At 32.2% G+C, this 576,716-nt stretch overlaps 6 protein-coding genes and 4 long non-coding RNA genes across 18 annotated transcripts in view; 4 read left to right on the top strand and 6 right to left on the bottom strand.

Moving 5' to 3' along the window:
- The window catches only part of LOC145328824 (protein amalgam-like), a 46,195-nt gene extending 23,916 nt beyond the window's left edge, over positions 1-22,279 (bottom strand). Inside the window, exons 1-5 of the mRNA XM_080172728.1 lie at positions 22,182-22,279; positions 18,513-18,574; positions 12,089-12,158; positions 7,281-7,356; positions 3,417-3,478 (exon numbers count right to left, since the gene is read on the bottom strand). Coding sequence (XP_080028854.1) covers positions 3,417-3,478; positions 7,281-7,356; positions 12,089-12,158; positions 18,513-18,564 — 260 coding nt within the window. The 5' untranslated portion in view covers positions 18,565-18,574; positions 22,182-22,279. The remainder of the gene's footprint in view (positions 1-3,416; positions 3,479-7,280; positions 7,357-12,088; positions 12,159-18,512; positions 18,575-22,181) is intronic.
- Positions 22,280-84,666: 62,387 nt separating this feature from the next.
- Positions 84,667-86,455, bottom strand: LOC145328810 (uncharacterized). The gene is made up of 3 exons (XR_013882650.1): positions 86,325-86,455; positions 85,299-85,381; positions 84,667-84,806 (listed from the first exon to the last, which is right to left on the bottom strand). It is a non-coding gene; the product is annotated as an uncharacterized LOC145328810 (long non-coding RNA).
- A 30,997-nt stretch (positions 86,456-117,452) lies between these two features.
- On the bottom strand, positions 117,453-121,188 carry LOC145327837 (uncharacterized). The gene is made up of 3 exons (XR_013882256.1): positions 121,112-121,188; positions 117,993-118,083; positions 117,453-117,564 (listed from the first exon to the last, which is right to left on the bottom strand). It is a non-coding gene; the product is annotated as an uncharacterized LOC145327837 (long non-coding RNA).
- Positions 121,189-134,224: 13,036 nt separating this feature from the next.
- Positions 134,225-157,763, bottom strand: LOC145328809 (uncharacterized). 2 transcript variants are annotated; one of them, XM_080172684.1, is made up of 35 exons: positions 157,671-157,763; positions 157,208-157,260; positions 155,466-155,509; positions 155,104-155,190; positions 154,222-154,280; positions 153,538-153,613; positions 152,801-152,863; positions 151,765-151,797; positions 151,526-151,636; positions 150,746-150,822; positions 150,013-150,106; positions 149,605-149,664; positions 148,850-148,899; positions 147,901-147,984; positions 146,849-146,887; positions 145,771-145,870; positions 144,625-144,651; positions 144,357-144,398; positions 143,627-143,650; positions 143,388-143,451; positions 143,084-143,147; positions 142,756-142,839; positions 142,104-142,156; positions 141,447-141,546; positions 140,722-140,804; positions 140,255-140,356; positions 139,782-139,892; positions 139,471-139,508; positions 138,925-139,050; positions 138,273-138,331; positions 137,105-137,643; positions 136,383-136,457; positions 135,776-135,920; positions 135,123-135,222; positions 134,225-134,396 (listed from the first exon to the last, which is right to left on the bottom strand). In XM_080172684.1, the coding sequence occupies exons 1-34, from the start codon at positions 157,760-157,762 to the stop codon at positions 135,162-135,164; spliced, it is 2,919 nt and encodes a 972-aa protein (XP_080028810.1). In that variant the 5' UTR covers position 157,763; the 3' UTR covers positions 134,225-134,396; positions 135,123-135,161. The 2 variants fall into 2 exon arrangements, with proteins under 2 accessions (XP_080028810.1, XP_080028811.1); XM_080172685.1 differs by having other exon boundaries at positions 134,225-134,391.
- A 5,174-nt stretch (positions 157,764-162,937) lies between these two features.
- Positions 162,938-406,330, top strand: LOC145328805 (uncharacterized). 5 transcript variants are annotated; one of them, XR_013882645.1, is made up of 26 exons: positions 162,938-163,175; positions 183,870-183,977; positions 287,872-287,967; positions 298,446-298,742; positions 299,646-299,690; positions 300,248-300,304; positions 300,669-300,725; positions 301,691-302,050; positions 320,698-320,916; positions 339,675-339,783; positions 341,050-341,217; positions 356,711-356,746; positions 359,847-359,927; positions 360,435-360,575; positions 378,467-378,533; positions 378,919-379,009; positions 379,355-379,414; positions 389,247-389,275; positions 393,640-393,708; positions 394,967-395,060; positions 395,547-395,595; positions 396,548-396,665; positions 396,899-397,506; positions 399,907-401,791; positions 402,574-402,624; positions 405,296-406,330. XR_013882645.1 is itself a non-coding variant. In XM_080172678.1 (26 exons), the coding sequence occupies exons 2-26, from the start codon at positions 183,948-183,950 to the stop codon at positions 405,436-405,438; spliced, it is 3,852 nt and encodes a 1,283-aa protein (XP_080028804.1). In that variant the 5' UTR covers positions 162,938-163,175; positions 183,870-183,947; the 3' UTR covers positions 405,439-406,330. The 5 variants fall into 5 exon arrangements, 2 of the variants coding, with proteins under 2 accessions (XP_080028804.1, XP_080028805.1); XM_080172678.1 differs by having other exon boundaries at positions 399,907-400,683; XR_013882646.1 differs by lacking the exon at positions 356,711-356,746.
- Positions 184,299-268,321, bottom strand: LOC145328807 (neuronal calcium sensor 2-like). Of its 3 annotated transcripts, none has more exons than XM_080172683.1 (10): positions 268,161-268,321; positions 211,813-211,926; positions 209,689-209,763; positions 196,383-196,451; positions 193,988-194,076; positions 191,325-191,412; positions 189,429-189,468; positions 188,445-188,503; positions 187,134-187,219; positions 184,299-186,611 (listed from the first exon to the last, which is right to left on the bottom strand). In XM_080172683.1, exons 2-9 carry the CDS (start codon positions 211,900-211,902, stop codon positions 187,148-187,150), a joined length of 582 nt encoding a protein of 193 aa, XP_080028809.1. In that variant the 5' UTR covers positions 211,903-211,926; positions 268,161-268,321; the 3' UTR covers positions 184,299-186,611; positions 187,134-187,147. The 3 variants fall into 3 exon arrangements, with proteins under 3 accessions (XP_080028809.1, XP_080028807.1, XP_080028808.1); XM_080172681.1 differs by lacking the exon at positions 268,161-268,321 and adding an exon at positions 240,338-240,809; XM_080172682.1 differs by lacking the exon at positions 268,161-268,321 and adding an exon at positions 216,177-216,336.
- Positions 360,582-363,263, top strand: LOC145328806 (uncharacterized). The gene is made up of 3 exons (XM_080172680.1): positions 360,582-362,446; positions 362,530-362,605; positions 362,889-363,263. The coding sequence occupies exons 1-3, from the start codon at positions 361,505-361,507 to the stop codon at positions 363,185-363,187; spliced, it is 1,317 nt and encodes a 438-aa protein (XP_080028806.1). The 5' UTR covers positions 360,582-361,504; the 3' UTR covers positions 363,188-363,263.
- Positions 406,331-453,497: 47,167 nt separating the features above from the next.
- On the top strand, positions 453,498-456,694 carry LOC145327498 (uncharacterized). The gene is made up of 3 exons (XR_013882180.1): positions 453,498-453,633; positions 455,757-455,830; positions 456,531-456,694. It is a non-coding gene; the product is annotated as an uncharacterized LOC145327498 (long non-coding RNA).
- Positions 456,695-457,176: 482 nt separating this feature from the next.
- LOC145328804 (glutamate-gated chloride channel-like) lies at positions 457,177-575,847 on the top strand. 2 transcript variants are annotated; one of them, XM_080172676.1, is made up of 16 exons: positions 457,177-457,313; positions 462,021-462,088; positions 483,802-483,870; positions 484,077-484,151; positions 486,853-486,932; positions 503,433-503,515; positions 506,895-506,935; positions 516,124-516,220; positions 516,851-516,940; positions 528,638-528,739; positions 542,416-542,447; positions 545,934-546,016; positions 556,944-557,031; positions 563,796-563,868; positions 574,108-574,196; positions 574,933-575,847. In XM_080172676.1, exons 2-16 carry the CDS (start codon positions 462,062-462,064, stop codon positions 574,987-574,989), a joined length of 1,086 nt encoding a protein of 361 aa, XP_080028802.1. In that variant the 5' UTR covers positions 457,177-457,313; positions 462,021-462,061; the 3' UTR covers positions 574,990-575,847. The 2 variants fall into 2 exon arrangements, with proteins under 2 accessions (XP_080028802.1, XP_080028803.1); XM_080172677.1 differs by lacking the exons at positions 457,177-457,313; positions 462,021-462,088 and adding an exon at positions 462,232-462,256.
- On the bottom strand, positions 533,640-535,646 carry LOC145327836 (uncharacterized). The gene is made up of 2 exons (XR_013882255.1): positions 535,545-535,646; positions 533,640-534,929 (listed from the first exon to the last, which is right to left on the bottom strand). It is a non-coding gene; the product is annotated as an uncharacterized LOC145327836 (long non-coding RNA).
- Positions 575,848-576,716: the final 869 nt, after the last annotated feature.

Raw genomic sequence — 576,716 nt, 5'->3', positions numbered from 1 at the left:
AACTCTGAAACGGTAGGAACGCCAGGCTACAATTGAATCAAGACAAAAGTAAGTGCCGAGCTTTGGAAACTATTTAAGGTGAAATTAGACATAAAACTATGATGACTCCAGGTAAAACCAAAATATTTCAGCGGGATCTTTTTGAGAAAATTAGATTTAAAAATTTCAAGTTCAATTTTTACCCACTAAGAGTTGCCGCATAATCATGACAAGAAAAGCAAAGATTATTTATTCAAAATTTTGAACAACTTTGCTTTTATGAAGTCTTTCATAAAACCTCTCTATATATGATTTACTTAAGGCTAAATTTCCGTGACCTTAGCAAAGCAACTGATAAAAATGGCCATTAATTAACTTCCTTCAGGAGTGGTTTTATGAAGAACTTTATAAAAGCAAAGGTGTTCAAAATTTTAAATAAATAATCTTTGCTTTTCTTGTCATGATTATGCGGCAACTCCTAGGGGGTGAAAATTGAACTTGAAATTTTTAAATCTAATTTTCTCAAAAAGATCCCGTTGAAATATTTTGGTTTTACCTGGAATCATCATGGTTTTATGTCTAATTTCACCATACATTTTCACCCAAAACCCCGTTTTTATATAATTTGTCTATGTTGTGTTCAAATCTTTACGAAAAAAGCAAGAATATTAAAACCATTCTGTGATTTCTCTTAGGAGGGTGTTGGTACCCTCCCCCAAATCAATAGTTATAAACCATTCCGGGACCTATGAGAAGCTTCCCTGTTAAGGAGAACCCGATCGGTTCAATGGTTAGCGAGATCCTTCGGTACAGACAAACAGCCAAACAAAGAGACTCCCTGTTACTTTATTAAAAAGGATATGTCTAAACTAAATTGTAAATGTATAAATTTGTTGATAAACTGCTAAAGTACAGGCTACTATTTAAGTACATACTTATATTTTTAGGACTTGATTATAGAGATGCTATACCCAATTCACTAGGCCATGAAAGTAAAGTTTGCTATAAGAAACCCAAACTAAAAACCTATACTTGAGATAAAACAGAGCAGAAAAAGATATTTGTATTGAAATCAGAGAGAAGCAAGGATGACAACATCATAAGTAGCTAAGTACAAAAGAATTGATAAATGAAAAAAGTTAATGAAATGGAATATATTTTTTTTCATTTCATTTGTATAATGAGTGAGCTGTTAATAGTCGCATTTCCTAAGATAAAGCTTTTTCTGGGTAAACTATATCGTGTACAAACCTATTTCTAAGTAAACTAAGTAAGATAAACACTAGATGCACCAAAAAAAATAAGTCACATATCTCAAATAGGAGCTTAGAAAGTTACGCCCTACAAAATACTTTTCAGTGAGACAGAGAAGAAAAAGAAAATACAAAAATGCATTTACTTATCGATTCAGTGGTTTATATGTTCATAATGAACAATGATTCACCCTCAAGGACAAACAATCATCCAGCTACTTTGGTATATAGGATGCCATCCTATTTTATCAATGGTACAAATAAAATTGTCCATTTTAAATTTATTGTTTAAAAGCTCTAGTGTAGATATGAAAGAAAGGTGTTTGATCACTTTCACATATTTTCAAGGCTTCTAAAGGGATAAGACAATTGCCGATAAATTGATGTACATTTCTAAACAAAATTACCCCTTCTGTAAATCAAAAATAGTGGTTGAAACGTATGAGTACTTAACTTGATGTATCAGTCAATCAAAATTTACTGAAGTCCCCAAAGTTTTAAACTCTTATTATAAATATATTGCAATTTGTATGTATCAATATTCATATAGAAAATGTACGGTTCTAGCGTTGAAAAGAGACTATCCACAAAAAAAAACAAAAAAACAGCTCAAATGTAGGAATATATTTCAATCAGTTACATCTAATCCTTTTTAACTTTCTTTTGTCCTCTAAATACAAAAGTTTGTTTTATATATTTATAGATATGTGTTTTGAAGCATTACTACTGATAGACAGACAGACACCTTCACTCACAAAATCTAAAATAGCAACTAAGAAATTCGCATTACCAATAATTGCGGTTCTAATAATTTGATAATAGTCACATGTGAGGAAGTCATAACACACCAAGAAAGGACTTGTCAATACAGGCAGGAATCTAAAGGGATAAGACAATAGCTGATAAATTAATGTACATCCAAAATGATGATACATAAAATTATGCCTCCTGTAGATTACAATTAGTGGTTGAAACGTTTGGACACTCAACTTAAGTGACCAACCAATCACAATTCGACAAAGTTCGAACACAGTAATAGTGTCTGACTGATTATGACGTAACAAAAAAAATTAGCCAATGAGAGGCCACTATAAATTTTACCATTGGTCAATAACGGCCTCTCATTGGATAATTTTTTTTTGTTACGTCATAATCAGTCAGACACTATTACTGTGTTCACAAAGTTCCCAAAGTTGTTATGCTCAAAAAATACTAATATAAAACTTTCGGGACTAGAGTAATAAACAGTCCAATATCCCCTCCCTCCTAAATATATGAATAAAAAGGATTAAGAAACTAAGAAAAAAAAAAATTTCCACTAACTTTCCACTTGATCATGATTAAATCAAAATATATTTTTTTGGTATCAAAGCTAATGTAATTATACAAGAATTCTTATGTTCATAAGCAGCGCAGCTACATCAATACATTTTACGACAGTAGAACATTAAATTTTAAAAAATCACTATATTGGAAATTTTTTTTGATTTTAATATAATTATAAATGTTATGTTTAAAGTCAAACGATAGGATTTCTAGTTTTTCTTCATATACAAAATTTCTAACTTTTTCTTATTCGTTGGCCTGATTTAGAGACTTAAATTATAATTTGTTGATTCATAAGGTTGAGTGTCCAAACGCTTCAACCACTAATTGTATCTACAGTAGGGTAGTTTAGTGTATCAACATTTAGGATGTACATAAATTTATCGGCCATTGTTTTATCCTTTATATCCCTGGTACAGTAATAGTATTGTAAGTATAATTTTAAGATAAAGGCCAAATATTTAGTATTATATAACTTTTTAGGGGAAATGATTTTGATACTAAAGGATTTTATAGTCGTGAAGAACGTATAGCCCTTTTCAGGTACGTAATAAATGTATGCACCAAATTAGATTAATAATTGTTTTATATGTCATAGGTTAACTTATCTTATATCACTTACCAAACATTCAGGATATGGGCCAAGTCATTCCCCCACCTCTTATGTTGTGTACCTGTTCAGCAGCAGTTTTTGACATTTTTAACGTCTCTGGTATGACGAAACGTGGTCCAGATTTCGACTTCGATACTTTCAAAAATACAGATAAATAGATTTATGAATATACCATGAAGGGTTTGATTTTAAAAATGATATTTTTAGAAGCGTTGCTACTATATAAGTTACATTTGATTATTTGCCTGTCAGTATGTACAGCTATCCGTGGATCTGGTGACAATACTATACTCTCTGTAGCCAGCACCTAGATAGATAGATAGATAGATAGATAGATAGATAGATAGATAGATAGATAGATAGATAGATAGATAGATAGATAGATAGATAGATTGATAGATAGATAGATTGATAGATAGATAGATAGATAGATAGGTAGATAGATAGATAGATAGATAGATAGATAGATAGATAGATAGATAGATAGATAGATAGATAGATAAATAGATAGATAGATAGATAGATAGATAGATAGATAGATAGATAGATAGATAGATAGATAGATAGATAGATAGATAGATAGATAGATAGATATAAAGATAGATAGATAGATAGATAGATATATAGATAAATAGATAGACACACCAATGTGTATATAAGCATCGAATCTAGAAATTAAATTGATTTAACATTTGAAATTATTGTATCAACTGATTAATTATTTAGCTTCAAAAGAATTTCAAACATACCTAATTGGGTAAAATTAAATCATTTTAATTACTGCCATTTATCAAATAAAATACTTCACAAATACGAAGCTGTTCTAAACAACGGTAGCTGTGCAACACCTGCCAAATATTTAGCCACTCTGTATAAACCCCAACTAAAGTTCTTATTTTTTCTAAAATGTTTAAACTAGATTATTATACGGGTTTGATATATGCCAAATATTTAGCCACTCTGTATAAACCCTCAGAGAGAGAGAGAGAGGGGGGGGGGACAATGAGCTGTTTATTACACTAGTCCCCAAAGTATATAATACCGTTTTCTTATTCGTAGAACTTTGGGGAAATTAGTTAATTTTGTTTGGTTTGTTCATTAAGTTTAGTGCTCAAACGTTACAACCACTAATTTAAATCTACAGAAGGGGTAATTTTTTGTATCATCATTAGGGATGTACATCAATTAATCGGCCATTGTCTTATCCCTATAGTTTCCAGATAAACTCCCCACTCAAGTTCTTATTTTTTTTGTAAACTGAGTAAACTAGGATTACGATGCAAACTGAATGCAATCAACAGAAACAATACAAATATCGAAAGGGGGTGAAAATTATGTCGACTTTTAAACATAAGAAAGTGTTGTGTTTGCTTATATTTAGTTTTCATTTGAATTTTGGTATAAATTAACCATGACTCTTTAAAGTTAAACTTGTTTTACGTTTTAGTTATTTTATTATCTGATTTTATATTGTAAGACGAATTTTAAATTTATTCAACGTTTCGATTTTATATTTTACTTATTTGAATATATTCCTCAGCTTTAGTTTATAAGTTGCTACGGAATTACAGGGATAGGTAAAAGTAAGATAAACCAACCCTAACCCTGCTACTATGTTAATTCTTTATATAGTTGTATTTAATGTTTTCTTTTTAACAAAAATCTTCCAAAGAGGTGAAAAGTCTAACAAATATAAATTGAATAATCATCTTATTATATAACTTATTAATTTTTTTTATGTATGTAGTTTAAGATTTCGATAACTAATGAACCAATTAAGTTCTCTATTATAGGAAAGCTTTGCATATGTCCAGTGATGTTTTTATGATTTAAGTCCTAAGAAATTTTTGGCCTTCCTTCTGCAATGTTCTTTAACCCTACATAGCTCCTAGATACTAGGGGTGCATCCGCTAGTATATTCCCATGCCATTACCACATCCCCGTAACTCTGAGAATTTGCTACAGTTGCATCCAGGTCAATGTTGAACTAGATGCTCAAGCAAAACTACTAACTGATAGAATCCTCCAATTGATTTAAAGCTTTGTATGTAAATCAAAATACTTGTTCTATTATATTCTTTCCTTAGCATCTATATTTATTGACTTTGTATTCGAAGAGGAAGGGAGGCGGTAAAAAATAACCAAAGGCATTCAAAGGCCTTTAGTAAAAATAATGTGTTCTAGAACTATTCTTAGGCTTCACTAAAGTAAAGAACTCAGTCGGTTTGTTTGTTAAGATATTAACCCCAAAACAAGTTTTCCATTATAGATTCTTGAATTGTTTAAGTCTATCAACTTTTTATATATAAGTCTTAGGGTGGTTTCAGGCTATTTTACTGCAATTACCTCCATAGATTATAAAGGGAATAGTCGGTTAATATCAATTTCACACTAAATTGTTTCTGTAGTATATATCCCTAGCTTATTTTTGCCACTTATTCCTAATCCCTCATTATTTTTTTTCTTTCTTTGGCTATTTTGGATGACGTATATTTCAGCGGGAATGCGAGCACACCATGTTGAAGTAGAGAAACTAAATTGGCAATAATTGAAAAAATCCTAACCTTTAAATTGCACTTACAAAATCTAGAGAAACAGAAAGAAAAAAAGGAAGAGAGAGAGAGAGACAGAGAGAGGCAGAGAGAGAGAGTGAGAGGCAGAGAGATAGAGACAGAGACAGAGACAGAGAGAGAGAGAGAGAGAGAGAGAGAGAGGGGTGGTTACAAGAATGAAAATATGCATAAAAGGCACAATAATAATAAATAATACATTATAGATAACAGAAAGAGTAATGGAAAGGGAGATAGGGAGATATAAAGAAGGATAGATAGATAAAGAGTAACAAGAATAGAGACCTGCGCAGCAAGTAACGCAGCAACAAAAATGTTAGATACTAAAAAGAAAAAAGAAATCCTTATACTAAAGTAACTAGATGTTTATCTGTTTGTCTGTGTGTCTGAACCTAAGGATCTCGCTAACCGCTGAACCGATCGGGTTCTTCTTAACAGGGTATATTTTCATAGGTCCAGGGAAGTTTTTTTTTAACTATTTAGGGGGAGGGCACCACCACCCTCCCAAGATAAATCACAAAAAATCGAAATTTTGTTTACGTTTCTTGATTTTAGAAAGAGAGTTCAACGTAAACATAAACGTCAAACGCAACATAGACATATTTTAAATATAAAAAAAAAACATTTAAAGTGCCACTGGCCTCTAGGGGCGTAGCCGCTAGTACAGAAATAAAGTAATATTACATCATAAGAGCGAATTACCAATCTTCAGTTAAAAAGTTCAATATAAAATGTTTGTCTGATTCAAAAAGTCTCAAGGAAATGTGTGTTTAAACATTAAGTTCGTTCTTACAGATTACAATAACTTATTATAAATACTTTCAGACAATCTACTCTTTGATTGCTTGATCCTTTCCTGGAAGTCATAAATGTCCTGTTATTTTTAAATGTTAGAAGTAAAATAAGCTATTAAATTCTAGAGCAGCTTTAAAATAGTTTCACTGAAGGTAAACGATTGTAAAATAAATGAAGAAAAAAATTATTTTTTACACCTCGTAAATTTGCGCCCCATTGCACATTTTAATCTTTTTGTTCACAGTTTTGTTGAGTAAATTTTTTGTTTTAAAGTTTGTTAAATTAAAGTAGAACAATCCGAGGTCAATTATGCAGTTTAGATTACAATAAACTTCTAAATTTTAAGGTTATTAGTTGCTTTTTTAAGAAAAAATTGGATGTGCTGTTTTTTACGAACTCCCTATTATATAAAGTAGTAAGGTTTTTTGTCTGTAGCTTAATATTTTGATAACTACTGAACAGATTGTGTTCTCCATTTTTTGAAAGCTTTTTACAGATCCTTGGATGTTTTAAGGCCATTTAGTTCTTATATAAAGGTTTGGTTTTAGGCTCCTTCGAATACATAGCTCCTAAATGCTAGAAGCGCATCCGCTAGTATTTTGAAAGTAACATTAAAATACACCTTAAATAGAAAATTTTTATGCGAAATAATCACAAGTTTCTACATTTATTACACCTATTCCATATATACTAATAATTTTATACAAAGCAAACTATAGAGTAGCTTCGCTGAAAGATACTTACGTCATAACCACGCCTCCAAACGATATGTCTGTCCCCGAGATTTTCAACTGCACACTCAAACACTGCTTTCTTTCCCCTGAAAAATAAGGATGACGACATTAATAAAAGCGAAGCTCAACAAATCAAACATAATACATTAGCCCCCTTTCCGCACCTTAACTGGTCGACGGGGGGTGAGTCAAAGTCGTATTCCGCTTCCTTCACCCAATTATTTACAATTTTTTGTTTCAAGGTCCTTTTTTTTAGTTAAAACATTTTATCGGTTATATGTAATTTTCTTATTTTGAAATTAGAAGAACTTTTCAGAAAATATTTATCTTTATTCAAATTTTATATTATAAATCTAAATTAATTAATTAAAACATAAATTTCGATAGCGGCAGCTGTACTTGGCCTATACCCCCCACGACCATTAATGGTTAATTAACAAATAAGAAGGTGCCAGCATAATTTACGTATTCACTAAAAACAGAACTGAAGGCTACAGACGCAGTAATTAAAACAGTCTTTAAACGGTTTAATAATCCAAATATATGAGGATTCAAATTTTGTTATCCAATGCAATATTGATTTGAAAAAAAGTATGTTATAAAATTTTTAAAAAATCATTGACAAACCAAATGAAACTTTTGGAAATAAGATTTTAAATGAATCACGGAAATTTTCATCTTTTTATATATGACTCATTAAAATTTGATTTGCTGAAAGGTGAAGTTTTTTTACATTCAAAGTCGATCAGTCCATTCTTACCAGATTATCATTCTATATGTTATATTTGTGTATGTGTGTGTGTTTTTTTTGTATTTATGATTTATATTATCCTATTATATAAAGTTGTAAGCGTTTTTTTGGCTGTCCCGAAGGATCTTGCTAATCGCTGAACTGATATTGTTTTCCTTTACACTGAAGCTTCTTATAGGTCCTGTGAAGGTTTTAAACTATTTTTGAGGAGTGTGTCTTCACCCCCTACTCCCAAAAAAATATTTTTCTACTCCTTTGAAACTCAAATTTAAAATAGGATGAGGTTGACTTTCCCCGCTCCTACCTTAAGTGTCCCTAGAGGCTTCTAGGGGGCGTAACCGCTTGTGATTTATATAAAGTACAATAGTTTAAAGGATTAGAGAGGAAGGTTGTAAATTAAATTAGTACCCAAAGTTTTTAACCAACCTTATATTTAGGTACTTTTATACAGTATGACCCTCGAAAAAGTATTTTTTAGCATCTACAGCCCTTATTTCTCAATGAATTATTAAAAAATGTATATGTCCTTGTTCTCTATAGATTTCCACATAAGTAGATATAAAAATTTTAATTTTACCTCCATTAACTCCGGAGATTTTTAGAGCTATAGTTTTGAAAAAGTGACTGAGAAAAAGAATTTTTTTTGTTTCTCATAATTTTTGGATAGTTATATTATGTTTTTCTGGCAACTGAATAATAATACACAAAGAAAAACAAGTTAACTAATTATTTCTTTTTTATTCCATCAAAAAATATTAATTTTATATGGCAAAAAATACTACTGAATGAATTAATTATTTGCAAATTTTAGGTTATTTATTTACCCTTATTTATGAAAAGGATTAATTATGACAGTTGCTCCGCCCCCTTTTCTGACATCTCAATCATTTAATAGGGGGTTAATTAAGTTTTTTAGACTAAAAAATCATTATGTTCTAATTTTATTTTCTTTATAACTTTTTTGTTATTAAAGTTAGGTTTATGACACAAAAACAATTTTCCTGCTATATTCATAAAGATTTATTTAATTTTTTAATCTAAAACAAATTTGCCTAATAAGTAAGTTTTTCAAAATATCATTAAACTAAAAAGACTAAAAAAATATGTGTAAAAAAATGCTTTTTACTCAAAGCCTAAATTTTTTATTTCATTTTTGTATAAAGTTTCTGCTAGTAACAAAAATAAAAGGACTTCTACCATAATTTTGCTAAAAAAGTCGTTTCATGTTAAAAGTTACTTTTTCCTCAGTCCCTTTTTCAAAACTTTAGCTCTAAAAATCTCAGGTGTTAATGGAGGTAAAAAAAATATTTTTATATCTAATTATGTGGAAATCTATAGAGAACAAGGACATATACATTTTTTAATAATTCATTGAGAAATAAGGGCTGCAGATGCTAAAAAATACTTTTTCGAGGGTCATACTGTATAATCTTAATTTGTTGGTTCCAAACAATTTATATGATAAACATGGGTAATTTTGTTTAATAGCACTAGTATGCATATTAATTTATCGTCCATTGTCTTATCCCTTAAGATCCATAATAAGGACAAAGCTACACTCTAATAATAAAAAAGAGAATTATAGACAAACAGACCGATAATCAAAAGTCAAAGGGAAGCTTCGCTTCCAATAAAAAATCTAATTTTACATGAAAGGGCTGAACACAAACAAGGATGAAATCATACATTAACAGCGAAGCTATCAAAATAAAAAAAACAGCTGGACGGACAAAGATATGGTGTTATTGGTCATTGGATTTTTCACAAAAATTTTCAAATAAAAATTTATATACAGACAATGTTAGTTATAGAGTAAATTTGAATAAAAGTTTGACATATACCAGAATACTAAATTTTATATCATTTAAGTGACGAACGAACAGACAAGGTGAGTTAAAAAGTAGCTTTGCTATTTGAAAAAAAATATGTGATGAAATCTAAAGAAAAGTTTTATTTTGAATTATTGAGTTTCTATTGAATTCAATTCATTAGAAATATTTTTTTCTTTCAAAAAGAAGAAAATAAAGTAAATTAGGTTATGTAACTGGAGTTAGTTCTTGAAACAGAGTTAAGTGCCGCCAAAAAAATGACGTCATACAATACAAGTGACCAATGAGAGGCCAGTATAAATTTTACCATTGGTCAATTACAATTTATACTGGCCTATCATTGGTACTTTGTATTGTATGACGTCATTTTTTTGGAGGCACTTTTAGAAATAGAAAAAAACAAGGATGACAACATCGATCAAAGCGAAGCTCTGTAGCGATAAGACAAACGAACATTAACACGTGTTAAGTGTCAGAACTCAATAAGGGAAATTACTATAAATATAACGAAACAAAATGTGCGTTAATTTGCGGTAAAACTGGTCAAATACAGGATAATGTTTTAGAACATACTTACAATTTAGGACTTTAACATAGAGAAACTTCGAATAAAACATTGTACTTTGTTGACCTAGGAATCATTATTTATATTTATATCGTATTTGTAAATTTAGGTTTACAAGTTTCTGGCAATAATGTCTTTACTGTTACCCGAATCATTTTGCCAAGTTTGAAATCAATAGGTTAATTCTTACATGCATAAATCAACGATAATAGCTATTCGTTACGCACGTACTTTTACTACCGATCATGTGGACAATATTTATAAAGTTGATCTTTTTTGTACTTTGATAGAAATTTTTCGTATTCGAAAATATTTAATTGCATAATTTATGTAACCTTGACTTTAAAATAATATTTAATGATCTATTTAATAAAAAAATATTCATAAAATCTCAATAAAATAAAAAGCAATTCTGTTATTCTTCTTAATATTAGGTAAGATTTTTAAAGTATAGCTACGATACTCGTATAAATACACGTTTTAAATCCTTTAAAAACCTATATAAATATCTAGTTAAGGAACTTTAAATCATCCAATTTCTTTAATGCAGATTTCTTCAATTTAGGTTTTTATACAGTATGGTTAATATTACAAATTAGCAAATTTCAAGTTTTTAATTAGTTTCTGATTGTCTGATAGCTAGGAATCTAAAGGGATAAGAAAATTAAAGTGCAACCCCAATCATGATACACAAAATTTCCCCTTCTGTAGAATAATATTAGTGGTTGGAACGGTCAGACACTCAACTAAATAAACATACAAATCAAAATTCAATAAAATTCCCTAAGATTGTTAAGACAACGAAAAAGGAAAACATTACTATAAACTTTAGGGTCTATTGTAATAAACAACCCAATGTCCACTCACTCGGTCATTACCTTTTTTGAGAAAGTAAGACTTACATGTATACTTTATTTTGTTCTTTCTGTATATGCAGTTAGTTACTTTGTCACTAATGGATGTTATCCTTTTTTATTTCACATAATTTATAAGAAATCTATTGAGCTAAAAACTTATGCAATATTTTGACTACATCGTGCAAACACAAATTTGGTTCAAGTTTAAAATTGATGAATGTAAAAAGGCGTCCAGAAATCTGTAGATAAAAAGTTCGCCAAAAATGTTGCTGCTCTAGCCAAGTTACTCATTTTTGCAACTAGCTGTAGAGCCAGGGATATAGGGATGGTTTAATGCAAGATTAATCGACCTTATTCCATTATTTTGTGTATAAAATATACCTATTTTACTTCGAGGAACTTTATCGTTCAAATTTTTGTATGGTTCCCTTGTTTGATAAAATTTTTTGACTATTTTGAAGTCGAAATTAAACTTTGCTCTCTACTGGGATAATGATTTTTGGTATATTTATTCCTGGGACAACAAAGTATAATGTTATAAGCGAAGCAACTCTATAATCAAGTCCTAAAATGTAAGTATATCCATAAACATTATCCTGTATCAAGCAGTTTTTCAACAATTTTTAAAAAAAAATTTGCTTCGACTCTTATACATAAATTTTCTGATTTTCTGTTCTAACACTATACAAGTGTTAATGTCCGTTTCTCCTACCGTTTCAGAGCTTCGCTTTTATGGATGTTGTCATCCTTGTTTTGATGAAAATTTCTTTACATCGCTGGCACCCCATATTGTTTTATTTAATAATTTTTACTTACTTTTGTAACTGTAAAGTTGTTGGAGTTGATATAATTTCTGGCTCTTTAGGTTTTCTTCCGATTGATATATCTAAAAATAAACCATTATAAATAAATATGTCAACGTCAAATGTCAAATAATATCTATAATGAGTCAAATAATACAAATTATCACAATATCAAAAACGACCAACGTAAGTACTAGTAATAGTTAGTTTTCGCTGAGTATTACACTTTTCCGCGATTTTAATTGTACTATTATGAAATTAAAACCAGTTTATTTATCTTCGAGATGCCGATTTTTATATTCGTAGAAAACTGGATATAATACGATACCATACATGACTTTTCAGTATAGCTAAGAACCGGTTCTAATCCAGCAGATATTAATCGGTTTTGAAGCCATATTAAAAAAATACATTTATAAATATAAAAAAATATAAAAATAAGTCTTTAAATCAAATATTATCCGTCTATCGTTAATAGCAGCTATTTTCATTTCATCTTTTATAGAGGAACCCAAAATTGAAAGACCAGCAGCTAAAGTAAATTGTAAATTGGAAACGCATAGCGCTACGAACTGATCAAATGGACAGTCAGACAAATTATATTCAGAATATAATGGCTTTCATATAAAAAAGTATAAACCTTTCCATAAATAACGCTACAGCTCAGGACAATAAAAAAATGACGTCACACAATACAAATGACAAATGATAGGACAGTTTACATTTTAAAATTAGTCATTAGTCAATTAGAATGTATACTGGCCTATCATTAATCATTTGTATTGTATGGCGTCATTTTTCATATTCACTATAAGCTGCTTCATACATAACAAAGCAGATTAACAACAGAAAACAATTTGTAAAATAATATGAAAAGTCTGACGGATAGAGTTAACTATACTGTGAGTGCTTTGCAGATTTTAAAAGTAACTGGAGAAAGTGTCTCAAAAAATCAGCCATGTGACGTCATGAAAATAAGGGATTATGCATATCTTTTTTAGAAATTTTCTTTTCCACTTCTCCTCTCATCTACCTCTTTTTTATGACGTCACATGGCTGATTTTTGAGACACTTTGTCTAGTTACACTTAAAAAGCTTCACACAAAAATGAGCTATTTTGATAATTTTTTAAGTATGAATTTGCTGTATTGACAGAATAGCCCCATTTATGTAAAACACAGAGATTATCCCCCTAGAGTATTTCAAACATTTTAAATTCAAATTCATATTTTGACAGATTTTCATTTTATTAAAAGTGAATGTTTTCTATAATTAGAGTCGGTCCGTCTGTCCCTCTACAAATTCTAGCTTTATGCATATGTGAATTGTCCTGCCGATTTCAAACTTAGCATGATAATTCCTATAACAGTTCAGACACTCTACAAGAGTTATTGTTCGTTTGTTCATCCTTTTGATTGTAGAGTTCCGACGATTGGATGTTGTCATCCTTTTTTTTTAAATAATACCTAAATGTATTATTGAAATTATAAGGTAAAATATTTAGAATAATCCGATCAATCAGAAACTTTTATCTATTGTATTTAAAGAAGTATGATTATGTTAAACAGTTTGGACCAACAAGTATAAATGTAAAAAATGATGATAATAAAAGAAGGCTTTAATCCAAAAAAAGAAAAAAACAAATACTACAGCCTTAAAAACAGTATTCAAATTTTAACTTTAAACAATGAAAATGTATATAAAATCTGTGACAGATTTTTACGTGGAAAGGGAATCATACTATGAAAAATAAATTTCTAAAATTATGTTTCATGAAAAAATATTACTATACTTTCGTCTTTAAATTGTAAACTGAACGGAACGCCAAAAAAGTTTAAAAACCAAGAAACTAAAAAATTTAAAAATAAAGGTAAAAGTACTTGGTTAACCATTTTGAAGATAAATCAATGTTGTAATTGAAATGCTAGTTTGCTTATAACTTTTCTACCATTAAAAAATGTTGTTTTTTTTATATAAGATATGTTTTACTATTTACATTGAAAAACGGTTAAAGCATGATTTAAAATCATAGGGGAGGAGAGGGGGGGTGCAGTAAAATACTTTAATCTAAAAATAAATAGCTTAAAACAATCACAAGACAAAAATTTTTCCCCTAAAGTTTTCAATATAAATGTCTATGACACGCTGTATTTTAAACTGGTGCCGATATTAATAATTCATTGTCCACCATTTTACATCTTTTATTATCCACCAGGATGGAAGGGATTGTACAATGGCGGATAAATTAACAACCCCCAAATTTTAAAAAAGTTAAACTTTAAGTTTAAAATATCAAAATTAGATGATTAGCGAAGTCTTCAAGCCATATTAAACAACGAATATTTGGTAATATTTAAATGACATGGTGCTATTTATAATGCATATAAAAAAGGGGATAAATAGAAAAACTTTTAGCCGAAGTATCCCGAATGACTTCATATTAAGAAATTCGGGATATGACGTCATATTAGAATAGTTCATTATTCTAATATTATGTCGTTCGGGATACTTAAGTCAACTTTTTTTTAATTTATCCCCTTTTTACTGGCACTGTTAAGAGCTTTAATCAGATCATTTATGGTTGTTATATTTCTAAATGTTTAGACAACAAAGAATTAAATCAAATGCAATGGTTTTCGATATGTAATTTTCTCTCATGTCATCAGTTCTGACGACAAAGTAATGAATGAAAGCTGCCATGACTGACTACTTTATGGTATGTTAGATTCGGGAGAAGATTAATTTATCTGTCATTGTCCTTCCCCTCCTCCCTGACAATCTACACACTACTTTTATATGTCTCTGTACATCATTTACACGAGGTGTCCAAAAAATAATGAAATGAACTATAGGGTACTAGTGGCTTTATCTTAGTCTTAGCGGTATATGCTTATCTCTAGCAAGATCTTACGAGACAAACGGACAGACTACAGAGGACTACATAAGGTTTTAAAAACTGTAAAAAATTATAACGAAAGAGAAAAAAACATTTAATTATACTAGTTTAATAAACACTTTTTTTCAAAAATACTTAAAGATTGATTGATTAACTAACAATTTTCAAATATTTCCATTAACAATTTTACTCTTTAGAATAGGGTTTTTTTTTGTTTTTCATCTATGGGTAAATAAATTTATCGGTTATCATCTTAACCTTCAAGATGCCTGTAAATATAGCTGTTATATAATCATCAGAAGGCCAGTGATATGAAATAGCAATTATGGGACTTTTTGATCTGGAATAAAAAAAATTCTTGCTTTTTTGTCCACCCTTAACATGCGAGTGTAGACATTTAAATATTTTAGAAAAGTCATGTTTCAAGTAAAACATGAAACTTGACAAATTTTAATGCTACAGATTTATTTTAAATTGAAATTATGTCTTTCTAAAGGTTAAGAAGTAATGAGAGATACGACAATTGCAGATATATATTTTACTATACATTAGTTCGAAATTTTGCCTTTAATACCATGAAAAATTAATAGAAAAGTAATTATTTGTCCATTTTTATTTATTTTTGTAATTTAAGTTTGATTACTTTTAACTAAGAAAAATATTTGAATTAAACTGAAAATCTAAATAAAACATTAATTGCCAAATCTTATTTTAACCTAGGACGTCCAAGCTTTTTAAGAAGGTGGGGGGGGGGGGGGGGGGGGTAGATAATTGTTGTTTTAAATTATTTCTAATAAGTTAAAACCTTAAAAAAAATGGTTTTCCATTTTTAACTTATTGGAAATTGAATCTCAGAAAGTATATTGATAAATTTCCTAAAAAAGTGAATTGGACCACAATGACAATAAAATTTACTTTCCATTTGTACAAATACACTGTATTACGTACTTATACTCGATCTAAAGGGATAACACAATGGCCGACAAAATAATGTATATCCCCAATGATGATTTACAAAACTACCCCTTTCATAGATTAAACTCAACTTAATGAACCAACCAATCAAAAGTCCAACAGTTGTTAAGATAACAAAAAAGGAAACGATATTATAAAAAAATTGGAGACTAGTGTAATAAACAGCCCAATGTTCCGTCCCTCTCTGCGAACTTACACACACTAGTTATACTTATGAGAATGACAAAGTAAGTTTTAGAGCAGTTATTAACCCTTACAGATCGGGTGGTGGTGGGGGGGGGGGGTTCTCCAAGATCCACCCCCCTCTAGTTTTTTCAATCTCATTTTTTTTGTAGGTAAGATGGAGAGCTGTAACTTTATGACTTTTTAGTTTAGTAATTATACGTCGGCAAGAGTTGATTTTATTAGGATATCTGGTCTGTGTCGGTCGTGGTTTGTGTATAAGGTAGAAAGTATAAGACTGTTTAACCGCTCCCTGACCGACTTTATGACCGATTTTTGTCCGGCTTTTACTACAGACATATATCTTAAATATCTTATTACAGCTAGAGACCTATATCTTTTTTTGGTAAATCCTTGAGCAATAATAAACAGATAAAAATATTAATTTGCGCCGCCTACCGCCGTTTTTCCGCCGTAACCGCCGAAAATGGCGGTTTCTGATATTTGCCGTTTTTCGGGGATGATCAGAAAAGAAATTTTTTTGTTATGAAAAATAAAAGTTCGTCCTAAAATTTGGTCATCCTAGCTGCAAAATTGGCCGCTCTACAGCTGTTTTAAAATTTAGTTGCTGGCCGCTAAAAAGCGGCTAAGGAGCGGTCTGACCGCTATGACTAGAAAAAGTATTTTTCTCTAAAAATACACATAAACCACCAGAAAAAAATTTTACGATTTTATCTGTACCAGGAGATAGAGGGGGGGGCACCAAGAGCCCCCCCCCCCCCCCCCCCCCCCGATCTAATAAGGTAGGAATTGGGGCCCGATCTGTAAGGGTTAAGTAGTTTTAAACAGAAAGAAGATAAAAAAGAGAGGTGGCAAATAAATGTAGGGGGACAAAGTGACTCAAAAATCAGCCATGTGACGTCATAAAAATGAGGGAGATGAGAAGATAAGTGGGAAAGAAAATCCCTTCAAAGAGATGAATAAAACATAATTTTATGACGTCACATGGCTGATTTTGAGTCACTTTGTCCCTCTACAAATAAATGGAAAAAAATGATATAATAATTTAAATGCTTTTGTAACATGACCAACAGACTAACGGACTTAATTAGTAGTATATTACATGAAGAAACTTCACCGAAAAAAAAAACTCAGCAGTCTATCTTAAAAAGGAGCTGAGAATATCACAAAAACGTTTTAGATGATAGACAGACGAACATTTGAAATCATATAGTAGCTTGCTACTCTATAAATACTGAATTATAAAAGGGGGTTGGGGGTCAATATAAATAAAAAAGGATTCTACCCAAGAAATGTTTTAAGTAAAAGGAGAGAGTTTAAAATGCATATTGGAAAAACACATATGTGTTCCTTTAGAGAATACATCAAGGATGCTTAAACACAAAGAAGCAAAATTGAAAATTTTATTCTATTTTAAAAATAACAATGACTTTAATGTGCAGCAATAACAGCTATCTCGTATTGTAATTACGTATAATAAGTAAAGCGAATATTTATATATAAAAAATATTTAAAAACATTATCGATCTGTAAAACATTTAAAATACAAAAAATGTTACATTTTTTTCTCATTATAACAAAACAAAAAAGAATCAACTGTAATCCAATTTATTTATGTTTAAACGGCGGAAAATAACAAAAATGAAAACAAATATGATAAAAAGTGATAGTTTGGTGTAAAAATCTCTAGTTTTTTCTCAAATAAAAAAACAAAATGAAATTGAATCATTTACGAAGAACTGAAAGAGAATTGGAAAAAAATAAGCAATTGCAAACAATCAGTAGTTGAGGAATGAAAATCCTTATGATTTCATTTTCTTTTAATTTTAAGTAACATATCTGTTTGCTCATTTTCTTAAGACCATTAATACATGAAATAATAAGTATCAAACGCTTTGTTGAATTCAAACTGTATGTAATTATCGTTAGATGTCAACAAGAACAATTTAAATTAAGTCTTAGAGAAGCGAAGTAGAAACAAACCAACATAATTTTTAAAAAGTTATTTTATATACGCCCATCTAGGCTTCTAGGAGCAGTTGAATTGGGGGGAGGGGGAAAACCTACCCCATCTTTAATTTCAAAGAGATAAATTTAAAAAGGGGGATGGGTGAAGGTGGTATTCCTCCTAAAACCTTTCCGAGTAATCTGAGATGCAATATAGAAAAGGAGAACCATATCGGCTCAGTGGTTAGCGAGATTCTTCGTTACAAACAGACAGAAAGACACACACACAGACACATATCATGCTACTTTTATATAATGACTAACCATTTCACAAGTAGATTGTTATGTTAACAAAAAAATGTCTTAGGACACCTCAAGATGTCCAACTAAGAGCCATTTTAGAGATATTTATGTACAACTGAATGCAAAAACTAACCTGGAATCGATAGCAAGAAGCAAATGGTAAAAAGAGGTAGATTTGGTCCCATTTTTGAACACCTAAAAATATCAAATATATTTATAGATAGGATTAGATAAATCATTATTATATATATGAACAGCGACGACGCCCCTAGATGCCCTTACGGGCACTAAAGGAGAGGGGAATTGAATTCGGTAGCCAAATTTTTTTCATTTAAATTTTTAAAAAGAGTAAAATTTTTGATTCAAGTTTTAAAAATTTAATATTTTTTTTTTTTGGGGGGGGGAGGGGCTAATTTTTCTAGGGGTGATTTCTTTCGGGAGAGTACCACGAAAATAGTTATAAACTTTCCCAGGACCAATAAGGAGCTATCCTGTAAAGGAGAATCATATCAGCAGTTAGCGAGATCCTTCGGTACAAACTGACAGTAGACATCCTGTTACTTTATATAAGACACACAAACATCCTGACTATTGTAAATACGATTGATTAGTAGAATTTGAATATTGTGTTTTAAACATTAAAAAATAATAATCAGAAAATTTTTAAAGAAATGTAAAAGCTAATTAACATATTTTATTAAACTTTTAACATCGTTAACGAGCTCGTTTCCTTTTCTTCCTATAGAAAATTTAACAGAGTGGAAGGGAGGGTTCTAGCAAATATAGCGTAATCATCAGTCCCCAATGTTTTGTAATAACGTTTTCTTATTTGTTGGCTTATCAACTTTGGTGACTTTTACTGATTTTTGAATGTTTGGTTGGTTAAGTTGAGTGTTCATACGTTTATACCACTAATTTTAATCGACAGAAGGGGTAATTTAGTGTGTCATTACTGGAGATGTACATCAATTTATCGGTCATTGTCTTATCCCTTTAGATCTCTATGAGGAACACTTTGAAAGCAACAGAGAAAACTAAAAACTAAAATAAAAATGTTAGATAGATGTACTAAAAAGACTAATTAATATAAAATAAAATCATTTTTATTCTTTGATCTACAAAACTCTAATGTTATTTTAGGTTAGGTAAATGTTAATGAGTGCCCCGCAGGGTTAGAAAATTGGCCCCGCAATGAAAAAGCTACTATGAAAATAAGACAAAGTCCGCTATTTCGTTTTCTTTCCATGATCTTAGAATCTGAAGCATTCTGCGTCTCCTTAATACCTTGATTACGAGTTCTTTATCATAAACTCCCCTCTCTTTATTAAAATCTCTGGGGGTCTATTGAATTTGAAAACAAAGATATCTTTTCACAAGTTCACTCTTAATTATCTTCTCACTATCTCTCTATCTCACTATCTCACTATCTATCTATCTATCTATCTATCTATCTATCTATCTATCTATCTATCTATCTATCTATCTATCTATTTACCTATCTATCTATCTATCTATCTATCTATCTATCTATCTATCTATCTATCTATCTATCTATCTATCTATCTATCTATCTATCTATCTATCTATCTATCTATCTATATATCTATCTATCTATCTATCTATCTATCTATCTATCTATCTATCTATCTATCTATCTATCTATCTATCTATCTATCTATCTATCTATCTATCTATCTATCTATCTATCTATCTATCTATCTATCTATCTATCTATCTATCTATCTATCTATCTATCTATCTATCTATCTATCTATCTATCTATCTAGCTATCTAGCTATCAACTTTCTAACCAACTTTTTATCTTTCTATCTTCATGAGGGTTAAGGACAATCATGCAGCTTCTGTATTATTTTGGTCTTTAAGTACGTCACTTTCAGCAGTCTCCCTCAAAGTATCTAGTCAATCACAGAACGTCAAACATTTTGAAATAATATGAGAAATGGGAATACGTTTTTACGTGTGTTAGTATTTTAACTTAGTTAGGTTAGGTTATATTTAGGGAAACCCCTTAGGGTAAGGGTTAATGAACTACCGGTCCCACAAGAAAATATCGAAACATCTTATATTAATTTATTTTAAAAATAATTGGGTTGGGGGGGGGGGGGACTGTGCTGGCACTTTGATTGAAAGCACCTTTTCACCAGGAAAACCTTCCAAATAAAATGTTTTTTTTTTATATTCTATATTATTTTTTTAGCTTCCTTTTATAAATTGCTAAGCTTCTTATGACTACATTGCCTTTGAATGCTTAACTACTTATGGTTTATATCGACTAACAAATATAACAAGTCTTAACTAACGTATTATTGATAGGCTAATATAAACAGCTATATCTAACTTGAAACGCTTTTGTAAATATAACCTAATGACTACAGTCGTATATTTGATAGATTAACATTAATAATCAACAGATCATCCTATCTTCCTATCATTCTATTTATCAAACTCCTTGGTGCTTTCCCCCAAAAACCATCCTTCCTTATTTTAAAATTTGTCAAAACAACCTATTCTTTATTCCTTACCCCTGCGGAGCTACCCTGTGTTCTGTACCTAACCTAGTGTAAAACACTAATGAGATTTTTTTATAAGATTATTTTATTAATCATTTAGAGGGGGATTTTTCAGAACGCCAGGATTTTTGAGAGAAACTGCCAACTATTGAATATTAAACTCTTCTCCCAAACTCGAGTTAATTAGGATAGGAAAAATTCTAAAAGATTTCTCTCTCTCAAGTATATATATCCTTCAAAATCATATTTTCTACCTTTTAAATTTGACCCATTTTTAAAAGCAAACATTTTCTAGACTTGGATTAGTTCCATAAATACGTCCATCCGTAGCGTACACCGTGCGGATGTCAACAATTTATAAAGCTTACCAAAACCATTATTGCTAGAAAGTCAACTTTATATATGATTGCTGGGAAGATTATCCAAAAAGCTTTGAGCGAAGCTTCTCTATATTACTGAATGAATATAAAGATGATAATCAGGGTTTTCCAAATAAAGAGGATGGGAAGTTGAAAGAATTGTTAGGATAAGTTTGAACTCGTTTCAAAACTTTCTTTTCTCTTTGCCATGATGATTAAGCTTAATCTCAATGATCTGTGTTTCGGAGGCTGCCATTGTTACAACCAGCATAAGTGCAAATGTATGTTTTTATGTCAAAATGTATGAACATCTCATAAAACTACGGTTATAATATTTGTAGTATCTGTCACAAATACATATATTGTTTTCCAATAGTAAAAGCAGTAAATAGTACCTAATAAAAAATGACGTAAAACAATTGACCAATGGACCAATGGTAAAATGTCTACTTGCTTATCATTAGTCATTTGTATTGTATAACGTTATTTTTTTTATAGGCACTATAGCTACTTCTCTAATTTGTTATTGTAAGAATGTACCCAGGCGAGTCTAAATTTCTATCATGCCAATAATCTATGTATGTATCTACATAACCAAATTTTGATTAAAATTTTCTTAATACCCAATTAATGCCACACTTCTGTTTGGTTCTAAATTCATTCCTAATATTAGCAGACAACCAAATCGTTAGATTTAAAAAAAAATTTTACAAAAGTCTTATTCAATGAATTTAAAAAGTGTGTGATGGCATTGGCAGTGGAAATTTTATATTTGATAATTAAACAGCTGACTCTTTTACCATCAAGAAAGGATCTTTATTTTGCTGCTTGTTGTTTACGCTAATATCGATTACTGAAAATCACTCTATTGTTAAATAAGCATAATTATATTTTTTAAATGAATCTAATTACCTGTTATATAACTTTATTTCTGTTTATTTCATGCTGTTTTGACTTTTCATCATTAAACATCTTTTTAATAGTAACATAATTTCTGAAACTTTATTTCTTGTTTGTTAGTTAAATCTGTCTTAGGGACAGAATAATAGTTGATGATAAAATTTTTCCCAATTATTATTTATGTAGTTATGCTTTTAACAGATGCTGAATATTAGATGCAGAATAATTGGTAGGTCATTAGATCTATAGTTTAGATGTATATACAGACAGCTACCTCCCTTCCTTTTTGAATGACCTCTTTCGTCTGCTTCTAAATTATTTTCGGCTACTTGACTGTGTTCATATAAGCGACACCATTGGTTGATTTTCAATGACCCAACAGTAGGGTTGCACAAGGTGGTTGCGATGGGGAGGTTCCTTCTATTGTTTTACTCTAATGGTAGGTCAATTCAATTGAATTCTCCCACTTAATTATTGAAGGTGAAGATAATAAAGTAATTTTGTCCTTTAAAATCTGCATATTATAAGTTTTCCATTATGAAGAACCTTATAGGGCTGAGGATGGTTTAAACTTTTATACTGTTACGTCTATTAAATTCTTGGGATGGGTTTAGGCCATATTACTGCTCCTCCATTCCATTTTCAATTTACAGCGTCTAGATAAAGAAAAGACAAAAAGTTGGAAGCCAATTAAACCTAGAAATAATGTTTTTTCATTCTTCATTGGTTTTAATTTGTTTAGAATTTGTTTGTTAATCTTTAACGGTAGCCGAGAAAACCAAAGCTGTGCTGTACGGATGGACAGACAATATGAGATAAAGAGTATCTAGAGCTCGCACTTACAAAGAATTTGTTAATAAAAATTTTCAATAACTTTAATGAATAGCTGATTATTCAAAAATTCCAATTGTGAGATATTTGCTAAAAAGATTTTAAATTAGAAAATAACTTTAGTTATTAATTTCAAATTTCTATAGATTCATTATTGTCAATATAATAAAAAGAGATTTAAATAGATTTTTTAGGCAGAATTTTGATAAATTAAAAATTCATTAATTTTTTAATAATAAAATATTATAAAAGTGTTTTCTCTCCGAATGAAAAAGCATAAAAGAAATATAAATATAACAATAAAATTTAATTAAAATTTTCTAAAATTAACGGGGATGGTGGGGACATCGGACATCAAATTATACTGTTTCCAAAAAACAGCGTCTTATACGTTGGCGAAGACGAAGAAAGTTTCTCAATGACGTCATGACGTGGAGAGAGGAGGAGTGGGAAAGAAAACCCCTAAAAATAAATGGATAATCCTTCGTTTTTATGACGTAACAGGGTGATTTTTTTAGGGATTTTCTTCGTCTTCTACGTTGGCTTAACACCTTGGTTTATTTTATCTTTATTGGTTGGCTAAAACTAGCTGCAAGTTTTCAACCTATAATTTTTTACTAGTGAAAAAGGTAATTTGGCCAAGGGCCAGGTCTAAAAAATGGTATTGTTTACCTTAATACTCGTGGAAAATTGTCTGTAATACGATATATAATTTTCAGTCTTGCTTAAAACTGGTTCTAATCTAGTGGATATTAATTGTTTACGAAGCCATACAGTAATATATGCACCGTTCTTTTCAAGGATAAAAAAACAATTTCAGGGAACAATGAAAAGATGTAATTGTAGAGTATCTGCGCTGTCAAAAAAAACAATTTTATTATTTCTATATTTAGTTGATTTCTGATTGATTAATAAACACTAAAAAGTGACACAGACAACCAAAAGAAAAATAAATAATAAGAAATTACAATATCAAAACAAAATAAGAAATAGATAATAAATATTTAGACAATTAGGTTCTTTAGTAGCGCTGCAATAACAAGAGCAAATAAAACCCAGTAAAGTCAGCAAAGGCTATACTTAAATAAACGACTATCTAAATAAAAAAAGTAAATTGGCAGAGATCTAAAGGTATAGAACAATTGCCGATAAATTGATGTACATATCCAATGATACTACAAAAAATTACCCCTTCTGTAGAGTGAAATTATTAAACACTTAACTTCAAACAACCAATCAAAATACACTAAGGTCCCCAAAGTTGTTAAGCCAACGAATAAGAAAACTTTATAACAAAACTTTGGAGAATAAACAACTTATTGTCCACTCTCTCTAGTAAAATGGTATTTTTTGGATAAGTAAATTTTTTTTAGTATTGGTAGTAATTTTCAGGAAAGATTCGTTTTGGCCCTCTAACTTGCTTAAGAACCTTTTGATACATTTCTTATGAAAAAAAATTAAAGGTAAAGAATAATCCTTCATATTAATACTTTTCACTTTGAGTAATATTTTCTTGTTATGCGTAACATGATCTTTCTACCTTTTCATAGTTTTGGACAAAACCATGTGTCCGACGTTACTAAAGAATTTTTATCTCTCCTACTTTCTTGCTCTCTTTCTCTCTCTCTCTATCTATCTATCTTGTTCTTTCCCTATCTTTCTTGTTCTCTGACAAAACCATTCTTTCTCTCTGTCTCTCTCTCTTTCTCTCTCTCGTCCATCTTATTTGTTTTCTTACTCTTTATCTCAACTTGTCCTATCTCTCTCTCTCCCTCTCTCTCTCTCTCTCTCTCTCTCTCTCTCTCTCTCTCTCTCTCTCTCTCTCTCTCTCTATTTCTTTCTATTTTTCTCTGTCTTTCTCTGGAGAATGTCAATTTACTATTGTAAGATATCCCTTTAGTTTACCAACGTTGTACCATTTAAAACAGCTGAAAAGAATATTTAGCTGTGAAACAAGTATTTTAATTCCCTGCAGTAAAACTATGATATGCATGTCAATCCCTATACTAAAGTAACAGGATGTCTGTGTGTTTGTGTGTCTGTACCGCAGGATCTCGCTAACCGCTGAACCGATCGGGTTCTCCTTAACAAGGTAGCTTCTCGTAGGTCCCGGGAAGGTTTATAACTATTTTTTGGGGGGTGGGACACCCCCAAAACCCCCAAAAAAGAAATGGGTTATTAAATTCGACTCTCTCCTCCTCAAGTGCCCCTAGAGGCCTCTAGGGGGCGTAGCCGCTAGTAAGTAATACAGGAATATTTTTTAAACCTATTTCTTAACCAAATTTTTAAAAAAACTACCTATTGAGATATATACCTTTTTGGACTATACTAACCCTTACTTAACCCAAACTATGCATCAAAAATTAGTTTTTTTGTAAAAAAAAGTTCGTTTGTGGTTAAAATGTAAAATTTAAAAAAAACGTTGAAATAATTCTACTATATAGTTTGTATATCAATTTGTGCTTTAAAATTTATAAATATTTTACGTTTAAACTCTGGTAAAATTTGCTGTTTTAGAAAAATATAAACACCCCTTCTAAATTCTTCCATAAGGGACTTTTAACATAACGAGGAGAGAGAGAGAGAGAGAGAGAGAAGGGAAAAGAAAGAGAGAAACGGATAGATTGACGGAGGCATGAACGGGAAATTATCGGAGATTCGTAGATTTTCTAACGGGAAGATAATCTTCAAACTACGGAAAGATTTGTTAGGAATAAACTCGTAGATTTCTTTTTCACATTGGTTTTTAATTTGTTCTTACTATGTAACTTTTAAAAGCGAAGCTTTTCTATAATTAGGGTCGGTCCGTCGGTCCGTCCGTCACAGATAGCTTTTTTCGTTAATTTAGACATGTTATAATTGTCCTATCTATTTCAAATTTTGCATGGTGATTCCTTTAGTAGTTAGGTACGATTTAGAAAGCGTAGCAACTCTATAATCATTACCAAAATGTCCGTACGTCCATTTCAAACATGTTGATTTTTTTACTTTTTTAAATAGCTTTTTTCGTTAATTTAGGCATGTTATAATTGTCCTATCGATTTCAAATTTTGCATGGTGATTCCTGTAATAGTTAGGTACGATTTAGAAAGCGTAGCAACTCTATAACCATGACCAGAATGTTCGTACGTCCATCTTAAACATGTTGATTTTTTTACATTTTTAACAACAAATTTGTATGTGACCTAATTATCCGATTGGTCTGATTTTTGGTATACTGATTCCTGGGACATTAAAGTACAAGATTAAAAGCGAAGCAACTCTATAATCAAGTCCTAAAAATGTATGTCCATAATCATTATCCTGTATCAAGCAGTTTTCTACAAATTTACTTACAATTTTGCTTTGACTCTTATATATTCGCATTCTGATTATTCAGTTCTGACATCATATAAGTGTTAATGTCCGTTTGTCCTACCGTTTCAAAGCTTCGCTTTTATGGATGTTGTCATCCTTGTTTAAAAATCAAAGATTTTCTGCATTAAATGTTCTTCCGTCGTGACGTATAGCTCTCATCATTAATAGAGACATGTTAAAAGTGTTCTATTGATTATGATTTCTGTAATAGTTAGGTATGTGTTTCTTTACATATACATGAGAACAAATTGTTCAATGTTCACATTTTCTATTAAATTTGCGGGTATAGTCCCTTTCGTGGCAACTCACCTTAAGGGGCGATTCTTCGTATTTTTAACAGTGGCTTTTCTCCTATTTCTAGCCCCTGCGGGGGGCTCTAACCCTGCGGGGCCAATTGCCTAACCCTGTGGGGGTCAATCACATAACCTAACCTAAAATAACTTCTAAAAAGCCATTTTAAAAATACGACGAATCGCCCCTTAAGGTGCGTTGCCACGAAAGGAACTGTTCCCAATTTATCCTATTTTAAGCTTTTTGTTCTAGAAAAAAACGCACTTAACGCTGAACTAATATGTTTTTTTTTACAGTGAAGCTTCTTAAGGGTCCAGAGAAGGTTTTTAACTATATTTGGTAAGGGTATCTACACCCTCCCAAAAATCCACTTTGTTTTACTTTTTCTTTTTAAAACTTTAAATAAAAATGGGTGGTTTTAGGCTATTTCTGTGATCTCAAACGTCCCCCCCCCCTTGAAGCTAGAGGCAAAACCGCTTGTATGGACAATAAAGTATGTGGCAAAAAGGTTTGTAAATCTATATTGAAATCTTTACTATTACACTACTCACTACCAATATATATTTTCAGTGTTTATAAAAAATAACACGGATTATAACAATCCATAAGTAGCAAAATTATAAAGTTTTAGAAATGTCACAAAATAGGAAGAATCTCCACAACTGTACCTTAAATAGCAGCTGAGAAAGCTCCCATGCTTTATATTGTATAGAATAAAAGCACATTGGTCAGGGGAATCTGATTAATATATATGGAAAAATAACTTTTAAAATATTGCCAAAAGCCAAAAATTTACACGTTTTAAATCCGCTTAAAAAATCAGACATCCTACAAAAAAAAGTGGCTTTCAAAGATAAACAAAACATTATGATTGCGCATTTTTGGTTAGTTCTAAAGTCTTTTTTTCACTGCAGCATAACATCAAATGAAATAGACATTTTTACTGTATAAATGAAATAAAATTTTATAAAAACCCTGCCTTTACTTTGCAGATAGGTCAATAAACTTTTAATTAATGGTAGTTCAATCATCATGAATTTAAATCTCTGACACTATGAATCTTTTTTAAAATTATAAAATATGTATCTTTATGTGCAGGGATCTAAAGGGATAAGACAATGGCCGATACATTAACACAAAATTATCCTATCATTGGTTAAAATTAGTGGTTGAAACATTTGGACACTAAACCTAAAGAACCAACCAATCAAAATTCAATTAAAGTCCCCATAGTTGTTCCTTTTAAGGGATCACATAATGGACTATTATTTAAAATGTACGTTGCTATGAGTGCTCTAACGAGGTCTATTCTAAATTAAATATTGAATATCCTATGAAATTATATAAATTAGTAAGCTCTTTTCGTCTGTAGCGAAGGATCTCGCTAACCGCTGAACCGATATAGTTTTACAGTGAAGCTTCTTATAGGCCATAAGAGGGTTTTAGGCTATTTTATTTTAAAGATAAGTCTGGGTTTAGTTCTGGGCTATTTTTCTCCCCTTCCCTATCCCTTCGAATATATATAGCCCCTAAAGGCTAGGGGCGCAGCCGCTAGCCTGTATTAAAATATGTACTTTCGATAGGTCTCGAACTTTATTGCTTTCAATAATGTTTTCTTATTGTCATTGTTTAAATCACTGAGCATTAGTTTTCAACCAAAATTGTAGGGTTTATAATGAGATAAGTGAGCAATTGTGTATAATAGAATTATCTTATTCTCTTGATTTTTGTAATATAGATAGCTAGCACAAATATGCAAAAAGTTGTTCTTGTTTAAAAGTGGAATATTAAAAAAATGTATAAATAGCATTATGAGCAATACTTAAAATTCTACCCTTGGGTTTGATAGCCAGAAGTGCATGGATAGATAAATATGTATTTTTAAATAAAGTTAATGATTATATTTTTAGTAGTGAGGCTACTCTATCGTTCGAAATGCCCGTCTGTATGCATATCTGAAACATTTTAACATGCAAAGTTAATTTTCTCGGTTCTTACTCCGCTGGTCGTTGGGCTATACTACTAAAGACGGGTAAAGTCCCTTTTGTGGCAACGCACCTTAAGGGGCGATTATCACAGTAGTTTTTCTCCTATTTCTAGCCCCTGCGGGGGGCTCTAACCCTGCGGGGCCAATTGCCTAACCCTGTGGTGCAAACATCTAACCTAATATAACCTAACATAACCTAAAATAACCTATAAAAGAACATTTTAAAAATAAGACGAATCGCCTCTTAAGGGGCGTTGACACGAAAGGGACTATTCCTCAAAAGACAAATATTTTGTAGTTGTTTTCTTCCTCTTTTTCTTGCCAATCTGCTCTATAACTTTATTTGTCCGTTTGTCAATTCTTAATAATTATGTTGAGCTTCGCTTGTTATGAAAGCTGTCAACGTTGTTTTCGGACGATTTATTATAGTCACAAGATTAGTAAACTTCTAAAATTTAAAAGTAATTTTGCACTTTAAAATTGGGGAAATACAAATTAATCTTTCAAAGACCTATCCATGAAACCCTGTTAACCAGAATAATCAGAGAGGGAGGGGAACATTGTTCTGTTTATTACACTAGTCCCCAAAGTTTTATAAAGTTTTTTTCTTTGGCTTGACTTTTGGGGACCTTTTGAATATCTTTGATTGTTTGGTGCATTAGTTAAGTGTCAAAACGTTTTAACCACTAATTGTAATCTACAGAAGGGGTACATATATTATCATGTGGGGTGTACAATAATTTATCCATCTTTGTCTTATCCCTGTAGATCCTTGGGAATAATACATTTATCAGTATTGATAGATGTAAAATTGGCCAAAGGGTATTTGGATTGAAGGCTGGAATTCTCCCCAGGATTTTAATCCCTTATCATTTTAAAAAAACAAGAACATGCCCTTCCAAAACAATACCAATACCAAGATAAAATGACTTTTTTCTAATATAATCAAATACATTTTTACTGTATTTGGATGGATTTAGGCTAATTTTCTATCATTCCGTAATATTATTGATTTAGTTAGGTCTCATTTAGGTTCCAGGGTGATTTCGGCGCAGTAATTCTTAGAAAAAAAACTTATGGGAGCTTCTATATTTTAATTAAAAACAGGCCGATAAAATAGACGGACGGACAAGCAAAATGAATTAAAGAGTAGTTTTTACACTAAAAAATGAGAGAGATAATAAATCTTTATTTTCAATAGGAACTAAAAAGATATAAAGACTGAAAATCAATAATCTCGCACGCAGTTAGAATTCACATTAACTTAATAGGATATCTATCTATCTATCTATCATATATCTATCTATCTATCTATATTGTCATTCTTGTTTTTCAATTTTTTTTAGCAATATCAACTGTGTAAATGTGAATTTATTTGTTTAATAAATACTCTCATAAATAAGTATTCGTATGTTTGTTTATGTAAATTAATGCATAAATCTTATTAATTGCAACAATATCTTGAATATTATTATATATCAACAAGTGCAAATATGTACATAAGTAGCGCAGTAATTATGATTGATAACTATAGTTTTGTTGTTGCAGACGTATCAGATGCACTTTTTAGTAGCAAAGCTACTTTATAATTTACTTTGTCCGTCAGTCTATCATTAAGTCCGTAACGCTATGTTGAAAATGCTAAATTTCCGGTTGCTTTTGAAGATAAACAATTGCAATTTTCAGTGAAGATTCCTATGAAAAACAACATCCTATTACTTTTGATATATATAAGGAGATATCATTATGTTGTTAATTTGTCAGTCGTGAAACCTTTTCTTAAAGATGTATAAAGTCGATCTAAACTATTTATACTAAATCCTGTATTTTTTCCTAAAACAGAAAAAATATGTTTATATTATCAATATCGATGTAGAATAAAAGTTTGAAAGTAAATAATCGAATCATAGACCTACATAGTTTTATACTTGAGTAGATAATTATTCTAAAAAAAACAAGAATGAGCTAAGTTCTAAGCTCAGAAGATAGGTCAAACGAACAGTAATACTTGTAGGGTGTCAGAAATTAAACATTAATTTTAATAATTAAAAGGCACATTTAAGATCAGTTTTAAAAAATACCAGTGATTTAAGATAATTTCAAGTTTTGCTTTGGTGTATTATTCTTAAAATTGCTTGTTTCAGTCTTTTACATATATTATAGGATAGATTTAGTTTGATAGTTTCAGCATTTATAAGCATTGAAAGGGACAGACATATTGGTTTTTATAAACAAGAATGACTGCGTCCTTTGCACCTACGTTCTTGTTATTGAATTGAAGCTTAATAATAACTAAAAACTGTTCTGGGACCCAAAAGCTAGAAAGAGAACTAAATCGGTTCAATGGTTAGGGAGATATGTACGAACCAACAAAAAATTTAGAATTTAGGTTAGGTGAATAAACAGGGATACGGGATAGGAAACGTAGGAAAATAATATTTCAAGCCTAGGCCTAAAAAAACAGTTTCGGGATGGCGCAGTAGTTCGTTATAAACAATAATGAAATAGCTGTGTGTGTGTGTGTGTGTGTGTGTGTAGATAAAGTATACAATAAAATTCAGGTAGCTAGTCTATATATTAATGGCTTTTGTTAAAATCTCGATATGATGTTTTTTTGTCTCTTACATTTTTATTAAAGAGTAAAAATTTTATTTATAAATATTATTTTATCATTTCTTATTAAAATTCGAAATAAATAAATAAATTTAGTACAATAAGTAAATAAGTACTTGGGTAACCTTCTATCAATAACATTAGTTATTTCATTTAATTCCGTATAAAGTTTTGAAATTTAAAATACAACATTTCATTTATAAACTACCAAATAAATAAATTCATAGCAACCTAATTTTCAAAAATAATCACTCTATTTTTGTTTTGTTTTTTTATATATGGCATTTTTTAATGTAAACTCTGGGCAGATTTGATATTTAAGTTGAAGTGATCAAACACCTTTTCTTATCAATTCCTATTTTTATTAAGAAGCAGACAAGATAAACTTTTTTCATTGCCGCGTTTTATTATATTCTCATCCGCCAATTGGTGATTGGTTGATACAAAACAGGCCGATTCTTATTGGTTTAGAGCGATAGCTACTTGGGAGCGTCCGCCAGTTTGTACAAAAATAAACATTTGATTTGATTAAAATTGCTGATAAATTAACCCTATCTATGTTTAAAGTTATGTCCTTGGACGTTTCCTTTTTTAACTAACGGACAATGAACTAGCAAATCTACTCTACTCTAGGCGATTCTTAGGAATCGGGTTTTTTTTATTATTGAATTAAACGTTACATAAAGCTAAGTGTACGTTTAATTATTCATTTTTCACATGAAGATGTAAAAGTTAATAAATTACAGCATGTTTAAGGACAAACATACATTTTAGGACTTGATGATAGAGATGCTTCACTTGCAACTTTTGTTTAACATCCAATCAACTAAACTACAAGACTGAAGAGGGTGTAATGTCCACAGAAATATATTTCAATAAATAACTAAGAAGTATCAAAGACTTTTTCACTCAGTGAATTTATCATGTCAAAAAATCAATATTCCAAAATCAAGAGAAAAAGAATAATCACATCTAAAAAGCCAAAAAAAACATTATGTTTAAACAGATAATTCTTATTGAATTACTAAACTTTATAAATTGAAGTAACTGCTATATAAGTTTGAAAACTATAAGACATTTCTAGTGAGTTCAAATAGGCATCAGAGCTATATACGGATGGACTAACGAACAAACCTAAAATCTAGGAATAGTGTGATTTGGTCTAATGTTAAAGGAATTATGGTTATAAATAATGTTATTCTGTCTAATGTGACCAGAGGTATCGATTCGCATAAAGTTAGTTAAAAGTTTTTTATTTGAATCTGATTGGACTGGTTTATTCTGCATTACAACAAAAATAATTTTACATACTTTAGCAAGTTTTGATTATTAAGAATATCTAGGCTGTTATTAGTGATAGATGTATCAAATTTTAATAAAGTTAGTGCAACCAGGTTAAGATAGCCCGCGTAAATCTTGAAGCTGTTTTGGTACCTTTAAAATGACTTTAAACTGGCTTACAATTGGTCAATTGAAATGTGTATTAGCCTTTCATTGGTTATTTGTATTATGTGACATATTTTTTTATAGGTATTAAAACACTGGTTAAGAATGTAAAAAAGTTTTCTCCAATTATTAATCACAAAAATTACAAATAAATTTTGCTTCATCAAATAAACTTTTATAACTTAGAAACAAAACTTTTTTTTTGAGATCAAGTTCCTTTTAATGTTCCATGATTTATGATTATACTAGAAATTTGAAACAATTAACAAATTGACAAGGAAAATAATATTACAAGTAGCAAGACACTGGATTTTCATAAATAATTAAAGTAGCAGAACACCCAAACAGATCAGGGATCTAAGTGGATGAGACAATAGCCGATAAATTATACATCCCCAATGATGACAAACAAAATTAAATTTCTGCAGACTAAAATGAAATGTTTGAACACTCAACTTAATTAACTAACCCATCAAAATTCACTAAAGATCTCAAAGTTGTTAAGCCAACGAATAAGAAAACGTTATTATAAAACTTTAGTATAATAAGCAGCTCATTGTCCCCTCTATCTCTGCAAACAGATGGACCTAGAACAAGTACTTATTCTTGATGGAAATGATTAGAATTAATATCAGACGCCTATCTCATATAGCAGCCGAGAAAAAATATCTTAAATTGGCAAAGAAATCGCAACGCATTATGGACAGACGGAAAGATGTACTGTTAAACTTACATTTGTGGTTATAGAGTAACTCAACTCCCCAATAAAACGCAAACTTATAAAAGCGTTTTACGTCATATTGGTCTACCATTGGTAATTTAAAATGTATACTGGCCTGTATTATCTAGTCTATTGATAGGCCTATCATCATGACATCATTTTTTATAGGCAATTTAAAGAGCTTCAAACTTTTTTAACCTACTATAGAAACTAGAGAGGATTATATTATTTTTTTCCCAAACTAAATATGTCTTCACAAAACGAATAAGATCCAAAGTTTTTCTTTCCCACTCCTGTCTTTTCTTTTTATGGGAAATATAGATTTTTAGACGCATAAAAGATTACAACTTTTTAATGTTTTATTATTGACAGATATAGACAAGTATTTAGAAAAAAATTAGAAACTTTTAAATATCTGTTTGTCTGTTCTAGGTCCGTTGGCCTTTTGAGTTAGAGATATTTAGATATTTGTTTAGGTGGGCACCGTAGCTCTGTGGTATCAAGAAAAGAAAATAATCATTTATAAAAGGATATAACTTTTTTCTTATAAAAATTAAGCAATAAAATCATAAAAGAAAATGGGAGCTATTTTCGTATAGCTTTAAAACATTTTGACTTTTGATTAATTGATTTTAGTATTGGAGCATAAAATTAGATATATAAAAAACAATAATATAAAAAATAAATAACATGATAACCACAGCTTAGACAATGAATAACCATAACTGCAGTCAGACGAAAATTACAAAATATAATTATTATGATGTATTTGTTTTCATCGCATCGTATTATAGGCAGCTTTCCATGGATAGTAAAATGAACAATGATAAGGTTAATTCCTTGCCCGAGGGAACAAGATAATTGGTATTGAATTTTATGATTTTTATTAGTAGCGAAGTTTTTGGCTCAAGTTCAAGACAGACGACTTAAATTTTCAAGGAATTAATAAGTTTCATTAAGATTCGTAGATTACTTTGGGTGCTAGATCGATTCCTAGTTTTTTTAAGTTTTCCAATTCAAGAACTATAACTGAAATAAATTCAGGGATTAAATAAGTTCACATTTTAACTATACCCACAAAGTTTCATTAAGATTGGCTTTTTCGTTAAGATGTTAGATCGATTCCTAGATTTTCACATTATAAATTAAAAGGTTTCGTGATTTATTTTAGTTAAATATTTTTATAACTCTGCTCAGTAGTTCGTTTTTTTCCGGATGTCTTTCTAACATTTTCTATTTTATTATTCGTAAAAGAAAACTGTATTTGAATTTTTTTCTGGGAGCAATTTCGTTTTGTAGGGTTTAAGTTACCCCCCAAATTATTATCAACATTCCATGGACCTTTTTGTACTAAGCTTTAATGTTAAGGAGAACCAAATCGGTTCAATAGTATGTGAGATTAAAAAAACCTTACTACTTTATTTAAAAGGATAGGAAGAAACTTTAACCAGATAATAAGAAAAGGAAATAAGATGATATAGGGAATTATAATGCTAATGGTCCACTTTTCTCTTAATATGTGCTAACACGAGATATTTATTACAACAAGAGGTAAGGTTCATTAGGTGCTGAACTAAAACATTCTTAGTGCACTAACAAAAATCCTAGGCAAAATTAACAAGATGTATCACTCTGTTTGATGTTAGTTATGAAAAGAAAATTGAGGCAATTTTACTTCAGAGGGTAGTGGTACCCTAAAGCAAAATATGTATAAACCTTCCCAGTTCCTATGAGAAGCTACACTATAAATGAGAACCATATTGGTTAAGCTGTTAGCGAGATACTTCGATACGGACATACAGGTTTACGCGATAGAGATCCTGTTAATTTATTACGAGGATAGTTATAAACTAGAAAAATAAGAAAAATATACATTAATGAAAAAATTTTAAAGGAAAAAAATATCTCTATAATTACTGATAAATCCAGCTTGTTGAATAATGATTATCTTAACACGATAATTTCGGCAGGTCACTTATTACAAGATAAAAATGGTCTCTGTTTGGGGGAATCTTAATTTTCATCACTGATTCCAAGCAGGGAATTTAAGGGATAAGATAATGGACGATAAATTGGTGTTCATCCTCAATAAAGAAAAATAATTATACCTTCTGTGGACTATTGGTTTAACAATTTTGAACCAACCAATCAAAATTTAAAAGCATCCACAATTTTTAAGCTAACAAATATGATGGCTTGGATATAAAATTTTGGATACAGGTATAATTTACAGTCCAATGCCACCTCCCTCCCTGGATTCAAATATATTTGTTGCATTCATTATGTTTCTTAATGTTGGGAAACTACTGTTTTAAGAAGTTACACATTCAGAAAAAGGCAGAATATGTACAGATCATTGTAATGGCAGATTTGAAAATTTAAAGGAAAAATTATAAATACTATAAAATTTTAGCAATGATGAAAACTATTTAAAACAGTAAACAAAAAAGTTTCTAAGATTATTCTAGTGTAGTAACGTATTGAATTATATAGAATTATATAAAGCGTAGCTGCTTTACTAAAAAAAAATGAAGATATTTAAATTTTTTCTTTTTTTGTGCTAATTTTCTCATAAAGCTTCCCTATAAAAAGAATTTGATCGATCCAGTTCAATTTGAGATCTTTAATAACAAAAAATACATTTAAGGATAATAAATATCTAATAATACTTTTTCTTGTAGTAAAGATTAATTTCTCTATTAACCTATATTAACTGTACTTAATATTATTACTATATTATAACAACATTACTTAGTTAATCCTTTTGTATATCAAAGATAAATGATCAATTAATGTTCTAGACAAAATATAAAAGTAACTGTAGATTGAAACGCACATTTTTTTTACTAATTTTTCATGAAGTGCAATTTTCTTACAAAGGGGGAGGTAGATTGTGATAAAATTCCGTAAATTTTAGAGTTCTACTCCTATTTTAAAGTCTTAAAACTCACACTTTTTCGGAATTTTAGCACAACCTACCTCCCTCTTAATAGATTATCAGTGGGTGTTGGGTTGTAGTCAAATGCTCTTATTAAGTCAAAGTGTGCTTAATTATAACCAAAATTATTTATAAGAAATTCTCCTTAATTAGTCAAAATTGCAGTTTGACTTAATAAGAGCATTTGACTACAACCCAACACCCAACCTAACAGAATTACTCAAAGAAACACCTTTGTATTTGAATTTTAATCTCTTAAGTAGACTGAGGGTTAAGTAAAGAAATTTTTACCACTGGCAGTGTGTTTACAAGCTAAATATAAAAGTAGTAATTATTATCAAGTTTTGAAATCCTATTCCGGGGGTTGAGGACGTTACCCCTGAAGCTTTTCCTCCTGCTTTTAATTGTGTGAAATTACATTTACAAAAGTTTCTGACTTTTCAAATGTCACAAATATGACTGCTTCCAAACTTTTAACACATTAATTTTAATCCATAATAGGGGTGATTTTGTTTATCAAATTATCCTATCCTCTAAGTTTGTTACTTTACTTAGCTAAAAATAAATAAATATATAAATCCTCGTAATAGTTATTAGATAGCTTACCTGTCAAGTTTAATAATTTTTGTAGTCCTTTGAGTATGTTTTAGACATAAATAATGTAGGAGTAAAATAGAATTCGAAAATATGTATTTCTTTCTTTATTGGCTTATAATTTCTTAATAAATACCACAATTTGTCATTCAAAATAATGAAAAGAAGTTTTTTTTAGAGGTTTATGTTATACCTATTCTATTCTATTCATTGGAAACATTGAGAAGTTTTTTTTTCCTATGCTGTAACCCTGTTACTCTACCTATATATGATTGATTATCATAGTTTAGTGAGATGGTAGTATCTTATTATCGGTAGATTATTATAATGTATTGTGCTCAGTCTCAACAATATTTACACCTAAACACCCCAGGGATCTAAAGGGATAAGACAATTGCCGATAATTTCAGTTATATTATAAAACAAAATTACCCTTTCTGAAGAGTTCAATTTGTAGTTAAAATGTTTAGACACTCAACTAACTTAAATAATCATTTCAAATTTATTAAAAGTCACTAAACTTGTTAAGCCATCGAATAAGAAATTATATTTCAAATATTGGGGACTATTGTTATAAACAGTCCAATGTCCCCTCCCTACCTGCACCCACACCCAAACACTCCCTCAAATTACTTCAACATATAGCTTGAGATGTTTCTATAAAACGGACAAACAAACATTCTTATAAAATAGAGTGATATTAAAGGAAAAAGATAATTGTTTTAATTTATTTTTAAAATTATATGTAAATTGTCGCAAAATGTCACATACACATTCTAAATAATACCTAACCGTTTGAGGAATCATCACATCAAGTCTGAATTCAATATGACAATTCTATCATTCCTAAATTAACTATCAGAAGTTAACTAAATCTTATTCTTTACCTAAATTGCTTTAATTGGAAAAAAATTATGTAAAATACTTACAGTCCCTCCTTACTTAAATATAAATTTTGAACTCGGGCTAAATAAAACTTAATTACAACCCCACAAAAATTAATAATCTTGGACGTCCTTGCTTACACATGCCATACTTTTAGAATTATATTGGCACATCCCTCTGAAAATCTAAATAGATAATAGAAGGTGATATAGAACAATGCTTAGGCGATATCCGCTTTTCTTACCTCACACCACTTTTTTGGGGGCAAAATAGGCTTGTGCAAATGAAGATCAATGTAAAAATACAAAAGCAGGACTTCACATATTATTTATTGTGGCCTTAAACGTAAGTTATGCTGATAACCAAATATTTATACACACGTTCTTTCAATTGTTGGTATAAAATTTGACTTTCTTTAAATCCAAACTTGTCCGCCAATAATATTAATGTATAGAAGTGTATTTTTTTACCATTAACAAATGATGAATTAACAACACCTATCGTCAATAAACCATTTCATTGCAAGTCCTTTATTTTTGTTTCATCTTTGTTAATTTCTTTTAATTTTTAGACATATTTCTTTAATTTAGTTGTTCTTTTTTAAAATTCATTTTAAATTTCATTTGGCTTTTTTCCCCATATCCTAAAGTTTGCACCATAAAGCTACGCTACTATTTATCATAATCGTCCTCGTTTTCACAGAAAATGAAATGATTTTTGTGTTAAGCCTAGCCAACCCTTTGTTTCATCCATCTAAAGACTGATAATAGATTATGAGTAAGGGTAAATTCATATTCTATCTATCCATCTATCTGTCTATATATCCATCTATCTAAAGACTGATAATAGATTATGAGTAAGGGTAAATAGGTTAACACAAAAAATATAAACAATTTATATTCTACCTATCTATCCATCTGATCTGTCTGTCTATCTATGTATCTATCTAAAGACTGATAATAGATTATGAGTTAGCGTAAACAGGTTAACACAAAAATATAAATAATTTGTATTCCATCTATCCATCTGTCTGTCTGTCTGTTGTCTTTCTATCAATCTGTATGGTTATCTCTCTGTCTGTATATCTATCCATCTGTCTGTATATTTTTCCATCTGTCTGTCTATCTATCCATCTAAAGACTGATAATAGATTATGAGTTATGGTAAACAGGTTAACACAAAAATATAAACAATTAGTATTATATCTATCTATCCATCTGATCTGTCTGTCTATCTTACCATCTGTCTGTCTATCTATCTATCTAACAGTCTATTTATCCATCTATATAAAGTCTTGATAGTAGATTATGATTTAGGGTAAACAAAAAAGGTTTTCACAAAAATATAAACTATTTTTATGTTTCTATCAATATAACTTTATAATATATGTAAGATGAGTAAGGGTTTAAATTGTTATCAATCTATCCATTTAAAAAGTCTTGATTATTATTTAAAGGGGCTGCTATTCAGCCAATTAATTCCATTTGAAATGGCCGAAAATTAAATATTTTGTTGGAGTAAAGTTGGAGTAAACTTGTTTTTGGTGTAACTGAAAGGAAAGTGGGTAAGAAGGGGTAGAAAGAAGGTAGAGGGGTTGAAAGGAAATTTTTACTTAGAATTGTTTGTCAGAATCACATTCCCTTTTCCCTGATTATTTAGAAAAGCCGAAAGATTTATTATTTCATCTGTTTATCTGCACATATTTATATTTCTAACTATGCAAAGACTTGATAAAAACAGGCATACTAAAACACATCCTCTATAAAATCTGTAAAAGGGGTAATGCTCATGTTGTACGATATTGCATTGAGGTGCGTGCACAATACAGGATTGGATATAGGGGTGGAGGGTGCTCCTAATTTTAAAAAAAATATTAATTGAGAATGGGCATAATATATTTTAAGTGTACATATGTAAAAAGTTATTTAGGTGCGTTGAAGGAAAAAAGTGGTGATTAGGGTTGGCACCCACTTACTCCACTCTCTAGTACGCCATTGGTTGCACTAGTGGTCAAGATGACAAGAGCATGTTCTTTTCTTTTGATTATTTATCATAAACTCTCTGCAGATAAACTTTAATATATCTACAGGGTGATTCTAATGCTCATTTGTGCAGAATGTAATTCTACATATAACATTTCTTTACTTTCAACTTAAAGGTTTATGTAGGTTTAATTTAAGTATAAAGTATGACTTTGGTTGGTAAGATATTCTTTCTTTAACACTGAGAGGTATAAAACAGCACAAGAACCATACAAAGCTTCCATGAAAAGGAGAACTTAATTCGTAAAATGATTAGCGAGATCTTTAAGCATAAACAACCATATCTTGCCTATTTCATTTGGCATTTGAAAGATTTCTCATTGATGTCACAATTAAACCTTTACCCTGTTTTGTTACACTTTCAACTGAACAACAGTATCAAAAGCTTTCACTAAGTCGAAAATACATTTTATGAGCATGTTGTAGAAATACTGTAGCAGTATAACCATTTACTTTGCAGTCATAAGAAACTTGAAATGAAAAGAAGTAACAGAAAACATTAAGATTTGGGTATGGAATGTATAGCAACTTTAAAAGGTTTTACATGTTTACTGTTTTACTTAGATATTGAACTTTATAATGATGCTTTTATTAACAAGACCGTAAACAGTCGTAGATGCACAGATGTACACGTATTCACAGTAATTTATGATTTAGTAAAAATAAAATAAATTACCATATACGTTAACTTTATTAATTTTAGAGTAAAAGGGACTAAATGAAATGTACTTATCATTAAAAAATATGTTACATTTTTTAACTTGTTATATGAATAAATCCTTAATAGAAAATAAATCATATTAAGAATATGGTTAAACTATCTAGTGAATCTCTACTTTGTTTGCAGAAGTTTGCAGATTTAGTGTTTAGTTTATTCTATGGTCTGTTGCAAATATATTTGCATCATTGCAAAAATGTACAACCAGCTCCACGTATAGTGAAGCGCACATTGGTATTCAAGGCTTTGCTTTAAAGCAGTCATTATGTAGTTATCATGTATTAAACATCATGCAATAAGTTAAGAAAATAAAGGTATAATATTGAGTTATCTTTTGTATATAGTAAAATGTATTTTGTTATTTTGGTTATACAAAGTGTTTAAGAGAACAAAAATGTTACAATGGAGGCACTAAGAGAACAACGACAGGGTATTGTATTTTTTAATTAAATATATTTTGCTTTAACATCTATTTAAAGGTGGGGTATTCCACTAGCGTCATTTATAATTATTCAAGTTGGGATTTTCACTAGCGTCGTTTATACATATTTATACAGATTTGTATACAAATAGTATAATAAATACACTCATATCGAATAATTAACATATTTATGTGTATATAATTATATTTTAATTACTTTTACTAATAAGGTTGGTTACCTCTTTCTTAGGTACTCAAATATTATAAAAGTAATCAGGTTAGAAAGCTTTAATAACATTACTTTTGAAATTTTAAGTGAGTTCTTTCTACACTCACTTAAAATTTGTCAAGGTCAATAGTATTCTAAATTTATTTGAAATTTTGTTTTTGATAGGGGGAGGTACCCTATATATCTATAAAATAAGCGTCCAATAAATTATACAGCGTAGTTATCAATTATTTTATCATTAACCTATATTTCTTATAATTACATTTGAAACCTTAAGTGAGTTCTTTCTACACTCACTTAAAGTTTGTCAAGGTATCTAAATTAAAGATACATAGTATCATACAATAAACTTAAGAAGGTAGCATTGAAGTAATTACATTGGAGGTTTTTAACGAAGCTCTTACTATGCTCGTTAAAGGTTGTCAAAGTAATCAAATTAAGGTATACAGTTTTAATGCTAATTGAAGGTTGGACAAAAACTAAATTTAAAATATACAGTATTTGTAATTTCTTTTACGTTTTTTGTCAAAGCTGTAGAAAAGATTAAATTAAAGTATAAAAATTTATCGTATCTAACTTTATCAAATCTATAATTATAAGTTTGTGTTGGTTAAATATTATTCTCATTAAAGGTTGAAATAGTGAATAAATTTAAGGTTAAAAACTTTATACCTAATATCTATAAATCTTGGTGTCCAAAATAATTGGTATTGGTAACTAAACAATCAATAAGCTTTTTAACAGTAATAAATCTTTTCATAAACAAATATGTCTCAATCAGACAACGTTCAAACTTTTTATAATTACTTTTGAAATTTTTGACGAAGCTTTTAATACGCTCCTTGAAAGTTAACAAAGTAATTAAATTGGTGTATCTAAATTTATTGCGCTAAGTTAATTAGAATAAAATATTATTTCATATTTCATATTAAAAATTGTGTTTATCTACATAAAATATGTCCAAGTCTGATGATGAGACGTCTATTGGAATGCCTCGTTTATTTAACCATACATGGGGGCGTTTTACTAACCAAAAACGTTATAAGGGTCAAAATCAACAAAATTCGTATTCTTATAGTAATAATCAACAGATAACAACTTTGCAACAAAACATGGCCAAAATGTATACAAAGATGCAAACTATGCAAAGGACACTACATAATCTAAGTGTTCAAGGTTCAGATACACAAAGTCTTAGGGCACCAGGTCCTAGCGCACAAAACTTTTTAAATTCTAAAAACGATGGAAATTATAGGTTTATGTCAAATGATGTTCAGATTAATACTAGAGGGATGTCTAGGATTCATCAAACAGAATATGTCAATAAAAATGATTCAGATTGTTTTTTAGAAAAAGTCAAAACATCCGAAATATACAAATGAAAACAACTAAATCATGTCAGAGTAACAAATCTGATGTTTTAAAGATTGTAAATAATAAAACCCAAAACATTTATGTAAGAAAACCAAACATTTTAGATTGTAAAAATTGCGTTTTTTCCCGTGTTTCAAAAAGTGTTAATAAACCACAAAGTACTTATGTAAGTAGTCATAACATTATGGATTTCACAGAAAGCAAAATTACTTCTGACAATAAGTCTATTGGTGACAATTACATATCAAGTAATATTTCATGTCCTCCCATTCTTTCTAATAATGATAATATAAGTCAGCGTAATAAGGTCAATCAGATACAAAGTAATTTTGTAAGTATGCAAACTCCCATTCCTTCTAATAATGAGAATATAAATAATCATAATAAGGTTAATCAGATACAAAGTAATTTTGTAAGTATGCAAACTCCCATTCTTTCTAATAATGAGAATATAAATAATCATAATAAGGTTAATCATATACAAAGTAATTTTGTAAGTATGCAAACTCCCATTCCTTCTAATAATGAGAATATAAATAATCATAATAAGGTTAATCAGGTGCAAAATAATTTTGTAAGTATGCAAACTCCCATTCCTTCTAATATCGTTGAAATACTAAAATTAGATACAAGACTATCTCTTTTAGTTTTAAATGTTAAATATTTAGTACAGTTTTTTTCACCCTTGCTGCTCAAAACACTAATGCTCGTATATTTTATAAACTATAATCCTAAATTACATCTCTGTGTCCTTGGTTTACTTGTTTATTTACTTTGTGTTAATATACTAGTAAAAAGATTACACCCTAAAAGATTAAAATACTTAATAGCAAACAAATGTAAAAAGTCTTATCTCGGTAAGCCATTCAAATCATCAAAGGTTAAATTTAAATTTTCTAACATAGGTAGATTTTACAAAAATCTGAAATGTAAAGTCCTGTTAAGCACATTGATTAGATATGAGTGGATTATTTGTAAAAACATATTATCAATTGCTTATTAGCTTATCTATTACCTAACTATAGTTTAAAGGGAACAAATACACTAGAAATCGTATAAATATTACCAAGTATCCATTATAATGTTAAATTGGCAAGAACTACAAAAAAAGCCATATAAAACTACAGCTCTCTATTAAAGATAACTCTATTTTTGTGTTTAATTTTCATTGTTGTTGTTGTAACTCAGATCAAGGCCCGCACTGGCGGGCTGTCAAGGCTGAGTAGGTTGAAAACACACCCAGATATAGCCAGGCTAACAACCAACCAAGCCTAAAAAACAAACTTGCAAATTGCCTTCTGCCTTTTAAATCCAATGCGCGACTATCTGCCATACAAAACATAAAAAAATTGTGTATTGAATGTTAGGATATCTAATCTAATTTGATTACAGTTTTAATTCAAAACCTGCTTAGTAATTCAAAGAAATTCAAAATTAATATAATTATGAAGTAAATTTTAGAGTAACATTTAAAATATTAACTTTAATCTTTTCTAATAATTCTGTTTGCAAAATAAAAACACTTTTTCCTACCAGACACATTAATTTTGAAGGTACGCCTGCATGACAAACTTGCGATATTGAAAAGAGAGCATTTAAAATTGCAAAACTTTTATATAGCTTAAACTTATCTAGTAAATTTTATGTAACATAACTAAGGATTACTAATATCATAAGATATCTTCTGTTTGCATATTGATATTTTATTGATATATACTTTTTACTTTTTACTTTTGTTAAAATATATATATTTAATCTTTTAGTAATTAAGTAGTTATCACTATTACCACAAGTTATACTTTAGTTGTTCTTTGCTTAAATGCTTAAACATCTATACTTAACAAGTTTTGCACTCGGCGCGGACACAGTCATTGCCCTATAGCAACCTTTCAATTCCGCAAAATTAGAAAAGATAAGAAAATTTCACATAAATTAGATTACAGGCATATTTGCATATAAACATGTACACATATGAACATTTTATTATAGAGTATATAAACAACTAGTTATAGAGTATAACTTAAATGCTATCATTATTATCGCCATAAAAAATATGGTCATCATAATCATATGAATTTTGTTAAATTGCTAATATTCAACTACTGAAGCTAAGCAGAATTGATTGTGCATCCTACCATAACAGAGAAGATTATTAGTCATAAAGTACAATGCAAATTTATAAACTTCAACAAAAAGCCAGAAGTTATGATAAGTTATTCTTATTTAAAAAGTTTAAAACTATAAATAAAAAGAAAGACAAAAAAAATTAGGTGTTTAAAAGAAAACAAACAAAAAGCTACCTTAGTCTATTGCTTTAAAAAACACACGAAATATGCCCTTAGTACAGGTATACAAGTGTACATATATTTTTCACAGGCGGGCGTATCCCTTAGTCCCGGACTTCTTAGTATAAAAAAAAAAGAAGAAAAACGGCCGTCACTTATTAGTTAAAGTCAAAAAAGTGTGAAAATATATTTAAAATGGATATTTGTAATAATCGTTTCACTTTTTAAAATTAAAATAACTTACTGTAATACAAGCCAAAGTTAAAAGTTAACTTGAAAATAGTTGTAATCCAAAACATAATAGAGATAACATTGGTAGAGCTACTAAATATACAAACATCCCAATAATAAATGTCTCCGTTCATTCTAACTGTAGAGGTATTAGTTTAAAAAGGTTATCAATGCCGTGTAAACATAAAGAAACCTTTTTTTCTCTCAGACAATAAAGTTACTAGTTGTATTAGTAACTTCTTAAATAAATCACCTATTATTTCTGACAATAGCGTCTAGTGTACCTGTTAAAAACCGTTTATTCACAATGATTCTGATAGATAAGAGATTAAATTTTATAATGTTCAGAAAAGTATGGATGATCAATCTAATGCTAAGTCCTCTATCATTTCTATAAGTAGCATATTACAAAGATAATTTCATACCATACGTAATAAATGTAACATTTTTAGCGTAATAACTTCTAATTTCTGTTTCCTATTTACGCTAATAAAGATAATTTCTATTTCATATTTAGTATACACAAATACCACACAGCATGATAATCAACCAACCATACAGAAATATTATCAATATCAAAATTTGTTTTTATATTAAAACATAACAAACTAATTGGTTTCGAAATATTATTAAAGGATCTTTTATTCTAATATCAATTAGTTTAATTGGTTTCTGTATTCAAAATATTATTAATGGATATATAATCTTAAAACAAAACAAATAAACTGGCTTCAAAATGTAATTGATTGTAATTCCAAATGGTTTTTAAAGTTTCTAATTATTAAAATAGTTTTAAAATTTGTCTTTTTATCTTTCTAATTCCAAGATTAAAATAGATTCAAAGGTTGATCAAGTTTTTACAATAAGTTTACAAACAGCAACCCGCGCATTTATTCTTTTCAAGATTTCCCAAATTTTACATAAAATAGCACCTTTACGCACAATAACGACCTTTTTTAAAATAAAAGTATAAATGAAAATGCATATTAATGTATATTAATAATATTTTTAAACTAAGAAGTCCAAAAAATGCAAAATTTTAGCCCCCTTATTTTCCGTTTTTTTTATGTATGCACTATGCTAAATAGACCGCCCGAAAATCAAGGTTCACAAAAAGTTAATTGTTTTATTTCTATTTCACAACAAATTCGACACCTGAATAAACTTTAAATATAAAGAGCTATTTTTCTAGCAAAATTATGTAAATAATGAAATGATATGCCATCTTTCTAGACATAAGGTCAATGTAAAAGTTTAATTGTATAGTATAAACTTGCTAACATTCTATCAAGCGTTTAAATAAACCTTGTTTTTGCATCATTTAAAGATTGCCGTCTATTTAGAATTTAAAAAGGTTACCATTCTCAATTATAGCTTATGTTGAAGGTATAAAGTAGTATGCTATTTTTTGTACTCTACATGAGCAAATATCTTAAACTATCTTTACTCATGTGTAGCGCATTCCTTCTACATTAAAAGGTTTTTTCTAACAGAGCACATTTTAATCAATAACGTAGCTGCGCTACCTTTTTTAGTCTTCAAAGAAAGATATATTAAACCAAATTATAGGGTAATTCTTCTCCTGTAATAGAAGGTTACAACATAATAATAAAAAAAGTAAAGTTTTTTTACTCCTTTAGCACAACATATTATAGTCATAGAATAGCTACGCTAATATAAAATAGGTTTTATATCTGCAAATTATGTGGTTACATATATCCAACCATCTTGGAATCTAATGTTAATTTTTTTATTCAAATCTCCTTAAAACAGTGTTTTAATTACTAATCTACTTAAAAACCGATACCATATTGAAGCTTTCAAGTTTTTATGTTTTTTAATTATCAATCTAAATTACTAAACCAACAAAAATATCTTATTGTTTTTTTTGAGTATGGGTTCAAATATGTTTTATCTTTCTTGCAGATATTTGGTAATATTTGCTAATTTCCTTGCTTATTATATTATACTAGCGGCTGCGCCCCTAGCATCTAGTGGTTTCTGTCTTCAAATGGATAAGGGAGTGTCAGAAAAATAGCCTAAAACCATCCCAAGTCTGAAATCTAAGAATAAAATAGCCTAAAACCATCCCGGGTTCTATAAGAAGATTCCATATAAAGGAGGATCTTATTGGTTCAGTGGTTAGAGAGATACTTCGCTACAGACAAAAAAAGCTTTCTACTTTATATAATAGGATTATAAAACAATGGTGATTGCGCCTCTAGCATGTACACAAAACCAAAGGTTGTGCTGATTTTCTTGCCCTTTTGCGGGGGAAGATTTCTCCAGTATAATATAAAGGTCCATAAAAACCATATTTGTACTCAATTTTATCATACTTAATTAAGGTTCACTTCACCCTATTTACGAGGTATAAAGTAATTGCCTTTTTGAGGAGGGGGAGAAATTTCTCCACATCAATTAGTGTATCAATAATCAAAAATAGTGTATCTTTTAATGCAAATAATCGAAATTATATTTGAAGTACGAGGTTTCGTGATTATAACATACATATCTATACATATTAACTCAAATATATTGTATAGGTTTCTTATAGTATACCATTATTGATCATTTTGTTTAATAGCTAACATAATAATGGTCAAAGTATTACTTACAGGATCAACACAACACAAGTCATTAGTTCTGTGTAACTTTGCTTTTGAAATCTATTCTAACAATACTTTCCGAAAATAACACTGAACATTTTAAATAATGTACAACTATATATATTTCCTTATGTATAACAATCATTATGTGAATTAATGTAAACTACGACACACTGATGTTCTATTTTAATGGAAGGATATTAAAAGGTTCGATTCCCTTACTGTTGAACCAAACAAACGTTTGTAAGTATATTACATTATTGTTCTCTTTCATAGAACAATGATAGTATATGATTATATAGTAATGGTATAGCTTCCTTACTGTAGGCTAAACTAAATAATTGTTGTTCTCTTTCATAGAACAATGATAGTATATGATAATATAGTAAAGGTATAGCCTTCTTACTATAGGCTAATCTAAGTTATTGTAAAAGGTTTAGCTTACCTACTGTTAGGCTAAACTAAAAATTAATGTATAATACATTGTTGTTCTCTTTCATAGAACAATGATAGTATATGATAATATAGTAAAGGTATAGCCTTCTTACTATAGGCTAATCTAAGTTATTGTAAAAGGTTTAGCTTACCTACTGTTAGGCTAAACTAAAAATTAATGTATAATACATTGTTGTTCTCTTTCATAGAACAATGATAGTATATGATAATATAGTAAAGGTATAGCCTTCTTACTATAGGCTAATCTAAGTTATTGTAAAAGGTTTAGCTTACCTACTGTTAGGCTAAACTAAAAATTAATGTATAATACATTGTTGTTCTCTTTCATAGAACAATGATAGTATATGATAATATAGTAAAGGTATAGCTTTCTTACTATAGACTAATCTAAGTTATTGTTGTTCTTATTCAAAGATAGAACGATAATGATATAGTAAAAGGTTTAGCTTACCTACTGTTAGGCTAAACTAAAAAATTAATGTATAATACATTATTGTTCTCTTTCATAGAACAATGATAGTATATGATTTTATAGTAATGGTATAGCTTTCTTACTGTAGGCTAAACTAAATAATTGTTGTTCTCTTTCATAGAACGATGATAGTATATGATAATATAATAAAAGTATAGCCTTCTTACTATAGGCTAATCTAAGTTATTGTAAAAGGTTTAGCTTACCTACTGTTAGGCTAAACTAAAAATTAATGTATAATACATTGTTGTTCTCTTTCATAGAACAATGATAGTATATGATAATATAGTAAAGGTATAGCTTTCTTACTATAGGCTAATCAAAGTTATTGTTGTTCTCATTCAAAGGACAATAATGATAGTTTAACATTGTACACTAGGTATAGCTTTCTTACTATAGGCTAGCTTAAATTATTGTTGTTCTCATTCAAAGGACAATAATGATAGTTTAACATTGTACAGGTATAGCCTTTTTACTATAGGCAAACCTAAAAATATATAGTTCTCTTTCATAGAACGATGATAGTATATGATAATATAGTAAAGGTATAGCTTTCTTACTATAGGCTAATCTAAGTTATCGTTGTTCTTATTCAAAATAGAACGATAATGATATAGTAAAAGGTTTAGCTTACCTACTGTTAGGCTAAACTAAAAATTAATGTATAATACATTGTTGTTCTCTTTCATGGAACAAAGATAGTATATGATTATATATTAATGGTATAGCTTCCTTACTGTAGGCTAACATAAATAATTGTTGTTCTCTTTCATAGAACGACGATAGTATATGATATTATAGTAAAGGTATAGCTTTCTTACTATAGGCTAATCTAAGTTATTGTTGTTCTCATTCAAAGGACAATAATGATAGTTTAACATTGTACACTAAGTATAGCTTTCTTACTATAGGCTAGCTTAAATTACTGTTGTTCTCATTCAAAGGACAATAATGATAGTTTAACATTGTACAGGTATAGCTTTCTTACTATAGGCTAACCTAAAAATATATAGTTCTCACCTTATTTGATATTTTTGTATGTAACTAATTTTCAATTAACAACAGTTTTTCAAAATCATTTTTCTTCCACTTTTTACTAGTAATTAGCAAAAGTATATTTTATTTTGTCTTCATTTTTAACAAGCCCTGTAAAATTTATGAATTGTTTTTATAAAGGCAAATTTAATTGTTTCTATAAAATTTACTTTGATTATATGTAAATTCTCATCAATTGATTAATTACTTGTAATTTAAAACATTTCTACTTATGTAATTTTAAATAATATTAATTGTAAATGTTAAATTTATTTTTTATGATGATTTATTGTTTGATATTAAAATGTGATTGTAAAAATAACATCTTATGCATAAACTACTTTTATAAAGATATTTTTCAGTATCCTTACACCTGACGAACTGCGGAACAATTGAAGCTAATCCAGCAGTTGAAAAAAAACATCCTCCTTATCCGAAATACAACATCATAGTAATCGCAGTATTACTCATCAAATAACATATTTATGTTCTAATATCTAAATTATTATTAATATGTTAAAAGCGATCCCTTGATTACCTAATCATCCCTGGAGGGGGTAGTATGTTGCAAATATATTTGCATCATTGCAAAAATGTACAACCAGCTCCACGTATAGTGAAGCGCACATTGGTATTCAAGGCTTTGCTTTAAAGCAGTCATTATGTAGTTATCATGTATTAAACATCATGCAATAAGTTAAGAAAATAAAGGTATAATATTGAGTTATCTTTTGTATATAGTAAAATGTATTTTGTTATTTTGGTTATACAAAGTGTTTAAGAGAACAAAAATGTTACAGGTCATATCTGCTTGGGGAGGTGTATCTCAAAAATAGCTGCTTATATTTGGTGTTCAGTTCATTCTATTGTCATATTTTCTTGTCTTTATCACAAAAAAAGCTGCCCAAATTTAGTGATTAGATTTAGTGTTCAGTTTATATTTTGGTAATATTTGCTTATTTAAAAAAAAGCTGTTCACTATTCATAATATTCGATGATTTATTTACTTTGGGCGGTTTTAAAGTATGTTGTCAATGCCTAATGTGCCATATTTGAGTATATCCCTTAGAGGCATCTAATCTGTATTGTTGCTTTATGTTCCAGAGGGGCCTTGCTTTCTTTCTTTCATATCAACATTTATCATTTTTCAAAATATCAGCACAGCTCAAAGCCTTAGGCCGTTTTAGAAACTCATTCAAACACACACACACACAAACAATGATGATATCCATAAAAGCGAAGCCTAGACACTACAGGAAAACAACCACATTTCTTTGACTTCCAAATAGTAATAAAATGGTTACATTCTTACCTATAACCAGTTAAACTAAACAAGTTATTCATAAATTTTTTTGTAAAGTTCGTTCTCTGGTAACTTGTAAATAGTTGCCCTAATAATGGATACAGTTCTTCAATCAAGAATATTGTCTTGTCTCTATATCCCTGGTAATTTGTAAATAGTTGACATAATAATGGATACAATTCTTCAATCAAGAATATTGTCTTGTCCCTATATCCCTGGTAACTTGTAAATAGTTGACATAATAATGGATACAGTTCTTCAATCAAGAATATTGTCCTGTCCCTATATCCCTGGTAACTTGTAAATAGTTGACATAATAATGGATACAGTTCTTCAATCAAGAATATTGTCCTGTTCCTATATCCCTGGTAACTTGTAAATAGTTGACATAATAATGGATAAAGTTATTCAATCAAGAATATTGTCTTGTCCCTATATCTCTGGTAACTTGTAAATAGTTGCCCTAATAATGGATACAGTTCTTCAATCAAGACTATTGCCCTGTCTCTATATCTCTGGTAACTTGTAAATAGTTGTCCTAATAATGGATACAGTTCTTCAATCAAGACTATTGTCCTGTCCCTATATCCCTGGTAACTTGTAAATAGTTGCCCTAATAATGGATAAAGTTCTTCAATCAAGAATATTGTCCTGTTCCTATACCCCTGGTAACTTGTAAATATTGGACATAATAATGGATACAATTCTTCATTCAAGATTATTGTCTTGTCCCTATATCCCTGGTAACTTGTAAATAGTTGACATAATAATGGATAAAGTTATTTAATCAAGATTATTGTCCTGTCCCTATATCCCTGGTAACTTGTAAATAGTTGACCTAATAATGGATACAATTCTTCATTCAAGAATATTGTCCTGTCCCTATATTCATGGTAACTTGTAAATTGTTGACCTAATAATGGATACAATTCTTCATTCAAGAATATTGTCCTGTCCCTATATTCATGGTAACTTGTAAATAGTTGAATTAATAATGGATACAGTTATTCAATCAAGAATATTGTCCTGTCCCTATATCCCTGGTAACTTGTAAATAGTTGACCTAATAATGGATAAAGTTATTCAATCAAGACAAACTAATAAACCAAGGTTAATCAAACTTAACAATCATTTTTCACAGCAATTCCTCTATTCATTACCGTTAGTATGTCCGTCAATTCTATATCAATCTTTTTTTGTGTATTTTATTCAGATTGTTCTTAGAAAAAGGAGAGGATTTACTGAAATTAGTCCCTACTAGAGGCCAATGCCGCACCCATAAATATTATTGGTTCTAAGTAAAAGACCTCGGAAATGCCAGGTAAGACTAATATAAAACTTGCAATGTTTTTAGACTATATTCTCACTCAATGACAAAGCCCATGGAATTTCTTTTGTACATGTAGTTATTATTATTATTATCCTAATATGACTTCTCATTCGTGCAATTTGTCATACTTGTTTAACAGTTAGTAAATACTAGAATATTTATTTATCGCTTGGTATTATAAACAGCTTTCAGCGGATATAAAAATGAACAATTATAGGATCAAAATCAGTTTTGTTAGCCCCGAGATTCCAAATGCACGGGCTAACAAAACTGGTTTTAACATTATGATTGTACATTTTTTCTATTCGTAGAAAACTGGTTAAAATACGATACGATACATGATTTTGAAGTTTGGCTGATAACCGGTTCTAATCCACCGGATATTAATCGGTTTCGAAGCTATACTGGAAATGATATTAATTGAAAGTAATAATGACTTCATTATGATTATTGAAAGTCATTACATGGTAGCAAAAAAAGTTTACTTTTGGTTGCAGATTAAACTCCATTACCTATATCCCAACATAACACCCCAGAATAGCCTAAAACCTGCTACTGTAATACAATATTTACACTAGCGGATACGCCCCTAGAGGCCACTGGGGACTCGTAAAATGTTTTTTTTCTATCTTTGTTTAGATCAGCTGTTTACCAAAAAAATGGCTTTAGGCCGCTAGATGGGGTTGGTTATATTTTTTATTGCTATTTATCTTGGGAGGTTGGTGGTACCCTTCCCCAAAATAGCTAGAAACCTCCTGGACCTATGAAAAGCTACACTGTACAGAACAACCATATCAGTTCAGCGGTTAGTGAGATCCTTTGGTACTATCAAACAAATGCACAGACATCCTCTTACTTTATCATAAGGATATGTGTAAATCAGACAAAAAAAGTATGCAGAAAAAAACAAATATAATTATATCTAAAGCCGTTTCCTCTTATATAATAGTATTGTATTTTGCTTTATATTCATTAAGGAAAAAGAAAAAAAGACTCCATAGATTATTTAAGATGAAAAAAAGGTAGTCAATTGTTGATAAAAAAAATTAGTTTTTGCCGAAAGCCTTGATTACATTTAATAAATGTAAGCGACGACAAAAATTTTAGCTTTCAGCTTTCATAAGTAGACGTATGAGTGTAGTTTATTTTGACTTTCTAGTGGCTGCGGCTTAGCTTTAAATGATTTAGTATATCAAAAAGAAAAGGATTATAAGATTATAGTCTTTTTAGATTAAATTTAAATCAAAAATACATAGAACAGAGGAAACGCAATGCTTTAAATATAAAAATATTGCAAATATTTATCATATTATATGTTCAAAATCATTTTAGTCTTTCATTGGCTGTAATTATTAGTCTACAAAGTTCTATGAAGTAAACAAATAAATATAACACTTTTACTTAATGAAGTAGATCCTTAGTCTTACTGTTTCAACAATTTCCCAATCACTTGCATCAACTCGTCGAATAGAACTCTTTTTGGTAAAGTCACCTGTCTGTCTGTCCGTCGTTTTGTCCGTCCGTAACGCTATGGAATTTGCTACGCTGTTATTTAAAATAGACAGCTATTTCTCTGTGTTTGATTTAAACAATTAGCATCTATAGAAAATTTTACTTTTTATTTTTATAAGCAATAAGCTTATTATCTTTAATTTACTAAATTGCAATGTTTTTTAATAAAAGAGGAGGGTAAAATTTTATTTCCTTGGACGTTGTTTAGCTTTTTGACCTGAGAGAAAAGTAATGAACCAACACCGATTAACCACCGAGTCATAGATAGATAGATAAACAAACAATATAAAAATATGGATAGAAATGTACAAGAAAGCATAAAAAAACAGAGGAATAATGTATCCTTTTTCAAAATAGAAAGAAGCAACTAATAAAAAATATAAGATAATAATATTTAATTTAAACACATTAATTTTTTCTTGTTGTATAATTTAAGTCAACAGAACCTTCACAAAAAAAAATCTTAAACGCCTGCCAAGCAAATCCTATGAAAAATCAGATAAATGAAAACAAAAAGCCTAAAGAAAGTAGACTAATTAACTAATAAAATTAGAGATAGATGAAATTTAGAAAGATAAATAAAAAATTTGCATGGTCAAACATCAAAATATTCCTTTCAGTTAACATATTAAAATAACAGATTATAAATTGCAGAGTTTTACATAAAGCATTGATAATAGATAATTCACTTAAGAATATGTTGATAAATGCAGAATCTAACGCAAACACAAAATTGCAAGATAATATCAGTTGGTCAAAAATATTTAATAGTAACCTTATGAACACGCGGTGATAGATGGATATATGGACTAAAATAAAGAGAGATTAACCCCTACTGTGTTCTAGATCAAGCTTCGCTCTAGGAATTATTTTCATTTACACAAAAAGAAAAAAGATTTGGTCTACAGGACTTTTATAATATACAATAATATAAAGGAACAAGGAAGAATATGTCCGTACATACATATATTATGATATTAATATGCTTATTATGTAAGCAATAAATGAAAATATGCTAATATATAATGAAATTGATACTTTTACTCAACACACATTTTTACCCGCAAAACTCCCTCGATTTTTTTTATATTTGAAAGAAGAAAAAAACCTTTTACCTTCTGAAGGGGCGCTAACTAAGTGAGGAACTTTGTCATAATATTTCCAAACCCAATAAACATCAAAATATGAATGTTTTGCGTTTTTGGTTAGGTTATACAATATGAGGAAAACTGTCAAGAAGATTTATATTTTTTATGTATTTTCATATACGATTTAGTTAAAGAGTAGTTGCGCTAAACATTACAAATATAAATAGTGACTTATTCACTGTTATACATAAATATAAGTAAAGAAGCTGTTTTCTATATAATGATATATAAAATAAGGATTATTACATCCATAAGTAGCGCTGCAATTGCAATACAAAAGACTAAAAAAATCAGGTTTATTTCTAGTTATCTATAATACAAAGTAGCTGTCCTATGTCTGTCCTATGTCCGTCTGCCTGTCTGTCCGTCTGTCTGTCTGTCTGTCTGTCTGTCTGTCTGTCTGTCTGTCTGTCTGTCTGTCTGTCTGTTTGTCTGTCTGTCTGTCTGTCTGTCTGTCTGTCTGTCTGTCCGTCTGTCTGTCTGTCTGTCCGTATAAAGCTTAAGATCTCAGTAACTGCTGAATCGATTTGGCTCAACTCTTCAGGAAATTGACATTGCCTGTTAGTATGTCACTAACTCTACAAACGAATTTTTATTGGGGGAATTTATATTTTCAGGCTTTTAAAAAGACAAAAATCTAAATTTTTTTAACACAAATCATCTTCTATGTAACCTTATTAATATTCTCTTAAAGTCTGTGCTCTGCTTATTTTGGATGTTACATTTCTTGATATTCTTATTCATTACTAAGTACAAATATTATTCTTTTTAGTCTAGCCAAAAAAAAATAAACTTAGACTAAAAGTTACATTTTTTAGTGTAGTTTCTCTATTTCTAAATCTTATCAGTAACCTATTTTCCAGTATGGCTTAGAAACTGAATTATATTTACTGGATAAAAACTGGATCTGAGCCATACTAAAAAAATCATGTATAATAGACAATTTTCTACGAATAACAATATAAAATCAATACCAATCAATACCAATCTAGTTGGCCCTTGATTTATCTTATATTTTTTTTCATTTTACTATTCACGGAAAGCTGTCTATGATACGATGCGATAATTAACTATTATTTTCAGAGTTTAAACACCGTACAAAAATTTTGAAAAATAATTCAAATCCAACAATCTAGAAATAAAAATTACCGGATATTTTGCGTCGCTATTTTGGTCTTGATTATCTTTGTATAAAATTATAAAACTTTTTTTCTCGTATTCATTCGAAACCGATTAATATCAGGTGGATTAGAACCGGTTCTCATCCATGCAAAGAAATTATGTCTAGCAAGCATCGTATCAAATCCAGTTTTCTACGAATATAAAAATGTACAATGCTAAGATTAAAAACAGTTTTTTAGCCAGTGCCTTTGGAATCTCAGGAAAAAAAGAATTGGTTTAAATTTTATAATTGTACATTTCATTTCCGCGGAAAGCTGTTTATAATACATTGAGAGAAAAAACTATTAAATCATCCGAATTTAAAAATCTGGAAATGGAAATTTCCTGAATAAATTCTTGTGTCGCTATTATGGACTTGATTATCCTTGTAAAAATGTATAAAAAGCTTCTGGGTCATGTAAAGGAAACGAAGTTGCGGGTTTCGTCGAATTCACAGTAATTTTAGTTAGGTTAGGTTAGGTGATTGCCCCGCAGAATTAGAGCCCCCCGCAGGGGCTAGAAATAGGAAAAAAATATATTGTGAAAATATGACGAAACCCAAACTTTTATTATTTTTTATAATTCAAAAGATATTTTTTTATCTTAAAAAGGTTGTTTTGTATAATATTTTTATAATTCCAAATATATTTTTTTATCTTAAAAGGGTTGTTTTGTATAATATTTTTATAATTCCAAATATATTTTTTTATCTTAAAAGGGTTGTTTTGTATAATATTTTTTTTATAATTCCAAATATATTTTTTTATCTTAAAAAGGTTGTTTTGTATAATATTTTTTATAATTCCAAATATATTTTTTTTTCTTAAGAAGGTTGTTTTGTATAATATTTTTATAATTCCAAATATATTTTTTTATCTTAAAAAGGTTATTTTGTATAATATTTTTATAATTCCAAATATATCTTTTTATCTTAAAAAGGTTGTTTTGTATAATATTTTTTATAATTCCAAATATATTTTTTTTTATCTTAAAAAGGTTTTTTTGTATAATATTTTTTATAATTCCAAATATATTTTTTTTTATCTTAAAAAGGTTTTTTTGTATAATATTTTTTATAATTCCAAATATATTTTTTTATCTTAAAAAGGTTGTTTTGTATAATATTTGTCATAAATAACTCTTACCATCTGTTGTTATGTTGTTAGCTATTTTCTCTTAAACTTTATTTATGTATGCTAGGGTTGTCAACATTATTAAAGACAAGAAAATCCTTATTAAAAAGCGACAGGTTCTCTGTCTGCTTGTAATGAAGGATCTCGCTAACCGCTGAACTAATAGGGTTCTTCTTTTTAAAGTAGCTTCTCATAGGTCCTGAGAATGTTATAACTATTTGGGGGAAGTGTACAATCACCATACCAAGAGAAATAACTCCTAGAAAAAAATTACCCACCCCCCCCCCCACCGCCCCCAAAAAAACTAAAATTGAAAATTGTAGTAAATGAATTATTATAGTACATTTTTGTTTATTTTGCTTGAGAAAATTTGAGGATAGATACAAATTGAGAAATGAAAACAATATAAATCATGAGAGCTAGCATACATGAAAATAAAAGATTTCGGGATAATTAAGAATGCTAATATATTTTTATAAGGGATGGAAGGGACATTGGAAAGTATATCACACTGATAACCAAAGTTTAAAAGGCAAGTTATGTTATTGGTTGGCTTAAAAACTTGGCAGTATCTAAATTTTTTAACCAATAATTTTAGGCTACAGGTGGGGTAATTTTGTATATCATCATTGAATATGTATATCTATGCATCGTTCATTGTCTTATCCCTAAAGATCCCCGATATTCATAGATTAAATTTTATTTTATAATTAACGTCAGGTTGACTATGTAATGGCATTTAACACAACATGTACAAATGACATCTAAATTGACTCTCGAAGAGTTAGTAAACTTGAATCTAAAATAGCATGCTGTTATAATAGCAAATAAAAACAACTGTTTCTTTATTTGTGGTTGGTTAAAATATCAAAAATAGAAGCAAAACAAATAAGAAAAGCAAATGAACATTGACATTTATAAAGTATCATCACCTTCAATTCTTTAGAAGTAAAGAATCCGTATGTATACATTCCAAAAGTATGCGAACATAGTTACATTTTAAATTGATTACAGAAAGTTTGAAATCTTTAGTACAGTTCTATTACTAATCAAATCATATTACTAATCAAAACTCTCCTGTAAGGACCTATACATGGATTGGCCTTGAACCTAGTAATAGTGTCTAACTTTTTATCTTTGTGACGTAACAAAAATCGAAGGATGAGAGGGGAGGTGGGAAAGGAAACCCCTAGAAAAAGAGATGGATTTTTGTTACGCCACGAAGATAAAAAGTTTGAAACTATTACTGTATCATAGATGAAGAAAAAGTTTTTTTTATACATATAAATGAAACAGTTTTCGTTCTAACCCATGGAATATTTACTGTTATAGTGTCGTAAAACTCATTGGATCATGAAAATTGATATTTTTCTCTCCGAGGAGAAAAAGTTGACATTGCCCCGCTTTGCACGAAATTAAGTTTTATTGGAATGTTTACGACAACAGATTATATAATATATTGAAAATATAGTTCTCATAAACATAGACACAGACCTTTATTCTATAAAGTAAAGAATATATCATGGTTTTACAGCCGCACGTCAACCGCCTGTACGCCCCAGAGAAATCAACCTTTACAGAACCCCTTTATAAAGCCTATAAAAAGGGGGGAAATTTGAAAACTTTAGGCCAAAATATTCCTTCACCATTACAAATTTACATAACAGCTAAAGTCTAAACCTGAGCCAATCATAGCAATCTCACTTTTCAAAACGGGGTTAAATTTGAGTCTTCGTCGCGCGGATGTCGAGCCCTGGAATATTTACATACAATGAAACGTTCATTATCATTAACCCTAAAAGATCCGACCCTCAGCCTCGTATTGGGGGGTTTGGGCAAAAAAAGCCCTTTTCTCTCGACTCCTATTGTAGCTAGAGGTCTAAAATCTAAGACACTTTAATAAGCAACCCATGTTCTTAGGTTTTTTATTTCACTTAAAAACTAAATGTATATTATTTAAACTTGACTAAAAAAGCACATTTATAGATTGTCATATCGTTTTCAAATTTTTAACTTTTACATTTGTTAAGGAAGCTTATTCTGAAACACTGAAAGAAAAGTTCCCATTGATTAATTTTTAGCAATCTGCTTGATTTCAAGCAATTTATAACTTAATTCAGCAATTTTTTTTCGCCATTTAAACTAATTTCATTTCACGAATTTTGCTTGTAAAATAGTTATAATAGAATTTGGTCTTTTATGAGATTAGACTTCCTTGGAAGTACAAAACATCACTTATATAACTTGAACATCATAAGATTTATACTAGCAAGGGTGACAATGAGCCAAAGAAAAGTCAGTCTATTGTATCATTAAAGAAATCCGATTTCAAGAAACATAAAATTAATCAACAGCTAAAACAAAATTAAAATTTTGCAAAGGTACTTGATGTATGTCTGTCCGTCCGTCTGAAGCTTAAGATTTTGGTAATCTTTGCACCGATTGGATTCTACAAATACGAAGAAAGTCCCCCAATGACGTCATAAAAATGAGGGATGAGTAGGGGAGGAATGGGAAAGAAAACGATAATCTCTCGTTTTTATCACGTAACATGCTGATTTTTTGAAGGACTCTCTTTGTCTTTGGATTCTACTCTTAAGGAAATATATTTACTGGTCTTAAGGCTGTTTTAAGTAATTTTCTTGTGGGATAGAAAACCCCCAACCCCCCAAAAACAAAAAAATCCTCCCCAATTTTTTTAGGTACCTAAATTTTTATTTCAGTTAACTCTTGGGGCGAAACCGTTATCCTAATATAAAAGTATTAAGTTTATTTTTGTCTGAAGCTTAGGATCTCAATAACTACAGAACCGATGGAGTTCTATATTTCAGGTCAACTTAATATAGGTCTTTTATGGTTTTAGTGTATTTTATTTTTCGATTTAAGTTTTTGTATGGTTTTAATTAAGCTATTGTCTAGCCTCTCTTTGTCCCTGTTAATACAGAGCCTCTAGATGCTATGGGTGCGGCTGCAAGTATAGTATAAAATATCTAGTAATCATTATGTTTAAATTGACTGTATAGACTTCCTGCCAATAGGTTTAGTATTTATTCTGCATGATTGTCATCATTTTTCTTATTGGTTTCACAAGATTCATTTAAAAATCTACGTATTAACTAACCCCTCCCCCCCCAAGTGATGAAGACCCTTTTCGTATGCTAGCAAATTCTGCTTTCTGTTATCTTGTGGAGATTCGGCTGTGTCTATATTTTAAACGCTAATAAACATATCAACTTGTTATGTCTAAGTTTACGGATTGAGCGGATAAACGGACTAAAACTGTAGAAAAGCTTTGTTTTTATAAAGTTTTAAGGAAATTGGGTAATTCTATACTAAAACCCACCATGAATAGAAAGTAATGACTGTTTTATTCTCTCATGACACTAATTCAGTGTCTACATCTGCTACAAACTTTTCCAATTCTTGTTTCTTAAACTTTCAGGAGTTCAAAACCTCAAAATTAGACTAAGCAGGCAAATATACATAGATCAGAAATTTAATAGTTATTTACTGTTACAACTAAATCAAATTACTATTCTTTATGATACATAAATAAACGTTTTTATTTGCTTATACCGCATCTTTTATATTTACACAACAAAATGCTTATTAATTATTTATTATGAAGTAAAATAATAATTATAAGTATTTGCTTTTGAAGCCAGTAAAAGTGTTTTGTAAATTATCTTACCAAGAAACATGAAAGTACAAAAACAACCAGAAGTAACCATCCGTTAACTTCATTCTTGCAAGCCTGACGTCCTTCGAGTCCATAGGTTTCCTAAAAAATTAACTATTAAAAACTTTTTCATAACAAGTTGTATATTGGATATAAAAATCTCTTGCAAGTCCATCGAGTCCATAAGTTTCCTAAAAAATTAACTATTAAAAACTTTTTCACAACAAGTTATATATTGGATATAAAAATCCCTAAAAATATTCTTATTTTTCAGGATCGACCATCCTCTATAAAACATCTCAGATTGTACCTAATATTGAAGAATTATATAAGGTAAAACTCACCTTGAATCCCAATAAAGCATTGAAGACCGCTTGTCTAGTATCCGAGGTCAGATTCATCTTGTTGTACTTGATCTCATCACCGGTTTCTTTTTCCCTTAAAAAATACGTAAATTTATAATATGTATCTAAAAAATATATCTATATAAATACAGATGTAAATATATATATTACATAACCAATCTGCATTAAGATATATTATTTTATTTTCTTATGTCTGCACAATACACAGATATGGAATAAATATTTCAGAAAGTATTTGTCTACACATTACCATAACGATCGATATGGTCTTATATTTGTAAACAATTTGTAACGGTTTTTAGTTGGGTTTCGTGAATATCGGAAAATTCAAATCTCAAAAGTGGTCAATGTTTTTACAATACTCACACAAACAATACAGTGTGCGCTCATAAAATACTATCTTCCTGATTTTTCAAGTAAATAGCGTTTTTACGCTTAAAAACATACCAAAAAATCGCGAAAAAGTAATAGAAATTGCACATTAATGTACATAAATAATATTTTTGAAATAAAAACCCCAAAAAGTTCCAACCCTTTAGGTATAAAATTACCGGTTTTTCGAGTGCGCACTACGTTTATTGGAGCGCCAAATATCAAGGTACATTATGAAATACAACAACCCCTTTTCGAGACGCAAAATATACATACATATATACATACATATATATAATATACACATGTATTATATATACATGTATATACACATAATATACACATGTATATAAATATTAGACATATTTCATTTCAATTACATAAAAGTAAACGTAATTTTTAAATTCATTTCAAAGATCAAATGAGTAGTGGAGTTAAGTTTCCCTGTTCCTATCTTCTTTAATGGTCTTGATTTTCTTTTTTAAAAAATGGCTTAAAGATACCAGATAAGATTTTATAATAAGATCTTGCTTTTCAAGTTTCTAGTTTTAAATTATTTTTGTCCAAGACAACCTTTGACGACGAAAATTTTAGACAAAGCCTGCATGATTAATATCTACAAACCTTGCCCTTTCTCGAGGTTTTTACCTAGACATTGCCTGGTTTCTGTTAAACCATCTCACTCTGGGGGGTGATTCTACTCAAACATTTATCAGCGCCATATTATTACATTTTTTACAAATGTGTTTGCTCAAATTATAAAGTTATAGGGTTAATGTCCCTAAGTTATACAAGAAGGAGTGCAATGTATACACCAGCTAATACACAAGAACCAGTGTTTATATCTCCTTAAGTCAATCCTAATCAGGAATAAAATATTAAAGCTGGTATTTATTGACATGTCCCTAAACTAAGCATTTTATAATTCACTCTTTATAAACCTGCGTCCCTAAATTAAGCATTTTATAATTAACTCTTTATAAAATCGCGTAAAATGTATCAGCCGTTAATTTAGTCTTTAATTGGCTAATAATCAGTATGTAAATCAATCAATAATCCCTTCTTTATTCGATTGAATAATTATTATAAAAAGATAATTCAAACTTTATCTAGTTGTTGTAAAACATGTCAGCCGTTAATTCATTCTTTAATTGGCTAATAGAATCGAAAAGTAAATCAATCAATAATCCCTTCTTTATTCGATTGAAGAAATTATTATAAACCACTCTTTATAATTAAATACTTGTTCGAATCAATATAATAACCAAGTTGTCATACTTTATTTGGTTATAATATAAAGAAAATCAACAAAACAAAAAAAACAATAATTATGATATTCAATTCTTATTATAATTATAATCAACAATTCGTATATACTATAATTTTGGCGACATTCATTTATCTTTGTTCTTAATTTTTTATTGTGTTACATAGTACTGCAAAAATAATAAATTTTCTTTAACAATTCAAACATTTTCGCCAGTAATTATGATACAAAATTAATATAATTCACTGATAATTGTAATACAAAATTTATGTAATTTAAAACATTTGTTAATATGTGATCTATGTATTTTAATATGTTAAATATAAATGAAAACTCAAAATGAAAAATTGAATCAACTTTTTGCAATAAAATTAAAGTTACAAAATCATTTACTTTTGATATTTTTTATGCTTAGTGACAATTACCAATTAAATACAAATAGTAAATATTTCCCTTTGATTAAGAAAATGATATTGATTAACATTTTTTAATATTTTGTAATATATATTATTGCTTACTATGTAATGAACCAATCATAATGATACGAAGCAGCGCCACTTCTTCACAATTGTTCGTTGTAGTTCTCCTTCAAATTATTCATATTTTCCGCGAGCTTCTACCTTGCAATTTTGGTTGAATCATCATATTGTCATCGAAACCTGAAAACAAAAACATTTACTATGTTGAAGACGACTTTTGAAAATAACTTCTAAATCTACAAAAGATAATCCAGGTTACTGAATGATTGTAAGTTCCTGCCTCGTTGGCCTCATAAAGAGGGGGGAGCATGTTACAACTTTTGTAACACCTCCGAAAAATATAAACCACAACCATGCATACTGCGCGTGCGGACAACCAGACAAGAAGGAAGCACAAACTACCTGTAGAAGAAGCCAGTCTTTTTTATACATTGAAACCTAAACCATATATTTGATTAAAATGTACTGAATAGTGAAAATACATATATTGTTGATAAATAATATATCTTTTTTAATTAAAGCGTAAAATATACAATATTACTAAGTATATTTGCGATTACTTTTATTTAACAGATTTTTCTAATTTTTAACATTTACAAAAGGGCCTGCTTTATTGCTTCAAGATCCATGTCAGATCTATATAGGAAATAAATGTCTATAAACGAGCTCAAGTTTTCCAAGGAATAAATGTTTAAAACTCATAGTGCTCCAATAATCCATAATAAACTCTCATTGCCCAGAACAATAAAACCCAATATTTTACTTTATTAAGAATAAATTAATTTTTTTTATTTCATGTTGCTATTTACATAATATTGAAGTATTTTATTACTATTCTTAAAAAAAAAATTTAAATTCATAATATAGTAAATTTAAGAAAACTTAGTTTTAAAATGAGTTGATTCTAGCGCCCCTCCCTAATGTGTCCAAATTTTGAAACAAAAATTAAAAACATTTTAACCCTTTCCTGACGGTTATAAAAAAATATATATTGGAAAATAAATTCCGTAAGGACCTAGGAAATCTTCTACAAATCCCTTATCCCTTATCCCTGCTTGTATGTTTGTACAATAAAGTTGAGAAATTTTTTATGTAGATTTCTAAAATGAGGTTGAATTTTTAAAATTTTGCTTTTTTGTATGTTTTTTTTAAACAAAAAATTTAATCGACACATTTAGACAATTTTCCGCCATCTGAAAAAAGCTTTAGATATTTTTTGATCTATACCACCTTAGAAGAGTTTTTTAATTTTGAAGATCAAAATTTTCAATATAATTTTAAAAACATTTAAAACTTTAATCTTCTATTATTTCTTTTACTGCGATTAAGTTTTCAACTAAACAAATCCAAGGCTTAAACAATAATAACCCATATTCTTAACTTGAAAATTTTGCAGCAGTTAACAATAATTATTTGACATCAACATCACCCTTTAAATATTTCCCATGTGTTATTTTGTAATTTAAGGCTTAAGTATTTTAAAACCCTTTTAAAGAGTATTCCTTTATTATTCTTGACTTCTATTGTATGCAGACACTTGTAGTATGGGCTTACAAACGTTTTTGTATAGGTGCTTTAGAGGAAAATATTGCAAATACTCAATTTTATTGTTTTTAGATCTAAAATACCCTAAATAGCATCAAAAACTAATAAAATTTTACTTAAGTTTTCCCCAAACGCTTTTATGAAAAAGTGTAGTAAGCATTAATCAATACAATCAAAAGAATCATTTTATTGGGTCAATGTTGCCAAAATTCTAATACTATTATGGCCACAAATCAAACAAAAACCAATCACAAACATAAAACATTCTTTTAACGCACGGTCAAAATAAAATTTAACCATTTTTTCCTATAATAAGAATATAGAAATATTTATATAAAAAAGAATGGTGACACTTATTTTACATCTTAAGGCGGATTTTTCCTAAATTAACCGATTAAATTTTTTTTTATAAAAAACTATAAAAATAACTTATTTTTCAAAAAAATAATTTAATTTATTAAATCTTTAAATAAAATTTCACAAGATTGTTGTAACACTTCTTTCATATAATTGATTCTAGGAGGATTTGCGGAAGATTTCCTAGGTCCTTTAAATTGCATTTTTGAAAAAATGAAAATGGCTTTATTATAAATATGTATTTGAAGATTAAATTAAGAAATCAAAAGAAAATGGAAGAAAAAGCAAGTTAGAGAGAGGTTTTTTTAAAGTAAAGCTAATAAATATGGAAATCTTTACAATAGAATTTATATGATATCTTTGATAGTAAATGCATATCAAAGCATTCCAACAGACGGACGGACAAATTAAGTTCATTAGTATGGGGATGTTTTTAATCCAGCCATTGATCTTTTATAACTGAAGAGAAATTCACGTTTACTTCTTTACGGTTTCTTTCAGACAGACAGACATTTCAATTAGAGTACCAAGAAACATATGATAACATCCATACACTTTGTGAAGTTTATAAAAATCTAATAAAATAGACGGACAATATGGTTAAAACATTAGATGTCAATAGAAATATATACAGTAAACTTAAAACATAAAAAACCATAAAATCTAATTACTAAAACTTTAGCATAATGGACGGACTGACTGACAAAGTTAATTAAATATATATGATGCTTTTTAGTCAGCGAAATCCTCACAGACAAATTTGCTTTTCATTTTTAATTTTAAGTAAATCATAATTCTGATTTTGTACCAGACAGAAATACAAAGTTCAAGTAAGATTTTCTGCTAAAATATTTTTTAGTAGAGAAGCTACTCTATAATTTATAATATAATAATTTTTCCTAATAACTCGGACCCTAAGGCGGCCTGAGGCCGCTTCGTCATATCTTAATAATTGCATTAGCCTTCTACCTTTCCAGTACGGATATTTAATATTCCCAAGAGCATTACAGACCAGCGAACAACGTGAGCTGTAGGCTAGTATTTCTATGTAGGCACTGCTTTTGCCTCATATTAATTATGTGAAAGATAATGTTACACAATTTCTAACTTTTGACACAAATATGTATCTTTTCCTGAGAAAAAAATTATGATGCATTAATTACAGCGGTCACAGGAGCTATCCAAAATATTGGTAAATCCAGGAACATTTTACAAAATGGCTTTAAAAATTACTAATAATCCGCGCCTTATTTGAATTTACCTCATGGAATATAGTGTAACAATCAATATAAAAACTGTTATGGATTTAAATCTTTGCCGATCTAATTCTTCATACTTTGTCTCTGCTCCTCAACTGGTCTAATCTTACACACGTCTTATTTGAATGTACCCCTTGGGAGACCAAATAAAGAGAACAATCAAATTCTAGGAATATTTTTGTAAATTTAATTTAATTTCAAATATTGTTGGAAGGCAATTTATTGGTCATAAATATATACACTTATCTTTAATAAAATTTAAATGTATTAAGATTAAATTTAGACACATAAAACGTCATATTAAAGACTTTAAGATAATCAAGATACTGAAAAGAGCATAAAAATGATTGGTAATTTTAAAGTTAAGCAAGTAGTCTAAAAAATTCATTATAACATTAAGTCAAAAAAAGCTCTTCGTGAAAAAATATATTTTACTTGTTTATTTAATCTTTTTTATTGGCATACCCTTGTTATCCCTGTTAAAAAATAAATAAAAATAGAGAATAGTTATTTATCGCATCGTATTATAGACAGCTTTCCGCGGAAATTAATAAGAAAAATTATAAGATTAAAACCATTTTTGTTAGCCCTGAGAGGCCGAATGCCCGTACTAACGAAGCTCGTATGAATGTTACAATTCTTATATTAATATTCGTGGAAAATTGTCTGCAATACGATGCTATAGATGATTGTTTAGTATGGTTGAGAACCGGTTCTAATCCAGCAGTTATTAATCGGTTTCGAAGCCATACCGGAAAGAACATGAAGAGAGACAAGCGTTACCCCGAAGGCATTCTCTGGTAGGAAAATAAATTACCTGGCCGCTGCTTGCACAGAATCCTATAGAGAGAGTGAAGGGAACAATGGACTGTTATTACACTAGTCCCCAAACTTTTATAATAACGTTTTCTTATTTGTTGACTCAACAACTTTGGGGACTTTGAATTTTTATTGGTTGCTTCATTAAGTTGTGTGTTAAAACTTTCAATTACAAATTTCAATCTACAGAAGGAGTATTTTATTTATCTTTATTGGGGATAAACATAAATTCATTGGCCATTGTTCTATACCTTTAGATCTCTGACAAAACTACTTGACCAATCAGGACATTTGAAACCACTATAAAATGCTTAGGTAATGACCTTTTTTCCCATACAAATCTTTGGACGATGGAGGACATGTACTCCGAGCTGGCCGCGCATATGTTCAATAAGGCAAATTCGAATTGCGCCCGTACTATACCCTCGATTCTCGACTATGGCCTAACAAATCTGACCTCAGTCCATCTGTAGATAAGATAGACTTATAAAACTTGCTAACATTACTGTTAGATACATAAGTAAGACACTAGAAAAGATTAGAGCTCTCTATCCCAGCTGGCTTGTCTGTAGTACTCCGGCAAAGTAAAACGTAATAAATTTTGAGATGTCAAAAACGTCTAAAATCTTGAATATTCTTCGGTTCTGGACTTCAGGAGCCCATATGGAACTCTGAAACTTGTTTAAGACTATGGGTTGCGCTGATAACCCTAGATAATCTAATAGTCTTATACCCAATATGCTTCCCAGTTTTTAATATTTAATAAAAGAGGAATGAGAAACTGTCCCAATTTTGTATAACTTTAGCGGAACAAGTTCCAAATACGTCATATTTTTCTTTCCCGAAAAAGGGAGGGGGGGAAGAAAATCTCTTCAAAAGAGATGGGGAAAACCCCCTTTTCTCCCATCTCTTTTTTCTTTCCCCCTTCTCTTTTTCGGGAAAGAAAAATATGACGTAATTGGAACTTGTTCCGCTAAAGTTATACAAAATTGGAACAGTTTCTCATTCCTCGTTCATTAATAAAGTGAAACCCACAGCGGGCTAAAATTATGATTCCCCCTTCTACCTAATTTACCACTCCAGTCATACTGGATGAACGAACTGGCCAATAATGAGTTTCATGTTAGCAAGCTAAATTAGAAGCAAATTTTCCCTTGTCATAATACTCACACATATTCAGCTGATATTTTTGGCAACTAGGTCTTGGCCATTTGGGAGTTGAGGGGTAAATATTTTCCAGAAAAGAGTATCCTTTCTCCATATAATATAGACTGAAACCATGTTATGACGAATGGGATATTTTTTCAGAAGAAAAAAAAATAAAGGCATCGATTGTATCTTTTGTATATACATAAATGAACTACAAGTAGAAGAAAAGCTATGAATAGTTATTTATCGCATTATAAACAGCTTTCAGCGGATGATGAAACTTATCTATTATACGATGCAATACAAGATTTTTCAGTATGGCTGAAAACCAATCCTAATCCAGCAGATATTAATCGGTTACAAAGCCATACTGGAAAATAGGTTATGAAAATGAAAATATTCTAAATATGCCTTGTCCATGGTTAAATAGTACGTATAATTGGTAGAAAGGAAACAGAGAATTAAAGAAAGTAAAATAGTAAAGTTTGCAGTAGAGGCTAGATACAATAAGGTTACAATAAGTGGCGTGGAACACAGTAATAGTGTCTGACTGATTATGACGTAGCAAAAAAAATAGCCAATGAAAGGCCATTATTGACCAATGGTAAAATTTATAGTGGCCTCTCATTGGCTAATTTTTTTTGTTACGTCATAATCAGTCAGACACTATCACTGTGTTCAGTGGGGGGAGGGGGTTAAACCCCTAGGTAGATATCCCCATAAATAATCAACATACTTAAAACAAGCCTCCTTTGATCAGTAATTTAAAAACTCAATTAACGTTAGGATTGTGAAAAATTTAAAAGTTTACAGTTTAAAAATGTATGTCTGATATCTTTTTATTGGTCAAATAGATGTTCTTGTCCATTTTAGAGAATATATTTGAGTTGGTTTTAGGCTATTTTTAAGACATAATTCTAAGAATTTGTAAAGATATTTTTATACTACCTTTCTCCCCCTTTTAATACTTTAATACACAGCCAATTGTGGAAATTTAAACCACTAAACCGGGATTGTCATTCATGAAATCAGCAGATTTTGTGTAAAATCTCCTTGGGAATGATTCTCTAAATCTCTGACCGCAATCTCATTATACTAAATTCAGACAATTACACGCTTATAAAAACTTGGACAACATCCATTTTCAGAAGGGGTGGAACAACGACACCCTCACCCACCTTCACTTTATATGGACCCTGTGCCGACATTCAATTTGGTCTTTAAATATCAGCCAAAAGTGTCGTAAATATTTGAACAGCCAAGTTGATAAAAAAGAGAAGAAAGCAATGTGATAGCAGACAAAAAAGGTCCCCAAGACCGGACCAGGTATTTGTTCGGGTTATACAGTTGAATACAATCTGAAAACTTTTCAAAAGGTTTCTATTAAAATTGTTAAAATCCAAAAGATACTAATATTTTCTCTGTGCACTTTTTTCCCGTGAAAGAAAATGTTCCTTGAATCTTGGCAATAAAGATAATCCATGTATTGACAGTTATTATTAACTGTGTTTTTATGGAATATGTATGACATGTACATTTTATTTGGCCTATTTTAAGTTTAATATTGCACTTTTTAGTGTTTTAAAATTATATTCTTAGTCAATGAATGGTAGAAATTAAAAGGATTTGTATCCAAATGGGGGAAAGTTTAACCCCTAAACTTTCTGTTTTATACATAATCTTCTTAGAGATCCACTTTCATTTAAGATTTTAAAAGAAAAATATTTTTTTTATTCTTAAACCTTTTCTTGACTTATAACAAGTTTCATTGTAAAGAGATTCAGTTGTTAACGAGATCTTAAGAAAGAAAATCAAATGTACATCCTGTTACTTTGACAAAATGATAAAGGTTAGATCAATAATATTTATTTATTACAGCTTGGTATAGACATCTTTCCGCGGATATTACAAAAAAAATATAAGATAAAAACCGAGGGGTATTAATAATTTGATTTTCATTTAAATTAGCCATATAAAATTGTTTGTAATACGATGTTATACATATTTTTCAGTTTTGCTGAGAGCCTAATCCAGCGGATATTAATCGGAGCCATACTGAAAGTATATATAATTGTATGAAAGTTTCTTTATTTATTTAGTTTAAAAGTGGCTAGCCAATACAATATTGTAATTACAAACTAAATATATATTGAAGGTATAAATAAAACAAAGTTAGATACACTTGATACACAGCTAATTCATCAACAAATGTTAATATAAATTAGATAATTAGAGATCTAAAGGGATAAGACAATGGCATATAAATATATGTACATCAACAATGATATACAATATTATCCCCTCTGTAGACTACAAGTTGATAGTTGATACGTTTGGACATTCAATATAATAAACCAACCAATCGAAATTTTTTTAAAGTCTCCACATTGTTAGGTCAATGTATATCTTAAAACATTGGTGACTAGTGTAATAAACAGCCTAATGTCCTCTCGTTCCCTGTTGGAGGCAATAATTTTTTCTTCAGATAATATATCTATGTCTTGGAGTATATAAGTATAGTTCATTAATGAAGCAATTCTAATTCAACCCCCGTTTTAAAATATTTGTGGTCCCAAGGGCAAGGTCCTCTCCTCCCTTCCCAAACCAACCCTCCACGCTCAACCAGCCCTAATTACAAATAAAACAGGGAAACATATTATAAAAACAAATCCCATGTTAAAACCTGAACCTATTATAACGCTATTCTAATGATGTCATTCAAAAGTTAAGTCAATTAATATTTTTTATATCGATTATACGTGGATATATTGAAAGGGAAAAAAATTGTTGTCTATTTAGGTTGCTAAAATGGACCTCATTTAATTTTAAACCAGTAAGAAGGGAGGGGATGGGGGTAATTGGTGTCGAAAGGAATAACTTACAAGTTGTAATATATCGATTCAAAAAAATGGATTATTCACAATAGAAACACGGGAAGCTTCCGTGAAAAGTAATAATAAAACAACATAAACACCCTCTGTTACTTTAATATAAATGAAAAAATAATATGTATCTCTTGGATTTAAACTAAAATACGACATCAAAGTGCGAGTCGTATTTAAGTTTATTTTCTTTACTTTTCCTGAAATTGTATTCCCGTCCCAAAATTTGGCTAAACGTAAAGATTTTCCAGTTATTTGTAATTAGAATTGCCACGAGGGATATAAATTAAGCGAAATTTGGTTCTAAATGGCGAAGCTACTCTATTCATGTAATTTCAACTTTTAATTATAAAATAATTTTCATCTTTATAAGTACGGTTCTAAACCGTTCTTATGTTTTATTCTAATGTTTTATACAAAATTGTCCAAAAAACGTATTTTGATGTATGCATGTTAATTGGATTTTTTTGTTTGATATCTCATCTAGATAACAATATCCATATGCAGCACAGCCTAATGGAAAGAATATTGTATTTAATCAAACCGAGAAACTATAATAATACATTGTTACACAACAAGAATGACAATATTCATAAAAGCGAAGCTCTGAAATGCAAGGACAAACCAACATTAATACCTGTAGCGTGTCAGAACTGAATGAGCAGAATATTATAATGCATATGTCTGGACAAAATTGTAAGTAAATTTGTTGTAAACTACTTAAATACATGATACTGTTTAAGGACATATTTACATTTTTAGAACTGGATTATAAAGATGCTTCGTTAAAAACTTTGTACTTTGATGTAATAGGAAACAGTATACCAAAAATCAAACGAATCGGATAATTTTAAAAAACTTGTTGTCAAAAAAGTAAAAAATCAGCATGTTTTAAATGGACGTACGGACTTTCTGGTAATGATTATACAGTTGCTGCGCTTTCTAAGTTTGTACCTAACTATTATAGAAATCACCAAGGAAAGTTTGAAATTTATAGGACAATTCTAACCTGTTTAAATAAACGAAAAGAGCTATCTGTAACGGATAGACGGACCAACCCAAATTATAGAAAAGTTTCGCTTTTAAAATATATAGTTAAAAATAAAATTGATTTTGCTTCAATATTAATTTGGTTGTATGAATATACAAGATACAAAGTATTTTCATATAGAGGACCACCGAAAAAAAAAGCAGAGCATAGATTCTTTACCCAAGTGAGAGAGAGGACAATGGACTATAAATCATACTGGTAACTATAAATTTTATATCTTTTTTTACTCGTTGGTTTAAAACTTTGGATACTATGTAATATAGTTAATCAATATCCAAATTTTCCATCAATAACATCTATCTACTGAAGGGTTTATTTTGTTTATCATCATTGGCAGAGTACTTAACTTCATTAAATTACATTGTTTTATCCCTTGTGGCCCCTGTTTTTACCCCCTTTAACTAGTGTTGGACAAAACATATTGTTAAACTTTTAACAAGGTTCAATTTTCATTCAAAGTTTGTGAATTTGTCCAGTTAAATTGATAGAGGTGTGTGGGGGAAACGAGATATATACGCAGGGATCTAAAGGGATAAGATAATGACCGATAAATTGATGTCAATCCCCAATGATGAAACTAAAATTTTTTGGTTGGAACATTTAAACACTCTACTTTATGAGCCTACCAATCAAAATTCGTTATTAAAAATTTTTGGGACTAGTGTATTAAACAAACAGTTTTTATTCCTTTCTACATAATTGAAGATAATTATTTTATCTTATCTTATCTAACATGAAAAAATATAAAATACAATAAATGAAAATTTTATTTGCTGTCTTATTACCTAATTCTATGCGATTTAAAGTTATACATTTGGATATTTATTTGAATATTGCTGTATAATATTCAAGTTCTAAATGATAACTTTTTAAAAGATAGAGATTATTATATAGTTATAAACATAGATTTTCTCTAGTCAAAGTCATTGATTTTTGTAAGCACAATTTATCACTGATTTTAATACTTAACTTTTTGTAATCATTTTTTCAAGTCTCTACAAAAAAATATTTTTTTTAAAAATTATATTTTTATTTTCATTTAAAGGTCCTTTTAAATGTTTGATTCCTCTTTATTTCCCTCCTGAAATTATGAAATTTATGGGTCAATATGTTGGCCTTAATATCGTAAATTGTGATGTTTATATCTACACACTCCAAACAGATTGTCATCCTACAATATTCGCCAGCTACCGTGAGATTGATGTAAGTTGTAATCTAGAATACAAAGAAGAACGATATCTGTCTTTAAAAAAATTACCCCCCAAACATTTTTAAAAATTTTTATTTTAAATCTAAAATACATAAAAATTAGTTTGATCAAACCTCTTGGGGGAAAGCCCCCAGAGGCTAGGGGCGAAGCCGCTAGTCATTATAATAAAGTAACAGGATATTTGTCTGTTTGTAAGGATAACCATTGAATCAATATGGTTCTCCATTACAATGTAGCTGCTCATAGTTCCTGGGAAGGTTGATAACTATTTCAGGGAAGGGTACCACCACCCTCCAAAGATAAATCGCAAAAAAAAGATAACCCTATCTAGAGGCAAAAAATATTTGTTTTAAAAAAGTTTAAAATCGGTAGGACAATTCTAACCTGTATAAATTAACAAAAACAGCTAACCGTTATAGACAGACGGATTGACCCAAAATATAGAAAAGCTTTGTCGTTGAATATGCAAGAGATTCTAATAAGTAAAAACTGAAAGCACCGATACCTTGGTGAATAGGTGTTAAATGGTTAAATATAAAACAAGAATGACAACATCCATAAAAGTGAAGTAGGACTAACGAACATTAACACTTGTAGAGTGTCAGAACTGAAAAATCAGAATTTAAGTAAACAAAAGTAAAAACAAAATTGTTAGTAAATTTGGTCAAAAACTGCTTAAATACAGGATAATTTTTGAGGACTTAATTATAGTGATGCTTTGCCTATTACATTGTACTTTGTTGTTCCAAAAATAAAAAAAATCTGATGATTTAATCATATAAAAATTTATTGTTCAAAAGCTAAAATTAACATGTTTAAAATGGATGTACTGATATTCTGGTATCGATTATAGACTTAGCACTTTCTAAATCGTACCTAACTACTACAGGGATAATCATGCAAAGTTTGAAATCGACAATTCTATGATGCCTAAATTAACGAAAAAAGCTATCCATCACGGACGTGATGGGACCGACCCTAATTATAGAAAAGCTTTGCTTTTAAAAATGAAAAGACTAACGGATTATGGCTAACACAGCACATTTAAGAGATAGGGAGAGAATATGAATTGTGAGAAAATTGCTGATGATAGCAATTTATATAACAATATTAATAATAATAATAATACAAAATAAAAAGATAAAAATTGTAAAAAAAAACGTTTTGTTAGAGAAAATTTTCTATATAATTATGATTCCTGTAATAGTTAGGTAAGATTTTGATTTTATATTCCCAAACAGCGTCCTACAGTTTTGCACAAGTTTAGACTTTTTATTAATATTCTGTATATAGGATAAGTTTTGACATGTTTTTGTTTGTTTGCTTTTGCGTTAAATTTCAGAGCTTTACTTTTATGGATGTTATCATACTTGTTAGAAATGTAGCCATTTAAAATGCGGTGTTTGGAAATTCCACCTCCTTGTTTATTGACGACTTATAAATATTTATAAGTTTAAAAATATATTTAGGCAGAATACATCAATTAAACTAATTTGATATGTTTTTATTTTGTATGTAAATTTTGTTATTTTATTTTTGTTGTTATTTTTTTATTAAATCTTTTGCTGATATTTTAAAAATTGCAAGGGAAAGGCCAAACAAGTACCAAAAATGGTAAAAAATGTGAAATTTCTGTAAATTCTCTCAAGTAGACAAATGAAGAAAATTAAAATGATATGTCTGATTTGTTCAAATTTTTAAATTTAATATTTGGGACATTGGTTGTGTTAGATAAATTGCAGGGCAGGTTGTCCACAAATTTTAGTGCTCTTGGTGCTACTACGTCCCTATTGTAGTTTTAAAAAGAATAAGTAAAAAATATTTTTTTGGGGGGGTTAATCTATTTCTAGGAGCGATTTCTCTTGAGAGGGTGGTGGTACTGTCCCCCAAAAATAGTTATAAACTTTTCCAGGACCTATGAGAAGCTACCCTGTAAAGGAGAACCATATCGTTTCAGCGGTAAACGAGATCCTTTGGTACAGAAAACAGACAGACATCATGTTACTTTACTATAAGTATACCGTCTTTCCAGGATTCATCAAAGGATCTTTTTATTGAACTTTTTGCCCTTTTTTAGCATTAGTTTTATCATTAATTAAAAGGTTCATTACCCTAGATTATCAAACAAGTACTGAAGTCCGTTTAATTTGAAAAAATATTTCAAGCAAAACAATATTTTTTTGTGTATTCATCGTTTAATCTAAGCTGACACAATTTTTGGACTTCACTATCAAATTTTTGTACACCCTATATTTGAACAATAACTGTTAGAGTATCATTGTAGCTGGGTAAAATATAAAGGATGTTTTACTCTGATTTTTGAAACGAACAGGTTTATTGAAAACTCACAAAGAAAGAAAAAATAACTTAACCCTTAACGGTCGGGGGGGGGGGGGGGGGGGCGGGGCGTTGAACGCCCCCCCATCCGGTTTTTTCTATCTCATTTTCTGTGTGTGAAAGATAAGAGCCCAAACTGCTTGACTTTTTAAGTGTGGGTATGAGACATAACAGAGAGTTGAAATTTTTTTAATATCTCCATCCTGGCGGGCACAGGATGCCAGCAAACCTGGCAGGGTCATCCAGGTAAAGAGCAAAAATATTTTTTTTGACTTAAACAAAGCATTTTATCTTACCAAAATACTAAAATATCCTCTAGTAGTACATCCTCATATTAAATACAGGTGTTCAAGTCAATTTTAGGTTCCAGGTATGATCCTGCAGGTCCTGATCCTCCAGGTCTCCAGAAATCTTAAAAGGCTTCTGTGGCCGCAATTTTTGACTTAGAGACTTCAAATTTTAAACTTAAGCTTATCTTACATGTCTACATAATGTATTAAAATTGCATAAAGATCCGCCGCCGTATTCCCGACGACCGCCGACTGCGGCGGCTGGCAGCTGCCAAGTACAGCTGCGGCCGCTGAAATTATTGTTTGACATTTCAAATATAAAATTTAAATAAAGATAAACATTTTCTGCAAAAAAAATTTTATTCTACCTTCAAAAATAAAAAATTACAGCCGTTTGAAATTTATAAGTAAAAAAGGACCTAAAAACAAAGGTTGTTAAATAAAAGGATGAAGGAAGCGAAAATGGACCTTGACTTACTTTAGGTCGGAAATTCATCATAACACAGAGGACTTGCACAAAATTTTTTAGCCCTCTAGCTCTGACACCATGGAAACTGTCCCGAATTTGTATAACTTTTGCGGAACATGTTCCAGTTACGTCATATTTTTCATTCCCGAAAAAGGGAAGGGGGAAAGAAAAAAAAGGGAAGGGGGAAGAAAAAAGAGATGGGAGAAAAGGGGGTTTTCCTCATCTCTTTTGAAGAGATTTTCTTCCCCATCAAAACACTTCTTGAGATGAGAGATTGACATTGCTTTGAAAAAGCAATACAGTTGTCGGGAATATATACCCCCCCTCCACAAAAAAATTGTTCTTATCAGAAGCTTTTTATTTTCTAAACTTTTTAGTGTACTACCGTTTTGGAGGAGACTATATTCATTAATTTGAACCAAAATTAGTCCAATAAAATGTAGTACAATTGCCACAAATCAGGATGGAATATTCTAAAGAAAAATATGGCGTTATCCTCTTAGAAATTTTTTTTTTCAATTTTTTTCAATTTTGTACAATCCCACCCCCCCCCCCCCCCCCACCCCACGACTACCGACAAACAAGTATTTTAGGTTAGGTTAGGTTTTAGGCTAGGGAGCCGAGCGCTGCGGCTAGGCAGGCAAGGGGGCCGAGCGCTGCGGCTAGGCAGACAAGGGGGCCGAGCGCTGCGCCCAGAGTTCATAGTTCGCTGCCGGGGGGGGGGGGGGGGAGTTACTCAAATTTTCATTATTGAAAAAAAAATTCTAAGAGGATAATACGAAAAATATATATGATATTATTTTTTAGAACACAGTAAAAGTGTCTGACTGATTATGACGTAACAAAAAAATTAGCCAATGAGAGGCCACTATAAATTTTACTATTGGTCAATAATGGCCTCTCATTGGCTATTTTTTTGTTACGTCATAATCAGTCAGACATTTTTACTGTGTTCTATTTTTTATTTCCCTTATTTTAGTATCAAATCCATTCTTTAATTCATTTTGTCTTTCTGTCCGTCCGACCGTCAAAAGTCCATCCGTAACGCTATTGGGGAATTGTGTTTTTATCAGCTGCTATTAAAGATATCTGTACAGCTTATTTTTAGTGAAGATTCCTTTTACCAATGAGTTTAAAGTTTGCTTGATCCGTCGGTCTGTCGGTTGAGCTAAAAAATACCATAGCATATTTTATTTAAGATTTTTATCAAGTTTCTAGAAATAAAACACTTATTCTTGAAGTCACTGATAACCGGCTCAATTATCGCCTAATGTCACTTAAATCTACTTATAATCTTTGTTTTAGGATCAATAAATATAAATGTCTCTATCCCGGTTCCTTAGTACAATATCAGGTGAGCCTTCTCTACCGTAATAGTTATTTCTCGCATCGTATTATAAACGGCTTTCCGCGGATATAGAATGTACAATTATAAGATTAAAACCAGTTTTTTAGCCTCTAGGTGCCGTAGGCACGGGCTAAAAAAACTGGTTTTAATCTTATGATTGTACATTTTTATATACGTAGAAAGCTGGATATAATACGATGCTAGACATAGTTTTTTCGTATGGATGAGAACCGGTTCCTATATACCGGATTCGAATGAATACGAGAAAATGTATTACATGTATTATTACTGTACCTTAAATTGTCTTCCTTTGATTCACATAATTTTTTTACACTCCTTGTATTGTATACGCGGATACGCTCCTAGAGGCCTCTTGGAGCTCTTGATGCGTGAAAGGACATTGGAGTCAATCTCCGCTCATTTTTAGTTTTCGGTGCAGCATTCAGCGAGATCATACGAAACAGACAGACACAGGTCATGTTACTTTTATAAAATGATTGTGTATATTTGCATATATGAAACACTTTATAAGAAACTGAATGGATATGATAGGGTAATAATAGCCTAAAACCATACAAAGATTTCTAAAATAAAAATAGCCTAAAACCATCTCATGACCTATAATAAGCTTCACTGTAAAGGAGAACCACGTCGATTTAGCGGTTAGGGAGATTCTTCGCTAAAGACATAAAAAAGCTTGCCACTTTATAGTATATATTATAGGATATGCGGACTTAATTGTACACTAGAATTTTAGTCTGATTAGAATGTTTCCCGTGGGACGGGTTAGCCTCAGTTAAGATTCTCAAGTAGATTTTCTCCATACAAAATGGCGAACATTTAAACAATCTACCTACAATAAAATCGACTTTTGTTTTTGTATTGGGGTTTCATAACAAAAATACCCTTTTGTAAATTAAATTATTGGTGTAAAATGTATGACACTAAAGCCACTAAGTATTTATTCCAACTAATGAGAAAACTACTTTATTTTTCTATATTCCTAACTATTTTTAGCTATATTTCAGTAACACCTCTCTAGATATACTTGCCCTCTTTACAATCCACATAGGGGCAACAAGGGGCAACAATTCACCACCCCCAAATCAAGTTTTAAACATTCTATGAGTATTATCATACCCAATGCATGTACATCAGATTTCAAAGGAATCGTAAAAATACGCTTTTTAAGTAAGCATTCTAATGCATGAAAGTCAAGAAATGCAAAAATTTTCTTACAGAAAAGGGCATACTTTTTGTGTTTCACCAACAATTTTAAAAGTATTATAAAATCTCGTAGAATTAACGTAATTAGACAAAATAACTTCTGAAGAGTCATGCATTACATATATTTTGACAGTATAAAAGAAAAAAACACAAATTGAAGAAATTAGTCCTAAATAATTATAGTTGAGGTCAAAATTTTAGTTTTTTTTTGTTTGTTTTTTAATCAACATCTTAGAAGACAGTAAGAGGAAACATGTTTTCGCCGGGTGTCGCCGGCTAAAAAAACAATATTTGATTACCCAAAGACATATTTTAATCGCCAGTACTGGTTTCATTTACCCCCCCGCGCCCCTGTAGGGGTTTTTAGCGCGTTTTCTGAGGCTGGGTGCACGAAAACTTTGTTAGGAAAATCTTTTAAATGCGCTTTTAAAGTCAAAATGAAAGATGTAATACATATAGATAAAAGACGCAAAAACATAGTTATAAGAAATATTTATTTGATTAGACTTTGAATTAAAGTTGATAATGAATATTTTAAGTTCTAATGCACTAAATGATGGAGACGGGAGGAAGGGGGGGGGGGGCTAAACCTAAATCTAAACCTTTTTATGTTTGATGTTTTAATGTAACTGAATAATCGTTTCTATAGATTATTACAAATATCAGGGATCTAAAGGGATAAGACAAATGTCAATAAATTGTTGTACATCCCCTATGATAATACACAAAATTACCCCTTGTGTAGATTAAAGTTAGTAGTTAAAACGTTTGAACACACAACTGTAAAACTTTGGGGACTAGTGTTATAAACAGCCCAATGTCCCCTACCTCACTGCGGAAAGGTAAAATTAATATGCAAATAACGTTAGGTTCTTATAATCATTCTAAATTGGAATTAGCAAGTAGTCTATCTGTCTGTCTATTGGTAATGCTTTGATTTTAAATTATGTAGTTACATGGTATTCATGTTTAACATCAGCAGTTTTATTTAGAAAGGGAGGGGACTGTTAATTACACTAGTCCCCAAACTTCAAAGTTTTATAATAACGTTTTTATATTTGTTAGCATAAGAACTTCAGGAAATTTAATTGATTTTTTATTGGTTGGTTCATTAAGATGAGTGTCAAAACTTTTCAACCACTAATTGTCATCTACAGACAAATAATTTTGCAATATAATTAATTAAATATGTATTTATTAAATATGTATCAATATTGGGGATGTACATATTAATCGGTTATTGTTTTGTTCCTTAGATCCTTAGGTGTTAATATATAATACAAAGTAGCTTGATGTCTGTTTGTCTGTCCGCCCATCCCTTATGATCTCGCTAACCACTAAATCAATTGAATTCTACTCTTCAGGGAATATATCTACTGGTCCTGTGGTTGTTTAAAGCTCTTTTTCAAAAATAAACACCCCCAAAAAAATTTTTATAGTTCTATAATTAGGGTCGGTCCGTCCGTACGTCTGGTACAGTTAGCTCTTTTACTTAACTTAAACAGGCTAGAATTGTCTTATCGATCTCAAACTTTTCATGCTGATTTCTACAATAGTTAGGTACGACTTAGAAAGCACAGCAACTCTATAATCGTTACCAGAAAGTCCGTACATCCATTTATAACAAGCTGATTTTTACTTTTTTGACAACAAATAATGGTTTTGAATGTTAAAAATATCCTATTCATCTGATTTTTTGAATACTGATTCCTATTTCAATAAGGTGTAATGTTATAAGCGAAGCATCTCTATAATCAAGTACTAAAAACATCAGTATGTCCTCAAACAGTAACATGTATTTAATCAGTTTTAATTACAATTTTGTATAGACATGCATTAATATTCAGTTATGACACTTCACAAGTGTTAATGTTCGTTTGTCCTTCCATTTCAGAGTTTCGCTTCTTTCATGGATGTTGTCATCCTTGTTTAATTACCTCTTGGGGCAAATCCCCTAGAGGCTAGGGGCGAAGCCGCTAGTATACATATAAACAGTAAACAAGAATCATAATATCATTATAAATATAGATATTAGTTAATAAAAATTTATGTTAATCATGCCCACATTTATAATGGATTTAATACACATAAAAATAAAGTGAAACTTGTAGCTTGCTAAAATAAGGATCCCCATCCACCCCCATTTACACCATCCCCTCCCCTCCTACTGAAATGAATTCCATGACCCAAATTTGACACTTTGAACACTAAAATCGGACTACAATTGACATAGTTACACTTTAAAGGGCCCAAAAAGCTAGTGATAGGGTAGCTGCGCTACTAAAAAATTCTCATATTGCTGTGATAACCAAAACCTCTAATTAGACATTTTAAACACGAAATTCAAGATAGTTGATGGATAGATAGATGGATAGATAGATGAATAGATAGATGAATAGATATATGGATAGATAGATGGATAAGTAAATGGATAATCAGATGGATATATAGATGGATAGACAGATGGATAGATAGATGGATAGATAGATGGATAGATAGATGGATAGATAGATGGATAAATAGATGGATTGATAGATGGATAGATAGATGGATAGATAAATGGATAGATAGATAGTATAAAATGAAATTTTTGTGAGATGAATTTTAAGGGTACTAAATAATTAAATCCCCTTTTTGGTTGATTTGCCCCAATGTGCAATCTAATAAACTCAGATTTATTTTAATTTTATAATTGGCTTCAGAAATCTTTCTTTAGATTTGATAGAGCCAATACAATTTTATATAAATCTAGTGCTTGGCAAGAACGACTTCGGCAGCTAATATTTGGCGCCTGAATCCTTCTCACATTAGCACCGGCATTGAGCAGCTGTTGTTGATTTGCTGATGTCAAAGAGTTGCTGTGGACAAAATACAATACTACAAAATTGGCTAGCTGATGACAATTAATTTTCTTTATACAGGATATGTACAATTACATTAACACTTTGTAAAAGTTAAATAAGTACGCTTTTAACATAAAAATTAAAATAATGTAATATCAAGAGAACAAAGAAATTGGATCTTGTCCAACTATAATAAGACTTTATTTGCAATTTAATGTTATCCTCAATGGAAGAAACTTAATATGTGTCTGTTTGAGTGTTTGTACCGAAGAATCTCTCTAGACCGCTAGACCGATATGATTCTCCTTTACAGTGATACTTCTCAGATAGCCAGAGAAAGTTTCTAACGATATTGTGGGTTGGTGCTTTCACCCTCCCAAAAGAAATCACCTCCGTTTGTTTTACTTTTAAAAAATTGAAAAGAAAAGGGATGACTATCTTCCCTACGTCCGGCCTCAAGTGCCACTTAAGGCCTCTAGGGACGTATTATTAGCAATTTTGGAATTAGGAATTACAAGTATATTCTTAATTCTTAAAAGGGAGGACATAATTTTATGTTGTATTCTTATACATTTCTATTCGAATTTTAAAGTAGCTGCACTTCTTGTAAAAAAAATATCATTGACAAAAAATGATTTCTTTTATAGTTAATTTTATTGCTTTCTATCATGCAAAATAATTCATAATAAAAAGTAAGAGTGATAAAATCATTAGAGTTACAAAACTTTATTAATGTATTTTTATATACAAGGGGCGATTACATCCAATAATGCTGACAAATGTTTTAATAATAAGGTACAAAGGGGTGCGGGGGGGGGGGAGTGTATTTAATCGAAGGCACCCCTATATGTTTAATCCCAAGTTGGGGAGGTATTACTTAATCCCTAAACCTTGGAATTTTCTCTGACAAAAAATTTCGACGCTTTGCTTCAATATGGGTGGGGGTTATGAGATTGGACGTACTTGTATATTCTAGCCATTTTGATAATTTTTCAGTTGGTTCAGGGGCCACTAATTATCAAAGATCTCTGTAAAAGTTTAACGATATCTTGAATAAAAACAGTGATATATTTTAAGAAGGGCTTGTCAGCCGCGGCTAGGCCACAAATTTGATCGATTTGGAGGTTTATTATTTTGTTGAAAAGAGTGATTGCCGTATTTAGGTCTGATTTTGACTTAAAATTGTAAAAGGTTGATTTTCCTTTTACAAACTTAAATGAATTTATACTTTGTATAATATTACATTTTTATAAAATAGAATACAAAGTTTTTGAATGTTTGAAATGTAGAAAACGACATTTCGGGATATATCATCATCTTTTGTTGAAATAAAAGAAGAAACATAAATGACAAAAGATTGACAAAAGCCATAAGTTGCAGAGCACCAAAAATTGAATTGACAAACCTATAAATTGAGATAGAGAGCAAATGTTTAGTGATCATTAAAACAAAATAATTTTAAAAAGAAATAGAGAAGGATGATAAACATAAAGAAAATCACAAAACCTGTATGAATTAATAGGAATATATTTGTTTTATAGCATGACCGACAGACAGTCGGTCCAAGTAAATTATATACTTTACTAGCGGCTACGCCCCTAGAGGCCTAGAGGGGTACTGAGGAGGGGAGAGTCAAATTTGATTTTTTTTTGGGGGGGGGGAGGGCGGCGGGGATCTTGAATTTTAGTTAAAAAAAAATTGGGGGGGATTTTATTTCTAGGTGCGATTTCTCTTGGGAGGGTGTTGGTACCCACCCCCAAAATAGTTATAAACCTTCGTGGGACCTATGAGAAGCTACTCTGTTAAGAAGAACCTGATCGGTTTAGCGAGATCCTTCGTTACAAACAAACAAATAAACAAACAGACAAATAGACAAACATACACACAGACATCGTTCTACTTTGTAGATGGAAGCTTTTTGGTACAGAGAATCTTCACAAAAATACAGCTGCTCTTGCTCTTGATTAGCAGCTAAAAATTTTACGTTTCCATCACACCAAACGGATGGCTGTCTGTAGACTTTAAATAATTATAGAGCAGCTTCGCTAACAGCCTCTCAGACTCAGACTTATTAGCCTCAATAGAAGCAATAGGTCTAAGTCATCCTCAGCCGCAGCTGCCGACCCCAGATTATACTTATTGTTATTATATAATTCATCCATTAGAGTAAGACACTAGAGGGAGAAAGGGTTAAATAACGGTATGTCCACATCCCAAGACCTTGTGCCGACTCTCAATTGGATCTTTGAAAATCAACTAATAGTGTCGAGCATATTAACCCAGCCAAGTATCAGAAACCAATTTGCTAGCAGACGAAATAGGTCATTGGAAAGATGGGGAGGTAGTTATCTGTATATATATCTATATCATAGATCTATTATTTATGCAGAAGTGTTAAAAATCTATTCTATTAAATATTTAAATTAATTTACACGATTTAAATTTATTAATTATAATTTAACTAGAGATTCAATTTTAATTATAATATATTTTTATTACATTATTTGATTTTTACATTTTCTTTAGAAAATCTTCCAACTCGTCGTTGTGCTTGCATATATTAGGTCCTGAAAATAAAAAATATATTAAAATAAAATTCTTGATGAATTAAAATACATTTTGTCGGGTGGGTAGAAAAGTGTACCTCAATACAACCAAATTACATAGAACGACTGTGGAATATTTTTTATTATACTTTTTGAAAAATCCATTTAAAAAAACGTCCGAAACGCGCTAGATTTTTATGAAACTCAGGGATTTTTTGTTGAGACCACTGTTTCAGAGGTCTTAAGGACGAACAAATAATGTAAATTAAAAAAAAGATTAAAGCGGAAAAAAAACTAGTTTTATCTACAAATTTTAAAAGCTAATTGTTATTTTCGCATCGTATTATAGACAAATTTCCGCGTATATTAAAATGAAAAATTATAAGATAAAAACCAGTTTTATTAGAGGGATTAATCTTTTGATTATTATTTTTTTCGTGAAAGATTCGAGAACCTGTTCTAATCAACCGTATATTAATAGGTTTGGAAGCCATACTGGAAAAAAAGTATTACCTTGTTCTGTATCAACACAGGTATACTCTGGACAACAGTAATATCCAGTACCCTCACCACATATGCAAGAATCTATTCCACACCTTAGAAATTAGAAGTTATGTTAAAAGCAAGTACTGTGAACAATTATTGCAAAATAATGCTGAATACATGAAATGAAAGTAAAACACTAGAGGGTAAAGGTGTTAAATATCTGTATCCTCCCATCCCAATGAAATTGTGCCGATTCTTAATTGGGTCATTGAAAAACAACCAATGGTGTAGGGAATATTAACACAGCCAAGTAGCAGAAAACAATTTTGTAGTAGACGAAAATAATCATGGAAAAGGGAGGATAGTAGTTATCTGTATATACATATAAACCATTGATATATTTGCATAAAGACAACAAAAAACTTAATGTATTCGAAAAGATATAATAAGAGTAAACGTAAAAAAATCGTTGATTGAACAATCAAATGACATCACAACCTTTTGTCTGCTTTGCTAACAAATTGATTTTTTTTTATAATGACTCGGCTGTGCTTGTATTACCTACGCCTATTTAAATGTATCGGGACAGATTCTTGCTTTGAGTGGAGAGTTGCTATATACATTTAGCTCATGCCCCCTTTATTCTTTTACTTTAATATCCCTTTGACTGATTAGGTAACAGATCTATTGTATAAATGTGATGTAATATGTATATACAGATAACTACCTCACTTCTCTTTTCAATAAACTTATTTGTCTGCTACCAAATAGTTTTCTGCTACTTGGCTGTGTTAATACACACCACACAATTGGTTGATTTTCAATGACCCAATCGAAGTCGGCGCAAGGACATTGCGATGGGGAGATACAGTTATTTAACCCTTTCTCCCTCTGGTGTTTTACTCTAATGATTATGTAATGGTTCATTATTTGCCGCAATTACAAAAGAATTATATGAAAAATTATACGATTGTACACTTTTTTTACTTTTATAATGCAAGAAATGTATAATATTCCATACATTATAAAAAAAATAATGTACATTAGTCTTACCTTCTTACAAAAGCGTGTACTGTAGAAAAGTACATCACTAGTAATAGTACAAAAACACACAGGCGTGCAAAGGATGGGTTGAGTAAAGACATTGTGTTGCTTGATTGAAGGCTAGTGCAATACTATTCATTTTATTTGACATTAGATGTCTTTTTATGTTTGCTTTGGGATCAATCCTTAAAATTATCATTATTATTACAATTAGGATTGTAAGAAAGTCTTTGAAACATTTTAAAAATCAAGATGATCATACAAAACAATAAATTGTAAAGTTTCATAGTGCCTATAAAAAATGACATTTAACAACACAAATGACTCATGATAGGCCAATACACAGACTAAATTACCAATGAAAGGCCAGTAAACATTTTAATTGCCCAATGGTTGGCCAGTAAGACGTCAATTTTTATGGGAACAATAAAACAATTTTTATTTTTTTCAGTATGCACTATGCATTAACAACGCATAAAAATGAATACTTTTAAGCATCGGACTTACTGTTATCTATAATGTCCAGTGTCCATGTGCGTCAATTTGTTCTTTTCTTCCTTTTTGTAATACAAACTTTCATAATTTTTTCACAGTAGCTTTTTAAAGGTAACTCTAGTTTAGGTTAGGTTATGTTAGGTGATTGCCCCGCAGGAGCTAGAAATCGGAGAAAATATATTTTTAAAATACGATGAAGCGCCCCTTAAGAGGCGTTGTCACGAAAGAGACTATAACCTATCTTTTTTTTTGTAATAGAACTTAATTAGTGCTTTTTGCCCTAAAATTTCATTAAATGATTGTTCATCCAATTGTCTTTTATATTTTCTTTGTGTAATACTTGTGGATGTGCGCTAGCCTTTAGTGGAGAAAAGTAGATAAATAAAACCTACGTAGGAATAACAAGCTACAATTATTATTGTTCATCAATAAAACAACATAAAATATTCTGAGAAATCAATTTTAATTAGAAGTTAACACACAAAAGATAAAATTCATAATTCTGCTGAAACTAATGTACCTTTTTCTTTTTAATTTATGCAAATCTTATTATGTTATAAAATCATTGATTTGCAAATATAGAAAATGTCCATGTGATCTTTATTCACATTAAATATCACATTCTGGTGTTACTACAAATTTTCAAATAATTATCAGAATAGCAATTAGGAAGGTCAAAAATCTACTCTATAATATAAAGTAGTCAGGTTTTTTTTGTCTGAAAATTACGATCGTGGAAAATGCGCTTTTTAAATTGTGTCTAAACATTTCAGGAAATACCAAAGTTTAAAAGCGATTGGACAAATTAAACCTGCCTAAATTCCATAAATAAAGAGCTACATCTTATAGACGGACAGACATATCCTAATTACAAGAACTTCTAACAGTCAATCAACTTAAGTAATATATGCTTGAGAAAAATCTCAAAAATCATACATTAAATCAGTTTGCTATTCAGTTTTTTAAATTTATTTGTAGGAACACACAACAATATCTAGTATCTAAGTCTAGAGTGCAACCTTTACAAAAGTAATTAGAGAAAATACTAAAATTTATTAATATATATTTTGCAATGAGAAAAAAATACACTGAATAAAATTATTTGTATATGAAAATCTTTTTTTTTAGTTGTTAAATTTACAAACTAAGAATGATAGGGGGGGGGGGCTTAGGTGTCCAACTGAGGGGATAAAGGGGTGTTTAACCCCCTTAAACTTTGAAACCCTCTTATTTATACAATAAAAAGCTTGGACGTTTCTCTTTAAAACTAGGAAATTTTCTTTAAAGATAGTTGTAATCATAAAATTCTTTGCTAAATCCTTATTGTTTGAACAGACAAACATTTAAACATCAGAATGCTTTGGATCATCAAATTGGATGTTTTTATTGGAGGATTTTTTTCTCAATATTTTTCCGTTTGAGAATTTTTCTCTTTATGTTTTTGAAAAAAAATTGAAAAAAAATTGACAAATATATTGGAAACTTAATTTTTATGGGAAAACCCATCTAGTGCATGTAAACAAAAAAATCTTAAAACATTGAAAACCTAATCTTCATGGGAATCGCTAAAACTTTCCAGTACTTTTATACACTAAAAAGTTGTGTCTGTATTTTGTCCATAAAAGTAAATGTGTTTGTGTTTGCTTAATTAAATAAAAGTAAACAAATGGATGGCGCCCCATGTATGATAGCATTATTTATTCTCATAATACATTTTAATGATTATAGATATTGTTACTTTTTTAAATAATACTGGCTACATCCTTAGCTATTAGAGACTTTGATCAAGGCGGGGGTGGGCGAAAAAAAAATTTAAATTGAAAAAAAAGGACAAACATATTAAGGGCTTATTTTTATCTTTTGGAATCTTTATCAAAGGGGTTGGCTTCCCCCTTGCCGAAAAGGCCCTAAACCTATAACGTATATGACTCTGATTCAAGTAACAATTAGGTATGATCTGGAAAGTGTAGCAACTCTACAGTCATTACTAGAATGTTTAAGTTTTCTTTTTTATTTTCATTCTGATTTAATTTCATTTTTTTTAAACATAGTATAGTGTCAAATAAAAATTGACGTTATACAATACAAATGACCAATGATAGGCCAGTATACATTATAATTGACCAATGGTATATGGCCAATCATTGGTCATTTGCATTGTATTACGTCATTTTTTATTTCCACTTTTGAATTTGTGGTTGTATTCAAAGTATTTTGCCAACTTGCATTTTGAAAAGACCTTTAATCAAAAAATTTAGAGAATAAAATACTTATAGTAATATTATAATCAGCCAACTAAATGTTTCAAGTAATTTAAGCCTAGCCTAAATAGAATTGACCTCCTAAGACTTTCTTTCTTTAATAAAATAATTGTTTTTCATTGACTAAAGAATCAATTTATTTATCTTTTGTCGCCGTTAGTTTATCTTGTTTAATAAACAAATTTGTATTGCTGCAGCTTCTCTATAAATATATTCAAGTGTCTAAAGAAAAAAGTCTAGGGGTTAAGAAATCAAAAACGTTGAATAGTATTTACATATGAAAGATATTAAACACTGCATTTTCATATCTTTTTAATAGAATTGGGATTGATAGGAAGGGTCATTTTTGCCCCTCCCGTCAACATATTAAACTGCTCTCTTTTACGTCTTGCTGACTCCACTCCACAATGTATCAAAAAATCGTAGTATTCATGTTCATAGCATTTAACTTTACAGTTATAGAACGTCAACAAAATCGTGTCTTCTTAAACAGTGTTAGAGTTGAGGGATTTAAAGATAATGGCCGATAAATTGATTTACATCCCCAATGATCATACACAAAATAACCCCTTTCTTTAGATTTTAATTACTGGTTGAAACGTTTGGACACTCAACTTAATGAACCAGCTAATCAAGTCCATAACATTGTTGAACCAACAAATAAGACATCGTTATTAGACGTTAGAAAGATTTGGGGATTAGTGTAATAAACAGCCCAATTACCCCTCCATCAATGGTTAAAGTTGATATGTTGCACCACCTATGCATGATTTTAGCCTTGCTGTTTTATAGAATTAATATAATTAACAAGGATAACAACATCCATAAAAGCGAAGCTCTGAAATGATAGGACAAACGCACATTAACACTTATATAGTGTCAGAATTGAATAATCAGAACATACATGAATAAGAGTCAATGCAAAATTGTGAGTAAATTTGTTGATAAACTTCTTGATACAGGACAATGTTTATGGACATACATGTCAAGGACTTGATTATAGAGTTGCTTTGCTTATAATATTGTACTTTGTTGTCCCAGTTATCAGTATACCAAAAATCAAAACAATCAGACAATTAAATCACATAAAAATTTTGTTGTTACAAAAGTAAAAAATCAACATGTTTAAAATGGACGTACGCACATTCTTGGAATTATTATAGAGTTGCTACGCTTTCTAAATCTTACCTAACTACTACAGGAATCACCCTGCAAAGTTTGAAATCAATAGGACAATTCTAACATACCTAAATTAACGAAACGGGTGGACGGACGGACCGACCCTAATCATAGAAAAGCTTCGCTTTTAAAAACTTCTATGTAAACAGGATATCGCCAGGCTTTTCCAGTGTATTTCTTGGCGCAAGGACATCCAAAACTTCTTAGGCTTAAATATTACTATATATCTTTGTATATGCGTGCACTAAACTTCCCGTAGGGGTGTAAAACCATTAGGGGAAAAAATAAGAACAGGCCTCTTTAATTTTAAATGTTTATAGGGTTCCTAAAGTCTTTAAGGCAATGTATAGAGATCGTGATTACACGAATTTGGGTACTAGCAAAATAAGTAGTCCACAAACACAATAATTAAAATTAATAAAATTCATATAAGGTTCTTTCATGAATTATTTCAACATACATGCTATGTAGAGTTAGGGCTTAGATACAGTTTGAAAAGTACTTGATTAATCTAAAAACGCTGATATAAACATGAAATATAAATGTTAAAGGCAAATACTAGTAGTAATCAGTATAAGTTAACTAGAGTTGGCTCGATATAACTATCTCGCTATTTGCTAGGTTTATTCAATGATTTATTTACTTTTTTTGGATTTACAATATAAAATACGCTCTATATTTCTATAAAATCCTTTAGTGGCATTCTTTTACTAAAAACCCACCTTGTATTGGCATAGTTTAATAACCAATTCAAAATTAATCTAATAACCTTTACAAACTGACATTTTAATTCATACATTTATTTCACAAATTTACTCTCTTTAGTTTTTTTTTGAAAAAGACGACATTTAATATGTTTTTGAAAACATGTTGTGTTCATCACAACATGTTGTAACATACACAGGGGTGGGGTTTTATAAAAAGAATGATGCGTTATTTTTTTTTATCTTTCCTTTGTCATAAAATCTATGTACTTTTCTCTGTCTCTCTTTCTCTCCCCCTCTCTGTCTCTTTCTCTCTCTGCCAACAATATTTTCTGAAACAATATTTTTCAATTTTATATACTTTAGCATGTAAACTAAGGCTGTAAAATTGTACTCTTTATCCAATGCTGATGTGGCTCATTTGGTTAAGGCATCAGGTTTGAGATGTTAAGTTTCAAGGTGAGTGGTTCAAGACTCACCACTGAAATTTTTTTTTCAATCTTTTATACTTTGGCATGTAAATTAAGGCTGTAAAACTATAATCTTTATCCAATGCTTATCTGGCTCTTTTGGTTAAGGCGTCAGGTTTGAGATGTCAAGTTTCAAGGTGGGTGGTTCAAGACTCACCACTGAAACATTATTTTTCTTCCAATTTTATATACTTTGGCATGTAAACTAAGGCTGTAAAACATTAGTCATTGTCTCATGTGATTTAGCTCTTTTGGTTAAGATGTCAGGTTTGAGATGTCAAGTTTCAAGGTGGGTGGTTCAAGACTCACCACTGAAACATTATTTTTTTAAATCTTATTTATTTTGGTACATAAACTAAGGCTGTAAACCAATAGTAATTATCTCATGATAATTTAGCTCTTTTGGTCATAAAAAAAACATTAGTCATTGTCTCATGTGGGGTTTTATAAAAAGAATGATGCGTTATTTTTTTTTATCTTTCCTTTGTCATAAAATCTATGTACTTTTCTCTGTCTCTCTTTCTCTCCCCCTCTCTGTCTCTTTCTCTCTCTGCCAACAATATTTTCTGAAATAATATTTTTCAATTTTATATACTTTAGCATGTAAACTAAGGCTGTAAAATTGTACTCTTTATCCAATGCTGATGTGGCTCATTTGGTTAAGGCATCAGGTTTGAGATGTTAAGTTTCAAGGTGAGTGGTTCAAGACTCACCACTGAAATTTTTTTTCTCAATCTTTTATAATTTGGCATGTAAATTAAGGCTGTAAAACTATAATCTTTATCCAATGCTTATCTGGCTCTTTTGGTTAAGATGTCAGGTTTGAGATGTCAAGTTTCAAGGTGGATGGTTCCAGACTCACCACTGAAACATTATTTTTCTTTCAATCTTATATACTTTGGAATGTTTACTAAATTTGTAAAACTATAGTGATTGTCTCATACTGATTTAGCTCTTTTGAAACATTATTTTTTTAAATCTTATTTATTTTGGTACATAAACTAAGGCTGTAAACCAATAGTAATTATCTCATGATAATTTAGCTCTTTTGGTCATAAAAAAAACATTAGTCATTGTCTCATGTGGGGTTTTATAAAAAGAATGATGCGTTATTTTTTTTTATCTTTCCTTTGTCATAAAATCTATGTACTTTTCTCTGTCTCTCTTTCTCTCCCCCTCTCTGTCTCTTTCTCTCTCTGCCAACAATATTTTCTGAAACAATATTTTTCAATTTTATATACTTTAGCATGTAAACTAAGGTTCAAGACTCACCACTGAAATTTTTTTTCTCAATCTTTTATAATTTGGCATGTAAATTAAGGCTGTAAAACTATAATCTTTATCCAATGCTTATCTGGCTCTTTTGGTTAAGATGTCAGGTTTGAGATGTCAAGTTTCAAGGTGGATGGTTCCAGACTCACCACTGAAACATTATTTTTCTTTCAATCTTATATACTTTGGAATGTTTACTAAATTTGTAAAACTATAGTGATTGTCTCATACTGATTTAGCTCTTTTGGTTAAGACCTCAGGTTTGAGATGTCAAGTTTCAAGGTGGGTGGTTCAAGACTCACCACTGAAACATTATTTTTTTTCAATCTTATTTACTTTTGTATGTAAATTAAGGCTGTAAAACTATTATAACTGTCTCATACTGATTTAGCTCTTTTGGTTAAGGCGTCAGGTTTGAGATGTAAAGTTTCAAGGTGGGTGGTTCAAGACTTACCACTGAAACAATAATTTTTTAATCTTATATATTTTAGCATGTAATAGCTTTTTGATATTATAAGTGACTGTTGGTATAAGGTAAATGTTTAAAAATATTTTTTTACTTTTACCAAATATTAATTATTATCTCAGAGAGTGAAAATGATAATTAGTGTTAAGGGTAAATTTGAACCATCTGACCTGAACTGGAACCTCATCTCTACCCCTGAGCTACAATGACAGACATGAAAGAGAGTAAAATTTTAAATTATACTATAAGAATTATGTTTTTGTCTATCTTGTCTTTTTTCACCACTGATAATTGGTCTCCGTCATAGCTCATTTATAGAATGTCGGTTACCTTATCCGTATGATGTGGGTTCGAGGCTCTCCGAAAGGGGCGGGGTTTTTGTAGTTGTTAAAAATTGGAAGAATTTATAAAAGAAAAGTTGTCACAAATATAGGTATTAAATGAAAATTAAATCAAAGCTAATCTGCAACGCTGCCCTTGAGAGAAATTAATTATATTGTTTGAAACTTATGTCTTTGCGTTAACTATAATAACCTATGAAAACAAAACATTGAACTTTAAAAAAAAAACTGCACTGTTATATCCAAATAGTCGGGAGGGAGGGTACATTGGACTGTTTATTATGCTAGTCCCAAAAGTTTTATAATAACTTTTTCTTATTCGTTGGCTCAATAACTTTGGGATTTTGATTTTATTTTGATTTGTTTGCACATTTAGTTGAGTGTCCAAACATTACAGCTACTAATTGTAATCTATAGAATGGGTAATTTTGTGTATCATCACATCGTAGGATATAGGTATAAATTTATTGGCAAATGTCTCATCCCTTTAGTTCAGTGCAAGTAATGAACACTAATGTATGTACACTTTCAGGCCACCAGTCCACTGGAGAAGAACAACGGGTTGCCTGCGGCTCACTGCGGCAGACATTCTAATTTCGCGGTTGCAAATAGCAAATTAAAGATTTTCATTTTTCAGACCGCTTAATTATAATGTCTGCCGGCTCTTTGGAAAACTAAGCTGTCCAGAATTAACATCCAGGTACAGCTTAGTTCTTCAAATTATTAACCTTTCCACCTTTCCCTATTAACAAATAATGTAATTGGGGGGAGGATAGGACAATAGCTTAGGCCGGGTGAAGTTTAGGTTTCCACCAAATTTCCCAAAATATAACTCTATTTGTTTAGGCCTAAACATCAAGATCTTCCAATAATTCCAGACTCCATTAAATGCCCTGAGGCCCCGCCTGGAGACCCTAACCGTACTCCCGTCCTGGCCCCCTGCACCCCTTGGATAACCTCTGGTGAGATTGTGATAATTTGATCCTTCCCTGCATTACAGACCCAGGTAGTTTATTATTGCAAAAGCTGCTCTATAACTAGCCAATCTGTAAGTCTTAAGCCTCAAGGGGGATATAGCATCCTTCCCGCACATTGATGTTTACAGACTGTTAATCCTGTACAGCTGCTGAGGTGCTTTACAACTAAGTGCCACCCACCCATAGGACAACTCCTTGTCCTCTTATTTAACAATAACTGTTAAGTAAGCCGAACCTGTTTTTCTCCCTACCCATAGGACAACTCCTTGTCCTCTTATTTAACAATATAGCTGTTAAATAATCCGTACCTGTTTCCCCCCCTACCCCTTCTCACCTCCCTGATAGCTTGCGGTCCCTGCCATACTGCGCCATATTAAAGACATCAAAAATTCGGTGAAGGTTCTCCCCTCATCATTTATTTGTTGTAAAAACTCAAAAATATAAAAACACCAAAAAATATAAGCTAAAGAGAGGTTATAATTTAAATAAATAAATTAACAATAGCATTCAGTGGTCAATGAAGGAGATTTTTCTCACTAAACCGCCCGGAGCAATTACACGCTCAAGGCATAACACCCTCTATCATCCATCTAACTCACACCCCACCCCTTCTCACACCAAACGTTCACAATCCGACTCTGCGACTGTTGCGAGTCGTCGGCCTAAAACCGTCCGAGTTTTAGCCAAAAAACATAAACTCAACACCCCGTTTGAATTACGCGCCAAAAAACTCCTTAAAACAAAAAAAGCGCTACTTCAACGGCAAAAACCGGTTGACCGCAACTCTAGGCCCGTCGTCTCCTCACGCAGGCCCAGCGTTAGTCGCACCCCCCCAGGCCAAAACAGCCACCACCGTAGCCCATCCCCGTCACCTATCCGAGGATTCCCTACACCCCCTGCAGCTCCCCAACTACTTGCAGCCCCCCACTTACCCTCCTCACCTGTTGATCCACTGGTAACTTTTCCCGTTACACATCCGTATAACGGCCTTTCACCACAAACCCCCACAACCCCTACAGATACTGAAGAGTTTGAGCTAGCCCCACAGCAACTAGATTGGGATAATTATTCCCCCATACCATCCTTCCAAAAATCAGCTTCAATTCTTGAAGAAGCTTTGGAACAACTCTATTCTGAAGATTTACAGAAAGAGGTTCAGGACGAGGTTTTTTATAACCCTGAACAGTTCCCATTACACGACCACCTCCCAGGCTCTGCTTATAACGCTTCCACATCGACACACAATATTAGTGTCGATCTATCTGCGCTTGTTACAGCACAAACCCCAACCATGACTGATGAGGCAACCAAACTCATCATCGAATGCGATGAGTGCATGATGATAGACGAAGACTGTCAGGGCATCATAAATAACCCTGACAGGTTTAGCATTGAAAAGCTAGACAATAGTCTATCATTGTTGGAAGAAAAAGCCTCGTCAATTCGCCACATCATAGCTTTCTTTCGCAACAGCCCAGACCCAAGGGTCACCGAAGCTGACATGAACAAAGCGTTACAGCTACGTATAGCCATGCGCTCAAAAATCGAGTTCATTCATGAACATCGTACATCACGTTTGAAAGCTCAACCGATTACGACGACTGCTGCTCCAGCAGTACCTCTCTCTACTTGCTCTGACGACTCGACTACCACTTCAGCAGTCGGATCCGAGGCAGGTACCTTACCATGTGATGGCCAAGTAATTGTGCCTCCAGCAGTTACAACTCAGGCCACAGCTGTTCCTGCTGCAACTATGCTCCAGCAAACAGCTCCCATCCCCAACCGCATAAATCCTACGACATACGCGGTAAAACAAGCAAGGGTAAAACAAAAAAGGGACCCCTTGCTTGTTGAGCTCGACGATCTCTGCGAAAAGTTCGGCGACCTTAAAACGACCGAAGTTAAGCAGTTAGGTCAGTTCAATAAACTTAATGCTCAATTTAAAGAGCTACTTGATAAGGCACAGCGCACCTTACATAAAGCCAAAACCTTGTGTGAGGACGCAATGCTTACGGACATGGAGCAAGATGCAACAGCACTAGATGCCCAGTCCACCACGCTTGAAACGGAAATATCCAGCGTGGAATCTTACGTTGAACGCTTGAGGGATCGTTTCGGAGTACCTATCTCAGGGCACTCCTTCAATCAGCGCTCTTCCAACATCCCTATCCCTCACTTCTCCGGGGCCAAGACAGATAAACTTGACCTCTTTACATTTCAAAAGAAGTTCCAGATTTATATCGACTCAATGCCGTCTATAGCAGAAGTCGAAGCATTGGAAATCCTGAAAGAAAACTGTCTCCAGGGCAATGCGCAGATGTTGTGCTCAGCCGAAAAATCTATTAAGGCTTGTATGAAGCAGCTGTCGTTCCACTATGGCAGCAAAACCAGCATCATAGCCAAACGTAAGGCTAAAATCATGGAACTGGGACCATGCCCTAAATACAACTGGGAACAGCAGATCACATGGATGGTAAAACTCCGTTCATTACTTGCTGATACCCAAGAATTTGCAAAAGAGAATGATGCAGAGCAAGCCTTGTACCACGGCAAAACGGACATCGCCAACTCTGTACTGAACCTTCTTAAAGGGGACTACTTTAAGGAGATGTCTAAAAAATTCCTGCTTAGCGCAGACGAAAATGGGGAGGAAGATGGCCAGTACTGCTATGAGCAACTTCTCCTCTTCTTGGATTGCGAACTACGTCAGCTCCAATACCAACTTAACCAGCATGAAGGAGCATCCCTCCATACTGGTACCGCATCCTCTAGTGGTAACAATACCAACTTGAGCAGCGGCAACTCCGGCAATAGACAGTCCAACCAGACTGGTAACAACCCTGGTCAGAAAAACTCGAACCGGAGTAAACCAGCCTCTCAAACTTACACGGCCTCCACTTTCTCGGCCTCAGAGGACCCAAAACAACGCCCTAAAGGCAGGGCCTCTGATAAGTCCGCTAAGACACCCATTCCACTTTTAACATACACAGGCGCTGCTTCTAAGCCTGTACCAACTGATTGCGCGCTTTGTCAGAACAAACACACATATTTGTTCCAATGCCAGGTGTACATCAATACACCACATAAGGAGAAACGTCAACTCCATGGCAAGACAAAAGCCTGTCACAGGTGCCTCAGAATGGACGCCAGCGTCAATTTCGACAATATTGACGAATGGTGGAACAACCACAAAAATGACTGTCGCACCACCTTTTACTGTCAAGCTGACAATTGCCAGTACGCGTCTGCTCATCGCGTGCAAAAGCATATCCTCGCCTGCTCTATTCATGTCGAGCAGAATAAAAAGAGGTTAGACGATTTCCGCAAGTCATTGCCCAAGGATGTTCCTATAACATCTGGCAACCTTCTGTTCATGGATAATATTACCATGAATCTCCAAACCTCTGACACCACACCTGACGTTTCCGACCCCAACACCTTCCCTGATGTTGCTGCCCCAGGCATCTTCATGTGCCAAAACGTCCCTGATCTTTCCGGCAATCCGCTGTTTGTCTTTTACGACAGCGGTTGTGGTACAGCCGCAGTTTCAGCTTCTGCAGCGGCTAGACTAAATGCCACAGAACACCGCCCTGGACCCACCCTCATGAATGTAGCAGGTGGTAAAGTCGTCCATCTTCCCTATGGCAGTGACAAGTTCACACTGCCATTAGTCGACAGTGCCATGTCCGCAACTATAATTGCTGCAAAAATGGACACACTGACGGCCCCATTTCCTCGTTGGGAACTCACAGAGCCTTATGGTGACCTCGCAAATCACTACAAAGGCCACGAGCTTCTCCCTACTGTACCAGATGTCATTGGCGGAGGCCAAGTCGACATAATCTTGGGGATCAAGTACAACTACTTGTTCCCATTGCGTATCTGCTCACTGCCCTGTGGCTTATCCTTATATAGAAGCCCACTCAAGGGCATTGATGGCCACACAGGTGTACTCGGTGGTCCCCACAAGGCTTGGGCCAAAGCAGCCGAGACTGTAAACTTTGTTGGTGCTGCTCTCTTTTTCACCAACGAGTTGTCTGCTTACCGCTATACCACTGAAACACTTCTGAACAGTGGCAGGAATTGGTGCGCGGATGACTCCAAAACCGACACCTTTCCGTATCTCCGTCCAATCACTGTTGAGGAAACAACAGACGAGGACGCTTCGCTGGATGTTCATACATACAGCACCAATATTCAACACGTCAAACGACATGAACGCAAGTATCTTGAGAGTGAAGACATAGGCACTCAAGCACCTTACCGTTGCATAGCATGCCGTGGCTGCAATGACTGCAAAAACGGAGACATTCTGGAGGCAACTTCTCTGAAAGAAGAGGCCGAACAACTCCTAATAAAAAAGTCCGTCAAGTTCTTACCTGACGAACGCCGGATCGTAGCATCTCTTCCCTTCATTGCTGATCCGGTTAAGGAGTTACAACCAAACAAAAACAGGGCCCTCAAAGTTCTGGAGTCCCAGCTGCGAAAATTGCAGAAGGATCCAGAGGCCAAACTACAAGTTATGGCGTCACATGACAAACTAGCATTGAATGGCTATTCATGTGACATTGATGACCTATCCCCTGAGGAACGCGCCCTTGTAGACAATCTGCCAGGAGAATACTACCTCCCTTGGCGATTCGTCACTAAAGAAAACTCTCTTTCCACTCCAGTCAGGGTTGTATTTGATGCTTCTGCGACAACCTCGTCAGGTAAAAGTCTGAACGACGTCCTAGCAAAGGGCACAAACAGACTTGAAAAAATCTTAGCTCTGGACATCAATTTCAGAGCAGGCCCACATGCTTTCGCATGCGACATACGGATGGCATACAATCAGATTAAGTTGGATCCATCTGATTTCCGCTGGCACAAGTACTTGTGGGTTGATAGCCTTGCCCCTGGTGGCACCATCAGAACGCGCATCATGCGCACCATCATTTATGGGGTTAAACCTTCTGGCAACCAAACGGCAGAAGGTCTTGAACAGGTAGCTCAGTATGTCATGGACAACCATCCTGAACATACTGCAGGTGCCCAGGTTCTCAAAACCAAAACTTATGTTGATGATACTTCTGATTCAACAGACTCCGCAATTGAACTAGACAAAATCATTGCGGGAGTCAAATTCACTCTTGACTTGGCAGGCATGAGCGTCAAAAGCTTTGTCAAATCTTCAGCTGTACCTGAAGACACCGTGTCCAACGACGGCACACATGTTAGCTACCTCGGCTATCGCTGGGCCCCACTAGCTGACACTCTCAGCTTGGATGTCAAACCCCTGTCGTTTGGCAAAACAAAACGAGGGAAAAGACCCCCGCCAGTAGAAGGCAGTCTGGAAGAGGCTCTTCTACTCAGTTTCACGAAAAGAACCATCCTGTCGCAAGTTGCCTCAAACTTCGACCTTCTCGGATTCTGCACCCCCGTGACTGCTAAATTCAAAGCAGACTATCACGATCTCCTCTCTTACGCTACTGGTTGGGACGATGGGCTCCCAACCAAACTGCTTCCAACATGGGTGACCAACATTGAAACGATGCAACAACTCGCGTCAGTTTCCTGTCCACGGTCGGTAATCCCGGCAAACTCCCAACCCAAAGTTGATCTGCTAGTATCCGTTGATGCTAGCCAAAACATGGCAATCGTGTGTGTGCATGTTAGGTCAATATCTCTCTTGGGGGAGGTCACTGTCCGATTGGCCGCTGCCAAGTCAAAGATCGTGACTGGCAGCACTATCCCTCGAGCAGAGCTAAGGGCAGCTGTTGTAGGCACCATTCTTGCAACAACCGTTGCCAAGAATCTCAAAGACAAGGTCGACAAAGTCACCTATTTCACAGACTCTACTGTTGTGTTGTCGTGGCTTCACCAAGACGCACGTCCTCTTTCTCTGGGCGTACGTAGCTGCGTCATCGAAATTCGACGGTTCTCATCCCCGGATCAATGGCGTCATGTTGAGTCAGAAAACAACATCGCGGATATCGGCACCCGGTTCCTTGCCACTATTAAGGACATCGACGCCAAATCTGAATGGCAAAATGGCAAACCCTGGATGTATCTTGATTACCAGGACATGCCAGCCCAATCCTTCCAAGATCTTAAACTAACAATGGAAGCGAAACAGGCCGCTGCCCAAGAGGTCAAAATCCTCCATGGTGATACGAAATCACCCCAAGAAAGAACGGCAGAGATAACCAAGTTCTCGAGTTATCTCTACGACCCGTGTAAACGGTCATGGCCAAAATCTCTCCGGGTCATGGCCATCGTTCGAAAATTCTGCTTTTTCGACTTTAAATCATACCGTCACAACAAGGCATCACTTCCACAACCCACTCCTCGGGTTGCCCAACTCTTGGACGAGGAAGTTCAGAAGGCGGAGAAATACTACTTTAGGCTCGCCACTAAAGAAGTGCTTAAATTCTCCAACTCTAAGGCCCACGGCAACAATGTTGTCACTGACGACGGCATTATCAAATACAATGGTCGTATTGTCGAGGGCACCAGCATTGAAGACGTTGACAATATCATGCCTGATTTGTCTCCCCTCCACTTTGTTAGACCAATAGTTGATCGGTATAGCTTGATAGCATACTCCGTTATGCTATACGCCCACCAAGAGCTTGCACTACACAGGAATGTAAATGCAACACTCTTAGAATCTAGGCACATTGCCTATATCCTCCATGGCAGAGATCTCTCCAAAGAGATTAGAGCGGCTTGCCCACATTGTCGTAGGTTCAAGGCCAAGCTTCTAGAAGCTGAAATGGGACCAATCCACCAAAACAGATTGACCATTGCTCCCCCGTTCTACTACTGCCAACTTGACCTGATGGGTCCGTTCTTGGCTCACTGTGAACACAACCACAGGTCCACAGTCAAGGTTTGGGGTCTAGTCTGTAGAGACCCAGCCTCATCCGCAACAGCGTGTTATGTTATGACTAAGTATAACACAGACGCCTTTCTCCAAGCATTCCAACGATTCGTTCATCGTTATTGCTACCCTAAAAAGGTCTTCATCGACCCAGGAGCACAGCTCATAAAAGGCGTAGCAAAATCGGAGTTTTCCATGGCTGACATCACTAAAACGCTCAATGGAAAAAGTTGCAGCATAGAGTACGAGGTCGGTCCCACTGCTGCTCACAACTATCAAGCTTGTGTGGAACGCTCAATCAAAGAAATCAAAACCTTGTTCCATGCAACATTTAACGGTCTCAAACTGGATGTCATGTCATTTGAGACTGCCTTTTCATATATAGCAAATGAGATCAACAACATGCCGATCTGCATGGTATCCAGAACGGAGGATGTAGGTCACGCAGACCTTATCACGCCGAACCGTCTGATACACGGCAGAAATAACAGGCGTGCCCCCACTGGACCAATGAGGGTAGAACAACCCTCCCGCCTTTTGGAACAGATGGAACGCCTCTACCAATCATGGTGGCAGATCTGGCTATATGAACGCCTTCCAGATTACATCCCAAGACCAAAGAAATTTGGCAAAACAGGTCCACAACCAAAGGAGATGGATATCGTCGTTTTCCTCCGGTCCCCAGATGAGTTGATTGGCGATCAACTCTGGCGCCTTGGTCAGGTCCTACACCTCATCACTTCTGATGATGGTATTGTCCGTCAGGTAGTTATCCGTTGGCGGAAACACTGGAAGGAAGAATTTCATGAGACCAGAAGGAGTGTCCGGCACATCGCCATCCTGTTCTCCGAGGACGAGCTCGCACTAGTTGACCAAATCAGGTCCGCAGCCTCCAAGTGTGACGAGTCATACGCTTCAGAGCAAAAAACCTAATAAAACCGTTCCTGAAACGGGTTAACACAATGCGTCGCAAATGAGTTACACCCGTTAAACTTTGGCTGAATTTGCCATAGGCTGAATTTGCCGAAGATAATAATTAACCTCACGGACACGCATTACGATGTTTTGCGTTTCCAAATTCAACTCTGCAACTAATAAAGGCTGTAATTGCCGAAAAAATATAACTTAACCGACAAGCATTACGATGTTATGCATGTCCAAAATTCAACTCTGCTATTAATAAAGGCTGTAAGTGCCGAAGATAAAAAACCCTACCTCATTACACTACATAATCCTGCACATTAATTTTAATAATGTCATTATTAAATATTCAATTACTACAAAAGAAAAATCCTGCTTAAAGGTTCACACTCCCTTTAATAACTTTAATAATCTCATTATTAAATGTTATCTTACAACAAGTAGATGCTGCCTAATGTCTTTAATAATCTTATTATTAAATGATTGATTACCCCAAGAAGTTTACCCCACTTATGAGGATTGATTCCAGCCGAAGAAAACCTGGATTAGTATTAATCATATATTGTAAATTTAAAATTGTTTACAAAATAGTTATTTATTTATTTATTTTAACCCATTGTAAACGATACGCCCCATAAATAAAAAAAAAAAAAAAACACATTAAAGGCTATTGCTGCTGGGCGTATCGTTCTTCCTATCTTCTGTAAACTGCAGTGATCAACCCGCACCCCTATGTTCTTCTTTTTCTTGCCGGGAGTGTCATGTACACTAATGTATGTACACTTTCAGGCCACCAGTCCACTGGAGAAGAACAACGGGTTGCCTGCGGCTCACTGCGGCAGACATTCTAATTTCGCGGTTGCAAATAGCAAATTAAAGATTTTCATTTTTCAGACCGCTTAATTATAATGTCTGCCGGCTCTTTGGAAAACTAAGCTGTCCAGAATTAACATCCAGGTACAGCTTAGTTCTTCAAATTATTAACCTTTCCACCTTTCCCTATTAACAAATAATGTAATTGGGGGGAGGATAGGACAATAGCTTAGGCCGGGTGAAGTTTAGGTTTCCACCAAATTTCCCAAAATATAACTCTATTTGTTTAGGCCTAAACATCAAGATCTTCCAATAATTCCAGACTCCATTAAATGCCCTGAGGCCCCGCCTGGAGACCCTAACCGTACTCCCGTCCTGGCCCCCTGCACCCCTTGGATAACCTCTGGTGAGATTGTGATAATTTGATCCTTCCCTGCATTACAGACCCAGGTAGTTTATTATTGCAAAAGCTGCTCTATAACTAGCCAATCTGTAAGTCTTAAGCCTCAAGGGGGATATAGCATCCTTCCCGCACACATACAAATATGAAAATACTAGAGTTGGCTCGATATAACTATCTCGCTATTGGCTAGGTTTATTCAATATTTTATTTACTTTTTTTGGTTTTACAATATAAAATACGCTCTATATTACTATAAAATCCTTTTGTGCATTCGTTTTCAAAAAAGCCACCTCATATTGGGATGGTTTAAGAACCAATTTAAAATTTATTTAATAACCTTTACAAACTGAAATTTTAATTCATACACTTTATTGCGACCTCTTTAGATTTTTTTGAAAAAGACGACAATGAATATGTTTTTGAAAACATGTTGTGTTCATCGCAACATGTTGTAACATAAACAGGGGTGGGTTTTTATATAAATAATGCTGCGTTTTATTTTTTTATTTTTCCTTTGTCATGAAATCTATGTTTTTTATATGTACTTTTCTCTCTCCCTCTCTCTCTCTCTTTAGCATGTAAACTAAGACTGTAAAACAATAATCTTTGTCCAATGCTGATGTACCTCTTTTGGTTAAAGCATCAGGTTTCAGATGTCAAGTTTCAAGGTGAGTGGTTTGAGACTGACCACTGAAACAATATTTTTTTTCTATCTTATAGACTTAGGCATGATAACAAAGGCTGTAAAACAACAACCTTTGTCTCATGTTGATTTAGCTCTTTTGGTTAAGGCGTCAGGTTTCAGATGCCAAGTTTCACAGTGGGTGGTTCAAGACTTACCACTGAACCAATATTTTTTTTCAATCTTATATACTTTAGCATGCAATAGCTTTTTGATATTTAAGTGGTATAATGTAAATGTTTAAAAATATTTTTACTTATACCAAATATTGATTATAAATAAAGAAATAGGTTAAAAACACTAATTTTTGTCGCATGCTGATTTAGCTCTTTTGGTTAAGGCGTCAGGTTTCAGATGTCAAGTTTCAAGTTAAAAGGTTAAAGACTGACCACTGAAACAATATTTTTTTTCAATCTCATATACTTTGGTATGTAAACTAAGGCTGTAAAAGTAAAAATATTTTTACTTATACCAAATATTGATTATAAATAAAGAAATAGGTTAAAAACACTAATTTTTGTCTCATGCTGATTTAGCTCTTTTGGTTAAGGCGTCTGGTTTGGAATGTCAAGTTTCAAGGTGGGTGATTCAAGACTGACCACTGAAACAATACTTTTTTTCAATCTTTTATACTTTGGCATTTAAACTAAGTCTGTAAAACATTAGTTGTGGTTTCATGCTGATTTGGCTCTTTTGGTTAAAGCGTCAGGTTTCAGATGTCAAGTTTCAAGGTGAGTGGTTCAAGACTGACCACTGAAACAATTTTTTTTCAATTTTATATACTTAGGCATTTTAACTTGGGCTGTAAAACAGCAATCTTTGTCTCATATTGATTTAGCTCTTTTGGTTAAGGCGTCAGGTTTCAGATGTCAAGTTTCAAGGTGGGTGGTTCAAGACTGACCAATGAAATAATATTTTTTTCAATCTTACATACTTTGGCATGAAAACTAAGGCTGTAAAACCATATCTGATGTCTAATGCTTATTTAGCTCTTTTGGTCAGGGCGTCTGGTTTCAGATGTCAAGTTTCAAGGTGGGTGGTTCAAGACTGACCACTGAAACATTATTTTTTTTTAATCTTATATACTTTGGCATGTAAAATAAGGCTGTAAAATAATTATCATTGTCCCATGCTAAATTAGCTTTTTTGGTTAAGGCGTATGGTTTGGAATGTCAAGTTTCAAGGTAGGTGGTTCAAGACTGACCACTGAAACAATATTTTTTTCAATTTTATATACTTAGGAATGTTAACTAAGGCTGTAAAACAACAACCTTTGTCTCATGTTGATTTAGCTCTTTTGGTTAAGGCGTCAGGTTTTAGATGCCAAGTTTCAAGGTGGGTGGTTCAAGACTGACCACTGAAACAATACTTTTTTTCAATCTTTTATACTTTGGCATTTAAACTAAGAATGCAAAACAATGACTGACCAATGAAACAATATTTTTTTTTCATCTTACATACTTTGGCATGTAAAATAAGGCTGTAAAACAATGATCATTGTCCCATGCTAAATTAGCTATTTTGGTTAAGGCGTCTGGTTTGGAATGTCAAGTTTCAAGGTGGGTGGTTCAAGACTGACCACTGAAACAATACTTTTTTTCAATCTTTTATACTTTGGCATTTAAACTAAGAATGCAAAACAATAGTTGTGGTTTCATGCTAATTTGGCTCTTTTGGTTAAGGCGTCAGGTTTCAGATGTCAGGTTTCAAGGTGAGTGGTTCAAGACTGACCACTGAAACAATATTTTTTTCAATTTTATATACTTAGGCATTTTAACTTATGCTGTAAAACAACAACCTTTGACTTATATTGATTTAGCTCTTTTGGTTAAGGCGTCAGGTTTCAGATGTCAAGTTTCAAGGTGGGTGGTTCAAGACTGACCAATGAAACAATATTTTTTTTTCATCTTACATACTTTGGCATGAAAACTAAGGCTGTAAAACCATATCTGATGTCTTATGCTTATTTAGCTCTTTTGGTTAAGGCATCTGCTTTCAGATGTCAAGTTTCAAGGTGGGTGGTTCAAGACTGACCACTGAAACATAATTTTTTTTTAATCTTATATACTTTGGCATATAAAATAAGGCTGTAAAACATTGATCATTGTCTCATGCTATATTAGCTCTTTTGGTTAAGGCGTCTGGTTTGGAATGTCAAGTTTCAAGGTAGGTGGTTCAAGACTGACCACTGAAACAATATTTTTTTCAATTTTATATACTTAAGCATGTTAACTAAGGCTGTAAAACACCAACCTTTGTCTCATGTTGATTTAGCTCTTTTGGTTAAGGCGTCAGGTTTCAGATGCCAAGTTTCAAGGTGGGTGGTTCAAGACTGACCACTGAAACAATATTTTTTTTCATCTTACATACTTTGGCATGAAAACTAAGGCTGTAAAACCATGTTTTTTTGTTTTATGCTTATTTAGCTCTTTTGGTTAAGGCCTCTGGTTTCAGATGTCAAGTTTCAAGGTGGGTGGTTCAAGACTGACCACTGAAACATTATTTTTTTTAATCTTATATACTTTGGCATGTAAAATAAGGCTGTAAAACAATAATCATTGTCCCATGCTAATTAGCTCTTTTGGTTCAGGCATCTGGTTTGGAATGTCAAGTTTCAAGGTGGGTGGTTCAAGACTGACCACTGAAACAATATTTTTTTTCAATCTTATATACTTAAGCATTCACGGGTAGGCTAAAAAAATTCCAGGTTTTTGAAAATACCCATTTAAGCGGATTGCACAGCCTTAAAGTCACATGTCTTGGTATACTAGAAAAGGTAAAAATCAAATTTTCTATTGGGGGCTTTTTGAGAAAATCCGCAAAATATTTTTTTTTTCATTTTCACCTAAAATCCTCTAAAAATAAGGTAAAAAATGTTAGGGTAGGCTTTTTAAAACTGTTATTGCTTAGCCCATAGTTATCCTAAAAAAATGTTAGAAATACCAATGGAAAGCTTATCTCCTCTAGTTTTTATTATAACAAACATTTTTAACGTGCATTGTATAGTTTTGTATCTATGTTGCTAAATGTAAAAAGTATCATCAAACACATCTAAATGTACATTTATCTATCTAAATATTGCAGGCTGAATAAAAACCTTGGGTACTAGGATGAAAAACCTTGGGTACCAGAATAAAAAATCTTGGGTACCAGAGTTAATATTGTTTACCCTTCGCCATCCTACAGCAAAATACACAACCTCCATCCCTCCCTGACTGGTCTAAATTGATTGAAAGGCTAAATCTCCAGGGATCTACTGGGATAAGACAATGGTCGATAAATTGATGTACATCTCCAATAATGATTACCTCTTATGCATATTGACAATAGTGGTTCAAACATCTGGACACTCAACTTAATCTAACAAATAAAAAAGCTTATTTATTATATAAAAATTTGGGGACTAGTGTAATAAACATCCCATATTACCCCCCCCCCCCTCCAAAACACAGAAACAATGTACATTAAATTATACTGGTACACAATGTTTTATAACCACTTTATCTTACTCATAGGCTTAAAAACTTTCGGTCTTTTAATTGAATTTTGATTGGTTGGTTCCAAACTATCAGTGTTAAAATTTTTCTACACATGACTTTAATCTACAGAGGGGGTAATTTAGAGGATTTACATTAATCTAAATTTTATTGTCTTATCCCTTAAGATCACTGAAAAGCCCTAATTGTGCATGAAAATGAGTTGTGCCTGTTTACGGACCAAGGCATTCCCCCTATACTATTGCTATTATTGTCAAGCGCCAGACATAGTAGCAGTGGATATTATGACAGGGGGGGTATTTTTTCTAGGGGCAATTTCTCTTGGGGGGTGTGGTACCCTCCTCCAAAATAGTTAAAAACCTTCCAAGTACCTATGAGAAGCTACCCGCTAAAGGAGAACCTGATCTGTTCAACATTTAGCAAGAAGTGTGCGCATCTACTAGGGTCTTTTCAGATAATTGACCAGTAAGGTCAATGAACTACACCTACGTGATTTTTAAATAAAGAATAGGATAAAAACATGAAAATAATGGAGGGACAAACGCAGGGAGTAAGGGAGGGGACAATGGGCAATTAATTTAATATAAGAGTTATCAAAGAAAGGGCATGAAATCCAGTTTAATCCAATAAATTTGTAGGAAATAATAAAGGGATTGTTAATTGAATAATAGATTTCCATAGCGTCATGTAAAGTGAAATCACAACTTGTTTTTGATGAAATATATTGAGGTTTTTGGTGTGATTTTTATATTAAAAGATTATTGGACCCGGCCAGCTCCTAGCAAGAATATGACTGCCCCTTTTTATTCTGTTTATTTCCCTTGCCCCTTTCCCCCACCTCCCTTCTCCCTACTCCCCATCTGCTACATTCCAAACTAACACAACGAGTGTTTATTTCCCTTCCCCCCACTTCCCTTATCCCGTCTCCCCGTCTGCAATATTCAAAACATACATAACGAGTAGCAGCATTCTATGCGCAAGTCCCCAAACTAAGTCAGAAACTGCTAAATTCTTGCACATTCCCTTTAAGCCAGTCCCCAAAGTCTGAGACTCCTAAAAATTGAATATTCGATCCATTGTCCCCTCCCTTACTCCCTGGACAAACGGACAAAGTGAGTTAAATAGCAGATGTCATAAAGAGTAAGAAAAAAAAGATTTTTGTTTTGGTTTCTTTACGATCAGAGCTAAGTTCTTATTATACGCAGCCACCGTATCCAACCAAGTAGAAATACCTTATCAAATGCCTAACCCCCATGGGGGGCTTATTAGTATATTATATTCCTAACCTAACCTATTTAGAAATATCTTTCAGGTTATCCAAATGCCTAACCCCTGCTGGGGTCTTATTTTATTATCCCTTTATTAACCAATGATAGTTTTAGTTTATAGTATTTTTCAAAACATACTCAAAATCTTAAACGATGGGTGATTTCGTAGAGAAATGTTACTGTTTTCAATATTTTCAAAATACTAAAATAACCCTAACAATATACAAATTTCCCTATATATTCAAACGACAGGAAATTGAGACTTCACACCTTTGTTAACATTTTCATACGGATAGAAGGGGTCAACTTATGCTAGATTTGGGATGTATTCGTAAGATACTACATATGTTCACATATCTTTACGGTCAAACATTGTCAGAAAATCATAAAAATTCCGGAAAATATTATAATACAAAGAAGGTTTATGGCCTCACTAGAATTTTATGACTTGGAATAATAAAGGTTTGGTGAATAGATTTTTTTTCTATCATCACCCAATCTGGTAGCAAGATTATCAAGATAGTTAATCTTAGTTCTTATTGCTAATTTCGCTTGTTTTTTTATTTTCATTTTGGCAGCATTTCATGCTTAATAAACCAACCAATCACAATTAAAAAAAAAAAGTCTCCAAAGTTGTTATTGCTAATTTATCTTGCTTTTTATCTAGCGGCAACTTTTGACCTTTCCAGTTACTTTATGTTCTGTTGTGTTTGTCAGTTGAAATAAAGAAATAGGATTTTGTAGATTTATTAATTATGTATTATTTTTTTAAAATGTTATGTAACCCCCCCCCCCCCCAATCATATTTCTTAAAATATCTTAGCCCGGTTCACAAAAGCTTTTTAGAGGTCGACCTTTTTTTCCAGTAGGTCAACCGATTTTAGTACAACTGAAATATAACCCAACCTAAATATATTCTTATTTTTTGCTGCAATTACAATGCTTTCATACACAAAAATAGCAGGAGATTGTAATAATAATCCCATTTTATAGATTTACAAATAAAATTACATTGTTTGGCGAAAAAAAAGTTACTCTTTACTAAGTCTCATTTTCCAAATAGTTTTAAAATCTTTATCTTATCTTTCTATCCCTGATCATAATCCGGGCCAAACCATATCAATAGTTGAAGTTTATTAAAAAATTAATAAAAAGCAGTCTTTTAAAAACATCTTACTTATTTTTAAGTAAAAACAATTTGATTAATTATTTTTATTTGATTTTTTTGAAACAAAAAAAATATATATTCAGCTAGCTCCTCATTGCTGTGTATTTTTCAAAAAAATCTACAATATCAACAAAGAATAATCAGCTGCTATGATTTAAGTACGTAAATACTAAATAGCTTCAAGTTATAATTTTACATCTATCCTATAATAAAGTAACAGGACGTTTTTTGTCTATCTGTACCAAGGAATATTGCTAACCGCTGAACCTATACGGTTCTTCTTTACACAGTAAACTTTCACAGGTCCTGGTGAGGTTTATAACTATTTTGGGAGAGGGTAGCACCACAAATAGGCCGGAAGCTTTATTTATTAAATTTTACTTTAAAAGTTAAAAAAAAGTGATCATAAAGAGGGGATCATGGAAAGAAAACAAAGTAGCAGGTTTCGTCCTATTTCTAGCCCCTGCTTGGGGCTCTAACCCTATGGGGCAAACATTAACATTTACCTTACTTAACCTAGCTATTAAAAGCTACTGTGAAAATACGAAGAAACCCGCTACTTTGTTTTCTTTCCGTGATCCTGAAAGGGATAGTAATTTTGTCAGCAATTTGCACGAATAATTTTGTTTAATTTAAGTTTTTGAAGCTTTTCCATAATTAGGGTCGGTCTTGCGACTGTAAAGGATAGCTCTTGTTAATTTAGGCATATTAGATTTGTGTTATAGATTTTTAAATTGGCAGGGTGATTCATGTAGAGGTTAGGTCGATTTAAAAGCGTAAAAACTCTATATTCTTTATCAGAATATCCATACTTCACTTTTAAACATGTAGATAATTAACTTTTTAACATCAAAGTTTTATGTTATATGATTATTCCAATGTTTTGATTTTTTGAATACTGATTCCTAGGACAACAAAGTACAAAGTAGTAGAGAAGCTTCTCTATAATTAAGTCTTGAAAATGTAAGTAGGTTCTTAAATGTATATACATTTATATTCTGCTTTTTCAGTTGTAACACTCTACAAGTAGGAATGTTCGCTTGTCCTAATATTTCAGAGCTTCGCTTTTATGAATGTCGTAATCCTTGTTTTCATGTAGTTTTCATTTTTAACCTTTAAAGAAAAAAGTCCACCATGTATAATTTTCCGTTTTAAGTTTCAGAGATAAAAAATGATTTTCATTGAGCCGATCACTTCTCTCTTGATTAATAACAGGTAATATTTTCATAACCCTCAACTGCATGTGGCGTTACATGCAGCGCGTGCGTTCGTTTTTGAGAAGGTGATAGGTTAGAATCTCGGCCCCAACCCGCATCATACTTAGACATTTAAAAATTGTTCATATTGTTGTTGTGTCAGGTGTGTGACACAAATAGTTAGATTATAGGGGAAGGCCTTGGCTCAAAGCAGGTGCAACTCATTACCATGCTTAATAAGTACTTGCAGACAAATATATAGTGGCGTGCACAGTGTTGTGCCAGGACTGTGTGCAAAGGAGGGGGTAGATGACTTACCACACTTCATTTTCAATTTTAGTTTTAAAAAGAAAAGGAAAATTTTTTGGGGGGGAAGGTCAATTTTTGTTGGGAGGGCGGAGAAATCCTTTCTCAAAATAGGTAAAAACCTTCCATGGACCAATTAGGAATCTTAACAGTAATGGAGAACCATACAGTGCTACGGACAAAAAAAAGCTTTCTTCTTTATATTCTATCCTCCTATTATGTACAGTAATATGATTTATTTGTCTGACGCTTAAGATATAAGTAACTACTGAACCGATTGGATTCTCTATTTTATGTAAGCTTTACATAGGTCCTGTAAGGTTTTTGACAATGGTAATTTCCGATTTTACTCTTGGAATGGATTTAAGCTATCTTTCTAGACCATTTCTGCCTTTTCGAATACCAAGCCCCTAGATGCCACTAGTATTTTTTAAAGCATTAGGCTTTTTTGTCTATAGTGAAAGATCTCGCTATCTTCTGAACCAATATGGTTCTCCTTTGTAGTGCAGCTTCCTAAGGGTCAAGGGAAGTGCTCTAGAGGCTTCTATGAGTGTATCCTTTAGTAATAGGTTGTAATCATTTATGAAAGGTGTAGTTGCTCTTATTGTCCTTAGCTCCTCTTATAAAATGTCTCAATGTGAAAATTGACGGACAGACAGACATTTCAAATTTTAGAGTACCTTTGCAACTAAAAAATATTTACTATTTTAGAGGTTCCAGTTAGCCAAGCAGGAAATAAACCCAACGAGATGAAACTCAATGCAGCACACAAGAAAAATTTCTAATGTCGACGTGTAGTAATAAATCTAATAAGAATGTGTGTGTGTGTTTTAGCATTTTTAAAAGCGAAGCTTTTCTATAATTAGGGTCGGTCCGTCCGTCCGTCCGTACGTACGTCCGTCCGTCCGAGATAGATAGCTTTTATTCGTTAATTAAGGCATGTTAGAATTGTCCAATCGATTTCAAACTTTGCATGATGATTCCTGTAGTAGTTGGGTACGATTTAGAAAGCGTAGCAACTCTATAATCATTACCAGAATGTCCGTACTTCCATTTTAAACATGTTGATTTTTCTACTTTTTTAACAACAAATTTTCAAGTGTTTTAATTATCCGTTTGATCTGATTTTTGGTATATTGATTCCTGGGACAACAAAGAACAATATTATAAGCGAAGCAACTCTATAATCAAGTCCAAAAATGTAAGTATGTCCATAAATATTATCCTGTTTTTAAGCAGTTTTTCAACAAATTTATCTACAATTTTGATTCGACATTTATACATTTATGTTCCGATTTTTCAGTTCAGATACTATACAAGTGTTAATGTCCGTTTGTCCTACCGTTTCAGTGCTTCGCTTTTATGGATGTTGTCATCCTTGTTTCCCTACCAAACAAATGAAAAATATTGATACCGCTTTCTTTTGAAAATTTTATAATCTGGCCTAGCACACATCCATATTATATTTAATACTATTTAATTCAACATAATATTTTGCTAATGATTGCTTATACCGTATCTATGTGATATTTGGATATTTGATCTAATTTGTATTTTTTAAAAGCGTAGCTTTTTAAAAGCGTAGCTTTTCTATAATTAGGGTCGGTCCGTCCGTCCGTACGTCCGTCCGAGATAGATAGCTTTTATTCGTTAATTTAGGCATGTTAGAATTGTCCTATCGATTTCAAACTTTGCATGATGATTTCTGTAGTAGTTGGGTACGATTTAGAAAGCGTAGCATCTCTATAATCATTACCAGAATGTCCGTACGTCCATTTTAAACATGTTGATTTTTCTCCTTTTTTAACAACAAATTTTTAAGTGTTTTAATTATCCGTTTGATCTGATTTTTGGTATATTGATTCCTGGGACAACAAAGAACAATATTATAAGCGAAGCAACTCTATAATCAAGTCCCAAAATGTAAGTATGTCCATAAACATTATCCTGTTTTTAAGCAGTTTTTCAACAAATTTACCTACAATTTTGATTCGACATTTATACATTTATGTTCCGATTTTTCAGTGCAGATACTATACAAGTGTTAATGTCCGTTTGTCCTACCGTTTCAGTGCTTCGCTTTTATGGATGTTGTCATCCTTGTTTTGATAAAAGTATTAATTTTAAATTAGACTTTGATCTACGAGACTTTTGTGTCCATAGATGAAAGAACAAGTATCTTTACTTCCTATATTAAGCAAGAACTCAATTTCTGGTTGCTCTAAAGGCATGTAAATAAAGATGCATGTAACTCAATTGCATTATTATATGCTTATGAAATTATTCCAGATAAGTCATCTTATTTATTAGCATTCATTATAAATGTTAATTTGTTACCTATTCTGTTTGTTTTCTAGTCATCTTTTATTTTTTTGTGCTTCAATACTTCAAATGAACGTTGTCAACCTTGTTTTATCATTAATACATTTTTTTGTGAATCAACTTTCATATTCGCAAGCTTTATATTTGGTACTATCTGTCATAGAACTATCCCTTATGTTAAATTATTAATTAAAGTTTTTGGCAACAAAATCACATGCAATTTGAAGCATCAACATTTCGAGAGAAAAAAACCTGTTTTTAATGATTCTGTGATAACTGTTACATATTTTACTTTAAATTATGATTTTTCAATTATATTCAAATCTATAATAAAATTTAATCATCCCCTCAATCAATACTTTTCATGTATTAACACCATGGCTTCTTTTTAAATAGAGTTTTTAATAATTAGGGTCAGTCCGTACGTCCGTCCGTTGCAGTAAGCTCTTTTCGTTAATTTAAATAGGTTAGAATTGTCCTTTCGATTTCAAACTTTGCATGCTGATTCCTATAATAGTTAGGTACGACATAGAAAGCGCAGCAAATCTATAATCTACTAGAAAGTCCGGAAGTCCATTTAAAACAAGCTGATTTTTTTACTTTATTGACAACAAATTTTTGAATGCTAAAATTTTCCTATTCGTTTGATTTTTTTAATACTGATTCCTATTACAACAAGGTATAGTGCTATAAGCAAAGCATCTCTATAATCAAGTCCTAAAAACGTCAGTATGTCTTTGAACAGTAACATTTATTTAATCAGTTTTGCAACAAATTTACTTACAATTTTGTATAGACATATGCATTAATATTCAGTCCATTCAGTTCTGACCCTCAACAAGTGTTAATGTTTGTTTGTCCTTCCATTTCCGAGCTTCGCTTTAATGGATGTTGTCATCCTTGACCTTGTTATATTTGTTATTAACTTAAATAATTCCATTACAAGGTGTTTGTCTTACATTCCGTGAACTTACAAAGAGGTCATTTTTCTTGCTGATTTGCCTTGTATTTGTGTGTTTTAAAACAGTAGTAGAACGCTGAAATTTGGCATGTAGTTGCTCTAATGTGGTACAATATGTAATTGGAGAAACGGCGGAAAAACTACCCCTGATAACTGCTATATCCTAACGGTTTTATTTCTTTTTCCTGACATAGAGGAGATGCACGAACAAGAAAGTTAATCTAAGGACTAGGATTATATCTGAGTGACTTTTTAAATATGGGTATGACACATAACTGAGAGTCGGAACTTTTTGAATATCTCCTTCCTGGCGAGCAGGATGCCAGCAAACCTGGCATGGGCATTCAGGTAAAAATGAAAAATATTTTTAGACCTAAATAAGTATTTTATGTTACGAAAATACTTAAATATCCTATAGTATTACGTCTTCATATGAAATGTAGGTATCAGGTTCCAGGTATAATCCTGCAGGTCCTGAACCTCCAGGTCTCTAGAAATCTTTAAATTGCTCCTGGGACCGCAATTTTTGATTTAGGGACTTAAAATTTTCTAATAGTTTTTATGACATAGTAAATTTTCTTAAATATCTGTCAACGTTTACCTGCCGGTTGCGGCGGCTGGCAACTGCCAAGTACAATATCGTCAAATGTTTTGTTAAAGTCAAAGTTTTAAATAAAATAACATGTTAAAAAATTAATCTACTGATGTAAAATACTTAAGTATACTAATGAAACAGTTTACAGTATTTCAAGTTATTATCCCTTTTTCTAAGTTAACAGTTTTGAAAGCGAAACTTTTCTACAATTAGGGTCGGTTCATCTGTACGTCCGTCTAGAGCGGATAGCTTTTTTCGTAAAGGGGTAGTTTCACGAAATGCATTTGAACTTAATTTAGTGAACCGCATATTTTTTGCTAGTTAATGGGTTAAACTATATTTATATGGCATATATTTGAAAGAATTTCAGTTTTCTACCACGTAGTTTTGAAAATATAAAGACATGAAAATCATCTTTTTGTGATATATGCAATTTAAAAAGACGATTTTCAAGTCTTGATATTTTAAAAACTACGTGGTAGAAAATTGAAATTCTTTCAAATATATGCCATATAAATGTAGTTTAACCAATTAACCATGAAAAAATATGCGGTTCACTAAATTAAGTTCAAATGCATTTCATGAAACTACCCCTTTAGGCATGTTAGAATTGTCCTACCAATTTCAAAATTTGCATGGTAATTCCTGTAGTAGTTAGGTACAATTTAGAAAGCGTAGCAACTCTATAATCATTAGGTACCAGAATGACCGTACATCCATTTAAAACATGTTGATTTTTTTACTTTTTAACAACAAATTTTTATATGTTCTAATTTTCCCATTGATCTTATTTTTTGTATACTAATTCCTGGGACAACAAAGAAAAATATTATAAGCAAAGCAACTCCATAATCAAGTCCTAAAATTGTATGTATGTTTATAAACATTATCCTGTATCAAGTAGTTTTTTTTTACAAATTTTCTTACAATTTTGCTTCGACTCTTATACATTTATATTCTGATTATTCAGTATTGACACTCTACAAGTGTTAATGTACATTTGTCCTACTGTTTCAGAGCTTCACTTTTATGGATGTTACTGAAATATTCCAACACAACTTAATGGTTCAGTTGTTAGGCATCGAGATAATAATCAAACAAAAACTGATTTCTTTAAATAATAGGATAATTATTCAATTTTAGTACGTGTTTATACACTAAAAGGCACATGAAGGGGGGGGGGGTTGGAATTCAACCCCATTTCTTATTTTAGTTTATTAAAAAAAGTTTTATAAATTTAGAAGGGGGGAGGTATTGGTACCCTCTACAAAAAAAGCTAAAAACCTTCCACAACCAAAGATAAGTAACACTGTAAAGAATCATATCAGTTCAGTGTTTAGAGGGATCCATTTGAACAGACTTACAGAGATCCTGTTACATTTCAATAAGTTTCAATGAAAAGTTAAAAATTATCTTAATTTTTTTTAATTTCCGCGGAAACTCTTTCACTTAATACCTACCCATTTATCACATTTATGATGTCTTAACTCAAACCTCCCACATTATATTTTATTTGTAACCCCTATTTATCCCTGCAGGGCCCTGTTCCTTAGGGGATACTACTCTTGCATGGATCTACTAACCTAGTCTTGAATAAATATAAGAACAAGAATGACAACATCCATAAGTAGCGAAGCTCACAACTTATGGATGGATATCCAGAAAAAATGAACTAAAGAGCATTAAACATTTAACTAAAAAAATTCATACTGTGAAAATATAGGAATCGATCTAGCACCTCAAACTTTGTGGGGGATATGTAGATTAGAAATTTATTTAATCCCTGAAGATATCAGCCTTCCATCTCGAGTAAGAATAAGAGTAAAGAATATCATGAAAACTTAAAAATCGAACTAGCATCCTAACCAATAGGCAAATATCAATAAAACTAAATCTTTATTGATTGCTTTATTAAACATACATATGGAATTAAAGAGTAGCTTCACACACTAAACCAAAGAATTAATAAAAAATATAAGAAATATATTATTTTATTTTGTTACAAATCATTTAGGTAGGTATAATTCAGAAATCTTAATATTTAAATGATTTTTTTCTTCCATACGGCTAAACAACATCAATGTTTCCTGAAAAAAAAAACATACTTAATTAAGATTCTAACCATTTCTTTTATCTGTCATATGGCCACTACTTCTTTAGAAAACTAGCGGGTATGCTTATAAAAGACACACTTTAAGAAAGGAGGGGACATTTCTACAATAAAAGGAAGTTTTTCTAACTTAATGTTTTTTTTTAATAGCCTTCAATCCAAAATACGATTTTCTCTTATCCGTGTATTGTCCCTTTTTGATTGTTTTAAAAAAATACCTATTCATTTTAACATTTGTTCATTTCTCATGAGCAACCTCCGTATAAAGTGATATAGGATTTAAGATAATCAATATCTGCATGTTGATAATTTAAATAACTTAAACTGTGTAGAGACTGTAATATTTAAGACCCTAAAATAAGAGAGTTGATTCTTAACATTGAAAGGGAAGCTGCGTATATTTACCTTTATAAATATAGAGTGTAGTGTGCAGAGAAATTCTTCGTAGTTTTATTTCGTTGGTAAAAGGTGTTGTAATAGTTCTCCTTACCATTACCTTAAAATTATTTTAAAAATCATTAATAACAGGATGTATGTCTGTCTATGTGTACTGAAGGATCTATCTAAAGACTGTATCAATATGGTTCTACCTTTATAGTGAATATTCTGATAGGTCTAGGTCAGGTTTTATCTATTTTTAGAGAGAGCACTACCACCACTCTCTTACAGAGACATCGCTCCCAGAAAAAAGCCGCCGCCACCCCCCCCCCCGCCCCTTACAAAAAAATCCTTAAAATTTCGTTTTTATTTCTTTCAAAATTAAAAGTATCTTGGCAATTTTTTACGCCACAAGTTAAGCATAAGAATATAATTTTCAATCGCAAAATAAATTAATTGAATCTCCAATAAATCTAATGATGTTTAAAATTTTTGTTTAGGTTTCTGTTAGATATGGTTAAGTGCACGTAAGCTCCATGTGTATGAAAGAATTAGCGACAAAAATATCTTAAAACAAGGATGATAACATCCATAAAAGCGAAGCTCTGAAATGGTAGGCACAGTGCCTTTGAAGGTGCTTTGACTTTAGTGTCAGAACCTAAATTGGGACATAGTGCATTTTAGTACCCTAGGTTAGGTAACTTCATTTCACTTTTCAATAAAATCTAAAATGCAGCGGTTTTTGAGGAAATTAGATTTAAAAATTTCAAGTTCAATTTTCACCCACTAGGAGTTACCGCATAATCATGACAAGAAAAGCAAAGATTATTTATTTAAAATTTTAAACAACTTTGCTTTTATAAAGTCAGTCATAAAACCTCTCTATATATGATTTATTTAAGGCTGAATTTCCGTGACCTTAGCAAAGCAATTGATAAAAATGGCCATTAATTAACTCACTTTTAGAGTGGTTTTATTTAGAACTTTATAAAAGCAAAGTTGTTCAAAATTTTAAATAAATAATCTTTGCTTTTCTTGTCATGATTATGCGGTAACTCCTAGTGGGTGAAAATTGAACTTGAAATTTTCAAATTGAATTTTCTCAAAAACCGCTGCATTTTAGATTTTATTGAAAAGTGAAATGAAGTTACCTAACCTAGGGTAATGAAATGCACTATGTCCCAATTTAGGTTCTGACACAAAAGTCAAAGCACCTTCATTTGAACTGTGGTAGGACAAACGAACATTAACTCTTGAAGAGGGTCAGGATCAGTATATTTAAAGTATAAAAGTCGAAAAAAATAAGTCTGTTAAAAACTGCTGAAATACAGGATAATGTTTAAGGACACACTTACATTTTTAAGACTTGATTATAGAGCTGCTTTGCTTATATTATTGAACTTTGTTGTCCTAGGAATCAGTATTCCAAAAATCACATCAATCGGATATTAATAACACACACAAAGGGGGGAGGCGGAAGTAACACTTTTTGAAACCAAAACTAAAAGTCAAAGCAACTCAACTAAATAAAGAGTTACAGCTCTCAGATTTGACATGGCAGTTGCTTTAAAGAGGTATAATATGGAACTGTGAAGAAACGGCGGAGGAACCGCCGCTCAGGCCGAAAAACGCCATTTCCCGCCGAATTTTTTTTCGGCTTTTCTCGCCAAATGCAAATATAAGAAATGACAGGAAGGTGGAAGGCTGCTAATGCAGGAGAAGAGAACTGTGGTTTTACTAGAAGTATGAGGCCGGTAAATATATTTGCACTTGACACATGCAATTTTAATATTGACATGTTTGAACTATTTCAAGTGTCAAGTGAAAATATAAGGGAAATTTTTATGAAAAAAATATCTCAGATGATTCAAAATTATCTAATTTGACGAGAAAAGGCACAAATAAATTTCGGCGGGAAACGGCGGTTTTCGGCGTGAGCGGCGATCCACCGCCGTTTCTTCACAGTTCCATATTGTACCTCTATAAAGTAACTGCCATGTCAAATCTCAGAGCTGTAACTCTTTATTTAGTCGAGTTCCTTTGACTTTTAGTTTTGGTTTCAAAAAGTGTTACTTCCGCCCCCTCCATTTGTTGTTAAGAAAGTTAAAAATCGACATGTTTAAAATGAACTTACGGACTTTCTGGTATTGATTTTAGATTTGCTAGGCTTTCTAAATTGTACCTAACTACTATAAGATTCACCCTGCAAAGTTTGTAATTAATAGGACAATTCTAACATGCCTAAAGACCGACCCTTATTATAGAAACTTTGCTTTTAATAAAATAAAAACCAGATGCGCAATACTATTAATCACACTGTTATCCTTTAATATAAATTAGTAAGTTTTTTTTGTCTAAAGCTTAATTTCTCGGAAATTAGAAGGTCTTAGTTAAAGATCTCAAAAATAGCTGTTCCAAATTAATTTTTCTTTTCAGGGAAGCTGTATAAATTTCTTGGAATAGTTAAGCTAGTTTCTGACCTTGCCCAGGGCTAGAGGTTAGAAGTGAAATATGTCTTGGGTACGTTTGAGACTATTATTCTCGTCAAGAGGCTAGGGGTAAAGCAACTACTAATATTATAAATCCCTTTCTATAAATATTATTGATAAAATCTATTTTTTATACCCGCAACCGTAGCTTAAAACATTATGCATCGGGGAGGTGAAAGGTACGAATCTCGCCTTAACACCACTTTAAAACTAAATACGTTAAAAATGGTTCCTACTACAGCTATGTCCGTTGCGTGATATTAATAGTTAGAGTAGGGAAAATGCCTTTGCCCAAAACAGGCACAACTCACTACCTGACACATTTAGGATTTTTAGACAGAGGTCCTGCAACCAAAGTGTTGCTTGTCTGTTGGATATTACCCCCAAGAGGTCAAAAATCCAGAATTACCATGGGAGTGTCCCTTTACGGGTTGTAAAAGGGGGAGCCAGGAGGGGGGGGGGGGTAAAACCTAAATTTTAACGTTTCTTGTTTTTTTTTTTTAACCTAATATGTTTAACAAATGAAAGCTAAGGTCATATCACTTACCCTCGTTCTTTTGTCACCTTTCCATTTTTAAATTTTTCATTAGCATTGGCTTTAGAAAGTAATGTTTAACTTGTGATTTTTATTATGCATTAAAAGAAAAAAAGTAAAACCTGATTTGCATTTTGTTAGTAGAAACATCGTTTTAATCAATCTGCCGTCACTTTCTTCTCATCTTTATTAAATATCTGAAAGATTCAAATTAACTTTAAAGTATATTGAAACGAAACAGGGGATATATTACCTGAGATAGAATATTTTGCCGCATCCATTACACAATATTTGTAAAGAAAGTTGTGTGTGGCACATTTCAGGCCTTATTTTAAACAATTAATTTACCCAAGCAATAAAAACATTAACGTTAAGTAAGCTAGGACATTTCCCCTTTCTACAATTTATGTATTTATTTATAAAGGAAGCAAATGATATTGTCTTTAACGTTTATAATTAGTAATTATTATCCCAATATGTGTCACTTTATTTTAAGAGCTTATGCTTGCGCAAAAATATACACACACAAAAAAACGCAACGTAAACTTTACATCCCCAACTAACCCCTACTCCCCACCTCGCTTGATTTTTGATAACTTTTAGCAAACGTTGATATTGTAATATCTGAACAAAATCACAAATAAAAATATTATAATATAATGCATTAAAATAGTATAAGTATTGTAACATTTTAACATTTTTATTCAAATTCGAAAAAGATATTTGTTATTGTGTCCGCCATTTTTATTAGGTTGGTTAGACTAATCTGATTATCAGCTGGAACTTATCCTAAAAAATTTATAGACGTTTCTTCAACATTGGAAAATTTTTAAAATAAATATAACACCAAAAATATTCAATTTTCATTTCAATAATTTGTTATATTAAAAGTATTTTAAGATTGCAGGTATCATTTTTTAATTTTCAAGAAAAATCAAATATTATTGAAATTATTTTTTTTTGGATCATGAGGACGTCAGTCTAAATTTTGTAAAGTCTGACCTCCAGCTGTTTTTCTCAGGGAAAAAGGAACATTAAATAATTTATTTTTAAAGTAAATATTCAAAAGTACGACTGAAAAAAGGTTGACCTCAAAAAAGGTTGACTGAAAATTTCTATCGGTCGACTGTTTAGCTTTTGTGAACTGGGCTCTTATACGTGAGTCACACACAAAGTAGAGAAACAGGTGCATATATATTGTTAATGAATTCTGGCGTGGGGGGGGGGGGGGTTTACAATGATGCATCAGATTCAGAAGTAGCTATTTATTTATCTAATATACCAACCAAAGGTTTTTTTTATAATATCTATATGTGATACTTAATTTTTCAAAATATTGCTTGACTTTGATGTATCAATGATCAGAAATAGCTATTTATTTATCTAATATACCAAACAAAATTTTTTTTATAATATCTATATCAGTTACTTAAGTTCTCAAATTTAAAATATAGCTTGAATTTTCTAAAGAATAATTCTTACAACATTTCTGTACGAACACCTTGGCTGACCGTAATATCATGTTACCAGTTACTTACCACCACCCCCCCCCCCCATATTGCTAATTTCTCAATTATGAGATCTTATTGGACAATCACATATACATTTGCCTATTGTAGAAAAGGATATATACGTGGATATTATGACAAGGGAGAAATAGTGGTCTATTTAGATTGCTAACAGTGAACTCCCTTATTGGTTAGGTTTATAATTCATTAGGAGGGGAGGGGATGGGGTAGGGAAGGAGAAGGGAGTAATCATTACTTAGACTACTGCGTAATTGCAACTTAAATTCAAATTAAAAAGCTGAAATGTTATATGAGTCATTATAAAAAGCTTGAAACAAGAAGGACGTTATCAATCTGTTATGGGCTTTATGGCAGACAAACAAAATTATATATAGAAAAAATTTAAACTTATAAAATCATTAGATTAATTTAATATCCCTCCCATATATATCTTTACTAATACAACAACAGGAAGTTGAGGTTTTGATATGAGCAAGGGGTCCAACCTCTCTTTTTATAAAGCAGGGCTTTTCTATAATTAGGGTCGGTAGGTCTGTCCTTTAAACATTATTCTGTATTTAACAGTTTTACAAAAAAATAACGTATAATTTTGTCAAAAATAATCCAAAAATATTATGCTTAATTTCTTCTGACACTCTACAAAAGTTAATATTAGTCATTCCATTTTAGAGCTTCGCTTTTATGGATGTTGTTATCCTTGATTTTCTCAAAGGAGATAGTGTAAAAAGTAATGATAAATTGGAGGAGGAGGGAACAGTATTTTTAATTATCCAAAGTAGTAAGCGTTTTTGTCTGTCCCGAAGGATCTCGCTAACCGCTGAACCGGTATAGTTCTCTTTTACAGTAAAGCTTCTTATAGGTCCTGGGAAGGTTTTAAACTTCCCCCCCAAAATATTCTTTTTTTACTCTCCTCAGATTCCTGGGTATGAATCATAGATTATTTGTGTGTGTGTCCATTCCATTTTAGAGGCGCTACTACAACGGAAATATTATTACTTGGATGCTGCATCATATTTTCATGTATTCTGATAAAGTGAAACTCATAGATGGCTAAAATAACCATACCCCCTACCCCCCAATCTACCCACTCCCCTTCTACTAGATGAACTAATGAACAATAAACGAGTTCTATGTTAGCAAGCTAAATTAACTACAAATTTTCTTTCTCAATATATCCATGTATATTTCATATTATTTCATTGCTTGTCCATTTTAAAGGTGCTACTACCCGGAAGGCAAGTAGGGATTGAATGGACTGTAAAGTGTAAATTATACTGGTACCCAACGTTTTATAATCACGTTTTCTCATTCGTTTGCTTGGACTTATAAATGTATTATTTTTGACAAAATCATACGTCATTTTTTTTTGTAAAACTGTTAAATACAGAATACTGTTTAAAGGACATACCTAACCGTAATTGACGGACATACAGACTATAATCATAGAAAAGCTCTGCTTTATTAAAAGTAAGGTTTCAAGTTCGACCCCTTGCTCAAATCAAAACCTCAACTTCTTTTCTATTATAAGAGTCGGTCCGTACGTCTGTAACAGTTAGCTCTTTTCGTTATAAGAATGTCCGTATGTCCATTTCAAACATGTTGATTTTCAAGTTTTTCAACATCAAGTTTTTATGCATTATAATTATCTGAATGATCTGATTTTTGGAATACAGATTCCTAGAACAACAATGTATAATGTTATTCAGTTCTGACACTCTACAGGTGTTAATGTTTGTTTGTCCTACTATTTCAGAGCTTCCCTTTCATGGATGTTGTCATTCTGTTTTTATAACTTTTATAAATGCTCAAATTAAAATCAAAGTTTAGAAAGCGTAGCAACTCTATAATCGTTACCAGATTGACCGTACAACTATTTTAAACATGTTGATTTTTTTAGTTTATTACATACAAAATGATATTTTATTTTTCTAAAAAAATAGCTGTTTTAATGCATACAAAAATTATTGCATGAGAATACTGAAGGGGTTGGAAAGACAAAAGTATAAGTACAGATTCTATATATAACATATCTCCGCCCATTTCCCTATCCAATTTAAATTTTAGCTAACAAAAAATAGCTATTTGTTCTGAATGGACGGAACGATCCTAATAATAGAAAGCTTTGCTTAAAAAAAAAGCTTATTATATAAGTTTTACAAGCAGAGAATCAATACAAAACAAACAGATTCTATTTTAAAAAAAGATTAATTTTGCAGATTTGTAATTGATTGCTTTCTACCTATTCCCTAGAAAGGTCCAGGTCATGCTCTAACTAAGGATCTCACTAACCGCTGCACCAATGAACAATAAAGCTTCTTAATTAAAAGTGAAAGTTAAATTTTGTTTCTTTTAACTTTTAAAACTACTCATATTTAAACATCAAGTTCCTATTGTAAAGATTTATGGGAAGGGGTGGTTATTATATCTACTGCTGTTAAAAACAAAGCTTTTCTATAATTGGGGTTGGTTTCACGTCCGTCCGTCTGTACATCTAGAACAGATAGATTAAGAAAGTGGTACAACTTTATAATATTAACTTATAATTCTGTTTATACTTATACATTTATATTCTGATTATTCAGTTCTGACAATCTACAAGTGTTACTGTTTGTTTGTACTACTGATTCGCTTTTATGGATGTTGTCATCCTTGTTGATAAACCTTCCGATTTCCTTTATTTGGCTAAAGTTAAACAGAGTTGCCTCCCCCCCCCCATATTCAATTGAATATGATTTACTACTATTTTCTGCCAAAATAAAGGTAAAAGGTAAAACATGGACAATAATAGTTATTCCTTTCATTGTATTATAAACGGCTTTCCGCGGATATAGAATGTACAATTATAAGATTAAAACCAGTTTTTAGCCCCGAGGTGCCGAAGAAAAAGAATAATTCTATATTCTAATCTCCCTCCCCCCCCACAAAAAAAAGTTGCTCTTAAGAATTCATTTGTAGTTCAGGAAGGGAGCAGAGAAAATAAGAACGGCTTGTTTTTTTCCTATGCCTTGTAAAGTAAATCATATTCAATTGAATATGGGGGGGGGGGTAAAAAACCCTGTGTGAACACACCCCACACCCCATAAACCTATACAATAGGAAGTTTAAATATGAGCATTTATAGAAACAACAAGGATGACAACATCCATAAAAGCGAAGTGCTGAACTGGTAGGACAAACGGACATTAACATTTGTATAGTGTCAAAATTGAATAATCAGATTATAAATGTATAAGAGTCTATGCAAAATTGATTATAGAGTTGCTACGCTTTCTTAATCTTACCTAATTACTGCAGGAATCACCATGCAAAGTTTGAAATCGATAGGACAATTCTAACATGCCTAAATTAACGAAAAAAGCTATCCATTACGGACGGACGTACGGAGTGACAGACGGACGTATGGACGGACCGACCCTAATTATAGAAAAGCTTCGCTTTTAAAAATTAACTTTTATGTGAGACAATGTTAGATATACCTTTGTAAGAATGTGTTTCTAAGGACCAATTTTTAAAAGCGAAGCTTTTCTATAATCAAGGCCGCTCCGTCCTTTACTGATATCTCTGACAATATACATTAAAGCGAAACATTAACATAAATGTATAAGTATAATCAAAATTATAAGTAAGTATTATATAGTTGCTATGCTTTCTAATTCTATAAATTCTATACTATAATAACATATTAATGATGGACAGACTGACGTCTATAACCAACACAAATTATAGAAAAGCTTCGTTTAGTAAAGAGGAGAGGGGAATTTATTTATTATTTCCTAATTTCCATATGTCTTGTGTTGTTATTCTTGGGGGGGGGGGGGGGTCATAAATCAAGTTCATATATCGGGGAGTATATTGTCAAAGCTAAAGCCATATAGAATTTCATATCGGTCAACCCTTCTTAAATAGGGGAGGGGGGGGGGGAGTATATTGTCCAAGCTAAAGCCATATAGAATTTCCATTGTGTTCACTTCACTATTTTTCATTTAAAACTTCTTAAATCTTAATGAATATTACGTAAATTTACGAAATCTTACTGGACAGACATACTTACAAAACTACGTTCATATATATTTAAGATTTTAGATTTGTTTTGTAATTTGTTCCTTCAGTATTTTATTTTTTTTTTGAAGCGAAGCTATTTCATAATTAAGTTTTTGTTATAGACATTTTTCCGTGCATTTTAAATTTGTTTCACTTTTCCCATGATTACTAAAATAAAAGAATAATGTCAGTTGTCTATAATACAATAGGATAAATATCTATTCCAATATGGCTTTTAAATTACATATACGGCACAAATTTTGACGTTGAATGTGCATGTGTGCGTCTGTTTTGATCTAGCTGACCTTTACAGGGTAGCTTCTTATAGTTTAATTTGTATATTTATCTTTCTTTTTTGCTTTTAAAAATTTATGTATTTATTAACGTTAAGCTTCAGACAAAAGCCAACAAAAAAAAACTTTTGCTAGAAATATGCGAAGGTTCCGTGATCATATGAACAGGCTATTTTATTTGAGAAATCCAATATTTTTAAAAAAACTCAAATTGCCCAATAAAATTAAACAGTCTAGCCAAGTTTTGGAAAGGGATAATTAGTGATTTACAACGATATCCTGGCCGTATGAAAATGTATAGCTATTTCAATATTTATCATATATCCATTTAACCCCTTCATTTCACACGTTTAACCCCCAGTATGAAAATTAGGGAATTTAGCAATATTTGGCACCAATTTTAATATTTTGAAGCCTTAAATTAGTTTTTGAAACTAACGATATGACTGTTATTAACCTAACATAGCCCATTTAAACCATCTTAAAGATTTTTGAATAACCAATCCTTCCAGGGGGCTTATTTGTATATTCAACCTAACCTAACCTTTGCAAAAATACCTAAACAAATTTTCCCTTGTCATAATATCCACTGTTACTATGTCTGGCGCTTGACAATAATAGCAAAAGTATAGGGGGAATGCTTTGGTCCATGAACAGGCGCAACTCATTTTCATGCACAGTTAGGACTTTTCAGTAATCTCAAGGGATAAGACAATAAAAATTTAGATTAACGTAATTCCCCAAAATTACCCCCTCTGTAGATTAAAGTTATAATAGAAAAAATTTAACGCTGACAGTTTGTAACCAACCAATCAAAATTCAATTAAAAGACCCAAAGTTTTTAAGCCTATGAGTAAGATAAAGTGGTTATAAAACATTGTGTACCAGTGTAATTTAATGTACAATGTCTCTGAGTTTTGGAGGGGAGGGGGGGGGGACATTATGGTCTCCAAATCTTTATAAAATAAGTTTTTTTTGTTAAGTTGAGAGTCCAAACATTTCAACCACTAATATTAATTTAATTTACATAATAGGTAATCATCATTGGAGAAGTACATCAATTTTTTCTGGCATTGTCTCATCCCTGGAGTCTTGGCCTTTCAATCAATTTAGACCAGTCAGGGAGGGACGGAGGTTGTGTATTTTGCTGTAGGATGGCGAAGGGTAAACAATATTAACTCTGGTACCCAAGATTTTTTATTCTGGTACCCAAGGTTTTTCATCCTAGTGCCCAAGGTTTTTATTCAGCCTGCAATATTTAGATAGATAAATGTACATTTAGATGTTTTGATGATACTTTTTACATTTAGCAACATAGATACAAAACTATACAATGCACGTTAAAAATGTTTGTTATAATAAAAACTAGAGGAGATAAGCTTTCCATTGGTATTTCTAACATTTTTTTAGGATAACTATGGGCTGAGCAATAACAGTTTTAAAAAGCCTACCCTAACAATTTTTACCTTATTTTTAGAGGATTTTAGGTGAAAATGAAAAAAAAATATTTTGCGGATTTTCTCAAAAAGCCCCCAATAGAAAATTTGATTTTTACCTTTTCTAGTATACCAAGACATGTGACTTTAAGGCTGTGCAATCCGCTTAAATGGGTATTTTCAAAAACCTGGAATTTTTTTAGCCTACCCGTGCATTTAAACTAAGACTTTAAAACAATAGTGACATGTAAGCTAATGCTGTAAAACAGTAACTTATGCTGTTTTAGCTCTTTTGGTTAAGGCGTCTGGTTTGGAATGTCAAGTTTCAAGGTGGGTGGTTCAAGACTGACCACTGAAACAATATTATTTTTCAATCTTATATACTTTGACATGTAAGCTAATGCTGTAAAACAGTAACTTTTACCTTATGCTGATTTTTTGACATGTAAGCTAATGCTGTAAAACAGTAACTGTTACCTTATGCTGTTTTAGCTCTTTTGGTTAGGGCATCAGGTTTGGGATGTCAAGTTTCAAGGTGGGTGGTTCCTGACCAACCACTAAAACAATACTTTTTTCAATCTTATATACTTAAGCATTTAAACTAAGACTGTAAAACAATAGTGACATGTAAGCTAATGCTGTAAAACAGTAACTTATGCTGTTTTAGCTCTTTTGGTTAAGGCGTCTGGTTTGGAATGTCAAGTTTCAAGGTGGGTGGTTCAAGACTGACCACTGAAACAATATTATTTTTCAATCTTATATACTTTGACATGTAAGCTAATGCTGTAAAACAGTAACTTTTACCTTATGCTGATTTGGCTCTTTCAGGTTTCAGATGTCATGTTTCAAGGTGAGTGGTTCGAGACTGACCACTGAAACAATATTTTTTCAATTTTATATACTTAGGCATGTTAACTAAGGCTGTGAAACATTATATTTTGTCATGCTGAATTAGCTCTTTTGGTTAAGGCATCAGGTTTCAGATGTCAAGTTTCAAGGTGGGTGGTTCAAGACTGACCACTGAAACAATATTTGTTTTAATCTTATATACTTTGGCAAGCAATAGCTTTTTGATATAATGTAAATGTTTAAAAATTTTTTTTACTTATACCATATATATATTTTATTATCTCAGAGAGTGAAAATGATATTTAGTGTTTGGATATATTGGAACCTCATCTCTACCCCTGAGCTACAATGACAGACATGAAAGTGTGTAAAATTTTAACATATACTATAAGAATTAATTTTTTGTCTACTTTGTCTTTTTTCATCACTGATAATTGGTCTCCTTCATAGCTCATTTATAGAATGTTGGTTACCTTATCCGTATGTTGTGGGTTCGAGGCTCTCCGAGAGGGGCGGGGTTTTTGTAGTTGTTAAAAATTGGAAGAATTTATAAAACAAAAGTTGTCGCAAATATAGGTATTAAAAGATACTACATTTATGTAAATTTTTTTAATAATTAAATGAAAATTAAAAGCTTACATGACGCAAATTTATTAAACATTGATTGGCATAGCAAAAGTACTTTGAAATTAATTAACATTTATATACACTTATTTAATCAGGTGATTAGGATAAAATTCATAATAGCATATCATATTCATTACACTTTTTTTGTACTAATTAAGACACGTGTGTGAAGGTAGTTTCAACACTTTCAGAAACACAAAATTGAGAGGGTAGCCTTCTCCTTTTCTTATTCACAGCAAACTAGTAACATGTCCAAGCTCTTTAACTAATAATTTTGATTAAAAGGGAAACTTTTTTTCTTCGGGAATGTAAAATCTTTTAATGTTTGGTCCCTTATGAGCCAAAGAAATGCCTCGAATTACCATCAAATTCAATTATATCTTTAATAGTTATTTATTGCATCGTATTATAGACAGCTTTCCGCGGATGTTAACATTCAAAATTATAATATTAAAATCAGTTTTGGTAACAAAAATGGTATTACTTTTTGGTGGCAAATTGACTGTAATACGATGCCAACTATGATTTTCATGATTGCTGAGAACTGGTACTAATATTAATATTAATCATACAAGAAAAAAATTGTACGAGAGGGCAAAAGGCGGTTCTTGCAATTCACAATAATATGATTTACGCAAATACAAATTAATCATATTTAAAAGCATTGATTTGTAGTTTACTACGGAATTAAAATTAGCAAGAATTCATTCACTAAATTAGTAATAAAAGTCATATGTTATCATTTCTAAGAATTATTTAAAAATTCGCAGATCTTCTGTAAATTATATAAAAATTATAATTTCTACATTTGAAGGCTCGTGAAAAATGGATATTTTGACAGTGGAAACTTGTCGTTAATTTAGCTTGTTAATATGGACCATATTTAATGGTCAGTTCGTTCATCCAGTAAGAGGGGGTAGGGTGGATGGGATGTATCATTTTAGTAGCCAGATGCAAGTATTACTTTATCAGAGTACAAGAAAATCTTGTGCAACATCCAAGTAATTCTATATCGATTCTAATGTAGTTTCTAATACGCTTTTAAGATTTAAGAACCACCTCATGAAAAAAAGCTAAAAAGTTTGTAATATTTGTGAGTAAGGATTGGCGCCAATATTTTTGAATTGCCTGAAGACAACCCTTGTGAAAGCAACCGAAGTATCAAGTAGATTTGTAAATTTATTATTTGTTTTATAAGTATATAATTACTTTTTTCCCTCAAACATAAAGGGACAAGACATTAGCCGATATATTGATATAAATCCCAAAATTACCACTTTTGTAGATTTAAATTCTGTAGAATTAAATTGAAACACTCAACTTAATAAAAAAAACAATCAAAATTCACTAAAAGTCCCGAAATATGTTAAGCAAACAAATAAGAAATAAGAAAACTTTATAATAAAACTTTGAGGACGAGTGATATAAACATTCCATTGTCCATTTTCTCCCTCTGTATTTGACCACTCGCCCTACGCCCCCCTCCCCCCACCCTTATACTTTTGTTTTTAACAAAAAAAATATTGATAGCCCCTTGGGAGCTTTAACCCAAAGTTATGAAAATGATAAAATTAAATTTGCAAATGTCTCTAATAAACCTATTTGTACAATTTTTGTGCAAAATAATAAATATGTAAAAAAAAACTTCTTGCACAGAAACTACAAAACAAAAGTTGACGCACTAGGGATTCCCTTCTAAAATTTAAAGATAACAAATTTTACTAATTTTTGTTTACTATAGTATTATGCAGGAATAAATGTAAATAGCCTTTTTAAATTTTTGTTTTTGTTTTTTTTTAACAGCATTTTCAAACGGGATATTAATCCTTATACTAAAGTAACAGGATGTCTGTGTGTCTGTCTGTCTGTGTGTCTGTCTGTGTGTACCGAAGGATCTCGCTAACCGCTGAACCGATTGGGTTCTCCTTAACAGGGTAGATTCTCATATGTCCCGGGAAGGTTTATAACTATTTTGGGGGAGGGTACCACCACCCTCCCTAGAGAAATTAAATTTTTTAAAAATTTACCAATTTTAGAAAGAGAGTTCAACGAAAAATAAACATCAAACGTAATTTTTTTAAAACTTTTTCTTTTAAAATCTAAAATAAGAAATTGAATTATCGAATTCGACTCTCTCCTCCTCAAGTGCCCCTAGAGGCCTCTAGGGGCGTAGCCGCTAGTTTAATATAGTGTACTATATAATGTTTAATCCTGTGCAAAACTGCGCGCCTCCTTTTTTCACGGCAGCTTGCAGGCTTACTTGTCCATTTGCACCCACATACAATTATGGCCTTAGTATATTTTATTTTTTATAAGTAAGTCCTATTAATTACAATATTTTTAGCAAGAGCCGCAAACTCGCAGCTGGTAGTAGGATTTAAAGAAAATTTGACAGCTAATATTGATAAACCAAGATAGGAAGGCCATTTTATTAGAACGGAAATACTGGTACCTAAAGTTATAAATACGTTCCCTAATTCTTTGACTTAAGGGCAGTAACCAAACTTTTTTACACCAATTAATATCATTATTTAGAATGTATATTAACCCATTAGTGCCGAACCGGGCAATAAAACCAGGTTCCGAAAAATGGAAAAAAACCGGTTTCCGGCTTCATAATTGCATCATTCTCAGTATGAATCCCCCCTCTACTACCCTGGCTTTCATTTCCCCCTGGAGCAGGCAGTTAAGCTTACTTCCGTTTGCCGGTATAGCTCAACAAACTTTGAAAATCATGAAAATTCAAAATACCCCTTCTAACTTTTTTGTTTTTATAATAAAGTCGCTGATTTTTTTCGTGAAATCTAATGTTTATTGACAAGTACATCTATTTGTGAATTCGTTTTATTCAAATTATTATTTTTTATATGATTTTTTTTATCGTTTTTTTACGCCCTATTATGACCCGGTTTGGCTTGGCCATAAATACCCGACAGTTTTAAAACCTGGCTCGGTTTGGGTTTTTATTGCCCGGTTTTAACTTTTCAACCAATAAAAATAACAGTTTACGTCATTAGTAAGGGTTTGAGCCACCCTAATAACCCTAGTAATCTCTATAGGTGTCACCCAATAGTTTTTTCTCGTTTTCTGATATGTAACACCCAATTTTTATATGTTCTTTTTTTGTAGTGTGTGTCTTTTAAAACTTCGAGCAATGGGTTTTTTTACCCGAAAACGGCGGCACCTATAGCCGAAACACTAAATTTGAAATAAATTGCATCGTATTATACTTGTAGCTCTATAGATTACATGAGGTTGTGTAGTTTTCAATTTCGGATCGTATCAAAGTTCTAAAAAGTGTTCATCTCACTTTTGGCGTTCAAAAATTACATTTTTCGATTTTTGGTCGAAATAACCGGGTTTTTACAGCAAAACCGGGTTTTAACGCCGGCAGAAACCGCCCAAAACGGGTAATAATGCCTGGTTGGTATTTATGGCCGAGCCGAACTGGGTTTTTTTGCAACTTTCCTGTGCACGCCACTAGAGCAAAACAAAAAAATACAAATTCCGTTTTGACCATTATAAAGCTTCCCTTAAACTTTCAGCTCGATCGGCCCATAAAAGTGGCGCTCGGCACTAATGGGTTAATTCTTTTGTGTTTTGTCCTATTCCTTGTGATTCCTGCATCACACCAATAAAAAAAAAAAATAATTAGATCTTTATTCTATTGCAGGCAATTTTTTTTACAATTTTCTATATCTGTAAATAAACAAGATAATTGTATCACTTTTAGAAAAGAAAATATACCCTGATTAATTTTTTTTATAAGTTCAACAAACAAACAAATATAAAAAAAAAATTAAAGTGTAACGAGCAAGAAGATTAAGACATCATATATATAGTCAAAAACTCAATCTTATGTATAATCCAGACAACTACCTGGCTCAAGTTATGGGTACCCTTTTCATCTGCCAGCACATTGCTTTCTGCACTTTTGTAGGGACTCGACTGTGTTTATATTTCCGACGCTATTAGCTGATTTAAAAGACCCAATAAAAAGTTGGGTCAGGTTCCCTACCCTGTGTGCAAAGTTTCATATGGCTCAGGCCCCCTTTATTCTTTTACTTCAATCCTAAAACAGAATAATTTTATACGGGGAAATAAAGCTTTATAGAACACTCTCCGCGTGTTAAAGATTATATCAATAAAAATTAAGTTCTATAAAGAGTCATTATTATAAAATAAATCTATACATATAGATGTATAACCAGACTGCCTGGATCCCTCTGATGGGGAACTTTTTCGTCTGCTGGCAAATTACTTTCTTATTTTTTGTAGTAAATTGACTGTGTTAATATTCTCGACGCTATTGATTGATGTTCAAAGAAAGTCGGCACAAGGTTCTTTATGTTATTTACAATTATTTAACCCCCTCTCCCTATATTCTTTTACTTTAATTTTATGAAAATTAGGAAATCGGACCATAAACAGCAATAGCTGAAACTTAAAAAAAAAATCAATTTGATGATGCAAATGAATTTATTACAATAAATACAAAAAAAACATAAATAGATAGATATAGGATTATATATAAGAGTACAATAAAATACAATATTACAACAATAATACAATAAGATACAACTTTAATGCCATTATAACTTGTGAAACATTTAATATCAATTCTCAACTATCCTGCAAAAGAAAAGAAAAAAGTATTTAAATTTGAGAAGAACAATTTGTGAAAAGTCAGTACTTTGTGTTTACACACCTCTTATCTATAATACAAAGTAGCTTGATGTCTATCTGTCTGTCCGTCCGTCCGTCTGAAGTTTAAGATCTCGGTAACCACTGAATCGATTGGAGTCTACTCTTTAGGGAATATATCTACTGGTCCTGTGGTGGTTTTAGCCTATTTTCTTGAGGGGTGGGACACCCCAACCCCCCCCCCCAAAAAAAACAAAAAAATCCCTCCCATTTTTTTTTTGTAGGAGATATCCTTGGTCCTTTTTTTGTAGAAGATTTCCTTGGGCCTTCTTATTTTTTTTTATTTTTTTATGAATTTCACCTTAACTTGCCTCTTGGGGCAAAGCCCCTAGAGGCTAGGGGCGAAGCCGCTAGTTTTATCCTAAAGAAAAGGACATTTTTAAATAAGGGTGTTATTCTTAACCACTCAGAAACCAGATATATTGTCACATCCTTAGCTTGAAGAGAAATACTTATTCGGTACAGAGTTTGTAATATCTTATGTTTTATATTGACAAACAAACATAATTTTAAAATAAGCTAAGTATAACTTCAACACCAAATCTAATTTAAAAATGCCAATTAAAAAAAATATCTAATAAAATTTTTAAAAAATATGCTTCAAATTGGAATTTTTTCAGATAGAAATGTTTAAAGAATTATTAAAGTTCTTACCTAATGAAGGATAGTAAAAAGCCATGTAATGGGAAATATTTAATCTCTATTGCCTTTGGCTTGGGGTCTTCGCCTTCGCGGATTTTCACGTCTTGGGCCTCTTAATAGTAAATGACATATTAATACAGGTCCACAGGAGGGGGGGTTGTAAAGGGGTTATTACCCCCCCCCCCCTTGGCACCCCAAAAATTAATTTTTCCCTTCCCCCACAAATAAAAAAAGCTTTGACATCCTTACATGTATAATATAAAGAATACCCCCCCCCCCCCTCCCAAGTGAATTTTAATTTTTAATTTTGTACCCTTCCCCCCCCCCCCTTCAAACAATTATCGCCTAATGGTTGCTTAAAATTGAGGTTACGTGTTTTTATGGTATTTCAGGAAAGAAATGCAGTTATTAGATAGTGTATGGGTGCCTATATTGGTTCAGCGGTTAGTGAGATCCTATTCTACAGACATTCAGAAAGTCCTGTTACTTTTATATAAGGATTAACTTCTAGGGATATAAAGAATTAGACAATGGCTAATAAATTGATGTACATCTACATTGATGATACACATAATTACCCCTTCTGTAGAATTAATGGTTGAAACATTTGGACACTCAACTTAATAATCCAACCAATCAAATTTCAATAAAACTACCCAAACTACCTGGGAGCCCGTGTCCGCCTTGTGTCGACAGGAACCTCCTGATCAGTTTCTTCTATTGGCCTATCACCACCTCCTTCTTCTCTTATGTCTTGTTCTGATGGATCAATCTCTTCTATTCTTGGATTGTTTCCTCTAGTGCCCTTTCCTGTTACAAAACAGGATGAAGTAAGAAATATTTGGTGGGTAAAATTTGTCTTTAATATTTTATTCAAGAAGTATGAACCTCCCCTTTCCCCCTTCCAAGAAAAGCTAAACATTGGCCCATATAGAAATGTGTTTCTCAAACAAGGTTTTAGAAAAATATACCAAATGACAAATTAGTAAAAATATTAATATTTTCAATAAAAATGTAAATTGTCAATAGCAATGTGTGTGCCTGATTACAAAAATTATTCCTTGTCCTTACAGGAATCTTCATTTTGAAATTTCCACCTCCCTCATAATACTAGGATATGTTTTAAGAGAATATAGGAATATATAGGTGAGTTTCTTCTGGAAACATAGAATAATGGTGTTAAAAATGTCTACAATAAAATACTCATAATAGGAAATATTCTAAAGTTTCATGCAACCCTCCTATCTCCCAAATTCTTTATTACTTCTTTGCCTGCGGGGCGAGCGTTTTGCGGCTGTCGTCTTCCATCTTTTCTTCTCAGAGGATCCTCAGTGGGTTGATCTGGAGCTATATTACAAAGTATATTATTCTATCAAAGAGGAAAGAATAATAAATATTAATTTTAATCAAAATGATTAGACGTCAAAAATTTATATAAGCTCTAACATGTTGTTTTCAGAGATATAAAAAAAAAATAATATGATGCATATATTTTTACAGAGAATAATAATTAAATGAGTCATACTCCTTCTGGTTATTTCCAAAAACCGAAAAACCCAGTGACACCCTGAGTATTAAATTGTTAGTGAAATGGAATGTAAATATATATCTAAAGGGATGGGGAAGGGAAGGGGAAGTAAAGGAAAGTAAATTAAGTTCACTTCTAATAAAAATTTAATTTATACATTATCAGGAAGAAGGTATAGCCAACAAGCGAAATAAATATAATAAGATATTTATGGGACAGAAAAAAAGATCGTAAATTTAAAGTTTCAATATCTTCAACATAATATTATCATCAGACTGATAGACAAATTTATATTCAGATTATTCTTGGAACAAAAATCAGCAATTCATATCAATTAAAAATTCTATTTCGCTAGAATATTTTAGACAGACTAAGTGAGTTCTTTAGTTAAAGCATTAATCAATAACAAACTAACTCTGTCTTGAATACTGATCTTGAATTTTGTGAGTTGAAGGAGCATCATTACCTGAAGCTGTTTTTCCTTCTGGAGGCTGTTGTGAAGGAGGTTGGGCTGTAGAACCAGGAGGATCATCTCCATCATCAGTAGTTGTTGGAGTTTCAGTTTCGGGTTCATCTGTAGGTTTTGGAGTTTCAGTTTCAGGATTGTCTGTAGGTGTGTCAGTTACTTCTTTAGACTGAGGAGGAGTTTCAGTTTCAGTTGGAGGGGGTGGAGTGCCTGGGGACTCAGTTTCAAAAAATGGGTTATCCACATATTCATCTTGATCCTCACCAGATAAATCAAATATTAACCCATCAACTATGTTATCAGGTGTTGTAGGCTTTTTTGTGGGCTCTTCAGAGGTTTTATTTGATGGCTTCTCTTTCTTCTTTGGCCGTGGTGAAGTTACAATTCGAAATATAGGCCTGTTAATTGGAGACATGCCTTTTGGGTTGTCTAAATCTATTTCAGGATAGTCTAATGGTGGAACTGTTTCACAAGTATAACCAACACAGAAACTTGGATCAGGAGCATCCATGTAAATACAGGTTGTCTTTTGGATGACTACACAATTGATATATTAGCATGCAATATTTAAAAACAAAGATAAACTTGTAAATTTCTATTGGAAAACAATACTTTAATTTAGAAATATTATTAATGGTCTTTATATTGTTTTTTTATTTTTGTTTTTATTTAAATACACATTATAATCTGATCATTAGTTGATAAAACTATGAACTAAAAGAATTAATTTCTTCTTATGTTGAAAGCATATAAACTTCTATTCTATTCTTTATAGAAATTGTTTACTTACAATAAATGCCATTAAAGACCTGAGAAGTATTGTAAAATATAAATTAATATTCCACCTAATTTTGATAATTGGACCTTTCCCTGATTTGGATTTAAATTATTAGTAGTAAACCTTGTACCAATATACACTCTTACATTTACAAACCAATCAACATTCAGCCATTATAAGTAAAATTATAAGCAGCAAAATATCATTAACATTCCAATATTTCCTCTTTCTAAAAATTTAGGAATTAATTCTATATTTTTTCAATAAAGCAATATCCATAAACCACCGTCTATAAAACTATGCTTGAAATAAGTATTACAGATACAATCGTTCATAAACAGATCATTTCTTAACTTTGAAGAAATTTCTGGATGAGTATATCAATTTCCTGTAGAGCCCTTGAGCTGTTCCCAGTAGGTAACACAAGTAGACATTGGGATGCATATTGTCTACAAATTATAAATCATCATAATTAGTTTAGTAATATCTTATCATTTACTTCATTAAAAGTAAAATTGATATCTGGCAATAGTAGACAATAAAAAATATATGTCAATATCCATACATAACAAAACTAATAAATATAAGAAATCTCAAAAAATGGATGACAACATCCATAAATAGCAAAGCAAAAAAATACTAAAAGATGTCAATAAGATAGGAAACAAAATCATATTCAGAGGAGAAGAACAGCCTTAAATAATTTTGAAAGAAAATTTTATACTGCTAAAAAGCTATTCATAAATGAACAACCCTTAGAATAACTAGAACTTAAGTTTCAATGTTAATAGCCACAACATACTTACTATCAGATGGCTTGGATATTAAAAAATGAAAAAACGGTATTTGTCTTTTTTCAATTTTTTTGTCACACATCTTTTAATATATTTGTGCTCCACTATTTGTTGATAGGGAATGGGTTAGACCAATATTTAAATTAAACTACTTATTGATGTTGTCATCCTTGTTGATAATATTAGTTACAATGCAGTCAGGGCTGAGAACTTTTAATAGAGATTAAGTATGAAAATTGACTTCAAACCTGAACTGAAACAGCTTTCTTCTTAGTAGCCATTGCTTTATCCCATGGCACAGTGACACAAGTGGTGACTGGGATACAGGTGAGGATCCTAGGTCGTGGCTTCACTGTCATGCTTACCCAGTAAATCTATAGAATTGGATAATATTATGGAGTGACACACATTAACTTTCAAATATCTAGGTAGATATGACTGGTACCCAAAGTTTCAATAGATAAATTTTTATTAAAATGCATCCTATTCACTAGCTAAAAAATCTTGTATAATCTTTTATTACACTTTGATTGATTTAATAAAACTAAAAATTTTCAAAAAAAATAATCTATAGAATTATAGAATAGATTTTGTGCTACATCATTGGGGATACAAAGAAACCTAGAAAAAAAATCCAAAAGTCGTCAAAGAAAGCAATTATCTACAAATTTGCATGAAAACATTGTTTTAAAAATTTGTTAGTCTTCTTTATACTTTTATATATTTATGTCATCCGAGTAATTAATTTTATTTGAATAACAATCAGAGTTGCTTTTAAATAAAGTTATACTTACATGACAGGCAGTAGCTGGAGTCTTAGGAGTTGTTACATCTAATTTAAAAAAAAAAAACATGTATGTAGTTTATGTGCTTTACAGAATAAAACAGATATTTCTAAATAATCTTTCTAAAAAAATTAATAATCACAATATTTAGTCAATCAATCGGTATTTTGCTAAGTTATACTTTTATTGACTAAAGTGAAATTCTTCCTAAACATGTTCAAATGAATCACTGACACATAAAGTATTATTTTCAATTAATGACAGTACAATTTTAATAGAATAATTAATTAAATACAGAAAACATAAATCAATGTCCTTACCTTCAATCCAGATACAGGAAGGTATCATTGTTGACAACAATATTTTTGTAGTTAAAGGTTCACAGACCTCAGTCCACACACTCACTACCACCACTTCCATTTCTACAGAACCTGAAAAGATAAAACTTTTGAGATATATTCTATTTTAAAATAAGTCTGTTTTCCTTTTACTCAACATATGAGAGGAATACTTTTTATTTCTATAAAGGGCTGACTTACAATACTTGTTTTGAATTAAATGTAAAAACATATATTGGGATATGTTTTCTTGGGTGCTTTAAGAGTTTACCACCACCCTTCCCCAAAAACAGTTATAAACCTTTCCAGGACCTATAAGAAGCTAGACTGTCAAGGAGAACCCTGTCAGTCAGTAGTTAGTGAGAAACTTCAGTACACACAGACAGAGATCATTTTATTTTATTATAAGGATTATAAAAACATAATTCTTCAAGAATGGTTTTATTTAAACTCACTGTTTTTGCCAATGGGAGCAAGTGTTGAAATTGTTGTTTTATTCATTGGTAGTTCTGTCTTGCTACAGGTCTTGTCTTTGAAAGCATTTGTTTGTATCCAACCTAATAAATAAATACCTATAATGTTGTAGGTTAGTTTTTTTCTATGGATCTGAGTTCAATCTGAATTACATCCAGTTTTGAAGCAAAACAAAATATGAAGTAACATTATAGAGGATTGGAAAGAGAATCAATTTGGAAGTGTATAATTTATGTACACATCTTTAAGCAAAGAATGAGAAAATACTAAATAGGTAAAAAAAAATAGATGCTTTATAAGAAGATTTTTAAAATCATTTGCCATTTATGACATTGAAAAACAGTACTAACACTTGGACAAACTTTTTTGATTGTGACTTCTACTACATAATCTTTATCTTTGCTATGATAATCACTAGTAAATCTATAATAATATTTCAATCACTTACTTAGATAAGGAATAACTCGCTCATTGACATTGTGACTTCTACTTCCATATTCATTATCAGTTTGTTGACAATCAGAATCAAATCTATCAAACAAGCGCTGATCACAATGGAAAAAATTAACATAAAACTCAAATAGTCTTTTGACGTAAAGAGAAATAGGGTTGGACTGGAAACATTTTTGGCCGGATACCTGATTCCAGATATCAGCCGGATATCCGGTATCTGGATAGTTTCAATATATGGCATCCAGCTGGATATTGAAAATGACCCAATATCCTGCAAAACCCGATAACCGGCCCAACCCTAGTTAAAAATGGTTCCTATTGCTGCTATCTCAAGTGCTCAACATAAATAGTTAGAGTAGAGGGAATGCCTTTGCTCAAAACAGGCGCAACTCATTAGCATACAGTTTGGAATTCTCAGACAAAGATCATGCAATGAAAGGGTTGGTTGTCTGTTTGGAGTTTATACATGTGTTGTATATAAAATGCAGAGTATGTTTAAAGGTGACGTGGAGAGGACTTGTACTCTAAGCGTCACCACACCCCTAGATTCAATAGTCAATAGGAGGATGGTGGTAACTTCCCCCAAACCAATTATAAACTTATCCAGGACCTATGAGAAGCTACTCTGTAAAGGAGAACTATAATGGTTTAGTAGTTAGCGAGATCCCATGGTACAAACAAACAGTTAAATAACCTGTTTCTTTATTAAAAGGACTCTACCTGGATAAAAGGCCAATTAATGTTGCAACTACTGGAGCTGATTGTCCTCCATAATATGATTTTCCAGGATAGAATTGATGCTGTTTCCATACAGATGCTCCTGGAAAAAGGTTAGAAAATTTATATAGGAGCATTACAAATTTGATCAATTACCATCATAACTTTTCTCTAAAATCTTGTTGACATTTTCTATGTTTATGTATGGGCAAGGATACTTCAATCTTTCATTTGTCATTGTAGGTGATTGCATAGAATGACAGCCAAAATTACAAGGCAGATTAATAATATAATGGCAAGTGAAATTATAGATGTAATTGTACAACCACAATCACTGTACACTACATATTTAAATCAAATGATAATTTTAATAATTTTCACGCATTTGTAGTGAGACTTGATCCTAATAACAGCTTTCAGTGAAATCCTGATCAAATACTAAATGCTTTCTTTATTCCAGTGGTTGAGCCTAAAGGCTCTTTATACAAAGGGTTATGAAGGGAGCAGAGAAATGGCCTAAAACAATTTCATGGCTTAAAACCATCCACGGAGGTTTTTGAAGCTTAATTAAGGAAAACTATCAGTTAAGCGGTGATTTAAATCTTTGGACAAAACATCTTACTACATTATATAATTGGAAAGAAGTGTTAGGTTTATTACCTGCTTCTCCAGCACAAGGGTTGTGATGCTGCCAAGAACTTCCACCTCTATTGCTAAATTGTTTTAATATTAATGGTCTTGAACTATGTAACTTTGTAAAATATGCCTTTATAGAAGGCCAGTAAGAAATACACTGCTTTAACTGTTTTATGGCTGCTACAAGTAGACCCAATAACCCAAATTTAAAGGTTTCAGCTTCAATAACAAAAAGTTATAGGCATTTTAAAATGACATTTTAGGAAGATATAAATTTTTATTAAGTTTTCAGAGCTCATGCTAGAAATTCCAATACTAAATTACGTCAGCTAGAAGCAATATAATGAGCCTATTTTGGGCACAAAGTTACAACTGATTACATTTTTAAAATTAAAACTCCCATTCTTATATTAAAATCCTTTTATGCCATGAATTTTTCTTTTGGATGAAGAAAGTAGAAAATTACAAATTTTACCTTGTAATTATTATATTGACAGAATAATTGGAAAAACTATTACAATGTGTAATTTTGCAACAATATTTAATGCTTAAGTTAATATTACAAAAAAGTTCATAGTATCAAGTATTAAAATAGATATAGGTATAGTTATTTTTGAGATGAGTATGTTGATACCTTTTTTAATCATATACCAAATGATATTCTATCTAACTTTACCTTGAAGATTTTCCTGCATTCTTAATACTCTCAATGAGATCTTGATCAAACTCTTCTGGATTTTCTTTTACAAAATTGTATTTCCTAATAATTAATAATTTTTTTTAAATTAAAGGAAATATTCATAATAATAATGTTTGCTTCTCTTACACCTACACTTAAGAAAAACAAAATTGCTTAAAAAACTTATTTTTGTGTATTTGCTGTTGATAATACAAAGCAATTAATGGCAAAAAAAACTTTTTGTTTCCTAATTTGTCAGAATTAAAGGCTATAATAATACAAATATTTATTTCAAATTCATTGAAAATTTGATAATATGATTTACCCATTTGGTCCCTGTGTGAATTGTAGTTCAGCAGGAGTCAAAACTTGGCTACCAGTACAAAATTCTAAATATAAACAAGGATAACGACCTCCATGAAGATCAACAAATTTTAGTGTTTCCTGTATTGGTTCATATATCCTATCTTCAAATGTGGGTCATAGGATCTTTAGTTTTTAACATTTTGAACGTGACTAAATTAGCAATCAGAACTATTTACTGTGGACGGACAGACGCACCCTAATTGTAGAATAGCTTGGTGTTAAAGAATTCGCACAGTTCTGGAGAGTATAATGAAAGTGATTACCTCTTTCAGTATTCAATGGATTATCCATAGTACAAGATGGGTCATTAAAAGCATCAACTTCAACCTAAAAAAGACATATTTTAAAAATCTACAAAAATTTTAAAAGGTGGAGGAACATTGGTCAAGCTTAAAGGGATATCTTTAAAAAATCTCATGAGTATTATTGTTTTCCATATTCACAAAAATTTAAAATGAAAAAACTTCAAAATGTTTACAATTGTTTTAAATATCAGTCTTACCTCTTGTTGTGATGTTGTGGTACTGTTGAATTAATAAAATTTTAACATTTATTCAATAATATTTTTAATTTCTAGTCTGTATCAATCTTTTTAAAAGCAAAACCTTTCTTTATCTAGGGTAAGACAGTTCGTCCGCCCATATTGGATAACTTTTTGGCATGTTAAATTGTTCTATAAATTTCAAACTTTGCCTGGTGATTCCTGTAGTAGATAGGTTCAATTTAGAAAGCGTAGCACTCTTTAATCATTACCCGAAAGTCCATAGTTTTTGACAATACTTTTTATATGATAAAATTATCCTATTGATCTGATTTTTTGAATATGTCCTTAAATGTTAAAATATATTTGCAACAAATTAACTTTCAATTTTGATTAAACTTACATATTTATGCTTATTCAGTTCTGACAATCTACAAATGTTAACGTTAGTTTGCCCTACTGTTGCATAGCTTTGTTTTTATGAATGTTGTCATCCTAGTTCACCTTTGCTTCAAGGGGGTGTGCCCGTAATACCCCTTCCCCAAACCCTTTACAATATAAGAACCAATTTGGTGGATAGCCGAAATATATTTTTTCTTGGTTGGGGGATTTTTTAAGTTGAACCATTTCAGATACAATAAAACTGCCTTGGAACTAAAGGAAGAATTGATGTAAAATAAATTGAAAATGATACAACATAGTTAGCAATGCTTTCAGAACAGACATCATTTTTGTCAAAAATTTTATTCCTTATTGTATCACATGACTTCTCACACCATCCCCAATCATTTCCCTGAAATAAAAATTAGCTATTTTGGTATTTTAAACTTTTCCACTAATAGTTTTATTCTACAGAAGGTGACATTTTGTTTATCATCATTAGGGATGTACATTGTACATCAATTTATCATTCCTTGTCTTACACCTTAACATTCATGGTAATTGCCCTGCAAAAAATAGATGTTTTTTTTAAAATTTAAATAAGAAAGATACAAGTATCATTTATTAAAAACACTTACTGTTTCTCCAATGTAACACCATCCGTTCTAAAAGATAGTCATTATTAGGTATTTTAAATTTAAACAAGGATGACAACATCCATAAAAGTGAAGCTCTGAAATGGAAGGACAAATGAACATTAACACTTGTAGAGTGTAAGAACTGAATAAACTGAATATTAATACATATGTCTATACAAAATTATAAGTAAATAATATGCAAAACTGATTAAATACATGTTACTGTTTAAGGACAAATAGACGTATTTAGAACTTGATTATAGATGATTTAAACATTAAAAAATTGCCAAATTGGTTGTCAAATAAGTAAAAAATCAGCTTGTTTTAAATGGAAGTACGGACTTTCAGGTAACGATTATAGAGTTGCTGCGCGTTCTAAGTCGTACCTAACTGTTATAGGAATCAGCATGCAAAGTTTGAAAACGATACGACAATTCTAACCTGTTTCAATTAACGAAAAGAGTTAACTGTAACGAACGGACGGACGGACTGACCCTAATTATAGAAAAGCTTCGCTTTTAACTAGGTTTATAATTTTGTTACAATAACCCTAGATGGTAAGTCAATCATAATTATGTATTTTACTTTGAATTTAATATTGTATTTCTAGCATGGCTTTTGTTTATATATAGTCATAAATGATTAGTAACGGTCATTCTGAAAATATATAAGTATAACATTGTATTACAGACAATTTTTCACGAATATCAAAATAAAAATTATTAAATTAATACCAATTTTATTAGCCCTGGTCTTTGATCCCTCTAAGGAAATAAAATCTTATGACTTTTTTTATTTTATTACTCGCGGAAAGTATTCTATAACACGATGCGATACTTAACTTTTCTCAAATATCGCATTATAGGTAAGTCAACTGTTTATAGCTGATATATTATATAGATGAATAGTTATTTTTTGCATCATATTATAGACTACTTACCGCCTGTGTTAAAATAAAAAAATATAAGATTAAAACCAGTTTTGTTAACAAAACTGGTATTGATTTTATAACTTGTCTATAATACGTTGCTATACATGATTTTTCAGTGTGGCTGAGAACCGGTTCTAATACAGCAGATATCAACCGGTTTCGAAACCATAAAAATAAAATTACATGGATATAATTTTCAAAAAAAGGATATTTACCTTGTAATTTCCTTTCCATGCAGGTTTATCCTGAGTATAGTTATAAGGGTAACAATATGTCGTAAGTCCAGCGCTCCCGGAAGTTGATACCACGGAAAGCCTAAATTATATTAAAATTTTAGATAAGAGCAAAGGCTGTAAATCATATGTAAATACATAAATGTGTAAGCTAACAATAGTCTCTAAGGGAATTCTTTAATAAGTAGAACTGGATTGAATGCTTTAAAAACCTTTGCTATTTTTGGTACCAGCGGCTGCGTCCCTAGAGGCCTCAAGGGGCACGTAAAATATGTAAAAGGTGTTGGTAACATCCCTTAAAATAGTTATAGATCTTTCCAGGCCCTAAGAGGAGCTATCATGTAAAGAAGAACCATATCTGTTCAGCGATTGGCGAGATCCTTCGGTACAAACAGACGGACAGACACACAGAGATTCTTTTACTTTATTATAAGGGTTGTCTTGTATAATGTCTTTACTATAACTAAGCTGCTTAATTTTCATATTAGAACACAGTAATAGTGTCTGACTGATTATGACGTAACAAAAAAAAAATAGTCAATGAGAGGCCGTTATTGACCAATGGTAAAATTTATAGTGGCCTCTCATTGGCTAATTTTTTTGTTACGTCATAATCAGTCAGACACTATTTCTGTGTTCTTCAGATTATCTATCTGTGAACTAGAATCTTTTAGTCTATTGTCGGTTAGTGGATATAGAATAAAGTAGTAATGTTTATTTTTTGTCTGAAGCTCAATATCTCAATAACTATTGAAGGAATTGAGTTCTCTATTTTAGGTATGCTTCACATGGTGCATTTTCAGATTTAAGTCATTGTCAGATTTTAGCTATGGCTGATTTTAAGCTATCCCCTCTCTCCCCCTTACAAAAGGAGTCTTGAGAAGGTTTGGGAATAACCACTAGTAAATGCATAAAGAGCATAGATATGTCTTGTGATTTTTTTTATTTACAATTATCCTGAAATGGTCAAAAACAAACAAAAAAGTTGTCTGTGTACAAATAAACCACTTGTAATGTCGAAAAATAGTCCTTCAAAATTTTAACACTTTCTTGAACTCACCTTGAGGCATTAGTATTTGGAACAGAAGTTTCATGCAATCTAAATAAACATTTTTAATTATAATAATACAAAAAATCCGGGTTTTTACATTTAAAAAACAAGAAATGGCATAAGCTGTATTTAACTCTGTCCACAGGGCGGGGAACCTGTCCCAGTTTTGTATTAGGTCATTAAAAACATCTAATAGCGTCAGAAATATATATTACTCCCGAGTCCCTACAAAAGAACAGTAAGCAACTTAGAAGAAGACGAAAAGGGTCTCCACTACCTGGGTCAGGTGGTTATAGGATTATACATCTACATTTATTGTTTTTACAATCTATAACACAAAGTAGAATGTCTGTCCGTCCGTCTGTCTGTCTGTCCGTCTGTCCCTTAAGATATCGGTAACCACTGAACCGATCGGATTCTACTCTTCAGGGAATATACCTACAGGCCCTGTGGTGGTTTTAGGCTATTTTCTTGGGGGGTGGGACACCCTCAACCCACACAAAAACAAAAAATCCCCGGCCATTTTTAAAAATTATTTAAGATAGTTGAAGAGTTGGGGATCTCCAGGAAATAAAAGATGTAATTATATCTCATGGGCTATAGCCTAGGGGCGAAGCTGCTAGTAGGATACAAAGAGATGAGCTCAAAATCTCGCATAACACATAATGTAATTTTTTGCTTGTTTTAATTGTCAAGCATGTATCATTTATGGTTATACAAATTTAAACATGATATGAAATTTTATTCACAGTATGGTTTTGAAACCAATTAACATCTGCTGGATATAACAAGTTCTCAGCAATACTGAAAAATCATGTATTATAGACAACTTTCTGCAAATATTAAAAAAAATAGGTAATAACTGTTATTTTCTTTAAAGTTTCGTATAACAAAACATTGACTATTGAAATTTCTTAACCTTATTAATTGATTTTTAATGTTTCAATTAGTTGACACAGGAAGTACATATACGAATTGAAGTATGGAATACTTGGTTGATATTTTACTCAGATATAATCCTTTTTCTGGTAAAACATGAAAAAAATGTAAAAAAAAAGTACCTTTGGTTGACAACAGCCTGGCAAACAGTATTATTCTTCGATGGATTTGGGGTTTTGACGCAGTTTTTTCCTCCTCTGCATCTCCTGATAAATGTTGAAATTTATTTTTCCAAGATTCGGTATAGTTTCATTATTTAGGAAGTCGAACCAAATCCCCTCACTTCTAATCTTAGTTTTAAAAAGAAAAGAAATAAAATAGTGATATGATATGTCTTTAAGGGCGATTCCTCTCGGGAGGATGATTGTTTCCCCCCCCCCTTAAAATAATTCCCAGGACCTATCAGAAGCTACACTGTACAGGAGAAGCATATCGGCTCACCCTTCGTGAGATACTTTGGTAAAGACAGACACTGATCATGAAGGGTACACATTTTTTAGGTAGGTGTTCTATCTACGTCCGCCGCAAGAACTCCGCGGATCGGATCACCACATATACGGCGAACAACACAGAGTAATTTGACAAAGAATAACTTTCTTGAAAATATCTATTGCTCTAAGAAAAATTCTATATAGGAGGGTTGACTTCACCTTAACTCATAAGGCGAAGCCCCTGGAGACTAGGGGCGAAACCGCTAATGTTTTTATAGAGGGAACCATTTTTTACCGCGTATTTTCCGTAAAGTTGTGTATTACCAGTGAGTCAAATGCGCTTATTATGTCAAACTGTTCTTAATTATGACAAAATCCTTATACTAAAGTAACAGGATGTTTGTCTGTGTGTATGTACCAAAGGATCTCGCTAACCGCTGAACCGATCGGGTTCTCCTTAACAGGGTAGATTCTCATATGTCCCGAGAAGGTTTTTAACTTTTTTTGTGGGAGGGTACCTCCACCCTCCCAAGATAAGTCACAAAAAAAAATATTTTTTTTTACGTTCTCGATTTTAGAAAGACTCACTTTAACAAGAAAATGTTATAGAAATTTAGAATTTAAATAAAATTGTACTTGCCTGAACTCACTACCTTCTGGACTGTAACTATTTGTAAAACATGTTGCAAACTAAAAAAAAATGATACATTTAAAGAAAATTTTGTGAGGAATTTACTCAGCTGCTACTGGAAATAGAAAGCTAAAATTTGTTGAGAAGATTATCCAAACTAATGTTCATTTATTATCTTATTATCTTTTTCATCTACATAAAAGACATTGTGTTATAAATTATGAATATATAGTAAATGCTTTTTGAGCTACGCATCTGAAACTTTCACTAGAGACAATGAGCAGAGATCTGAAACTTTCACTAGAGACAATGAGCAGAGATGTATCAGGGGGGGAGGGGACATTAAGCTGTTTATTACACTAGTCCCCAATGTTTTAGATTAACTATGATGGCTGGTTCATTAAGTTTAGGGTTTGAACGTTTCAACCACTAATTGTAATCTACAGAAGGGTAATTTTGTGGATCATCATTTGGAATGTACATAAATTTTTCGTTCATTGTCTTATCCCTTTAGATCTATAATAACTATGAACATAATTAGCAAATATTATATTGTTTATGTGCTCCGCTACAATTATTGGCATGGTGTTGCCATTCTTGGTTTATTCATTCTATAATAAAAAATAAATTTTAAAGTCCTAATAAAAATCTATATGGGCTATTATTCTCATTTTTAGCTCTGCATTATGATTCTACTTTGTCAGAGTATATTTTTGATATACCTTTCAAAAATAGGTTAAAAACAATATAAAATAAAAAGTTACCGAATTTCCAGCAGAATAAAATGTGACAAAAGATTTACCCTGGCAGTTCAACCAACTTTGCTGAATTAAAATAAAATATTATTGAAAGTACCTTCATAGATGCTTTGAATTTAAAAAAATGCGTTTTTTTAAATATTTTTTTTGTAAAGTTTAAATACAAGTTACAATTTATTTTCCAGTTTGGCTTCAAAACTGAATCAAAACCGTTTCTTATCTTAGTATAAAAATCATGCAGATCATCGTATTGCGGACAGTTTTCCACGAAAATTAAAATAAAAATCATAAAATTAATAGTAGTTTAGCCCTCATGGATAACAAAGCTTGTTTTTATTTTTAGGCTGTCTATAATACGGTACGATAAATAACTATTATTATTTTACTCAAAAAAGTTTCTAAATGAATTCTTACCCCTGGGGGCACCCAACTTGGGACCCCTTTACCACCTCCCATAGCTTGAGTACAACTCATATCATTATACCCAGAACTCGCTCTACTTGCTGCTCTAAAAAGAAGTAAAGTTTTCTCTTAGTCAAAATTACATTTTTAAAGTCTTTAGGAGGGAGGTAGAGAAGATTAGGCTGTTAGACTAGTCCTCAAAGTTTTATAATCATGTTTTCTTATTCTTTGGCTTAACAACTTTTGTGATTTTTAGAGTTTTTGATTGGTTGGTTCATGAAGTTGAGTTTCTATAAAAGTTTCAACAGTTAATTGTAATCTGATTTTGTGTATCATCATTGAGAATGTACATAAATCTATCGGTCATTGTCTTATCCCTTTAGATAACTACACAGGACACCATGTCTACGAACAATCTGCAAATAGTAAAGGTGGAAAATATACAGGAAAGCATAGCATATAAAATGGATAAAAATTGCAATCTTATGCATTATCTTGGCTATTTTAAAGTAATGAAACAAATACATTACAAAAATAATGACAAAATATCTAAAATCTATCTGGTTAAGGCTATGGCGGTACCACACTTTCTAAATGGAACCTTATTGTTTCAAAAGGTATTCAAAATGACCTCTCCGTTATGGTCAAATCGACTGACACTCGTTATAAAAATCGATTACTAACAGACAGACATAACTAGGTGTTTTTACTTCTAGAGTAGCTTTGTAAGTGAAAATGTAATTACTGTTGTTGAGGAAGGCAGATGGGCTGTATGAGCATATTACCACTTCCATCTTTTTTCCCATCATCAGTGTACATATCCTAGATTAGTATAAAACAATAGTGGGAGAAGGGGTTAAATAACTGTATGTCCCCACTACGAGGACCCTGTATTAGCATATTACCAATAGCATATTTTTTACCATCATCAGCATACATATCCTAGATTAGAATAAAATAGTAGAGGAAGAAGGGGTAAAATAACTGTATGACTAAAAACACATGCCAAAAGTTTTAAGTTTTATGTTGTACCTGAATTTCTAAGATTTAATGTTTGGGTGTAGTAGAAGGGTCGTTATTATTACAATAAAATTTTATAATACAAAATTTTTCCTTAGGAATCTATGTGACAGGGATAAATGTTGCGCGCTTTTGGTTGCAGACAAGAAGATATCTATAATACAAAGTAGATTTTGCCTGTCTTTCTGAACCGTTCAACCTATTGTGCTCTACTCTTCAGGGGATGTTCTACAGGCTCTCTTATAGTTTTAGCTATTTTCTTAGAGTGTGGGACACACCCCCAATTTTTTTGTAAGCCAATGAAATGTATTTACGAAAAATTGTTTTTGTTAACAGATATATCAACAAGAAAACTTTTTAAAATGTGACTTAATTTCCAGAAAAAAAACAGGAAAGCTTTAAGATTGATTCTATGTAGGAGGAGGTCCACTAGAGCAAAGTGGCGAAGCCGCTAGTGCATACGAAAGATTTCTCGGCACATTCCTAAAACCACAAACAAACCTACCTCAGTCATCTCAACAAGAGCAATGTTATTGGTAGGATTTGCTTTTCCACCAGGTGTTCCAGGTGAATAGTCAGGATGAATTAATATTCTTTTAATTCTTTTTGCATTGATCTAATAATAAAAATATAGTATATATTTAAAACTTAAATTTTTATAACAGAAAATAAAATCATTAGACTTCAAAAAAGATTTTTATGATTGCAGAAAAATAAAAATATGCAATTAGAAAAATAACTTACCGGATCTTTTCCCATCGTAACACTTAAACCTAACTATAAAGAAAAAAATACAGTAAAAATGTGTTATAAAAATAGGAAAAAAAATTTGTATAAATAATTTTTTGTTAAAAAAGGTTATTTGATACATGAGACGTTAAGTAAAATAACAAGATCCATTAGATATATATGCTTTTTAATATTATAAATATATATTTTTGGTTTTTGAATACGTATATGGAGTATAACTTTTGGATCTAGTGCTGTAAAATTTTCTGGTAACGATTATCTTAAAACCTATGAAGTTTAAAGCAGCATAAGTAGATCTATAAATAATTTAGAAAATCTAATATCCAATTATGCACAGGGAAAGCTGTACCAAAGAAAAATAAGTCTTTTTTTTGCGCATTTATTTGCACTGCAAAGTAACAGTGCATTATTGAGTAATGACTTTTCAAGATTATTTGTGGGCCTTCTTTTTTTCGGTTAAAATTTTGTGCAAGTATAAGCAATACAATTTCCATCGTTTATCATTTAGAAGCATTTGAAGTTCAAAGATTTTTGGAGATAATCGTTACCAGGAACATGAACTTCACTAGATCCTAATTGTTTATTCCTAAAATAAGAAATATTAACACTAATTAGTAAGATATATAAGTTGGAAGGAATTTGAATGTTAGGGGGAGATTTGAAATTTGCATCAAATTTTTGGGATTGTTTTATAAAATTCGTTTTTTTGTATAATTCTTTATCTAAAAGCAGAAATACAGTTTAAGTTAATAAATTTTGATGAATAGGATAGGTGGATTGGAAACTACCTGTGCTCTAATTGGGTGAATAGTGTACAACACTTAAGCTTCTCCAATCAGAGCGCAGATAGTTATCAATTTACCAATCACAGATGTCAAAATTAATAAACTTAAATTGTATTTCCGCTTTTAGATAAAGAATTATACAAAAACAAATTTTATAAAAATCCTTAAAGTTTGATGCAGATTTCAAATCTCCCCCTAACATTAAAATTCCTTCCAACTTATATATCTTACTAATTAGTTACTACCTTGCCAGTAGCGTCTATATCTCTGGAAAAGGTTCCATTTCCTGTTGGACAAATTGATGATGTCTAAACATACAGAATTAGTAATGCTTTTCCAACTAAGGGCCTAGCGAGCACAGTAAAACCCTTTTCCAATTAAATATTTAAAAATAAATTAAAAATACGGGTAATTTATTTTCTCGTATTCATTCGAATCCGGTGGATAGGAACCGGTTCTCATCAATACGAAAAAACTATGTCTAGCATCGTATTATATCCAGCTTTCTACGAATATAAGAATATAAAAATGTACAATCATAAGATTAAAACAAGTTTTTTTAGCACCTCGGTGCTAAAAAAACTTGTTTTCATCTTATAATTGTACATTCTATATCCGCGGAAAGCCGTTACAAAGCCGTTATATTACGATGGAAGAAATAACTATTCTTATGTCGAACTCATGTGGAGGTTGCTAACCCTTCATGGACTATGCACTTAGTACTATAACCTAATCGGGCTACCCTATATTTAATAAAACCCAACAAATCTGACCCATGGTAAATAAAAGCACAAAAACAAAATTTCTTTTTTCAATTTTTGTTTCGTTTTTCGATAATTCTTTGGAGGGTAGGGGTACTCTCCCCCAAAATAGTTATAAACCTTTCCAGGACTTAAGATAAACTACCCTATTCAGGAGAACCCTTCGGTACAAACATACAAACAAACATCCTGTTACATTATCGTAAGGTTTTGTAACTTACAGCATGACAGATACAACTGGCCACAGTAAGAATATATCTTTTGTTTATTATGGATCCTGAACATCTACCATCTCCACTAAAATAATGGAAATACTTTATACGGAAAAATTATCGCCAATTTAGGTTTCTTTTTGGTCAGTTCTTTCATACAGTAGGAGGATAGGGGATGGGAGGGGCGTATTGCTATTTTAGCCATCTACGAGTTTCACTTTTTAAAGAATTTTGAGAATCTGGTGTATTATTCAAGTAATGATATATTGTAATCTATCTATTTATGCATAAATAATTATTTTTAAGTGTATCTGAATAGTTATTACAACTACCTGCCTCATTAATCAGTGACCCCTTATTTTGCCCCTTTTACGTGAGGAATCTGTGATTTCCCACCAAGCGTGCAACGTTACAAAAAAGAAAAGACAATGCTAAAAATAGATAGACTAATTAAGTAAGATTTAAGCTCGCACACGTCAGCCGCAACTAAACCTCAAATTTAAACTCATTTGGATTATTAGATTTTTTTGAACATATGATGGCCATATTTGAGTTAGGTTTAGACTTTCAGCTGATTTTTAAATTGTAAAATAGTCGTTGGCCCGGGTCTTCGGCCTTACAAGGCCAACAAAACTGGCATTAATCTTATTAATTTAATTTTAATTTCCGTGGAAAGCTGTTTGTGGAACCTACGTAGTTTGTCCTGCTACAATTTTTGCCATCCAGGGTCTGTGGTCCGATGTTCCAGCATCCTGATTATTCAAAATCGTATAATGTACTAAAATAACAGGATATACATTATACATAAAATGAAAGTGTGTTCGATAGGATCTTGTGAACTGCTTTACCGATCGCTCCACATTTGTTGTGGATATTTTTAATGACCAAGAAAGGTATTTGGTAGAGAAAATGATTTACCATACACCTCAATAAAAAGAATAAACTGCAGTAAAGTAATGTTGTAATAAAAAATTCCCTAATACAGTTAGGGAGTTGAATCCATTTTTATAGAAGCAGAAATATAATCTATGATTATGGTTTGGACCCTCTAAAACTGTAATCTACCTTTCCACTTTCCCCTCTCTTGGTGAAGATATCTTCAACGCCGATACGATATTTGAAATATAAGATTCCACTTTTGTCTCTCTTGTCAAAGATATCTTCACCAAGAGAGGCAAAAGTGGAATCTTAAATTTCAAAAATCGTATCGGCGTTGAAGATATCTTCACCAAGAGAGGGGAAAGTGGAATCTTACATTTCAAAAATCGTATCGGCGTTGAAGATATCTTCACCAAGAGAGGGGAAAGTAGAATCTTACATTTCAAAAATTGTATCGGCGTTGAAGATATCTTCACCAAGAGAGGGGAAAGTGGAAAGGTAGATTACAGTTTTAGAGGGTCCAAACCATAATCATAGATTATATTTCTGCTTCTATAAAAATGGATTCAACTCCCTAACTGTAATACACCCCTAAACCTCCATAATTTATTTTGTTGAACTTGTTGCCTCTTTTTTTCTTTTATTAAGCAGCGTAGCCACTCCAGAAGTAACCATAAGAGAAAGAAAAATACTTACCGTTCCGCAAACACAGTCTCCGAAAGGAATTGCTGGCCCATCACCCGAAGCTTTGCCTTGTCGCATATCAGCGCCAAATTTTCGCCTATTTTCAAACAGCATGTTCTTGTGTTTGAATTTAATTGCGCGGCTATACTAAAGCGTTACGTCATGTTTTGTCGGCCTGTATATCAGTAATGATTTTTTCTAATTTGTTAAAGACATTTAAGATTTTTTTGAAAGATGTTGAAAAGTGTATACTTAACAACCAAAAAATACTGTCTCTGAATCAGTATTAGCAATCTAGATAACAATCCGCATACATCAAAAGCTTTAGTTTCATATTTTTGTATCTGTTGTAATCATATTGAAATGCTGTTCCTGTTAAAATTTCTATTAAATGGGCCTCCTCCCCTTCCAAAGCCCCCTAAAATTAATAGAATTTAAACATTAAATTTAAACATCTATAAAAGGAAAAATTACAAAAAAGTTTTATATGATTTATAAATACTTGAAACTTGTACACAACGATCTTGAAGGTGATTTGACTTTTGTGTCAGAACCTAAATTGGGACACCTAGGGTTAGGTAACTTCAATTCACTTTTCAATAAAATCTAAAATGTAGTGGTTTTTGAGAAATTTAGCTTTGACAATTTCAAACTAAATTTTCATCCCCTAGGAGTTATCACATAATCATGACAAGAAAAGCAAAGATTATTAATTGAAAATTTTGAACAACTTTGCTTTAATAAAGTCAGTCATAAAACATCTCTATATATGATTTATTTAAGGCTGAATTTCCATGACCTTAGCAAAGCAACTGATAAAAATGGCCATTAATTAACTCCCTTCAGGAGTGGTTTTATGAAGAACTTTATAAAAGCAAAGTTGTTCAAAATTTTAAATAAATAATCTTTGCTTTTCTTGTCATGATTATGCGATAACTCCTAGGGGATGAAAATTTAACTTAAAATTTTCAAATCTAATTTTCTCAAAAACCGCTGCATTTTAAATTTTATTGAAAAGTGAAATGAAGTCACCTAACCTAGGGTAATGAAATGCACTATGTCTCAATTTAGGTTTTGACACAAAAGTCAAAGTACCTTCGAAATCATTGTGTGTAGTACATGTAAAATTAAAATAAACTTTGAAATCTTAACCCTTTACAGTCGGGCCCCTTGCCGCACCTTAATCAGTCGGGGGGGGGGGGGGAGGCGTTCAACGCCCCCCCTTATTATCTCAGTTCCTATTAGAGCTAGAGGGCTAAATTTTTTTGTTCAAGTCCCCTGTTTGATAATGAATTTCCGACCTTTTATAAGTCTAAGTCAATTTTCGCTTCCTTCACCCTTTTATTTAACAACCTTTGTTTTTAGGTCCTTTTTACTTAAAAATTTCAAACGGCTGTAATTTTTTAATTTTTAAAGCTAGAAGAAATTTTTTTTGCAGAAAATGTTTTTTTTTGTGTAAATTTTACATTAGAAATATCAAAATATAAATTTCAGCGGCCGCAGCTGTACTTGGCAGCTGCCAGCCGCCGCAGTCGGCGGTCGGCGGGAAAACGGCGGCGGATCTTCATGAAATTTTAATACGTTATGTAGACATGTAAGAAAAGCTTAAGTTTAAAATTTGAAGTCTCTAAGTCAAAAATTGCGGCCACAGGAGCCTTTTAAAGATTTCTGGAGACCTGGAGGATCAGGACCTGGAGGATCATACCTGGAACCTGAACGTTACTTGAACACCTGTATTTCATATAATGATGTACTTCTAGAGGATTTTTTAGTATTTTGGTATGATAAAATGCTTTGTTTTAGTCAAAAAAATATTTTTGCTCTTTACCTGGATGACCCTGCCAGGTTTGCTGGCATCCTGTGCCCGCCAGGATGGAGATATTCAAAAAATTCCAACTCTCAGTTATGTGTCATACCCATACTTAAAAAGTCAAGCAGTTTGGGCTCTTTATCTTTCACACACAGAAAATGAGATAGAAAAAACCGGAAGGGGGGGCGTTCAACGCCCCCCCCCCCCGACCGTTAAGGGTTAAATTGGAGTTAGGTGAAATTATGGAGATTAACAGAATTTGTCGGCCAATAGATCCCAGAATAGCTGTATTGCCAAAAAACTTACCGCCGCGCCATCCTCTGAAAAACGGCGGATAACGCCGCAGATTCAAATCTGGCCTGCAAACAGATACAAACAAAATTGGATTATTAAAAATGGAATGGAAATACGTTGGTCGCTCTATTTATTATTTGGATGATGGGCTTTATGTAAAGATAGAGGTTTGATAATTTTGTAAAGATTCTAAGGATCAACTACCCTATAACTGACGTTTTCTTCCTAATAATCTAATAACCCTCTTGCCTTTTTATTTTAAAACGTTGATTCTCCATTTATAAAACTAGCATCTGCATGTAGGAGTTCTGGAATCGAAGAAGTAAAGAAAGAAGGAAAATAGCCTAAAACCAAACTTAGAATTTATATAGCCTAAAAAAAGAATAACCTAATCGGTTCAGTAGTTATCGAAATCTTAAGCTTCAGACAAAAAAACTTACTGTTTTATATAATAGGATTAAGCTATAATAAGTACCTCTTATCAAAAGAATGAAAAAGATTTTTATTTTGCAACAGAGCCAAACTAAAATTAGTAAAATACAATGTTAATAGGAGCAAATGTAGCATTTTACTGAAGATATAAATGTCTTATAGTTGAAAACCTACACTTGTTATAAATGTGTTCTATATAGCATAGGTTCACGTTTTAGCACGGACAATTGCGTCAAAAAAGTACGTGATATTAATTGAAATTGTATTGGCAAAAAATACGGTAAGACAGTAAAGGGAAAAAGCATCGTATAATAGACAGCTTTCCGTGAATATTAAAATGAAAATTAAAAAAATGAAACCAGCATCTAAAACTTGTATTAATTTTATGATTTTTATTTTAATATTCGTTGAAATTGTCTGTAATACGATGTTATAAATGATTTTCTTAGTATGGCTGAAAACTGGTTCTAATCCAGAGGATATTAACAGGTTTCGAAGCCATACTGGAAAGTAAAAACTAAAATAAATATCTAAACATGCCCGCAAATAAACTAAACAGTATGCCTTGCCAGATCATTATAATGAATTAATCATAAGTATAAATAAAAAAAATCCTTAAAACTTTTTACTTTTTATGAACACAACTATTCTAGTTTATTTTTGTAAGAAGATCTTTTAAATGTTTGTGCATGAATATTAATGTACCCTTTTAAAGATGATATGAATTACTTATAAAAGTTTTGCAATGAATGCAATGATACTAGAAAATATATACTTATATATTTTATTTTAAACATTAATTACTACATATTCAATAAAGCAAAGCAAACAATTTCAGAAATTAATAAACTCTTGGTTAAAGTAGTAAAGCAACCTAAATGTGTTGGTAACCATAAAAAAAGGTGAACTATTTTGCTTTTTAATGCTAATAAAATAAAAATGTTTGAGGAAGATGGTCCAAAAGATGTGAGGGAGGGGTTAAAATAAATGTTTTAAGATTGACTGTAGAGTTCCATTGGCAGATTTTTAACCTCAAAATAATGTTCAGCCATCCCCAAATCTGTCTCGCTTTGGGGGGGGGGGGGGAATAAGTGGATCTAGAGCAGTAAAAAAAAATATCAAAACCCCACCTATGATAAACAAACTGGCCCTTCTGTAATAATTTGTTGAAAAGTTTCTAAACTGCTAGATTAAACCAATCAATTTAGAATTTTAAAGTATATAAACTTTTTAGCCAAGGAATGAGTGAATGTGTTATAACTTTGGGTATTAGTATAATTTACTGCCAAATTTCCCCTCCTTCCCAAATTAAATTAACTTTACCAATAATATATGTTGGTTTGTAATGTTGGTCAGTATAAATGCACGTGACGTCCGTCCGTACGTCACAGACAGTTAGCTTTTTCGTTAATTTAAACAGGTTAGAATTGTCCTATCGATTTCAAACTTTGCATGATGATTCCTGTAGCAGTTAAGTACAATTCAGACAGCGTAGCGAAGCGCTATAATCAATAACAGAATGTCCTTAAGTCCATTTTAAACATGTCAATTTTTATTTTTGTTTGACTACAAATTTTTGTTTGTTAAAATAATACGATTTTTCTGATTTTTAAAAACGGATTCCAATTACAACAAGGTACAATGTTATAAGCGAAGCATCTCTATAAACAAGTCCCAAAAATAAAAGTTTGTCCTTTCATTTCAGAGCTTCGCTTTAATGGATGTTGTCATCCTTGTTTAAAATTTTGGGAGATTTTTTATCATATTTAATTTAAATAATTTTAAATTTTGAACTATTTTAATTTTTCTTGTTGAATAAGCATATTTCTATTAGCCAAATGAAACAAAAAGGACACAGTGCAATTTAGATATTTTACATTGATATCAGCTAAATTAAAGTATAAAAATATAGTAAGACGACTTTATAATCTTTCTTGAACTATCTAGGACTATTGAAAATCTATTTAGATTTATTTCATTAGAGATAACCTACTCGAAACTACCAGAATAACCGTACATATTATTCCTTAAGCGAAGATTCGACCTGAACGGAAATTTACTAAAAAGTTTTGAGACAATTTTTTGACAATGTTATTATTTTGTGTATAGGTATTCATATTTCCTATAAATAACAATATAGCAAAATACATCCTTGTTTTATCGTGGGTTTCCCTTTAAAGTGAATATTCGAACATATCACCCCTGTTTTCTTATTTTGAAATAAATTTAAAAATAATATGGGGTTTTTCGTTGCCTGATAATTACTGTGAGTCAAATTTATAGGTAATATAGTAAAAGCACCGAACATTGGGAAAACATAACCCCATATTTCAAAATTCATTTGAAAAATACGAGTTGGTGGGGTGTGTGTTGATGATCAAGAGGTACTTTGAAGGAAATCACCATTTTATTTGTGCACTCTGGTAAAATTAGAAATTTGCAATCTCTAAATTAGTTTTACACAATCTATCTACTCATTAATTACCAAAAAGGTAATCACAGGCAGGGTTCTAAAGGGATAAGACATATACATTTATATTTATCCTAAATGATGATTACAATTAGTGGTTGAAACGATTGGACACTCAACTCAATGAATCAACTAATCACAATTCAATAAAAGTCTAAAAGCAATTAAATAAAAATCGTTACTATAAGACTTTGGGGACTAATGTAATAAACAGCCCAATTTTCCCTTCCTCCCTGAATCACAGAAATGCATGGCTAGGGCAATGGATTTTCATTTTATCTTTTAGGCCTATTGGTATACTTGTTAAGCTCTGGCATTCATAGATAAGACTTTTTCACTTTCTTTGTTTTATATTATTTCCATGCCTTTCCGTCAAATAATTTCGTGGTCCAAAAACACATAAATATTGTAATAAATTAATTGAGAAAGAGAGAGAAAGAATTTAATTAAAGAGAGTTAAAAAGAAAATGAAGTAAAAAAGAGGAAACATAATGGAAAGTAAAAGAGAAGGAAAATAAAAAAAGATGAAAAAATGTGAAAATGCGAAAATGGACTCAAAAAGCGGATTAGGAAGAATTTAGAAAATTGCCGCTTTTCCAATAGAAAGAAGTGAAAAAGATTGAGAGAAAATAAGATAGAGTAAGAAACTGATAAAGAGACATAAAGCAGAGTTGGGTATGGGCTTTGAATATTGCAGATAAAAAAAGAAAGAGAACAAGAGAGATACAGAGAGAGACTGAGAGACAGATAGAGACAGAGAGAAAGTAAGGGAGAGGTAAAAATAGGGAAGTGTAAAAATTTGTAAGATGACCGCTCTACTATTATTGCCTACTGTAGCCTAGACTAGGAAGTGTGCTTTAATAGGGATACCAAGAAAGAGGTACCCTTGTAAATGTGGAATTAAGCTTTCTTAAAAATCTAAGATTTATAATTTCGCCACAAGACTACACATTCTTTGTAAAAGCAAGCTATGCAGAAATAGTTAAGGCATTCATACTAGATTCCTTACATTTAGCGGGGGAGATAAGTAGACAGAGAGAGAGAGAGAGAGAGAGAGAGAGAGAGAGGAGAGAGAGGGAGGAAGGGATTGAGAGAGAAAGAGAGAGAGATAAATAGGGAGGGATAGAGACTCAGAGAGAAAGGGATTGGGAGAGTTAGAGAGGGTGAGAGAGAAAGAGAGAGAGAGAGAGAGAGGGATTAATTGAGAGAGAGAGAGAGAGAGAGAGAGAGAGAGAGAGAGAGAGAGAGAGAGAGAGATAACATTTAATAAAAAGAGAAAAAAAGAGTTAAAACGAGAGAGATAGAGAGATGGAGAGACGGATAGATAGATAGTGATAAAGAGAGAGAGAGAGAGAGAGAAAGAAAAGATAGCTGGAAAAATAGTCGGTCATCTTAAGAAAGATTTAGGAAGTAGGGTGGGATAATCTTGTATATTAGACCAGGGAGGGAGGGAACATTGGACTGTAAATTATAAAGGTACCCAAAGTTGCTTTGACACGTTGGTTACAACTTTGTGTACTTTTAATAAATTTGCGTGGATACCCTGTACCAAATAAAAACTACCCCCTGTACTCGACTAGGGAATTGAAAAATTATGAATGTAGAAATATTACACTTTTTAAAATGAAAAATTCAGCTTAAATAATGACTCTTCCTTTTAACATTAAGTTATACGTCGAGATATATACTTTATTCATTTTTAAATTTTATTTAGATATTGAAATATTATAAACATTTTTATTTTCTTCCTAATATATGCTGTTACGTTGTTTTAATACTTTTATGAAAAGAGGCATCTTACATAATTATCAAATGAAATCGAGAATGTAATTTTGTTAATAGAAAATGAATCCCAGAAAATAAAACGATATTTTTCCAGAAATAAGAATATATAAATTTAGTACCAGGCAAGGAGATCCAAGCTTTATTAAGTGGTGGGTTGAAATGAGAGTTTTCAAAGATTGGGCGGTGGATAATCTAATGTATTTTCAATAAATAATTTGTTTGGGGAGGGGGTAAAACACCTCTTAGACCCCCCCCCCTCTTTTGGACGTCCTACCGATTACATAAAATCTCCGCCCCCCCCCCCCCATACTTTTAAAATATTTCAAAAGAAGGGAAGGGACAGTTCTTTCTTCCTTGGGGTCTATACCCACGCTACCTTAACCCTGCGAGCTTCCTAATAAAGGATACAACCTAACCCATTAATTATTCTATAATTTATCTTAAAGTAAAGGAACAGTGTTTGTGCTCCACTAGGCATTTTTAGGGAAACCATCAATTTGATAATAATTGTTTTAAAAGTTTTGACTATCAAGATGGGGTGGTGGTAATAAAAGAAAGATCTAGAAAACTGAAAACGAATTTAGTCAGAGAAAGTTAAAGAGAAAATCACCCAATAAATTAAATTTAAATAGAATATTTAACTAGAGAAAAGAGAGAAGTTAGTGATAGAGAAAATAAAAGAAAAAGAGGCACACTCACAAAGAGAAAGAGAGGAAATAGAAGCGGTCAACTTGCTATTGGGAAAGGAAGCAGTAGGGGAGGGGGTAAACATATGGGGGAACAATTTTAAGCCAAAAGGGGAAATCCAATAAGTAAAAGGAAAGTTTCCACTGGGGGAATTATCGAGACTTGGGCCAAGATTGCGGAAGGAGGAATTCACAGGGATTCCGGGATAAGACATTGAAGGTTTAATTATTTTCCCCTCTGAATTCACCTTTAATTGTCTTCTTTAAATTCATAATCATAAAAGGCTGAGTTTAGAATTTGGGAAAGCCTAATGAATCCCTGCCTTCCTGAGTATTCTAGAAATAAGGATAGAAAGGTAGATAGATAGCAATATAGGGGACAAGAATAAGATCGAAATAGATAGATAATTGAAAAGAGGGGAGCAAAGCTAAGCTGCATGTCGTGCCCACGGACTTGCTGCTAGCAGCTAGTTGGTACCTTACATTCACACAGTGAGGGTGATTATTTATTTTTTCAACAAATATTTTTTTCCTAATAGTTATGCTTTGATTATTTATTGTACAATAGTGCTTGAAAACCTGACTGAAAACCAACCAACATAATAAGGTCAGTATTTAAAAAAAAACACCAATCAAACAGCGATATTTTAATACAATGCATGGTTATATCTACTAGTGATTTTAGTATTGCTTGATAGTGTCTGTCTATCTGCAAAGAAGGATCTTACAAACCGCTAAAACAATCCTCCTTTACAGTGTAGCTAGGTCCTAGGACGGTTTATGAATTTTGTGGGAGGGTAACACAACAATCTAAAGAGAAATTGCCCCTAGAAAAAATGAATACCCATTTTTTTACTTTTTCTTTTTTTTTGACTAAAATGAAAGTGGGAGAGGGCGACTTTTCCTCCTAAAGGCCTGTAGGGGTGCAGCTGCTAGTCTTTTAAAATATAGTCAGGTTTTTTTTGTCTGTACATAAAGGGTGTTAAAAAAACCGATCGCTTCACTCTTTTCAATATAAACCTACAGTTTTGGTCAAAAACTAACAAAAAATGACCCAAATCATGTCCAAGCAATGACAATTAGAGAACATTATTGATTTTGATGTCTACTTACCTCTCCTGAGCACTGCAGCTCGATTCCTACCCCTTTTGACCAAAACTGTAGGGTTTATATTGAAAAGAGTGAAACGATCGGTTTTTTTAACACCCTTTAACTATTTTTTTTCGTAATTCAAAGGTGGACGCAGTCTTATAGTAATTGTTCATTTTTTCTGCTGGATAGCTTTCTTGTTTTTCAATGGACAAAAAAATTTTGATCGGTATTTCTAATTATCTTTGTCGAAAATCTAAACTATTAACAAATCTTTTCTTTAATAAGAGTCTTCATGTCAGTACGCTACAGCACAAAATCTTCCCCATAGATTTTTAAAAAGAATTATCCAAAAACATTCTTTAATGTTTATATTATTTAAAAACACCCAAAAGGTAAAATACATAGAATTAATAAAAGGTATATCTACCTAAATAATTATTTATATTACAAGACAAGGTTATTCATGTTATAGTGAAAAATAGAGAAAACTCAATTAAATTAAAAACGAAACTACTCTTTATCTTTAACAACTTAGTAATACGTCTATGAGGAAGCGGATACTTATAGAGATGCTACGCACATAAAAAATAAACATTTAGCTGCCCGTTCTATCCAGTTTACATAGTTATCATAATGAAACATATCTTTTTGATTTACTATTTTTTTTTATTTTTGCTTGATTTTGTTTTATAAAGTTAAATATGAACAAACTTGCTTTTCAAGGCTTGATTACAGAAAAAAGTTTGTTTAAAGTACGCAATCTCCCAAGTAAGCAATATTCCATAAATTAAACTATAGAATAATTATACATAAAAATTTTAAAAAGGTAGCTTTTATAAAGTTTCTTTAATTTTAAATTTTTTTCTGTTTATCTCTGAATTTAAAGACTATTAAAATTAATGTAAGCCAGGCATTGAAAGATTGTATAGCTAAATATTTAACAATAAGTTCATTGTTAAAATTGTATAGACTTGATCATTTGTTTGGGTCTGTTTTCCACGTCTCGGCAGCCTCTAAAAAAATGCCATGAAATCAGCTGAACTTATTTATTAATATCACTTATGTTTTACTAGGGGCTACGCCCCTAGAGTCCTCACGTTAAATATTGTAGCTTTATTTTAAAAAATTTTTAAAATGGTTAACGAAAAACTGTTCTACTGGTATCATTTTCAAACACCAAAAATGTTTTATGTGTTTCCTAAGGGAATAATATTTGGTTCTATCACTCATACCTACTAAAGGAACACCAAACCCTTATTTTCAATTAAATTAAACAAACATATTTCTTCGGGCCTTAATCTCTTCAAATATCTTTTAACTTTTATATTACCCAACCTAAAATAAGCACAAAAAAATATTTCCTTTTGTTGAAAAGTTTGTTTGTAGTTAATATGCAATATGATAGAATCCTACACTTTTCCATGGATACTAAATTTGTCTAGCAGCCGCGACTAAGCCTTAACCCTTAACAGTCGGGCCCCTTGCCGCACCTTAATCGGTCGGGGGGGGGGGGGGGGGCGTTCAACGCCCCCCCTAATTATCTCAGTTCCTATTAGAGCTAGAGGGCTAATTTTTTTTGTGCAAGTCCCCTGTTTGATAATGAATTTCCGACCTTTTATAAGTCTAAGTCAATTTTCGATTCCTTCACCCTTTTATTTAACAACCTTTGTTTCTAGGTCTTTTTTTATTTAAAAATTTCAAACGGCTGTAATTTTCTTATTTTTGAAGCTAGAAGAAAAAATTTTTCCCAGAAAATGTTTATTTTTATGTAAATTTTACATTAGAAATATCAAAATATAAATTTCAGCGGCCGCAGCTGTACTTGGCAGCTGCCAGCCGCCGCAGTCGGCGGTCTGCGGGAAAACGGCGGCGGATCTTCATGAAATTTTAATACGTTATGTAGACATGTAAGAAAAGCTTAAGTTTAAAATTTGAAGTCTCTAAGTCAAAAATTGCGGCCACAGGAGCCTTTTAAAGATTTCTGGAGACCTGGAGGATCAGGACCTGCAGGATCATACCTGGAACCTGAAAGTGACTTGAACACCTGTATTTTATATAAGGATGTACTACTAGAGGATTTTTTAGTATTTTGGTATGATAAAATGCTTTGTTTTAGTCCAAAAAATATTTTTGCTCTTTACCTGGATGACCCTGCCAGGTTTGCTGGCATCCTGTGCCCGCCAGGATGGAGATATTCAAAATATTCCAACTCTCAGTTGTGTGTCATACCCATACTTAAAAAGTCAAGCAGTTTAGGCTCTTTATCTTTCACACACAGAAAATGAGATAGAAAAAAAACCGACCGTTAAGGGTTAAATTAAAACCAGCTCGGATGCTTTGAAAAATCTTTTGAAAATAGGGATTGATTGTTTGTCAGACTTTGAATTTCCGCTGATTTTTTTGAAATTGTAGAAGCTTGATTTTCCTGAGGATTACGGGCAACTGCCGAGCCCAGATTACTAAAATGGTGAAGCATTACTAAGGCAGAATCTCTTACTCAACCTAACATTCTAATAGACCTATAACACTTTGTGTATAATGACTACCTTTAAGTAAAGTTTTCAATTAATGAATTAGTCTTTTTATTTTTCTATTTTCTTGCTGGAGCGTAAAAACAACCAATTTGCGCACTTTTGCATTTTTCATCCCATTTTAACACATATTTCTTTAGATCTCAGTGCAATAGGATGAAAGGATAGGAAACGAATTTGATAGCAATAGCGGGGGAGTTGACTTGAATATTGAACATTATAGTTAAGCGTCAGGACGTTTATTGGTGTAAAAGGTTTAGATTTTGAAACAATTGTAGCCATCATAAAGACTAAATCTTTTAACTTTCTTCAATTATGTTAACAGCGGATTTTTATCTATTTTCTATTTTCCTTTCCATGTGTGTGTCATTTGATGTAAGGCATTGGTTTTTTTGTGATAAGTTTTACCCAGGAATAAAACAAACAATATTTCCCATTCTACTAAAATTATTGGTTGAAAATTTGGCCATTATCAGATTGGAATCAATGAATCAAATTTAAATAAATAAGGTAATGTTAAGCCAACAAACAAGATAATGTGTTGATAATTTTATTATTAAAATATTGAGTACCGGTATAATTTCCAGTCAATTATCCCCTCCCTGCCTGACTGTAAGTGCACTAAGATTGTAAGAAGAAGTGACAGAAACAATAGACATGAGGTCTTAATTAGACAAATTTCTCAGGAATCTAAAGAGATAAGGCAATGGCCGATAAATTAATGTATATTCCTAATTATTTTACACAAAAATGCACCCTTCTGTAGATTACAAAACCCGGTAAAAAGGTTTGGACTTTTAACTTTATAAACCAACGAATCAAAATTCAAATACAATCTTAAAAGTAGTTGAGCCAACAAATAAGAAAAAATTATCATAAAACTTTGTCATAAAAGCACAATGTCATCCCCCCGCCCCCCCCCCCCCCTCCTTACAAATTTCTGTTCTTTCATTTAATTCTTTTTGTTACACATTTTCTTGATAAAAGTTTAGTTCCATTGAAATGACATTAACAACAATTAGGAATATTCTATCTCTAACAAATAAGTATTTTTTATTTAATTTGTTGTCCATAAGAATAAGGTTGGAAAAATTTGAAGTATTTACATTTTACAGTTAAGTTTAATTTGTGGTCCTTTGACTTAAAAAGAACATTTGATTTTCATGTGTTTTGCTATGAATATCAATCTTGTAGAAATGGATGCATAATACTTGGATACTGTTAGATAATCTTGCATACCCTGATCATTGTTTCTTTCTAATACGATGAAACCCTTTTGACTTATTACCCCCTTACATCAGCTCCCTTGGCTATGAAAGCACGTATTGACCAATATCTGGGAACAATATTAGCAACCAGCATTGCCCTGTTACAATTTCCACGTATTCTGAACCAATTGAGAGGTTATTAAGATATCAAAAATACTAAAATTTAACTTTTCTTTTGTGAAAATTTGCTTTAAATTTCTTTTTTGGAAATATATAGATATTTTTACATTAATATGATGATTAAAAGATTTAATGATGGTTAATTTACAATCATTGTTGAAAGAGTAAGAGTTGTCTGGGTATTCGAAAATAAACAAGGATGACAACATCCATAAGTTTCGAAGCACAAAAATTGTGGATGGGAATACGTAGAAGTAGATTTAAAGTGTATTTATTTAAATCAATAATAGATTTATTTTGTATGATGAAGATGGTTAAAGTAAATTATATACTAGATGCACATAACAATGGGAAAAATATTTTGAAACTGTTAATGCAAAAAAGTTTTAAAATTGTACCAAAAATGCCAAAGATAAAAATAGCTAAAAACCTGCTAAAAGGCAGTTTGGCCGCCATTGTTTCTTTTCTTAAAACTTTAGTTTTAATATCTTTAACTGAAAAATTTATGAAAATTGGACCATAAACACCAAAAACATGGGTAAAAATGTGAAAAATATAAAAATAGCCAAAAACCTGCAAAAAGGCAGTCTGACTGTCATTGTTGTTTTCTTCAAACGACAGGAAATTTAATTTTGATATCTTTAACTGAAAAAATTTCGAAAATTGGACCATAAACACCAAAGATATGGGGAAAAATGTGAAAAATATAAAAAAGCCAAAAACCTGCAAAAAGGCAGTATGACCGTCATTGTTGTTTTCTTCAAATGACGGGAAATTTAATTTTGATATCTTTAACTGAAAAAATTTCGAAAATCGGACCATAAACACCAAAGATATGGGGAAAATTTGGAAAATATAAAAAATAGCCTAAAACCTGCTAAAAAGCAGTCCGACCGCCATTGGTGTTTTATAGTTAATTGTGCTCCTTATTGATGGGAATGTTGTCAAAAAATTTCAGCTCTCTATCTTTTATAGGAGCCGAGAAAATTACGTTTCCCCCAATTCATTAATTACGGACGGACAGACGGACAGACGGACAGACGGACGGACAGACGGACAGACGGACAGACGGACAGACGGACGGACATTGTGAATTATAGAGTAGCTTTTTTGGTCTTAGGACAACAAAGCATAACTTTTGTTAAGATTTGCAACTTATAGTTTTGGTAGCCCCGAGATGTCGAAGGCACGGACTAAGAAAACTGGTTTTAACATTATGATTGTGCATTTGTATATTTGTAGAAAATTGGGTATAATACGATTCGATACATGATTTTTTATTATGGCTGAGAATCGATTTCGAAGCCATGCTGTAAATATTTTACATTCCAAAGAGCAGAAAAAAAGTGATTAGCCCAATTTTTGTGAATTTCAAGTATGAACAGTTTTTTTTGTTTTAAAGATATTCTTAATGTTTGTATCTCTTTTTGTCAGGCTGTTATTAATTCAATGAAGAGAAAAGTCTTTTTACTTGGATGTTATTAAAGACAGTTCGGCCATATTTAGCCAATTAATGAATGCTACAAATCTGTTTTCATTTATGTATTTTTAGGATTGATTTAACTTTGTATAAAATAACCTTCAGAGCTTCAGTTATTAAGATTTCCGCAACCAATGGTTTTCTACTAAAAAATCACCTAACCCGTTTGTCTTTTGATATTTAATACTAAAACTTCGCCTTTTATTTTTATGGATTTTGTTATTCTTGTTTTTTTAGTAATTTTTTACAATCGAACAACTATGAACTTTTTTATCTGAAGCTTGACCGCGGTTAGAAAGATTGCTTTTTTTTGTAGAATTTTTTTTGTACTTTAGACTTCCTTTTAAGCAAATATGTCTACATTTTATTAACAAATTATAAAAAAATAGACAAATACATTATGACTGGGAAATTTACTTTTAAACAAGAAAAAAATAATAAGAAATAAACATTTTTGTAAGATCTGTAAAAAGACAACAATAAAAAGAAACATTATTTGTAAAATTTCTTAACTGATTTTTCAAAAATTAATTCTCTTTCGTTTTGTAATAAATTAGAAAGTTTGCATACTCAAATTTTTCAAATAAAAAATGGCTTTAAAGAAAGATAAATAGTACATAGTTAAAAGCTCTGTTTACATATTTGTATATATATGTGTGCTGTGATTTCCACCTAAATATATGTAGCATGAGTTATCAGAGAGAGAGAAGACAATGGGCTGTTTATTACAATGGTCCCCAAAGTTTTATAATAACGTTTTCTTATTTGAATGCTTTACAACTTTGGGGACTTTTAATGAATTTTGTTATGTTAGTCTATTAAGTTGAGTGTCCAAACACTTCAACCACTCATTGTAATCTACGAAAGGGGTGAATTTTGCATTATCCATGGGGATGTACATAAATTTATCGGCCATTGTATTATCCCCTTCATCCTTGATAAGGTATTATAACTGCTCAAAGAAAAGAAAATATATTAATCAAAATATTAGAAATTTAAGGTAATTTTGGTAGTGTTATCATAGGCTACTTATGGTACAATAATCTTAGGTATTTCCAATTATTTCTGTTTTTTTCCAGGAATGAAGGGAACATTGGACTATACATTATTCTAGTACCCGAATCGTAATTGATTGGTTTGAAGTAGAAGTGTCCAAACTTTTCAAACAATAGTTTTGTTCTACAAAAGAGGTGTTTATTTTTCATTGAGGATGTACACCATTTTATAGTCCCTTGGCTTACCCCTTAAGGTCAATTAATGATTCTCTTATACTATTCTTTACGCGTAAGTGATGACACAACATAAATATATTAGATGATATATGTACATTTATAACATGATAGCCATAGCTTTCTCATGCCCCCGTTTAAAACAATAACAATTATCCTATACACTTTTTAAAAGTTAAAATAACATGTTCACAACTTTTTAGAGTCATAATAAAAGATCATTTTTATATCCTGTCACATAAATTAGTAAGCTTTTTTTGTCTGTTGCAAAGAATCTGGCCAACCGCTGAACCGATATGGTTTTGCTTTACATTGAAAGTCCTTATAGACCCTGTGAATGTTTATAACTATTTTGGGGAAGAGAATGTCCACCCTACCAAGGAAAATAATCCCTAGAACAAAATTATCCCCCCTCACATTTAAAATTTTTTTCTTCAAAACTTAAATTGTTAATTAGGTAAGGGGAGTTCGACTTTACCCTCTCCACCTTATGTGTTCCTAGGGGGCTTAACCGCTATTAATAGTATAGAACATGGAAAAAATAAAATTGCACTAATTACCTATTATAAATATTTGACATATATTGTAACTTTATTAGCTATTGAGACATTATTTCCAGTCGTTCAAGAAATAAGTACAGTTTTAAGTCAATGAGGCTAATCATTGTTTTCATATTTGCTAAAAATTCCTTCAATGTTATTATGATCATACAGGGCTGAAAATCTATAGGACAATTCTTACATTCCTAGAATTACCATGTTTGACAGACTGAAGCAGTATTACTTCATAAATTTAAACATTTTCGTCTTTATTTTCTGTAAGATCATTTAACAAGCTTAATAAAACTGTAACAGTATTTAACCCAGTTTCAAATAAATGATCAAGGAAGGAATGTGTCAAACGCCTTTTTAATATCACAAAATCTCATCTCATTATTTGTCCTCCCGGCTTAAAGCGAAGACAAAACATTTGTTAACTAAGTCGAATCTTTTTAAAAATTCTGAAATCTTTGAACAATTTAAAGTAGATTTATAATACACTGTATTTCCAATAAGATCTTATAAACAGCTTCATGAAAAAAACATGTTTTGTTTGTTGTTCATTTGAAAAAAAAAGTTGTCTATTCGCCAAATCAGATAAGCAAATTGTGAAGCGTTTTTCAAAGACAAATCTGTTGTAACTTTTTTATCACCGTGTCATCGTGCAAATCAATGAATGTTTCTTTAAAGTAAATTGTAATTAGTTGTGGAGCTACTCTATAACTAGAATATGTGAATAACAGAAACTTATTACTGGCTTTAATTAATTATTAATTGGATCTTACACCAGATTATCATATTCTCTAATCAATCGAAACTTGAAGATGGCTAAAATAACGATCCAACACCTTTAGTTTACTCCTCCCCTTCTACTGGATGAACGAACTGATGAACAATGATGTCCTTGTTAGCAACCTTAATTCATTTTTCCCCTTTCATAATTTCCACGTATATTTTACATCCATTTCTTTACACCTTCCTAGGTTTCTTTTTTATAAAAGGTGGGGCGAGCATTCATTAAGTTAAACAATGTTTGTTGTTTTTTTTCCTTTTGTAATGTTAGACGTACATCCAACCACCTTTTTTTCATCTATTCCTTAATGCAATCTAAATGTATATTTAATACATTTCTTATAATTGTATTAATTTTAATGAACTGACCAATTCAAAGATATGCAGAAAATGTTAGGAGCGATATAATTTTGTGAAAAGTATTGGCCTCAAGGATATAGGGACAAGGAAATGGAGAAAAAAAATATTCCCTGAATTCAAGAAATATTTTCTTTAAAACGATGCTTTTCGTCCCCCCTCATATTAAAATTTATTAATAAATAAACAGAGTTTAATGATTAACCATTACACAATTTACATAAAATATATTAATACACCAATTTTTTACCAATTGATATATCCCTGTACACATCCGGAGACTTGTAAATATATGTTGGAACGGAGCCAATAATCAGCACTGGGGAAACCCAATTCATAAATGTTCAAATAAATTCACGAAATAAATTTGAAGAAAATCCGCGAAGTTAAGTTTTTTTTTAAACAAGCAAAATTATTTTCATACTAATAACGCAGTAAAAAAGGGTAGTATTAATTCAGTTAAAATTTTTGCTTGTATTACAAAAAAAATCTCTTTTTTTGTAATTTTCGTTAGTTTATATGACTCCCAAATTGAATCTATCCCCATTATTTCTATTCTTAACTTGAAATTGAATTTTCAAATGGGAAGCGGCAGTTAGGGTTATTTACAATTATTTGTAGCAATGATAATTAAATTTTCAAACATTAGTATATGTATATCTTATTAATAGTTTTAAGGTGTAGATAGCTAGAAATTATTTTTCTTAATGGAAAAGTTCTTTATCTAATCGTATTATAAACAGCTTTCTGCAGATATAAAAATCGTACATTTTTATATTCCTAGAAAACTAGATATAATGCTAGACATAGTTTTTTTCGTATGGATGAGAACCGGTTCTAATCCACCGGATATCAATACGAGAAATATTTTTAATTTGGAATCTTTAGGTATTAGGGATAAGACAATGGTCGTTAAATTAATACATTACAACTTCCCCCTTCCTTTAATTATAGTTAAACTTAAAGACAAAAGATTTAGATTAGTTAATTCAACTCAATCAAGATTACGAGAGTATAAACTTTATAAATACAAAATATTTATTAATAAACATTACATTTGCACTGTAAATTATATTAGTACCCAAAGTTTTAATGATACATTATTACGTTATCTTGTTTACGTTATTTAAAAACTTTGGACACTTATATTATAATTTTATTTCAATTAATAATTTGGTTCAATGTCTTATCCGTTTATAATCCTGATATTTACAGATAGGCTCATGTGCATTATTGTAGATTTTCCAGGGATCTAAAGGGATGAGACAATGAATTGATTTACATCCCAATTAATGATATACAATATAACCCTTATGTAAATTACAATTAACCTAATGAACTAACCAATCATAATTTTATAAAAGTCACCAAAGTAGTTGAGCCAACAAATATGGAAACATTTTAGTAGAACTTTGGGGACAAGTGTAATAAACAGCCCAATGTCCCCTCCCAACCTGGCTCATATGCATACCTGTAGATTTTCCCTCTATCCTTTATAATTTCCTTTCCCATTTTCGCAAATATTTTCTTGGCCCCCTACAGTTATTGTAACCCCTCTGATCTTAAAGTAAAATTGTATTAACACAAACGTAATTTAATATTAAGAGAAATGGAAGTATTGTACTCTAAAAGTAGTTTACTTTTACTTTTTTGTGTATCTAGGTCCTTTTGTAATTTTAAATTCACTTTTGCTATTAGGCTTGGTCTATTAATTTTTTAATGTTACTGCATATTTATCTTTGGTTATCATTCACGTTATCGTCCTTGTTGTATAAAAAGTACAGTTTAGATCTGTATACTAAGAGATACAAGTTTTCCGGATTTTTAATGTAGGGAGGAGATTTGAAATCTGCATCAAATTTTAAGGATTTTTTATAAAATTCGTTTTTTATATAATTCTTTATCTAAAAGCGGAAATACAAATTAAGTTAATTAATTTTGGCATCCGTGATTTGTGGATTTAAAAAATCTGCGCTCTGATTGGATGTCGTACATCATTCAACCAATTAGTGCGCAGGTAGTTTAAAATCCACCTATCCTATTGGTCAAAATTAATTAATTTACAATGTATTTCCGCTTTTAGATAAAGAATTATACAAAAAACGAATTTTATAAAAAATCCTTAAAACTTGATGCAGATTTCAAATCTCCTCCCTACATTAAAATTCCGGAAAACTTATATTTCTTACTGTATACCCTCAGTTTTCTTATTTAAAGAACCAAATAACATTTAACATTTTATTGTTACCCATATTTATTAGATTATTTATTTTTATTTAATTTAGTCAAGTTTTCCATATGTTTTTCCATAACTAAGTGTAGCAAAAATGCCAACAGCATTAAACAAAGAAACAAATTTTGAGTATATCTGAGAATAATTTTAATCTAAAATCTTAAATTTTAATGCAGCCCCTATATTTTAAAGAATATTTTTTGTAGTTGTACAAAAAAGTAAAATGTTTAAGAGGTAATGATAATGTGAAATCTATTTAAAGTAGCAAGCAAGGGTTGTGTAGTTTATAGAGTAAAGTAATGTTGTAATTTTAGAATATCCTTAAAAGCGTGGTCAGACATTACTTCCACAAAATGTACCGCATTTTAAAACTGTATTGGACCTTAATTATAATCAGAGAGAGAGGGGACAAACACGATTATACTAGTCCCCAATGTTTTATAATAATGTTTTCTTATTTGTTGGCTTAACAACTTTAGGGACTTTAGTGAATTTTGAATGGTTTATTCATTCAGTTGAGTGTTGAAACTTTTCAACCACTAATTTTAATTTACGTTAGGGGCAATTTTGTGTATAATCTATCATCTACATCAATTTATCGGTCATTATTTCCCATTTGGTTAACTTTTAAACTACTTTTAATTTCATAAAGATGAAAATAAAATTGCTTTTAATCATGACAAGAAGGCGAGGTGATGCCTCACTTTAACTCATACCTTTTAAGGGGAATATTCATATGAGGTATTTTTACAGTTTGACGAAATTATATGATTTAAAAGAGTTTTAAAGCTAAGTTATTTGAATTTTGATTAAAGGGAGTGTCTAGGTGGTATAATGCTATTTATACAACTAGCAAGAGAACAGTTACTATATTTTGGTTGTGTTTTAGTCAGTTTAAATATCATTACTTGGATATTACACCAGATTATCATGTACTCTAATTGAGTGAAACACGCAACTTGCTAAATTAACGAATTCCCCCTTCCACTCCCCTCACCCCATCCCCTCCCCTGCTACTAAATGCACAAATTGGCCAATAAATGACAGGGAAAATAGCAACCTAAATTGAAGACAATAACTCTCCTGCCAAAATATTCATGCATATTCAACATCCATTTCTTGCTGGATATTGCAAAAAATAAAACATTTTAAGGGTAGTTAAAACACCATTGCTATGGGCTGAAACTTTTATGTAAAAGCACTTGTCAAACAGATATTTTTCAAACTAAAATTATTTGCCAAACAGGGGAGAAAGTTTTTTTTTTAAATAGCACTATTCAAAATAATTCACGCGTATTCATTACAAAAGGTGTCAAAATATTTTATTATTCATGAATATTCCGTTTACTTGAAAGTATAAAGTTTATAAAAAAAAATTTTATCTGATGAATTTACAAATAAAACAACATGTACACAAAAGCTAAGTGGGGTAATACTATTTTCAAAGGCGCTTCGCGCACCCTGGCAAAAGCCTGACCTACACCACTACTTGGGTTCGAATATTAAAAGAAAGGTAAGGCTTTAAACCAGATTAATATCCGATGGATAATAACCGGTTTTGAGCAATACTGAAAAATCATGTAGCATACTGTATTATAGACAATTTTCTACGATTAATAAAATTAAAAAAAGATAATATTAAAACCAGTTTTGTTAGTCAAGGCTTTTGAATTTTTGGGGCTAACAAAACTGGAATTTATCAATTTGCTATCTGCGGAAAGTTGTATATAATACAATGCGATAAATAAGTACCTTTAAAGCTAGAATTTCAAAGCATTCCAAACTTCTTTATTTTATAACTTGTTTACCTATGCCTTTTTCACATCATAAAACATATAAAAAAGGCAGCGGGATATTACAGTGAAACATCATTTACACATACATGTATTCTTTTTATTATTGTCCAAAATAGATTATTACTACAGCACAAACAGCACCTTTTAGCCAACCCCAATTACTTGAAAAGTTTAAACAAACCCTTTAATATATTTGCACTGTCGCCGTTTAACCCACATGAAGCACTTTGGTAACTAGACAAAGAGTCTAAAAAATCAGCCTTGTGACGTCATAAAAATGAGGGATCATCCATCTCTTTTTTAGGGGTTTTCTTTCCCACTTGTCCTCAAATCTTCCTCATTTTTATGACGTCATATGGCTGATTTTTGAGACATTTTGTCCAGTTACAGCACTTTGAAGCCATAGGACTTTAGTGGAAATTTCGGCTTACCATAAAAGTTACATATGTTTCCTATCAAGCGACTGAGTGAGAAAAATAATTAAGCCAAACATTGCCGCAGAGATAGCTTTTCAAAAAATCTACCAAAAAATTATTATGTCATTTTTTTATCAGCAAGTATATGTTTTTTTTTAAATGTATCGGTTGGTTGGTTGACAGGACGTTATTTAGTAATTTACAGAGCAATTTGTTAATTATACATATGAAAAAATGCAAAAAACTTTAATCTTTTTTTCTGTATACATTAAATATAAAAAAATTAGTAGCGATCTTAATCTATAACAGGAAATGACCATCTATCCGCCTTTCCATTTCTTATAAACTGTTCGGAGGAAACCTCAATTTCTCAGCTACCATTCAAGATAGCCGGCTGTTTTTTTGTGAAGCTTTTTATACCCATGAGCATCCATTATATAATTTACTTGGTCCATTGGTCTACCGGACATGCTACAAAAGACAAATACATATTTTTTTGCAAAAAAGTTTTGTAATTTTTAAAGTATTTTTTTTTCTCTCTCTGTAACTCACTTTGTCCGTTTATCCATCGATTATTTTGCTTTGATACTTGTTTATGTTGTCTTCCATGTTTTATTGTTATTTATAGGGATTTTATAGACAAAATTTCCCTTTTTGCGTTATTGAAAAAACATCCCACAGCGCTTAATATAGGTCACAAAAATAAACTATTTTTTGTGTTAGGTAAAAAGATAATTTACAGAAACAGAATGATTTGTTAGATTAAATTCTAATTAAATCTTTTCTATTGAAGTTTGTTAAAACATACCTTTTAATAAAGTTCTCATAATTGTTCTTTTAAAAAGGATATAATTAAAGTACTTTTAAAACATAGTACACTTATTTAAAGCCTGAAATGTCAATATTTTGACATTTATCATATGTAAATAGTTTATAATGCCTATAAGTACGTTTTAAATTGTTTAAAACATTCCATAAACATATTTTAAATCTATTATTCTTATATAACAGTAATAGAATCTCTGTTTGTCTGTCTGTACTAAGGATGAACCGTTGAACCGATATGGTTCTCCTTTAAAGGGTATATTATTATGGGTCAATGTAAGGTTTATAAATATTTTTCTTTTTAAAACTAAAATTAAAAATGGGGGTCGACTCCAACCACCTACCCGTGAAAGAATCCCCCTCTCAATTTTTTTACCTTTTCTTTTTATATCCAAAAAAGGTAGGTTTGCGAATTTAACTTCCCCTCTCTTCAATTCCCCCTAGAGGCCTCTAGAGGTGCAGCCGCTAGTATTAAAGAAGTAACGCTATAAAAATTGCCCGAACATAAAATTAGTAAACATGACAGTTGAATGATTACAAGAAATATAAATACATCAAATTTTTTGCCAACCTTGCAAATTTAAATAAAATTAGTTTTAAGGCACATTTATGTTAACTATAATTTACTTAAATCATTTATATAAGTACTTTTGCTAAAATGAAAAGAAATGATTCTAGAAATTAGAATTTTTAAAATAGATAAAAATTATCAAATTCATATTAATTCGTTGACGCACACAAAAACCATAAATAGAACTTATTGTCAAGGATACTTGGATGGGTAAACAAAGAATCGTGTCAATTAAAAATGGATTAGCTCTGATCAATTACATCAACATTAGCAAATGTATTAATTTCCATAAATATAAACATAAAAGTTTCAAAAATTAAACTTTTTCCTATTATGTCTTTGCAACCGATTAATATCCGATGTTTTAGAAACGGTTCTGAAATTTACTGAAAAATCATATGGTGTTACAGACAATTTTCCACGAATTATATATTACAAATCAAAACAGTTTATTTGGCACGGGCCTGCGGCCCTTCTTGGCCAACTAAACTGAAACCCGACGGAACCTACTATGGATCCTTAAACATTATTAAATTCCTGACACCTTATCCAAATAAAAACTTACAAATACCAAAAATAAATTTCATGAAATATATTTGAAAATAAAACTCATGAGTTCTAATGACTTACTTTCAAGTTTTATTTATAAAAATAGTTCAATTACAAAAATAAGTAGAATTTTTGGTAAAATTAAAATTTCAAGTCTTTGATTTAACTGTTAAAAATTATGCTGTTATTAATTAAGTGCCTTGTAGAGTCAAAATAAACTTTTTTAGAAAAGTTTAATAAAATTGTAGCAATATCCCGGGAGGGAGGGAACATTGGACTGTAAATTATTCTGGTACCCAAAGTTTTATAACAACTTTATCTCATTTGTTGGGCTACAAACTTTGGGTACTTTTATCTGACTGTGATATGGTTAGTTCCAGACTAGTAGTGCACAAACTTTTAACCATTAATTTTGATCTTCAGAAATTGGAATTTTGTTTATCAACATTGGGGATGAAATTGATTTATTCTCTAATGTCTTATCCCTTAAGATCCCTGAAAAAATTAAAGTATGTTGGGATTAAAATTGCGTAAAACAGGTAAAAACTGCAGGAAATTTGTTGATAAAATATATTTGCATTGCCTTGAGATGTAGTTATAAATCACGACCTAGGGAGATTGTTTACATTCAAAATACAAATAATGTTTTCATCTAGAAAATTCTCACACAAAACACCAAAATAGTTAAAGTATATTTTACCTTGTTAATCAGCTATTTTGCAGTTTGCTGTTCTTTCACTCTAATAAAAAATTTGACCGCTTAGACTCAACCTAACCCCTTTTTAAAAATAAAATGTTGGGGGCAGTAACCTGGTTTTTATCCTAGTAAGGCTTTTTTAACCCTTATTTGACCTAACCTAATCTAAAATAAGTCCTAAAAGTTGTTTGTTTGTGTTACATTTTTATGTTTTTTGACATTTATCAGTTCATTGCTATAATATTTGTTTTTTTTATGTGGTATTGTTAAAATACCTCCCTTAAAGAGCCATTTAGAAAAATATTGTACAACTAAAGGTTTAATTCATTGATTATATTAATATTGAACAAATCTACTCTGTAAATTTCTGTATCCATCATATAACTAGTTCTCAAAGTTTATTATAACGTTTTCTTATTCGTAGACTTAACAACTTTGGGGACTTTTATAAATTTTTTATTAGTTGGTTCATTAGGTTGCGTGTCCAAACGATCCTCTAAATGATTCTATCTAGAGAAGGGGTAATTTTGTGTATCAAATTTATATCAATTTATCTGCCATTTTCTTAACCCTGTCAACCATTACTTTTGTCCACTTTGGAAGACGAAGAAAGTCCCTCAATGACGTCATAAAAATGAGGGATGAGGAGAGAAGGAGTAGGAAAGAAAACCTCTAAAAAAGAGATGGATAATCCCTCGTTTTTATGACGTAGCACGCTGATTTTTTGAGGGACTTTCTTCGTCTTCCCACTTTTGCCAGTTTCATTTTCTTGCCTAGAGAATAGGGTTTTATCATGGCAAAATTGGCAAAAATCTCACAACAAAAATTTACTGAGTCTCTAATGGAAATAATCGTACTTGTTTTTTTCAGTCTTTGGGTTATTTATTCTTTCAAGGCCGATAAGATGCAGAAAAGTTAAATTAACGTTTGTTGTGAAATTTTGCAAAGAAGGGAAAATTAGGAAAAAAATATGATATAATGATATATTTACTTATAAACATAATATGGAGTTAACTGAAAATAGCGAATTTTTCTGACATTAAAAATCTTCTAAAAATCCTTTGTGCTTAGCTTCTCTAGATGTTCAAATCCTCAATAAAATAAAAATAATTAGATTTTTATATAAATAAGCTTTAAAAAGTACAACAGTAAGTGTTTTTTTTATATACCTATATAAAATAAAAAAAAACAATTTTGATAGTTCTATGTAAAAATGTGATTTTACACAGATATGTACACGATGGACACTTTTACTTTGTACTATCCCATCAAGAATTATTCTTATCCCTGAAATTTTGAAACTAAAGAATGTCAGAACTCTGGGGGAAAGCATCAATTTTAGTCAATTGTCCCTTCTCTCCATGTAGCGATAATGGATTCATTATTACTTGGATCTTACACCAGACTGTCATGTATTCTAATAAAGTGAAACTTGTCGCTGGTTAAATAATTATTATCCCCCCTTTACCCCATCCCATCCCCTCAAATTGGATGAACGAACTGCCCGATAAGTGAAGTCAATGTAAGCAACCTAAATTGACGACAACTTTTCCCCTGTCATAATATCCACATATTTTCTATATCCATTGTCGAGATGACATTTTGTCCAATGATAATAAACAAATAATGAGATTATGTTTATAACAAGAGTTAAGTGCCACTTACAAAAAATAATGGACAATCTAAAATCATTTTAATGTGTATATTTGTGTTGTAAATTGAGTATTAATGTTAAATATACATTAGATAAAAAGTCATTGTAGTTTAAAGCAAAATTGTTAAAAGATTCAATTAAAGTAAAGTTTTAGATTATCAGTCTACCAAAAAATTAATTTCAACTTTTACAAATAGAAAATCTCAAAATGAAATTAAAACACTAAAAAAAAAATATTAATAATCAACAAAGATGCTCAAAAAAAAAAGTTTCCACATAAACAATTTTAAGATACTAAGAAATGGTCGGACCATTAAAGTAAAAGAAAAGAGGGGCTTGGGTCAAATAACTGTATGTTAATGGCGTGGGGACCATGTGCCGACTTTCGACAAGCCCATATTTTCCTGTTGTGACCTCATACATTTCGGGATAGAGGAAGGGAAGGGATGAAGAAAATTTCTTCAAAGGAGATGAGAGAAATGGGGTTCTCCTTTCCCTTTCCCGAAATTTATGACGACACAACAGGATAGTAAGGGCTTTGTCCGACTTTCAATTGGGTCTTTTTATATCAGCCAATAGCCTCGGGAATATGAACACAGCCAAGTCGATTCAAAAGAGCAGAACAATTTGCTAGCAGACTAAATGGGACCCAAACACTGGAACTAGAAAGTTGTCTGGGTTTTCATCTATACTTATACATTTACTGTCGGGCCTACTGGTATTCTGATTTATAGATTAGCTTTGAAATAATTATTACATATAGTATTCAGTTATAGAGTAGCTTTTCTGCTTTAACGTAAAAAACGATGAACTAAGGATCTTTTTTCAAAATCTGATCTCTGCTTATCCCCAAATTTCGCCAAAAAGCATTATTTCAGATATGAAAATAGAAATAATTGATTTAATTCTCCAAGTACTATTAGGTATTAAAGGATGTTTTACAAATTATGTTTTTTTAAGATTTATTTAGCTGTTTTATTTCTTTAAATAATTGAAAATTTACTTTTTCCATTATTACATTAAATATTTTTTTAGACAACATTTCAAAAACATGGGTATGCAACATCTAAATGACATATTTTTAAAACCTGTTAAATGTTTTTTTCCACTGCTGAAAAAAGTACAATAAACGTTGATTTAATACTAAATCCATTTTTGGAAAAACCCATTAGACTTTAAGCACTTTTTATCCTTATTAAATTTGTAGTGTTTATCATTTATAAATATCAGGGTTTAGATTATATAAATCTACCATTAGAATTAATCTATGATAATGCTGCAAAAAAAGAATTAGTTGGATGAAAAGTTATGATATCAAAATTTTTCAAATATCTTCCTTATAAATGAGTGATCCGTCAGTCTGTCAAACTTTTCATAATGATTCCTTAAATGCAGTTTTCAATATTTAGAATTCAATTTTAAACATAATGTTTTTTGAATACTGGGATAGAATATATGATTTTTTAATGGTTCTAATCAAAACCATACCAAAAATTATATTTTGACTATTGAATATGTTTTTTTTTTCTAAAATGCCAATAATTTTTATTTCCTTTCATTATTTAGGAAATCTATTTTCATTGAAAAGTATCTTTTTGTAGACAGTGTCCTTCTCTTTCCTTTTTCACGTGTCAAGTGTCAAATAATGCTTCCTATTGGTCAATGTAAGTCACACAAGGTGACATTTCCCGGCCTCTCATTGGTTGAAATCCGGCCAAATATCGCCCCCCGTTCCCTTCTCCTTGTTGCACACTAGACTTTCCCCTAATTCTCCTTTCTGACATGGGTTGACCCGCATTTTTGAATTTAACAAATATGTGCTAGCACTGTAAAGAAAAGTTTCATTGTTGAACATTTAAATTCAATGAATATACTTTTACTTAAATCTTACACCAGCTTTTCGTGCTCTCTATTAAAGTGAAACTCACAGCGGGCTAAAATAACGGTCCATATCCATTTTAAATTCCCAATTAAAAATGATATTGAAAAAGTAAATAAGATGTTTTATACTGTGTGCCATAAGTCAGTGAGGGTGAGAGTGAGACTGTGAACTATACTGGTACTCAAAGTTTTTTAAAAATTGAATAAAAATGGGTACTCTTTACATCTTGATTGGTTGGTTCCAGTTAGCAGTGTCCAATTACCACTATTACAATTTGGAAAGGGCAATTTTGTTTCTCATTGTCAAGTTAACTTAAACATAAATAATGAATGAAAATAAAAGTTTCGAATATTGAACCATTTTTTTTACAGTGTGTAATAAGAAATATATTAAGATTAGGTTGCCGGGCTTTCCTCACTAAATTAGACTTCCGTGTTTCCTCAATGCACACACACGCACGCACCCACGCACACACACAAACACTCACACACACAGGGTTTAAGGAAGAGTATTCGAATAAACTAGTCAAATCTGGAAGCATGCAATTGTAATGGTATAATACGACTTATTTTACATAAAAGTTGTCATAACTAACATTATATATAGTTACTTTTTTAAAATCTATCATAATTTTTATTTTATATCTTATTTGACTAATTTCATTATTAATTTTTTATAATCCTTATTCTTTTCCTTTGAACAAAAGATAGTTCATAGCACAGACTATAAGAAAATACAAACAGCTGATTCCCAAAAAATGTCTTTTTTTAGGACCGGTAATTTAATTTTCAAAACATTTGAACAAAGTTTATAAATTTATATTTTGACTGAAATTTTGAAACTACTCCATCCCCCCCCCCCCCCTTCTTAAAATTTGTGATACCTCCTAAACTTCCTTATAAGTTTTAAGGGGTGCAATATAGACAACAATAGGGGTGTTTTTATTGTCATGGGGGTTGATACACCCCTATAGATGTCCATTTTTCATCTAGAGGGGTTACGGGTTTGGAAATCTAGGGGGGTGACACACCCTATAATTTTTACACCCCAACCCCTTCACCCTTCACCCACCACCCCCCAACCCCCCCGCTTTATGAACGCTTCATATCATTAGACAAGAGTTCATTTAATATCCAAAATTATGCAAAAAAAATATTAAGTCAAATGTTTATTGTTTATATAACATGAAAATTATCAGAAAGTCAGAAAGGGGGAGGGAACGATGTGTAATACACCTTTGCATTGCTTAATAATTTTGTTTCTATTTCAGGCCAAACTGTGAACCCTCTGCTGAAGAAAGAAAATTAATAAATTTTACCAACCAACTCAAAAAAAAACTTGATTAACAATGGATTCGCCTGTTCCCCATACTGTCACGGTAAGAACTTTTCAAAATATTTTTCCCGATTTTTGATAAAATACAAACGACCAAAGATAGGCCTGTATATATTTCACCATAGGTCAATAAGAATGTAAGTTGGTCTCATACTCTCGTTCTGCCATTGCATTGCTTAGCTTAAAGTTCTTGGGTGTGGGGTGCATAAAAATTGGATTGAAATTTCTTCTGATAATTCAAATTCATCAAAAATGTATTTTTATTTTGGAGGATATTAATGTATCGTTCAGTATCATGTTCATATATCTCTAAATGAAAAGGCAATTTTAAGTATAATGAAATTAACTAAAAAAATAAAAAAAATTCAATTTCATTAATTTATTTAAAATGTTGACAATGCTAGCAGAAAACAGTTTGTAATGTATGCTGTAAAATAAATAATCCTGTATTTGAAACTTTTATTTTATTTTGAAAATATAACATAGCAAACTTTTCAGTTTACCTAGTTGTAATTAAAGTTTTATATACAGGAATAAATAATTTACACTGTTGGGGCAATTATTTTTAACCAATTCTTTACAAATTAAATAATGATAACATTGATATAAGTTACCAAAACCTTTTGAAATAAGTTCATAGGGTCAGGCTTCTCATAAGAGGAAAACTTACTTTTTTGTATTAAAAATAAAGATTATTTTTGGCACTAAAATGATCAGTAAAAGTTGTGTATGTTTCTTTTGAAAAATTTAACTTATTTATGATAAGTGTTTTTAAAATTATCTTTAAAAAGCAACGTTGAGAGGATAATTAGTAGACAATAATAATATTTAATGAAAGCAAGGACAAGAAATAATATATGTTAACGAAAATCAAAAAAATATTTTATTAAATTAGACTTTTTATCAACTTTTTGGTGTAAAACAGTTTTTTCTTAAGATACACTATTACTTGCCCCAGTATGAGAGGAAATATTTTATAAGAGGATTATAATAAAATACACGGCTTTAATCAATATTTTGTTTACAAAAGTGAGATAAAAATTGTTTATACTTTTGTAAAAAAAATTTAGAATAAAACTGTGTTTAAAAGATACACGTAGAATTTTTAAACTTTTACATGAAAATATTAAAGTTATGGTTGCATAAAAATACATCAAAATTTGTGCTTCTCTTAAAATTTTGTAATATTAGTTACTAAACAATAAATTGAAAAAAAAATACATTAGCTTTGAGTTGAAAATAAAATTTAAAAAAAAGAGAAAAAAGAGCACATTTTGTTATAATTAGGACGAGGTACATTTTGTTAATTCTAGTAAATGCTAATCTTTTATAATAATTATCCTATCCTAAAACATTAGCAGATACTTATATAATATAATAGAAACAGTCAAAAACTTGATAAAATACTAAAGATATAATGTGCAGCTTTCGATGTTTTTATCCATAATCTATATTCTATATCAGTTTATCTAGGTATCACTTTAACATAATAATGCACCGGGCAGAAATGATTTTTTTTCTCCAAAAATATATACTATACTCCAGAAATTTTCCCGTATTTAAAATTATTTTTGAAGCTTGTTATAGTGCCTTTAAACAATGACGTCATACAATAGAAATGGCCAACGATAGGCCAATAAACAAACTAAATTACCAATAGCAGGCCAGTATACATTTTAATTGACCAATGGTAGGTCATTTTTATAGGCAATATAAAAAGATTCTATTCAAATTAGCTGATAATAATGTCCAATAGTAGAGTCCATTAAAAGTAAAAAATACGGGAATTTTGTTTACAGAGTTTAGTCTATAGTTCACTTTTTACATAATGGTTGTTAAATTTTATAAATAAACAATTAATATATAAATATGATGTGGTAAAGAAAACTATATAACTATATATAAATAATAATGGCTTCGTATTTTTTAAAATTTATTCTCAAAAAAAACTATCAAATGTTTCGTTAAAGTCCAGAAGACATAAACTTGAAACATTATTAACGCAGCATTTTGGAATAAATCGGATAACAAAATTGATATTATAAAAGGTAGAATAATCAAGGTTTTTTAGCATAAATCTTAATTGTCTTACCTTCATATATAACCTTGTATTTTCATAAGTTAGAAGTAGGTAGAAAAGAGATCTTTACTTCGTTTAATTACATTTTGTTTTACAATGACTCTTGACTTAAAAAATTGATTTTTTGTACACTATTGTTTGATACAATTTTGTATATAAACATTTTTAAAAATATAAACAAAGTTTCAATAAAGTTTCATTAAAAATTTGTGCGCTGAATTTTTTACTCCAAATCTTTTATGTTCTTAATTTTTTTTGCTTTGTTTAATGATTCAAGGTTTTCAATAAAGTATAGATTTATATAAAGATTAAAAGCAGGGCTCAGCAGCCGCAGTTAAGCTTCAAATTTAAACCCTTTGAATAATTTAATTGTTTTAAAAGAGGGTTTGTCATATTTTGGTAAGTTTTAGACTTCCAGCAGATTTTTAAAGTTGTACAAGGTTGATCTCCCTGAGGCCTACAGGAGGCTGAGGCGCGGCTGCTGAGCCCTGGATAAAAGGTTTTGTATGCAGCTAGTTCTATTGTCTATGCGAAGGTCCCTCCTGAGCAGATTGTGCGGATGAAATGGAAAGCCGGGACCCCGCGCGAGTGCTGGACCTGAGAACAAAATAATATTTACTAAAGTTGATGTTTATAATGTCAATAAATATGATGTCATACAATACAAATCACTAGATTACCAATATTAGGCTATTATACATTATAATTGACCAATGGTAGGCCAGTATGGCGTCATTTTCATAGGTACTATAGAAAGCGTCATATTTACAATACTTTTTTTTGTAGATATAGAAAGAATTAAGTATTAATTCTGTTTTTTGGCTGTAATTTTTTGTAAAAAAAAGTCAACCCTAATGTGTGTGCGTTAGTGTTAGTTTTGAGGGGGGGAGGGCAGGTGGTTGGGGGGGGGGGGGCGGGGGTAAAATTTAAAGTTGCCATAAGTAACACCATAAATATAACAACTTCAACAACATAATAAACCTACCTCTAATTTATTCACCCCCAAAACCTATTGATAAACCTTTATTTAATAATTAGTTATTAAATTTGATTGTTAATAATGAAAACAATCAATAATAACTTTTAAATAAATGTTAAAAATGCAAGATCTATACTTACCCGGATGGCAAATGTCATTCTGATACAAAGATGTCAATTATTCTAAGAGTCAACATGGTGGAAAACTTCTTTTGTCTCATACAGGCCTAAACAAATATTTTAAAATATCAGTGGTAAAAATTCATTTATCCAGGACCATGAAGTTAGGCCCTTTTTCATCTGCTAGCAAATTGCTTTCTGCTTATCTGTAGCGACTTTGCTGTGTTAATTTTTCCGGCGCTATTAGCTGATATCTAAAGAGTAAAGACCCAATTAAAACGCGGCATAGGGTTTCCACCCCACCCCCCCCGTATAGAGTTACATATAGCTCATGCCCCCTCTATTATTTTACTTTAATCTGGCTTCTAATTAAGTTTGATACTCAGAATATTTCAATTGGAAAATAAAGAATATAAAATGAATTAATAATTATAAATTTTAAATTATGAAAAACAATGAAATATTGTTTTTATCACCTTTTTATTAGAGAATATTTAATGGTCATAAATATCATTGTTTTTTTTTTCTTTTGGTACATTTTTTTCCTTCTTCCGTGACTGTATAGATGACATATTTGGATGAATTTGTGATAAATTTGCATGACAAATCAAATTCAATTTGCAGAAAACATTCAAAACAAAACGTTTTTGCAATACTTCTAAAATTTTGATGAAACATTCGCGAAACCCTAATAAAACAACATTTTTGCAACGAATTTGAAAGCTCAATTTTATTTGAAAGAAAACTTTACCAAACTTTTAATATTTTTCATATTCTTTTTGCTAAAATGAAAAAAAATATTTAGGGTTTTGTAAAAATCATCGAAAACATTTCAAATTTCTTATAGACTTCAATCTCAATTTTACAAACATGTATGACAATATTCGTTTGCAGAATTTTAATAAAATTTTGATTTGTAACAAAAAAAGGATTACTAATTACGCCCTAATGTAATGGAAGTAAGGAATCAAACATAGGTCGATAAATTAATGACTCTTTTAATTTTGATGAATTATATTTCCCCTAAATTAAAGGTTCAAAGACACTTCTAGTTTTTACCCATCATTCTAGTCCCAAAAGTTTTAAGCCAGCAAATGAGAAAATAAAACGTTGGCTACCAGTATAATATATGTATTTACATTCACTTCAAAAAAAAACTTAATCCTACTTCTATGCAAATAATCTAATAATTAACTATTACTACACAGAATTTAAGAAATAATGCTTAAGATTGTTTGTTAACAGAGATTTTCGTTGAAAGATTATATTGCCGGATATTCGGCCGGATAGTTTCAATATCCGGTATCTAGCCCAACCTTATAAAAAATGTACCTTGATGAACTCTTCTTCTGAAACTTGTCCATCGTTATTCTCATCCATTTCTGTGAAGGCTACAAACAAACAAAAAATCTATCAAAATTCTTATATACATAAACACTTTCTTTGCATGAAAAGATTGCAATTTGAATGAGAAAGTAGTAAAAGGCAATGGAAGAAGAATTATATTCCTCTATGTTCAACAACAGACAAAATTTTACAACAACAAACACTCAGAATATGTACTTTTAATATTAAGAAAAAAATTTAAAAACTAAAGATCGATGTATTCTTATAACAAAGATTATACATTTTTAAACGTCATAGACTTTTGCATTTTATTTCTAAGCATTTAAAACTATAAAAATAACAAATTATTCCTTTGCAAAAAAAGTTTTCAAGAATATTATTTTTAAAATTGTGATAAAACATCACGCAACCTTGCTATGTTTTAATTTACTTCTTTCATGATATATCAAAGAATAATCCACGCCATCGAAATATAGAATACTTGTATGCTTGACATAAATTCTCATTTGAGTTTACAAACAATTTATTAATTCTACTGCTTCTTTGTCAGGCAAGTAACATCAAAACATCAAGAGTAATAGTCTTAGGACTGCCGTGGCCCGTAAACAGGCCTATTACTTTTTACAATGGGCTTGTATGGATGTAGAATATAAATGGTTATTATGACAGGAGAAAAATTGTCATCACTTCATCAGAGTGCATGATAATCTGGTGTAAGATTCTTGTAATACTAAATCAAGACAATAGAAAAAGGTTGTACAATCAAATGCTTGTCAAGCTGTATAAGTATCCAGAAAAAGGTAGGGGGAGAAAGCAACACAAAAATCAGCCACGTGACGTCATAAAAATGAGGGATTACACATCTCTTTTTAGGGGTTTTCTTTCTAAATTTTCCTCTCACCTCCCTCATTTTTATTACGTCACATGACTGATTTTTGAGACACATTTTTCAGAAAAATAATTGTGTACCTGTAGTTGCCAAAACGTCTTGACTAGCTTGGTCTGCGTCCTGAAAAAGAAAAACATCATTAATATTGCCCAAAGAGAGAGAGGGGACAATGGGCTGTTCACTACACTAGCCCCCAAAGATTAACAGCTTTGGGGACTTTAGAGAATTTTGATTGGTTGATACATTAAGTTGAGTGTTCAAACTTTTCCAACAGATATTTTAACCTACAGAATGAGTAATTTTGTGTATAATCATTGGATATGTACATTAATTTTTCGGCCATTGTCTTATCCCTTAATATTGTCATATTTCTTTGAATTAGCAAAGCTGTTTCTTAAATCTCAGGAGAACATCTACTTTTATTTGGTCGTTTTGAGACTGTCCGACGGTTAAGTGCTCAATATTTGAATCTCAACCATAATACATTTTGAAGTATGACTTCGGAACTGATTGATATACGCTGGCTTAAAACAGGTTCTCAGCCATACTAAAAAATCATGATTTACAGAAATTTTATATGATTATTAAGATGAATTAATACGATACGATAAATAACCATTTTTTCTAAGTTTTTCTAAATTTTGTATTGCATATTGACATAATTTCTATCTTCAGTATAAACTCATAAGAGACGAATATTTCAATCAAAATGAAATAATTGAATTTCGTTATCATGCGATCCTTTATTTCTTGTTAATTTTGCACATTTAACCAATTTATATGAAATAATTTTTTCTATATTTTCAAAACTAATGTTCAATAATTGGATGTCATGTCATGATGCATTAAGTAAATTTCAAAACGGGCGATTCATATAGATTTAGATGGTTAGTAACATTCCCTAGACCTATAGGAAGCTTCAATATAAAGGAGAGAACCATACTGATTAAGTGAATATTAAATTTTTTGTTTTGTATTTAAGACTTTATTTTTGAAAAAGAAAACTTCGGAGTAAAATAAAATAACAAAATAGGCGAGATCCCTTTTTGAAGATTTGACAACGAATAGCGGCTTTCATTAATTTAAATTTAAAAATTGATGAATATATAATGTTTCTTTTAGATTATACTAGGGTTAGGTTTAAAAGCCCCACAGGATAGGCACCCCTTCACGTAGTAAAAAGAAGTTTTGGGTATGGTCAATTTCGCGACAACACCTCTTCAGGGGCATTTTCTTCGTATTTTCACAATAGCTTTTAATTAATATTTTTATTAGGTTATTTTAGGTTAGATTAGGTTATGTCAGGTTTGGTGATTGTCCCGAAGGGTTAGAGTCCACTGCTATGGCTAGAAATAGAAGAAAATCTACTGTGAAAATACGACAAAACGCCTCTTAAGAGGCATTTTCACGAAAGGGACTATAAGCGAAGGTTTTTAAAAGAATGAATAAGGGGGGATGATGGCCAACTAACGAATTGTTAAAAAATACTGAAAATCTTTTGAGAGTGTATCTTATAATAATCTCTCGATAATCTCACTCAAAAATTAAAGCATTATAATTCTATAAGAGATTTTTTGTAGATTTGTGCAGTGTAGCTACTTTGCAACTAAGGTTCGGCCATGCGTCCACACGTCACTATCCACATCCGCCACTACAAGGTTAATGGAATAATTTTAATTACTTAAGCTATAATTGTCTTTATGAAGCTTTTTATAATGCCAATAAAAATAACTCTATACTGGCCTACCATTGGTCAATTGAAATGTATATTGGATTGCCATTGGAAATTTAGTCTGTGTACTGGCTTACCATGGGTAATTTAGTCTGTGTATTGGCCTAACATTGGTCTTTTGTATTTGTTATAGGCACTATAAAGAGTCATAATAGATTCTTTTATGAGAGAATTTTAAATCTTCCAATTTTCAAAAGTAAATCCTCGAAAAATATTTCGATGATTTTTAAAAACAAACATTTACCTTTTCATTAATGAGATGAAAAAGATCCTTGACGATTCTTTTCAATTCTTTCAGACTAATTGCACCATCGTTGTTGATGTCAAATACTCTGAAATCAAAATAAACATTAATAACTACGAGATTATTAGAATATACGATCAATCATATAAAAAATATCAAAACTTCTATACAATAAGTATTTTTAACTTTTGAAGCATGATCAAAAACAAATGGATCTAATAAATTATATACTGGATACTATAGTATATATTGGAATCACAACCCAAAATTGTAGACGTCCATCTTGTATAGCAGACGAGAAAATTAAAAAATGTAGTACTTTTTAAGCTTTTTACCATGTCTGGCCAGAATATAAAACCGATTAATATCCGCTGAATTAGAACCAGTTCTCAGTTATACTAAAAAATTATGTATAACATTGAATTACAGAAAGTTTTCCATGAATGTTATAATAAATATCATAATATTAACATTGGTTATCTTAGCCTGTGCATTCGGCCCTTCGGGGCTAATGAACTGGCTTTAATCTTTCAATTTTTCCTTTGTATATCCTAGGAAAGCTGTCTATAATACGATGCGATAAATAAATATTCTAGGTTTATAAACCTTGCTATCTCTATAATGTTTTGCTTGTAATAGACAGACATACATACTACACTAACAATACAATAACTACGCTTTCAATATAAATAGTACTTTTTTAATAAACTTTCAATAGAATAATTAAAAGTGCTTCAAATCCCCCCCCCCCCTCTCCCCAAATCAGTAAATGCTAGAAAGTTAAATGCCAGGATATGGCATTTAGCTTGACAATTTGTAACAGGGCTCGGCAGTTGCTGTCGCAGCTGTCTTCCGGTGATTCTTTTCATATCATAGCTGCAATAATCAGATAAAATTTCACAGTCTTAGCCGCAAAAAAATAGTGGCAGTGCGCTGCCCTTTTTATGGATCCATTATTGTAATGACTAGGTCAGTTTTAATTATTCGCAGATACGATTGGCCACTGCCGAGCCCTGATAAATATCCGTCTCTTGTTTTCTCTATCCTTATTTATCCAGATATAGTTTTTTTTTCTCTCTCTCTCTCTCTCTCTCTCTCTCTCTCTCTCTCTCTCTCTCTCTCTCTCTCTTTCTCTCTCTCTCTCTCTCTCTCTCTCTCTCTCTCTCTCTCTCTCTCTCCTCTTTCTCTCTCTCTCTCTCTCTCTCTCTCTCTCTCTCTCTCTCTCTCTCTCTCTCTCTCTCTCTCTCTCTCTCTCTCTCTCTCTCTCTCTCTCTCTCTCTCTCTCTCTCTCTCTCTCTCTCTCTCTCTCTCTCTCTCTCTCTCTCTCTCTCTCTCTCTCTCTCTCTCTCTCTCTCTCTCTCTCTCTCTCTCTCTCTCTCTCTCTCTGGTATCTTAGATATTGTATTTTTTATATCTAGATTTTTTGTATTATCATTGGATTGTTATTTTATGTTTTTTAATATCAAGTTTTTAAATTCAATTCAATTATTGATTTTTTAATTTTTTTGATTGTTAGAAGCGATGCTAAACTATTGTTTAAGTATGTTTGTCTGTCAATTTACTTCACCCTCTTATCCACTCTGCATTTATACCTGCCTTTTTTTGTTTTATCAACCTATATATTGAATTGCAATAAAGAGAAAATCTGAGTTATATTCTTTTTATATCTCAATTTGTTTGTTTTGTTAAAGCTTGCTCTAATTGACAGAAAGAAGTGAAATAAGATCTCTCTCTCTCTCTCTCTCTCTCTCTCTCTCTCTCTCTCTCTCTCTCTCTTTTTTTTCTTTTTTTTTTCTCCCGTTCTTACCTATCTATCTATTTTTCTTTATCTATCTCTATATTCATAAAAAGGACTATCCCGTTACAATACAAGGACGAAAAATCAACACATCTCTATCGCTATGGCAATATTTTTCTTTCATTCTTTCACTCCTTCTATCTCTCTCTATTTCCATTTATCAATCTATCTATCGATCTATTAATCTATCTATCCATTTATCTATCTATCCATTTATCTATCGCTCTATCTATCTATCCATCTATACATTTATACTTCCATACATCCATCTATCTGGCCATAAATATATCTTTCCATTCATCTACCCATATATCCATCTATTTATCTATCTATCTATTCGTCCATCTACTTATACATCTATCTATCCACTAATAAATATATCCATTATTTATTTAGTCATAATTCTATCTTATATGAAAACATTTGCGAATATTATAATATGCAGAGGTGAACGTACACCTTTTTTAACAACCTAATAACTCTTTTCCTAGTGTCTCGTATTTCTATCTAATTTGGTCAATTTATTATTTTTCAGATTAGGTAATTTCTTTTCCATATTTAGACCATGCTATAATAATTCTTGTAAATTACCAGTTCTTTATATGGGTTTTAATCTTTTTTCAAGTTTTGTATTTCCTACTTTTTCAAGCTGTTAATTTCTCGACGTAGCTACATTAAAAACTACCTAATGAGGGAGGCGACATTGGACTGTAAATTACACAGGTACCCAAAGTTAACTAAACATGTTATTTTATGGTTGGCTTAAAAATTTTAGGTACTTTTATTCATTTGGGATAAATTGGTTTTAAACTAGCAGTGCCAAACCTATCGACCAATAATTTTAATCCACAATAGGGGAACTTACCTAAAAATTTGTTGAAGATTTTCCTCTGGTGATCCGCTGGACATTATGTACAAGACTATCATAAACTCACGAAAATCTATGTGACCATCCTGAAAAAAATTAAAATAGAAAATGCAATAAATCAAATGACCGTCAGAGCATTACCGATAGACTGACAGACAAAATAAATTATATAATGAATACTCATTGGTATAGGGGATATTAAATAAAAAAAACAGCTGTCTATCTTGAATAGCAGTCGTTATCCCTAAGCAATCATAGCTGACAAACAGACGGATAGATAGACATTTTAAATGCTATATTAACAACCAGCGACTCCGCCTCTTGCATATATAACTCTTTGTTCGTAGGGGTAGAAAGGGGCTAGAAAAATAGCTAGAAACCATCCAAAATCTTAAATATGAAAATATAATAGCCTAAAACCATCACATAACCTATGTGAAGCTTGCCTGAATTAGAGAACCCTATCGGTTCAATGATTATTGGCTTCTTTAGATTCAGACAAAAAACCTTAAAAGTTTACATGTAATAGAAAGGATGGATATCAGAGAATATTTCAAAAATTTGTATTTAGCTCTCTATGTCTTTTAGTATTCTAAAAATAAAAATAACTTGGATTGTAGATTGGACAAAAAAGTTATAGATGCACACGTAATGAAAACTATCCTTTTTTCGTTGATGAAAAAAATGATATTCAGTGTGTGTTTGTGTGTGTATGTGAGTGTATGTGTGTGTATGTATGTGTAGGTTACATCTATCCCTGATTAAATTTGTAATCTAATATGTAACATGCTCTCTTCATCATATAGATACAGGCAAACATGAATATCACAATGAAAAGAAAAAATATTTTGTTTTTGTTGGATTATTTGATGTTATAATAAATGTAAAGTGGTAAGTTTTTTCTCTACTGAACTGATTGAGTTATCCTTTTTAGGTCACCGGATAGTTTTAGGCTATTTTATTTTTTACAAAAAAAGACTTGTGATGGTTTTAGTATACTGTATGCTTTTATCCTCCCTTTTAGAATAAAGAGCACAATGATGCTAGGGTTACATCGATTAAGTACAGAAAAGACAATACTTAAATAAAAATTTTTGGAAGTTTTTTTATTGAAAGGTCAAAGACTCTTTATGAGAAAAAAAACTAGAGTACTTCTATTCCTGCATCAAAGTATATCTATGCAGGAAAGAAGGGGACAATGGGCTGTTTATTACACTATTCCATAAGTTTTTAATAACGTTGTCTTATTCGTTAGCTTAACAACTTTGGGGACTTTTATTGAGTTTTAATTGGTTTATTCATTAAGTGTCAAAACATTTCAACCAATAATTGTAAACTACAAGAGGGAATTTTGTATACCATCATTGGGGATGTACATCAATTTATCGGCCATTGTCTTATCCCTTTAGATCACTGATATTAATGTGGCAATATATGTAAAAACAAAACAGCAAAATGTGTCATTACATATTCTATTTTATGCAAAAACACAAGGATTATTACGCTTAGAATTAGCAAAGTTTTCATACAAAGAAGAAATTTAAGGCTCGTAACTTCCAATGTCGTATCTCTACGGGGTATTATCCCTGCAGGCCACTCATACCAAATCTTTACCTAACCAAAGCATCAAAAAACGCAATTTTTTTCGATTATTTTGGTCGAGATGAAGTAAATCGCCATTATTAAAGGTTGAAAACAGTTTCTTTATGAAAAAGGTTTAGCTAGATTATACAGTAGCTAGATCATGTAGCTTGGTAATTAAATTTGTAAGACTGTATCTTATGTTGCATATATGTAATGTGTACCCTATCAACAGGGCAAGGTCTATGGAAGAATAATTTATATTATAAATGTCTTCTTTCATGTAGTTAAAAGTAAGATCACTTCAACAAAAAAATATTTTAGTTAGAAAAAAAAACTATTCTTCCCCTAACTTCAAATAATTTTACAGTGTTGCTTCGAAACTGATTAATATCCGGTGGATTAGAACTGTTTTGAGCCTTACAGAAAAATTATGTTAAAGAAAATTTTCCACGAATATTTAAACAAAAATCGCAAATCAATGCTAGTTTCAAAATTTTGATTTTTATTTTAATATCCGCGAAAAAGCTGTCTCTAATTCGATGCGATACATAACTATGATCCATAAGACAACTTCTTACTGTAAGTAAACATATACCAACATAGCGGGAGATCCGGAAAGTTTCATGTGTGGCGTCATACAAATACCATGTTTAACTCGAAATAAATTATATAAAAACAAAAACAACAAACAAATACGTCTAAAAAGGAAGGATTAGAGGGGAAGGGGGAATGGAAACCCCTAAAAAGTAATGGATTTAGGCGTATTTTTATGACGTCACACATGTCACTTTTGCGCGTTACTACTTACATCATTTGTGTCATACATTCTGAATATGTGTCTCTCCAACTTCTCTGTATCTGTTCCGGGATAGCATTCCTGAAAAAAATAAATTGTGTTTAAAAATCAGATTTTATGCGGATTTTTAGCATAATCCTCGCCCTATTTAAAGTGAGTAAAGTGAGTTTTTATAAAATTTGTATGATTGTCATTCAATCAATAATACAACGTCTTTTGTATGTCTAATTCCCTACGAGGGTGGCAATTTCATTACCAATCAGGACATATCCATACAGCGTAATTAACCTAACTTTGGCTAAAACCCAGAGAACTAAAGGGATAAGACGATGGCCGATGAATTGATGTTCTTCTTTAATGATGATACACAAAATTACCCCTTCTGTAGATTGTAATTAGAGGTTGGAACCATTGGACACTTAATTTAAAGCCACAAAATTGGTAAGCTAACGAATAAGAAAATGTTATAATGAATCTTTGGGGACTTGCGTAATTAACAGCCCAATGTTATCTCAAAATTAAGTGCGATAGGGGGGGGGGGGGGGTGTGGAGACAATATTCACGTTATACAGAATTGTATTCACACTATTAATAATATCAAACTTAATAAAGTTAAAATTTCGCATGAACTTTTTAATTATGACCGACTGGCCGTATATAAAAAATAGAAGATGTTAAATTGGAAATCGATAAAACTATAAATTCTACATATGTGGATGAGATCATTTATAGGAAAAATTTCTCTTCATTCTTTGTAAAATTATGTTCTTTGACATAAAGTATTCTTTATACTGTCTTGCTTTAGTCGAAAAAAACAACTAATTTAATTCATCGGTGGGTGAATATTTGCAGGCATTTGAAGTGATAAAACAGCTGATGATAACTTAATTAAAACTATTGGTTGAAGAGTTTGAACACTACTAGTTTGATAAAAGTAGGCAAAGGAATTTCTTGTATTCATTAGAATCCGGTGGATGGGAACCGGTTCACATCCATACGAAAAAACTGTGTCTAGCATCGTATTATATCCAGCTTTCTACGAATATAAAAATGTACAATAATAAAATTAAAACCAGTTTTTTTGCCCGTGCCTTCGGCATCTCGGGGCTAAAAAACTAGATTTAATCTTATAATTGTCATTCTATATCCGCGGAAAGATGTTTATAATACGATTCGAGAAATAACTATCAAGCATTATGGTGATTAAGGAGAAACCTAAGGATAAGGATTAACAACTTTGGATACCAGTTTTATTAGGATATTTGGGTTTGTTGAATATTACTAATTCTATCAATCACTAAATTCTGTTATTGATTACCTTGAAATTATGAAGGAAAATTTGTTTTAACATTTTATTTATACATTTGGGTATCATATATATCAATTGATATATTTAATGTTTGTGGTGTATGTATAAATAGAAAAGTCTTGTGTTATCAAAAGTACAATAATTAAATATTCTTTTGCCTTATAATTAAAAGTTACATAATTTATAAATCAACTTTTTTTCATGAAGAACTCTTTATTGTATCAACAAGGATGAAAACAACCATAATTACAAAACCCAACATTATAAAGTAAATTTTTGTTCTAATGAATTTTTACGTATTTTCTACATTAATGTGTAATAAAATAAGTGCTACGCTGATAACATAATTACTAGTTAAATATTACAAATAGACCTACTGACATTCTTGTAATGATTCTTAAGTTGATATGCTTTAAAGATTACACTTCATCGATTAAATATGAAGGTAAAAATAATCATTCAGACGGACGGACACACCAAAAATGTAGAAAATTTTGAAGCCACCATGATTAGCTAATTTGTATTCCTTACTTTTGTCACAACTCACAATTGAGTTGGAACAACTTTCTTTTCGTAACAAACTTTTTAGTAGCACAGCTACTCTATATTTAGTTTATATTTGTCTGTACGTTAGTACGTCCGGCCGTCTCTCAAATGTAGTCAATATCACAACCAATACAATTATACAATTAACTCTTTCCTAATAATTTCAAATGTCGAATTTCAAAACATTTTTCTTTTTATAATCTAATTTTTGCTGCACTGCCATTAGATATAATTGTCCTGTTTATTCTCTATTATGACAGAGTTTTTAGTAATAAAGTTACTCTATAATTCACTTTGTATGTCCGTCAGTCCGTCCATAACGCTATGGGGGAAATGCGATTTTCTTGGTTGCTATCGAAGATATATGGCTGAAACTTTTGGTGAATATTCACTATGAGAATGAGCATCAAGTATATAATTAACTTTGTCCGCCAGTCTGTAGCTCATGCATAAATACATTGAAAATATTCTTATTAATATTTCAAAAAGGTTTCGTGATTTCTAAGAATTATTGCACATTTATTAACTGCACGTCCTCTCAATAATTCATTTTGACTGTTTGTCATTCTTTGAATTTTTAGTGCTTCGCTATTTGTCATCCTTGTTTTCTTTCTATACCTTTTGTACTGTTGTCTATATTTATATTTAGAAAAAACTACTATAATGTCAACAATATCTAAAGATTTATAAAGTTATATTATTTTTCTCAATAACTTTATTACAAATATAAAAAAAACATAACAAACTGTATTAACGCGCGATTTTTATTTATTGCATACAATTTTTATTTTGGAAATTTGTATTTGAAATTTACAAATCCAATAATAAATAAAAAAAAATTGAAGCACAGTAATGGTAAGATAAATAAAATTTTATTAAAAGAACAGTATTTTACAGTGAGAATAGAGAATTCATAAAATATAATTTGTAATGATTAGACGGTATTAATCAGTGTTTTATCCCATATATAAGTAGTAAGCTTTTATTGTCTGTAGCTAAGGATTTGGCAAACCGCTGAACCGATAAGGTTCTCCTTCTTATCAGTAAATCTTCTTATAAGTCCAGGGAAGGCTTTTCAATATTTTTAAGGAAGTTATCTCACAAATAAAAATATTTTTGTTTAATTTTTTTTTTATTCAAATTAAAATGGGGGGGGGGCGATTTTCACCCTCAACTTAAATGCCTCTAGAGGCTTCAAGGGGGCGTAGCCGCTAGCACAATAATAACGAAAGTATTCTCTTGGTACAAGTTGAGCAATTCATTAGAAGATTAAAGATTGAAAGAAAACTAAACTTAACAAAACTTTATTTCCCAAGACAATATTCAACTTTCAACTTTACAGAGATGACATCATCTATAAAACATAAATAAAAATGCTGTTAAAAATCAGTTGCTATGCTTTCTAAATTGTACTATTACAGATATAAACTTATGAAATTCAAAGCCAATAGAATAATTATAACATGCTTAACATGCATAAGTACGGACAGACCCTGATTGTAGAGTAGCTATGCTTTTACCAATATTTATGATAAGGTTTAAAAGTTTACAAAATGATTATTAAAGTTGTTGTATTGTTAAACTTTTGAGGATTTAAGCTAAAATATAGCTCAATTTAATGTTCTAACTGAATGTTCAATTCACAGAAAAATACCGACAAAATTTTGGTGGTAAGGGTTTGTTAAAATAGTAACCAAATAGTTTAGTTATACTGGTATTTTAACAAATACATTTATAAATACTCCTTATACATATACCTTTTTACTTTCTAGATTAAAAGAAAAAGTTTGTTATGAAGAATAAGTTTTAGTTTACCTAACCAAAAGTAAATATTGACAAGAAAAAAGTTTAGGAAATTTGATCTATTTGACAAATACTTTCATTACATTGTCTGTTTACATTTGAAAGTTGCTTTAATTAATTAGCCAATTAATTAGAAAATTAACTAGTACATATCAGTGGTGTGTGGTATGGGGGTGTAGGAGGGTGTCAACACCCCCCTTACAACTGAAATTTAGAAGAACTGGCATCTCCTTTATTTTATTATTGGGTCAAAATACTTAAATGTTAAACTGTTGGAAAAAATATATAGACAAATTTGGTTGACGTTTATAAGAATAATTTGGGGAAAAATAAATTTATTGTGAATTAAACTATCCTTGTATCCATGATTTAAATAAGCAGCTTTGTACTGTGATTAATATAGCTGCAGTAATGGTTAGTTGTTTGCTTGTTAGTTTCTTAATTAACCAGCCGTGCCAATTCTAAATTCAAGGTGTGCTTGCATTGCCGCACATGTGTCACAATTTTAAATCATTAAAACTTCTTTATTCAACCCCCCCCCCCCCCCCACCTACCACTCCTTTCGTACCCCCCTTCTGTAGAAAAATCAAAAAAAATATCTTTTGATTTAATAAGCAGTATATAATTTTATTATTAATTCAAGCATAATTTCTTTTTATTTATAATCCAACTGAAGATTTGTAAAAATTAAACAATGAAACACTGTGTATTGGATTTTTAAAATAAAAATAACATCTCTCTATCGCATTATATGTATAAAGTTGTAAGGTTTTTGTCGGCCGTTAAGAAGCTCTACATCAGTTGGTTTTAGGCTAGTTTACTGAAAACCCTTTAGCTAATAGGAAGCAAACGCGCGTTATTTTTTAAAAAGCAAAAACTTAAAATTGTCTTAATTTTTTGGCAATTGTATACTTATTATCAATAGAAAACTATGCGCAAACGTATACACACCTTTACATACATACATATGTTTGTTAAAACAAACAAAAATTTGGGGAAAAAAGAACTCTTTTCTTCAAATTTTATACTAAATTTCAGGTATGTACTTTGCGAAGAACTATCTTTTCTATAGGTGCAAAATAATGAAAATTAAATCTTAATATATGCGTCATACTAAAGTCATTAAAATTGCTTTATCGATCTCACAAAAGATCTTAGAACGATGAAGAAGTGGGAACTTTCATCTTTTAGATACAAGTATCAATGAAGACAAAGACAGATATATTAAAGGGGCCTTTATTTTATGATAGTAGAGCTAATAAATTGTAATAATTAGAAATAGAAAAGTTTTTCTAGATATACAATATGAAGAGATTTTGGTATTTGATGAAATATTTTTTAACCTGGATACAAAATATTTTTATTTATTTTCTTAACCATACAGAAAAAAAAAAATAGGTAGTTCTTATTTATTTTAAGGTTTTGTAAAAACATTTTTCCTCTTATTTTAAATTAGCAGACAAATCTTTTTCTAAAATGCATTCTACAGTATTTACAATTTACATTTTCCTATGGTTAGAAAACAAAATAAGGAATAGTTATTTTTCGCATCGTATTATAAACAGCTTTCCGCGGATAAAGAATGTACAATTATAAGATAAAAACCCGTTTTTTAATCCCCGAGGTGCCGAAGGCACGGGCTAAAAAACTGGTTTTAATCTTATGATTGTACATTTTTATATTCGTAGAAAGCTGGATATAATACGTTTCTAGACATAGTTTTTTTTCGTATGGATGAGAACCGGTTCCTATACACCGGATTCGAATACGAGAAAAGTTATTTGATTTATTTTAAATCTAGAACAACTAAACAACTAAAAACATAATTAGCATAGCAAAGATAGTTTTAAGCATGGTAAAAAAGGCGTTGAAAAAATTAGAAGAAAAATATGGAAATTAAATGGAGAGTTAAAAAAGTCAAATTAATTTTTAGCCAGTATCGTTAATATTCATTAAATATTAAAATTTCTTATCTTTTTGGTTTATCCAATTTATAAAAATATGAACTGTTTGTGATTCTAAAATAACTGACATTCGATATGTATAGAGAAGCTACGGTATTAAAATTAAATTTATTTCCATAATGGCTTCGAAACCGATTAATATACGCAGGATTAAAACCATTAGAGCATACTGAAAAATCATGTATTGCATCGTAGTACAGCCAATTTTTCACCAATGTTAAAATAAAATAAAAAAATAAAGCCCGGGCCTTCGGCCTCTCAGATCTTACAAAACTTGTATTAATTTTATGATTTTTATTTTTATACTCGCAGAAAGCTGTCTATAATACGAAGCAACAAATAACTATTATTTATGACCTTTTCCTTACAAAGGATTTTATTTATAGATTTTTATTTTTTTCATAAATATTACCAAATCGTAAAAAGGTTACCTACTTTCAAAATTAGATTTAATTGTGGAATTATTATCATGAAATGATATTTCTTTAAGTAGCATATCTAATCTTTATAAGAGTATATTCGTACGTCTTTACGTCCTAAATAAGTGCGCTTTCATCCTTCTAAAACTTTAGTTGCATAAAATTATGATTGGTATTTGTAATTTTTTGACTTTTACTGCAAATGATTGACTTGTGGGATCTTTTTTAGTTTCTTTATTGCAGACTTTTTCTTGCCTTTCTAATAAATTAAGTCTAAATGTAAAGTTTTCCTTTTTATCTTTGAAATGATTTAGTTCATTTTTTGAGACTTTTTTGAGGCAACGCCTAAAAGCTAAGACATGTTAAAATGTTGGAAGCATAAAAAGAAAATGTAGTAAAGCCTAGTAAAATGTCACGAGCATTTTTAGCTTCCTGCGTCTCACACAGCTTGAAAAAAATAGCTACAAATTTTTGCATTTAATTTTTATCTTAAAAAATTCATTTTTTTTTGCTAAATTTTCTTACAAAAAAAGTTTCGATGATAATATAGTTGGCTTATATATGACATTAGATAATTCAAAACACAAAATAGTGAATGTGAACTACATAAAAAACCTCCCCCATCCCCCTTATTTGAAAAAAATCCGGGAAACAAAATTGTGTAAAAATGCGCGAACCACAATTTTTGCGGTGTTAATCCCACTCTAAAATAGGTTGACATGAGTAAAACATTGTCAGAGTCATAAAACCATTTATATTCTACACACCATTTTTTACCAGCCCCCTCAGCGAATTAGAGATAGGGCAATGATAGGGCAATTGGTGATCTACAAAATTTTATATTTTAGGTAAAATTTGCATACATCTTTTTGAAGTTAAAAAAACCAAATAATAAACTTGAAATAAAGTAAGAATTATTCAATTTATCTTTAAGTGGCCTATCCATTAAAACTTAAAAGAAACCATTTGCAAAGAGGACGAAAAATCTTACATCTTACAAGTTTATGCTTCCCTAAGGAACTACAACATTTAAAAAAAAATAAGATTAGTGCTTTTAGTAACAATTATTATCAGACATTACATAATTAGTTTATAACAAATGTCAAGCTGTCCATAACAAATGTTTAAAGGAAACATTTTTTCTTTTGAATCATTTATGGTATTTTTATATATTAGACTAATAAGCATCTACTGACCGTCAATGACGCGGATTATTTAGAATTAAAATAAACTAGGCTCCTCCTATTCCATAAGGATTCCTACTATTATTTATGAATATTCCACAGCAATTCAGCATTTGGTAGTTACTCTTTAAATTACTCTATATGTCTGTCTGTTACTGTTTAGAATAACTTAATATCGATTGTATGTGTTGTTTGCATATTTAAAAAAAAATATATTTATATTTTAACAAAAAATAATTAATATTTTTGACAAATTAGGCTTGTTAAAAGATTGTAAAAATATTCCTTATTTGGCCATCATAAACCAGGGGTGTAAGGGAAAGGTTAATAGTCTGAAATACCAGTTTTTCAATTTTTTTGGAAGTCATCTTTTCTTCAAAAGGAGTAATAAAAAATTGTCTGTTCTCTCTAGAATATTGGAACTGTTATTGACGGGAGAGGAGAAAACGCGTTAACGTCTTTTGACCTATCTCTTTACCCCTAATGTCTAACAAAGTGGCACCAACTAAATATTCTTTATTTGGACAAGATACAAATCACAAATTATTTCTCGGACAAGATAAATTTGTCAAGGAATAACAAACTCAGAAGAAGCCTAGCTAAATAACATTTATTTTCATGAAAATCTTGGGCTATCAAAGACAGAATTTAAAATCTTAGGCTATCAGAGAAAGAATTTAAAACAAAAAATCGATGGGAAGTTAACTGTTCTATTTTTTATCAACATATCAAATGTTGTTAGTCAAATATGATTCATGTTCCAATTAAAGTCTCTTATCGCAGTTTTAATTAACACAACTACTCTTTGATAAAGACCTGTCAGTACAAAAGTAAAATTGTTTAAGGTTCTCTTTTGTCCAAACATACATAAACATCCATTCGTCCATCGATCTGTTGAGAATGAATTTTTTAATTTTCAGTTTAATTTTGTTTTATTAGTTTTACTATTAATAGTTTTTAGTCATAGTTACTACCCAAGTCAATGGTCATAGAGTAAGGGATCTAAAGGGATACGACAATGACCGATAAATTGATATTCATCCCAAATGCTGATAAACAAAATTAACCCTGCTATAGATCAAAATTAGTGGTTGAAATGTTTGAAGGCTCAACTTAAAGAAACAACCAATCAAAATTCATTAAAGTCCCAAAAATTGTTAAGTAAAAAATAATAAAACGTTATTATAAAACTTTGGGCACTAGTGTAATAAACAGCCCATTGTCCCCTCCCTCTCTGACATAGTGTAGCTCGGTACTAGAAATAAAGGCGTTTCAAAAATGGACTTGTCACATAATTAAACAGCCATAAACAAATTAACGAGGTGCCATACGCGACCTCATAGGAAATACAAATGTCTTTTTTTCACAGTGGATTACACTTGTTCAAAAAAGTTTTTTTTTATTAAGTATGATAATATGAACTTTATTGTATAACAAAACGTGTTGGAATTTGCATTTTTGTATGGTTTATGATTGGTCAATACTGAAAGCATTTCTATCCAATAACATTTGCTTGCAGTAAAAGCATTGACCAATGGGAAGCTTTACATTTGTTATTTCAATCCTAAAAATAGTTCTTATTATTTAAAGGATATTTTTTTTAAATTTTCATCCACATTCATTAATAAAAACACTGATAAGTGGTACAAAAGTCTAAAGAAATGATAGATATAATATTTTAATGACAAATATGATCATTAAAGTCTTAATGTTACTGTTGACAATTTTCTTTTAATTACTTTTTAATGACTTAAAGATTTGACAAATTTTTAAAATTATTTGATGATCAATTATATTCAAATTATCAACCATATATTTGTATTCCGACAAAAAAATTTTGTAATCATAAAATTTTAGTAAAAAAGAAAAGATTCTTTTTTATAAATCTTTAAAACCTCATAATGTGTATTTCTTGCATTGCTACTAACATTGTAGTTTGTAGAAACTTAATAGAAACAAAAATTCAATTCAAAACCTTAAAATCCCACTCCCAACTAGTTTCATTATATGTTAAGTTGCAAAATTTTAAAATATAAAATATATAGATTAATACATATAAATACTTATTATACAAAAAAATTTTAAATACAATATCTGATAAGTCTTAATTTTAGATTGGTTTCTTTTGTCTCAAATCAAAAGGAGAATTTAGTCTGTCAAAATAATGTCTGGTATCAAATAGAAGTATCTATTGATTGATAGACTGTAATTAATTAAAGCTGTTGATTATCCCTGTTCACTAATCAAGTTTTTTTTTGTAGAGTTTAGGATTTTTATTAAATTATCATATTATTAAATTGTATGCTTTTTTGGCAATATATCCTGGTTGTCTGTCCGTCTGTAGCTAAATTACAATGAGCACCAGTCCTTCAGGGCTTATAATATCCTGTTTTATCCTACTCTATAATTCAAATAGTGTAATACTTTTAAAAAGTTTTTATCCTCTTGTTTTTGGAATAAAATTTCATACAAGTTGTATTGAATATAGATTGAAAACTATTACTAATGGGTAAGGCTATTGTTGATATAAGATAACCTAACCTCATGCCTGCTAGCTAATTGGTTAAACCACATATTATAGCTACAAAAACTTGATTCATTCCAGAAGAAAATAACAAGGATGACATCTTTAGAATGTTGATTGTTGAATTTTTTTGTGATTTTAATTAATAGACTTACAATTCTATTGTTCTATGTTAGAAATGCTAAATTTCCTGTTTTATGTTAAAATTGATTTACATATTAAGTGCTGATATATATGATTGGTATTTGCATTTTGTCAAAATAATGATAACTACTTTGTTATCATTGGACTTTTTTTACATTACAGACGAGCATACTCAACAACACTAATTCTTGAAGAGTAGCAACTCTACAAATCATGAAAAATTTGAAAAAATGGCCAAGTTGGCACAATTCTGACTCAATGTAGCCCCAGGATAAGATAACAATATCCCATTTAAATTAGGAAATAGACCAATGATCCACCTCTCCTTTTAAATAATTGTTATTTACTAATTAGCCTAAAACCATCCTTGGACCTATGTCAAGCTTTCCAAATATGGAAAACTTAATCATTTTAGTAGTTATGGAGATCTTAACATTCAGTAAAAAAAACTTACAACTTTATATAACAGGATATGGCTATGTCGATTTAATATCAGTAATAACCACTTTTATTTAATGAATAAATAATGTCAATAATGATCATATGAATAATTTCATGTCAATAATATATCAGCTTTAAAAAAAATAAGTCGAAAAAAAAAACATTGAAATTAGCTATCAATAGAATTTTATATTATTCCACCAGTTTAAAGTGAAATAGATGTTTTTTTTCCATCTTATTAAACATCTTAGAATACTAACACTGTTTTTAATAAAGAAGGTAAAACATTTTTTTTCTAGAGAAAATGATAGTTCGACTTTTAAGTTTATGAATATTCAAATGGCCCTATTAATAATGATGTAGTAAAAAGAAAAGAATGATCCAGTTCAATTAAAACCCAAAGGAAATTGTTGATAATTTATGCTTGGGGCGTTACCACTGCTAGAGACACGCCTCTTCACAGGAATATAGGTCAAGGTTAATTTTCAAAAATCTGATTTTTTTGGGAGAGGGGGTGGATATTATTTTGCCTTATTTAAACTTTGAATGATATTAGATATTAAGATTTTTTATCTACTTATAGGGTTGAGAAATAGAATTATTCTATGGTAAACTAATAAGGATAGTTATTAAGCAAAATATCTCTGAATAGGATACAAATTAAATTGTAATATTTGTAATAACTTAACATTGTATATTTCCAAGGTGGTTTATGTATGTTTACCGATACTTTCATCCCTGGTTAAAACCTCCTTGTAACTGCAGATCATGAATACATAAATCAACTTTTATTATTGAGTCCTTCCACTCTGGGGTTATCCTCAAATCTCCACACATAATGTCAAATTTGTATAGCAATTTATTAACAAACCAGTAGACTTGGATTTTTATATGCATGACCATGTGTCCAATAAGATCTCGGAAATAACTAACCCGATTAATCACAATTTCCATAGAAGCATTTTTGTTATCGTCAGATTTTAGGCTATTTGTCCTTGACTAAGATTTTAATCGGATCTTTTAGTAAATACAAAGCATGAATTTTTGGTGTATATGAAGGGACACTTTTCCTTCCTTTTCAACTTTTTACGGGCCATGCATAAGTCTAAACCTCTCCCTTTATCAAAACCAAGGAACATTGAAAAATATTACAAAAAAAGTGATAAAACAGGACAAAACAAGTTTAATTTGTGTTTTAAAAGTTTTTTAAACAGTGAATAAAGGAATGTTGATAATATGTCAACCATAGCTACTTTTGTTAATGCTATAGTGGCGTGCACAGTGTTTTGCCAGGGGGTGACAAAGGAAAATAGAGGCCTTTTAGTGATATTATCATTTATCCAATATTAAAAAGCAGTAAGGTTTTTTTGTCTGTCGCTTAAGATTTCAATCACTACTGAACCGATTCAGTTATCTATGTAAGTGAAGCTTTTCATGGGTCCAGTTTTGGTTTTAGGCTGTTTTAAGTCTTGGTTTGGTTTTGGGCTATTCTGCTCTTTACAACCCATTCCAACATAAAGTCCCTTGCTCTAGGAGCGCAGCCGCTAGTACTTATATAACATATTTAGAGACTGTCCTTAAATCTTTGCATGCCTTGTGTTTCACAATTATTTATAGGAATCTTTTTCAAGATATCTGGCTCCCCCGCCCATACTTTATCTTGCAATACCTGTCACTTCATCCACAGGAATCAGGGGATAGGACTAAGGATGCTAAATTATTATTCCCTTTAATTTAATATATAATTATCCTTCAGTAGAGAATGGGGACAATGGGCTGTTTATTACACTAGTCCCTAAAGTTTTATAATAATGTTTTCTTATTCATTTCAGATTTTACTTAATTTTGATTGTTTGGTTAATTAAATTGAGTGTCCAAACGTTGCAACCACTAATTGTTATCTTCAGAAGGAGTAATTTGTGTATCAACAATGGGAATTTATTGGCCATTGTCTTTTCCCTTTACATCCGTGGTGCATGCCCATATATAATTTTATATATATCTTCAAATATCTGTTATTATCATTTATAGTCTCGCAGCTACTCAACAATGTGTCGGTCCGTCTTTATATCCTAAATTCAATCAAGGACTACAACTGCTTTATATTTCAATTTCAATAAATTAATTAATGCGCACCTAGCATCAAGTTAAAGAAAGGAGGGCAGCAAATAACATAAAACCACTAGGGGTCCTGTGTGAAACTTTCCTAAATGTATAACTCAAATGGTTCAGTGGTTAGCGATGCCCTAATAGACTAACAAACAAAACCTTACCACTTTATCTAATAGGATATAATAAATTGTATTTATCATGTTATTGCTGCGCCATCTATGGATATAATTTTCTTTGTTTTGGATATGGAAAGAATAATTTATTATGTTTACATTGAGAAGTTTATAAAATAATAAAAAGGTTTTGATCTTATGGCCTTTGTAAAATAAATATGATTTATGTCTTGAAAACCAACTCACGAAACCTAATGTTATGTAGACAACAAAGTAATACGATGTATGTCTGTCTTCTACTGTAACGATTCATCTTTACTTTTAAAGGAATATATTTAAGGTTTTAATCTATTTTCTTTAATTAAAAAAAAAACTGGAGTAGTTAACTGTTAATTGTTAAAGCTAATGTTGCTACTTATTGTGCGAAGCTCCAAGTTTTTTTACTTTGTATATGAAAATCCTTTGGGAAACCTTTTTTACCATGGACGCAATTATTCTGGTAATAAAATAATTTGAAAAAGAAAACTATGAGCAAAGCATAAATTTCTAAACTGTTTAGATATTTTAATTCAAATTTTTGCTACCATTAATCGTTATTTTTGTTTAATTAATTTTCTTTTTCTTTAGGTAAGTAAAATGAAGCATATTTTCTCAAAGTTATGGCATGTGTCCCACAGTAAGAAATAAAATTATGGCAGGTGTTCCACAATAAGAACTAAAATTGTGGCAGGTGATCCACAGTGAGAACTAAACTCTTACCTTCATCATTTCATGGAAAGATTTTTTAGATATTCTTCCGTCCGGGTGCTGGGAGAGGAAGTTCTGATACTGAGCCTGAAATAATAAATGATTGATTTGGCGGTTTCCCTTAAAGTGCCTAATTGAGCACAACCCAAACCTCTTTTGCCCCCTTATTTACATATAAATTAAAAGAAATGGGAGGTAGTTTGTTTAGCTAGGTCACTGTAGGTAAAGTCCTTGTAGGGCAACATACAGGAGTTTTGCTTAGAAAAAAAAACTACTCTCCCCCCCTTTTATAAAATAAAGTATAAGAGGCGGCGGAGAAGTCCTAACTATGCAATGTTTTAATTGCCAAGACTTCTCTCCTTTCAAAAACATAAGGGAAATGGAGTTGCGCCTTATAAAGTGTCAAGGCATTCCCCCTTTTTATAAGCATAAACGTTTTGCATCTAAAAGTAGCTGTAAGCGCTTTTAGCTATACCAAAAATTATTGGAATCAAAATTGTTCAAAAATGATTTAATTTTATCTCTTTATTGGAATTTGTCTAAAAAAGTTGTAAAAGAGAAAATAAAAGATCAAAAAGAAGTAAGAAAATTTTCTGAATGTTTTAAATGGCCTTTAATATCTGCCTAATGATTTATGACATGTTCATGCATTTTTGTGCTTCCACCAGTGATAGAGGGATAGGAAATAGTATAGCTATTTATCGCATCGTATTATAGACAGCTTTCTGCGGATATTTCATGAAAAATTATATGTTTCAAACCAGTTTTGTTAGCACCGGTTGTCTGAAGGCCCTAGCTACATAAACTGGCATTAATTTTTATATTTGTTTTAAAATACGTGAAAAATTGTCTGTTATGTGATGATATGGTTTTCAGTATGGATTAGAACCAGTTCTACTTTAGCCGATTTTAATCGGTTTCGAAGCCATACTGGAAAACATATGAATCCTACCCCAAAAACAACGTATAAATCGTCTGCAAATTATTATCTAAACCCATATTGCCATAAAATATTACAATATCAATAACTTAATTACGAATGCCTGGGACCATAGGACTTCCAGTCAAAAGTCGTAAAGTAGAGTAATTCAAATAGAAGTTAAAATTGTACTCTTGAATTTAAAATATGACAATAATCAGTTATACAAACATTTATTTATCTTCCAAGTTCCTATCCGTTCCTCCCTAAATTCAACTGTTTATTGCATGATTGAATTTTAAAGACATTTTTTACTTAAAATATTCAGAATCACATGCCGAGTACGTACGCTATGCATTCAACTTCACACATCTTAAAAAGCTCACATTATTAATGCAGCACAAATTGTTCCTTTCCATTTGACTTTTGAAACTATTAGCTTGCTATAGTTTTTGAAATATGTAACTATGGATGAAGAATATACGTGGATATTATGAAAGGGAAAAAATTATCGTCTATTTAGGTTGCTATTTCCCTTGTCATTTATTGGCCAGTTCGTTCATTTAGAAGAAGGGGAGGGAATAGGTTAAAGATAATGGAAGTGGAGTATTGTTATTTTAGCCCGCTGCGTGTTTCCTTTTATTAGAAAACATAAAAATCTAGTATAAGATCTAAGTATATTATCTCCATTTATGTATAATTATGCGGATATGATAATATGCGGCAGTAATTGCACATACGCGTGGACACAGCGTGCTTAAGAAATTACTTTTAAATAAATTTTATGGTAAAATAATTTACACATAAAAAATCAATCACAAACTTTTTTATTACTAAATTTCTTATTATACATCTATATATATATACGTATTTTTTTCGACTATTTGTTTTCTTTTTAGAAAAACTAATACTTTTCGTCTATCTGTCTTTTATTCAATTTTAATGTTTGTCTGTCAATCTGAATTTCTGTCCTAATGTATTCAAGAAAAAGTAGGGAGAGAGAAGCACATTGGGCTGTTTATTACATTAGTCCCCAAAGTTTTTATTCAAAATGGCCTAATAACTTTGGGGACTTTTATTGAACTTTGATTGGATTTAGTTTCCAAATGTTTCAACCACCAATTGTAATCTACAGTTTGGGTAATTTGTGTATCATCATTGGGGATGTACATCAATTTATCGGGCATTATCTTGCCCCTTTAGATCCCCTGTCTTACCTCAACTTTAGATCTGTCCATGGCCGTGTTCTTGGCGATGAAGTCGATGTCCTCCTCTGTGAGGACGGACTTGCCGTTGATGCAACCCATCAGGCAAACAAACCCTCCGCCACTCTGAAATATAAAACAATCTTTAGATATTGTTGACATAAAAATAGCCTAAACCCTTCCTTAAAGGGAGGGGACATTGAGCTGTTTATTACACTAGTCCCAAAAGTTTTAATCGTTGACTAAAAAACTTTTGGGGACTTTTAGTGAATTTTGATTGGTTTGTTCATTAAGTTTAGCGTTCAAACATATCAACCATTAATTGTAATCTATCTATCAGCTATTGTTGTATCTCTTTAGATCCCTGGATTATATGATACTATATATAAAATAGTCTAAAACCTTCCTTTGACCAATGCAAACTTTCCTAAAATATCTCATTCTCAGCCGACCGATTGAGAGATTTTATTAAAGCTTTTTATAGTGCCTATAAAAAATACATCATACTGGCCTATCATTGGTCAATTTAAATGTATACTGGAATGCTATTAGTAACTTAGTCTGCGTATCGGCCTTTGGTCACTTGCATTGTATGACGTAATTTTTCTATAAAGAGCTCCCATATAATTAAATAAAACACGAAAAAAACATAATGCTAAAATTTGTAGGATTTGCAAAAATGAAATTTTATTCGAACAGAAACCGACCTATGAATAAATGAATAAATTAAGAAAAAAAAATATATCTTTCTTCGCATTTTTTTCTGTACTTAAATATTTTCGATATATATTTTATTCTATTCAAATGTAACTTTTAAACAAGGACTAATTTGTTCATAAGAAGAGCAGCATATGTTTAAATGAAGCGCAGCTTAAAGACACAAACAAAAGCTCGTTGTCATACATAATCAACACACATTTATTATCAACAACACTTTGGATCAGTAAACCATTTAAAAAGGGGTAAAGTATTATAACAGTGTGAAAGCCTAATTCATTTATCCAGCCGACAAAATATATTTGTAAAAAAGCTACGCTTTTAAAAAGTGAAATAGTTGAAACTTCTGACATTTGCCTTATCTTTGCGTCTGATCGGCCAAAAATGTTCCACCAAAAGGGGTTTTAAACCATTTCCCTCTTTATTTCGTAACACAGCTACTCTATCATTTATTTAAAATCCAGATTGTTTCGTTTCTACAAATTGTATAAAATTCTTAACAAAAAAACGAGTTGGAGTCATATTTTGGCAACTAAGAAATCTGCTTTTATTATTATAAACATATTATAATAGTTATTTATCGCAACGTATTATAACCAGCTTTCCGAGGATATTAAAATGAACAATTAAAAGATTAAAATCAGTTTTGTTATCCCCGAGTTGCCGAATGCACGGGTTAAAAAACCTGGTTTTAATATTATGATTTTTATTCTAATATTCAATAAAAACATAATTTTACAAAAAGGATATAATATGATACGTTACATGATTTTTCAGTGTGGCTTAGAACCAGTTCCAATTCAGTGGTTATTAATCGGTTTCGAAGCCATAATGGAAATAGTAATCTTCCCCTCAAAATTACAATTTTAATATTTTTGTTCTTGTTACTTGCAATTGATAAAATCTTTATTGCCCTAGAAACTTGGAAATAATAGTCTTTAAATCTACAATAGGCTTCTTATTTTAAGTGCATTTGCACATTTAAATTTGGAAGATTTTTTTTCGTCCTAAAATGTTCAATTAATTTTAAGTTGCAAAAATATGCTTTTTGGATTAAGTTATGTCAAAATATTTCTTTTTGAGATTATATAAAATTTAGGCATTTTCAGTGTCATTTCTGCTTGATATTATTGTTCAATTAATTTAAAACCTTTCCAAAAAATTTTATGAGGATATCTCATATTATTGTTAAAAACTGACATAAAAAAAATATTTTTAAAACATGTTTGAATTGTGTGACTGTATGGTTTATTTAAACTCCTCAGGCTAATTCTAAACCTACATACATACGTTTTTTTTTAATATACCAAAAGTTCTCTTATTTAAATATTAAACTCTTTTAAATTACTGTAAAAAGTTAAATATTTTTTATACTAGCTATTTAAGGTAGGTTTTAGGTTATTTTAGGGTTATGACCACCGAGGGCTAAAATCATTTAAAAAGAGGGAAAAGTGTTTGTATTGATTCAATCATTAATTCAATGAATCGTACATTTTTTTAAATGTATATAATAAGCTTCCCTGGAAAGTTGGCTTTAAAACTTGCTCTACTTAGTTAACTATGGTAATATGCAGCAGAGGCTGGGTAAAAATGCTCCAAGCTGCCAGCATAAATTTTACCATTGGTCAATTACAGTATATACTGGCCTCTCATTGACTATTCTATCGTATGACGTCATAATCTGTGGAGGGACTTTAATCATTTTCTAAATTAATAAAGTATGTTTTGTGTATGGCTTAAGATTTTAACTACCGAATCGAATGACTTCTTCATTTAGGAAAGCTTTTCATTGTTCCTGTGATGGTTTAATACCATTTTATTCTTTAAATTTAGACTTTGGATGGTTGTAGCATATTTTTTTAGCCTTTCCCTAACCCTTCTAATACAGAGGTTTGGCATTATGCGGAAAATATATCACATCACTATTTCAATGCAAAGGTTTAATTTTTCCTTTTTTCCATTTGCATGTGTATTCACAGGGATGTAAAGATAAGTCAATGAACGACAAATCAATTTAGTAGAAACACACAAACAACAATTTATTTAGATTTAAAGTGTATTTGATACTAATAACAAAATATTATGGATTAAAAAAAATTTCTGAGTATTTTTACCTTTCCCGCGTTTAGTTAGAATTATTTTTTCACAATTTCCTTAATTTTTCCTGGAAAAGTACCATTGTATTTAAATGCAGGGAGTAAGGGAGGGGACAATGGGCAATTAATTCAATATAAGATTATCAAAGAAAGGGCATGAAATCCAGTTTAATCCAATAAATTTGTAGGAAATTATAAAGGGATTGTTAATTGAATAATATATTTCCAAAGCGTCATGTAAAGTGAAATCACAACTTGTTTTTGATGAAATATATTGAGGTTTTTTGGTGTGATTTTTATATTAAAAGATTATTGAACCCGGCCAGCTGCTAGCAAGAATATGACTGCCCCTTTTTATTCTGTTTATTTCCCTTGCCCCTTGCCCCCACCTCCCTTCTCCCCGTCTGCTACATTCCAAACATACATAACGAGTAGCGGCATTCTATGCGCAAGTCCCCAAACTCAGTCAGAAACTGCTAAATTCTTGCACATTCCCTTTAAGCCAGTCCCCAAAGTCTAAGACTCCTAAAAATTGAATATTCGATCCATTGTCCCCTCCCTTACTCCCTGATTTAAATGTTTTAAACTTATTTACAAAAAAAAAACAAATTTCTCAAAACAATTTTGAATAAATTGTCATGTTTTTAAAGTACATAATTTTGAAGTATATATTAAATATTTCAGAGCAATACGCTTTCCCTTAAAATCATTGGATCAACTATTTGCTTATAATATGGTACCTTATTGGAAAAGGAATCAGTACTCCAAAAATCATATTAATCGGATGATTATATCACATAAAAAACTGTTGTTAAAAAACTTAAAAGTCAACTTGTCTAAAATGGACGTAAATACTTTCTTGTAAGTGTAACCATTATGGAGTTGCTACGCTTTCTAAATCAAAATTTGAAATCGATAGGACAATTCTGACATGCCTAAATTAACGAAACAAGCTATCCATTACGTAAGGACGGACGTACAGACTGACCCTAATTTTAGAAAAGCTTCGTTTTTAAAAATTTTAAATGCAACTAACTGACAAACAAGGTAAAGAGTAGCTGCACCACTTTAGAAAAGTATATCATCAATGTTGACATTTAATTCTTTTTTTAAAAAAGAGAAAGTAAGTGAAGCATTACAATATTAAAAATTAATAATACAAGTATTTTTTCACAATCTCGTTGTGGTTACCAATATCATTCAGGGCTATGACAATGGACAATAATTGAAATTTTTCTTAAAGACCGTGGTGTGAAATTTTACCGTTGGTAGCTGATAAATTTTAAGGGGGAAAGAACTATTTTAAAATTCCCTTCCTATCATAATCACAAAAATATAAAAAAAGCGCAGCTGCTATATAAATTCTATCGGCTATGCCACAAGCTTATATTTACTTTGCATGAGACGAAATTTGTCCTTTAAAAACTCTAGAAATGAAAAAATTGCCTTAAACCACTACAGGACCCATGTATGTCTCCTATAAAATGGATTTTTTTATACATAGGAATTATTTTTAAAAATAACCATAATATGTTCAATATTATGCTTTTTAATCTACCATACCTTTCGCCGAAAGTTCTGTCTCACTTTACTTAACAACATAATTATATATTTTAGTTTATTATTAGTTCACCAGCGAGTCAATACTGCAAGTAACAAAATAATATATTTGAACAGTTGAGGGTGAGGAGTATCTATCTATGTGCATTACAAAATAAACTAGTTAGCTGGTATGACGTCAAACTGAAACACTATAATTGATAAGAGAGTGGTTGTGAATTATACAAGTTGAATGTACATCTACAGGTTTTTTCAAGGGTAGCGGAAATATTGTTCACAGAAATAAATTGGAAAACCTTGATACAAATGAAAGATGCTTAAAAATGACTCATCAGGATCTTAAAATTAATCAATATAATAGATTTTAATGTAGAGCCCTTTTTCATTTGTGTACTGTAAAAATTTAGTAAAACTGTTATAAAAATAGACTTGCACCTCTTTTAATATTCTTACAAAAAGTTTCATTCTTCTAACTTTTGAATAAAGAAACATTTATGAGAATTTCAAATTGACAGGAAGTTTAAAAGTTTTATTGTTGCATTTAAGAATATACAATTGGTACTTTCACTCAAAAATATATTAAAGCATTAAGACCTAAATTTTTTATAATAAAAATTCTAGCCACTGCAGATTGCCCTAACCCAGTGGAACCCTTGCATTAAAATGATTATTATATAAAGATCAGTTAAACTTTTTCAAAGTTTAAGTGGCTCAATCTCACATTTCAAGAATATATGGCAAGTAACATGTTACATAAAAACAATTTATCAAACAAGTGTTTTAAAATAATTAGAAGAATCCTATGATTCATATAATTATAAACTATTACAAATTAATTTATAACTTTTTTATATATAGTCATCAGAGATTTCCTATTTAAATGGAATTAAAGTGTTTTTTTTCTACAAAAAAAAATACTAATTCAGGCTGTATATTTTTAGTTCACAGAATTTAATTAAGATTAACGAGCATTTCAACCCAACATTTAAAACATTTTAATTGACAAAACTTCTTTATTCATTATCCATGCGAATTTGATTTGGATAAGCAAAATGACTTAAAAACAATAATTGAAATCAATTTTAGTGGAAAATATAACTCGTTAGAATATATGTTTGTAAAAAAAGGTCAGCTTGTCTTAGCAAACTAAAAATATTTGTCTATAATTTGGAAGCTAGCCAATCAAAAGAAAATAAGTTAGTAATGATTAAATGGGATATTAATTAACATTTTCAATATAAATTGGTTGCTTTAATTTTTTTGATAACTTTGGAAATAAAGTATTTTCACTTATATAAACAATACCTTTTGATGTTCTCAACTGATATGCTATGTTTCAAACAGGTTGTACTTAGAAACAGATATCAAATGGTAGTAATCTTAACCAGCTTATGTTATGAAATCAAACAAGTTGAAAAAGTTTATAAATATTCTAATGTTGGTTATTTTAAATAAAAGGTACAGTAACTCATATCTTTATTTCATTATTTCAATAAAATAAATTGATTTAAACAAAAATACGTCAACCCTTAAAAAAAATAATGAATCACGAACCCATGTACTTATGTGGTAATACGGCAACAGACGGACGGGTAGTTTACAGAGTTGCTACGCAGTGGCTTATCATGTCAAGCCTTCTGCACTAATCCTATTATATCACCATTCACCTCATGACCGCAGATGACCCCGCTGCGCAGCGGTCAAACTGGACTGGCTAAATAGGGGAGGGGCGCGGACACGCAGCAATCACGCGCCCCTCAGGCAACTATACAACCGGGAGATGGTGCCTTCCCTTTTACCACAGCTACCCCCACAGAATGTCTACCGCCGCGGGCTACGCCCTTGTCTCCCACACCCCCTTCAAACCTAACCTATTGTTATAATCTATTTGTATATATATAGTAACCACCCATTGTAAATGTATTCAGTTAAATATATAATTTCTGTATGAGTAAATCCTGCTAGTTTGTTTTGGTAGAATACTTCAAGGCTAGGGCTCATTGGATTCGAACTCGCAACCGGTGAGCTGAAACGCTTCGGCTTACCACACTTAAATGTTAGAGAAAAAAGCAAGAAAAAAGCGCCAAAGGCTTAAAAAATAATATTTAGTTGAAATGCTGTCATTAAGTAGATATTTCATGACAATCAGAATAATGAACAAAAAGTTCGTGCAAAATTGATAGATTTAAAGTTTTGCTCCTTTTAGTAAGTAACATAGTTAAGTCGAGCAAGAGAACTTCAAAAGAACAGACAGACAGAACTTTATGAAGCAATAGCTTATATGAAAAAAAAACTTTTTTCAATATAGAATTTTGCTACATTGAATGAATGGTTCGCCTGTAATGAAACCATTCATTTGTTTCACACGCACCTTGAGAAATTCATTTCACATGATGTTTCTTCATTTCTGCATATATAGATTGGTGAATTTTGTCAGGTATGTGAAAGGATAAGACAATGGCAGATAAATTGATGTACATTTATAATGATGACGCACAAAATTACCCCTTCTGAAGATTAAAATTAGTGATTGAAATGTTTGAACACTCAACTTAATTAATCAATCAATCAAAATTCACTAAAGGTGTTAAGTCAAAAATATGAAAAGGTTATGGGGACTTTGGAGACTAGTGTAATAAACAGCCCATGGTCCCCTCTCTATAATATACTGCTCTAATGATTTGTTTCTGTGATGCATGTACGGAATTGAATGCACAATATTCCACATATAAAGAAATTTTATTTTAACTTACACACAGATATGTTACTAGAAGAAAAATCCATCTGATCCTTAAATAATTCCCTCAAAAGGCAAAGTCGAGCGTAAAAGCCCTCCCCTTTATTTTTAAAATAAATTGAAAAATAAGGGGGTTATGTTAAAATCACTAAAATCAGAGTAGAATTTGCTAAAATATACGAGTACAAATTTTTTCTTTCGTGTATTTTGTTTATTAAGAAGCAAATATCAAATTGTAAAATTTTGTAAATGCAAATTTTAGTATCAAGTTGAGAACATAAAAAAGGTTATTTTCTCTGTACAAGTCAACCACACGGCTGTAGAAAAGGCGCGCAAAATTTGTAGGCCTAGTTAAACCGGTTCTAATTATTTGAGATTTTAGGTTTTGTTGCAATGCGTAAGGCATTATGTAGACTTTTTAAAAAATTAACATAATTTTAAGTTACTTATTATTTGCGACTTGATTCTCAAATTTTCTTATTAAATGTTTATTTCAGGAAATCATAATTTAAAAGTCACTTACATAATTGATAAAATTTAAAGACATTTAAAGACAGGGATAAGCCAATGAGATATAAATTTATTATTCATGAATCAAATTGTCAATGAATCACTGAATTTAACCAAATAACAGCTTTTAGTTTTTGATATTAGGGTTCTAGGACAAAGGACAAACGTTGGAGTGGACAAAGGCAGGAGGGACAAACGTCGGAGTAGACAAACGCAGGAGTGTTAAATTAATAAGTTAACTAAGTATTTCTACATAGGTAAGATATGAATATACAAATAAGCAACCCGCAGAGGTTGTGCTTTTAAAACCTTATAAGATGGTTTGAAATTGGTTAGTTAGGTTAAATGTCCACTCCGACGTTTGCCACATTTGCGTTTTTCCTAGGATCATTATTAGTAGAGTCAAACGTATAAATGTACATTTAATAGTTATAGAGTAGTTATGCTACACAAATCAAAATTTGATTTCAAATGCTGAATTACCTTTTTAAATAAATAAACAAATTAAAGTAGCCTATAATAATGTATACAATTATTTAAAAAAGTAATAATAATCACATGTACTTTGTACAATAACTGATATAATACTACCTAAGATAAACTAAACTAATAAATATAGTGTACATGGATATATTAAATGGGGAAAATTAGTCGTCAATTTAGGTCGCTTAAATGGAACTCATTTGTTGGTCAGTTCGTGCATCCAGTAGGAGGGGAGGGAATGAGGTAAAGGGGTTGAAAGGATGGAAGCGTGTTTCACTTTATTAGAGTAAATGAAATCTGGTGTCAGATCCAAGTAATAATATATCCATTACTAAGCTATTATTTAATTATCTCTTGTGGTATGCCTTCACTTCTACACGGGCATCACATTAGCAAATCATGGAAACACATTATTATTACAACATAAAGTTACCCATTTCTTTTACTCCTTCTTCCTATCAGGGATCTAAAGGGATAAGATAATGGTCGATAAATTGATGTACATCACCAATGATTATACACAAAATTACGCCTTCCGTAGATTACAATGATGGTTGAAACGTTTGGACTCTCAAATTAATGAACCAACCAATGAAAAATCAAGTCTCTAAAGTTGTTAAGTCAACGAATAAGAAAACATTTTTAAAAAGTTTTGGGACTAGTGTAATACACATTTCATTATTACCTTCCTCCTTGCCCTCTTTAGCTATTGCGTCTTTTTGCAATTATTATGAAACATCATTTGGATGTTATAATATGTTGAAGAGAACGCACACCATTATTAAGCAATGACATACTTTATTGTTTATCTTAAATTTTACGTCATATCAGCTTTATAAATATATTTGTATTCAGAGACAAACTTAGGATTATTAAAATGCTTTGATGACATAAACTGTATATATTGCTCAAATCTGCACCAATATGATGAATAATTTACTAAAACATTTAGTAGAAAAGCTACTCTATAATTCTAGTTGTCTGTCCGTCCACGCGTCAGTCTGAAACCCTGAGAGGAAAATTTGATTTTCTCGGCTGCTATATATACTATTATATCTAACTTGTTCCGTCGGTCTGTCGGTCATGCTTCAAAAGCCATAAATTTTTATTTCTTATATTTTATTCCAGCTGAATATCTACTGTATAAATTACTTTGTAAAGAAGTTGTATCAACTTTTTTTTTATAGCTAGCCGGTTCTTTTAGTAAGTAGTAGATGTAAAATTTTTCATAGAATTCAAATATGCAATCGGTTTTTTTGTAGACCTCTTATTTTTTAAGTAATTTAAGTTTTTAAAAAAAATAATTAAGTCGGTTTTAAGGTACTAAAACGCAACAAAATAAAAGAAGAAAATGGTCAGTAAGAACAAAAATAGTAAGATCTTTAATTTGACACCTTACTTTTAAAATTCTGTTGAGTAATTATTGAAAAAATCTATTTTTTTAACCTCGGTATAATAAAAACTTTAGACCTAAATATTTTCTCAAACAGACATAAAAAACATGGGTTCATATATACCATTAGAATCAGAAAAATATTACGAATCCATTGTAAGCAAAATTGAAAAAAATTAAAAAATTAAAAAATTACAGAAATGGCCAATCATTTTTTTTGTTCAGACAACACTATTGTCTTCCCTTTTTTACCCCCTCTTTACCCCCTCTTTACCCCCTTCCCATTTTTATACTCAATTGAAGAATTAAGACGTTGCCTGTACAACATAATATGATATTTTCATATAATTCCTTTTATTGTAGTTTATATGTGGTAATACGACAACCATACGGACAGGCCCAATACAGAGTTGCTTCGCTGTGACTTATGATAACAAACCCACCGCACTAATCCTATTATATCACTATCCATCTCATGACCGCTGTTAACCCCGCACCCGGCGGTCAAACTAAGCCTGCCTAAATGTGGGGAGGGGACTTGAACATGCAACTATCACGAGTCCATCATGCACTTATATAATCGGGAGGCACTGCCTCCCCTTTTACCACCGCTGCCCCCACAGCCTGTCTACCGTCGGGCGCTAAGCCCTAGCGCCCCACACCCCCTTCAAACCTAACTATTGTCATATTTTTGTTGTATATATATAGTAAACATAACTTGTAAATATTATTCAGTTTAAATATATAATTCTGTATGATTGAATCCTGCTTGTTTGTTTGGTAGAATACTTAAAGGCTAGGGCCCGTTGAATCCGAACTCGTTACCCCGTGGGCCGAGTACGCTCGGCTTACCAGAACTTGGTGTCAGCGTGTTTCAATCGAGCCTTACAGAACTAGCCTATTCTACCTCTGATTGGACCCTTTGGCAAGTAAGGGGACAATCAGCCGCCAACTGAGAAGCCAACTGACCCGTGAGACGGCCTTTTTAGGTCGAATTTCCATCATTTTGAACGCAATATGTGGGCCTCTGGCCTACGGCAAGCAGATTTAGCCTGCTAAAAGCGCCAGTTAAGACGCTTTGTCCGTGTCGTGTAGGAGTAGCGCTAGGTGCGCAGCCACGGCAACCGGATAATTTAGCTCAGACGGCTACAAAACTGAGTCTAAATTGGCAAGTGTAGCTGGGACAAGCCCCAGGACACCCAGGCCAAACCTACGAGACAGACAGCTGTGTGCTGGTCTCCCTAAGAAGGCAATGTGTGGCTGCGAAGCTTCAGCACACAAGTAAGCCCTACCACTGCGACGGATAGCAGATTTTGAGCCACAGGCACGGCAGGACGGGACATTCCCTGCCGCTGTCTCCCAGGATTCGAACCCGAGGCGCTGTAGGACGGGCCATTCCCTGCCGCCATTTGTCGGGATTCGAACCAGCGGCGCTGTAGGACGGGTCATTCCCTACCGCCGTCACCCCTCTGAACCTTGCAGGACGGACATTCCCTGCTGCCAGTGCTTCCAGAATCACACCTAGAGCTCCTAGTGATAACAACACATCATTGTGTATAAAAAGTCAACCAAGTGATAAAAATAAATATAAAATTGTTGACCAAGTGATAATTAATAAGCTCTAGTGATTCGAAGCTACAGTCTAAGCCACCATGGTAAGCGATACCACCATAGCTGCGGTGCGGCCACCACCAAAGTTTCTGCCAACCCCAGCCGAACGAGAGGCCCCCTTGTCTCAAGGGCAGGACCTCCACTTCCCCTGCCATATCAGGGTGAGGTTTCCTACTCCTGACCCTGCCCAGCATGTACAGGTTGATGCCATGGTTGATTCTGGCAACCGTGTACCAGGGTCTGCTGTAATTTCTGAGCACCTCATGCACGCGATGGGCGTGCAACGCATGTTGATTCCGGACAACACCCAGATCCTGACTGCTAATGAGGAAGGCCAGCCCCTCCAGGTAATTGGAAAATTAAAAGAGTTATATATGGCAGTTTCACACACTCTTATACTCCATCTATACCACGTGACTGTGGTCCGAAACCTCTCCCACCCTCTGAACTTGGGTGGGTATTTTCTCAAGGAGTTCGGAACTAGGCTCTGTTTCGACATGCAACCACCTTGCTTGTGGGCGCGTGGGGAGTTTATCCCACTCCGTGGCGTCCCCATTGACCGGGAGACAGCCGAGAGAGAGCTAAGCTATGAGGGGCCTCTGCCAGGCCCCCTGCCTGAGCAGCCGCGTGTGGTTGAGAAAGGCACACACTGGGTGGACGCTGAGCTCAACGCACACAAGGGCGCTAACCTGCTAGCCATGGGGTTGCCCCCAGTGCCCAAGGTGCCAAGGGAGAGCCTGCCAACAACGTTTCCTGAGATTGCCAGCCCTCCAGAACCCATCTTCTCCTCCGACATTTTTATCAACGGCCAGCCGTGTCCACCTGGCCCCCTCTACCTGGGACCTCCAGCCAGTCCACCAGCCAAGCCCGAGTCCAGACCCGTCAAGTCGCGGTCTGATGTACCCGGAGCCACACTCAACTCTCAGGCCCCAGCCTCTCCCGGCGCCGTGCCCGTCAAGTCGCGGCCGGACGCCCACGGAGCCAAAGCTGGACCCAGCATTTTGGCCTCTCCCAGCGCCGAGCCCGTCAAATCGTGGCCGGACGCCCCCGGAGCCAAGCCTGGCTCCGACACGTCAGCCTCTCCAGAAGCCGAGCCCGTCAAGTCGCGGCCGGTGGGTCCCGGAGCCAAGGCTGACCCCTCACCAGCCACGTATAGGCTGAGCGCTGTCACTCCAACTGACGGTCAACCACCCCAGCTCCGCACAGCCAAGCGGGTGGTCCTGCCTGGCCGCGGGGTTATGGCAGTCCCTGTTGAGCTAGTAGGCCATCGCACCAAGGATGCCATTCAACTAGCTGCCCCAGAACAGAGGTTTGGGGAGGACCTTGTTATTCCAGAGGGCCTGTATGCCCACAGGCCTGGCTCTGCCACTGTGTTTAGAGTACTGGTGGTCAATGAGGGGGAGGTGCCCCTCTTGCTGGATGCTGGCCTCCCAGTGGCAGGGGAGCTGGTCAAACCTGACATTCTGGAAGTTTCTGATACGCCTCCCCCGCGTCTCCACTCGGTCCAAGAACCTGCTGAGCCTATAGACATGCAAGAGTTGTGGGAGGCCTTGGAGATGGAAGACAATGAGTTCCTACGCAAGGACCCCTTGCTCAAGAAGGAGGTCTGGACTACGTTGTCAGAGTACAGGGACGTCTTCTCTAATTCTACCCCCGGCTGCACAGATGTGGTTGAATTGCAGCTGCGCCTCAAGCCAGGGACCCAGCCGATCCGCCAGAGATTTAGGGATCTGAACCCGCGGCAAGAGGCTGAACTGGAGAAACAACTGGACACTTGGCTGCAGGAAGGAGTCATAGAGCCGTCGGACTCCGCCTGGAGCAGCCCCCTGGTGCCCATCAAGAAGAAGGACGGGAGCACCCGCTGGGCCGTCGACTACAGGGCCCTCAACAAGTGTCTGGAGCTGGACAGCTACCCCCTGCCTAGGATCCAGCAATTGGTGGAACGAGCTGGCGGGCACCGTGTCTACAGTGCTCTAGACGCGGTGGCCGCATACTACACCATCCGTGTGTCTGAGGACAGCCGGCCCTGCACCGCCTTCACCACCCCCAGGGGCTTGTATCAATGGAAAAGGATGCCCTTTGGCCTGGCTACGGCACCGTCTGTCTATTCCAGGTTTATTGCAGGGGTCCTAAACCCACTAGGCACAGCCAACCTCCAGTCATACCTTGACGACGTCCTGACCTTCCACCAGGATACCTGGGCCCACCTGGCCAGGCTCCGAGAGGTCTTGGAAGCCCACCGCAGGGGAGGGATCCGCCTCAAGCCTGCCAAGACCAAGTTGTTCCGGTCCAAAGTGGATTATCTGGGTCACACCCTCAGCCGAGAGGGGATAGCCATGCAAGAGGACTATATTGACCGCATCTTGGACTGGCCAGCCCCTAGCACCCCCAAGGATTTACTGGCGTTGCTGGGCTTCTTTGGATACTACCGCCTGTTCATCCCAGAGTATGCAGACCTCACCTACGAGATGAATCGGCAGAAGACGGCCAAGGCCCTAACCTGGACGCCTGAGATGGAAGCCCAGCTGCTGCAACTCAAGGACAAGTTCCGACAGGCCCCCATCCGAGCGCCGCCCAGGTTTGATTTACCAGCAGTGTTCCAGCTCACCACCGATTTCAGCAGCCGCGCCATCTCTGCCATACTGAGTCAATGCCAAGAGGGCAAGGAGAGGCTGATTGCCGCCGTGGGGCGCAAGACAACCGACCCTGAGACGCGCTACCCGTCCTGGAAGGGAGAGATGGCCGCCATTATCTATGGGATCCGAAAATTCCACGGCATCTTGTCCTACCGCAGCTTCCAGATCAACACTGATTCCTCTGCCCTGCTACAGATGAAATCACTGAACACATCCACAGGGATGGTGGCCCGCTGGCAGGAGGAGCTAGCGGCCTTAGACTTTACCGTCTGCCACAGGCCTGGCACCCAGAATACCAACGCCGACGCCCTCAGCCGCCGGGAAGATGCCAACATGCCAACGGCTAGCGCCGAAGAATTAGCAGAGCAGGCTGAGTATATCCACACCCTGGCCCAGCTAGGGGAGCCCGCAGCTAGCCGGTCTCCTGCCGCCCGACTGGATTCAGCTAGAGTATTGGAAGCCCAGACACAGGACCCCCTCCTGCTCCGTGTCCGCCAATGGGTGGCTGATGGCAAGGCCCCAACCAAGGCTGAGCTGCGTGGCAAGGAACGAGACGAGCAGCAGTACGCCAGCCGCTTCTCAGCCCTGGGCCTTGACGAGCATGGCTGCCTCACCACCACTGACCAGACTCTGACGGGAGAGAGGACAAGATACCTGCTGCCTTCGGCCCTCCAGCAGGATGCGTTCTTTCTAGCCCATGGGACCCCCATGGCTGGGCACTTTGGGATGGACGCAACTATCGCCCGCGTTGCCATGCACTTCTGGTGGCCCAACCTAGCCCGTGACGTCCGCCTGATGGTACAAACCTGCCCTGAGTGTGTCCAGAAAGTTACCAAGGAGAGGCTGAAGCAGGGGATCCACGTGCCCTCCCGCCAGGGGTATCCACAGCAAGTCCTATTCATCGACCTGGTGGGGCCCCTGCCAGAGACTCCAGCTGGGAACCGCTACATCCTCACCTGCCAAGATGGATTTAGCCGGTTTGTCAGCCTCTACGCCATCCCCAACAAGCGCACCCTCACGGTGGCTGAAGCCCTGTTGCACCGCCACCTGGCCACGTTCGGATGCCCCCTGAAGATCCATTCCGACAATGGAATGGAATTTACCGGCCAGGTATTCCAGGAACTGGCCTCCCGGCTTGAGATTGGCCTGACACATCCACCACCCTACAATCCGCAGTCCAACCGAGTGGAGAGGTTTCATAGGACGCTCAACACAGGCATGCGCCTGTTCCTAGACAGAGACGATAACAACTGGGAGCCCCACCTGCCTGCCATCGCCTTTGCCTACAACACCAAGGCCTGTAGGTCCACTGGTGTGACCCCGTTCCTGGCCTTCTTTGGGAGAGAGGCCAAACTTCCGGTGGACATGGTGCTACGGCTGCCAGAGACCGAATATGCTTCAGTTCCAGCCAACGTCCAAGCTCTGTTGCAGCGCTACTATGCAGTTTATGATGCCATCCAGCAGAAGGAGGAGGGAGCCATCAGGAGGAGCGCGGCAGCTTACGAAGGCACGGCCAAGTATGAGGTTGGAGACTTGGTCTGGTACCTGGCCCCTCGCCTGGTGCCAGGAAAGGCAGCCAAGATTACCAAGAGATGGACTGGCCCCTGGAAAGTAGTGAGGAAAGCTACAGAAGTCCATTATGTCATCAAACCTGCCTCTCCAGTAGCCAGGATCTCAGAAGTTACCGCGCATGTAGGCCGACTGCGCAAATACACTGGAGATGTGACTGCCCACCAGATCCCAGAGGACATCCAAGTTGACGTGGACGGCGACGAGGATGCCACCGAGCTGCCAGTTGGAGCGGCGGCGCCCGCAGCTAGTAACCCAGGAGAGTTCCCAGTGAACCAGCCAGCCGCAGCCGCCCCACAGCCTAGCGGCCAAGATCGTGACCCAGTGGAGGAAAACCTGCAGGAGCAACCCAACGAACCACCGCCGCCGCCGCCTGCTCCAGAGCCACTCAGAGATGCCATCTGGAACCCTGACGCAGACATGGAGAACCTGCCAGCCAGCAGCGGACCTGTAGGAGAAGAGCCAGCCACTGCGATGGAAGAAGCCGCCCCAGAAGAAGAAGAAGAAGCCATGTGCCCCCTGCTGATGACAGCCATCCCCATCCGGGTAGGAGCTAGGAGGCCAAGCAACCTGAATCAAGCAGGCGCCCCCATGGAGTTCTATGCGCCCTTTGCCATCACCATTCCACCCTTAGGAACCACCAGAATCTGCCTAGGCCTCCGTGTCCAGTTACCAGCCGAGACAGAACTGATCCTGCAGACGAGGCAAAATTTCCAGCGGCGAGGCCTGGCCGTGGCCAACCCACGCCTAGAAGCCAACCAGGAGCTGACAATGCTGATCACCAATCACAGTCAGACCGAGCAACGAGTGTCCCGAGGAGCCTGTGTAGCCCGAGCTGTCCTCCATCGAGCTGTGCCCCAGGAACTGCCTGTCCGGCGCATGAGCCGGCTGTCGTATCCCCAGGTTCAAGGCCTGGTGTCTCAAGAGCCACGCAACCCTTGAAGGGGAGGTTGTGGTAATACGACAACCATACGGACAGGCCCAATACAGAGTTGCTTCGCTGTGACTTATGATAACAAACCCACCGCACTAATCCTATTATATCACTATCCATCTCATGACCGCTGTTAACCCCGCACCCGGCGGTCAAACTAAGCCTGCCTAAATGTGGGGAGGGGACTTGAACATGCAACTATCACGAGTCCATCATGCACTTATATAATCGGGAGGCACTGCCTCCCCTTTTACCACCGCTGCCCCCACAGCCTGTCTACCGTCGGGCGCTAAGCCCTAGCGCCCCACACCCCCTTCAAACCTAACTATTGTCATATTTTTGTTGTATATATATAGTAAACATAACTTGTAAATATTATTCAGTTTAAATATATAATTCTGTATGATTGAATCCTGCTTGTTTGTTTGGTAGAATACTTAAAGGCTAGGGCCCGTTGAATCCGAACTCGTTACCCCGTGGGCCGAGTACGCTCGGCTTACCAGATATATACTATATTGTAAACTTTTTTTTTCAATTTTGCTTACAATGGATTCGTAATATTTTTCTGATTCTAATGGTATATATGAACCCATATTTTTTTATTTGTGAAATAATAAAATTAAGTTCAAAGTTTTTATTCTCGTGGGTTTAAAAAAATCGATTTTTTCAATAATTACCTGACAGAATTGAAAAAGTAAGGTGTCAAATTAAAGATCTTACTATTTTTGTTCATAATGACCATTTTCTTTCTTTTTTTTTGTTGCATTTTAGTACCTTAAAATCGACTTAATTTTTTTTTTTAAACTTAAATTACTTAAAAAATAAGAGGTCTACAAAAAAAACCGATTGCATATCTGAATTCTATGAAAAATTTTACATCTACTACTTACTAAAAGAACCGGCTAGCTATAAAAAAAATAGTTGATACACCTTCTTTGTCCATTCATGATTTTTTGTGCCTTCCTACTTGTGAATGTTGTCATCCTTGTTTTTGTCCAAAGCAGAAGAGTAAACAATGTTACTTTTTATCTCTAGATTTTCAAATATTGGATCAAATATATCGATAAAGATGAATAAATTACAAAAATAGAAGTTTAATTTAATTATTTAATTTTTGTCCTTTGATCTTAAGGGCCAAACAAAGTTTTAGATTAAAATGTCTATTTTTAAGAAGAGAGAATGAGCTGTTTGTTACATTAGTCCCAAAATTTTATAATAGCGTTTTCTTATTCGTTGGCTTAACAACTTTGGGGACTTTACTAAATGTAATTGGTTGGTTTATTAAGTAGATAGTTCAAAGGTTTCAACCAATAATTTTAATCTACATAATGGGTAACTTTATGTATCAACTTTGGGGATGTATATCAATTTATCAGCCATTGTATTATCCCTTTAGATCCCTGGTTTTTAAGAGCTTTAGATTAAAAACCTGATTTTGAATATTAAAATTAGGAAAGTAACATTAATGCAACAAAAATGAGTTTCTGTAAGAATCGAAGTATAGGTTAAACTACAGAATGTAGTATAAAAATCAGAAAACTATAGAAAAAAAATTGTTATATAATATGTTAAACATTTTGTTATCCTATTTTTTCCTTATCAGAAAATTAGTTTTTCTAAAAATAGCCACCATCATCAAAATAAGAATACCATTTTGTCTCTGGAAAAAAATACATTGGAAAAATTGTCTTTTCTTGACAAATATTTGCTTCCTTCAAAATCTAATTAAATTTAAATTAATTTAAATTTTGTTATGTTTGTGTAAAGTTATTGGATATTAACTCCTTATAATGGAAAAACATATCTAAGACTATCAGCTGAGTCCCTAGCATGTAAGGCATCTGCATTTGAAGGGGTAGGGAAGGGCAAAAAATAGCTTAAAACCATCCCAATCTAAATTAACATAAAAACAAAAAAGCCCAAAAAAACAAAACGGGATGCTTCCCTAAAATGAAGAACTCAATCAGTTTGGTAGGCATTAAAATCTTAAGCTGCAGACAAAAAAAAAACATACTGCTTCATAAAAAAGAATATCAAGTTTGAAAATCAATTGAATAAAATCTCTAATTACATTGTGTATTTTATTAATTATGAATTATATTTCACTGCGAATTTTAAAAGAAAAAAAGTTGACCCTTAAAATTCCACCTTGAAGTGATACTTTTCTAATAGTTTATAGTCCACTAAGTCGTAATCAGTAAAAATTAAAATACATTAAGTCCCTTCTAACGAGATATTGGCAACTTTTTGCACACATTTTCGCAAACGGCAATTATTTCCTTTATTTGGAGTTTTGGTTAATAACATTTTTATAAAAGTTTTCAGTAATAATTGTTTAAGATCCATTGTTGAGAAGAAATGACTGAAAAAGTGTGTTTCCATGCAAAATAAGCTTAAAATCTAATGATTTTAAAAATTAGCGATTTAATAGTAAAAAAAAAATATTTTTAACTTTTTGATAGCCTGAATATGTTTAATTTAGTTTTTTTTATATAATCTATTCTTTAAAAAGACAGGCATATTCTTTCAGATTTGAAATAAATTAAAAAAATTAAAAATCGGAATTAATCAAAATTAATCTATAGCCTTTAAAAAATACTTTTGATATTTTTAACCTATATAATCAATAAAATCAATGGAAAATAAAATATTTTTATAAAACAAACTTTTGGAAAAGGTTTAACCCTTACAGATCGGGGGGGGGGGGCTCAAAGAGCCCCCCCCTCTAGTTTTTTCAATCTCATTTTTTTAGTAGGTAAGATGGAGAGCTGTGACTTCATGACTTTTTAAGTTTAGTAATTATACGTCGGCTAGAGTTGATTTTATTAGGATATCTGGTCTGTGTCGGTCGTAGTGTCCGGTCAAAGTCGGTTGGGTAGCAAAAAAAATTAGAAAAAATTTTAAATAAATCTTAATTTCTACATTATGACTTTTGTGTATAAGGAGAAACCTAAAATTTTTTTGGTGAATACTTAGATATCAATGACCTTCTAAGAAAAGTTGTGTTATGACCGTTTGACCGCTCCCTGGCCGACTTTAAGACCGATTTTTGTCCGGCTTTTACTACAGACATATATCATGAATATCGTGGCTTCTATTACAGCTAGAGACCTATAATTTTTTTTGGTAAATCCTTGAGCAACATCAAACAGATAAAAATATTAATTGGCGCCGCCAACCGCCGTTTTACCGCCGTAACCGCCGAAAATGGCGGTTTCCGTTATTTGCCGTTTTTCGGCGATGATCAGAAAAAGTAATTTTTTTGTTATGAAAAATAAAAGTTCGTCCTAAAATTTGGTCATCCTAGCTGCAAAATTGGCCGCTCTACAGCTGTTTTAAAATTTAGCGGCTGGCCGCTAAAAAGCGGCTAAGGAGCGGCCTGGCCGCTATGACTAGAAAAAGTAATTTTCTCTAAAAATACACATGAACCACCAGAAAAAAATTTTACGTCTTTATCTGTAACAGGAGCCGAGATAGAGGGGGGGGCTCTTTGAGCCCCCCCCCCCGATCTATTAAGGTGGGAATTGGGGCCCGAGCTGTAAGGGTTAAGATAACTTCATAAAAGTAGCATTTAAGTAGGATATTTTTCTTGTCTTTTAAAAAAATGCAAATTAAACATAGTTAACGACTATTTAATTAGCAAGAATGGTAATAAAATATTTCAATAACTGCTTAAACCTTTTTGTGGCCATGTTATTTACTTAAACAGAAATTCTATTTTGTCAGAATTATAAAAATAATGAAGTATTTTCAAAAAAGCTTGCAAAATAAACGTAATTTTATCAAACTTCCTCAAGGTTTATAGAGGGTATTGTTGTAAAATGTTAATTATCAAAATAAAATCTTCAATTTACAACGTTTAAAACACCTAAAAGTAAACTCTAAGCAAAATTAGATTTATTTCCTAAATTTAGAGTAGCTGCGCTACTTAAAAAAACATCTAGTATTAAAACCAATCAGCTGATCAAATTGCTATAGACATCATTTGTTGGGTTGTTATTAACTGAAACATTTATTTTCTTATTAATTCTAAAACGATGCTTGCCATGCTAAAAACGCTACGCCCCTAGCAATCATTATGGGCACTATAATTTAATCCCCTCTATTTTTTAATTTAAGTTTTACAAAAAAAAAACAAGGACCACATCTGTTCAGCGGATAACGAGTTCCTTTGCTTGAGACAGATATACATACATCCCGTTATTTCCATATAAGGACTAGCGGCTACGTACCCTTAAATCCTCTAGGGACACTTGGGGATAGGAAGGGGAGGGAGGGGGGGGGGGTGGAGAGTCGCAACTACACTTAAGATCATAGTTTTTCAAAAATTTTAGAGGGTTATTTTTTGTTAGGAGCAATTTTAATATTGTGGAAATACCCTTTCCCAAAATAGTTATAAACATGGCCAGGACTATATAAAGCTTTAATGTAAAGAAAAACCATATCTGTCTAGCAGTTAGCGAGATCCTTTGAGACAAATAGATAAATAGACATCATGTTACTGTTATATAAGGATAAAAATCAAAGACGCCCAAGCTTTATTTTGGGATTCAAATTAAAAAAAGAGTTATGCGACAGGTTTGTGAGTAAAATGATGCACGGAGTATCAAAATGCAGTTTCACACTAATTTGAAACTTATATTGTGGGATCAGAACAAAAATTTTAGTATTATTTTTTTATGAACATTCTTCTTATTAATATTTTTGACAAACTGTATTTGTGATATATTTTTATTCATGAAAGTACCCCCTTGCAAAAATTTCAGAACAAACTAACATGCTAAAATTTATTGGGTTATACTTTGATCATTGTCAAAATAAAACATTTATGACAACAACCATTAGTAGCAAAGCACAAAAAATCTTGTAATGGTCAAATGCACAAAGTGAGAGCAGATGTTAAGTTTTCTTAACAAATACAAATGAGAGGAGAGAATATGTAATATGTCTTTTGAAGCATGACCAACAGACAGACAAAAAGGCATTGTAAAGAATAAATGTCAAAAGAATCTTCACTGAATATTTCAGCTGTCTCCAATAAGACCTAAGAAAAAGTAACTTTTAAAAGTATTGTAACTTTTGCTTGAAATAATTTGCTATGCAAAAATTGTTAGGAGTTTATATGCCTTTTTGGATTTAAATCAAGAGTAATGATGTTAATATTAAGGACATACAAGCCCTTTTTAAAAAATGTCTTTACCTTATAATTCAAAATTACTTAAAATTTAAGATTTATTAGCCTTTCTATAGTTAAAAAAATAAAAACATATTACTTTTAAAAGTTATTCAAGTCATTTAATTTTTTTTTAAAAACTAAACAAAAATTGCAAAATAACTAAAGTGTAATGAATACTTTTCATGGAAATAATCTTTATATACACATTATATAATTTTGATATGTTTTTGGTATGAATTTTTGTAATATCTATGTACCAGTTGAACATTATTAGCCTCTTTTTTTAGCTTCTCTTCTATATTCTACAATGAATGTTGATAGCAAAGCTACTGTATAATTTTGATTGTCCCTTCTTCCTTTAGAGGAAATGTAAACAAATGGGCAAATATTTTAGGTAGCTTTTTATAAAATAGAATTTTAAAAAAATATCTCTAATTCAATTGGTGTTTAATACAATGCACAATTAGAAATTATAATGTATATATTAAACTTTTCAAAATTGTTTAACTTGTTTATCTACCATGATTTTGTGCATAAATGTTAGCTTTATGAAAAACCAATTACTATTTATTGCAGTATTTACGAGAATGGCTATTTTCCTTTTCATTCAGTGTATAAAAGATAAAAATACTATATTACCTTCCAAGTTTCTGTAAAATCTTTTTTTTCACGCTTTAAACATCAGATAAACAAATACTCAAACTCATTTATTGTCTTAAAGATATTAGTTAATTTTTAATAATTATTTTCATACTAGAAGTACATTAAATAATGCTTTTTATGGGCGTTGAACGATTCCCCTCCCCCCCCCCCCCAGTTTTTTCTTTCTCATTTTCTGTGTGAGAAAGATAGAGGGCTAAAACTAAATGACAAATAACTGAGAATTTAAATTTTTTAAAGCCTCCTGTGACCGCAATTTTTGAATTAGATACTTCAAATTTTAAACTTAAGCTTTTCTTATATGTTCACATAACATATTTAAATTTCACAAAGATCCACCGCCGACTGCGGCAGTTGCCAAATACAGCTGTGGCCGCTGATATATTTTTAGATTTTTAATATAAAATATTAATAATTAATAAAAATATTAATAAAAAATAAAATAAAGGCAGCCGTTAGTAATATTTAAGTAAAAAAGGACCTAAAAACAAAGGTTGTTAAATAAAAGGATGAAGAAAGCGAAAATTTACTTTGACTCACTTATAGTCGGAAATTTATTATCAAACAGGGGACATACACAGAAATTTTAAGAACTCTAGCTCTAATAGTGGCTCAGATAATAGGGGAGGGGGCGTTGAACACCACCCCCTCACCCCCGACCAATAAAGATGCGGCAAGGGGCCCGACTGTTAAGGGTTAAGTAAATTATACAATATGACATTTAGTCAAATTTCAAACAAATATTTTTTCATTAATTCATTTATAAAAATCAATATTATAAATATGAACTCACAAAGAGACGTTGTATGTTATCATAATACATTTAGTCTGCTATGTAAAACAAAACAAATTTTTTTCTTCTTTCATTGCAGGGATGATTCTGGTACAAAAAAAAACAAAAAAAATTAAATTATTATTAATTTAATTTGATATTATTGTACAATATTTTTTTATATACATAATTTAAGAAATATATTCATAACATCTTCACCTGTCATAAAGACGACATATAAAATCAACATCCTGATAAGGATATTAAAGTTTATGTTAAAAATTTTCAAATTCATTTTATGCTTAAGAAGGAACGAGAAGGAATTGAATCTCAACATTAACTTTTTATTTTGCTTGTATATTTATCATATTTGTTTACAGTTTATTGGTAAAGTTTGGTAATACTTTATTTCGAGTCTATCATGCAGTGATTTATTGTTATTATTGAATCAAAGGAAAACTATCAAAATTTTCAATGCCATTTTATAAAAGATGCCACCTTTTCATCAAATATGAAATAAAACAGATATTTAATATTATTACACTCTCAAAAATGATTCCTACAGTTATAATTTTGATACATTTCTGTATACTTTTCCTTTATTTAGGCTAAATAATTCAAGAATAAAAAAGTCCATATTAATACAAAATCCTTGTTTGTGAAACCTATAAGAATTCAATTTAAAGTGATTAATAATAATAAAGAGAGAGACAAAGAGTGATTTTGCTACAAATACCATAAACTATTTTTGGCGGACAGACAGACAGGTGTACAAGGATAAAACCTAGTTAAAAAATTTTATTTTAAACTGTAGTACAAGATTTTAAGGATGGAATGTATTCTTTACAGTGATTTAATCAATATTTATTGTATATAATATTCACAAATAAAGGTTCAAGGTCTTTTACACAGTGTATTTATATATAGATGTGAGTTTTTATGAGCGTAGCTACTCTACTGTATAATTTGTTTGTATGTATGTCCTTTAAGAGCAGAGTTTACTTTCGTCCATAAGCAATTTAGAAAATTAAATCATAGAATCTTATTTAACACGGTCAAAATATTTCTTATTCAGGATAAATATTGTTTTGGCCTATTGTATTTAAAACACTTACTTTCCTTAGTTAACATTGGATGTTGTTATCCTTGTTCTATTTATAGATGTGTGTGTGTGTGTGTGTGTATTTCTATTGTTTGTCTAACATGTAATAAAATCATGTATCGTAAAAAAAAGTTTTTCTGTTTACAAAAATAATAAAATCTTTTTGGATAAAGTATTTTTTTCAATTATGGCCTCAGGGCTAACAATTATTATTATTTTTGACTTTCATATCCGCGGAAAGCTATAATAAGAAGTCTATAATACGATGCGCTAAATAACTATTACAGTTCAAATAAGTAATATAATTTAAGTAATGAAGAATTTTTCTTCCTAATAATTTGGTTTTTATTAAATGATCGAAAAGCATATAACTCAAACCAACTTAACCCTTAACAGTCGGGCCCCTTGCCGCACCTTAATCAGTCGGGGGGGGGGGGGGGGGGGGCGTTCAACGCCCCCCCTCATTATCTCAGTTCCTATTAGAGCTGGAGGGCTAAAATTTTTTGTGCAAGTCCCCTGTGTTATGGTGAATTTCCGACCTTAAGTAAGTCAAGGTCAATTTCCGCTTCCTTCACCCTTTTATTTAACAACCTTTGTTTTTAGGTCCTTTTTTACTTAAAAATTTCAAACGGCTGTAATTTTTTTATTTTTAAAGCTAGAAGAAAATATTTTTTGCAGAAAATGTTTATTTTATTTAAATTTTATATTTGAAATATCAAAACATAAGTTTCAGCGGCCGCAGCTGTACTTGGCAGCTGCCAGCCGCCGCAGTCGGCGGTCGGCGGGAAAACGGCGGATCTTTATGAAATTTTAATACATTATGTAGACATGTAAGAAAAGCTTAAGTTTAAAATTTGAAGTCTCTAAGTCAAAAATTGCGGCCACAGGAGCATTTTAAAGATTTCTGGAGACCTGGAGGATCAGGACCTGCAGGATCATACCTGGAACCTGAAATTGACTTGAACACCTGTATTTAATATGATGATGTACTACTAGAGGATATTTTAGTTTTTTGGTAAGATAAAATGCTTTGTTTAAATCAAAAACAAATTTTTGTTCTTTACCTGGATGACCCTGCCAGGTTTGCTGGCATCCTGTGCCCGCCAGGATGGAGATATTCAAAAAATTCCAACTCTCAGTTATGTGTCATACCCATACTTAAAAAGTCAAGCAGTTTGGGCTCTTTATCTTTCACACACAGAAAATGAGATAGAAAAAACCGGATGGGGGGGCGTTCAACGCCCCCCCCCCCCCGACCGTTAAGGGTTAAACCTATACTGAACTTTTAAAATGATCTCTCAAAAGCCTTTATCCATTGTTATTAGTTTCAATTATTAGTCATTTAGTAAACTATGTTAGAACACATAGCTACAATATTACACATTGTAATATCATATTAAAGCGGGAAAAAATCAATTCTATAATTGCGAGGGGGGGGGGGGGGGTTAGTTGTTATTTTACGTTCGTTTTCTATAGCCTCGCTATCCCTGCATGTTAAATTTTTAATTAAAGTTTGTTTTGCTATTAACAGAGAAATTCAGGGTCAGAACTTGTACAATACATAATTAATGGCAGACACCTAGAAGACCCATAAAGTGCGTAAGTTTAAAACACACAAGCCGGCGTTATCCTCTTTTTTTCAATTTTGTACCCCCCCCCCCCCCCCCCCCCCCCCCCCCCGACTACCGACGAACAACTATTTTAGGTTAGGTTAGGTTTTAGGCTAGGGAGCCGAGCGCTGCGGCTAGGCAGGCAAGGGGGCCGAGCACTGCGGCTAGGCAGGCTAGGGAGCCGAGCGCTGCGGCTAGGCAGGCTAGGGAGCCGAGCGCTGCGGCCAGAGTTCATAGTTCGCTGTCGGGGGGGGGGGGGGGGGGGGGGGGATACTCAAATTTTCAATATTGAAAAAAAAATTTCTAAGAGGATAATACCCACAAGCCAAATTACCACAAAAAACTGCTTTCAGTACAAAAGTTGGTTTTAAAATCGCATTGTGTTCTACATCTAGAAATCAAACTTTTTCAAAAATATATGTAAAGCTCAAGAAAACCATATATGTAGCAACTATACCTATGTAATGTATTAAATTAGATCCTGAACTACCACCATCCACCCTCAATAATGATTTAATTATTTTAATATTTTGTATCTTTTGTAGGTAAGTGTTAAGATGAACGTACCGACAAAAGTCCCACGTTTTATCATAATCATAAGCAGTCTTTTAATTTAAAAAATGATAATAGTTAGCTATTGCATTGTATCATAGACAGCTTTCCGTGGATATTAATATGAAAAATTCTAAGATTAAAGCCAAAGCCCCGTGAGGCCGAAGGTCTGACTAACAAACATGGTAATAACTTTAGGATTTTTTTTAATATTCCTGTAAAATTGTCTTTAATACGATGCTATACATGATTTTTCAGTATGGCTGAGAACTAGTTTTAATCCAGCGGATATTAATCAGTTTCGAAGCCATACTGGAAAAAATTCATTTCATAGTTACGACTTATTACATATTTATAATGAGGTTATAAAATTTACATTTTGCTATCAATTATTGAATGCAAATTTGTACATATTGTTTTAAATTACTAATTTCAATTTAACAAGCATTTAACTTCCATAAAGCGAAGAACATCATACAAACATTAACAAAAAAAGATTAAATGCCCTTTTTAAAAGCGAAGCTTTTCTATAATTAGGGTCGGTCCGTTCGTCCGTCCGTCCGTACGTCTGTCCGTCCGTCCGTCCGTACGTCCGTCCGTACGTCCGTCCGTCCGTCCGAGATAGATAGCTTTTATTCGTTAATTTAGGCATGTTAGAATTGTCCTATCGATTTCAAACTTTGCATGATGATTCCTGTAGTAGTTAGGTACGATTTAGAAAGCGTAGCAACTCTATAATCATTACCAGAATGTCCGTACGTCCATTTTAAACATGTTGATTTTTCTAATTTTTTAACAGCAAATTTTTATGTGATCTAATTATCCGTTTGATCTGATTTTTGGTATATTGATTCCTGGGACAACAAAGAACAATATTTTAAGCGAAGCAACTCTATAATCAAATCCTAAAAATGTAAGTATGTCCATAAACTCAATAAACATTATCCTGTATCAAGAAGTTTTTCAACAAATTTACTTACAATTTTGCTTCGACTCTTATACTTTTATATTCTGATAATTCAGTTTAGACACTATACAAGTGTTAATGTCCGTTTGTCCTACCGTTTCAGTGCTTCGCTTTTATGGATGTTGTCATCCTTGTTATATTTGAAACAACTAAAAAACTAAAAATAGAGGCATATTTACATTTTCGAATATTATTATAGAGATATGCCGCAAAAAATGTGCTTAATCGTCCCTAAAATCAACATTCCAAGAATCAACTGATGATGATGATTATAAAATATAAAAATAGACAGTTAAAATGATTTAGATTTCTATTCAAAACTTTAAATTCCGTTACTAAACAAGAAAACAACGGAACGGATGGAATATCTCAGAGTATTTTAGCTAATCTAAAATTTGACAATATTGTATTGACATGTCTTTTTATGTGTGATATTATTATGTGTTTTGACGTCAATTTCTATAATAACAGCTGATTATTTAATCAAATTTTCATGCCATATTATTCAGGGAGGGAGGGGACACTAGGTTGTTTATTACTCTAGTCCACAAAGTTTTATAATAACGTTTTCTTATTCGTTGGCTTAACAAATCTGGAGACTTTAATGAATTCTTATTGGTTGGCTCATTAAGTTGAGTATCTACACGTTTCCAACACTTATTTTAATCTACAAAAGGGGTATTTTTGTGTATCATCATTTGGGATGTATATCAATTTATCGGCCATTGTCTTATCCCTTTAAATCTCTGTGAATTATTAGTATCGCAGATACACTTTATAATAATGGTCTGTCCGTCCTTACCTTCTTTTAAATAATTGGATCATAGAAAGAAACGAAGTATCGGGTTTCGTCGTATTTTCACAGTAGCTTTTCTTCTATTTCTAGCCCCTGCAGAGGGCTCTAACCCAGCAGGGCAATCATTATCATTTACTAACCTAACCTAAACTAAAATAATCTGTCAAAAGCTAATGTGAAAATACGACGAAACCCAATACTTCGTTTTCTTTCCATCTTCTAAATAATTAAGTATTAAATATAATCTTCAAAGATTTATTGACCATACTTTCTAAATGTTATAAGCTTCGCACGCTACCCAAGGACATGATTTTTCTTGTCGAATTATATATTAGTCAGAATTGAATAATGATTTTTATTAATAACATTTTTAATTGTAAACCTTTGTATCAAATTTCTAAATCTATGCCAAGTTCAATATCTATTTAAATTTCTTACAATAGAAAAAATAATATGTATAATTTTTAGAATATGTCATTTTGACATATATTCATTTTTTTCAATTTCAATATAATTAAAATCATTCATTGCAGTTAAAATAATTTTAGTTATCTTCATTTGACCTTTCAAGCGATAAAAAAAATATTGGAAAAAAATTATTGTTTTAGATCAATAGTGTTATGTTTTTGTCATAAAATTCAAACCAAAGTTCTAACCTTTTTAGTTCCCAGTTTTGATTTTAATTTTCTCGACACTGCCATGTTAAAACGCTCAATTTTCGAGGCTTTTTTGATACTTTATGTTATCAAAAAAATCGTAGATTTTTCTCACTTTTTTCAAAAGAAATCACTTGGTATTTCGATTTTCTGTATTTTTAATTATTCACTTTTTTGTTGATTTTTTATTTCTCGTTTTTCTCTTTCTCGTTGTAATGATAATTTTGTAGACACAAAGAAGTTTTAACTCTGGGTGCAAATATTCATAAAAATCACTCCCAGCTTCATCTCAAATCTTTTGTTGTTGATTTTAGAGATAGTCAGATAGATAGATGGATAAATAGATAGCAGGGGCTGTGCTGTGGTGAGATGAGATGCGGTGGTGGTGGTACGGGGTGGGGTTGTTGTTAAATGTTGTGGTGGGATTAAATATACGCTTTGAAACGTTGTTGGCTAACGACTCGACACAACTACCATAACATAAAACTGTTGAAGAAGGCTTTCTTGCACTGTTGTTGATTCCACACAAGGAGGGGGTTAATACAACAACAACAACCGTAGGGAAGTGGGAAAACGGATCAACAGCTTTGGCGGGGGAGGGGTTGTGAATTCATGTATGGGATGGGGGATGCTTCAGAAAGAAGATATTGTTGAAAAAGATGTTCTTAAAAAGAAACAAATATCTAACAGCGAAAAAATGTATCTGTCGCAATTTTGTATATAGAAATATATGTTTTTATCTATTTAAGAAAATTAGTATTGGTTTATTTTAATTTATTTTTTTGTGATTTTTTGCCACTTTGAAGAAATACCGCTAAACTTGACATAAATGGCTTACACAAATAATTATATAAAACAGAAAAAAAATCCTGCAAATTTGATGAACAAAAAATCAACGAAAACAATTTGGAAATATCCACAAAAACTTAGGATTGTAATTATTTTAGAATTATATTTGAGAAAAGGGTTTTACTGTTTCGTAAAAATGTAATGTATACAAAAAGGGGGAGAGATATTGAAAAAGATACTTAGATAAATAGGAGAGAATAAAAAAAGATAGAGAAAAGAGGAGCGGCTTAAAATGTAAAAATGCACGATAAAAAAAGGGAGACTTTCTGGTTCATAGAAGAAAGTCGAGAAATTTTGCTATATTATTATATTTTATCAAAAATGTCAATGAATATTTTTAAATATTGTCTCTTAGCTCCTAAATTTGACTTTAATGTAGAAACAGTTGGTAATAGCAAAAAATATAGGGGCTGATGTTTGATCTAATCATAAAAACAACATATTAAAAGCTGTTTTATTTGGTATAACATAAATTTTGAAATAGAATATTAAAATTATTTTTTTTTAAATGGAACACCTTTTGCTATGAATTTAATCATCTAACTAACAATTACATTAATTTCAGTAATTGTTTTAGCAAAACCCGTTCTATTAAAGTATACATTTGTCCTTAATTGCTTTTTTCGTTGACAATTAAATTATATAATTATCTTGGCAAAAAAGTAAGTGAATTATTATTACAGCATTCAAACAAAACTGCAAATAAGTTATTTCGCCAAAGAAATGACGCTATAAGAACCCTTTTTTAGTAAGTAACTAATTATTCTGTTATACACATAAAGTAGTAAGGTTTTAATTTATCTGATGCTTCATATAAATCAATTAAACCATCTTTAAACCGATGAAGTTCTTCATTTTAGCGAAGCTTTACATATGCCTTGTGGTGGTTTTAGGCTGAGATTCCAACCCCCTCCCCTCCTTTTTGAATAAGGAGCCTGATTATGCTTGAGGCGTAGCCGCTGGTGGCATAATAAAGTACAATAAGAGGCTAAAAACCCTAATTTTCTCCAGATTATTATCATTTATGTAGTATGTATGTTATGCCCTGAATATACATGGTTTTTAAAACACTAAAAGTTGCGCCCTAGAAACTAGGGGCTTGATATCCTAGGAAGGAGTAAGGAAACAAAAAGTTAGCAAAAAACCATTTCATATGAAAAGAAATTATCATAATACATTTATTTTCCTGTTTTTTTTTAATGTTTTATACAAATATAGAGTTTTTATTGTGATTGATATGGTGTCTGCTAATAACTTTTTCTTGTTGTAATTGCAATAATTTTTTCATATTATTATGTTAATGCAGCTATATTCTATCAGCTTTGAGGAAGGGAGGTTACGTTGTCTGTACATTGTACTGGTACCCAAAGTTTTATAAATATTTATTTTTATTCGGTGATTCAAAAACTTTGATTACTTTTATCTTATCTTAATTGGTTGGTTTAATCAAGCAGTGTCCAAACAGTTTAACCTATAAATCACATCAACAAATGGAATAATTTTACATGTGATCATTCGGGAAGTGCATCCCTGAAACAGCAAATAGTGTCCAATAAAAAATGATATTATTCAATACAAATGACCAATGATAGGCAAGTATACATAGTAATTGACTAATAGTAAATTGTATACTGGCCTATCATTAGTCATTTATATTGTATGACGTGATTTTTTCTTGGACACTATACGCTGTTTCTACATCGCTTATTTTACTTTTCCTCTAAATATCTGGAACTTTAAAAGAGGCTATCAAACTAAAAGTCAATAAATTACCAAAAGTTTCTAAAATTTCAAAAATGTCTAAAAAAGAGAGTTAGAAAATACATAAAAAATGTAATGACAATCAATGTTCACATTAATATATTAAAGTTTTACGAAAATGAATAATAATATTCATAGAATTATAAATGTTAAAAAGTTCAATTAAATCATGCATTCAAGGATATGACAATAGATCATCAATAAATCTAGTCATCAAATAGTTTGAAATAAGCCAAATAAAAAAATGTATACTAAATATATTGGGTATATTTCATTCAAGACTAGCGACTACGCCCCCTAGAGTCCTCTAAGGGTCCTTGAGAGGAAGGGGGGTGAAGTCGACCCCCTATAATCAACTATAGTTTAAAGAAGAAACAGGTTGAAAAAAATTTTTTTTGGTAGGGGCGGTAATTCTTTCTAGGGGCGATTTCTCTTTGGAGGGTGGTAGTACATTCCCCTAAAATAGTCATAAACCTTCTTAGGACCTATGCGAAGCTACCATAAAAATCATATCGGCTCTGTGATTAGCGAGTGCCTTAGAAACACACAGACAGACAGACAAACAAACAAAAGACAGATAGACATCCTGTTAATTTAATATAAGGATTGTGAATTGTAGAGTAGCTGTAGCTCTAATAAACCTATTTAGCCAACACTCCTTTGCTGCCTAATAACACACAAACATACTTAAACGATGCACCTTCAAAGCAGGAAAATTTTCATTTTAGCAATTTAAGTAGCGTAGCATCTTAATAACTAGGTTGCGTATGTCTGTACGTCAGAAAATAAGGCAGCCATCGATAGTCTTTGATAATTTAACTCAAATTTTCTTGTTTAATGCATGAAAATTAACTTTTTAGAAATATCATAACATAATAAATAGACACATGCCACCTTAACGATCTTTTAATGAACAGATCCATGGTTTAGACACACGTACATATATCTACCTGTCCCCCTTTTCCAAGGACCTTATTCGTCTACTAGCAAATTGTTTTCTACTACTTGGCTGTGTTATTATTCCTGACACTATTGGTTGATTTTCAAAGACCCAATTGAGAGTCAGAAAACCCTATTATTTAACCCTATCCCCCTGCAGTGGTTTACTCTGATTTTTAATAGATGTGAAAATTTTGTAAATAAATATCCTTGTCAGAGTGTTTCTTAAAGGATGCTCTAAACCATTTTTAATGATTTCAAGACTTTGAATTTTAGCTGTATTTTTAATTTAGTGGTATAGCATGAACAATGATTTATACACACGAACACACAATACTTTTAAACGTACAAAAAGCACAACCATAATAACACACACATACAGACAGACGGACGGACGGACAGACCGACAGACACACACATAGAAAATGCTTTCTTTGTGCAACATTTTAGAAGGAAACTGGATTACTCCAGAATTTTTATAAGAGTTCATGAAAAAAAAAAAATTAATTTTAAAATAATTAGTCGTCATAGTATGAGACACTCCTGTCAATGTTTTGAGCTGTTATTATATCGACATCAGACTGTTTTATGTTATCGTCATGCTAACTACTTGATCTAATATTATACTGGGATCTAAAGGGATAATACAAACATCATACATTTATAATGATAATACACAAAATTACCCCTTCTTTAGATTACAATTAGTGGTTAAAATGTTACGACACTCAATTTAATAAACTAATATTTCATAATTTAATTAAAGTCCCCAAAATTGTTAGGCCAACAAATAAGAAAAACTTATTATTAAACTTTGAGGACTAGCGTAATAATATGCCCATTGTCCCCTCCCTTCTGAATATGATATAGTGAAAATTAAATGCAATGCATATCAGCCACGACCATACTATAATAGTGTGATCCAGGTGACATAAATCATTAAAATTTTATGTCTTCAAAATTTTTCGACAGAAACATTAACTTTGAATTATATAAATTTTAATGAAGGAATAATTTAGCAGTTCATGGATGCAGTCGGGTGTATTCTCAAGTTAATTTATAATTCAATTTTTACCAAGAATAAAGAAAAATTGTAGTTTTACTAGATATTTTATGTTGGGATTTCTACGATAAAATACATAAACTTACAAAAATTTTGCCTTTGAAGTTTTGGACAAAATCTCGTTAAACACTGTTTAAGGACATGATACATTTTTGAAAATTTATTTCACAATTAAGGAAAATTATGCTTACGTCAATAGATAAATACAAGTTTGATTTTTACACTTTTTAATGCATTTTATTGCTAACATCAAACAATATTTTTTTCTCCAGAATGAAGTTTTTAGAAAAAAAAATTTGCAAGATAATATTAATCAGCTTATTCAAACAAGGAAATTAATTCGGAAAAAAATTCACGAAATCTATATTGAATTTCAATTATCGTTGGGGGTCAGCACAAAGTATAATTGACTTCCTTTTAATCTGCCTCTTAAATATTATTTTAGATTTATTTCGCTTGTTGGTTATACCTTCTTCTTGAATATTGATGCAAGTTGCATATCTAATTTATGCTGTCAATTCTATTTCATAGCAAAACAAAAAATTAGATAATTTGATTTTAAATAGGCTGTTTAGCGTATTACTTTATTTTTATACTAGCGGCTTCGCCCCTAGCCTCTAGGGGCTTTGCCCCAAGAGGTGATAAAAAAAAAATATGGCGAAAATCGTAAAGGACCATGGAAATCTCCTTCAAAAAAAAAAAAAAAAAAAAAAATGGAGGGGGGGATTTTTTGGTTTTTGGGGGGGTTGGGGGTGTCCCACCCCCCAAAAAAATAGCTTAAAACCACCACAGGACCAATAGGTAGATACCCTGAAGAGTAGAATCCGATCGGTTCAGTGGTTACCGAGATCTTAAGGGACAGACAGACAGACGGACAGACAGACATCGTTCTACTTTTTTATATTTGTTTTGACTTTGTCAATACCAGTTTAGATATCCGGATGGGGGAGGGGGACTTATTCTACAAAAAAAAAAAAATTTTCTTGAATAGGAAAAAATTAATAGGATTTAATGGTTTTAAGTTTGATTTTTTAGGTTTGTCTGATTTCATTTCATCATACAATTTGGAGCAAGTCTATTCAGCAATTGTAGATCTTTGTTTAATAGTGAAATAATGTAGGAGTAGTCGTTTTCCAATTAAATTGATTAGCTCCAGTTTCAAACTTTGCTTTTATTCTATCATTATCATTCTTGTTGCAACATACAATTGCAAAGTGTTATTTTAAATTAAATATAGGAATTTATTTTGGATTACAAGTTGTAAAAACTGAATCCGCCAAACAGAATTATAATCAAATTCTTATTGCAGAAGATTGATGTTTTAAAAATATGTTATTTCGCAATTTTATTTGTACATTTGTCTATTTCTATTGCGGCAAATTTCTATAAATTTAAGCAAAATATATAAAATATATTTTTAAAAAAACTTTTTAATATGTGCAAAAAAATATTTCTTTCAAAATGATATTATATTATTAAAAAACTGATCACCATTAGAAGGGTGTAATTTGAAAAATCCAATTTTGCAATTGAAAAGCTCACAAAAAAGTACTATTTTTTACCCACATAAACAGGGGTTCTTCATACATTTTAGCAAAAGAATCAAGTTGTATGAAAGAAAACTAAAATAAATGCTAAAAAATAATTTTTTAAAAATGCTTTTATTAATCATTTTAAAAAACACCCTTAAAAGTTAAAATCTAATGGTTTTATAAAAAAAAATGGGCATTTTATTGAAGTATTTTTAGTACCTAGAATTATAAAATCTTTGTTAGAATGGATTTTTTACTTGGATCTTAAAACAGATTCTCTTCTCATGTCCATTAATAAAGTGAAACTTGTTATGGGTTAAAACTAACGATCTCCCCTATCTCCTCTTTAACCCATCTCCTCCCCTCCTACTGGAAAAAATAACTGGCCATTTAATGGTAGGGGAAATAGCAACCTTTTCCCCCCTGTCATAATATACACTTATATTTCACATCGATTACTACAATTCACCTCTCTCTATAAGCATAGAAAAAAAGCATGAACCAACGGAACAAAGCAAACTAGAATTCTAAGCAAAAAATAATATTAAGCCATATTATTAGAACACTGCAGTTCTGTAAAAAGTGTAATAATGGATTTATTATTACTTGGATCTTTCATCAGATTTTCATGTTCTATAAAAAAGTTATCTCTGTTCCAGGCTAAAATATAGATCTCTCCCACCCCCTCCTTTTTTTCCCCACCCCTCCATTCCTACAAGATAGACGGTCAGACCAATAGATGCGAGGGGAAATTGCAACCTAAATTGACGACTAATTTTCGCCTGTCATATTATCCATGTAAATTCTACATCCATTCTTATAATACATAGAAAGGACAGTTTAATTGGGCATAACCAAAATTTAATCACATAAATATAACACTTTAAACTTTAAACAAAAAAAAACAATACAGCTGCTAAAAATAATATACTTTGGTTTGAAAGCATTGCAGCGAAAACAAGCATACATACAACGTAACAATATTTACCCTTCATGTTAGGAATATAAATGGATATAGGATACGTCAATTTAGGTTGCTAATACGAACCTCATTTTTTCTTGGCCAGTTCGTTTACTCTTTAGGATGAGAGGGGATTGGGTAAAGGGGGTGGAATAGCCAGCTTCAAGTATTTGTTGGAGCACATGAAAATCTGGTGCAACATCCAAGTTATTATATATCAATTGTAAAGTATGTTTACTTACAGAAATACTTTTTTAAATTTAGATGATTTGTAATATATGCAATTTTATATAATCTAATAGTTTAATAATCAATAATTCAGTGGCTTCTCAAGTTGTTGAAATCGACTATTAAACATAAATATTACATAATCCTGAATGATGCTATTCTTTCATAAAAAAATTTAATAATCTTACTATTGTTTTTCAAACTATGTCTGAAAATGGCCCGAAAACATTAAAAATCTCACCATCAAAATTATATCTAGCAATCAGTATCTGCTTAATTTAGTTTTAAATACATGTTTTGTATGACGGAATCCTTTCAAAACTGCTATTTCATTATAAAAAGCAAAGAAGGCAATAGGACAAACTGGCAAATGCATTTGATATTGAAAGCAGAAGAAATTGCGGAAAATGCAGAATTCTCAACATGTAAAGTTACATTATTACGCTTGTCATATCATGCTTGATCGTTAGAGGGATCGCCATTGAATTGAGTTAATATGAGAATATTTTATCATATTGAGACTATATGTACAAAAGTTTTATTAAAATCAATATGCTTCAAATGGTTATTGAGTTGTTACTCTGTCTAGATTATTTTTGATTCTTATATGAATCTTAATGCAAGGTCTAAGAAAGATAGCAAGATTTATTTTGTTATTATTGAAAATTTGGATTGATATCTCCATAAATTTTAATAGTTTTATTGGATGATAACATTATTGTATGAAGTGTTTAGATTTTAGACAAAGAGTATGATGTTCGTACGAATACGCATTTCACTAAAAAATCTTCCAAATAAAGTTAATATTAAACCAAAAAGTTTATATACTTCTAATATCTATATGAAAAAATCTTTTTAATGACAAATTAGGGGAGGGGGGGTATACATCATGAATGCTCAAGCCAAAAAGAATTTAAAGATTTTTAATGGGCACCTTAATCTGTTTAGTGCGACAATTTAAAACGCCCCGAGCCAGATGTATAACTTTAGTAATCGCAGGAATACACAGATAAATAAATATTCTTTAGTCTGGCGTGGTAGATTTAGGTTTCTATTAGTATTGTGTCATGAAGTAAATTTAAAAGAGAAATATGCTTAATTAATAATCACAAAACCTATAGACATATGCCATTTTGTAGCATAGACTGACTGACAAAGTAAATTATATAATAATACAAGAAATCATTTACAGCCTTTTATCTTGAATAGCAGCTGAGAAATTCACATTTTTTACAATTCGTTTCTTACAGGCAGTTTAATTCCGGGACAGACATTTTAAACTTCTAGAGTTGCATTGCTACTAAATATCAGGTTTGGATGTATACTTAATTGAACCCAATATGCTTTTTTTCTTCAATGGAATGAAACTTTTGAAAAAGATAGATATACCTTTATCCGTAAAATTCAGTATTGTATACCTCTAGCGTGTGAAGAAGATTGATTTCAACTATATTTACACATCATTTAGTACAGACGATAACAAGAACAATATGGCATACAATGGCAGCGATCTGTAGGCTATTTTAAGAAAAAAAACTTACCTGAAACAAACAATATAATAAATAAATCTTAAACATTTTAAATTTTTTCATAGGTTTAAATCTTACTAAACGAAGAACCGATTGAGTTCTCCAGTGGTGGTTTTATGCTATTTCATTGATTGATTCCATGTCTTGGGAAAAATATGAACCCAGTAATAGTGTCGGACTGATTATGACGTAAAAAAAATAATTAGCCAATGAGAGGCCACTATAATTTTTACCATTGGTCAATAATTGGCTCTCATTGGCTAATTTTTATTTTTACGTCATAATCAGTCCGACACTATTACTGGGTTCGAAAAATATAAGTTATTTATCTGCCCATCCTTTGAATACAGGGACGCAGCCGCTAGTATGATATGAAATGCAGCAAACGTACCCTAACCCAGTATTAAAACACAAATAAACAAAATACTCAAAGAAAATAATTTGAAGAGTGGCTTCGCTTTCAAAATTATGCTTTAGATACAAACAAAGCATTGTCAAAGTACATAAGATACAAATATTTTTTTAAATTCTTTAAAAATTTAAAATTTCTTCAATTTTAAAAAGTTTAAATTTAAAGATATATGAATAATTTAGGTTAGGCTTGTTATAATCGCCAATTTTATAATTATTACAGTAGCCGATGATACAATTTAAATAGTGCTGCAACTCTATTATCATTACAAAAATGTTCATACGTCTATCATAAAGACGTTGATTACTTTGATTTTGGATTTTCTAGGCACAATTTTATAAGAAAGGAAGCATACTATTATTACATTTGTTGTCTTTACGACATGTTAAACTCCGCTTTCATAGATGTTGCCATCCTTGTTCAAAAGTGGAAAAATCTAAAATTGTTAAATGAACAAATATTTTTTTTCATAATTAATTCTTCTAAACTACTTACATATAAATTGTTTACTTAGAATTATAAATATTGAATACATTAAATTTTCAAACAAAATATAAAAGAAAATTTTAATTCATCCCATTCGGCTGAATAAAAAGTTTTAAAAATTGAATATATCAACTATTTGTAACAAATTACCAATGATAGGCCGATACACAGACTAAATTACCTATGGCAGGCCAGTATACATTTTAATTGACCAATGGTAGGCCAGTATAGGCAGTATAAAAAGCTTCATTCTTGGTAAACCAAGCTGCGATATATCTGTATAAAATTGTCCTTGTTTGTAATTCAATTAAGTTCACCCCTGGAGCTTTTAACATACGAGGCATGCATAATTTTTCATAACATTGGTACATGGGCGTTTGTATGGGGGGTGTAAAGTGTAATAAACCCCATCAAAACTAAAATAAAATATAAAATATAAGATGTAGTAAGGTTTTGTTTTATTGTCCATTAAGATCTCATTAACTACTGCACAGTTAGAATTCCCCTGAGATGGTTTTAGGCTAATTTTCAGCCCTCACTCCCTTTTTATTTTAGATTAAGGTTAGGGTAACTATTTTATCCTATAATAGATCTGAGTAAAAATCCTCCCAAAAGTGTGACGTCCCCTTCGAAAATAAATGCTAGATACACCCTTACATATAAGCATGCATAATTTTTCAATCTCCTTTACGTTTTTTTTGGAATGAAAATATTATCAATTATTCTTTGGGTATTTTTTCATTCTAACAAAAAATTGCAAAACTCCTAAGCTACCGTATAAGTAAGGTTTGCTTGTACGTCCGTACGTTTCTACGCCATCGTATGACACATGACTTCGTTTACGAGTATAAACCAGTAGTCCAGTAGATTATGAAAAAATTTCTGCATAATAGTTTATTGTAGTTTCTTTTTTTAACTAGTTCCCACTTTGCCACTTTTTTTCTTTTATATTTTTTTAAAATTTTTATGTGTAAGGCTGTAATAATGAATAGATCTTATAAATGGTTTAATTATTTGTTTTATTTTTAGGTAAGGCCTTTTCTAGTCCAGTGGATTTAATGACCTTTTTTTATAAAGCATAGGGGTGAAAAATGTATTGATACTTTTTGATCTCTTTAACCTTATTAATATTTAGAGAAAAATCCTCCAAAACTCTGATAATTGTTGTTGTATTGGTAGGCAACCATACATTTTTAATTTTTTTTTCTCATAATTTTTTAACAGATATCGTTACATGTAGAAATTCAAAATTAGAAGAGTATGACATAAAAAAATTAAGGTTACAATTATAAAATTGTGGCTTTAACAAAAAGGTAAAACTGGCATTAAGCCAACATGCCAACATGTATCAAACTTTAAAGCATATTATTCGCCCCTAACCTCTCTGGGAGAACGAGTGAGGTTAGAAAAAATAGCCTAAATCCAACCTAAACCATTTATAAATTTTACCACTTTACATTATAGGATACATAGAATATATAATAGTTAGACAGACAGACGCGTCGATTTTAAGGGTAGCCATGAATCTAAGATACTTTTAAAGCCAAGATTTTTTGTTCTTAGATTTTTTCCATCTCGCGTCTCTCTCTCTCTCTCTCTCTCTCTCTCTCTCTCTCTCTCTCTCACACTCTCTCTCTCTCATGATAGCCTACTGAGATTGGTATGGGGAGCCAGATATGTAGAAAACAAAACTAAAGACGACGGGCGGCTAATTGTCAATTCAAATTGTTGAGAATCTGCATTGATTAAAAAACCGTTTTGAAATAGCAGACAATCATTTAAGAATTAAAAAACAAGTAACTTATATCTCAGAATACAGTTTTATATAATTGATCCTCAAAAAAAAATCACACTTTTTTTGTTTGAAGCTTCAGTTTTTAAGAATTGCTGCTTCGATTTGGTTATTCACTTCAGGGAAGCTTTATGAATGTCTATTAGTGGTTTTAGGCTATTTTCATAACCATTCTATCCCACAGTCCCCTATAGACAAGGGGCTAAAGAGCTAGTATATAATTATAAAGTAGTATCGCTAGTAGTCCGCCCGTCCAAGGACTTTTTGTTATCTTATGGCGTATTATTTGTCTGAAACTAGAATATTCAAAAACAAGATTTTTATACAAAGCAAGAGAAAGAAAGATAGATTATTGACCATATTCCTTTATATTTCAAATGGTACTTTTTAAAAAATCTTTCAGCAATTTAAAGTTAAACTTTTGTAATGTGCTTATACTAATATACACCCTTTTTTCCACAATAAGAAAAATCATCAAATTATGCCTAATAATTAGTGGAATTCTTTTGTGATGTCCCTTTTAATAAATTAATTTATGAATATAACCAAATTAGCGGCTAAAAAGCAGTCAATGGGCTTTTCGACTGCCAATGTTCGTTAAAGCTCATTTTTTTCGCGCTGTTTGACAGATTTTTGTTAACATTATCTACTGAGAATTTGAAAGAGGAAGGTTAAATGGTCCAAATTGACAGTGAATAGGATATCACTGAAAGATAGATAATCGATGGAACGCTAAGAAATTTAGTCCCTGTTAAAATAATGATTGATACCATATTTACTAAAAAGGCCGTCAACCAAATGGTTTAGCTTTAAAAAGATAAATGTCACCGATTCTTATTATACAAGCTTAAAAATCATGAAAAGCTCGTTTCTTATGTCAATAAATGTATAAATATAGGTGTATAACCAAGCTAACTACCTAGTTCAAGTGGTGGGGAACTTTTTTGTCTGCTAGCAAATTGCTTTTTACTCTTTTGTAGTGACTTGGCTGGGTTAATATTTCCGATATTATTGGCTGTTATTTAAAGACCATGTTGAAAATCGTCAGAGGGTTGCATGCACCATATAGACAGTAATTTAACACCTGCCCCCTCTGTTATATTACTTTAATCTTATGATTATGTTTCAAAGTTTCACCTGCAGCTACTCTACAATAAGACTGTAACCTCATTAACCTTAGTACTGTAGATAGAGGTTTCTACTATTAGGGCAAAATTCAACGTAAATACCATGTAATTTTTCTCTTACAATATTACAATACATTTTGTTTTCAAAAAATAATAAAATTAGCTGGTTTGTATTTTTTAACACAATTTATATTTACGTTGGATTCAAATAAAAGGAAAATGTACTTAACTAAAAATAAAGCTTGTTATAAAAGATTAAAAAAAACATATAAATTATGAAAATAAATTTTTTGATTATTTGTATCTTTTTATCTCTCTAAAACTTCATAATTTAGTTGAAAATCATATAAAACTTATTTTTAGAGAGATGGTTTAATAATAATTTTTAAAAGTAAAGCTTTTATATAATTTGGGATAGTCTGTCTGTCTGTCCGAAAATGTTAGCTCTTTTCGTAAATTTAATGAGGTCAGAATTGCCCTATCGATTTCAAACTTTCCATGATGATTCCTACAACAATTAGGAAGCGTAGCAACTCAATAATCGTTAGCAGAATGCCCGTACGACCTTTTAAAAAATGTTTATGGTATATTGCTTCCTATTACAACAAAATACAATATTATAAGCGAAGTATCTTTATAATCAAATCATAAAATGGAAGTATGTCCTTATACAGTATCATGTATTTAATCAGTTTTGCAGCAAATTTACTTATAATTTAGTTTAGACTTATTTAGTTCTGACACTCTATAAGTGTTATTGTTCGTTTGTCTTACCATTTCAGAGCTTCGCTATAATGGATGTTGGCATCCTTGTTATATGTACAAAGTCCCAGCCAATTAGTGGATGGATTTAATTTCCTTATCCTTCCTAATGAATAAACATGTTAAAATGGGAATCCCAAAGATATTGAATGACGTACGACGAAAAGAAAAGTACAATAAATACATTGTCATTCACCCTACATTTACAAACATCATCTTCCTAATAAAACTTTACTAATATATTATATTGTTTATTAGGGTAGATATTGAAACTATCCGAATAACCAGATATCCGGCTGATTTCTTATGCTAGATATCCGGTTACACGGTCAGACATCCGTTAATTTCCCGGATATCTGGCGTTGGCCAGATACCAGATATCCTGGTATTATAAATAAGCCGGATATCCGGTATTCGTTTTCCGTCCAAAAAAGTATTCGGCCCAACCCTATTGTTTATCCAGGGATCTAAAAGGATAAGACAATGATTTTGAACTAAATTACTTTTTTATTAGAGTTATTTGTTGAAACTTTGGACAGTGATAATTTAAACCAACCAATCAAGAATTTATACAAGTAGTACCCAAAGTTTTTAAGCTAAATAAGAAAATGTTCGAGTATAGTCCCTTTCGTGACAATTCCTCTTACGTAATGTACAGTAGATATTCTCCTATTTCTAGCCCCTGTGGGGGGGGGGGGGCTCTAACCCTGCAGGGCAATCACAAAATCTAACCTAATTTAAAATAACCCATCAAGAGCTAATGTGAAAATACGAAAAAATGCCCCTTAAGAGGCTTTGTCGCAAAAGGGACTATACCCGAATTTTCTTTAAAATACAAAATAAAGGAGGAAAAGTTAGAGGAAAAATAGTAAGCTGAAAATGAAAAATAACAGAGGAAAATAAAATTAAAGAGAGTTCTAATTTTAGAATTTATCTACGTAAACAGCAACAAACCATGTATTCTATATTCCCTTATGTAACCTTTTTTAACCAACATTTTGTAAGTTTATTTATAGCAAGCTTGTGGCTTCGCCTTTAGCCTAATCCCATATTCTTTTAAAGAGGGGGTAAATGGGGCTTTATCTTGAAGGAGGTAGGGGAGTAGTTTGCATATTTTCCGCGAAATTGCTTAAAACCTGCCCTGGGCAACTAAAATTGGTTGTGCTGTTTAAAAGATCTTACTTGCAAAACAAATAAACAAAAAGGTCCTGCTACTTTACCATACCATTGCGATTTTGGCTGATTTGTTTTTAATGTAGAAATAATTTAAAGACATCTTTTATAATTTTTAAATAAGGCTTGGCAGTTTTTTTTTCTTACTCTCAATTAATTCTGTTTGTAATTTGGGTATTAAAACTTACATTTTTATCTTGTGCCGTACTTTTATTTACCATGCAAGCTAGGTATTTCTTTTTGGTGTGTCAAAAATTAAGCAAAATCTTCTATTATATTTAATTTTTTTTCAATTTACGATAAATTAACGGCAATTAGGAACTGAAAAATATATCTTGCCTATTATGTTGGAAGTTGATTCTACACTTTAATAAAAAAATCCGCTAAATTTTTAATTTTTTTTATTTTTTATGATAAGTTGTATGAGCTTTAGTTTTTATTATCCTTTTGGATAGCTTGGAATAGCATACCATGTTAATCTGTTATGTTGTTATTACATCAACATAATTTCATCGTGAGAACAAGGTATATAGTAAGTTTTCTACCATGCATGATAGAAGGGTCTATGGGATGTTTATTTATACACTAGTCCCTTAAATTTTATAATAACGTTTTTTATTAGTTGGCTTTAGAACTTTTGGTACTTTTAAGGAATTTTGATTGGTTAGTATATTAAGTTGAGTGTCCACACGTTTCCACCACTAACTGTAATCTACAGAAGAGGAAATTTTGTGTATTGACATTGAGGTGTACATCAATTTATCGGCCAATATCTTATCCCTTTATGTTTCTAAAATGATAAAGCTTTTTATTGGACAAAATGTCAATGCATTTATCAGCTTCAATGGCAACAAGTGGAAAATTTATCAGCACCTTTCCTAAATATCATTCAGTCGACATAAATTGAAATTATAAGTCATCATGATGCTTCAGTGCTGAACAGGGTGGGATAGCATGTCCAAATGGCTTTGTCAAAGGTTTCAAGGGGTTAATTCTAATTCATGTTTCTTTCTCTAGACTACAGGAACACAGAGATAGTTAAATTAATATTCCCTCAATATTGGGAAATGAGGAAGCACTTCATAGTGCCTATAATAAATAACGGCATACAATACAAATGACCAATGATAGGCCAATAAGTTGACTAAAATACCAATGACAGGCTAGTATACATTAAATTAACTATAATTGTAACTTGATAGAACCAGAGAAGTTAATTGTGATGAAAATTACTTTTTGAAACAGCATACAGATGTTAGTTGGAAGAACAATAAATCTTGCATTTACCTTTCCCTGTATCACTGCATTTCGTATATTTGTTTATTTGCAGGGAAAGGGATAAATATTAGAAGAAAAATTGATTTATGTGTCTACTTAACCTAACCTATCTTAAAAAGAACTATTGCCGAAGTGCATTTTTTCAGCGCATCTATTCTATAACTACCTTTAATCAACTTCATATTGCAAGAATAGTTATTTCTCGTCTCGTATTATAAACAGCTTTCCGCGGATATAGAATGTTAAATGAGAAGATTAAATCCAGTTTTTTAGCCCCGAGGTGCCAAAGGCACGGGCTAAAAAACTGGTTTTAATCTTATGATTGTACCTTTTTTATTTCCGTAGAAAGCTGGATATAATATGATGCTAGACATAGTTTTTTTCGTATCGATGAGAACCATCGGATTCGAATGAATACGAGAAACATAATTAGCGGCATATAATTATCTTGTTGAAATATATTTTCTTCTTGATTATCCCTGCTCCCCGAATCAAAGCATCTTTTGACCCTTATAAACTTCATGATTTGCAGGGATATTAAGGGATAAGACAATGGACGATTAATTGACGCGCACCCCAATTTATGATTAACAAAAGACAGCTTTTGTAGATTAAAATTATTGGCAGAAAAGTTTAGATAATGTTAGTTTAAACTACTAAATGAAGATGTAATCATGTAATCCCCAAAGTTTCTAACTGAAGATGAAGAGAATTTGTTTCAGTACCGGATTTTTTTACAGTCCTATGTACCCTTCCTCCCTGATGATTTGACTCGTTGTGTTGAGGTTCGTTTCTGCATTCATTAAATCAATTGCATTCGGGATTTAAATAAAATCTTTTTTATTCTATATATCAAGTAGAAAATTCAAAAATTGTATTTATTAAACTTTAGTATATTAGTATTTACTTTAGGACATGTTTTGTATTTTTATATTACACTGTTAGAAATCCTTCAAATAAAATAATATTTGTAATTTACTCGCACTTTAGTTTGTTTAGATCTAATACACATCAAAATCTTATAACCAATCAAGGAATGTTTTAGGCTATTTGGCAGAGGGTTGGGAACTTTATCCTCCTAGAATATAGACATTTTTGTTCCCCTCCTCTCCCCTCACCCTATCTCACACCCCTCTACAAAGGCGAACCCACTGCTAATGGACGATAAATTGATAACTATCCCCAATGATGACTACCATTAAAGCTATTAAGTACCCAACGAATAAGATAGGAACTTTAAAAACTTTGGGTACCAAATTTGCAGTCCCTTCTGCTAACTAAATTGTAATGAAAGTTTTAAATATTTGACCATTTTTTTTTACAGCGCGTATGTACTTGTAACTACAATGTACCTAGATGATAGGTCACTTTTTGTGCTATAGCTAATCTATAGTTTATATCAAATTTTTTCATGTACCAACTTTTTACTTACCCTGGTGGCTTCGCCCATAGCCGCAAGGGCAAACGTATCCTAATAAAAGGAGAAAGTGGTTTTAAGTGACAATTTCATTTTTGCTTTAAAATAATTTTTTTGAAAGATAGTTTTTTAGTGTCATTTCTTTTGAGACCTATATAACCTAAAAGGACAATTTCCTTAAATATATTGCTGGATATTTAGCTTTATTGTATTAAGTTATACATATATGATGATATAAAAACCCGTAAGATAGGTCTATATATTTGAAATGAACCCGGTATTAGTGTCTTAGAAATTATCTTAGTGACGTAACTAAAAACGAGGGATTAGAGGGGAGGTGGGAAAGGTAACCCCTAAAAAAGAGATGGATAATAGAGGTGATTGATAATTGATAATTGATAAAGAAAATGTAGGAAATAATTTATACTCTCTGTACTTTCTACCATAGATTAATTAATTTGTATTTTCTAGACAAGGATGACAACATCCATAAAAACGAAGCACAAAAATCAGAAGGTAGAACAAACGCACAATAGCTAGAGTGTCAGAACTTAATAAGCAGAATATTAATTTTGAAGTCTAAATGAAATTGCACATAAATTTGTTGCAAAATTGCGTAAATATAGCATACAGTAAAAGGACATACTTCCGTGCAAAATTTGAAATCAATAGTATAATTCTAATATGTCTAATAAATGTTGTCAAAAAAAATGAAAAAAGTCCGCATATTTGATTAAATTTTTCTTAAAATCCGCATATTATGTTGATATAAACTATAATATATTATCACTAGCAGTAACATCACTAGAAGCTTTTAGGGTGGTAAGGGGGAAAGTTCATTCTTCCAATTTTCAATTTAAGTTTTAAAACAAAGAAGTAAAATTGCGGAGATGGTACTTTTTTTCTAGGTGTTATTTTTTTTGGAGAGTGCAGAGCCCTCTTCCTAAATAGTTATAAACTTCTCTATACCTATAATAAGCTTCACTGTAAAGAAGAACCCTTTAGGTTCAGCGGTTAACAAGATCCGTTGCTACAGTCAAAAAAAGCTTAGCTTACTAATTTATATAATAGGATATAATAAAGTAACAGGATGTCTGTTTGTCTATCTCTTTGTTTGTTTGTTTGTCTTTTTCTTTTAAAATCTAGAAAAATAAATTGGTTTATTAAATTGGACTCTCTCCTCCTCAAGTGCCCCAAGAGGCCTCTAAGGCGTAGCCGCTAGTAATAGGATACAGTAACAAAATGCTAATCCTTATATCAAAGTAAAAGAATGTTTGTGTGTGTGTGTCTATTTATATGGAAGGATCTTCCTAACTAATATGCTTCTCCTTTGCAGGGACATAGGTCATAGGTCATGGGAAGGTTTTTAACTATTTTAGGATAGGGTAACTGCACCCTCACGCGCTTAGAAAAAAAACCACCAACATTTTTTAAATTTTTTTCTTTTAAAACTAAATTGTCCTTTTAAGTATATCTGTCAGACAGACAGACAATAAATATATGGAGCAGATCTGTATAAATATAAGGTATCTTGACTAAAACTTACAGCTGGCTATCTAAAAAAGCAGTCGTGAAAATAACATTTCTCCAACAATAAGGTTTTTTAAGCATGACCGACAGTCAGACAGACAAAATAATGTATAGAGTAGATGCAGGGGGGGGGGGGAGGGAAGGGGTGATTACTTGAGGGCACCCTCAAATTTTGGAAGTCGTTAAGTAGATGCACATATATCTTGGGTATAGTCCCTTTCATGACAATGCCTCTTAAGGGACGTTTCTTGGTATTTTCACAGTAGATTTTATCCTATTTCTAGCCACTGCGGGGGGGGGGGGGGCTCTATCCATGCGGGGCCATTTTCCTAACCCTGCAGGGCAATCACCTAACCTAACCTAAAATAATCCATCAAAAGCTACTGTAAAGAAAAATACATTAAAACACCTCTTAAAAGACCTTTTCACTTAAAATTTCAGTTGTCTTTCTTCAATAGCAGCCAAAAAACACACAAAGCATGTTTTAAATGGACGTACTGACTTTCTGTTAACAATGATAGAGTTGCTTTCAAAATTATACCTAACTGTCATAGGAATCATCATGAAGAGTTTGAAATTGATAGGATAATTCTAACATGTCTTGTTTAATAATCTAAAATCAATTAATAATTTTATCTAATTTCAATTTCAATTTATCTATGAAATAAATGTAAAGCTGTACAGGTTAAGGCTACTATCTGACTCAATACATTTCTTTTTCTCCTCTTTTTAGCAACTGAATGAAAGTAATTCTTTTCAATTCCAGATAATTATAAGAATTGGTAACATTTGCTTAGATATTTATTTTATAAAAACATAGCAAAAAAAATAATAACCGTATTATAATACAGGTATTAAATATTTATATACAAACAATAAAATTGAATATGAATAAAAATTAAGGATAGATCAATCAAATAATAATTATGTACAGTGTCAAAGGACTAAACAATCTTGTGAGAGGTAATATAACTTATGCATTTTAAAAAGATATTTGTTAAATAGACTGATTATTTAAAGACATATTTGTTAAATATTTTGCTCTACTGGATAGCATTACCCTTGTTAGAATGTACCATTCATAAAGAAGGTTATTTTTTAATGGCAAAACTGTTTAAGCTAGCTTTTTTAACAATTACGTTCAAATTCCGTTAAATTTATTTATATAAATAATCTAATAATTGATTGTTTTGTTTTTATTCGTAATTGTCTTTTTTATATATACATTATTATGCTTAATTAAAAATTTCTGATAAACATCTCATTATATTTAAAGAAAAATTAGCTGTCTCTAAATTTAATATAGAAATAAAATTATTATGGAAAATCAATTGATTTTTCATGGTAACAGGTATAAGTTATAAAATACAGACGAATTTATAGATGTAATCTTGAAAAGATAGCTTTAATTTAAAATGATAAATATGCGTTATTTTTACCAAAAACTAGACAAAACCCTTTTTTGTTGTTGTTGATAGCAATATCTTATTTCTTTACTCTCGTTTATATATAGTTTTAACCTAATATCTTTTGATTTAATTGTTATTGGTTTGAAATTTTGACTAAAAAGCTGGCTTAAAAAATAGCTCATATGTGATAAAATATATAGCATTTTGCGCTAACTTATGAGGGGTTTATACAATAAGTAGAATTATAAAAGCAAATATTTGAAAATTATTTAAAATCATTCAATGTTTAATGTAAGATTAAGCCAATTATTAATCACGAAATTATATATAGGTTTTTTATTATTTTGCTAAATAATCTATAAAATATTTACACATTGTAAGTCAACTCTTGAGTTATGTAAGAAGTACAATATCAGCTGATAGATCTTATTTCAATTTTGAAAGATAATTTTATAAAAAAAAATAAAAAAAAGTTGATTTTGTTTTTTAAAAGTGAGCAAAAATAATGTAGAATTTTTAGAAATATTTTTAATATTTTTTAAAAGCACAAAAAATCTTGATTTCAGGCCTATATTAACAATTCTTAAAAATCCTAGTAGTATCGACACATCCTATTTTTTTTACGTCACTAAGATAATTTCTAAGACACTAATACCGGGTTCTTTGAAATTATATATAAAATTTTTCATAAAAGGTTAGCTGCACTTCAACTAAAATTATCATTCCTGATTTGTATCTTGTCTAAATCCATGTATCATGGTTTGTTTATGAATGCAGGTTCACTCAGGGAGGGAGGGGACATTGGGCTGTTATTACACTAGTCCCGAAAGTTTTATAATAATGTTTTCTTTATCAGTTGCCTTAACAATTTCATACTTTCATTTAATTTTGATTGGTTGGTTCATTAAGTTGAGTATCCACACATTTTAACAACTAATTGGGTATTTTTTTATATCATAATTTGGGATGTACATTATCTATCGGCCATTGCCTTATTCCTATAGATGACTAAGGTTGACTGCCTGGATGTTCATGCAAATCTGCCATTATGTCAACTTAAACTTTAGATATGCTATCAGCTTAAATATAAATCTAATTATCGATATAATTAGTACCATACCTATATAATTTTCATTGAAGTTATTCTGAAAGACAATGATATTATTGAATGATTTTTAAAAAATCTTCCATTTTTAAAAAACAATTTTACTTTTTAAATGAACATACATTTTTATATTCACTAAACATGATTTGAAGAAATCTATTGAAAGCCAAAAATATGCTGAGATATAACATGCAAAGAAAATCTATTTTGCTTCCAGCTTCTTTTCTAAAAGTCAAAGTAACAGGTTCTTTGTTGATATAAGTTACAGCATACTTTCAATGAAAAATCATTTTTTTATTGAACAACTCTATCAGAAAGTTTACTCTATAGATTGGTAATACATTGTTTCTTTTTATAGGCAAATACATTAAACTTTCTTTTATCATTAATGTAATAAATGTATAAGTCTAGATGTATAACCCAGAAAACTACCTGGATCTAGTGTTTGGAACCTTTTTCGTCTGCAAGCAAATCGGGTTCTGCTCTGTTGTAGCAAATTGACAATGTTTCCATTGCTATTGTCTGATATTAAAAGACCCAATTGAAAGTCGGCAAATAGTCCACGTGGTGGGGACATACAATTATCTAACACCTTCCCCTCTAAATTGTTTTACTTTAATATTAATGTCTCACTCGCTTGACATTGCGGTAGCAGGAACTTATGTTAACAGTTCTAGTATGACGTATTATGGTCTAGATTCGTACCCAAGACCTTCTCAACAATGAACAAATAAAATGTCATGTATCTTAAATATCAATCAATATTTTATTTTAGTTTTGACTGATATGAATTTGGAGGTAAAATATATTTTCTTCGGGTACATTCTTTTAGGACTTTCAACCCTTTACTTTTACCTATTGGTCAAAGAAAACATGAGTAATCAATTATTTCTTGGATAAATATTTAATTTAAAGAAAAAAAACTATTGTGCATTTAACTTTTACTTTAACAAAATGAAAATATAATTCCACAATACGTATAGACGGACAGCCAAAGTGGATTAAAGAGTAGCTTCGCTTCTATGAATTAAGATTTTATATGAAGAAGTTTTAGGAATAAACCCTTTTTTTACCAGACACTTTTTTTAACGCCTGGTATTGTTGGTTATTCATGCTGCAAAACTTTTGCACAATTTACAACGCGGCATTCATCTTTTGTTCGCAGGGAGGGAGAGGCCAATGATGATTAAATGATACCCTGAACATGTTTTTGAAAGAGGGGAGGTTGGTCCATGAATAAGATTTAACTTACAAAAGAAATCTTACAAAATATTAAATAACTTTACTTTATAACGTTGGATTTAACATACATCCTAACATTTAAAAGACAAGGATGACAACATCCATAAGCGAAGCACTGAAACGGTAGGACAAACGGACATTAACACTTGTATAGTGACTGAACTGAATAATCAGAATATAAAAGTATAAGAGTCGAAGCAAAATTGTAAGTAAATTTGTTGAAAAACTGGATACAGGATAATGTTTATGGACATACTTACATTTTTAGGACTGGATTATAGAGTTGCTTCGCTTATGATATTGTTCTTTGTTGTCCCAGGAATCAATATACAAAAATCAGATCAAACGGACAATTAGATCACATAAAAATTTGTTGTTAAAAAATAGAAAAATTAACATGTTTAAAATTAACGTACGGACATTCTGGTAATGATTATAGAGTTGCTACGCTTTCTAAATCGTACCTAACTACTAAAGGAATCACCATGCAAAGTTTGAAATCGATAGGACAATTATAACATGCCTAAATTAACGAATAAAAGCTATCTATCTCGGACGGACGTACGGACGGACCTACCCTAATTATAGAAAAGCTTCGCTTTTAAAAAGTAGATTAATAGCTTTAGATTTAATAGATTAGAAAATTAATGTGCTATATGTAGGGATAAAGGGATAAGACAATGGATTATAAATTGACCTTTCCCGCAAATTTTCTATTTTGTTGCTGGTTATACAGGGTGGGGACATTGGGCTGTTTATAACACTAGTCCCAAATTTTTTTTTATAAATATTTTTTTTATTCGTTGCCTTTCCAACTTGGGGGACTTTCATTGGTTGATTCATTAAGTTGGGTGTCCAAACACAAATTGTAATCTGCAGAAGGGGTTGTATATTAATTAATTATATTAATATCGGCCATTATCTTATCCCTTTATATCCCTGCTGGCTATGTGCCCTTCTAGTTTAATAAATTCAATGAAGCCTAACTTTTATAAAAGCGGCAAGTGTTTATAAAACTTAACAAAAAAATGATAAATCTCTAGTCCTTGAATATATATGTATGTCTGCAGATGGTTTTCGGCTATTTTCAAAAACTTATTCACCCTAGATGTTTGGGATTTATATTAGATAACTATAACTATGAACTGCATTTTTTTCTGTAGAAACATATATTGTTGTATTATGTTCTACTAGCGGCTACGCCCCTAGAGGCCTCTAGTGGCATTTAAATGTTTTTAATTTATTTTAAATATCTAATTTGAGAAATAATTTGTCTATGTTATCAGCTCTTAAATTCATGCTTCTACGCAGCGCGACTACGCTAGCGAGACTACGCTAGCAAGACTACGCTAGCAACACTATGCGGCGAAAATATTTAAATTTTTTTCGATTTTATTGTGATTTCTCTTGGGAGGGTGATGGTACCCTCCCCCAAAATAGTTAAAAACCTTCCCGGGACATATGAGAATCTACCCTGTTAAGGAGAATCCAATCGGTTCAGCGGTTAGCAAGATCCTTCGGTACAGACACACAGACACACAGATACACAGATACACACACAGACAAACAAACATCCTGTTACTTTAGTATAAGGATAGTGCAAAAAATGACATGGCAAAATATTTTAGCAGTTGCAATTTAAAAACTGCCATATCAACTATTAAATTTAACTCTTTGGACAAGTTAAGTGGCTGAAAACATTAAGCATCTCTTAAATTAGGATATTTCATCTGTAAAGTTTTGGCAGAAGAAGTATCTTAAAGTACCTATAAAAAATGACGTCATGCAATACAAATGACCAATGATTGGCCAGAATAAATTTAACCATTGGTCAATCAAAATTTATACTGGCCTATCATTGGTCATTTGAATTGTACAAAGTGGACAAAATTGCTTTTTTAAAACGGTCCTAGTATAATGGGAAAAAATATGTAGAAGATATTTTCTTTATTAGTACGTTTGTCCATCCATAATTTTTTATGGTGTTCTACTTATCGATGTTGTCATCCTTGTTTTTTATGATAAAAAATACTAAGATTAGTCTTTTAAGTAGAGAAAAGTATTTTTAACCACTCAATTTAGCAGAACAATTAACTTATCACATATAAAGATAGAAAGTTCATTTAAACAAGGAAAGGAAAACGGAATATAAAAAAAGAATCTTCCGTATTAGGATATAAATTAAATGATATTGTAACAGGTGAATTTTGTCATCTAATAAGGTTGCTAATATAGTTCTCAGATATTGGTCAAGACGTTCCTCCATTGCTAGGGGAGGGTAAGACAAAATGGGGAGGAGGAGGGTATCAGGGTATGAACAAATCGCTCTCAATATCCACGTATTCTATATCCATTATTTAAAAATATTAGATATTTATATTTTAATTTCCATTTTTAGTAAGAAATGCATTTAAACAAATAAGGGAGGGAAGATTAATTTATCTTCTATTGTTCCATCCCTCACTGAGCATAAAGTACCTTTTAAATACACATTAGATAAACCATTAGGAACTATTGTTTACTAATGTATTATTTTAATCTTAGCATTTTTACTAATTGCTCCTTCAGTAGTTTTAAAGTGCTAAGATTTCCAGGGATGGAGGTGACATTAGGCTGTTTATTACAAATGTCCCAAAAGTTTCATGATAACGTTTTCTTTGGCTTAATAACTTTTGGGACTTTTATCGAATTTTGATTGGTTAGTTTATTCAATTGAGTAACAACATATAAGTGAAATCTATAAAAGGGGTAATGTTGTTCATCATTATTGGGGATGTATATCAATTTTTCGGCCATTTTCTTATCCCTTTAGTTCCCTGCTGTTAGTCATGGATTGGTCTAATCGTTAATTTTAATCAAGTCAAGCTATTTCTAACTTTATACATTATTATATTATGGAATGATTATTCCTAGGACGATTAGTCACATTGTTAAAAGCAAAAATACTCTATAATCAAGTCCTCAAATTTTTAATATTTAAGAATATTATTAAAAACCCAATTAAAATTTTCATGATTCTAATTTTATTTAATTGTATTATCTTTTTTGTAGGTAAGTGAATATTAAAATTGAAATTGGAAAATTCTGGTTATTATTATTACTTTGAAAAGCTGTATTATAAAAATAATATTTATAACAAGGATTTAGATTTTCATAAGTAATGAAACTTATAATTGACTAAGAAAATGAATTAGCCAAAGTTTGAATTAGTCATCTACATGTTATAGCAGCTAAGAGAAACAATTTTCAACAGACAGGCTTAGAATGTAGGACAGTCGACATTGTTCAGTGGTCAGAGAAATATTCACAATAAATCTTTTTTATGGATAGTCAAACATACTGACGGACATTCATGTGAACTAACACACATTGTTTGTTATAGCGTTGCTTCGCATTAAAAAATATTCATATTTTTTATAAATATATTATTCTATTTACTATTATAAGCAGAATTTAAAATCAATAGCAGAATAATTAACGAGGATGATAACGTCCACAAAATAACAAAAGTTTTATTAGTAATTAGTCAAAACAACAACCTTGGGAACTTTTATTAAATTTGTATTGGTTGGTTCATTTAGTTATGTGTCCAAATGTTTCAACCACTAATAATAATCTACAGAAGGGGTAAATGTGTGTAACATCATTGGGGATGTAAAAATTTATCTTATCCCTTTAGATTCCTACATTTTTTGTGTATTTTTCTTGAAAATAATAATAATAATGAATAATATAAGGTTATTAAAAACTTTCCAAAGTACAATAAAAAACTTAACTTCTCTGACTTTTTATATAAGAACACAGGAATATGTGAATAGAAGATTATTTATCGTCCATCCTAAATATTTCAATAAAAAGAAAAGCTAAACTTCGCATTTTGACTTCATAAAGATTTCAAATTATGAATAGAATCAATTTTGTATTTTTGCTAAAGATTTTGCTAATTTAATTTAACCATTAAGGGAAAATTCGCTTTATCTACGGGTGGTTTTAGGCTAGTTCTATGCCCCACCCTCCTCTTTCAAATACTAAACCCATAGACACTAGGGCCGAAAAAATGCAGGCTACAATAAAAGTTACTTATATTTTTTTTCAGTATTTTTAGAATGAAACGATCTACATTTAAAAATTAAAAATCTGTCAATAAACAAAACAGCGACATAGTTACACACACATTAATTAGTTATAGAGTAGCTGCGCTAATATAAATCAATTGGTCAATCCAATTATAACTTTTCTTATGACGTGTGGTCTAATTCTATTTATATCCTAGGAGGGACATACATTCAGCATTTTGTTACATAAGCAAAGTGTTTCTTTATACGCGAAAAGATGTCATAGGGAGATATAAATATTTTTTTGTTTAACTCGTCTTAGAAATTCAATATTAGACTACGTTGTTTTGTCGAAATTTTAACTTACATTAAACCACGTCAAAAAATACATTTTCCAGTATGGCTTTAATTCCAATTAATATCCGCTGAATAAGAACGTCTACTGAAAAATCATATATTTCATTGTATTACAAACAATTTGTCAATAAAAATTAATACAAGTCTGTAAGCCCTGAAATTTAGCCCCTCGGGGGCTAACAAAACTGGTCTTAATTTTTTATTTTAATATCCACAAAAAGTTGTCTATAAAACGATGCGATAAATAACTATTCCATATCATAAGTACAAAGTGTAAACTCTGATACTTTTCTCACAAAAGTTAGAGGATTTTTTTCTGTAGATTGTCCATAATTAATGTATTTATTCCTACATCATGAACATACATTCTAGGAAAATAATAAAATTTTGTACTATTTATTTGATTCCATATGTTTTCATATGATAAGTCTTTTTATCGTACCTAACTACTACATTAATCACCCTGCAAAGTTTGAAACCAACAGGACAATTTTAACGTACTTAAATTATCGAAACGAGCTAACCGTTACAGACGAACACACTGACAGACAGACGGATGGACGGACTGATAGATTGTGGACAGACGGACTGACCCTAATAATAGAAAAGCTGCGCTTTAAAACTAGACGTTAGTTTATAGAAGCCACCTGGATCTGGTTATTAAGCCAAATATAAGCCATGCGATATTATAACAAACTATTCCTATACGATAATGTTCACATTAACGTATTCATTATGATAAATTTCTAAGGAATTATTTTATTTTATATTCAATAAAATCCACATTATTGCTTTTCATATAAAAAAAATGCTTACCTATTAAAAACTGATAAAATATATCTTCTATGATGTCATTCTAGTTTTCTCTTAAAAATATATTTTCACTAAAACATCTTTTTTTATCACAGTAAACCAAGTTGATGACACATAACAACCAAAAAAGAGCAAGTATAGTTTGTCTTTTTAGAGTCAAATCTGAAAAAAAATATTTTTGTCATCTCAAAAAAATATTTTACAATTACATATGTAGGTTAAATGATATGATAATAAATTTATAAGATTGAAAGTCAAGTAGCCACTTTCATTTGTTGAAATTTCGTAAATCACTTAGAAGAACGTACAGACGGTGCAGATATGGCATTTTTAAAAATTAGCTGCGCTACTACAATTATGAAAGGTTTGGAAATTAATTATTAAATTTTCAAACGGCATTTGAGACTTTTTTTCTATTCATTGTGAGATTTTATAAGAGAAGATCATGGAAAGAAAACGAAGTAGAAGGTTTCGTCGCATTTTTACTGTAGCTTTTGAAAAGTTATTTTAGTTAGGTTAGGTTAGTTAAATGTTAAGGATTGCCCTGCAGGGGTAGAGCCCCCAGTAGGGGCTAGAAAGAGGAGAAAAGCAATAACACGACTACAAGAATTTTAAGAACTTGCCATACATCAAATCAAATGTATAACAGTTAATCTTAAATAGAAATTTACTAGCATTAAGGTTACAGATATACTTTAAATATAGACACGACAGGTTTAACTTCAATTTAAAAGTCCGCAAATAACTGAATCGCAAAATTTAACATTTGATATAAAGGTGTTTATTTAGGTTATAATAAAAATACTTATTTTGAAAATATTGAAACATGTTTTTTTAGGAATAGTTATTTGTAATTCTAGTACATTGTTATAAATATTTCTTTTTACATAAAAATGGTGTATACGTCACTATGTCTCTTCGTCACAATGGTAATCTATAATACAAAGTAGAACCATGTTTGTTTGTATGTCTGTCTGTCTGTCTGTTTGTTTGTCTGTCTGTCTGTCTGTTTGTTTGTAGCGAAGGATCTCGCTAACCGCTAAACCGATCGGGTTCTCCTTTACAGGGTAGCTAATCATAGGTCCCAGGAAGGTTTATAACTATTTTCTTGGAGGGTGGGACACCCATAACCCCCCCAAAAATTAAAAAATTCCCCCCCCAATTTTTTTGAAAAATTTTATTTAAAATCTAAAACACGAAAAATTAGTTTGATAAAACCTCTTGGGGCAAAGCCCATAGAGGCTAGGGGCGAAGCCGCTAGTATGTCATATAGAGAAGAGATTTAGGAATAAAAAATTGTCTGATTGTTTATTACTTGCTATGATGTTTCTTTTGTGTTCTCTGGGGAAAAAACCTTCCCTCTGGTCCTATACAAATCTATACTGTAAAGGAGAACCATATTGGTTCAGTGGTTAGCTAACTAAAGATAGACAAGCACACACATAGACATCCTGTTACTTTAATACAAGGATGTCACACTTTTGCTATTTTAGAGTTAAATGAGAATATTTTCCGTATTTTGGATTGATGACCGTTTGTATTATAGAGTATGTATAAATTTATTTTAATTTTAATGGACTGTCATGGATTTTCTAGTTTGTGAGCTACGCTTTTATGGATGTATGGTTCCATGTTCTACTAAAAGCGCAATTCTATCAAAATTGTAATCTAAAAAAAACACTTGCAGGCAGTATAGGGCAGTTATTTATATTCAGGAATCTAAAGGGATAAGACAATGGCCGATAAATTGATGTACATCCCCAGTGATGAGATACAAAATTACCCCTTCTGTAGATTACAATTGGTGGTTGAAACGTTTGGGTACTTAACTTAAAGAACCAACCAAAAATATTTGATCAAAAAGTCAATAAAGTTGTTGAGCTAACGTATAAGAAAACTAGTGTAATAAACAGCTCAATATCCTCTCGCTCCCTGATTTATAGTGCTTGTTTTAATTCAATTACTCTGAAGCACTCGGTGTGCATTTACTTCCGCATATTGTAACATATTGCAAAACAGCAAAATTTAGAGGCAGATGGGACAATGGGCTGTATATTACGCTTGTACCAAAAGTTTTTTAATGACGTTTTCTTATTAGGTGCCTGAACAACTTGGGGGATTTTAGTGAATTTTGATGGGATGATTGATTTTAATCTACAGATGGGGTAATTTTGTTTATAATCATTGGGGATGTACATTAATTTATCGGCCATTGTCTTATGACTTTGATATGCGGTTTTGATCATTTGGCACTGTGATTTGGCTTGTTGTCATTGTATGCACATCAAATTACTTATAGTGTCCGGTTTTTTTTATTAATCATATACCTACCATACTCCATAATTGATAATAATTTTATCACGGATTTTTGGAGTAGCTTTGATGTTTAGAAATAAGCACGATTTTAAGTGATATGATACCCCACACCACTAAATTTTCATACATGTAAATTTATGAGGATATAAAGAGCTGCTATTAGAATATATTTGCTGTGATTGTTATTAACTTTCTCCTTTACTTTAGTTTTAGGCATTCTGCCCTTTAGTAGTAGCTTATATTAAACGAGTAGTAACGCCCCTACCAACTAGAGGCTTCTTATTGAAATGGGCAAAAAGAGGCAGAAAAATAAGATGCTGTATTAGTGCAAAAAATGGGGACAAATTTCAAATTGTTTTGGCCTGTGACGTCATACCCCCATCTCTTTTCTAGGGGGTTTCTTTCCTCCTTCCCTTTTCTTTCTCCTCACTTGTGACGTAAATAAACAGCCCCGTCAAATCAATTTAAAAATTGTCCCCATTTTTTGCACCAATACGTACAGCATCAAAAATAAAAGCCTAAAAGCATTCCAAGGCTTAAATATAAAATTGAAATAGTCAGAACCGTCTCGGGACACATGTGAAGCTTTCTTAAAAAATAAAACTCAATTAGTTTTTTTTAGATATTGAAATCGAAAGCCCGAGACAACAACAAAAAAACTCTTACTACTTTATATAATAGGATTGTTTAAAAAATATTTTGTTTTCTCGAGCAGCTTCCCTTGTTCCCTGTGCAATAATATATATAGCTGTGGTGCCAAATGGCGACTTTTGAGTGCGGTTATTAGCAGATAAAAAAAAACGCGGGTGGTTATCCATTTCCGCAAATTTAAGTTTTTTATTATAGATAAATTGTTTACACTTTTTGATCTATTTTTTTCATTTTGTGTAGAAAAATTGTACTCTAAAGCATTAAGTAATGTTGTATTAAAATGTAAATTAACGATACTCCCATCCACCCAATCCCCTCCTACTAAATTAATGAACTGAAAAATAAATAAGTTCCATGTTAGCAACCTGAAATGACGACAAATTTTTATCCTGTTATAATATCCACGTATATTCTATAGCCATTTTCATATACCGTTCTTCTATGATGAGATTATTTCAAAATGCTTTTGCTATATGACAAAATCGATCCTGTTTTGTATTTTATAAACATTGTCGCAATGGAAAAGGGGTTAGCAAAAGTATAATTATGGAACGTAAGAGCTGCTATTACTTTATAGCCCCAAGAAAAAAATCTTATGTTCTTATAAAACTGTAGGATGTATGTGTGTCTGTTTACATAATTCTTTCTTTTTCTTGGCTATATTTCATTGCAATTTATTTATTTTTATTTGGCTTAAGCATCAGACAGTATTTTCTTGACGTTCTATAGGGCTAAAATAAGATGGAATGGCATGGAAAATAATCATGTATAGAATTATTTTCTGTTTTGTTTGAACATCTAAAAATCTGGTGGCGCTAACTTTTCATTAGATTTTAGTGCTCCAGTTTTCTTTCAAAACAGCGCAAAAATTAATAGAAAGAATTTACGCTCCATTTAAAATGTTTAGCTGCAATTGGACATGATCTTAAATAGTATATAATATGCTGTTAGGTCAGGCAAATGAAGAAATTGCAGAGATAGGACATAAAACCAAAGGTCGTTCAATCAAAGTTCTAATGCTTTAGATAATTACAGGATTTGCTGTTTTATGAAACCTTTTAGAGTCAGTAATTGTCTGTGTGTTTGTGTGTGTGTGTGTATGTGTGCGGTAATGGTTATTGGCAAAATTATTGCAATCATTTGCTTTTTGACCTGCAAATATAAAAATATCTATCTATCTGTATCATCAAATTTTTATTATTAATCTATTTAAATATCTTTTTTTAGCTACTTCAATATTGGAGTTATTAAAAAAAAGAAGGAAGAAAAATACTAAAAAATTACTTTTTTAAAAGTAGCTCAAATTTCAAAACTCTACTTTTTCATATTTTTCTAATAATCATGACCAAGCTAGCAATAAACCCATGCGACTTTTTTTAAACTAAATAAATGCATATATATCTTTTTAACCATCTATTTTTATTTATCTCTCCAAATATTCAGTTTCATATCTTCTAAAAAAATTTATCTTGAAATATTTTTTTTAATCAAACCATCTAACAAACTTTTTTCTCTTTACATTTTAAAATTTATCTATCCACCCATTTAAAAAAAAATCTTGTATCTATCTATTTATGCCAGCGGCCTCTGTACATTATTATAAGATGAAAAGATCAAAAGTTACCAATTTCACTTCAACCGAAAGTGGATCACTAACCATTTTTTTTTGGTAGGGGAGAGGGGTAATACGTATTTTGAAGTTTTTTTAGGTCTGGAAAAAAATTACTATAAAGAGGTTTTCGACAGAGTAAGAATCGACATATAATTACTTGAATGTTGCAGCAGATTTTCAAAGACTCTAATAATACTCAGAGCTGGCTAAAATAACTGTACCTTCTATCTACCCTTTTTACTCCATCCCGTCCCCTCCGACTAGACTGACCTATTAATGAGGTCCATATCAGAAACCTAAATTTAGGACAAATTTTCCCTTGTTGATATATATCCACGTATACTATATCCATTCTTATAAGGGCCGGGGGGTGTTTTCTTCCACTTTCATATTCGAGGGATTATACCCAAAAATTGGATGTAAGAAATATTGTTGAGATTTTATTGAAATGTTTTTCTGACCTTTTTACAAAAGGTTGTGATCTTTTACATACAAATTTTAGGTTCATGCAGCCCCGGGAGGGAGGGAAGGCACATTGGATCGTAAATTATATCTAATGTTTTATAACTCTTTCTCAATTTGTTGGCTCAAAATATTCTTCAGGATCGAAACTCAGGTTGTAAACACATTTATTCGTTGGCTGAAAAACTTTGAGTTCCTCTTCAAATGGTTAGTTCAAATTAGCAGTATCCAAACTTTTCAATTAATTTTAATCTACAGAAGGGATAGTTTTGTTTTTCATTACTGGAGGTGTACACCAATTTATCATCCATAGTCTTATTCTTTAAGATTCCTGATAAAAACCCAACCATAAATTTTTTCTTGCCAGCTAAAAGACTTCACTTTTCTTCAAATCAAAAATGTGTTTTTTTTTAAATATAAATAACCCAACAAATATGACATGCATCATAATATTGTTTTCTTTATAATTATCTACTCATACCCTTTTTAGCTATATTGTACCTCAATCATTATATATGCTTTTTAAAATAAATATATTTTTGCTGTTTTTGAATACACTAAAATGTTAGGGCAATACATTTTTATTAGGGGGGGGGGGGTAGGAAGGAAAAGGATTTTCAGCAAAATACGCGTTTTAATGAGTCTTTATGACTTGATACAAAACAAGGATGATAACATCAATAAAAGCGAAGCTCTTAAATGGAAGGACAAACGAACATTAACACTTGTAGATTGTCAGAACTGAATTAGCAGAATATTAATGCATCAGTACAAACAATATTTTAAGAAAATTTGTTGCAAAACTGCATATATAGATGATACTGTTTAAGGACATACTTACATTTTTGGGACTTGTTTATAGAAATGCTTCGCTTATAACATTGTACCTTGTTGTAATAGGAATCAGTTTTCAAAAAATCAGAAGAATCGGATAATTTTAACATCCAAAATTTGTTGTCAAAAAAGTTAAAAATCGACATGTTTAAAATGGACGTACGGACATTCTGGTATTGTTTATAGAGTTGCTACGCTTTCCTTATTGTACCTAACTACTATAGGAATCATCATGCACGGTTTGGAATCGATAGGACAATTCTAACCTGTTTATATTAACGAAAAGAGCTAACTCTCTGTGACGGACGGACGGACGTACGGACGGACCGAACCTAATTATAGAAAAGCTTCGCTTTTAAAAATGGCTTTACATTATATTGTACTTATTTGCAGCTATGAAATACACCTAAATTATTTTTTTAAACTATGGGTATTTCCAATTATAATACAGCTTTTGATTTACTAGAAAAAAAGTAGCATTTATTTTAAATAATGACCTGACAAAACTTTACATGGGCTCTGCTTTTGAAAAAATGGTAAAAACAATCTAAGAAAATAAACTAAATTCGAGTTATAAAGTAGTTAAATAATGAAAAATGATAAACTGTCTTTTTATAATAAAATATTAAATGATAAATATTAGATTATTACATATATGGTGTAATGGTGTATAATTTAGAATTATACAAACATTAATCAAACATAAAAAGATCAAAACTCAGATTTAATATCTTACTATGTTTTTACAATGCAGAAAATAAATCTATAGTATAGATGTATAACCAGACAACTACCTGGATCCTCCTGTTAAGGACATTTTTTGTCTGCTAGCCATTTGCTTTCTTCTCTTTTGAAGCGACTTGGCTGTGTTAATATTAGTTGATTTTCAATGACCCAATAGAAAGGTTGCACAAGGTGGTTGCGATGGGGTTATACAGTTATTTAACCTAATGTATAATGTTTTACTCTCATGTATTACCAGACAACTACCAGGATCCTCATGTTAAGGACTTATTTTTTGTCTGATAGCAAATTGCTTTCACCCATTTTGTAGCAACTTTGCTGTGTTAATATTCCCGACGCTATTGGTTGATTTTCAAAGATCCAATTGAATGTCGGTTCAGGGTCCTCGGGAAGAATACATACAGTTAGTTTACCCCTTTCCCCTCTATTGTTTTACATTAATATACAGACATAAAAAAATTATTGTTTTTTAGCTTAATTTTTTTCAATTTTTAACCAATTCAAAAACTTCCAATTTGATGGTCCACAAAATACATGTCTGTCCGTTTGTTCGTTTGTCTGTTTGTTTGTGTCTGTGTTCGTTACATAAAACGTGCAATTTTTGAATTTCCATTATAGCTTTAGAACCGATAATATCCAGTGGATTAGAACCGGTTCAAACACATGAAAAGTCATGTATAGCATCGAATTACTGACAATTTTACACTTATATTAAATTAAATCATGAAATTAATACTAGTTTATTTTAGCCCTGGCCTTCGGCCCCCGGGAGGCTACCAAACTTTTTTTTCATTTTAATATCAACAAAAAGCTGTCTATAATACGATGCGATAAATAACTAATTATTAATTTTGAAATAACAATATTCGCTGTTTATATTTACTTGATTGTTTTTTTTTAACCGCAGACACACATACAAAAACTGAAAATTAATCAATTCATTGTATTTAATTTATTTATAAAAATCGATTTACAAAAAGTGGATATATTAGCAGAGGAAAGTTTGTCGTCAATTAAGGTTGCTAAAATATTTTGAACCTCATTTATTGGTCAGTTCGTTAATATAGTAGGAGGGGAGGGGACGAAGTAAAGGATGGGGAGAATCATTGTTTTAGAAAGCTGGGAGTATCACTTCATTAGAGTACATGAAAATCTGGTGCAACATCCAAAAAATAATATATTGATTTTATAAACAAATATAAAGTCATTTCTGGCTGCAATTTAGCTATTAAAATTGTTTTTTTTCCACTCGGGGAAAAAAGGATAATCACAACAATTTACTCCTAGGGAGGGAAGAGACATGGGATTGTAAAATACATTTCTCTGTTGTTGGCTTAAAAGCTTTGAGTACCAATCTTAAGCAGTGCAGCCAATAATTTTATCTACAAAAGGGAATATTTTTGTTAATCATTATTTATAAAAAAAAATTTCTTATCCCTTAAGATCCCTGTCAGTGTCTAAACCATATTCTTGCTTCTAATATACATATGATAGAATTAACAAATAAACATTGAAGGAAAGTATTATATTGTCCTATCCCTGCTCACATAATTTGATTCTGTATAATTTTTGTATTTAAAGTCTGGGACGCTAAACCTAAGGCCATTACATCGAAACACAATACAAGACTTCCACAGTTTAAACCCGCTAAAGACAAAGAATCTTTTAATTATCAATGAATAAACAAGTATCCCTTTAAACAATTTGGCTAGCCCATTCATGGATCTTTTCTACTTAATCTAACTTAACCTTAAATGGGTAATAAAGGTTTTTAAAAGATTAAAGTTTTTGAAGACGCTTACATACTTGGTCTATTACGTAGCAAGCATTATTTCAGAAGAAAAAAAATATTTTTGTGCTTTTTACTATGTGTAATATGGACACAAGAGTAAATCTAGAATAGTTATTTTACGCATCGTATTATAAACAGCTTATTAAATAGCGGCTATAAAATGTGCAATAATAAGATTTTTAGCCGAAGGTTCGGGCATATTAAAACTGGTTTTAATCTTATGATTGTACATTTTTATACTCGTAGAAAACTGGATATAATACGATGCTAGACATAATTTTTCAGTATGGCTTAGAACCGGTTCTTATCCCCTGAATTTTAATCGGTTTCGAGGGATACTGGATACTGAGAAAAACAGTGTTCACTGTTTAGAAATTGGTTTTATTGTCCCAACTTATGTGCGTATGTGAAGAAAACAAAACAATTGAATTCATTCATTAATATGTCACAATTGAAAAACCAGTCAAAACCACATTTAGTAAATTAAAAGAACAGCCACTCTTTAAAAGTGACTCTGACTGTCGGTCTGTCCCCTCTTTAACCCCTTATTTTGGTTTGCCCCTAATATTTCAAATAGCTTAGCTGCTGTAAAACGTAATCGACCTTGCTTTAGATTTCTTGTAAAAAGCGAAACTTATATAAATAGTATGAATTTTCTGTCTGTATGTTCGTCTACCCGACTGTCTGACTGTCATCAGGGATCTAAAGGGATAAGACAATGGCTAAATTATGTACATCCCCAATGATGATCCACAAAATAAACCCTTTCTGTAGATTACAATTAGTGGTTGATAGAAGCTAGTACAAGTGGCGGATTATGACGTCAAAAAAATTATGAGAGGCCAGTATACACTGTAATTGACCAATGGTAAAATTCATAGTGGCCTCTCATTGGTTTTTTTTTGACGTCATAATCTGTGCCACTTTTACTAGCTTCTGGTTGATATGTTTGAACAATAAACATAATGAACAAATCATTCAAAATTCATAAAAGTCCCCAAAGTTATTCAGCTAACAAATAGTTATATGTTCAAAGACTTTGATATTTTTTTAATAATTTTCAGTGCATCCTTATTTAAAAGTATGCTATGCACTTATAAATGATATTACTGTATTTCACTTTATTTTACTTTTTTAAAGTTGTTAGTTTAATCTTACTGCGCAACTATTACACAAAATCGTTTTAGTTTAATTTAAAATTTACTCTAGTTCGTGAATGTGTCATAAATAACTGAAAATACTGAAATTGTAATTAGTAAAGTCTGTTCTTACATAAAAGTAACATGATGTATGTCTGTGTGTGTGTGTTAGGAAAGATCTTGTTAACTGCAAAACCGATAGGCTCCTCTTTACAAAAAAAGCTATTCAAAGATAATGGGAAGGTGTTTTTTAAAAGATTTTCTTCGCTTTTTCTTCTTTAAAAATAGTATGAATAACCCTTTAGAACTTTTAGAGCGTGTTTTTAACTTAATCCAAAAGATTGAGCAAAAAACATTTTTTTCGCACTGAATAAAATTTAGCAATGGTAATGGCAACACAACAAATCAGAGAGGAAGGGGAAATTATAAAGTAAGTTTCGCTAATACCCAAAATGTTATAAACATATTCTCTCATTTGTAGGCTTAAAACTTCGGTTACATTCTAAAAAATCATGATTGGTCGGTTTCATCAACTATTAGTGTTCGAACTTTTCCTCTAATAATTTAAATTTAAAGAAGGGGTAATTTGTTTTTTTATTATTAGGGAAGTACATCAATTTTAATATTCATTGTCTTATCCCTTTAAGATCCCTGCAAAAATTAGATTAAGCAATTGGATATACTAAACATGGATCAACTGAAAATTGATTGCCTATTTCTTCCCTGCGTTCCAAAGTTGTACAGCAGATAACCCAATTATTGCAAAAGCTATTTTCAGCTACTCTGGTCAAAGGGAAAAGCGATATAATGTAAAAACGATTTATACATTATACATTAAAAATTTTAATTTTTCAAATTTTTATTTTTTTTGAAGTTTGAAGCTTTATTGCTAGTAGTAAATTTATTGAGATAGGATGAGGGTGATACGTACAAAATCGGAAACTAAGATTCAGCTGGTCTAAACATGTAGTGTGCCATCCCTCCAGCTAAATATTTTATATTAGTAAATTTTAGATACGATTCGAGAAATTCAAAATTTTTATAAGAATAGCTATAAGGCAACAATAAATAGGCAATAAATGTTTACTAACTAAGCTGAAAAAAGTATATAGATTTTATTTATATTAGATATTTTTTTCAGTATTGCTTCGAAACCGATTAATATGAAGTAGACAAGAACCGGTTCTCAGCCAGACTGAAAAATTATGTATCGCATAGTATCATATCTTGTTTTCTACGAATATATTAGTGCCTTTGGCCTCTTGGGCCTAATTAACAAAACTAATTTTGATAACTATTTCTATAAGTGTTTGTGCCTTTTTTCTTTCTTTGAAATGATTTTTTCGCATTCTATTTCTTTTACTATTCTGTTTAATTTAATGAAAAGTCATCCCTTCTATTTATGATATCATCTTAAACTTTTCATCATATATAAAAAGATTCATAATATAGCATGTGATCTTTTTTAAGTGGATTTGTTGTTGGTTTTGAAAGAACATTTTAGCAATTTGACCAAAATTTGTGTTGCTGGCTTCAGGGATCTAAGGGTTAAGACAAGGGCCGATATATTGATCTACATCTCTAATGATAAAACAAAAAAAATTCTCCTTCTGTAGATTACAATTAGTGGTTGAAATGTTTGAACACTCAACTTAATAAACCAACCAATAAAGTCCTCAAAGTTGTTAAGCAACGAATAAAAAAAATATTATAAAATTTTGGGGGTCCGAGGACAAACGCAGGAGTCCCAAACGTCGGAGTGGACAAACGCAAACCTATTTTAAACCATTTTTTAGGTTTTTTAAATGCCTAATCCCTGCGGGGGGCTTATTTGTATAATCATATCTTAACCTAACCTAACCTGTATAGAAAAACACTTCTTTGTTTGTCCACTCGCACGTTTCGGACTCCTGCGTTTTTCGTGGAACTATTTTGGAGACTAGTTAAAAAAAAGCTTAAAGTCTTCCTCCCTCCCTGGTCTGGCTTGCAACACATCTAAACTGTTGGAAAATATAATTGAATTTAGATCTAGCGTGCAGTTGCGGGAAATACAACCTTTTTTATGCGGGTAATCTTATCATCTCACATTACATTAGTCATTATTAGAGTAGCATTATAAAGGAAAATTCAAGGATCTTAGAGGGTAAAACAATGGAAGATAAATGGAGTATATCCCAATGATGATAAACAAAATTGAACCTTCTATAGATAATTTTTTATAAGTTTGGACACCAGTGTAGTTTACAGTCTAATACCCCAATTATGACAAACAAGCAGTCAGACAAAGTGAATTATGAAAACTCTGAACATAAGTCCAGGGAGGGAGGGGACATTGGACTGTAAATCATACTAGCCCCCAAAGATTTATCCATAGTTCCCTCTTTTGATGGCTTTAAAATTGTTAGTTTTTTTAAAAACGTGATTGGTTGGTTGTAAATAGCAATGGGTTTTAGCTACAAAAGATGTGTTTTAGCTACAACAGAGATAATTGTGTTTATTATCATTGGGGAAGTACATTTAGCCCTGTCTAAAATTGATATAATTATTCTAAAATAAATCAAAACTAAATTTTAATCCATATGGCAAAAAAATCCATAATTATTAAATTTCTAAAAATCATCAAAAAATATTTACTTTTTTTCATTTTAGAAATATAAATCTTTTACATAAGTTTATTTACTTTACTTTCGTGTAAATAAAATGTATATAACAGGAATAACAATATTATAAGTTGCGAAGTACAGAAAACCTTAAACACAAGACTAGAAAAAAATGAAAAAAGAGAAGGATTATAAATAATTACAAAGTCGTAAAACCTGTATAATAAAATTTATGTCTGTCTTTTGTAATATGACCGACAGACAGACAGACAGACTAAGTTGTATATTGGAAGCCCTTTTGAAAGGGATATCTTCATCAAAAATAAATCTTTAGTCTATCTTTAATAGCGGCACATTTCCCCCATAGCATTGCAGACAGACTGTCAGTCAGAATGACGGACGGAAAGTACGCCAGACAAAGCAAATTATAGAGTAGCTTCGCCACTAAAAAAAATACAGTGGAAAATACTCTTCTTTTGATGTAATAAAAGTTTGAGTAAAAAAGACAAACATATAGAGAAATATAAAAATAGAATTCTTATATATCATTCATTTTACAATTAAAATAATTAAGAATTTAATTCATATTTAGATATATCACTTTTAAATGACTTATATTGTTTTAGCGTTGTTTAAATTTTGTTTATTAACTGGTGTTTAAAAAACTAAAATATGTTAAAAACATGAGCACAAAAAATATGTATTTTTTCCAGACACTAAACCACACACATGGTTTCTAAGCGACTAAAGTATATTTCTCTTTACCATTTCCCCCTCCCTCCCCTTTGTAAACATGCTTCCTCTTCCCTTTTCCCCTTCCGCGTATGGTTTCATCAAAATAGAGAGAGAGAAAGAGAGAGAGACAAATAAAGAGAGAGATAGAGAGCATAAAAAGTGAGTAAGGAGACATAAAAAACGAGGATGACAACATCCACAAAAGCCAAATTCGACAAATTAAGAAATAATTACATATGGATATATTTTTACATTTTGAAGCTATGTTTTGCTCATAAGATTATGCCTAATCGCCCAAGGACTTGCCACAACTAAGAATTCAATCACATTTAATAAAAAAAAATTTAACAATATGCATAAATTAAACATATGGACTTTTTGGCCATTATACAGAGATCCAATTGTAGGTAAAAAAATCCATGAAACTGTTATTTCATGCTCAAATAACAAACAGAGCTATCCTTTCCAATGGACACATAAAATGAAGAAAAACTTTGCCTCTAAAAAGAGTGAATGAGAGTTAGAGAGAGAGAGAGAGAGAGAGAGAGAGAGAGAGAGAGAGAGAGAGCGAGAGAGAGAAAGAAAGAGACATATATTTAAATGGTTCATACTCTTTTATATTTCATACATACCATATACATTATACATATTACATATGATTTTCTTCAAGCAAGAACGACAACTTACATAAGTACTCCATGAGGATTCCTATAACAATAATAATCATGACTAAAAGAAATGATTTTTTACTGAGAAATCTTAGATCTTAAAATGATTTAAAGTATTCTTTGAATTATATTCTTAATTCACTTTTTGGCATAAACCATCACATTAACTCAAAAACAAGGATGGTAACAACCATAACCGGTTAAAGATAAACTTTAAAAAGTAAAGGTCATATGATTTTAGGCATGAAAGAATTGTCTGATCTCAATGAAACATTGCCTATTTGATAATTTACCACACCTCGTAGGTCAAACTACTCTTTAATAATTAATAAGAATCAAAGTCAAAAAGTCCATTTTAGTCAAAAAAAAACATTATGTATTATTATTACAACTAGTAAAGATGGTAGCGGCTGTGCCCCTAGAATCAGGATCTATGTAAAGCTTTCCTTAAATGGAGAACTCAATCAGCTCAGTGGTTAGTAAGATCATAATGTCCTAACAAACAAAACCTTTTTTGTCTTTATTTTGTTCAATTTATTTTAAGCGTAGTTACTTTACAACTTTACCAGGTTGTCAAAACTGTTTTACAACTACATAAGAGCTTAGCTAATCTTTAGTTATGGCTTAAACGCTAGTATGTCTATCATAAATTTGTTAGTTTTGCTTTCATGAATATTATCTTTATGAATTAATAAAGAATTGACGGATAAATTTAATAATAGAAGAGCTACGCTTTCAACATAAGATAAGTTATCAGATTTAGAGTCTGTTCCAAAAAAACAGCTCAACAGCAAGAGAATTTCTTAAATTTATGGACAACATTAATTAATTCAACATTTTGGTTTTTAGATGAATAGATTTCATACGAGCCAACTGGATTTTTTGATAGATTTCTATGTTAGTTTAGAAGATTTTTTTATTATTAAACTGTTAAAAGTATAGAATTAGTTTAAATTATGCTTTTAAGAAAACTTTTTTCTCCAAAAGCGACCAATATGTAGCTTCTTTGGGGTCCTAAGCCTACTGTGTAATATCCTTTACTTAACCTAACCTATGCTTATGTTATAAAAACCAAATTTGCCTTATAATAATTTCGACTCACAGGTGTATTAAACCTAATGTAACGCTATTTTGATAATATTTTAACAATAAGTGACATTTTTAAGATCTAAAACTAAGATTTGAAAAAATGTTTGGCCTAGATGTTTTAATTTTTAAAACTAGCCGATTTTTTTACACTTGGAGCATTTAATAAGCTTTTTGCAAGGTAGCTCCACTAAGATTCCATAGCTTTACCACTATATACTCAAGGATCTAAAGGGATAAGATAATGGCCGATAAATTGATGTATATACCCTTAATCATTATACACAAAAATATCACTTCTGTAGATTACACTTAGTGGTTGAAACGTTTTAACACTCATCTTTATAAACCAACCAATCACAATTTCTTAAAGGTCCCCAAATTTGTTAAGCCAACGAATAAGAAAACTTTAGTATAAGACATTGGGGACTAGTACAATAAACAGCCCATTGTCCCCTCTCTTTCTCTGCTTTCCCAGGAAATTGATTATTAAACCAACTTGAATCTTGGCATCCTGTGAGCTCCCCCCACCCCCCTCCCTCTCCCCCCCTGCTACTCATCAAGAACTCAAAGTCATGGAGAAATCATTAGGCTCAAATGTTTGTTTAAAAGTGCTGGCCAATTTAACAATACAATATTATACGTAAACTGTTTTGTCTTTTTGACATATGTCAAAAACTATTGATAAAATAAGTAAGGAACATTGAATTGTAAATAAAACTGGTTTTTAAAATAACGTTTTCTCATAAGTTTGCCTGAAATCATTAGATCTTAAATGTTTTGTTCAAACTAGCAGTGTCCAAACATTTCAACCAATAATTTTAGTGTAATTTTAAATACTATCATTGATAACGTATATGATTATATCGATGTAAATAAAATAAACTAATAAACTGACAAAAATGCCACTAGTAGACAAACAAATCTCTTCAATTTTCCAGCACTTGTTTATTTAGACTTAAAATGAACTACATGGGTTAGGCATTCGTAGAATTATGTTTCTTTTGTTTAAATATTATTAAATATGTGGGACATTGATTTCCATAAGAAGCACAGCATTAGCCATCATTTTAAAGAACAGAAAACTGTAATACAGGAAAAGTAGAGAAAAATCTGAGTTGAGATATTCACAGAAAACGCATTTTTTTATATCAGTGCATCGCATGTATCTTATTGGACAAGATAATGAAGGATAAATTGATGTATATCCCCATTTAAGAAAAACAAAGTTACCCGTTCTCTAGTTAAAATTTATTGATGGAAATGTTTGGACACAGCTATTTTGTACCAACCAATTATTTAACTCTCCAAATGTTTTAGGCAACAAAATACATATTTAAATTATTAGGTATAAACAGACAGACATATAAACTATCTATAGAGTAGTTGCGCTACTATATAAATAATATGCCTTCAAGCTTTCTTTAATTGATTTAAATAAATTGTTTGTAAAAAGTTTTCTGATTATGCTAATTAAGCCAACAACTTTTGTGTTAACATCCATCAAACTTACCAAGCAGTGATAATTATTAAGAAAAAAAGAATAAAAATATATTAACACTTGTAAAGTGTCAGAACTGAATAAGCAGAATAGTTATGCATAAGTAAAACAATCTTGTAAGTAAATTTATTGCAAAACTGCATAAATATTTAACTTATAACATTTTACCTTGTTGTAATGGGAATCAGTATTAAAAAAATCAGAAGAATCGGATAATTTTAACATGTCATTACAAAAGAAAAAAATGAGCATGTTTTAAATGCACGTACGGACTTTTTGGTAACGATTTTAGAGTTGCCGCGCTTTCTAAATCGTACTTTACTGTTATAGAAACCATGCAAAGTTTGAAATCGATAGGACAATTCTAACCTGTTTAAATTGATGACAAGAGCTAACCGTTCACAAAACGCTGAACCGATATGGTTCTCCTTTACAGTGTATCTACTAATACATAGGTCCTGGAAAGGTTTTGGGGATGAAGTAAAGATTTTTTAGAACTTTCATTGGCCTAGCCTTCAATCCATAAACTCTTAACACGATGGGAGGTTTCTATTTGAAATTCTATAAATATTTTTATAATGAGAAGTTAAAAATATACAAATTCATAACATTTTTGGGGTATTTTGTAGCAATTTCTCTTTAATTTCGACTGGAGAAACAATAGCATCCACCTGTAGGTTTTATTTTTTGTTTTAAACAAACTTAACTACAGCTTTCTGTAGGGGCATTTTTACCCAATTTTATGTTTTTGTTTGAGGTGGTGGGGGGGGGGGGGGGCCGGGGGGGTTATTTTAAGCATACTGACCGATTAGTGAAATTTGTATTGTATCAAAGTGGAAATTTATGATTCACATTTAAAAGATCTTTGAAAGTTTTGAATATTTTCTTTGAACTTTCTATATGCTTTTTATTTATATTCTTTTTTATTATTCAGAATTTTTATTGTATAAGTATGATTAACGCAGGGGTTCAGTGCGCGAGAGGCTCGTTGAGGGAAAGCACCAAATTTAAGGTCACAAAACAAGCAGGCAGTACAGTAATTTTTCAAGTGCCAAATTCCTGTCCCAAGCAAATGAACTATGATCATTTATTTTCTTTTAATCATGGTTCCAAGATAAGCCATGCTTGGCTTGGGAAGAAATCAGCTGATTTAGAAAAATCTTAGAATTTAAGAAAGGAAATCACCCATTTTTAAAAATATAATTAATTTAATCTGTAACTCTGTTTATTTTCTGAAATTTCTAATAGAGATTCCTTTTTTACCTTTGTCTGTCAAAAAAAAGAAACCTTATTGCCATTCTTGTTTTCATAATGGTCAAAAAGATTTGCTATCTAATTTTTGCTGCATTGCAACCGTACATCTGATAAACCTCATAAAATCAAGATGGCATTTAGATACCTACTAAATATCCTTTTGCTATCAACCGAATAGAAAAGAGAGTTAAAAAGAACGATTTTAGTAGCGAAAATACCCAATAAAAAATGTTGCAACCCGTTGTCCTGTTTTTAAAAAGAACATTCATTCTAAAAACCAAGTTAAACTTAAATTAGTTGTTTAACAATTATTTTAGGTTAATTACAGCTATACTGCAATTACCAAAATAAGGTCATTTCTGACATGTTGTCGATGTGCTGTCGAACAGGCGACTGTCGCCTAAAGTATTTAGCTATGGATGTTGCCATCCTCATTACTAAATGCACTACATAAATTCTAGTGTCAAATGTGGGTTTTAAACAAGTAATTAAGTATTCAAACTGTTTTGTACTTAAACAAATATGACAACAAATATAAATAGGGAAGCAAAAATATTTACAAAAAAAAATCAATCTAAAAAAAAAATAACTTTTCTTTCAAATGGTTTAAGACAGGCATAAGATGAAAGATCTAAATTATAAGTATAGCCGTTATTGAGATCTTATCAACAAGATACACATGTATCCTATCCTATTAATTTATTATCTAAATGGCCTTGGTTTAAAAGTTGTGGTGAAAAAACAAAGGCGTTTTCTTTATTCATATTTGGCAGTTAAACATACTTTAAAATATGATCAAATGTGTACATTTCTTATGGCCTTTCAAATAGGGATAAAGCAGGCCTATTAGGATTTTTATCTTAAAATTATTCTATAGATAGATAGATTATTTGGTGTATTAGTCGATAGATGATCAATTTATTTTTATTCTAAAAATTGTCAAATAGACAGATAGATTGATGTATTCTTTGCTATTTTGAGTAAAAAGATTTAGATAAAAAGTTAAAAAGAAAGATTGATAGAAAAATAGAGAGAGAGGGGACAACGGGCTGTTTATTACACTAGTCCTCAAAGTTTTATAATAACGTATTCTTATTCGTTGGCTTAACAACTTTGGGGACTTAAGTAAATTTTGATTGATTGGATTATTAAGTTCAGTGTTAAACAACCACTAATTTTAATCTAATTAGGGGGTAATTTTGTGTTTTGTCATTATGAATGTAATTGTACATAAATTTAACGTCTTATCCCTTTAGATCCCTGCAGAAAGGTAATAATTGATAGAGAAAATGTTTTTTTTTATCAAAAATATGTACTTATCAAAGTATGATATTAAATAAGTATGGCAAGTTTTATTACTATAATACTTTTATTACATGACAAAAGAGATTATTTTTTACATATAACAAGGATGACATTTTCTAACATAAGCGAAACAAATTTATGTCAAATTATTAAATTTTAATAGTTATTTCTCATATTATAAACAGCTTTTTGCGGATATAAAAAATTTACAATATAAGATTAAAATCTAATTTTTTGCCCTATGGTGCCGGAGGCACGGGCCACCCTCCCAAGAGAAATGACAAAAAAACGAAAATTTTTAAAATATATGGGAGGCTTCAACGTAACTTAAAGAGGTATCGTAACATAAAGAAGTAACGTAGAGACTATAACAAACAAAAACATATAAAGTTACACTAGAGGCCTCTATGGGCGTAGCCGTTAGTATGTACATAATGGAGGAACTATTTTACGCTAACCCCCCATTCACGTTTTCTTCAGCATCGAAGTTAACAAAAAGTTAGTCGAGACCCCTGTTTAATCAGAGACAATTAAAGAGTACCTTTGCTCTAATGTAAAAAAAAACTATTCTTAAAAATATATTTATACATATGTGCGTACTTTTCGTAACTATATTATTTCATGTAAAAACTACCATTTTTGCACAAAATTATATTCTTTATTTTTTTTAATCGGTTTATTCAATTTTTAGTTTACATGACCTTACTGATAAAGTGCTGAATGTAATGTTGCTTTAGATTAAATCTAAAAGTCATCAACACTTGAAAGTGTTTTCTAATAGTATTAAGAATCTATTTATTTTAATTTTTTTGTTTTGTTATTATAATTAAGGGTATACATAAATTCGGTTCCAGGGCAAATTTAGGAGTGACAAACGTCGGAGTGGACAAACCCAGAGTGTCTAAAATATTATAGTTTGAAGTTTGTAATATAACCATATATAAATTCACCGTCTATTATCCCTAAAAAATGTAACCACAACAAATCAATCTATCTATTTATCCATGTATTACAGGTACGTGGCAAGGACCTGCCCGGCGCCGTCATGGTAATGCCCATGGGCCTCGACGCGGCCATCAAGAAGAGGGTCTCCGGCGAGTTCAAGTCAGAGGTAAACTACCTAAATTTTGTATAGTGCCTTTAAAAAAAATACGTCATACAATACAAATGACCATTGATAGGCAAATACACAGACTATTTTACCAATCGGAGGCTAGCATACAATTTAATTTACCAATGGTAGGCCAGTATGGTGTGATTTTTTACAGGCACTAATGCATCTAATATGAATTAGCTTTATAGGGATATAATAATGGAGAAAAATAATGCATTCCCCTATAATTATTCCAACATTTATAAAATAAAGATGGCACCACTTTGATTCTGCCGCTTAGATGAGCTAATCACATGTCTCCTTATCAAGCGACAACCAATAGCACTCGAGTATTTTGACAAAGTGAAACATGATTGGTTAATTTTAGCGCTAAAGACTAAAAATAAAAAAATGCGCATTTTTTTACTTTTTTTAGTATCTTCAATTAGAGGAAAATAAATCATAGTTATCCTGTTAGTTCATATAATCTTTTTAATTTTTTTGTACTTTTAATAAGTGTAATTTCTGAATATTTGATATTTGGCTTTGATAAATAATTTATGAAATCATTCCTTAATTTATTTTTCTTCAAATTTTGTACAATATATAAGATTTTTTATATTCATTGAATATTATTTTAAGAAATTTACTTACTAATCACAAAGACTCTAGCTACTTATAAAAGCGGGAAGTTTGTAAATATTTTACTCAATGCACTAAATCGTTACAATTTTCATGAGAAATACGCATTTTATAAGGCATACAAAACGCTCTAATTTTCGTTCTATTTAACGTAATTTTGTAATTTTTTTTGCTGGTTATTTTATTTTACATATACTTTTATCATTTTATCAAAAAAAAATTTTCTTTTTTCATCATTTTTTGGTGAAATTAATGCTTAAACTAAGGGTATCTTTAAACGCAAAATTGACGTACTTAGAATTAAAAATTCGTATTGAGTACAAAGGGGGGATAATTTCAAGACATGCATGTTCCAAAGATATCTTTTTTTCCATAAAATTTTAATGTTTAGTCCACCGGAGATTACCCTGAAAATCATATATCAATTTAGGAATATAATTTTTGTAGAATAGTTACTGAATTTACAACTTTATGTACTCTGAAAGTATAGTTAAGATCAAAGGCGTGCAAAAGGTTGGTATAGGGGTTGTTTACGCCACCCTTGTAAAATTAAGGGGTTATTGATACACCTCCCTAGGTGTCCACCCATGTCCACCCTCTTGACAAGAGCCTACACCCTCAGATACACCCCTCTATAAATTCCAAGGGGGTGTAAAGGAAATAAATTTACACCCCTTAAAATAAAGTGGGGTTGGGGGTGTTTAAGGAGGGTGTATTTAAGCAAGTCACTGATTCAGATAATTCTAGGCTATCTATTTTTAGGTAAATTAATTACCAGACTTTACTAAAAAAATCTTGCAATATTCCGTACAACTGTACTGTACAACTTTTAATTAGTAAATGGAGACATGAGGAAACTCTCATACATATGTAGGGGGGGGGGGGGAGTTAATGCAACCATCCCATAATCAATTAATCCAAATTTTGTTATGAAAATTGGCATGTGTAATCCTTAGTAGGTCTGTTTTTCAAAATTTAACAAAAATTTAAGCTTAAGGGGGAGGGGGGGTTAAGGCAACCATCACGTAATCAATGCACAAATGGCACCTAAAGGGTGAGCAAAAAAAAATGTGTAGATTTTTAAAATTCAAATTGCGCGGCTTGTGTTAATAGTAGAACAATGTTACGCATACCATTAGAACCGCTATGAACTGTATTTTTTGGAAATATAAGAACGGTTCCTCTGCTACGTATAGTTAGGGAGCTACATGTTAAAATGTCCCAACTGACTTAAAACTTGACTTGCGAGTATATTAGTAAATATTAGACAATAATTCTTGCAAAAAGACGTGCGTACATTTTTAAAATTCAAATTGCGCGGCTTGTGTTAATGGTAGAAAAATGTTAAGCATACCGTTAGAACCGCTATGAACTGTATTTTTTGGAAATATAAGAACGGTTCCTGTGCTACAAATAATCTAGGAGCTAGGTGGTAAAATGTCCCAAAATTTACTCGCAAGTCAAGTTTTAACTCAGTTGGGACATTTTAACATGTAGCTCCCTAACTATACGTAGCAGAGGAATCGTTCTTATATTTCCAAAAAATAGACTTCTTATTGGTTCTAATGGTATGCGTAACATTTTTCTACTATTAACACAAGCCGCGCAATTTGAATTTTAAAAATCTACGCATTTTTTTTTGCTCACCCTTTAGAATTCGAATTTCATTACAAAACTTGGCATGAGTAATCCTTGGTAGATCTTTTTTCCAAAAATGGAACAAAAAGTTGAAAAAGTAATGGCTAAGGGCTGTTTGCTCAGCTGTTTAGCCATTTTTGGGCTATTTTCAGGGCAAATCCAGCAATAATTACGTAGGAATCATCCATTATGGATAGGTTTTAATGGGTGTTGAGCTGAAAAATACTACCAAAAATAGTGGCAGCTGGGTAATGGCTTATAAGGATATAAAAAATTGAATATTTCCATGGAATTAAACTTTTCTTAATTAACATTATAACTTTATGTCATGGACATATTACTAAAAACACTTTTTTAATTTCTAGATTTCGCTGTCATAACAGCTAAAAACTGCCAAAAATGGCTGAGAATAGCTGTCAACAGCCAAAAGTATATATTGTAGATTAAATCATCCTGCCATGGAAAAATTTTGAAAAAATTTTTGCCCCCAGTAAAAATGTGGTTGATTTAAGCAAAAAAATGACCCATGCTAAATATTTTTTTCTGTGATGCAATAATTGTGACCTCACGAGCACTTCTAAGTTTTTGAAATCTGAAATTACCCATGCTAAATATTTTTTTCTGTGATGCAATAATGGTGACCTCACAAGCACTTCAAAGTTTTTGAAATCTGCAAAAAAAATGTTTTTTTAGTTCTTTTGTGTGATCTCAATTTTAAAGATTTTTACCAAATTTCAATTCTAGTATGTCAATATAAACCTGAAATTTACCAAAAAAATGGAGCAGTCTCAATTATAACATATGAAGGTGTAGCAAAAAATCTGCAAAGTCAAATTTCATTTTTGCAGTTTTTCTTACCTAACTTAAAAAAAAATTTTAATTTTTTTTTTCTTTTAGATTCAGTAACTACTGGACCAGGCAGTTTCAAAATTTTAGCTCAATATATATCAATTTTGCTCACCTTCCAGCACCAAACCCCCCTTTATTGATAAGAAGACCATTAATTTTATTTGGGGTTTCCCTCAAAGTTTTTACACAGATAGTGTTTATATTTATAGTAAATTATGGCCTCAAATATTGTATTATATATGTATGAAATTTTGACTTTGGAAGATGTGACATGTCTAGGGTAGGTTTTTTCAAAAACATACTTTTGCTTTAATGTAAGTTAAATTATACCAATAACCATATTTTAATTTTCAGTACCACCCACTTCCCAGCTAGAACTGGCTGAAAACAGCTGGTAGTGGCCAAGAGTATGATAAGTAGATAGGGCTTTTGATGTATCTAAGGGTAGGTATTTATGGTTGCTGAGCTCAAAAATACCAAAAAATTCATTTGGCAGCTTGCTAATGGCCGCAGCTCAGCTGGGAGCGGCCAAGAGTAGAATTAGTAGATAGGGCTTGTGACGTGTCTCTAGGTAGGTTCTTAACAGTCTGTGTAACAGCCCCAGCTGCCAAATGGATGAACCCCCACTATTTAGAGTAGTATTTTTGAGCTCAGTACCAATAAAAACCTACCCCTAGACATGTCACAAGCCCTATATACTCTTCATACTCTTAGCCGCTCCCAGCCATTTTCTGCCAGTTCTAGCAGCTGGTACAAGAAATTTTAAAAATGGATATTTAAAGCAAAAATATGTTTCAAAAAGTTGATTCCTATGCAATTAATAATAGTTTCGCCCTGAATATAGCCCAAAAACGGCTAAATGACTGAGCCGCCAGCTGTTAGCTGTCACTTTTCCAACTTTTTGTTCCATTTTGGGAAAATAGATGTACCAAGGATTACTCATGCCAAGTTTTGTAACGAAATTCAAATTCTAAGTGCAATTTGTGCATTGATTACGAGATGGTTGCATTAAGCCCCCCCCCCCTTAAACTTGAGTTAATTCCTTTAATGATCTTGATAGATATATGTTTATAACTTTTAATATATTTTACAATAGTTTTTAAAGTTAATGTTGGGAGGGAGATATATCCCAATCCTCTTTTTATAAAAAAATTTTAAAATGTAATAAATTTCTTATGTAAAGTAGTTTTGGTAAAATCTTAATAAAATCACCCTTGATTTTAGTTAAAGGGGGCTGTTAAAAGTCATAAGTGGGGTGTCAATAAATTTAGTTGTTAATAAATTAATGGAATATAACCTGATATTATAAATTTGAAACACATTTTTGATGTACAAAGAAATTAAAGGAACATTTCTTCATAGAAGAAATTGAATCATTTTTTATTTGTTTTTTTCAACACAAGGTTATTTGTGTATCTCTTGGTACAAGATACCACCATATTATTAGTTAAATCTATTTTTTTATAAATTAGGTGAATAAGTCTGTTAGACCAAGGGTAGAAACTCAGCAGATAGACAGACAGACGGGCAAGAAGAATTATCAAAGTTTTACTAAAATATACAATTAATTAGATAAAATCCAATAGAGAACCTGTGAATGATCAGACAGACAGAGGGACAGACAGACAGATGGACAGGTAAATAGTAACAGACAGTCTTTGAGGCATTAGCAAATTACAATTAGGCTATGCTAGATGATTCATTGAAATCCAAAAGAGAGGCAGTTAGACAGATAGACAGACAAGTGGTGATACAGACAGACAAAAGGACAGACAGACAGAGGGAGAGACAGACAAATGGGTATTGCCTAAAACAGTTTGGCTGCTATATGAATCATTAAAACCAACCCACCGTAGAAAAGAAATTTACATTAGTTTCTTATTTCGATACTCAACGCCCCCCCACTCAAAGGGGTTTATTATTTCTGAAAATCAATAACTGACTTTTCAGCTTAATAAAATTGAATGTACTTTTTATTTCATCAATTTATCTTAAATAGAACGAAAGTTATAATCATTTTATTGTCTACAAGAAATATGCTTTTAGTAAAAATCAACATAATTGTCAGTAAAAACGTCATATTTATGTATATTTACACAGAAAATAAATTTTAAAATTGTATTTTATTGTAATGAATAACTTAAGGGGGTTGTATGATTTATTAAAAACCTAAAAAAAACCTAACTTGGTTAAATTAGTTCAAGTAATGATTGATTTAGTACAGTACGTATGAATAAGTTGTCAATTTCCTATCAGAGTCCTTGTGTAATACATGATATTATATTTTCCAGTATGGTTTCGAAACTTATCCGTCGATGCTGTGAGAATTGGTGCAAATAATATGGTAGTGGCCGCCATTGGTCAATAACGGCCTCTCATTGGCTAATTTTTTTTGTTACGTCATATTTTTTGCACCTATTCTCACAGCATCTTATCCGCCGGATTCAAACCGGTTCTGAGCCATACTGAAAAAGCATGTATCGTATCGTATTATATAAAAATAATAAAAAAGCATAATATTAATACCAGTTTTTTCAATTCTTCGCCTCCTTGGGGCTTAAAACTGGAATTAATCTAAGAATTTTTTGTTTTACTATCCATATAAAACTGTCTATAGTACAATTCAATAAATAACTAGTATTAAAACATTTACAAAGTAAATATAAGATAAATATATTATAACAATTATGATGTATTATATTACTTTTTAAAACAGTTGCGAGCTAAGATAAATCAACTAATTACGCAAAAGAACCTCTTTTTTATACAATAAAACAGACACTATGTTAGCGGAGTTGCTATTTAACTTTATGGCATATAAATCTTTGTCTTATCTTTAAATCATCAGAACATAATCTCATTACTGCAAAATCCTTGTTTATTGACAAATTTATAAAATATTAAAAACATAAATTGCCTTTTAAAATATAGATGTATATACAGATAACTACCTCCCTCCCTTTTCCAATGACCTATTTCATTTGCTAGCAAAATGTTTTCTGCTACTTGGCCTTGTTGATAATAACGACACCATTGGTTGATTTTCAATGAACCAATTGAAAGTCGGCTTTGGTTATTGGGAATCATTTAACCCCTTCCCCCTCTAGTGTTTTACTCTAATGTTAAAAAAAACAGATTTTATGTACAATTAATTTTGAAATTCATTTTTATTGGTTAGTACTTGTTATTTCTTTTGTATTACTTTATAATATACAAAAATCTGGTAATATTTCCATAGGCTTTTTATTGAAAATTTGCAAGTTTAAAGGAACGACAAAAATATAAGAAGATTTATGATAAACACTTAAATAAGACAAAGATTTCCACTTAGAGAGGCATTAGAGTTAAAACATATGAATATAGATCATCAATTATATTAGATTAAAATTCAAAATAGCTCAATTGCATATGGAAAAACGGACACAGAAATAGCCAACAAGCGAAATAAATCTTAAATAATATCTGGGGGAAGATAAACAGGTCAGCAATTCTACTAAGTGATGCCCCCCCCCCCCCCAACGATAGCTGAAAATCACGTATAGGTTTCGTGTTTTTTTCTTTTTATTATTTCGTTGTTGGTATAAGCTATAACAGACATCAATGTGTGAGTTGAGTATGTTGTATATTGCGCTTAATTTGGACAATGAAATGCCTACATTTTAAAAAATAATTATAGTTGCTAGATTTAGTTTTTTTAATGGTCCTAAGAATCGCCATTCCAAAAATTAAGTTTATAGGAAAACTATCAAATGAAAAGAAAATATCTAGTTTTTTAATGGTCTATTTTAATGTTTATTTTTAGTCTACTATATCAGAGGGGGAAAGAAAAACGTAGCATGGGAAAAAACAGAGTGGGCCTTCACTTCCACATAACATTTGCAAAAATAAACAAGTACAAATAAAAAGGGAGGATGGAAACGGGCATTTGGTACTGTTATAATATATATAGTATATTTAGTTACTTTAAATTAAGAAATTAAAAATGGTTCCTTCTCCTGCTATGGCAGGTGTACGACATAAATAAATAAAAAAAAGGGGGAATGCCTTGGCCCATAAACAGGCGCAACTCATTACCATGCATAGTTAGGACTTCTCAGGCAAATGTCGTGCATAACGAGAACATTAGCTACACACATACACAAGAATGCTGTTACTTTAATATAAGAATGTTAATTTGATAATGTTTTTTTAATACGTGCAGAAGTGGAGTCACACCCAGATATTGTTCATTTTTCATTAACAAGGCTAAAACTTATACATTTAAGGAAGTTGCCGTTTGTCTGTCTGCGTGTGATTTCATTAGTTAGCAGCGTAGCTACTTTTTAACTTGTTCTTGTTGAACTTTTTGCTAAACACAATTTCTTGGTGTCTGTCTCTCTCTCTTTCTTTCTCTCTCTCTCTCTCTATCCCCCTCTCTTTCTATTTACTTTATTTCTCTCTTGCTGTCTCTTTATTTATCTCTCTTTCTTTCGCTATCTCTTTCTCTCAGTCTTTGCGACTACACTTCTAATGTACAGCCATGTCCTTGTAAGTTTATATAAAAAGGGTCTACTTATGACTTTTCTACGTGTAAGGGTCACCGTGTATTAGGGACATTTTTCCAAGGTTTTTTACTTTGTACAGATTTTAGTGGCGGGAAATTAAATCATTGGAGAATTTACCCCGAACTAATGGTGGACTTCAATCCAGAGAGGGAGAGATCACTGGACTGTAAATTAAACTGGTACCCAAAGTTTTATAATTTCTCTTATTCGTTAGCTTACAAAATTTTGGATACTAAATCTTGATTTGTTTATTTAAATAAATAGTGTCCAAGCATTTTACTTAATAAAGATAAAGGATACTTTTATTTATTATCATTGGGGATGTACAATTACATCAATGAAAGGAGAAAAAAGGATAAAGCAACATAGTAAGATAGAATGAGAAAAAGACAGAAATACAGACAGACAGAGTTACTTATAAAGTAGCCTCGCTATACTGGGAATTAATTTGGCCAACTTGCTATAAAAGTGATTTGTAAAATTTGATGCTGGAAAAATGCAAGTTGTTCATGCATAACCGATGAAACAAATGTCTCGATAGTATGTCAGCTTTGGCTATTTTTATGAAGAAATAACGGCTTGTCGATAATATTTCAGCCATGATCCTTTTAAGTCATATAATTTCAGGGATATAAATGGATAAGACAATGGCCGATTAATTGATGTACATCCTCAATGATGATACACAAAATTACCACTTCTGTAGATTTCCATTAGTGGCTGATACGTTTGGACACTAGCAACTTTGAACCAACCAATCCAAATTCAATAAAGTCCCCAAAGTTGTTAGAAAACTCTGGGGACTAGTGTAATAAATAACCTAATGTCCCCTCCTTCACTGTATAATCTACACAAATCAATTCGACCACTTGTATCTAATGTAATATTTACGTAATAACTTACGATAAAAAGAAATAATAAAGGCATACCTTCTCAAATATACAATGATTTCGAGTTTCATAAAATAATCTTTGGTCATGGTTATTTTGGAGTTAAGCTGCTCTTTATATAATTTTTTTTATCTTTACATTTCACTCTTTTTATCTATGTATTGTTGAAACATAGTTCAATTAATATCTAAGCTAAGTTGAAAAAAACATGAAATAACACAAAAATGATAATATATAGATTTAACAATTTAAAAAGTTGATATAAAAAGTAATGACTTTTTGAGGCCTTAAAAGTAAAACGTATAATTTTTGGTGCTAAATCTTAACCTATCCTGAAAAAGTTATTTTACAAAACTACCAATTTTATACTTATAAATTTATATTTATAAAGAGCGAAGCACACACACAGCCATAAAGACGAACGGAGAATCTTAAAAAGAAATAATAATTCACATATGCCCCATTGAGTTAAAGAGGATGAAGTTGGCGAATGGTTGAAGAAAATATTTGAGTGAGAAATCTTCTCAAAACAGATCTATAGTACAGATGTATATATAGACAACTACCTCCTTTCATTTATCAAAAACATCTTTCTGCTGTTTCTAAATTATTTTCTGCTACTTGGCTGTGTAATATAAGCGATACCATTGGTTGATTTTCAATGACCCAATAGGAAGGTTGCACAAGACAGTTGCGATGGGGAGATACAGTTATTTAACCATTCTCCCTCTAGTGTTTTACTCTAATCTTCTCAATAAATGTAAATAGCTGGCCCCGGACATTTGTAATTTTAAGTTAGCTTCTCTACTAAAAAATATATAGCCCTTTTTTATTTTTGCTGTATTAATAAGACAGCCTACCCAAAGAAGCTAGGTAGGCCTTAAGTCTCGGTCTATCTAAATAAAGACATAAAAGTAATGATATCAATAAAATAACCCCGCCTACTTGCCAATAGGCTGCTGCGATTTCATACATTTTTATATATGCATGCAAAATATAGAAAGCTATAGCAAATATTGAAGAATATTTTTTTTTAGATGTAATTACAATAGTCTATTTCGACAAAAAAGTATCATAGGAAAAGGTGTAAAAGAAAATAGAATAAAATAACTAAATTATATAGCCTATTTGCATAGGTTTTAAGTCTTAAACTTTCTGTTCAAAATATACATACCTATAACCTCAAAAACTGAAGATAACTTTTAAAAATCAAATGAAAATTATCATGCATGTAAAATTTTGAGTATTATTATTTTTTCAACTATCAAGCCATACTATTTGGTAGTTTAGCGTTGGTGAAATATGATTGCTGTTAAGAGAGCTTGTATTAAAGTATAAAGATAACATCATAGTCACTATTAGAGTATAAGTGTGGATACTCTACAATATTTTAATCAGCTTCGCAACTTTGTTTGCTCTATTTGTATTAAAAATAGTAAGATGTATGTTTTTTTTGTTTATTTTGGGTGGGGGGGGGGGGGTTAATATTGAAATACAAATAACTTATATGTATTGTATTTGTACATATGAATATATAAATAGTAAGATTTTGATTTCACATAGAATAAATAACAAACGTTTATAAGTAATACACTGTGATTTATAATGATTCTCTTCAGTAACAATAACATTTTGATGCTGACAATAAAATCAAAAGTTTCAAAGATTTTTACAAAGAACATTAGAGGATTTTTAATGGAAAATTAGTTACTTTTTTAAAAAAGTACAATTATAATTTTATATACTAATATATTTTTGATATACTTTATTTTCTAATAAAATATCTAAATCTATATTATTCTATGGACCCATATGCTTTGATACATGAAAATAGTAGTAATAGTAGTTTGAATATGTTTTCCAATTTTTTAGAAAATTTTAATTTTATTTATCCCTATATATTCATTTAGCATGCATTTTATTTATTTTGTAGAAATCTGGCAATAGCCTTACCTTTGGAACCGTAAGTGGAGGCCTGGGTGGACCAGGAGTCAGCCAGGCAAGCTTCCAGCAGAAGCAGTCCTCCTCCCAGTTTTCTCAAATGACGTCATCCAGTGGTGGGGGAGGCGGCATGGCAGCTGCCAATAATATGTCGTCTTCAATGATGAGCTCAAGCCAACAGAAGTCGTTCCAGCAGACATCTATGTCTTCTGCTTCTAGCTTTGAAAGGTCGTCTTACTCCTCCTCCTCCCAACAGAAGAAGACCAACAGGGTTTCAGGAGGCTTCCAGGTATATAACAGGGACAAAAGTATATAGTTAAACAAAATTAGATTATAAATATGGGGAGTCAGAGAAAATTATGGTAAAAATATTACCATTAGATCAAAAGCAAGTGGAAGGTTGGTAATACCCTCCTCCAAAATAGCAAGATTATTTGATACAGACAGACATACACACAGAGGCTGTATTGTTTTCAACAAATATATATATATGAAATATAAAATAGTATTTGACCGGCAGAAAAGTAGATAGACAGACCAACAAGCAAACCTCAATTTTAAAACTTTGTTCCAAAATATTGTGCTGTAAGGTGACAATGAACATAATCAAATGCTCTGCTCAAGTCATATAATACAAATTATAGATTCATTTAAACCCCAAATATTTCATTTTATATTTTTATTTTATTTTTCATTCATTTTTGCATGGCTTGGCATGTTGTTAATAATTTACAGTTTTTAATAATTCTGTTGACATCATTTACATAATTATATTTTTACATTAATAATTATACATAAGCAGTAGGACAGTAATTGAAAATATTCATTAATTCCGTATTAAAACAAGGATGATTACGTTAAATACACTAAAACCTTTGTGAAGCCAATAGTAGAAAAAAATTGAAGCACATGTTTGAAAAGTGGAGAGTAAAAGAAAACAGTAACATAAATGAACTTTTAGAGATCATCGTTTTTAGAAATATAATTTTAAGTGAAGCAGCTTATAGTGCCTAATAAAAAATAACGTTATACAATACAAATGACTTATAATAAGCAAGTATACATTCTACCATTGGTCAATTACAATGTATACTTGCCTATCATTAGTCATTTGTGTTGTATGACGTCATTTTTTATTAGGCACTATAAGCTGATTCATTTTAAGTTTGAGTTTATTAAAAATATTATTTAGGACTTTTCTGTCCACGGAGAAGAAATTAGACAAGCTAAACTTAAGGTAAAGATTAAAAAAAATTAATAATTTGGTACAACCCAATTAACTTAACCCGTTACTTTAAAAAAATTTAATTATTACAAAAAAAGGGGGAGGGGGTTTCTGTGTTTGCTACGCACTTTAAAGGAAATCTCCATTTTTTCCCATAATTTCTGTATCTCTTTTCATTGATGAATTTGTTATCTATAAAGAAAATAGACATATTTACACGGAGCACTTGAAAGATTAGAATTAAGATTATCTAATTGGAAGAATTTTTCAAAATGTTTTTTAGTTCGTAGATCTAAAAAAAACATTTAAAACCTTATTTTCATGAGAATCACCAAAACTTCATAATTCCTGTAAAAATGTTAATGTTTCCTCTACTAACAAAAATAAAAATTGATAATGTTATACCCAAGGGTAAAAAAACTCAGCTACGTGCGTAGACGGGGCCGATTTTTAAAATTGTCAATGTTTTCTGTTAGTATTAGAAATATTTAATCAAAGGAAACTTCATTTTATAATTCCTTACATCATTGTGAATGATAATAGTTGTAGAAGAAATTTTCTTTTCTTAGGATCAGCTTCACTCTGCAATGTCAGATCTGGAGAGTGAGATTGGACAAGAGTATAAGGTAGGATACCTTCATTTATTGGCTACTTTGTCAGGCGCGTGTAAATACTCATTTTAGAGATCTATTATGTAAAATCCTAGCCTAGGAGTTAGGGTTTCCTTGGCCTTACACAAATATAAAGTAACATGTAAGACTTTAAAAACTTGAGAAAACTTCTAGGATAGCCTAAAATATTATATATGATTTGGCCTAAATGCATAATATTGATCAAAGCTAGCAGTTTTCTTATAACAGACAAACAAACAGACAATGTTATACTTTATTTAGATAAAAGATTCTTATTTATTTACTATTAAAATAAATCGTCGAAATATATTTTGCAAAATCTTTAAATTCTTGTTTTAAGTTGATACTTGAAATTTAGGAGAATGTGTCTTCTAATGTGATGAAGTCCCCAACTCCATCAAAGGGACCACATCAGGTACGTACTTACCAACATAATTTCTTAAAAGATTGTAGAGTAGCATTGCATTTATTATTGTCAATGAGGGTGTAGTATTGGAGATAATAACCCGACCCCCTCAATAAATATTCCAGGCTTCCAGGCTTTATTTTTTTTTTATATGGGTAGGAAGATTTTTTACTCCCTGCCAAAAAACAAAGCTTTGACGTCCTTGGCAATTTTATTGAATTTATCAACCAGACATTAATTAATATTATTCCTCTCCATATAAAAACATTTCTGTCTAAATATCCTTGATTACATGAAATTTTCGAAATTCTCAAAATCTGCCATTGTTTAGGTCTATGTTTCTACTTTTAAAAATAGCTGAAACTTTCCCCTGATTTATTTATTTACAAAGAAGAATGTAGCTGTCTATAGTAACATAGAAAAATGTGGATAGATGTCACTGCGTTCGGCTTGCCTATTCTTTTAACGTCAGAAAATACCCTATATCCCATCTCATTTCTAGGAGGTTTCTTTCCCCCTTACCTTTCTCTTCCCCTCTACTATTACGTCAATAGAATAGGTAAGCCAAAAGCTGTGACATCTATCCCCATTTTCCTAGGGCACTAAACACAGCTGCAGAAGAATAAAAATTTAAAATCTAAAATTTTCCATATAAAGTACATGAATATTATATGTATGCATAACAATTTAGAATGATTTACATTATCTGTGTAAATGTTGACATCCACTCCAGTAAATTGAAATGCAGTTTTAATCATGTAATATACAAATATACAGTAGGATCAAAATAAAGTTTTCATTCTTACATCTGCCAATTTTATATCATTTTTATTGTTAAAATAAAATTTTTTGGGGGGCTCTTAGAAGTAAATTTTTACAAAAAATTAAATATAAAAATAAACTTTTGGAAAATTATCAATTATTTAATTTTTTACTTGTTCAGTAAATAATATTAAATGTTTATTTATTTTTAGGAAGCCTTTTCCCCAACTCCGCCCTCCAAGCACGAGTACTTCTCTCCGCCCCCTCTGGAGGCAGTTCCCAAGCCAGAACCGGTTTCCATTGCCTCCCCCGTTCCCGTCTCATTCTCCCCAGCGCCTCAGAAACAGCCGACCCCTGTTTCGGCTCCCGCGCCCTTCAGCATGTCTCCTGAGCCGGTGCGCAACCAGCAGGAACCTGTTTCTGTCGCCGCACCGTTCAGCATGTCGCCTGAACCAGCGGCAATTCCCGCCCAACAGCCGGAAATGGTTGCTGCCCCCTTTAGCATGGAGCCTGTCGTCCGCAACCAGATGGCGTCAGCTTCTATGCAAAATGGATTTTCTGATTTTGGACAGGTAAGGTTATTGTGCTTTACTAATCACTAACATTAATCGTAACAAGGGGGGAGGGGACATTAAACACCTCCCTCTTGTTAAAAATGTCTGCACGCACTTTTTACTTATTTTTGTTGTTTGCAAGTATAAAAAATAAAAGTAAAATTCTTCAAATTTAATTTTTTTTTAACTATCAAATAGAAATAAACAATTTTTGGCAGGTACTGTGAGTAAATCACATACATTGATTTTTCTAAATTCGTTACTAAACAAGGCATATGCGTGGTTAATTTTCTTAACTTTCTAAAATTAAATGAAGTAGGATTTCCATAACTTATATGGTAGCTGCGCTACTTATAAGTATACAATATTAAAATCTCATATTTTTCACTAATTTTACATAATGCTGCATATTTCAAATATTAGCAGATTTTTGGAATTATGTTTAATTCAAACAATGGAAAATTAAAATTATGTGAATAATTAAATTTTGTATTCTGCTGCATAGACAATTAAATTTGTCTTAATAATGATCGACAATAGTAAACAAAGTTTTCAAATTTTCATTTTATATAAATTAATATTAAAGGCAAGTCAAAAAGTATATTTAGAGATACATTTCAAGAACCTAGATTGATTTTAAAAATCTTGATTGCACCCCCTATTGTGGCTCCGAGTGGCGCAACGTAATCTGATTTTCTTTTTAAACATGATGCACAGGATTGCAATTGGATACACTTAAAATCTGCTACTTTAAAAAGAAGCGTTTTGACTTTCATATTTTTTCTAAAATGAGTGTTGTCAAAAAATACAACTGGATTTTTGAGTCCATTGATATTTATTTGAGCAACAAATAGAAAATTTAAGCATAAGTTGAGTTTAAAGCCAGATTTAATAATTTGGTTAATTATTTTAATATCGCTAAAATAACAAGCTGAATTTTTTAGTAGGTCAGGGTTTTATTATGTTTTTTTTTTGTACAAGTTGTGTACAGCTAAAAAAAAATCATACAGCAAAAAATTAAGTAGCACCTTTGAGTAAATCAAGATTAAGTATGTATTATGTACTGTACATACTTGCTATACAAGTCGCCAATATAATGACATCCAATATTTGAGTATAGTCCGATGTTTATCATGATTATGTGTATCCGAAATGTTGCACATCTAAACCAAAGGATCAACAAAGTATCCCCATAAAATGAAATATTTGCAAACAAATTAAAGTTACTCCTCTTAAATTACTTAAATAAAGTCACAATATTATGTTATAATGTTCCTTTCACAGGCGTCCAAGCTTTTTTATTTGGGGTTGGGGGGGGGGGGGTAATCATCTCTTTACCCCTCCTCCTTGGACGTCCTTGGTTCCTTTAATTTCTTTTACTATATATAACACCAGCGTCTACGCCTCTAGAAGCCTTTGTGGGCCCTTGAGGGGGTGGGGAAGTCGACCATCCTCTACTTTCAATTGTAATTCCAATAATATTTTTATTTTATTTTTGGGTGTGGGGAGTAATTTTTTCTAAGGACTAGAGAGCTGTATGGTACCCTCCCCCAAAATAGTTATAAACCATCCTAGGGCTACGGAAAACCATATCGGTACAGTGGTTAGCGAACCTGTTACTTTGATATTATTATTTTGGTTAAAATGTATGAATATACAAAGGAGCAACTAAAGATCTATCAGTGCAAGAAATGAGCACTGATTCTTCAGTGTTTATACCATACAACTTAATCAGATTAAGTTTTTATTAGCGGCTTCCAAACCTATTGATATTCGCTGGATTAGAACCGGTTGTCAGCCATACCCAAAAAATCATGCAAAGATCGTATTACAGACTTTTTTTAACGAATATTCAAATGAAAAATCATTAAATTAATTGTAGTTTTGTGATCCCGTTCCTTCGACCCCTCTGGACTAACTTATTCTCATAATTTTTCATTTTAATATCCGCGGAAATCTATCTATAATACGATGCAATAAATAACTATTCTGTGTTGTTTTATATGATAACTTTTGATGGTTATTATGGGGCTAGTCTTTATGGTCTTTGTAATAATATCTGCATTTCATTTGTGCGAGTATGCAAACCAAAAATCAAGGCATATGTAAATTGCAAATTACTGACGCATTTTTTCTTTTCAGAAATTTTTTTTATAAAATTATGATGCAACAGGTTGAATTAAATTTTACATCTCAATATTAACGATTTTCATCATGTTTCATAAACTAGTTTGAAACTTCTTTATTGTGTTTTTCTTGATCTCTTTTTATCTTTTAAGAATTAAAAATCTTATTTGATTACTGTTATGATTCATAAATGTTACTATATCAATAAAGCTTTTTTCTTTTAGATAAAACTAACTTCATTTATGAATTTCAATATTTTGTATGTTGATAACATTAACAATCGAATCTTATCTGATTATGTGATTCAAAATATAAGTTTTTACTTATACCTTTTTTTAAAAATGGTATTGCAGTACAACACAAGAATGATTAAATACAAAATTATATTTTTCCTTCATTTTTTAGAAAGACACTTTTTATACATTTTTAGGAGAATTTTTTAAAACCTATTTTTTATACACTTAGGCTAGTTGGACGTTACGGCGGCCAAAGCAGTTTCAGCCGCGACCGCGGGAAAATCGGCCGCTATCAATGCCGGCAAATTTTGGCGAAACACCGCCGGGCGGTGGTGGGTCTGTAGGAAAGATTTTAACGGCCGAAATTAAATCTAAATAAATATTAAAAAGTCTCTGAAACCCAGATATAAAGGATTAGATTAACTAAGGATAAATTAATCTTTAACCCCATCGTTTGAAGCATTGAAAATTCAAATTGTATCAACAATTTTAAAATTATTTAACGAGCAGATTCTTTACATTACTCCTTTTTTCTTTAATTTATTAGTAGCAAAGATCAATTGTTTGCAATATCAATACATTTCTGGTGTATAAAAAAAAATAGTTTTGCCCTAAGCCCATTTACAAGAAAAAGTGTATTGTAACAATTTCCAGAATATTTTCATGTTAGTTTTTCTTTGTATGGTGTCTAATTGTTTCTGAAAAAAATATCTATAGAATAGCCAAACTCTTACTAATAGGGAAAAAAGGGGTTATTTGAATGTAATTTTTTAAAGTACCAAAAAATTTATAAACATTATCTGTTATTGACTTAAAAACTTAAAGACTAAAAGACTTTTATTAGTTTTTAATTGTTTTATTTAAAAGCAGTGTTAAAACTTTTTTTTACAATAATTTTGATAAATTAATGATGTTTTTATGTTAATTAACATTGGAATGTATATAAATGTTAATGTCCTTTTGCTATAATTATTTTAGCAGAAAGAATTAAACACCCTATTCTATGCAAAAAAAATACTTCTTCTGAAAATCCAAGGTTATGTGTCTAAAAATTGAATTAAAAAGATTTCAGCATTGGTTTGCTCATTTACGGGGAGCTTTATATAGATCCAGTAGTGCAAAGAGAAATAGTTGCACTCAAAGAAAACTATTTTGCTCCTAACCCTCATTGATTTTTTTTGCGAAATTAGCATACAACTTGTAGTTGCTACTTCAAATTGTAAATGGATTTGTGTACCTTTATACATAGCCTTGGGCAAAACTTTTTTTCATGTGTAAATGTCTGGAAAAGGTTTAGAAAATTGTCGCTTAACATTTTCATGGAAAAATCACGCCATATTTCGATTTTGAAGATTTTATATAAACATTATATAAAAAGGCTAAAGAAGGATTATATCAAATTTTGAATGCCTAAAACTTAAAAGTGTATTTTTTTATCATACAAAAAAATAAACATTTGAGATGCGGCGTTTAAAATTTGACTGTCAACAAATTCAAATTTCAATTAAAACATTTCCTAACCTTCTCAAATACAAAACAAACAAAGCATTTTTTCAGAGACAAAACATTTTTTATGCATTTTATGTAAATTCTAATTTATCCCTTTTTTCGTAGCGCAACTACTTTAAAATAGGAAATTGCCTATGTACAAGAAATTTTACTTATTGTCAATATTAAAGGTTGTATAAAGTACAGTAAGCTCTTTTTACTGTAAATATTATGGATTAATTTTCCCAGTTTAAATAATACTAGCGGGTCCCCCTTTAGCATCTAGGGGCTTTGTATTTAAAGGGGCTAGAAAAAAAGCTAAAAAAAACTATCCAAATGTGAAAATAAAATAGCCTGAAACCATAACATCACCTATGTGAAGCCTATCTAAAATAGAGACCTCAATCGTTTCTGTAGTTGTCGATAAATCTAATGCTTCAGACTAAAACATTACTAAAATTCTTTATACAATAGCATATTAAAAATTGTAAGCCTTAAAACTTTCCTACAGACCTACCAGACATCGCCGATCTAATAGTATCGGCGGGATTGCACAGTCAAAAACAGCGGCAAGACGGCAGCGGAGAAACAAACGAACCGGTAACGGTGCACGATTATTAATATAGCATGTTGCAACGTTAATAACAGCTTGTCGTAGCAATTAATTAAGTAGATAAACATTATACTAAAATTTAGATGGCATTTTGTTTAGGAAAAATGCATGATAAAAAGGCAAATAATACTGAAAATGATCAACACGTATTGAATTATTGACGTCACTATATAACAGATATAAATGACGTCAATGTTCGATACAGGTTGCTTAATAAGCATGATTTACTTTTCATACTATTGCATGAACTATTAGAATAATCTTGAACTGGTATTATGCCATAATTAATACGTCGTTTAGATTGTTATCCTGATTACAATTAAGATACCCCACCCCCCCCCCCCCCCCTCCCTCTTTCTTTCTCTCACCACTCGGTATTCTTTGACGCGGCATTGTCCTTGTTTATTCAAATGGGACGGTATATCAACATGCCATGCAAATGTTTCAGGAAGAAAATTATATTGGTACCCAAAGTTTTATAAACAAGAAACTTTAGATCCTTTAATTAAGTCTTTGTTGGTTTTAAAAGCTGTCAAATATCTTTTAGTAGAGAAGGAAAAACAATCATCTTTTAATTTATTACTTATCTTAGGATCAGGGGTCTTAGGGGACCATAGCGAAAAATTGTTGTATATCCCTACCCCAATGATTACAGACAAATTATCCCTTCTGTAAATTACAATAATTTGTTAAAAAATTTTGAAACCAAAATCACATGAAAGTTAACAAAGTTTTTAAACCAATACAAAAGATAATAGTATTATAAAACTTTGGGTACTAGTGCAATCAACAGTCTGATATCCCCTGAAGTCTTAGTCTGAAATCTTAGATGACGTTTTAGGATGGGAAAATATTATGGTCCAGATGAAACAAAGAGGACACTGCCTTTTATTTTGCATTAGCTAGGACCGCTTTCAAATATGCCATAAATTCTCGGAGGAATGTATTCAATGTCTAATTAAAGCATGGACTTTTAGAACTATATAAAATACATTTGGACATATTTCTAGTTGTCCATCTACTCTTTAATGGACGGGGGTTGTCTGTAGGTTTTTCTGGGGACTAATCTTTGCTTTGAAAGTGTATTTTTCTTTTCTTATATTCTTTACCTTTTTCTTGGTTACAATATTGATTTACAAATTCATCCCAATTAAAATTTTGTTTGTCCATCTTTACGAAAATTCATCTTGTTGCGCTTCTTATGGATGCTAGTATCCTTATTTTCAAAAAGCTTAAATACTCACTTTGATAACATTTAACTAACGGTTGTTCAGATTTCTAGATAATATATTAATAAAAAAGTAAAGGTAGATTTATTTGAGATTTGCTTCTACTAAACCTCAAATGGTTAAAAAAAATTTGTTCTATGAAATTAAAAATTAATCTTAATTTTAATCCATAAAAAATAGTTATTTAATAAAGAATCATAAAATGGGAGTTTTAATATTATACATTAAAGAACATGGTTTACATTTTAATAAAATAATGCCAATTATTCAAATAATAATAAAATATTTAATTTTTTTTAACAATAAAAAATTTAAACTTGAAATTCTAATGCAAATTAACCTAAAAACATCTCAATTAATATGAAAAGCGCATCCCAACTGTCTGATCATGTTGCAAAATCAAAGTTAACAACAAAGTTTCATAAAATATATTTTGGAATTAATATTTTTAATACCGACAATTTTCAGTAATAAATTTGATAAAAACATTTAATTTTCTTGAAGTTCTTTCATCTTTTTTTCATTTTTAAACGCAAAGCTTTTCTTCATTTATAAGTTGCCTGAACATATTGATTCTTACAACGATAAAGTATACCAATTAAGAATCAACAAGGAAAATATTATGGAGAGAGCATTAATGGATATATTCTTAGTTTGATATGGCACCAGATTTTCATGTTCTCTAATAAAGTGAAACACGCAACGTGCTAAAATAATAATTTTCCCTTTCATCCACTTTACCCCCATCCACTCCCCTTCTACTGGATGAACGAACACACCAATAAATGAGTTCCATGTTAGCAGGCTAAATTGACGACAATTTGACCCCTGTCATAATATCCACGTATAGTGTACATCCATTAGAGCATTAAAGCCAATGGCAATAATTATATGACTTACTATTTTTTAGGCAAACTTTAAAAAAACTTTTTAGAAAAGCCTTAATATCAAGCCATGATATATCTCTGCAAAGTAATTAATTTCTATTTAACTTATTATTGCAGCTTTGTTTTTGAAAATGTTTACATCCTTGTTTTAGTAGATTTCCAACAAGTTTTTAACATAAAAAATCAAATTAAGGAAAATAACATTGATGTAAGTAGAATTTTATCCTTAGACGTCTAATATTTTTTCATTTAAACTTATTCTTAAAATAACCTATAAAACATTTGAATATTTTTTTAATATTAAATCAAATGTTCTTTGACAACCCAGCAAAAAAAGGTTAATTTTTTTTTACATGAGCAAAAATAATTCAAAATTCACTGGCCTTACGTTTTATGGTCAGTTTTGATAAGGTTTTTTTTAGAAAGAGAAATTTTAAAATTTAATAACAAGGATGATTACGTTCATTATTGGATTTAAAAATTCTAAAAACTTTCAAATTAATCAAGACTACCTCTATGGCATTGAAGTTTAATTCAGACTTAACTGTAAATTACACTTTTTTTTATAAAAACAATTAAAAGATAAGTTTACATTCCATTATTTTTTCTTTTTTACTTTTTCAAACTCCACTGACCAACAGACGGACATCTTAAAGAGTGGCTGCACCCCAAGCAAAAAGAAGTGAGAAGTTGCTATTAAGCTTGATAATAATAACTAGGCGAGAAAATATGGGCAAAATCCTAGAAATGTTTTAATGGACAACTCTATGCATCCCCAAAATCCAGTATTTACATTTTATTATTTTACTTAACTTGTAAGGTTATTAACTTAATGTTCGAAAAAAATTTCAATGGTCAATTATAGATGAATAATGGCATTAATGGGCTACATTTAGCGACAAGTCGTTGATTAAACTAAATTTAAATGATTGTGAACATATTATCAAATGAGGTTTTTTATTACATTTTTACTGGAGCCTTATGTTGATGTAATAAAAACACAAATGTTTTATAGAAAAGTATCTTAAACGTGGAGGGTATTCACTGGAGAAATGGTTGATTTTCCCAAATATGGGTCTACTTGTTTTTGTGCTTAAAATATGGAAATTTTTGCCCAGATTATGATATTATGTCATGAATGTTTCATATTTTCAACTACGTAGATACACAGTGTACATGTACTAAGCTATTCATATAATAATTTGGTTTTAGCTTTAAAATGACCTTAAATCCTGAAAGAGGATAAATAATAGAGAGTAGACAATGGGCTATTTATTGCACTAGTCCCGAAAGATTTATAATAACGTTTCTTAATCGTTGGCTTTACAGCTTTTTTTTTATTAGTTGTTTAATCAAGTTGAGTATCCTAACATTTCAAACCCTAATTTTAATATACAGAATGGATGATATTGTGTATCATAATTGGAGATGTACATCAATTTATCGGCCATTGTCTTATCCCTTTAGATCCCTGAAAAATTACATTGCTTAAGATAAGATCAATAACTATTATCGCTTCAACAAAAAAAGAAACTTTAAAAAAGCGTATACATGCTTAATTTTGGTTAGGTTAGGTTAAGTAAAACAATCAAGTTAGACCCCTCCCCGCAGTGGCTAGAAACACATTTTTTTTGATTGTAGAAAAATTTAATTTTTTTTTCTCAACAAACTTACAGCATAAATACCTTATTACTTTTTTTATATAAAAATTATATATTTAGCTTCGCAATAAATGGACATAACTTTCCTTGTTTATATTTGGCCCAATAAAAAGCCTAAAAATTGACATGAAAAAAGTGAGTTTCAATGATATTTAATTACAGCGCACTGTGATCTTTAATTAGAATACAGAACACCAGGGCTCGGCAGCCGCGCGTTAGCCGCGACTAACCTCAAGTTTAAATTAGTTTGGATGCTTTAAAACGATTTTATGAAAAGAAGGATTACCATGTTTGGGTCAGGTTAAGACTTAAAAATTGTAAAGTAAAGAATGTAATGTAAAGAAAAAGTTGATTTCCCAGAGGCTTGTAATCTACAGAAATTGTGTGTATCATTATTCGGGATGTACTTTAATTTATCGGCCATTGTCTCATCCCTTTTGATCCCTGAGTTGGTGGATTTATATAACAAGAACAAAACAAGCAAAGTTGGGGGTTAGAATTTTTATGCAGATATAGAATGCTAACAATTGTGACAGGGTCGATAAAGAGAAAGACTACAATTTAAGATAGAAATAAACCTTTAACTTCTAAACTCAGAATTTTACGTCGTAATAATAATTTGTGCCATCATGTTTAATTCTAATGTATTGGAACCCTTTCTTACTTAAAAGTAAGTGGGTCTAATAAACACGTATCAATCTTTAAACGAGTAAGGAAAACGAACACCTGTAGAATTAATACTTCCATAATAAATGTGAAGCATTTAGCAGTTTAATGTCCAAAATAAGACCTGTTTTTTTGTGTTCTTTTCTTAGAGTCCCAACAACATTAATAATTAGATATTTTTAAAGATATATAAATGTTTCATAAAACGAACTTAAATAAGCTACATATTCTAAAACTAGAATATTAGTTTGCCCATAAAAAAAAGGTCTTAAAGCGTAATTTTAAAAAGGCTGAAAATTTATTGTTTATTGGCTCAAGGGAGGGAAGGAAATTGTACTGTTAAATATTCTGATCTTTAAAAAAAACTTATTTTTTTATCCAATTGGCTTAAATTGTGGACTTTTAAAGCTTTTGTTGGTTCCAACTAGAATTGTTTAAAGTATTCTATCCTAAAAAAAATCCTAATCTACCTAACCCACCTAACCCTTTTTTCCTTTTCCCCAAAATATTTACTATAAACCAGTGGTAAAATTCATGGAGGAGATACATGGGGAAATTCATAAAATGTCCTAAAAGTTTATTCATAATTAAAAGCAATATATAATGTTCTGTTATATTTCGTCAACGCATTAAGTTTATTTATAACTCAAAGATGTTTCATCACAACTACAATAATTTCAAATTTTGCTTCGCAGATTTTTTGCAAAATATTGGTAGATTTTTACTAAAACAATTAAGTCTCAAATCACTTTTTATTCTATTAAAGTTTTCGGGGCGATTCGTCGTATTTTTAAAATGGCTTTTTATAGGTTATTTTATGTTAGGTTAGGTTATATTGGGTTAGGTGATTGCCCCCACAGGGTTAGGTGAATAGCTCCGCAGGGTTAGAGCCCCCCGCAGGTGCTAGAAATAGGAGAAAAGCTACTGTGAAAAATACGAAGAATCGCCCCATAAGGTGCGATGTTCCGAAAGGGACTATACCCAAGTTTTCTGTTCTTTAAAAGATTGTTAATGGTGTTCTTCCAATGGACAAAACTTTCCTTGTTGCTTTTTGATTTAAGAAAATTTGTAAGTTTCGTAGGGACACAATTTAATATTATTTGCATAAGTGTTGCAAGAACAGATTTATAGCTAAATTATAAATTGGTGTGCGATTTCTTTCATACATATTGTTAAATCATTAGAACAGGATATAAGGAATTAGACACGACAAGATTAAGTAATCCCCAATGATGTTACATAAAATTACCTCTTCTGTAGATTACAATTAGTGGTAAAAACTTCTGAACACTCAACTTAAACCAATCAATTAACATTCAATATAAATTAGTGAGCTACCGAATAAGAAAACGTTGCTACAAAACTTTGGGGTCTATATAATAATCAACCCAATGCCACCTCTCTCACTGACTCATTAATTCAGTTATTATTGTGTCTATTTCCGAATATAAAACATTTACTGATTATGCGGAATAGATTAGACATCTCTAAATTACACAATTTTGCAAAAAAATAAATCTTTATTTTACAAGATAAAATCTAAATTATCACTTTAGTTAATAATTCATGTCATTATAAATGTTTAATTTAAACACCTAAGCTTATGTCGATTATGTCGTCGACTAAATGATCTTTAATGTTTGTTTGTCTGTCCGTGTAAATCTTAAGACCTTATGAACCTTAGGGTTTTGGAATCATGCAAGGTAATTATCTTCCTGGTTTTAAGCTATTTTCTCAGGATGTTACCACCTACCCATTCACATTCGCTGATTTGTTTGTTTAATTCAATATTATTTGGAGTGTTACCAAACAAATTCAGAGAGAGAGAGAGGACAATAGGCTTTTAGTTCCCAAAGTTTAGTTTTATAATAACGGTTCGCTGGTTTGAAAATTTGAGGATTTTAGTGAATTTTGAATTAAATAAGTTAAGTGTTCAAACGTTTCAAACACTAATTGTAATCTTCAAAAGTAGTAATTTTGTGTATCATCATTGGAGATGTGCATCAATTTAACGGTCACTGTCTTATCCCTTTAGATCCCTGAAACAAATTACAGATAATAGAGTAGCTACGCAACAAGATACTGCAGACAATTTAAATACTTTAATGCTCACTTTTCAAGCTTAGGAAGGGCTTGCAATTAAGAGGTGACCTTAATGGGAATTTTTCGTGGTTACATAGTGTTAAAAACACCATAAAACCTCGCCAAAGAGAGAGAGAGAAACACTCACAAAACCGAAAAACGCTTGTGATCAAAATTGTTTTTATCAAATCTTGATTTGGTTATACAAACCAGAAGTGTTCTAACTTTTTCACCAATAATGTAGATCTTCATAAGAAATAAACTTATCATAATTGGACGTGTGCAGTGGTTTAGTATTCGTTTAATGCTGTTATTGTATCAACATAAGAAAGTTATTATTAATTAAGTTTTCTTCGTTTAAATTTTTTTGTTTTGGTTATTAATATGGCCATGCAAGATTTCATAGTTGGGATAGTTACACGTTTTCAAAGTTAAAGAGACGTCCAAGGTGTTTACCCCTCCCGAACGAATTTGCAACCCAAATTATTTTGGAATTATTAAAAAAAAATTTATCATACCTCACCCCCCCCCCCTCCCACAAAAAAAAATACAAATTTGGACGTCCTTGATTTGTTATTGGGTCTGGCTCTTGATTTTTTGAAAAATACTGAAAGATAGGTTTTGTGATCCTCTCACTGGATATATTAAACCATGAAACATAGAGCCTAGTTATACAGATAAATAAATGGATAAAGAATACATGGATATTGTGACAGGGGGTATTTTATGTCATCAATTAAGGTTGCTAATATAGTCCTCAGTTATTGGTCTATAAGTTTCTTCATGTTTGGGAGTGAGGATGGGGGAAGAGGGGAGAAACAAATTATCAGGGTATGCGAGAATCTCTCCTACTATCCATGTATTCTATATCCATTCATACATACATACCTTCCTATGTTGTTAGTAGAAAAGCTTTCAATATGTACGAATGTCCTTCAGTACGGTGGGGCGGATAGCTTTGAGAGTAAATTTTGCAATAACAATCCTTTTAATTTTAAGCCTTTCCTGAAGACTCCTGAAACGACGAGGCAAGTTAATTAATTAGTATCTTTTACCACAAAATTTTGACTATTTAGGATTCTAAATTTATTTTATAATCTTTACACTTTAAATAATATTCTCTATAATTATCAATGTTTGTAAATCCTATTTTATAATATGGCTTTACTTTTTTAGATTTTGTCATCCTTGTTATACATATACACAATCTTTTGAGTAGCTACTTTTGCCATACATACAAATCAGACTTAAAACTATTTGAAAAAGAGCTTCAAGAGCGTTTCCAAGATCTAACCAGAATCAGCTATAGCGAAACGAATATGTATAAGTTCATCATTATATTTAAACTTACGAATTAGCCCCTAGCGTTCAGGGGCGTTGTATTCAAGGGGACTGAGAAGGGATAGAAAAATAGCTTAAAACCATCCTAATTCTTAAATCTGAAAAACCTTACTGCCTTATATCATGTATTGTCAAAAACTTGTGCCACATATAATTGTATCAAACGCAATATTAATATTACAATAAACAAAAAAAACTATGCTTTTACAAACACATTTTTGACGGAATTGTATAAACATAAGAGACTCTAAAATCTTTGTAAATTATAGGCTTTATTTTTGCTATGCGAAGTAGGAAGTAACAAGGATGACAACATCTATAAAAGCGAAAAGTCTAAAAGGACCAAGACCAAATTGTGTCAAAAATGAACCATGTAACGTCATAAAAATGACCGATTATCCATCTCTTTTTTAGGGGTTTCCTTTCCCACTTTTCCTCTCATCTCACTCTTTTTTATGACGTCACACGATCATTTGTGACATAATTGGGTTTTTGTCTTTAAAAGAGTGCACCTAAAGATTCTTGGATTATTATGTTGTGCTTAATAGTTTTATGAATCGCCATTTAAAATATTAAGTTAAAAGGGTAAATAATCTTCTATAAAATGGATGTAATTAAAAAAAGATGAAGTGATAATATACTTGTTAAACGTTCAATTAAATTATGCCTCATGATACAGGAATCCCCATAAATGATTTGAAGTCGCTAGTAAAACTGATAATGGATGGTTAGTAAGACAGACGTAAGACACATTACAAGTGTAGAGATGTTTTTTTTGTAAAAATAGAGTGCATTACTTAAAATTAGAAGTCACGGTTCAAAAGCGCCGCTTTTCATTCTGCAGTCTTCAAAGGTCAACTAAAAATGTACAACAACAAAAAACAGACTCTTTAAGGGTGATCTAAGTAGACATTTACTCAGAAATTAACCCATAATACCCATAAATACTGATTCCAATTTACAGGGATGACAAAGGGCTGGTAAGCGGTGTTTACTCACCCTTTCAATAATTGTATAGGGTGTCGTTTTATCCCCCAACCCCCTGAAAAAAATAAAAAGCTTGAGCGTCTCTGTGCCTTTCTGAAATAAAATTAACAACCGCATAGACAAAAATGGTAATTCCTGACTAAATCAAGAAAATTTGAAAATTTCCACTTTTTAAAATCTTTCTCGCCTGTATTCAACAAGAAAAATAATTGATATAATTAGAGCTTGGAATTTTGAATTTATTACTATATATAAATGTCATAAAACAATTAAGTCAGAATATTTCAATTTAAAACCACCCAAAAGTACTAAAACATATTTCATTTATCTCCCTTTAAAAAACAGGAATAAAACAAATGCAAAGGTGGAATAAATTAAAAAACAAAAAAGTCATATTGAAGTATCTACAATATTTTGGAAGCATTAATTGAGAAATCTAAGCTTTATGTATGTATTCCAACAGAAGCATACAAAAAATAATACACATATTGAAATAATTTTATGCTAGGATGATACTATCATAACCTGGGTTTGCCTTTGCATAAGCTGAAAATACCAACTAGAAGATCGATTTATATATAGAATGATGTAAAGAAAGAAATTGTAATACTAAGTTCGAAGAACATTATAAACGGCTATATAAGGGAATTGTGAAATCTAAGACTTATAGAGCACTATCACAAAAGTAAAATAGTTCTAAACACCTAAAAATTAAGCATGCAAATAAAAATCTTTGTTCTCAAAGCCCAAAATGTAGAAATTTAAGAACCATAGAACACCATCACATTAGTAAAGAAATCTCTTAACTTTTATAGCATAGTTTCGAACACCTAATAAGATGGCATATACGGGGATTAAGATCTTTGTTCTTAACTTTTAAAATATAGATGTAATGTAATGGAATTGCGAAATCTAAGAACCATAGAACACCATCGCATTAGTAAAGAAATCTCTTAATTTTGAAATCGTGTGCCTGTAATAGATGTTGGATAGATATAAATGTTAAACTAGATGAGAACCATAAATAATAGCCATACAAACTTCATAAAGGATGTGTATTCGTTTCCGTTAGAAATAACAAACAAAACAATAGTTTATACATATATTTGGATTTCCTGTTTAAACTTAAAATAAGTAAAAAAGACATTTTTTGCATTATCTAAGAGTAGCTACGATATTTTAAAGACTAAAGTCTTCGTGAAAAATGTATTATTTGCTAAAAGAATTGATTTCGTTCTTAAAACATTGACAGTGATGATTCCTAAATTCGCTTACCTATTTTTAAAACTCCACTTTAGCTAGATATCTCTTTTCAAGAGAAAAAAAAGAGAATAGTCCCTTTCGTAACATCGCCCCATAAGGGCGATTCGTCGAATTTTTAAAATGGCTTCTTTAGGTTATTTTAGGTTAGGTTAGGTTATATTGGGTTAGGTGATTGCCCAAAGGGTTAGGTAATTGGCCCCGCAGGGTTAGAGCCCCCCGCAGGGGCTAGAAATAGTAGAAAATCTACTGTGAAAAATAAGAAGAATCGCCCCAGAAGGTGCAATGTTACGAAAGGGACTATACCCGAAAAAAATTATGAAGAATAAAAGTTTCAACTTCGTAGGGTATTTCTATCTATAAAAAAGAAATAAATTTTAGTCAGCGGGTTTGAATAACCTATACTATGTACCACATTACTACATAAAACACCAAAGCAGTATATACTTGTAGTAGCAAATTATATACTGTATATTATGTTCATAAATATTATACATGCATAATAGAGAAACTATGAAATGGGTCATACTTGAGTATAGAAACCAGGCCCTAATACGTCAAACTCTGTGGATCCTCCTATATAGAGATACATAATTAATCATATCAAATTCAATGGATCCTCCTAAACAAAGGTACATAACAAATCATGACAAACTCTGTGGGTTCTCTAAAAAACAGAGATACATAATTCACCATGACAAACTCTATGGATTCTCTAAAACAGAGACATAATCCACCATATATAACTCTGTGGATCCTCTAGTACAGAGATACATAATTCGCCATATCAAATTCTGTGGATCCTCTAATATAGAGATGAATAACTAATCATGTCAAACTCTATGGATCCTCTAAAACAGAGACATAATTCACCATATCTAACTCTATGGATCCTCTAATACAGAGATACATAATTCACCATATCCAATTCTGTGGATCCTCTAATATAGAGATGAATAACAAATCATGTCAAACTCTATGGATCCTCTAAAACAGAGACATAATTCACCATATCTAACTCTGTGGATCCTCTAGTACAGAGATACATAATTCACCAAATCCAATTCTGTGGATCCTCTAATATAGAGATGAATAACTAATCATATCAAACTCTATGGATCCTCTAAAACAGAGACATAATTCACCATATCTAACTCTGTGGATCCTCTAGTACAGAGATACATAATTCACCATATCCAATTCTGTGGATCCTCTAATATAGAGATGAATAACTAATCATGTCAAACTCTATGGATCCTCTAAAACAGAGACATAATTCACCATACCAAACTCTATGGATTCTCTAAAACAGAGATACATAATTGTATACATTACTCTAAATTTATCTTGTTCTACTCTATTAAGCTAATCTATGCTATACATAAAGGGTTATTTCCACAGTTATACTTTACTTATTCAATAAGGATAGAATTGCAATGCTTATTATATAGTGACAAATATAGGACATATATATTTTGATTTTAATCCACTTGAATTATTAAAAGGCAAATTATATATTGAAGTTAGTTAAAAGCAGGGAAGGAGGGGACATTGGAATGTTTATTATACTAGTCCCCAAAGTTGTATTATAACGTATTCCTATTCATTGGCTGAACAACTTTGGGGACTTTAAATAATTTTGATTGGTTGGTTCATTAAGTTGAGTGTACAAATGTTTCAGCCACTAGATGTAATCTACAGAACATTATTTTTTTGTGTTTCATAATTGGAGATGTACATCCATTTATCGGCCATTGCCTTATCCCTTTAGATCCCTGCCTTAAGCAACAGACTTTAAAATACAAGCCAAAATAGTAAAGTATTCTTATGTTCATCCTATTCCCAATCTTGCTAAATGGAAGAAAAATGGTTATTAGCTTTTTGCTCATCGAAAAACAATTTGTAATAATGTCTTGGAATGGAAAAAAAGTTATTAGCTTCTTGTAGGAAGATTTGGTTTGAATTTAAGAATGAAAAATTATAATATTTGGATACAACTGAAGATTTCTTCAATACATTTTTAGTGAGATTTTCTTTTTCCAAAAATGTTTAGGCTTCTATAAAATACAATTTTCCATTGACCAATCTCTGTAATCCTATTTATTAAAGTAGTAATTGTTTTTGTTAGTAATTCATATAGCGCTTTATAAAGCTTCTTAAAGTAAGTTTTTAGGCTATTTCCTGCCCTCTCCTTACTAAAACACAAGTACTAGTGGCACAAACGCTTATTCTCTTAAGAAAGCACTTTTTCTGTGACAAAACTCAGATTATTATATTAGCCATTTAAGATATCTTTAAAACTCTTCTAATAGTAAGACAAATAAAAAAAAAGTAGGCCTACCAACCTACATATATGGTAGCTGGCAAATACTGTAAGGTAGGCACACCTAATAGGATCTAGGTATACATGAATATTTGATTCCAGCTAACTTACAAAATTTGGGCAAGAGTAATTATGGTCAAAAAGTTGATTAGATGGTCAAAAATTCTTAGGTCAAAATAATGTCAACGCATGACTTCACAAGTCAATATCTTTTTCTGGTGTCCCTACAGTACAGTCAAAAGCTATTGGGTTTAAGTAGCGGACCTACTCAACATGTCATCAATTACAATCAATGTTTTATCTGTACGCCAATAATACTTTTTATTAACTTCTAATTGCTCATCTTTATTTTGAAAAATCCTAATTCCTGTTATTACAAATTGCAATTATATCTGGTTCATATTCTGGTAGAAAAATTGCAGAATTTTAAAGTTGTTTTACATGAACATCTAAAAAACATCTTATTCAATAATTTTCACCGATTGCTTTTGGATCAAAGTATAAACATTAAAATAGAAGTATACTAAAGCGCAAATGTAGTCATTGTATATAGGTACACAATCAAGAGATAGCGTAAAGTTGCATCAAAAAAATTATGTCATAATATAAAATAACAGATAAGAAGCCAGTGTAAATACCATTGGTCAATTACAGTGTATACTGGCCTCTCATTGATCAACTTTATTGTATGACATCATAATTAAAGATTTCTCTGAATCATTTACAAATATTTACTATATTCTTTTAAAAGCGAAGCTTTTCTATAATTAGGGTTGGTCCGTCCGTCCGTACATCTGTCCGTAACGGATAGCTTTTTTTCGTAAATTTAGGCATGTTAGAATTGTCCTATCGATTTCAAATTTTGCATGGTGATTCCTTTAATAGTTAGGTACGATTAAGAAAGCGTAGCAACTCTATAATCATCACCAAAATGTCCGTACGTCCATTTGAAACATGTTGATTATTTTACTTTATTAACAACAAATTTTTATGTGATCTAATCATCCGATATATCTGATTTTTGGTATATTGATTCCTGGGACAACAAAGTATAACGTAATAAGTGAAGCAACTCTATAATCAAGTCCTAAAAATGTAAGTATGTCCATAAACATTATCCTGAATTAAGCAGTTTTTCAACAAATTTACTTACAATTTTGCTTTCACTCTTATACATTTATATTATGATTATTCAGTTCTGACACTATACAAGTGATAATGTCTGTTTGTCCTACCGTTTTAGTGCTTCGCTTTTATGGATGTTGTCATCCTTGTTTTTAATTAAAACGTTGAGATATTCACTATTTGTACTTGTTTTAAAATGATTAAAACAGATTAAATTTTAATTTTACTTGCAAATAGATACAAATCAGTTTAATTTTACAACATATTTATTCCAATTTAGATCATTATTACTTTTTTCTACTTGAAACTGTAGCCTTAATATCAGATGTAATCAAATCTGATATAATGTAATGAAAAATGTCAAGATACGCAAAATTAACATTCACAGATATCTTATCAGTGTATTTGCATTTTAGGAAATATTAAAATCAAAAAATATAAAAAAGGAGATATTTAACCAGAGAAATAATTTAATAGTAATAGCCTAATACTTCATTTTAAAACTTTATGCATGGCTTATATAATGTTTTTAACCCAATTAATGTAATTGATATTGGTATACATTAGGTAATCTAAAACAAATAACAAAATAATATGTATCATATCTATATTTTAATGTATCACTATGTTATTATTTTAGAGTGTGACTGATTTCGGATCATCCTACAAGTCTGAGTCCTCTTTTATGAGTTCTCAGCAGCAGGAGACATCTTTTATGAGTTCTCAGAAGCAGGAGTCCTCTTTTATGAGCTCCCAAAAGCAAGAGTCTTCTTTTATGAGTTCCAAGCAACAGGAGAACTACTCTGCCTCCAAGCAGGAGTCTTTCTCATCCAGCTCTACTCTTAACAGAGCATTGGAGGTAGGATTATTTTTGTTTCTAGTATGGCTTTGTAACCAATTATTATCTGCTGGGTTAGAACTGGTTCTGGGTCATACTGAAAAATGATGTATTGTATCATTTTATAGACGATTTTCTACGAATAATAAAATGAAAAATCATAATTTGATACAAGTTTTGTTATGGTCTTTGGCTAATATAACTAGAATAATTCTTATAATTTTTCAATTTACTATATGTGGAAAGCTGTGTGTAACATGATGCAATAAATAACTATTATTACATCGATAACTTAATGTTAAGATTTTTAATTATTTTCAACACCGTGGAAGGATAAAATATTTAATACCAATACACTTATTTATAATATAATCTACTATTATTAAGTTATTCATGTCTTTTGATAATGGTATTAATGATGAATCATTGTATGATAACAATTTTCAATCCATTGTTTTTTGTACACATGTTTAAGATGGTAACTAAAGTGAGTAAGATGAAAAAGATATATAAAGATTGTAAAAGTTGTAAATTAAAAACATAAATTGTGTATGATAGCTAATGTAGTCTTGTAATGGGGACGTAATTTGTTCTTATTGGCTACCATTATTTAAATTATCTCAAGATAGGTCTGCACAATCATGCAGTGTGTAATAGATATGTCTAGTCAGTGCTTACAGAGCTGTAATCTTCAAACAATTTATATTCTTTCTAAGTATGAGTATTAGTGTGATTATGTTGGTTTATGGTGCTATAAAGAGGGATTATTCTCTCTATTAGGTCAGTTAAATCATAAACTAAAATATACATACAAGAGTATATTTATGAATCAAGCAATGATGAAAACTTGATATAAAATTAAGAAAACTTACTTCTTTTAAGATTGTGGTAGATGTGAATTTTAAGATTACATAATGCGCTTTTTAGAAACCAACTTGTAATAAACATCTTTTGAATTGGTTAACAATTTAACCAATAAATTAAAGTTGTCTTGAAGTATATGGCCTTTTGGTTCGTTTTAAATACTATATATTTAGTTAATTCATTGATATTATATGTACTTAACAATTTTTATTGTCATACATTTTAAACTTTTTTTCATAAGGATTCAAGGAAAGAAAAAAAGTCGTATTACCTTAAGTTAGAGAGTTAATTAATACGTCGTCTTTCATTGATATTAACCAGGAGCTTTCTACGCTTCCTTCACAGCTTTTGTTCTTTCCTTTCCCTTATCTAACTATCTATCTATCTCATCTGCCCATGCATTTTTCCAGGGAGTGAGGGGACATTTGGCTGTTTATTACACTACTCCCTAAAGTTTTATAAAATGGTTTTCTCATTAGATGACCTGACAATTTTAAGGACTTTTATTTGATTTGTTGGTTCATTAAATTAAGTGTCCTAACCCCTCAACCAATAATTGTAAACTACAGTAGGTGCAATTTTATGTATAATCATTTAATCGGCCATTGTCTTATCCCTCTAGATCCCTGGCATTATTCCCTTTCTTTAGAAGTCTGTTTCTTTTGTGCTTTTTACAGGAAATAGGATTAAAAGACTTTAAAACAACATATGAACCCCCTAAAATAAACACTCACCCTTAATTCCCTAAATATCTATCTAACAATAATTATAATTTAATGCTTAAGAAAATTTACAAAAAAAATCTCTTGAAGATATAATAAAAGGAATTTTAAAATATGATTTGTCATTCTTTTCATTCTATTTCATACAAGGAAAAATAATTTTTGGCAGATTGATGGGGTTTTACTAAGTACATATTCACAAGAGGGGAAGTAGGCTTTAATGCTTGAGGGTAAAAAGATAGATAGATATATCTACAGAGGCTGTCATTATATGTATATACACTGTCAGTATAGCTAAGGCTAGCCGGGCGGTCAGAGCATAGAATCATACCTTAACACTCAGCCCTCCATAAAAGAGGGAGTTCAAAGTTCAAAGGTAGAAAGGCAAAGAAATTAAGTGAAAAAAGGGAAGCAAGAGGGCTGTGTGAAACATTGTGTAGACAAATATAAAGAAAGGCTGTTTAAGCCTGTTATAGCTATACAGCTGGGAATATATATATATTATATACATATAATACATATGAAAATAAGCCCCCCTAAAGATCTGAAATGCCCCAATTCCTAGTCTTGTGAACAGAAAACGATGAGATAATCCTAAATGACTGCGCACATAAACAAACCTTTTGTTGTTGTTGTCGTATTAAAATATTTCTGAGCAGACAGATAGTTAGATATCCTGTTATTAATCCAGGAATATTGTTTTGTGAAATTTTATTTGTGTAAAATGATATCTGGACAACAGAAACAAAGATGAAATAACTCAGAAATCAAGAATGCAACAATTTCAACTGTGAATCCTCAAAAATCTAACTAAATACAAAAGGAAAAAAGAATTACTCGGTAACAGCTGAAAAAATATCTGATTTACATATTTTTTAACAGGAAACGCATTGCTCATTATTATAAATATCCTTATAATAAAGTAACAGGATGTGTGTTTGTCTGTTTGTCTGTACCGAAGGTTCTCGCTAACCGCTGAACCGATCGGGTTCTCCTTAACAAGGTAGCTTCTCCCGGGAAGTTATATAACTATTTTGGGGGAGGGTACCACCACCATCCCAAGAGAAATCACAAAAAAATCATTTGAAGTGCCACTAGAGGCCTCTAAAGTATAGGTATTACAAAAAGGAATAAACATAAGTTAATAACAGATAAATAAATTTGTATAGTTTAAGCATAATTAAATTTTATCATTTATATTTGTAGAAAGTACTATCTTTTATTAATCCAAATAATCCTTCTATTTTTTTCGGATTATTAAAATAAATATTTTACATAAAAGTTATAGGATGTCTGTCTGTCTTTTGTGTTTCTTTCTGTAGCTTAGAATCTTGCTAACCACTGATTCCATGGTTCTCCTCCTTTACAGTGAATCTTTGTATAGGTGCAGGAAAGGTTTAACCCATTTAGGGGGAGTTTGCCTCCCATGAGAAATCTAACCTAGAAAATATACCCTCCTATAAGTTTTTTTTTACTTTTTCTTTCTAGAGCTAAAAAATACTACCCCCACTCTACTTCCCCCAAGAACCCCTAAAGACCTTAAGGTCAAACCGCTAGAGGTCAAATAGAGAAATCTATTATTTGAAGAAGTATAAATATTGTTGTAAATGGCTTATCTAATAATTGTGAAGCTTGTCACTTAATGACCTAATTTTAGTGTCTTTTCAAAACAGTAATTAAAAAATTTTTTTATTGCATAAATAACATAAAATGATATCAAATGTAATGTTTAAGAAAAAATGTTTTTCCAAAGGTAGGATATTGCTCTTGAAGAAAAACCTATTTTGCCATTTACAACTGCAACTGACTGTCCATATATTTACAGCTGTACATATGATGTGTTTTAGCTGAATAGATCGGGTATACAATATACATTGAATATTACTGTGAATTAGTGTTGTCTTTTACCAAGAGAATTCTTTTTTTTTTTATAATGTTAACAGTTTCAATAAAGTAAAAACCTTAAAGTATCTCTCTTTGACTTATATATTATATCTATTATATCAATTGAGTGCTCAAATCATGGGAACCGTATCCATGAGTCCTGGGAAGGTAATAGGCCATTGTATTTGAAATATCTCTCTCCTCTAGAATCAAGGGGAGTAGCCAATAGTTATATACGCTAAAGAATTGAGAAAACACACACAATTAAACTGCTAAATATTTTGTTATGCAAAGATAAGCTAGATTATATAAACACTTTAACTAATAAAGATAGCAGTAAAAAAGTGTGAGGTAATTTTATCCTTATACTTTTTCTACCTAATAGTCAGGTCAATTACAATTTAAACAAGGATGTTTAAATCCATTATTAGAAGACCTTAAAGATATTGAATTAAGTTTACATAAATGACAAGAAAAGCCAGACAGTTCATGGATAAAGTAACTTAGATACAGATTTGACGGACAGTCTGACATATTAAATTATAGAGCAGTGTTACTAATAAAAAAAGGTCATAAGGGATTTGCTAATGCATGAATCCGGGTCAAAAAATGGGAAAACATTTCTTACTTTGAATGAGATATTTTGTTTTGCTTTAATTTTGACACCTTTTTACATTGCTTTTTATTAATAAACATTAAAACTCTTCATAATGCCTATAAACAATTACGTCATACAATGCAAATGACCAAATATAGGCCAATACAAACCTAATTTACCAATAGCAGGTCAGTATACTTTTTAATTGACCGATGGTAGGCTAGTATGACGTCATATTTTGTAGGCACTATTAAAAGCTTCATTTACATTGTACATCTTCTAAGAAGTTTTTGGTTCAAGTCCTGGACTATGAAAGAGAAAGTTAAATTAATAATGCTAAGTCATTGGGAAATGTCTTTGCCCTGAAACAGGTATAAAATCTACATATTATTAAAGGAAATTAAAAATAAATAAAAAAGCAAACAACAATAAATTAATAAATGAAAACATAATTATTCTCCCCCCCTAAATTCTAAAGAAGTTTTTCTATTAAGATTAATCCATCTTTCATTGACCCATCATGTATCCCCAATTGCTTTACCTAAAAAAGTGCGAACATTCAAATTTTGCACAACCTATATCAGAGGAAAATATTCGCAAAGCAGAATTTCCATAAATCACGAGCAAACAAGAAGGACAACATCCATTAGTTTGCAAGATAAAAACTTGAAACATAATGCAAATGGCCATTAATTTTCTGATTTTAAAATTATAAGTAACGCAGAAATAACAAGATAATATTTGTATTAAACAAACAGTAAAGTATTATGCAGTATAAATGTGATATTTCTCAACAATTTGAAATTTTTAGTAGGAAAATCAGAAAATTGTTTAAAATGAGTAATTTTTATGTTTTTAAAAACAATAAAAAAAAAAGTAAGATACTTTAAACTGACATATTTTACATTTGTCAAACAAAGTCAAACATACACAGAAACGAAAGGAATGAATTTATAGAGTAGCTTCAAATCTTAACATAAATCTAGATAAATGATGTAAAAGTGTGAATTTTACAACGGATCATTTCAACTAAATAAAGTTATACGTTCTTTTCCCCAGAGAAAGAGGGGATATTGGGCTGTTTATTACAATAGTCCCCAACGTTTTCTTATTCGTTGACTTAACAACCTTGGGGACTTTTATCGAATTTTGATCGGTTGGTTCATTAAGTTGAGTGTACAAACGTTTCAACATTTAATTTCAATCTACAGAAGGGGTAATTTTGAGTATTATCGTTGGGGTATGTGCATCATTTTATCGGTCATTGTCTTATCCCTTTAGATCCCTGTGCTTTTTCAATGTAACAAATACTATTAGCGATTAAATTATAAAAATGGTACAATGTATGTCTGCTTATATGTCAGTCGGATAAAATCTTTTAAACGGCTTCATACTTGTTCTGGGCTGGCTTTAGACTCTTTTGTTGAAGGTTTATAAAAAAATATTTCTTGGAATATATATTTTTATCAACAAAATAGGTTCATTATGTAAGGGAAAAATATTAAAAATATATTTTTTTATAAGAAAAGTACATAGTGACATAAAGATAGGATTATATAAGAAAATTATATATACAGGAGAAAAAAATAGAAATATAATATGTAAGCTTAATAAGGATGGCAATATTGATAAGTAGCGAAAACAAAAAATATCAAACATCTATCTTTAAAAACATCTAAGATAATATAATTCTTGGAAGAAACAGTCTGACACCGTATGTTACAGATTAAATACTTTAGATGGTCAAGGATTTTCATGAAGTAGTAGATTTACTTAGAGCATTACTGTCAGACCATCGGACATTGTAAGTTATAAAGTAGCTGGTTTTAGGTAAAAAAAAACAACTGCTTATCTGTGATAACAGTTGAGATAACAAAAACAGACATACGGACAGACAACGAGAGTTATTGAGTAACTTTATTATCAAAATTATAAAAAGCTAATGTTATTGAATTTCTATTACGTTTTTTGAAAAACTTTTCCAATTCCAATTTGTACTAAGTAGGTTACTAGTTAATTCTTTATTATTTTATGACTTTCTTTAGAATTTTTATTAAGGTATTTTTCTTTTGCTATAGACAATTTTCTTTGAGTGAAATATTTGATTAAGAACTTTTTTTTATTTGCTTTCTTTGTAATAATCTTTTTGTAGATATAAATCATAGATTAAAATGGTACTGCTATTTATATAAAAGCATATACAGATCTTTCTTAGCCTTAATTAAACCTCAGATGTTTACATTTTTCTGTAATTGGCTAATAAAAGCAGAACTCTTTATCTCTTTGTACACCGTATCGCGGCCTCTAATAATGTAAAATGGCATTTGTGTTATAGACTATTCAATTACATGCTTAAGTCATGATTAAATATAATTTAAAGAAACTATTAAACATAGAATCCAAGGTTTGGGGGTAACGGGGTGTCCCCTTAAACTTTGAAACACCTCTTTTACTCCTTCAAAATTTTAAAAAAAAAAATTAAATTACCTCCCTCAAACATTTAAACCCCTTTTTTACCCCCCTAAAAGAAAGATTTTATTTTACATACAGACGGAAAAAGAAAGTTGTAGTGTAGAGTATTAATCAGGGGAATATTAGGAAGAAATTTTTAAAGCTTTCAATATAGTACCCAAGATATTTATATTCACTTTTCCTTATATAGAGACAAACAGACAAAGTAACTTAAAGAGAATATGCTTAATAGTCAGAGGAATCTCAACCGTCTATCATTAATGACAGCCGAGAAAATGAGTAATTTTATTCCGTTTTTTAAAGGTTTAGTCTAGTTTAAATCTACTACCTTAATTTAAGATTACTTCCTGCTTTTACAATTCCATGCATTTTAAAGCACACAGGGAGACAGAGCTATGACAATGAATGTTAAAATATTCTTCCTCCAAAATCTTGGACGAGTTTGCTTTTAATATTACAAAATTTTGGGGGTAAAAGGTTGTAGATTAAATAATCCATAATTGTCCTTCGATTCCCTGAACATAGATGATATATACTTGCAGGATTCTAAAATCTTTTTTTACCAGAAATAACAACAAAATGTAGTTTGCTTGGTATAGAAAATCTACTGTATTTTCAAATTAGAAAATTAATGCGGGAATTTTTATTTCAAGCTTTACTTTTATTTCCTCTCCTTTATTTCTCTAGTAGACCCGAATAAACTAGACATTTTAAGATTTTAAACAATTTTAGACATGTTTTTTTTTAAATATTTTTATTAGTAAGACTTATAAGTAAAATATAGCATCAAATCTACTGAATAATTTTGTATTGATTGAATGCCATTTGAATAAATGATTTTTTTCTATTATAAAAGGGCGCTTTTAGTACCTCTCTCTTTTCTTTCTAGTCTAGTGTCTAAAGTATGATGTGCAATCATTTCCGCGCAAGTGTTAAAAATTATTATAATCTTGTTTAATTGCTGGGATCTAAAGGGATAAGATATTGGCAGATTTATTGATGTACGATCCTAGTGATATTACACAAAATTACCCCTTTTGTACATTAAAAAGAGGGTTCCAGGACAAACGCAGGAGTGCCAAACCTCGGAGTGGATAAACGCAGGAGTGTTAAAATATTAACTTAATAAAGTATTTAAGTATACAGTTTAGGTTAGGTTAAGATATGAATATACAAATAAGCCCCCCACAGGGTTAGGCATTCAAAAACCAATGTGACAGTTTAAAATTGGTTATTTTAGGGCAAGTTTCCACTCCGACGTTTGGGACTCCTGCGTTTGTCCTAGGACAAAAAAGAGTCGTTGAAACAGTTGGACTCAACTACATAAACCACCCAATCAAAACTAATTAAAGTACCCAAAGTTGTTAAGCCGACAAATTAATAAACGATAACATAAAACTTTGGGGATTAGTGCAATAAATAGCTTAATATGCCCTCCTAACCTGGTTTGATTGTCATTATGGAAGAAACTGTAACCTTATTTATTTGCTAGTACACCTTTTTTCGAAAATGTGATCATATGCGGAAGGCAATGCACACCCAAAAGTAAAACTTTCCTCTAAATGTTTCAACAGATTTAACTAACTATGTAGATATATATTCTCTATGCCTTATTAGTTCTTTCTTTGCATTCAATAATGTATTCAATTTACATTGTTTTCAAAAAAGAGAACTTCAGTGAAAAAAAAACAATAATTTTAAAAATAATTATTTCCCAATAAATAGTTTTCAAAATATTGATATTGTAATATTTACAAATATAAAGATAAATAAGTTAAGCGGAATGGATGCATTCGCAGAGAGGGAGAGGACATTAGGCTATTTATTGCACTAGTCCCTAAAGTCTTAAAATAATATTTTCATATTCATTGGCTGAACAACCTTGGGGACTTTTAGTATATTTTGATTGGTTGGTTCATTTAGTTCAGGTTCCCAATGTTTCAACTTTAATTATAGAATTTGATTTAATTTATAGAAGGGGTAATTTTGTGTATCATGATTTGGATATAAAAATTTATCGACCATTGTCTTATACCTGATGTATTCAAGTTAATCGAATGCCTTTCTAAAGTCAAATTTATTTTATATTTGTATACTTTTAATTAAAGTGTCAAAAATATACCATAGTTGATTATTCATAATTTCCTTTATAAACAAAACTTGAAATTTGAAATTTCATTTTTATTCACAGAATTATGGATTAATTATACGTGTTAGTCGTATATGCATTAGTTTGAGAATTTTTGTATATTTTCTTTCTTAGTGACAAACATTTTTTTATCTCATTAAAAGATAAAATTTGCTAGGAAAAAATGTTATTTATAGAAATGAGCAATGCCGCGCTGTTTTCAGATCATTAAACCTGAACAAAATCTCTAGGAAAAAAAGAATAATTGCATAATTAACTTTATTAGTGGCGTGCAAATCAATGTATGGGATAGGGGGGTGGGGTCGATTTGTGAAAAAAGGGATATGCTGCCTTTTTTAAAGGGTCTCCCCCCTTGTTCACGCCCCTAAACTTAATTAGTCCTGAAATGTTTAATTATTATGCATTTTTCTTATATACATTCTTTCGTTTAAAAAAAAAACAATTTTGTATTACAAAGATCCTATAAAATGTGATTTTGTATTACAAAAATCTTGACTTACACCTTATATTTCGTCTAATTGAAATTGTTTTATCTGGAAAAAATTGGCTTATTTTATTTTTTTCTCTCAATACATTAAACTCAAGTCCTTGTTGCAGTCGGTCTGTTAATTTGTTAGTATGGTTTGACATAATTAAGCGCGATGCAAAAAAAAGTTATTGATAGCATCGTATTAAAGTCAGCTTTCCTCGGATATTAATATAGTAATTTTGGGGCTAAAAAACTGGTATAACTATGATTTTTATTTTAATATTCATGGAAAAATTTCTGTAATACGATGATGTACCTTATTTTTCAGTATGACTGAGAACTGGTTCTAATCCAGCGGATATTAATCGGTTTGAAGCCATACTGGAAAAGTTAAACAATTTTGCTTGAATATTATGGTTAATTTTGATTAACAATCTTATTTGTTGGTTACTGCTTAATGGGTCCTGGTCTGCTTTTTATAATTTATTCTCAATCCATATTGACCATATTAAAAGGCCTGAATAAAATAAGGTCTATACCTTTGTTATATAGATGAATGAAAATAAAACAACCTTGTTTCATTTTAAAGGATATATTTCCCCAAAACTGCTGAAAATTTTTCTTCGACTTTATGCTTTTAAAACAAGATTTTTTTAATGCTTTTTTTAATTCACAAAAACAAATGTGTTATTTTTTAGTTTGAAAAATTACTTTTCCTAAAGACTTTTTTTGGATTTTTTGGATGATTTTTACTGGTAAACTTATAAACCCCATAGTCCTTTATCAGCATTACCTTCCAATCAAAAATCTGTGGCAAGAATCGTAAAGTCATGTTTAACATGTAGATTTTTTGGGCACGTGGGTTCAGAATGGCAAGTTAGAATATAGCACAAGTAAATCTGTTTTATAACTTTTATCCTTTTTCTCTTTCCTCTCTTTCTTAATATCATTCTCTTTCTTTCTTTCCTTTTCTCTCTCTTTCTCTCTCTCTTTGTTTCTCTCTCTTTATCTCCTTCTCTTTATCTTTCTCTCTCTCCCGCCCTCCCTCTCTCTTTCTCTCTCTCTCTCTCTCTCTCTCTCTCTCTCTCTCTCTCTCTCTCTCTCTCTCTCTCTCTCTCTCTCTCTCTCTCTCTCTCTCTCTCTCTCTCTCTCTCTCTCTTTCTATTAATCTATCTATTTATCCATCTATCTTTCTATCTATATTATGATATATCTCTCTTTCTTCATCTTTTAATCCTTTTTATCCTTTTTTTCTGTTATTTTTTAGCATGGCTATTCCCACAAATGCGCTACATCATGCCGGCAAAAATTACGTATTCACAAGACAATAAGCGGACGGAGTAAAAAATCAATTTCAACATTAGCGCAAACTCATCGTTCGTAATAAAGCAAATAATAACATCCAGGCAGTTTTTGCATGCTCGCACATTGGCATAAAAACATATTTTTAGTGACGAAATAAAATATAAAAAGACAATTAAAAAACCATTCAATCAACAATTGTGTAATTTGTGTCAAGACTTGATTTAAATTTGGACTGAAATTATTTGACTTAATCATAAAGTAGCTATGATAATAAATATATTTCTAAAATCATTTTTACCCATTGCATTGTGATTCTAAAGGTCAAATTTTATCCTAACTAACTTTGAAAGATCCAATTTGATAATCTAAAATCAAACATTCATAATTCAAAAAAAAAATTTTCAGTTAATGAAATGCTAAGTTATTCAAAAAATAATCAGAATTAGCCATACTTCATTTCAGTAGCAGCTTCTCTTTAAATTAGTTAATCTGTAAGTCCAACTATAACGACAGCAAAATTTACTTTAGCTTTTCTATTTATTAGCGGATTTAAAAAGATCATATTCAGTTTGATAATCAGTTTCAGACAGCTTTCCGCGGATATCAAAATAAAAAATTACAAGATTAAAAACTGTTTTGTTAGACCTAAGCGGCCGAACCAGTTCCAATTCATCGGATATCAATCGGTTTCGAGGCCATCATGGAAAAGATGGTATTGTGCTACATTTGGGCACAGTTGCTCTTGTTTTTCTTTGATTAGTTCTCCTAGCTTGTAAGTTATAACAGGTTGATAAGTTCAACACCCATCAACAATTTTTCTATTATTCAATACCTTTTCTTTTCATATCATCATAATTTAGCGAAGCAAAAAATTATTAAAGGCAAACTAAATTTTAAAATGTTTTGATTGAAAGGACGTGTCATAATAATAACAGAAATTTTAAGTCATAAACTAAAAGTACATAATTAAGTGCTAAATAAACCTTTAATAGGAAAATTTTTGGTCTGAGACAAAGAATGATTGAATTTGATATATCTGGAAGTGCCTGTTAGTGAGCCAAGACTTTGTTAATAATATCTACTCACCTGACATGACAGAATATAAATTTTATTTGTATAATTGAGGCAAAGAGGTTTTAGATTTCAAACTTTTATTGAGCAGGGGCTTTAAATTTCAGACATCTAAAACTGACGATAATACATTTGATTTAAATAGTAGCTTTGCTACTAACAACAACAAAAAAGCAAATGACTAATTTGAGTTGACAAATGACACATGTAATGAAAATGTATGCAAGAAAATGAAACAAAAATATTGGATCATGAAGGAAATGAGATGAAAGGTCTTTTTTTATAAAAAGCTTTATGGACAGTTTGTTAATGGTTAATCCACTTTCTCTAGTCAAAACATGCCTTTTACAATACATTATTAGTCTATAAAATTGCAAAAAAAACTTACTTTGTATTTTAGGCTAGATCCCAAATATAAAAACAAATTCAAGGCTGTTTGAGCTTTAACAATATCGTTTTTGCTCAGGGAAAGAGATGCTGTACCTATAAATAATAATCCATTTGAATATTTAACTATTTGTTACTTTCTTAATTAATAACAATTACAGCTTGCAAGACCAAATAAAGTAGAAGCAAAATACAAAAGTATAGATTTTCTTCAGGTGTTATATCCCTCCACCGTGATTTTTTCTTGACTTACATAGACAAGGACATTTTTTGTTGTATTAATATTGCTAAAAATTAAAAAACAAATTCATTTTAGAACTTTGACATATATGCAAATGTTAAGACATATCTTAATTTGAAAATTATATTATTTGTGAATTTTAACAATGTTTATTTTTAACTTTAAAAATCCATCACAAGAAAAATAAACGTTGTTTATCGGACAGACGAACAGATTGGCAGATACATTCATCCTAGTCATAAAGTAGATATTCTTTTGGTGAAAAACAAAATAAGTGTAGAAATGTATATGAAGAAACCAAAACTTTAATTTATTATTGATAAAGGAGATAAAAAAATACATGAAAAGAGAGCGAAATAAAATGTTGAGTTTTAGGGGTTATGAATCATGGATGTGGGATTAGTTAAAGATAAAATAATCTTCTTGTTGATTTAACTCGAAAAAAGGATAGAATGTATAGGATGTATTATAAATTAGCGCCCTTTACATCCAAGGTCTCTTGGCTTAAAAATTTTCATCTTAAAATATTATGGCCTATTACCATCCCGGGACCTATGTAAAGCTTTTTTAAGATGGAAAACTCAATCGGTTAAGTAAAATTCAAAATCTTAGGCTACAGACAAAAAAAACGACAAAGACCAAATTGCTGCATAATTGTGTCATAAAAATGAGGAATTATCAATCTCTTTTATAGGGGTTTTCTTTCTCACTTCTCCTCTCATCTCCCTCATTTTATGACGTCACTTGGATCACTATTGACACAATTTTGCAGCAATTTGGTCTTTCTCAAAAAAACTTTATTACTTTATATAATAAGATGTATCATTCATCTACCTATCCAATAACCCTTGAACCAGAAAGTAATGTCGGCTAACTTAAACAAAGATAGAAAAAAACAGAAATCTTAAGGGATAAGACAATAGAATAAAAATTATTGGTCATCCCTAATTAGGAAACCATGAGAAACAAAAGTACCCCTGATGTTCTGCAGATAAAAATCATTTGAGATAAATTTGGTCACTGCTAGTTTGAACCAGTAAATGAAAATTTAATAAAAGTACCCAAAGTTTAAAAGATGTGAGACAGCGCAAAATTGCACCAAAAAATGACGCCATACGATAAAACAACAAATGAGAGGCGAGTATAAATTTTACCATTGGTCAATTACAATGTTTACTGGCCTCTCATTGAACAACTTTATTTTATGACGTCATTTTTGAGGTGCCTTTTTGCGCTGTCTCAAAGATATGCCCCTTGCTTCCCTGGAAAAAATACTAAAACTGTGACTGTATGCACTGAAATTTTTTTTTTACTTTTTACCCCTTTTTGGAGCGTTGAGTGATTAAATCATTGCAAAAAAAAACCAAATTTTTGGGTCAGATATGCAAAATCTAATTGAGAGATTTTTAACAGTTTTTAAACAAAGGAATAGTTAGGTATATTAGATATATTTTATAGTTGATTTTGAATACAACATATTTAATTAAGGACCTTCCTTTTTGACTGTTGAATAATTCAATGTTTGGAGTAAAAAAGGTATATTTTTCTTTTTCAAATAAAAGTTAAATTAAAAATTGATAAATCTCCCAAAGGGTTTAATCTAAATTCATGCAAAGATTTTAACCTTTTCAAGCAGAGGGTCAAACTGTACTATGTCTTTAATTTTTCCTTCACCTTTTTTTTTCTTTTTAGTTAAAGACGAACTTTAAATAAATCAAACAAAAAAGCTTGCGGGAAGTTTAGTACCAAAAAAACGAAGAAAGCTAAAACGACATATCCTCATATAAAAGTAACAGGATGTCTGACTATGTGGTTTTATTTGTGTACTTGGATCTTTCTAACCGCTAAACCGATAGTACTCTCCTTTACACTGTAGCTACACTGTACTGGGAAGATTTTTAACTATTTTTAACTCTCCCAATAGAAATCGCCCATAGCAAAAAAAACTAAAACTAAAATTGAAAGTGCTCCAACCTAAAGGCCTCTAGAGGTTACCACTAGTGAATTATAAAATAGTTCTGCTATAAAAAAATTTAAATGTATGATATCATTCTTATTTTTTTTTACCTATTACAACAGAAAATTTGTGGCCCAGTTTTTACCCTTCCTCTTAATGGGGTTTCGTTCATTACAGCCAATTATCCATCAATTTTGTTTAGCCAATGTCGCGAAATAATTAAATCAAAATATAGCTAGAATAAAGTTTCGTAAAATCCTTAGTAAATTGCTTCATGTGTTCAAATATCTAACAACAAAATTTAAACATTTATTCACCTAGCCTTAAAAGCATAAGTGGCGTAAAATTGATCGTTCACCAAAATTTACTTTAGTTTTTCTTGCCGCAATAGTATCTTGTAATATTATTTCTATAAAACAGTTCATTGTTCTTTATAAAAATTTTCCTCTTGATTTTATCCTAAAATTGTGAATTTTCATATAATTTTTTTTGTAGAATTCTAGGACATTTTTCTATGAATTGTTTGAATTTTGAGCGTATAATCAAGTCTAAATCTCAAGGCTAGTAGCATGATATCATTTTTATACGTCTTTAGTAGCGAAGCTACTCTTGTATTTATTTTTTTGTCTCTCTTCCCATCTGTAACGTCGCTACCTTAATAATTGTTTGCCTATAAGTGAAACCATTTATGGCTTAAATCACATATTGTATAGTTCTATAAATTTCAAATATAAAGTAAAGATTCCTGTAATAATACGGTTAATGAGAGAAAGTTAGAGATTCCTGGAATGATAAGACACATTGTTTTAATGGTAGTGACTCTACGTCTCTATTTCTAGTTTCATTTTAGCAACTTTAAATTGGTCAATCTTCGCTTTTATGAATGTTGGACATCCTTGTTTTTACATAGTTTCATGTTGTATAGACATTAATAATACTTTTTTTGCGAATTTTTGTAGTTGACCTAGAAATTCTACATCGTTTTAATAAGATTTAAATATTTTCTTTTATAAAATCTTCCTATAATCTGAAGTTCAACAATGGAGGGGACACTGGACATAAAGTTTTAAATGAAAGTTTTCTCATTCGTTGGCTTAAAGACTTTGGATACTTGTATTGAATCTAGTTAGGTTGGTATGCAAACAATTGTGTCCAAAATTTTCCGATCATGATTTATATTTGCAAAGGGGTAGGTTTGTTATTCATAATTTAACATGTATTGTCTCATCTTCCAGTTTATTATTAAACTTCATACGCATTATTCTTTTTTAAATCATCAGACAATCTCAATACAAATCAACAGCCGTCAAGTAGCATCAAAATGGCTGTTGCCACAGCAAACCAGCCGGGCAAATCTGCCAACAACACCACTGCAACAACAACTGCAACTGCATATTGCCAACAACAAACTGAAACTAAATCACAGGGATTAAATGAATTTGGCATTGTTTCTAATTTGTTCATTAGGGTCGGGTTCGAACCTTTATACATACCGCAACACATTAAGAATGTTTAGATTAGCACTTATCGCTGCTATATCGGGCGAATAACGTGATTAGTATGTGCAATAGCAACAATGAAACTATAGGACGTGAAATCTAAGAGGTTAGTGGAATCTCTTTATCGGACCTACAAAAAATGACGTCATACAATACAAATGATTATAATAGGTCAATATACAGACTAAATTACCAATGGCAGGCCGATATACATTTTTATTGAACAATGGTAGGCCAGTATGGCGTAATTTTTCATAGGCACTATAAAAAAGCTTCAAGTTGGTGCTTAATCTTTTATAAAAATCTTAATAAGAATAATTTAGCCTTTGAAAGTATAGAGGTTTATGCCAATTTTAATCGTCATAAATTCATAGACAAAACTTGCATCGGCTGGTTCAACATTGAAACGAAATTTTCGCCAACATTTTGGCAGCTTTTCCGCCGCCAGAAATGGACAAACGGTTCAACAAACAGTTGAGAAAAGATCTTATTCAGGAAATATAATCATTTGAAGAAGAAAAAATGGAAATAGTCCCTTTCGTGGCAACGGGGCGATTCGTCGTATTTTTAAAATGGTTTTTATATGTTATTTTAGGTTAGGTTAGGTTACATTGGGATAGATGATTGCCCCACAGGGTTAGGCAATTGGTTTCGCAGGTTTAGAGCCCTTTGCAGAGGCTAGAAATAGGAGAAAGGCTACTGTGGAAAAAACGAAGAATAGCCCCTTAAGGTGCGTTGCCACGAAAGGGACTATACCCGAAATAATTATTCATTTTTAAACATATCAGTTATTGTTTAAAACTAAAAATTGTTCTAATAATCTAAATGGAATTTTTTATATTATCTAAAAGTGAACTTCTTACGCAGTAAAAAAAACTCCCTCAACTCCCCACAGAGATTAGTCAAAGTAATAAACACCACTCCCCCCCCCCTCCCTTCTTTTTAATTCATACAAAATAAAGGGTTATTTGTGCTCAACCTTAAAAATAAGTCATAGAGTAGCTGCTCTTCAATTAAATCATTAGAAATGATTTTCCATAATTTGTGCAGTTTCATCGGAGGGCTCCATCGAGGAAAACCGCGGATTTTCCCCCTCAGATATTAAGGATCCGGGAAAAAGAGAATTTCTAACTCAATTAAGGAACGATGAAAAATGTTTTTTTTGTATTTTAAGGGTGAATCTACTCTATACGTAGGGTATGTCTGTTCTTCTGTCCGTCTGGAAAGCTATGTGTAGGAGTTAATGTAACTCTTTTTTTCTGCTGATTTCAAAGATAAATGACCTAAATTTCATGTACAGATTTTGTGGAGCATCAACTCGTTTTTTCCGAATGTCTTTTAAAGTGTTCTTTCAGTAAAACGTTTTAAATAAGCTTTGCTACTTATGACTTCCTACTTTTTTTATGGAAAAATGTGTCAATTTAGGAAAAATTCAATAATTTAGTAATAGCGTATAGTGTCCAATAAAAATTTACGTCATAGAATACAAATGACCAATGATAGGCCAGTATACATTGTAATTGACCAATGGTAAGATGTATACTGGCCTATCATTGGTCATTTGCAACATTTGTATTGTATGACGTAATTTTTTTATTGGACTCTGTTTCATAATTTGAAGGAAAAAATATTTATTTCCAATCTAACTTAGCTCCCATTGAACAAAATCGTTCTTGATCTTCAAAGCAGCGTCTACTTTAACAAATGTAACAAAAAAGATCATTTTTCATCCCATAATATCTTGACAGTAAGCGTATGTGGATGGCGAAAGCGAAAAATCTTCAAGCAAAGCGAACAATTATGGTAGCCAAAAAAATCTTCCAAATTCAACCCAAAAAATCCACGAAAGCAAACATAAAAAAGAAGCATATCAGAAGAATAACCTAGCAAAATATATCAATATAGTGCTTTGTTAAAAATATATCATAAAAAGTGTATTTAAAAATTCATATGTCATCTAGCCAGCATATGACAAGATGAATGAGTGTTTAAAACGAGCCAAAATTCACATTACCAATTTGTAAAAGCGCGTCTGTCTGTATGGGTGTCTAAAATGCGAATATTATAACAACCACACGTACACACAGAAAAAATAATTGTATGTGCTTAGCTATAGTTAGAGATGGATAGATAGATATAGAAAACTGAATGGTAAAAGGTGCCTAAATTCGCATAAAATACAGGTTGTCTTAAAGTTTATTTATTAATATTTGATTTTTTTCATTTTGATGTAATTTATATTTTAAAACTTGCTGGTATATTCCCGTTTATAGGTTATAATTGGCCCCTAAAAAAACAAATATTTTTATTTTTATCTCTATAATGTTTATGGTCCAAAAACGGGTGTAGGAAATATACCAAATGGTAAAGTTTTGCCATTTATTTTAAGACAACCTGTATTTAATTGTGTATGAGTGTTTTGCGATTTCTAAAGCCATATTATAAAGCAATACTACCAAGTCCTGGATATGGTGTTCAATACTTTCCGCTCATATGAATTACATTAGTAAGTCATCAGAATCGCATGAGCAATAACAAGAAAGCAGCTTATAGTGCCTAATAACAATTGACGTAATGCAATACAAATGACCAATGATAGGCCAGTATACAATTTACCATTGGTCAATTACAATGTATACTGGCCTATTGGTCAATTGTATTGTATTAGGTCATTCTTTGGACACTATACATTTATGGAGATGTAATATTATGTGGAATTTAATGCTCACCACCCCTGTATATATTTTTAAATGCTTTAATTCATAATGGCTTCAGCAAGCTTAAAACGCTCTCTCTCCCTCTCACCTTTTCGCTATTCAGATTAAAGTGTTTCTGCAATATAGCCATATGTACTTGATAGCAATTTATGAAGAAACCTTTTTTTAAATTGAATAAAATATCTCAAATTGTATAGTTGACCCTCTAACTTCTTGGTCTCGTCTTACTTGGTATTTAAATTGAAAATTTTGCTATTTTGTGCGAAATTTGTCTTGGATAATTTGCAGAAATACATTTAGTTAATTTTTGTATGGTAGAAATTGTAAAGAGTTTTTGGTGGTAAAAAAATTGTGTGTGTTGAGTTATAGTATTCAAAATGGCGGTGTACAAAATAATATTTTTCTTAAAACTTTTTTGACCGTTTTGTATTTTTGGTGTTGCAGGTTGAAAGCGCTGGAGGTCAGCTCCAGGAATCTGATTCAAACTCAAGCTTGCTCCAGAAAATTATGACCCCGGCCTCCAATGATTTTGACTCCAGCTCTTTGAAAAGAAGTAAGTTTTGTTTACTTGTTTATAAGCTCTATATATCAAAAATTATTCGGCAACTCATTAACGACTTCCAATAAAATGCTGGTATATTTTGACGCGGAAAATTTTGAAATTCAAAACAATGTCAAACCTTCCTACAAAAGGAAGTTAGTAAGGCCTTTAATACATCATGAAAACATTGAAATTTGCAGTATAAATGAAAATAAAGAAATCTGATATTTATAAATTACATTAAATTTGTTTTAATGTAAAAAGTTTTTTTTACAGTGAGTAATGAATGGAAAGTTGTCTTTTTTGGCACTCCTAAATTTAAACAATTTATTTTAATGCAAGAATTATTTTAAAAAGACATCATATTTTTTACAGATCTTCAATCTTAATCTTAATAAGATCTTAGTTGCACTTACTATCAGGGATGGAGGGGACATTGAATACCAGTAATTTTATCATTCGTTGGCTTAAGAATTTCTAACCAATCTTGATTTAGTAGTACAAACTAGGGTTAAAGTCCCTTTCGTGGCAACGCCTCATTTGGGGCGTTTCGTCGTATTTTCATAATGGCTTTTGATAAGTTATTTTAGGTTAGAACTAGAAATAGGAGAAAAACTACGGTGAAAATACGAAGAAACGCTCCTTAATAGGCGTTGCCGCGAAAGGGACTATACCCCAAACTAGCAGTAACCAAGCTTTTCAACCTATGATTAAATAAGTTTAGAGAGTGTTAATTTTGTTTATAATAATTGGGTGCGCAAAAATTTTCCATCTTATTGCTTGAGATTTTTGACTTAGTATTGGGGGAGGAGACAATGGCAAATAATGTATTCTGCATTCCCTCAAAATAAAACCGGGAAAGATCAATTATCCCTCCCTTCCTGACTTATATGTTGGTGCACCTTTAATGCAAATAATTCATAATATGGTTTTCATATATGTATCATTTTGATAGTGGGGAGTAGTGCTTTGAAAATTCTACCTTCAAATTCTACTTGAGGTATATGGGGAGGCCAGGGGGGGAGAGTTATCCCCAATTAATTTTCAATTATAGTTTTAAAAATAAAAAATAAATAACAATTTAAGAATAAGGGGGTCATCTTTATAGGGATAATTTCTCTTGGGAGGTTGGTGGTACTCTCTCCAAATGACCAATGAGAATCATGCCAGTTCAACGGTTAGCAAGTGTTTTTTTGTGTCACACAGATAGACATCCTGTTACTTTTATATAAGGATAATGGAAGTTTTTATACTTATATTTGTATGTCTTTCTTACAGGAGACCCTAGAAAGATGTTCACTGATTCATCCTTCTACAGTTCCAAGCACCACCCGACGGTGGCTGATCAGGTTGAGATGGCCCACCGCCTGACCTCCGCCCTATTCAAGGAGGACAACAAGAATAGCAAGGGACAGCAGATGTATCTCAACAGGATGAAAAAATCAGGTAAATTAAATTAATTTGGTGGATTTTTGCAACCAATTGGAGGTTTAAAATGGTTATTATACATTTTATCTCTACAGAGAAGCTTTTCATAGGCCCAGGGAAGGTTTTTAACTATTTGGGCGAGGTTACCTCCACCCTTCTAAGAGAAACTGCCCTAGAAAATAATCCCCTTCACCCTCCATTTTTTTAAAATTTTCTTTTTGCTAAAATGGAAAGTGAATAATCGACTGGAGGGCCCACCCTCCCCTCAAGTGCACCTATATGCCTCTAGGGGCGTAACCGCAAATAATTTTTAATTTGGAAGATACATATACTTTTACTGTAATAGCTATACCTATTATACATCCAATATTAACCAATTTACAAATTTTATTAATGAGAAAAAATGTATAATTTCTATTTTGAACCTCCTATATTTTTTGGCTTTTTTTATCTATAAGTCTTTTATGACAGACTAAAGTGTTGTTTTGAAACCTTTATATGATATAGTAACTATAGTGTTTCTTTAAGCTTTATAATCATTAAATCAAAATTGATCTAAGAATAAATTTTTGCAAAAAAAATATCTAAGCTATCTAAAAATAATAAAATAAGAGATAATTGGCTGTCCAATAAGTAAACCCTTACAGATCGGGCCCCTATTCCCACCTTAATAGATCGGGGGGGGGGGGGTCATATTGACCCCCCCCCCCTCTATCTCGGCTTCTGTTACAGATAAAGACGTAAAATTTTTTTCTGGTGGTTCATGTGTATTTTTTGAGAAAATTACTTTTTCTAGTCATAGCGGTCAGGCCGCTCCTTAGCCGCTTTTTAGCGGCCAGCCGCTAAATTTTAAAACAGCTGTAGAGCGGCCAATTTTGCAGCTAGGATGACCAAATTTTAGGACGAACTCTTATTTTTCATAACAAAAAAATTACTTTTTCTGATCATCGCCGAAAAACGGCAAATAACGGAAACCGCCATTTTCGGCGGTTACGGCGGTAAAACGGCGGTTGGCGGCGCCAATTAATATTTTTATCTGTTTATTGTTGCTCAAGGATTTACCAAAAAAAATTTTAGGTCTCTAGCTGTAATAGAAGCCACGATATTCATGATATATGTCTGTAGTAAAAGCCGGACAAAAATCGGTCATAAAGTCGGTCAGGGTGCGGTCAAACGGTCATAACACCACATTTCTCATAAGGTCATTGATATCTCAGTATTCACCAAAAAAATTTAGGTTTCTACCTTATACACAAAAGTCATAATGTAGAATTTAAGATTTATTTAGAATATTTTTTTAATTTTGGTGCTACCCAACCGACTTTGACCGGACACCACGACCGACACAGACCAGATATCCTAATAAAATCAACTCTTGCCGACGTATAATTACTAAACTTAAAAAGTCATGAAGTCACAGCTCTCCATCTTACCTACAAAAAAAATGACATTGAAAAAACTAGAGGGGGGGGTCAATATGACCCCCCCCCCCCCCCCCGATCTGTAAGGGTAAACATGGACGGTTGTATCAAAAGATTAGCGTAGCTAATTTAGGGAAAACAGTCTACTATGGGAGAAGAGAATGGGGTAAAAGGGATAAATCAAGTGATGGACAGTAATGAAATGTCGTTTCTCGAAGTCTTACGCGGTATTACGCAATGCTGGAAGGGTCACGCAAATTTCAGATCTTAGTTTTCGCGATTTGATTTACTTATTTTTTCTATAAGATAAAAGCGATGTTTGCAAGATTATCTAATTCGCTATGATATAAAGATATTTTTTTAAATCGCAAAACCTGATATTTGAAATTTGCGTCACACTTCCATCATTGCGTATGACCGCTTACAACTTCGAAAAAGGCATTTTATTACTGTCCATCCATCAAGTAAAATTAAAAGGGTTAGAAGGGGTAGAAATCAGGATATTTGCATGAATATGCTGCTTCTATTCACAAATAACAAAAAAAAGGTGGGAAACCGTCAGACGGAACTACAAGAACTCTTTCTTAGAAGCTTTGCTACTAAAAATAGCAGAGCTCGTTAAGATTTTGGAATATGCAATTTCGCGTCTGTTAGAATCTATTTTTAAAGGGGAGAATAACTTAGTTTGCTTATCAATAGAATCTTTAGAGCAATATTTATAGGAAGCAATACAAGGATCAAGTCCAGTTGTAACCAACAACCCAATTATTTCTTGTTTTGGGGATTTTTATAAGAAGTAGAGACGACTTTTTGATTTCCCCTCCCCTCAAATTTTTACTTTGATTTATTTTAGAATCATAATAACAAAGAATAGAAATAATCTTAAATAGTAAAACTCAATTTTATCCGCATATTCTCTAGCCATGGGATCACTGTGCATTTTTGGGTCTTGGCTGTTTTAAAATTATTTTTAGGTTCACTAGACTATGGAGGCTCTAACTCCAAAGATTTGTGCTATAAGGCCATATGAGCGGCTATTATAGTTACCAAAATATAAACCTTTCCTTTGTGTGATAGACTTGATTTCTATATATTGTTTTAATACAAAATAAAATACAGCTATACAATTCAATTTGATAAATAATCTAACTGGCTTTACATACATAGTTTAGTGAGATCAATGTTTATTATTTATAAGAATACAGCAATTATAAAATTGGAAATAAATTGATTTTTCCCCCAATTTCTATATTTTAATTTTTTAGGAAAGCATTGAGTATTTTTGATTAATATTTTGCCCTTAGTAGAGTATAACCACTGAAGAGGAAAGAAAAATGTGTAGATTAGTTTAACCACAATTGTCTTTTCCCGCCTTAAATCTTATGTAATATGAATTTTGTTGTATTCTAAGAAAAGTGGCTGCACCTTGAACGCGCCAATTGTTAAAAGGCATTCATTTTCAAACCTTGCAAAAGATATCTAAAAAGGACAGTCTAAAAATTATTGTATTTTAAAAGACTGAAAAAAAGTGCTATATTTTGCCTCCCAATTATCCGCCAGTGTGAAAACATCTTCTTTTACATGTTGTACTATTTTCATGATTTGTTTCTTACTATATGAGAAGATACCAAAAGCAATACAATTTGTTTTCATTTGATGTTCTTATTCATAGCCTGAGTTGAGTTTAAATGTTATAAGATTGCCAAAAATCATGAATAACCTAATGTTTTCATAAATACGGCTCTTTTTTAACTCACATAAATTTTCTACAAAATACTTTCCTTTAAATGTAGGCCTCTTGAAGCTAGCCTATGCTCTTGCTTATTATCTATGCAAAAGAAGGTGTTTTTGCAATCTGATTAATAAAAATACAGCAAAAGTTTTAAGTTTATATTGTTTATTGCAATGCAGATGAGTGCTTAGATTTTCAGAGTGAGAATAGCCTAAAAACTTCCCCCAAAAAATATCCCACACCTCCCGAGATTAATTTTGAGCTTCCCTAAAGTGGGGAACTAAATTTACTACCTTTAACTACTGAACTTATGCTTCAGATAAAAAAATCTTACTATTTTATAAGATACAATATTTAAATTATTTTTTTTTGGCTTTTCGAATCTACATTTAAAACAAATTTTAAGGTTTTTGCACTATTGAATAATACTGACTTTTATCTGACATTGTTGACATTAGGGATCTAAAGTGATAAGACAATGACCGATAAATTGATGTATATCCCCAATCCTCAACTTAATGAATCAACAAATCAAAAATAACTTAAGCTAACAAATAAATAAGAAAACATTGCTATAAAACTTTGGGGACTAGTATAACAAACAGTACATTGTCCCCTCTCTCTCAGTGTCGAGATACTGATATTTTGTCGTTTTACATGAACACTCTGGCAATAAGTATGCAAATTCTAGACTGCAAATCAGCCATTTATGAAAATATGAACCATTTCAGGCAGTGATAAGAGTGGGGTTCATTTAATGTAGCAACAATTCTCCATGAGCTTACAAATATTTTAAACAATGACGATAATGTGAATTTTGGAAGATTTATTAAATAGATTAGAGAAGCCTGTTAACCTTTACAGATCGGGTCCCAATTCGCACCTTAATAGATTGACTGGGGCGGGGGGGGGGGGGGGGACACCACGACCGACAGAGACCAAATATTATAAATCAACTCTTACCAATGTATATTTTCTAAACTTAAAAAGTAATAAAGTCAAAGCTCTCTATCTTACCTACAAAAAATGGCATTGAAAAATCTAGAAGAAGAAAAACATATTTTGCACTCCCCCCCCCCCCCCTCCTGATCTGTAAGGGTTAAGTAACAATAGCGCTGTATTTTCTTTTATAAAAGCTTGATAATATACAGCTAAGGAAAATTTACTTTTTAAACAGAACATAAACTAACATAAATTTTAATGATCAGAAAACAATTAACTTAGCTGTTTCTCCAAGGCACCAATGAGATTATTTAGGGTCTTTGATACGCATCAGTCGGTGTGTCATGAAAATAACAAATAAGTCCATCAAAAGTGGCCTGTTCGATTATGATTTAGGTAAAAGTTAAAATATCTATTGCTATTATGTCAGGTGCATGATATAAGCAGTAAGAGATAGCATTCTGTATATTTGATATGTTATTAATAAAAATTATTTTAAAAAGTATGTTTTTTAGCAATTTCTAGTCATTTTGTAGGAACATCGTTAGCCTTTGTAGTCTTGTAACGAATTGAAAATATGTGCAAAAAATCTGATATTACATTTTTGCATTTTTATGCCTATACACAAAACAATTTTAAGTGGTTACTTTTAGCAAACTGTGTGGTGTTTTTTTGCCAAAATTAACTGAGAATTTTATGAAATATGTATTAAAATGGGTTGAACTTGTGTCTTTATTATATCAACATAATGTAGTTATTAAATTTAACAACTTTTGATAAAAGCATCCTTTTAAATAATTATTTATTATTTTTGATATTCATGGCGAATAATTAATTTATTTGATAAAATAAACTTTAAACTAATCATATTGATGTCATCAAAACGATAATCATTAAAAGTTTTTACTTTTAATCATGATTATTAAATTTAAAATCTAATCAAAAATAATTTCAATTGATTTTACGAAACTAAATTGTATTTAAGGTCTCTTTTTAAAACTAAAATTGAAAGACATGGTTGGGCGTCTTCCCCACCCCCTAGAGGCCTCTAGGGGCATTATTTATACAAAGCACCTAAAGAAAATCCATTTTTTGTTGATAAATTTTAGTCTTTATAATTTCTTTAAGATTGGGAGATTTTTAACATTTATTTTCGACGATTTTATTCTCAATGACTTTAGCCTTATTATCATGGCATAAGTATCTCTGATGTTGTTGTGTAAAGTTGTTGACAAGAAACTCTTATTGAATTTTGATGTGCTGGCAAAAACTGATTGCAGAGAACTGAGATAAAGGGACAAGGGGATTAAGTTCCATATTTTTGCTGTAATCTATTATGCCTATATTTTATAAACAAAATGAATTGAAAATGATTGCTAAAATCTAAATACATCTTCATGTCTTAGAATAGTGTATCTTAAAAAGAAGTTAAGTTAAAAAATTACTAACTTCAAAATATCTATATTTTAGAGCATTAACACTATAATTTTTTTTTTGAAAGACCCCTATTAAAATTAAAAAGGCCTCTTTCCCTTTTTCAACCCCCTAGGATTAAACCTTCTTTAAATCCTCTGCATGCAACTGCTTAGGGTGGAATATTTTTTCACAAAATTTACATCTCCCCATATCCCTGAGAGTGTATGGATCTAGGGGAGAGGGAGATAAATGATGCTAAGCAAATTTACTAACAGCCCAGGAATAAAGGGATAGGGGAATGAAATATAAATAATTTTGTGTTTCTATACAGGAAACTCTAAAACGGGTAGCAAAGTTATCTTTAATTGTACTATACCTGTATTCCTATAAACTGTAAAAAGGTAGCGGTACAAAGTGTCTCAATAATCAGCAATGTGACGTCAAAAAAATGAGGGAGATGAGAGGAGAAGTGGGAAAGAAAACCCATATAAAAGAGATGGATAATCCCTCATTTTTATGACGTCACATGGCTAATTTTTGAGACACTTTGTCCGCTTATAAAGTGCAGCTAATATTACGTAAATAAACATAGGTTTGGCTTTTAAAAAGAAATATCATATGAGCCATTAAGGTGATGTCTTTTTTTCTCGTATACTTAAAGTGTATTAAGGGTGATTTTACTTGCTGTCTAAGTTTATATTAAGGTCCAGACTTTTTAAAGGATTTTTTGTATAAATTCATAAACATTGACTACATAAGTTACATATCTATATATACCTTAGCAAAATCTCTCAAATATTTATATACTAATCATGTAGCTGGACAAAGTGTATAAACAATTAGCCATGTGACGTCATAAAAATGAGGGATTATCCAATAGCAATCTCTTCTTTAGGAGTTTTTTATCCCACTTCTCTTCCCATCTCTTTTAGTATCTAATTTTAGCTGTTTTGTAAAGATATTAATTTATAAATAAGGAGAGGAAAAGTGAATGAAAGCTAGAACAAAGATAATTATTCTTAAAAGTAAAAGCATCAGTAATTCAATGATAGGTCAATGGGAGTTAAATCAATCGTCTTCTATACCCATTGTTATATTCAGACATTATTTTCCTTTTTAACCTCGGTGATAGATTACATAGATTGACATATAGCAGATATGTCCACATCAAATTAAATACAGGTGCCTCGTTTAACGGGATTTTAAAAATAATATCAGATGAAAAAATAAAAAAATTTGTTTATAGAAAATTAACTCTCTTGTTTAATCAAAAACTTTATTTTGTAGATTATCTGTTCTTATCCATGAATTGAAAAAGAAGGGGGATCTTTCCAAAATGAGACTTTTTTGCCATCGTTAACGTAACTGTCACACAGGGTTATGCACAGGGGACACTCCAGTTTTTTTTCTCACTTTTTACCACATTTTTTATCTCAGAGTATAAAAGTGTATCTTGAATATAAGAATGCCAACACCCATAAAAGCTTTCTAAATCTTACCTAACTAGTATTGGAATCCCCATGCCAAGTTTGAAATAGGACAATTCTAACAGGCCTAAGATAACGATAGACTGACGGATGTACCGACTCTGATTGAATGCATAATGATTTCTCCACATAAATGTAGCACCTTGTTATAAAAGTTGCGTCCCTCACCTTATAAATTTCGTTTTGCGGAGGTTGGGTAAATAGTAAACACACATTTAAATTCTCAGAAATCTCATTTTATAATTTTACTGTTCTTTTTTATGAATTATCTTTTGAAATTAATTTTATTATTGCAAAAATCTGCTTACCGTTAAATTTTTTATACTCTGATAAAGTAGTTGTATTAGAAGAAGTAGTAGATGATACTAGGAATCGAACCCGAAACTTTCTGGACATCATGCAGGACTGATTTAACTAAGATTGTTTATCAACAATACAAAAATTTTACACATGAAAATTAAATTGAGAGTATCTCTTTGAGCACAAGCTCTTTTCACTTTTCAACTTGCCTTTGTAAGAGCCAGGGATCTGAAAGGATTACTCAATTAACGAAAAATTTATATAGTGTAGAACTTCAATGATGAGAAATAAAAAAAACCCTTTCTGTAGATAAAAGTTGCCGGTGAAAAAATTTTGTAGCTGATAGTTTTAACCAAATAATCAAGAAAAAAGTACCCAAATCATGAGATATTGTATAGTACTGATAAAACTTTGGGTACAAGTATGCTTTATAATCCAAAATCCACTTTATCACTGATAAGTGCAAAATCATGCATACAAGGATTGGTTAATTGAGAATAAATTAATCTTCCCCCAAATCAAAAGCTAAAACATATAATCTTTTGTTTGAGGTGGAGAAGGTGAATAATTTCCATATTACCAACGAAAAGGGTAATATTTCTAAGGTACAAAAAGCTATGGTTTAAAATAAGTTTATAAAAATAAGTTTTAACAAGAAATAATAAAAACAAGAATGACAACATCCATAAAAGCGGAGCTCTGAAACGGTAGGACAAACAAACATTAACACTATTAGAGTAAAGACATGCTTCGCCTATAACAATGTACTTTATTATCCTATGAATCAGAATTAGATCAATCAAATACAAATACAAATTTGTGGTTATTAAAGTTAAAAAACGACATGTTTAAAATGAACGTACGGACATTTTGGTAGTGATTATAGAGTTGATACACTTTCTAAATTTTACCTAACTACTTTAGGATTGTCAATGTAATCTCTTTTGTCTTTTGACAAAAGAGATTACATTGACAATCTGGCTGAAAAGGCCCAGAGAGCAGCTGACTTTGGTAACATGAAAACAGTATACAACATAACCAAGCAATTAAGTGGCAAATATAGCAAAAAGAGTGGTGAAACTATCAAGGCTAAAGACGGTAAATTACTCACTACAGAAAAAGAAATTGCTGAAAGGTGGAAATCACATTTTGAAGAAGTGTTGAACAGACCTGAACCAGAAATTACTGCTGAACCAGAACCAGGACATGAAATAGACATAGATATAAGACCACCAACTATTCAAGAAGTTAAAGCTGCTATACATGGCCTAAAGAATGACAAAGCACCAGGACCTGACTTGATAACTGCCGAAATGATTAAGGCAGACATAGATCTTTCTGCTAGGACTCTAACTGATCTTTTTGATAAAATTTGGAGGCAAGAAAAGATACCAACGGACTGGTCTAAAGGTATAATCATAAAACTACCTAAGAAGGGAGATTTGAACAATTGTGATAATTGGAGAGGAATTATGCTGCTTTCTATCCCAAGCAAGGTCTTATGTAAAGTTATTTTAAACAGAATTGATGAGAAAATTGACAATAAACTGAGAGAAGAACAAGCTGGATTCCGTGCTGGAAGGGGCTGTGTTGACCAAATTTTCACCCTTAGGACAGTTATTGAACAATGTGTTGAATTTAACAAGCCACTTCACGTAAATTTTGTTGATTTCTCTAAGGCCTTTGACTCCATACACAGACAAACACTCTGGAAAATACTAAGAAGTTATGGTATACCAGAAAAGATGATAATTACGATAACTAAATTTTATGACAACTTCCAAGCCTGTGTTTCAGTTGGAAACAATAAGACATCTGATTTCTTTAAAATAAGCACTGGAGTTAGACAGGGATGCATTTTATCACCTATTCTATTTATATTGGTCATTGACTGGGTGATGAAGAAAACCACAGAGGACAAAAAACGTGGTCTCCAGCTGGGCATACTAGGACACCTAGAAGATCTGGACTTTGCTGATGACCTGGCACTGATTTCAGAAACAATTAAACATCTACAAGCTAAGACAGATAGACTAGTCAAATATGCAGGACAAGTCGGGCTCTTTGTTAATGTCAAGAAGACTGAAATTATGAATATACCTACAAACCCTGATCAAACTATAACAATAAATGGTGAACAATTGAAACAAAGCAACAAATTCACCTATCTGGGGAGTGTTATCAGCAGTGAAAATGGCTCAAAAGCTGATATTAAAACCAGGATTGATAAGGCTAGGGTTGCTTTCAACAGTCTACACAACGTTTGGAATTCAAAGAAACTTGCTCTGAAAACAAAAATCAGACTTTACAACAGTAATGTGAATTCAGTTCTTCTCTATGGAGCGGAATGCTGGAGAACTGTGAAAACTGAAACAAATCAACTTAATGCATTTCACAATAGCTGCTTAAGAAGAATTTGCAAAATATTCTGGCCAAACAAAATATCAAACCTTGAGCTGTATGCTAAGACCAAGTGCAATAGTATTGAAGCAGAAGTGAAATTTAAAAGACTAATATAAAGGACATGTGCTCAGAATGGAACAAAATAGGTTTCCAAAAAAGTGCTTAAAATGGAACCCCACCACTGGTAAACGTAATCGGGGACAACCAAAAATGACCTGGAGGCGGAGCACTGAAAAGGACCTCTTTAATTTGGAATTAACATGGGGAGAAGCTGAGAAACTTGCCAAAGACAGCAGGAATTCATGGAGGAACAAGGTGTCCGTATTCTCTGGCCATCACAGTCAAAAAGAGAGATGCGTCTGATGATGATGATGACTTTAGGAATCACAATGCAGGGTTTGAAATCGATAGGAAAATTCTAACCGTGATGGACTGATGGACGGTCGGACGGACCGCCCCTAATCATAGAAAAGCTTCGTTTTTAAAAATTGTTACAATATTTTCAATATTGAAAATTAGCCATGAATCTTTTTACCGTCTTTCTTAATGTATTTTTCCCCTTTAAAAGGTATTTAGCTTGTTTGTTAGGCTCCAGTTTTTACTCGTATTTGCCTAAAAGGGATTAAAGGGGTGACTTTTCGATTCACGCAACTTTTTGCCAATATGCTTAGCAGGGATAAATGGATAGACAATTAATAAAAGTGCAAGGATGAGAACATTCATAACAGCGAAAATAAATAACTTGAGAGTTAACAATCGTAGAATTTTAGCACTTGAAGAAAAAGAATTTATATAAGTTTTAATTTTAAAATACCTTAATCGGACATACTTACCTTTTTAGACTTGATTATAGAGATGCTTTGCATATAACATTATACATAATCTTTTAATAAATCTGTATTCAAATGCATAATAAAAAGACTAGATTATATCACATGAAAATTATTACAAAATAAGCTTAAATATCATGTTCAAATAGACTTTTTAGTAATGAGAATAGTATTGCTTTGCTTTCTAACCTATTTCAGGAATCATCATAAAATTTACTGTCGGACGTATGGATCAACCCTAATTGTAGAACAGCATTGCTTATAAAAAGGGACATTGTACCAGGGAGGGAGGGGACATTGGGCTGTTTATTACACCAGTCCCCAAAGCGTTTATAACTGCGTTTTCTTATTCGTTGGCCCAAGAACTTTGGCCGGGGACTTTATTAAACTTTTATTGGTTGGCTCATTAAGTTGGGTGTTAAAACGTTTTTAACGTTGTATTAATGTTGTATGTGTATTATCATTACAAATTTACATCAATTTATCAGCCATTGTCGTATCCTTTTAAATCCCTGCAGTTTTCACAAAACCTGAACCCTTTATCAGCTTAGATATAGGCCCATAAAGCCTTATATGCAAACATTTTAAACAAAATTTAGACATTCAAAATACTCTTTGTTTTACATTCTACACAAAAAAAGGGTGAATATTTTCAAAAGTATAGCAACAAAAAAGTAACAATCCTATTATATAAAGTAGTAAGCGTTTTTTGTCTGTCCCGAAGGATCTCGCTAACCGCTGAACCTATATTGTTCTCCTTTACAGTGAAGCTTCTTAAAGGTCCTAGGAAGGTTTTGAACTATTTTTGTGGAGGGTGTCTTCACCCCCCATCTCCAAATTTTTTTTTTATTCAGTTGAAACTCAAATTTAATATTGGATTAGGTTGACTTTTCCCCCTTAAGTGCCCCTAGAGGCTTCTAGGGGGCGTAGCCGCTAGTATTTTATATAAGAAGACTAGAAAAGTATACTTTAGTTTATTATATAGTATTATCATATTTATTAAAATATTATTGTTATTTTGAAGAGCAGTTGATTATTACTGTATCCAAAGTTTTATAAACATGGTCACTAATTTATTGGTTAAGACTTTGGGTACTTTTATAAAGTGTTGATTGGTTCTTACAACTAGAAACTAGCAATGTCAAACTTTTGAACCAATTTGATCAGGATCAACTTTGTTCACCAACTTTTGGGGTGTTAATTAATTTATCGTCCATTGTCTTATCCCTGCATTAACAATTTAAATTAAACTCAGGGATCTAAAGGCATAAGACAATGACAAATAAATTGATGTACTTCCCTAATAATTATTCACAAAAATACTACTTCTTTAGATTACAATTAGTGCTTGAAACGTTTGGACACTCGTTTAATGCACCAACCAATAAAAATTCAATAAAGTGTCCAAAGTTGTTAAGTCAACGAATAATAAAACTTTATTATAAAACTTTTGGAACTAGAATAATAGCCCAATGTCCTCTTTCTCCATGGATAACCTAAATATAAGAACTTTAAAGGAACACTATCAAAATTCAAATAACATAGCTATACAAATTTTTCCGCATCCTTCTAATTTGAATTGAAAATTGTCATTTGCTTTACAAGATTACAAGCGAATAAATTGGGGGAGGGGCCCATCACAGGGTTGTCACCTCAAAACAGTCAATTTTAATCAGTAATTGTTATTTTCTTTAAAATGTTTTTTTTAGACGATAGGCTTTTCTCAAGTATAATCTACAGGTTTGGAAATTTAAAATTTATAAGATATGCATTTTTTTAGATGGCCCTAGTTTATTTTCTGTGTGAAGAAGTAAATTAGTTCACAAAAGCTTTAAGCTTTTTAATTTACAACAAATTTTATCTTCTGTATATTTAAGTTTGTGTTCATGAAAGGGACTATTAACGAAAAGCATATATTACAAAAGTATACCATAGCCGTCCTTTTTTATATGGAATTTTCTTTGAAAGATATATTTATAAAACATGTTTATGTATTTAAAAGCCTTTCATTTTAAAAAGTAAATGGGAAAAATTTATATTTTTTCGAACCTAGTAATCACAACGTTGTTTTTTTTTAATTTTTTATCTATGGATAGACGTTAAAATGGACCATATATACACCTAATTATTTCATAATTTTGGAGGATTTTTTTATTGGTGAGTTTACAGAAATGCCATGATAACAATTTTGCTCAATCATTATTTTGTGCGGGCCTATGCAAAAACAATTAGCAATCTCTTGCGTTTATTCAAGCAAATCTAAACAGGAGGAAAAGTTTCAAAGCAGGGAGGAAAATTCATCTGCAGAAAATTTATATTGTCTCTAACTTTTCTACCGATCAAAAAAATATTGATATTCGAAATTAAATGGAAGGACGTGCAAAGATGTAGGGTAGTTTTACACCCCCCCCCCCCCTCAAGTTAATTGGTAGATAAAATCAGAGCCCAATTGGTCCAGTAATTAGTGTGATCAAACGGAAAGACAAACATCATCTTACTCTGTATTATATATAGATATTCTGAAGCTTTCTATAGTGCCTGTCAAAAGGGGATAAATTAAAAAAATTGGCCGAAGTATCCTCTTTTTTATTGGCATTATAAAGAGTTTCATATTAAATGGCAAAATTTTGCGCAACTTATTTAACTACCTGAATATACAATATTCGGTATTTGCAATAGAATTGCAAGAGGATTCAATTTTTGCAATTGCTAACGAGCTTGAATTTGCATAGATAACCTTATATATGTTTTTATAACAATTTAAATGGATACGATGAAGTACATTGGGTTATTTTTTAAAATCTTAAACAATGTTTAAATTTTTAACAAATTCAAAGGTTTTGGATGATTTACTCAGTTTAGTTTTGTCTTTTTGCTAATAAATTGCATAGTTACTTGATTAAACGTTCTATAGATAACAAATTCTTTGATTTGATTGAACGACCTTTAAAGTCCTAACTGTGCATAGTAATGGGTTGTGCCTTTATTTATTAAAGGCATTTCCCTATACTATAACATATAAATGTCGTGCAGCTAACAGAAAAGAAGTAGGAACCCTTTTAACGTCTCTAGTATAGCATAGTCCAGTCTCAAACCCAACAACTCCCCGACAGCAAAACGGCATTTTTCGCGGGTTATTAAAGGATGCAATTTATGACAACTTAAAAAACCTAACCTATTTTTAAACAGTTTTTAATAAATTTGAAAAAAAATGAGAAGTCCATTTTTATCCATTGTTTTTAGAATCTATTCTATAATCGTTCATGTGTGTATGTGTGTGTGTGTGTGTGTGCGTGTATATGTGTGTGTGTGTGTGTGTCTGTGTGCAAGTGTTTTATCTAGTTCGCCCGTCAAAGAACATTTGCAGAAATACTTTTTTACATTCCAATTCGGGGAATTTGGGAAAGGTCAACGCAAGATAAATATTACAAATATTAAAATTATGAGAGGATTAATTTTCTTACATAAAAATAGACATATTTTTCTGATTATAACGAAAACAAGAGAAAAAAACTTTATTTCAGTATGCTTCGAAATCGATAAACATCCACTGTATAAGAACCAGGTATTAGCCATACTGAATAATCATGTATAACATAGTAATAATAACCAATTTACAACGATACTAAAATTAAAATGATAAAATTAGGTTTTGTTAGCCCAGGCCGTCAGGCCCAAGGGGCTAACAAAATTAGTTTAAATCTTATATCTTTTTTTTATTTTAAAGCTGTTTAAACAAACTATATAGACTTACTATATAGTGCAGAATATTGATGCATTATGTCAACTGTTATAACAGGATTTTTAAAAGTGCTAGGAAAGATCAATTTATCATCCACTGTCTTGTCCCTGAATCCCTGTTTCCTGTGCAAGAAAATGTTGAGATAAATTTACATTAGTTTAGGCAAGAAATGTTTAAAGGTGTCCAAACTAAATAGCCTAAAACCTACCCAACTATGCATAAGATAATATCAGATATACACATACATACATTCAGTTACTTCAAGCATTAATAATTAGCATTAGATCTTTAAAAGCAATTTAAAAGGTTGGATCCTTTTTTGTCTGTTAGTCTAATACCTGTGTTCTACAACATCTACTACAGCAATTACTACCATCTTATACAAACAATTCGAGAACAAAAATCACGAAACCTAAACGTAATTTTCAGCTGTTTTTTTTTGGGGGGGGGGCAACACTAAGCAGAATAGGCGATATTTTTATTTGCACCTAAATAATATTTCGCTTGTTGGTTATACCTTAATTCATGCAATTTTTATTCAGAAATATCAAAGCAGTAGCAACGCAAACAAAATGTTGGATTTTATACTTTGTTGTATAAACACCCCTTCTTAACTATTTAAATGTTGTATTCTATTTTGGGATCTTCTTGTACCGTTTGCACTGCATATAATCAGGGAGGGAAAGGACAATAGCGGTTAAAGTGATCTACAACCCTTTATCCTGTAATGCTGTCTGGTTACCAAAGTATTAAGGGAAAACTAACTGTCTAATTCCTTTTACAAGGTCTCAATAGTTCACACCGAAAAACTGAACAACCTAAAATTTGAATTAAAGTTACTTTTTTAAAATTTAAAGTACTTAAAAACTCATGATTTGGTTATTTTAATTTGATTGCAATTAAAGCCAGTTTTGATTTTTTGTTTTTACAAAATCATTCTCTATATAAGGTTAAGACAATAAAAAGTTATCAGTTAAATAAAATCTAAGAAATCAATACATTAATTCCTGTTTTGTTGCCCCTAACGGGCAGAATTTGTAGGCCCAAAAATATGAATTTATTCTTTGATTCGTATAAAGTATATTTTTTATTTGATTTAGCGAAAATTAATAGGATTCGAAGCCTCACCGTAAAACAAAAAATATATAATGAAATGTATTTCTTTATTTTTAGTTGTACCTTTTTTTTAATTAGTTTGTTTAATGAAACCTTATAGTGAATACTAACCCCATTTTCAGGACAATGGGTTCATGGAAGACATAGAAATAGTCTCGGTAATCTAATTATATTACTCTATTTAGATGTAAATAACAATATTTTTACAATTCATATATTTTTTTACTAACTTACATTTTATTATTCACTAATATGCTACATACAAACTCATAAAATTATTAAATGATTTATTTTGGTTGCTTGTAATTGATTTACTAACCGAATATAAAATTTTTTAATATATGTATTTATTATGTTTGTTTATTAAGTTGATTAAAAATGAAAACTTCAGTATAAACAATGTAAAAAAATAATACGTTTCCTTAAAAAGTATAACAAATCAATAGATTCTTTTACTTGGAATAAACAGAATATAACAATAATATACAATAATAATAGAGCAGCTCCACTACTGTAATGCAGGGAGGTAGAGATATTGGACTGTTTTTTTATACTAGTCCCCAAAGTTTTATAATAACGGTATCTTATACGTTGTCTTTTCTACTTTGGGGACTTTTGAATGATTGGTTAATTCATTAGGTTGATTGTTCAAACGTTTCAACCACTAATTTAAATCTACAGAAGGGATAATTTTGTGTATCATCATTGGGGATGTACATCAACTTATAGGTCATTGTCTTATCCCTTTAGATCCCTGGTTAATTATAGAGTAGCTATTCCAATAAAAAATTCTTAATGTTAAACGCTGTGCCCGTAATGTTAGTTTTATTCTAGAGCGTGCAACATTGGTCAATGCCTTAAAAATATTATCATACAATGTTAAAGATTTTTTTTCATAGCAATCGACATATTATTACTTGGATGATGCACCAGTTTTTTATGTACTATAATAATTGATACTCGAAGCCGGCTAAAATAACGATTCCCCCTAGGGAACTGTCTTTCCCATAAAATATATATCAAAAACTACATTGGTTATAAATATTTGTTATTAATATCCCTTAATAATCAGATGTTTTATCTGCATCAAGATGGCTTATTAAAATGACTAAATATCTGGTAGGTATTAATTAAGATTTTACCATTACTTTGTGTTAATTATGTCGAGTTTTTGGTTGGAATGTAGAAACAGTAAATGTCTTACAGTGTGCAATAAGCACTCAGGCTTTAAACTTTAATCTTTATATATGTTTCTACATTATAAACAAAATTTCTTCAGGATAAAGTAGCAAGATTTTAAATAAAAGGATAGTTGGGTGAAGAAATTTCTATTTTCAGGGGGGTGTTGACACCCCTTTTCGCATGCGTATAAGCTAATATGAATGGATTTTCTCACAAAAGTATTTTTTCTTTACTTTTTCTACTATTCAAAAAAAACTTGTATTGCTTTTTATTTTAAGTTGAAGTCAAATTCTTTCTCCTATCTTCAACTTAAAAAATAATGTTTATCCTATAAAAATGCACATTTAAACTCTACCATATATTTTTGGATGTTAGAGTATTTTTATAAAAAAAAATATTTTTTCTATTTATTCACGCAACCTATACAAAGTTTTGAAATTTTCTGTAATAGAATGAGTTGCATTTAATTTCGATTTTTTGATTTATTTTTTAATATCTAAATTCCTGTCGATATGCCGATAAACTTTAAATGTGTGCTAACATCATTTATTAACATTAGACCTAATAACATTTGTCTTAATAAAACGCTTTTTGGGGCATTTTAGATTTTTGAAGATTAGATTGTAATAATGACATATAAAACAAATATTTAGTAAAGAATAAATTTCTAACAATTATTTAGATCATTATTATTGGCTAAAAAGTCTGTATATTGAAGTTTTATTTAACCTATTCAATAGTTCATAAAAGACTATTAAATTTTAATCAACATATGAGATATTGTGTTCTAAACTCAAGTTTAAATAACAGTCCCCTCCCTCTCTGCTTGTAACCTTAACTTTAGTGTTAATCTTTTATTCTAACCGCATGTAATTAGAACGTATGTAGTTACCCACTATCATGGTGAAGTTATTTATCTGAGTTAAAATTCAGCATAAGTTTGAATAAGGGCAATTCTCCAGGTGTGATATCATTTCTGCAGAAATATCAATGTAAAATTCATATCACTGCCAAAATCAGGAATTCTATATCCACGGAAAGCTGTTTATGATACGATGCGAGAAATAACTATTATCGCATCATACTATAGACAGCTTTCTGTAGATATTAAAATGAAAATTTATAAGACTAAAACCAGTATTAATACCAACAAGTGCCTAAGGCCTGGTCTAACAGAACTGGTTATAATTGTAGAATTTTTACTTAATTATTCGTTGAAAATTGTCTCAAATTCCATGCTTTTCATTATTTTTCAGTATTGGCAAAGAACAGGTTCTAATCTAAAAGATATTAATCGGTTTCGAATCCATACTGGAAAGCATGTTATGATATTTTTAAAAAGGAGGCCAATATTCAGACCCAAATCATGTTTTCTTACTGGCCTATAAACTTTGGTTACTGTATCAAATTTTGTTATATAGATTGGAAGCAGTGTCTAAGCGTTTCCACCAATAACTTAAATCTAAAGTATGGGTGAATTTATTTATCATCTTTAGATATGTACTCCAAAGATAAGTAATATTTACTCCTTACTATTTTGATTTTGGCGGTTTTAATAAATTTTATCTGCGGAAATGAAATCGCACCCAATTTTGCAACCATATTTGCACTGAATACTAATCATATATCATACCAGAGGATATAGGGATAGGTAATGGTAGAGAGAAAATTATTTAATGCATTACAAAACTTTGTTTACTTGTCAACTTTTTAAATTGTAATTATTAATATCTCCTTTTATTATAGAAAAAATGAGTTAAGTAAAATAACTAAAAAAATAGGATGTTGTCTATTATATTGCTTTTTAAACTAATTATTTCAAAATTATGCTTTTGATTAAATGAACTTCCATTTATCCATCTCTATTTCCCAGTAACATTACAACTTCTTTAAATATAAGCTAGATCATTCAGTAAGCTTTGTTTTTAATTTTAAATTAGGGCTTTTAAGTGTAGCTTGATTTAATCCTAAACTTTGCCTTTTGATATATGTATACAAAAAAAAACTGCAGCGCAAGATTTGAGAAAATTTTAAAAATCCGCTAACCAGAAAATTTAAATTTTTTTTAAATTTTAGGAGAGGAAAGTGACATGGAAGATTATTGTATGCCAAAGCGTGATGCTGTCCCCAATATGAAGCTCGTCATGAACCCCGAAGGTAAAAAGATAGATAGGATAGAAAGATTGCCGGATAGACATTTCTAGATAAGAATTCATTTAGATAGATAGACAGACATCAAAATATAAAGGATTGCAAGATTAGCTATTGTCTATACATTAGAGTAAACCACTAGAGAGAGAAGGGGTTAAATAACTGTATTTCCTTATCTCAATGTCCTTGTGCCGACTCTCAATTGGGTCTTTGAATATCAATCAATGTTGAAGGGAATATTGACACAACCAAGTAGCAGAAAAAAATTTGCTTGCAGACAAAAAAGGTAATTGGAGTTATCTGTATATACATCTTTACTATAGATCTGTTGCCTATACATAGATTTTTATCTATCAAAACAAATTCGTAATTTCTATGTCTCTAATCTGCCATTTGGTCCAGCTGTTACCAACAACTGACCCAATTCAAGATAATATTTTATGGAATTTATAAAATATTTGCTGTTTGCTTCTAGTTCCAAAATTTTCTATTTAAAATCTTTCCTTGATTTAGGTAAGGTTCATGAGTGGAATGATATGGATCCCAGTGAGCTGCCCAACGCTGCTCTGCTAGCTGGACACGCTGCTCCCTCTCTGCCCTCCCCGGAGATTATCAACCCCATGATCGAGGACCTGAACAGCAACACCGGCAGAGGTGAGACTTTTGTACACCGCCCAAATTCTTTTGTATCCGCATACAGACGCGTTTTTGATAGTAATCGAGGTGTGTTTGGTTCTAAGACAAGTGGTAATAACATTGACAATAGTGGTAATAAAGGTAGCAGTGAGGCTAATAATGATAATACAAAAACTAATACAACAACAAGTCACACAGTAAAAGATAATTGGGTCGTCAAAGACACCTCTAAGCCTGGTAAAAGCTTACTCCCAACCTGGGGTACTCTTAAAAGATATCAAAATAATGGTAATAATAAAACTAAGCCAATTCATGCTCCAAAAACTGTTGAGACTCCAAAACCAGTAAATGCTTTTGCTGGAGACAATACTAAATCACAAGGTTTAAAGCAGGATAATAAATTACTGTATACAAGTCCACTGGAGAGAAAAAGTATTAATAAGCCAGCTAATGAAGTGGTTAAGATAACAACAGCAAATGCCTTTGTTTCCCCTGCCCCACTCAAAAAGGTTTGGACGCCAAATGTATCAGCCACGCCATCAGGAAGATCAGTTACAGCTGCAACAGCTTCTTCAGCTGCATCAACTTCATCTGCTTCAACAACCAGATTAGTTTTTACACCATCATCTTTACGCCATACAGGGACAGCCACCCCAAGTACTCCTGCTACTTCAAATAAATTTACGTCTTTTAAGCCAACATTCTCTACATGTACTCCATTAGCACCTATATGCTCACTGACATCAACTATAACCCCAAGACATGAGGTATTAACACCTGTAGAATCAACAGTAATCAATAACAGCAAAGCTACAAATTCTGTTCCGTCGTCTGCTACTTCAAATAGATCAACAACAATACCTTCAACTCCTAGTTCAATTTTAAAGAAGGGCAGTGCAACCTCAACTGAAATACAGCAGTCGGTGGATCATAATATTAACAGTCAAATGGATGATTTTATTGAAAAGAATTTTACTCCATTACCTAAAGTTGATGTTCTGGATACCTCCAAGAAAAATGATGAATCTGTAGATCCTGCAAAAATTGACCGAGCTTGTATCCACAGAAAAATGGATGATTTTATTGCATCTAATTATAAACCAGAATCATATGAGAAGAAGCCAACTGCATCAATCATAAAGAAGCCATCAGCACAGATGCCAGAACAAGGGGATATATCTTACACAGCTGTAGTGACACCAAGACTAAAAAGAAAGGTATCCATAAAGGCAACAGAAAAAGCATCTGAAATTAGTAAAGACAAAAGTAATGTGGATCCTGCTGAAAAGAATCAAGTAACAATAACCCCAATCACACCAGCAAGGCATAAAAGAGTCATGATAAGTACATCTAATGAGTACCCTAAAAGATTTCAATCAACCCCAGACATCTCAGCAACTCAAAATATGACAGATAAGCAAATTGCACTGAGCCACTTTGGATCACCTGCTTCAAGACGGCGAATGCCCTTATCCACAACCAATCAAAATATTGTTTCATTCTTTGAGAACAAACATAAAACAACAGTTGATGCTGTTCCATTTGGCGGTGGACACATGCAAAGAAGAAGTATTTCAGCCAATACTCGCAATAGTTCAAGACAATCTGAGATTCCCAAAGGCGCTTCCTACATAGACTTCCAGGCCGATACAGGCACAGGCAGTACCAATACCAGTAAAGAGTGGGGCATCAACTATGTTCCAACAACTTCCATGGTTGCCAAAACAAAGGCATTATTTGAGGGCAAAGAAAACCAGGGTCATCTACCAATTCAAAAGTCCAGGACATTTTCCAGTTTCCCAACAGATTATACTTATGGAGATGGGGTTGCCATAACTCCATCCCCACCCAAGAGGTCAAGCAGTAAGAAAGTTACCGCTGATTACCAGGTATTGTACATATTAATTCAGGAATAATTAAAGATTTTTAAAAACTTTATGTACAAATAACATATGTAATGGTCATTGATCAGGTACGCAGCTTGAATATGAATCTGGATCAATGTGGAACAGATTATGGATCTTGTCGTGGACTTTATTCTTCACAAGGAATAAGTCAATCAAAGTTGTAATCTAATTTACCTTTAGATATAAAATACAAAATCTTTCAAAAGTCTAGGTTTTTAAAATTTTTAGCAGCTTTATTCATTTTGCTGGTCACAGTGAAATCATATCTTATTTTGGGTATCCTTAATCAAAAGGTAATTTAAAACTTGCTTATTCCATTTCAACCAAAAGTAAACTTTTAAATTAAACAAAAAAAATATTTTTTTTTACGAGATTAGGAAAATATGAAATTTGTAAGACTTACTCCTTGTGTTGAAAAATAAAGATATTGTTTCCTCATCTGCGAGTACCACACTTGAGAGAAAAGAAAATCTACCAAATGTAATAAAAATCCCTTCAACTTCAAGCAATGCAGGATCATTGGAGAAAAAATCTTCCAATTTAACCAAAGAAATCTCTGAAAATATTGATATGAAAGATGCTGAAGTACATGATAAAATAAAAGAGGATAATACAGGGTCTAGAGATGGTTTGCCTGATTCACCTGCTTTAAACAGAAGACCTCTTAGGAAAGGATTTACAGTTGCAAATTACAAGGTTTTGCCCAACAATTTTATTCTCTAAAAAGTAAAAAAATATATAGATGGGACAATTTCATTAGAGGATTTTTAAGGATCACATTGCAAGACACCTAAACTGTTAAAACACTCTTACTGCAACTATCCCTTACATGATAATTTTTTGTATTATTCACATTTTCAAGAGAAATCATTTTTCTCTTCTGCTAAATGATAAAGAACATTATCCTTGGCCCGAAACGCTGAACCTGTTTTTGCAACTGTTGTCCTAAATTTCAGAGACTTTTTTCGCTGAAAAAAAGTTTTGTTTACTTAGAGTACTTTTGCTTTGTGAAATGTTTATATTCTAATTTCAAATAACTTTATCTGAATATTTAAAGTTAAAAATCTGTTTTTTTTGTATACAAAAACCTATGTATTTCATTTTAAATCTATTAAGCCTCAAAAAAATGATTTTAAGCTAATTTGAATCATATTTAATTATCAAATCATAAAAACAGCTATGAATATTATACCTTAAATCTTTTTTATACCCAAAAGAATCTCTGTATTATTTAGTAGTGTAAAAATCTAGAAATTGTGTATTTATAAATGTCGTCTTGAAATCAAAAACTGTAGAAAAATTGTCTTTGCATTGAAAATAAAAAGTTTCATAAATATATGTTAATCATTTGAAATTAATAATTTATATGCAGTTTGTGCTCTTTTATCATGCCAAACAACCATCAAATTTACGATAAATAACCGCTTAAGTAAATAAGCAAATCTTGAAAGTTTTTTATTAGTGTATGTTTGATATAACTAAAGTGTTTGACAGCTAAATTATTAAAGATTTTAAATAGAATTTACGACAAGTTATTTTACAAGATTATAAGTTGGTTCGCTAGTTTTAAGTCGTTTAGTTAGTCATTTCAATAAATTTAAATCTTCAAACTAACTTTACTTTAATAAACTTCAAGTAATTGACCCTTGAAATGTTTTCAGCTGAAGTAGATGTATTAGTAACACTGTCATTAAAACATAATTTACTTCAAAAGTGTACGTTGTGTACATATTTAAAATTTTTGCATAGTAAATTAATAGTGTGTATTCACTTTCACCCATGTATCAAATTATCTGAAACGCACATTAGTGTTACAAGGTTTAGTATTAATTAATATAATGTCAATTCATATAAGTTTATTTCATATAGTTATATTATTTAATTACATTTCATGTAATTACACGTCCCCTCTTTTTTTTTACTTATTCTTTCCCTTGCAGGAAGCATTAAAACTGCAGGGCCTACACCTGCGGCCTGCGAAGCTACAGATATGACCTAAAACAACCAAAAAAAAATATAAATCAAATGTAATTATATAATCATATGAAATAATACTGCCCTTCCTTTTTTATATCATACTGTCCATAATAAACAACACAATATTACCCATTTGCTATTGGTATTGTGTTTCTAAGAATGTGTAACTCAATAAGAATGCGATCAAATGCAGAAATGAACACACAACTAAATTAATTTATTTATGTATAGAAGATTAATGATTTGTCAAGGCCAATTCTAAATAGATAGAAAACTCTAAATCTAAAGGGAAAAGACAATGGCCGATAAACTGATATATATTCCCATTGATGATACACAAAATTACCAATTCTGTAGATTACAATTAGTGGTTGAAACTTATGGACAGAGAAATTAATGAATCAACTTATAAAAATTCTAAAAAAAAGTCCCCAAAGTTGTTAGGCCAATTAATAAGAAAATGCTAATATAAAACTTTGAAGACAAGAGTAATAAACAGCCCTCACTGTAAAAAACTCATTATCAGGGATCCATGTATAGATCATAGGAAGAAAAATAATTTGTCAAGGATGATTCTTAACTGATAGAGCACTATCAGGGATAAATGGGATATAGTAATAGGTAAATCGGAGTCTGGTAAAATATCAAGACCAGTTTTGTATGAATATTCCTCATTCTTCCGTCTGGATGGAGCTTAAGATCACGCGAACCGCTTGATATATAGGACTTTGCTTATTAGAAAATATACCTGTTTGCTATTCAATGGTTTTAGACTATTATCAAAACGGTGGTAGGATATCCCTCAGATACCTGAATTTTCAATCAAACTAATGGTCTTTGAAAAGTGTACTTGGATTGATTTTACTTCAGTATCATAATTTAAGATTAATTGATTTTATTCACATGCAAATTACTTATTTTATCACCCTTTGTATATGCGAATTATATTTTTAGTATGGATTCGAAACCCTTTAATATCCGCTGGATTAGAACTGTTTTTTAGCCACACTGAAAAACCACGTATACAGATTTTCCACGAATAATAGAATAACCTGGGTCTTCGTGGCAAATTGGTTTTAATCTTATACATTTTATTTTAATATCCGCGGAATGTTGTCTGTAATACGATGCTGTACATGATTTTCCAGTATGGCTATAATATGATGCGATAAATGACTATTCCAGTTATAATGGTTGGTTTATTATAGGAAGCTCAATGTAAATATGACGATTTTAAGATGTCAAGTAAAATCTATCAAGCTATCCTTTTTTTCTAAAATAATAAAAATATTTTTTTAAACTACAGCCAACACTAATAATATGAAAATAGCATTATTTTTGCTAATCTGATTACGACCCAATGTTTTTACAATCGAAGTATTCTTCTAGAAAGTAGGACATTATAAAACAAGGAAATTTTCGACTATAAGTACCAGAGTTTTTTTTATAAAAAACAATCCCAATAATAATAACAGGATGTCTATCTGTCTGTTTGTTTGTTTGTTTGTTAGTACTTAAGCATCATTATAATCACTGAACCGATATGATTCTCCTTTACATGTTAGCTTCCCATAGGTCCTGGGAAGGTTCATGCATATTTTTGAGGAGGTTACCACCACCCTACCGACAGAAATCACCTCCAGAAAATATAAATTGGGTGTTCGAATTCAACATCCCCCTCCTCAAGTGGTCCTAGATGCCTCTAGTAACTTAGCCGCTAGATCTATAGAAGACGACAAGGTATTCGTGGCTTCATCTATAATATATATATACAGGGTGGGGCAAATAAGACCGGACAAATTCTAACTTCTAAACAAATGAACATAAAAACGTCAATTTTAAAGATTTTATTGAATTTTAAAAACTGGCAAGCAAAATAGGTATATGACTATTAGATTATTCAATAAAATCGCCGTCAGCCTTAATCACCGCCTCTACCCGCCTCCTCAACCGCCGACAGGTCCAGGTCAAAATGTACCTGTCCAAGCTGGCATAGTTCTCCTTGATAGTGGCAATGAGGGAGGTCATTGTGGTATGGGCACGTCTATTGGTGCATGCTTCAAAGTAGCCTCAGGCCAAAAAGTCCATTGAATTAAGATCGGGCTGCTGGGAGGCCACATTTCCTCAGGAACGTGAGTAACCGCAGGATCCAAATTCGCCTAACTTTCAAGCTACCCTTATACACGGAGGCTCTTATTTGGACCACAGTTGAGCTAGAACGACGTTCTTTACCTTTTTAGAAATGGCACGAAGTTTCAGCTAGGGTTGTCAGCGCAACCTATAGTCTAAAATGAGTTTTAAAGTTCCATCTCAGTCCCTGAAGTCAAGAACCGAGAAATTTTCACGAATTTTCACGGTTTTTGGCGTTTATTACATCTCAAAATCTGCCCCGTTTCACTTTGCTGGAGTACAACGGCCAAGCCATTTCAGATAGAGAGCTCTAGTCTTTTCTAGTGTCTTACTTATGTATCCAACAGTATCCCCAGCAAGTTGCATAACTCTACCTCACCTACAGATGGGCTGAGGTCAGATTTAGTGGGCCCTAGTCGAGAATTCAGAATAAACCACCGGCGCATTTGGAATCTGCCTTGTTGAACATATGCGCGGCCAGCTCGTTGTACAAGTCCATCTTCGTCCAAAGATTTTTTTGTGCTAAAAGGTCATTACCTAGGCTTTTTATAGTGTGGTCAAACGTCCTGATTGGTCAAGTAGTTTTGACGCTATGGCCGTTTAAAGTTTGTCCGGTCTTATTTGCCCCACCCTGTATATATTAGTATTAAACCATGCGACTTATGTGAAACTTTCCTAAAATAAAGATTTAAATCGGTTTAGTGGTAAGTGAGAAATTAAATAACTAAATAAATAAAATTTATTAGTCTAATTAAATGAGATTGATATCAAATTTTTTGCGACAAACCGACACGAAAGATTTTTAGAGAATCTATGATATAAATAACAATAAAAGAATAAACAAATCACAATATCAATCTCAAATATAATACAAAATAATTGGCTTTTATGTTGCATTAGTATGTATAGAACAAGGATAGTTCAAGGAAAAATATTTTTTTATCTATTTGTCTTTTTTACCTTAAAATTAAAGTTGTAAGGTTTTACTGTCTTAAGCTGAAGGTCTGTTTTTTGCTTTTCTGGTAACTTTTATAAATACAATGAGATGGTTTTAGGCTATTTTCTGACTCTTGCCACCTTGTCCCTAGAGTGAAATTATATAATATAAATATTGCAAAGGTTTAAATATTTAGGACAATTAAACATGCTTAAATTTTAGATCAGCTAATACCAATACATTATAACATTCCCTCATATTATAAAAAAAATTGGGTATTTCTATGAAATCTTGATTTGTCGGTTTAAACTGTCAGTTGCAAAACTTTTTAACTTACGGGAAATTTTGTTTATTATCATTGGATTTTTTAATCAATTTATCTCCATTGTCTTATCCCTTAAGATTCCTGCACTAAAAAAATCAGTTTGCCTCACTAAAATTTTAGCGGGGCAAAATTATACCCTCTAAATTTTTAGTTTGCCTCACTGGCGCCTTAGTTTTTAAAGAATTCACCTCTGGTTAAAAAAGTAATTTATTGTTCAGTTTTGTCATGTTCAATAAAATGTTAATCAATCCAAATCTTATTGCTAGCCAATACTTGTATTTTCTTGCCTTCAAATTTATTGCAATTCTTATTTAGCGCAGCAACTCTATGGTTAGTATAGCCTTACTCGTTAATTTGAACACATTATAATCAACTGAATTATTAAGTTTTATCATACTTTTTGTAAGTTCTTATAAAGTGTGAAGTTTTAGAAGTAATGATTCCAATTACGATTCTCTTAGTTTTAATGTATACTCTTTAGACATTTCAGAAGCCAATGTCAGCCGAGTAGATAATATTTCTCCTAAGTAACACGATATTTTTCTGTCGGTCTGTGTGTAGCTTAAGATCTTGCTTACCGCTCGACTGATATGGTTCTTCTTTACAATGAAGCTTTTTATACAGCATGACCCTCGAAAAAGTATTTTTAAGCATCTGCAGCCCTTATTTCTCAATGAATTATTAAAAAATGCATATGTCCTTGTTCTCTATAGTATTCCACGTAAGTAGATATAAAAATATTTTTTTTACCTCCATTAACACCGGAGATTTTTAGTGCTAAAGTTTTGAAAAAGTGACTGAGGAAAAAGTAACTTTTAACATTAAACGACTTTTTTAGCAAAATTAAGCTAGAAATCCTTTTATTTTTGTTACTAGCAGAAACTTTATACAAAAATGAAATAAAAAATTTTGTTTTTGAGTAAAAAGCATTTTTTTACACATATTTTTTGAGTCTTAGTTTAATGATATTTTGAAAAACTTACTTATTAGGCAAAATTGTTCAAGATTAAAAAACCAAATAAATCTCTATGAATATAGCAGGAAAATTGTTTTTGTTTCACAATCCTAACTTTAATAACAAAAAAGTTATAAAGAAAATAAAAATAAACATAATGATTTTTTAGTCTAAAAAGCTTAATTTACCCCCTATTAAATAATTGAGATGTCAGAAAAGTAGGCGGAGCAACTGTCATAATTAATCCTTTTCTATAAATAAGGGTTAATAAATAACTTAAAATTTGCAAATAATCCATTCATTCTGTAGTATTTTTTGCCATTAAAAATATATATTTTTTGGTGGAATAAAAAAGAAATATTTAGTTAACTTGTTTTTCTTTGTGTATTATTATTCAGTTGCCAGAAAAACATAATATAACCATCCAAAAAATAAGAGAAACAAAAAAAAAATCTTTTTCTCAGTCACTTTTTCAAAACTTTAGCTTTAAAAATCTCCGGTGTTAATGGAGGTAAAAAAAATATTTTTATATCTACTTACGTGGAATACTATGGAGAACAAGGACATATGCATTTTTAAATAATTCATTGAGAAATAAGGGCTGCAGATGCTTAAAAATACTTTTTCGAGGGTCATGCTGTAGGTCCAGGGAAGGTTTATAACTATTTAGGTTGAGGATACCTCCACCCTTTTAAGAGATATCTTCACTGAAAAAAGGCGTCCCCCTCCTCAAAAAAATTATTTTTCTTTTTAAAATAAAATTAGAGGGTCCTTTCATCCTCTTCGGGAGATCTCTAGGGGCGCAGACAAAAACAGAATTAAAAACTTGGAATACTTACAAATAGTAATCTTGAAAAAAATTTGCAGTTCATCCAGTAGCCGAGAAAAGGTTTCAGCAAGACAAGCAACAGATGTGGACAGACAAACATTTGCAAATAAAGAATAGCATCACTAAAAAAATTATAGCTATGCATTAATTAAAGTACATGCGATAAAAGAACTCCATATTTTGTTTATGAAAAAGTTGTCAAGAAAATTCCCCAGTCTCTCGTCAATTTCATAATCTATCTCCTTTCTTTTCTATTCATGAAATATTTTTAGAAGCACAACTACTTTATTTTGTGAGAATGTCCGGCCGTATATGTTCCTTCTGAAGTTAGCTCATTCAGCATATGTAATTACAGTCTCTTGTCAGTTTCTTTTGTATGGTTTGTTTACATATTACTGTTTTTTTTTAGTTAAAAGGCTACTATATAACTTATCATGTCTGTCCTTCTGTCTATGCGTCTTTCTTTTTTTTGCCATTCCCATTCCCTTCGAAAGCCTTGCTACAAGTAATAGCTGCGTTCCCTATGGATAAAACTTTCCTGTTCTTTTAGAGTTTATGAAGGACTGAAAAAAACGGTGAATTTCTTACAAAGTGTCGGTTGAGCACAGGTACTCCCTTTCTTTTTGAAGTAATGAAAAATATAGGAGGGAGGATGGAGGATATTTGGTATTGCCTAACACCAATACCAAATATCCTATATAACCTTACCTACCCTGACCCAAAGTAATACACAACCCTCCCCCCCTCTTCTAGTTTTTAATTTGTCAAAAAATAAGATAGGGGGTTCAGTGGTCAGTAAGGTACTATGAGAGAAATTACGGGCGTGGTTGTGTAAGACAAGTCAAAGTAGTTAAAAGCGCAGTACTCAAGATAATTTGAGAGAAAATTTTCTAACTGGATAATTAAAATGAAGATGAATAAAGTCCCTCTAAAAGGAAGGATTATCCATCTCTTTTTCAGGGTTTTTTTTTCACTCCTACTCTCCGCATCACTCATTTTTATGACGTTATTAAAATAATTGTATTATACAAAGTAGTTAGGTTCTTTTGTTTGTTCAATAAATCTGATTGAGGTATCTTTTAGGAGATGTTTCATGTAGGCCCTGTTTTAGGCTATTAAAGTTAGGTGTTATATGATAGTTTTCATTATAATTTTCTATGGAATAGGTTACCGATTAACCCTTACAGATTGGGGGGCTATCAAGTTTTTTCAATCTCATTTTTTTGTAGGTAAGATGTAGAGCTGTGACTTCATGACTTTTTAAGTTTAGTAATTATAGGTTGGAAAGAGTTGATTTTGTTAGGATATCTGGTCTGTGTTGGTCGTGGTGTCCAGTCAAAGTCGGTTGGGTAGCACCAAAATTAGAAAAAATTCTAAATAAATCTTAATTTCTACATTATGACTTTTGTGTATAAGGTAGAAACCTAAAATTTTGTTGGTGAATACTTAGATATCAATGACCTTCTGAGAAAAGTGGTGTTATGACAGTTTGACCGCTCCCTGACCGACTTTATGACCGATTTTTGTCCGGCTTTTACTACAGACATATATCATGAATATCGTGGCTTCTATTACAGCTAGAGACCTATACATTTTTTTGGTAAATCCTTGAGCAACAATAAACAGATAAAAATATTAATTAGCGCTGCCAACCGCAGTTTTACCGCCGTAACTGCCGAAATTGGGGCTTGATCTGTAAGGGTTAATAGGAAAAAATGTATGTAATGTACATTGGAGTCATGTTACTTTATTAACCATCAGGAATATTCTAATAATTGTAATTATTGGTATTGTATTTTCCTATTATACAACTATCATGAAACTTAACACCTAAGAGAATTAATATTAGGTTATAAAAACAGTATCAAGTACCTCTTCAATTCATGATAGCTAGGTTTTTCTTCTTAAAAACACTTCAAACTCTCTAAATTAAACTTTTATTTTATTAGCATTAGTTAGATAATGTTTTATATTTTATAATTCCTGTGTCATTGAAGTCAAAGCATTTTTTCTGATTAAAAAGAAATGTACAAAATAAACTTGACTTTTAAATATTCTTAACATTGAAATCACATAAATAACAAATAAAATTAATTACAGAAAATCTTTGCTTTTAACAATATAGATTCTATAAACCTCTCACAAGATGAAAAAGTAACACTTAAAACAATACTATTTTCTATGCAGATAAATATTCTTTGAAAAGCTTTGACAATATTTGAAGCATATCATCACAGTATGGCTATTTTCTAGTGATAAGCAAAATAAAAGTTGTTTAAATATAATGCAAATCAAAAAAGAAATATATATCGGAACAACCACCTAAATCAAGTTTTATTCTTTTTGATTTCTTATTAATAGTTTTGATGTAAAAAAAAACGGTATCTATAATGAAACATTTCATGTTTCAAGAATTTAATACAACATCATTAAGATTGCCAGCACTACAATAGAAAAATGCTTAGTTGCATATTTTCACTCCTTGCAATAAATTTGCCACACTCTGCTCTAAAGTTGACCTGCTCAAACTACATAAACATACACAGACAGACAGACAGAGCGAAGTGGAAAAACACAAACTTTCACATGTCTGCATTTAAACACATATTTAGTAAAATAGCTACTCGCTATAAATTTTGCACAAAAACTTTTCTAGAAATATTTAATGATATGTTGTTAGGGTTGAACACAAATAATACTCTAGTTTAAAGCCCATAAAAAGATTTTTAAAGAAACTAATTTCTTAACTTTTTCTATAATCATTTAACTAGTATATTATGTACATTGTAGATTTTTAAAATCTTTTTTTAGACAAATGTGTTTACACAAAAGCCAGAGAATCGGAATTAATTAGTGCTTCTGAGTGGTTTGGTCATATTCAAAGAACCAATTGATTAATATTTTCTTATATATATTTACATAAAATATCCAATTGATTCCATTTTCAGAAAAAAATCTAATTAGATTAAACTGATTATCAAAGAAATAAGGTCAATTATACAACATATTTAATTGCAAAAACTGGATTTAAGCACCATTAGCAAGATTTAGTTTTATCATAGAAATGGAGTTAAAATTAATAAATTTTTAAAATATTTAGTAATATAAATGAAGAATATAATGAATTAGTTGATTAATCAGATATTTTCATAGCTTGCATAACTTTTCCATCAAATTCTAGTTTATTGAAACAAATTCTTGACCATAAATGGAAATATGAATAAAACAATATTTTGCTTCCCAATTCTTATTTCCAATATCACGAGACTAACTTTGCTGCTGTAGGTAATATCTTAAGCTTATTACTAATCAGTAAAATGTGAAATTCATTGATTTTTATATTGGCAATTACTTCTTATTGATATATGGAAACAATAGCGGCTACGCCTCTAGAGGCCTCCAGGGTCACTTGAGGGTTGGGAGGGGATGTTGGCCCCCAACTTTTAATTTTAGTTTTAAAAAGATTAAATAAAAAAAATTTGAGGGGGGGAACTTTTTTCTAGGGGCGATTTTTCTTTGGAGGGTGTTGGTACCCTCCCTCAAAATAGTTATAAACCTTCCAAGGACCCTTGAGAAGCTATCCTGTAAAGAAGAACCATATCGGTTCAATGGATAGCAATGGTAAACTAAACACAGATCCTTTTATTTTATTATAATGATTATTTGAAATTTAGCAAGAATACAGCACCTCTAAGAATTACATCTTATAATGAGGCGGACAATTTAAGTAATTTACTTTCATATGTTTACTTTGACCCATGCTCTGCTCGTGGATTGAATAAATAAAGGTCTGAGGGGGGTCATACCCTCCATACTATAGTAGGCATACTAACTATCCATCTATAGTATATATACATATATAATATATATGTCTTTTGGTGTACATATATCTATCTATATACACATAGTAAGGCTGCTGTCATCGTATGTACGCCGCGCACTTTCTTTTCTTAGCCCTTCTCTCTTTCCAGTATGTCTCCTTTTTTTCACTTTCCTGGTATCCCCTTTATCTTCCTCTCTCTATCTCTTTCTATCTAAATATTTCTTTCTTATTTAAAGTATTTTTGATTCATAAAACTATTACTTGATTTCGTTATTTTCTCTCTCGAAACATAACTCTTTTTATTTTATTTTCTCTTTCAAGATTTTTTTCCCACTCTCCCTCCCTCTCTCTCCCCCTCCCTCTTTCTCTCTCACTCTCTCTCACTCTCTCTCACTCTCTCTCACTCTCTCTCACTCTCTCTCTCTCTCTCTCTCTTTGAACTCAAGCATTTCTAAGAAGCAAAAAATTTACTCCTTTAAATCATAATACTACAATCACCAAATTTTCTCTCCCTTTCCTTTCCCTCCTCACCCTCTATCTTTCCCCTTCGCCCTGTTGAATATGCTAGCTGTGTTGGTCAGCCTTTAGTGTGTCTACCTACAACGATCAAGGAGACAGCAAAGAGTTATCCGCAGGTTAGGTTATTAATAAGATTTCCAGTATGGCTTCGAAACCGACTAATATCCGCTGGATTAGAACTGGTTCTCAGCCATACTGAAAAATCATGTATACAGAAATCTATTGCAAAGAGTGTGTTAGCTTAAAATCTTGAAAATATTATAAAAGTGATACAGACAGTAATATTAATTTTTAACATGAATATTTTTCAGTTCAATTTACCCATAAAATTCAGGTATATTGTAGGATAAATAATTCCCCCCTCCCCTCCCCCCACTTGTGATGCTTGGAAAAGTTGCTAGAAGGTTTATTAGGAATAGTCCCTTTCATGGCAACGCCCCTGAAGTGGCGATTCGTCGTATTTTTTAATTGGCTTTTTAGAGGTTATTTTAGGTTATATTGGGTTAGGTGATTGTCCCGCAGGGATAGATAAATGGCCACAGCAGGGTTGGAGCCCCCGCAGGGGCTAGAAATAAGAGAAAAGCTACTGTGAAAAATATAAAGAATCGCCCCTTAAGGTGCGTTGCCACGAAAGGGACTAAACCTGGTTTATATTGGTTAATGGATTATCATGATACCCAAAGTTTTATTTTTAAAACACGTTTTCTTTTTTGTTGGCTAAAACTTTGCATACTCTAATCAAATCTCGCTTGGTTGGTTTACACTAGCAGAGTACAAACTTTTAAACCAATAAAAGTAACGAGGTGAGGGGTATCTTTGTTAAAGATCAATGATTTTCACCATTTATATTTCTCTATGAAAATCCATTATAGATACTTAACTCAAAGATATTAATTTGATCTAAATATAAATAGTAAAATCATATTTTGAATTTTTTTTCCTTCTAAAAAAAACCTAAAATAAAAATATTTTGGTTATACTACATGATTTTCATATTATAATATAATTATAACTATTTGCTTCATTTTTTTCTGTTTTCAATGAATCTTCATTAAAAGTTACACTTTTCTGCATTTCTTTTCTGTCCGAAAGTCATAACGGAAAGCTCCTACAGTAACTAGCTCAATTTAAATTGTTTTATTCATTTTATACATTGTATATGTCTACTGTAATAATCGATATATATGATTACTTGAGATGTTACACCAGATTTTCATTTACTCTTATATAGTGATACCCACAGCCACCCCCTCCACCCTATCCCCTACTACTGGATGAACAAATTGACCAGAACATGAGGTGCATATTAGCAACCTAAATTGACGATAATTTTTCAATATATCCACGTATTCTATGCCCATCCCTGTAATAATGAAGAAAAACCTTAAATGACAAACCAATATTATTCATGACGAAAAACTCTGTTTATTATGTAGCTTACTACGTAAAACATTTTCACGTATATTTGTTTTGATATTGCGGATTTTAATATCATATTTTGCAGTTTGTTTTGCAGATTTTTTGCTGGTTTAATTGGAGGCCTCAAATCCAGATGTTAATCAAGGAATGGATTGTTTGGCTGAAATGGCAGATAAATTAGATTTCACACACTCTGCTAAAACTCAATTATACACACTCACACACACCTTCACACACACACACACACACACACTTACACACACCAAGAAAAAACACTTACACACACAGAAACTTTTTACACAGAAATAATTACACAGAACTACATACATCTTACGAAAACGTACATTTTTTTGCTTTCAAGACCAAAGTTGACAGAAAAAAATCAGGGAGCGGGATAAGATAAATATATCTTCTATAGATTTATATTATTGGCGGAAAAATTTAAACACTGTTAGCTTTTATCAATGAACTAAAATTTAATAGGATTTTTATACCACAAACAAAATTTTTCAGATGCCAATATGTTTAACCTTCCTTTTTTGATAAAAATGGCCGCTAGTCGTTCAAATAAACAGTAATTTTTTTGATTATAAAATCGCGTATGAACATGGTTGCGATGAATATAATTATTCTTGTTTACTTTTGCAATATTTAATCTTTTTATGTGACAGAAAAGTAATAGAACTTACTAAAAAAGATAATTAAAAAATTGATATTAATAATTCCTAATGACATTAAAAGAAATTAATTTTTTGTAGCGAAGCTACTTTGTAATTTGAAATGTACTTATGTTTGTATGTCCTTATGTCAAGCTATCCGTTTATATTATTACTCTTTAACTCAATTTCTTATAACTTTTTTGTTAGAAATCTATCCTTTTTAATTACTTGGCGACTGACAATGATTTAACCCAATTAAAAAATCTTTAATTGATATAGAAAAAGTTTAACTTCTAATTAAATAAAAATAAACGTTTAATCATTTGTTGAATAGACCCGAAAATAAAAGATTGTTGTTAATCCTCTAATTGGTTAGGAGTTGGAAAATTATTTTACTCGCTTTAAAATATATTTCTTTCAGACCGATTAATCCTAATCCATACTGAAAATTATGTATCGTATTGTATTGCAGAATTTTTTAATGAATAATACAATAATAAACATAACAACTATACCAGTTTAGTTTGACCTGGCAATCAGCCGCTCAGGTCCAACAAAACATGAATTCATTTTATATTTTTCATTTTACTATCCGCGAAAAGTTGTCTATAATACGATGCTATAATAATTTATCTATGGGTTATTGTTTCATCTATCTATAAAATATTTATTTTTTTATTAGAAGAGTTTAAGTTTCATCCACCTAGCTGTATTCATGTAAAACGGAATAAAATTAATTGATTAATTAAAAATTAATCTTTATCTCCATTTCTTTAGCTTACGTTACCAATTATTTCTTTAGATAAGACTATCGAAGTGTGTAATTAAAAAAATTATTAATCTCATTTAAACTTAGGAGTATTACTTTTTTTTAAACTAGCGGCTTTGCCCCCTAGAGGCCTCTAGTGGCACTTGGGGAGGGGAAGTTTTTTATTTTAGTTTTTAAAAAGTTTAAAAACTTTTTTTTGGGGGGGATAATTATTTTCTTGGCTCCTTTTCACTTGATAGGGTGGTGGTACCCTCCCCCAAAATAGTAACTTACCGGGACCTATGAGAAGCTACTATGTTAAGGAGAACTAGATCGGTCCAGCGATTAGCGAGATCCTTCGGTACAAACAAACAGACAGACAGACATCATTCTATTTTTTATTATAGATGTATTTTTGAAATTTATTTGTAAATTATAAGCTATGTAACAGTCTTACATATCTCATAGAGAGAAGAAACTCTAACTCGCCCTAGATAAGATACAATCAGTAAAGACCAATACTAAGCTTCCTTACAAACTTTGAATTAATCGTTCCTAATTCAATAAAAATAAACTTTTCAGATTATTTCTTTTTGTTCTAAAAAGTCTTAATTTTTTATAAAGATTAATTGATTTTTTTAATAGACTCTTAACTTTTATTCTTTTGATATCTCCTCCTTTGTGTGTATTGTTCTATTGTAACTTATTCTCTCCTTTTTCTCATAATTAATACAAAAGAAATTATCTTTATCTAAAAAGATTAATTAGTAGAAAAGAGGTGCTATTGTAAAGCTAGAAAATTATTTTTATAAAAGCATATAATAGTTGATTTCTCGCATCGTATTATAGACAGCTTTCCGCGGATATTAAATTGAAAAATTATAAGTTTAAAACCAGTTTTGTTACTCAAAAGGGACGAAGTCCTGGGCTAACCAAACTGGTATTAGTTTTATGATTTCTATCTTAATATTCGTGAAAAAATGTGTGTAATACGATGCTATACATGATTTTTCAGTATGGCTTAAAACCGGTTCTAATCCAGCGAATATTAATCGGCTTCCCAGCCATCTGGAATAATAAAGCAGACGGGTGACAAACATTTCTATAGAGGTTAAATTGTTCCTATACATCGTGACATGGAATTCTTTCTTAAATTGCAACCATAAAATATTGTTGAATGTATAGAAATATATTATTCACAGTCTTATAGTCATGGAAAAGATATTTATAATATTTTTTTATAAACACTTTTCTCTCTTTTTATTCGTTATACACTACACAGACTGATGATTATAGCAAAAAAAAATATGTTAAAAATATTAATATAATGATAATAGTATCATTATATTTAATAAGTAGAACCTTTCTTCAAATATTATATTTAAATTTCATATTTGCTCTGCTGTCGCAACTAAGCATCAAATTTAATCCCGTTTGTATGATTTATATTTTTTTTAAATATGTTTAGATTTCCAGATAATTTGTTGAGTTTTTATTAAATTTTGATTGGGACAAACAAAACTAGCAGTAGCCAAACTTTTCTACCTTTCATTTTGATCTACATAAGATGTATGTATAACAATTTATCGTCTATTGTCTTATCCCTTATGACCGATAAACTAACCAAAATTCACCTTGAGTTTTAAACTGATAGGACGATTCTACTTTTAATGTATTTCAGGTGGAGAACTCTTTGCTAAGCGCCGCAAGAGGGCTGAGAACTGGGTTGTGGATGAAAATAATACCAGGCACTAATACTAACACTAGCTACTATGCCTCTAGAGGCCTCTAGGGGGTGTTTAAGAAAATGGGAAGGGTGGTGTGGGTAAATCTTTCTAATTTTTAACCCTAATTTTCCATTAAATTAAGAGAAATAAAATTAAGGTGTTTTTTTTCCAAGTCCGAATTCTCTTGGGAGGAGGCAGGTACATTCCTCCTAATTTTTAATTTTTATAAACCACTAATAAACTTCATTGTAATGGAGAACCATATCGGTTAGAAAAGAGATTTTGAGATACAGACGGACGTGCACACAGACAGATAAACATCCTGTTACTTTGTTTAAAGGATTAAACTCTATAATCTATTATTAGATAATTTTAAGACTTGTGTTAATAAAAGTTTTCCTTGTAGCAAAACAAAACCTTCAGCTTTTGCTGATCATTTTATCCAAGAACAAGAGCAACAGCAACAACAGTTCAAGCAACAACAAGCCCTAGAACAGGTACAACAGCTTTTTCTTACAAGGAGGGAGGGGACATTGGGCTCTTGTTTACACCAGTCCCCAAAGTCTTATGATAAAGTCTTCTTATTCGATGGCTCCACATTTTGGGGAATTTGAAAGAATTTCCATTGGTTGGTTCATTAAGTTAAGTTTCCTAATGTTTCAACCACTAGTTGTAACCTAAAGAAGATATAATTTTATGTATTATCGTTGGGGATGTGTTTCAATTTATCGGCTATTGTCATGAAGCTATAATAATCTTCAGAAAAAAATCTTAAGATATTAAGCTTCAGACAAAAAATCTTACTACTTTATGTAATAGAAAAAACCAATATTAATTTGTAGGCTGCACAGAGCGCCGAAGAACGTGAATATCTGGCTCAGCAACAGCAGAAGCTTCAACAGGTAAATTTAGTTCCAGTTTTTCACACTAGAGGTCTAATTCTGGTTGTTTATCATATTCATTTTTTCCGTTTAGAATTGACATTAGAAGTTTGTTTCAATTGATAATGTGTAGCTCATTGTATATGGGATTACAATTGAAAGAATACAAAAAATAATTCCAAATACTACAAATAAATATAAAAAATAAGTTGTGTATTTTTTAAATAAAGCATTAGCATCAACTTGTGATAAGTTTATTTTTTGTTGGAAACTGTAAAACGACCGCATTTAAATTCAATAAAATCTAATTAAAGTACTAATTAAGACTCTATTTTTCGATTTTGTTCAGCAATATTCAACCATGCCAAACGAAAATACTAGGATCATATATAAATACTTAAAGCCCTTTAACAAAGATACCAAAAAACGACAAAATGTTTATTCTTAAGTAACAGGAAAGTTTGGAAATATTTAAATAAAAAAAATCTCTGCATACATTTATAAAATTTGATTGAAAATCAAGGAGGAATATAAAATTTTGAACTGGCAAATTGGTAATGGTATGGTACTTATCCGACAATTTTCAATCAATCAATGGCAATTTCCCTAGAACTTAAAGTGGACTAAAAAACAATCTTTTAAAGACAAACGTAGTAAGATAATTTTTTAGGTTGGGTTAATTTAAGTAAAGGTTATTTGAGAATTTAGAATCATTTGTTTCGTATGGGTAGGCTTATTAGGGGGACCAGTTTTGCTATAATTAATTATAAGGGAATATAACTCATTTTTTTCATTGCAATATGTAAAAAAAAAATACATGTGTACTGAAATTTGTATTTTTCACGGGCTACTATAATATAAAATAGCATAGATTTTAATACAAAATACTAATTTGAAGGATTTATTTCATTTAATCTGAAAAGTTGTAATAATTATGTACTGAATATGTATTTTAAATTGGTTATTCTCTCGATATAAATGCCTTTAAATAATGAATCGTTATGAAAGAAAATTATTAGTGTACGTATTCAGCCTTGTTTGTATAATCTTCTATAATACAAAGTAGAATGATGTCTGTCCGTCCGTCCGTCTGTCTGTCCATCTGAAGCTTAAGTTCTCGGTAACCACTGAACCGATCGGATTCTACTCTTCAGGGTATATACCTATTGGTCCTGTGGTGGTTTTAAGCTATTTTCTTGGGGGGTGGGACACCCCCAACCCCCCCAAAAACAAAAAAATCCCCCCCCCCATTTTTTTTTTTTTTTTTTTTTTATTTGCTGAAGATTTCCTAGGTCCTTTGTTAAAAAATATTTTTTATTCCAGCATTTATTTTGAATGAAAGAATAGCAACATTCTCTCACTAAAAACAATAAATATTAATTTTTTTATCACCTCTTGGGGCAAAGCCCCTAGAGGCTAGGGGCGAAGCCGCTAGTATTATGTAAAGTAGTAGGCGTTTTTTGTCTGTCTCGAAGGATCTCGATAACCGCTGAACCGATATTGTTCTCCTTTATAGTTAATCTTCTTTTAGGTCCTGGGAAGGTTTTAAACTATTTTTGGAGAGGGTGTCTTCGCCCCCCCCCCTCCCCTAAAAAATATTTTTTTAAAACTCAAATTTAATATGGGATGAGGTCGACTTTTCCCCCTCCTAGTGCCCCTAGAGGCTTCTAGGGGCGTAGCCACTAGTGATTTAAAAAAAAACAATGAGTTTGGACTGTATTTATAACAGGAAGGGAACGGAGATTGTCTGTTAAATCATTATTCAATCCTTGCTCTCTTCATAATGATGACAGGCAACCTAAGGTTAATGAAAGAAATAGGAGGAACATTTAATTATCCTCCAATGGCCAATCCCAGTACACCTGAAAGAGTATATTTATGTCCAGCACTTGCCATTGCAAAATTTGGACCATGTCGAATGCACGAAGAAGCAGGGAGGGAGGGGACATTTGCCTGTTTTTTTCACTTGTCCCCAAAGTTTTATAATATCGTTTTCTTATTCGTTGGATTAACAACCTTGGGAACTTTTATTTAATTTTGATTGGTTGGTTTATTTAGTTAAGCGTCAAAACGTTTCAGGGGTAATTTTGTGTATCATCGTTGAGAAGGCACATAAATTCATCGGTCATTTGTCATTGACTACTTAGGTAGCCCATATACAAGATTGCAAGAATGCACGGTTAGAAAAAGCTCGCGTAAAATTAGATTTTTTAAAAATTATTCGCGTTTAGCATCAACTAATTTAAGACTATTTTTTATTGACGTTTGGCCATAGGCAACATTTAAAATTTATTTAAAAAGACTTTCGTCGTATGTCTGACATAATCCTAAAATTTATTTATGTCCCTAATCTTAAACTTTAAGCTTTCTTTTTTTTAATTTTCAACAAAAGCAGCAAAAATTGCTTTAGAAAATGTCAAAATATTTACAATACGAGTCAAAACTTCGTCGTTACTCCTAGAAGCCTAAAGAAGCACTTATGGTGGGAGGGGGGAGAGTCGACCCCTCCCCCATGTTCAATTTGAATTTTAAAAAGAAAAAGTCATCTTATATTTGAGATACCTTCCTGGCCTCCCAAATAGTTAAAAAAAAACTTTCCATATCGGTTTAGCGGTTAGCGAGATCCTTTGCTACAGACAAAAAAAAAACTTACTACTTATTATAATAGGATTACATTTTCCCCCAAAATGCTGTTTTTTTCTGATAATTAGCTATATTGTACAAACGTACAATACTTTTTTCCCCCATGTGTAATAGAGTTGGTGAAAATATTTTCTTTTTTTCTAAATGTTGCATTCGCCACTGTTCTATAGTTTACTAATATATTTGTGTAAAACTAATAAAAATTTCTAGATCAAAATTAACTTTTTTGAGGGAAGGAAAGCAAACCCACCCCTAAAAGCTAGTTTAAACGCCAGCAGTAACTCTATAAAACCGTTTTGGGCTTTTTTTATTGTAAAATTTATGATATTTTGTCTAAACACTTCAAACTTGATCTTTTTGGGGATTTTTTTTGCAGCAGATACTCAAAAAAGTATTGTGAATTCATTTAATTGTTAACTCAGGACCGTAAAAAAACTATATCATAAGCTAATATCACATAAAATAATTTGGTATAACTATCTAATTGAAGTTGCATATTAGTACTTAAGTTAACCTATTGGCATTATTTCAGTATACCCAATATCTAATTTATTTTATTAGTTGCCAATATAAGAAAACTTTAATTTCAAGAGCATATTTAATGTATTTTAAACCTTAGAAAAGTGTTTGATAGACAAATAAAAAACAATATTACTACTGGTCTGGAAAAAAGTTACCCTTATAAATGTACAGGAACAACCCCTTGTTCTTTAAATATGCCTGTTGAAAAAAGCCTAAAACCTTTCCAAAAAAGCTGTCACGTGTGAATGAAGCTACTATAATGAGACAGACATACAGAAACAGACACGAGACATCCAATTACTTACATGGGTTTATTTGTTTTTACCTCTATAGAAAACTGTATTAGTATTTGTACATTTATTTTTCTTGATTTAGTGATTTTTTTTCACGCAATACGTGTTCTATAAAGTTCATACATATACTCATGTATGTAAATAGAAGCTGTTATAGTGCCTATAAGAAATGACGTCATACAATAGAAATGACAAATGATAGGCAAATACACAGACTAAATTAAATGCAGGCCGGTATGCATTTTAATTGGCCAATGGTAGGCCAGTATGACGTAATTTTTTATAGGCAATATAAAAAGCCTTCATTATGCTTCTTTTAGCTTCAAGCTAATCTGCCAGCTAGTCAAATATATTGTTCATATCGATTTGATTTGATTTTTTGTTTTTTGACCGTTCGCGGTCTTGTTTGTTTACAAGGCTAAAAGTCAATTTGAGAGCGCACACGATATTTTTGTTATTTGTTGTTTGTTTTTCTCTGTTCAGTTTTGTATCGGTAAATATACTTTCTTTTTTAATATCTACACTTTTTTTTAACATTTGAGTTTTTTTTAGCAGAAAGAGAGGGGGGCAATGGGATGTTTATTACACTAGTCCTCAACGTTTTATAATAACGTTTTCTTATTAGTTGGCTAAAAAACTTTGGGAAATTTTACTTAATTTGATTGGTTGGTTTATTAAATTTGATTTTAATTTTGATCTACAGATGGGGTAGTTTCGTGTGTCATCATTGGGGATGTACATCAATTTATCAGCCATTGTCAAATCAATTTAGATCCCTTTTTTTTAGTATAAATAATTTCGATACTAAAAATTTAGTAAAGCCTGAAGTAAAATGTAATCAATTTTAATCATGTTTGGCTTGTTCTATCGATTACTCAGATTTTTAAAACTTTGCTTTTACAGCTCATATCATCCTTGCTAAATTTTTAGTGGTAATTATTAGATTCTAATAATATTGGTTTTTATTCATTAAGGTAATAACAGTGTTTTAAATGTTAGTATTGTAAAACATTTCGAATAATTTATTCTTTCATATCTCTTTAAAAACAAAAGCTGTAATGAAATCTTACTAATGTGAATTTAATCTTTCGAGCAAGATACAAATTTAGTAAACAATACACAAATCTATGAAAAATAACCGCATTCATAAAAAAAAACAAAGTTCAAATATGCATAAATCTTATACAGCAATGCACTTAAAAATAGAAATACTTTAAAAAAATTGTTCCAAACTCTCATAATTTTGGTTAAATTTAGAAGCTCTTTTTAGTTCCTATAAAAATGACGTCATAAAATACAAATTACCAATGATACTCAGACAAAATTACCAATGGCAGGCCAGTATATATTTTAATTGGCTAATGGTAGGCCAGTAGACGTCATTTTATAGGCACTATAAAAAGTTTCTTTAATTTGTGACTTCCTCTGATCCTCATCATCATAAAAATCTTACTTTAAAACAATCAATGTTTTTTATAGTGCCTGTAAAAATGACGTAAGACTGGCCTACCATTGGTCAATTAAAATGTATTGTATACTGGCTTGACATTAGCAATTTAGTATGTGTATTGGCCTCTCATTAGTTATTTTTATTGTATACAGTCATTTTGTATAGGCACTATAAAGAGCTTTGCTTTCTGCTAATACAAACGGACAAATCCTAAATATGGAAATCCTTACTTTTAAAAGAAAGTTTTTGAAAGAAACTTAGTCCTGAGATGTTACATAATGTATTGTTTATTATTCTAAGTATTATGTCCAGTAACAAAAAAACAATGGATTGCCCATTTTCAGACAGTATTTCAAACCTTTTTAAAAACAAATTGCCTATTTAGTTTTATCGCTTTTCTATGTTCATTAAATGACACTATCGGCCTCGCCTCTAGGGGCTTTCACCAAGAGGTAATTTTTAAAAAATTAAGTATTTCTGGTGCTGCCATTTATTTTGAAGTAGTTTCCACAGAAAACTATTTTTTTTTTGGGGGGGGGGATTTTCATTTTTGTTGAGGTGGGGGGTGTCCCAACCTCAAGATAATAACTTAAAATATAAATTCAAATTGCGGATTTTAATTTTTAATTTCAACCCATTAGTTACAATTGGTTTTTGAGTGGATGAGGATGATTTCTACTGGTAGGGTACCCTCCCCCAAAACCTTTCCTGGCTTCATCCTGTTACTGTTATGTAAGTATAAGAAAATAAAGAACTGAGATGATAAGTAAATAATTGTCCAATTATTAAGCAAACATACTTTATAATGTTTATAAAAAGAATAAAAGAATATTACATCGTTATTTGATGTATTTTTTACATTATTACAAACTAATACAATGTTCGAGAATTAACCTTATTAACTAAAGTAATGAAAGCTTTATTAGTTGTACATTAAATTTAAAATGACTTATTAATGGAATGCTATCTTCAGAAAAAGAATAAAGGGCGGAAGGCATAACTTACTATTTAAAGAGTAAAATTAAAATTATTATAGAACAATTAATCACTCGTTTTTAAAATAATCTCTGGATAAAATTGAATCAGTTTGCTTGAATTTTGTATGAATTAATGAAAATGTTACTTGTTGAAATTTACTTTTCTCCTATTGCCATATGCCTATCATCTTGAAAGCTACTAAATGACAGAAAGCAAGGAGACAAAGGGCTGTTTATTGTACTAGTCCCCAAAGTTTTATATTAACGCTTTCATTTTTTTATGCATTAGCTTGAGGACTTTGATTGCTTGGTTCATTAAGTTGAAAGTTCAAACGTTTCAACCACAAATTTTAATCCACAGAAGAAGTGATTTTGTGCATTATCATCAGGGATGTACATCAATTTATCGGCCATTGTCTTATCCCTTTAGATCCCTGACTAAATGACGTTAGATGGCGCCACAAAAGTAAACTAAAGAATTTTTGCAAGTTAAATAAAGAATGCCTGGACAGGGTTGTAGCAACTTAAAAATAGTTATTTTTTGGTATCGTATTATAGACAGCTTTCCGCTGATAATAAAATAAAAATATATATGCTTAAATCAAGTTTTGTTAGCCCAGAGCGGCCGTATTTTAATTTTATGATTTTTCATTTAAATATTCCAAGAAAATTGTCTGTAAACGATGGCGTACATTATTTATCAGTATGGCTGGGAACCGATTCCAATTCACCGGATATTAATCGGTTTCAAAGCCATACTGGAAAATGTTTGCCTCTTTATACTGTCACGCCTTACAATTTAAATAATATGTGTGAATTAAATGAAGTATCATAGCTGACAAGTCGAACAAAGAACATTCAAGTAGTGTAGACATTATGACCAACATTATGCATCTATACAAAAATCTCGTTACCATTTTATAATTTTATTACACAATGATAACAAATTATTTACATTTTTTTTTTTTTTTAACTTATTGTAACAAAAATTGACCGGGGTTGTGGGTTCTATGCTCGCTAGGCACCCTGAGGGAGAGCACCCAATAAACATTTTTTTAGATGCCACCTCTCTATCCATAAAAGAATGTTTCTGCAAGTGAACAAAAGAATGTTTACAGTCAACGCATTTTTTTTCCTTGCAATTTTGTGTCGTTTTTTTAGAATGTTAAGGTCGTGCTGCATTTTTATATCAAAGTCAATTTAGTTAAAATAATTGTTGCTGAGCCCCTAGCTTTTAGCGTAATAGCATAAATCGAAGGAAAGACTCGACACTTATGAAGCTTTCCTAAAAAGTTTAACTCAATCGGTTTAGCCAATTATGCCATTTTTTTAGGGGGGTTGAGGTGTACTTCAAAATATTAGGGAGACGAACTTGGGTTTTACGGTATCAGGGTTGTTTTGCTTATTTAAAAACATAACCAATAAGGAAATATAAGCAAGATGAATTTGATATCAATTAAAAAAATATAAAAAAGATTTGAAAGAAACTATAGTTTATAATTTAAGGAAAAGCTAGAGTGATTTTCGTGCCTAAAAAAATTATGCCTAACACCACCACAAGACCAGTAGGTATATTCCCTGAAGAGTAGAATCCAATCGGTCTTAAGGGACGGACGGACAGACGGACGGACGGACAGATGGACAGACGGACAGACGGACAGACGGACAGACGGACAGACAGACGGACATACATCATTCTACTTTGTATTATTGATGAAGACAATTCTACAATATTTTTTTCAACTGTTCTTCAATAGATTCCTATATCTAACGAGTTTATATATACGTCCATTGTATTCAATGGCAGCATACAGACGTACAGACCCTAATAATAGAATAGCTTTGTTTATTCTTTTTAAAAATGTTTATAACAATGTTGCAACATTTGAATGTTTATTCACTATTCAAAGAATTCAATTAATGAAGTAATGAGTGAATATTGTGTAGGGATAGATCTAATCAATATAAATTAAACCTCCCCCAAAAGAGATGTAGAAAAGTTTGTTCCAACGTAGCTAAAGACATTATAAAGTTACAAATGACGTCATACAAGACAAATGACCAATGATAGGCCAATACACAGACTAAATTACCAATGACGGGCCAGTATACATTTTAATTGACCAATGGTAGGCCAGTATGATATCATTTGTTTATAGGCGCTATAAGTAGGTTCACGTTACAAAGATTGAAAGAAATGAAAAACAAGAAATTTTAACATGAGAATAATGATTTATTCTTCGTTAACAAATCTCTGCATCAATGCTTATACGAGATTTATATGCTTGCTTATTTGCAAAGTATAAAAGTATTATTATTATTTGCGATTTACAAATGCAAGTGAAACAAGGATAAAAACATCCATAAAAGACAACATATAAGACAATTTGGAAATCAAGTATTAACAGCTTACAATATTGAGCAAACATGATATAAGATAGACATTTTAGAGAAATTTTAATAAAAAATCTTTATGCAAGGTGCAATGTCGATAGAACAATTCTACCATACCAGGTTTTTACTATAGAAATATAATTAGGGCGGTTTTAAGGTTTAAAATAATTTAATTACAGACATCATCGAAAAGAAATATGATTATAGAGAAGCTTCGAACCATAAAAAATGCAATTACAAATTCCAATTGTGATGTATTCTAAATGCATGGTCAAACTGCGTCTTTTTATAAGCGCAGCGACTTTATAGTTTATTTAAGAACCAATTGCTTCGTCCCTAGCCCCAGGGTTAAATGAAAAGATATAACTTCATATAGAATTTCGAAAGAGAAAAAAATTGTGGGCGGTGGGCGAGAAAATTCAAACTTATGGTTGTTTAATAATCTCGATTGGATATTTCTTTAAACTTAACCATAACCTCTTTATTGTTATCAATGTAACTTTTCTACTAGACCTTAGTTTAATTTAAATGCAATTTTTTCTTTTTGTAAGTTGTTATCGTTGTGTGTTCTTTATAATTCATATTGTTTTGGGGACTAAGAGAACAAAAAAGTTTTGATTTGTATTTTTTTCTTACTTACATAAGTAAAATGACAATAAATAAAGTTTTAATTTATTTAAGTTAGATTATTATTATAACTTTATCTGATTTTTGATTAGTACATCCATGTTTCTTATTTTATATAATTGCAAGGACAACAGAGTGCAATAATCGCGAGTTTTCTACATCCATAAAAGCGAAGCTCTGAAACGATAGGACAAACGGACATTAACGCCTATATATTGTTAGAACTGAATAATCAGAATATAAGAGTCAAATCAAAATTGTGAGTAAATATGTTGAAAAACTTCTTGATACAGGATAATGTTCATGGACTTGGACATACTTACATTCTTAGGACTTGATTATAGAGTTGCTTTGCTTATAATATTGTACTTTGTTGTCCCAGAAATCAGTATACCTAAATCAGACAATCGGATGATTAGATCACATAAAAGTTTGATGTAAAAAATAAGAAATTAAAATGTTTGAAATGAACGTACGGACATTCTGGTAATGATTATAGAGTTGCTACGCTTTCTAAATCGTACCTAACCACTACAGGAATCACCATGCAAAGTTTGAAATCGATAGGACAATTCTAACATGCCTCAATTAACGAAAAAAAAAGATATCTGTCTCAGACCGACCCTCATTATAGAACAGCTTCGCTTTTAAAAAGCAATAGCTAAAGTATCACCTGAAAGATATGTGTAAATAAGGCTGGTACCCAAACTTTTATAATGATGTTCTCTGATTCGTTGGCATAAAAAGATTGGGCACTTTTGTTGAATCTTGATTGGTTGTTTCAGACTTGCAGTGTCCAAACTTTCAACTACATAAAAGAGAACATTGTTTATTATCATTGGGGACGTAAATCATTGTAAGGGGCAATGTCTTATTCCTTAGATCCCTGGCTACCTAAAACAAATGTTATGCGATCAAAGATCTAAAACTACTTTTTTCTGTTTCAGGAGAAGCAACAAGCTCAGCAGCAATTCAGGAAATCATTCAATTCAAGTTTTAACTTAGTAGGACAAACTAACAATTTTATTTTCTAAATAATTCAAAGATTAAATCCTTATATAAAAGTAACATGAATGCTGACTTCTGTCTGTCTGTCTGCTTCCACCGATCTCGTCAACTGCTGAACCAATCCTCCTTTACATTGTAGGATATCATAGTTCTTGACAAGGTTTACAACTATTTTAGGGAAGGGTATCACCAATATTCTAAGAAAAATCACTCATAGAAAAATCACCCCCCTCCCCCCGAAAATATGTAAGAGGGAGGTCATTTTCTAGTAAATCCCGTAAAGGTGTGTGTTATAAGGCCTAAAAATAGTAGTAGAACGATAAGGTGCTCTATATATTTGTATTTCCTATTGAATAGAACAATAGGGAAGAAATTTTTTTTTTTTTTTGATAACCGTACCTGGAATATCTTTAAAAAATAAGAAATTTCTATCAAACGCTTTGTTTGGCTCAAACTGACACAAATAAAAAAAAATATAATTATAATAAATCAACCTGTAAAGAATGACTTCTTCCTTTGTTTAATGGTATAGATTGTTCTTAACCTTTACCTTGTACCTATAGAAAACATTATTATTATAATTATATTTTTTTTTTATTTTTGTCAGTTTGAGCCAAACAAAGCGTTTGATAGAAATTTCGTATTTTTTAAAGATATTCCAGGTACGGTTATCAAAAAAAAAAAAAAAATTTCCCTATTGTTCTATTCAATAGGGAATACAAATATATAGAGCACCTTATCGTTCTACTACTATTTTTAGACCTTATAACACACACCTTTACGGGATTTACTAGAAAATGACCTCCCTCTTTTTCAAGAAATTGTTTATATGTATATATATAACATATTAGTGCATCTTTGACTTTTACATAACATTTAATTTGAAGTTTTATTAATAAGATTAAGAATAATTCATATAAATTAAAAGGCATTTTTTACATTGTAGTAACATGTACTTCATTTTACTAGCTTTGCAGTCGTTGATGAAGGTTAGAGGTAGAAATAGCTTAAAACCATCCCATTAGCTTCAATAAATGGAGAATTTTAACGGTTCAGTGATCATATAGTTCTTAGAGGTCAACCCCTCAAAAACTTAATATTAATACTTTATGTAATAAAATGGAAATCTCTTCCTGGCAAACATGTCACAACCATAACTCAAATTATAATCATATTCTTTTTTAATTAGCCCTTTAGATCAAGTAAACATATTTTTAGTACACTTCACTTTTTCTCTCTTTCTATCTACATCTCTCTTTCTCTCTCTCTTCTCTCTCTCTCTCTCTCTCTCTCTCTCTCTCTCTCTCTCTCTCTCTCTCTCTCTCTCTCTCTCTCTCTCTCTCTCTCTCTCTCTCTCTTTCTTTCTTTTTTTTTATCTCTCTTTCTCTCTATCTATGTACATATCTTTCTCAATCTATCTCTCTATATCTCCTTCACGACTACTTGTAAGAAGTAATAATCTTTCGACATAAATATGAGGCTGAGCTGAGCTATTTTTAAAAGAATTTCTGTTTCCATGTCTGTCTACGTCTGGAAGGCTAATTCTTTATGTGTACACATGTATTTGCTACGTTTTTAACTAGGATAATTCTGTCCATGAATAGTGGAGCATATTTAGATATTTTAAACCTTTATTGAACTATGAAAATCTAATAAATATAATCATGGTATTTGGAAAACTTAATAAATAAAAAAATTTAAACACCGCAAAATGAGTAGAATATAGAGCTGAAATATAAACCAATATTACAGCTTTTCTACAAAAAAAATCACCAAATATTTTTTTCACATTTTCTAAAAAAATTTTAACTTAGTGAAATAAAAAACATACAAATTAAAGATGAAGAATCTCCTTTTTAGATGTCTTTGCCAAAAATGTTCCCATTAGATTTGCTTAATCTAAAACAGATTTGAATGAAAATAATCGTATTTGGCATGGCAAATATCAGGTTAATAATTTTCATTTAATTTGCCTTTTTAAAACTAGGCTTGAAATCTTTAAAAATGATTCATTTTTTTAACCCCATTATGGTGGATGTAGTTTTTAAAAACAGCTGCGGCTTTAGTGTAAACATGCCTTTGGGAAAAATAGGCGACTCCATTATACAAATAACTAGCCGCTCATTTGGCGGCTGTGATTGCTGACTGTTCTAAGATTCTTTTGCAGCTAAAAAATTTTAATGTTTTAGCTGCCGTTCTGTTTCTGATATTTATGTTTCAGCAGCTGATTTTAACAACTATTTCCCAATTTTTTAAGTTTTAGAGCAAATTGACAATGACAAAAAAAACTTACAAAAGGAACTTTATCGCCAACAATTAATCTTCCATTCACCTATCCCTCTAACAGTGAATGACTTACACATAAGTATGTGTTTACTATAAAAGTTGTACACAGATTCAACTGAGAAAGCAAGCTAAACTATTTGTGGGTTTCAAACAAGGAGAGAATTAGTAATACACGTGTAGCTTTAATTCTGTTTAGGCTTAAAAGAATATTAGTATCTCAGACGTTTGTTTTTATTTGATAGATTAGATGGATGACATAGCTAGCAGAGAGAGATAGGACAATAGACTGTTTATTAAACTAGTCCCCAAAGTTATTACAATAACGTTTTCTTAATTGTTGGCTTAACCACTTTGGAGAATTTTTATTGGTTGGCTCATTAAGTTCAGTGTTTACACGTTTCAACTACTAATTTCAATCTACAGAAGATTTAATTTTGTTTATCTTCATTGGGGATGTACATCAATTTATCAGTCATTGTCTTCTCCTCTTAAATTCCTGATTACTTAGATTTTAATTGTTTTAAAGGGTGTATTTAAGCTGCCATGTACCCAGCTCTGATGAATTCATATGGACAAACAGACAAACGACAAACATAGAATGGCTATACATAGAGTAGCTTCAATGCTTAAAATCTGAGACTTATACTCACAGATTTGAATCTGTAAAAATGAGATAAAAAGACTTTCTCTCCAAAACAAATTCAAAATTTGAGGTCACCCGAAATTTTTCCCCACACTTTTTTACTATCTTGCATTTTAATCTAATAATTTACTTCTAGTGAAATGAGATAGGCAAAAAAGATTTCAAATGCAAATCTTAAACTTTAGTATAAAACTAGAGTTTTACTTTTAAAATAATCTAAACTAAAACATTTTTTCTGGAGGATATTTAAGAATTTATTCTATCACTACCAGGGTTCCCTTAGACATGCAGTGCTAATTAAAGTCCTAACCTGTATTTACAAGAGGCTCTAAATTATCCTATGATTTAATAGAATATACAAAACAAAAGAAAAGATATCCAAAAGTAACAAAAATGTTGGATTTACTCTAAAATGAGTAAGTCTATCATTAAATCCTTATAATAAAGTAAAAGGATCTCTGTCTGTCTGTCTGTGTGTACCTAAGGATCTTGTTAACTACTGAACCAATAGGGTAGCTTTTCATAGATCATGGGAAGTTTTATAACTATGTTGGGGGAAATTAGTTTCTTTACTTTTTCATTTTTGAAATATAATTGAAAGTGGAAGGTGACTTCCTGCCGCCCCTTCTCAAGGGCCGCTAGAAAAAGAATATAGGAGTACCTATCTTTCACAAAGATAAACCAAACTATCATATTGATTAGCCTATTAGGCAGATATAACTAACACTGTTTTTGAACAAAATAACCTCTAAAAAAATGTTTTTAAAGTGAACATAACAAAATGCTCAAAAGTGATTATTCTATGTCAACTACACATTGGCTGTTGAATTCTTGTAAATAATGACTAGAAATTCTAAATTCTGCCTATTCTCAACAATTTTTGACAGAAATGCATTGAAAATACATTGTAAATTACATTTTTTTGCTTAAAAGGATGCTCCTTATTTTCTTATAAAAAGCATAAGAAAACATTTTAAATGGAGGTATTTATACCTACTTTTATGTAGTAAATTGAACTAATAAGGGAAGGAGAGGAATAATTTTCAATGATCAATATCATGTAATGAAAAAAATTAATTTAAAATCTAAAAAGTTCCCTTTTTAGAAAAAGTGTATTTTACGTCAGGGCCTATTTACCCATACCAAAAATAGACAAGAAGTATTTTTTTTTACACATGAAAACTAATTATTTAACATGCTTAAATTTTATGTTCATATACATTATTTAGAAAATATTCTTTAGCTTTTATAAGTTAGAATACAGTCACAGATATTAAAAAAGCATAATTTAAGTTATTTTTATAAAAAAAAAGACATCAATTATAAACAATTAACCAATGGCACAATGGCGGCGACATAATATATTAAAGACGACATTTGAATTGAATGTGTACTGTGTACAGATCTCAGCAACAGCTGAAACAAGAACAATCTCTCGAGTTTAGAAGACAACAAGAAGCCATGATGTTCAGGTATAACAAAATTCTTTTTCTTTGACTGACATACATAAGACCTATGTTCAACTAAAGTTATAGTGTAGCTAATCTCTTGGAAAAAAAAAACAGATTTTGTTGCGCAAACTGGTTAGAGGAAAAGTCAATTCTGATTACATGAGACATTATATAGGTTTAGAGATAGGTGCTCATTTAGTTTTGAACAATTTGAAAATATGATATTATACCAAAATTAATAAAAGCATAAAAAAATCATGATGGATTTGATTGGTATTTAAATGGGGCTTTGAACTATTTTTGAAAATACTTTAAAATAATGACATGTTCGTCAGTCAGTCTGTCCAAACTATGTGGTATAAGGCTATTTGGCTAAAATTGTTGTAGGTTTTTAAAATGATAATTTGCTTAATATGTATTGGAAAAACAGAAAATCTTTTTACTATAGAAAGAAAAATAGTTTTTATTGTAGGAAATGGTAGTACACCAAGATATCTTGAAATTAAACATAAAATGAAAAGTAACATTTCAAAGTTAAGAAAAGTTTTTGATAGAGTTTTAGTTGGTGTTAGTGAGAATGTGAAGCTGTCTAAAATAGTTATATGATACAATACATAGTATCAGTATATTTGTGGCCCTTGGAAATTAGGAATTTGTATTGGTTTTTATTTAAATCCTTTGTAAAGTGTAAGTTTAAACCCCAATTATTTACCTTGAGTTGTAAGGAAGTTCTAAAACCTTGATTTTAAAGTCTATTGCTGGTTATCTGAAGCAAGGGCATCTGTATCCTCACCAGTCCTTTCAACTTTTTTAATTGAAACATTTGAAGAATTGCAAATAATAAGTTTTTTTGTGATCAGTATCCATATCAATGAACATACAATGTTTGTTTATGTACTTTGGGTCTTACAATTATAATTCTCATTGAAGTGCTTTATTAATAAAACAAGAATGTGTAACATTAATATACAGGGTAACCCTACAATTAAAATAGAAACATACACTTTATCAAGAATACTCCTTTAATTTTTGTAGTCTGAAGCTAAAGATCTTTGAAAACACTAGACCAAATTGTTGGTGCTTTTCAGGGTAGCTTTATAATTTAAATAGCTTTGCGTGGTTTTAGGCTATTTTTATGACCTTCCTTGACTAGGAAGCAAGCAACAAGTTTTCTTATTTAGACCCTTTTCTTTGCGTACCTAGCATTTAGGAAAGGAAAAGTTGACTAAAGCTTCCTGTCAAAATACATTTTATGTTTATTGACGCTCTTTTAATTTAGTGAGCAACAAGAATTACCGCCGAACTTCAAGCGAACGGATCTAAAGCAGAGATCATTCACCCCCTCCCTCGACCTCAGCATTCATAATGTTCAGGTATGCTAGTTATTTCAGCGGTTTCCCTCAAAGTACCTAGTCGAGCACAGAAACCCCCCCCCCCCCCACCTGTCTTAACCTTAGTTGGAAAATAAGAAGGAGGGATAGTTTTTGTGTGTTTTGAAGTTGGGGTTATGACAACTCAGTTGAAAGCACCATTATTTCTTTCCTTTGAGCCATTATCTCAACTATACATCAGCCGACAGAATTTTTTTCCCGGAAATTAGGGGAGTTGTTTTTTTCTTCTTTAAGTCTATCCCCTTGGTGGGGGGTCTAGCCCTACAAGGCTTACCTGGACTTTAGATAACCCAACCTAACCTGACATAAAGTAAAACACAAATTCACCAAAAACTACTGCTCCCTCCCCTATTTTTTAATTTCAATCAAAATAAACTGGCAACTTATATTACATAAATAAAATCCATGAATTAATATTTCTTTCATGAAGTTTTTAAAATTAAATCTTATTATGATTTTTAATTTCAGGGTATCAACGTATGGGCCAATACTGCACCCAGAGGATGGGGCGCACAGAGTAAGTTAATTGTAAAGCAGTTACTCTATTATCATGTTTATACGTCTGTATTAAGCTTATATGTAACATATAATTAATTCTATATTCCACAAATCGGAAGGACATTCAATATTTCATGCATGACTGAAAATCCGATGAATATCCACTGGTTATGAGACATAATAAAAAATCATGTATCGTATCTTGATTTCGACTAAAAACTTAACTTTTTACCAATCGCGGAAAATTATCTATAAGACAAAAGACAATGAATAAATAACTATTCCCCTCTCTATTATAAGTAAGGTCCATATTCTCTATATAATCTAAGAAAAAAAATAATATTAATAATATTTATCAAAATACAAACCTATATTTCATGGGAAAGGGAAGAAGACAAAATTAATTTTACAGCTCAAAAATTAAATTTAAGGGATAAAATTGAGAAAACATAACTCAATTTCATCTAAATATTGATTAAATATTTTTGTAGGCAAAATAGGTCGTTTTCAGATGCAATAACCATGCCATAATCCTGGATCAAAAGTTCTGATATGTTATGAATAATTAAATCTTAAACTAAAACAAACACACACACACACACTTACCCACAAACACACACTCACATCTACCAAAGCTTTATTAAGAAAATTTATATTCATTATGAATGAATATTCCTATTTTTCTCCTTAATAAAATTTTCTGTTACAAGAACTCAGAGTTTGTCTGTAAATAATTTTTTTTACAATTTAATGAACATTAGGGGTTATTATGTTTATAATAATTGGGAAAGTAAACTATGATTTGCTCATCCTCTAAGATCCCTGCAAGAACTTGAGAAAAAATATGCATTCTAAGAATAAAAATTATATTAGACAAAAGCAAAGTAACTGCACTTAATTTAAGATAAGAATTTATCCCTTTCCTGGAAAATTTTTTTTTGTTTAATGCTAACTTTTTTTCTGTTTTACAGAGGGAGCCAAGAAGGGTGGCCTGCCCACTGTTTCTGTGTCCCCAGCCACTCCTTCTGTAGACCAACAACAAATTAAGATTCAACAGCAGAGAGAAGAACAACTTAGATTTGAGCAGGAAATAAAGAGTATCATGTTTTAATTCAAAGGGTATATCATAATGATGCAAAGGGCATACATTCTTACAAAGAGTAAGATTAATTATTACAGTAATATATTATTACAAGGAGTATAAATTATATTGTATATTGGTGCAATGAGTGTATTATTTTCTGTGTACAATCCTTGTGTAATCTCTTGTATGATATCTTTTCAGTTGATTAATTCTTGATAATGATACTCTTGATCCAGGAGCAAAAGCTTGAGATGGCAAGGCAGGAGCAGATGCTGCTTGAGCAGCAGATGGAAAAGCAGAGAATTGAGGATCAGAAAATGATGGAGGAGCAACTCAGGATTGAGGAGGAGCAAAGATTGGAGGAGGAGAGAAGAATGGAGGAACAAAGACGTTTTGAACAAGAAAGACAGATGGAAGAACAGAGAAGATTTGAGGAGGAACAGAGGAGAGCTGAACAACAGAGAATGGAGGAACAGAGAAGGATAGAGGAGCAAAGAATGGAGGAACAGAGAATGGAACAGCAAAGAATGGAGCAACAAAGAATGGAAGAACAGAGAATGGAACAGCAAAGAATGGAGCAACAAAGAATAGAGCAACAAAGAATGGAACAGCAGAGAATGGAGGAACAAAGAATGGAACAGCAGAGAATTGAGCAACAGAGAATGGAACAGCAAAGGATGGAGCAACAGAGAATGGAACAGCAAAGGATGGAGCAACAAAGAATGGAGCAACAGAGAATGGAACAGCAAAGGATGGAGCAACAAAGAATGGAAGAACAAAGAAGGTATGAAGAGCAAAGAAGAATGGAAGAACAGAGAAGAGTTGAGGAACAAAAGAGACTTTCAGGTAGGTTCAGCATCCCATTTGTCACATTTAAACTAACATTTACATTATCCCAACACTAAAACTGATTCCTTAACAATTGCTTGAGGTTTTAGTTATATATATTTAATTTTACCCTTGCATCATAAATAGTAATTTTGGGATCAGGGTTGTGATCTTTTAAAGTTTTCTTGTGTCTTCTAAGTTGCAACCCCCATCCCATTTTTTTTATGTATTTATTGCATAATATGGAAATAGTAATTTGGATAATATTCCTATATCAATTTTATTCAAAGAAGCAAAACTATTTTTATCTGCATCACAAGATTATGAGCATAATTTGTGAGGTGTGTGTATGACAAGTTTGTATCTAAAGTAGCGCACTCCAGCTAGTTGTTGTTTAGTGTCCTAAGCTGGTCATTGTAAGATACAGGGTGTTCAAAAGTTAAATTATAATTATGATAGAACCTCTTAAATAATTTTTTATAAGGATTTTTAATAGATTTCCTTTATGTTATAATACCTTTCTGATATTTTACATGTACACCCTGTAAAATAAAAGGGGAGGAGTCAAAGATTGTGTCAAATACAAAATTAGATTCTCTAGTTCAAAAGGAATTCTGTTTGTTAGGCTCAACTTAATTCAAGACAAGAATAATTTTGTCCATAAGTTGCAAAAGCAGTTCAGATTGAAAAAAAAGAATATAGGGCAATAATACAGGTTTTGGATATGGTTAGATATGGACATCTTAATTTGATTAAGAATAGAGGAGTAATTAATTTGATAAGAATTATGATAGGAAGACTTACCAAAATATCCTTGTTATATATTATCTGCACTTCTAAATTGTAGCTGTTTTACACAATTGTCCAGAAAAGTGTAAAACAATCAGAAAGACTAAATATGACTAATATTTGTTGTCTGCTTATTAGCTCAATTTGTGTCAAAAATTTGCAATGAATGGATTTTAAATTTTTACTAGGGTCATTTAATTGTAAAAGAAAGTAAGTATAAAAAAACCTGTTTTTGTGGAAAATAATAACACCATATTACCCAAAACATGCAGTTTCACAAATAAACAAGATTGGGAAAATATGTATCGATCATAAAAATAACTGCTAGCAATCAAACAAGTTAGATTTGATCAAGTATTTTTAGATTTGATTTAAAAGTAAACACTTCAAAAACTATTTTAGAATTTAAATAGTTGATGATATTCAATATTCAAATTCCCAATTTCTGTTAATTTGTGAAACATTCTTCAGTATAATATTTAACATAAAATGGGGTTAAAGAATTGAAAATAGATGGCACAAAAAAATGCTACACTTTATGATTTCACATTTGCAGTTTTGCAACGGTATTTTTTAAAATTAATTTAATAAACATTTATTGGCCAAATAATGTCATGTTTAAGAGCTTTTAAGTTGCAAAATGGACATAAAAAAATTTATAAATGCGTGATTATAAAGTGTAAGATTTTTTCAATGAAGAAATTGGTAAGGAAAAAAGATCAAAACTAACAATTTTTACCCTTATCTAGCTATTTCTTAACAGAAATGCTTCTTATTGCTTATATAAACATGTCCACCTACTAAAATAAATTATCACCTCTATTTTTAACCCCCTCTAGTTGAATTGGAAGAGCAGAAGAGGCGAGAATACGAGGAATGGTTTAAGACCCAGCAAAAAGAGGCCCTAGAATATTCCTCCACAGTACAGTATAGAGAGTCTAAGGAGACAAATATCTCCCAATCCCACCTTACCACCTCCTCAGCTACTCTGGAGACCAGAGTAAGCATTGAGAGAAGTATAGTCGGCCATAATGATACTCTTGTTCAAGATAATTCCTATCTTGAGGAGACATATCATAATGGTTCTGATGAGGTTGATGAGTCCCTGCAGCGCCTGGAGAACCTGTCTGTAAGTCAACAACAACCATACAATGGAGATGGTAGGATATAACCTTGTTTTATATTATTATCCCCAATTAATTCTAAAACAAATAACTAATTTTACCTAATGCTTGCAACATATACAGTAATCTAATGTAACATAATTAAAAATAATAAGGTAAAATGTTGTTAAATAAACATGATGAACTATAGATTTCAAATGTAACAAGATTAAGCCAAAAATATTCATTAGGATTAATATAATATTAGTAGATTTAAAGAGTAGATTCTTATAGTCTGTTTTAGATTTAAGACAGAATTTACAAAATTTGACAGAAAAAAAATAAAAATGCATATGTTTAACAATTTCCATTAAGTTAGTCCAATTAAAGATATAAAGAAAGGGTTAAGGAATATGTAATTATTTTTGAAAAGGGAAAAAAACATGTTATTAATTGTCTTTGAAAATTTAGTTCCTAACAATTAAACATTCATTCTGTAGATATTAATTTTTCAATATTTTATTAGGTATGGAAATGATGAGCCAGCAGCAGCAATCCTTCAACCAGTCCCAGGCCATGTCCTTCCAGCAGTCTTCTCAGAGTTCTCACCAACAGTCAATGTCATATGAACAATCCTCCCAATATCAGCAGAGTTATGCCCAGTCTTCTCAGTCAGAGATCTATGAGAGTACTGAGTTTGAGAGTGGTCTCAAGGGCTACAAGCCTAAGGGAGTTGAGATGGCTAATGGTGATATGAATCATAAGCCTGCCATGAAGATGATCCAGAATAATGGAATCTTTGGTGGCATTACTGGTGATCAGAATTCTCTGCTGGAAGATGCCCAGTTTGACTCTAAGAAGCACTCTGTCAGAGATTTAGTTGGACACTTTTCTAAAGTGAAGCCCAAGGCTCAGATTCCTGTTCAGTACTTACCTGAACAGAAAATCTACAATGGCAACCAGGGACCATCTCTTAACTATTTGAACTCATCTAATGAAAGTGCAACTCTACCCAGAGCTGCTTCTTCCACCAAAAAGGACTTTGATGCTTCTAGACAAGATTATGAAATGAAAAAGCAGATGCAAAACAATACCTCAACCACATCTTCTTCTACCACTGCTATGTCTAACAACTCACAACAGTCATCTGTTGAAACTAGATCAAGATCAGCAGTTTCTGCTGAGAAGAAACAACTGTTGAACAGCAGAAGACAGTCATTGAAGGATCTTCTCTACTTTGACACTGAAAACAACAGAGGATCATCAGCCGCCGGCATTATTGACCCCTCAGCAATCTTAAGAGGTGAAAAAGCCAGTCTCTGGAATAGATGTGAATCCTCCCACCCTACTCCACCTGCTTCTGTTTCTGCTGCCCAAATGTACATTAGTAAACCTCCTGCCCCAAATTCTTATTCCCAAACCCTTCCTAGATCCTTTAAAAATAAATCCTGTGATAGTAAAACTTCTCAAAACTTAGCCATCAATCAGCAGTTGTCCCCCAAAACTCCTCTAGTTGTTCCTAAAATAACCACTCAATTTGTTGATTCCATTCCCACATCTTCATCCTTTCCTCTCTCATCCATACCTGAATCTTCATGTTCTCCTACAGCAGAAGTTTCCCAAAAGGAATCCTTACCTGAACAATCCACAATTTCAGCTCCTGCAGTTTCTTCTACTGTTTCTCAATCACAATCCTTAAATTCCCAATCATTAGTAAATTCATCTGTAGTAACTTCCTCCTCCTTGCAGCTTCCTACATCTCCTGAATATGAAGCAGTTGTACATTCTTCTAACAAAGTTTTCACTTCTACTCCTTCGTTTACACAACAGCATCATTCCATGACAACTGCTGTAATAGGAGTAACAGAACAACTTCCTACTAATACTAACACAACCAATTTTACATCTAATTCCTCTGTTGTTGTTGGCATAACCCCTGTGATTGAATCTAGCCATGAGACACTAGATCACATTACAACTGCAGCAGATGATCTACATCCAACTGTGAGCCTCCTGTCCTCCTTTCCAAGCCTAAACCTCCCTAGATCCTCAGCCAGTACTCCTCTTCCCACAACTCCTTTCCCCCCTATTGACCATCTAGGTGGACTAGTGGTTACCACAGCTTCCTCCTTTCTTCCCCCACACACCCCGGCAACAATGGGTGTTGCTGGCCTTAACCGGTCACGCACCCCAATCCTTGTCACTACCCGTCCTTCTTCTGTCATTGAGGGTAGGACTAGACACATGTCTCGGGAAGACATTGCTCGAATGATGGCTGAACTTAATGCTCCCCTTCCTCCTTTGGTACCTATTCCTCAGGATATTAGAGCCTCTCCTTTATTGTTTCACTCCCGTACACCAGGAACTCCAACGCTCACAGGATCCAAGATGTAGACAACCATCTCCTACAGGTTATAACAATGTACAGATAATAAAACAATGATTGGAGTTCCTTCTTATTTGACATACCTCTCAGAATTTCTCCAAAAATACTAGTACATTAGCAAATTAATCACTAATTAAGGCATCAAGCACAGAGTGGACAAGAATTCTGTTATATTGCACAAATATACTTTGCTAGCTAGTACTTTTTTGCAAAATATTTTTTTGTGTTTGTCAATACCCAAATACTTTGTGTAAGGTCAAGGAAACTTAATATGTTTGATGTCTAAACAATACACAATTTAGGCATCCAATCATTGAATATCTTTTTCTTAAAAGAGTTTCCTAACTTTTAAAGTGTGTATATTTGTTTAAATTTTACATAAAGTATTTTTTTTTAATTCTAATAAAACAAAACATATCTAAATTTGTTTAAAACACAATACATTTTACATCATAGTAACATACATACACATACCTGCCTACTCTAAATATATTTTGTGCTTACTAAACTGAAATGAATACAACTCGTTTAATTATAAGATTATTTTTATATTTTATGATTCTTTTTTATTTTAATTTAATTCATTTAATTGCTTGCTATTTAGATTAAAAAAATTGTTATGTGAATGTATGTAGTTTATATTTCACTACACTGTAAAAATATTTAAGTTTTTTTTTAATAAGACATTTTATTTAAAGTTTTTTTGTTATTTTTTACAGTTAATGATTTATAATTATGTTTGTGATGTGATTCTTTAAATTTAAATAATTAATTTTTCATGTTTAAAATATTTGTTTTATAATTTAGGTTCCGAAGAACCCAATTCAGATGGTTTGTTGACTCATTCCAATATCGCAGGTAATTTTTAAAATCTTTTATCCGACGAGGCCTCTAGAAGCATTTTAGATTTTAGTTTAAAAAGAAGTTTGGGGTAATTTTTCTTTAAAGGGTGGTAGCAAGTTCGGCCATGGGGGGGGGGGGGGTAAAGTGGGGATTACCCCCCACCCATTATTTTTTCATTTTATTCCCCCACCCATTTAAAATTTAAACCTACCTTGGGTGTGCCGTAGTCACCCCCAACCATTTAAGAGGGGGTATTTACTCCCCCCAAAAAAAAAATAATCCCTAAAAAAAAAAATTTGGCGCGCTTCGCGCGCATTTTTACCACTAAATATTTAATAGTATTTAAATTACCCCCCAAAAAATTTTACCCCGGGGGTTAATATTTACCCCCACCTAAAACAAATTACCCCCCCCCCCCCCTTAAAAAATTTACCCCTAACCCAAAAAAAAATAAAAAGCTTGGACGCCCCTGGGTGGAAGTACCCTTATTTAAAAGAGCTATAATCCTTCCCAGGACCTATGCAAAGTTTCAATGTAAATAAGAATTATATTTCAAGACATGCATTTACTTTAATAATAGTAAAACTTTTTTCTTACAAATGAATTAGTTCCAGATTACTAGGTAAAGACAATAATATAATCTAATTATTCATAGAAGCTTGACAATATTCATTATTTCTAAGAAAAGGTAGTAAAAAAAATACTACAAGAAAAAAAGTGATTCTTTTGTAGTGGATTTAATAACTATTTTGCCTCTCAACTTTAATATAAATGCTATAGGAATGATGACAATGGAAGCAGGTCCATTTGTTTACAAATATATTCAATTACAATTGCAGCAAAGCAATAATAACAAGGATATCAGTAAGCAAAGTAATATATTAGAAAGTTGTAATCAAAATAACCCCAAAAAAACTTTAAGTATAATGTAAAAATAGTCTAGTTCATCTGTCAATTTTATAAGACAAACTTCAATAGATATTAATTCGCTTTAAGAAGTATTTATGAATTAATAATTTTTTTACATTATACTTTTTAGGAAAAACTTCCAAGATGGCCACTAAAATTTGTATATAATATTAAAGATAGGGTGGCCTTTTATTTACAATGTTTAGCAATTTTGTAGGTTTTTTTAACAAAGCTAATTTTCCTAGAATTTGTCTCAAATTATCAAAAATAGGTTATTACAAAGTTATCAAATTTAACTTTAAAATTTGTCTCAAATTATCAAAAATAGATTATTACAAAGTTATCAAATTTAACTTTAAAATTTGTCTCAAATTATCAAAAATAGATTATTACAAAGTTATCAAATTTAACTTTAAAATTTGTGACGTTTCTTTTATAGATATACAAAATAGTACTTTATGTAGATTTTAAGTAACTACTTTATAATTGTGTTTTGTCTGTACATCATTCCAACCATGAACCATAAATACATAACTAGACTAAATCTATCAAAATGTCTTAATCATTACTATATGGAATGGACAAAAATTTAGAATATCTTTTTATTGTTGCGAAAATTATGGATATTAATGTATCTGTTTTTATATTCCATATTTTACCTCATAATTTTTAACTAGATTCTTTTGTCTTTTTTTTTAATTAGCTCTTCATAGAATTTTTTTATTTATTTTGAATAAGGATTTTATTAGATTATATAATTTTGTATAACATATTGTCTTGTCCCTTTTGTGAATAACCACTAATCATTTATTTTCAAATTTGATTAGTATTTAGAATATTTATACAATCAAAAGTTGGATTTAAGAAATGAAACCAATATGCATATCTTTAAGAGTAACTTTTGCTCAAAAAAAGAAATTTTGAAGATATGTAAATACAAAATGAATTTTACAATAAAAAAGGGCAATCATTTTCATTAGGGGAAACTATGAGATGAAAATGGTTTGCACCAGCAGTGCCCCATAAAAATTTCCATTCTATTTAGATCTGTATTGTTATAACTATTGAAACAATTGGAAAAACATTTAAGAGATTTTCAATATCAAGGGGAAACGAATTTTCATACATAGATTATTATTAATACTTTTATTTATGGGTAAAAAAACTTTTATTGAAACATAATAGCAAAAGTATCCATGAAAATTATAATATTATCTTAGCTTATTTTCATTACAGTATGCAATGGTTTAGTAACAAAATATTTTATTTGATAATATTAATGGTTGGTTAGTTTCTTGCAACATATGACTTCAATGTGAAATGTCTGGTCTTTCTAACATTATTTGTAAGACATATGGTTGCGCCCCTAGAGGCACTAGGACCACTTTAGGTGTGTGTGTGTGTGAGGGGGGGGGGGGTGTTAAAGTCAACTTATTCTCATTTTCAATTTTGGTTTCAAAAAGAAAAAGCGAAAAAAAAATTTGGGTAATTTTTCTAGGGGGGATTTCTCTTAGAAGGGTAGTGATACCCTCCCCTAAAATACTTGTAAACCTTTCCAGGACCGGTAAAAAAACTACATTGTAAAGGAGAACCATATCGGATCAGTGGTTAACAAGATCCTTCATTTGCTATAGATGTTATCAAAAGGGAAATATTAAATCTATTACAGCCAAACTGGTTTTCTTTCAATGCCATATTCCTTTCCTATTTAGACTTTATTTCAGGAAAAAGAGATAACATTTCATAATTTAACCTAATAAATGTTCAACTATTGTAGGAAAGAATGAGACTAACTCTGGAAAATGGGACAACCACAACACAATTGCTCGTGGCTGGGCCGGTCCTTCTGCCAACTACCATCCAGTCACATTTAGAGCCATATACAACGTTGAGGCTCAAAAACCAGTTTCATCAATGTAAACAATTTATTTAAAAAGGCGGTAAATTAAACAATTCAAGCAGTAATTTCCCGCGCTTTTCAAAACAAACAAAGTGTCGGACAATTTTCCCCGCGTTTTTTTATGATAAAATAGCGGGTAATTTTTCTGCGTTTTAGTTCAACTACAAAACATCACCACGGTAAATTTAAAACATTTAAATAAAGTTTACTACATAATTAGGACTTTTTCATAATTTATATTTTTTGTTAATTAAGATTTTAAAAGACCTTCTAATTAATTGCTAACAAACAAAAAAAAGTTAATTTAACCTATTTTTTGCGCTCTTACTTGTTAAAACTTGTTTTTTTATGGTTTGTGATCTAATAAATACATATATTTATGCCATATAAAAAAAGATGCTTTAGTTTTCTAATCTAAATGTGAATTTTGGCTTGTTTCATCCTACAAGTGTAAATTAAAACGAAAATTGTACTGTATATTAAAATCTTATTATTGTTTAACTGCATTGAATATTGTTAAATCTTGAATAAAATCATCTTTGCAATATGTTACACAAATTTGATTTTATTTGAAAATTATTTAATTTGTTATGGATACAGAATATTTAAACACTTTTGGTCAATTTATCAATGTTAATTGTTTGTTATTGTATTCTTTAATCAGTTTAATTATCTTCCCTATCTGAAGATATTTAAACTGTAATTATTGTCTTTTTGTCACATCGAATCCTTGACCCCTCCCCCATAAAAAATTGTAATGGAGGGTTCATAGATTCCTGAATGTACTATCCCAATTATTATTTCTAGATATTGATTATCAAATTATTATTTTATAAATTGAAAAGTAGAACCTTTATATATTTCATTCTTGGATACAGAAATTTTAGCAATAAAGTTTTATTTATAAAATAATGTTTTTTTTTAAATCTGTGGTGTACACATGCAGAGTCTTAGCTAGGGGGTGTAAACATTAAGGTGGTGAAGGGGACACTCCCTTTTGCACTCGTGTCAATTAAATGATAAAATCAGAGCACAGCAGCTACGAGAAGCTGCAGTCTTATCAACTTTTTGACAATCTGCAGCTACAAAAATTCCAGCTGCCAAGGTCTCAGAATCGCCTTTTAAAGACTTCAATTATTCGCCGTTTCAACCAAACCTTAATTTATATTTGTTAAGTGGTCAAACCCCCCCCCCCCCTTATTTCAACAGATTTAAATTATTTTGAGGGGTCTTTTTTGTTTGTTAGTTTAATACTTTATGTTAGTTTATGTTAGGTTACAGTTGGCACTTAGTATGGCATAGGAGAAATGAAACTACCCCACCTTCATGTACATTCAGTTTATTTAAAAATAAGGTAGAGTTTCAGTGCTCTACAGGCACTTTGAGGGAAATCACCCCCAAATTATTTTCAAAATCAACAGGACAGCCTAGTTAAAAGCAAGGCACAGACATAATATTTATTTTTAACATTACCACTGGAAGCCTGTACCTACCTATTGATAAATGATTATTCAAAGCTATAATAGATTTGAGCAAAAAACAATAAATAAAAACCATATTCAATGGCAAAAAATACTGAATCGAGTTTAAATGAAATTCATTAAAAATGTTGTAATTGCATATTAAAACTTTAATTTGCTGAATAATTATAAAAAATTAGATTTGTCTGTCTATAGCAAGTATGGAGAGATATAAAAAATACAGCTGTAAATAATGATTATGTTTTGTCTCCCTTGCTAACAACTTGACTGTTTTGGTATCTCTAACTCTAACTTCTCTGTCTGTCTGTGTGTACCGAAGAATCTCCTCTGCAGGGTAGCTTTTCATTGATCCTAGGAAAGGTTTATAACTATTTGAGGGAGGATAACACCACCGTTCCAAGAGAAATCATCTTAGAAAAAAATCTGAGTACTAAAAGTACTACCTAATATGAAATGTATTAAAATTATAATAAAATAACTTGCGATTGTGGCGTAACACGTGGCGCATCCGCTCGTTGTTGGGATGGTTCGATAATCAGCGTCATAACCAAAGTGTTTTCTACTGCTGCAACGCCAAGTGTGCAACATGAAAATTTAGAGAATGCCCCAGCCCAAAACAGGCGCAAATCATAACCATGAACATTTAGTACATATGTACTATATTTATATACAAAATAGAGAAAGTGTTTGAGTGTTTGAACGCATCCTTATTAAGGAATTCCATGTAATTTTCTTTTAATTTTGTTTTAGGTTTTAGTTTATCATTTCCATAAAACTTTAAAAACCTATTTAATATAAAAATGTTAATTTATGTTCTTTAGACTTAATCAAAGTGTTTGATAAAATGGGTTTTATTGAAAACAAAGCGCAGAGATATAGATGTTAAGGGTGGGAGTAAAGTTTACCCCTCCTAGACCTTTACAACCCCTCAGTTTACCCCCTCAAATTATAAAAAATACATTTCATTACCCCACCAAATCTTTTACCCCCCCCCCTAAAATTAAAAAAAAAACTTGGACGTGCCTGTTGAAAGCTCTTCATGAATGCCTTCCCAACCTCTCTAATTTATTTCCTCTTCATCTACCCTCATCAAGCTTTTTTACACATAATTTAGTGCATTCAATTCATGTAATTTTACAAAACAAAAGTTAAAAGTTTCTTATATAGAAGCACAGCTGGTTTATGTTCTTTTTAGATAAAACAAGGATGACAACATCCATAAAAGCGAAGCACTGACTTGATTATAGAGTTGCTTCGCTTATAATATTGTATTTTGTTGTCCCAGGAATTAGTATACCAAAAATCAGATTAATCGGATTATTAGATCACATAAAAATTTGTTGTTAAAAAAGTAAAAAAATCAACATGTTTAAAATGAACGTACGGACATTCTGGTAATGATTATAGAGTTGCAACGCTTTCTAAATCTTACCTGACTACTACAGAAATCACCATGCAAAGTTTGAAATCAACAGGACAATTCCAACATGCCTAAATTAACGAAAAAAACTATCTGTTACGGACGGACGGACGGACGGACCGACCCTAATTATAGAAAAGCTTCGCTTTTAAAAAAAACCTTCAGATTGCTTTTGTTGCGCTAATTATGAATTTTTTTATAAATAAAAATAATATACAATCAGGTTGTTAGCTTTGTTAATTGAAGTGATACAACGGATTTTTAAGAAAAACAATAATTTCTGCGCATTCACAAATTTTGCATGTAATACCAGATCAAAATAAATTTTAATAATTTTAGTCATTAATTTATTTTAATCAAAACATTTTAATTATTTTTGGAAATGTATCTTTCGACTCAAATTTTCTTTAAAAAACATTTTTAGTAATTTTGTATTTTTTAATTAATTTTAATTCAACCGAAAAAATGAAATATAATATGACATTAAAAACTATTAGATGGGCAGATGGACGAAGTTATTAAACTTGTTTAAGTGATGGAATGATATTATGAGTGTGTGTCTGTCAGTCTGTCCGTCAGAGAATTTAATTTCTCGTGTTCATTCGAATCTGGTGGATAGGAACCGGTTCTCATCCATACGAAAAAACTATGTCTAGCATCGTATTATATCCAGCTTTCTACAAATTTAAAAATGTACAATCATAAGATTAAAACCACTTACAATTGTACATTCTATATCCGCGTTTATAGCTGTTTATAGTACAATGAAAGAAATAACTATTATCAGTCTACTGTTTTGATAGACGGCTGATTATTTCGTTAATATTCCTCATACGAAAGTGCATACTCTATAGGGCTTTCTTGGTCTGTCGGCTATGTTACAAAAGTCATTTATGTTACAAAGTTTTATGATTTTCAGTTTATTATGCTGTTATGACCATCTGCTTTATAGCTCACTTTGCCTGCTAGTCCCTCCATGATTTTTTGTGTGATTGCTTCTCAGCGACCGTGGCTAAAAACGAGGCGCATCCGTTCCTCGTTGGAGAGGTGATAGGTTCGAATCTCGGCCAGACACTGCATCATAACTAAAGACTTTAAAAATGGTTTCTACTTCTGCTATGTCAGATGCACGACATAAATAGTAAGAGTAGGGGGAATGTCTTAGCCCAAACAGGCGCAACTCATTACCATGCATAGTTGGGACTTCTTAGATAAAGGTCATGCAATAAAAAGGGTCAGTTGTCTATTGGATGTTACTTAATCTAATATTATTAGATGTTAGAATATTTTAATCTAATTTTTTATTGGACAAAATTGTCTTTGTAAAAAGCATGGCACAACCACAAAATCTTCCAAAATGTTAATGTAATTTATCAAACTTTGTAGAACAATTGAATTTAGTTCAATTAAGAATTTCTATTCAGCCTACAAACGATTTGTTGTTGTTTCTCGAAGTCAAAGCCATTAGATTTCAACATTGGATATTGTCGAGCTAATTTTTTGTGATAGTCAACATGGATGATAACATCCAAAAAATCTCAATGTATCAGACGGGGAGACGAACATTTAAAGATATTTGGAAGTCTATCTAAAACAACCAGGGATTTACTTACATTTTAGGACTTGCTTATAGCGATGTTTCGCTAACACTGTGCCTAATCATCCTAAGAGTCAATATTCCTAAATTGATAATTATGCGATAATTATATCAAACTTTTTTTCATAAAAAGTAAAAAAATATTATGTTAAAAATAACATACAAAATTTCTAGTTATGCTTATATAGTTATCATTATAATATCAATTTGAATGGATTATTAATAGTCAATAGATTTATTACAATACAATTAAAATTTTCAAAGCATAGTTTATCCAAAGTTATGCAACTGTATATCTAACTAAAACCAAAAAATGTACACTTCTATTTCAACAACAATGTAAATGGTTTCTTCCTACAATACATTGTTTTACTCTTGGTCTTATTGTTGATCTAGGCTTCTATATATATATATATATTATAGTCATTACCAAATATATTATTTTTCTGAGTTAAATCTTAGGATAACTAATTTTTCCAATAATCTCAACACCGCAATATATCTTAACCCCTTACAGTCGGGCCCCTTGCCGCACCTTAATCAGTCGGGGGGGGGGGGGGCGTTCAACGCCCCCCCCCCCCTATTATCTCAGTTCCTATTAGAGCTAGAGAGCTCAAAATTTTTGTGCAAGTCCCCTGTGTTGTGATGAATTACCGACCTTAAGTAAGTCAAGGTCAATTTTCGCTTCCTTCACCCTTTTATTTAACAACCTTTGTTTTTAGGTCCTTTTTTACTTAAAAATTTCAAACGCCTGTAATTTTTTTATTTTTGAAGCTAGAATAAAATTTTTTTTGCAGAAAATGTTTATTTTTATGTAAATTTTATATTTGAAATATCAAAATATAATTTCAGCTGCCGCAGCTATACTTGGCAGCTGCCAGGCGCCGCAGTCGGCGGGAAAACGGCGGCAGATTTTTTAATTTTAATTTTAATACATTATGTAGACATGTAAGATAAGCTTAAGTTTAAAATTTGAAAAATTGCGTCCACAGGAGCCTTTTAAAGATTTCTGGAGACCTGGAGGATCAGGACCTGCAGAATCATACCTGTAACCTAAAATTGACTTGAACACCTGTATTTAATATGAGGATGTACTACTAGAAGATATTTTAGTATTTTGGTAAGATAAAATGCTTTGTTTAAGTCAAAAAAAATATTTTTGCTCTTTACCTGGATGACCCTGCCGGGTTTGCTGGCATCCTGTGCCTGCCAGGATGAAGATATTTAAAAAATTTCAACTCTCAGTTACGTCTCATACCCACACTTAAAAAGTCAAGCAGTTTGGGCTCTTTATCTTTCACACACAGAAAATGAGATAGAAAAAACCGGATGGGGGGGCGTTTAACGCCCCCCCCCCCCCCCCGACCGTTAAGGGTTAAACAGGGATAAAAAGAAATTTAATTTTGTTTAGTTCTTATATCAACATACTAGGTAAACATCACAGAAGGGGAGGCAGAAGTCTCCCGTCCCCCCCCCCCACTTTTAATTTTAGTTTTAAAAAGAAAAGAAAAAAAATATTTGAAGGGGTCATTCCCTTTTTGGGAGGGTAGATGTATTTAATCTAAAGGTTTAATCGAAATTAGAAACATATTTTTGTTTGAAAAATATAATATTTATGCCCCTAAAATATATTATGATTTTGGTACAAAATTTGCCTTTGTCAACCCTTTTTATTATTTTCCAAAAAAGTATTTCTATTTAGCATATGATTGGTAAAACTATTACGATTACAAGTGTATATTGTCCTATCCTTCTACCCCTGATTGTTACCAAAAGTGCCAAGGGAAAGATAAAGACACTAAGAATCAAAATATTTTCCAATCAGACTCTTAAGGACACGGAATGAAATTCTACAAAAAAAAAATGAAGAAAATTTTTGATTTTCCTGTATACTGTAACACATAGCGCAACTGCTCGCAGTCGGAAAGGTGGTAGGTTTTGATCTCGGCACAGCTCAGCGTAATAACTATATTTGTCATAAATGGTTCCTACTGCTGCTATGTCAGGTGCGCGACATAATTATCTAGATTATGGGGAATGCCTTGGCCCAAAATAGGCACATCTTATTACCGGCACAGTTAAGACTTCCAGACAAAAGTCGTGCAATCAAATAAGGGTTAGTTGTCTGAAGGACGTTTGACTATATAACTTGCAGATCATTAAACAGCATTTTGGTTTGGTTCAGAGATACACTTAAAATCAAATATCTCTGTGTCCTCAAAGGCTAATATCCCAAACTCATTTTGAATACATGTCAAAATTATTGCTCAAAATAATCAGAATTATCAGAATAAAAACAAAAGAGCTGCTCATTCTAATAATATCAATAGACCTATTGTTATATTTGTTTTCCATTTTGTAACAAAGCAACTCTATAATTATAGCATAACTATTTATATATGTGATCATACCATACATTACAATTTATATAATTGCCACGCTTTCTTCACCACTCTTCCACAATTCGTTGTAAACCTTCCCAGGACCTTTGAGAATAAATTTATAGTATAGATGTATAACCTCACAGCTACCCTAGATCTCCCAGTTAAGGAGCTTTTCGTCTGCTAGCAATTTGCTTTCTACTCTTTTGTAGCGAATTGGCTATGTTAATATTCCCGACGCTATTCGCTGATATTCAAAGACACAAGAAGACGTACGGTTATTTAACATTGTTAAAGGTTGTAAAGTAAATATTAGTTCAGCAGTTAGCAAGATCCTGATCAGTTCTCACAGACAGACTCACAAACATCCTGTTACTTTTGAATTAGGATATAGATTTTGTTTTATTAAACTCCCTTCTCCTAATTTGGATTAAAGCATTAAATAACCATAACCGTGCATAGCTTTCTCTGAAAAACTCAATAAAATAAAATAAGACTAATTTCCTTCTATACCATTCCCATACCATTTTCGACAGATGGTTTCTATTTTAGTCAGTCTGTTCAAATTGCTATTTAGAGAATTAGATTTTCTCGGTTGCAATTGAAGATAAACGGTTGATATTTTTGAGATTTCCTGTATCAAAATGTTTATTTGTTATTTCCAGCTTTCTACGAATATAAAAATGTACAATCATAAAATTAAAACTAGTTTTTTTAGCCGGTGCCTCCGTTTATAATACGATGCGAGAAATAACTTTTCTCATCCATACGAAAAAACTATGTCTAGGATCGTATTAAATCCAGCTTTCCGCGGATATAGAATGTACAATTAGAAGATTAAAACGAGTTTTTTTAGCCCCGAGGTGCCGAAGGCACGGGAAAAAAACTGGTTTTAATTTTATGATTGTACATTTTTAGATTCGTAGAAAGCTGGATTTAATACGATGCTAGACATAGTTTTTTCGTATGGATGAGAAAAGTTATTTCTCGCATCGTCTTATAAACGGAGGCACCGGCTAAAAAAACTGGTTTTAATTTTATGATTGTACATTTTTATATTCGCAGAAAGCTGGATTTAATACGATGCTAGACATAGTTTTTTCGTATGGATGAGAACCGGTTCCTATCCACCGGATTCGAATTAATACGAGAAAATATATTGATTTACTTAGTTCGTCAATCTGTCGGTCAAGCATCATTAGGCATTAAAAATTTAAAAATTCTTTTATTTTTTTTCTTCAGGAAAGTTTCTTAATTGAACAACTTCTACATTATTCACTTAGTCCGTTTGCCAAACCATGAAAATTTTGTGCTTCGCTACTTATAGAAGGTACTATCCTTGTCTAGACTTTCAATGGTGGAGACTCGAGTGTTATTCTACAAATTTCCATACGGTTCAAAAATTGTATTCATAATTATATTTTCGTTAATTAAGATATTTTAAATCTATTTGAACTATGTACTCAAACTTGAATTTGTAAATTTTTTTTAAAGCTAACCCTAAAGCTCATTAAAGTGCCTATAAAAAGATGATGCCATAAAATTATATCTATGATAAGCCAATACAGAGACTTAATTACCAATGACAGGCCAGTAAACATTTTAAATTGACCAATGGTGGGCCAGTATAGCGTCATTTTTTTAAAGGGCACTATAAAAAACTTCCTAGTTATGCTTTTTTGGGCTTTTTGTACATGAATCTTGATATGTCAAAATTTATAGCTTAAATACAGCAAATAAGCAAGTATTTGAAATCACGTAATTTTGAAAAGGTAAAGCGTACAAATAAAACTTGAAATCTTGCTCACATGTTCAACAGTTAGATGGTTGAAAATATTCATGTTCTGTAAGAAAATCCATGAATCTCCAAAATAGTGTTAATAAATTCGAGCTTTAGAAGCCTTTCCAATTTTAGGGTTCCATCTTAGAATCTATGACGTCATGGAGTAGGTTGAGACACTTACGTAAAGGCACTTGGATGATATAAAGCTCCACGTCAAAGCACATTATGAAATAAAGAATGACGTTCTACACAGAGTAGCTATTGATAAGGGTTGTACTGATATTATATTATTTATATACTTGGCAAATGTGTTGGCAAAGGGAAGTTGCGTGAATGTATTTCTACCATGGAATCCCAGTCAACATATGGAGACTTAAACTTGAAATCTCACCACTGTAAATCATAGTAATCAATTCAAAGAAGGAATAGTTATTTATCGCATCGTATTATAGACAGCTTTCCATACATGATACATGATTTTTTAGTATTGCTGAGAACCGGTTTTAATCCAGCAGATATTAATCGGTTTCAGTCTTGGAAGTTCTATTTAAGGAAAGAGAAACAGTTCCATCGCCCCCAAAACATTGAACAACAATAAAGAAACAGAATTGTAAATTCAAGGAAATAAACTTAAAAATGAGAAATCGTGCTTTGAATTCTCAGTTTTCTAGACAGGTAGCATATGCTGCTTCACCAATAACATTTCCGCGGAGTATAAATTGAAAATTATAAGATTAAAACCAGTTTTGTTAGCCTTGAGGGGCCGAATTCCCTGGCTAACAAAACTGGTATTAATTTTATGGTTTTCATTTTAATATTTGCAGAAAATTTTCTGTATGTATTTGGATTTTTCATATTTAAGCTAGTGAACTAGTTCTAATCCAGCGGTTATTAACGGCTTCGAGGCCATACTGGAAAAGTAAGGTATACACATATATAAGATATTCCATGTCTAGCCTTTATAGAACTATTCTTTAAATATGTTCTTAAATATCACGTAGGGTTCCTAAGGGATAAGACAATAGACAAAAAATAAATGGATGTCCCCAATGATTATCCCTTCCAAAGATTAGTAATAACTAGCGGCTTCGCCCCTAGCCTCTAGGGGCTTTGCCACATGTGGTAATTTTTAAGAAATTTAAAAAGAAATAGTTTCCCCAGATTTTTTTTTTTTGAAGGTTGGGTTATTTTAATTTTTTGGGGGGTTAGGGGTGTCCCAACCCCCAAGAAAATAGCTTAAAACCACCACAAGACCATTAGGTATATACTCTGAAGAGTAGAATCCAATCGGTTCAGTGGTTACCGAGATCTTAAGGGACAGACGGACAGACAGATGGACAGACAGACGGACAGACAGACGGACGGACAGACATCAAGCTACTTAATTATCGATTGAAACGTTTTCGTCGCTGCAGGTTTAAACCATCCAATCTAGATTCATTAAAAAGTGTTTGAAAAACTTTGGATACCAATTTCATTTTATATCATATGTCCCCTCCGTCCTTGAATAGCATGTAAAAATATATGGAAACAATACTGTAGCCAACTCAATAAACATTATTCTACTTTTATAGCTCAAGCATGGCATTTCTTGTACCTTTTGGGGAAAAAAATAAAATCAAAGGAATAGATGTTAATTTGATCAGATGCATATCTCATATGGTATCTGAGTAAATCCCATCTCCCACATTGAATTTGTATGGACAGATAGAATAGTGAAGCAAGTTATAGAGTAGCTGCTGAATGATCAGATGATTCTTCAAAAGAACTTCAAAAACTAATTATCCCTTTTTATTAAGTAAAAAGTTTTTTTCTCTATATCTTCATATATTGACCTCATTGAGTTTTTCATATTGTGGGCGTAGCTACTAGTAAAATATTAATATTTTTAGACAGACAAAACAGAGGACCACAGCAAAATTTTTAGCTAAAATATATTTTGCCTTAGACAAAAAAAAACCTTTTGCGAACCTCTTAGTTATATCATTTTATGAACTTTGATATCAATAAACAATAAATAAAGGGCAGGTTAATGTGGTCATAATACGGAAGAATTTTTTAAAACGCAACTAAACCATCCAATAACAACCCTTCTACTCTAGACTTACTGCGAAGATTTCTATGATAAATGTACTTTTTACTTTGTCTGTATGTCTATCCATGACGCTGTTAGTAATATTTTTGAAAAAGAAAGAATATAATTTTCTTGGCTGATATCAAAGATTGCTGAATCTTCTGTAAAGATTCACATGGTTTACCTTGTTTTTGTTAGGAATGTACCGACATGCAATCCTAATGATTTATATTCATATTAACTTTAGGTGATAATAAATTATCATTCATTATATAAAATGAATAGGATTTCTTTCATTGTGTGTTTCTGTAGGGAAGAATCTCACTATACCCCCTTGTTGATCAAAGAAAGGTTCTTAACTATTTTGGGTAGGGTACATCTTCCACTCCAAGAGAAATAGTCCCTTTTTAAAAACATAAAGTATTACCAACGCGATTCTAATAATTACATTTTAAATCATAACAGGAAATTTTGTTTATTGTTTTAGTTTGTGATTGTGGGAGGCGGTTCTGTGGTCCGCTCGTATTTTACAGGGAATATCCCATTTTGGTTCCATGTCCATAAAACTGGTCCTGCCATAAGCCAGACACTTTATTGGTATGATAAACAGATACAGGGTGGAAGAGGATAAACCTTCGGAAAATTTGATTTCAGTATACCAGAGGCTACGCTCCAAGCATCGAGAGAATATTTTCCATAAAATTGTTTCAGTGGTTGGCGAGATCCTAACAGACAAACCTGAATACTTTATGTATGATTATTAGCCAACAGAATTAATGTTCATATAGTGTGAAGTTTGACTTATGTAAAACAGGCAAATCAGAAAGACAAACGAACATTGACAAATGTGGTATTTAAAAAAGTATATAAATAAAATTATTAGTACAAATTAATATGTCTTAAAATTACTTGATTATAGGATATGCAAAATACAGACATACTTAAATTTATTAGTTATATTTTTAAAAGCGTATGAATTGTGTTTTAAATGTACTTATAAATGTTATTCAGTTACTTTGCTTTCTTAATTGTACATGACTATTGCATGAATCATCAGTCAATAATCAATAGGACAATTCTAACATGTCTAAATCAAAAGTAAGTGCTATCTTTCAGAGACGGACAGGCGGACGGACTAAGCCTAAATATAGAAAAACTTTTTTTTAATAGAGAATACAATACAATAAGTGCAAATGTTTAAGAAGCAGAAAAAGTAAATTTACTCTGTAAATGAAGATTTCTTTATAATAATGGATAGAAAATATACGTGGATGTATTGACAGGGGAAAACTTGTCTCAAATTTAGGTTGCTAACATGGATCTCATTAATTAGTCAGTTCATTAATCCATTAGGAGGGAAGGATATGCGGTAAAGGGGGTGGATGGGTTATCATATCGTTATTATATCCAGCTGCGCGTATCACTTCATTGGAGTACATGAAAATCTGGTGCAACATCCAAGTAAAAAGAAATCGATTTTTATAATGTAATTTAAGGTATCTTTCACTTCCGTATATTAACACATCCCCATAGTGTTGCGTGTTGAATCATCCCGAAAAAAAGACCGATAGCAAATAAAAAAAGAAGGAGTGACATTGATTATCCTATTATTTACATCTTACCCCTTTGTAGACACAGTCACTATATTATAAAAGAAGTAAGGTTTTTTGTTTGTTCGTAAGATCTCGCTATCCATTGATCCGATTGAGCTCTTTATTTCAGGCAAGCTTAACACAAGTCTCGAGATGGGTTTATGCTATTTTTACTGCACTTTCATTTCTAGATTCTAGGGGTGCATTTACTAGTAATGAAAGTAACGCTAATATGAAGGTTTTATCAGATAATGAGGGGACAATAGCTGTTTATTATTACACTAGTCCCCAAAGTTTTATAATAGCGTTTTCTCATTTTTCCACAATTTTGGAGACTTCAGTGTATTCTAATTAGTTTGGTCAGTATCCAAACGTTTTAACTATTAATTATAATCTAAAGAATGGGTAATTCTTCTTATCATCATTAGGGTTGTACATCAATTTTCCATCTCTTTAGATCCCCGAGATTCTAATAATATAACAGTGGAAATGTATGCACACTATAATTTATTGATGAAAAGAAGAAGATAAAAAAATGCTGACACAAAAAAAATATAAAGATGTGAAAAAACATCATTAGCAAAAGATTCGATATTACTACCAAAGCTAATATCAAAGCATAATTGTTTAAATACATAATACACATAATGGCTGGGTCACTAGTATCTTGTGGCATGTCATAGGGTTTATGACATTACCCACCACCTTGTTAAAAGCGAAGCTTTTCTATAATTAGGGTCGGTCCGTCCGTACGTCCTTCCATAACGGATAGCTTTTTTATTTAATTTAGGCATGGTGATTCCTTTAGTAGTTAGGTACGATTTAGAAAGCGTAGCAACTCTATAATCATTACCAAAATGTCCGTACGTCATTCGGAGCAAATTTTCAGTTATTTTAAGCTTAAGATTCTGAAATTTATGCGAATATTTTAGTGATCTAAAGGGATAATAAAATGGCCGACAAATTAATGTACACGCCCAATTATAATACACAAAATTATCTCATCTGTAGATTAAGATTAGTGGTTGAAACGTTTGAACTCTCGGCTTAATGAAGCAACCAATCAAAAATCATTAAAGTCCCCAAAGTTGTTAAGCCAACGAATAAGAAAACGTTACTATAGGACTTTGGGGACTAGAGTAATTAACAACCGATTGTCTCCCCTCTCTCTCTCTCTCTCTCTCTCTCTCTCTCTCTCTCTCTCTCTCTCTCTCTCTCTCTCTCTCTCTCTCTCTCTCTCTGTCTCTCTCTGTCTCTCTCTCTCACTCTCTCTCTCTAATAAAAATGAGGAATGTGAGAGGAGAAGTGGAAAAGAAAGAGATGGATAATACGTCATTTTTATGACGTCATGTGGCTAATTTTTGAGTGACTTTCTCCCCCTGCAATTAGAACTCACATCCAGGTTTAAAAACTTTTATTAAAGTAAAGATTTAAATATTATTAAATAAACTTTAAAATTAAAAAAATATTTCAAAGGAATCTTTTTATGATTCTTTCTTTAATTTAGATTTAATTTTTTTTAATTTGGATTAAGTTAAAATTATATTTTCTTGTGTCAATACATAAATGAAAAGTAATAAATTAAGTTAACAAGAATGACAACATCCATAAAAGCGAAGCTCTGAAACAGTAGGACAAACGAACATTAACACTTGTAGAGTGGAACTAGAAATACAAGCTTCTGTTTAAGTACATACTTACATTTGTAGAACTTGATTATAGAGATGCTTCGCTTATAACATTGTACCTTAATGTTATAGGAATCAGTTATCCAAAAATAAGATAAATAGGATAAGTTCATCACATTAAAAAATTGGTGTAAAAAAGTTAAAAAGCAACATGTTTCTTAATGGACTTACGAACTTTCTGGTAATGATTATAGAGCTGCTAGACTTTCTACATTGTACCCAACTATTACAAGAATCATCATGTAAATTTTAAAATTTATAGGACATTGCTAACATGTCTAAATTAACAAAAAGAGCTAACTATCCCGGACGGACGGAACGACCCTAATACAGTTAGGGAGTTGAATCCTTTTTTATAGAAGCAGAAATATAATCTATGATTATGGTTTGGACCCTCTAAAACTGTAATCTACCTTTCCACTTTCCCCTCTCTTGGTGAAGATATCTTCAACGGCGATACGATTTTTGAAATGTAAGATTCTACTTTCCCTTCTCTTGGTGAAGATATCTTCAACGCCGATACGATTTTTGAAATGTAAGATTCCACTTTCCCCTCTCTGGAAGGGTAGATTACAGTTTTAGAGGGTCCAAACCATAATCATAGATTATATTTCTGCTTCTATAAAAATGGATTCAACTCCCTAACTGTAATAATAGAAAAGTTTTGTTTTTAAAAATATGTCTGTGGCCAAACAATATAATAGAAACAAGATTTTCAATATAAAACAGCGATTTGTTTGTATGAGTGTTTTCACAAAATGGTCAAAGTTATAATAATGGCATTTATATGATTTAACGGTACACCGACAAATCTCCTGAAGGGACAAACGTCCTAAACCTCCTAAAGGGACAAACCTCCTTTTAGGACGTTTGTCGGTGTACCGGTTAAACTAGCACAGAAGAAAAAAACACTTTTCAGCAGAAAAAAATATTCAACCCGAGTGGTAATTGAGAGGGGATACATTGGCTTTAAATATATTCTTTTGCATTGTAATAATTTTCATTAATTATCTCTTTAGATACTTTTTAACTAGATTTATCAATTCTGTTAAGATAAGAATATCAACACGTACAAAGCACAAAAACCATTTATGGAACAAACCAAAAAAAGTGAATTTAGGAAGAAAATCAGCAGTCTATCTTCAATAGCAGCCAAGAAAATTGTATTTCCAACATAGCCTTACAGACTGATTACATAGAATAAATAGCTCCGCTACTAAACAAAATTTTGCTTGCTTTTGCAAACACCATCAATATTGATATTTTGCAGCAGCATATAGCTGGCGAGCAGAAATTGACAACCAAACCAGGGAGGGAGGGGACACTGGGCTGTTTATTACACTAGTCTCCAATCTTTTATAATAACGTTTCCTTAATCGTTGGTCTAAAAATTTTGGGTAAATTTTGGTTGGTTATTTTTTTATTAAGTTGGGTGTTCAAACGTTTCAACCACTAATTTTAATCTACAGAAGGGGCAATTCTGTGTTTCATCATTGGGGATGTAAATCAATTTATCGGCCATATTCTTATCCCTTAAGATCCCAGCAACCAACCAAACATTTAAAGTAAATAAAAGCGGATGCCTGCCAAACTCAATTTTCTTTTGATAACTAAGACCGAAAAATAAACAAGAATGACTTTGACTATATCAAAAAAAAACGAGGTCAATAAATTCTAAATCAAGACACTTTGCCTAGGTGTTTCTTTGTTTCTTTTACTAGGTGGAAAGACATTTAATTAGCTTTTTGAAAGGTACAATCAATTTAAACTTGGAGTTTCCGAAATCTATAGCTTTAGCCAAAAAAATTTACCACTAAATTGTAGGATAGTAGAAATTATTGAGAATAAAAGTGTGCATTTTTGTAATGATAGAAACAGTAAGTGTAAAATGTAATAATTTTACTTATGTGTAGTCTTAGCTTATTTGAAAATGCAAAATAAATATACATATGTGAGTAAAGTAACTACACTATTAAGCTAGATTACTTTATAAAAAGTCTCTAAGAAGCCAAATTATACTGTAGATAGAAATTAAAATAAATGGAGTTCTTACAGACAGACCTAATGCAGTGATTAAAAAATAAAAGACAATTATGTCAAGAAGCTAAAGCTAAAATTTTTTATAGCCTCCCTCCTCTTTGTCAACTGGCGGCTATGCTTTCTAGAGGCCTCTAGGGGCAAGTAAAATATTTTCTTTTCAATAAATGTTAAAACCTGCTCTTTACCAAGAAATATTTTTGCTGCTAGATGGGGTTAGTTATGTGTTTTTTTACGATTTCTCATGGGAGGGGTGTAGTACTTTCCCCCAAAAAAGAAATAATCCTTTCCAGGACCTATGAGAAGATACACTGTAAAGGAGAACCATGTCGATTAGGTGGTTGGCGAGATCCTTCAAAAATAAGGGGATCCATTTGAGGGAAATCACCAAAAAACCTATTGATTATTTATAAAGACAGAGAGGTTTTTAAAATCATGATTTATTAAAAGTTTTATAATTATTTGACAATTATATCATGCCTAGAAATAACAATCCACAAAAAATATTAATTAAATAAAAATTCTTTATTTGTCATACAATTACAAGTAAAATGACTGAAAAAATTTTTGTAAATTTTTATTCAATTTTTTATGTTTTTGACGCTAACTTCTATTTTCTATCATTTCATTTGACACAATTAGCAAGGGATCTAAAGAATATGACAATGGCAGATAAATTGATTTACATCCCAATAATGATACACAAAATTACCCCTTCTGTAAAAATTACTGGTTGAAGCGTTTGAACACTCAACTTAATTAACTAAAGTCTCCAAAGTTGTTAAGCCATCGAATAATGAAACGTTATCATAAGACTTTGGGGACTAGTGTTATAAACATCCCAATGTCCCTTCCTTCTCTGCAAATAGATATCTTTTATACCTTAGAAAAACAAATATGACAGCATCCATAAGAAGCGAAGCACCAAAAAGTCATGGATGGACAAACATATCTTTTATTATTAACTATTAATTATTATTAATTTATATAAAGACAAACGGACAGGATTCCTGTTACTTTAGTAAATACGAGTATTTTTTTACGGGCAAGAAAAAGAGAAAAAAAGATTATCTTTACAATAAGATGTAGAAAATATAAAGGGTTAGAAATAAATACTTAGCAAAGACTAAGAGGATCATAGAGAAAACTTAGGAGAAATAGAAAGGAAAAGAAAGAATTTTAAAGTCTGAAAGAAACTAGGAAGAGAGGGAACATTTGACTGCGAATTATTTTGGTCTCAGACATTTTATAAACACGATCTCTTATTAGTTGTTTTACATACTTTTGGTTGGCTCATCGTAAACAATTCAGACAAAGAAGGGATTATTTTGTTTATCTTAATTGAACAATTTATAGGCAATTGTCTTATCCCTTAAAATCCCTGAAAAAAAGAGCGAGAGAGAGAGACGAAAAAAATTAAGATAGTTCTAAGATTAAAGAAAAGAGAGATCTATGAGAAGAGAATTATAGGGATAGAAAACGTAAGAGAATTTTAAGATTTAAAAGAGAGAGAGAGTGTAAGAGAGAGAGAGAGAGAGAGTGTAAGAGAGAGAGAGAGAGAGAGAGAGAGAGAGAGAGAGAGAGAGAGAGAGAGAGAGAGAGAGAGAGAGAGAGAGATAAGGCCTTATTAGAATGACCAAGCTAAGGTGTGATAAGTAAGCTGAACCACCACCCCCTGGTTATACGGGGAGAGAGGCCTAAGGCCCCAAGGTGACAAATGTGCCTTTAGTTGTGGGGTTGGGAGTGGGGTGGAAGATGAGTCGGAGCATCACCCCTTTTCCTGACTCTTTAGCTACCATTGGCTCTTGGGCTTTGGAGATTAGTTTTCTCTCGGTGGGTTTACAAAACAGCAAATTTTATTTGTTTCAAGTAAAAAATTATATTTTTGTGTTTGATCATTGAAGCCTAACAGCAACGTCTTAACCTACTAATAGGGATACAGAAAGTATCATTGTGACGTCATAAAATTACGTCTAAAAGGAAGGATGAGAGGAGAAGTGGAAAAGGTCACCACTAAAAAGAGATGGATTTTCGCATCTCCCTACTAATTTTTAAACCTGTATGAAACCCCAGAGGAAAACCCTACACTGTATTGGTAGCAGCCCTGCGGGGCTTCAGTAAAACCTATCCAAAAATATGTGATAAGAGCTAAAAATGCATTGAACTTGAAGCAAAAGTAGAATACAGACTCTTTTTTGAAATTAAAACTAGTATTCTTTTGTATTAAAGATCTGGAAAAATCCTTATTATTTAAGGGTCTGTTGTAAGATCTAGAAGCAAGTTAAAAATAAGGAGGAGGGTTTTTTGTTTTATACCAAATTTTAAATGTAGTAAGCTTTTTATAGTAACCATAAAAACCAATGACGTCATTCAATGCAAATGACAAATAATAGGGCCATACACAGACAAAATTACCAATGACAGGCCAGTATACATTTAAATTGACCGATGGTAGGTCAGTATGACGTAATTTTTATAGACACTATGAAAAGCTTAAATGTAGCCTTTTCTTATGTATGGCCAAAATTCATGTCTAAATCATAACACTTGCCTTGCGGGGCACTATTAATTCTACCAACCAAAAAATTACAGTATTTTTTCCTAAAATTAGAGAAAAAAAAGGTTTTTTATAACTTGCCATTTTTGTTGTTTTTTTGTTGGCACATTTTCTCCCGACAATAACTCCGACGGAAGGAAAATTCTCTTGTAATCTGAGCGTAGTTGAGTTTAGTTTAGGCCTCTCTCAGTGATCACCATGCTCAAAGCTACTCTATAATTTAAAAAAAAACTCTGTCCTATTTTCTCGGCTGCTAATAAATTAGTCTACTGAAATTGTTTGTGAAGATTCCTTGTAAATTTAAGCATTCATTTTTTCAATTAATTTGTTACTCTATTGGTAATATGACAAGAATACGGCTTGATTTACTTAGCTTCTAATAAAGATAAATTGCTGATATTTTTTTGATGTTTCTGCCGACCAATAAGCAACTATTTGATTATATATCTACTGAATAGTATTTTTAAGTTACTGTAAAAATAATAAAAAGTTCTAATTAGGCAAGTAAATGTGAAGATAAAAAGAAAGAAAAATTTATATCTTTATACGTTTCGCTATCTAAAAAAAACAGCACAATAAATGTTTTAAAAGTAGAAATCTAAAACATCATGTTGTCGCTGTTGAGTGAGGTATTAAAATCCATTTGAATGACAAAAAAATATGAACGGAATGAAATTATAAATAAATAGGTAAATAAAATGATATTGGAAAATTCTTAAAATTAAAAATTATTTCCATTAGATTTTAAAAAGTAAATTGAATAGAAAAATAAAACAAAATAATTAATGATATAATTTTAAACAAAATTTTAGAAAATATCTGTTTTTGACAACAGTTAAAATCTTGAACTCTTGGGTCAATTTATCTTAACTTAATTTAATGTTTTTGATGTCAATCTGGTAATAAAACTTTGTTCGGTCAAAGAAATAAGATTTGATATTTTTAGGGCTGCGGTTAGCTGAGAATTTGAGTTATTAAAAAAAGACTCCTTTGGCATCAGCTGTATTAAATTAATTTTTGAATAAGTTTGAATTCTACTTCGACTGCATTTTATAAAAAATGAGCGATAAAATTTTATCCTAAATTTAACTATTAAACTTATTAAATGATTGAAATATAAGAGTCCTTTAGTAGGAAAATGTGTACACTTTCAAACCAATAATGTTGTCGGGTTGTGGTTTTGGGTGTGGGAATTTAACCAACCAACCCTCCTGACCAATTTTCAATAATAGTTTAAATAAATTGGGGGTGGATTAATATTTTCAAGGGGCGAAACCACTTGGGAGGGTGGTGGTACCCTTCCCAAAATAGTTATAAAACCTTCCAAAAACCTATTAGAAACGCCCCTGTAAAGGAAAACAAAGGAAGTCAAATTTGGTACTTCTACGTAGTATTGTATAATTTATTGAATAGTTCATTATGCGTTTTATTATTTTTATTTTCATTCTTTATGAATACCATTGTTTTTTTTCCTATAATACAATATAATAATAGTATTCTTTTTTACAATATAACAAGGATGACAACATCCAAAAAATTAAATATTAATAAATTGGATAAACAACGATTGATATTCAAAATTATTAGGAGTCCGGTAAAAACATATGTATAAATCTTTCCCAAAATTCCTTAATAAAAGATGCATAATGTTTAAAGACTTGATTATGGAGAGCCATTGATAATATGTACCTATTTGTCCTTGAAATCAATATCCCAAATTTTAAGAGATTATATGAAATTATAAAATATTGTTTTCAAAAAACTTGAAAATCTAAAAATGAATTTAATGGCTTTTATGTTATAATCATAGAGTTGCTACGCTTTTTAAATTCAACCTTACTGTCACAGGAATCATCTTACCAAGTTTTAAATCAACAGTACAATTATTAAATGCCTAAATTTAAGAAATTAGACATACAAAACAAATACATATTTACAAAAGCTTTTAGAAATTGTATGATTAATTATTATTTAAATTCCTTTTCGTTTTATTGTTATTGATTTTGATTGTGTATTTTTTCATATTCAACATAAACTTTTCTCAAGAAAATGTTTAAACTATATAGGTATTTAAACCTTTTCTCTATATTAATTCTCTTGTGGTAATTTTTCCACTCCTACCTTAAAACAAAGGTAAAACCTAATGTAAGGGAATGGATGATATATAATTACTTGGATCTTACACCAGATTTTCATGTTCTATGATAAAGTGATCTCTGCAGTGGGCTAAAATAAAATCTCCTATTTACCCCATCCTCTTTTCTCCTACTAGATAAACGGCCCGACCAATAAATGCGGGGGCAAATTGCAGCCTAGATTAAGGATAATTTTTCTCCTGTTATATCATCCTCGTATATTATACATCCATTTCAAAGGGTGAACAAAAAGGCAGTCACGTGTCTCGCTGTTTATTACGAAAACAAAGGGATCTAAAGGGATAAGACAATAGCCAACAAATTGATGTACATACATCCCCAATGTTAATACACAAAATTACCCCTTCTGTAGATTACAATTAGTATTTGAATCGTATGGACACTTATTTTAATAAACAAACCAATAAAAATTCATTAAAGGTCCCCGGTTGGTAAGTCAATGAATAAGAAAATATTATTATAAAACTTTTGGGACTTGTGTAAAAGCAGACCATTGCCCCCTCTCTGTGTTTTTTCCTTGATAATAATACTTAATTGTATTGTTATAATAGAAAATATCTTGGTCAAGATATTGGTAAATATACTTGAATAAAAAAAGGAATCTATATAGGGATAAGACAATGGCCGATAAATTGATGTACATACTTAATATGAATAAAGATACACAAAATTAACCCTTCAGTAGATCAAAATTTGTGGTTGAAACGTTTGGACACAAAACTAAATGAACCAACCAATCAAAATCCAATCAAAGAATTTATTTAAAAATTGAAAATTCTAACAAAATTACTCAGAATTGTAAAAAGATGAAAATAGATATACTGCTGAAATCGGGTCAAAAAAAGGAAAATTATAGAGAAGATATGTAAACATAATATAAAGTGCTTTCCTCATGAATAACATACAAAAACAATATTTATCCTTTCTTCTAGTAACTAACCAACCTTGAAGCAGCTTATAGTTCCTAATGAAAAATGACGTCATACTAAATTAATGACCAATGATAGGCCAGTATACACTTATATTGACCTATGGTAAAATGTATACTGGCCTGTCATTGGTTAATTGTATTTTATGACGTTATTTTGTATTAGGCACTATAAGCTGCTTCACCAATCTGGGTATCAATGGACGATATAGAAATTATCTTTATAATTATTATGTGTAAAATTCTGCCATTGGCAGCTTTTACTTTCTTCTAAAAGTACTCATATTAAATATGAACTACTTAATTGGACGGTAGATAATACAAAGGGGAATAAATTGAAAATTTTGCAAGTTTATTTTTCGCCATAAAAAAATGAGCAAATTGGAAACAAAATATTTTTGTAAAATATTGTGCTTTGTTTCTTAATTTTATAAAACGTTTAAAATTGTTGATCAGCCGAAAAGGATAAGGCTAGAAAAAAGAAAACCTAACCATTAAAATTTCAAATTGATTTAAAATGTAATTGATTTTTAACCCGATTCAAAGATCAATTCCAGAATTGAATTGAATTTCAAATCTCAATATAAAGTTAATCTTTTATTTCATGCATACAGATTTCCTTTAATTTAAAGACCAACTATTTGGTCAAATTGATATGATTGAAACACAATGGTTTTATTTTTACTTTAGTTTATCTGATAAAAAGTCATTAAAATATATAAAAAGTTAAGCTTAAAATTTATATAATAGAAAATGCATGGGCGTCTTCTCCCAGCTCTCCCCCCCCCCCCCTAATGAATTTAAATTAAGGGGGGCGTTCTACGTTACATTTCTTGTAGGGTTATGGATTCGCAGATTTGTTCCCTAAAAAAGAGCAGGAAAAATAGAAATAGTACTTTAAAAAAAAGTAACTGACAAAAACCAAAAATTGTTCAATCTCATTTTTCTTCGATAAACAAATTTGCCTGGGACATAATGGACTACAATAATAACAAGGATGACAACATCCATAAAAGCGAAGTAGAGTGTCAAAACTGAATAATCAAAACATAAATGTATTAAAGTCGTACGAAACAAATTGTTAGTAAATCTGCTGAAAAACTGCTTAAATACAGGATATTACTTAAAGACATACTTACATTTTTAAGACTTGATTATAGAGATGCTTCGCTTTGTACTTTGTACTTTGTTGTCCTAGAAATCAATATTCCAAAAATCAGACCAATCGGATAATTTTATCACATAAAATTTTTTTGTTAAAAAGCAACATGTTTAAAATGGACGTACGGACTTTCTGGTAACGATTATGGAGTTGCTTTGCTTTCTAACTGTTTTAGAAATCATCATGCAAAGTTTGAAATCGATAGGACAATTCTAACATGCTTAAATTAACAAAAAGAGCTATCTGTTACGGACGGAACTACCCTAATTATAGAAAAGCTTAGCATTTAAATTTTTTTTTGAATAATTCATGCTATGAGTTCAATTTTATATACAGCCAAAAAAAAGATTTTGCGAAGTTTGAAAAAAAATATCTTTAATTAATGTAGGTTTGATTTCAACAAAACATTTGATAGAAACTCTAAACAATAGACAAATGAGAATAGATAAACACTAAAACTTGGCCTTAATCAATATTGCCCTCTCCATTGCAGGATAAAATTAAAAGTTAAAGACGTAACAAATAGAAATTAAAATGTTTAAAACTTTGGTAAATTACACATGGTTTAAAATCAACAGTATATATTTATGTCTTTTCTGAAAGATCTCGCTAACACCTTGATATACTTCCAAAATAAAAAAAAAATAAAAAACGCCCCTTGAATAAATAATAACTCTAATAATTTTTTTAAAGGTAAAACATGAAGCCTTCTTGACGTTTTATATCATCAAAAGCAGGGACGTCAATGTAGGTGGGGGGGGGGGGCAAAAGGGTACACCCCCCCCCCCCCCCAACGAAATTGACCCCCAAAATAGCTATAAACATTACCTGGACCTTCACTGTATAGAAGAAATAAATCGGTTCAACGGTCAGTGAGATCCTACACTTTCGACAGATATTATGTTATTTTAATATAAGGATAACCTATAAATGACCCTCTATTGTATAACTTTATTGTATTCTCGTATTTTCAAGTAGTTTAAAAACATGGAAATTAAGTTTGCATAGTTTATACACAAATATCTCTTGATAAAATAAAAATATTTTCTAAGTTTTGATTTCTTAAAGCAAAGTTTTGGTTTGAAGATATAGAATATTCCATATTGTTATATATCGACAGCTTTCCGTGGATATTAAAAGGGAAATAATAAGATTTACATCAGTTTTGTTAGTTCCGAGGGGCCGAAGGCCAAGGCTAACAAATTGGTATTAATTAAATGATTTTTATTGTCATATATGCAGGAAATTGTCTGAGATACGATGACATACATGATTTTTTAGAATATCTGAGAAACGGTTCTAATCCTGCGAATATTAATCGGTTTCGAAGCCAAACTGGAAAAAGATTTCTTTAATTAGTTGGGTGAGTGATATTTAAAAATCAAGGAAAATCTTACCAAATACAAGAATATGATTAATTAAAGTCCCTCAACAGATTATTACGCCATACGATAGAATAGCCAATGAGAGACCAGTATACACTGTAATTGACCAATGGTAAAATTGATGCTGGCCTCTCATTGGTTATTATATCGTATTACGTCATAATCTGTGGAGGGACTTTAATCATCTTCCAAATACAATGTACATGACACAAATAAACATCATTTGTGTTGTATTTATTCTGTATAAAAGGAGGTAAGCCATCACATACACAAAAATAGTTGAATAAATTATAAAAACGACAAAAACAAAATAATTAAGAATTGTGTATTAGGAGTTTCTGTGCTTTTGATATTTTTGCGCAACTGATGGGACATCACAAAAGGAACTAATTGGACATATAATTAATAAGGGAGGCAGGGGACATTGGGCTGTTTATTATAATAAACACCAAAGTTTTATAATAACATTGTCTTAATCGTTGGCTTGACAACTTTAAGGACCATTATTAAATTATTATTGGTTGAGTGTTTAAACATTTCAACCACTATATGTAAGCTACATAATGAAATTTTGTGTATAATTATTGAGATATATACACCAATTTATCGGTCATTGTCTTATCCCTTTAGATCCCTGCAAATAATGCTAAATAAGTTGATGAATTCCTTTTATACTTTTTATTTGGCTTATTTAGTGTGTATTTTGTTTTGATTACACGGAAACAGAGATGATAACATTCATAAGTAGCGAAACACATAATTCATCAAGTAATCTATAATACAAAGTAGAACGATGTCTGACTGTTTGTCTGTCTGTTTGTCTGTCTGTCTGTCTGTTTGTTTGTAGCGAAGGATCTCGCTGACCTCTGAACCGATCGGGTTCTCCTTTACAGAGTAGCTTCTCATAGGTCCCGGGAAGGTTTATAACTATTTTCTTGGGGGGTGGAACACCCCTAACCCCCCCCCCAAAAAAAATGAAAAATACCACTCCAAAAAAAAAATTTTTGTTTTCTTTAAAATCTAAAACATGAAAAATTAGTTTGATAAAACCTCTTGGGGCAAAGCCGCTAGTTTACCAAAAAAGTAACAAACGGACAGACAATAAAAGTTAGAGGAACTTGAATTTTAGCCCTATTATAATCATAAAGTTAATTTTGATGATTTAAAAATGAATAGATGTAAGTTCAATGTTGCTACGCAGTAAAAATTATACCTCTTTGTTATTGGAATCCTCTTACAAGTTTAGCCGAATCTAACATGCCGGATATTCTCGAAAAGTAAAAAAAAAAACAATACATGGGCAGGTGAGGGAGTAGACATTGGACTGTGAATTATACTGGTACCCAAAGCATAATAAACGCGTTGTCTTATTTGTCAAAATTTTGGGTACCTTTTTTTAAATTGATTTGTACAGGTATAAATATCTAAATTTGTAAACTAATAATTTATTAAGTATAACAATTCATGATTATTGGGGTTGTACATAAATTAATAGTCCATTGTCTTATCCCTTTAGATCCCTGGTAAACATATATACTTTGAGATATCAGAATATTATATGCAATCATAATATAAGATTGAATACATATTGAGTAAACGCCATGGGGAATAATGACAAATTACAATATACACAAGGATGACAACAACCATAAGTAGCAAAGCTCAAAAATTATTAGTGGATATCGGGAAAAAAATTACCATAGAGCAATGTCATACAATAAACATTAAACTTGATAAAATAGGGAGATAACGAAACCTTTAAAATCATGCAACCTTAAAAATCACGAAAAATTTAAAATCTAGGAATCGATTTAGAATGGCTTTATTGACAAATCTTAATGAAACTTGATGGAAATATGTAAAATATGTTTATGTTCATTCCTTGAAAATTTCAGCCACCAATCCTGAACAGGAATCGAGAAAATTTTGAAAACCTAAAAATCTAGGAATCGAATTAGCATAATAATCTTAATGTACAATCAATTAATCACTGATAATTTCAGCCCTCTATGTTGAAAAGGAATTGAGAAAATCACGAAAACTTAAAAATCTAGGAAACTATCTAGCACCCCAATTAATAAACAAATCTTAATGTACAATCAATTAATCACTGATAATTTCAGCCCTCTATGTTGAAAAGGAATTGAGAAAATCACGAAAACTTAAAAATCTAGGAATCTATCTAGCACCCCAATTAATAAACAAATCTTAATGTACAATCAATTAATCACTGATAATTTCAGCCCTCTATGTTAAAAAGGAATTGAGAAAATCACGAAAACTTAAAAATCTAGGAATCGATCTTGCACCCTAAATAACAGACAGATGGACACAACAGGGTATAGATTAGATGGGCATATGTCATAGGAATCTTCCCTAAAATTTTCAGCTATCCATCTTGAATAGAAGCCGAGAAAATTACGTTTCCCCCAATTCAATAACTACATGATTAATTACGTGAAAGAATAGCTTTTCTTTCATCGTATTATAAACGGCTTTCCGCGGATATAGAATGTAGAATTATAAGATTAAAACCAGTTTTTTAGCCCCGAGGTGCCGAAGGCACGGGCGAAAAAACGGGTTTTTATCTTATGATTGTACATCTTTATATTCGTAGAAAGCTGGATATAATATTATGCTAGACTAGTTTTTTCGTATGGATGAGAACCGGTTCCTATCCACCAGATTCGAATGAATACGAGAAAACATTATAATTTATCTATTAAACAAGGGTGACAAGATATTAAGTTGATAAATGTGCAATAATTCATCAAAATTACAAAACCTGTTTAAAATATAAATAAAAATATTTTTAATGTTCTTTATGCATGACCGATAGACTGTCGGACAAAGTAAATTATATAAAGGGTGAGCAAAAAAAATGCGTAGATTTTTAAAATTCAAATTGCGCGGCTTGTGTTAATAGTAGAAAAATGTTACGCATACCATTAGAACCGATAAGAAGTCTATTTTTTGGAAATATAAGAACGATTCCTCTGCTACGTATAGTTAGGGAGCTACGTGTTAAAATGTCCCAACTGACTTAAAACTTGACTTGCGAGTACATTAGTAAATATTAGACAATAATTCTTGCAAAAAGACGTGCGTACATTTTTAAAATTCAAATTGCGCGGCTTGTGTTAATGGTAGAAAAATGTTACACATACCGTTAGAACCGCTATGAACTGTATTTTTCGGAAATATAAGAACGGTTCCTGTGCTACAAATAATCTAGGAGCTAGGTGGTAAAATGTCCTAAAATTTACTCGCAAGTCAAGTTTTAAGTAAGTTGGGACATTTTAACATGTTGCTCCATAACTATACGTAGCAGAGGAATCGTTCTTATATTTTCAAAAAATAGACTTCTTATCGGTTCTAATGGTAGGCGTAACATTTTTCTACTATTAACACAAGCCGCGCAATTTGAATTTTAAAAATCTACGCATTTTTTTTGCTCACCCTTTACTTGATGCTCATTAAAACAGGGAATATTCACCAATAATTTTAGCCGCCTATCTTTAATAGCAGCCGAGTAATTGGCATTTACCCTGTAGCGTTACGGACGTACTGACGGATTGACAAAATGAATCATAAGAAAAAATACTTTAATCTCATAAAAGTTATGATAATTTGTTCTTACAAATCCAATAAATACGTCAAATATCAGTCAAAAATCTCAAGTTTTTCAGACAGAAATAAATGAATAAAGACAAGTGGTTTTTTTGTAACAAAAATCGTGACATGTTAACTTGGATCTTACACCACATTTTAATGTTCTCTAATAAAGTGAAATACGCAGCGGGCTTAAATAACAATTACCCCCTTCCACACCTTTTGTCATATCCCCTCCCCTTTTACTGGATGAACGAACTGACCAATAAATTAGTTCCATGTATACAATTAAGCTAAATTTACGACAATTTTTCCCCTGTTATAATATCCACGTATATTCTATATCCAAAATTGTACCTTGCCGCGTTTCTTTTTATCGGTTTTAAACCTTTTACTGAGTATTATTATTGTGAGTTTTTCTAGTGATACCTAGGAATTAAGAATAGGCATCATATCCTAAATGTTAAGTACTTCTATTTTAATCATATATTAATTTTGACCACAAAAAGCATATAAGCCAGAGAGAGAGAGAGGACAATGGGCTGTTTATTGCACTGATCCACAAAGTTTTATGATAGCGTTTTCTTATTCGTTGGCTTAACAGTTTTGGGGACTTGTAGTGAATTTTTATTGGATCATTAAAATGAATGTACAAACGTTTCAACCATAAATTGTAATCTACAATAGTGGTAATTTTATATATCACCAGAGGGGATGTACATCAATTTATCAGCCATTGTCTTATCCCTTTAGATCCCTGCATATGAGCATAATTGGCATTTTATTATTTATTTTATGTACTATATTCCTTCTCTCTAATTGTGTACAATATTTATTCTAAATATCATATTATATCCTATTATATAAAGTAGTAAGCGTTTTTTGTCTGTCCCGAAGGATCTCGCTAACCACTGAACCGATATTGTTCTCCTTTACAGTGAAGCTTCTTATAGGTCCCGGGAAGGTTTATAACTATTTTCTTGGGGGGTGGGACACCAAACAAAAAATATCCTCCCCAAAAAAAAATTTCTTCTATAAACTAAAATTAAAATAGTGGGTTCGACTAACCCTACCCACCTCCAAGAAAAAAAAAATCCTCCCCTCCCCAAAGAAAAATTTTTTTTAGATTTACTTTTTAAAATTTAAATTACGAAAATTTGGTTTGATCAAACCTCTAGAGGCACAGCCCCTAGAGGCTAGGAGCGAAACCGCTAATATTCATTAGAGTAGTACATTCATAACAAGGACGGAAAAATTCAACTCATGTCAGATATATATTTTGTTTATTAGCATTAACTTCATCAGGGTATAGTTATGTACATTCATTACATTAGTGGGTTCTACTGCAGTTCAAGGTAATGTTCCTGGTAATTATAATCTCCAACAATCTATGAATTTTAAAGTCTGCCAGCTGCCAAACGGCTAAACGTAAATGGCATGCCCGCCCACTGTGGTACGCGGCATAAGAAGGCCTACAAAAAATCTGGAAAAGGCAAAATCCAATGAAGCACAGGGAAAGCTTCACTGAAGAAAAACCGTATAAAATATGTCTTTTTCGCGCATTTATGTACACTGCTAGATAACTGTGCAGTTTTGATTAATGACTATTCAAGATTTGTAGATCTTTTTTTGTCGGTTAAAATTCTGTGCAAGCAAAATCTATACGTTACACCATTTGACCATTAGCAGCCTATAAAGTTCATAATTTTATGGAGATATTCGTTTCCAGGAACATTTTACCGTGAACTGCACTTGACTGCATTAGTGGTTGTTGTTGCTGTGCTACTTATGAACTTAATTGTTATTATTACATATTATGTTTATATTAAGTATTATATTCTATTTCCTCCCTCCATTGTTAGCACTTTATTCATTCTAAATATTATCTACAATTACCAAAATTGACGACTGAGCAACCCCCCCCCTCCCTTTTAATTAATACTTGCATTTTTATAAAAATAAGTTTTATTATAGTTATTTCCCGCATCGTTTATAAACAACTTTCCGCGGATATAAAGTGTACAATTATAAGATTAAAACCATTTTTTTGGTTCTCAATCAGTTCAGAAGATCTAAAGCTTCCGACTAAAAAACTGTACAACTTAATTAAATAGGATACATGTACATTTATATCCATCTAACTATCTTCTACATGTATTTCACTTTATTACTTAATCTCTTTCTATCTTTTCTCTCTCATTCTTTCTTTCTTTAAATCCTTAAATCTGTGCTTATCATTTTGAACAGTTTTTCTTCTATTTGACATATTTTTCCTTGTAAACTAATCTGTTTAATTTTCTTTTATCTTACAATTAATGTACTAGCGGTTTCGCCCCTATTCTTTAAGGGCTTTGCTTAAAGAGGTAATTGGAATAAATTGGAGGTAATTGGAGGGGATTTCATGGGTTTTTTTTGGGGGGGGAAGGTTTGGGGTGTCCCGTCCACAAAGAAAATAGCTTAAAACCCCCACAGAACTAGTAGATATATTCCCTTATAAGTAGAATCCAATTGGTTCAGTGGTTACCAAGAATTAAGTTTTAGACGAACGTACGGACACACATCAAGCTACTTTGTATTATACTAGCGGCTTCGCACCTAGCCTCTAGGGACTTTGTCCCAAGAGGTATAATTACATCTTAGGTATATTCCCTGAAGAGTAGAATCCAATCGGTTCAGTGGTTACCGAGATCTTAAGGGACAGATAGACAGACGGACGGACGGACGGACAGACAGACAGACATCGTCCTACTTTGTATTATAGATATTAAAGTATGAATATACCTTTTATGCACATAATAGTCAGATATTGCTTTGTGAATGGACAATATTTTTAACATTCATACAATAGTGCTTTTTTAAAATCTAGTAGCAGCTTAACTTAAGTAGCTTAGCTTAAGTCTAGTACAGTATGATCATAAATTACTTAAGTAAAGTAAGTGTTTAAATAAGGTCTAAAAACAATGTATTATAAATCTTTTAAATTTATTTATTTTATACAACATTATATAACATTTACAAATATAATGATCTTTTATTGATTTTGTGATCTAAATGCTCAAAATAAATAATTGAGCTCTTGACCTTGTATGGCGCACTATTTGCTGAAAACTAAAAAATCGTTGCTATTTCTGGCGCTACCGCCGAAATGTTTTGTAATTTGCGGATTTATAACAACATTTTGACAGATTTTTGATCATTTACTTTATTTCAGTAATATACTTCCATTTCGCCCCCATAAAAAAAATACTTTAAAAATAGAAGTATGGGGTGAATTTATTCTAATGAATATATTTCATCAGTTGCAATAATAGCATAAAGCCTACCAATACACTACTCATGGATAAATTTCTTGATGTTTTGTGAGAACTTACAATATTTCCATATTGCATAATAAAGGCTTGGGGGTACATTGCATTATCATTATTATTACCTAAGATTACAAGGACATGGTACCCAAAGTTTTATAATCACGCTTACTTAAAACTTTGGATACTTTTAGGAAAGCTTCATTGGAAGAAAATCGCCAAAAAAATCAGCTTGTGACGTCATAAAAAATGAGGGATTATCTATCTCTTTTTAAGTGGTTTTCTTTCCCACTTCTCCTCTCATCTCTCTCATTTTTATGACGTCACATGCTGATTGTTGAGCGACTTTCTCCCCGTAGTAGCAGAATCAAAACTTTACAACAAAAACTTTAATATACAGAAGGGTAATTATGATAATCATCATCAAGAATTTTTTTCTTCCATTGTCTTATCCCTTAAGATTCCCGGGGAGAAAATCCTTTATCGACAAAGATTTGCCACAGTCAATATTATTAGGGATGCAGGGATGAGACAATGGGCAGTTAATTTAATATTAGAGTTCAAACTAATTTCAGTTTGCACAAGGGTTTAATTATAATGGTTAATTATTGAAGTATCATAGTAAAGTTTCTGTTTTATCCGGAAGACGAAGAAAGTTACTCAATGACGTCATAATATGAGGGATGAGGAGAGGAGGGGTTTGATTGATTGATAGTCCCCAAAGTCTCTATAAAATTAGCCAAAGTAAGAAAGTTGCATAGGTTTCTAGTACCCAAAGTCCAGAAGAGCCAGAATTTTAGATCCATTGTGCCATCCCTAAATACCTCACTGTGGGCTAGAATTGAATCAAGACAAAAGTAAGTGCCGAGCCCTGGGACCTATGTATGGTGAAAATAGACATAAAACCATGATGATTCCAGGTAAAACCAAAATATTTCAGCGGGGGCTTTTTGAGAAAATTAGATTCAAAAATTTCAAGTTCAATTTTCACCCCCTAGGAGTTGCCGCAAAATAATGACAAGAAAAGCAAATATTATCTATTTTAAATAATGAACAACTTTGTTTTTATGAAGTCCTTCTTAAAACCTCTATATATATGATTTATTTTAGGCTGAAATTTCGTGACCTTTGCAAAGCAAGTGATAAAAATGGCCATTTATTAACTCCCTTCAGGAGTGGTTTTATGAAGAACTTTATAAAAGCAAAGTTGTTCAAAATTTAAAATAAATAATATTTGCTTTTCTTGTCATGATTATGCGGCAACTCCTAGGTGGTGAAAATTGAACTTGAAATTTTCAAATCTAATTTTCTCAAAAAGCCCCCGCTGAAATATTTTGGTTTTACCTGGAATCATCATGGTTTTATGTCTATTTTCACCATACATAGGTCCCAGGGCTCGGCACTTATTTTTGTCTTGATTCAATTATAGCCCACAATGACCTGTAATATTATTATCTAGAAAAGAAATACAATAATAGTACAGAGGTGGATTCTTAAAAAATTGCCCCACTAATTGCTTAGTGGTGCAAAATTGTTTTCGTCATAAATCTACCAAAATCACATTAAAAATCTACAAAAATTAAACAAAATCTTAGAAGGGTTATTAACATAAGATTTTATTTAATTTTTGTAGATTTTTAATGTGATTTTGGTGGATTTTTCTCGAAAACAATTTTGCCCCACTGAGCGATTAGTGAGGCAATTTTTTTATAAGAATCCGCCTCAGCTGTGCGATATTATAGAGGCTTTTTTTAACATTTTTGCATTATCATTATTAAGACAAACTGTATTGTTTCTCTGTATTTTTTTACATATAAACATCATTGCACTTAATGCAATTTTTAAACAATAAATTTATAGCATAGATGATTTACCATACAACTACCTGGATCCCCCTGTTCAGGACCTTTTTAGTCTGCTAGCAAATTGCTTTTTGCTCTTTTGCGACGACTTGGCTGTGGTAATATTTCCGATACTATAGATTGATTTTCAAAGACCCAGTTGAAAGTCGACTCAGGGTCTTTGGGAATTGGACATACAGTTATTTAACCCCTTCTTCCTCTAGTGTTTTTTTTAAATTGACTGTGGAAAGTGAAAATTTTGTGAAATGTTGTAGTTTATTATTGAAATATTAAAATTACTTGCATTATTGTATAAACACTTTAACTTTTAATTGGCCCTTTCTTTTGTTCGTTAGAAGAGGGAAAAACTATAAAAACTAAGAGGAACAGATAACTCTTATCATAAAACTTAAAAAATCTAATAAATAAATGAACTTCAGTAAGGTGATAATTAACTGAATAATTATTTTTAGTTTCTTTTATATTTTATTTTAAGTAAACCGCGTCACTAATTTTATCCCCAAGCCGAGAAGAGAAATGTATCGGCCTTTAAATAGAGACAACCATTGCAATTAAGACAATGGTCGTACAATAAAAAAAACTAGTTATTTTTAGACTTTTGGCTAAGTAATTTTACATCTTATTTAGTTTAGTAAAGGTACACACTATAGGAGGAAGGGGAAATAGTAAATTATACTGGTACCCAAAGTTTCACAAACAAGTTTTCTCATCAACTTTGGGTACTTTTAATAAATTTTTATTGGTTGGTTCTTACTCCCAGTTGTTCAAATTTTCATCTAATAATTTACAGGTTTTAGATTTTTCATAAAAAATCTTAAATTTCTTTTATATTAAAAGTTTTATTTACTTACATTTCCTTTTTCTAAATTTTATGAAAATAAAACAGTTTTTGTCAGAGCATAATTTTTTCTAATTCACCTTTTTAGCGAAGCTTTTCATGTTTATTTAGGATTTGTCCGTACGTCAGTCCCGTTTGCAATATTCTGATATTAGATCTATATGTACATGTTACGTTAGTATTGTCATATCATTTTCAAGCTTTGATGAAGTTGCCTTTCATGTTACTACTTGGAAGAAAGTGCCTAAAAAAATCAGCCATGTGACGTCGTAAATATGAGGAGTTATCCATTTCTTTCTTAGGGGTTTTCTTCCCCATTTTTCCTCTCATCTCCCTCATTTTAATGACGTCACATGGCTTTCTCAATTAAGCTTTTAATTTACCTTGTTTGGTTAGTTTTAAAGTGGCAGCAAATAATCTAAATGGATGATTGTCAGTTTGGTTAACATTTTGCCTGTTGTTCTCTTGTATGGACCTGACATTGTTATAATTCCAGAAACTAGAAATTTTACTTTACTTGCTATCAGCTGATTTTTAAAAACCCAATAAAAAATGGGTACAGGGTCAATGCTTTGTATATAGGGAAAGGAACATATAGTTCTTGTCTCATCATTCTTATACTTTTTTAAGAATGCTGTCTTCCTTGTTTCTCATATAACCTTATAATAAAGTAAGAGGATGTCTGTCAGTTTGTTTGCATCAAAGGATCTCGCTAACCGCTGAACCGTTATGGTTCTCATTTACAGAGTAGCTTCTCATAGGTCATAGGAAGGCTTTTAGCTATTTTGGGGTAGAGTACCACCATCCTCCCGAGAAATCGCAAAAAATATAACTAGCCCTATCTAGCGGCAAAAACTTTTTTTTGTAAATAACTGATCTTAACATAGATTGAAAAAAAAACATTTGACGTGCCCCTAGAGGCCTCTAGGGGGCGTATCCACTAGTACAATAAATAGCACAATGTAGTATACATACATTCATACATTTATTCAATAAATCGATATAATGGTACAGACATTTCTTTATAGATTTCTTTTTTTATACTTTTCTAAAATGTTTTTGATTTTTTAATTTTCTCAAGAATGAATGCAGCTTTCTATTGGTTTTTATATTTGCCTGGATGTAACATATCTTAAATCTTAGCGGCTGCGCTCCTAACATCTTAAAGCTTTTAATAGGAGTATTGGTGGACAGAAAATTGACTTAAATTCTAAAAAAAATATACCTTCCTGGATTCTTTGCTAATTTAAAGAACTCTATAGGGGTTAGTAGTTATCGAAATCTGAACCTACAGACAAAAAACCATACTATTTTTTAGATAGGATATTTAAATGAGATACATACCCTTTTATGTAAGTATACCTAATTTTTGTGGTTGGTATAATTACCTACATTAACGATGCATAAATTATATTAATATCGTGTTCTGTAATATAAAGTTTTATATTCCATATTTTATTCATATCATTATGGATATCAGAGAGGGATGGAATTGAAACCGTAATTTTTTGCTACTTTTATAAACACAATCATTGATTTGTTGGATTGAAAACTATTATTCAGTTGTACAGAGTACAAACCTTTACTTTAAAAATTCCTATTTGTTAATTAGTTGGTTTACACTAGCTGTATCCAAATCTCCAATCGTAATTGGAAGATGATTAAAGTCCCTCCACAGATTATGACGTCATACGATAGAATAGCCAATGAGAGGCCAGTATACACTGTAATTGACCAGTGGTAAAATTTATGCTGGCCTCTCATTGGCAATTCTATCGTATGGCGTCATAATCTGTGGAGGGACTTTAATCATCTTCTCGTAATTGTTATGAACAAAAGGGATAATGTGGTATCCGCCTAGGATAAATGGCAGACACCCGAGTTCAAAATGACTACGGCAGTGTGAACAGACGTGGACACCTATACTATAGAGAAGCTACGCTTCTCTAGCAATCACTAAATAATAAACAGCATCTATTCAGTTGTTCCTTTATTGAAGGTCTAAGGATTACTAAAGTTATATACAACAAACAATAGCTACACAGATAGGAATAAATAATCATAAATAAAAGCAATATAATACATATACAATAGTCAGTTTGGGCAATAATGATCCCCCATCCCTGGGAAGGGTGGGGGGAATTAACAATACAGCTTAACCATAATAAGGCTGTCAGATTCAATCATTAATTTTAGGCATAGGGAGGGGGTCGGCAGACTCCTTCCCCAGGACTCGGGGGAGGGCCTTTGGCCCTTCCCCGAACCCCGGTCAGGGGTGCCATAGGCATGGCTCACGGTTGCCGAATATCACAACTCTCCCCTCGGAAGGCTGGGAGGGGGTCTCCCTGCCAGACTTCCGACAGTGGTTGAGGCCTTCGGCCCGCTCCTTAGGGCTAAGATATATACAAATGATAATGATTCAATGGAATCCTAGTGGTGATTTTCAGGGCTGATGGGCTCCCAACGTGGGATAGAAGGTAGAGGCTGGCTTTGGTTGGACACGTAGCTCGGCGCCGGCAGGTGTCAGGTTGGCGTGGGGCACAGCTGCTGCGGGGCCGGTCAGCAGCGGGGCATTCTGGTTGTTGTTGGCAGCGGCTGGGGCACTGGCTGCCAAGTTGACCGTCTGAGCGGCAGCCTGGCCTCCCGAGGGGCCGCGGGGTCTTCCAGAGGGCGGTCCAGGCCTGCCTGGGCGGTCATGCCCGCTATCGGCTGATTGCATGGACACCATTTCCTTGGCGGCTTCCCGGCCGATGGGAATGGCATCCCAGTCTACTGAAAAGTCCCGGGACTTGGCATGGGTGAGCCGGGCTCTGGCCAAGGCCTTCCTGTACAAGGTTGGATGGTACAGGAACACTTGTGACATCACATTCATGGCGGCCCGTACACCTCCTTGTGCGGCTGCCAGGGAGATGATGGTCAGATCCCCCAGCAGTTTGAGGATCAACAACAGCAAACACAGTATGGCTGCGCCATCTCCCCACTCGTGAATAGCTTGTCTGAACCCAGCCCAGACATCCAGGGCGGCCTCTCCTTCCTCCGCCAGTCGGTCGATATTGTAGGACACGATCCCATGGTCTCCGGTGGCCGAACAGCTACCTTGCTGAACGCATGAGCCATAGGACAGGCCGGTCAGCATGGCGGCTTTATACGCTGGGAACGCTAGCAGCTGCTGCCAGTCGTTCAGCTCAGCCTGCGAATACAAGCCTCCCGAACTAAAGTCATCCAAGGGTTCTGTCAGCAGCTGCTTGGGCGTATCCAGCGGGGGTGGCCTCTTCTTAGGTGCGGGGGTTAGCTCTATCCAGCCTTCCTCTGCGTGCACAGTCAGGGGGTAGGTGGAGGAGCAGGGAATCTTGGTGGCGTGGCCGCTATACACCCGTGTCACGGCGTCTACAAATCCTGTGGGTTCCACTGGTACTTTGTCCCAACATTCATTGCTTTCACGGACAACATATTTGTTGCGTTGGCAGGTAAGCTGGAGCAGGACATCTCCCCTCAGCACAGAGAACGTGCTCCCCTGGACACGCACCGGGTGGGCCGGGTCTAGTTGCTGGAGCTTCCAGCAATTGGCTGCTACTTCTTCTGCCGCTGTGCTTTTCATGCGTGTCTCCAGGGTAAATCCAATGTAGCCTGCATGTATCTGGGCCTGCAGGGGGACATCCACATCCCTGGCCGATACTCTGGGCAGCGCTGCCGCGGCCGGGTCAGCTGCCACGAACAATGCTGGGTGGTTGGTGGCATGGGCCTCAAAGTCGCAGTTCACTATTGAGGTGGGGTTGGTCATGGTCAAGAACTGGGCTTGATGGTCAACCAGGAACGCATCCATCACTAGGCTAGGCTGGAGGCTGCGGATCAGCCTCAAGGGGCAATCTCTCCCCAGGTGGTCCCACACGTAGGTTGCTTCCCCAGTGATGCAAGACAGCTCAGAATGGGGACATTCTAGGGTCAGGTGGTCAGATTGGGACTCCACCCGTCCATCCTCTACTACGTAGGTCTCTTCCTTGACCAGCAGCCGTCGTTCCTGGAGCACTAATTCATTGCGGTACAGCTGGCCCTCGAAGTGGACGTCCTCCCCTTCACAACCCACCCCCTCAGGGCTGTTGACCAAGGCGCCCACCATGTCGAGGGTGAAGAACAGGGGATGGTTCAGCTGGAACGTCAGTGGCTGGGTCTTGCCTGGCAGCGTGTAGACGCGGTTCCTGGCCAGGTCTCGGCACGTTTCTGGGTCAATCTTGGTTGGCCTCATGAGGGTGGGGACCGAGGTCACCTTGAGGTGACCCCATACCCCACACCTGAATGTCCACTGGGACACGGTGAGCTGACAACTGTATCCTGTTGTTTCCCTAATCTTGACTTGCTGCAGGACATGTACTTCATGGCCCAGGGGCACCTCCTGGTGTAGCGGTTCCGTGCTACACATCTTCTCCTTATTGTAGGCTGTGACGTGGGTGGGGTTGGCGCAGTCCCACCCTACCAGGACGTAGCTAGTTGTAGGCCACACGGCTGCCAGCAGTAGTCCCCACAGAACCATCCACCAATGTGAGAAGCTACCAGACAGCCATCTACCTCGCGCACGCGGCTGGGGATCTTCGGCTCGGGTCACGGCTGCTTCTTGGGGCTGGACACGGCTGGGTTGCTCCTGGCTAGATACAAATTTCCATTGAGCGTTATCTTTGTGTGTCCGGGGCATCCCGATACCCTCCCCAATGACAGACTGACAGGCGACTGGCGCCTGCCTGGGTGTCGGCTCCCCTAGCCCCAATGGGTCCCTTCCCTTGTCCATGGCATGCCCAGTGGCATGGGGCTGAAGTGCGTGTGGCACAGGCTCGCCCTGACTCACGTCCCTCCCCTGCCCTAGGAACTCAGGTGCATGTGGCACCGGCAAGTCCTTATATCCCCAAATTTCAATCTCCCCAGCCTCTGGTGCAGGAGGCACAGGCAAGGTTGGGGGTTTACAATAATTTGGATACAATACATTTGTTAAATTTAACTTATCCTGGCTCGACTGGAAGTGCTGGGCAGCTGGGTTCCCTTGGCTGGCAGGGGGCGCTGGATGGTGTATGGCGGGGCTCTCCCTACAGGCTGGTGGCGCTGGCTGACTGGGGGTGACGGGTGTCACCCCTTCCTCTGGGACTGCTGGCTTGTTCCAGGATCCAGGTATCTCGGTGGCGGCGACGGTTGTCGCCCCAGGCACCAGGGTGGAGGCGCTGGATAGCACCCCCCAGTCATCGCAGGTGGCGGCGCCGGGTGGCGCCCCATACATCGACTCTGCTGCGCTGGCTAGCGCCTCCTGCCTCTCTCGTTCAACGGCCGCCAGGGCCTCTCCGTACACCGTCTCAGTGACGCTGGGTAGCGCCACTCCACTCTTGCTGGGTAGGCTCGGTCGGGCAGGCCCCATCATGTTTAGGCTAAAAGGCTGGGGCCTCAGAACTTCTGGCTCGGCAATGTTGTTGGGCTGCACAAACTCCGGCCCCAGGTGGTTGAGGCTGAAGCCCAGGCCAACCCGGTTGGGTTCAGCCGCGCCTCCCAGTACGTTGATTCTAGCTGGGACGGTTCCAAACTGCGGCATTCCGTCGGCTCGGCCCGCTGCGTTGGGGGCGGCTGCTTGCTGCGGTGGTGCTGGGGGCGCGCTCCCTTCCATGTGGGCTACTCTGCTGGGCTTTCCTGGGGGAGTGCCCTTGTCTGCGGTGCGCCTCCGGCCGGCTACCTGGTCCCAGTCGGCTCTGCACTCGGCCGCCGTATGGCCAGCATAGTGGCAACGCTCGCACTTGGCAGGACGGTCACGGCGTGGCTGGGTGCGTCTCTCCTCTAGGCTGACTTCCATAGGCGTCGGACAGTCTAGGGCTCGGTGGCCTTTCCCTTGGCAGCGGAAACAGCGGCCTGAAGTCTTGTCATCTGGGGCGACCTTCCCCATCTGGTGGAGACCCGGAGCCAAGGCGCCAATCTCCATTGGCTCCGACTCGTCGTAGTTGGGCAACTGGACGCTGGCTGATCCCGTGAGCCCGTCGGTGGCGTCCACTAGGCACACACCCTCCTTCAGCTGCTTGGTAATCATGGTGACGGTGAACATGGCTCGCCTCGTGTACTCAGGTACAGAGGCGATCTCATGACTCATCATTTCACGTTTCACCTTAGCGTTACGAATGCCACGATTTAATTCATCGATTAATAACTCGAGATCCTCATGGCTGTAGGCCTCCCTATACAAAGCACACTTTGTGGATATGTATGCTTGTATAGGTTCTGTCGAGTGTTGCCTGTAATCCCTGAAGGCTTGCTTCAAAGTCTGGGATTCAAAGGCTGGACGAAATAACATTTCACACTCGGCCTTGACTTGTTCGTATGTCAAGGCTTGGCCTGCCTCGCCAAACAGATGAGAAGCCATTTCCGCCGCTTGCCCTACCAGTGACAGTAAAAGGGCGTTGCGGCGGTTGAGGGTGTCATGGGGCGGCACGCGGTAAGCCGCCCATGACATCTCGAGTCTGCGGATGTGGGAACTCCAGGATTGCTTGGGCGGTCCTCTATACTCCGGCAGGTTACTCAGCATCAGCTTGCGGTACTCGGCTGGAGCCGGCTGGGGGTCATCCTGGAGCCATCCTTGGGCTTGGTCGCCTCCTGGCGCTTGCGGCTGCTCCATCGGGTCAACGGTTCAGCGGCGGGACACAAAGTTATAAGTCAATATTAAAAATGGTTTACACTTGAGGCTTTCTAGCCTAGCAGCCAACACTGTTTATCACTAGGTTGGTAGTTTAACTACAAAGATATAACTTAGATGTACTTGTCACTAGTTGTTTTTTTCTGAGTTTGTAGAGTAGGCTGGTAGGGGTAGATAGCTGTTGAGGGTCTGAACTGCTGTCAGGAACTGATTGGGTTTTCCTTTATCACACTATAGATAGGAGGGAGAAGCTTGTAATTCTTATTTTCTAAAAATATCTCTGTTAGATGCTATGGAGTAGCTCCGCTCCTGTGTGTGTGTGTGTGTGCGTGAAATATCCTTTCCTTGCAGCGCGCTTACGCACCGTCAAATCCGCGCACACAGGTAAAACGCGCACTTATCCCTCAACTCGCTCTCTCATTGGTCCGCTTTGTCCGTTGAATTTTGTGATATGTCCCGAACTCTGTTGCGCGACCCGTAAATGGCGCTCCGTTCTCCCGGTCGCTAGCTCCACACCGTGGGCGGACTTAGTCAAGTGTGGGTAGGAGGGGGGAAGCGCGTGAGGGGACGGGGTAAAACCGTCCGTTCCCCCTGTGGGGAAGGGGGGGAGTGCTGTGGGTTTGAGGTAACTGTGTGGTGAGGTAATGGTGCCCTTTCTCCTTAATCCTGGGCTTATTGTTATGTCACCTTGATTGTATTTTCTTCAATGGATGGTGGGCCCCTCCCTTTCCTCTGGAATAAGGGGTGTATTTGTTGTGCTGGAGGCTTGGGTGGTTAGATTGTTTATCAATGCATTGTTATATTACATCTAGATTCTATTTTTGGCCTTATCACAATACATAACAGATTTGCTTACCAAGCCTGTTCTATTTTTAGTTTTATCACAATACACAACAAATTGTTTACCAATCTTGCTCATAAATCTATTGTTCAGCCATCACACTAGGGTGGTAATCCCTACAATGTGATATAATATCTGCTTTTCTAGATGGGTGGCTGCGCTGTAGCCTCTCAGGATACTTGGAGTTGACGTAGTTTCCTCTGCTTGGTACACTACACTCGTATGTTGGCTCGCAGCTCGCAGCTATTTGGCGTGTTTCAGCCTATCGGCGGCAGGGAATGTCCCGTCCTGCAGCGCCGTGTATCCGAATCCGGCTGGTGGCGGCAGGGAATGTCCCGTCCTGCGGCGCCGCTGGTTCGAATCCTTGGCTTGTTTCAGTCTGTCGGCGGCAGGGAATGTCCCGTCCTGCAGCGCCGTGTATCCGAATCCGGCTGATGGCGGCAGGGAATGTCCCGTCCTGCAGCGCCGCTGGTTCGAATCCTGCTATCTCTTGCAGTAAATGTTGGCCTATTTTCAGCCGTTTGCACTTAGTTGGCTTGTTTCAGCCCGTCCGCAGGCCTGTTTCAGCCCTTGAGCGCTCAATTCTCCGTTAGATGTCGGCGCTTCTCGCGGTTCTCCGTCAAGTTTCGCTGTTTCGCTTCCACAACTGCCGGATGCAGAGTTAGACCTTGCTATCCAGGGTGGGTAATTCAGGTTGCTTGTGTCAGTTTTGCCAGTTTCACTGCTGGGAGTACCTTAGCCTCAGCTGCGCGTCTGCTCTACACTTGTGGTTTGCCATAATCTCACACAGCTGTCACCAAAAGTTGTGGTATCCGCCTAGGATAAATGGCAGACACCCGAGTTCAAAATGACTACGGCAGTGTGAACAGACGTGGACACCTATACTATAGAGAAGCTACGCTTCTCTAGCAATCACTAAATAATAAACAGCATCTATTCAGTTGTTCCTTTATTGAAGGTCTAAGGATTACTAAAGTTATATACAACAAACAATAGCTACACAGATAGGAATAAATAATCATAAATAAAAGCAATATAATACATATACAATAGTCAGTTTGGGCAATAATGATCCCCCATCCCTGGGAAGGGTGGGGGGAATTAACAATACAGCTTAACCATAATAAGGCTGTCAGATTCAATCATTAATTTTAGGCATAGGGAGGGGGTCGGCAGACTCCTTCCCCAGGACTCGGGGGAGGGCCTTTGGCCCTTCCCCGAACCCCGGTCAGGGGTGCCATAGGCATGGCTCACGGTTGCCGAATACCACAATAATTATGTTAATATTTAGATATTGTCTTTTCCTTTAAGATCCCTGGATAAAGTATTTAATTGGTCAGTTTATTCATCCAGTAGGAAGGGAGGGGATAGGGTAAAGGTGGTGGAAGGGGAATCTTTATTTTAGCCCGCTGCAATCAGAGAACATGAAAATCTGGTGTGAGATAAAAGTAATAATATATCCAATACTGGACGCGGTATATCATTAAAAGTACAGAACTGAAGTACGTACATGTATGTATTTCAGTTCTGTACTTTTATATATATAACCATTACCTTGTCCCGGATTTGAAAAATTTTGTTAAAATTTTTGCCCCCAGCCAAAATATGGGTGATTTATGCATAAAAATGACCCATGCAAAATATTTTTTCTGTAATGCAAAAATTGCGACGGTACAAGCACTGCAAAGTTTTTAAAATCTGAAAAAAACCCTGTTTTTATGGCATATTTGGGGCTTTTGTACCATCCCAATTTTAAAGATTTTTACAAAATTTCAATTCAAGTGTGTTGATATATACCTGAAATTTACCAAAAAAAATGGGGGCAGTCTCAATTATAACATATGAAGGTGTAGCAAGTAATCTTCCAAATACAAAATTGTCAAATTGCATACATATATAATAGGATTGGGCCAGATACTTTTTTGGACGGATACTGGATATCTGGCTGATTTATAATGCCGGATATCCGGCAAATATATGTTATTTGGCCGGATATCCAGTTATTCGACCGGATATCCGGTTATTTGGCCGGATATCCGGTTATTCGGCCAGATATCCGGTTATTCTGCCGATGTTCTTTTATTCAGCTAGATATCCAGTAATTTGCCATATAACGATTATCTGTCATTAGAAATCAACCGGATATCCGGTATCCAGCCAAAAAAGTATTGGCCCAACCCTATTATATATGTATGCAATTGTTTCTTCTTTACAGTAAAGTTACTGATAGATCCAGGGAATGTTTCAGTTATTTTCACTTAAATAAAATTATAGGATCAACCCTTCTCTCAGGTGCCCAAGAGTCCTTTAGGAGCGATACCGCTAGAAAGTACTATGGTGAAGCTCTTCTTGTGAAAATTAGATAATTTTTAACATAATCTTTTTATGTGTCATTATTCATTGTTTATCTCTGTTAATTTTTTAAAAAGATGTCTTAGCTTATAAAAGATGTTTGGTGCTTTCCCTCAAAATGTCTTTTGATCACTGACAACCCCTCCCTCCTTATATTAACTTGCAAGGGTCCCTGGTAGCCAATATAAACTATCCTTACCTGACCTTATATAATTAAGAAACAAACTAGAAAGTATCCCTTTTTTCAAGGTCGGGAGATGGGGGGGTGGGTATGTGCTCGACTTGACACTTTCTACCACTAATTTTAATCTACAGAAGGGTTAATTTTGTGTATTATTAATGGGGATGTGCATCAATTCATTAGCCATAGTCTTATCCCTTAGATCCTTCAGTAACATGTTATTTCTTGTTATGTAATAAAAATGAGTGTTCCATTTATTATTAGACTTTGGGTACAGGGATCTAGAGGGATAAGACAATGGCTGATAAATTTATTTGTATATCCCATGATGATACACAAACTGACCCTTTTTGTTGATTACATAGTGGTTGAAACGTTTGATCACTAAACCTAATGAACCAACCAATTAAAATTCAATAAAAGTCTCCAAAGTTGTTGAGCCAAGAAATAAAAAAATGTTATGATAAACCTTTCGGGACTAGTGTATTAAACAGCCCTATGTCCACTCCCTCCCTAGTTATTATTAGACTTGTGATACACTCTTGTATAGTTCAGGGAGGGAGGGGACATTGAGCTGTTTATTAAATTAATCCCCAAAGTGTTATAACGGTGTTTTCTTATATTTGGGTTAAAACATTGGGGAAATTCAGTAAATTTTAGTTGGTTGATTTATTAAGTTAAGTGTTTAAAAGTTTCAACTTCTAGTCTTAATCTACAGAAGGGATAATTTTTTGTATCATTATTGGGGATGTACATCAATTTATTAGACATTGTCTTATCCCTTTAGATTCTTGAATAACATGTTATTTCTTGTTATGTAATAAAAATATAAGTGTTCCAGTTTTTATTAGACTTTGGGTACAGGGATCTAGAAAGAGAAGACAATGGCTGATAAATGGACGTGTATACCCCATGATTATACACAAACTTACCCTTTCTGTTGATTACAATAGGTGGTTGGAACGTCTTATTAAACCAATTAAAATTTCATACAATCTAAAAAGTTGTTGAGCAAACAAATGAAAAAGTTTTTAAAACTTCGGGGACTAGTGTAATTAACAGCCCATTGTGCTCTGCCTCCCTAGTTTTTATTAGACTTTTGGTACACTCTGGTATAATTCAGAGAGGGAGGGGAAATTGGACTGTTTATTTCACTTGTCCCCAAAGTTTTATAATTGTTTTTCTAATTCATTAGGTTAACAACTTTTGAGAATTTTATTGAATTTTGATTGGATGGTTTATTAAGTTAAGTGTATAAACGTTTCAACCGCTAAGTTTAATCTACAGAAGGGATAGTTTTGTGTATCAAACAAATTTCATACTTATATAATAGAGGTAGGCCGGATACTTTTTTGGCCGGATGATTTATAATGCAACATATTTGGACTTGGTATCCGGCAAATTACCAGAAATCCGGCCGAATAACCAGATATCCGGCTAAATTACCAGATATTTGCTAGATATCTGGCCAGATGTCGGATATGATGATTATAAATCAGCCAGATATCCAATATCCGTCCAAAAAAGATTCCGGCCCAACCCTATTATATATGTATGCAATTTGACAATTTTGTATTTGGAAGATTACTTGCTACACCTTCATATGTTATAATTGAGACTGCCCCCATTTTTTTTGGTAAATTTCAGGTATATATCAACACACTTGAATTGAAATTTTGTAAAAATCTTTAAAATTGGGATGGTACAAAAACCCCAAAAATGCCATAAAAACAGGGTTTTTTTCAGATTTTAAAAACTTTGCAGTGCTTGTACCGTCGCAATTTTTGCATTACAGAAAAAATATTTTGCATGGGTCATCTTTATGCATAAATCACCCATATTTTGGCTGGGGGCAAAAATTTTAACAAAATTTTTCAAATCCGGGACGGGGTAATAACCATTGCAATTATTGTGAATAAAAGATATGAAAAAGTAATTAATATGTAAATTTTCTTATTCGTACAAAAAAAAACATTGTATGGAATCTTTCTGTATATTATTAAAAGTACAGAACTAATATACATGAATAACCAGAGCAATTAGAGTTAATAAAAGACATGATGATAAAAATTTCTAGGAATTGATGTTTAATGATGCATTAACATGAAAAAGACGCCTTTTTTTAATAAGTTCTTTTTCATATTCATTAATAATTTTTACTATTTTGCCTTTATATCTTTCGGTATAAAAAAAATACTCAATATAGAAGCTTTTTATAATGCCTATAAAATGACGTCATATTGGCCTACCAACAGTCAGTTAAAATGTATACTGGCCTGCCATTGGCAATTTAGTTCTGTGTATTGGGATATCTTTGGTAATTTGTATTTCATGGCGTTATTTTTTATAGGTACTACAAAGAGCTCCCTCAAAATATATTTTCATATGGACTTATCCCCCTTACAATATTGACAAAGATAAAAACTTAATAAAGGTGATAAAAAGAAAATTGTGCTCCTCTAAAAAACCTAGTTACACTGATTCACCTTACTGATTGCATTTTCCAGTGCGGCAAATGATAATATTGCTTTTCTTGAGAGAAAAAAGATAAATTATGATTAGTTATTTATTGTATTTTAATGAAAATGTTTCAATATGTCCATCCTGGCGGACACAGGATACCAGCAAACCTGGCAGGGTCAGCCATGTAAAGAGCATGAATATTTTTTTGACTTAAACAAGTATGTTATGTTACCAAAATACCAAAATATCCTATAGTAGTACATTCCAAAATGATATTTAGGTGTGTAAGACATTTTCAAGTTCCAGGTATGATCCTGCAGGTCTCCAGAAATCTTTGATCCTGTGACCGCCATTTTCCCGCTGACTGTGGCGGCTGGTTGCTACCGTGGCAAAAATTTATATTTTGAGATTTCTAAAATAAAATTTACATAAAGATAAAAAAACACAGCTATTTTAAATTTCACGTAAAAAAAGGCATAAAAACAAAGTTTGTTGAATAAAAGGGTGAAGGAAGCGAAATTTGATAATATCTCACTTGTAGTCAGGAATTTTTATCAAACAGGGGACAAGCACAAAAAAATAGCTCTCTAGCTCTAATCTAATAGGAGCTGAGATAATAGTGCAAGGGCGTAGAATTACCCCGCCCCCCCCCCCCCCTCCTGACTGATTATAGTCCTAAAAGGGGCCCTACTTTTAAGGGTTAATAATAACCTTTAATTATTTTTTAAGAAAGAAACACATTTTCTTACCCCCAACTGTTTCTAAACGCAATTTCCTCCAAAATTATTGATGAAAGAAAGGAAAGTATGTAACATAACTCGACAGCCGCAGTCGCGATTATTCTCATTCTAATTAGCCGCCTAAATTCTAATGAACTGCAGCAGCGCAGATGCAAGATAACTTTCCTGGAAGAGTAGGTTAGATAGAAAATTTTTCAGCGGTTTTGGACTTTTTCAGTCGTCAAATTAGTTACAAGTTCATCTGCGCAGACATTATTTTTCAGCTGCAGACAAGTGGCACTTTTTTCTAAAATTAACAGCTGCAGCCGAGCTAAACATGCTAGGCTGTCGAGCCCTGGTATATAATATGTATGTAGACAATTTTCTTATGCAGGTAGAATAGATGTAGAAAATATATGGATATTATGACAGGAGAAAATTCTCTCCAATTTAGCATCCTAACATGGAGATCATTAATTGGATAGTTCATTCATCCAGTTGGAGGGGAGGGTATGGGGAGAAGGGGGTGAAAGGGTGAAATCTGATGTAAGATCCAAGTAATAATATATACATTGCAGGTAGTAAGTATTATTTTATTATCAAACAAGGAAGAATAATAACAATATTCAACGAGCGGAGCTTAACAAACGAACACTGAATTTATATAAAAGGCATAATTTGAACAATAAAGCTATTTATAAAATTAATTCAAATTGTATCAAAAAAATATGTTTCTTATTAGCAAGAATCTCAAAATCCACAAGAAGTTTTTAAATTTATTTTTAACAAATGTATCATGCTGTCTATATAAAAAGTAGAATGATAACCTTCTAGCAATTGGGTGGCTTTTAGCTATTTCTTTTGACTCCCCTACCCCCCGCTGGCATTTTTTTATAACGCAACAATGCTTCCTCTTACTACTTTACTAAATCTAAAAGCCCTAGAGGCTCGTAACGAAGTTACTGGCTGTTTGATACGACCCCCAAAAATTATTTTATTTTAATTTCAGAATATAAAATGTAAGAGAAAACCTTGTGTGTGAATAGATAGATATAAAGATTAGAACCCTGTATAGATAAAAACAAAAATGTTGCTGCTAATCTGGTGTTTCTTGTCTACGAGTACCGTCTCTTCAAACGCTGTCAACAGGTATGCTATATGGATAGGTCAATGGCAGGTTAATTAAATCAAATTGTTTAGAAATACGAATCTAGTTTAATCCTGATATATAAAGTAATATTTTTTTTTGTCTGAAGCTTAAGCATTCAATAACTACAGAACCGATTGAGTTCTCCATTTTCTTATACTTTTTTGAAAGATGATTAATTATCTTCTATCAATCGACTATGCATCATTCTATAATTTTTTATGGTTGCAAGAAACAGTCTATAATTCCAGACCCTTTTCTGTTCTATAATTATTTTCCATGAATATAGATAATATTACATTTAATAAATTTTTATATCATAGAAAATGATTTGAATTAAATAAAACAAATATGTAGATTTAAGGGAAAAAATCTTAGATACATGATGTTTTATTATGTTTAAGAACCGGTTCAAATCCAGGGGATATTTATCGGTTTCGATGCCATACTGGAAAATATTTTGTGGGTTTATATCCTTTTATTCCATATTATTATTGTTATTTTCCATAACAATAATTGGCACTTACACACTACTCAAACAATAGGTTGAAAAGAATAGATGTAAACTATGAAAGCTACCTGGACATTGAAGTAAAAAAAATAGAGGGGCCACGAGCTATATATCTGCGGGTTGGGGAATATATGACATCTTTCAATTGTGTCTTTGAATGTCAGATAATAGCGTTGGGAATATAAACACATCCAGGTCGCAACAAAAGAGTAGGAAGCAATTTGCTAGCAGACGAAAAGGTCCCCATACTTGGGTCTGGTAGTTGTCTGGTACTTCTCAAACAATAGGTGTAAAAGAATAGATGTAAACTAAGAAAGCTACCTAGACATTAAAGCAAAAGAATAGAGGGGGCATGAGCTATAAATATATCCGCGGGTTTGGGAATCTATGCCAACTTTAAGTTAAGTCTTTGAATGTAAGCCAAAATATAAACACAGCCAAATCGCTACAAAAGAGCAGGAAGTAAAATGCTAGCAGACGAAACAGGTCCCCAGTACTTGGGCCAGGTCTGGGTTATACATGTATACTTATACATCTATTACCTAAACTAGCTATATGAAATGTATTAGTCCCTAGCAGTTAAAAAAATTAAATCTATAAACAAACATTTTATTAATTAATATTGAAAAAATATTGAAAATCTATTAATTCTTGTATCTATTACAATATGAGTTTAGGGTCGTTGCATTCTGGGTGACAAATATTTAGTTCTATGGGCCTCTATTATTTTACTTTATTATTCATGCATTTACACATTTATTTCTTTTACCTTATTTAACAATATTTTTTTATATAATTACTAGCGGCACCGTCCCTAATTTATTTATATTTATTTTTTAAATCTACAAGCTAACAAAAAAACTTAGTGGTTTTGTTCGCATACTTTTTGCATGTATTTGCGGCCTAATTAGCAATTAGCCCATGCACAAATATGACAGCTGTCACACAAACAAACAAAAAATTACAAATACAATTTGTCACATACAAATTACAATCTGGGTTTGATTTTATAAATAAGCTAGCGGCTGTGTTCCTAGCATTTACGGGTTCTCAATTTGAAAGGGGAATTGGGGAAGAAAAATAGTTCTTTCGTTCCTATAAATCTTCCTAAAAATTAAATGTAAAAATAAACTAGGATAAAACTATCTATCTATCTATCTATCTATCTATCTATCTATCTATCTATCTATCTATCTATCTATCTATCTATCTATCTATCTATCTATCTATCTATCTATCTATCTATCTATCTATCTATCTATCTATCTATCTATCTATCTATCTATCTATCTATCTATCTATCTATCTATCTATCTATCTATCTATCTATCTATCTATCTATCTATCTATCTATCTATCTATCTATCTATCTATCTATCTATCTATCTATCTATCTATCTATCTATCTATCTATCTATCTATCTATCTATCTATCTATCTATCTATCTATCTATCTATCTATCTATCTATCTATCTATCTATCTATCTATCTATCTATCTATCTATCTATCTATCTATCTATCTATCTATCTATCTATCTATCTATCTATCTATCTATTTATATATCTATCTATCTATCTATATATCTATCTACCAATCTATCTATCTATTTAGTTCAGTAACCAGACCTCCACATCACGCTGGCACTTCTGGAGGGGGTCAACCTATACCTCCCATACCTTATCAAGGCATCATGTGTATCTAATTGTAGTAGTGAAGCTACTCTTTTATGTGATAACCTTTGACTGTAGCGTATCACGTAGCGTATCTGCTCATGTCGTTAGGAAGGTGATTTGTTCGAATCTCGGTCCAGACCGTGTCATGATTAAATACGTAACTTCTGCTGCTATACTTAATTTTGATTCCTTAATCTTAAGAGTAGGGTAATGACTTGGCCCAAAACAGGTTCAACTCGTGATAAATTAAAACAATGATTGTGCAATAAAATGGTTGACTGTCTGCAATATTTGGGATGTAAGCGATCATGACTGTCATTTTGGCCGTCTGTCAGTGATTCTTCTCTATATTTGAATCTCTAATTATGTAAAATGAAGAGTGAGGAACACAAGTTGGAAGACCGATGACCGTATTTTAATCTTTTCACATGCTTTCTATAATTTTATTTCTTTCTCATTTTTCTTTTTATATCTTGTATTATTTTACAAATAGGGTTGAATATACATAACTTTGTAATGAGGATGTTAGATAAAATATAAATTAACATTTTCCTTAAAAGTCCCTTATTGATCACTTAAATTCTCTCCTATTTTAAAACAAAATCTAATAAGTTTTTAGTTTATTACTCTAGGTCATGATAGGTTATTTTACTTTGAGAACTTGTAAACCCCCTCATTAAAATATTTATAATACACAAAAAAAAATTACCAGATGGTGCAGTATTCCCCTCGGCGAGTGTAGAGCCGAACCTGGATAACACCTCCAACCACCCCACCACCACTATAACCACAACAGAAGATGCACCCCCTGCGCCCCCAGCACCAACACCACCCCCGCCAAGGAAAGGATACTTTGCACCTATCAAAAGGCTTTAATTGCAATAAGCAACTGGTTATAGACAACTAGTATGATATTTTAAATAGTAATATAAATGCTATAATAGAATCTTTACTTTAAATATTAGCTGAAAAATTTGATATCATATTTTAGAAATTAAAGCTAACTTCAAAATTAAGTATCTCCAGTCAAAAGGATTCTTTACAAGTCCTTCAAATTTCCTATAGGGCCCAATTATCATTGAAATAAATTAAAATTGATGTAGAGGGATTGTTTTTAACCTATGCCTGAACCCTGTGGGGGTCTTAGAACCATGAGAGTCTCTCTGAGGTTTATAAACCATGCGGGGCAAGGAGTACCCAATATAATGTAATCAAAAGTTTAGCAAAGGTAGTAAATTTTGCGCCGACTGTTTGTTTCAGACCTCTAGCTACAATCTAATCTGAGATATTTGAAGGAAGGCCTTATATTCATTTCCCCTTACCCCTATATATTATTTATGGAAAAGGTTTAGATTCAAAATTATTCTTCAAATTGTCAGGCACCATCCCCCCAGGCCCCAGCATCGTCAGCACAGAGGCCCTCTTGATCATCTTGGACAACTCGACCTTCTTCTGAGAAACTATGACCGCAGAAGTACCCCCACCAGTTTGTCAGGTAGAGACAGTTACTTAGGTTTAGGTTAGTATGAGAATATATAGCCCCAAAGGGTTTATCCACATAGAAAAATAGTTTGTTGAGGGTGGAAGGTGGGGGTAATCTAATGTATTTTTAAAAATTTTAAGGGGTAAAATAAAGTGTTTTGAAGGTAATCTAATGTATTTTTTTTAATATTGGGGGTTGGGGGATAAAATATGGTATAAATCATCTAAATAATAGTATAGAAATCAACAAAACCTCTTTTTACTATATGTATTATTTTATAATTTTCATAGTTGTAATTTAAACATAATATCTGTTCTAACCTCCTAAAGATATGATTTGAAAATATATTTCCATGATTTAATCAAAATCAATGTTTGCTCTTGGCATCATTTAATTGAACTAAACAAAGAATTTTGTACTTAACTTTTATTTAAGGGAACGTTAAATCATTCTGCAATTGTATTAGGAGATACGGAAAGTGCCATGTGTGACGTCATAAAAATATGTCTAAAAAGGAAGGATAAGAGGAGAAGTGGGAAAGATAAAAAGATATAGACTTAGATGTATTTTATGACGTCACATATGACTCTTTCATCAAATTATGATTTTTGAAATCGGAGCTTTTAAACATTTAGACCCTTTCCTTCTTTACGAATTGTTTAGTTTGTGTATATAAGTATTTGTTTTACATTTTGAATATCCTTCAAACTATTCTTTTAATTTAATATCTAACTAGTGGCCTCTAGGAACACTTAAGGATATGTGGGTTGGGGTAAGTCGAACCTTCACTTTTAATTTTAGTTGGCGAGGGGGTAATTTTCTCTAGGGGTGATTTCACTTGGAATGTTTGAGATACCCTTCCACAAAATAGTTATAAACCTTTCCTCCTGGACCAATAAGATGACACCATGGAAACTGTCCCAATTTTGTATAACTTTTGCGGAACATGTTCCAGTTACGTCATATTTTTCTTTCCCGAAAAAGAGAAGGGGGGAAGAAAATCTCTTCAAAAGAGATGGGGAAAACCCCCTTTTCTCCCATCTCTTTTTTCTTCCCCCCTTCCCTTTTTTTTTCTTTCCCACTTCCCTTTTTCGGGAAAGAAAAATAGGACGTAACTGGAACATGTTCCGCAAAAGTTATACAAAATTGGGACAGTTTCCATGGTGTCCAATAAGATGTTTCATTGTTTCAGCGGTTAGCAAGATCCTTAACTACATACAAAAAGCTTACTACTTTATATATGCGCTTTTGAAGAAAATACATGAAAATATCTTAATACTTCTTTTATCTTTGGGATGTTTGATAAAATATTGCAAAATTTAGCAAATAGTTTGATACAATTAATCAATTTCCAAATTGACTGCACAAAGCCCCCTCTTCCTCCCCTGGCCACAAACATTCCAGAAAACCAAACTTTTATTGCATGACCTCTGTCGGAAAGTCCTAAAGTTCAATTGTAATAAGTTTTGAGTATTCAGGAAAAATATAGTCTGTTCTTTTAGTATAATTTTTTACGCTTCTGACATATTGTTAACTCTTCTGGAAAATATAGACATGTTAGAATTTTCCCATAATTTTTCAGACTTCAGTAATGATTCCTATAACAGCTAGGTACGATTTACAAAGCGTAGAAACTCTATAATCGTTACCAGAAAGTTCATACTTCCATTAAAATCATACCGAATCTAACTTTTTGACAATATTCTTTTAAATCATTATAATATTCATTTAATTTTTAGAACAATGATTTAAAAGCTTCGCTTTTACGGATGTTGTCATCCTTGTTCAATCAAAAATCTTCCTGGATGGGAGGGGAAGGGGGGGGAGTAGCCTACACCCAAGAAAACGCGGGAAATTTGTGATAGTATAAACAGTTTAAAATTAGGAAATAGTTTATTATATTTTCCTGTTCTTGTGATAAATGAAGGTAAACAACAAGTATTGACAACAAATTTATATTTTCCAATATTGTAAACAATGAAAATAAATACAGGGATCTAAAGGGATAAGATAATGGCCAATAAATGATGTACATCTCCAATGATGATACTTAAATTACCACTTCTGTAGATTAAAATTAGTGGTTGAACCGTTTGAACACTCAGCTTAATGAATCGACCAATCAAAATTTACTAAAGTCCCAAAAGTTGTTAAGCCAACAAATAAGAAAACGTTATTATGAAACTTTAGGGACTAGTGTAATAAATAGCCCATTATCCACTCTCTCTTTGGAATAAATATGTCCATAAGTGGCGCAGTATCAAAATAAAAATTCATATATTTTGAGTTGAAAAAGTTCAAACAAAATCATCTATAATACAAAGTAGAACGATGTCTGTCTCTCTGTCCGTCCGTCCGTCTGTCCCTTAAAATCTCGGTAACCACTGAACCGATTGGATTCTACTCTTCAGGGAATATACCTACTGGTCCTGTGGTGGTTTTAGGCTATTTTCTTGGGGCGTGGGATACCCCGAACCCCCCCAAAAATAAAAAAAATTCCCCCACATTTTTTTTTGATGATGGAGATCATGTAGATTAAGATCCGCAATTTTTTTTTTTTTGATGATGCAGACGATGAAGATGAGGATCCACCACATGTACTACATTTTTTTCAATTACCTCTTGGGGCAAAGCCCTTAGAGGCTAGGGGCGAAGCCGCTAGTGTAATATAAAGTTGTAAGGTTTTTTGTCTTTAGTTTAGGATCTCACTTACCGCTAAACCTATATGGTCCTTCTTTACATTGAATATTTTTAGCTATTTCATTTTTATAAAAAAAAGTCTAGGTTTGTTTTTAGGCTATTTTTATGCCCTTCCATATCCCTTTGAAATTAGAGTCCCTAGCCGCTATCATAATACAAAGTAGAAAAATGTCTGTTCGTCAAGATTAAGCTTAAGAATCTGTCTCCAACCGCTGGACCGATTTGGTTGTACTTTTCAGAGATTAAAACTGCTTGTTCTGTGATGTTTTTAAGCTATTTGTCTTCAGGGTGGGACACCACTCTCACGAAAAAATTTTAATCCCGCCCGAAAAAAACTATAAAATAGCATTCTGTCATTTATATTACTAGTATCTGCGCCCTTAGCATTTAGGAGAATTCCTCCCCCACATTTTGATTTAATTTGAAAAAATAAGTCAGAATTTCTTTTGGGGGATAAGTAAAATTCCCCAAGCCCAGTACCCTAAAACCTTTCCTTGACCAATATGTAAAGTTTCCACGAAAAAAAATGTATGTAAAAAAATAGATAAAAATATAGATAAAGGGAGGTTTTAAGCTATTTTAATTATAAAGGTGTTCCTAAAAAGAATATTTTTTTATACTTTATTTTCTTTCAAATATATGCAATATAAATATAGTTTAAACTATTAAACAGGAAATATATGTGGTTCACTAAATTAAAAATCAAATGCATTTCGTGCAACTACCCCTTTATTTTAACTTTCGATATGTATGTAATTGTAAAGTATTGCGATTCAACTATTGAAATCCCTAACTTTACAGACAATCCAAGTTTTTTTTTTCACGTGCGTAACATCCCTATAATTATTTGTATTTGTCTCCCTCATTTTGTTTTGTTCATTTATTTGACGTCTTCTCTCTCTCCTTCTCTCTCTCTCGCTCTCCTATAAGCTAAAATTAACTTAAGGATGAACCTTCTCAATGAAGAAAAGATTTGATTCTAAAACCAAAGGATGAGAGGAAGTTAAGAATCTTTAAGAGATAAGACAATGGACGATAAATTGATGCTCATGTCAAATTTTTATAAACCACATTGCCCTTTCTGTAGATTATAATTATTGGTTAAAAAGTTAAAACACTTATAGATTGTAGTAGCTAATAAAGACTCGTTTAAATTCTTCCAATGTTTTTAAGTCAAAGAATAAGAGAACCTGACTACAAAACTTTGTGTACCAGAATAATTTACAATCCACTGTCCCCTCCCCTCACTCCCTGGTATGAAGAAGACAAAGAGAATGTACCAAGCTTATTTATTTACTTTCCAAAACTTTGCTAAAAAGTTTATGTGAAACCACTTACATTGTATTATATCATACTTAAAATCCAGGGAGGGGGGGGGACATTAGACTGTTTATTACACTAGTCTCCAAAGTTTTAAAATAACGTTTTCTTATTCGTTGGCTCAACAACTTTGGGGACTCGTATTGAATTTTGGTTGGTTGGTGCATTAAGTTTAGTGTCCAAATGTTTCAACCAATAATTTTTCAATCTACAAAAGGGGTAATTTTATGTATTGGGATATACATCAATTTATTGACCATTGTCTTATCCCTTTAGATCCCTGCAGTTATTAAAAGCAAAGATTTTATATTTTAGTTTTATTAAACGTTCGTTCGTACTTTTGATCGAATCTCTATACTTACTAGCGACTACGCCCCTTTAAAAGCGCCCCTAGTGGCATTTTTAAAGTTTTTTTTTATTTCAAATATGTCTATGTTGCGTTCAAGTCTCTACGTAAAATCGAGAATGTTTTTAAAAAGTTAGTTTTTTGTGATTGCTCCTGGGAGGGTGGTGGTACCCTCCTCCAAAATAGTTATAAGCCTTCCCGGGACCTATGAGAAGCTATCCTGTTAAGGAGAACCCGATCGGTTCAGCGGTTAGCGAGATCCTTCGCTACAAACAAACACACAAACAAACAGACAGACAGACAGACATCGTTTTACTTTGTATTATAGATAGTCAACTTTTATTTTTATTTAGGTGTGGCTACAGACGTTTCCTGTCAGTTCTATATTGCCAGCATGGGTTCCATAAACACAGAAGACATGGTAAGATTTTTATTATCCGCTGGATTAGAACCGGTTCTGTCAGTTCTACGTTGCCAGCATGGGTTCCATAAACAAAGAAGACATGGTAAGATTTTATTATCCGCTGGATTAGAATTGGTTCTGTCAGTTCAACATTGCAGCATGGGTTCCATAAACACAGAAGACATGGTAAGATTTTCATTATCCGCTGGATTAGAACCGGTTCTATATTGCCAGCATGGGTTCCATAACCATAGAAGAAATGGTAAGATTTCTATTATACGCTGGATCTCAGTTCCTATTAGGCCTAGAGGGCTAAAAAATTGTCGGCAGTCGCAGTCGGCAGTCGGCGGGAAAACGGCGGATCTTTATAAAATTTTACTACATCATTTAGATATGTAAGAAAAGCTTAAGTTTAAAATTTGAAGTCTCTAAGTCAAAAATTGCGGCCACAGGAGCCTTTTAAAGATTTCTGGAGACCTGGAGGATCAGGACCTGCAGGATCATACCTGGAACCTAAAATTGACTTGAACACCTGTATTTAATATGAGGATGTTTTACTAGAGGATATTTTAGTATTTTGGTAAGATAAAATGCTTTGTTTAAGTCAAAAAAATATTTTTGCTCTTTAACTGGATGACCCTGCCAGGTTTGCTGGCATCCTGTGCCCGCCAGGATGAAGATATTCAAAAAATTTCAACTCTCAGTTATATCTCATACCCACACTTAAAAAGTCAAGCAGTTTGTGCTCTTTATCTTTCACACACAGAAAATGAGATATAAAAAAACCGGATGGGGGGGCGTTCAACGCCTCCCCCCCCCCCCCGCCGACCGTTAAGGGTTAAGTAGAAGTTTAAAAATAAAAAAGAGATTTTGATAGAGGGTATACGGCTTTAAACGGCTGTAGTAAATCACGATTATTAATGGATAAGACAGTGCAACATAAATTCAAGTACATCTCAGATGATAATGTACAAAATTTACCCTTCTGTAGTTTAAAAATATTGGGTTTCAAAGTTTATGGACATTAGACAATTATTCAAAACAACTAAGCAAGATTTGATAAAAGTATGCTGCCCGCCGTTTAATGCAAATTTTATTTGCACAAAATTATATATCTGCGGATTTTTATCTGAGTGAATATGCACAATCTCACAGTATAATTGTACCATCAGCATTTTACCATATGTGGTCTGCATACTAAATCTTTATGCCAGAATTAAAAGTGTTTTTTTAAGCAAATCTCTTGCATAAAAAAGTACGATGCTATGCGCGAAGCATAACTTTAACAATAATCAAGTATGTCCTTAAACAATATCCTGTATTTAAGCAGCTTTGCCAAAAAAAATACTTACAATTTTGAAGCGCTTGAAGGTGTCATGTGTGACGTCATTAAAATACGTCTAAAATGAAGGGATAAGAGGCATAGTGTGAAAGAAAATCCCTAAAAAAGATATGGATTTAAACGTATTTTACGACGTCACACATGACATTTTCCAGCGCTTCACAATTTTTGTTTAGACTTATAACGTTTATATTCTGCTTATGTTCGTTTGTCCTACCGTTTAAGATCTTCTGTTTCGTGGATGTTGTCATCCTTGTTTTCTAGGGTCTTAACCCTTAACGGTCGGGGGGCGCCCCTAGAGGCCTCTAGGGGCGTAGCCGCTAGTATGTTTAATAGTAATAGGAATCTATACAAGAAATTTGTGGTTCTTGCATAAGAGCTGAGAAATCATGTTTTAAACAGACAGGCAAACATTTGTGTTGAAATATAACGCCACTAAAAAAGAGATTTAAAAATTTGTTTTGAAAAGAACATATCAAGGAAAATATTAAAAAACATCAACTCTGTATTTGAATAATAACAGCATAAAATTAGAATTAGTGCTCGGCAAAGCCTCAAATTTATACCCGTTTGAATGCTTGAAAATTATTTTTGAAAAGAGGATTTGCTTATTTGGATCAATTTTAGACTATTTTTGATTTTAGAAATTGTAAAATGTGCTTAACCTGAGGCTTACGGGCGGCTGACGCTTATTAAGTTCAGACATTCTACAATTGTTCATGTTCATTTGAAATACAATTTCAGAGCTTCCCTTTTATGGATGTTGTCATCCTTGTTTCAATACTTTCCACCACCATAGCTGTCCTAAATACTTGAGGTGTCTGAACCCATAAATAATTTACTTTTAGTTTTAAGTTGAGATAAAAATTAGTGACGTTTATGATATTTTGACAAATTTATTCCTTATATTTTCAATTCTGGAACAAGTGTTCATTGTACAAATAAAGTACACTTTTGTTGAGAATTTTTGTGCACTAGTTTCACACCTATATAGAAGGATGGATTTATTATTACTTGGATCGTGCACCAGATTATCATGTATTCTAATTAAGTGATACTTTCAGCGGGCTATAATGACGATTCCCCCTTTACCCCCATCCCCTTCTTTCTACTAGATGAACGAACTAGCCAATAAATGAAAGGGGAAATATCAACCAAATTTGACGACAAGTTTTCACCTGTCATAATATCCACGTATATTCTACATCCATTTCTAGAAGAAACATGAGCATATGTTTACAGAGATAGGATAATGGAGGTATTTGTGTGTGAAATTTTGTCTTTGGCTACAGAAAAATTGCGACAGAGGGTGTTGGGAAGTGGTGGTATAAAGCTGAAGATTTTCTAATCGCTTGATCAAATGGCATAGAGATTTTTTTCGTATTTTAGACAGCTATCCGCGCATAGTAGGATTTAAAATCATAATTTTTTTAGCCCCGAAGAGCTGAGGCCCCGGACTAACAAAACTGGTATTAATTTTAACATTTTTATTTTACTATTCATGGAAAATTGTCTAAAATACGGTTCTATTATAGTGGACATTAATCGGTTTCCAAGCCATTAGAGTAAAACACTAGAGGAAGAAAGGGTTAAATAACTGTATCTCCCCATCGCAATCGTCTTGTGCAACTTTCCTAATGGGTCATTGAAAATCAACCAATGATATCGCTTATATTGATACAGCCAAGACGAAAAATGCCTTTGAAAAATGAAGGGAGGTAGTTGTCTGTATATACATCTATACTATAGATCTGTTAGCTATTTAATTGTAACCAAAATTTCATAAAAATAAAATAAATTATATTTTAAACTAATCTTAAAGACACTTTTATTAAAAATTTAACATTTTTGTGGAAACTTACTTTTTTTGAAAAAGTTATTTGAAAATAGTTTGTTTGAAAGTTGTCATTGCTGCACTGTAGATAGAGGGTCAGTCATGCACACATTCTTAGCAGGGAGGGAGGGAACATTGCTGCATTGTATAGAGGGTCAGTCATGCACACATTCTTAGCAGGGAGGGAGGGAACATTGCTGCATTGTATAGAGGGTCAGTCATGCACACATTCTTAGCAGGGAGGGAGGGAACATTGCTGCATTGTATAGAGGGTCAGTCATGCACACATTCTTAGCAGGGAGGGAGGGAACATTGCTGCACTGTATAGAGGGTCAGACATGCACACATTCTTAGTAGGGAGGGAGGGAACATTGCTGCACTGTATAGAGGGTCAGTCATGCACACATTCTTAGCAGGGAGGGAGTGAACATTGCTGCACTGTATAGAGGGTCAGTCATGCACACATTCTTAGCAGGGAGGGAGTGAACATTGCTGCACTGTATAGAGGGTCAGTCATGCACACATTCTTAGCAGGGAGGGAGGGAACATTGCTGCACTGTATAGAGGGTCAGTCATGCACACATTCTTAGCAGGGAGGGAGTGAACATTGCTGCACTGTATAGAGGGTCATTCATGCACACATTCTTAGCAGGGAGGGAGGGAACATTGCTACACTGTATAGAGGGTCAGTCATGCACACATTCTTAGCAGGGAGGGAGTGAACATTGCTGCACTGTATAGAGGGTCAGTCATGCACACATTCTTAGCAGGGAGGGAGGGAACATTGCTGCACTGTATAGAGGGTCAGTCATGCACACATTCTTAGCAGGGAGGGAGGGAACATTGCTACACTGTATAGAGGGTCAGTCATGCACACATTCTTAGCAGGGAGGGAGGGAACATTGCTGCACTGTATAGAGGGTCAGTCATGCACACATTCTTAGCAGGGAGGGAGGGAACATTGCTGCACTGTATAGAGGGTCAGTCATGCACACATTCTTAGCAGGGAGGAAGGGAACATTGCTGCACTGTATATAGAGGGTCAGTCATACACACATTCTTAGCAGGGAGGGAGGGAACATTGCTGCACTGTATAGAGGGTCAGACATGCACACATTCTTAGCAGGGAGGGAGGGAACATTAAACTGAAAATTAACTGGTCTCAAAGTTTTATAGATTTATTCTTTCAGTACTTGTTTTAAATATTGTGGGTACTTGGTAGACATGTTAGTGTCCAACCTTCTCACTTATAATTTTAAATATCAGAAGGGGTTAGTTTATTTATCATCATTGGGGATGTACATCATCTTATCGTTCATTGTCTTTTCCCTAAGAACCCCTATATAGTTGGTGAATCATCCCTTTCAAATGTAAAAGAATACATTGCCTAAATTTTGATAAAACATCCTTTTCTTCTGTAAATTTAAAATTATTGGTGGTAAAGTTTGGACACTGCTAGCTTATACAACCCAATCAGAACAGCAAAAAAATCATTTTTTGATGTTTTTACTTCTTTCTGTAAATTTACTTTTACCTATCCATAATTCTATGAACAAAAGATAAATTAAAAGTTTTACATTTTACAAATTTATCTGTTAAAGTTGTTGTACAATGTACATTTGTTTAGAGCAATGCAATACATGGGTAGAGACATAGGGATCTTAAGGGATAGGACAATGGCCGATAAATTGAGAACAATCCCAATGATGATACACAAAATTACAATTTCAGTATTTTACAATTAGTGGTTGAAACGTATAGACATCCAACTTAATGAATCAAACATTCAAAATTCTTTAAAGTCCCAAATGTTGTTGAGCCAACGAATAAAAAAAAGTCATGTAAATCACTTGGGGACTAGTGTAATACAAAGTCCAATGTCCTCTTCCTCCCTGGTAGGGACGACAAGAAAATATCATGAATTCAACACAAGACTAAAATCTGAAGCTAATAAAGCCTAAAACTATTCCGTGACCTATGTAAAGCATCCCTTGAATGGAGAACTCAATGGGTTCAGTGGTTAGCGAGACCCAAAAAAGAGCGGATAAGACAATGGCCAATTAGTTTATTTACATCCCATATGATGTTACAAAATTTACCCCTGTAGATTACAATTAGTGGTTGAAACGTTTAAACACTCGTCTTAATGAATCATCCATGAATAAGCAAACGTTATTATAAATTTTGGGGACTAGTGTATTAAACAGCCTTAATGTTCACTCCCTCCCTGCAAAAAAGGGCTTTCTATTTTGTGTACAAGGATTACATTATGAAATTTCGTTGTGGGAAGTCTCCTCCCCCCACCAAGCCCCCCCCCCCCTTCCCCCTTACAATGAACTCCGCCTTTCAACTCTTTTTACGCGCATCAACTATGCGCTTGTTAATCCTTTCAAAATTCAGATATAAATGATTAGCGGAAATTAAAATTTAATAAAAGTCCCTAGTCCTACAGTTTTTAAGGCAATAAATACGAGAACTTCTGGAACCAGTATAATTTACAGTCAAATGTCCACCTTCCTCACTGCATAATTATTTGTGTATCATTCCTTCTCCTTTATTCTTTACTAGTGGCTGTGGTTTAGAGGCCTCTAGTGGCACTTTGAATATTTTTTTATATTTAAAATATGTCTATGTTGCGTTTGACGTTTATGTTTCGTTGAACTCTCTTTTTATAATCGAAAACGAAAAAAAAATTTTTATTTTTTTGTGATTTCTCTTGGGAGGGTGGTGGTACCCTCCCCTACCTTCCCAGGACCTATGAGAATCTACACTGTTAAGGAGAACCCGATCGGTTCAGTAGTTAGCGAGATCCTTCTGTACAAACACACAAACAGACAGACATCCTGTCACTTTAGTATAAGGATTATTACCAGGAATTAAGGAAAACTGCCGGTTTAATTAATTTACAAACCTTTATTAAAGGCAAAGCTTTTTTATAATCAGGATAAGCCCGCCCTTCCTTAATTGCGTAATGAATAGCTCGTTGATTTAGTCAAGTAAGAATTGTCCTATCGATTTCATGATTTTTCATGGCACAGTTAGGTAGGATATAGAAGTCATAGAAACTCTATAGCCATTAACAGAAAGTCCGTACGTCCATTCATGCCAATTTAAATTTTTTTCACAAAAAAAGTCTTTGGATAATGAAAATTTATTGTCCATTTTCCTATCCCTAAATCACTGATTATCATTGATATTGTGGCCATAAAAATTCTAAGAAAAAAATAAAACCAGAATTTTGTATTTAGTTGCCAGGCAAAAGAGTTCCTACAATGTGCAATATAAAGATGAATAACTATTAGCCAAAGTCATAAAGGAAAGAACTCAAAAAGCCTTTAAAATCTATTGAAAGAATCCCGCCTCTAAAATAACAGTTTCTTTTAAAACTCTCATGTTTTGCTCAAAATAATGTTTTAAGTCCAGATATATAAATGAAAGAAAATTAGATTTGAAAGAAATGGATATTATTAAGAATATGACAGGGAAGGAGGGGATATTGGGCTGTTTATTACACTAGTCCCCTAAGTTTTTCTCGTATTTGTTGGTTTAACAACTTCTAAGACTTTTATTGAATGTTGATTGGTTGGTTCAATTAGTTGAGTATTCAAATTTTCAACCACTAATTGTAATTTACAGAATGGATAATTTTGTGTATCATCATTGGGGATGTACGTTAATTTATCTGCTATAGTCTTACCTCTTAAGATTCCTATGTAAAGAAAAGTATATAAAAAGAACACTTATAAAAGTACTTACAAACCCTTAATTATTATATAGAATATAAATAACTATTTTTGTTTTTAAGTTATGTTGAAATAAACTGGTTTAATAGCAAATAATAATAATAGTAGTCAATATGTATGTACATTGTAAATAAGAAGTTATTATTCAAATATTGCTGTAACTTTCCTTTCATAAATAGTACATCATTGCTTTGATTTAATGTAGCTGAAATAAAATGAAAACAGCGAATTATTATTAATTTTTGGTTGATTTCTTTTGTTTTGGGGGAGGGAACAATTTTTTCTCCAAACCTTTTCTCTTGGGGGAAGGCTAGATATTACCATCTGAATAGTTGCTTAATCTACTCCGAAACATATAGGAAGCCTTTCCAAAAGTAGAACCAAAACGTGCCAATTAATTAAATTTAGCAGTACAAACAGACAAGCATACATCTTTCCTATTAAATATCAACTTTATTAAAGATTCAAAGAAATCAAAACAATTTTTAGCTGCTTTAAATGAATCCCTTATCTATAGCCTTTATCTCATTAAAGAATAGCTCCACCTCATTTGACCATAACCCATTTTTATCCTTTCTTCTTCCCTTTTTTCTTTTTGTCTGACCCATTCCCCATTAATTAATAACAAAAGCTGGTTTCAAATTTATCTTTTTATTAATAATTACAGCATTTTAACATCTGTGATATAGGCCAAACTCTAATGTAATAGTGAGTTGATAATCAATTTATAGATTTTTTGTCTATTTAAATCTTGAAACAACGTGTATTTAGTCAGTTGAGATCAGAATTGCATCTAACAAACATCTATACTAAGCTGTACATTATAGTTGACTTTTTCAATTCTTTGAAAATCATATAAAACTAGCTTTAAACCTGGTTTAAATACCAGTAATATATTAACTGTTGTGTAACAAAAATCTAGAGTCAAATCAAACAAAATGCCTATAATTTCATCAGCTGTTTTGGCGGCATCTCGGTCCAGCAGACGTGGCGGCAATGGCGGCCAAAGTTTTGGCGGGAAACTGGAAGACGACATGTTGGGTGTGACAACATTCTCACAACAAAATGGCGGCGGAGGAAATGGTTATCAACAAGCAGCTTCGTTGCTACAAACACTGGAAGGAAACAAAGCTGCTACCAATAACAGCTTTTTTAGCAGCCCTGTAAATAATAAAACTGCTATGGAAACCTCTTATGTAAGATGTCGAGAAATTGATGATGATTGGGTCGTTTTAGACGTGAAAACATACAAACAATTTTAAATATCTTATATAATTCTAATATTTATAAAATTTAACAATGATTTATTTGTGATAATTTTATTTTATCTTATTGTATTGTCTTAGTACTGTACATAAATCATATGACCATCTTTTTAATAAAAATACATTAAACATATCTCATTATTAAATCATTTTTGTTTTTTTGTTTTGTAATGCTATACTCTATAATTGGTATGTCTGTCCGTATTATCAGAAAATGCTATAGCAGCAGTAGGAACTATTAGCTCTTCGAAAGAAACGAAGTTGTGGGTTTCGGCGTATTTTCACAGAAGCTTTTGATAGGTTAATTTGGGTTAATGAAATGTTAGGGTTAGGAATAGGCCCTCCTGCAGGGTTAGAAGCCTCCGTAGGGACTAGAAATAGGAGAAAAACTATTTTAAGTATTTTAACGTCTTTAGTATAACAAATAATGGAACAGACCATACTGACACACAGACATATAATAAATATGTTCTAACCCTTTTTTTTGCAATTTAAAGATGATTAAGGAAACTAGAAGCAATTTATTTGGATCATGGAAAGAAAACAAAGTCATTCCTAAATTAGGACAGAATTCACCTTCCTAGGAAGGACATAAGTAGCCTTCCTTAAGTGAGAATTTCTTAGATGAAGGGCATAACATGCCTCCCTTAACAAAGATTTTGCAAGATTGAGGACATAAGTAGCCTCCCTTCACCTCACAAAACCTAGCTTTTTGATCCATCACATAGAAAATATTGGAAAACTTAGCTTTTCTGTCCTTCACATAGCTAATTCTTGCAAAACATAGCAAATTCTTACAAAACATAGCAAATTCTTGCAAAACATAGCAAATTCTTACAAAACATGGCAAATTCTTGCAAAACATAGCATATTCATGCAAAACATAGCAAATTCTTACAAAACATAGCAAATTCTTGCAAAACATAGCAAATTCTTGCAAAACATAGCAAATTCTTGCAAAACATAGCAAATTCTTGCAAAACATAGCAAATTCTTGCAAAACATAGCAAATTCTTGGAAAACTTAGCTTTTCTGTCCTTCACATAGCTAATTCTTGCAAAACATAGCAAATTCTTACAAAACATAGCAAATTCTTGCAAAACATTGCAAATTCTTGCAAAACATAGCAAATTCTTGCAAAACAGAGCAAAGTCTTGCAAAACATAGCAAATTCTTACAAAACATAGCAAATTCTTGCAAAACATAGCAAATTCTTGCAAAACATAGCAAATTCTTGCAAAACATAGCAAATTCTTGCAAAACATAGCAAATTCTTGCAAAACATAGCAAATTCTTGGAAAACTTAGCTTTTATGTCCTTCACATAGCTAATTCTTGCAAAACATAGCAAATTCTTACAAAACATAGCAAATTCTTGCAAAACATAGCAAATTCTTGCAAAACATAGCAAATTCTTACAAAACATAGCAAATTCTTGGAAAACTTAGCTTTTCTGTCCTTCACATAGCTAATTCTTGCAAAACATAGCAAATTCTTACAAAACATAGCAAATTCTTGCAAAACATAGCAAATTCTTACAAAACATAGCAAATTCTTGCAAAACATAGCAAATTCTTGCAAAACATAGCAAATTCTTACAAAACATAGCAAATTTTTGCAAAACATAGCAAATTCTTTCAAAACATAGCAAATTCTTGGAAAACTTAGCTTTTCTGTCCTTCACATAGCTAATTCTTGCAAAACATAGCAAATTCTTACAAAACATAGCAAATTCTTGCAAAACATAGCAAATTCTTACAAAACATAGCAAATTCTTGCAAAACATAGCAAATTCTTACAAAACATAGCAAATTCTTGCAAAACATAGCAAATTCTTGCAAAACATAGCAAATTCTTGCAAAACATAGCATATTCTTACAAAACATAGCAAATTCTTGGAAAACTTAGCTTTTCTGTCCTTCACATAGCTAATTCTTGCAAAACATAGCAAATTCTTGCAAAACATAGCAAATTCTTGCAAAACATAGCAAATTCTTGCAAAACATAGCAAATTCTTGCAAAACATAGCAAATTCTTGCAAAACATAGCAAATTCTTGCAAAACATAGCAAAGTCTTGCAAAACATAGCAAATTCTTGCAAAACATAGCAAATTCTTGCAAAACATAGCAAATTCTTGGAAAACCTAGCTTTTCTGTCCTTCACATAGCTAATTCTTGCAAAACATAGCAAATTCTTACAAAACATAGCAAATTCTTGCAAAACATAGCAAATTCTTGCAAAACATAGCAAATTCTTGCAAAACATAGCAAATTCTTGCAAAACATAGCAAATTCTTGCAAAACATAGCAAATTCTTACAAAACATAGCAAATTCTTACAAAACATAGCAAATTCTTGCAAAACATAGCAAATTCTTGCAATAAGGGTCCCAAACTCAAAAACGAATTTTCAGCGCGATCTGACCACCGGTTCTTGAGATACGGTGACCTGGTGTCCTTGGTACCGACGGTAAGATTTGGGAAATGGTTCGAATCCTTAGTAAATTTGGCTAAGTCCAAAAATTCTTTGACACTTAGAATATTTTCAACCTTGTGTCCTCTCAGTAGGTACGCTTGGTGTCACCTAAGTATTTTTTCTTCAAAAATTTGACTAAGTGTCAAAATATTTTTGGACTTAGCCAAATTTACTAAGGATTCGAACCATTTCCCAAATCTTACTGTTCGTACCAAGGACACCAGGTCACCGTATCTTAAAAACCAGTGGTCGGATCGCGCTGAAAATTCGTTTTTGAGTTTGGGACCCTTATTGCAAGAATTTGCTATGTTTTGCAAGAATTTGCTATGTTTTGCAAGAATTTGCTATGTTATGTAAGAATTTGCTATGTTTTGCAAGAATTAGCTATGTGAAGGAAAGAAAAGCTAAGTTTTCCAAGAATTAGCTATGTTTTGCAAGAATTTGCTATGTTTTGTAAGAATTTGCTATGTTTTGCAAGAATTTGCTATGTTTTGTAAGAATTTGCTATGTTTTGCAAGAATTAGCTATGTGAAGGACAGAAAAGCTAAGTTTTCCAAGAATTTGCTATTATTTGCAAGAATTTGCTATGTTTTGCAAGAATTTGCTATGTTTTGCAAGAATTTGCTATGTTTTGCAAGAATTAGCTATGTGAAGGACAGAAAAGCTAAGTTTTCCAAGAATTTGCTATGTTTTGCAAGAATTTGCTATGTTTTGCAAGAATTTGCTATGTTTTGTAAGAATTTGCTATGTTTTGCAAGAATTAGCTATGTGAAGGACAGAAAAGCTAAGTTTTCCAAGAATTTGCTATGTTTTGCAAGAATTTGCTATGTTTTGCCAGAATTTGCTATGTTTTGCAAGAATTTGCTATGTGAAGGACAGAAAAGCTAAGTTTTCCAAGAATTTGCTATGTTTTGCAAGAATTTGCTATGTTTTGTAAGAATTTGCTATGTTTTGCAAGAATTTGCTATGTTTTGTAAGAATTTGCTATATTTTGCAAGAATTTGCTATGTGAAGGACAGAAAAGCTAAGTTTTCCAAGAATTTGGTATGTTTTGTAAGAATTTGCTATTTTTTGTAGGAATTTGCTATTTTTTGCAAGAATTAGCTATGTGAAGGACAGAAAAGCTAAGTTTTCCAAGAATTTGCTATGTTTTGTAAGAATTTGCTATGTGAAGGACAGAAAAGCTAAGTTTTCCAATAATTTGCTATGTTTTGCAAGAATTTGCTATGTTTTGCAAGATGAAGGACATAAGCAGCCTTCCTAATGTAAGAATTTGTCAGACAAAGGACATAAGCCACCTCCCTTAAGTTAGATTTTGTTAGATGAAGGACATAAGTGGCCTTCCTTAGATCAATTTCCAGTGACTTCTGTCCTAATTAGGAATGACTTTGTTTTCTTTCCATGATCCATTTATTTTATTGCCAAATAATGGCAAATAATGCCAGTTTTATGAGGTTGCGAAATTGTCTCATCCATAGGCTAATGGATATCTCTTTATTTTAACCGTATCAGGGAGGAGGGGATAAAGACTGCTACATATGCATCCCTTTTGCATGCAGATTTTTTAAAAATAAAATATATGGGATTTAAATAAACTTAGAAAAATTTGATAATAGTTATCTATCGCATCGTTTTATAGACAGCTTTCCGTAGATATAAAAATGAATAAATTATAAGATTAAAACCAGTCTTGTAAGCCCCTTGGGTACGAAGGCCTGGGATGACAGAACTGGTAATAATTTTGTGATTTTTATTTCAGTATTCGTGGAAAACTGTCTGTAATACGATGCTATTCATGATTTTTCAGTGAAGCTGAGAACCGGTTTTAATCCAGTGGATATTAATCGTTTAGAAATCCATACTGGAAAGATCAGATTCTTTTTTTTCAAGGGATATAGGGTTAAATTAACGGAAGATAAATTAATTTTTCCTCTAATTTTTTTCAGTTAAGTACAAGTATCTCTTTTGATTAAAGCATAGCAGCCGTCAAAATAGTACTAAGCAGCCATATACCGTTAATTCAACAGCGAGTCTGCCAAGCCTTTCAATTTAAATAAACAGGTTTTATTTTTATCAAAACATACACACTAGTATCTAATAACTAGTGAATCGGTGGTGCAGGCACCACCTAAAAAATTATATTCTACGTTATCTCACTTCTGAATATTAACCCTATTCTTCCATTGACCTATCCCCGACTATTAACCTTTTTTCTTCCATTGACCTATCCCCGACTATTAACCTTTTTTCTTCCATTGACCTATCCCCGACTATTAACCTTTTTTCTTCCATTGACCTATCACCGACTATTAACCTTTTTTTCTTCCGTTGACCTATCCCCGACTATTAACCTTTTTTTCTTCCATTGACCTATCCCCGACTATTAACCTTTTTTTCTTCCATTGAGCTATTCCTGAATATTAACCTTTTTTTCTTCAATTTACCTATCCCCAACTATTAAACTTTTTTCTTCCATTGACCTATCTCCGACTATTATTTTTCTTTTCTTCCATTGACCTATCCCCGACTATTAACCTTTTTTCTTCCATTGACCTATCTCCGACTATTAATTTTCTTTTCTTCCATTGACCTATCCCCGACTATTAACCTTTTTTCTTCCATTGACCTATCCCCGACTATTAATCATTTTTCTTCCATTGACCTATCCCCGACTTTTAACCTTTTTTTCTTCCATTGACATATCCCCGAATATTAATTTTTTTCTTCCATTGACCTATCCCCGACTACTAATCATTTTTCTTCCATTGACCTATCCCCGACTATTAATCAATTTTCTTCCATTGACCTATCACCGACTATTAATCTTATTTCTTCCATTGACCTATACCCAACTTTTAATCTTATTTCTTCCATTGACCTATCCCCGACTATTAATCTTATTTCGTCCATTGACCTATCCCTCAATCTCTCTCTCTCCTAACCGTACTACAAATCAAGTTACTCATAAAGATTACTACGACTTTTATAGTTTCGTTTATTCATCATTTTTAAAAGATTTAATGTCCCTCTCTCTCTCACTTCCCTTTTCTTTCGTCTTTATTTTAATTTAATTATTTTTATTTAAAACCGTATTTATAATTTTGTCTCTCTTTCTTTAAAATATTTTAGGATCCTAATGTTTTTTTTTTAAATTATTGTCCTGAAAGGGTTAAACTAATTTTTAAATGTTAAATTTTAGTTTAATATCTTAACACATTCGGGCGCGTCGCTAGTATCATATTACATTAAAACTTAGTTTTACTTGATTTACTATATTATAAACTTAAATTTTCTATTTTATGAATAGAAATTTAATACTTCAATATAATTTGAATAGCAACATGAAATAAAAAATTTAATTTATTCTTCATAGAGTAAAATAATGGGTCTTATTATTCTGGTCATTGAGAGTTTATCATTGATGAATCAGTATGAGTTTTTAACATCTGACCTTTGGAAAACTTGAGCTCATATATAGACATTTATTTCCTATATAGAATTGTCATGGATCTTGATGCAATACAGCAGGCCGTTTTGTAAATGTTAAAAATTGGAAGATTTCATTAAATAAAAGTAATCGCAAATATAAGTATTAAATGATATTCTTATGAGCTATAGTATATCAACAATATATAATTTCTAGTATGGCTTCGAAACCGATTGATATCCGCTGGATTAGAGCCAGTGTTCGGCCATAATGAAAAATCATGTATAGCATCGTTTTACAGACAATTTTCCACGAATATTCAAATTAAAATCTTAAAATTGATACCAGTTTTGTTAGTCTGGTCCTTTGGCCCCTCGAGACTATTTGGCTATAATCTTCTAATTTTTAATTTAAATATCCGCGGAAAGCTGTCTATAATACAATATATAACTATTATTACAATAATGTTTAACATGTTTTATAAGATATCTTAACAAAACTCAATTGCTTACATTACATTTATTATGGCAAACATTGTTTAGAAATTTGTCAGGGAGGAAGGGGACATTGCACTGTAAATCATACAGGTACTTAAAGTTGCATAAAAGATCATTTGTTGGCTTAAAAACTTGAGGCACTTTTTATTCTAAATTTCCCATCTAATTATTTAATATTCAGAAAGGGTAATATAGTTTTTCATCATTGGTGATGTAAATTAATTTATCACCCATTGTCTTATCCCTTAATATCCCTGACTATTTGTTCTGTTATTCAGCAGCACTCATTATACTATTCCTTATTAGAATAGCAGCTGAGCTATCTTATAACTAGGGTATCTCTAAGTCTTATTTGCATCGTAATATACAATTTTAAGATTTTTTATCTGTAGCTTGAGATTTCGATAACTACTGAACCGATTGAGTTCTCCATTTTACAATATCCCCACATAGATCCGTGGATGGTTTTAGGATATTTTTGTTTTTTTAATTTTTAGTATTTAAGTCTTAGAGTTATTTTCTGCTATATTGTCCTTCTCTACTGCCTCAAATGCAGAGCCCCTAGATGTTAGGGGCGAGGCCGCTAGTAATTACTTACAACAGCAGTTGAACAACTTTTTAAAATGAATGAATTATCGTGATAACTGCCACATAAGTTATTCTTCTATCATAATGATTTAAAAGCATATTTTATTTCTTAATTATAGAACTGCACTTTTAATGGATGTTTTATATGAAAACTGTTGATAGCTCGTTATTGCTGCGCTACTTGCAGACATGCATTATTCTTCTTTATTTTTTTGAGATATGATATCATAACATGCTTCAATATTACAACAAAGCTAGAATAACACATTTTTTTATGTGTTTTTGTCTTGTTATAGAAAAGAACTTTGCTTTGAATATAAGAGATGATGATTAAACTCTCCCCCCACTACATTTTTAGTTTTTAAAAATGTAAATAAAAAATTTATCTTGGGAGTGTGGTGAAACCCTCCTTCAAAATAGCTATAAATCTTTTCAAGACCTGTGAGAAGCTTCACTGTAAAGGAGAACCATATCGCTTTGGCGGTTAGAGATTCTTTGCTACAGACAAACAAAATTCTTACTAAAGGATATAATTATTTAAAAGTATTTTATATTTATATATTGCGATATTGATATTACTTCATAGTACATCATTTCACGTCAGGAGGGGGGGGGGGGGGATAATACAATGGATGCTAAATTGATATACATTCCCAATGATGATAATAGTTATTTCTTTCATCGTACTATAAACTGCTTTCCGCGGATATAGAATGTACAATTATAAGATTAAAACCAGTTTTTTAGCCCCGAGGTGCCGAAGGGCTAAAAAACTGGTTTTAATCTTATGATTGTACATTTTTATATTCGTAGAAAGCTGGATATAATACGATGCTAGACATAGTTTTTTCGTATGGATGAGAACCGGTTCCTTTCCACCGGATTCGAATGAATACGAGAAATAACATTACTCCTTTGTAGATTTAAACTTTTGATTAAAGAGTTTTGACATTACAAGTTTGGAAATAACCAATGACAATTCAATAATAATAATACCCATTGAACACGATATTGAGTTCTAAGATAGTGGAAGATGGTGATCATAACTATTTTCAGATATCTTCAAACTTGATATAACCCCCTCTCTTTTTACATTCCCTTTGAAGTGGATTATTCTGGATTATCTATTATGTGATAAGGTGTTTATACAAGTGCGCCAATGTTTTTTTTTTTATAAAATTGTTAAAAAATGACATCTGTTTGGTTTTCCTTTGCAATTAAGCTTTTTTTAGGTACAGGGAAGGTTTTTAACTATTTTGGGAGAGCGTATCTTCACCCTCCCAATTTAAAATCCCCCCCCAAATTTTTTTTCTGAATATTTCTTATTAAAACTCAAATTAAAAAGTAGAAGGGCGGTTGACTTATTCCCCTCCCACCTTAAGAACACTTAGAGGCTTCTTGGGGGCGTTCGTTGTCCCTAGTCTTTCTTAAAATAAAAGCTATGTCTTGCATTTTTTTCAATTAGGTGTTTGATCACGAATTTAATATGGTAAAAATATTTTTCTTATTTAATTGTTATCCTAATAAGATAAAAGTTATGCTTGAAAATTGTTTTAATAGCTCTTATTATATGTTGCATTTTTAGATAAACGTGAGAGTTGTGATCAGAATTTGCGTATCATTTGTACTCTTTTGCGTCATTGCGTATTTTCAGATTTGTATTACCTGTCATCGAAGTCTAAAACTTTGGGTACTTGAGTAATTTAGAATGCACTCTCCCCTCCCTCCATGTTCACGTCCATATTGAGGACACATTACATAGATTCCAAGAGTTCAGACAGAATGACTGAAGACACCATGACCAAGATTTGGCATTAGATTTTTGTATACAAAAATATCTTTAAAACATTAGACTAAAAAAAATGGTACCCAAAGTTTTTACCCAAATTAAACATATCAGTGGCGTGCGAACCGAAGGGGGCAGTTGGGGCAATCGCCCCCCCCTAGCGACCAAAACGCCCCCCCCCTGCCCCCCCCTAGCAACCGCCCCCCCTGCCCCCCCCTAAATGTTAAAAAATGCCCCATTTTGCCCCCCCCTGGTCAACAAAAATGCCCCTTTTTGCCCCCTACCCTACAAAAAGCAAAACTATCCCAGTTTCCAAAACAAAGATCAAAGATCAAGAAATACTCCAAAAAAAATTTTTTGCGCTTCGCGCCAAACAGACAGTTACTATTCATTTAACCTTACCAATCTTTTTAATTAGTGTAGAAATTAGGTTATAATCTTTTTTCACTGAACATAACAAACCAGGTTATAGGAAGTATTTTATTTTGTATAATATAAACTTTTTACCAAAGAAATTTGTACATCCCCAATGATGATACACAAAATTACCCCTTATATAGATTACAATTAGTGGATGAAATGTAGGGAAACTCGACTTAATTAACCAACCAATCAAAATTCCATTAAAGTCCCTAAAGTTGTTGAGCCAACGAATAAGTTAATTTAATATGAAATATTGGGGTCTAGTGTAATAAATAGCCCAAAAACCCCTCCCTCCCTGCATATTTGAAGAAAAAAATTTGCGCTTCGCGCCCTTCTAAATGGTTTCTGCTATGAAATATTGGGGACTAGTGTAATAAATAGCCCAAAAACCCCTCCCTCCCTGCATATTTAAAGAAAAAAATTTGCGCTTCGCGCCCTTCCAAATGGTTTCTGCTATGAAATATTGGGGACTAGTGTAATAAATAGCCCAAAAACCCATCCCTCCCTGCATATTTGAAGAAAAAAATTTGCGCTTCGCGCCCTTCTAAATGGTTTCTGCTATGAAATATTGGGGACTAGTGTAATAAATAGCCTAAAAACGTCTCCCTCCCTGCATATTTGAAGAAAAAAATTTGCGCTTCGCGCCCTTCCAAATGGTTTCTGCTATGAAATATTGGGGACTAGTGTAATAAATAGCCCAAAAACCCCTTCCTTCCTGCATATTTGAAGAAAAAAATTTGCGCTTCGCACCCTTCCAAATGGTTTCTGCTATGAAATATTGGGGACTAGTGTAATAAATAGCCCAAAAACCCCTCCCTCCCTGCATATTTGAAAAAAAAAATTTGCGCTTCACGCCCTTCCAAATGGTTTCTGCTATGAAATATTGGGGACTAGTGTAATAAATAGCCCAAAAACCCTTTCCTTCCTGCATATTTGAAGAAAAAAATTTGCGTTTCGCGCCCTTCCAAATGGTTTCTGCTATGAAATATTGGGGACTAGTGTAATAAATAGCCCAAAAACCCATCCCTCCCTGCATATTTGAAGAAAAAAATTTGCGCTTCGCGCCCTTCCAAATGGTTTCTGCTATGAAATATTGGGGACTAGTGTAATAAATAGCCCAAAAACCCCTCCCTCCCTGCATATTTGAAGAAAAAAATTTTTGCTTCACGCCCTTCCAAATGGTTTCTGCTATGAAATATTGGGGACTAGTGTAATAAATAGCCCAAAAACCCCTTCCTCCCTGCATATTTGAAGAAAAAAATTTGCGCTTCGCGCCCTTCCAAATGGTTTCTGCTTTTTATCACAATGAAAGGACAAGTAATTTTTTTTTATTTTTTGCATTATATCTTTGGTTTTTATGGTATGATAAATTTTTTTGTGGATTATAATATTAAAAAAAATAAAATTTCTTGCTGTTTCGAGCATCCAGTATGTAATTTACTTTGACTGTCATCACACAACATACAGGAAAAAGGATTTGTGACTTTTTCTACCTAAAATATATATTTATTTCAACAGATGCTCTTTAAATCTACTTGTCTGTATTCTTATTAATGGTTTTTGTGCTTTGCCACTTAAAGATGTTGTCATCCTTGTTGTCAAACAATAAAGAAATATTTAATATCATTTTTTCATATTAGGTTAATTTTTGGTAAATTATTTCCAAAATGAGTGTTTTTATCTCCCCCCCCCAATTTTTTTTAATGGGGTTATTCGTCCTTCCTGCTGAGATTTTATAACATCCCCTTCCACCCATTAAAAATGTTTTGTGGTGGAGGGGGGGGGGGGGGAAAGGTTAATTTATCTTCTGTACTATTTTTTCGAAGATGCCTTCTAGCTCCCTTTCCTTTGGTCATCGCAGGGTGGGGAGAAGGAATGGGGGAGAAGAGATGGGGGGGGGAAGAGATGGGGGGGGAGAGGTGGGGGATATAAATGGGAAATAGGGATGGGGGAAGGGATGGGGAAGAAGGGATAAGGACTAGGAGGCCCATAATCAAATAATCCCACCCCTTAAAACGCCCTTATTTAAAATTAGTATATATAATCAAAATGCCCCCCCCTAAAGCAAAGTGCCCCCCCGGGGCACTTTGATTTAGGGGGGGGCAAAATTTTACAAATTCTTCAAAATGCCCCCCCCTAGACAAAGTGCTTCGCACGCCACTGAAACATATTACCTCATTCTAGCTTTAAAAAAAAAACTTTGAAGACTTATATAATTCTAATGTACGAACCAGCAGTGTCAAACACTTACAAACAATTTCAATATACGAAAATGGAAATTTTGTTATTATAAATGCAAGGGGCTATAGCACTTACACATCCAGCAAATTTACAGTTGATGTATTTTTGGCAAAATGTTTTCTTCCTTTTTCTAATGCCATTAATACATCCAACACAGGCAAAAATATATCCAATATTTTAATTCATATGTGAAAAATACATCTGACACTGGTATTTACTCATCCATACTTTTTCAATTATATTTCATAAATACATCCAACACTGGCAAATATACATCTAGATTAATTTATAAGAATATTTATTTATTTACAATTAATTAGATTTTGTACAGTATGTATAGGTTTTAAATTTTTGCCCTATTAGTTTAGTTACTTTCCCCCTATTTACTTCCCTTTTTCTCAAGATGCTCCCTACAAAACATCAATACATTTGCGCAGGTGGTCAAATTATTGTGGATAAAACCACTCAAGTACATTCCCTGCTATTTATTTTTTAGGATTTTTGGAAAACATACAAAAGGTTTTAATTTTTTCCCCCAATAAATATTCAATTTTTTTCAATTGATCCATGTTTAAAAGTTTGTTTATGTTTATTTTAAATATCTACTACACCCTTTTTCCTTTTTAGTTATAACAACAAGATGAACAACTTCGAGCTATATTGAAGTACTGTTCTTTATTAGGTTTAGCTTAAAGCATTTTAAGATTTAAATATATCAAGTTATGCTTTACTACATTATAAGTTCTTTGTTTCATTAAATTACAATTCAGTTAAATAACTAAAGATAAAATAACAGATTTCATTGTTTCAATAAATAAAATACAAATATTTGATAAAATAAATCTTAATTAAGATGTTGTAGATATGACTAAATTTCCTAGAAAAATTCTAAAATAGGGTTGTGAGATTTGGGTAGGGTAAGGTTTAAGAAAGGGATAAATAGTTTGGAAAACATAAAATTTTTATTATGTTCAGAAGAATATATAAAATATTAAAATATAACTATGCAGTGTATTTTAAACACAAGGAGTAATGTTCATCTCTATTACTCTATCCATCTTTGTACATAGTTTATTTACTGGTTGATTTATTAACTGTTTATTTGAAATTAAAAAAAGATATCATAAAGAACATGTCCTTATAAAAAAAGACAACTTTACATATATATTATAATTTAAATCTTTATCATGCTTATTATTTTAACCTGACAAATATATTATAACTCAAATAATATAAAAGTTGTTTTCTTATTATTTTTAATTAAATTTCTATGGATGTTTAAATGCCAGTGTTGGATGTATTTATGACATATAATTGAAAACATATGGATGTGTAAATGCCAGTGTCAGATGTATTTTTGACATATGTATTAAAATATTGGATGTATTTTTGCCAGTGTTGGATGTATTTATGGCATGAGAATCGATTTTACTGTCATTTATACAGTAAAAATTCAGTTTGTCATAAATACATCCATTGCACTGGCAAAAATACATCCACTTTAAATTTGCTGGATGTGTTAATGGCAGTCCCCAAATGCGAGTGTGCATCCATTTTTCTACTATTTTCTTATCCCTTAAAATAGTACTTGTTGATCAGCTATTTTATATTGGAGTAATTTTTTTATAAAATTGTGAACACATTGTACATAAAACTAGTCTCTATTATTGTTCATGTATGTAGACAAAGAGCATTTCACTTTATTTCCTCACATATCAAATGTCTCACATGTAAATCAAGAAAGATAGGATTCTCCTAGGGTTACAGGTATAACACAAAGGATTATAAATTAATTTTCATTCCAGAGACTTCATTCCTCATTGGTAGATTCAAATTATTTGATAAAAGTATTTATCTATCTGTCTATTTTTGTATCCATCTTTCTGTGTGTCCCTTTTTCTGTTCATTTATATCTCTTTTTATCTATCTACATTAAAATCTATAAATCTCTTTACTTATTAATCTTTCTATCTATCCATCTTTTTATTAATCTCTCTTTATTGTTCTATCTATCTTTCTATCATTCTATAAAAAAAATTCTCTATCTATCTAACTTTTTTTATCTATCTTTCCTATTGTTATTTTCTTTCTACCATTTTTATCTATTTAAGGACTATACAACAGATCTGTATTTGAAGAACAGATGGACAGATGATAGACTCTCAGATCCCGGGAGAGAGGTAAAAAAATCTTCCCTAAATTTTCTCAGTAAAAAAATTGCTTTGGAAATTATATCATCCAAAAATTTCGTCGTTCTTATAGCTGGAATAAATCTTGTATTAATAAATATAAAAAATCTTTGTATGCCGTAAATTATGTTTAAATTGGAAGAGTTATTTTGTTTGATTGATCTTCTAGGTTAATAAATCTATTCTCTTAATTCCAGGAGCCATTGGACCTGGCAGATCCGAACCTGGTTAAAGCCATCTGGAAGCCTGAAGTATTTTTCCCCAATGCAAAGGTTGGTGTTTTTTATCATTTGTAGTTAAGGAAGCGGTTTGTTGGTCAGTTTATACTTACATGTAATCGTACATGTATTTACTTTCGGATAACAGATATCCGGCTGGTTTATAATGTCGGATATCCGGTATAATGTCGGATATCCGGTATAATGTCGGATATCCGGTATAATGCCGGATATTAAATCAACTGGAATCCGGCCCAAAAAGTATCTGGCCCAACCCTATATAAGACTGATTTTCAATGATTATATCCTTTTCTAAAAAATGTACCATTCATGATATATTTGAAACAAAATAACGAGACAAAAACTTTTTTATCCGACTACCTTCACATCTGATGTGAAATCACTTTCACATATCACATTGTATATTACTAGCTCCTACGCCCCTAGAAGCATCAAGGGGCGTTTAAGGTGGGGGGGGGGGGGAAGTCCAACCCCCCCCCCCACAATTAAAATTTAAGTTTCAAAAAGAATTCTTTTTTAAAATCTTTAGGGGAGGGCATTTTCTGGGAGTATGGAGATACCCTCCCCCAAAATAGTTTTAAAAAAAAACTTTCCTATACATTCCTGTATATACGAAAAAGCTTCACTCTAAAAGAGAACCATATAGGTTCAGCGGTTAGCGAGATCCTTCGCTACAAAAAGTTTATACAACAGGATTACAACAGCATATATCCAATTTACCTCTTATTACACTAATAAAAGGTAAAATGCTCTGGACCAACACAGGTTCATCTTATTACCTGTCACAGTTAGAACTTACAAGGGTTGGTTGTCTGAAGGACGTTTGACCATAGAATCATGTTTAAGCAAAGTTTGGTTTAGAGATACACTTATAGAAGATCTCGTGGTGTATCCCGTCCTTAAAGGCTATACGAGGCTAAACATTCATTTTGTGAATGGAGAAAGTCACACAAAAAATCAGACATGTGACGCCATAAAAATGAGGGAGATGAGAGGAGAAGCGGGAAAGAAAACTCCTATAAAGAGATGGATAATCACTCATTTTTATGACGTCACATGTCTGATTTTTTAGTGACTTTTTACTCCATTTTTGTACATAAACTTTGAATGTGATCCTATGCAGAAGTGAATGCCCACTTTTAAAACTTGAAAATACATCCTGAAAGTGTAAAGATTTTCGATACAGACTAAAAGCTATGAGAACAAACAAATACAGCAAAAATCAAATAATTAGAAAAAGTTGGTTACTACTCATATAGCAGATAAAAATAAATTTCATCCCCTCAAAAGAATATAAGATATAGATACGTAATTGCTTTTAGGTAAGAGGAATTGAATTGCAGCTGTGTTTAGTGCCCTAGGAAAATGTGGATAGATGTTACCACTTTTGGCCTACCTACTATAATGACGTCATTGTAGAGGGAGAGAGAAAAGGGAAGGGGGAAAGAACCCGAGTAGAAAAGAGATGGGGATTCCTGACGTCAATAGAATAGTAAGGAAAAAAGCTGTGACACTATCCCCATTTTGCTTGGGCACTATAGACAACTACATTAAATTTTACAGGCAAATAAACTAGTAGCATATAAAACAGCATCCTTTAACAGACGGGCAGAATTTGAAATTGTAGAGTAGCTTCGCTTTTAAATTATTTTGTGTTTGACTTTGTACTTTTGTAAAAAAAAAATGAAATATTGACAATAAACTTTTTAGATGTATTGTGTATTCAATATTCATGCACTTTGAAAACAAAAGGAATATTGTTTTTACCTTTTCCATAATCTATTGGGTTTTTTTTATTGCACCCATATTAAAAAAAAAACATACGTCCGTCCAGAACTGATAGCTGTTTTTGTTAATTTAAGCATGTTATAATTGTCCTATTGATTTCAAACTTTGCATGGTGATTCCTGTAGTAGTTAGATACGATTTACAAAGCGTATCGTCTTTATAATCGTTACCAGAATATCCGTAGGTTCATTTTAAACATGTTGATTTTTAACTTTTTAAACAACAAAATTTTTATGTGATATAATAATCCGATTGCTCTGATTTTTGAAATATTGATTCCTAGGACAACAAATGTTATAAGCGAAGCATCTCTTTACTCAATTACTAGATATGTTAGTATGTCCTTAAACATTATCCTATATTTAAGCAGTTTTTTAACAAATTTACTTACAATTTTGTTTCGACTGTTATACATTTATCTTCTGATTATTCAGTTTTGACACTCAACAAGTATTAATGGTTGTTTGTCCTATTATTTTAGAGCTTCGCTTTTATGGATGTTGTCATCCTTATTTTCTATGCATTAAGTAGTAAGAGGTATATGAAAGGATACATTTTTTAAAATTTAAATATCGGAAGTTTTCATGGAGACTAATCTTGTTCTATTGAATTTTTTACAGACTCTAAATGTACAACACTATTGTGCATAGAAAAATACACAATAGTATAATAATACATTTACTTTCTTCTATAAATCTGCATTTATTCACTGTTTGGTTATAAGGATTGAAATTGGACTTTAAATCATTCTGATCTAAAAGATAATTATTGACACATTTCTCTTATTCGAATCTTTGGGTAACTTTTATAAAATCTTGATTGGTTGGTTTAAATCAGCAATGTTATAACTTTTTAACCAATAATATCAAATCTACAAAAGAAGGAGTAATTTTCTTTATTTTCTTATTAAAAAATTACTAAGATATTAAGCTTGTTCATTTTACAGGAGGGCGACTTTCAGTTTGTGACGATGCCCAATCTTCTGATCAGAATTCATCCTGACGGTCAGATACTCTACATTCTCAGGTAAGGTGTAAACAGACAGACACGTAATTACAGAATAGCTTTTCATACAATTTTTATGTTGTTAATGTATACAGATTTATTTTACATCCTAAGGCATAAGCCGAGCAATAATCAACTCTACATAAACAAGTAAAACATTTCCAGCATAACTTCGAAACCGTTTAATATCCGCTGGATTAGAACCGGTTGTAAGCCCTACTGGAAAATCATGTATTGTATCGTTTTACACAGTTTTCGACGAGAAAAAAAAATGTACAATCTTAATATTAAACCAGTTTTGTTAGCCTGTGCCTTCGGCATCTCAGGGCTAATAAAACTTGTTTGAATCTTATAATTGTACATTTAATATCCAAAGAAAGCTGTTTATAATACGATGCAACAAATAACTATTTAGAAGTTTTAACTGGGCAGGACAATTTTATCATTAAAAAGTACATTTTAGTTTATGTAATGGTCCATACCTAAGGATAGAAAAGACGATAAAAAGTTATGTTGAAAAACATATCTAACTGAATTTGTTGTAATAAAAACTCAAAAAAAAAATGAAAATATGCTCATAACCATAACAATAACAATTTAAATTTTTCTGCATATTACCTCGATATAATACAATTTTATAAGGTTAACATTCATATAATTAAATTATTATTCCTAAGCGAAATACAATTAAACAAGGATGGCAAAGGTACAAAACTGCAGGTCCTGATCCATAAGGTCTCCAGAAAACTTTGAACGGCTCCTGTGGCCTCAATTTTGGAGACTTCAAAATTAAACCATATGTCTATATGAAGCTTTATGTCATTGGATTTTTGTAACAGACTTTGGCAGTTTTCCCGCCGAACACTGGCGAAGACAGCTGTACTACCTTAGCCCCCCCCCCCCCCAAAAAAAAAAGAAATATACGTTTTAAGCCTCACGGAAATCAACCTTTTAGAATTCTAAAAATCAGCTCGAGGACTAAATCTGACCCAAATAAGGCAATCTCTCTCTTTTTTTAAATAAAATATCTAAACGGGTTTTAATTTGAGGCTTAATCGCGGCTGAAGTATGGCTGCCGGGCCCTGTGTTTTTATCCATATTCATTAATTCCATATAGTAAGTACTTGAATATGTGTATATAAAAGTATATAAAAGTATGTGGACTACGCTTTTCACCACTTTCGAAAAACAAGGACCATAAAATCCATTATATCGAAACTGGTCAAATAAGACATTCTGATCACCGTGAAATAGTAAAAGTTTTTGTATTTGTATCATAATTACTCAGAAATCAACATATTTAAATAAAGACTTTCTGATAATTATTTGAATTGCTTTTCTTTGAAGATTATACTTCATTGGTTCAGGAATCCTAATTCAAGGCTTAGTATTTATATGGCAATTCTAACCTATGCTAAACGACTACAACAAAAGACATCAATCTTAATAATTAATTTTCAAAAAGAAAAACAAGGGGGGGGGGGTAACTAGGTTTTTTATTCCACTTAAACTTGAAAGGATATTAAGAACAATTTTGCTCATTTTAAAAATTGTACATATGCATTATGCACGAATACTTTTTATTTTTCCATGGAAGCAGAATTACAAAATTAGGATAAGGGACGAATTCATACTCCACAAATTCAAAAAAAAAACATTTGATACCATAGCATCAATAATTACTTTATAAACATAACCATTTTTTAAATTACAAGATTTCAAATATTTTTATTTGTCATGCATGTTTAGTTCAGAGGTGGATTCTTAAAAAAAATTTGCCCAACTAATCGCTTAGTGGGGCAAAATTGTTTTCGTGATACATCCTCCAAAATCATATAAAAATCTACAAAAATTAAACAAAATCTTATGTTAATAACCCTTCTATGATTTTGTTTAATTTTTGTAGATTTTTAATGTGATTTTGGTGGATTTTTCACGAAAACAATTTTGTTCCATCACGCGATGGGGCAAATTTTTTTTAAGAATCCACCTGTGAATATTTGAAAATAAATGTATAAATATAGATGCACAACCAGACATGGATCCCCCGGTTTGGGACCTTTTTCGTCTGCTAGCTGTGTGGATTTATTATATCGTGTTAAATGTCTTTCCTTGTAAAATGTGAAGCATATGAAAGAACATATGATAAGTTAGCTAAAAATAGTTAAATTTAGCTTTCTACAACTATCATAATTTTACTGGAATGGATCGTACAACAAACAAATATACGTGAGGTATATTTCTGCTAGAATTTCTTCTTTAAGTTTGTCAGATTTTGGGGCCAGTTTGGGCATCTAGATAGAGATGAGATATACTGTATCTATTGTTCCGGCGAAGACGTTTAACTTTAAAATTAAATTTTGAGTGTCATCTCTTTCATGCACTCACTGAGTATTGTAAAACTATTTTGATTACGGGATAAGGGGATATTTAAATGTACTATATGTACTAGAGGCCTCTAGGGGCACTTAAAAGAAGGGTTGTGGTGGATTTTTTATGGGGAGGGGGGTTATTGTTTTCTAGGACTTATTTCACTTTGAAGGTTGGTGGTACCTTTCCCCAAAATACATCCTTCGACATATGTCAAGCTTTAATGTAAAAGAGAAACATATCTGTTCACCGTTTAGCGATGTCATGTAACATTTATTAAAAATAAAAAAGTAGTTTTTAATTCAAAAATATCTCTTTTTATTTATCCGTGAGTTTCTTGTTTAAATAAACATTTACATTCAAGAAGTATTCAGCTATAATCACGGAGGGTGGGGATATGGACTCAGAAATTGCTTCTGTACATAAAGTTTAAAATACATAATCTGTCTTAAGTTTTTTTTTAGTTTAGGCATTTCTAATAAATCGTAATTGGTTAGTTCCAAGTTAGTCTTATCACTTAGGATCCCTGGTTATAATCAAAGAATTTTCTTTACTTTATTTTAGAATAACAACTCTGTCCATATTGAAAGTTTAGGTAAGGTCCCTTTCGTGGCAACACCTCTTAAGGAGGTGTTTCGTCGTATTTTCATAATAGCTCTTCCCCTTTTTCTACCACTTGCGAGGGGCTCTAACCCTGCTGGGCCAATTACCTAAACCTGCGGGGCAATCACCTAACCTAACCTTTCAAAAGCTACTGTGAAAATACGACGAAACGTCCCTTAAGAGGCGTTGCTATGGAAGGGACTATACCCGAAAGTTTTACTTAAAGTCGACGTAATTAACTTTTCCTTTCTATCTCTGTTTTTCCTTGTTTCTTTATTTATTCATCTTTTCTCTATTACTTCTCAACGTTTTGTTATACTTTTGAAAGGCAAGCGAACATAATTAATCCCTTAAACCTCCCTCCCCCCCCTATATTCAAACGTTTCAGAATACTTTTGTGCATATTCTCCTATAAGCTAATGCCCTGCAGGGCACTTATTACCTTATTTGACCTAGAAAATTTATAATTAAGTTTTTGGTCCACTTTTAGTTGAAGGGAAATTACCGAAAAAAGTTTTGATAATTAATAATTAATAAAGGTAAAGTTGATCTTTCCTCTGGAGAAATAATTTTATAATGGGTGTACAGGAGTGACATTTGGCTGTAAGTTATGCTGGTACTCAATGTTGATTGGTTAAAAATAACAGTGTCAAGATTTTGAACAAATAATTTTAAATTTTTTAACATTTTTGGTTGTAAAGATTTCAAAATAAACCCCCAAAGTTTTATGCCAATGAATGGCAGAACAAGTTTTAAAGATTTTGGGGTCAAAATAAATATTCAGTGCAATGTCCTTTCCCTCCCTGGTTACTAGTGTTACTCCATTAGAATAATTATAAAACTCAAGAATTATAATTAAGAAACTCTCTCTCCTACACACACACACACACACACACACACACTATAAAACTCTCTCTCTCTTTTCTTTCTATCCATCTATCTGTTTATTCATAAAAAAAAACAAGGACAATTAAGATCATATGTAGCGTAACAATAAGAAACCCTCTCTCTCTTTCTCTTACTATTTCATAAAATAAAAAAAAACAATTATGCTCATAAGTAGCATGACAATAAATACAAAGACATTTAGCAAGCCGTTTTACAAATGTTTGAAATTAGAAGTCTATGTGTAATGAAAGTTGTCGCAAATATAGTTATTATATAGTTTGTTTTACATATTTTCAGACTTTCGAAACAGCGTAAAGTGCCTTAAAAATATGACGTCATACAATATAAAGTACCAATGATAGGCCAGTATGAATTCTAATCGAAATTTATACTGGTCTCTCATTTGTCACTTGTATTGTATGTCATTTTTGGCGGTTCTTTACGCTGTTTCCAGACTTTCTAATGCAATATTTGGGACGTACAGACATATTTGACTTACAGAGCGTCTACGCCACTTAGTAATAAGACGTACAGACATATTCAATGTAGAGAGTAGCTGTGCTACTTCAGGAAAACGAACAAATAATATCCAAAAATGTGTTTAACTTGTTTAACTTTGCATTGTGTGAACGTGCGGATTTTACAAAGCTACTCATTTATCATTCAGCTTGTTGAGTGTGATGAGAATAATATTTAAATTCTGTTAAAATACTCAGGGATCTAAAGGGATAAGACGATGGAAAATAAATTGAAATACATGCCCAAGGATGATTACCAAATTACGCAATCTGTAGATTACCATTTTAAAAGCGAAGCTTTTCTATAGTTAGGGTAGGCCCGTCCGTACGTCCGTCCAGACGGATAGCTTTTTTCTTTAATTTGGGCATGTTAGAATTGTCCTATCGATTTCAAACTTTGCATGGTAATCCCTGTAGTAGTTAGGTACGTTTTAGAAAGCGTAGCAACTCTATATTCATTACCAGAACGTCCGAACCTCCATTTTAAACATGTTGATTTTTTTATTTTCTAACAACTAATTTTTATGTGATGTAATTATCCGATTGTTCTGATTTTTGGTATACTTATTCCTGGGACAACAAAGTACAATACTATAAGAAAAGCAACTTTATAATCAAGTCCTAAAAATGTAATTATGTCCATAAACATTATCCTGTATCAATTTTACTCAACAAATTTACTCACAATTTTGCTTTTACTCTTATACATTTATGTTCTGATTATTCAGAGTTAATATCCGGTTGTTTTACCGTTTCAGAGCTTCGCTTCTATGGATGTTGTCATCCTTGTTTGGTTGAAAAGGTCGGACACTTTTAGTTTGCATACAACAAATCAAAATTCAATAATAGTATCCAAAGTTTTTGTGACAACGAATAAGATAACGCGGCAAAATCAAAGAAAAAATTTAAGAAAGGGGGGGGGGGAACTATAGATCAAGTTCTAAACTAACGCGAGCGGTTAAAGAATTACCTTTAGACAGACAAAACAAATATTTGGGAAAAAAACTGTTTTATTCATATTTTTACATACAATTATTTATTATACAATTTTAATTTTCTTATTTCAATAGCATAAAGTATTAGTTGGAAATTATCTAATCTCCGCTATCTCTGAAAGTAGTTATACAAGTTTTGTATTTGTTAAAGTATAGGTAAACACGAAGATTACATATATTGTTTTTTTTCTTCAGCTTAATTTCCCGTATTTTTTTACTTTTTATAACATTTTTAATGGCATGATTTTCATTGTATTTTAATTTTGACTTGATTTTCAAATTCTTAAAGAATTTAGCTTTAAAAAAACATTAACTTTTAGTTTTAACAAGGATGACAACATTCATAAAAGCGAAGCTATGAAACGGTAGGAAAAACGAACATTAAGCAGAATATAAATGACATAAAAGTTTAAACAAAATTTTAAGTAGATTTGTTGCAAAACTGCTTAAATATAGGATACTTTTTAAGGGTAAACTTACAGTTTTAGGACTTGATTATAAAGATGCTTCGCTTAAGATTGTACCTTGTTGTAATAGGAATCAGAATTTTTTTTTGCCGAGTTCTGTAGGAAGGTTGGAGGTTAGCCACCCCCACCCTTCTTCCCCCCAGAAGAAAATAAAAAACTATTATTTGATATATTGATAGATAGATAGCCCCAAATTATTTAATAAAATTTCTTAAAATATGAAGATACATGTATATAAATTTCTTTGGTGTCTCTTGATAAATGTTTCAATATAGTTTTTTAAATTGAAATTTCATGTTGGTGAAACAAGACAATATATTTCACTTCTCTTTCCATGCATATTACATTCTAAAAAATGGATACAGTATATACATAAGTGGATATTATGACAGCGAGGAAATCTTTTTCAATTTAGATTCGTTCATCCAGTAGGAAGGGAGGGGATGTTGTAATGGAAGTGGATCGTTATTTTAGCCAACTACAAGTTTCACTTTAATAGAGTATATGATAATCTGGTGTAAGATCCAAGTAATAATAAATCCATTATTCTAAATAAGAAAAATAGAAAATTTCTAGAAACAAGGATAGCACAATCCATAAAAGTTTAGCTCAACTAATTAAATAGACAGACAAATGAACATCAATACTTATAGAGTGTCAGCACTTGAAGATACTTATATTTTTAGAGGGCGTTTGCTTTTTTCCAAAAATGCTACGCACATAATACTTTTTTTTCATAATTACTTTTAGAGTTGCTTTGTTTATGACACTGTGTATAATTGTCCCAGGAATCAAAATTCAAGTAAATTTGGACACGACTAAGAATCTGAATTAAAAATGAGTAGCTTTTTAAATCCACATTTTAAAATTAAAAATGTCTTAGTGTGGATTAAGGCTATTTTCCTGATACCTCCAAGATGCTAGAGGTGAAGTAAGGTCTTTAAATTTTACAGTAGACCTTCTTTGTTTAATAAAAAGTTCTAGACAATCATCTAATTATCTTCTAAACCCCCATATTAGGAATTTCGACAGGGGAGATAATATAAATTCTACAATAAGATAAAATTATTTTATTAAATGGATTTGGATTTAAATTGAATTGAAAATCTTTTCTTTAAAATACATCTGGAAATTCATATTTTATTCATTGATATTGTGTATTTAAAATAAGGAAGTGTTTTGATTCTTTTTATTTATTTCATTCAATTTTATCAAAACTGAAAGGGAGGAAAAATTGAACTGTAAATCATGCTGGTACCCAAAGTTTTATAACTCCTTCTCTCACTCATTGGATTTAAAACTTTGGTACTCTTATTAGACCTTGATTGATTGATTCAAACTAGCAGTGTTCTAACTTTTAACCAATTAATTCAATCTATAAAAGGGGTAATTATGTGTATCTTCATTGTGGATGTACATCAATTTATCGTCAATATGTTATTAAAGGCTATTCAAACTGTCATAAATCTTATTATTTTAGCACTTTTATTTCCGTGGGTACCTATATGTAAGCTGATTAAATAACAGATCTACAGTATAGAATCATGTATATGCAGACAACTACCTCCCTTTCTTTTTCAAACACCTCTTTTGTCTGCTTCTAAATCATTTTCTGCTACTTGGCTGTGTTAATATAGGCGACAACATTGGTTGATTTTCAATAACCCAATAGAAAAGTTGCACAAGGTGGTTGCGATGGGTAGATACAGTTATTAAGCCCTTTTTTCCTCTAGTGTTTTACTCTAATGATTAAAATGATAATGATTTGATAAATAGATATATTATTACTTTGATATTATGTGGTATTCGGCAACCGTGAGCCATGTCTATGGCACCCCTGATCTGGGGTTCGGTGGAGGGTCAATGGCCCTCCCCCGAGTCCTGGGGAAGGGGTCTAGTGACCCCCTCCCTACGCTTAGAATTAATGATTTGAATCTGTCATGTTTATTATGGCTAACTGTATTCTTAATTCTCCCCCACCCTTTCCAGGGATGGGGGAATCATTATTGCCCAAACTGACCATTGTACATATATTATTTATGCTTTTATGTTATGATTATTTATTCCTATCCATGTAATTATTGTTTGTTGTATATAACTCCAGTATATCTTAAGCCTTCAATAAAGTGACAACTAAAAGTAGATGTTGATCATTATCTAGTGAAAGCTAGAGAAGCGTAGCTTCTCTATAGTAAGGTGTCCACGTCTGTCACACTGCCGTAATCTAATTGAACTCCGGTGTCTGCCATTGATCCTCGGCGGATACCACAACTTTGGTGACAGCTGTGTGAGATTACGGCGAACCACAAGTGTAGAGCAGACGCGCATCTGAGGCTAAGGTACTCCCAGCAGTGAATCTGGCAAAACTGACGCAAGCAACCTGAATTACCCACCCTGGACAGCAAAGTTTAACTCTGCATCCGGCAGTTGTGGAAGCAAAACAGCGAAATCTGACGAATAACCGCGAGCAGCGCTGATATCTAACGGAGAATTGAGCGCCAAAAGGGCTGAAACAGGCCTGCGGACCGGCTGAAACAAGCCAAATACGTGTAGACGGCTGAAAATAGGCCAACTTTACTGCAAGAAATAGCAGGATCCGAACCAGTGGCGCTAGCAGGACGGGACATTCCCTGCCGCCGATAGGCTGAAACATGCCACATAGCTGCAAGCTGCGAGCTAACATACGGGTGTAGTGCACCAGAACAGAGAAAAACTACGTCAACCCCGAGTATCCTGAGAAGCTACAACGCAGCCACCCATCTAGAAGACAGATATTATATCACATTTGCAGGGATTACCACCCCAATGTGATGACCAAACAATAGATTTATGAGCAAAGCTTGGCAAACAAATTGTTGTGTTGTGATAAATCTAAGAATAGAACAGGCTTGGATTACTGTTTATTGTGATAACAGCTAAAAATAGAACAGAGTGGGTCAACAAATCTGTTATGTAATTGTGATAAGGACAGCAATAAAAGTTAGATGTAATATAATCAAAACAATTTCAAGCCCACAGCACAATAACAAATACACCCTTTATTCCAAGGGAAGGGGAGGGGGCCCCTTTCCATTTGAAGACAAATACAATCAGGGTTATATAACAGATAAGCCTAAGATTAAGAAGCAGAGGCCCCATTACACCAACACACAGTTACCCCCCCTCCCTCACAGTGGGAACGGACGGAGTTACCCCCGTCCCCTCACGCGCTTCCCCCTTCCTACCCACACTAGGCCAAGTCCGTCTGTAGTGTGGAGCTAGCGATCGGATATACAGAGCGCCATTCACGGGTAGCGCAACAAAGTGCGGAAAACATCATAAATCTAACGGACGAAACGGACCAATGAGGGAGCGAGCTGAGGGGTGAGAGCGCGTTTTCCCCGTGTGCGCGGATTTGACGGCGCGAACGCGCGTTACAAGGACAGAAGATTCCACGTACACACACACACACACACACACACACCTTCACACCAGAGCAGAGCTACTCCATAGCATCTAACAGGGGTATTTTTAGCAAATAAAGAATTGCAAGTTTCTTTCCTCCTAGCTCTAGTGTGATAAGGGAAAACCCAATCAGTTCCTGACAGCAGTTCAGACCCTCAACATCTATCTACCTCAACATCTATCTACCTCAACATCTAACCATTGATAAGTACAGCTAAGTTATACCTTTGCAACTAAAACTCCCAACCTAGTGATACAAACAGTGTTGGCTGTTAGGCTAGGAAGCCTCAAGTGACAACCCATTCATTGTAGTCCTGTATAACTTTGTGCCCGCCGGTTCACCGTTGACCCAATGGACCAGCATCAAGTCCCAGGAGGTGACCAAGCCCCAGGATGGCTCCAGGATGACCCTCAGCCGGCACCAGCCGAGTACCGCAAGCTGATGCTGAGCAATCTGCCGGAGTATAGAGGGCCGCCCAAGCAGTCCTGGTCGGCACATATCCGCCGACTGGAAATGTCATGGGCGGCTTACCGCGTGCCACCTCATGATTCCCTCAACCGCCGCAACGCCCTACTACTGTCATTGGTAGGGCAAGCGGCGGAAATGGCGTCCCATCTGTTTGGCGAGGCAGGCCAAGCCTTGACCTACGAGCAGGTCAAGACCGAGTGTGAATTGTTATTTCGTCCTGCTTTTGAGTCCCAAACGCTTAAACAAGCGTTTAGGGACTACAAGCAACACTCGACAGAACCTATACAGGCGTACATATCAACAAAGTGCGCCTTGTATAGGGACGCCTACAATCATGAGGATCTTGAATTGTTGGTGGACGAATTAAACCGTGGAATTCGTAACGCCAATGTAAAACGCCTCATGATGAACCATGAAATTGCGAGTGTACCTGAGTACACTCGCAAGGCCATGTTCACCGTGACCATGGTTACTAAGCAACTGAAGGAGGGTGTGTGCTTAGTGGACTCGACCGACGGGCTGACTGGATCTGCCTGCATCCAGTTGCCCCAATATGACGAGTCGGAGCCAATGGAGATTGGCTCCTTGGCTCCGGGTCTCCACCAGATGGGGAAGGTCGCTCCAGATGACAAGGTTCCAGGCCGCTGCTACCGCTGCCAGGGGAGAGGCCACCGAGCTCGAGACTGTCCAACGCCTATGGAAGTTAGCCTAGAGGAGAGGCGCACCCAGCCACGCCGTGACCGTTCTGCCAAGTGTGAGCGTTGCCACTATGACGGCCACACGGCGGCCGAGTGTAGAGCTGACTGGGCCCAGGTAGCCAGCCGCAGGCGCACCGCCGACAAAGGTGCCCCTCCAGGGAAGCCCAGCAGAGTGGCCCATATGGAAGGGAGCGCGCCCCCAGCACCACCACCGCAAGCAGCCGCCTCCAGAGCTGCGGACCGAGCCGATGGGATGCCGCAGTTCGGGACTGTCCCAGCTAGGATCAACGTACTGGGCGGCGCGGCTGAGCCCAACCGGGTTGGCCTAGGCTTCAGTCTGAACCATCTGGGGCCAGAGCTGATACAGCCCAACAACATAGCCGAGCCAGAGGTGCTGAGGCCCCAGCCTTTCAGTCTCAATATGATGGAACCTGCCCGACCGAGCCTACCCAGCAAGAGTGGAGGGGCGCTGCCCAGCGTCCCTGAGACGGTGTATGGGGAGGCCCTGGCAGCCGCTGAACGAGAGAGGCAGGAGGTGCTAGCCAGCACCTCTGCATCGATGTATGGGACGCCACCCGGCGTCGCCACCTGGGATGATGGGGGGGTGCTATCCAGCGCCTCCCACCGTGTGCTTGGGGCGACAACCGTCGCCGCCACCGAGATACCTGGATCCTGGAACGAGCCAGCCTCCAACCTGATGTCTGGGGCGACCCCCGTCGCCGCCACCGAGAGACCTGAGTCCTGGAACGAGCCAGCGGTCCCAGAGGAAGGGGTGACACCCGTCACCCCCAGCCAGCCAGCGCCACCAGCCTGCAGTGAGAGCCCAGCTACATGCCAGCCAGCGCCACCAGCCTGCAGGGAGAGTCCAGCTACATGCCATCCAGAGCCCTCTACCAGCCAAGGGAACCCAGCGGCTCACCATCAGGATAAGTTGAATTTGTTAAATGTATTGAATCCAAAACCTTGTAAACACCCAGCCTTGCCTGTGCCCCCTGCACTTGAGGCTGGGGAGATTGAAAATTGGGAAAATAAGGGCTTGCCTGTGCCACATGCACCTGAGTTCCTAGGGCAGGGGAGGGCATTGAGTAAGGGCGAGCCTGTGCCACATGCACTTCAGCCCCATGCCACTGGGCATGCCTTGGACCAGGGAAGGGAGCATTTAGGGCTAGGGGAGCCGACACCCAGGCAAGTGCCAGTCGCTTGCCAGTCTGTCATTGGGGAGGGTATCGGGGTGCCTCGGCCGCATACAGATAACGCTCAATGGAAATTTGTGTCTAGCCAGGAGCAGCCCAGCCGTGTCCAGCCCCAAGAAGCAGCCGTGACCAGAACCGGAGATCCCCAGCCGCGTGCCCGAGGAAGATGGTTACCTGGAAGCCTCTCCCATTGGTGGATGGTCCTGTGGGGCCTCCTTCTGGCAGCCGTGTGGCCTACAACCAGCTACGTCCTGGTGGGGTGGGACTGTGCCAACCCCACCCATGTCACGTCTTACAACAAAGAAAAGATGTGTGACACGGAGCCCCTACACCAGGAGGTGCCCCTGGGCCACGACATCCACGTCCTGCAGCAAGTCAAGGTGAGGGAAACCACTGGGTTCAGCTGTCAGCTCACCGTGTCCCAGTGGACATTCAGGTGTGGGGTATGGGGTCACCTCAAGGTGACCTCGGTCCCCACCCTCATGAGGCCAACCAAGATAGACCCAGAAGCGTGCCGAGACCTGGCCAGGAACCGAGTATACACGTTGCCAGGCAAGACCCAGCCACTGACGTTCCAGCTGAACCACCCCCTGTTCTTCACCGTTGATGTAGTGGGCGCCCTCGTCAACAGCCCCGAGGGGGTGGGTTGCGAGGGGGAGGACGTCCACTTTGAGGGCCAGCTCTACCGCAATGAATTAGTGCTCCAGGAGCGGCGGCTGCTGGTCAAGGAGGAGACCTATGTGGTGGAGGATGGACGGGTGGAGTCCCAGTCTGACCACCTGACCCTCGACTGTCCCCATTCTGAGCTGTCCTGTATCACTGGGGAAGCAACCTACGTGTGGGACCACCTGGGAAGAGATTGCCCCTTGAGGCTGATCCGCAGCCTCCAGCCCAGCCTGGTGAGGGATGCATATCTGGTTGACCATCAGGCCCAGTTTTTCATCAACATGACCAGCCCCACCTCAATTGTGAACTGCGACTTCGAGGCCCATGCCACCAACCATCCAGCGCTGTTTGTGGCAGCTGACCCAGCCGCGGCTGCGCTGCCCCGAGTGTCGGCCAGGGATGTTGACGTTCCCCTCCAAGCACAGATCCATGCAGGTTATATTGGATTCACCCTGGAAACACGCATGAGGAGCACTGCAGCAGAAGAAGTAGCGGCCAACTGCTGGAAGCTCCAGCAACTAGATCCGGCCCACCCGGTGCGTGTCCAGGGGAGCACGTTCTCGGTACTGAGGGGAGACATCCTGCTGCAGCTGACCTGCCAAAGGCACAAGTATGTTGTCCGCGAACACAAGGAGTGTTGGGACAAAGTGCCAGTGGAGCCCACAGGTTTTGTAGACGCCGTGACGCGGGTATACAGTGAGCACGCCACCAAGATTCCCTGTTCCTCCACCTACCCCCTGACTGTGCACGCAGAGGAAGGCTGGATAGAGTTGACCCCTGCTCCCAAGAAGAGGCCACCCCCGCTGGATACGCCCAAGCAGTTGTTGACAGACCCCTTAGATGACTTCAGTTCAGGTGGTCTGTATTCACAGGCTGAGTTGAACGACTGGCAACAGCTGCTGGCGTTCCCAGCATACAAGAGCGCCATGCTGACCGGCCTATCCTATGGCTCCTGCGTTCAGCAAGGCAGCTGTTCGGCCACAGGAGACCATGGGATAGTGTCCTACAACATTGACCGACTGGCGGAGGAAGGAGAGGCAGCCCTGGATGTCTGGGCAGGATTTAGACAAGCCATCCACGAGTGGGGAGATGGCGCCGCCATCTTGTGCTTGCTGCTGCTGATCCTCAAACTGCTGGGGGACCTCACCATCATTTCTCTGGCAGCAGCACAAGGAGGAGTCCGGGCAGCCCTGAATGCGATATCACAAGTGTTCCTGTACCACCCAGCTTTGTATAAGAAGGCGATGGCTAGAGCCAGGCTCAACCATGCCAAGTCCCGGGACTTTTCAGTGGACTGGGATGCCATCCCCATCGGCAGGGAAGCAGCCGAGGAAATGGTGTCTATGAAATCCACTGACAGCGGGCATGACCGCCCAGGTAGACCAGGACCGCCCTCTGGCAGACCCCGCGGCCCCTCAGGAGGACAGGCCGCTGCTCAGACACTCAACCTGGCAGCCAGTGCCCCAGCCGCTGCCAACAACAACCCGCAGGTCCCACTGCTGACCGTTCCAGCAACAAATGTGCCACCACCAAACCTGATACCTGCCGGCGCTGACCAACGTATCCAACCCAAGGCAGCCTCTGCCTTCTACCCCACATTGGGAGCCCATCAACCCTAAGAAGATACTCACCACTAGGATCCCATTGAATCATTATCGTTTGTATACATTTTTAGCCCTAAGGAGCGGGCCGAAGGCCTCAACCACTGTCGGAAGTCTGGTAGGGAAACCATCTCCCAGCCTTCCGAGGGGAGAGTTGTGGTATTCGGCAACCGTGAGCCATGTCTATGGCACCCCTGATCTGGGGTTCGGTGGAGGGTCAATGGCCCTCCCCCGAGTCCTGGGGAAGGGGTCTAGTGACCCCCTCCCTACGCTTAGAATTAATGATTTGAATCTGTCATGTTTATTATGGCTAACTGTATTCTTAATTCTCCCCCACCCTTTCCAGGGATGGGGGAATCATTATTGCCCAAACTGACCATTGTACATATATTATTTATGCTTTTATGTTATGATTATTTATTCCTATCCATGTAATTATTGTTTGTTGTATATAACTCCAGTATATCTTAAGCCTTCAATAAAGTGACAACTAAAAGTAGATGTTGATCATTATCTAGTGAAAGCTAGAGAAGCGTAGCTTCTCTATAGTAAGGTGTCCACGTCTGTCACACTGCCGTAATCTAATTGAACTCCGGTGTCTGCCATTGATCCTCGGCGGATACCACAATTACACCAGATTTTCATGTTCTATAATAAACTGAAACCCACAGTAAGCTAAAGTAACGTTTCTCCCTTTAATCCCCTTTTTACCATTCCCTCCCATCCTACTCGATTAACGAATTGGCCAGTAAACGAGTTCTGACTAAGAAACCTAAATTGACGACAATTTTCTCCTTTCTTAAGTGCAACGTTTATTCTACATCAATTATTGTATATTTACCAGTAACCACGGCAAAATTTAACAATAAAGAAAATGAGGGGAAGATCATTTTATTGTCGATTTTTCTTCCCCTCATTTTCTTTAGAATTGGATGTTAGGGTAGCAGCCACTAGAATAAAATAAAGTTCACAGAAAATAGATGCAAGAAATCAGGGATCTAAAGGGATAAGACAATGGCCGATTAACCGATGTACACCTCCAATGATGATACACAAAATAACCCCTTCTGTAGATTAAATCAAAAATCAAATTTAATAAAAGTGCCATAAATAAGAAATCGTTGTTAATACTTTGGGGACTGGTGTAATAAACAGCCCAATGTCCCCTCCCTCCTTGCCTTGGAATAAACGTTGACATTCTTTATATTTCTAAATTGAAAATAGTATATATATATATGTATGTATGTAAATGCAACTCAAGATTATTGGATTTCATTTCAATTGTGTGTTCTAATAAAACATATGAAAAAAAAACTTTAGCAAAATTCCTCCAATTTAAAAGTTCATTTTTTAAAATCATTTTAAAAGTTTTGATTGATTGATTAGCCATAGTTTATTAGTGTTTGGACCTAAGTCGTCATGGAGTAGGTTACAAACTTTAGTATAGCCACTAGGGCTAGCTCAAGCTCCACGTTCTAGCCATTATGACTCGACCCGCTATCTCATAAAAGCTCCTCATTATTACCACATCCTAGTCCTGGCAGGTGTCTTAAAAGTCACCGTTATGAATGACCTTTCTGTGGAGGAGCTTGGGATAAGGACTGTAGGACTGTACTGATATCATGTATGTGGATATTGAATATCCAAACTACTAAATAATCTCCCTATTTTAAACGTAAAAATAAGTGATTCTAACCGTAAATTTAGTCATGTTTGAAACATCTTATCAATTTGAAACCTTATATTCACCTAAAAAAATAGAAATAATCGCGAAAGCGTATGAATTGCATTACCAATCATTACAAACAAAAAAGTATATTATAATTTTTGCCTATTTTATGTAAAATTTTGTAGTTTTGCATAATAATCAACTTGAAATTTAGAAATTCTTTCTAGTTTACATTTCGTTGACAAAATAAAAATTTATTAATATATATTCTATTTTTGATGTTCTTTTTAATTGAAGAAACAATTATACAATTATTGAATCATTCAGTCTAGTCATATTGTTCAACACTTTACCTTTCTGATTGAATTGTAATTGCAGTTCAATACTATCCTTATAGATATCTCTAATTATGTCTAACAAAGTTCTATTATTCGATTGTACCTATAGTTCATTAATTTGTTCACAGATGTCTCTTTAGGTGTGCTGTATCCTGGGCTTCAAAAAATTACCTTTTGAAACTTAAGTTTAGCTGTATAATGGAATTAAGCAGTTACTCTCTTTGTAAACAAATATAGTTTAATTCTTTTCCGATAGATGTCAGATAGTTTAAACTTCACCAATAGATGACTCTTTCCTTATCAGGTTGAAACTGAAGTTCAGCTGTATGATGGAATTAAGTAGTTACTATCTATAGGAACAAACATAGTTCAATTTGATTCCGATAGATGTCATATTTGGTTAAGATAATTTTAGTTTTAAAACTCTCCAATAGATGACTCTTTCCTGTTTAGGTTGAAACTGAAGTTCAGCTGTATGGTGGAATTAAGCAGTTGCCCTCTTTATAAACAAATATAGTTTAATTCTTTTCCGATAGATGTCATATTTGGTTAAGATAATTTTAGTTTTAAAATTCTCCACTAGATGACTCTTTCCTGTTTAGGTTGAAACTGAAGTTCAGCTGTATGATGGAGTTAAGCAGATACCCGCTTGATAAGCAGGCTTGCGGGATGATGATTTCTTCATGTAAGTATTTTTTAGAAAGATTAGATATTATTTAAAGGGTAAAAAATAATTTAAAGTGAGATAGGGTCAACCACCCACCCCCCTAGAAGCTTCTGGGGACTAATCCGCATTTATTGCATTGACTTTTATATAAAGTTGTAAAACAAATATTTGCGATTTATTTCCATTTGGATGGTATACATTTTATAACTTCTGCAAATAATGTATTTTATTACTTTTAGTAGTAGCAAAGATACTCTAGACCTCACAATGTCTGCGCTAATGGCCGTCTGTTGCGCTATTGATAATATCTATTGATGGTATTGCGGTGTATATTTCTGAAACATCGTATTATAGACAGTTTTCTTCTGATATCAAAATAAAAAATTATAAGAATTTAACCAGTTTTGTTATTTTTATTTTAATATTCGTGGTAAATTATCTGTAATACGAGTCTGTGCATGATTTTTCATTTTGACTGAGAACCGATTCTAATCCAGCAGATATCAATTAGTTTTGAAGTAATACAGGAATAGTAATTTCTCGTATCGTATTATAAACATCTTTCCGCGAATATAAATGGTTTTAATCTAATGATTATACATTTTTTAATCGTGGAAAACTGGATATGATACGATGCTAGACATATTTTTTTTCGTATGGTTGAGAACCGGTTCTAATCCAGCGGATATAAATCGGCCATACTGGAAATAATTTTACGTTTTCTTTGTGTATTTTTTTACAATGTGTGGTTCGTATGGAAATATTTATTGGAAGTTTCTACAAAATTGCTAAAATTTTTAACAACAAATAGCATTAAAAACATTAAAGCAGAATTAATCTTCACCTAAAATTATTCTTCTTGAAATGTATTTCTGTGACTGTGATGTTTTAAATCTTTTTTTTGGGGGGCGGGGAGAAATTAATTTTAAGTAAAATTCTCGGGTATAGTACCTTTCGTGGCAACGCACCTTAAGGGACGATTCTTCGTATTTTTCACAGTAGGTTTTCTCCTATTTCTAGCCCCTGCGGGGGGCTCTAACCCAATACAACCTAACCTAACCTAAAATAACCTATAAAAAGTAATTTTAAAAATACGAAAAGGACTATTCCCAAATTCTCTTCTGCCTTTCAAGGTTGCAGCTTAGATTCTTAACTGCTTCATACTAAAGATATCAGGGATAAGACAATGGCCGATAAATTAATGTACGTTGTACATCCCCAATGATGATATACAAAATAACCTCTTTTGTAGCTTAGAATTAGTGGTTAAACGGTCGAACACTCAACTTAATAAACCAATTAAATTCCCTAAATTACCCAAAGTTGATAAGCCAACTAATAAGAAAACATTATTATAAAGCTTTTGGGACAAGTGTAATAAACAGCCCATTGTCCTTTCTCTGTCTGATCTTATGGACAATGGGCAATTAATTGATGTATGTACACCTAATCATGACAAAAGAAATTACCCCTTTTAAAGTTTAACATTATTAGTGGAAAAGGCTGAAAACTAATTGTTTGTACTATCCAATGACGATTTAATATTTTACTTTCCAATGTATGTCCCCTTCACCCTGATTACCAAGCAAAGGTTGTTAAATCAAATGGTTTTATATTATCTGCGGTTTTAATAGTTGTAAATCCTGTAACGTTAGACTAATAATGAAAGTTTCATAAATTAAATTGTTGGTTGTTTTTAAAGCACAGCATAAACACATATAATGTTTTATTGAAATTGGTATGGGAAGAAAACGAGGGACACTGGGATAAGTAAATAAAGGAATAGTTATTTATTGCTTCGTATTATAGACAGCTTTCCGCGATTATTAAAAAACATTATAAAAGTAAAACTAATTTTGCAAGCACCGAGGGTACAAACGCCAAGTCTGACAAAACTAGTTTATTATTTTTTTATTGTTCGTGGAAAATTGTCTGTAATACGATGCTGTACTTAATTTCTTAGTATAGCTGAGAAACGGTTCTAATCCAGCGGATATTAATCGGTTTTAAAGCCATACTGGAAAAATTATTTTTTCTTTTTTAGATTATTTGATTCATCTATCAATATATGAAAAGTAAAATATTACAATTATGTCCATAAGTAAAAGGGAAACTATTGCTCGTCATATCCTGCTTAAAACAAATTATTCTCATAAGTGGATCTTTTAGCACTTGATAGGATAGCCCACAAAGTTTTCTCTTTTTTTTAAAATGTTACATGTTGAAAGGAAAGGGCTAGTAATAGAATGACAGACAGATGGACATGTCAAATATATTTGCAATTGATATTGGTGTGAAGGAAATATAAACCAAACTATATATCTTCAAAAGAATTTTGGAGAACATATCTTTTTCTATTGACCCATCCCTATTTCCCTAGGAAGATAGAAGGCATACATATATTTGCGCATGCATCACCGAACATCAAATTTTATAGATTTGACCTATATTTATAAATGTCATATGGATCACATTGTCTCTTTATTCAAACAAGACATTGCTTAAGTCACTAAAACTGACTAGTTAAGAAAGAGGTATGGTACATTGAACTGAGGTGGATTCTTTAGAAAAATTGCCCCACTAATCGCTTTGTAGGGCAAAATTGTTTTCGTGAAAAATCCACCACAATCACATTAAAAATCTACAAAAATTAAACAAAATCTTAGAAGGGTTATTAACATAAGATTTTATTTAATTTTTGTAGATTTTTAATGTGATTTTGGTGGATTTTTCACGAAAACAATTTTGCCCCACTAAGCGATTAGTGGGGCAAATTTTTTAGAAGAATCCACCTCTGTATCTTACACTAGTACCAAAAGTTTCATCAACACGTTATCTCCTTCGTTGGTGTAAGCACTGATATTGCTCCTAAAGTAGCTTATAGTGCCTAAAAAAAATGACGTCATGTAAAATAAATGACCAATTATAGGCCAGTATATATTGTAATTGAACATTGGTAAAATGTATATTGGCCTATTAATAGTCATTTGTATGACGTACAAATTATTAGTGTACACACTTTTCAACCAAAAACTTTAATCTACAGATGGGCAATTTTTTATCCTAATAGGGAGTGTGCATCAAACTGTTGTCCATTGTCGTATCCTTAAAAATCCACGAAAAAAATTACTTGCTTTTTAATTTTTATTAAAAGTTTTTGTTAGAAACTTGTCAAAAACAGTAAATGCAAATTTTGTCTTTTTAAGTGACATAATTAAAGTATCTTGAATCTCTTTAAGAATTCTGTTAACTAATATTTTTAAAAGGTATATAGATCATATAAAATGCTTTTTACTTTTTTTATTTCTGCATATCTTATTCATATCCTTCCAAATATTTCAAATCTTTTATATAAAAAATACTGATTTTTAGTCTAATCATTTTGTTTAAATTTCAGTTTCTAAGACGACCCGAGAAATGATTCTAACTTGGTCGAAGGTAAGCTTTATGTATTTTAATCTTAGTAGCGAAGCTACTCTACACATTAGAGTAAAACACTAGAGGGAAAAACGGTTAAATAACTGTATCTCCCCATCGCATCAACCTCGTGCAACCTTTCTATTGAGTCAACCAATGGTGTCGCTTATATTAATACAGCCAAGTAGCAGAAAATGATTTAGGAGCAGACGAAAAAGGTCATTGAAAAAGAAAGGGAGGTAGTTGTCTGTATATACATCTATACTATAGATCTGTTCTCTACACAAGTCTTATTTGTATCAGAGAGAGAGGGGACAATGAGCTGCTTATTACACTAGTCCTCAAAGTTTTATAATAACGTTTCTTATTTGTTGTCATTCAAATAGTATGACAACATCTGCAAAAATGTACTTGTCCTTGTTTTTAAAGTTTTACATGTATTACATAATGTCATATGACATAATATTTTATTAAAAGTTAGCATGTTTTTTTTAGCATTGCATAAAAAAGTATTATATCTATTTAAAGACATACACATACAAACTCGCACGACAGTTAGGGCACAGAAAATATTTCCTTTGTCTTAAATATGATCAATATAACATTACTTTGATGTTTCACCAGATTTTCATGTACTCTGATAAAGTAATACTCGCAGTTGGCTAAAAAAATTATACCCTGCATCCATCCCTTTCATCCCATCCCCTCCCATCCTGCTGGATGCACGAACTGACCAGTAAATGAGGTACAAATTATCAAGCTAGATTGACGACAAAATTTCCCCTGTCAATATATTCACGTATATCCTATATCCATTTTAAAATGGATTTGTATTTGTGTTAGAAAATATTTTTGTTATCCCCAACTGAATAAGTTTCTTCAATCTTTAATCCAAATTGAAAAACTTTTTTTCTGAAGATATATAACTTAAAAATAAGAAGAAAATTTTTAGTAAAGTTTGATGAAATGATAAAGAATAGACAATGAAATGTCGAAAGTATTTTTTTAAGAAAAGGGGATTTAAAAATCTGTTTGTAAAACTTTTTTTAAACAGTAAAGAGGTAGTTTTTGATTAAAAAGATGTACTATAGTCAAATTTTTAAAATTATACGAGTATACTGTTTGCCTCCCCCCCTACCTTGCCAAATAGCCTAAAACCTAACCTGATCAATACTAAGGTTTATTCATTATATAAGCCATTTACGAGATATTTCTGTTCACACACACAAACAAAGACATTTAAGAAGATTTTTGATATTTTGAGTACTAGCTTTAAAATGGATTTATTTACTTGGATCTTACATTAGAAGAATATCATGTAACCAAATAAAGTGAAACTTGTAGCTGGGTAGAATAACGACCCCCCTCCCCCACCTACTCCCTTTATAGCATCCCCTTCCCCTCCTACTGGATGAACGAACTGTTTAATAAGTAATGTCCATGACCCATGCCAGCAATAATACTCAGTCGATTAAATGACCAATAGCAATATCTGTTAATGGTTAACCACAGTTCTTACAACTCTATGTGAAACTAGCGGCAACGCCCCTAGAGGCCTCTAGGGAAACATGGTTTGCGTGAAGGGGAATTCGACCCTCCCCCCATTTTAAATTTTTCTTTTCTTTAAAATGTTTAAAATAAACCATAGTTGATTTCTCATTTGAGGGTGGTGGTACCCTCCACAAAACAGTTATAAACCTTCCCAGAACCAAAGAAAGGTCAACCATATAGTGTCAGTAGTTAGCGAGATCCTCCGTTATAGACAAAAAATGTCTTACTACTTTATAAATCTTTTTCTCGTATTCATTCGAATCCGGTGGATAGGAACCGGTTCACATCCATACGAAAAACTATGGTTAGCATCGTATTATATCCAGCTTTCTACGAATATAAAAATGTACAATCATAAGATTAAAACTAGTTTTTTTAGCCCCGAGGTGCGGAAAGCGGTTTATAATACGATGAAAGAAATAACTATTATTATTTTTTAAAATTTTAAATGTTGTCATCCTTGTTAATATTCCATGCTTAGAAAATTTTGGCAATATAGAATATCTTCTTAATATGGAAAGAGAGTGATATTCAGCGATTTAAATCAATTACAAACAACAATCAAGTCATTATATGTATTAATTACTGTTTTGTAAGAACTATAGAAAATAAATCGATGAACTCCAATTTAGTTTCCGAAAGTGTACCTAGCGTCCGCGTCCTATCTCGAAATTTGCTATTAGCTAAAAAAGCTTCAAACTTCCAAAAAAAAATTAAAATTTTAAACATTAAAATTTTGAATGTATAATGTATAAATCGCTTTGTTTTCACAAATTTCCGGAGTAGCTGAAAAAAGGGTCTGCAATAATTGGGTTATCTGCTGTACACTTAAGGAAACTAGGGCTAGAATAGGAAATCCATTTGGAGCTGATCAATAAATCGGATGCGGAACAAAACTAGAAAATGTTTAGTAATAGCATATCAATAAGCAAATCATATATAAAAGTGCTGACGTTATGTCAAACCTAACTCTATTCTTATAATGAATTTAAGTCTTTTATTGCAAAAGTAGTTTTGAATGTCAAGCAACCCCCCCCCCTCCCATAAAATTAATTTTTTTTCTAAAAAAATTGTTAGGGAGGAATATTTTTTGTAAGTCTTCGAGGTTCAAGGATAAAAAAATAAAAGGTTTTTTAGAACTATTAGATCACGTGATTAAATTATCTGAATATCTGTTCCCAATTTTGAGTCTTAATGTCTATATGGAAAAAGTAGGTAGGCACATAAATTAGTTTTTATGAGTGTTTCTACATTGTCCTGAAATATCACAAGCAGGGATCAAAAGGGACAATGGCCGTTAAATTGATGTATATTCTCAATGAATACACACAAAATTACCCCTTCTGTAGTTTAAAATAGTGATTGAAACGTTTGAACACTCAAATTAATGAAACAACCAATTAAAGTTCACTAAAGCCCTCAAAGTTGTAAAGCACACGAATAAGAAAACGTTATTATAAAACTTTGGTGACTAGTGTAAAAAAACAGCCCATTGACCCCTCTCTCTATCTCCCTGAGTTGGAAGTCTATCTACCTACGTGTCTGCTTTGACTAAAAGATCTCGTTAACTTATGCAAAAATTATTTTTTATCTGAGGGGAAGGTTAACCACCCAAACATTTGATTCTTATTTTTCGTCCGATCCTGAAAATTATACTTATCTTAAACATAGCCTAAAACCTGCCCGGGACCCATAATAGATCTTTTGAAAATTGAGGATTCATCGGTCCAGCTGTTTACGCGATCTTTTATTACATACAGCTACATTTTAAGACATGGATATTTACATGGAGGGAGGGAAAAAACACCTTTTATGGGTTTGGAAATGAATAACAGCGACCAGCGGGATTTTTAATATCATTGGTGTGAATATATTTTAGCAAAAAAATATTCAAACATTTTTTAAAAAGGGTAGCAGAAAGGAACACTATTAAAGTCTGGCAGAATTTATTATAAATCACATTTAGGACTTTCAAACAAGATGCGTGACATCAAAGGGTTTGTAGTCTGATTGGATCAGAAATCTCAATTAACACAATATTGATCATTACTTTCAATAGCAATACTATCTACCAGCGGTTTCGCCCCTAGCCTCTAGTGTCCCACCCCATCAAAAAAAAGCTTAAAACCAACACAGGACCAGTAGTTATATTCCCTGAAGAGTAGAATCCAAAAGGTTCAGTGGTTTCTGAGATCATGAGATTCAGGCGGACGGATGGACAGACATCAAATCTAGATTTTTGTAAATTAACAAATTTGAAGAGTCATATAAACACTCGGCAGACTATGCTATATGGAGAATATCGTTTTTCATGTGTATATTAAATATATATGTTTGTAAATAAATCTTTAGGTAAAAATGTTTATTTCCGCATTAGATGACCTAGTTTTCTAATTTTTGCATAATAAACTAAACCGAAGTACTACTAAGCTATAGTAAGGTTTGGGCAGGGATAAGACAATGAGCGACTAATAGATGTACATCCCCAATGGTACATGCCTGAAATTAAACATTCTGTAGATACAAAAAGTGGTTGAAACGTATGGACACTCAATTTAATAAACCAAACAATCAAATTTATCAAAAGTCCCCAAAGTTGTTAAGACAACGAATAAGAAAACGTTATTATAAAACTTTAGGGACTTGTGTAATAAACATCTCATTGTCCCCTCTCTTTCTGAGTTTAAGCCCTTTTTATTTTACTAAAAATAAGGGACTTCATTAGGGGTTGGAAACCTAACTAATGCTTGGTCAAAAGATCCAAACTTATGAAGTAAATGAAAGGTTTTTTATGCTTAAAATATAGATAATTAAACCATGAAATCCCTACTAAATATGCAATATACTAATACAAGTAAAGAATCTAAGCCTTTTAAAACATATATTTTTAAAAGCAAAACTTTTCTATAATTAGGGTCAGTCCGTACGTCCGTCCGAGATGGATAGCTTTTTTTCTTTAATTTGGGCATGTTAGAATTGTCCTATCGATTTCAAACTTTGTATGGTGATTCCTGTAGTAGTTTGAAAGCATAGCAACTCTATAAACATTACCAAAATGTCCTTTTTAAACTTTTTTAACAACAAATTTTAATGTGATCTAATTATCCGATTGTTCTGATTTTTGGTATACTGATTCCTGGGACAACAAAGTACAATATTATAAACAAAACAACTCTATAATCAAGTCCTAAAAATGTAAGTATGTCCATAAACATTATTCTGTATCAAGCAGTTTTTCTACATATTTACATACAATTTTGCTTCGACTCTTATACATTTATATTCTGATTATTCAGTTCTGACACTATACAAGTGTTAATGTTCGTTTGTCCTACCATTTCAGTGCTTCGCTTTTATAGACACTGTCATCCTTGTTTTTTTTACATTATCTTAGAAATTTTGCAAGAGTGAGCTTTTTGATAGAAAAAAGTTGATAAATACTTTTTCTACAGTTAATCTATTTCTTAAGAAATGTGAAAGGTAATTACTTTATACATAACTAGCGGCTTCGCCCCTAGCCTCTAGGGGCTTTGCCCCAAGAGGTAATTAAAAAAAATATACTGGTGCTGCCAATTTTATGTGAAGTAGTTTCCCCAGAAAAAATTTTTTTGGGACGGGGGGTAAATTTACATTTTTTGGGGGGTTAGGGGTGTCTTATCCCCCAAGAATTTAGCTTAAAACCACCACAGGATGTACCAATAGGTATATACCCTGAGTGTAGAATCCGATCAGTTCAGCGGTTACTGAGATCTTAAGCTTCAGACTGACAGACGGACGGACAGACATCAAGCTACTTTGTATTTTAAATATACATAAATAAGGGTAGAGAGATTCTCTTTCATTCAAGGACATCCAAGGGGTGATAACCCCCCCCCCCCCCCAAAAAAAAAAAAAAAAAAGCTTGGACGCCCCTATTGACATTGACATCTTCACCTAACTGATAATTGTAGAAACTTGTTTCTAATCGAATAATCAAATAATCTTAAAACAAAAGAAGTTGATTAAAAGTCAAAGAGTTAATTCTAATTTTATAAAATAAAAACGCTAAAAAGCATAAATTCTTTTAGATGTCCAGTGGCGTGCGAAGCACTTTGTCTAGGGGGGGGGCATTTTGAAGATTTTGTAAAATTTTGCCCCCCCCTAAAGCAAAGTGCCCCGGGGGGGCCTTTTGCTTTAGGGGGGGGCATTTTGATTATATATACTAATTTTAAATAAGGGCGGTTGCTTGCTTACATGTAAAGACCGGAGCACCGAACCCCCCCCCCCCCCGCTTAGTTTTGACAAAAATCAAAAATAAGGGGGGGGGGTAGTTTTTTAATGTCTGGAAAACGGCAAGGAGGAAAAAAGCAAGGCAAGGCAAAGAATTACCCCCCCCCCTTAATTTTGAAGAAAACCTTATTACGAGATATTCATGTTTTGGGGCATAATTTCCTTATTTATTGACTGATTTTAGTAATTGATGTATCCCTGAACAGGTAGTCTTAAGAAGAATATATCAGAAGTGGGAAGAGTCACCCCCTTATTTTTGATTTTCTTCAAAATTAAGGGGGGGGTGAAGTCTTTGCCTTGTCGTGCTTTTTTCCTCCTTGCCGTTTTCCAGACATTATAAAACTACCCCCCCCTTATTTTTTATTTTTGTCAAAACTAAGCAGGGGGGGGGGGGTTTCGGTGCTCCGGTCTTCACATGTTAGCAAGCACCCGCCCTTATTTAAAATTAGTATATATAATCAAAATTATTTTCTTCAAAAATGCAGGGAGAGAGGGGTTTTTGGGCTATTTATTACACTAGTCCCCAATATTTCATAGCAGAAACCATTTGGAAGGGCGCGAAGAGTAAATTTTTTTCTTCAAATATGCAGGGAGGGAGGGGTTTTTGGGCTACTTATTACACTAGTCCCCAATATTTCATAGCAGAAACCATTTGGAAGGGCGCGAAGCGCAAATTTTTTTCCTTTAAATATGCAGGGAGAGAGGGGTTTTTGGGCTATTTATTACACTAGTCCCCAATATTTCATAGCAGAAACCATTTGGAAGGGCGCGAAGCGCAAATTTTTTTCTTCAAATATGCAGGGAGAGAGGGGTTTTTGGGCTATTTATTACACTAGTCCCCAATATTTCATAGCAGAAACCATTTGGAAGGGCGCGAAGCGTAAATTTTTTTTTCAAATATGCAGGGAGGGAGGGGTTTTTGGGCTACTTATTACACTAGTCCCCAATATTTCATAGCAGAAACCATTTGGAAGGGCGCGAAGCGCAAATTTTTTTCTTCAAATATGCAGGGAGGGAGGGGTTTTTGGGCTATTTATTACACTAGTCCCCAATATTTCATAGCAGAAACCATTTGGAAGGGCGCGAAGCGCAAATTTTTTTCTTCAAATATGCAGGGAGAGGGAGGGAGGGGTTTTGGGGCTATTTATTACACTAGTCCCCAATATTACATAGCTGAAACCATTTGGAAGGGCGCGAAGCGCAAATTTCTTTCTTCAAATATGCAAGGAGGGAGGGGTTTTTGGGCTATTTATTACACTAGTCCCCAATATTTCATATAAAATTTTCTTATTCGTTGGCTCAACAACTTTGGGGACTTTAATGAAATTTTGATTGGTTGGTTAATTAAGTCGAGTTTCCATACATTTCATCCACTAATTGTAATCTATATAAGGGGTAATTTTGTGTATCATCATTGGGGATGTACAAATTTTTTTTGGTAAAAAGTTTATATTATACAAAATAAAATACTTCCTATAACCTGGTTTGTTATGTTCAGTGAAAAAAGATTATAACCTAATTTCTACACTAATTAAAAAATTTGGTAAGTTTAATTGAATAGTAACTGTCTGTTTTTGGAGTATTTCTTGATCTTTTTTTTTGGAAACTGGGATAGTTTTGCTTTTTGTAGGGTAGGGGGCAAAAATGGGCATTTTTGTTGACCAGGGGGGGGCAAAATGGGGCATTTTTTAACATTTAGGGGGGGGCAGGGGGGGGGCGTTTTGGTCGCTAGGGGGGGGGGCGATTGCCCCAAATGCCCCCTTCGGTTCGCACGCCACTGTAGATGTCTATGCATTGGATATGGTAATTTTCCAAAAAATCATCAAAAGTCACTTTATGACAAATATATAAGTATCAGAAATAATATTTTAATTAATTTTGTTTCCAAGATAACTGTTCATTGTACAAAATAAAAAATAGAATAAATACAAATATTGTCATAAAGAGGTACTCTATTCATAAACTAATAATTGATATTTTAATAGTGTTTTGCACAGCTTTGCTGTAGCCCTTGGAAATATTTTTTGGAATTAGAGCCTCAGCTACGAATCTTTTAAAAATAAAATTATTATAGCATTTTAGATGAAGATAAAAAAGTTATAAAGTAAGTTTGCAATACAATTTTCAACGTTACACGGACGGACAGAAACTGGGTTTAAAGTCGCTGCGCTACTAAAAAATTTGGAGTAAAAAGGTAAGTGTTGTTAGAAAAATGTCTGAGAGAATAATTCCTTTTTCCAAGAAAAATCATTTAGGATTTTGTGAGTGAACTTTTTTTGTAACATATCTTGTTTTAGATTTCAATTTTTAACTTCCATTTTAAAAGATAGTTAATCCTATCATTTATACTGCAAAGTAGCTTCATGTCTGTCCGTCTGTCCGTCTGAAGCTTAAGATCTCAGTAACTGCTGAACCGATTAGGCTCTACTTTTCAGGGATAATACCTACTGGTTCTGTGATGGTTTTAAGCTATTTTCTTGGGGGGTGGGACACCCCCAACCCCCCAAACAACAACAAAAATTCCCCCCATTTTTTTCATTTTTTTTATAGCAGAAGATTTCCTTGGTCCTTTTTTTGCAGGAGATTTCCTTGGTCCTTTTTTTGCAGGAGATTTTCTTGGTCCTTTTACGAATTTCACCTTAATTTTTTTTATCACCTCTTGGGGCAAAGCCCCTAGAGGCTAGGGGCGAAGCTGCTAGTAATATATAAAGTAGTAAGGTATTTCTTTTGTCTGTAGTTTAGAATATCGAAATTTACTGAACCGATTAAATTCTCCATTTTATAAGGAAGGTACACATAGGTCCCAGGATAGTTTTAGGTTATTTTGTACTGTTTATATTCGATTCTTAGGATGGTTTTAGGATATTTCACGTTCTTTCCTGTCTTATTACAGAGCCCCTAGATATTAGGAGGGTAACCATTATTGTTGTATAAAAGTAATAAGTTTTTTTTGTGAATCCGTTAAGGTCTCGCTAACCACTGAACCGATTGAATTTTCCATATTATGATGCTTTTTATATATCTAAGGATGATTAATTCTTAAAATCTTCAAGGACCATAAACATCGAAAATAAATTGGGCAGTAAAATTATACATTACTAATATTTTTCTCTTGCTTTGTTATTCAGGGATTTACGAGATAAGACAATGACAGATAAATGGATGTACATCCCCAACGGCGATACAAAAAAAAAAGTTACCCTTAAGTAAATTACAATAAGTGGTTGAAACGTTTGGACTTAATGAACCAATCAAAATTCAGTAAAAGTCTCCAAATTTGTTACGCCAACGAATAAGAAAACGTTGGGGACAACTAGTGTAATAAACCACACAATGTCCCCTCCCTTCCTGTCCGTTATTGATGGATAAAACTGTTCTTGTTTTCTTAGACTGAAGAGGCGGTGACAGTGGCCAAAGATTTGAAAATGCCGCAGTTTACCCTGGAGAAAGTGGTGGCCAAGCAATGTGAAGATTACAATCACATGGGTACGTTTTTTCTTAGTGAAGCTACTCTATAATTTGAAATATCCGTCTGTTGGTCAGTCCGTCCTTAAAGCAATGGGGGATAGCTAATTTTTTGGTGTAGATTCGAATCCGGTGGATAGGAACCGGTTCTCATCCATACGAAAAAACTATGTCTAGCATCGTATTATATCCAGTTTTCTACGAATATAGAAATGTACAATCATAAGATTAAAACCAGTTTTTTAGCCAGTGCCTCCGGCACCTCGGGGCTAAAAAAACTAGTTTTAATCTTAAAATTGTACATTCTATATCCGCGGAAAGCCGTTTATAATACGATACGAGAAGTAACTATTCTCGTCAGATAGAAAAAATAGTTATTTATCGCATTTTTAAACAGCTTTCTGCGAATATAAAATGTACAATTACAAGATCAAAAACTGTTTTTTAGTCCCGAGATGCCGAATGCACGGACTAAAAAACTGGTTTTAATCGTATTATTGTAAATTTTTATATTAGTAGAAAACTTTATATTATACTATGCTATACATAATTTTTCAGTATAGCTGAGAACAGAATCTAAAAAAAACGAATATTAATCGATTTCGAAACGATTCTGCAAAAAGACTTTGTATGATCCTACTTCATATTTAGGCAATTACAGTTGTTTAGTGGCCAAATTCTTTATGAGAAGATCCATCAGTTTTCACCTCATTCAGAATTATCTACCTTCAATGCTTATGGGTAAGTGTTCATAGCTGACCTAATATCGACGTGCTATATTATTATTTCATTTCGAACTAGCGACTACACATTTCTAGATGCCTCTAGGAGTACTTGAGGGTTGACTTTCTATCGACGCACAAGGACTCTGATAGGAAATTGACAACTTATTCATACGTACTGTACTAAATCAATCATTACTTGGACTAATTTAACCAAATTAGGTTTTTTTTGGGTTTTTGATAATTCATACAACCCCCTTAAGTAATTCATTACAATAAAATACAATTTTAAAATTTATTTACTGTGTAAATATGCATAAATATGACGTTTTCACTGACAATTATGTTGATTTTTACTTAAAGCATATTTCTTGTAGACAATAAAATGATTATAACTTTCGTTCTATTTAAGATAAATTGATGAAATAAAAAGTACATTCAATTTTATTAAACTGAAAAGTCACTTATTGATTTTAAGAAATAATATATTCCTTTGAGTGGGGGAGGGGGGGGGGCGTTGAGTATCGTAATAAGAAACTAATGTAAATTTCTTTTCTACGGTGGGTTTTAATGATTCATATAGCAGCCAAACTGTTTTAGGCAATACCCATTTGTCTGTCTGTCCCTCTGTCTGTCTGTCCTTTTGTCTGTCTGTCCCACCACTTGTCTGTCTATCTGTCTAACTGCCTCTCTTTTGGATTTCAATGAATCATCTAGCATAGCCTAATTGTAATTTGTTAATGCCTCAAAGACTGTCTGTTACTATTTACCTGTCCCTCTGTCTGTCTGTCTGTCCGTCTGTCTGTCTGTTCCTCTGTCTGTCTGATCATTCACAGGTTCTCTATTGGATTTTATCTAATTAATTGTCTATTTTAGTAAAACTTTGATAATTCTTCTTGCCCGTCTGTCTGTCTATCTGCTGAGTTTCTACCCTCCTTGGTCTAACAGACTTATTCACTTAATTTATAAAAAATTCGATTTAACTAATAATAATATGGTGGTATCTTGTACCAAGAGATACACAAATAACCTTGTGTTGAAAAAAACAAATAAAAAATGATTCAATTTCTTCTATGAAGAAAAGTGTAATACATGTTCCTTTATTCTCTTCAAAAATATTTTTCAAATTTATAATATCAAGTTATATTCCATTAATTTATTAACAACTAAATTTTTTGACACCCCACTTATGACTTTTAACAGCCCCCTTTAACTAAAATCAAGGGCGATTTTATTAAGATTTTACCAAAACTACTTTACATAAGAAATTTATTACATTTTAAATTTTTTTTTTATAAAAAGAGGATTGGGATATATCTCCCTCCCAACATTAACTTTAAAAACTATTGTAAAACATATTAAAAGTTATAAACATATATCTATCAAGATCATTAAAGGAATTAACTCAAGTTTAAGGGGGAGGGGGGGGGGGCTTAATGCAACCATCTCGTAATCAATGCACAAATTGCACTTAGAATTCGAATTTCGTTACAAAACTTGGCATGAGTAATCCTTGGTACATCTATTTTCCCAAAATGGAACAAAAAGTTGGAAAAGTGATGGCTGGCGGCTCAGTGATTTAGCCATTTTTGGGCTATATTCAGGGCGAAACTATCATTAATTGCATAGGAATCAACTTTTTGAAACATATTTTTGCTTTAAATATCCATTTTTAAAATTTCTTGTACCAGCTGATAGAACTGGCTGAAAATGGCTGGGAGCGGCTAAGAGTATGAAGAGTATATTATATAGGGCTTGTGACATGTCTAGGGGTAGGTTTTTATTGGTACTGAGCTCAAAAATACTACTATAAATAGTGGGGGTCCATCCATTTGGCAGCTGGAGCTGTTACACAGACAGTTAAAAACCTACCTAGAGACATGTCACAAGCCCTATCTACTCATTCCACTCTTGGCCGCTCCCAGCTGAGCTGCGGCCATTAGCAAGCTGCCAAATGAATTTTTTGTGGTATTTTTGAGCTCAGCACCCATAAATACCTACCCTTAGATACATCAAAAGTCCTATCTACTTATCATACTAATGGCCACTCCCAGCTGTTTTCAGCCAGTTCTAGCTGGGAAGTTGGTGGTACTGAAAATTAAAATATGGTTATTGGTATAATTTAACATACATTAAAGCAAAAGTATGTTTTTGAAAAAACCTACCCTAGACATGTCACATCTTCCAAATTTAAAATTGCATACATAAATGATACAATATTTGAGGCCATAATTTACTATAAATATGAACACTATCTGTGTAAAAACTTTAAGGGAAACCCCAAATAAAATTAATGGTCTTCTTATCAATAAAGGGGGGTTTGGTGCTGGAAGGTGAGCAACATTGATATATATTGAGCTAAAATTTTGTAACTGCCTGGTCCAGTAGTTACTGCATCTAAAAGAAAAACAAAATTAAAATTTTTTTTTAAGTTAGGTAAGAAAAACTGCAAAAATGGAATTTGACTTTGCAGATTTCTTGCTACACCTTCATATGTTATAATTGAGACTGCTCCATTTTTTTGGTAAATTTCAGGTTTATATTTACATACTAGAATTGAAATTTTGTAAAAATCTTTAAAATTGAGATCACACAAAAGAACTAAAAAAACATTCTTTTTGCAGATTTCAAAAACTTTGAAGTGCTCGTGAGGTCACAATTATTGCATCACAGAAAAAAATATTTAGCATGGGTCATTTTTTTTGCTTAAATCAACCACATTTTTACTGGGGGCAAAAATTTTTTCAAAATTTTTCCATGGCGGGATGATTTAATCTACAATATATACTTTTGGCTGTTGACAGCTGTTCTCAGCTATTTTTGGCAGTTTTCAGCTGTTATGACAGCGAAATCTTGAAATTAAAAAAGTGTTTTAGTAATATGTCCATGACATAAAGTTATAATGTTAATTAAGAAAAGTTTAATTACATGGAAATGTTCAATTTTTTATATCCTTATAAGCCATTACCCAGCTGCCACTATTTTTGGTATTATTTTTCAGCTCAACACCCATTAAAACCTATCCCTAATGGATGATTCCTACGTAATTATTGCTGGATTTGCCCTGAAAATAGCCCAAAAATGGCTAAACAGCCATTAGCCATTACTTTTCCAACTTTTTTTTTCCATTTTGGGAAAAAAGATCTACCAAGGATTACTCATGCCAAGTTTTGTAATGAAACTCGAAATCTAGGTGCCATTTGTGCATTGATTACATGATGGTTGCCTTAACCCCCCCCCCCCTCAAGCTTAACTTTTTGTTAAATTTTGAAAAACAGACCTACTAAGGATTACACATGCCAATTTTCATAACAAAATTTGGATTAATTGATTATGGGATGGTTGCATTAACTCCCCCCCCCCCCTACATATGTATGAGAGTTTCCTCATGTCTCAATTTACTAATTAAAAGTTGTACAGTACAGTTGTACAGAATATTGCAAGATTTTTTTTAGTAAAGTCTGGTAATTAATTTACCTAAAAATAGATAGCATAGAATTATCTGAATCAGTGACTTGCTTAAATACACCCTCCTTAAACACCCCCATCCCCACTTTATTTTAAGGGGTGTAAATTTATTTCTTTTACACCCCCTTGGAATTTATAGAGGGGTGTATCTGAGGGTGTAGGCTCTTGTCAAGAGGGTGGACATGGGTGGACAACTAGGGAGGTGTATCCATCCCCCTTAATTTTACAAGGGTGGTGTAAACAACCCCTACACCAACCTTTTGCATGCCTTTGATCTTAACTATACTTTCAGAGTACATAAAGTTGTAAATTCAGTAACTATTCTACAAAAATTATCTTCCTAAATTGATATATGATTTTCAGGGTAATCTCCGGTGGACTAAACATTAAAATTTTATGGAAAAAAAGATATCTTTGGAACATGCATGTCTTGAAATTATCCCCTCTTTGTACTCAATACGCATTTTTAATTCTAAGTGCGTCAATTTTGCGTTTAAAGATACCCTTAGTTTAAGCATTAATTTCTCCAAAAAATGATGAAAAAAGATAAATTTTTTTTTGATAAAATGATAAAAGTATATGTAAAATAAAATAACCAGCAAAAAAAATTACAAAATTACGTTAAATAGAACGAAAATTAGAGCGTTTTGTATGCCTTATAAAATGCGTATTTCTCATGAAAATTGTAACGATTTAGTGTGTTGAGTAAAATATTTACAAACTTCCCGCTTTTATAAGTAGCTAGAGTCTTTGTGCGACATGTTCTTAAGCGAAAAGACAATTGACGTAAGATTTATGTGTATCCCCATTAATTATAAACAAAATTACCCCTTCTGTAGATTTAAATCATTGCTTATAGAGTTTAACCATTGGTATACTAAACCAATCAAGCAATATCTTTTTTGCTAACGAATAAGAGAACTTTGGGTACCAGAAAAATGTTCAGTTCAATGTCCCCATTCTCACAGATCACAGCTAAGACAATCGTGGTGCAATTAAATGGTTATAAGATCATTTATTTTTAAAAACTTTTTTTAAAAATACTTATGGCTAAAAATGCACAAAATTACCAAATATTTTATTTTATTTTATTGTTTTTAAATTACATTTTACTTATCTGAACTACAGCTATAAAAACAAGTTGCATTTATTTTATGATTATCCTTTTTAGTAAAATAATGGTGTTTTATCACTTCCACAAAATTTTTCACAAAATAAAAATTATCAGAGTTATTACTACAGCGCAAATTTATCCTTATTTGACACTGCCTCTCTTATTAAACAGTAAAAATACAGTTAGTATATTTATATATTTGTACTAAAAGCTTTAGGGAATACAGTAGAGCATGCTTATAGTGCCTAATTAAAAATGACGTCATACAATACAAATTACCAATGATAGGCCAGTATACATTTATATTGAACAATAGTAAAATGTATACTGGCCTTTAATTTGTCATTTGTATTGTATAAGGCACGATAAATACTTCAATACAGTCACAAAAAAAAATATTTTATAAAAGTTTATTAACTTTAAACATGCTTATAATGTTTTTTTTCTCGCTGTAATAAAACTTAAAAGTAATAATAGAAGCCTAATTGTATGGTAATAAGGAAAAATAAGTAAAAGTAAAAAAATAATTTTCAGTATGGCTTAGAAACCGATATATATCCGCTGGATTAAAATCGGTACTAGCTATACGGAAAAATCATGTATAGCAACGTATTCTAGCCAATTTTACAAAAAATATTAAGATATGAATTATGAAATTATAAAAGTTTTGTTAGCCCTAGCCATTGGTCCTTCGGGGCTGACAAATTGGTCTTAATATTTTTCCATTTTAATATCCGTGGAAAGCTATCTATAATACGATGCAATAAAAAGCTATTCAAGTTTGGCTTCAAGACCGATTGACACCCGCTGGATTATAACTGGTTCTGAGCCATACTGAGAAATCATGTATCGTATCGTAAAACAAACATTTATCTATAAATAATAAACTAAAAATCATAATCATAATATTGGGGCTAAAACAATTAAACAACCCCGATTTGGCGCACCATTTAAATGATTTAAAGATCCAGCTCTGGTATTAATCTTCAATTTTTTCACTTTATTATCTGCGGAAATCTGTCTATTACACGATGCTAGAAATAACTATTAATGATTAAAAAAAGGATAATTATGAAATAAAGATAAAAATACACAAAATATATATTTTTAGTTCCATTATACATTTCATTATAAACAAGGATTATAACTTTAACAAATAGCGCAGCTAATAAATATATAAAACTTTAGAAAAATCACAAAAAACAGGTATTCATATAGCTAAAAAATAATTTTAACTTTTAGAACGTTCTTGTAAATCTTCACAATAAATATCATGAAGCTTTCTTGAATAGTAGCTAAGAAAATCACCCCCCCCCCCCCCAGGTTTTTTAAAGACAGACGAACATTAATAAAGGAATTCTTGCATAGCCATGCAACGCTAAAATTAATTTAAATCAAAGGAAACAAATCTCAGTAAAACAACTTATGAAATAATCCAGTATATATTTTCTCCTCTTTACATTAAACTTAGGGAAATAATTTTTATAAATGTTATATTAGAGAACTAGAAGCTGCGTCCCTAGCAACAAACCATAAGAAAAAAGGATAAAAGCATCTAGGGACCTATGTGAAGCATCCCTGAAATGAAGAACCTAATCAGCTCAGTAGTTTGCACTATCTTAAGTTACAGACAAAACATTAACTACTTTTCGTAATAGAATATAAATATGTTTCTAAACTTTCGTTTTTTTTAAATTCTTTCGTAAGTTGGACGAATTTGAATGTCTGATAGTCCATCTAGGGTAATAGATCTATTTGTATGTCTGATAGTCCATCTAGGGTAATAGATCTATTTGTATGTCTGACAGTCCATCTAGGGTAATAGATCTATTTGTATGTCTGATAGTCCATCTACGGTAATAGATCTATTTGTATGTCTGACAGTCCATCTAGGGTAATAGATCTATTTGCGAAGTAATATATCGTCGCGTCATGATAAAGATGTTAAAAACCATTTGCTGCTATGACAGGGACAATCCTACAATATAAAGTACTAGCGGCTTCGCCCCTAGCATCTAGGGGCTTTGCCCCGAGAGGTACTTTAAAAAAAAATTTAAATTTAGTATTTCTGCCTAAAAACAATTTTTTATGGGGGGGAGGGGGGGAATTTTCATTTTTAAGGGGAATAGGGGGTGTCCCACCCCCCCCAAGAACATAGCTTAAAACCACCACAGGACCAATAGGTGTATACACTAAAGCGTAGAATCCGATCGGTTTAGTGGTTACCGAGATCTTAAGGGACAGACAGACGGATGGACGGACAGACATCATTCTACTTTGTATTATAGATTAAGGCCTTTTTGTCCTTTATTATCTCTCAAAATTTAAAGATTTATGCAGATCCTCCGATGGTTTAAGGCTATTAATTATAAATATTATACCTATTAACTATCAGGTAGTTTTTGCTAAAAATGATAACATATTTGTTATATAAATAAACCACACACTCACTAAAAGTTGCAAATCCTTTCAGTTATACAGTCATGCATATTAAGGGGGGTGGGGGGGGGGAGGTACCACCTTCTCACCTTATAGAGGAAATTTCCGTGTTTTTTTTGCGGGGGACGTGATTCTTGTGCTTTACCTCCTTCATCCCTAGGTATCTTGAAGGATAAGACAATGGCCGATAAAATTATGTACATCCCTAAAGATGATATACAAAATTACCTCTCAAGTTGATTAAGATTAGTGGTTGAAACATTCTTAAAGAACTTAATGAACCAACCAATCAAAATTCAATAAATGTCCCCAAAAGTTGTTAAGCCAACGAATAGGTAATTGAACGTTATTATAAAACTTTGGGAACTAGTATAATAAAAAGCCCAATGTCCCCTCCCTCTTTTTTCCTCCCTCTAGCCAAAATAGTTTGTACGCCCTTTGCTTCTCTGAGATGAAACTTTTACATTATGATATATATTTAATCAGGGTATGTGCATTACATTTTCTGAGATGGGTTTTTGAAAGAAGAATGCCGCGTTTTATTATGAAATTATTATGAAAATGCCTCGTAGGATTTAAACAGGGTATACAACTATTTATTTAATTATTTCGCTTTTATTTGTATGGCTTTTATAGAAGAAAAATAAATAATCTTAAATCCATTTTTTCTGTATTTTGATTAATGCATCTTTTTAGAGCTTTATTAGACATTATACAAATGGCTGAAAAAATAATTTTAAAATTTGAATTCCTTAGTTGTATACTCTGTATAAATCCTACGAGGCATTTTCATAATAATTTCTTAATAAAACCCATCTTTGGCATAATGAGATAGGTCAATGAAGGGGAAATTGGAGGGAAAAACAAATGTACCTACTCTTCCTACGAAGTAGGAGAAGTTATTTCTAGATTGGTAAGTTAGGGTTTATTATGCGTTTTTTGAAGCTTTCTATAGTGAAAAATGACGTCATGATGGCCTACCGTTGGTCAATTAAAATATTTACTTAATTCAGTATAGGTATCGGCTTATCATTGGTCATTTGTATTGCATAACGTCATTTTTATAGGCACTATAAAGAGCTTTGGTTTTTTTTCAAAAACTTCCTTTTAATCATTTATATATTTATCGTACATCCTATATCAAAATATTCATATTTATTAAAAAGTTAAAAGTACATTAAATAACGAAAGCATTTAGATATAGTTGTAGCTAAGCCTAGAACAGTTTTTCTTTTATTTTTCTACTGTCATGGAGGGTGCTTTTATGAAACTAGGTTTTTAAAGGACGTACAATCAAAGGGTTTGTTGTCAATAATACCTTCATTAACCAAGCTTTGGTTACAGGATAAGACCTGCAGATTTTAGAACTTCCAACTTTGTAAATGTATCTTAACTTTATTCAGTTAACAGTGTGCATTCATTTTCGCACATGAATCACATTATTAGAAACTTACCTTACCGCATAAGGGCGGGATTCTAGTTCGATTTTTAACTGATCATCGAGAGAATTCAGAGCATCATCCGCGTGTAATGGGAGGCGATACTCTAAAACCCAAAGATATTATGTCAGGTAATATCAGATAACCTACCCTTTGATTGCACGATTGAAAATCAGGGATCTGACAATGATGTACATCCCCAATGAAAATACACAAAATTTCCCCTTCTGTAGATTAACATTAGTGGTTGAAACGTTTGGACACTTAAGTTTAAGAAACAACCAATCAAAATTCAATAAATGTCCCAAAAGTTTTTGAGCCAACGAACAAGAAAACATTAGAAGTTTGGAAAATTATTGCGCGAAGAGGAACTGTTCAAATGAGCGGAAATGAAAGCATACCAACTAAGTTAACAAATTTCCTCATTAAGCATTGCATGTAATAGATACTTTATTAAGAGTGCAGCTCCTAAATGTTTTTTTCTGTTTGTCATTATTTTGTTCCTATGTATACAATCACCTTTGAGACATAAAGTTTTCTGTTTAAATTTACAGAATTATACTGTAATCGTTTTCAACAAAGAACAAGACATTTTATAATTTAACAGTTGTAAAATTTCCCTGATTTATAAAAAGCTTTACTGGTAGTGAGAACCATATCGGTTCAGCGATTAGACACAGATTTAGAGACATAAAGATGGACATCATGTTACTTTAAGTTTGATGAGCTTCCCTTATTTTTCCATATTTTCTCTTTAAGGGAAAATAATTTGATAGTAATTAAGAAAATGATACTTTAAATAAACAGCGGTGAACCAAAAAGAATTCTTCATATATTCTAATCTAGTTTTTATATCATTTACTAAATAAAATAGCTTTAGACTTTATTTTTAAACAAAACCTGCTATTGAATGCAATCATCCTTGTTAATCTTGTCTGCTAGCTAGAAATTGTTTTGTACATGAAATAAGTTTTTTTTTAATTTATACAATTACTGTGAGACTAATTCATAAAAGAAACAAAAATAAGTTCTCCCAATTAAACTAATAATTGATTAAATAATAAATCAATTGTCATTTTTCTGCTAATATTTGTAAAGACCTTCTTATGCAGGGATATAAGGGGATAAGACAATGGCCTATAGATTTATGTACATGCCTGGTTGAAACGTTTGAACACGTTGAACTTAATATACAAACCTAACAAAATTCAGTAAAAGTCCCCAAAGTTGTTAAGCCAACGAATAACAAAACGTTATTGTAAAACTTTGGGGTCTAGTGTAATAAACAGCCTATTGTCACCTCTCTCACTGCTTTTAATGTATTTCAAATGAAAATACAAATCTTCTAAAATACGGGCTAACGAATCTACGAACAAGTGCTTCATATAAAGTAGATACTAGAAAGGAAAAATACACTTTAAACATTACACATAAATGGTCAAATAAATCAAAAAGTGTTTGTTTTGTTCACAGGGGTTCAAGGATAGGCCAATGGAATGTTAATTTTCCTTACTATTTCATAAACTTTGATTTACCTATTTATAGTTACCACTAAATATTGCTATGCTGTTTTAATATAACCTTGATTAATGTACATCTTATTGGTTTATTGGTATTTATATTATTTATTTAGAGGATTTTTTCTTCTTTTTGGCCTCTCCCTATATTTGTGGTTTTTATTAAACATATTTAAGAAATAGGAAACCATTCATAACAAAAATGCAGCAATGCAATGGTATAATCCCCCGGAACTAAAAGTGAACCACAGATATCCCCATAAAGGTCTCTATAGGCACACAATGGCACACAATTTTGGTTTTTAAGAATTTTTTTTTTTAATTGGGGTCTGGGAGGTAATTTTTTTTCTAGTGGCGATTTCTCTTTCGAGAGTGGTGACACCCTTCCCAAGTTTTGTTATAAACCTTCCCAGGACCTATGATATGCTTCACTGTTAGGGAGAACTATATCGGTCCAACAAGATCTTTGGGTACAGACACACACACACACAGAAAGACATCGTGTTACTATTATAAGTAAATTATGTAGATTTGGTTGAATTCGTAATAGGGCAACTTCATTGGTTAGGCTTAAGAATACTGAATAAGTTAAATAATGAAAAATCCCTATGTCCTTTTGTGCCATAATCCAGAGAGAGAGGGGACAATGGGCTGTTTATTCCACTTGTCCCCAAAGTTTTTTAATAATGTTTTCTTATTTGTTTGATTTAAAACTTTGGGAACTTTGGTAAATTTTGATTGGTTGGTTAAACAAGTTGAGTGTTCAAACGTTTCAACCACAGAAAGGGGTAATTTTGTGTAACATTATTAGAGATGTACATGAATTTATCTGCAATTGTCTTATCCTTTTAGATTCCTGGATATAATCCTAGTTCCTTTTCTTAAAATCCAGGGGGGATAGGTGGTTCAATCTAGATTCAAGGGAAAGTCTGAAACTGCAGCTATTGATCATCCAGTGCATCTGTTTACAAAAGTCCTTTAAAACCAATGCTGTGTTGTCATTTTACAAGCATAAATGTATCTTTCCGTTCTGTTCCGTTAGGGATAAGACAATGGACGAAAAATGAATGTATACCTCCTATTTCGATATACAAAATGGTAGTTTTAAAGCTGTAACTTGGATTTTGAATACAATTTGGTTTAATATTAATTTAAGTTCCGCAATTTTATAATTATAACTGCAAAAATTAGAGGCCTCTAGGGGCACTTTTGTTGGGAAGGATAAAACCTCCGATTTCGTTTTTAAAAGGAAAAATGTTAGAAGTGGCCATTTTTTTAGGGTCTATTTCTCTTGAGATGGTGGTTTTATATTTCCCTAAAATGGTTATAAACCTTCCAAGGACTTATAAGAAGCTACACCGTAAAGGAGAAACATGTCGGTTCAGAGCGGTTAGAAAGGTCCTTCGGTTTACACAGACAAACAGACAGATATTCTCTTACTTATATATAAGGATTGCTGGCACTCTAAATTTGTTTATGTCAGTTTTTCTTCATGTTATTATTGTTTGTTTTCAGAGAGAAAGGGGCTTTTTATTACAATTGTCTCGAAAGTTTTATAATAACGTTTTCTTATTATAAAAACTTTGGGGACTCTTTATTGATATTGATTGGTTAATTCATTTAGTTGAATGTCTAAATGTTTCAAATACTAATTTTAATATAAAGAAGGGGTAGTGTGTATTATTATTGGGGATGTATATTAATTTATCAGCCATTGTCTAATCCCTGATTTGTTTTAGTTGGAATCTCGTGGGTGAGTTTCTGGATGGATATAGAATCTGTACCTGGCAGGATCTCTCTGGGAGTCATCACACTTCTATCCATCTCTAATCAGGCTTCAGGTAAGGTTTTATATATTCTGGTGTGGAAATGTATAGAGAAGAAGGATATTTGTCTTTAAACAATTTACCAATAAACATGGGCTGCAACCCCTAAAAAAATATTTTTTGTGGGTCTTACGGTAGATCTTCCAGGCAAAGGTTGTGCAATGAAATATCCAACTATAATCATGCTTGTGGTTTGGTTTGGTGGTAGGAATTCTGGGCAAAAGTTGTGAAAGTAAATGATAGTTTCTCTGTAAGCTACTTAATGGACATAGAATTCGGGATATTGTGAGAGGTTCTAGTATATCCTCTGAAAAATGAATCTCCCATCTAGAAAAACTTATGTTCTCCCAGCTGGCTAATATAACAATGATCATATTTTTTTCCGTATTCAGGATTTAGTGTGCATGTGTGAGTGTGTGTTTTTATGTGTTTGTGTATGTTTGTGTGCGTAAGTGAGAGTATGTATGTGTGTTTTTGTTTGTTAAGGATTTTCAATTTTCCATCATGTTTGTAAAGTTCAATAACAAAAAATGGTGGTCTATCACTTTCGCCAAATATTTCACATTTTTAAGTCATCATAACTGCAAATTATAGTAAAGGCTCAATTTTCCCACGTAAATATGGCGTTACTCACATTGTCAAACACTATCCTCTGATTTATTCCAATTGTGTGTCTCTGCGAATTTGTAGCAGTTTGCGGTTCTGAAAAACTGCGGAAGTGACAGTATTTCCGGTGGTTTAACCTCACTTAAAGTCAAATATAATTCAGCCCGCCCCCATCCCCTCCCAAAAAAAAATTATAAATGTATTGAAAATAAAAAGGAGGGCAGTATTTCATGTTTTAGTTTACCTTAGGTTAGGTTATATTTGATAGAATGTTACTCTTTCTTGTTAGGGCCCCAACAGGGTATAGGCATATAGAAGACAAAAATAGCACTTATTGCTTTTTCAATTCATTTTAAAAATTAGGTAGGTGTTTCTGTGCTCGCATCGTACTTTGCGGTAAATCACCGTATTTCCTCTTTCTTCAAACAATATCAGTTTTTTTTCAGAGATTCACTAGTTTATACTTATATTCACTGAAAGATAAAATTAGTTTCTATCTCGTAATTAAAAATGTAGTTGATTTAAAATAGAATGTTATCATACAAATAAAATGCCTGAAATTTTTGTGTCTTTTTAAAAATGAGAAAGGCCTTCCAATGGTCCACTATGTAAAAAAAACAAAAAAAAATTCATGCTTTTACCTTAAATCTAAAAGTATTATAGAATTTACATTTTGCAGGTATACTTATCATACATACATTTTAAGATGCACATATTGTGGTTCTTTGTGTATTTAGTTTATTATATTGATTGGAAAAATTTTTTCTTTAAAAATACCTTTCTTATACCTTGGCAAGCATCATAGTCAAAACTATTTATTATTTAGCATTAAGTTTGGGTGAAACATTATTTATTCAGAATACCTTTAATTTCTTATCTTTTTATCTACTACCCCTTGCTTATTTAATACTTATATTTGCGGGAACTTTTGTTTAATGAAATCTTCCAATTTTTAACATTTACAAAACAGCCTACTTTATTGCATCAAGATCCATGACAGATCTATATAGGAAATAAATGTCTATATATGAGCTCAAGTTTTCCAAGCGATAATTGTTTAAAACTCATAGTGCTCCAATTATCCATAATAAACTCTCATTGACCAGAACGATAAGACCAATTATTTTACTGTATGAAGAATAAATTCATTTTTTTTATTTTATGTTGCTATTTGAATTATATTGAAATATGAAATTAAAAAAGAAAATTTAAATTTATAATATAGTAAATAAAAGAAAACTCAATTTTTAAATAATTTGATACTAGCAATACATGCGTAATGTGGTCAGATATTGAACTAAAATTTAACAGTTAAAGTTAAACTTTTTAACCCTTTCAGGACGATAATTTGAAATAAAACATATTAAGATCCTAAAATAGTTTAAAGAAAGAAGTCACCAGGGAGTAGATAATGGAAGAATAGGGTAAATAGTCAGAATTCAGATAACCAAAAGAAAGTAAATAAAACATTGAATAAACCTAGCCAATAGCGAGATAATTATATCGAGCCCAACTCTAGTATTAAGAATATGCAAACTTTACTTTTAATGCTTCGAGGTAGAGGGAGAGAACTTAAATTCATTGGCTCAAAACTTTTGGTTCTCGTATTGAATTTTGATTGGTTGGTTCCAAACTAGTAGTGTCCAAGCTTTTGATCAAGAGAAGGGGTAAGTATTAGCTTATACCAACAACGAATCCTTTACATGTTTTTTTTCAGCTGTCGTTGGGGGTCAACACATAGTATAATCAGGGATAAGGGATGGGAAACGTAGGAAAATATTATTTCAGGCCTATTTCAAGCCTAGGCCTAATAAACCAGTTTTGGGATGGCGCAGTGGTTCGTCCTAAACGCTAATGAAAAAGCTGTGTGTGTGTAGATAAAGTATAGAATCAAATTCAGGTAGCTAGTTTAAAGAAAACAAGGATGACAACATCCATAAAAGCGAAGCACTGAAATGGTAGGACAAACGGACATTAACACTTGTATAGTGTCAGAACTGAATAATCATAATATAAATGTATAAGAGTCAAAGCAAAATTGTAAGTAAATTTGTTGAAAAACTGCTTGATTCAGGATAATGTTTATGAACATACTTACATTTTTAGGACTTGATTATAGAGTTGCTTTGCTTATTACATTATACTTTGTTGTCCCAGGAATCAATATACCAAAAATCAGATCAATCGGATGATTAGATCACATGAAAATTTGTTGTTAAAAAAGTAAAAAAATCAACATGTTTAAAATGGACGTACGGACATTTTGGTGATGATTATAGGGTTGCTACGCTTTCTAAATCGTACCTAACTATTAAAGGAATCACCATGCAAAATTTGAAATCGATAGGACAATTCTAACATGCCTAAATTAACGAAAAAAGCTATCCGTTACGGACGTACAGACGGACGTACGGACGGACCGACCCTAATTATAGAAAAGCTTTGCTTTTAAAAACATAACTTTTTATAAACCTATATATTAATGGCTTTTGTTAAAATGAAGTTTTTTCTCTTCCAAAATTTTTTTATCTTCTACTTTGGTAATTTGAACTGTCAGAAAGCTATTGTTGGGTTTCCCTCAGACAGATTTTAGTTTGTAATATTTGCATTTTTATTAATGAGTAAAAATTTTATTTGAAAATTTCATTGCTAATTAAAATTCAAAATAAATAAATAAATATGCACTTGGGTAACATTCTATCAAGTTCTTTGGATACTATAATGTAATGATATATCTGTACAAAAATTAGGGTTAAGGTGTTGTATCAATTCCGTATTAAATTTTTTAAATTCAAAATACAACATCTAATTTATAAACTACCAAATGAAAATTTGTAGCTACCTTCTTTCCAAAAAAATAATCCTGTTATTTTTGTTTTTTCTATATGGCCCTTTTATGTTTAACTCTAAGCAGATTTAATAATTAAACTAATGTGATCTAACACCATTTATATTTATTTTTTCGTAGCAGACAAATCATTATTTTTTCTAGAATTGTCTGCTTGGTTGATACAAAACAAGCCCAAATCACAGAACACTATTGGTTTAGAGCGGTAGCCAATATGAGCCGTCCGCCAGTAAGGTCATTAAATTAGGCAAATGGTAAAAGTTGCATGATCCCTTTCAAAACCAGGCCGGGACCTAATTTATGGCCAGGTTTCCTATCCCTTATCCCTGAGTATAATTGACTACATTTACATCTGCCCCCTAAAATATTATTTTAGATTTATTTCGCTTGTTGTTTATACCTATTCCTATACCTATTTATCACCCATTGTCCTTTAATATCTCTACTTTTGGTTAGTTTTGAACAATAAGACAATACGATTAAAAATAATTTCAGTCTCGTCATTTACTTTTACAATTTGATCTTTAAGGATTATGTTTAAGCCATCCTGACAAATTACTTTTTATTTCAACGTTTTACAACTCAATAAAGCCAGAATGTCATAACTTAATTTAATAGAAAGTTTTTTTTCTTCAAAATTCTAAAATGTATGGTTCATGATTTGTTAGCTCAATGGTGTTTATACATATAATAATATTATATAAAGTAGTAAGTTTTATTTTGTCTGTATCGAAGGATCTCTCTGACCACTGCAGGATCGATATGTTTCTCCTTAACAGTGAAGCTTCTTATAGGTCCAGGGAAGGTTTTTAACTATTTTTTACCGCCCCCCCACTCATGTTTCCCTAGAGGCCTCTAGGGGTGTAGCCGCTAGTCCTATTATATAAAGTACTAGGCTTTTTTGTTTGTAGCGAAGGATCTCGCTAACAGGGAGGAAGGGAGGGGACAATGGGCAATTAATTCAATTTTATAGTTGTGACACTTTAAGGTTGAAAAACCAGAAAATTCCAAATAAAACGAGTATTTCTGATAGTGCAACTTTTATTGGAAATTTATTCATTTTTTAATTAATTTTAAGTCAAAATGCACCATCCCCCAAATTCTACTTTACTAAAAGCCTCTGATTATCAAGATAAAGAACTTGTTAGCAATTCATTTACTAAAGAATATTAGTTTTAGAATTTAGCGTAGAAAAATAGCATAAAACCATCTTAAGATTTTAATGAAAAAAACAGTCTAAAAGGATTTCAGGACCTTTATGCATCTTCCCTAAAATGTAGAACTTAATTGGATCGGTAACCAAATTCTTAAGCTATATATATAAACAAAACTTATTACTTTTTATTGGATATTAGCGCAGCTTACTATATGTGTATGAGCATGTTATAAATGGACGTACGGATTTTCTAGTAACAATTGAGTTTTTATGGTTTCTAAATCGAAATAAATAATAAACAAGAATCAGTTAAAACAATTGTATTAAAAATTATTAAAATAACAACAAATTCTACTTAAATAATACATATATGTATATATCATATCACAATAGAATTGTTAGGTAAATATAACAATTGAATCAAAAATGATTTATGGGTATAGTCCCATTCGTGGCAACACCCCTTAAGGGGCGATTCGTCATATTTTCAAAATTGCTTGGGGCTGGAAATAGGAGAAAAGCTACTGTGAAAATACAAAGAAACTCCTCTTGAGGGGTGTTGTCACGAAAGGGGCTACCCTGATTTAATTACAACAAAATAATAAATAAAAATAAAATCAATTAGATTAACTTTTTAAAATCTAAAAAAATTGTCAGTTTAAGACGTACCTACACAGTTACACACACTAGGTATAAACAAAATAACTTGATTAAAAATGTTTATGAATAAAAAAGGTTGCAGAATAGAATGTCTCAAGGATATTTTTAGTTTTGTATTTAGATATATGGTTCTAATTCTTAATTATATTTGGTCTAGTTACAAAAAATTTACTTTTTATTGATAAAACATATTTTGGAAAGTATCAGATAAAACAAACTGATAAAAGCAAAATAAACTTCTAAATGACCCCCTTTTAAATAAAATTAAACAAGGATGACAACATCCATTAAAGCGAAGCTCTGAAATGGAAGGACAAACGAATATTAACACTTGTAGATTGTCAGAACTGAATTAGCAGAATATTAATGCTTCAGTACAAACAATATTGTTGTTAAATTGGTGCAAAACTGCATAAATAGATGATACTGTTTAAGGACAAAATTAAATTTTTAGGTCTTGTTTATAGAGATGCTTTGCTTATAACATTGTACCTTGTTGTAATAGGAATCAGTTTTCAAAAAATCTGAAGAATCGGATAATTTGTTATCAAAAAAGTTAAAAATCAACATGTTTCAAATGGATGTACGGACATTCTGGTATTGATTATAGGGTTGCTACGCTTTCTAAATTGTACCTAACTATTACAGGAATCATCATGCAAAGTTTGGAATCGATAGGACAATTCTAACCTGTTTAAATCAACGAAAAGAGCTAACTCTCTGTGACTGAGGTACGGACGGACGTACGGACGGACCGACGGTAATCATAGAAAAGCTTCGCTTTAAAAAAATAAAATTATGTAAATGTCAAACTACGGACCACCCCTACACGCTGTAGATACCCTCCGTGATGTAACTTAAATTCTTTCTTGCACGTTGGCACCATATCAATAACATCTTCTTTCAGGAATGCTAATTTTCTCTTTGTTAGTCATCTGAAATAAATATTTTTTTAGTATTTATAGGCTTAACTGAAAGGCAAAAATATTAATTCGGCACTAATATAAATACCAATGAAATTATTACCTACTGCTAACTAGTTAAAAAACCATAACTGGAAATTACTTTTGGATATAGTCCCTTTCGTAACATCGCACCATATGGGGCGATTCTTCGTATTTTTAACAGTATCTTTTTCATTTATAGCCCCTGCGGGAGGCTCTAACCCAACGGACCATTACCTAACCCTGTGGGGCAATCATCTAACCCAATATAACCTAACCTAACCGAGCCTAACCTAAAATAACCTATAAAAAGCCATTTTAAAAATACGAAGAATAGCCCAATATGGGGCGATGTTACGTAAGGGACTATTCACTATTCCCTTACTTTTCTCAAAATTAGGTACCTAATAAGAATGAAATGATAACCGAAAAGCAATCTTCTAACTGTTAATAATTAGTGGCAAAGGTACAGTATGATTAAAAATGTCAATCTGTATGTCTTTTCCTTCCTAACATTCCATTAATTACAACATATTTTCTTAATATTTAAATTTCTATGCTTTGGTAGTTGTCAACTTTGTTTTGATAAAAAAAATGTATATATACCGTAACCATTTTGCTGTTCTCCTGGAAACATAGGCAGTATCACATTTTCTGCTTGTTTGCATTTTATACAAGATTTCATCTGAAAAATATTAAAGATTCTTATAGAGTTGCTTCGTTTTTCAAGTCATACCTAATTGTTATAGAAATCATCATGTAAAGTTTTAAATCTATAGGACAATTTTAATCTGTTTAATTTAACAAAATGAGCTAACCGTAATGGACAGACGTACGGACAGACCGACCCTTAAATTATAAAAAGCTTCGCTTTTAAAATTTTTATAAAATCATCACTAGACTAAATTTTATCTTGTAATGTAATGCCCTCTAAAATGGAGAACTATATTAACAACAAAAAACGTATTACTATATATAAAAGGATACAAATATTATATCATATCTTGTCAATAAAACATTTGAAAAAGGAAACCAAAAATCGCCACGTGTCACTAAATTTTTTTCAGAAATGTGTGTGTATATTGAGACGCTTGTTTGTGTATGTATTTCTTTCTAATATTGCCATACACTGAGCTATAATCAACAGCAGAAAATATATTCTATTAGCGTAGCTACTTTATAACTCATTTATTTTAAATTTGATTAATAAAAGATATATAAAAGCAATTTAATTATCAATTTTAAAAAAATATATACAATAATTTCTATAATCATAACTGCAAACAAATATTCCATAATTATTTTTTCATTATGATGTTAAAACAATTAAATTAAAAATTTTCTGTCTGTTTGTTTATTGTTTACATTTTTATTATTGCGCTAGTTAGCATAAGAATGCCCCGTCATGTTGCATGATTTCTCGTGACGTCATTCATATTTTAGTCCCCAAAGTCAGTCAGAAACTGCTAAATTCATGCACATTCCCTTTAAGCCAGTCCCCAAAGTCTGAGACTCCTAAAATATGAATATTCGATCCATTGTCCCCTCCCTTCCTCCCTGTCTCGCTAACCACTGAACCGATACGGTTATCCTTTAGAGGGAAGCTTCGTATAGGCCCTGAGATGATTTTAGGCTATTTTAATTTATAATTAAGTCTGGGTATAGTGTTACGCTATTTTTCTGCCCTTCTTTATCCCTTCGAATCTAGAGCCCCTAGATGCAAGGGGCACAGCCACTAGACTAAACTTATAGTGTGAACAGATTGGGTACTTTATAGTTTATACCTTCCAATGAATAAGAGATCAAGTTTATAAAACTTTGGGTAAAATACAGTCAAATAACAATAACTAAATTAATTCGAAAAATATTTTGGGGGGGTTTAAATTCTTTCCCCTTTTCAGCCCCTTCAAGGGTCACAACCTTAGCCCTGGCAAATAACTGTGCACGCCACTGCTTTTATATTTTATCTTTCTAAATTATTAATTCAGTCATTGCATTGCTCTAATTAAACCATGAACAATGACGTATTATGCATGGTTGTGAGTTATATTTTAAATTATTAAATCTGGTTTTGAATTTGTAATTCGTATTCTTGCTCTTTACATTTATGTTGACGTTGAGCTAGAGGATTTGTCCATGTTAGATTACAGAATTCACATAAACCGATAGCCTGATATCTAGTTGCCGAATGTGTACGCAGTTTCCTGGGTGTTTCCTCATCCTCGCTCAATATTTACTACTAGCTACAAATCTTCAAACTTCCCTTAAAAAAATCAAAATTTGAATGTGTAAACGATTTATACAATATACATTATAAATTTGAATTTTTTAAATTTTGATTTTTTTTTTTGAAGTTTGAAGCTTTTTTAGCTAGTAGTAAATATTGAGCTAGGATGAGGAAACACTCAGGAAACTGCGTACACATTCGGCAACTAGATATCAGGCTATCCATAAACCTGTTTTTATGAGATAGAAACATTTTTGTCACTGTTTCACTTATCTTAGGGAAGCCCCAAATAGATTTTTATTTTTTTAACTATGTCCGAGGTGGAGACTGTTATGAGGCTAATATACCGACCAATTCCCCCCCCCCCCCCCCCTATTTGTATTTTTAGTAGCGAAGCTACTCTATAATTCGAAATGTCCGTCCGTCTGTCCGTCTGTCCGTCTGACCGTCAGTCTGTCCGTCTGTCCGTCCGTCTGAGACAAAGTGGGGGAAACGTGATTTTCTCGGCTCCTATAAAAGATAGACAGCTGAAATTTTTAGTGAAGATTCTTATAACATATGCCCATCTAATCTATACATTGTTTTGTCCAACCGTCTGTCATTTGAGGTGCTAGATCGATTCCTACATTTTCATGTTTTTCTGATTTTCTCAACTCCTTTTTAAGATAATGGGCTGAAATTTTCAGGGATTGCTTAAATTTACATTTTACAAATTTTCCTTAAGTTTTATTACGATTTTTTTATTAATAGGGGTGCTAGATCGATTCCTAGATTTTTAGGTTTTCTATTGTTTTTCTCAATTCCTATTCAAAATTTACGGCTGAAATTATCAGGGATTGAATATGCTAATAGTCTACATATTTCCATCCAGTTTCATGAAGATTTGTTTATATATTGTGGTGCTAGATCGATTCCTAGATTTTTAATTTTTCGTGATTTAAAGGTTGCGTGATTTTGAAGTTTTCGTCATTTCCCTATTTCATCAAATATATAGGATGACACTGGTATATGGTAAATATATTCATAATATACATTCATAATTTCTGAGCTTCGCTACTTATGGATGCTGTCATCCTTGTTTACTCCTACCTAAAAAATTTAAAATTAAACTTTTTAACTTCTGCAGTCGGCCCCTTTCTTATATTTTTTACATATTTATTGTTGCTTTTTTCTTTATCCTAACAAAGCAAATCTCGTGGGTCTCCTAACATGCATGATGTAGCTTAATTAAATTGAATTAGAGAGGAAAAATTTCTTTGTTAGAAACTGAAAACCAGAAACTTGTACAGTTATATACATTTCCCCAAGTAGGGAGAATGCAATAGGGATAAATTAACCCTAACCGACAAAGTTCTTATGAAAATAGATTGATCTAATATTGTTCGCACCGGAGGTTTTAAAATTAATTCATAGTTATTTAGATTTTTATTTAATTTATGTTAATAAGCAAGAACATAATATGCAATCTTTTAGCATAAATTGTATTATTGAATTATAACATTATAAACATAGTAAGTTTCTTAACTTTCTGTGAAAATACTGCTTACGAAAGAGCATCCAGTATACAACTTACTTAGTCCATCGGTCTATCCGTCATGCTACAAAATTTGTACATAATTACATTGGATTAATTAAAACAGTTAATTAAATTATTACTTAAATCTGATTTTTGAAATTTTGATTCTTAGGTACAATATAATAAGCGAAGCATCTCTTTAATAAGTACAAAAAATGTAAGTATGTTCTTTAAACAGTATCCTATATTTAACAGTTTTCAACAAATTTACTAACAATTTTGTTAAAACTTATTTATTTATAATCTGTTTATTCACTTCTGACACTGTACAAGAGATAATAGTCATTTGTACTATCGTTTTGCTTTTATGGATGTTGTCATCTTTGTTTAATATAATTAAAACAAGCTCCTGATCCCCATATCCCTGGCTTAGTGTGTGTCTGTGTGTGTGTGTGTATATGTGTGTGTGGGCGTGTCTGTGATTAATGATGAAAATTTTGTGTGGACATGAATACAAATACACTTTAATCCATCAGTTAAAAAACATATACAAAACAGGCAGACTTTGCTACAATACCTGCCAATAGAAGGATAATTTATATTGAGTTCATTGGAAATGAAAATTTTTTTTTGCAAAGAAAATCAATGTCAGAACAATGTTTTGGCAGAGGGGTATTTATATTAAGAGGGTGCAAAAAGGGGAGATTAGCCCTCAGATTTCAATTTGAAGAAGGGGGGGGGTGGTGTTCAACCCATTACAACCTCCCCCCTCCCCTCAACACACTTAAATTTGTCAGCCTGTCTGTAAAAATGAAAAACACTAATTTTCGTTCAAAGCTTTTTGATTCCCCTTTTGGTTTGTTTTCTCCTTCCTCACCCTTATTTTTTATGTATAAATTAAGAACAAATGGCTTGAAATGTTGGCCATTGTTGTTTGCTATCGTTCTTGTCAGTTTTTTTGGTTAAAATTTAAAAACATCCCATCAGTGTTATAAGATTTATTTTCATAATATATGCATATAATATATTATTTTAGAATTTTTGCATAAATGTAAATTTTATCATTTATTTATCATTTTTTTTAAAGTCTGGACATAAAAATATTATTTTTTTGCTAATAGAAGTATGAAATTAATCCATTAAAAAAATAGTTTTGTTATTAATATATGACATTCCTTATATAAGTTTTTAAATTTAAATTTTAAATTTTGGAGGCTAACAGGAGTAATCTGGATTTTTTTCTTTATTAACAGAGAATTTACAAAAAAAACGGCTCTTTTTATAGAACTTCGCAACTAGCCTCTAGGGGCTTTGCCCCAAGAGGTAATTTAAAAAATTCAGGTACACTGGTGCAACAACCATCCTTTTAAAAAAAAATAAAATGGGGGGATGGATTTTTTGTTTTTTTGGGGGATGTGGGTGTCCCATTCCCCAAGAAAATAGCCTAAAACCATCACAGGTCCAGTTGGTATATTCCCTGAAGAGTAGAATCCGATCGGTTCAGTAATTACGAAAATCTTTGAAATTGAAAAAAACACTCTACAATTACTCTAAAACAGCCTAAACCCTTCATAACAGTAAAATGGTATTAATAATGTACAACACAGTGAAGACAATATACATTATACATTCAGTAGAGGAAAGGGTCAATTATGTCCATAACTTTAATTATTCAATAGATACAAATTTCGGGAAATATCAACCCGCCCCCCCCCCCCAAAAAAAAAAATATATATCCACTAGTTTTAGGGGAGTTCAAAGCTTAGTTTTAACAAATTGGTGAATTTTAAACATTTCATACACAATATGTAGGAGATTTCAACTACACATAAAAAGTATTGAATTCAAAAAGTTTTTAACTCTGAATTAAAAAATATTTGGGTAAGGCTTTGATAAAAAGGAAGAATTGTTGAAACATTCCTACTAAAATGCCTTTATCTAAAAAGAGTGTACAAAATTCTAAAGCAAGATATCTAAAAAATGTTTTTGATTCCTCATAATATATGCCATAACCCTGATTATTATAATGATGATTAAACGTTCCACAAACGTTTAACTTCTCTAATTTCCGTTAGAAGCAGAGAAAAATTTTCCATGAAAATATTTAACAAATCTATTAGAATAAAAAAATCTTTAAATAAAAGTGATTTTGACTGACATAACTTAAGCCGTTATGAAGACTTTTTTGTCTGCTATTCTAATAAATGAATTATATCATCTTGAATGATGTTGTCTGTCCGTCCGTCCCTTAAGATCTCGGTAACCAATGAACCGATTGGATTCTACTCTTCAGGGAATATACCTACTATGGTGGTTTTAGGCTATTTTCTTGGGGAGGGACACCCACAACCCTCCAAAAAACAAAATAATTCCCCACCATTTTTTAGGCGGTTATTTTAAAATAAATGGCAGCACAAGAAATACTTATTTTTTTAATTACCTCTTGAGAAAAAGGCCTCTAGAGGCTAGGGGTGAAGCCACTAGTGTTATGAACAGCACAAAAAATACTTTTTCTAAATTTTTCTCCTTGTCTGATTTTAATATCCAGGATATTCAGATGCAAATGCGACAGGTGTCTTTCAAATGCAAAGTAACAAGAACAATTTTGTCAAACATACAGCATTAAAAATGCTTAATATTTTTTGTCGTTGATATAATAGGAGAAAAAAAGATAGTAGTAAAGGGAAAATATATGATAAGAATAATATTTTCCAGTACGGTGTCTGCTGGATTAGGACCGGTTCAAAGCTATACTGAAAAGTCATGTATCGTATCGTATTATATCCAGTTTTCTACGAATATAACAATGTACAATCATAATATTAAAACTAGTATTGTTAACCCGTGCCTTTGGTATCTCGGTTTTAATCTTATAATTGTATATTTTTATATCTGTGGAAAGCTGTTTATAATACGATACTAGATATAACTATTCCTTTAAAAACTATTAGGTTTTTTAGATTTAGCAAAGCCTTATTAAGATTTTGTTGCATAATAAAAATCCGCCAAAAATTTTTGTTGGTCAAGTTGTATAAATGTGTAATAGAGTTTATAAAGGTGATAAACTACTCAATAAACTTTATATTAAATGTCATATGTATGTAGCTCTGTAATATTTAGATTCATCTTTTTGTTTATCCATTAAGATTTCATTAACCACTAAACATATTGAGTTTTTCATTTTAGAGAAGTTTAACATATATCCTATAATTGGTTTAAGGTATATCTCCCTTCTAATACAGAGCCCGTATAAACTAAGGGTGCATCCGATAATCTACTTTTAAACTCTTAATCAGACGACATTTATCTTTACAAGTTTGAGACAGAAACAAGGTAAAACCAACAAGCGAAATAAATATAAAATGATAATATATGGAGGGCAGAGGTAAAGGTCGACAATTATACTATGTGTTGCCCCCCAACGACATCTGAAAATCACGTATAGGTTTCGTGAGTTTTAGATTATCTTATTGTAGATAAGCATCCGACGAATCGTTCTCAGCCATACTGAAAAATCATGTATAGCATCGTATTAGAGACAATTTTCTGCCAATAATAAAATAAAATCATAAATTTAATACATGTTTTTAACCCGTGCTTTTAGCACCTCGAGCCTAATAAAACTGATTTTAATCATTTAATTTTTCATTTTACTATTCACGGAAAGCTGTCTATAATACGACGAGATAAATATCTTTCTTTCACTTCACCTAATCTTTTTATTTTATTTTCAGGAACGAATGTGCCCCAGACTTCTTATGTAAAGGTAAGCCCACAATTTTAATTCAGGAATAATTGGCAATATCAATATGAGAAAAAATTTAGATTTTTGAAAATATCTGGATTATTATCACTTTTTTTAAATACGAAAAAAAAATATTTTTTGGGGAGGGGGGAGATTTTTTCGAATTTTTCTATGAAAGGTGGAGGTAGCCTCTGTAAATATAACTATAACCTTCACTATACTATAACAAGATAGCGTATTTGCTAGAAAAACAAGGATGACAACATCCATAAAAGCGAAGCACTGAAACGGTAGAACAAACGGACATTAACGCTTGTATAGTGTCTGAACTGAATAATCAGAATATAAAAGTATAAGAGTCAAAGCAGAAAAACTGCTTGATATAGGATAATGTTTAAGGACATACTTACATTTTTAGGACTTGATTATAGAGTTGCTTCGCTTATAATATTGTTCTTTGTTGTCTCAGGAATTAATATACCAAAAATCAGATCAAACGGATAAATAGTTCACATAAAAATTAGTTGTTTAAAAAGCAGAAAAATCAACATGTTTAAAATGGACGTACGGACATTCTGGTAATGATTATAGAGTTGATACGCTTTCTAAATCGTACCTAACTACTACAGGAATCATCATGCAAAGTTTGAAATCGATAGGACAATTCTAACATGCCTAAATTAACGAATAAAAGCTTTCTATCTCGGACGGACGTACGGACCGACCCTAATTATAGAAAAGCTTCGCTTTTAAAAATATTTTTATCATGGGCCAAACTTTTCGTTAATTAATATCAAAACGACATAAAAGAAACACATTAATAAAAATTTTCAAAATTTGAAATTTTAAAATTCTTTATGCGGTTTATCTTTCATATCTGAATTTATCTCCAATTTGGAACTTTTAGTCTTTTTAAAAGCGAAGCTTTTCTATAATTAGGGTCCGTCCGTCCGAGATAGATAGTTTTTATTCGTTAATTTAGACATGTTAGAATTGATTTCAAACTTTGCATGGTGATTCCTGTAGTAGTTAGGTACAATTTATAAAGCGTTTAAACTCTATAATCATTACCAGAATATCTGTACGTACATTCTAAATATGTTGATTTTTCTGCTTTTTTTAACAACAAATTTTTATGTGATCTGATTATCCGATTGATCTGATTTTTGGTATATTGATTCCTGGGACAACAAAGAACAATATTATAAGCGAAGCAACTCTATAATCAAGTCCTAAAAATGTAAGTATGTCCATAAACATTATCTAATATCAAGCAGTTTTTCAACAAACTTACTTACAATTTTGCTTAGACTCCTATACTTTTATATTCTGATTATTCAGTTCAGACACTATACAAGTGTTAATGTCCGTTTGTCCTACCGTTTCAGTGCTTCGCTTTTATGGATGTTGTCATCCTTATATTTAAACAAGGAAAATTTTTCTCCAATATTTTATACTTAGGTAAAAAAGGTTTTTTACTTTTGTGGATAAAATTTTATTTCACCTCATTTTGAGAAGCGAAGCATGTAGTTTACACATTTTTTCTGTACGTCAGTTTGTCATTCAATCTGTAACCCCATGGGGGGGGGGGGATATTGGATTTTTTGTGATGATTCCTCTCACCAGAGAACTTTTACTCTATAACTCTTACGCTTGTCTCTTCAAAGATCTGTAGAGTATTTTTTTATTATTTTATTTTGATTGTTGTGATTCTTGTTATAAATATAATTATTATTTTGATAATTTTTTTACTTATCTGAAAAACAAGGATGACAACATCTATAAAAGCAAATCTTAAAAATGCAGTGTCAGCATCTAATACTATAAAAACGCAATATTAGATTAAAATCTATAAAATGTTTCGAAATCTTTTGCAAACTTTATCTATTACAGGATGCTTAATAAAGACATACTTACATATTAATGCTTGATTATAGAGAAGGTTTGCTCAAAAAATTGGGCCTTAACACCCAAGAAATTATGATACCAAAAATCAAATAAATAGAATAATCATTAAAAATTGGTGTAAAAAGCTAAAACATGTTAAAATATTAACAATCATAGATTTGCTTCACTTTCTTATTTATACAAAATTGTCGGAGGAATGATAAGTGCTATCAGTTACTGACTGCACATACGGACGGAAACCCCTGAAATATAGAAAAATTTTGCCTTTAAAATTAATATTAATATATGTATGTGTCTAAAAAGTAAATTGATTAATCTCTTTTTTTCTTTATTCTAATTATTAAACTGGAATTGATTTGCCGCAGCAAAGTTTCTTTACATTTATTTAGTTTTATCCTCATGTAAATAAATGGCAGTGATCATCAGGGTTAAGCAAATAAACGATAAATTGCTGTACATCCCCATTGTTGATAAACTGAAATACCAGTTCTGTTGATTACAATTAATGGTTGAAACGTTTAGACACTCAACTTAATGAACCAACCAATCAAAATTCATTAAATGTCCCGAAAGTTGATAGACCAACGATTAAGAAAACGTTACTATAAAACTTTAACGACTAGTGTAATAAACAGTCCATTGTCCCCTTCCTTCATTATAAATGGTGTGTATGTCTTTAGGGAAGGGTAGCTCATACCTCACAATAAAACTTTTTCTCGTATTCATTCGAATCCGGTGGATAGGAACCGGTTCTCATCCATACGAAAAAACAATGTCTAGTATCGTATTATATCCAGTTTTCTACCAATATAGAAATGTACAATCATAAGATTAAAACCAGTTTTTTTAGCCGGTGCCTTCGGCACCACGGGGCTAAAAAAACTAGTTTTAATCTTATAATTGTACATTTCTATATCCGCGGAAAGCCGTTTATAATACGATACGAGAAATAACTATTCTATCACAATCCTTTAGAATATTTAAAACTAAAGTTTAAGATAGTGGACTCTCTCTCTCTCTCTCTCTCTATGAGTGTACCAAAAGACCTTTATTAGTCTTTAATACTTTGTTGTAAATGTTGTTATCCTTGTTAATTGACGTACGTATGAACGTTATACCTGTCAAATACATGCTACGAAACGTGAGTGTCTTATAATATCAAATTATTTATTTAGTTAGGGATGGTAAATATGTTTTAAGAGAAATTAGGACTCCTTCAGCATTAGAATTGAATTAAAGCTTTGAGGGAGGGAAATTACACTGGTACCAAAAGTTATCTTCTTTGTTTGTTCAAAACTTTGGGTATTATTTTGATGGTTGGTTCTATTTTGATCTGCAGAAGGGATATTTTTTTTCATCACCATTGGGATAATCTCTTAAGATCCCTAGATTGAGTACCGCTAGATTAAAACCAGTTACTATCCATGCTGAAAAATCATGTTTTTTATCTTCTCTTAGAAATTTTCCACGAATGCTAAAATTGGTCCATGCTATATTCGCCAACAAAATTGGAATTAATCTTAAAATTTTGTTATTTTTCTATCAAACGTTAAAAAAACCTATAATACGATGCTATAAATAACTATTATTATACTTTAGGCTATTGATATATGGATGGGAACGTGTACAGCCTTTGTTTTCGCTGCTTTGGTCGAGTTCACCTTTGTCAACTATACCTGGAGGTAAGAAATTTGAGTATCCAAATGAGGAGTCGCAATGGATTCTTTATTAATTGGATCATACACCAGAATAGCATGTACTCTAATAAACTGAAAGGTGTATAGGGCGAAAATAATGTTTAAAATGGACGTTGGGACATTCTGGTAATGATTATAGAGTCGCTACGCTTTCTAAATCGTACCTAATTACAACCATGCAAAGTTCGAAATCGATAGGACCGATGCCTAAATTAACGAAAAAAGCTATCCGTCCCGGACCTACGTCCGGATGGATTGACCCTAATTATAGGAAAGCCTTGCTTTTAAAAATAATAATTATTAATTGTAACACAAAAGTAAGGAATCAGAAAGTCAACAAGGACCGTATAAATGCATAATCCCTAAATTATATCAGGAGAAGCGTGAATTTAAATCAAAATGTTATAAAGCTGCTTGATTTAACAGTAGCTTTAAAAACTTTAAAAACAAAAGAGCAAGTGCGTCTCAAGCATCTTGCAAATAAAAAATATCAGGGGAAAAACCACCCTTAAACTTTAATTTAAAAACTTAAAGGTCTAAAAGCAATCCTAAATATTTGTGAAGCAAATTCAATCGGTTCAGTAGTCAGCGATATCTTTACAAACAAAAAAACTTATTAATAAGTAAACATATTTTGATAAAAGAAAAGTAAAGAGGCTCAACACGTAGTGCATCCGCTCGTCGTCGGGAAGGTGATAGGTTCGAATCTCGGTCCAACACCGCGTTTTAACTAAAGACGTTAAAAATGGTTCCCACTGCTACTATGTCAGATGCGCGACGTAAATAGTTAGAGTGGGGGGAATGCCTTGGCCCAAAACAGGCGCAACTCGCTACCATGCACAGTTGGGACTTCTCAGACAAAGGTCGTGCATCTCAGAGAGTTGGTTGTCTGATGGGTGATTGGACGCTTTATGCCGCAATCATATGTATTGTATGTATGTTCCAAGGTGCGTGGAGAGAGGTCTAGAACTCGAAGCGACACCTAGCCCCCTAGAGTCTTTAACTCTTTTAAAGAGATAGATAATTATCTGTTGTTAAAAAGATGGATCTTAAAGGTTTTAGAAGAATTATTACATCTCCCGTTGTAATGTAAATTCTTTTTCTTGGTACCAACATTAATAAAGACTTAAGATAAAAGCAAAAGCAGACATTCATATGTAAATAAACAGCTAGTTGGAACCAACCAATCAAGATCATTTAAAGATCATAAAGGTCATTAGTCAATAAAGACAACATGACTATAACAAAAAAAATTATTTATTATTAGAGTTAGTTTAACATTGGCAAAGCTTTTTATTATTCTTGAAATTAAAAATTTTATACTTTATTTGGAAGAATTTTATATCGAACACAGTGTTTGGTTCAAAATAAATTTTTAAGACCAACAAAGGACCTTTGCGAAAGATCTCTATAATGGATAACTTGATCGGTTCAGTAGTTAGCAAATTCGGACGAATAAAAATACTACTTTACATAAAAAAAATATAATTTTTATGAAATCAGATAACTATTTTACCCATTTTTTATTAATACAATATACATATCAAGTTATTGATGAAAAATCCTGAAAAAAAGAAAGATTTTACCATAAAATATCATTTAACCTACATCGAGAAATTAAAGTAAAACAATAGATGGGGAAGGGTATAAATAACTGTATGTCCCCACCTCTGTGCCGACTTTCAAATAGGTTTTTGAATATCAGCCAAGTCGCTGCAAAAGAGGAGAAAGCAATTTACTAGCAGCCGAAGAAGGTCTCCATCACTGGAACCTGGTAGTTATCTATACTTATACATTTAATATATTGTTTGTTGATTCAAAAGTTTTTAGATTCCAACTTTGTTTCGGTGATAATCCACTACCGCACTTGTCACCTAATCTCATAACAGCCAGGGACGGTCAAGCTGTTTACTTTAAGGGGGGGGGGGGTCAAATGAGGGGTTTCAAAGGTTTTGGGTGGGTAATCTAATGTATTTTTTTAAATTTTTAGTGAGGTAAAATGAGAGGTTTTAAAGCTTGAGGGAGGTAAACACCCCTTTACCCCCTCCCCATTAGCTAGAACACTTTGAGAGTTTAGGTTTATTAGTAATTGGAATATACAACGTAACAATGTTAAAACAGTTAATAATTTAAATATAAAATTAAGAAAAAATTAAATTGTTTGTCTAATATTTCATCACTTAGAAACACTGACCTGTTTATCTTTGCATTAATTAATTAAACATATTTATTGGCTACTGTGTCTTTTCGCGAATATAAAACACTATGCAGATGTCATAATATGCGGAAATGAAGACACACCCTTTTATTTATCCAAATTTTTGTTTTCAACTTACATTCAAAACCAAGGAATAGGATAGGTAGGTGCCACTTATACATTCATAGTATAGTTAATTACATAATTATTAAAAAAAATTTCAGAGAGTGGGTTTACTCTTTTCCTCCATGTCTTAATGTCCTTGGCAAGATTCTCGGCCTCTACCTATGACCATCTTAACCTTTTAGGTCTTCTTCAGTGCTCCGCATCCAAGTCATAAGCTCTGTTTACCTAGGGGTTTTTATTATAGTTATGGCATATATATCAAATTCTAAAAAGTCGTCAAAAACCTTTAAATCTGTCAGGTTTAACAGTAGAATAGATTAACAAAATTAGAAATAAATCTAACCTTGCAATATAGAATACTAGAGGTTGTCAGAAAAATAGCTAAAACCATCCAAATTCATTTACGAATCTTTAATGAAAAGTATAACCAATAGGTACAAGCCAATTCCGAGGTATTAAGTTTCAGACAAAAAAACTTTATATTATAGGATAAAAAAATACTTTTTATAAATGATGTGTTCTACCCAGAGTTCTTCAGTTACAAAGATCTTTTGTCACAAACAACAAAAATATTATTGCAATTCTTACATCTTTAATTAAAATGATTTAAATTTTTAAGCTATTCCTAATTTCTGAAGGTAACTTATCTCCGTGTTTCCATATATCAGATGAAATGCAGGGAGTTAAAAACAGGGACAGTGATTAGTACATCCTCAATGATGATACACAAAAGTACCCCTTCTGTAGGTTGCAGCTAATGGTTGAAACATTTGGACACAGAACTAAATTAACCAACCAATCAAAATTTAGTCAAAGTCCCCAAGGTTGTGAAGCCAACGAATAAGGAAATGCTATTATAATACTTTGGGGACTAGTGTAATAAGCAAACAGCCCACTATCCCCTCCCTCCCTGTATAAAATTCTTTAACTTCAAATTATAATCAAAATAATAAAATTCTTCTGCAAATTACAAAAAAGTTAACATCAAATCCTACCGCTAACGCTATCAATAAAGAAAATTTGACGAGTAAGAAAAAGTTTGTATAATAGTTTTTTTCTTAAGATGGCATGTCCCTGTGCATTGTAAGAAAAAGCGAGAATTATTTCTAATTCTTTGTTCCTAGAGTCATTAATCTTACCACTCTAATACTTCAACCACCATTTCTCTTCTCACACCTAGCTCTAGGTGGCAGTCGAATTTCTTTTCAAAGATTTGTACACCCTGTTAGTTGTCTTTTCGGGCGATTCCATTGAAGATGATTAAAGTCCCTCCACAGAATATGACGTCATACTATAGAATAGCCAATAAGAGGCCAGAATACACTGTAATTGACCAATGATAAAATTTATGCTGTGATTACCACCCCCCCCCCCAAACGAATTTGGAGGTGCCGTAGGCACTCCCAAAATATTCTTCATTTTACCCCTCCCATTTAAAATTTACCTCTACCTTGGGAGTGCCGTAGGCACCCCCAACCATTTAGGAGGGGGTATTTACTCCCCCCAAACAATTTTAGGGGGGGAAATACCCCCCCAAAAATATAAAAATCCCTAACAAAAAAAAATTTTTGCGCGCTTCGCGCGCACTTTTACTACGAAATATTAATACATTATCAAATTACCCCCCAAAAAATTTTACCCCGGGGGTAAATTTTTTTGGGGGGTGGATAAACAAAATTTACCCCTGCCAACAGTACAATAAATAAGCTGTACATATTTAGTAAATTATATCTGCACGTCTTTCCATTAAACCTCACAGTCACAACCTATTTTTTATTCATTCTTTAAAACATTAGACATCTTTTAGAAGTATCTTATATCTTATATATATGAATCAATGTGGATGCGCGTCCTAAATTAACTCTACATATTGTATATCTAAGACAAGATACAAAGAATTTAGGCAATATGAATAAGGATTGGCTGTATAGTACATTCTCCATTTTTTAAAACTCTTTAAAAGCTCTTGTTTAATTAGCTAGTCTATGGGCACAAGGGATCTAAAGGGATAAGACAATGTCCGATAAATTGATGTACAATGTACATCCTCAATGATGATAAGCAAAATTACCCCCTTCTGTAGATTACAATTATTAGTTGAAACGTTTGAACACTCAACTTTTTGAATCACCCAATTAAAATTTAATATAGTCCCCATAGTTGTTGTCATAAAATTTGGGGCCTAGTGTAATAAACAGCCCAATGTCTCCTCCCTCAATAATGTTCACGCTCTTGCATGCACCACATACAGATATAAATAAGGGAGAGACGGGACATTTTAAATTTTGTTTGGTTGGTTCTATAAGTTGAGCGTCCAAACGTTTTAACGACTAATTATAATCTGGTAAGATTTGATAAAGTATCCAAAGTTTTTAGGCCAAAGAAAGATATAATGTGTTTACTTAACTGGGTATAAATTACAGTCCAATGTCCCCTCCCTGTCTGCTTTTTTTTATATTGTGTCTGTTTATTTTGTACATCTTCCTTATTACATCTATCAACAGAAGAATGGGATAAAAATTTGTCTCTTCAGGTTTTTTCTCATACAATATTTTAGTAGCGTGGCTACTCAATTATTCTAAATGTCCGTCCGTATGTCACCAATTAAGTCCCTATGCTGATACTGCTTTTAAGATAGAAACCCGAAATCCCATACCCTCCCCTCCTAATGAATGAACGAACTAACCCATAAGTGACATTAGAAATAGCAATCTAAATTGACAACAATGTTTACCCTGTCAAATTCACTAATATTCTACTCTATATCCATTGCTATGAGGAACATATATAAACTACTCGACTCTACTAAACATAGTTAGGTTATCTAACCAATGAGCATCAAGTCTCTAGCTCTTTTTGTCTGTCAGTACGTCAGTAATTCTTATAAAAGGAATGGCATTTTTATGGGGAATATCTTGACTACTCAGCCGCTACTAGATATTGGCAGCTAAAATTTCTTTTCTAGATGATCTTGCCAATGACAATATGTTACAAAAGGGATTATTTTTTCTGGTAGTTTCTTTAAAGTTGTGTGTTACAATTTAGTCAAACGCGCTTATTAAGTCAAAATGTTCTAGATTATGACGAAATGTATATAAATCGTCATAATTAAGAACAGTTTGATAAAAAGTGCATTTGACTAAACAGTAACACACAATTTTATATGAAATGTGCAAAAAAATACCCACTTTCTTGATAAATTTTGTGCTTTTCTACTTACAAATATTTTCATCCTTGTTTCATCTGGAGAGAATCGAGGAAACTTAGTTTATTATAACACACAACTAAAGCATGTTCAAAGTAGAATTTTTTTATAACAAAAAAAGTACATTTTATATTTTGAATATCAGAAATATAATATTGATTTAAGGTGTTTTCAGCATAATAGTTTATTCCTCTTATGTCCTTAAGATCTCGATAACCACTGAATTGCTTGACTTCTTCCTTTTAGAAAAGAGCCACATAGGTTCTAACATGGTTTTAGGCTATTTTCTTGTCCTTTCCCTTTAAATACAGACCTCCTAAGATGTTACACTAGTATAACAAATATTTGCACGAGTTTATTTAAAAGCACAGGGCTTTAAAAGATGGATTGCCATATTTCGGTCATGTTTAAACTTCTATCTAGTTTTTTTTAAATTGTAAAAGCTTACATGCGACTGCCGTGCTCTGATTTTTAAAAATGAAGTATTTTTTCTAAATTTTTTGACGGAATAAAGTAAGTACCTATTCTAGTTACTAAAAGACAACATAAATTCGTCATGTAACTTTTTAGAACAAATCACAGTTTGACATTAATGGAAAATTAATGAAATGTAAGTATATCTTATTTCCTACTACAAAATAGGTCAAAATTGTAATCTTATTGTAGAACCCTTTCTTTAGAAGCCAAGCTAATCACTCTGCATTAAGATTTTAATAACTATCGACTGCGCTCTTAGCTTCTTAGGACGTCTTAAATTGTAGGGGGAGAAAGTCACTCAAAATCAGACACGTGACGTCATAAAAATAAGGGAGATGAGAAAAGTAGGAAAGAAAACCATTAAAAAGAGATGGATAATCCCTCATTTTTATGATGTCACGTGGCAAATTTTTGTGTGACTTTCTCCCCCTACCTTAAATTCTTGGATGTAAAATATTATAATTCGATAGCAGATTAGTAATTCTAGAGATCAAGGGATAATAAGATAATGAACGATAAATTAATGTATCAAAAATTACTTTTATTGTTGTAGTACTCTGTAGAGTCCAGGTAGGACCATTGTCAGAGGTTTAGTTTGTGAGATTAATATCATTGGTGGAAAAGATTAGACACTGATGCTTTGTATCAACCAATCAAGTTTTCATAAGAGTTCCTAAATTTTTTAAGCCAGTTTCATTTATATTTAATGCAGTTATGTTTTAAAATTTCTAAAATATACATTTTTTCTAATTATCAAACAGATATGTTTTCAAATTAATTAAGTGTGCAACTTATTCTAATTATCTTTCAGTGATCGTCGGACGTACGAATATTCCCTTATTCATAGCGTAGCTTTGTTAAATCAAAATTTTAAAATCTTCTTTTTACGTACCCCTCATTTGGGAAATTTGATACCTACACGTTTTAATTTTAAACCCATTAAAATTTTATTTTTTTGTAGAATTTTGTAATTCTTTTAAATTCATTTTTTGATGGTACCCTTCCCCCCCAAAAATAAATTTATAGTATAGATGTATAATAGGGTGGGTCGATTTTGGACATTTTTATTCTGAGGCCAAAGCGGGGATCTGCAAATGAGTATAATACACCTCTGGATGATTTAAAATTTATCCTAAGTCTTAAAACCGCTGACGACCAGACATTCAATTGTATAGCTATTTGTAAATGGGAGTCAAAAATTTATTGAATCAGAACTATGGCTTCATGGTGCTCCCAGGAAAGGTATTGAGGAGTAGAATCAGGAACTTTTGACCGTTTCAAAAAATCTCGTTCCTAGCCTGAGAAAATCTAAAAAACCTCTACAAATTAGACAATTCACAATAAACCTTAAAAAATTGTGTTTTTTTAGTGATTTCTAAGGCTAGGAACGAGATATTTTGAAACGGACAAAAGTTCCTGATTCAGCTCCTCAATGCCTTTCCAGGGAGCACCATGAAGCCATAGTTCTGATTCAAAAATAAATTTTAAATGTCGTCTTTGCACATTAATAAGTAATGAAATATATTTTTTAGTGGTCGCGTTCTAAAACTCAATTTTTTAAAATTCTTTTTCGGTCAGAAATGTTTTTAAGGTTAATTTTATCTCTTTGTCTAATTCCGATATGAACCCGCCCTAATGTATAACCAGACAACACCCTGGATCCCCCTGTTAAGGACCTTTTTTGTCTGCTAGCAAATTGTTTCCTGCTACTTGGCTGTACTCCTTACACTATTGTGAGTCTGTACAAGGTCCTTGGGATGGGGAATTATTTAGTTATTTAACCCCTTAGCCTATAGTATTTTACTCAAATTTCCCAAATTTCCCAAGACCTATAAGAACCATTCAGGTTCAGCGGTTAGCGAGATTCTTCAGTACAGACAGACAGACATCATGATACTTTTATATGCAGATAATTACAATGCTGTGTAACAAAATATAATATTATTCTTTTTTCTCTCACTCATACATTTAATAATGGAAGCACAATATTTTCTTTTAATTTTTCTCCTTCCTAGGGTCTTTTTATAATACATTTCTTTGTTTTAATTATACAAGGATTAGGTTTATTCATTTTATATTAAATTTTAAAGCAATATATCCTAAAATTAAAGTAGTAAGGTGTTTTTGTCTGTAGCGAAGGATCTCTCTAACCACTGAACCGATACGGTTCACATTTACAGTGTAGCATTTCATAGGTCATGGGAAGGTTTATAACTATTTTTAGGGTGGGTACCACCACCCCAAACCCCAACAACTAAAAAAGAGGAAGAAGGGTCGAATTCAGGCCATCATAACCTCATATACCCCTAGAGGCCTCTAGGGCCGTAGCCGCTAGTTTAATAAATAGTAATAAGTAATATTTCTATTAGCAAAGTTACTACAAAATTTTGGCTAGTCCATCCAATAGTCCGTTTGTCATAAATGGTCAATTCTCCATCTCTATAAATCTCTGTTCTTAATTATTTTTTTTATTATACTATGCGTTTGGTCATAATTAAGAACAATTTGATCTAAAAAGCGCCTTTGACTGGAAGCTTACTCCCAACTTTACGGAATATCGCAAAAATGCCCCCCTTTTTATATTATATGTCGATTATTAGTGATTTAATAAATGTGGTCAAATCTAACTTATTTTCCACGTCGATATTAAGTTCTACATTAAAACATACATATATCTACTGTTTACCATTTTCTAATAGCATTATTGAGTCGATATAACAAGAATACAAAAGTTTAACTTAAAAAGAATCTTATTAATTTTGAAAGGCCATTGTAATAAGAACTGAATAGCATTGTCTCACTTACAAAAGTTAATTAGAACATTTTTTGGAATCTTTATTTTTATAACCATCTTCAATGACAATGGGATACAATGATTTCCGCAGAAATATCAATATTTAACAGCGTTGATTGATATCAATCCATCAATCAATAGTTTATTTGTGTTGCATCATCTCATAGACGCGGCATCTGTGCTCCCAAGCGAAGCCCTATGGTTTCATGAACAATTATGTTCAAATCTATCAATCTATCAAAAATCTCTAGGTGTTGAGTCACATTATAGACGCGGCATCTGTGATCCTTAGCAAAGTCTTGTGGCTTTATGTACAACAAGTGGCTGCATCCCTAGCATCTAGGGCTCTTATCTAAAGTAGCTAAAAAAGAGCTTAGAACCATCACAAAACTTAAATCTAAAAATTGAAAGTCTAAAACCATCAAGGAACTTTTGTAAAGATTACCTGAAATAGAGAACCCAATCAGAACACAGTAAAAGTGTCGGACTGATTATAACAAAAAATTTGATTATCCGACACTTTTGCTGTGTTCACCCAATCAGTACAGTAGATATTGAGATCTTAAACTTTCAATAAAAACCATTACTACTTTATATAATAGGATTATGTTCTTTGCCTTAACAGTGCTAATTTTTTAGAGTATCAAAGCACCGTGCATCAGAATTTTATCGTATTAAAAGTGCAACCATAGCTTATGTCATAAACTTTTTTCTTGATATATGAATAATGTATATTTCATCACATATGTATGTATGTCTGTATATTTGTCCACCCCTTAAGAATTTGCAAACCACTGAACCTCTGCTAACCTCTAGAAAAAAAATTCAACCTATCCCTCCCCATATTTTTAGTTTTTCAGTGCACACCAATGACGATAATTGTGAAACAATGTACAGGGTGGGGCACATAAATCAGGACTTTTTTTAAACGGCCATAGCGCCAAGACTACTTGACCGATCAGGACGTTTGACCCCACTATAGAAAGCTTAGGTAATAACCTTTTTACCCATACAAATCTTTGAACGATGTAGGACGTGTACTCCGAGCTGGCCGCGCTTATATTCAACAAGGTAAATTCGGACTGCGCGCGTTGCTCATGAAACTTGCTGAAGGTACTGTTAGATACATAAGTTAGGTACTAGAAATGACTAGAGCTCCCAATCCCAACTAGCTTGGCCGTAGTACTCCGGCCAAGTGACACGTGGCAGATTGTGAGATGTCAAAAACGAAAAAATATTGAAAATTTCACGGTTCTCGTCTTCAGAGGCCCATATGGAACCTTGAATCTCGTTTTAGACAATGGGTTGCGACGACAACCCTAGCTCAATCTTCATGCCAATTCCAAAAAGATATAAAACGTCGTTCTAGCTCAACTGTGGCCCAAATAAGAGCCGCCGTGTCAAAGGGTAGCTTGAAAGATGGTAATTTGGATCCTGCGGTTACTCACGTCCCTAAGGAAATGTGGCCTCCAAGCAGCCCAGATCTTAATCTATTGGACTATTGAGCCCAGAGCTACTTTAAAGCACGATCCAATAGATTTGCTGATACTAAAAAGATATCCCTCATTGCCACTAAGAAGGAGAATTTCGCCATCTTGTACAGGGACATGATGACCAGGGCCTGCGTGCTGTTCAGGGGGCGGGTAGGGGCGGTAATTGAGGCTGGCGGCGATTTTATTGAATAATCTAACAGTCATATACCTATTCTACCTCTCAGTTTTTAAAATTCAATAAAATCTTTAAAATTGACGATTTTATATTAATTTGTTTCAAAATTAGAAAAAGTCCGGATTTATGTGCCCCACCCTGTATATACAATTTATATATTTCTCTATGGAATATTTTAATTAAACAAAATGTATTATCCTACTATATAAAGTAGTAAGGTTTTTTGTAGCTTAAGATTTTGATAAATACCAAACCGATTTAGTCCTCCATCCTATGGAAGCTTCTTATAGGTCCCTGGATGTTTTAGGCTATTAAATTTCATATCTAATTTTGGTTACAGGTTATTTTCCTTTCCCCCTCCAGTAGGACGTGTTTGTCTTTTTTCATGACAACTAATCTTGTTGAATAAAATTTTACTATTATTATGATTTTGATTATTTTTTAGGACCAGAGGAAAAATCGTGCACAAACCCAACACCCCCGCCAAGTGTAAAGGATATGAGAATGGCGAGAAATTGATTCCAGTTGAAGTGGTAAGTACAGGGATCTAAAGGGATAAGACAATGGCCGAAAAATTGTTGTACATCCCCAATGGTGATACACAAATTACACCTATTATTGATTAAAATTAGAAGTTGAAACTTTGAACACTTAACTTATTGAATCAACCAATCAAAATACACTAAAATGTCAAGCCAACAAATAAGTAAACGTTATTATAAAACTTTGAGGATTAGTGTAATAAACAGTCTATTGTCCCATTTCTCCCTGAATGTTTTAGTTTATTAGACAGCGGTTTCCCTCAAAGTGCATTGTGTAGCACATTAACCCCTCCTTGTATTTGAAATAAATTTTTTTTCTGGACCTTAGCTTGGGTTTGGTTTAAATTGTAACATTTAGAATAGTTATTTATTGCATCGTATCATAGACAGCTTTCCGCGGATATTACAAGATTAAAACCAGTTTCGTTAGCCCCGAGAAGGTGAAGGCTGAAAACTGGTTTTAATCCAGCGGATATTAATCGGTTTTAATGCCATACTGAAAATTTATAAAAAAAAATTTGCAAAAAATATTTCACGGGTAGGTTAAAAAAAATTTTAGGCTTTTGAAAATACTTATTTAAGCGGTTTGCACAGCCTTCAAGTCACATCCATAAATTAAACAGTGAGTAAATGTAAAGCAAAATCTGTCCAGCAGCGGTTAACAAGATCTTAAGCTTCAGACAAACGAACGTATAACGCTCTACATAACATAAAGACGAAATTATAATGCATTAAAGAATTATTTTTTTTTAAAAGCGAAGCTTTTCTATAATTAGGGTCGGTCCGTCCGTCCGTACGTCCGTAACGGATAGCTTTTCCCGTTAATTTAGGCATGTTAGAATTGTCCTATCGATTTCAAATTTTGCATGGTGATTCCTGTAGTAATTAGGTACGATTTAGAAAGCGTAGCAACTCTATAATCATTGCCAAAATGTCCGTACGTCCATTTAAAACATGTTGATTTTTTTACTTTTTTAACAACAAATTTTTATGTGATCTAATCATCGAATTGATCTGATTTTTGGTATATTGATTCCTGGGACAACAAAGTATAATGTATTAAGCGAAGCAACTCTATAATCAAGTCCTAAAAATGTAAGTATGTCCATAAAAATTTTCCTGTATCAAGCAGTTTTTCAACAAATTTACTTACAATTTTGCTTCGACTCTTATAAATTTATATTATGATAATTAAGTTCTAACACTATACAAGTGTTAATGTCCGTTTGTCCTACCGTTTCAGTGCTTCGCTTTTATGGATGTTGTCATCCTTGTTTTTTCTATAATTAGGGTCGATCCGTCCGTACGTCCGTAACGGATAGCTTTTTCCGTTAATTTAGGCATGTTAGAATTGTCCTATCGATTTCAAATTTTGCATGGTTATTCCTTTAGTAGTTAGGTACGATTTAGAAAGCGTAGCAACTCTATAATCATTACCAAAATGTCCGTACGTCCATTTTAAACATGTTGATTTTTTTTACTTTTTTTAACAACAAATTTTTATGTTATATAATCATCGGATTGATCTGATTTTTGGTATATTGAATCAGATTGATTCCTGGGACAACAAAGTATACTGTTATAAGCGAAGCAACTCTATAATCAAGTCCTAAAAATGTAAGTACGTCCATAAACATTATCCTGTATCAAGCAGTTATCAACAAATTTACTTACAATTTTGCTTCAAATCTTATACATTTATATTCTGATTATTAAGTTCTGACACTATACAAGTGTTAGTGTCCGTTTGTCCTACCGTTTCAGTGACCCGCTTCTATGGATGTTGTCATTCTTGTTTTTGTAAACAGAATAATGGGTCTCAAAAGTTTTATAATAGCGTTTTCTTATTCATTGGCTTAACAACTTTGGGGACTTTAATACAATTTTGTTTGATTGTTTAAGTGTCTTAATAAGTCAACCACTAATTTTAATCTGTTTAAGGGATAATTTTGTGGATAATCATTGGGGATGTACATCAATTTATCGGCCATTATCTTATCCCTTTAAATCCCTGGTTTGATCATGAGAATAAAGCAACTGTACCGAGTAGTTGGGGGGTGGGGACATTGAACTGGTGCCCAAAGTTTTTTTAAAAGTGCCCTCTCATTCATTGACTAAAAACTAGGAATACTTTTATTGAACACTGATTGGTTGGTTCAAACTCCCCCCCCCCCCAATTATTTAATCACAGATTGGTTCATTTTGAACCCATTAATAGTGTCGGACTGATTATGACGTAAAAAAAATTAGCCAATGAGAGGCCATTATTGACCAATGGTAAAATTTATAGTGGCCTCTCATTGGCTACGTCAAAATCAGTCCGACACTTTTACTGGGTTCGTTAATTTTGTTCACTATTTGAGATGTTTATCATCCATTGTCTTGTCCCTTAAGATCCCTGGAAAGAACAGTTAATTATACTGCTGTATCAATATTCTATTCTGATAATTTGATAATGTAATACACCCACCACGTGGAGAAGTGAATTCCCGCCATTTTTTCTCATTCGACCCATGATTGATAAATGAACTCGGGTTTTGGCTTCTAGTCTTTCCAATACCAGATTAGATAACAGACAAGGACAATTTTATCTGTAAGTAGCGCAGCCACAACAATAGGCAAAACTACATACATACATTAAATCAGGGACGTCCAAGAGAGGGGGGGGGGCTCAGGGTTGATTACCCCCTCCCCTAAATGAATTTTTAATTTTTACTCCCCCCCCCCAAAAAAAAAATGAAAAAGCTTGGACTTCCTTGCCTCTATCATATAAAGATTAACCCCCAAAAATTTGAATTTTGAATATTTTACACACACCCCCCCCCCCCAGCCTCAATAGATTAGACAATCAATTTCTATCTTATCCTCATATAGAATTGTCTGTCTGTTTTTATATAAAGAAGGATCTAACAAACTGCTAAACCGATATGGTTCTCTTTTACTGTGAAGCTTCTCAAAGATCCTGGAAAGGTTTAAATTATTGTGGGGTAGGGTATTGTACCTTCCTCCCAAGAGAAAACGAGCCTAGAAAAAAAGTTAACCTACAATAAACAAAATATATAAAAAAAAAGTGGTGAGTCTACTTCCCCTCTACCAACCACAAGTGCATCTATAGGCCACTAGTAGCTCAGCCACTTGTCATATTATATTGACGTTTTACAACAAAGTAAAAGAGTAACTTTGCTTCAATTCTGAAAAAAATATGCAACGTTGGAAAAATAAATTCTCACAGGATTTTCAGAGCAAAAATAATTTGAATATTGTGTTTCAAAAGCACCATATATATAGAAGTCAAAAATAAGAAATTCACTGTTGAAACCAGGCGCAAGCGCAAAAATATCCATGAGGGTGCGCGCAGCGCACAGAAAATCTTCACGAACCTGTGATATTTCTGTACAACACTTTATTTATACAATTCTAGGGCGGTGGTACCCTTCCCCAAAATAGTTATAAACCATCAATGGACCTATGAGAAGCTACATTGTTAAGGAGAACCATATCGGTCCAGCTGTTAGCGATAAACTTCTCTACAGACTGCTTTATGTAATAGATCGATACAAACTTTGGCGTGGATATAATAGGAAAAACTTTAATGCTTTTTAATAATGTCAATATACTAGTATTTATAGTGTGACATTTAAAGTCAGAGTAACACCTTTGCTCATAAAAAGGCGCATCTCAGTAAAATGCACAGTTAGGACTGCAAGACAAAGGTCGTTTAACTTGAGAGTTGGTTGTCTGTTAGTTGTCACTTCACCTAATATCTTTGGTGTTGTGACATAAAAACTAGACATTGTTTTTCCTTGGTTGTTGCATCTGACACGTGACATGGACAGCATCTCTCCTTGGTTGTTGCATCTGACACGTGACATGGACAGCATCTCTCCTTGGTTGTTGCATCTGACACGTGACATGGACAGCATCTCTCGCCCTTCTGAGATAATATACATTGTTGTATCACATCAATATAAAATGATAAATAGATTTTAATACAAGGAAAAATAACTTAGAAAGCATCTCTAGTCAATTTGTGATGGATTTATTATGATAACTTTGTCTGAACTATCAATCATTCATTCCTACTCATTCATTATAATGTGGTTTAGGTACAAAGAAATAAATGATATTTTTCCCCCTTACTCCCCATAAAAAAATTACAAGTTTTAGAGGGACGTTGCCGTTCCTGCAACTGGCAGAAATAGATGTAAAATTGACGATTTTGCATGTATAAATGCCTGTGTTAGATGTATTTATGGCGGTTACTTTAAGTATGACTGTATTTTCGGCAGAGGTTTTTACATTTTGACAAAAAAACATCCAACTCTATTTCTGCCAGTTGCAGGAACGCCATGTACCCGTTTTAGACCCTTTAGATTTAATGTATCCTAATATAATATAAAACTCATATCTATGTGTACCTAAGGAATTTGCTAATCGCTGAACAGATATGCTTCTCCTTTACAATTTAGCTTATAACATTTTTGGGGGAGGGTAACACCACCTTAAAGATAAATCGCCCCTACAAAATTAATGACATCTCACTAAAATCTTCTGCGAATTCCCCCATTCCCCTTAAGTGCCTCTGGAAGCCTCTAGTGGCATAAGTTTTACCAAAATTCATATAAACACAGATATGTAGATGAAAAATAAATAAAAAGACAGACAGACACATTGTTACTTATAGAGTAGCTTTCCTTCTGTAATATTTCTAAGATTAGTCTGTAAAACATTTCTGATCTTAGAATATAATAATTGGTTGCTAGGCCTATAATATCATGCAAAATTCAATCTATAGTATACGTCTGTATTTTATGTAAAAGTTTTATCCTTAAAAACAGGACGTTTGTTAGTATGTCTGTTCACAGATCTTTCTGAAAGCTGATTCTCTTTGAGTCTGGAGAGTTTTTTTTTTATCTATTTCTAATTTTGGATGGGTACCATAGCCTTCCTAAGAGAAATTAATGTTTCTTCCCACCCCCCCCCCCCCTTCAGGAAATATCTAGTTTTATATAAAGCTATTCATTTCTGAGCTTTAAAAATGCTTCAATCTAAATTTGTTGCACTTAAATTATAAACATTTTGCAAAAATAATATATGCATGGGTGGTGCAAAAAAAATCCTTTAGAATAATGAAAGGCAATGTTTAAAAAGATTGGCAGAATTGCCAATGCTTTTAATGCCCAATTTGTCTCAATATTTCACAAAATAATGGAATTGGGCCATTTTCCAATTTAGATACCTTGAGACATCTATTTCTGTAAAGAGAAACAGCGTAAAGTGCCGCAAAAAATGACGTCTTACAATGCAGTGACCAATGAGAGGCCAGTATAAATTTTACCATTGGTCAATTACAATTTACTCTGGCCTATTATTGGTACTTTGTATTGTATGACGTCATTTTTTGGGAGGCACTTTACGCTGTTTTGTGTAAAAATTTTTACAACAAGGATGACAATATGCACAACGGCTCAACAAGTCAGACAAAAAAACACACATTGATATTATATATGATAACTAGCGGCTTCGCCCCTAGCCTCTAAGGGCTTTGCCCCAAAAGGTTTCATCAAATTAATTTTTCATTTTTTAAATTTTAAAGAAAATTTTAAAAAAAATTGGGGGGGGGGACTTTCTTTTTTTTTTTCGGGGGGGGGGGGCCGGGGGGTAGTCGACCACACTATTTTAATTTTAGTTTTGTATTATAGATTAGATAAATAAAATATTGTAGCAAAATTATCAAAAATAAACAAAACTTATAAAGAAGCTTCTCTTATAATATTGTACCTTATAGGAATCAGCGCTCCAAAAATCAAATCAATCGGATGATTATATACACATAAAAAATTGTTGTTAAAAAAAGTTAAACAATCAACATGCCTAAAATGGACCTACGGACATTCTGATAACGATTTTAAAGGTGCTACACTTATCTCTTACAGGAATTAGTATGCCAATTTTAAAATTAAACTATCATAACAAGCCTAGATTACGATTATAACTCTATGTTACATACATGAATATGAACTTGAAATAAAACTGAATACTATTAAATGCTTTACTAAATTCAAACAAGCATTAATTTTTTTTAACACAATTGGGGAAAATAGTAGATTTCAAAAAATCATAAAGAGAATTGTAAAGGATTTATATCAAAACTATTTTAAAAACATACTGAGAGAACTTTAATATCTATTAACACAAATAAAACTGCATTCGAACCGTTGGAAGCTGCCTATAAAAAAAACGTCAGACTGGCCTACCATTGGTCAATTGAAATATATACTGGCCTACCAGTATATATGGTCTGTCATTTGGCCTATCATTGGTCATTTGTATTGTATGGCGTCATTTTTTTATAGGCACTATAAATGGTATCAATTAATTCTTAAGTGAAAATGATTAAAGGAATAGTTGCATGAAGAGCATCTAACGAGGTTCATTGAAAGCATAAGTTACAAGAATACCAGCTAACATATTTAATTTTTTATTATAATAAATAGCAATCAATTATGCATGCACCATCAAAATAGTCATCATGCTGTTTTTGGAAAATAAGTTGCATATATACTAAAAAATGATTTTTAAGTCTTTATCTTTTTAAAACCACCATGTAGAAAATTTAAAAATTATTTCAAATATATGTCCTATAGATGTAGTTTAAACTATTGAGCAGAAAAAAATATCCAGTTCACTAAATTGAAGTTTATATGCACTTCGTGCAACTACCCCTTTTGCAACTAATATTTATTTATCGGCAGGATAACCCGAGATTGGAGGATAATATTGGAAAAGCAATTTCCTCGGCCAACTGTTGGAGAAAATTTGCTACAGGTATTTTATTTTAAAGGAGCGCAGCTTCTTTACAACTGTAGGTTGTCTGTACGTCTGATTGTACTACTTTATTTCGTTTATAGGGATGAAATCCAGTCAAAACCAAAACCAAATAAATAATAAATTGGACAATATTTACGTTGACTACATTTTTCTTAATTCAAAGTGGTCATAATTGACATAATATTGAGATGACACACTAGTTTTGACATAATAACGGCACAATTGTCTTACAGGGAAGAGAAACTTCTCAACAAATTTTGAGAAATCAAAAGATTGATAGGCTGTCAATAATATAAAGCTACTCGATATGATTGAAAAATTTGGCTGTAATTTTAAAGATTTAATTGGTTATGGCAGTGGCTCTTATTCGCTTTCTGTTTTGAGGGAAAGTCTCATGTATATTTATCAATATTTATATAAAAAAAACCGTTTTTTTTATTAAATTATGTTGTTCTTGTTTAACAAATTTAATCACTAATTTAAATGATTTATTACCAAATTACTCCATGTCAAGATAAATTATCTTATTTAACAAATTAGGGGTTTAATCGGTGAGTATCCTCAAAGGGTCAATTGACAAAGAACCCGCCCTCCCCCCTTTATATATTAGAAAATAAATGGAACTTACAGGTTTTTTTTTATAAGACAAAAATATTACTTAATTTAACCCACTTGCCATTTACAGAAGTTAATGATCTATATCTTAATTTCTTCATTGGGTTGGTAAGTTTAGTATAAGAAAAAAATACTTAGAGATTTTCAACAAGTTATGCCTTAAAAACCGGTTTTTCCAAAGTACCTATTTTTGGAAGATTTTTGTATGATGTGGGATTAATTTTTTCTTTATGTCTATTCTCTGCGGAGGCTCTAACCCTACGGGGCTTTCATCTGCGGCGCCTTATTAATTAATCTAAAATAAAAATATACAAAAACAAACCCACTAAACTTTAAAGTGACTTAAAATTAAGGGATGCATTAGTTTTTTCTTTTCTTTCCCCATATCACCTAAAAGGGGGCCTTACTCTGTTTAGGGCCTTTTTCTGGGACCCTAGAATTATAATTTCCAATAAATTTGGACTTTGAGAGAAACTGCCGTTTTATCATTATTTAAGGAATTTAACAAGGATGAAAATATTCATAATGATTATTTTAAATTTGAAAAATACCAAAGACTATCTTATTCATATGCTAATGAAATTTTATAAAAAATTCTTTAAATTAAATCTTTCTTTAATTTCATCTTTCGACTACCCCCCCCCCCCCCCTTTAACTTACATTATAGTTCCCCTAGATGCTACGGACGCCAGTTGTACTTGAAGTAAAAAAACAAATAAATAAAAAGATAAGAATATTATAAATGTTTTTTCCATTACTGAGCAGTTGTTTTTCTGTGGTAGTTATTAGTTTCAAATTCAGACCAAGATTCTGACAAAGAATATTAAGTTCTTTCATCAAATCCACTTCCTCTATTTCTTCCCTTTATAGCCACTTCTCTATAGTTACAATATAAAGCTGAATTAAATTTTCAAATCAGGCTATTCAATAGGGTGGGTCGATTTTGGACATTTTTTTTCTGAGGCCAAAGCGGGGATCTGCAATGATTTGTATGAGTATAATACACCTCTGGATGATTTAAAATTTATCCCAAGTCTTAAAACCGCTAACGACCAGACATTCAATTGTATAGCTATTTGTAAATGGGAGTCAAATTTTTTTTAAATCAGAACTATGGCTTCATGGTGCTCCCAGGAAAGGCATTGAGGAGTAGAATCAGGAACTTTTAACCATTTCAAAAAATCTTGTTCCTAGCCTGAGAAAATCTAAAAAGCCTCTACAAATTAGATAATTCTCAATAAACCTTAAAAAATTGTGGTTTTTTAGTGATTAGTAAGGCTATGAACGAGATATTTTGAAACGGTTAAAAGTTCCTGATTCTACTCCTCAATGCCTTTCCTGGGAGCACCATGAAGCCATAGTTCTGATTTTTAAAAAATTTGACTCCCATTTACAACAGCTATACAATTGAATGTCTGGTCGTTAGCGGTTTTAAGACTTGGGATAAATTTTAAATCATCCAGAGGTTCCTAATTCAGCTCCTCAAGGCCTTTCCAGGGAGCACCATGAAGCCATAGTTTGATTTTAAAAATTTTTTGAATGTCGTCTTTGCATATTAATAAGTAATGACATATATTTTTTAGTGGTCGCATTCTAAAACTCAATTTTTTAAAATTCTTTTCGGTCAGAAATGTTTTTAAGGTTAATTTTATCTGTTGCATATCCCCTCTTTGTCTAATTCCGATATGAACCCGCCCTACTATTCAAGTTATAATTATACTTGCGGCTACGCCCTTAGAGGACTCTAGGGGCACTTGAGGTAAAGGGAGTGGACTAAGAAAATAGCCTAAAACCCCCACAGGACCAGGAGGTACACATATTCCCTGAAGAGTAGAATTCGGTTCTTTGGTTACCGAGATCTTAAGGAACAGACGGGTGGACAGACATAAGGACAGACACAGTGGCGTGCGAACCAAAGGGGGCATTTGGGGCAATCGCCCCCCCCCTAGCGACCAAAACGCCCCCCCTCTGCCCCCCCCCTAGCAACTGCCCCCCCTGCCCCCCCCTAAATGTTAAAAAATGCCCCATTTTGCCCCCCCCCCCTGGTCAACAAAAATGCCCCTTTTTGCCCCCTACCCTACAAAAAGCAAAATTATCCCAGTTTCCAAAAAAAAGATCAAGAAATACTCAAAAAAAAAATTTTGGCGCTTCGCGCCAAACAGACAGTTACTATTCATTTAACCTTACCAAATTTTTAAATTAGTGTAGAAATTAGGTTATAATCTTTTTTCACTGAACATAACAAACCAGGTTATAGGAAGTATTTTATTTTGTATAATATAAACTTTTTACCAAAGAAATTTTGTACATCCCCAATGATGATACACAAAATTACCCCTTATATAAATTACAACTAGTGGATGAAATGTATGGAAAATTAACCAACCAATCAAAATTCCATTAAAGTCCCCAAAGTTGTTGAGCAAACGAATAAGAAAATTTTATATGAAATATTGGGGACTAGTGTAATAAATAGCCCAAAAACCCCTCCCTCCCTGCATATTTGAAGAAAAAAATTTGCGCTTCGCGCCCTTCCAAATGGTTTCTGCTATGAAATATTGGGGACTAGTGTAATAAATAGCCCAAAAACCCCTCCCTCCCTGCATATTTGAAGAAAAAAATTTGCGCTTCGCGCCCTTCCAAATGGTTTCTGCTTTTTATCACAATAAAAGGACAAATAATTTTTTTTATTTTTTACATAGTTCATTATATCTTTGGTTTTTATGGTACGATAAATTTTTTTGTGGATTATAATATTAAAAAAAATAAAATTTCTAGCTGTTTCGAGCATCCAGTATGTAATTTACTTTGACTGTCATCACACAACATACAGGAAAAAGGATTTGTGACTTTTTCTACCTTAAATATATATTTATTTCAACAGATGCTCTTTAAATCAACTTGTCTTATTAATGATTTTTTGTGCTTTGCTACTTAAAGATGTTGTCATCCTTGTTGTCATACAATAAAGAAATATTTAAAATCATTTTTTCATATTAGGTTAATTTTTGGTAAATTATTTCCAAAATGAGTGTTTTTATCTCCCCCCCCCCCCCAATTTTTTTTAATGTGGTTATTCATCCTTCCTGCTGAGATTTTATAACATCTCCTTCCACCCATTAAAAATGTTTTGTGGTGGAGGGGGGAGGGGGAAAGGTTAATTTATCTTCTGTACTATTTTTGAAGAAGCTTTCGGTCATTGCAGGGTGGGGAGAAGGGATGGGGGAGAAGAGATGGGGGGGGGGGAAGAGGTGGGGTATATAAATGGGAAATAGGGATGGGAGAAGGGATAGGGAAAGGGATGGGGAAGAAGGGTTAAGGACTAGGAGGCCCATAATCAAATAATCCCACCCCTTAAAACGCCCTTATTTAAAATTAGTATATATAATCAAAATGCCCCCCCCTAAAGCAAAGTGCCCCCCCGGGGCACTTTGATTTAGGGGGGGGCAAAATTTTACAAAATCTTCAAAATGCCCTCCCCCCCCCTAGACAAAGTGCTTCGCACGCCACTGGACAGACAGACAAACGGACAGACATAATTATACTTTGTATAATAGATGTTATGTGTTTACAATGTATCTTATGATATTTAGTTGCAATGAAATGTAACTGCAGTTACATTATCAACAGACACCCAGTATTACGAATATATTTGACAAGGAGATTGGCTTGTTTTAGCAGCAAATTTAGAAATTCCACTATTTGATAAGAGTTGAAGTTAGGAAGCTTTTAATAGTGCCTATAAAAAACATATGTTATACTGGTCTACCATTGGTCAAATAAAATGTATTCTGGCCTGCCAATATAGTCAAATAAAATTATACTGGCCTGCCATTGGTAATTTAGTCTGCGTATTGCCTATAATTAATCATTTATATTGTATGACGTCATTTTTATAATAGGCACTCTAAAGAGCTTCTTATTTTGCATGATTTATGCCGCAAGGTTTTAATTTGTCTTCGACACAATATTATCATAATTTTAATTGCCACTGTTTATATTTCTTAATGCTTTTTGTTGAAGCTCAATGTTTCATAATTTGAAAGAGGGAAAAAAGCTTAAAAGCTAAGTGTAATCTTTCATCAAGACATAATTCATTTTTCATCATTATAAGAAAATGAAAGTGTTCCTGTGAAACACCTAAAAATTCTTCAATAATAGCAAAGGATTATTTCTTTCTATTTTACAAAAAAAAAAGGTATATTATTCTTCATACAAGTTTTTCGTCTTTGTTTTTATAAAAATATGAGATTATTTTATCTGCAATTTTGATAATTATCGTACATACAGACAGATAAATATCCAGATACTTTATTTGCTGCATTGTTAGAATAGTTATTTATCGCATTGAATCATAGACAGCTTATCGCGCATATTTGAAAGAAAAATTCTAAAATAAACACGGCTGAAACTGGTTCTAATCCTGTGGATATTAATCAGTTTTTGAAGCCATACTGGAAAACGTTGGATGCAAGCTTGTGTCTGAGAATAGAGAGACATATTTACTATTCGATATGGTACACCATCATATTTACTCATTTGTAATACAAAAAAGGTTTTTTACTAGATTTACTTATATTTTAATTTTGATGTTGTGGTGCTACCCCCTCTACTATCCCCCCCACCAACCCCCGCCCCCAATAAAGTCACTAAAAATTTTGTTTGTTGAAGCATTTTTACAATTTTTAAAAATCACATATTAATCACTTTCTAAACTCTACCTAACTTTTTCAGGAATCATCTTGCATAATTTAAAATTGATTATATCTATTTGTTACGTACATATAATAAAGGGGAATGCCTTGACCAACTCATTCCCGTGTTAATTCCAGACAAAGGTCGTGTAATCAAAAGGTACCTGTTGGGTATCACTTAACCTAATTACTTTTAGTGATAGATTTATGAAGTTCAAATAAATAATACATTGAGGTCCTTCGACGATAATATGTAATAAAAATCAGAGGGATAGAAGTGACAATGGGCTGTTTAATACACTAGTCCCCAAATTTTATAACAATGTTTTTATATTCGTTGGCTTAACATGAATACTTTGGTCAATTTTGATTGGTTGATTTATTAAGTGTAGTGTTGAAACGTTTCAACAACTAATTGTAATCTACAGAAGGGGTAATTTTGTGTATAACCATTAGAGATATACAGGGTGGGGCAAATAAGACCGGACAAACTTTAAACGGCCATAGCGCCAAAACTACTTGACCAATCAGGACGTTTGACCCCACTATAAAAAGCTTAGGTAATTACCTTTCAGCACAAAAAATCTTTGGACGAAGATTTGCTCGTCCTCCAAGCTGGCTGCGTTTATGTTCAACAAGGCAGATTCGAAATGCGCTGGTGGAATAATCTGGATTCACGACTAGGGCCCACTAAATCCGATCTCAGCCCATCTGTAGATGAGGTAGAGTTAAATAACTTGCTGGGGATACTGTTAGATACATAAATAAGACACTAAAAAAGACTAGAGCTCTCTATCTAAAGTTGCTTGGCTGTAGTACTCTGGCAAAGTGAAACGTGGCAGATTTTAAGATGTCAAAAATTGTGTGAAATCGCAAAAATTTCTTGGTTCTCGACATTAGAGACCCATATGGAACTTAAAAACTAATTTTAGACTATGGATTGCACTGACAACCCTAGTTAAATCTTCATGCCATTTCCAAAAAGGTATAGAACGTCGTTCCAGCGCAACTGTGGTCCAAATAAGAGCCTCCGTGTCAAAGAATAGCGTTAAAGTTGGGTGAATTTGGATTCTGCTGCTACTCACATTCCTAAGGAAATGGGGCCTCCCAGCAGCCCGATCTTAATTTAATGGACTTTTGGGCCTGTGGCTACTTTGAGGCATGCACCAATAGACGTGTCTATACAACAAAAACCTCCCTCATTGCCACCATTAAGGAGAAATTCGCCAGCTTGGACAGGGACATGGTGACCAGGGCATGCGGGCGGTTCAGGGGGCGGTCGAAGGCTGTGATTGAGGATGGCGGCGATTTTATTGAATGATTTAATAGTTATATACCTATTTTGCTTGCCAGTTTTTAAAATTCAATAAAATCTTTAAAATTGACGATTTTATGTTCATTTGTCTAGAAGTTAGAATTTGTCCGGTCTTATTTGCCCCACCCTGTACATTAATTTATCGGCCATTGTCTTATCCCTTTAAATCCCTGATTGAAAATAGTAAATTGTGTATGTGTAAATTTTCCATAAATAATATTGATCATGTGGCCAAATGGAGCATAATCAACCACAATGAATATGAATAAAAACCCAGGAATCTAAAGGGACAAGACAATGGCCGATAAATTGATGTACATCCCGGCCAAATGATAATATACTATATTACCCTGCATGTATATTAAAGTAAGTGGTTGAAAGGTTTGGACACTCAACTCAATGAACCAACCAATAAAAAATCACTAAAGTCCCCAAAAAACGAATAAGAAAACATTATTATAAAACTTTGGGGACTAGTTTAATAAACTGCCCACTGTCCCTTCTCACTCTGCTAAAGACCAGGAAGATAGGGATGGGACAATGGGTCTTAATTTATTATTCTGCTTGTCTTGGACTTAAAGTACCAAGACCAACGTAACTTTTCTTATATTGGTTATTTAAAAAAAAACTTTGGGTACTATCAGACGGAGATAATTAAAAATTAATCAATAAAAAACACTAGCAGACAATGTAGTTACAAATTATTTAGATTTTTAAAAAAAATTTTGTTTCTTTCTTTGAATATTTAAATCACTTTATTACTATAAATGCATACTAGCAAATACCCCCTTGGAGGCATATAGAAGCACTTAAAATGTTTGCTTTTAAAATATCTTATTTAAGAAAAAAAATTCAATGTCAGATCCAGGGGCGTCCAAGCTTTTTTTTTGGGGGGCGAGGTAAAAAATTCTAAGGCGGGGGTAATTCGTTTGGGGGGGGGGGTAAATGGCGCGCGAAGTGCGCCGCAACTTTTTTTATCCCCCCTAAAATTTTTACCCCGGGGGTAAAATTTGCTTGGGGGGGGGGGGCGGGGGGGGGGTAATTACCCCCCCTGAAATCTGTTGGCAGGGGTAAATTTTGTTTACCACCCCCCAAAATTTACCCCCGGGGTAAAATTTTAATTTAAATTTTATTAAATATTTATTATTTAAAATGCGCTCGAAACGCGAACAAATTTTTTTTGTTAGAGATTTTTTATTTTGGGTGGGTATTTACCCCCCAAAATTGTTTGGGGGGTAATACCCCCTCCTAAATGGTTACCCCCCCCCCCCCTTTGGACGTCTATGGTCAGATCATTAGATCATTTCTTATTCATGTTTCTACGACAACTTTAAATTTTTTTGTATTCTTGGCGATTTTTCTTAGGAGGGTGGTTGTACACTTCCCCCTACTTTTATAAATGGATATAAATGAGCTTTTGAGTTTTAAAAAAGGAAGTTTTCAAAAAAGGAAGTTTTCTTACATAAATTTAAAATTATATTATGTATTTGTGAGCTTATATAGTCAACATAAAATTATATAGATGTGCACAAATTGACTGCAGGGATCTAAAAGTATAGGACAATGACCAATGAATTGATATACATCCCCAATGATAATACACAAAATTACCCCTTTTGTTGATTAAAATTAGTGATCGAAACGTTTGGACATCCAATTAAAATTTAATAAAAGTCCCCAACGATTAAGAAAACGTTATTATAAGACTTTGTGGACTTGTGTAATAAAAAGCCAAATGTCCCCTCATTCCCTGTATTGACTGTCTTATTCAACATATTGGACTTTTTACAAATATTCAAATTGATAGGAACATACAATAGAATTAAAAATATAGATAGACATTAAGCAGAAAATATCTATTTGAAACAAACTAATTTCAATGTAAAGTTTCCTGACTTATATAATAATATAATAGATTGCAATAAATGTATATGGAATGGTTTATTAAATTAAATTATACTAACAGAAGCTAATCCATTATACTATTATCATCAATGCACTAAACTGATTATTAGAATAGGGTCCAGGCTATAGGATTCTAACTTCATGGATCTAATTATTGACATAAAGTTCTCATTAATGACGGAAAAAGTCAAATAGCATAAAAATTAGAGAAATGTTAACAGTTTTTTTTTTCATTTCTAAATTGAAGATAATCAATGACATTCTGTATACAAGCGGTTGCGCCCCAAGCATCTAGGGACTCAAAGGGGTATGAAGTAGGTAGGAAAAAAAGTCTCAAACCATCCCAGGACCTAGGTGAACATTTACAAAAAAGGAGAAACCAATCAGTTGTATTGTCATCGAAATGTTAACCTTAAGACAAAAAAACTAATACTTTATATAATGGGATGTCAATAAAAAGTACTTAGAAATTAAATTTCTTTATATAAATGTTATTGGGCCTTTTTTATGTTCATTATCTATGATAATATATCTATTTAATATTCAGAGAATTTTGCATAAGAGTATGCTATGTTGTGTCTAAATATTTTTGTTACCATCCACATTCTTATTTCAGGAATAAAAATACAATTTGTGGTTGCAAGCAAGAACTAAAGGGATTGGACAATTGTCTATAAATTTATATACATCCCCAATGAAGATATACAAAATCACCCCATTCGTAGATTACAATAAGTGGTTGAAACATCGAACCAATAAGAAATTAATAAAAGTCCCCAAAGTTTCTAAGTCAACGAACAAGAAAACGTTATTATAAGACTTTGGGGACTAGTGTGGTAAACAGCACAATTTCCCCTCCTTCCCAGGGTTGCAAGTAATTCTTTTTTAAGAGCATAGCCACCTTAAACTCGCTAAGCACTGAAACGACTGATATCTACATTTTAGGGGTTTTGCACCTAAAGAATGGTTTTAGGCTAATTTTAAGGGGATGGTGGTTTATTTAGGGGACATGTAATTGTATAAATACAAAAGCTCTTTCTAGTGCCCATAAAAAAGTGGATAAATTTGATAACTTTTGTTCGAAATATCCCGAATGACGTCATAATAGAATAATCCATTATATGACGTAGTTTCGAATACTTTGGCCAAAAGTTTTTGAATTTATTCCCTTTTTTTTAAGCACTATAAAGAGCTTCAAATAATGGGGACGATAGAGTGGCTCTAAAGCTTTAAATCTTCTAAACATAAACTAACCATTCATTTGATAATGTGTATCGAGATAAGATTTATAAGCTCCGCTACTTAACGATTTTGTCATCCTTGTTTGAAATTTTTCAACATCAAACAATACTTCAATTAGAAAATCTTTTGTATAAATTCCAGAATATAAAGAGAATGTATTGTTTGGCATATTTTTTAGTATTAATATTAAATTAAGACAGCATAAAGGAAGATGATTAAAGTACCTCCACAGATTATGACGTCATACGATAGAATAGCCAATGAGAGGCCAGTATACACTGTAATTGACCGTTTGGTAAAATTTAGGCTGGCCTCTTATTGGTTATTAATATATAACGTCATATCTGTGGTGGGACCAAAAGTCATACTTTTTTCATTTACTAAAATAGTGTTTTTGGTGTTTATTATACTTAAATGCAGTTTGGACCAATTATTGCAGGACATTAATTCCCATTTTTTGTTTAGGTATAGACGAAGTATCCCGGATATTATTTCCCCTCGGGTTTGCTGTTTTCAATATTATCTACTGGGTCTACTATCTCATCATTGCACAGGTTAATTATCATCCTTGTATAAAAGTAACAGGATCTATGTGTGTCTGTTTGTGTGTGCAGAAGAATCTCGCTAACTGCGAAACCGATATGTTTCTCCTTTACAGTGCACCTTCTCATAGGTCCTGGGAAGGTTTATAGCTATTTTTGGGGAAATATAAAAAACTTAAATAATAAATTAAATAATTGAATACTTTGGTGAAGTCTAAAGAACACAAATTACAATAAAACAAGATTACCTCATAAGGTCGGGATTCTCTTTCGATTTAAGTGATCATCTAGAGAATCCAGAGCATCATCCACATGTAATGGGATGAGATACTCTAACATCCAAGGGTATTAGGTTAAGTAACATCCATCAGACAACCAACCCTTTGATTAAACGACCATTGTCTGAGAAGTCCTAACTGTGCATGATAGTAAGTTGCGCCTGTTTATGGGCCAAAGCATTTCCCCTACTCTTACTATTTATGTAGCGCACCTGACATAGCAGCGGTAGGAACCATTTTTAACGTCTTTTGTTATGACGCGTTGTTGGCCCGATAATGTAACCTATCACATCGCCGGCGACGAGCGGATACGCTACGTGTTGAGCGGGTTATAAAACAAGATACTTTAATTTACATTTTTTGCGGATGTTGGAGGGGAGGGGGGGGGAGTTCAAAAATCTCATAATTGGAATCGGGGTAAAGGATATAATTTTACAAATGCATGCTGTAATTGTTTTATTTTATTTCAGGACCATGAGGATGAAATGTTTGGCGAATATGCTAATTCTACCTACATACTAGAATAAACAATATATTCTAGAATCTTCTAGAACAATTCTAGAAAAAAATAAAATTATTGGAAAAGATACTTTAATAGAAACTTAAATAAAGTGAATAAATATAATGAAATAAATTAGTTTGTGAATAAATGAAAAATAAATGAGAAAGGTCGGACCAAATAAATGAAGAAGTGTATGAATTTAAATGAAACGGTGGCCAAAATGATTATAAATTAGAATGAAGTCTGTTGTACGAAAGAAAGAAAGAAAACCGGCCAACGTTCGCGCATTTGCATTAAAAAGTGTGAAAATCACAGAATTTTGCGCGTTTTTGTCTTTGGCTATTCCAGATTGTTTGTAAACACTTTACTGTCGATTGGGATGATGTTCAAAATTAAAATTTATATTCAGCCATTTGGCCGCTAAACTTGGGGGGAAAAAGACATTCCTTCGTATTTCAGACTTGATCAATAATTTGTTGTAAATTGTAAAGCGTCAAAATAGTTATTTCTCGCTTCGTATTGTAAACAGCTTTCCGCGGGTATAAAAATGTACAATTTAAAGATTAAAACCAGTTTTTTTAGCCACAATATGACGAAGGCACGGGCTAAAAATGATTTTAATCTTATGTTTGTACATTTTTATATTCGTAGAAAACTGGATATAATACGATGCTATACACAATTTTTTAGTATGGCTATACACCGGTTCTAATTCACCGGATATTAACTGGTTTTTAAAGCGATACTGGATAATGTATTATAAATCTGTAAACACATGCGTCAATAAATTGCCAGGCAGGGAGGGGACATTGGACTGTAAATTACACTAGTATTCAAAGTTTTATATAAACTTTCATTTGGGTACTTTCAAACCAATAATAATTTTATTTTAAAAGGGCTAATTTGTTTATCATTAATGTGGCGGTTCATACATTTATCGTCCATTGTCTTATCCTTTCCCAAAATTGCCAAATAGAATCACAAAATTAAGAAGAAAATTCGAAAAAAAGTTTTTATTGAGTATTTTTTAAACTTTAACTTTGGGTACTTTTATCAAACCTTGATTGGTTGGTTCAAACCAGCTGTGTACACACTCTTGAACCAATGATTTTAACTTTTAAATTTTTTTTTGGGTGGGGGTATACATGAATATTGAACTGAATACGAATCAATTAATTAATGATTTAAAGTTTTAACTACAACGGTGCTTGCTATTTAAATACTTTTAAAACTTATTTAGAGAGCATTCATTTAATGAATAATAAATTAAAATCTTCTTTATAGCCTCATAAAAAGAACACTTTTATCCATAAGGAGCGTAACAATAGCATAAAGCATATTTTTTGTGTAATAGTATTATAAAATATTATTTTTATTTCTGTACTTTACAAATACATTTATTTAACTTTAATTCTAAACATTCTAAAAATACGTAAAGAAACAAAGAAGATTAGTTATTTATCGCATTGTCTTATAGACAGCTTTCCGCGGATGATAAAATGAAAAAGTTTAAAACCAATTTTGTTTGACCCGAGGGGCCGAAGTCCCAGTCTTACAAAACTGGTATTAATTTTATTCATTGAAAATTGTCTGTAATACTATACATGAATTAATTATTTTAAAACCAGGACAATTACGTCCATAAGTGATTAGTAGATACACCGACAAACCTCTTAAAGGGACAAACGTCCTAATGCGACAAACCTCCTAAATGACAAACCTCCTAATGCGACAAACCTCAAAAAGGGACAA

The sequence above is a fragment of the Acartia tonsa genome, chromosome 9 (assembly GCF_053477335.1).
Source record: "Acartia tonsa isolate MP-2025a chromosome 9, ASM5347733v1, whole genome shotgun sequence".
Taxonomy (NCBI): Eukaryota; Metazoa; Arthropoda; class Copepoda; order Calanoida; family Acartiidae; genus Acartia; species Acartia tonsa.
The sequence above is the reverse complement of the archived record's forward strand: the minus strand, read 5'-3'. Positions and strand labels throughout refer to the sequence as shown.

Excerpts from the sequence above, each read along its gene's own strand:
- LOC145328804 (XM_080172676.1), top strand. The coding sequence starts at position 462,062 with ATGGGTTCCATAAACACAGAAGACATG. Across the intron at positions 484,152-486,852 it reads TATTTTTCCCCAATGCAAAG|GAGGGCGACTTTCAGTTTGT; the intron begins GTTGGTGTTTTT and ends TTCATTTTACAG. Across the intron at positions 506,936-516,123 it reads TGATTCTAACTTGGTCGAAG|ACTGAAGAGGCGGTGACAGT; the intron begins GTAAGCTTTATG and ends TTGTTTTCTTAG.
- LOC145328806 (XM_080172680.1), top strand. The coding sequence starts at position 361,505 with ATGGATGATTTTATTGAAAAGAATTTTACTCCATTACCTAAAGTTGAT. Across the intron at positions 362,447-362,529 it reads AAGTTACCGCTGATTACCAG|GTACGCAGCTTGAATATGAA; the intron begins GTATTGTACATA and ends GTCATTGATCAG. Across the intron at positions 362,606-362,888 it reads TGGACTTTATTCTTCACAAG|ATATTGTTTCCTCATCTGCG; the intron begins GAATAAGTCAAT and ends TGAAAAATAAAG.
- LOC145328809 (XM_080172684.1), bottom strand. The coding sequence starts at position 157,762 with ATGCTACATTTGCTCCTATTAACATTGTATTTTACTAATTTTAGTTTG. Across the intron at positions 147,985-148,849 it reads CCAGAAGGTAGTGAGTTCAG|GAGATGCAGAGGAGGAAAAA; the intron begins GCAAGTACAATT and ends AACATTTATCAG. Across the intron at positions 141,547-142,103 it reads CCCTTGTGCTGGAGAAGCAG|GAGCATCTGTATGGAAACAG; the intron begins GTAATAAACCTA and ends ACCTTTTTCCAG.
- LOC145328807 (XM_080172681.1), bottom strand. The coding sequence starts at position 240,382 with ATGGCAGTGTCGAGAAAATTAAAATCAAAACTGGGAACTAAAAAG. Across the intron at positions 194,077-196,382 it reads GAATGTATGACACAAATGAT|GATGGTCACATAGATTTTCG; the intron begins GTAAGTAGTAAC and ends AATTTTTTTCAG. Across the intron at positions 187,220-188,444 it reads CAGAAGAAGAGTTCATCAAG|GCCTGTATGAGACAAAAGAA; the intron begins GTACATTTTTTA and ends ATATTTGTTTAG.
- LOC145328805 (XM_080172678.1), top strand. The coding sequence starts at position 183,948 with ATGGATTCGCCTGTTCCCCATACTGTCACG. Across the intron at positions 183,978-287,871 it reads CTGTTCCCCATACTGTCACG|GTACGTGGCAAGGACCTGCC; the intron begins GTAAGAACTTTT and ends CATGTATTACAG. Across the intron at positions 299,691-300,247 it reads TTAGACAAGCTAAACTTAAG|GATCAGCTTCACTCTGCAAT; the intron begins GTAAAGATTAAA and ends TTCTTTTCTTAG.